The sequence below is a fragment of the Schistocerca americana genome, chromosome 1, assembly GCF_021461395.2.
Source record: "Schistocerca americana isolate TAMUIC-IGC-003095 chromosome 1, iqSchAmer2.1, whole genome shotgun sequence".
Taxonomy (NCBI): Eukaryota; Metazoa; Arthropoda; class Insecta; order Orthoptera; family Acrididae; genus Schistocerca; species Schistocerca americana.
The window spans coordinates 666,283,862-666,722,350 of NC_060119.1; the positions used below are offsets into that span (position 1 = coordinate 666,283,862).

The 438,489-nt window shown below is 41.8% G+C and overlaps 1 protein-coding gene and 1 non-coding gene across 2 annotated transcripts; both read right to left on the minus strand.

Annotated features, from left to right (window-relative positions):
• Positions 1–1,046: 1,046 nt before the first annotated feature.
• Positions 1,047–248,569, minus strand: LOC124608606 (G-protein coupled receptor Mth2-like). The gene is made up of 7 exons (XM_047140000.1): positions 248,441–248,569; positions 93,316–93,529; positions 80,153–80,454; positions 65,743–65,821; positions 31,962–32,276; positions 11,847–11,939; positions 1,047–3,875 (listed from the first exon to the last, which is right to left on the minus strand). The coding sequence occupies exons 1-7, from the start codon at positions 248,475–248,477 to the stop codon at positions 3,617–3,619; spliced, it is 1,299 nt and encodes a 432-aa protein (XP_046995956.1). The 5' UTR covers positions 248,478–248,569; the 3' UTR covers positions 1,047–3,616.
• On the minus strand, positions 188,704–188,778 carry Trnas-cga. The gene has a single exon. It is a non-coding gene; the product is annotated as a tRNA-Ser (tRNA).
• Positions 248,570–438,489: the final 189,920 nt, after the last annotated feature.

The window sequence follows — 438,489 nt, forward strand, 5'->3', positions numbered from 1 at the left end:
TCCCACCCTCTGCCAATGCACCCACCTACCTTTTCATACTCCTCTCTTTTTTGTTCCATTTTCCCCACCTCCCTGCCCCACAGCCTTCCAACACAGTGCCTGTTAGCAGCCTAGTCCATACACCACTATTCTTCCCTTTCAATGACCCCTCTAGATTGCTGCTTCCATTCCATGTGAAAGATACAGTCTGGTCAGAGCTGCTGGAGTTGGCAGTCATGTGTGCTTGAGGTGTGCTTGCTTGTGTGAATGAAGGGTGAGAGTTTTTATTTTTATCTGATGCATCAAGCTGGTGCTATCTGCAGTTTGAGTACCTCTGAACACAAAAATGCTAATGTGTAAGTGTCTTTTAATTTTGTCTGTCTGCAACTTAATGTGTTATCTTTGCAGTAATTAGCAATCTGTCTTTTCCTTATGTTGTTGATATTTCTTCATCAATATAAACTATGTCTGTTTTACAAAACGCCTTTCACACAGTGAACACTATCTGTCTTGTGATTGCACAACATTATATACATCCTCATACATACTTAATTACTTACAACTTCAGGAGATCTTCTTCATGTACACAGTTAAATCATTCCATCACACTCAGGCACCATAATAGCTGTTTACTGTTAATAAAAAACAATATATAAAAATTTTTAAAAAATCTGACATTTCTGATAGTATATGCCTTACATTTTTACTATTTGGAAATAAGATGTTTGTCTGGTTGTTTTCTTTTTGTGGTGTGTATACTTTGTCATACAAATGCTCCATGAAGTAATTCCTTATTAAAGACTGAAAATTTTGAGTTTTAAAGTAAATTTATATATCACAGCAACTATTAAGGTTATCGACTTCTGACTTGATTGGTGAACTATTATTATCTAAAGGGGCTTCTAAATATCTGAAGAGTGCAATGTTGCCACACTTAGCAGGAGTGTAGCAAAATGATACTGTTTTAAATGTTTACATCTCATGGTGGATGCTAAAAAGAAATTGTTATGAGTAAACTGTTGATAAATTTTATAAGAACTATTGGTGACAGAGAAAGAGAAGCTCAATAATGAAAATTAAAGTTTTATTTTTGAAATACATATCAACTACATGTTCATATGTGAGTATTTATGTTACAATATTATTTTACATGGTATATATAAATCTACATATGTAGATGCATTTATCTGCAAGTAATCTCAAGAGGTTGTACCATACATTCAGCAGATGAAGTTTGTGAACATTTTATACATCTGCTGTATGTTGAATGTTGTGTGTCACTGGCATAACATATTGGTTGACTACCTGCTTATCAATTGGAGTGATTCCACAGTCATCCAAATCAAGTTTACGTTTCTTTAGCCCTTTTTGGACATAATCATAAGAAAGACTTCACTTTTAATACACAGTCAGGTAAATAATCAGCCACTTAAAATCTGAGTACCATATATTTACACAGTTACGTTTAGTACCGTCCTTGCTAATAGAATTTAACAAGCTGTAAGCTCAAATTGTCTGTTTTGGTAAGAATTAGTTACACCCAGCCACTTTTCACAATTGTGCAAGCAAATTAAGGGAGCATGTTCTTTATAAACACAACAGTTGACATGCCTTTACTTTTCCTTTGTGTGAATCTTAATGTCTTAAATGCATCAATTAAGATGACTGTCTGGAAATTAATAAACGATAATTAAGAAAATGCAGTGGTTACTGACAATATAAACTGACTAACTGCATTCCTATGCTTCAGCTGTATATCGTGAGACTATTATTCTAAAGACATATTTTAGATCCCTCATGTAAATTTCATTATATTCTCTGTAAAAGCTATCAGTGAAACTACACAACACTGCAGTGTGTGTGTGGCAGAATATGGTTGCATCAAAAAGTAATTTAATGAATGAGACTCATTATTTATATGTTATTTTCCTCTTTATACTATTCAATAAATGTGATACTCAACAATGTTTTTTCCTCTGCATGGTGTTCTTTCTTTTCCATTCTGTGGTACATAATATTTTTTTCCATATGCAGTGTTCACATGTGTCACACACAACAGAAAACTCCCAACAAAATAATCCCTAGTTGCTTTGTACTTTAAATTCTGTTATTTGCTACAGGTTGTCCAGATTTGATGCTTTTTTTTTCTTTACACTGTATACGTCCTGACCTTATCAGCAAAACTGCATCAAGCTGGTGCTATCTGCAGCTTGAGTACCTCTGAACACAAAAATGCAGAATTTTTCAGCTTTGTGTATAAAATATATTTAAAACTTTTTACTTGTTGACTTGTTTCACAATGTATCATTTTTAAGAGGCTAAAAAATCCCTTTGAGAGACCTGTTATGGGAAATTAATACTTTTGTGTCTTCAGTGACGACTTTTTCACTTTGGATACTTTTCAACTTAGTGCTATTTTTAACTAAAGGTAAAACACATTGGTCAGCCTCCGACAAATGACATTTCATATTATGTAAAAAGAAAAAAAGATGTACTGGTACAGACAAACCATCTGGTAATACCAATTGGACCAGAAGTGTTATTTGATTTTTAATTTGTAAAAATATGCTGCTGTCACTTTTTAAACTTTACCCAAAACACATAAATAGATAAATAGGTCGCATATTTAATTCTGAAAGGCCCAAAAAACAGATTAAGTAACAGTTAACTCATCTTTGATACAAAGGAAAATCACTAATTACCAGATTTTCAGTTGATCTGTACGTACAGAGAAAATCATAACATCAATGACATATTTATACTACATTAGCAGTGTGTCTAAGGAATACAAGACACCTCAACTTCCCACAGATTCATTGCAAAACTCACCAAATCCACATTCCAATACAAAATTAGACCCATGGGAATATTTATTTCCAATAAAGGCTAAGTAAATTGCATGGTTGCATATGTGGATGATCATTAAAATTTGAATTGTCACTACATATCAGGAATAAATCTTTCAAATTATATTTTTATTGTGATGACATGCAAAATTGGTGTAAAATGAGAGGATTACTATAACCTGTACATAAAATACTTGGAATATTTTTGTATTACTTGTGCACAACACTTTAAAGGTCTGGATTTTTGTTATAAATTTTGTGTGGCAGCAACATACCCCATTGGATATTAGCAATAGCCATATTCTTTGTTAGTATATTTTACAGAAGCAGCCTGCAGTGGCTGCTGCCATCCGTTGATATATCCTGTGACTCATTACACATTCCTTTAAGTTCTTTGAAGCAGCATTTACAGAACTTGTATGAATAAATTAATCACACTTGCATCATTAAGAAAGCAAAATTCCTACCAGCAGATATATTTGCACAAATACTCTTAGCACACAGATTATTCTCAGGAAGGATGAAAGCAACTTGTTGCAACAGTTCAATACACAAATTTCATGCCGTTCTTGTCTCTGATAAAGAAATAGGCACTGACACAGCACCAGTCATGAGAGTTTTACAGAGATTCAGTGATGACAGACGACCAGCAGGTACCAGAGTGTTGTGTAGAAGCTCACTTTGCCCCCCACGTTCTCTCATAAACCGAATGTGTAGGTCGTACAGGTCTCCAATAATTCTTGTAACAGCCGCGCATCCTTGCTAAATTCCATTGGGACCTAACTAGAGCATCACTTGTTGTGACCGTTGGTGCGGACGTGGGCAGCTTTGAATTCATTGGCATCATCAGAGGCAACATCAGTGTCGTCGCAGTCCTCCTCATCCTCCAAGGGTAACTCTGCCTGGGACAGTGGGCTGGGTTGGATGCCGAAGCAGCGCTGGGCAGCAGGGCAGTGAGCCAGCAGAAGACGCCGTACGCGTCGCCGGAACACCACCACTAACAGGAAGATGAGCACGCCCTGCAGGCAGTTCAGCACATCTGCCACCAACCTGTAACAGCACATCAGCAATTAAAACCTCAGCAGAAACTGTTCCCGTAGTACTCAACCCATGCCAGTTAATCAGCTCTCCTGACAGCATACCAAAAGCTAGGCTCTAGTCAAGATATGATATCTGATTAAAAGTATTTGGACACCTATTTAGTAGATATAAACATGGTTGCTCCACCATTTTTCTTTATGATGGCTCCAACTCTGCTGGGGTGTCTGAATGTCTGTGGAAGGATAGCAGCCCATTCCTTCTCAAGAGCCAAAATCAGAGAAGGTAATGAAGTTGGACAGTGGGATATGGAGAAAAGCTGCCATTCAAAGTTACCTCAAATGTGTCTGACTGGGTTCAGATAGGGACTCTGGCCATGCCAGTTGATTTCAGGAACATTATTGTCGACATACCATTGTCTCTCAGATCCAAAGTGACACACATCATTGGTACCGGCGTGAGCCACCAACTGCAGTTGGCTGCACCCTGTGCTCTTCATGGCATCAGGGAGGACCCATTCAACATCTGGAATGTCTCCTCCCAGTTTGCACATGGAGTCCACATTGGTTTTCTTACCCTTCTTGGCAGCCATGTCCCTAAGGGGTCCCATAACGCACCTTACGTTGGAGCCCCCAACTATCAATAATCTCACCCTCTGTGATTGTCCGGATCTTGCAGGCTGAGTGGTTTCCTCTCAAACAGGACAGGTGACAGTATCTGGCTCAGCGACAGTGTCAGCCACAGACAGCACCTGGAACCTGTTTGTCAAACTAACCGGGTACGCCTTACGTGCAGCCCCCTGGGAAGTCTTTCGCTGCCTGCTCCGCACCAGAACAACATCCCACTTGACCACAGATGAGGGGTCAACCTCAGTGCGAGCAGTAACTGAGCTGGCCAGTAGTGAGGACCGATCGGAGGACTCCGACATGCTGGACGTCTGTTGGTTCCCCATGGCTGCCCCACAACAGTGGTGCCCATCCACTGCAGCTTCAAGCTGTGTAACCAAAGCCATCACAGCCTGTAGTTAGGAGCAAAGTGTTACCAACTCGGCTCACACCCGCACACAACGATCACAGTTCCTATCCATACTAAATACTGTGAAAAACTAAACTACCCGGATAAATGGACTATCGCCACATGCTGCAGAACTCTAATGTAGGCACTGACAAAAACATAGGAACTGTATCTAATAAATTAGATTATTACACAGAGATTCAAGAACCTAACTACCAAAGCACTCAGGTGAAAGTAAATAATTTGCCCCTGATTAGGAACTTTTAATATGTCACAAAATCGGTTTACTTTCCGACACAAACAAAAACACAGGAACTGTGGCTATTAGATATTAAATTAACACGCAGAAACACAAGAAACTGAACTATTAAAGCATACAGATGACATTATAAAATTCTTTCCTCGTTAGGAGCTCGTAAAAGTCACAAAATCGATTACTTCCCTGTTTCTGCGTGTGTCTCGGCCGGCTGTTGCTGCTTACTCAGTATGTTGTTCATGGCATTTAACATCAGTTTTGCTCTATTAATAAATACATTGCCCTTTAATGTTTTATGTTTTCTACTCTTATATTTTAACATATATTACTATTATTTATTTAGTAGTAGTAGTATTACACACATTACAGGTCTTTATCAGAGCACACGAAGCATTGATGACTACTTGTTCTTTCAGTATTCTTTCATTCGTTCACTGAAAGCCCTCTTCCTTTCTTCGGACCACTTTGGTCTTTAGGTCCTGCCTTCTCTAACATTACTTCCCACTTGTGTATTTTGTCTCTACAGACAATTTTGTCTGTGGGCTGATGTGGCCACAAAATATCAGTAGCCTCCTTCTGATGCCCGCTACAAGGTTGGACAACTTCTCTGTGGTGTCTCTGTAGTGAAGCCTGTTTCCTTCATCTGTGAGTTTTGGTCCAACAGTTTTCTTTTCCTCTGTGAGGATCTTCTCTAGGTTGCCCTTGGTGTGTAGCATCAGTGTCTCGCTGGCGTGTAGCACCTCAAGTTTGATTACAGTATTGAAATGACGAATTTTGATGGAGGTGGACAGACGCTTTTTGTTGTAGATACTCTGTGTTTTGTATAAGGCTCTCTCTATCTCCAGTAACCTGGTGTTTTGCATAATTTTCTCCTTTCCTGTCAGTTCAAGCACTTCCCTTAGGTATTTAAAATGTGTTACTCTGTTGATCTTTCCATGTTTTGTGTTTAAATTCAGTATGCTGAATTTCATGCAGAAGAACTCTGTTTTTTGGAAGGAAAGCTGTAGCCCTACTTTTCCTGCCCACTCTGAGTACTTCTACCAGGCTGACTGCTGTGGTTTCGTTGTTTGCAAGTAGCGCCAGGTTGTCCGTGAAGGCTAAACAGCCCATTTCCAGTTCATCCTTGGGTCATCCTAGTCCCACTGGCTTCCAGTATCCTTGTAATTTCAGCTCTTTCTTCCATACCTTAATTACTTTGTCCAACACTAGGTTGAAGAGGAGTGGTGAGAGACCATCACCTTGATGCACACCTGTCCTCATCTCAAAGGGTTCAGAGATTTTCCCCCCTAAATTTCACTTTTGATGTCGTGTTTGTCAGTGTCTGTTTGATCAGTCGCAGTGTCTTGTTGTCCAAACTTTGTTCATATAGGTTGTTGAACAATGAATGGAGGTCAACAGAGTCATATGCTTTCTTAAAGTTAATGAAAGTGCACATGACTGGTGTATTTCTGATGGCTTTGATTTTCAGCATAGTCTTCAAATTGAAGATTTGTTCTGCGCAGGAGCGATCAGGTTGGAAGCCTGCCTGTTTCAGTTGGTCATGTGTCTTTCTGACTAGGCATGCTGAAAGGATCTTGTATGTGACTCGTAGCAGGGAAATGCCCCTGTAATTGTTTACATCTGTGTGGTTGCCTTTTTTATGTAATGGATCAATCAGTGCGCATTTCCAGTCATCTAGCAGCTTTTCTGATGTCCAGATGCATGTGATAATCTGTGTGGGTTCTCTAAGTGAGTTTGGTCTGAGGGATTTCAGTAGGTCGGCCACTATACTATCTTCACCAGATGTCCTGTTGTTTTCGAGTCTGAGGATGTATCTGTGGACATCCTCTTGTATCGGAGGGTAGTGAGTCTGTTGGTTCTTCCTCTGTGAATCTCTCTGTGGGTTCTTAGTAATTTAGAAGTTTTGAGGAATACTGTGCCAGCACTTTGCAGTTATCCTTATTTGTCAGTGCCAATTTTCCATCACTTTTCCTGAATCAGAGGTTTGGTGGTGTGTATCCTCAGATTTGCCCTGCAAACGTCCTTTAGAAATGTCTAGTGTTGTAGTTACAGAAGTTGTCCTTTGTGGAGTCCAACTGTTCTTTCATCAGTTTTCTCTTGGCTTGTCCAATAATTTTTGCGGTTATTTTTTGTGTTTCATTGAGAGCCTGTAAATTTTCTGGGGATTTTTTGCTATTGTATTTCTGATATGCAACTTTCCTAGTGACGAGTGCATTCTCACAGTTGGTGTCCCACCAAGGGTGCTTGATGTTCTTCTTCAGAGGAATGAGGGCTTGTGCTCATTGAACCAAATGATAACATAAAATTTAATCTGTTCCATGATAAATTTGTATCATTATTTGAAAGTAGCTTTTCCATAAGCTAACCAGAGAGGACATTAAACAGCCATGCAAAAAACCGCGAATCACTACAGGGATTAAAGTATCTTGTGAAAGGAAAAGGGAAGTGCATCTGTTGGTAAGAACAACTAGAGATTCTGCAGTAGTTACACACTGCAGAAACTTCTCAAAAAATTAAGAAAGATGCACACAAGTCAGAAATCAGTTATTCTGACAACAGATATAAGGCTATACAGAATCTAGTGAAACAAGAGACACAAAAAGTACTACAACAGAAAAAAATTACTATTGAACTGAATGGAAGGGCTATAAATGATGTGTCACAGGTAGCAAATCTATTTAATAATTATTTCTTAAGTGCAGTAGAAAGCATGGGGACAAACAGTCCAGGGAAAAAATCACAGCTTTATATTGAAAAAGAAACTCTCATAATATTTAATCATATGAAAGTATCATCACTTTCTTTATATGAAATTTAGAAAATTATACATACTCTCAAAAATAAAAGCTTATCTCGTGTTTCCAATGGAGTATTAAAGACTTGCTTCCACATAGTAAGCCTGGTCTTATTTGAAATATTTAATACATCAGGAACTAAAAGCACTTTTCCGGAGAGACTGAAATATGGCATTTTTTAAACCTCTCTTTAAGAAATGTGATAGGAGATATATCAGTAGCTACTGACCTGTTTCACTGCTGATATCATTTTCCAAAATTTTTGAGATGGTAATCTAGTCCAGAATAGTATGAGGGCGAGTCAAATGAAAACCTTAAATATTTTTAATATTATTTATTGTGCAGAAGTTGTACAAAGCTGTATCACGTTTCAACATAATCTCCCCCACGCTCAAGGCAAGTCCTCCAGTGCCTACAAAGTGCATAAATTCCTTTAGAAAAAAATTCTTTTGGTAGTTTGCGCAACCACTCATGCACTGCATGGCATACCTCTTCATCAGAACGAACTTCTTTCCTGACATTGCGTCTTTGAGTGGTCCAAACATATGAAAATCACTTGGGGGCAAGGTCTGGTGAGTATGGTGGATGAGGAAGATACTCAAAATGCAGGTCTGTGATTGTTGCAACTGTTGTACGGGCAGTGTGGAGACTTGCATTGTCATGTTGCAAAAGGACACCTGCTGACAGCAATCCATGTCGCTTTGATTTGATTGCAGGCCACAGATGATTTTTTAGGAGATCTGTGTATGATGCGCTGGTGACATTGGTCCCTCTAGGTATGTAATGCTCCAAATTGATGCCTCTTTCGTCCCAAAAGAGAGTCAGCATAACCTTCCCTGTTGATGGTTCTGTTCGAAACTTCTATGGTTTTGGTGATGAGGAATGGCGGCATTCCTTGCTCGCTCTCTCTGTTTCCAGTTGGTGGAAGTGAACCCAGGTTTTGTCCCCAGAAACGATTCTTGCAAGGAAGCCATCACCTTCTCTTTCAAAGCACCAAAGAAGTTCTTCACAAGAATTAACATGTCGTTCTCTCATTTCAGGAGTCAGCTGCCGGGGCACCCATCTTGTAGACACTTTGTGAAACTGAAGCACATCATGCACAATGTGGTATGCAGACTCATGACCAATCTGTAAACATGCTGCAATGTCATTCAGTGGGTTTCCTTCACTATGGCTTCAACTGCTGCAATGTTCTTTGGAGTCACAACTCGTTGTGCCTGACCTGGATGAGGAGCATCTTCCACTAAAGTCACACCATTTGCGAACTTCCTACTTCATTCGTAGACTTGCTGCTGTGACAAACATGCATCACCGTACTGAACCTTCATTTGTTGATGAATTTCAGTAGGTTTCACTCCTTCACTGTGCAAAAACTGAATAACAGAACGCTGTTCTTCCCTGGTGCAAGTCGCAAGTGGGGTGGCCATCTTTATACTGATACTGCGACGGTATGTGTGCATCTGCACTACGCTGCTACTTACAGGCCATTCAGCACAGTGTTTGTAGCATGCTTACCAACTTACAGGATAATGGTGCAAAATTTCGATTTGTTATTACAAATTTAAGGTTTTCATTTGACTCACCCTTGTTTCTCATCTTAGCGGCAGTAATATGCTCAGCAAATAATAAACTCACCAAATCACAGTTTGGATTTCAGAAGAGTTGCTCTACTGATAATACCATTAGATGTTCACTCCCAAAATTTTACAAGCCTTAAATAACAAAATAGTACCAGTTTGTATTTTCTGCGTATTGTCTAAGGCATTTGACTGCGAGAATCACAGTATTCTCCTAGAAAAATTTAAGTTTTATGGTGTTGATAGTACAGCCAAACAATGGACAACGTCATGCTGTTGTTTTTGTTGTTGTTGTGGTCTTCAGTCCTGAGACTGGTTTGATGCAGCTCTCCATGCTACTCTATCCTGTGCAAGCTTCTTCATCTCCCAATATGTACTGCAGCCTACATCCTTCTGAATCTGCTTAGTGTATCCATCTCTTGGTCTCCCTCTACGATTTTTACCCTCCACGCTGCCCTCCAATACTAAATTGGTGATCCCTTTATGCCTCAGAACATGTCCTACCAACCGATCCCTTCTTCGTGTCAAGTTGTGCCACAAACTCCTCTTCTCCCCAATCCTATTCAATACTTCCTCATTAGTTATGTGATCTACCCATCTAATCTTCAGCATTCTTCTGTAGCACCACATTTCAAAGGCTTCTATTCTCTTCTTGTCCAAACTATTTATCGTCCATGTTTCACTTCCATACATGGCTACATTCCATACAAATACTTTCAGAAACGACTTCCTGACATTTAACTCTATACTCGATGTTAACAAAGTTCTCTTCTTCAGAAACGTTTTTCTTGCCATTGCCAGTCTACATTTTATATCCTCTCTACTTCGACCATCAACAGTTACTTTGCTCCCCAAATAGCGAAACTCATTTACTACTTTAAGTGTCTCATTTCCTAATCTAATTCCCTCAGCATCGCCCGACTTAATTCGACTATATTCCATTATCCTCGTTTTGCTTTTGTTGATGTTCAATGCAGAAAGTTGTACTTAGTAATTCAAACAATTTGATGTACTTCTGGACTTGGGGTACCCAAAGGCTCAAGCTTAGATCCATTATTGTTCCTCAATATGTAAATGATCTTCTGTATAACATACAGCAAGCAAAATTAGTTCTGTTTGCAGATTTTGCTAGTATTGTAATCAACCTAAACACATATTCAAAAACAAAAGAAACCTAAAAGTATCATTGACTGGTTTTCTGTGAATGGTCTTACCCTCAACACAACATTGTCAGTTCTGCACATCTAGGGGTATGACATCAGTGACAAGTGTATGACATGGTAAGGAAATAATAAATTGGATGGAAACTTTAGAATGCTTAGGTGTCCTTAGTGATGAGAACTTAAACTCAAGAAAGCATATTCTGGATCTCCTAAAAACTCAGTTCAGCCACATTTGCAGTCAGAATCATTGGAAATCTCGTGGAGTGAGATATCAGTAAGTGGATATATTTTGCATGTTTTCATTCATTAATGTCATATGGAGTACTATTCTGTGGTAATTCATCTTTAAGGAAGGAGGTCTTCATTGCTCAAAAACGTGCTGTAAGAATAATATGTGGTGCTCGCCCATGATTATCTTGTAGACATTTGTTTGAGGAGTTGGGTTTTGTGACTACTGGTTTGCAGTATATTTATTCCTCATCAAGTCTATTGTAAATAATCCTATACAGATGGGTGCACAATGCTGCAAAATAAAAAAAAAATAAAATAAAAAATCACACACCCAGTGATATAAAATGTCTGACAGGCAGCAAAGCAAAATTTGAAAACAATGTGAAGAAGTTTCTTTTTGGCAACTCCTCCTATTCTGTAGAATAATTTCTGTTCTTGTAATGTGTAAAAGTGGTAGATAGGAATTTACTAACTCACATCTGTATATTAAAAAAAAAAAAGCCTTAGAAATGTTCAGGATGTAACATACTTACAATTTAATTTGTGAAGTGAAAGTAAAATGACTCATTCCTCTTCATTATGATTTATCATGCAAAATGATCGACGGATTATGAAACTAACTAAATTTTGATGTAGACCCTTTAACCCATCTGCCAGTTCCATGTTTACATTGTATGAATATAAATAAAGCGTGTTACTCCATGAAAATCCTTGTTTTCTTTTACTTTTGTACTGGAACTGATGCAGCAGACACAGAGGAGAGCACATATCTCCTTCTATTGTGAAATCAGGAACAAATTGAGTGGAATGGGTTTTCGTGCCAGTAAAATCAGGTAATCATATTTTGAATTGATATCTCAACTGGACCAAATAATAAACAATGCATCTAAGAACATTAGCAGAACCATTAGAATGTGAAGACAACAGCAGATGTTAAGAAAACATACCATGTGAATCCATCAGTCCCAGTGGCAAATGAGATGACCTCCAACAGCCACGTGACACCCATGATGAGTGACAGCTTTGTGTACAGCTGGCATCTGCAACAGATGTAACATTCAAGATGGTACAGCAGCTGTATTAAGCTTAGGCCATGGCAGCTCAAAGAACTATTATCATTGAATTCTTTCTTCTTTACTTCTGCAAAGCTTTTAGGACTTGCAACACTACTGTAATAATTTAAATAAGGCAATTTTCTGTAAGCAGTCAGTACAAGAGGAGGAGGAGGTTCAAATGGTTCAAATGGCTCGGAGCACTATAGGACTCAACTGCTGAGGTCATTAGTCCCCTAGAACTTAGAACTAGTTAAACCTAACTAACCTAAGGACACCACAAACATCCATGCCCGAGGCAGGATTCGAACCTGCGACCGTAGCGGTCTTGCGGTTCCAGACTGCAGCGCCTTTAACCGCACGGCCACTTCGGCCGGCGAGGAGGAGGAGGAGGAGGAGGAAGAGGGTTTATGGAGTATTTTTATTGTTTTGGAAGACTAATGGTGACTTGTTATTTGTTTTTTCATGTATTTTAGGTAAGTACATAGGTTTTACTAAGATTTCCTGTTCATTTTTTATGCACCCAAAATGCTCATTCCCCCGAGCCCAGCTTGTCCAAAATTCCAAACAAAAATAAAATAAAAGTACTGAGATTACTTTGTCACTGCATATTCCATCGCAATTACCCTGAAAAAGTCACACTTCTGTTACTGGTTTCTGCCAACGTACATTCCCACTAATTGCACAAAAAAAAATCTATAACACCTATATGCTCAACAAATATCAATTTCTAATTTGTCACAAAAAGTGTTTTCAGTTCACAAAGATCAGAATTGAATAAAATTGTGAAAGTGATACATTTCTGAGTTTTGTACATTACCCGAGCATAAGTGCCCGCCTCAGATCCATATGACTAAATGGCAAACTGGGTGCATTGTCGCACAGTCGTAGTTGCAGATTGCCTATCTAATGTGTTCCAGGGGCAACAAAAATTAGATTTCAGTGTTTCATATAATTCAAAAAGCAGTCATAATCTACTAATTAAGAGGTATAATCTTATGCTAAAGGTTTAACACGGTAAGACAGGTAATTGCATGTACAGGCACTGTTTGTCATCTTGAAGCAGTGTAAGTCACGGGTTGCAAATTACCCAGACAATATTCATATGCATCTGAGAATGAGAGCACTTAGCAACTTCCAACAACCTTTACACATAACATCAGCCTTTCCCCCCCTCTCCCAATGACATCTCCCACATTTTAATTTATTCCTTCTTTACAACTGACTTTACAATACATTCTACAGACAATATCTACATATATCAATGAATGTACTTGAAAAATTATATCATTGTATGATGCAAGGTAAGGAGGTATGATACCAAATATTGAGATGCGTGACAAACAAGCTTTTCCTTAAAATGGAGCACAAATAACTGACTATACTCATTCAATGTTTCATAACGAGAGTACTTACTGACTGTCAACAATGCTTTTCTAAACTTTCTCTCCATACGTTCTTCACATAAAATACTGAACTCAAACATTTGAAGCTGTTTTGTACATAGGAGTTCGATTCATTAAAGAAACAGGAATGGGGAGGTTTATACGAGGGAACTGAGACAATCTAAGAGCACTTTCTAGACCATTACAATATTAAAAATAGGAAGCCACGTGTGCTGACAAATTCTGTGCTGGCTCAGTTTTTGGAATGTTTCTAATATGTGGCAAACAGGTGTACATCTCCTCGAAATCTGCTATTCCAGCAACTGGCCACCACTGGTGCTGCACCCTCCAGGAGTACTGGATGTATCCATAAACACATTAAAGACAACAATCACCTGTTAGTGCAGCACAAACACCACTTTGCACTTGGCACTGTTCATATCATGTCCCCCTAGGTTTAAAACATCCAACCACAAAAAAATTATATGCGCTACATCCATCGGAGTGAGTCAGTTTATTACTATATCATTATTGCCTGTAAAAATAAAAGTAAAAGATGAAGTGTATGAGATTACAACAGATAGAATTGAATGAGGTGGTACAGTGGTTGAGATGGATTTTTATTCTGAAAAAAGCAGAATCCTCATTTTGGTCTGATCCTATTGATATTTTCGTTTTGAAGATCATCTAAATTTCTTTGGGCAAGTGCCATGATCACTCTTCAACAGGTCACACGATTCCATTCCCCGGCCTACTGCAGCTATCATATCTCACACAAGTGATGACGAGTTCAGAGTTTCCTTCTGATGTCCCAAATTACATATTCATAACCATGTATGTATTTAAATGATTATGTTAACTGAGTATACTATCACTTATCAGATTACAAAAAAATATTTATTCAGTGTTTGCCTATGCCTGTGTCCATGTGATGGATGGTTACATCTGTAAAAATGTAACATAATGATGTAAATCTACATAAAGACCAGTTACTTTAAAGAACTGCGACTTGCCCTGAATCATATTCACCAAAGTAGAATAAGCTGTATCCTAAATGCTGAGCGTGAAGATGAATCTAATAACAACATTTCTTCTTTAGTGGTTTAGTGCGAAACTACTTTCAGAAAGATTTTTAGCACATGGCAGTAGTAGTAATACTGAATATGGAACTACATCTAAATGCAACACTGGTTCTATGACTCTTAAGAGACTCAATCGTGGCAATCCATGCTCACCCAGTCCTCTTGTGGCAGTCATCATTTGTCCCTATCATATCATTGACGAAATTTGCATTCAGTTTGTCAATAAAAACTACTGGGTATCCCCTACATCAATGGTTCTAAAAGGGTGTTCTACAGAATCAGAGAGTTAGTTAGTATTTAGTGTTTTAGTGCACTAAACTGTGAGAGAGAATCCAAGATTCTGCAGATTCAGGATTCAATCAACTGGTAACTATATTTATAGTTAAATTAAAGTAATTCTGAGAGTTGGTGCAAACAGTGCTGTGAGAAGATGCATAGCCTCCTGCATGTTCACACAATTGTCTTTCAGCAAAATGACAATCTGATATTTTGGTTACAATAAGTAAAATATGAAAATAACTAAAGTAAGATGGGCAAAAAGTATTTGTACAAAATCAGTTTATTAGAAATGAAACTGACACCTTGCCTAGTATGGTGTATTGGAGCTGCATTTTATGACTGTAATGTACTGACATGGACAGTGCAGATAGATTTGCAGAATGCGGGAGGGAGAGGGAGAGGGAGAGGGAGGGAGGGAGGGAGGGAGGGAGGGAGGGAGGGAGAGAGAGAGAGAGAGAGAGAGAGAGAGAGAGAGAGAGCACACTCTTACTGTGTCACACTTTACTGCTGCAACTTGTGTGTGGCATTTTAACATATGCTGGAAGATTGTTTGGTACACTCATAGTCCAATTTAATGAGCCAACCTCCTTCACACAAGCAGCACCCAGCCACCTGACAATGCTAGCTATCTCAGTGGTGCAGTGCAGTGAGTCTCCTCCAAAAGTCAGTATAGCTGCAGCACTTCATCTGGCAATGAAAAACACTAAAGCACATGTTCAAACATCTGAAAATCAATTTTTTGTGTGTGCCTCAATGTAATAAATAATGTCTAAGAAAGTGATACCTGAAATTTGTTAATACAATGAGCCTATTTTCATTCTGAGCTGGTGATTTTATTAATAAATATTTAAATATAATGGGCAGTCAAATGAAAATGAGACAAATGAAAAAATAATTAAACTGTTTATTATTTTAAAAGTAATCACCATAATTGTTAACACATTTATCACAGTATGAGACATGACAGTGAGTGCCTTTGTGCAAAAATGCCTGTGGTTGCCCATGGAACCATGATTATACCTAGCCATGCAACTCTTCATCTGAAGACAGACATGAGTGTTTTCTTCAGGGCTCCAAAAATATGGAAAGCACATGTAGAGGCACCAGGACTGTAAGGAGGTCGTACAAAGGCTTCCAAGCAAAACTTCTGTGGGTGTGCCCACATGTTGTCAAGGTTGCTTCGACTACAATGCATAAGTTTTACCAGGGAGCCCTTACAAATTTTTCATACAATCCTGATCTCTCCCCATGAAATTTCTATATTTTTTGGAGCCATGAAGAAAGGCATACATGGTTGTTGATTTACATTTTCTTTGGACTAAGAGGTGTATGGCTGGGTACAATCATAGTTTCATCTGCAACCGCAAACATTTTTCCATGAAGGCACTGACCTTTTTAGCTCACAGTGGAATTATTGTGTTGACAATTATTGCATTACTTTTAAAATAATAAAGTTTACTTATTTTTTTATATGTCTTGTTTTCATTTGACTGTTCCTAATACATTTGGTATTCTTTTCTTCAATCCAAGCTTGTGATTGGCTGAAAGCAAGGGGGAAACTACCCATTACTTTTCCTGACTGAATGGTTAAATGCTGGTGGCATCCTCTTGGGCAAAATGTTCTGGAGGTAAAATAGTACCCCACCCAGATCTCCATGTGGGGACTACACAGGAGTATATCATTATCAGGAAAAACAAAACTGCCACTCTGCAGATCAAAGTGTGGAATGTTAGAGTCCTTAATCAGGTACAAAAGTTAGAAAATTTTAAAATACAAATGGTTAGTTTGAAGTTAGATATAGTGTGGATTTGTGAAGTTCAGTGGCAGGACAAACAAGGCTTCAGGTTAGGTGAGTACTGGGTTATAATACAAAATCGAATACAGTACATTGTTACATTCCACCCTGGATTTTCCAAAATCAAATAAAGGTAATGCAGGAGTTGAGGTCTAATAATAAATAATGAAATAGGAATGCAGGTAACCTACTATGAGCAGCATATGAATGCACTATCATAGACAAGACAGGCACAAAGCCAAAACCCACCACAGAAGTACGAGTCTATATGCCAAATAGCTCTGCAGATGAAGAGAGTGAAAGACTGTATCATAAGATAAAAGATGGGTTGGGTTGTTTTGGGGGAGGAGACCAGACAACTAGGTCATCGGATTAGGGAAAGATGGGGAAGGAAGTTGGCCGCACCCTTTCGAAGGAACTATTCTGGCATTTACCTGGAGCAATTTAGGGAAGTCACTGAAAACCTAAATCAGGATGGCCAGACATGGGACTGAACCGTCGTCCTCCCGAATGCGAGTCCAGTGTGCTAATCACTGCGCCACTTCACTTGGTAAAGATAAAATAAATTATCCAGACAGCGAAGGGAAAGGAAAATTTAATTGTGATAGGTGACTGGAATTTGCCTGTAGGAAGAGGACGACAAGGAAAAATAACGGGAGAATGTGGACAGGGGGAAAGGAATGAAAGAGGAAGCAGCCTTGTAGAATTTTACAGAGCATAACACTTGGTTTGAGAATCATGAAAGAAGGTTGTACATGTGGAAGATACCAGGAGAACTGGAAGGTTTCAGATAGATCATTTAATGGTAAGAGAGCGATTCCAGAACCAGATTTCGTAGTCTAAGACCTTTCCTGGGGCAGATGTGCACTCTGACCTTAATTTATTGATTATGAACTGCAGATTAAAAATGAAGAATGTGCAGAAAGTAGGAAATTATGGAGAAGAGAGCTGGATAAGCTAAAGAAACTACAGTGTATTGAGATTTTCAAAGGGAACATTAGGAAATGATTGCCCAATACAAGGGAAAAGAATACAGTGGAAGATGAACAATTAGCTTTCAGAGATGAAATAGTGAAGGCAGCAGATGATCAAATGGTTAAAAAGACAAGAGCTGGTAGAGATCATTGGATATCACAGGAGATATTGTATTTAACTGTTGAAAGAAGAAAATATGAAAATGTATCAAGTGGAACAAGTGAAAGGGAATATAGATGTCTAAAAATGAGATGAGTTTAAAATGGCTAAGCAGGAATGACTAGAGGGCAAATTCAAGTGTATCGAAGCATGTACTTGTAACTAGGGGAAAGATAGATACCACCTACAAGTATATGAAAAAGAACAGTGGAAAAGGAGAAGCAGCTGCATGAATGTTAAGAGCTCAGATGGAAAATCTGTGCTACATAAAGAAGAAAAAGCTGGAAAGTGGAAGGAATATGTAAGGGGACTATACAAGGGAAATGAATTTAAGGTAGTATCATAGAAAGAGAAGAGGAAAGATGAAGATGAGATGGGAGATATGATAACTCAAAAAGGATGTGACAGAGTACCGAAAGACCTAAATCGAAGCAAGGCCCCTGGGGTAGATGACATTCCCTCCAATTGCTGTATCCCTCGGAGAGCCAGCCATGACAAAACTATTCCACCTGATGTGCAAGACGTATCAGATGGGAAAAATACCCCCCCAGACTTCAAGAAGAACATAGTAAATCTTAAGAAAGCAGCTGCTGACAGGTGTCAATATTATTTATTAACTATCAATTTGATACATCATGCTTGCAAAATACAGACATGAATTATTTGCAGATAAATGAAAGAGCTGGTTGAAGCCGACCTTGGGGAAGATCGGTTTGTGTTCCGGAGAAATGTAGGAATTTGTGAGGCAATAATAACCCTATGACCTGCCCTGATGATAGTTTAAAGAAAGCTGAACCTATGTTTACACTATTTGTAGACTTAAAAGAAAGCTTTTATCAACGTTTGCTGGAATACACTCTCTGAAATGATGAAAGTTGCAGGGGTATAATATGGGGAGCAAAGGGTCATACAGAACTTGTACAGAAGTAGACAGCAGTTATAAAAACAGAAGGATATGAAAGGGATTCAGTGGTTGAGAAGGAAGACAGTGTTGTAACCTATTCTCGGTGTTATTCAATCTATACACTGAGCGAGCAGTGAACGAAATGAAAGAAAAAGGTGGAGAAGGAATTAAAGATAAGGGAGAATAAATAAAAACTTTGAAGTTTCCCAATGACATTGTAATTCAGTCAGAATAACAAATGACTTGGAAGAGCAGTTGAACATCAAGAGTAGTCTCTTAAGAGAAGGATACAGAATTAACATTAAAAAAAGTAAAACAAGGATAACGTAATAATCCAACGGCCTTGCCGCAGTGGTAACACCGGTTCCAGTCAGATCACCGAAGTTAAGAGCTGTCGCGCTGGGCTAGCACTTGGATGGGTAACCATCCGATCTGCCGAGTGCTGTTGGTAAGTGGGGTGCACTCTTGTGAGGCAAACTGAGGAGCTATTTGATTGAGAAGTAGCAGCTCCGGTCTCGGAAACTGACATACGGCTGAGAGTGCAGTCTGCTGGACCACATGCCCCTCCATACCCACATCCAGTGGCGCCTATGGGCTGAGGATGACATGGGGGCCGGTCGGTGCCGCTGGGCCTTCATGGCCTGTTCTGGAGGAGTTTAACGTAATCTAGTCAAATTCTATCAGGTGTTGCTGAAGGAATCAGATTAAGAAGTGGGACATGAAAAGTAGTAAAATAACTGATGATGGCCGAAGTAAAGAGAATATAAAATAGACTGGCAATGGCAAGGAAAGAGTTTATGAAGAAGAGAAATTTGTTAAGATGAAATATAAATTTAAGTGTTCGGATGTCTTTTCTGAAGGTATTTAGTGTTTAGGCTTGTACAGAAGGTGAAATGTGGATGACATGCAGTTCAGACAAGACGAGAATAGAAGCCTTAGTAATGAGATGCTACGTGAATGTTGAAGATTAGATGGATAGATTGTATAACTAATGAGGAAGCACTGAACAGAATTGGGGAGAAAAGAAACTGCAAGTATAACTTGACTAAAAGAAGGGATCGTTTGTTAGGACACATTCTGAATCAAGGAATCATCTGTTTAATATTGGAGGGAAATGTAGGGGGTAAAATTTGTAGAGGGAGACCAAGAAATGTGTACAGTAAGCAAATTCAAATGGAAGTGGGTTGCAGTAGTTATCTGGAAATGAGGAGACTTGCACAGGATAGAACAGGGTGGACAGCAGTGTCAAACCAATCTTCAGACTCAAAACCACAACAAAAATCTTGTGAAGGCAATTATTTCAGTATGTAATGAAAGGGATAGCTGCAATCAGCGTAACCACAGTCCAGAATACGAAATTTTACAGAAATACAAACAATTATAATAGGCCTATAATTTGATTTCATCTCCACAGTCGGCACACCTAAACCTTCCACTCAATATTGCTTTAAAGTCCAATACTCATGTGTAATTGTTATAGGCTATAAATGTAATCAATATACATTTTGTTCTTAGTCCGAATAACATAATAAATCTATCATCAAATAAACTGACTTATTTAACATTGTTGATAGATAAAATAAGTGTCTATACACTCTGCTAAAAAGAGCACACCACAGTCCTTTCATTTGATATCGTAATGGGAAATATTCTCGGTAAAAAAATATAAAAAGGTAAAGCTATACTTGATACTGATTTTGCACAATAATAATGACTAAGTTAAATGTTTGTGCGGTGTTACGTGCAGTTCACACTGAGGGGATACGATATGCGTTGCAAGTCGTCAATACGACATAAAAGCCACCCTAATCAGCGGAAGCAAATTAACTGTTCCACACTGGGGCGACTGTGATATGACACTGGCACGTCACTCGATCGTATCGCTACGAGAAACACGGAGTACTGGACACTTCATGCGACTTGTGTCGTGCTACACACGGCGTGGGAAATTTCAAGCCATTTGATATGCTTCACGAAAAAATTGTTTTATATAGATAAAGCAAAGCTACATCCGTCTTTGTAGTTGTTTTCTCAGTAAAACTTTTAATTTTCGAGTAACAAAATTAGAAATCACTGTTGGGACTTGTGTGTGTTCCTCACCGCGTACTCGATTTTGAGGAAGTTACTCGATAAAAATCTGATTTTTCCTCATTTTTGTTTTATTTATTTTATTTTTTGTAAGATAACATAGTATGGTACGGTATCAATTGTGTTACAAATTAATAAACCTAGAATACTATTTCTACTTCTACAACTGTCCAGTTTCGCTAGGTAGCATATGATTCAGCTTGAAGTAGTCACTAATTCACTATCGATAGTGTAGCGCAAAGTGGCGAGCTTTTCGTAGGCATGGCCAATGTTTTTGAAGAAATGGAAGAGGCCCGACATGTCCTCGGCTTCATCCGGTCACTCATTCGGAAGTAACCTTCAGATCTCTGTTAGACCTGTCACAAAGTTTCCTGAAATCGGGGAGCACGGACTGAAAAACATCATTTAGTCAGCATCATCAGCCGATGACTCCAGAGTCTTTCCATTTCAGTAAGTTTTTCATTTCCAGCTTTGTCTTGTATCAGCAGCTTAAGAAAAAGAAAAACAGAAACATGATGCAGCTCTCCACTCTGCATAGCACGTGGCAATGTACTACGTAGCCGCGTGTGTTACAAAGCTACCAACCTTGCAACCTACACTATAACTCCGAATTTTCCCAAGAATGGAAATACACATCGCTCTCCTTCCACCCTTAAAGTCAGTTTTGATATATTAGCTACATTGCGTACGCAGAGATGTATGACACCAATCATGAACTGGCCAGCGACTACATTTCCCGGTGGTTTACTTATTTGCAAAGTATCAATAACTATGGGCAATAAGGACAAGAAATCAAATTCCTTATTAAGCTGTGGTATCAGACTAAGAGGCAGAAAACTCATTTTTTTATTGAGTAGTTTCCGCAAAACAATTTGAAAGACTGTGTACTGAACATATGCGACGAATTTCAATTTTTTACTCCAAACGTTACAGTTTTACCGAGAAAATAACTACGGAGACGGCTGTAGCTTTTCTTCATCTATGTAAAAATAATTTTTTGAGGTACTTCAGATGGCTTGAAATTTCCTTCGGAGTGTATTGTACAAGTTGCGTGCAGCGATCAGCACTATAGCGATGCGATTGAGTTACATTACATTAATGCTTCTTCCGTCGCTCATGAATACGATGTCGTGTGACTAGGGCCTCTCGTCGGGTAGACCGTTCGCCTGGTGCAAGTCTTTCGATTTGACGCCACTTCGGCGACTTGCGCGTCGAATGAATACGATATTTTATAATGATGTGGAACGTGTTAGTTCAACGTAAGATTTCCTTACATAATACAATAATTTTTTCCCTGAAGAAGAACTATTTAAATATTCATTTTTTATTTTTATTGTCTTTTCTCTCTTCTGTAAATATTACAATAGTGTTCAAACAGATTTATTTTCAAAGATGTTTGTAAGCTGTAGGAAGGGATAGCGTGGAAAAATAAAGAACCGCTTCACCTTCAATTTTTTTTTTTTTTTTTTTTTTTTTGACAAAGAGTCGTCTTTCGTTATCTGTGAGTCGAATTGTAAGGACGTATGACAATGTGTGCAATATGCTGAATAATTACCGTATAAAAACGTATCGACACTGTTTTTCAGTGACGGTCCAACGAATCCACAACCTTGGAATCCCATGAAGTTATTTCTTGGAAATTTTCTTTTCAAAATCTCATATAAGATTGGGCGCCGATCTCCAATACGACGCTGCATAATAACAGAGGTACGTGAATGCACTTATCTACTTCCTTTTGTGGCCACCATATCTAATTTTGTTCTCAGGTCATGCTAAGCCGCGACCAGGCACCTGTAACTATTTTACTTTCACTATGTCCGAACCAGTCTATTTCTTTAAAGATAAAATAAATGTACTTCTCCTCAACTTTTCTTTACGTAGGCCACAAGGGACAGGCCGTGCGTGCCTCTGAACGAAGTGTACGTTCGCGAGTATCACATAAGGACACGTAACTAACCGGTATAAATATTTGAAAAACATTTTGATTGTTTTGTGGTCTCATTTTGTCGCGAATGTACGTTCTCACTTATTCTTACAACCAATCTGGAGCCATATTTTAGTAACTTTTGTTCCGTATCTTAATCACACCGCCGCTTTACGGCGGAATTTATTACGCGATTTGTCGGAAAGCTTTCTGTTTACAAATTTCCGCACCGACTGGCCGAAATGTACAATAATAAACATTAGCGGAAGCATAGGGAGAACTTAACATCCCGTTGACGTATCGCTGTCGTCTCACTGTGATCCAGTTAAGTTGCTTCAACTGTTTTTCCATGCGCTCCGTTGATGCGGTTTGTTGCTGCGTCATTTCGTGAATAGCATATCGTATTGCATATCATTTCACGTGTTGTATCGCCTCAATGTGAACTGCGCCTAATAGGTACGTGATTAATTTTCATGACATTATTTTAGAGATTGTCTCTTCATTGGTTTCTGTGAATTAAGGAAGACTTACAAAACTTGATAAAACACCAATCTGTTAACACGAAATTCGAGTATATTATCACTAAACTAACACATGTTAAACAGAGGCTTTGCAGTCTGTGTCATCGGATCAAAGTCGACAACTGCGTATTTCAGAGTAGAGTGATCAAATGATGCATTTTCACTGGGTGAATTGCGTCAGAGTGCCACTGGAAATTACGAGTGGGTCATACTCAAACAGAACTGACGGGTTTGGTTAACTTCTGATTAGAACTTATGGCCACAATCTGTGAAAAACAAAAGTTCAATATCCAGAAGGCACAGCCAAAGATGGTGAAAGCCTATACTTGAGCGGATGTAACTCTTTCAGAAATAAGAGAATTACACCATTCCAACTACGATCTGGCCTCACTGATGCAATCGGAAGCGTGAGTGTACGAATCTGTTGGGTAAATTACTCTGGGAAGGTATCATTTAAGTGAGATAGCCAGTCATTCTTGCAGCACTTACTGCTCATCTCATCGGATTGGTTGGTTGGTTGGGGAAGGAGACCAGACAGCGTGGTCATCGGTCTCATCGAATTAGGGAAGGATGGGGAAGGAAGTCGGCTGTGCCCTTTCAGAGGAACCATCCCGGCATTTGCCTGGAGTGATGTAGGGAAATCACGGAAAACCTAAATCAGGATGGCCGGACGCGGGATTGAACCGTCGTCCTCCCGAATGCGAGTCCAGTGACTAATCATCGGATTGTTTGCATTGAACCGGACATAGTGTAGTTAACCTAACCTAAGCGACCATAGATCGATGGAGAATCGCTGTGTTTACAAACGAGACCTGAAGCAGCATAGAAAGTGACAGACATGTTTTGGTTTTGAGGACAGAATATGTTGTCATTCACCAAACATCTGCGAAAGGGATACCATTGGACAAGGCAGTCTTCTTTTAACTGTTGGTAAATCTCCAGGTTGGTGAAAAGACTTTCACGTTTTTGTACTTAAAACAGTGAGAGAACAAATCCTTAATGATGAATGTGTTTTTTACTGGGGCAATAGATGATTGTTTCATTGTACAGGATGATAAAGTTTGTATATCATTAAGACATACAAATTTGTTACCTATTTAGAAGTGATGTGTTTATACTACTGTACAAAATGACAAAAAAATACATAAACGTTACCACCAAGACGCAGTTCCGTGACAGATTGTGCTGTTGGTGTTTATATTACGAAAAAATTCATATCACTTTGCTTTCTTTTATTCGATTCTGCTTTTTTGTTCTTACCAACAACTGATGCAAACTTCCATTTATATCTGATGTATGGTATACGACACCCCCCCCCCCCCCCCGACGCCCCCCCCCCTCCATCCTGCCCCTCCACATTACATATTTTAAAATGAATATTGGGGTTTTAACACTTTGTAGCTTTTTTATACATCCAATGATCCAACTTACAATTATAAATAATACATCAAATGAAAGAGCAACACAATTTCGTTTGTACACCTGTGCGCCTATGCATTCACTGTTTCCGTTAGAAAGTGCTAGTAGCAAAGATAGAGACTAGTGAACAAAATCCTTTGGTGTTTTGCTGTTTGCAAGGGATGCATATGTTGGTGACAGTGCAACGTGCATTCCACGTAAATGTCATTGTAATCCTGCAAGTAATTACAACATCCGTGGATGGTATCATTAGTTTGAGGACACTGCCTGTCTCTGCAAAGGGAAGAGTGTGGGACATCTAAGAGTGACTCGAGAACATGTTAAATGAGTGAGAGAATGTTTCGTGTGTAGCCCCAAGAAATCATTTTCGAAAGGATAGTCGTGAATTAGCAATTAGTTAGTTAGTTAGTTAGTTAGTTATCTGTTCCACTGATCAATAGGACAGAAAAACCGTTATGATTTGAAACGTGTCAAATGCACAAGAAATGTGCACAGGAAACAAGTTGTTTTGCATTATAGCCTTATACCTAAATATTTCTATTATCTATCCAATTCCCTTAAATGGACAAAATGCATATAATTTATCTCCAGATTTATTTACTCATACTCAAGAATTAATCTATGGTATAGAAGGACTTGTCAAGGAGGTATGATTTCAATTTGTTTTTGTAACTATTACTGCTGTCTGTCAGACATTTTAATTCATCTGGTAATTTATCAAAAAGTTTCATAGCAGCATATTTTACCCCTTTCTGTGCCAAAGATAGGTTAAGTAAAGCATAGTGTAGGTCTTTCTTTTTCTGGTATTGTAATCATGAATGTCGCTGTTGATTTTAAACTGGTTCATGTTGTTGAGAAAAAATTTCATTGCTCAGTAAATGCACTGTGAAGCAGTTTTAAGAATTCCTAACCTTTTAAACAGATGCCTACAAGATGTGTGACTATGAACCCCACACATTATTCTAACTACTTTCTTTTGAGCAGTGAATACCTTTTGCCTAAGTGTTAAGTTGTCCCAGAATATTATGACATATGACATCAGAGAGTGGAAGTAGGCAAAGTATTTAAGCTTACTAATTTCTACATCCTCAAAATTGGCAATTATTCTGATTGCAAAAGTTGCTGAACCTAGTCGTTTTAGGAGATCCAAAATACACTCCTGGAAATGGAAAAAAGAACACATTGACACCGGTGTGTCAGACCCACCATACTTGCTCCGGACACTGCGAGAGGGCTGTACAAGCAATGATCACACGCACGGCACAGCGGACACACCAGGAACCGCGGTGTTGGCCGTCGAATGGCGCTAGCTGCGCAGCATTTGTGCACCGCCGCCGTCAGTGTCAGCCAGTTTGCCGTGGCATACGGAGCTCCATCGCAGTCTTTAACACTGGTAGCATGCCGCAGCAGCGTGGACGTGAACCGTATGTCCAGTTGACGGACTTTGAGCGAGGGCGTATAGTGGGCATGCGGGAGGCCGGGTGGACGTACCGCCGAATTGCTCAACACGTGGGGCGTGAGGTCTCCACAGTACATCGATGTTGTCGCCAGTGGTCGGCGGAAGGTGCACGTGCCCGTCGACCTGGGACCGGACCGCAGCGACGCACGGATGCACGCCAAGACCGTAGGATCCTACGCAGTGCCGTAGGGGACCGCACCGCCACTTCCCAGCAAATTAGGGACACTGTTGCTCCTGGGGTATCGGCGAGGACCATTCGCAACCGTCTCCATGAAGCTGGGCTACGGTCCCGCACACCGTTAGGCCGTCTTCCGCTCACGCCCCAACATCGTGCAGCCCGCCTCCAGTGGTGTCGCGACAGGCGTGAATGGAGGGACGAATGGAGACGTGTCGTCTTCAGCGATGAGAGTCGCTTCTGCCTTGGTGCCAATGATGGTCGTATGCGTGTTTGGCGCCGTGCAGGTGAGCGCCACAATCAGGACTGCATACGACCGAGGCACACAGGGCCAACACCCGGCATCATGGTGTGGGGAGCGATCTCCTACACTGGCCGTACACCACTGGTGATCGTCGAGGGGACACTGAATAGTGCACGGTACATCCAAACCGTCATCGAACCCATCGTTCAACCATTCCTAGACCGGCAAGGGAACTTGCTGTTCCAACAGGACAATGCACGTCCGCATATATCCCGTGCCACCCAACGTGCTCTAGAAGGTGTAAGTCAACTACCCTGGCCAGCAAGATCTCCGGATCTGTCCCCCATTGAGCATGTTTGGGACTGGATGAAGCGTCGTCTCACGCGGTCTGCACGTCCAGCACGAACGCTGGTCCAACTGAGGCGCCAGGTGGAAATGGCATGGCAAGCCGTTCCACAGGACTACATCCAGCATCTCTACGATCGTCTCCATGGGAGAATAGCAGCCTGCATTGCTGCGAACGGTGGATATACACTGTACTAGTGCCGACATTGTGCATGCTCTGTTGCCTGTGTCTATGTGCCTGTGGTTCTGTCAGTGTGATCATGTGATGTATCTGACCCCAGGAATGTGTCAATAAAGTTTCCCCTTCCTGGGACAATGAATTCACGGTGTTCTTATTTCAATTTCCAGGAGTGTATGACTTTTCCAATTAATATTCTCATCTATATGCACACCCAAAAACTTAGTATGCTCTACCCTGGCTACTGATGTGTTATGTTTATTGAAGAAATTATACTTTTTGCAGGAGAAAATTGGATGTACTGTGTTTTTTCAAAGTTCAGAGCAAGCCCATTCACAGAAAACCAATTAATGACTTTTCCAAAGACCTTATTTGTATCATTTTCTATCGGACTTTCTTTTACTGGATTAATAATTATGCTTGCATCAGCAGCAAACAGTGTCAGTTCAGCATCTTGTTTCACATAAGAAGGGAGGCCATTCACATATATCAAGAACAGGAGGCGACCCATGATCGAACCTTGTGGAAGACCTAACGTAATTTCACCCCAGTTAGATGTAGTGGCAAACTCCATTGAATCGCTTGAAGCATATAAAGAGACTTTTGGTTCCTGTTCTGTAGATATGACTTAAACCACTCATATGCTGTTCCATTTATACCATAGAATTGTAATTTCTCTGACATAATGTCATGGTTTACACAATCAAATGCTTTGGATAAGTCACAGAATATTCCTACTGGTGACAATTTACTATTTAAAGACTCTATTATGTGGACAGTGAAATTTTATATTGCTGTCTCAGTGGAACAGCATTTCTGAAATCCGAACTGTGATTTACTAAGTATCCCATTACTGTTGAGATGGTTAACCACTCTTGAGTACATTACTTTCTCAAAATTTTTTGAAAATGCAATAAGCAAGGATACAGGCCGGTAATTATTGACATCTGTGGTTTCCCCCTTTTTGTAGAGAGGCCTGACATTGGCATAATACTCTGAGTCAGTGATGAATTACACATGTGACTCAAAACATCAGCTGTAATTGCTCCACATTGTTTTAGTAACTTCTTAGAGATGTCATCTACTCTAACAGAACATTTATTTTTCAAAGAGTGACATCTGTTTAGAGACTTAAGAAGACACTTACAAACATGTCCTTATCGTTTGCAGTTCTTACAAGCTCTAAAGCCTACACACAATAGTTTCTGTCCCTACTTTGCAAACAAAATGTTCCTTCACGACGAAAATTTTTTGAATCACGTTGTTTTTCAGTGATGAATAGACATTTGATGTGAACAGACATGTGTGTGCATATGGTTATCGGCCAACACCCACGAGATGGTACAGTTGCAGCGAGACTCGCCGCAACTGAATGTTTTTTGTGCCATATAGCGGCGGGAAGTTTATGAGCCTTTGTTTTATTTTGAAACAACTGCAACTGGTGCTTCTTGAAACGGTGGAACTATGGCTCTTTCCTCAACTGGAAGAATCTGAACCACAGATTATTTTGCAGCAAGATGGTGCGCCCCATCACTGGCATAAACCAGTACGTGATTAGTTGAACGATGTTGTACACGACCGCTGGATTGGCCGCAAGATGCTGGATGATAAAGCTTGTTTCTCATTGGTTCCACGTGCAACCTACCTGACGCCATGCGTTTTTACCTTTAGAGGTTCATAAAGCATCATGTGTACATGTTTCCGCTACCAGCTAATCTACCCAACAAAAGAAGAGGATTGAAGTTGTTGCAACAATTACTAAAGATGCACTGATCAAGGATTGGGGAGAAACGCCTATTGACTCGATACATACTGTGTGATGAATGGTGCTGACATTGAATACTCTTAAAACGAACTGTTTGAGTTACTCTTTCATTCGATGTATTATTTATACTTTTAAGTCGATTGCTACAAAGCCTTAAAACCTCGATATTCCTTTTGAAACACCTGGTATTTTGGTTTCTTAGCTGTTCCACATAAAACGGAAATCCATTTCTACGCCTGCAGGTTTCCTCTGAAAATTGACTGCTCGTGGCGAGAGCACATCACTTGTATGTGTAAATTCAACTGCCAATTAGGTCACAAGTCGGTCAGTGAGGTCAGCGGTGAACTGATTTATGCCGAGTGTAGAATCCTAAAAATGTGTGTGTGCTGCACACTGCACATGTGCATAAACAGAAGACTGCGGCAGACACAGTGCTGTGCTCACTCATGTTAAAGAAGTGGAGTTGGTACTTTTCTGTCTTCTTGATCTTTATTGTATTGTTGTCTTTTCTCTCGTGACACATTACGGAGTTCACACGAGGATTTAATATTTTTGCTGCTGCTGTTCTCCCAAAATGAAGACCAAATATCTGAAAGCGAATAGATGTTTGGACTTTAGAATACATAGACAATGAAAAAGCATACACTATGCATAAATGAATAAGAACGCATGTAGATTAACTATTTTTTGTTAGAGCTTTTCCAGATATACTGAATGACAAAATTATTTTTCGATCTTATTTGGCAATTAGAAAGATAAGGTACTTGGGATAAAGCAGATCGGCGCTTTTTACAGGCTTATAATTATTGTGTGTGTTTCTGTGTAGGAGGGTTGGAACTTTAATAGTGGCAACTATTTATTTACAGCTCGTACAAAATAGATACGGGTTTCAAAGTTTTACTGACCTTCAAAGTAGTCACCAGCATTGTGTATGACCCGTTGCCAGCGATGTGTAAGTCGTAGGATACTATTAGCAGTGCTGTTCATTTTTGGAACACAACCTACGACCAGCTTACAAACAGAAGTGATGACACTTTCTGCAGGACTTTACCATCATTTTGCAGGACAATGCTCAAGCACGTACAGTGCAAGCTGTTACTGATTTGTTTGACTGATGGGGCTGATAAATGCTATACCATCTACTGCACTCCCCTGACTTAAGCCCTCGTGAGTTCAACTCGATTTCTGAACTGAAGGAAACACTTCAGGTCATTCACTTCAGAACTGCTACAAATTCGCGGGCAATAGGCCGCGCCGCTCGAACTGTCAACACAACTGGCACTGCTAAGAGTATCCAACGACTTCCACATCGCTGGCAAGGGGCTATATACAATGCTAGTGACTACTTTGAAGGTCAGTAAAACTTTGAAACAACGTATCTATTTTGTATGAGCTATAGATCAATAGTTGCCACTATCAAAGTTCCAACCCTTGTATATGTTATCTCGAGGAAATAAGTGTGGATATACTGAAATGTTTGGAGGACGCTTATCCTATTTTTTCAGTTCTCAGCAGTGTGGTGAATTTACCACATGACCTTTGCCAAGAATGTTTTGGTTATTAATAAACTCTATCATAATGGCTAGTTCCTAAATTATGTCAATGTATTTTGACGTTTTGTGAGAAGGATGGTCCCTCATAACCTCGCTTTCACCATTTCGATGACAAAATGAAAAGCAGGTAACTCCCACGACGCACATAGTTTTGGGGCTGACGTGTAAACAAAAACGACCTCTCGTTAGAGGCGAATCTGAGTACAGGAGCGACACGGCAGCGGCGCTGCTGTACGAACGCTTGCGGCTAGAAAGTCGATCGTGTAAAATAGGCTTAAAACGAGAACGAGACGGAAAGTTTTAAGCCGTCGGCACACGGACCGTGCTGTCGAACGTTAACGTTGAGCGTGACGAGTTCAACATGCTGCTCAACGCTCAGGAACGATGCGACTTGTGCATACGGTACGTGGGCCCCAACGTGGTATACGCGATTGCAACGCACTCCAGCGGCAGTTGAGGGATGTTTCTAGTTCGTAAATCACACTGTTTACTCAACGGGCGTGCGTAAAATTCCCACGTTAGCTCTATTAAAACGCACATTTCCTCCATCGTCCACGAAAAGGAAAGTGCCATGTCCAATCAATAAGGACACAGACTTATAAAAGTTCCATTACAAAGAGTGCGGTACAAATTTGGAATACTCCGCATACGATAAACATTATTTCATCATTCCCATATTTTAGTAAAACTCCAAGGTCAGTCTTACTTTATCACTATTCCTGACCAATAGCAGAATCTTTGCAACATGTGAATTACGAAACGTATAAGAAAAAGGAGCAAAATATCTTTATACAAGTAGCGCAAGCTGTCCTATAATTTAGCCAATCGAACAAAGTCACCCCTTAAAGAAAGGTGAACTTATATTTACATAACATCAAATATTATAGCATATACTTATATTAAACTAATAATAAAGTATCAGAAATAAATAAAAACGCGAATGTTAGGAAAAAATGCGAATGTTTTTTTTTGTAATCTCATTTTGTTCGTTTTAGTTCGTTGTATCTGCTCGGGGCCTACGTCGGAAGACACCCGATTCAGTTCATGGTTGATCCGCTAACTCAGTTTTTTTATTACAGAGGACAGCTAACCCTCTGACCGAATACGCTAAGTTACCGTTCCGGCAAGTGTTAGGACGCGAACCACCGCCCCAACGAAGACTTGTTACCGGACAGAGACGCTACTCTTTACACTAAACCAACAACAGGCTACGTTTTAAAAATATTGTTTTACGCCTTGCTGAAAAAGTTAATCGTAGATAATTATGTTATTAACTGAAATTTAATTATAACAAATTGTACGAACAACCATGCATCTTCAGTGTGTCGCTGCCTTCAAATAGCCTACTCTCATAATACGCTCGTTATTATAATTCTTTTGCCACGAATGATGTTTCTCATTAATTTATTGGAACAAATCACACAACAACGGGTTTTCCAGTGATTCTCAATTTTGCTGGTGCTCAGAAACGGCGTATATACATATAGGCTTGAAATGAATGCCAATATGGCGCCTCACAACTCTGTACTGACGGGAGACGGCGTGCGTGTGACGTAGGTGACGTTGTGCCATCTCATTGGTCAACGCTCAGACGCGCACGCTCAGAATATCTGACATGCCAGATATTGCTCTGCACGTTCGGAAAGACTCCCGAACGTGCTATTCCACGCTGTGACGTCAGAAACTCGGCACGCTCAACGCTCAACGTTCGGATGCACGGTCCGTGTGTCGGCGGCTTTAGGGCTGTGGCCGCAAGTACCTGTAGCGCAGCGTCTTGTGCGGCGGCGAAGTGGCCGTGGACGGCTCCGTCCTGCAGAGCAAGACGGCAGCCCACAGGAAGAGCACCATGTTGACGGCGAGCAGCACAGCCACCGGGCCGAAGAAGTAGGACCACGACTGGTGCTGCGTGGTGAACCAGCAGCGGCGCTCGCCGAAGCCGGGCGCCAGCAGGTGGTGGTGCGGCGGCGCGTGGTGCGCGACCAGCGCGGCGCACAGGAACACCAGCGGCGACCCCCAGCCGTAGCACAGCAGCGCCGCCACCAGAGCGCGCCCGCCCAGGCGCACCTGTCTCCGCCTGCGGGCGCGAAACGGCGTAGCTTAAAATGCGCCAGCGTGGGCGGACTGGAACTTGTTCACGCAACATTAAGAAATAGTGGGAAGAGTCTCACTCTGAGAGGCAGCTTTTCTTCGCGTGATTATTATTATTTTTCATAGTCATTTTACATTAATTTTTATATAGGGCGTCCGGAAATTCCCTTTATTTCTAGGACTCGTGAAGGGGAGTGAGTACATAATACTGGATGATCAAAAAGTCAGTATAAATTTGAAAACTTAATAAACCACGGAATAATGTAGATAGAGAGGTAAAAATTGCCACACACGCTTGGAATGACATGGGGTTTTATTAGAACAAAAAACACCCCATATTGCTAGACGCGTGAAAGATCTCTTGCGCGCGTCGTTTGGTGATGATCGTGTGCTCAGCCGCCACTTTCGTCATGCTTGGCCTCCCAGGTCCCCAGACCTCAGTCCGTGCGATTATTGGCTTTGGGGTTACCTGAAGTCGCAAGTGTATCGTGATCGACAGACATCTCCAGGGATGCTGAAAGACAACATCCGGCGCCAATGCCTCACCATAACTCCGGACATGCTTTACAGTGCTGTTCACAGCATTATTGCTCGGCTACAGCTAATATTGAGGAATGATGGTGGACATATTGAGCATTTCCTGTAAAGAACATCATCTTTGCTTTGTCTTACTTTGTTATGCTAATTATTGCTATTCTGATCAGATGAAGCGCCATCTGTCAGACATTTTTTGAACGTTTGTATTTTTTTGGTTGTAATAAAACCCCATGTCACTCCAGGCATGTGTGTCAATTTGTACCTCTCTATCTACATTATTCCGTGATTTATTCAGTTTTCAAATTTATACTGACTTTTTGATCACCCGGTACTTTGAATGGGAACCCATGTCCGACGTCTGGAAACGTCACCCAACAACACTACAGAGCGTCAAAGTCATAGGCACCAGCGCCTGTAAATACATGCAAATACATGCAAATACATGGTGGTTCTGTGATGATGTTACGAATTTCTAGGCTGATGGAGAAGGAGAAATTTACCGATCTGACGTTAGGGTCCCTGTACCTTTGACGGTGGAACTCATGTAATGGTACTGTTGTTGGTAAGATTGTAGGGTAGGCAACTTTCAGACGTGGTAGTATGACCAAAACAAGAAAATAATGTCTAGTAAACATGGGCCCTGAACTGCACGCCTAAAGAGCCATGAGCTTTTGCTCACCAGGGGACATGTATTTCACAGTAGCGAAGATGAAAGAGTGTTCGTAGCTCGTCAGGTATGCATTTTAGGACCCATGTTTACTTGATATTTCTTCCTCGTTTTGGCCCATACCACCACCTTTGAAAGTTACCTATCCTACAATCTTATCAACAACGGTACCAGAACATACATTTCAGTGTCATAGATACCAGAATACCAGAACGGTTTACGCTTATAACTTTCGATAACTGCATCATTCTACAAATTTTGTAACATTATCACGGAATCATCCTGTTTATACATACACTACAGTCTCCGGCGCCTTAACTTTGACGCTCTGTAGTGTCGCTGGATGACGTTTCCGGACATGGGTTCCTATTCAAAATATGTATTCACTCCCTCCAAAAGCCCTAGAAGTTTGTAACGGGAAATTTCGAACACTTGGCACATCATTTGAATATTAATAAATTTTATATATGTGAGATTTTTGTACATGTATATATTATGTAACTTGAGTGCAATGTCCACAGACAAAATACTGACAATGTAAATTCAGTGTCGAAAAAGGTGACAACATTTAAGGGTAGGAGTGGGGCTGTGGTGTTGTGATGAGCGATGATGTGTTAATATTTTGGTGAAAGACGACTAGAAAACGTATAAAGTCAATTATTTTGTATAGAAAAGTGCATTTAGTAAAGGCCAAATGGTACATGATTAAGCTGAACTAATATTCTGCAAAGTCTACAGCCAACGGAAAGAACGTGTCTGAACAACATAGTAATAACGCTTGTCGATCTTAATTGACTGTGCGAGAGTTTTATAACTGGGGACATAAAATTTAAAGATATTTGTACGCGAGTGAAGAGAGCTTGAACTGTCAACGATTCCGTACTAATATTTCATAGGACGGAGACTGAATTGACTGACTGCAGGTTCAACGCTGTCTGAACATTTCCTCTCGTGCTTGTGTAGCGTTGCGTCCCAGAATAGTACTGATTGCGATGATAAAATATTTGTATCGACTGCTTCACATCTGCAAGCTTAGGACAAGCCCTCTCCTCTCTCAAGCCAATGGGAGAACAAAGCTCATCCTATAGTTTCTAAAATGTTTAGCTGTTTTGTGAATAGTAATCACGACAGCTCCCCTGCGTACCTTAATTACGCAACTGCTGCGTACAATCCCAAAGTCCACGCAGCTACTGACCTTTCGCCTTATGAGATAATAAACTAATCAGCCAAAACAAAACATTATGACCACCTGCTTAATATGTTCCTTGTCCATCCTTGGAACGAAATACATCACTGATTTTGCGTATCAGGTATCCAACAGTTTGTTGGTATTTTTTTTGTGGAAGTATATGGCATTACACGTCTAAGCACGGGTCCTGTAATTCGCGTAAATAACGGGCTGCTGATTTGCGTACGCGGTGATGGCGTCCAACAGCGTCGCGGATGGGTTCACAGGATTTACGTGAGACGAAGTTGGTCGCCGAGACATCAACGTGAGTTCACTATAATTCTCTTCAAACCATTGTAGCTCGGTTCTGGCTCCGAGACACGGACAATCACACTGCTGGAAGATGACATCGCCGTCGGAAAGGCATCAGACATGAAAGGACGTAGGTGGAACGCAGCTGTCAGCTTGTGTTCGATTACTACCACAGGCCTCCTGCAAGCGCAGGAGAATGTCTCCCACAGCGTAATACTGCTCCCACCAGCTTGTGCCCATGGCGCGCTACACGTTTTGAGCCGCCGTTCACCTCGATGACGGCGTTTGTGGAGGTGACCATCGACCTAGTGTAGCAAAAATGTGATTCATTCGAAGAGCCGACACGTTTCCATTGATCCACAAGCGAATCTCGAAGGTCCTGTGCCCACTGCAATCGTAATTGACGATGTTGTTTGGTCAGCATGTGAACACATAAGGTTGAGTGGTCTGCTGCAGAGCTGCTTCTTCAACACTATACGATGAACGGTGTGCTCCGAAACACTTGTGCGTGCACCAGCATCGTGCTCTTTCGGCAGAGATGCCAAAGATTACCATCTACTCTACTTTACAGAGCAGACAAGCCTCCGAACCCCACGTTCTGTGAAGAGTCGTGGAAATTCAACCATTTGGCACCTAGTGGTAGATAACTATCCTCCTACCTCTTTCCGCAAATACAGACGACAGTAGAACATGAACATTTGACCAGCTTCGCCGTTTCCGAAATACTCTTTTACAAGCTCCGATTAATAATAATCTGCCCCTTTGTCAGAGTCGCTTATCTCAATGGATTTCCACATTTTCAGCTCATATCTTTCGAAATGTGGTGCTACAGAAGAATGCTGAAGATTAGATGGGTAGATCACATAACTAATGAGGAGGTATTGAACAGAATTGGGGAGAAGAGGAGTTTGTGGCACAACTTGACAAGAAGAAGGGATCGGTTGGTAGGACATGTTCTGAGGCATCAAGGGATCACAAATTTAGCATTGGAGGGCAGTGTGGAGAGTAAAAATTGTAGAGGGAGACCAAGAGATGGATACACTAAGCAGATTCAGAAGGATGTAGGCTGCAGTAGGTACTGGGAGATGAAGCTTGCACAGGATAGAGTAGCATGGAGAGCTGCATCAAACCAGTATCAGGACTGAAGACAACAACAACAACAACATCAACATCTTCACTAGGATGACGAAAGCTTTAGAGTGTCCCGTGCAGACTGGACAACTCGCGTGGAAACTGCTGGGATTTTGGTACCGCATGCACACATCCCTATGAGCAAAATGAAAGAATTCCTGACCCGATACCACGGACTGTACCGAGTGGTGGAAACTCCATCGCCGGTTAACGGTTTTTTTAAAGATGCAGATGCCGATGAAAACTTCGATTATCCACATGAGGCATGTTAAGCCATTTAATGGAGCTGTAGATGATTTGCCACAAGTGTCATCGTCATCTTCATCATCATCATCATCATTATCATCATCATCTGCAGTATGGAATACTACGTATAGGAACGTAAAGAAAGTATCAGCCAGTAACGAGCATAGTGCACACTTCAAAGACGTCGATAACTAGGGCTATGAGCAACTTTTAGATTATATTTGACAGTTGTGTTTCACACAGATTGTCTCTGTCTAGTTTGTTAAGCGGTATCAGGACTTTTAATTGTTCTGCAGCTACGTGATGACTCTGCTACTCACAATAAAGTGCCTGGCAGAGGGTTCAATGAACCACCTTCAAGCTGTCTCTACCGTTCCATTCTCGAACGGCGCAAGGGAAAAACGAGCACTTAAATTTTTCTATGCGAGCCCTGATTTCTCTTATTTTATTGCGATGATCGTTTCTCCCTATGTAGGTGGGTGCCAACAGAATGTTTTCGCAATCGGAGGAGAAAACTGGCAACTGAAATTTCATGAGAAGATCTCGTCGCAACGAAAAACGCCTTTGTTTTAATGATTGCCACTCCAGTTCACGTATCACGTCTGTGGCACTATCTCCCCTATTTCGCGATAGTACAAAACGAACTGCCCTTCTTTGAACTTTTTCGATGTCATCCGTCAAATCCACCTGATGCAGATCCCACACCGCACAGTAATACTCCAGAATAGGGCGGACAAAGCGTGGTGTAAGCAGTCTCTTTAGTAGACCTGTTGCACTTTCTAAGTGCTCCGTCAATGAATCTTCGGTTTCCTCTATCCACAACAGTGTCTATGTGATCGTTCCAATTTAGTTTATTTTTAATTGTAATCCCTAAGTATTTAGTTGAATTTACAGTTTTCAGATTTGTGTGACTTATCGTGTAATCGAAATTTAGCGGATTTCTATTAGTACCCATGTGAATACCTTCACACTTTTCCTCATTCAGGGTCAATTGCCACTTCTCGCACCATACAGTTATCTTATCTAAATCATTTTGCAATTCGCTTTGGTCATCTGATGACTTTACAAGACGGTAAGTGACAGCATCATCTGCAAACAATCTAAGACGGCTACTCAGATTCTCTCCTATGTTATTAATATAAATCAGGAACAATGGAGAGCCTATAACGCTTCCTTGGGGAACGCAAGTTGTTACTTATGTTTTATTCGATGACTTTCCGTCTATTACTACGAAATGTGACCCTTCTGACAGGAAATCACGAGTCCAGTCGCACAACTGAGGCGATATTCCATAGGCACGCAGTTTGGTTAGAAGACGCTTGTGAGGAGTGGCGTCGAAATCCTTCTGAAAATCTAGAAATATGGAATCAATTTGATATCACCTGTCAATAGCACTCCTTACTTCATGAGTGTAAAGAGCTACTTGTGTTTCACAAGAACGATGTTTTCTGATCCGTGCTGACTATGTGTCAATAAATCGTTTTCTTCGAGGTACTTCATAATGTTCGAACACAGTATATGTTCCAAAACCCCACTGCAAATCGACGTTAGTGATATGAGCCTGTAATTCAGCGGATTACTTCTATTTTCCTTTTTGGATATTGGTGTGACTTGAGCAATTTTCCAGTCTTTAGGTATGGATTTTTCTGTGAGCAAGCAGTTGTATATAATTTCTAAATATGGAGCTATTGTATCAGCATACTCTGAAAGGAACCCGACCACTATACAATCTGGACCGGAGGCCTTGCCTTTATTAAGTGATTTAAGCTGCTTTGTTACTCTGAGGATATCTACTTCTATGTTTTCATCTTGGCAGTTGTTCTTGATTGGAATTCAGGAATATTTACTTCGTCTTCTTTGGCGAAGGAGTTTCGGAAAACCGTGTATAATAACTCTGCTTTGGTGGCACTGTCATCAGTGACTACACCGTTGTTATCAAATAGTGAAGGTATTGACTGCGTCTTGCCACTGGTGTGCTTTTGTATGACCAGAATCTGGATTTTCTGCCAGATTTCGAGACAGAATTGCGTTGTGGAAATTATTAAAAGCATCTCGCATTGAAGTACGCGCCATATTTCGAACTTCTGAAAGACTTTGCCAATCTTGGGGGCTACTCGAATCTCAAGTCTGAAAGTGTGCTTGTATCGGCGAGGGGGGAGGGTTGGAGGTTTCCAGAGGGGCAAGGGAGGTATAGGGGGAAGTGGAGGGCTGGGGTGCTCTCTTGGAAGGATGGATTGTCCCCAGGGGGTCATAAACAACCTAGGTTAAGAGGAGAGGGAGGAGGTCGTAAATCAGTCAAGTTTGCCTCTGAATGTATGCAACCTGCACTAACAAAACGCCCCAGAATGGAGGTTGCCCCACTACTCAATGTGTACTTGACATGTATTGTACTGACAGACTGTCATGAAGAATACTACTTCCATTATACCATTTTCTGTTGTTGTTGATATTACCCTATATTCCTCGGACCACAGTCCTTCTTTCCACTTAACTTAACAGCCTCCTACTATATCTAGACTGCGTCTTTGCTTTTCCATTTTCACATTTTTTAGCTTTCCTACTATATTCAAACTTTTGACATCCCATGTTACGAAACATACAATACTATATCTTCGTTGGTTATTGCGTCTTTTTCTCATGGGCACATTCCTCTTGGCAGTCCCCTCCCAAAAATCCAAATGGGGGACTAATCCGGATTCTTTTGCCAGTGAAGAGATCATCATGACACTTTTCAATTATAGGCCACATGTCCTGTGGATACAGATTACATGTATTTAATGCAGTGGTTTCCATTGCCTTCTATTACACAACCTCATGCCACTGCTGATTCTTCCGCCTATTTGGGACAGTTTCCTGCCCCAAGGACAAGAAAGTGCCCTGAAACTCTGTCTGCTCTTCCGGCCTCATGACTAGGCCGTTGGCAGTGAGAGGGTGGCATCTTATGCCCGAAGTCTTCGGCTGCCATTGATGATGATTTTTATTCAAAATTTATGCAGTGGCTGGGTTTGGACCTGAATCCCATGACGTGTTGACTACTGGTCAAAGACGTTACCGCTAGACCATGGCTCAACATCGAAGCCTGTCCTTTACTTAAATGGACCCTTTGTTATCGTTCCATTACAAATCTGCATATATTTTTATTCCCAGGCATTGCACAGAGTTAATCACATCAGTCTGATACACTCACTAATTTTTACGACCCTCGGATTATGAAATCTTACATTTCATTACCTTAGAGGCCAGTTGTAAGGTTTTGTACAAGACAGGCGTTTTATAAAGATTCGGCAATAATACTGCTTCACAAATAACTGTTCAAATACTGCTTCACAAATAACTGTTCAATATGTAAAAAGTCAAAGGTAGTAGGTAACACTATCGTTTCAGTCATTAATTTATGGGTACAACCTGACGTTTAGGTATTAGATTGAACTAGAAAAAATAGTAAGAACAGTACACCGGTTAGCTGCGTGGGGTAGCCGAGCGTTCTGAATCGCCTTGTCACGTTCCGCGCGGCTCCCCCCGTCGGAGGTTCAAGTCCTCCCTCGGGCATGGGTGTGTGTGTGTGTGTGTTGTCCTTAGCGTAAGTTAGTTTAAGTTAGATTAAGTAGTGTAAGCTTACGGACCGATGACCTCAGCAATTTGGTCCCATAAGACCTTACCACAAATTTCCAAAATTTTTGTACACCGGATAAAATTCCAAGGTTTTGGGGAAACTGGCAGACAACAGCAATTTTTTCTTGTATGAAACCAGGCAGGTGTATTAATGATAACATTCAGCATGCAGGCGGCAACAGCAAAGAACTTCTATATCTTTGTGCATCCACCGGAGCTAAGTGGGTACTACGGGTTTATCTTTTGATGGAAAATGTACATGTGTTGTGCCGAATAGGAGTCACAGAAATAAGAGGATTGTTTTGTTCGTAATTGAGTAATGATGACATCTGGACGGTAACGTTCTTCGTGGAACCAACAGTTGGTAGCATTTTCCTGTTCCAGGAAAGTCCCTGATAAGTCTAAAGGTGGCACAGTAAAACATGTTTAGTGCATTACTGGCACGAAGAAGAATAATGCTCGAAAGATGAAATACGTCAGTATCGTGGAGAGCCACGTGGTTTCAGTAGAAATGTTTTTTTAAGATGCAGACCTGACATACGTGCAGCCACGAAACGCAGATACGGACTACAAACTAATGAAATACTTTTACAATTATGAGGGAGCTGTGGCCACTACTCAGAAAATTGTCTCTTCATTGCTCAAAATGGAGCTTTCTAATGTCACGGATAATGAAGCAATAACAAAATTACCCTTCAATAAATGCAGCAATGACAATAAGAAGGGAAATGTAGAACACGTACTACGTAGGTTCTACAAAATTTGTTGGTCCATGACGATTATCTGTTGGGGAACTGTGACGTTAAGAGGAAAAAAAAAAAAAAAAAAACAATGAACTTCAATGCGAGCCATTGTGTTGTGTGTCTGTGGAGAGAATATTTTAAGGCACTCCATTCCTTCCCGTATGCCTACAGAGTAGGATGTTACAGTGCTATGTGAAAATGGGTTTTATAAATTTTCATTTACCAGCAACTGCAGTGACAAACTTCTGCCTTCAGGCGTCTATGACAGTGGCTAGTCAACACTGCTTCCGATTTCCTACTACAAATAGGCAGCGCCTTCTTTACGAAACTACAAAATAATTCTAGCAGTGTAATACTGACATCACCGAGGCAGGGTTTTAGTCTTTGCTGCAGAGCGGCTTAACTAGCCTACTTTTGTGGAATGTAAGAAATATGCGAAAGACGTATGATGCGTTACTGAAAACCGACTTGTAGATACCAATATCTTTGATTGAACTTAAAATGAAATCCCACTGCATCTCCTCCCAAACGAACGTCAGTTACTTTAATACTCCGACATCTTGCACTAAGTAGATTGCACGTTTGCGCAACGTAGGATTTCTGCATTTTCACCGACCTCAGAATTAAAAGTATATAATGTTGTCAGACAGGAAGGGAAACAGATAATTAAAGTTGGAGATGCTTATCAACGTAAGGGAGACAGAAAAAAGTAAAATGTGAGAAAATGACAAAGTTCTATCTTAGCGATGAAGTAGGAAAATTGCTAAATGCGATAGGGAATTAGCGGTACTGGTCGCTTAAGACAAAGGGAAAAGCAAAGAAGGAAGCCCAGAATGGGTAAAAGAGAAACTTGAAGCTGAAAATAAATAAGAGGAGTGATTTTGAGGTGAAGTAAGGTTATAAACTTTTGGAAAAGAAAAGGTGGTAATATTCAAAGTGCAGACGGATAATTACTGTTCAGTACGACGGAAAGAGTAGTAAATCTGAAACACTGTTCGAGGCGAGGGGACGAGGGCGGAAATACATCATACCATGATAGTAGAATAAAAGTGATGCATCATTTGTTCTGGTGTCCAAAATGAATGAAACAGGAAATTTTGTAGAAACATTTTCCTCACGTCACCGAAGAAAGCATGAACGGGCAATTGTTAGAGATAGTCACAGGATTAGCTTGGTATCTGAAGCTCAGTAACTTGACTAGAGTAACACGTTAAGTAGCAAAACCAAAAAGTAATAATAAAATGATCAGATCGGCTCAAGGAAAGGTAGAACGCATCTAGGAAGTATTCCTGACAGAGAGAATAAAGAAAACTCTAGTCATTTTCAAGGCACCCACAGATGTGGAGAAAGCTTTCAATGACGTATATTGGGAGAAAAACAGAAGTCTGAAGAGAATAGCAATGGAGTACGAGGCAGACAAATCATTTACAATATATCAGGAAACAACACGTGAAAAATTTATGAAGAGATCAAACAGTGACGATTTAGCGACAAAAATGATAGAAATTGGGTTGTAATTTGACACTATTACTATTTAACTTATTGAAAGAGGCAGTGACGAAAATGGAAGAAAAGTGGGTACAGAAGCCAACTGTTACGTTGCAGAGAACACTCTCCTACTCACCAAAAACTAGGAAAACTTGGAAATGTTGTTTAATGAAACTTCTTAGTGAATAAACGTAAATACCACTCACAGGTTAGATGTTACGTTTGTTCCGAAAGGTCGACTGTCGCGTACAAGGCAGTACGGGGAGCGACCTATGATCGTCGTAAATGTGATCAGCATGTCGCTCGTCCCGCTAGCCGTTTCTGCTAGTACATGAGTCCTGATGACACCACTGGTTCTTTATTCAAACAGCAGCTCATTTAGTCTCACTGGGCTGAGTGGGCTCTTTTTCAGGTCTCCCTAACTCAGAAAAATCCGAGTAGGTACCGGGAATCTAACCCGGGTCCTTCGTTACCGAAGGAAACGACGTTAACCTTTGTATAAATGCGAGTGCGCTTCTAGACTTCCGCCAGCTCGATACGACAGCTAAGCGACGAGAGGAAGCTCTCAGCTCCTCATTTGGCTTCGTGGCAAGTGAATTTGACTCAACAGCAGAGATCTGTTTTGTCCAACCGAGTACCTAACAACAGCAGAAAAGACACGAATGAAAAAATAATAAGGAATAGTGGGTACTGCATTTACAGGATAATGCGCAGACATGTAGAAAATAATACTCCTTCGTTGTAAAACGAAAATAAAACCGAACAACCAAAGTATTTTGTTGGCCTTGTTCCCGTGTATTAATGGACTAAGTCTTCTCTTTGTACGTTGACGTAACATAGTTAACGTTTCCATTGAGAAGTATATCATTATGTCCTCTTTTTTATGTTTTAAGAAGGGATAAGTAGAACACAGAATTTTTCTCATATCTTTAAGGGAGTTTACAAATTACGTAAATTTGTTTTCTATGTAACTTGAAGAAAATTGTCTCCTTTTTGATAAAGAAAGGTAAAGAAGTGTTAAAAATACCAATTCTGTTGTGGACAAATTCTTCCTGCACCAGGCCTTTTTTTGTTAACTAACGCGATAATCATTTTTACTGATTCTATTATGACAAATAGAATCTTCTTGCTTCTCTTTCTTACGTTGAAGTCTTGATTAAAAATTTTGCATAGTTTTCCTTTAAACTGATTCTCAGTTGTCAGAAACTGTTTGGCAACGGAGGTGGTACTAAACTAGGGTTATTACTGCTCCGGTGTGTTGATCAAGAGTCTTCCAATTCCTCTCCGACTCTTGAATCCCACCGATGAAAGTTTCGTCGTAATCACACTTCTCCGGCTGCTTGATATTTTTGTGGTTTAATGCAGCACTCACTATTCCTTATTATTTTTTAATTCGTGTCTCTTTTGTTACTGACTAGGCACTCAGATGGGCAAAACAAGTCTCTGCTGGTGAGTCAAATTCACTTGCCACGAAACCAAATGTGGAGCTGAGAGCTTCCTCTCGTCGCTTAGCAGTCTTATCGAGGCGGGAGTCTAGAAGCGCACTCGCATTTGTATAAGGTTTCGCACAAAATACACTTGTCTATAACATACGCGTTGCTTTCAACATTTCGAAATAAACTGACGGAAAAAAATTGCAAATCGCAAAATTAAAAAACATAAGATATTGCAAACGTGAAATGCTGGTACAATAATAACCGGTCTAACCGACAGACTGTTGAATACACGCATGCAAATATGCATGCATTGTGTTGTATAGGTGCTGGATGTCAGTTGTGGGATGGAGTTCCACGCCTGTCGCACTTTGTCCATCAATACAGGGACGGTTAATGCTGTTTGCGGATGACGCTGAAGTTGTCGTCCATGATGTCCCATACGTGCTCGATTTGAGACAGATCTTGTGATCGAGCAGGCCAAGGCAACATGTTGACTCTCTGCAGGTTGTGTTACAACAACGGAATGTGGGCGAGCATTATCGTGTTGGAAAACGACCCCTGGAATGCTGTTCTTGAATGGCAGCACAACAAGTCGAATTACCAGGTTGACGTACAAATTTGCAGGCAGGGTGTGTGGGATAACCACGAGAGTGCTCCTGCAGTCATACGAAATCGCATCCCAGACGATAACTCTAGGTGTAGGTCCAGTATGTCTAGCACGCAGACAGGTTGGTTGCAGGCCTCTTCATAACCAACACACGGCCATCACTGGCACAGAAGCATAACCAGCTTTAATCAGGAAACACAATAGACGTGCACTGTGCCATCCACTGAGCTTTCACTTGACGCCACTGAAGTCGCAAATGACGGTGATCTGGGATCAGTGGAATGCATGTTACAGGGCTTCTGGCTCGGAGCTGTCCTTAAAAGAACTAATTTGTAACAGTTCGTTGTGTCACTGTGCTACCACCGGCTGCTCAAATTGCTGCTGCAGATGCAGTATGACGCGTCAGAACTATACGCTGAACAGAATGGTCTTCTCTCTCGGTAGTGTCATGTGGCCGTCCGGAGCCCGATCTTCTTGCGACCGTCCGTTCTCGTGATCACTGCTGCCAGCAGTCATGTACAGTGACTGCATGCCTGCCAAGTCTTTCTACAATATTGCAGAAGGAACATCCAGCTTTTCGCAGCCCTGTTACACGACGCCGTTCAAATTCAATGAGGTGAGGTGTTGATAACAGCGTCTTTGTCGCTTTAAAGGCATTCTTGACTAACAGGGACTCGCCACGGCCTATCTCAAAGGTAACCGATGCTCACGACCGTTAACGAGCGAAATTGGAACAGACATCATCTTTCAGATGTGGAAACACGCATACCAACTTTCGTTTATGTCGCACAACTCCTTCTCCGTGTTGCGAATTTCTAGCCGTTAGTACATTATTATTGATCAAATGCGGTTCTATGATAAAGATTACCCTCAAAGCCTAGAAAGTAAATAAGATTGGAAGAAAGAGAGATTTTATAAAATGTTACGTCCACACCGTAGTTCGGCCGATTATCTGGATCTAGCGACCTCGGCTGCGGAGGCGGGAGGGAAGCCTGTAATTTGAACAGGGTAATTCCACCCGATGGCCCTCCACACCATTACACACTTCTTCGATTCGCCATGGGGCAAGTGTGCTGCGCTGTGGCGTTCAGTGAAATTACTATTCGTGCTACTAACAAACTGCTGACCTGTCCTCTTCCTTCTCTTATACCCACAGCTACACCGCAGATGTCTTGATACTAGACAGGCGCCGATCTATGTACAACCAGCATGAGTACGTAAGATTGTTTGCGTGTTCATTTCATGAGCTTATAAATAAAAGCGTGTTGCTTATTTAGATTTGTCTGTGTACTTTTGTAGTCAAATCGTAAATTTCTTGTGTGTTTACGTAGTTCAATTTTCCGCTGTCTTTGGTATGGTCAGGGACTGAACGGTGTGTTCGGGTGTGAACTGAGTTGGTGACCCTTGGCTCACAGTTCCGGCTTCAGTAAAGCAGTTTGAAGTTGTTTGCAGATGGGAATCACTGAGGGGCCGGACGTGGGCATCGAAGGAAGGTCCAGCATATCTCCCACCATGTCCACCCCCCCCCCCCCCCCCCCGAATATCAATCACCAGTTACTGTGCACATTATGTGGTTGACTCCTCCCCTGCAGTGAGTGGGACGTCGTTTCAAGGAGTTGCACGCAGCAAAAGACTTTCTGGGGGACCACTCCAAAGACCTCCATAGTTTGTCTGAAAAGCAGGTTTCAGCTGCTGTCTTGTAGACCCTGAGCCAGCTGCAATCTTTTCACTGTTACAGTGGAAGCCTCTCAGTCTGCAAGATCTAAGCGTTCACTGAGGATAGTTGGGAGCTCCGATGGTAGGTAAGTGATGGAATTCCTTACAGATATGGCGGCGAGGGAAGACGTCTAGTGTGCACTCCGTGTGCATACCGGGAGAGGCATCCCAGATGTGGAAGGGTTCCTTCCGGATGCCTTGAAGCCAGCTGCCTTTGGTTTCTTAGGTCGGTGCTAATGATGTGTTTCGCTTTGCAACAGAAGAGCTTCTGTCTATGATTTTTGGCGGCTGTCTTGCAAGATGAAGGCAGAGCTCACCAACCGTAGCATTCTTTAAATGACCGTTTGCGGATCTTCGGTTCAGTACCAAGTGGAGAGTCTGAATCAGAGACTCGATGGTTCTGCGACCGTGCAGGCTGCACATATTCCTTGACTAGCACCATAGAGGGGCGAGATGTCGGAATCCACTTCAAAGGTCAGGAATCAGTTACACACAGGAGGGGCTAAATGCGGAGCGGGGGCCGTGGGGAGTGGAATTTTTTTGTTTTTATTTTCGGAGGATCTCGGTAAAGTAAAAGGGTACAGGTCAAACACAGGACAGCGGAAGACATAGCAAAAATCAGTATTGCACGGGATGGCCAGGATAAAAGAGGCCCCATGTTGTACATGATGCTTGAAGCTATCTAGTGGTGTTATTTCTTAACGTTAGGGAGGCGCTCGAGCAGCGTCATGTGATGAGCTGCGATTTAGTGATCAGTGCTAAGTTGTCAGCAGTCAATTTGAAGCTTGTTGTGAATACAGTTCTGCAGAATGCCTTTTTCAATAGAACAGAGTGTTTATTGTTGAAAAAGTTTTTGGATGTAAATCGTCTGAAATGTAAATGAAAGCTTAACATAAAACATCCAGGGATAGCTGCTCCTCCAAAAAGTGTTCTGTAGAAAGTGGCCACTAAATTTTTAGCAAAAGGTTCCGTCGCTAAAGCCAAACTTAACCATGTAAAGCAAGTTTGTTCGGCGGAAAATATTGAACGTTTTCACGAGACTATCATAAGAAATCCATGGAAATCAACAGAACGTTATTCTTCCAACTAAGCATTAAGCGAACGTCATGCTACAACATGTTGAAACTGTTACATATGCGACCACACAAAGCAAGAGACATGTAAACATGAAAACCTACGAATCAAGCACAACGACAACACTATTGCGAATGGTTATTCACGCATGTCGCTGATGACCATGGATCCAAATCCTTACTTTAGTTCCGACGAAGCATCGTTTAGCGGGTACGTGAACTTTCAAAACACACGTTATTGGTCAACCGATAATCCCAGGGAACGCCTTCAGATGCCTCCGCATGATTTGAAAGTAAGCGTTTGGAGCATAGTTCCGGCCAACGGATTGTAGACCCCGTTGCCTTTAAAAAGACGGTGAACTCCCAAGTGTATGTAACGGGATTGTGAGAACCATTCACAGCCCAGCTAACGGAGGAAGAACGAGAGTATGCGTTTTTGCAACAAGATGGTGCTACGGCACATACTTCATGGTTTTTAGTGTCATACGCCCATGAAACTTTCGGAGAAGAACGAACAGTTTCCGCAGGTTTACGGGCATCCGATTCGTCTATATATGATTTTTAGTTATGGGGCAATTTAAAGGGTGAAGTCTACAGTGACAAAGCGTATGCAATTGAAGAGTTGAAAAAAACATTCGCAATGCGATTACGGAAATCACACCAAACGAATTATCAGACGTTTCCAGAAACATGTTGAGACGTGCTGAGTTGCATGTCGAAGTTTGTGGTGATCATTTTCAGCACCCCCTGTGAACTACTGACCTACTGAATGTTCAGTTAATTGTTTTTCATAATAATAATTTACTTCTCTGTATTCAGTATTTACGGTAAGCGATTGAATTGTCTGTAAGTTGTTCATAAGACATGGGGCTCTTATTTTGTTCACCCAGAAGTTGTGAACTGTCGAATCGTGTTGGGAAAGAACCAGAGCTCAATGTGCCAATAGAAAGCGCTGAAGCTCATGTAGTTATAGGGACTGGAAGTTGTAGGAAATTGGAGATAAATTCAGCCGAAGTTTAAACCAAGGACCTAATGGTGTACAAAAATTGATTAAACTGAATTGGCCATGGCGTGTTTCAGGATGTCGGAAGTAATTTATCATGGAACAAATTAAGTTGATTCCTTTTACGTACCCCGTCTCAGATGGTATAATTGCAAAAAGGTTCAAAGAAAATTAGATTCTTCTTTCGTATTGGTGCCCACTCATACAATTATAGTTGGTGGCGACTTAAATCTAGCCTAGATATGGTGCCGAAAATAAATATTTAAAATCGGTGGTAGGTATGAAACGGGCGATGCTGAGGGAATTAGATTAGGAAATGAGACACTCAAAGTAGTAAATAGTTTTGCTATTTGGGGAGCAAAGTAACTGATGATGGTCAAAGTAGAGAGGATATAAAATGTAGTAACAATTACCCCGAATCATGACGGATATAGGAATCATAGACCACAAGATCACTGTGGCGACACTGAATGCCGTAACATCCAAAATACAAAAAACAAATGCGAGATATACCTATTTTAAAAAGCAGAAAAAATGCGTTTGAGAACTCCCTCCTTCTAAATCGTGGAGAACATGTGGCTTAAATTCAAAGGAATGGTTCTGACGGAAACTGAGAGACTGATATCAAATAAATTAATACGAGACGGAACAGATCCCCTAAGGTGCAAAGATCAGGTCAGGACAGAGGTCTCTACACTATCAGAAGCATCGCAAACTGTGCGCCAGATGTAAAAGACTGAAAAATCTCCAAGATTGGTGATGTTTTACAGAAGATCGAAATTTAGCGCGGATTTTAGATGTTTTTAACACTTTTCACAATGAAGCTCTGTATCGAAGTCTTCCAGAAAATACAGAGAGATTCTGGTTATATGGAAAGTACACCAGCGGAAAGACACAATCAGTACCTTCACTGCATGATAGGAATGCTGACGACAGTGTCCCTAAAGCGAAGTTACTAAACACGGTTTTCCGCAATTCGTTCACCGAGAATGATACAGTAAACACTTCAGAATTAGAACCAAGAACAGCTACCAACAAAAGCAACTTACAAGCACATACGCCGGCCGGAGTGGCAGTGCGGTTCTAGGCGCTACAGTCTGGAACCGAGCGACGCTGCGGTCGCAGGTTCGAATCCTGCCTCGGGCATGGATGTGTGTGATGTCCTTAGGTTAGTTAGGTTTAATTAGTTCTAAGTTCTAGGCGACTGATGACCTCAGAAGTTAAGTCGCATAGTGCTCAGAGCCATTTGAACCAAGCACATACTCTTGGTGTAGCAAAGAAACTCAAATTACTTAAAAAAGCAATTCTTCCGGGCCAGATTGTATACTAGTTCGGTTCCTTTCTAAGTCTGCGGATTTCATAGTTTCATATTTACCATCATATGCAACCACTCACTCGAAGAAAGATCCGTACCTAAGGACTGGAAAGTTGTACAAGTCACAACAATACTCAAGAAAGGAAATCGAAGAATTTCGCTGAAGTGCAGACTCATATCAATGACTTAAGAATTACAGCAGGGTATGGAACATACGATGTATTCGAACATCGCGAATTACCTCGAGGAAAATTATGTAGTGACACAGTCAGCAGGGATGCAGAAAACATCGTTCTTGCGAAACACAACTCGATCTTTACTCACAAGAAGCAATGAATTCTATAAACAGAGGATCTCAAGTTGATTCCTTATTTCTACATTTCTAGAATTTTGGCACCATTCCTCAAAAGCGGCTTCTAATCAAATTGTGTGTCTATGGAGTATCGTCTCAGTTGTGCGACTGGATTCGTGTTTTCCTGTCAGTTCGTAATAAATGACGAGAAATAATCGAGTGAAACAGAAGCGATATTTGGTGTTCCCCAAGGAAGCCCCTCTGGAGTTCTAAACTTACATAAACTATTTAGGAAACAATCTAAGCAGCCTTCTTGGATTGTTTGCAGATGATGCTGTCGTTTACTGTCTAGTAAAGTCCTCAAAAGCTCAAACACAATCACAAAATTATTTGTACAGAATATCTGATATGGCGTGGAATGTGAGAGTTGCCTCTAAACAATAAAAAGTGTGAAGTTATCCATATGAGTATTAAAAGAAATTCGTTAAATTTCGGTTGGACAGTAAACCACTAAAGACTGTCAATTCAATCAAATGTCAACGGATTGAAATTACGAATAACTTAAATTAGCCGAACACAGAAAATGTTGTGGGAAGGCGAACCAAAGATTGCGTTTTATTGGCAGAACACTTAGATGATGCAACAAATTTACTTAAGATAGACTGTACATTATGCTTGTCCATCCTCTTGTAGTCTATTGCTTTGCGGTATGAAATCCTTACCAGAAAGGTCAGATGAAGGGCATCGTGAAACTTGAAAGATGGGCAACACGTTTTGTACTACGGTAAAGAGTGTCACGGACATGACAAGCGAGCTGGAGTAGCAGTCATTAAAACAAAGGTGTTTCCCGTTGTGGCAAGTTCTTTTCATGAAATTTCAATCTCCAACTTTCCCCTCCGAATGTGAAAATATTCTGTTTACTCCCACCTACATAGGCAAAAATGATCATCGTAATAAAATAAGAGAAATCTGATCTCGCACGGAAAGATTTAAGTGTAGGTCCTTTTCCCATGCTATTTGAATGGAACAGTGCAGAAATAGATTGAAAGTCATTCAGTGAACACTCTGGCAAGAACTTAACTATGAACTGCAGAATAGTTATGTACGAGGACAGTTCAATAAGTAATGCAACACATTTTTTTTTCTCGGCCAATTTTGGTTGAAAAAACCGCAAATTTCTTGTGGAATATTTTCAAACATTCCCGCTTCGTCTCGTATAGTTTCATTGACTTCCGACAGGTGGCAGCGCTGTACGGAGCTGTTAAAATGGCGTCTGTAACGGATGTGCATTGCAAACAACGGGCAGTGATCGAGTTTCTTTTGGCGGAAAACCAGGGCATCTCAGATATTCATAGGCGCTTGCAGAATGTCTACGGTGATCTGGCAGTGGACAAAAGCACGGTGAGTTGTTGGGCAAAGCGTGTGTCATCATCGCCGCAAGGTCAAGCAAGACTGTCTGATCTCCCACGTGCGGGCCGGCCGTGCACAGCTGTGACTCCTGCAATGGCGGAGCGTGCGAACACACTCGTTCGAGATGATCGACGGATCACCATCAAACAACTCAGTGCTCAACTTGACATCTCTGTTGGTAGTGCTGTCACAATTGTTCACCAGTTGGGATATTCAAAGGTTTGTTCCCGCTGGGTCCCTCGTTGTCTAACCGAACACCATAAAGAGCAAAGGAGAACCATCTGTGCGGAACTGCTTGCTCGTCATGTGGCTGAGGGTGACAATTTCTTGTCAAAGATTGTTACAGGAGATGAAACATGGGTTCATCACTTCGAACCTGAAACAAAACGGCAATCAATGGAGTGGCGCCACACCCACTCCCCTACCAAGAAAAAGCTTAAAGCCATACCCTCACCCGGTAAAGTCACGGTTACAGTCTTCTGGGACGCTGAAGGGGTTATTCTGTTCGATGTCCTTCCCCATGGTCAAACGATCAACTCTGAAGTGTATTGTGCTACTCTTCAGAAATTGAAGAAACGACTTCAGCGTGTATGTAGGCACAAAAATCTGAACGAACTTCTCCTTCTTCATGACAACGCAAGACCTCACACAAGTCTTCGCACCCGAGAGGAGCTCACAAAACTTCAGTGGACTGTTCTTCCTCATGCACCCTACAGCCCCGATCTCGCACCGTCGGATTTCCATATGTTTGGCCCAATGAAGGACGCAATCCGTGGGAGGCACTACGCGAATGATGAAGAAGTTATTGATGCAGTACGACGTTGGCTCCGACATCGACCAGTGGAATGGTACCGTGCAGGCATACAGGCCCTCATTTCAAGGTGGCATAAGGCCGTAGCATTGAATGGAGATTACGTTGAAAAATAGTGTTGTGTAGCTAAAAGATTGGGAAATAACCTGGTGTATTTCAATGCTGAATAAAACAACCCCTGTTTCAGAAAAAAAATGTGTTGCATTACTTATTGAACTGCCCTCGTAGATGGAGATGGAGATGTCGATACCCTACAAGCAGTGCCATCACGCAAACATTCCTCACGAATAAAGCAAAACAGAAGTGTAGAATCGTATCCTGGAGCCTGTGATGTGACCGTGTGCCGACCCCCTTGCTGTACCTGCTAAAAGAAACGGATCGTGTGCACTTATTACGTGACGTCAAAACATGTTTCGAACTACGCGCGATGACCTCACGGACTCGTGCACAGGCTTCCTTTTTTCAGGAGGTGCTGCCCCAGACCGCCCTAACTCTCAGAGAAAGCGAAAGGTCTCACCTGACAGCACAGCTATTGCAGCTATTTTACTACCCAGAAAGGGGTTTTTAGGCCATAAGTAGGGACAGGAAAATTTCGCGAAAAACGTAACATAAAAAATATCGCGAAAATATCGGCTTTTAATGAAATACCGCAACATCGGCGGCTTGAGTGAGGTTCCACGAAATTTGTAATTTAAAAATTTCGTAAATCTGAGGAAGGCAGTTCACTAATATTTGCAATGAATGTTAAAGTTGCATTTTGACTTCAAATCTGAGGTTTCCGTACAATCTTAAAATAACGGTTCATTTCCTGTGTAAGAAACTTTTATGTGAGACCGAAAATAACATCGACTTTGGGAAACAAATCACTAATTTTAGCAAAACATAACATCGAATTTCGTAAACACCAAATTCGGAAAAAATTACACCGAATTTGGCAAAAAAGTAATACCGAATTTGAAAAGGAACTGCGCCGGATTTGGCAAAAAGCATCATCGAATTTGACCAAACGCAACATCGAATTTGGCCAAAAGTAACACCGAATTTGGTCAAATGTAACATCGAGTTCGGGAAGAAATGAAATCGCTCTATCAAAACGTGTGACTTACTTTCAGTTTTGGAATCACCTTCTCAGGTCACTCGCTAGGGACAAAATGCATCAGAATTACGTCAATTTAAGTCGAAAGACGGAATTTTGTGATGGCCCATTGTTTGGGAACGGGTATAACGGTTGTAGCTCGCCTTACTTTATCTTGTTATCATCCGTATGTACCAGAAAATGATAGTGAATCTGGCAGAGGTATGCTTGTTTTATACAGCGGGATAAGCACTTGTTTGTGACGCAACATACGGATGAGAATGCGATGGTCGGTTGTTTCGAAGCATACTGTCCACCATACCTTGTTGCAAATGCACTCGACAACAGTTAGAAATCCGTTCGCGTGCCACTCTTGTCACTAAGATGTTAGTAAAAATTGCAGTGTGTGGTGTAACATCGTGAGTGCCTCATCTAAAAATATAAACGAGCTTTCTAGTCGATGAATTAGTCTAAGCCTCCTATTTCATCACGTGGACGTTCTTGTAGGCTACACGATGAGCCAATAAGCTCTACACACACACACACACACACACACACACACACACACACACACACCGTGAGACGTACGTATCCTCATTGCAGCAGTATATGTTACAGGGCTGTTCAAAATAAATAAATTATATTATAAAATCTGTCAACTGCGTGAATACTGTTTAGGCCATATACACCCTATTTGATACCTTACGTATGGGACTTGTCGTTTTCCACCAGGACAGTTGTCTCTGTCACACAACTATAATCGTACCGCAGTGGTCTCAGCACCAAATTTAGTTGGTGCTTGACTCAGATTTGCCGAATATGAATCAGTGTTCCACATAGTTGCTCGAAAATAGTTTATGGTAAGTATAACTCACTAGCTAACTCATTAGGCATGTCGCCAGTTTCGGATGAGAGCTTGCTTTCTCGTAGTCTACCTCCAGCCATTTGCGGAAGACTTAGAAACCATGAGACAGTGCACTAGAACTTATTCGCACATCAAAAAGCGATCGAAATAGGCGAGCGGCCTGGTCACGTTTTTCCTTCACTGTGAGACCACAAACGTTGACCTGTGTGAAGTACAAAAGGATTTAACCTCCCGCGCTTAACCAGGAGTGTGCTGACTGCAGGACGGTGCACAGACTTAGTCCTGACTGCAGGACGGTGCACAGACTTAGTCACATCCCAAACGTGGGTGTCGCTTAGGACTGGGCGTCAAGCTTGGAGAAGATGGAAAATAGCCACATGGCTTTAGTGAGAGGGAGTCTTGACTCGACTATGTTGTTTAAATTCCCTTAATACAGAAGGAATAAATACTGAAATGACAAACACTATGAGCGTTTTAGAACTTCTGACTTTGTTCAGGAAACAGTAACAACTCCTGATACATTTGCTCCAAAGAAATTGTACGCACGAAAAGACCGAGTCTTCACACAAATACAGTGACTAACTAGCACCATTCCGTCTATTTAAAATGAAACTGTCAGTACTAACAGTGCCCGCACCCATGACACGACATGCAGAAGCCCCTAGATACACGAATAGAATTCCGTCAGCTGCTCTGAAATCACTGCAGATAACTCCGCTTAGACCAGTCCGACTGCCGGCCGTGGTGACCGAGCGGTTCTAGGCGCTACAGTCTGGAACCGCGCGACCGCTACGGTCGCAGGTTCGAATCCTGCCTGGGGCATGGATGTGTGTGACGTCCTTAGGTTAGTTAGGTTTAAGTAGTTCTAAGTTCTAGGGGGCTGATGACCTTAGAAGTTAAGTCCCATAGTGCTCAGAGCCATTTGAACCATCATCAGTCCCCTAGACTTAGAACTACTTAAACCTAACTAACCTAAGGACATCACACACATCCGTGCCCGAGGCAGGATTCGAACCTACGACTGTAGCAGCAGCGCGGTTCCGAACTGAAGCGCCTAGAACCGCTCGGCCACAACGACCGGCATCTTACATGGTCTTGCTTAGTATTTAGTGGAAGCATTTCAAATACTTTACTTATTTTCAATAATTTTATTTTTTAGGTGATTATAAATGCTTTTTCAGAGATCCTTGTTTCGTTGAGTAAGAAAAATATGTGTAGAGCTAATAGCACAGTTCTCACATCTAGACGGTACTTAAGCGAAATGGGCGATCGCACGTATGTTGCAATGATGAAGACGGGACTAGGCTAAGAAAGCGCCTTGTGAAACAAACGTGCGACCCATTCTTTAATACTAATAGCCTGTTTCGAGATCTTCATTATGTTGAACGAACTGGAAAAAATTGTTATGTTGAAGGCAGTATTGTGGGAAGGTCAACATGATAACTGGAACACGTCTAACGACTCGAGAACGCTACAATGTTTCAACGAACAGCAAGTCTATATTTTACAAATAAGGGGTCCTGGATCGCGTGAACAGCTATATTTCAAATATCACTACCCTCCCTTCGCACAGAATTGTAAAAACTTATCTCCCCTCCTTAAACAGATATCGAACAAGGATCGTAGTGACATAATTAGACGTAATTAGACTGGAGCTCGTTCAGAAACGTATATAGCCTTTACCGTGCGTCTAGAAAACTGGAAGAGACAATAACATTTCCTCTAAATAATAGCTACAACGCCTTCAAAGCCAAGTTAATTTCCTCAGTTCTCGACATTATTTTCCATTCATTCGTTCATAAATCGTTTGTTCATTAGCTCCATATATCTAATTTCAACAAGAATCTGCGGGAATGGAAAAAGAGTGTAGGTACAAAAACACAGAGGGAAGTGACAATCAAAATCTTCACCACCCAGTCACACCAATCCAGCCGCTGTCGTGTTCGACGTCGACGTGCAATAACCACTCACAGACGGCGGGTGGCAGCACTAGCAGTGGTGGGTACATAAAGTGGGTCAGGTGGTCGGGAAAACAGTTTAGTCGCTATCGTAATGAGGAAACGGAGCGATTTATCTGACATCCAAAAGGGCTTTCTCATCAAGGGTGCAAGCATTTACGAAACGGCTAAGTTTGTAAACTGTTCGCTTGCTACTGTGATTAATGTGTAAAGTGCATGCCAAAATGGCGCTGTCCAAAACTAGCGCCGAGGTAATTGTGGTACAGCACAGACACGGGTGAACGACGGCTGCGACGAAGTGTACGTATGAATAAACGTGCGATTGCTGAGCAACTGCCCGCACAGATGAAACAAGGGGGTACGAACAGTGTCTCCTCAACTACAGTTCAGCGAACTGCGTTTGGGCCTCAGAAGCAGGCGCCTGGTTCTCGCACCTATGCCGACGTATTATTCAACGGCGACGAAGGCTGGAATCTGCACGCCAGTCCGCAACTCTACGTCCACCGAGTGGCGACATTTGGCCTTTACAAGTGAATTGGACACAAGGCCACTGGCGCTTACTGCGTGGAACGTCTGCATGCAAACACCCTGAAACAATCGTCGAAGGTTCCAGGCCAGAGGAGGGAGCGTAACGGTCTGAGTGAGCTCGTCATTATGGAAGACACAATCTATCAATACAAATATGCATTTACCCGTGGGGCCCATGTCCACCCCTACATACTGTTTGTTTTTCCTCGACACGAAGTCATCTACAGGACAGTGCAACGTGTCACACAGCTCGCAGTGTATGCGCGTGATTCGAAGACTCCCAGACGACTTTACCGTATTCCCCTAGCCACCAAACTCCCCGGATTTCTACCCAATCGAGAATCTGTGCGACCGCATCGATGGGGCTCTTCGCCCCATGGATCCTCACCCGAGAGACCTAGCGCAGCTGGCCTCGGTACTGGAGGCGGCTCCACAAGCCTGTCGGTAGCTTCCAGAACCTCAGACTCACTCCCCGCAATTTCGCACCGGTCTGCGCTGCAAAAGGTGGTTATTCAGGCTTTTGACAGGTGGTCACATCATTGTGGCTTTACCGTGTATTTCTCTGAAACGTATTGTAAGGTGTCAGGCAAATCCAACACCTTCCATGAAAATCCTGACATGATAGCAAATCCGGCAGTATGTCACATAGCTCCAAATAAATCCTTACATTAAATTAACCAATGTAATACGATCAACGAGTGAGCAAATGGAATACCACAGACTAACACAAGAACGCCTAAATGCATGTCATACCTTCCCACCGTGAACCAGACGCAGTTCCGAGGGGAGAAACGAGAACAGAAGCCGAGAGCAGAATCGTGTAGGCTAGGAGGCCCTACGATAAGGGACGGACACCCACGTCGCTAGCCGACCGCCAGAACCACCCCCAGCCGATGTTAAAAGATAGAGCCCTCCAGAAGAACAGTATAGATCTTACGATAACACTGAAAGGGCCACACCAGCTGCAAGTTTTAGCGTGAGACTTTTTCGCGTCTCTGTTATGTTGCAAACGTTAAAAACATTGCCCCACCACGAAAAGTATAACGTTTCTCATTGGATCGACAGAACTTTTGTAGGCGGAGCTTAAGGTTAACATTGAGATCCTGATTGGACAGTTGAAAACACAGCCAGATAGCTTTTTTTAAACCAACTTCGGTAAATTGTAGGAAGGAGAAGTTAGGAGAGAGTTGCTTCCGAGACGTCGAAGGTGGAGCTGCGCCGCCCGCCGCCCCCTGACGCTGCCTAAACACAGACAAGGTAATGAATGCTTGCGATGCCGCATTTTTGAGTGCATAAGGCTTCCACCAGAACTGCAGAAGTCTCATCTGTTACATCCCCTTTTTACGTAATACTAGTGTCGATCGTCAATTAAGTCTCATGGTGTTCACATTTGCTACGTGAAGTTAAAATCTGAAATGCGATGATTTTTCTGTTACATAATTATTGAGAAGCCACATCAGCCACTGTAATTTACGACAAGTTAGATAAGTAATTAAAGATAATTGAGGGTCACTGTAGACCATTTTGACAGTTTTCTCTTTTTATGAAACTTAACTTAAACCTAGATTATAGATGTGATATGGCATAGGTCATCCTTCGATCCATTGTAGAACTTGGAAACCCATTCATGGAATATTCGTTCACATTATTGTTGAACACAGTTGGTTTTTATCATCCTGTATTAAAACATTTCCTTTTATCAATAGTGCAATTTATAAACAATGTTTTGTGAGTAGAATAAAATTTCCAATGTTAAACTTAACTGCTTTTTCCACGTTATTTTACCAGATAACTAAAAATAGGAAAGCCTTGAACCCCTTCCACTAAATTTAGTTAGTATTAAGATTCTTTTGCAGGGAGTGCAGTGGAGCTGACGCTGAAATCATTAAGTATTTGACTATACCATCGCTAATCTCACTGAACTCTTCTGAACTCTACATGTCATGTGTGGTCTGGCGTCTCCTTACCAGCAACAGGTCCCAGGTTCAAACTAGTCAATTCCCTAAAAAACACGCTCAGAGCGTCGTTGCGCGAAAGTGGTAGGGAGATACGACTTAGAACAAACAGACACCACGCAGAATGTTAGAGTATTTACAATTAACTCTGATATACTCTGTGCATAAAGTGCTACAAATGGCATTACAAAATTGACATAAAAGTAGTTAATTTCAGACTTTTGTTACCTTCACCATTAACAGTAAGTGGTAACAATTTATCTAGTTCTTCTTGCACATTTTTACCTAATTTGTACTCTTTTCATTTCTTCACGTTTTGGGCACTGCTATCATACTCTGTTGTTGAAATCTGACCTTACGTTTGTCTTTGCTACCATTATCGTTGAAATTAACTCACTTTCTTGCCCGGTGTCTGGCGGAATGTACCTTTTCTGTCTGTTCGGTACAAATTTTGCAATTTATTTCAAACTAACGTCTCAATGAGCTAGAAGACTTGAGACTTTCAATATAGCTCAGCTCTGGATGACAGTGCAATATTATGTCGCTTTCTGTCTGCCGTGGGACGCAGGGTGCTCTTTGTATCGCTGCTATTTCCACCCTCTTCTTGTTCCAGTTGCGAATATTTCGCGGTCTGAAAGATTGCTGGTAGGCGTCCGTGTGAGATCTATCCTTTATAATTTTTACTTTCACGGTATTTCGATAAACGTAGGGAGAAGTAATATATTGGTTGATTCAAGTTAACAGAAACTGAAAGAAATCTAAATTTAGCAAATGTCTGTGTTGTAATTTCATCAAAATGTGTGAAATTATTGAAATATTTCACATACCCAGTGTAAGAAAACAAAAAATAAGTATTTAAATAGACAACTTTTTAATATAATGCATTTTAAAACCGAGTAAAAAGTATAAAATAATTTCTCATAATCCCAAAAAGATTTATAACCCCATGCAGATGTCTTGAAAATGCTTGTGAATTTTTAATGGATATGACAATACATGTGAAATGCAAAACGAAAAACGTGGGGCGCGTGCAATAGGTAACAGTAAGGACTGTACAGAGTAGCTGTCGTTGGCCGGCCGTTTGGGCGAGTGGTTCTAGGCGCTTCAGTCTGGAACCGCGTGACCGCTACGGTCGCAGGTCCGAATCCTGCCTCGGGCTTGGATGTATGTGATGTCCTTAGGTTAGTTAGGTTTAAGTAGTTCTAAGTTCTATGGGACTGATGACCACAGAAGTTAAGTCCCATAGTGCTCAGAGCCATTTTTGAGCTGTCGTTGAAAAATCACACAACAGCTCATACCGTTTGCAGGGAAATAAAACTGCGAGACAGGTTAACTTTTCATCCATAAATTATCTACAGAGTGTTTATTTTAACAGAAAACTTTTCAATGTCTCGAAAACTACATACCGAATCAAAAAAAGTTATGATTCCAGTTTGTTTGGCTCAGAGGGGGACATCCAACTATAACACACTCGACCTCCAACCCTGTGCAGGGGGGGGAGGCAACTTTTTAAATCTTCAATGGAAACCCCCATTTTTTATCACAGATTAAGATTGTACGGTGAAATCTACATACGTTTTCTTTGAAGCATTTCCTTCGGTTTGCCAGAGATGGCGCTGTAATCGGAGGAATAGAAATGGGTGAAAACGTAATTTACGCCATGCTACTCAATGACCCTTGAGTATCCAATGCCACGTGGGATCCCAACTCCAAGCTGCGAGTGTAGGACGGGCCACTATTTCATAACTGCTAACTGGAAACCCCATTCGCAACTTCGTATTCCTTGGACATACCGAACAGGGGACTACTCGACGCACCACCGTGGCCATGTGGCGAACTACGACCCATCATATCAGGCATTGCGATTGGAGCTCACGTTATCGTGCAGCGACCCATCATATCAGGCACTGTGATCTGAGCTCACGTTATCGTGCAGATGTAGAACAGATAGCGGCTCTAAACATGACAATACTTGTGCAGTGTTCATTGCCTGCACATCTACCTATCATCTCGAGAACGAACTTGCAAGTGGACGATGAATGTTGCAACCACGGAAGAAAAAAATGAAATGATCCTGATTTACGGAGAGTGTAGTAAAAATATTGAGGCTGCTTTTGCCTTGTAGGTCGAGCGTTTTCCAGAGAAAGCTCGCTCACGTTCGTTATTTTACAAGATTGTGAACGCCTTTATGTCTGATGGCGTCGTACAGAACGGCAAAAGGAAACGAAGCAAACATGTTACAGGACAAGCTAATTAAATAGCTTTACCAGCGGCAGTGCATCACAACCCATGGATATTGTTACAATACTGCATCGTCATAAGTATCATCCATACCATGTGTCACTGCATTAAGAACTTCAGGGCGTCGATTTACGTAGTCGATACTGTTTTGTGAATGGGCACGTCAACAAATGCAAACGACCCCCACTTTCTTTGCCGAAGTACTATTTTCCGTTGAGTCTGCATTCACAAACCATGGTAGCGTTAACCGACGTAACATGCATTACTGAAGTGTACACAATCGCCCCTGGTTATGGCAAGTCAATGTCCTTGGTTAACATATGGTGTGGCATCATGCGGAACAAACTCATTAGTCCGAATTTTATCCATGGTACGTTGAATTGACGCAAATGTCAAACGGTTTTGTAGCAGGAACTACTGGTGGTACTGCAGCATGTTGCCCTGGACGTTCGACAACGTATGTGGTTTCAGCATGACTGTTGCCCTGCGCATTACGCAAATGAAGTACGAAAGGTATTAAACCGTTCTTACACTGGTCGTTGTATCAGCAGAGGTGACCCTATTAATTCGCCCGGTAGGTCGCTGGATATGACGTCACCGGATTTCTTTCTGAGGGTATATTTAAAAGATATGGTGTACCAGCAAGTTCCAATAGGCCGTGAAGACATGGTCGACCGCATCGGAAACGCCTATGCTGATATTACCGCAAATATGCTTCTGTCCCGCGTACAGTCATTTGAAAAGCGGATCACTAAGTGTACTGAAGTCTGTGGTACTACGTTTGAACATTATTCTAATTGAAAAAATAGAGTAGCGTTCACCTCGAGCCACGGCCATGTTGCGAACGGGGTTTACAATTCGAAATTATGGAGTACTGGCCTGTCCTACCCTTGCAGCATGGAGGTTGGGTCCCACATGCCATTGGACGTTCAGGGGCTACTGAGGAGGATCTCGTAAATTACAATTGTGTACCCATTTTTATTCCTCCAATTACAGCGCCATCTGTGGCGAAACAAAGAAAATGCTTAAGACGAAAAGTAGGCATATGAAGATTTTTCCGTGGAATGATAACTAGCAATAAAAATCGGCGATTCCCATTGAAGATTTCGAAGCTGACACCCGCCAACCACGCACGGTGAGTGAGGGCGGGTGGGGAGGGGGGTCGAGTATTGTATCATTGGGTGTCCCCCTCGGAGACAAACAAATTGGGATTATACCTGTTTTTTGATCCCATGTGTAACGTCGAGATATTTCAATGTCTTCAGTCGAAATGAACACTATGTACAGTAACCAGAATGAGATTTTCACTCTGCAGAGGAGTGTGCGCTGATATGAAACTTCCTGGCAGATTAAAACTGTGTGCCGGACCGAGACTCGCACTCGGGACCTCTGCCTTTCGCGGGCAAGTGCTCTACCAACTGAGCTACCCAAGCACGACTCACGCCCCGTCCGCACGGCTCTACTTCTGCCAGTACCTCGCCTCCTACCTTCCAAACTTTACAGAAGCTCTCCTGCGAGCCTTTCTTTCAGGAGTGCTAGTTCTGCAAGGTTCGCAGGAGAGCTTCTGTTAAGTTTGGAAGGTAGGAGGCGAGGTACTGGCAGAAGTAGAGCTGTGAGGAGGTCCCGAGTTCGAGTCTCGGTCCGCGCACACAGTTTTAATCTGCCAGGAAGTTTCGCTATGTACAGTATTTGCCGCACGTTTTTGTTTTTAAATTTTGTATGTATTATCAAAGCTATTAAACATTACAAGCACAAATTTTCAGAACTATCCGTAGGGGCTTAACAGCCCGTATGAGACTAGGAGAAATTTTTATAATTTTTAGTCTTTTTTTAGAAAGGGGTTATATTAAAAAGTTTTTTATTTAAATGATTGTTAGAAATGTGACTAGCTTGACTGAAGAAAGATAGGGAAGGGAATCGATCGTGGCCAACTCAAAGTACATCCTGAGGCATTTAAGTGATTTAGGAAAACCACGGGAAACAAAAGTAGCTGCAGGGGATCTGATCGTTTATCTTTCCGAACAGTCTAGCGTCTCAAAAATCTTAACTCCGCATGAGATATAATTATAAGAGAACTAAATAATTGTGTAAGTTAATATTATTTACCGCTGGCCGGAGTGGCCGAGCGGTTCTAGGCACTACAGTCTGGAACCGCGCGACCGCTACGGTCGCAGGTTCGAATCCTGCCTTGGGCATGGATATGTGTGATGTCCTTAGATTGGTTAGGTTTAAGTAGTTCTAAGTTCTAGGGGACTGATGACCTCAGAAGTTAAGTCCCATAGTGCTCAGAGCCATTTGAACCATATTATTTACCTGAGGTGCCAGTTACCTACGTGCGGTAAGAAGAGACTTTTCTACCATAATCATTATTATTTATGTCACTAACAGGAACAGAAGCCAGATAGGTAACACTAGTCTGCATTTTAAAACTTTTTGTCAGATGATTTGTTGAATATAGGTGTTATTGAATCAATATTTTATGCTGATTCTAGAAATAACTTCCTTTTTTGTCTGTCGCGTCAGGTATTTACAACAAATAAGACTAATATTTTGACGATTTTTACTTCTGAGCCCACAAATCTATTCAAGCACCACTTCAAACAAGGCGAGTTTTTAACCTAAGCACATTTAAAAAATAAAATACGTTTAAAATATACTCTACAGAATCTCCCTAATTTATTTCTTGACTACCTTGTCTAAAAACATGAAGTCAACAGTCTTTCATTAATTTTTAAACTTTCTCTTCTTTCACTTCCTCGCAGATCCTTGTATATGATGACTCTCCCTCTTCAACATCGAACAATATTCGGCCATAATAGTTTGGCCAGTTCCCGCGGTACCTCCTCTCCATCTCCTTAATATCTTGGTTAAAACGTTTATCCTGCGCTTCACTATAATGTCCCAACTTTTCTGGAAAGTGGTCGACACGTTAGTGTAGAAAGTAGACATTCAAACTCATATTACATCCCATCTTCTCGAAATTTTGCAACATTTTGTCAGCAAATGCTTTAGGATCTTTCTTATTCCCAGAAAGATCTCGGTAACAGATCGCAAGGCGGATCATGCGTCTTTTTCTCTCCTCTTCATTGTCTCATCAAAATCTTCGTCCTTATCAATTTCTTTATCTGAGACCAACAAAAATTGACTCGTTGTGATGAAGGGAAATTTGTTGAAAAGTTACTTGAAGCAGGGTCCATTGTGTGAGACAGCGTTTACAAACTGCTTCATCACGCCCTGTTGTGTGTGTAGTGGTGGAAGCAAGAGTTTCTTTTTTTTGTGTTTCTACGAGCGGCCCTTGCAGGGTATTATTAGTTCCAGGCACAAAACTTCTCCGCTCTGGCCAAACTCTCACTCTCCAATGTGCCCGAGTGTCCCATTCGCATATAAAGTAAGGCATTTTTGTGAATCCAGCTTCTTGTCTTAATATAATTCCAATAATTTTGAAGTCACCACAGATAAGCCATGTGTTCCTCTTAATGGATTCTTGTTAAGAGTATCTTCATTTACTCATACGCCTCTTTCAGTTGAACTGAATGAGCTTCAGGAATGGACCCATACACGTTCCCATTATGCAGTAACACACCTTCAGGCTCCTCGTTGATGAGTCTAGAAAAAATCCCCACTGGACAGGAGCATGTTCAGTGGTGCCAGAGAAGTGCATTAAATCGTTTGCGTTACTGCAGTAAACTAAGGAATCTTTCTGTGAGAATAAAGAAACCAGTTCTTCCTCTTTATGTCTGTACCATGAGTAATCCAGAAGTTTCTTACTTTTTAACCGGGAGCCAAGCTATTTCGTAGATTCCTGCTACAAATTCAAATCTCGTACGAGACCATTAAGCTCGCTCTGCGAGAATAATTGTGGAGTATAGTCGTCTTTAGGGTGGTAGATATCACTATCGTCTTCGGTAATTGCATCAACTTCATTTTCATCATCGTCTTCTGGCATTTTCTCTAAAACAGCTGGAGGAAAAGGAGCAATCAGATCTTCTCCATGTGCAACTGGCCTAATGGCTGAATCAAATTGTGGATACACAACTTTTTTTTATTTTTGGAAGTGCACCCCTTAACATTAACTAAACAGAAGTAACAGTCATTAAGAAGATTTTTAGGCTACCTCCACACCAATGGAATCGCAAATGGCGTGAGTGTTTTTTTTCCATAATCCTCACCACAATAGCGACAAACTGTCTTTGGCACTCATCACTTGTCTTGGTGACCAAGTTTCATTTTAAAATATGCATGGTAAGCTTTTTTCACAAACTTTGTTTTAACCATTCTTTGCTTAGGCATTGTATAATTTACACAAATGCAACAGAAAACATTTGGGTCATTCACACACCTGCGTTTTGACACTGTAGTAAGTACAAACAATAGGCGAACTATTCTATTAATAGTGTCTTAAATATACAGAATAATCAAAATATAGCACTGGTAATGCAAACCTGTGAGATAAACAACACTTTCAAGGTCACACAATATCAACTAGCATCAACAGATGTAGCAACCGAAAGGTATACAGTGCCGTATTGACAAAATTTCCCTCCAACAGTACGCATAATCTACTGGCACAGTAATATACTTTGAAGCAGATTGCGGCAAAACTGTACGTGATAGGAAAAAACTGTAAACAGATTTGGAACCAGCATAAAAAGTTGAGGTAGTATCACATATTAGTTTTCAGTCATCTGATACCATGCAGACTAGTGACAATTTATTAAACGAATACTGAAATACTGTGAGACTCTTTCGATAGGTCTGTGTAAGGTATGTTAGCTACTTCACAGTGCAAAATAGATACTTTCTAGTTGCTTCGTTTCATCCTCAGCATATGAGATCAGCATGTCCTTTGCATGTACCTTCTGCTGCTGCTGCTGCTGCTGCTGCTGCTGCGCTATTACCGATCCTAAACCCTTTGTGGAGAACGTATTTACGCAGAGCATCTCACTCCCCATTGCCCACTGAAACACGAAATAATTAATTTTTTGAACTTCAGGCGCTCATTTCTTTTCCAGCTCTTAGAAGTGAATGACCTGATAAAATTACCTCTCACTTGTTGTACATTCAAGTGTCCGTAGTATGTGGCAAGAAGGTAAGTAACTGATATTTGCTTCCTCGCTTTGCCGCAAATTCGAATTAACAGCACCAAAGAAACAATTTGTTGGCCGCTGCTTGCAGGCAGGGAGTAGACGAGCAAGCGAATCAGTGTCGAAAGACAACAGAAATTTTGCTTAATTGTTTTGAGACTTCTGAAATCTCTACTTACGTCACACCCAGCCAGACGTTAAAGGCGACGATGTTTAGCCAGAAGAAAGCCGCCAGCAGCCAGTAGTACGTGAAAAAAGCTAAAAAATAAAATAAAACAAGGGTTATTCATGTCATACATTTTCATGAGGATTCGTAATAAATTAGATAGTTAATTCTAAAAAAAATAGGTAGCCTGAAAAGAAACACACCTCAGTAAACAAAGGCTATCCAACCCGCAACGTCGATATACACATTGTGGTCAGATCAATTCACAACAGTTTTTCTTTAAATGTGTGGAGCAGAATGACGTATGTCTTCTGATAGCGTTCTGTCCACTTGTTATGCGCTAGAAACACAATGGTGCGGTGTCAAATCAGAATAACAAAAAAACAGTATTTGCTTTTTATCTATACGGACCACTCTTATTTCGTAAGCCTCTGCTTCGTGCAGGAATGTCTAAATTAAGGAAATGAGGTATTTTGGAGTTTATTTCCGTCCGGGAAAGATGGAGAAGGCAGCGGCAGCTGCTTTCCTCAGGAAACATCCCGGCATATCCCTTTAGCAATTAATGAAATCACAGAAAAAATAAATCAAAATGGCTGAAGAGCAATTTGAAGATATTCATCACTTGACTACAATTTGACAAACGAAATAGTTTCTGACTGTTATCGTAATATAGCCTGCTGTGATAATACCAGTTTACTTTTCGGTCTCTGTTTATTGAATCTTTATCTTTTACGTATTTGCTCACTCCTTTATCACTGTTATTACAGCTGACAGTTTGTACTGCCAATTTGTAACAAGAATTATTGCTGACATCAACGGACAAAAGATAACCCTCCGTGACACACAGCGCTGACGTGGTAGATCCAACTACCCTGTTCCTTCTATTTCCCTATTTATGAAGAACTGACCGAAAATTTAAGTCTTAAACAAAATTTTCCGTGACGTGTTACATCTCTGTCTCATCTATAGCGCCAGAAGTGGCTGCAAACTTCCGAATTGTTCCCGTCAAATGGGAGCTCCACGTCAGTTTTATATTTCACTTGATTAAACGAAATTATTCCGTGGAATTTTCAGCAGGATGCGTAGGACTTAAGCAGTTCTAGTTTATATGACGGTTTCGATTAAGTTCTACTATTAATATATTAGTAGTAGTGATATCACTGTGCATTCCAGCACTAATATTTTATGTAGTTACATTTATGAGGAAGTGATTTAGAGACACCGCGAACAGAATACTTCCGAGTGTTCGGTGATTCGAATATATTGAGACTGTCCTATACCACAAACAAGATATGGAAAAACCAAGTACACCAAAAAAGTCGCAGCGATGAGATAAGCTCCTTGCCACTTCAAAATTTTATGATACATACTAAGAAAGTCAAAGTTGTTTTAATCGTGATGGATTATGAAATTAAAAACAACTGAACCCTGGAGCAACACGATCGTATGGTGTGTAAACTGAAGGATGACGTCGTCAGTAAACACCACACCAAACTGCTTTTTAAACGCATGTGTATAAAGAATTACACCCGAATTTATTAAAAGATTATATGTAAATATGCTAATACTAATGCGTTAATGCGAAATCGATTTATGTCGGAAAAAATTAGTTCCAGTTTAGGCCACCAGATTCAAATCTGGCACTGTACAGAATCTCGGCGTCGTCTCCGGTGCGCATACTGGACAAATTGTGTAAGCAGTGGTTAGTAATAACATAAACATTATGCCTTTTTCGCTTCTTTGACCTTTTCTGCCCACGTCCCATTTCTAATCCATTACATATGGAAACATTTCTATAGGTCTTCTTCTTGCATTCACAGCGCCAGACATGTCCTAGTGGCCAAAACTGGAACTAAATTTTTTTAAGTGTAAATCGGTTCCGCATTAACGTCTTAGAATATCCACAAAGTTTCGCTAGCGTACAATTATTATGGCCCACACTGGACCTCTGTGAGTAGCTGCACTTTAATTAAAAACCATCCGGAATATTCAGTTAGCTTTAAATTAGAATGTTGGTCATTATTTAAGTGTACCTTGGATTCAGCAGTCTGTGAGCCCACAAAAAATATGTAAGGGCGAGCAGCAGGGCGCACGTTGGTCTGTATGTTGGCTTTGTGCGCTGGTCGACGATCGGTCGTTGCTCAGTCAGTCGAGGAGCCATGCGGCCAGCAGCCGCATAAGTCTCACGTACGTGCAAGATTTTGTAGGATTTGGAATAATTTTGTGAGAGGAATTAAATATTTTTACTTGTCAGTGCACTTAAATTATTTGACTGTGTTTTCGGTGATTGATTTTTGTGTAACTTTGGTTACGGGATTTGAGGCAACTGAACTATAATTATTACCTGCACTTGGCATTTATATTCATATAAGACAAACTTTTGTATGGTTTTCGCAATGATTATTCAGGATTCCGAATTTATTTTACGTTGCGATCGATAGTGGGAAACTGTATTTTCCGACTTGAATGTCTGTCTGCTGTTGATTTGTGTGAATTAATCTGCAGTTAAACGAACTTTGCTCTTCCGTGTTTCTGAATTCGATGCTGTTCTCGCACTACAAACATTAATATTATTGTTTAGTTATTTTTTCTTTGAAAACCGTAATTTATGTGAGGCCACCATTCGCAAATTTGTGAACATTACTTAAAAACATTTATTGGGTTTAAACTAGAATCGTCTAGTTTCGACAACATCATTAATCCTTCAAGATTTATCTGGGCACTTATATATATATTCGCCAACATGTATTTTTACTAAAAAGAGTTGAATGATCAATTTTGTAGTAAATGTATGGCCTATAAGAGCGACAGTAGACGATCGACCTCTCTGATAATAACGAGTCAAGCCAAAAAATTAGGTCGTGTACCTTACAAACCGATAACAGTCTATAAAACCGTGTTCTGGTAAGACCCCTTACTGGCCTCCGACAGCAACCGTTCAAATGGTTCAAATGGCTCTGAGCACTATGGGACTTAACTGCTGTGGTCATCAGTCCCCCAGAACTTAGAACTACTTAAACCTAACTAACCTAAGGACATCACACACATCCATGCCCGAGGCAGGATTCGAACCTGTAACGCCGAGAACCGCACGGCCACTCCGGCCGACAGCAACCGTAGGGTGGGCAAGAGGTACAGTATCAGTGCGTGCGATCGCCAGGACCCGCCATTTCTGGAGTAACGTAGGCGCTGTCTTTTCACGTTACACCGAGTCAAGAGTGTATTGCGAGTACCTTGGTTCGAGGAAAACCGCATCCGTCAGAACCAGCTGCTGTGACCAACAAATCTACTGTTGGATCACACGCATTGGTTCGCTTAGTACTCCACAGGCATCCCGTAACTTCCACAAGACACTCCGCGGACGCCAGTTTAAGGCCTAAGAGACACTAGCAGCCGCTTGGGGCGCCAAGCTGGGAGAGGCGCCAGAGGCAACACAGCTGGAACATTCCTACACAGCACTGTCACAACTCGTTGCTGCCTAGCTGAGGATACTGGCTCTGGGACGGAGATGTGCAGTTTGTACCAGAAGTATTCCATTAGTACGGATGGATGAACTTGCTGGTCCATGGAGTCCCTCATCATGCAGGTAGTTCAAAGAGACATGTGCCGTGTGCGGACTAGCGTTGAAAGATGGCACTAGGGTAGTGTCTGATGAGCGGTAGCGCTTGAGAATGCCGGTTGTCTGTGAGTTACTTCTGTGCCTTTACAGTTCACTCGATCACTACCCTAGGGTTCCTGAAATCATGCCATGTGGCTCCCCACACCATGGCGTTAGATGTAACAGCTTTATATCTCATTAAAACGTTAGCAGAATGTGTCCTTTCCCCTCGGCACCACCACACTCACCGAAGTTGGTCATCCGAGGTACTGTGCAACCAAGATTTAACGTCAAAAACGATGCGACTCCACTCTCTAGCCGTCCAGACTCCCTGGTCACGGCACCATTTCAAACACATCCGCCTATGTTGTGGTGTCAAATGGTTCAAATGGCTCTGAGCACTATGGAACTTTACAACTGAGGTCATCAGTCCCCTAGAACTTAGAACTACTTAAACCTAACTAACCTAAGGACATCACACACATCCATGCTCGAGGCAGGATTCGAACCTGCGACCGTAGCAGTCGCGTGGTTCTGGACTGAAGCGCCTAGAACCGCTCGGCCACCGCGGCCGGCTGTTGTGGTGTCAACTGCTCCGTATGTGTGATACAGTGATTCAGTAGCCTGGACTTTCCCAGTCTCTGACCCAAGGCGCGGGACGACACCCGATGTAGTGTGTCCACTGCTCCACTGCTTGTGGCCGGTTAACAAGCGCAGATGCAAAGCTGTTGCGATGTGCTTGCCGCGCAAAATAGCGATCCTCCTGTATTGTAGCCAGACATCCATCGCAGATCATTACAGTTCTAATCATTTAAATACCCGCAGATAGTATGAACATTTAAAAAACTGTGGCCAAATGGGACCATTCCCTCCAGGAGCTGTTTAATAGTTTGGCTGCGACTGCTGTGTCTACTGCAAAGTGTGTAGAAGTATACGGGAAGGAAATCCTAGGTCGACTCCGCTCGAGGGAGCCGGGTGTGAGCTGCTACGAAACTACTTGAATCATTGACTGGGTTACTAATGAAACCATTTGCGTTTACCATCTGCAGACAGCCATACTGTATCGAAACCCTATTAACTGCAGGTTACCCAATAATATATTCATTTATTTAGGAACTCTTTCATTCAGAAACTGATGTACTGAACACATGAAACTAACTATTCAAAAAGTATCCAAGAACAAACAGAAACATGAGAAGGGAAGAAAACGAGGTGAATTAAGGATCTTACAATTGACGCAGTGAGTCCAGCCTTATGAACTAGTGAAAGGGGAATTATTGGCTTTAACATGGTAAAATGGGACACCATATTCGTAGTACGTCGTATCAGTAACTACTGATAAAGTACCTAATGTTAATAATATTTCGTATTTGACGACTGAAGAAGTTCTTTGCAGTTTCTCACCGGTTTTTAAAACGTTCAGCTCGCCCACTCCCTATTTCATCCCTTACCAGAAATTGTAATGTTCTCAAAAATATCATTCTAACTACAAAATCCAAACCGGTGTCTCTCAATTCCTGCGTGAGACAGTTTTAAGCTCGTACACTGAAGTGCATTTCATTGCACACAGATAGGAATACATAGCTACACTCCTGGAAATGGAAAAAAGAACACATTGACACCGGTGTGTCAGACCCACCATACTTGCTCCGGACACTGCGAGAGGGCTGTACAAGCAATGATCACACGCACGGCACAGCGGACACACCAGGAACCGCGGTGTTGGCCGTCGAATGGCGCTAGCTGCGCAGCATTTGTGCACCGCCGCCGCCAGTGTCAGCCAGTTTGCCGTGGCATACGGAGCTCCATCGCAGTCTTTAACACTGGTAGCATGCTGCGACAGCGTGGACGTGAACCGTATGTGCAGTTGACGGACTTTGAGCGAGGGCGTATAGTGGGCATGCGGGAGGCCGGGTGGACGTACCGCCGAATTGCTCAACACGTGGGGCGTGAGGTCTCCACAGTACATCGATGTTGTCGCCAGTGGTCGGCGGAAGGTGCACGTGCCCGTCGACCTGGGACCGGACCGCAGCGACGCACGGATGCACGCCAAGACCGTAGGATCCTACGCAGTGCCGTAGGGGACCGCACCGCCACTTCCCAGCAAATTAGGGACACTGTTGCTCCTGGGGTATCGGCGAGGACCATTCGCAGCCGTCTCCATGAAGCTGGGCTACGGTCCCGCACACCGTTAGGCCGTCTTCCGCTCACGCCCCAACATCGTGCAGCCCGCCTCCAGTGGTGTCGCGACAGGCGTGAATGGAGGGACGAATGGAGACGTGTCATCTTCAGCGATGAGAGTCGCTTCTGCCTTGGTGCCAATGATGGTCGTATGCGTGTTTGGCGCCGTGCAGGTGAGCGCCACAATCAGGACGGCATACGACCGAGGCACACAGGGCCAACACCCGGCATCATGGTGTGGGGAGCGATCTCCTACACTGGCCGTACACCACTGGTGATCGTCGAGGGGACACTGAATAGTGCACGGTACATCCAAACCGTCATCGAACCCATCGTTCTACCATTCCTAGACCGGCAAGGGAACTTGCTGTTCCAACAGGACAATGCACGTCCGCATGTATCCCGTGCCACCCAACGTGCTCTAGAAGGTGTAAGTCAACTACCCTGGCCAGCAAGATCTCCGGATCTGTCCCCCATTGAGCATGTTTGGGACTGGATGAAGCGTCGTCTCACGCGGTCTGCACGTCCAGCACGAACGCTGGTCCAACTGAGGCGCCAGGTGGAAATGGCATGGCAAGCCGTTCCACAGGACTACATCCAGCATCTCTACGATCGTCTCCATGAGAATAGCAGCCTGCATTGCTGCGAAAGGTGGATATACACTGTATTAGTGCCGACATTGTGCATGCTCTGTTGCCTGTGTCTATGTGCCTGTGGTTCTGTCAGTGTGATCATGTGATGTATCTGACCCCAGGAATGTGTCAATAAAGTTTCCCCTTCCTGGGACAATGAATTCACGGTGTTCTTATTTCAATTTCCAGGAGTGTAGATGCATAGGTTTGTGGACCTTAAAGACAGTGCTTTATCAGCTTCAACTGCCCTAGCGCAAGACAAACTGTGGCCTGGAAGTACTGCGCATAATGAAAGACGGGTGCGTCTAAGTGAATACACCATCCAGGAAGGCACAGTTAGGCTCACGACTAGAGGGACATCATCGGTTTTCGGTACAGTGATGTTGATAATGAGCCTCATTCCGGTAGTAATACTTCTATACTGTTGTTGATAAACCGTGAAACTTCTTGTGACGCAAGAACTACCTATATATCCGAAGATTCTTCTCATTTAAGAACGATGTGCTCTGTTCTGTTGGCTAGGAACTCTTCGATTCAATGACAAAATTCGTGTGTGATCCGCTCACTCAAATTCTGTTCGTTAGGATGCAGTGTGGAACTGCATAGCGCTCGTTCCGGAAACCAAGTAGGGCTGTGTTCACACGACGGAAATTTCACTCGCGTTTTCCAATCGCACGTTTAGACATCCAACATTCAACTTACAGCTGATCACATGAGTCCAAAATATCTATCGACGGAAACGCACGTTGACGAGCGGTTAGAACGATAGGTAGCGTACATGTGCTGTCGAGCTGACTGCGGGTTTCCGTCGCACCAGCCGTATTTTGTAAGTATTTCTCTTAGTTTTCTTTGTTGCACGTTGCGAAAACTGAGTGAATACTGACATCGAGCTATTCATTGTTGAAATAGAAAAACACAGAATTTTGGAATATTCCGTCAGCATTGCATAAAAAACGCACGTTGACGAGCGGTTATAAAGATAGGTAGCGCTCATGTACTGAGTTGATCCCGCGTTTCCGTCGTACCAGACATATTTTCTAAGTATTTGTTATTTTTATTTGTTGCGCATTGCGAAAAATGAGTGAATACTAAAATCGAGCTATTAATTGTTGAAGTAGAAAAACACAGCATTTTGGAATATTCCGTTATAATTGTATAAAAATAAAATTTTGAGAGCGCGTGACTGGGAAGAATTGGTTTAGATCCTCTTTGAGGGAAACGATTAAGAAAAAAAATGAAAAATGTAGATCAGAAAAACTTTATTGTTAGCAAGTACACTTTCCTTCATATCTTCTGCATGTTCAAGTCTACCTGAATTAACAAAATACAGGCTGTTTGCCGGCCGAAGTGGCCGTGCGGTTAAAGGCGCTGCAGTCTGGAACCGCAAGACCGCTACGGTCGCAGGTTCGAATCCTGCCTCGGGCATGGATGTTTGTGATGTCCTTAGGTTAGTTAGGTTTAACTAGTTCTAAGTTCTAGGGGACTAATGACCTCAGCAGTTGAGTCCCATAGTGCTCAGAGCCATTTGAACCATTTGAACAGGCTGTTTCAAAAAGAATGACCTGATTTTAAAAGTAAATATTTATTGATAAAAACATACTACAACCAAGGAATGAATTGCAAATACTCACAAAATCTATGTTATCACACATGCTCTATGTGACCAGTAGCCCAGCGCGAACAACATCTAGACGATAGCTGTATTCGTTATAAACTTTACACAATATATCTGCTTTTACAGATGTTACGGCGGTTGTTATTCTGTTCTTCACTACTTCTCTGTCACGAGGTAAATGAGAGAGGAACACACTTTCGTTCACATATCCTCACTGGAAGAAATCGCTTGGGGCTATGTCTGGCGATGTTGGAGGCCAAGAATGCAGGGCAATGTCTCGGGGGACCGTGTACCCTATCCACCGCTGAGCTATCTTCAAATGCTACAAAACTCGCTTTTTCCACAAATTCAGGAGGACTCCGATGACTCCGTTTTCCAACAGGGTGGAGCTCCACCAGACTGGCACAACAACGCAATTCAGTTTCGCAATTACACTCTGCCTCGACGCTGGACAGGAGGCACGGGAGCCCAAGACACTGCCCAGCATTCTTGGCCTCCAAGGTCGCCAGAAATGACCTCATGCGATTTTTTCTTATGGTGATATCTGAAGGAAATTGTGTTCATCTCCCATTTATCTCGCGCCGTAGAAGAAATGAAGAACAGAATAATAGCCACCATAACTTGCATAAAAGCAGATTCATTCCGTAAAGTTTATGAATCAAATTTAGCTATCGTCCAGATTTATTCGTGCTGCTCCTGTCCAGTGTTTGTAACAGCATTTGTAACAGCATAGCTAAAACTTCGAGATTTTTTTGAATATTTTGCAATCCATCCCATGTTTGTAGAATGTTTTTATCAATAAATATGGAGTTTTGAAATCAGGAAACACCTTTCGAATGTTTTCGAAGCACCCTGTATTATGGTTTTCTGACAATGCCAGCAGGGGAGCCATCTCTTATTATGAAAGATATAATCTTCTTGTTAGAGAAGTTTAATTTGTCCAGATTGCAGTAATCACTTATATGGTCTACTCGTTTCGACCAATAGGTAGTTGGTACTGTTAGCCAGAACGTTATCCGCTGATGACGGGTCGTCCAGTCATACATGGGATATGTATCATGTTTGAATCCATTTCTCATTCGAACATGGTTGTTAAGTACTGTAATCGCTTTTGCAATGCGTTAGGCACAATTCACACTGCGAGATGCAGTATTCTCCATTTATTACACGCACTCAACATACCAACGTTCTAAAGTTACCCGATAGTTAAATATCTTTTTCCATAAGTCGGCTGTAGGGTCGCATTAAATTTTCCACCAGCTCAAATGCTTCATCATCTACGTTCACGCAGGGAAGTGCCATCTCTGCTAAAGGTCCTTGTTTCGGTACATCCAAAGGTTTTCCCGCTAGTTATGCCAATAGACCGGAATCTCTGGCGAGCAGATAGCTTTTCCGTAAGCGCGAATGTTTAACCGGATAAAGCGAGAGAGTCACATAGCGCCGACAGCATCATAGAAGAAAATGTTTTGAAGTGAAGTATAACGAAGTTTAATGTTCCTGATTTTTATTGTGACGTGTTTACCATCTAGAGCTCCAATGCAATGAGGAAGCACTGCGTACTGTTTCAAATCATTGAAGTATTTCAATCCAGTTTTCCTCACCTGGTGTTAGTATCAGAATGTCTTCTAGTTTCACCCAGATAACTTAACAAATAATCCCAGACACAGACAATTTCCTAATTTCATGTGAATGGAGCAGCTCAGCCACTTACAACGAGCCTACACCTGCATATTTCTGGAGTATAGTGAACGTGGATACGGCTGTAACTGATGTACCCGCACAACACGATACACCTCCTGTTATAATATTTTGTAACATTGCTAAAGCATATTTTCTCAATGTGAGTTTATTGATTTAGTTCGACGTTTGGGAACCTGCGTTTCTTGTTGTTGTTGTTGTGGTGGTCTTCAGTCCTGAGACTGGTTTGATGCAGCTCTCCATGCTACTCTATCCTGTACAAGCCTCTTCATCTCCCAGTACCTACCGCAACCTACATCCTTCTGAATCTGCTTAGTGTATTCATCTCTTTGTCTCCCTCTCCGATTTTTACCCTCCACACTGCCCTCCAATACTAAATTGGTGATCCCTTGATGCCTCAGAACATGTCCTACCAACCGATCCCTTCTTCTAGTCAAGTTGTGCCACAAACTTCTCTTCTGCCCAATCCTATTCAATACTTCCTCATTAGTTACGTGATCTACCGACCTAATCTTCAACATTCTTCTGTAGCACCACATTTCGAAAGCTTCTATTCTCCTCTTGCCCAAACTATTTATCGTCCATGTTTCACTTCCATACATGGCTAAATTCCATACAAATACTTTCAGAAACGACTTCCTGACACTTAAATCTATACTCGATGTTAACAAATTTCTCTTCTTCAGAAACGCTTTCCTTGCCATTGCAAGTCTACATTTTATATCCTCTCTACTTCGACCATCATCAGTTACTTTGCTCCCCAAATAGCAAAACTCCTTTACTACTTTAAGTGTCTCATTTCCTACTCCGATTCCCTCAGCGCCACCCGACTTAATTCGACTACATTCCATTATCCTCGTTTCGCTTTTGTTGATGTTCATCTTATATCCTCCTTTCAAGACACTATCCATTCCGTTCAACTGTCTCTGTCTCTGATACAATTACAATGTCATCGGCGAACCTCAAAGTTTTTATTTCTTCTCCATGGATTTTAATACCTACTCCGAATTTTTCTTTTGTTTCCTTTACTGCTTGCTCAATATACAGATTGAATAACATCGGGGATAGGCTACAGCCCTGTCTCACTCCCTTCCCAACCACTGCTTCCCTTTCATGCCCTTCGACTCTTATAACTGCCATGTGGTTTCCGTACAAATTGTAAAAAGCCTTTCGCTCCCTGTATTTTACCCCTGCCATCTTCAGAATTTGAAAGAGAGTATTCCAAGCAACATTGTCAAAAGCTTTCTCTAAGTCTACAAATGCTAGAAACGTAGGTTTGCCCTTCCTTAATCTAGCTTCTAAGATGAGTCGTAGGGTCAGTATTGGCTCACGTGTTCCAACATTTCTACGGAATCCAAACTGATCTTCCCCGAGGTCGGCTTCTACTAGTTTTTCCATTCTTCTGTAAAGAATTCGCGTTAATATTTTGCAGCTGTGACTTATTAAACTGATTGTTCGGTAATTTTCACATCTGTCAACACCTGCTTTCTTTGGGATTGGAATTATTATATTCTTCTTGTAGTCTGAGGGTACTTCGCCTGTTTCATACCTCTTGCTCACTAGATAGTAGAGTTTTGTCAGGACTGGCTCTCCCAAGGGCGTCAGTAGTTCCAATGGAATGTTGTCTATTCCGGGGGCCTTGTTTCGACTCAGGTCTTTCAGTGCTCTGTCAAACTCTACACGCAGTATCATATCTCCCATTTCATCTTCATCTACATCCTCTTCCATTTTCACAATATTGTTCTAAAGTACATCGCCCTTGTATAGACCTTCTATATACTCCTTCCACCTTTCTGCTTTCCCTTCTTTGCTTAGAACTGGGTTTCCATCTGAGCTCTTGATGTTCATGCATGTGGTTCTCTTATCTCCAAAGGTCTCTTTAATTTTCCTGTAGGCAGTATCTATCTTACCCCTGGTGAGATAAGCCTCTACATCCTTACATTTGTCCTCTAGCCATCCCTGCTTAGCCATTTTGCACTTCCTGTCAATCTCATTTTTGAGACGTTTGAATTCCTTTTTGCCTGCTTCACTTACTGCATTTTTGTATTTTCTCCTTTCATCAATTAAATTCAATATATCTTCTGTTACCCAAGGATTTCTACTAGCCCTCGTCTTTTTACCCATTTGATCCTCTGCTGCCTTCACTACTTCATCCCTCAAAGCTACCCATTCTTCTTCTACTGCATTTCTTTCCCCCATTCCTGTCAATTGTTCCTTACGCTCTCCCTGAAACTCTGTACAACCTCTGGTTCTTTCAGTTTATCCAGGTCCCATCTCCTTAAATTCCAACCTTTTTGCAGTTTCTTCAGTTTTAATCTACGGGTCATAAGCAATAGATTGTGGTCAGAGTCCACATCTGCCCCTGGAAATGTCTTACAATTTAAAACCTGGTTCGTAAATCTCTGTCTTACCATTAGATAATCTATCTGAAACCTGTCTGTATCTCCAGGCTTCTTCCATGTATACAGCCTTCTTTTATGATTCTTGAACCAAGTGTTAGCTATGATTAAGTTGTGCTCTGCGCAAAATTCTACCAGGCGGCTTCCTCTTTCATTTCTTAGCCCCAATCCATATTCACCTACTATGTTTCCTTCTATCCCTTTTCCTACTACCGAATTCCAGTCACCCATGACTATTAAATTTTCGACCCTTCACTATCTGAATAATTTCTCTTATTTCATCATACATTTCTTCAATTTCTTTGTCATCTGCAGAGCTAATTGGCATATAAACTTATACTACTGTAGTAGGCGTGAACTTCGTATCTATCTTGGCCACAATAATGCGTTCACTATGCTGTTTGTAGTAGCTTACCCGCATTCCTATTTTCTTATTCATTATTAAACCTACTCCTGCATTACCCCTATTTGATTTTGTGTTTATGACTCTGTAGCCACCTGACCAGAAGTCTTGTTCCTCCTGCCACCGAACTTCACTAATTCCCACTATATCTAACTTTAACCTATCCATTTCCCTTTTTAAATTTTCTATCCTACCTGCCCGATTAAGAGATCTGACATTCCACGCTCCGACCCGTGGAACGCCAGTTTTCTTTGTCCTGATAACGACATCCTTTTGAGTAGTCCCCGCCCGGAGATCCGTATGGGGGACTATTTTACCTCCGGAATATTTTACCCAAGATGACGCCATCATCATTTAACCATACAGTAAAGCTGCATGCCCTCGGGAAAAATTACGTCCGTAGTTTCCCCTTGCTTTCAGCCGTTCGCAGTACCAGCACAGCAAGGCCGTTTTGGTTAGTGTTACAAGGCCAGATCAGTCAATCATCCAGACTGTTGCCCCTGCAACTACTGAAAAGGCTGCTGCCCCTGTTCAGGAACCACACGTTTTTCTGGCCTCTCAACAGATACCCCTCCGTTGTGGTTGCACCTACGGTACGGCCATCTGTATCACTGAGGCACGCAAGCCTCCCCACCAACGGCAAGGTCCATGGTTCATGGGGAGCTGCGTTTCTTATGACACGTTTATTTATCTTCCTTTATATCTGAAAGCCTATGTCGCTGTATTTTCAAGTTTCTACTGAGAACATTGGTTATCATATGTGTCTATGTTTCCACATACCACTTATCAGCAGAGAATTTTGATCTTATCAACATATAAATCTGCTAAAAATATTATAATTTCTTGTTTCTAATACTGATTATTTAAATTAAACAAAAATGTAATTATTATTCGATGTAAACTATTCTGCATAAACGTCATCTGAGAAAAAATATGTCGGCCCGAGTGGCCGAGCGGTTCTAGGCGCTTCAGTCTGGAACCGCGCGACCGCTAAGGTCGCAGATTCGAATCCTGTCTCGGGCGTGTGTGGATGTGTGTGATGTCCTTAGGTTAGTTAGGTTTAAGTAGTTCTAAGTTCTAGGGGACTGATGACCATAGCTGTTAAGTCCCTTAGTGCTCAGAGCATTTGAACCATTTTGTGAAAAAGTATCGATATTTATGATACTCTATGATCCGTCGATGTGAGGCTTTTGTATCTTTGGTTTATGTTTCTCTTTCTGGGCAGAGTGGAAGAGACGAGTCTAAATGTACTTTGTCTGCATTATACCCATGAGAAATACGTATCTTTATATGAAGAAACGAAAAAAAATTCTCTTATTCGAGAGTGAAGAGAATATATCCTCTATCCTGCTTTCGACGGTGTTTCATTTTGAAGGAATTTAATTTATACTTGATTACATTATTTTGAGAATGCGACAGAGCTGCATTATTGATAATTTTGACGGATGAAGGAATACGACCGAATACGGAGATTAAGAAGAAGATTAACAGATTGTTTTTAAAACTTTTGAAAATCGAGGCAAGATTATACTGCGTTTTATTTCAGGACAAGGAGCTACCGTAACAACGTGAAACTAAAGACGTGTATTATTTTAAACTCTTTACTTTCACAAAGTTCTGTGTTGACGTAATAGATCTATCACATGTGCCCTGTAGTTTATCTTAATCAATTCTACGTCTTGTGTGCACAGACAGAAATGTGATTCTGGTTTTATTTTAATTATACGACAGGTGAGAGTTGATTAGACATCCGCGTACAAGACGTATGGAACCGAAAGAGACCGCGCTCGACCGCTCGTCATCTGACGATTTGGGAATTCGATCGTGCGACAGCGTGCGTTACATCTGACCTTAGCCTCTACTTCGATGGACAGGAACTGGTAGGAGAGAAGCTCACCCATGAAGACGCACTGGAAGTCGCTGATGACGTGGCTGGTGAGCTGCAGCAGGCCGAGCCCGAAGCTGCCCAGAGCGAGCGAGCCCATGTAGCCGCTGAGGCAGAGCCCGTCGCGGTCGCGCAGCGGCGGCAGCCACAGGTAGATGGCGAGCGTGGCCACCAGGAAGGCGACCGACACCTGCAGCAGCACGCCGTACGCCGACACCACGGCGCCCGGCGTCCGCCCGACGTCCTCCTCGTCGGGGAAGCACACCACCGCGCCCGCCACGCTGCCGTTGGGCCACATCTCCGTCACGCAGAACCTGCCGACCAGCGCTCTTCAGGTGGCGTGCCACAGTTTTCGGATACTGTCAAATAAAACCTCCGCGCATTATACACGTCTCAGTTCCTGCGAGAAACAGTATCAAAAAACTTCAATGAAATTAGAAGGAAGGTCAGTATTGGCCGTAATTTTCCTGATTTATTAACAGCAAAATCGATTTTCGATCACATAATGATCATCTTCAGTGCTGGAAGTTAAACACTTCAATAGCCATCAGTGAATAAGAAACAAAAGACCACGAATACAACTGAGTATAAACCAACTGCTGGTAAGAGCATACCTTTAGCGTACAAATTAAAGCTCGTAGGCACTGGTATCTAGTTACTAGCAGTCACAGAAGCTATGAAACGATCACAATAACTGAAGTCGCTGTTTACATCCACCTATACAGCAGATCTCGGTGTGAAAGGGGCTTGGAACGCCCTCTGTGACGTGTGATCGTTTCATAACTTCTGTGACTGCTACTAACTAGACACCAGTGCCTACGAGCTTTAATTTCTACGCTAAAGGTATGTTCTTACCAGCAGTTGGTTTATACTCAGGTGTATTTGTGGTCTTTTGTTTCTCATTCACTGATAGCTATGTGAAATGTTTAACTTCCAGCACTGAAGATGATCATTATGTGATCGAAAATCGATTTTTCTGTTAGTAAATCATCAAAATTACGGCCAATGCGGATCTCCCTTCTAATTTTATTTATCATATGGTCATTGTGCACACAGCACCCTATGGAGTCTCCAATCAATAAAAAACTTCAATATATGCATAATCGTTCCAGTGTAACTATTTTTCCAGAAAAGTAACTGTCAACATACTGGACATAAAAATCAGCAACTTAAAATATTTCTCGTTGTTGTTGTTGTGGTCTTTAGTCCTGAGACTGGTTTGATGCAGCTCTCCATGCTACTCTATCCTCTGCAAGCTTCTTCATCTCCCAGTACCTACTGCAACCTACATCCTTCTGAATCTGCTTAGGGTATTCATCTCTTGGTTTCCCTCTACGATTTTTACCCTCCACGCTGCCCTCCAATGCTAAATTTGTGATCCCTTGATGCCTCAGGACATGTCCTACCAGCCGATCCCTTCTTCTAGTCAAGTTGTGCCACAAACTTCTCTTCTCCCCAATCCTATTCAATACCTCCTCATTAGTTACGTGATCTACCGACCTAATCTTCAACATTCTTCTGTAGCACCACATTTCGAAAGCTTCTGTTCTCTTCTTGCCCAAACTATTTATCGTCCATGTTTCACTTCCATACATGGCTAAATTCCATACAAATACTTTCAGAAACGACTTCCTGACACTTAAATCTGTACTCGATGTTAACAAATTTCTCTTCTTCAGAAACGCTTTCCTTGCCATTGCCAGTCTACATTTTATATCCTCTCTACTTCGACCATCATCAGTTATTTTGCTCCCCAAATAGCAAAACTCCTTTACTACTTTAAGTGTCTCATTTCCTACTCTGATTCCCTCAGCATCACCCGACTTAATTCGACTACATTCCATTATCCTTGTTTTGCTTTTGTTGATGTTCATCTTATATCCTCCTTTCAAGACACCATCAATTCCGTTCAACTGCTCTTCCAAGTCCATTGCTGTCTCTGACAGAATTACAATGTCATCGGCGAACCTCAAAGTTCTTTATTTCTTCTCCATGAATTTTAATACCTACTCCGAATTTTTCTTTTGTTTCCTTTACTGCTTGCTCAATATACAGATTGAATAACATCGGGGTCAGGCTACAACCCTGTCTCACTCCCTTCCCAGCCGCTGCTTCCCTTTCATGCCCCTCGAATCTTATAACTGCCATCTGGTTTTTGTACAAATTGTAAATAGCCTTTCGCTCCCTGTATTTTACCCCTGCCACCTTCAGAATTTGAAAGAGAGTATTCCAGTTAACATTGTCAAAAGCTTTCTCTAAGTCTACAAATGCTAGAAACGTGTGACAACAAACCTAAACAACCTCGGGCTCGCACAAGCCAGTCTGACGACATGATCGAGAAAGTGGAGAGAATTGTTTTGGGGGATCGCCGAATGACTGTTGAACAGATCGCCTCCAGAGTTGGCATTTCTGTGGGTTCTGTGCACACAATCCTGCATGGCGACCTGAAAATGCGAAAAGTGTCATCCAGGTGGGTGCCACGAATGCTGACGGACGACCACATGGCTGCTCGTGTGGCATGTTGCCAAGCAATGTTGACACGCAACGACAGCATGAATGGGACTTTCTTTTCGTCGGATGTGGCAATGAATGAGACGTGGATGCCATTTTTCAATCCAGAAACAAAGCGCCAGTCAGCTCAATGGAAGCACGCAGATTCACCGCCACCAAAAAAATTTCGGATAACCGCCAGTGCTAAAAAAATGATGGTGTCCATGTTCTGGGACAGTGAGGGGGACAGTGCATTCCAAAGGGCACTACGGTAACAGGTGCATCCTACGAAAATGTTTTGAAGAACAAATTCCTTCCTGCACTGCAACAAAAACGTCCGGGAAGGGCTGCGCGTGTGCTGTTTCACCAAGACAACGCACCCGCACGTCGAGCTAACGTTACGCAACAGTTGCTTCGTGATAACAACTTTGAAGTGATTCCTCATGCTCCCTACTCACCTGACATGGCTCCTAGTGACTTTTGGCTTTTTCCAACAATGAAAGACACTCTCCGTGGCCGCACATTCACCAGCCGTGCTGCAATTGCCTCGGCGATTTTCCAGTGGTCAAAACAGACTCCTAAAGAAGCCTTCGCCGCTGCCATGGAATCATGGCGTCAGCGTTGTGAAAAATGTGTGCGTCTACAGGGCGATTACGTCGAGAAGTAACGCCAGTTTCATCAATTTCGGGTGAGTAGTTAATTAGAAAAAAAAATCGGAGGCCTTAGAACTTGAATGCACCTCGTACAATGTCGTAATAAATCTGTAGTTAACATTACTTGAGAATGAAAAAAAAAAATACTGAAACGTCCCCTTTGAACAATTCTACATGACTGTGCTTTACCTGACACACAATATTTTTTTTTAGCGCAACGCAATCTGACTTTCAAAATTCCCTACAAAAGAATGGCCCTGACTAACATTACACTATACCTTTCACAAATCACTTACCTCAAAAAAATCTTCGCTGCTCAAGCTACTGCAATACAGCGAGCGCCACTACTGCCAGCTAAATAAAAGATTCAAACTATGGAAGGCACTAACTACTGATAGGGATAGTTAGCAAAATGAAAGATATTAATAGAGAACAAACAATGTATTTACCTTGATATCATCATATACAAATATAGCAGTTCATGACAAATTTCAAAACTCCGCCATCTCTCTCCCCACATCCACCACTGCTGGCGGCTCACCTCCAACTGCGCAACGCTACGCGCTGTTCACAGCCAGCTGCCTAACACTACAATGGCGAGTATTACAACAATGCAAAACAGCCACAGACTGCACACAACTCTTCGATGGTGATTGTGCACCTGCACAGTCGTAACAGATGGCTGCTGGCCATTTCTACAAGGACTACAGTGGGTCTACACCTTTGCTGACTCACCAGTACCATTATTTCTACAAGGCCTGCAGTGGGTCTGCACCTCTGGTGGCCCACCAATACCGTAATCTTTACCAGGACTACAGTGGGTCTGTTCTGTGATGACCTACCTACCAATATTCTTCAAAATTTCGACTGACTCTGCTGTGGGTTTGCTCTGTTGTGGCCCATTACCTGTCTGCATGTCGAGAGTCAGCACTGTCTTTCCATTGGAAGGACAACACTACTACTTCAAGACTGCATGGAAATCCACTACTTCCGTGTGCATTTTCTTTTACTGCTCAGACTTTGAGAAAAACACTGCTATTCTCCTGTTATGTACGATTAGGACTGTCTTTATGGACTGTGAGACAATTTTAGCTTTTGACCAACATTGTATCAATAAGTGTGTGCATTTGATTTCTTTGTTATTGTAATTATGATAAAAATTTTTCAAATCTGTATTGGCCACTGCCCAATCCAATTTGTAAAAACTTTTTGTGGGGAGCTTGGGGGCTATGTAAGTAGGCTGTTTATGTTTTTTTATTGGTAACGCCACCTCTGTATGAAAATCACTGGCTGTGCTGTGGGCAGTCTGTGTCTGCTTTGCATTGTTGTAATACTCGCCATTGTAGTGTTGGGCAGCGGCAGCTGGATGTGAACAGCGCGTAGCGTTGGGCAGTTGGAGGTGAGCCGCCAGCAGTGGTGGATGTGGGGAGAGAGATGGCGGAGATTTGTAATTTGTCATGAACTGCTATATTTATATATGATGATATCAAGGTAAATACATTGTTTGTTCTCTACTAATATCTTTCATTTGCTAACTATCCCTATCAGTAGTTAGTGCCTTCCATAGTTTGAATCTTTTATTTAGCTGTCAGTAGTGGCGCTCGCTGTATTGCAGTAGCTTGAGCAGCGAAGATTTTTGTGAGGTAAGTGATTTGTGAAAGGTATAGTTTAATGTTAGTCAGGGCCATTCTTTTGTAGGGAATTTTGAAAGTCAGATTGCGTTGCGCTAACAAAATATTGTGTGTCAGTTTAAGCACAGTCCTGTACAATTGTTCAAAGGGGACGTTTCAATACTAGCAGCAAGATTCGAACCAGAGATTTCGCACTTACGAAATTAAGCGTTTATCCGCTCGGCTGCTGACATCTTGAATTCAAGCTACCACACAAAGTATATATGCACGTCTAAAATTTTCAAACTCTGTTTTTCTCGCAAACGATTATAGTTGGGTCCTCTTGTTGACATATGTTTGACTGCTAGTCGTGCCCAACTCACCCAGTCAGTATGAGTGAAACCAGTTAGAGGCAGTTCATATAGTTGTCTCATCAGTGCAGTTCGACAGTACTTGCTGTCTCCCCAGCTGCGAGCGGGACAGTGCAGTTTCTGCAGACGATGTTGAGTCTGTCAATCTGTTACTAGGGCGAACTCCAGCTTTGTATCTATACGGTACGAAATGTTACCAACAAATTATATTTATTCAACGGTAATGCTATTTTTTTAATAAACGTGTTATTAACTGCTGGCGAACATACTTTCTATCAGTCATAAATTAAAATGATTTACAAATACAGCAGAGTAACATTTGACCCACTTTGTACATTTTAGGGCACGCATACTTAAAGTCGTCTTCAGATTGAAATTGCTATCGTTAAAGCGCGCAAACGCTGTAACAAATGCTTGAAAAGGCCACGTGCAGAATCGCGTGGGGAGGGGGATAGGGAGGAAATGATGCTCGTGTACAATGTAATTTTATTTTATGTGCAAACTCATAACAAGTATATATAATGCTACACTGAGGTGCGATCTGTCGGCGCTGAGTAGTGTATTTCGTGCTCTTGTCCAACGCGCGCCTGAACAGTTGAATGCGAAAGGCGTAACCACAAGCGCCAGAGACGGCATACTTGCGCTGAAGCCGCTCGCTGCAATATTGTCGCTGACTTCTTCATCATTCTTAGTTTTTATGTAATTGCTGACAACAAGTGTAATAAAACTTAGGAGCGATCTGGCTTTAATCGTACACGAAGGTAGACCTGTTCTACACAGGAGTATTTCTTGTTATTTGTCGCACTCATCTTCGGAGCATAACAGAAATTTCATCTTTGAAGTTAAATGAATATGAAAGTATGTCAAATGTATGGAGTGTGCCTTAAGAAGATTACTAAAAACCGATTTGAAATTAAAATGTGTCTTCTAAATTAATTTTCGACTTGCCAAGACCGGTATTGCATTTTTATATCGACTCAGAATTTTATCTTTGAACATCCAGTAGACATTAAGCGTCATTATTAGTACCGTAATACGAGGCAGTAACTGCAATCACTTAAAAGTGTAGTTCATACTCAAGAGCTACTTTAAAAGCTGAAACGTGTGAACTGGCAGTTAACTGTTGATTCAAGAGTTGAAATATTCACCTACTTCGAACTTTATAATTTTTTCAGCATTAAATGATTTAGTGTGTGTGTGTGTGTGTGTGTGTGTGTGGCCATTCGTGTATCCGTCTGACTGTACCTATGTTACGTTGTATTAAACAAGGTTTGAACGACGAACCGGTGCTGGCACCCAGGCAAATTGTGCTAATCGGTAATTCCTTTTGCAAAAGATTTTAATTGGACTGAAATTAATGCTCGGCTAATCGTACCATTTGAACTCCGGACTGGAGTGAGACTGTCGGTTCAACTTTGTTCCAACAATGTATCGACCTTGACCTAAGATGGCTAAGTTTTAACCGTTTGAAACAATAATCTTGTTTCTTTTGGTTTTGACAAATAAAAAACACGTTTTTTTCTGGGTAGTTTTTAAAGCGCGCCACTTCTATACTTTAAACTTGTGTGAATCGTTTCAGACTTTGCACGAAAGCAGATAATTGCGTAAAGTCAAAACGATTTTGTTTTAATCCAATAATTTTTATCATTGTCAAGATACGACGATCTAAAATGTAGCACATAAAACTCGTTATTACGTTAACTGAATTCGCTGTAACGGTTTAAACTGAATCAAATAAATAAAAAAAGGCATTCTTACGATAAAATTGAAAACTCGCTTTCAAAACTAACTTCATTCGGATTTCACGCGCAAAAAACGTGTTTTTACGCCAATCACTTCTATATTTCAATTGATTCGAATTTTATAAGAAGGTAGACAAATACATGTAATTAATGGTCTTCCTGTTTTGTGAAAGCTTTATCCGTTGCCACGATATAGGGAACATGGTACGAAAGATCCATCAGTCGTCCCCCAAGTCAACAAAAATCTACATCGGTTACCAAGCTATGGCGGTCTAATGTCAACATTACGGAACAGTTAACGTTGGGAACCATAATGAAAAATGCTGTTACTGTAGCACAAAAAAGTCGAATATGTTGTGGGCAAAGTCTGGGATGTAAAAAAAGGGAACTAGCTTTTCGACTTATATGGCAGCTTCAAAGACATTTAAAGCAAAGTATTTTGAAATATTCGCGCTTTTTTACGGGTTAACCCTACTTTCGCAGCGCAGTGAGCTCTTAGACCTACCATCTGTTACATGTCCGGGTGTGGTATAAGAACAGATAGATACAGATTTATGCGCTTGTAGAGAGTGGGATACATCAACAATAGGACGGGGGGGGGGGGGGGGGTGCATCTATAAAATGAAATGCCCAGTGTGAAGAAGCATGCATCCTAAACTTTAAGCAAAGTTGTGTCATATTGCACGTCATGACAAATGCCATTTTGGGTGACATGACGTAGTCATGTTATACGTCATGACATAATGTAATCCTTCTTTTACGTCCCTAACGCTGTCCAGGACGTATTCGCATTTTTGTGCTACGATAAGAGCATATATATAAGGTACGGCCAATTGAAAAGGAGACATTCGCTGTAGCGGCGTTGTATGTAATTCCAGTTGATGAATGTGTTTGCCGAGAGCTGGCACGGTGGTGTTCCCAGTTGCATAAGCGGAGTTACGGCTTCGCAGTAATTTACTCATTTCTGGAGAGTTGTTTCCGTAGTTTTTTGTATGCTGGATTCCTCCCGATCAGCAGAAAGAGCAGTTATCTAAACTCTTCGCGCAGAGGGGCAGCATGATTCACAGATTTGTCACGGGATGAAAGAGGTGTTCGGAGAGCAGTGTCTTGCACGGTACATAATATCGTTAAGAGGTGGGGCGTGTAAACATGAAGGATCACGTTGTCGTTACCAGTGCTGTGATTTCGGCTGTGGAGGAGCTCATACGAACGACTCGTGGTATCACCACACGTGACATTGCTGGTGTGTCGTCGCTAAGAGAAGACAGTGTGCATCATATAATAAATGAGAAGCTTTGTTTTGGAAAACTTTATAAACAGTGAGCGTCCAAGCGTCTTTCAAACAGAAGACTGTGCCATGCGATGGAACGTGGTTCACCACTTCGACCCTGTCTCCGAGCGGATGAGCAAGGAATGGCGGCATCCCGGCTAACCACGTCGGAAAAAAGACCAATCTGCCCCGAATGCTGGAAATGTGAGGCTCAGTTTCTTTTTCAATGTAGGACATCAAATCATCGACTGGCTACCTCAGGGAGCAACAATTAACTCTTAGCAGTATTTAACACTTAAGGCTCTAACAGACCATCAAGAACAAGCACAGGGGCAATATCTCGAATGGGATAGTGCTTCTCTAGGAGAAATGTAGGCCACATGTGGGCATGAAGTCCCTCGAACTGATTCAAACATTTCGATGGGCGCTTCTGAAACATTCTTTTACGGCCCCAATATCTCCCACTACGACTCGCATCTTCGGCCCTTTGGAACAATCTCTGAAAGGTCAGAGATTCAACTGCGATAAGAAGTGCAAGTCACTGTGGAAAACTGGATCCGTCAGCAACCCAGGAGTTTCTACACTGAAGCAGTTCACTCTCTTCCTGCACGCTGGCCTCGGTGTATCAGTGTCAATGGTAATTAGGTGTAGTTCTGCTTTTCCACATGAACATTAATTGTAACACTGTTATTAAAATTTCTCTAAAGATAACTGTAGTCTCCTTTTCGTTTGGGGACACCTTATATTCTCAATTACACTATAACGTACAATTTGACACTAACCACTTGTTTGTTCTAAAACATTTAGTTCAGAGTTTTAATTTTTTTCAACGCCCATGGTTTCTTTTAGATTTTTATTCTTATTACAGTATGAACCTGTGTACGACGTCAAATGCACTCTTGGTTCTGTCTCCAAAGAACTGGGGTAGTGCAAAGAAGCAGGCAGTGATCCTAGTCTCGAAATATCCTTTACAAAATTGATTCCGTTTTTCTCACTGCGTTTGCACAGCAAGATGTGATTTCCATCATAAATTGTTACGTCATTACATTGATACTAGCATGTTTCCAATACGTCTGTTTTATTTAAGTAGTCGGGGAAAAATCCGAAATTGAAACACATTCTCTCAAGTGACGCTGCTTATATTCCTTGATGTTATGGATTCTGCAAAATATGGACGTCTTGGTATGAACAACTTTTTGTTTATTGGCTTTCGTTCCATTCTTCCTGCCAGGAGAGAAACGCTTGTTGTTTTACTTTCAGGAAGCAATCTAAGTATGGTAGTTTTATGTTTACGTGCCTTCCACTGATAATTGCGTCTCTCGCTAGGCGATTCGCTTTTGTTGTATTTGTTGCCGGAATGAGATTTAATCCATGTGAATTCTATAATGTGATCATTATTCTTTTCTGGATGATGATAATGATTTAATTCCAGGATGTATTTAGTAGTTCTTTTGTTCTAATTTATGTAACTGATTGACTTCAGAAAACATTCTGAGTCAGTGATTATTATTACTATGGAGATTTTGCGTATTTTATTGCTCTTATAACAGCGATTGTTTCAGTTAGAAATATGGAACCTTCTCCTGGTAGTTGAAACTTGCTTTCTTCCGTAGTTACTGGACAGAACAAAGCTCTTCCAATCTTATTTTCTGTATTCATTTTTGATCGATTAGTATATATTTGAGTATAACATGCCACCTTTCTTCCTGGTACGATGAACTACGAGGGATTTTTTGATAGATTCTGTGATAGTCATGTAGGAACACTGGAAGTATCGAACTTAGTCACTTCGGTGTATTTTATTTTGCTGATATTTTCTTTTGGGTGTATGCAGCTGTATTTTCCTCGTATTTCTATAATTATAGATTTGAGCGAGCGGCTTTTTTAATGCGTCGACGGTTAGTACCCGTCATTCATGGTACAATATGGCGGGCACACAGTATTATTCTGCGAATATTTAAGGCATTTCTGTCGCTCTGAGGAGAAGGACGTAGTGCGGAAAGAGAGCATAGTTCAGAGGCAGATGCTTAAGCTTTTCTGCTGAAATTTGTCCAGAAGTGCTAGATTTTTTTATCAATGTTGTAGTACACCATGCATCTGTTATCTCTAAGGGACTGTATCGATGCGCGGTATAAAGTGATCTCCCCGCCATACTCTTTTCAGTGACTTCATAAGGTTCAAAGACTTTTCCAATGCACTAGGTGCGTTTTTATATGAGAGTCCCAACTCATTCTTGAATCAAATACAACACCAAGAAATCTAACCCGGGATTTTATTTGTATTTTATGAGTCGAGAGCCTTACACTGCCCAAACCTCCTGGTAAAACTGGTTTCGTGAAGGCAACACTTAGCGACTTTTCTGGAAAAATTGTGTAATGTCTTATCAATACGGCCACTGCCTTTGACACCTCACACGCTTCCTGATCTAGACTGATGGTTGGCGCGTAAAAACAAATATTGTCTACGTACAGGAGTAGTTTCACACGGGGAGGAATAATTCTCTCAAGCAAAGAGTTGTGATGTGGCAGTCACATATTGCTGTGCGATATCCGATTATTATTCTACTTAGTTCGTGGCTATTTTACAATTTTCCTGTTAGAAACGAGCGGGCCCAGGTGTTCGTCCTGTGATCTGGCTTGACCACAGGACGTCAGCCACAAAGGCTTTAGAGGAGAGACGTTGGTCACCAAGGCTTTGCAGTTTGCGTAAGTCGGTTGCGGTAAGCCCCTGCTCGACGCTTTGTCAGCAAATGTGGTTTTCTCCTTTGAATGCAGACTGCCGCTAAGTCACTGCATGTGCTTAGCGTATCATTGAGCGTGACGAATTCACCTCCCCTTTATGTAGATCTAAGAACGGGACGCTGCGTCTCTGCTCTGTCACCGTGAGAAAATTCGGAGCCTTACACTTCAGATTTTGTTATCCAATCAAATGCGTCTTAACTCCCACTGTGCGTAAGCGCATAGGGATTATCCAATAAGTCGATCACGGATAGCAGCCAATACCTTCTTCTTCGGATGTTAAGATGCGTTCTGTAAGTCGCAGGTTTCCTCTCTATTCATGTAAATAAAGCAACGTTTTGGTGGTCCCGTTGGCAATAGCATTGAGACATCCCTTCCACACAGAGTTTCCTAAAACGTGAGGACCCAGGCTTAGAGAAGAATAATTTCCCTGCTGCGGAGGGATAGACACTTCTGGTTCTGACGCCGCGTGGGGTGTACGATTGCTGACGCCGACTGGGGTGACCTTGATCTGGTGGCGTTCGGCACGTTTGCTGAGCTCGGAGTAAGTATTGCATTAGTGCTGCCCCCTTTATGAGCAGCTCACAATTTGCGGGATTCGGTACGCAGCTTGTGTTGCTCTCATTAATTGTTTTGTTTCGTGGCTCTTGGACTTGCTTTTAATTCGCATTTGCGAGCTGCACACATTAGGAAAGCTTGTGGCGTTTTCCAAGCAGTCTTCCACGTAAATGAGGTACCTCCCCACAGCGTTAGCGGAACATTTTTGATTAAATTTAGCTTCTAGAGAGATTTATAGTTCAATATTTTAGTTGAATTTGTTGTGCTCGTTGTGTTGTAGCCAATTTCTCAGTCAGTTTTAGGAGACTTTATGTTCATTACGTTGGAAGCTTATTCTCTGTCATTTTAATGTGGTATGTGCCGTGATCTTAAGAGTAAATATATGATTTATTGAACAAATACTTTATTTTACTCTCACAACCAACCTACTGTCGTTCAATTGATCCTGGTTAGGTGATCCTATAAAAAAAATTTGTTTCTCTTACTCTTACGGTGCTCTGTTGCAGTACAGTGACCAAACGTTGTGATCATTCAGCTTATACGCAGAGCAGATATTGTGATCAGCTGCTTAACTGATGTATAATGAGCACTGCCATTGCTCGTCTATCATGCTTTTGAGTATGTCGTAAGTAAAGTTGGATAGCTACGACTACGTGCGGCAATGGAACTTAGAATGACTACATTTCAGAGTATTAAGCTAAGGGTAGCTCCTTGCAGGAAACCTGTCGTAAGAATACAGGGCTCAATTAATTTATCCAGTGTAACATTTTCTAGCTGCTCATGTGCGCTATTCGTTATTGTAGTCGCTCGGCCAGAATCCTGCTGCAGAGGAAGTATTTAGCATGCAACTGATAGGCCGATCTCTCTCAAATACTCCTAAATGGGTTGTGGCTAGACCAACGTGGCCGCCTTACAGGGTGAGTAATTTCCCCATGAGGGGTGGTGTTTCCAATATCCGTTGCCGCAAAGGTTCTAAATGTCTTGTCAGAAGGCAGCGCCGTGCAGCAGCGCTAAGAGGAGAAGGGAATGGCCAGCGAGAATGCCTACCTTATGGTCATGATTCTGACTGGCTGACTGCTGACCTCACTCTTCCTTATTCTAACTTAAGTCAGAAGGTGATCGGGCAGCCACTTTCGATCTGACTATCATGTAGACGGCGTTTCTCATACATTAAACAAGAAATGATTGCGTAACTTTATTTTTTCGATGTGATAATTGAAACTTTACGGCTACACGTCGTAAATTAACACCATGATTAAGCGTAGAACATGCTCCAATACCTTGCAGCATAAAGAAGTCAGCAATAGCGGTCTTTTTCGCTAAATCTATTCTTTTCCCCTGATCAGCGCTCTATTCACTGCAATAGACGTTTAAGATAAATACTAGTTAAGAAACTGGTTAATTTCCAGCCCAATCAGTGCAAAACGAATGGGAGTGCCGTTTCCCTCTGTGCCTCAGTGGTAAAATGCCAGACTACAAATTCCAGCCAATCCTAGGAGTTTTATCTGTCACTCATCACTCCTTTCACCTCTGTCAGTGTTTGCTGACATGAAAAATACTGAGCCGCACCGTGGTTCGAAATCAACATCAACATTAAACTGTAACTCCCACTATATCTGGTTGTACAAGTTAGTTTAAAGGTTGGAGGAAGGCAACGGCATACAAGCTCCAACCGTGGCCGGTAAAGCACTGTGCTGTTCAAAACAATATTCGGATTTATGACTACTTTGCTTTAGGACGTACTTGCCAGGGGGTTCGTCGATCCTGATGCCGGAGGCGACGAAGAAGAGGTGTCCGTCGTCTCCGACTGCAAGCGGCTCGGCCTCGGCGGCGGCGTCCAGGAAGTAGGCGGTCGAGCAGTTGTCCAGGTTGAGCGGCGAGCCGTCGTCGCACGTGCGGCCCCCGGGCAGGCCGCCGCCGCCGGGGCAGCACAGGTAGCTGGCGGCGGCGCAGCCCGCTGCGGAACCACAACACGCCAGTGGGATTAGAAAAATTCTGTAGGTTGCAAGCTGCAACAATACCGTACGGTGGAATAGTCCAGTCAACGAAGATAAAAAATGGTAGAATAGGGGGGAAAATCCTGCAGTCACAATTTTTTTTTTGAAAGTGATACGAGGAAATATCATTAAAAACACAGTAAAACTCCAGCACAGTGTGTTGTGAGGGTGGGGCTGGGGGTTAAAGGGCACTTTTTCATTTTTTCTTGAATAACTCTAAAAGCGTGGCTACTAGCCCAAATACAGGAAATGTGTTTCCAGCTACGAATAAGGACAACCATCAGCTGTATAATGGAATGAAGACAATGAATATTTGTGACAGATCGGGATTCGAACCCGGATTTCCCGCTTATCGCGAATGGACGTCCTACTATTGGGCTACCCGAGCACGACTCACGGCCAGAATCAAAGTTCCATACGTTGTCAACCATGTGTCTACAATCTGTACTCGTACATACATTAAATACAGGGTGATTCAAAAAGAAAACCACAACTTTAAAAATGTGTATTTAATGAAAGAAACATAATATAACCTTCTGTTATACATCATTACAAAGAGTATTTAAAAAGGTTTTTTTTCACTCAAAAACAAGTTCAGAGATGTTCAATATGGCCCTCTCCAGACACACGAGCAATATCAACCCGATACTCCAACTCGTTCCACACTCTCTGTAGCATATCAGGCGTAACAGTTTGGATAGCTGCTGTTATTTCTCGTTTCAAATCATCAATGGTGGCTGGGAGAGGTGGCCGAAACACCATATCCTTAACATACCCCCATAAGAAAAAATCGCAGGGGGTATGATCAGGGCTTCTTGGAGGCCAGTGATGAAGTGCTCTGTCACGGGCTGCCTGGCGGCCGATCCATCGCCTCAGGTAGTTGACGTTCAGGTTTTATAACTAACCTTTTTCGTAGGACTCTTCATACAGTTGATTGTGGAATTTGCAGCTCTCTGCTAGCTCAGCGAGTCGATTTTCCTGGGCTGCGAACAAATGCTTGCTGGATGCGTGCTACATTTTCATCACTCGTTCTCGGCCGTCCAGAACTTTTCCCTTTGCACAAACACCCATTCTCTGTAAACTGTTTATACCAACGTTTAATACACCACCTATCAGGAGGTTTAACACCATACTTCGTTCGAAATGCACGCTGAACAACTGTCGTCGATTCACTTCTGCCGTACTCAATAACACAAAAAGCTTCCTCTTGAGCGGTCGGCATCTTAGCATTAACTGACGCTGACGCCTAGCCAACAGCGCCTCAAGCGAACAAATGTACAACTAAATGAAAATTTATAGCTCCCTTAATTCGCCGACAGATAGTGCTTAGCTCTGCCTTTTGTCGTTGCAGAGTTTTAAATTCCTAAAGTTGTGGTATTCTTTTTGAATCACCCTGTATAATCCTGTACAAGGGACACACTGAAACTGAAAGTCGCTTGTCGGGTTTCGAGGATATATACGATATTGCACTGTAATATCGGATCTAGAGAAAATGTTTCTCAGTACAAAATTAAACTACATTAAATTTCCTATAAAATGTTTTCCATTTTTTTCACTCCAGGACTAATAGTTTCCGCACTACGGGGGTGGAAAAGTGTCGGATTATTAACGATAGTGCTTTAATGAAATTAATTTTTACTGCTAAATTGAGTGGGTTACAAACAAATATTAAATGTGTGTACCGCGTCTAAGAGCAGTAGAGCCAAATTAAGGGATAAATAGTGTTGCACTGCGGCTGTACCAGGTTGGGGGGGGGGGGGGGGGGGTGGAGATAGAGGGTAGAAGGGTGAGGGATTGTGATCATGCACGTCCCTCATTCATGCATGAACAAGCTTGCTATTCGCCGCTCTATCTAACATACTACGTCGCAAGAAGCAACTACAAAGTGCTCAACAAAGTCATATCGATCTACAAATGATGGAGCACAGCAATCAGTCATCCTTTTTTGCAGGTTTTATTTGGCAAATCTAGATTTCGGCTACAGACGCCTGAACAACACGGAACTGACATGCATTAATAGTATGAAATAGTGCATTGGTAATGGCCAGGCACTAGCTGAGATCTAGATTTGGCAAAGACAACCTGAAAAAAAGAACCACTGATTGCTGCGCTCCATCATTTGCAAATCATATCACAGTCTATGAGTGCACCCACGTTCCTAATGGGAGGCAACCTGACCAAAGTAATACCGTCCCTCAGCAGTGCGCCTTACGACTAACTGACAACACAGTGTTCAGAAATGCTCAACGGGGGGAGTATAGTTTCCAAGAAGTCCATTATCAAAAAATGGTTCAAGTGTCTCTGAGCACTATGGGACTTCACATCTGAGGTCATCAGTCCCCTAGAACTTAGAACTACTTACACCTAACTAACCTCAGGACATCACACACATCCATGCCCGAGGCAGGATTCGAACATGCGACCGTACCGGTCGCGCGGTTCCAGACTTAAGCGCCTAGAACCGCTCGGCCACTCCGGCCGTTGAAGTACATTATCACTACATGAAAAACAAAGACTTTAATAATATGGACGAAATATATGCAGATCTCTGCACATTATTTGTCATCCTGTACGGCACCTGTAGCGTTCTTTCGGGAAAGGCAACTTCCCCCACCACGGGTGCTGCTCGTTCTTCATTCTGCAGACAGACTATACCTCCCCAGAATTTCCTGCTCTGTTGTATAAAGCAACTTCACTGAGTTTCGTGCTTATACGCTCTCGTCCACATCTCATCGCTGGAGATTTTTAGTATGCGGTTCATGATACACCCTTCTACCAATTTACAAAAAACTGCGACTACACGATTTTGTCCCCAATTTTCCGTCATTGACTAGACTAGAACGCAAATATGTAAAACTGATAGTCCAAAATTTCTGGGTGGCCTTCTTGACGAGACCTTGAACCGTAAAACACCTATTAAAAATCTTCACAAACATTTGGGTTTAGCAACATTTGATGCACATTTAATGCTTATTTTGCTATTATGAGGCTTGACATGATCATAAATGTGGAGAAGCGATCTTGTTTTCAATATAACCTTTATTTGTACAGCTCGCGAATTTACTGTGTTACAGCGTGTAACACGTCATGTTGTGCATTCAAGTACTGAGTCAAAACTCACTCTGTATTTGATTGTATAACATGTAACGTGTTACACTCAGTAACAATATTTTATGATCTGAACAGGATAGCTAGCACAATCGAATCGGGTATAACAGTTTCTCAATTCACGATCTAGGCAAATAAAGACTTATATTACTTATTTTGGTGATGAAAGCATCACTTTGGATACTTCAGTTTGTTCATGCTATACTAATAATTTTCTGAGGCAATTCCACACAAACACAAAATATTTATTACACAGAAACGTGTTATACGGATAATATCTGGTTTCCACTTGCAATACCCCTACCTAATGTGAACTGGCGGTTTTTATGGTGCATAGCAATGCATATGCTAATTGCGCCATATTTGTTATGTAGAGTGAAGCGGTATTTTATTTACTGAGTGTGTGTATGCAACACAGTCCCACATTTACTTTATGTTTATTACCTGAAGATGCGTATGCAACGTAGACTCTCATTGTCTTTACGTTGGCAAAGAAAAATACCGGTTAACTAATATTATTGTAATATTCCGGCTGCGAGGACCAGCGAGGAAGTGCTACCGTAATAGAGACAACGCTCTTTGCTGTGAAAAAAGAGCATTTGGACTTTTGTAATTTTGGAGATAAGTAATCGCGATTGGGCTTTTTTTTGGCAAGGGGGGGGGGGTGTTCAGATAATTAGTTTACATATAGACATAATATGAAGAGCAGAGGAGATACACCCTGTAATCGCATTATAAAGAATAAAAAATTTATTTTATGAAAAAGAAGGTAAATATCGTCTACGAACTTTTATTCGATGTTGGATCCCCGGGCCTTCATAAAACGATTAGTGTGTTTAGCAATCCAGTGCATAGTGATTTCTTCGCAAATTAACAATACAACAATACTGGATGATTCTGCTACTACCACGGTCCGAACGACGCGAAATATTTAGCCATCAGATAGTGTGTTAAAGACGTTCCCTAAGCGACCAGTTTGTCAGTAAGAAAATATCACACTGCCACTGTTGTTCAACGTTCTCATTCTGGAAGTGTTTCCAGAAAATCTTACGACGACTGTGAGTACTTTAGCTGCCACGAGAGACGGAGTCTTCATCGCGAGTTGTTGCAGTTTTCTCCGACTTTTCCTGGCGTTCTCTGAGAGCCAGAGAAACGGAAACCTTCGACCGCCAACTCATCCTGTACCTAACTCGTTCTCTTCTTACAGCAGCCACGAAGAAAACATTCATCTATAGGCAAATTTTTTCACTGATTTTCATATTACACAGGTCAAAAATTTTAAAATCTATGCATATAGGAAAAAATTCAACGCAGTTCCTGTCTTATCTGTGTCAAAGTCAAAGGTCAAGTTAATTTTTCTTTATGACGTAGCAGTTCAGTTCATTATATATTGAACGTGGTTTATGGATAACATGTGGTGTCCATTTTCCAACATCACGTGATCTACTGTTTAAAAATTTTGGCTTACAAACAACAGCCTCACGGTATATTTCTATCGTCTGTAGTTTTCTTCTGAAGAGTCAGGTTTAAATTGAAAATAATGGTACTAGTCATAAACTTAACATTGGGGACGAAAACAGCCTCCGTTAGCTTAGTTGTAAACTTGCACAGAAAGGAGCCAGTTACGCAACCATAGAAATATTTGACCATTTCCGTTATTAATTAAAGTTGCTGGCAGGCAAAGAAATTTTTAAAAATAAATGGAAATCGTATGTACTGGACAGTTCCTCTCCGAAGAAGATTTTTCTGAGCGGATATCATTTATGTTTTTGTGTTGTATTTATCAATCATTGTTGCAGATAAAGTTGTAAATAATCCAATTTGCTAATGGCCATCATATAGCCATCTTTTTACAGAGAATATGTATTCTGTTTATAGGCCCAAAGGTACGCTCCACATCGGCGAAGAGTTTCGGATATGATCCAAGCATCAAACAGACGTCAAAACAAAACTAAACTCATAATCACTAAGAATTATGCGAGGGAAGACTTTTTCAGTGGTAGAAACAAGCAGCAGGTGATTGGTAGATTTATACAGTAGGTGAGTGTGGTTCTATCGTAGCCAAAGGGCGACTCCATCGTAATAGCTGCATTTTCTCTGTGCTGCACGGATCTGTCTTTTGGGAAGATTTACTAAGCAACAGTGTCTCCTATTAGATGAGTACAAATTTTTCTCAGCATTACAATGTATAATAGCAGGAACTAGGCGCCTATCTGGATGTTGTACTTACCACTTCGTTAGTTAGTTAGTCAGCTACATGTTCCATGGATCATTTTGCACGACAGATCGTAATGATGTGGAATGTGTCATTTTACACTCACATCGCAAATTAATTTGTAAATACGGTTACATTCTGAACATGTCCAATGATTGTTCTTTTCTTCACAAAAAGAAAATAGATACACAGATGTAAGTTAGTAATTCCTATCCACCGTCTTTGACACATTACAATAATAGAAATTCTTCTACGGAATTGGAGGAGTTATCAAGTAGAAACTTTCTCAGTTTGTTATCAATTTTTACTTTGTTGTCAATGAGACATTTTATATCACTGGGTAAGTGATCAAAAATTTTTCTTCCAGCGTTGTGCATCCCTTTTTGTGCTAAAGACAGCCTTAATGTGGGGTAATGAATGTCATTTCCTTCTGGTACTGTAATTATGTATCTCATTGTTTCTTTTCAACTGTGGTGCATTATTCACAACAAACGTAATGAAGGAATAAATATACCGTGCAGCAGTAGTCAGAATGCCCAAATAATTAAACAGATGTCTACAAGATGACCGCAGGTGAGCACCACATTTTATTCTTCCAGCACGTTTTTGCGCAATGAAGACTTCCATAACATTATTCCATACGACATTACTGAATGAAAATACACTCCTGGAAATGGAAAAAAGAACACATTGACACCGGTGTGTCAGACCCACCATACTTGCTCCGGACACTGCGAGAGGGATGTACAAGCAATGATCACACGCACGGCACAGCGGACACACCAGGAACCGCGGTGTTGGCCGTCGAATGGCGCTAGCTGCGCAGCATTTGTGCACCGCCGCCGTCAGTGTCAGCCAGTTTGCCGTGGCATACGGAGCTCCATCGCAGTCTTTAACACTGGTAGCATGCCGCGACAGCGTGGACGTGAACCGTATGTGCAGTTGACGGACTTTGAGCGAGGGCGTATAGTGGGCATGCGGGAGGCCGGGTGGACGTATCGCCGAATTGCTCAACACGTGAGGCGTGAGGTCTCCACAGTACATCGATGTTGTCGCCAGTGGTCGGCGGAAGGTGCACGTGCCCGTCGACCTGGGACCGGACCGCAGCGACGCACGGATGCACGCCAAGACCGTAGGATCCTACGTAGTGCCGTAGGGGACCGCACCGCCACTTCCCAGCACATTAGGGGCACTGTTGCTCCTGGGGTATCGGCGAGGACCATTCGCAACCGTCTCCATGAAGCTGGGCTACGGTCCCGCACACCGTTAGGCCGTCTTCCGCTCACGCCCCAACATCGTGCAGCCCGCCTCCAGTGGTGTCGCGACAGGCGTGAATGGAGGGACGAATGGAGACGTGTCGTCTTCAGCGATGAGAGTCGCTTCTGCCTTGGTGCCAATGATGGTCGTATGCGTGTTTGGCGCCGTGCAGGTGAGCGCCACAATCAGGACTGCATACGACCGAGGCACACAGGGCCAACACCCGGCATCATGGTGTGGGGAGCGATCTCCTACACTGGCCGTACACCACTGGTGATCGTCGAGGGGACACTGAATAGTGCACGGTACATCCAAACCGTCATCGAACCCATCGTTCTACCATTCCTAGACCGGCAAGGGAACTTGCTGTTCCAACAGGACAATGCACGTCCGCCTGTATCCCGTGCCACCCAACGTGCTCTAGAAGGTGTAAGTCAACTACCCTGGCCAGCAAGATCTCCGGACCTGTCCCCCATTGAGCATGTTTGGGACTGGATGAAGCGTCGTCTCACGTGGTCTGCACGTCCAGCACGAACGCTGGTCCAACTGAGGCGCCAGGTGGAAATGGCATGGCAAGCCGTTCCACAGGACTACATCCAGCATCTCTACGATCGTCTCCATGGGAGAATAGCAGCCTGCATTGCTGCGAAAGGTGGATATACACTGTACTAGTGTCGACATTGTGCATGCTCTGTTGCCTGTGTCTATGTGCCTGTGGTTCTGTCAGTGTGATCATGTGATGTATCTGACCCCAGTAATGTGTCAATAAAGTTTCCCCTTCCTGGGACAATGAATTCACGGTGTTCTTATTTCAATTTCCAGGAGTGTATGTCAACTTACTTATTTGTCTCTTTCCAACATTTGCTATGATTCTAAGCGCAAACGTGGCTGAACTGAGTTGTTTTAGAGGTTCCAAAATGTTCTTTTTTGAATTTAAATTCTCATCAATATGAATCACTCAGAATTTTGAAGTTTCCACCCTATTCATTATTTCCTCACCATGTGTTACACTTATCATTGGTGTAGTACCTCTGGATGTTCAGAACGGAGTATGATGGTTCTTTTTAAAATTGAGGGTGAGATCATTCACAGAAAACCAGTCAAAGAAACTTTTAAAACTTTGTTTACCATACCTTCTGTTTCTGCACATATGCTTGGATTGATTACAAATATAAGTATCATCGCTAAAAAGAACTATTTCTGCTTGTTGCATACTAGACAGAAGATCGTTTACAATGTGAGGAACAGTAGTGGACCTAAGTGTGAATCTTGGGGAACCACATACGTGATTTCGCCCCAGTCAGAATTAGTCCTTGAATTATACTGCTTGATTACTAAGTAAAACTTTCTGCGTTCTTTTGGTTGGATATGATATGATTCACTGGTTGGCTGTACTATCAATCCCATAAAACATCAGTTTATATAGAATACTGTGATCGCACAGTCAAATGCTTTAGAGGGGTCTCAGAAAATATCAACCGGCCCTATTTTGATATTAAAAGCTTGTAAAATCTGGTGAGTGAACGTGCAAATGGCGTTATCAGTAGAGCAAACATTCTGAAACCCAAATTGTGATTTACTAAGGATACTATTGTTACTAAGGTGAGATATTATTCTAGAATACATCATCTTCTCAAAAATTTTGGAGAACGTTGTCAACAGTGAAACAGGCCAGTGGTTACTGACACCTCTTTTATCACCTTTCTTAAAGAGTGGTTTAACAACGGCGTATTTCTGTCTCTCTGGAAAAACGCCTTGAGTCAGTGATGCATTACACATTTCAGGTAAGACTGGGTTTATTGTATAACGAAGTTTTAGTACTGTATTGGAAAAACCATCAAAACCAGATGAGCTTTTATTTTTGAGAGAATGTATAGTTTCCTTAACCGCAGGAGAAGAAGTTGGTGATACATTCATATAATTGAATTTCGTGAAAGTTAAATTTTCAGCATGCTACAGTCCTCTTGAGCTGTTGTCCCTATGCTTTCCACAGTATTTAAGAAATCATTATCAAATGCATTTGCTATCTGTGACTCATCCCTCATAGCCCTTCCATTGAGTTCAATAATAGTGAATTCTTGTTCTGTGCTTGGTTGCCCTGTCTCTCGTTTCACCACTTTCCATGTAGCCTTAAGTCTGTTGTCGGAACTACTGATTTCTAACAGTATGTTCATGTTGTTTGATTTTTTAATAACGTTTATTTTAGTAATTATGAGTAGTTTTTGTATTGTGAAATTACTGCAGGACCCCTACGTGTTCTAGCCAAAAGATACATTTCCCTTTTCCTTTCACAACATACCTTTTTACGCAGCTGCTTAGTGTTGTTTCTGCTTAGCTTAATTGGAAAGCTATTTTCAAATAACGATGTGAATGTGTCATGGAATAGATTAAATTTTATGTTAACATTTGGTTCATTATGAATTACCTCTCATGTCATCATCTGTAAACTATTATTAAAAACATTTAATTATTTCATTAATTTTCTAAGTGATTTCCACTGAGTAGTATCCATATCGTAAGACGCTATGGTATTTATCCTAACCGTGCATAATGATCAGAATAAGCATTTGGTATTAGGTAAACACTTATTTTCTTACTTTGAGCTTCATTAAGAGAAAAATTTTAATTAGGGCCCTACCGTCTGTATCCAACCGTTTTGGAAAGTTAGTTACTGAGACCAAATTGTAGGGTCCAAATAAGGTTTCCAGATCAGTTTTCCTATCCGAATCTTTTAAAAAATCTGCGTTTGAGTCACCACAGACTATTAACTGCCTGTTACTGTCCAACAGATAGCACAGTAAGGCAGCCAGCAAAATTTCCCAGTGGGATCTATATACATTTACAATTAAAAGTGAACTATTTTTCACTATTAATTCACAAGCACATACTTGTATGTGCTGATCACTACAAAATCTACTTGACTCAATGTTTTTTAACTTGGGTTTTGTCTTAACGTATGTAACAACTTCTCCTTTTCCTATGTCATTTCTACACGAGTAAGCTGCAGTAGTGTAATATTTTGCATGTAACTTATCTAATCCTGTGGTTATGTGGTGCTCAGACAGGCACAGAATGTTTATCTTTTCAGAGCTCTAAATTTTCTAAACAGACAGGAAACTCTTCTACATTATTACACAATCCGCTAATATTCTGATGAAATAAGGTAATTTTACTTTTCTGGGGCGTAAATATCTTACTTTTCAGCTGCGTAATTATCGGAAGGGGTGGCAAATTTAATTGAAACCCCATTCAGAGGCAAAATGTAATCTCTGATCACAATGCCAATTCACTAGAACGCCGATGGGTAAGAATTTTGTGCAATTGCTCTGAGCTGGAGATTCCACATCTCGGTGGTAGACCATGGAGTGTAGAGTATAGGCTAGCTTTCTGAAAAAGATAAGAAGCTTTTTCCACCTCTGATTTCAGAAGGCTAGAATTGCAATACTGACAAATCGAGTATTACGGTTTGATGACAGCCCCATGATAGCTTGTAGACTTAATAGCAGGCTGGAGAAATTTTTTGTTCCAGGAATGGAACCGGCCAGTTCTTCGTGGAAACTACGCTGTCCACTCACATTAATGTGACAGAAGCCCGAATAACGACCTTTTACAGCGCTGACCTGTGCGAGATGTGCAGGAAGAGAGTCAATGACGTTCTGGAAGGTACCGACAGGGGATGTGGAACCATACAGACTCCAGTACCATGCCCAGCTGCGCTAGGTTTCTCGTTTGAAGATTCATGACGACAACATCCAGATCGAGATGGTTCCACAGAAAGTCGATTGGGTTTTAATCCTGGGCGCTTGGTGGTCAGGGGAATACGGTAAACTCATCGTGGTGCTCTTCGAAGTACGCACGTTGACTGCGAGTTGTTTGCCACGTTGCTTTGTTCGGCTGGTATATGCCGTTGTGTCGAGGAAAACAAACTGCATGCACAGATGCAGACTAGTGTTGATCCATAGTGCCTTCCAGATTGACGAGATCACCCACGAAAACATAACCCGTACTTATAACACTTCCTTCTCTGGGCTGGACCTTTTGCTTTCAGACGTTTCATGCTGTACACGCCAAAGGCCATCTGTCCAATGGAGCATAAAATGAGATTCATCTGTCGCCAGTAAGAGGACGTCCAGTTGCGGTACTGGAGTTCAAATTCCAGCCTCCGCCGCTGATGAACAGCAGTCAGTATGGGTGCATGAACCAGGCGCCTGCTGTGGAGACCCGTATACAGCAACTTTCACTGCACGGTCTTTTGAGGCGACACTGTTGGTAGCTCCTTGGTTCATCTGGGTGGATAGCTGCACAACAGTTTCACGCCTATTCACCTGTATACACCTCCGCAGCCATTGTTCACCCCTTTCATCTATGCCCCATGGTGTATCACAGTTGCCTCGGCGCCGGTTTTGGATAACGCCATTTGCCATGCGCGATGTACGTTAACCACGGAGGCACACGAAAGGCTTACAAACTTTTTCGTTTAGGAAGTACACTACTGGCCATTAAAATTGCTACACCAAGAAGAAATGCAGATGATAAACGGGTATTCATTGGACAAATATATTATACTAGAACTGACATGTGATTACATTTTCACGCAATTTGGGTGCATAGATCCTGAGAAATCAGTACCCACAACAACCACCTCTCGTCGTAATAACGGCCTTGATACGCCTGGGCAATGAGTCAAGCAGACCTCGGATGGCGTGTACAGGTACAGCTGCCCATGCAGCTTCAACACGATACCACAGTTCATCAAGAGTAGTGACTGGCGTATTGTGACGAGCCAGTTGGTCGCCACCATTGACTAGACGTTCTCAATTGGTGAAAGATCTGGAGAATGTGCTGGCCACGGCAGCAGTCGAACATTTTCTGTATCCAGAAAGGCCCGTACAGGACCTGCAACATGCGGGCGTGCATTATCCTGCTGAAATGTAGGGTTTCGCAGGGATCGAATGAAGGATAGAGCCACGGGTCGTAACACGTCTTAAATGTAACGTCCACTGTTCAAAGTGCCGTCAATGCGAACAAGAGGTGACCGAGACGTGTAACCAATGGCACCCCATACCATCACGCCGGGTGATACACCAGAATGGCCATGACGAATACACGCTTCCAATGTGCGTTCACCGCGATGTCGGCAAACACGGATGCGACCATCATGATGCTGTAAACAGAACCTGGATTCATCCGAAAAAATGACATTTTGCCATTCGTGCACCCAGGTTCATCGTTGAGTACACCAATTCAGGCGCTCCTGTCTGTGATGCAGCGTCAAGGGTAACCGCAGCCATGGTCTCCGAGCTGATAGTCCATGCTGCTGCAAACGTCGTCGAACTGTTCGTGCATATACACTCCCGGAAATGGAAAAAAGAACACATTGACACCGGTGTGTCAGACCCACCATACTTGCTCCGGACACTGCGAGAGGGCTGTACAAGCAATGATCACACGCACGGCACAGCGGACACACCAGGAACCGCGGTGTTGGCCGTCGAATGGCGCTAGCTGCGCAGCATTTGTGCACCGCCGCCGTCAGTGTCAGCCAGTTTGCCGTGGCATACGGAGCTCCATCGCAGTCTTTAACACTGGTAGCATGCCGCGACAGCGTGGACGTGAACCGTATGTGCAGTTGACGGACTTTGAGCGAGGGCGTATAGTGGGCATGCGGGAGGCCGGGTGGACGTACCGCCGAATTGCTCAACACGTCGGGCGTGAGGTCTCCACAGTACATCGATGTTGTCGCCAGTGGTCGGCGGAAGGTGCACGTGCCCGTCGACCTGGGACCGGACCGCAGCGACGCACGGATGCACGCCAAGACCGTAGGATCCTACGCAGTGCCGTAGGGGACCGCACCGCCACTTCCCAGCAAATTAGGGACACTGTTGCTCCTGGGGTATCGGCGAGGACCATTCGCAACCGTCTCCATGAAGCTGGGCTACGGTCCCGCACACCGTTAGGCCGTCTTCCGCTCACGCCCCATCATCGTGCAGCCCGCCTCCAGTGGTGTCGCGACAGGCGTGAATGGAGGGACGAATGGAGACGTGTCGTCTTCAGCGATGAGAGTCGCTTCTGCCTTGGTGCCAATGATGGTCGTATGCGTGTTTGGCGCCGTGCAGGTGAGCGCCACAATCAGGACTGCATACGACCGAGGCACACAGGGCCAACACCCGGCATCATGGTGTGGGGAGCGATCTCCTACACTGGCCGTACACCACTGGTGATCGTCGAGGGGACACTGAATAGTGCACGGTGCATCCAAACCGTCATCGAACCCATCGTTATACCATTCCTAGACCGGCAAGGGAACTTGCTGTTCCAACAGGACAATGCACGTCCGCCTGTATCCCGTGCCACCCAACGTGCTCTAGAAGGTGTAAGTCAACTACCCTGGCCAGCAAGATCTCCGGATCTGTCTCCCATTGAGCATGTTTGGGACTGGATGAAGCGTCGTCTCACGCGGTCTGCACGTCCAGCACGAACGCTGGTCCAACTGAGGCGCCAGGTGGAAATGGCATGGCAAGCCGTTCCACAGGACTACATCCAGCATCTCTACGATCGTCTCCATGGGAGAATAGCAGCCTGCATTGCTGCGAAAGGTAGGTATACACTGTAGTAGTGCCGACATTGTGCATGCTCTGTTGCCTGTGTCTATGTGCCTGTGGTTCTGTCAGTGTGATCATGTGATGTATCTGACCCCAGGAATGTGTCAATGAAGTTTCCCCTTCCTGGGACAATGAATTCACGGTGTTCTTATTTCAATTTCCAGGAGTGTAGTTGTTGTCTTGCAAACGTCCCCATCTGTTGACTCAGGGATCGAGACGTGGCTGCACGATCCGTTACAGCCATGCGGATAAGATGCCTGTCATCTCGACTGCTAATGATACGAGGCTGTTGGGATCCAGCACGGCGTTCCCTCGTTAGTCCTCAGTATTTCAGTATCACACTTCCTTTTGCATTGATTCTTTCGGACGATTCTCGTCAACGTCGGCCTGCTCTGTATCATCACTAAATTGCGTTCTGTCTATATCTACATCCGGGTACGCTGTACAATCGAATATCTGATTTTGCAATCTCTGTCTGACCGAGATATAACCCAGCTGGAATCTTTCTGTGTCTCCCGGTGTTTTCCAAGTATACCTCCTCCTTTTGTGATTCTTGGACAGAGTGTTCGCTATTGCCATCTGGAATTTATTGCAGATCTCAGTACGTCTTCCTTCTCTCTCATTCCTACCATCAATCTTATTCTCCCGTAGCCCTTTCTTCTATTCCTTCTCTTACAACAGCGTTCCACCTCCCCCCCCCCCCCCCCCAATTAGACTATTAGTTTTTCAGTTCCCTTTACATACTAAATTACCCGTTCAGTATCGTCATATAATTTCTCTATATCTTCATCGGCCGCTTACGATGTCGCCTTGTATACCTGAACTATCTTTGTCGGCGTTGGTTAGCTGTCTAATCTGATGAGAACAACCCTATTACAAGTACTGAACTGTTCACGGTAGCTTACCTTCTGCCCTAGTTCCCTACTCATAATGAATCCTATTCTAGTTATATAATTTTCTGTTTTTCGTTGCTTTAAGGCGAAAAACAGCAAAGGTCATAAGCGACAATTTTCTGCTGCTGTTGATATTACTTTACATTCGTCTGACCAGAAATCCTTGTCTTCTCTCCATTTCATTTCACTAAATCTAGATTGAGCCTTTGGATTTTCCTTCTGAGATTTTCTAGCTTTCCTACTACTCACACTCCTGACGTTCCATTCTCCGACTCGTAGAATGCTACCGTGTTGTTGGTTATCCCATCTGTTTCTCATGGTCACCTCCCCATTGGCAGTTTCCTCCAGAAGATCCGAGTGGAGGACTAATCCGGAACTTTTTGCCAACGGAGAGATCATCGTGACACATTTTTCAATTACAGGTCACATGTCCTTTGGATGCACATTGTGTGTCTTTAATGCAGTGATTTCCATTGCCTTCTGCATCCTCATGCGGTTGATCATTGCCGATTCCTCCCCCCTCTTAGGGGCAGTTTCTCAGCCCAAGGACGATAGAGTGACTCGATCCTCTGTCCGCTCCTCCGCCCTCTTTGACAAGGACGGTGGGAGAAAGAAGGTGACTTCTTATGCCGGAAAACTTAATTTAAGCCGCGGTATGGTTATAACTCGAGACCTAGAACGTTTTAATTAGTAGTCAAGGATGCTACGCCTATACCTCGGGAGCTACGTTTGGGACACGCAAGTTCGAGTTTCCGAAGTGGAGTCCAGTTGCAAGACTTGCACTAGACCGTTGAGCACATGGAATTATTATTTACTTGATCACATGTAGATTCCGGGACGCAATAGAGGCAGTGACAATTTTATTGTTGCAGGGGCAAGGTTGAGCACGGCGACGGATTGTGACCAGTGCAAAGGAACGACGTAACTTTGAACAGACGCGCTACCTACTACAAGTGCACAGCAGAACAGTAGGAATACCAGTGGTGTGTGTGGAGCTCTGACCCTTGTCAGTTGACTGCGCTTCCGAAGCAGACGACCTTGGAACATAAAATGATTACGGTATACGTGGATGCAAAATGAGGTGCCGCGGTTAGTACATCAGACTAGATGCATAAACTTCGCGGTAGTCTGTTTCGAAATTTTGATGACGTCATACTTGCCCTTGGGTTTTCCTTAATATGCGTTGTGCGGCTGACTGCGGATGCCATTAGAGGAAGTGCGAATTAATTGATTCGGACTGAGGAAGCAGATGGTAGGGAGGCTGCGCTCCTGGCCGACCGCAGCGGCCTCTCGATCGTGCCGTTCACCAGACGCAGCCTGGCCCGCACGCCTCGCCGGCCGCTGACGTCAGCAGCTGTCGCTGTGGATGCCTCGACGCCAACTGGAGCGTCGCAGCCTCGCCTTGGCCCGCCTGCGACCCGTGCAGGCGCGGCACGACCCACAAGTTGCGACACATCCTACACTGTACTACACTTGACCTAGTGATTTCCTTTTTGTCAGTACATTATTTACCTTGACAATGCCGAGTTTTCACTCACTATCACCACTGCGCAATGCAAACTTCACCTGGAACGGGACCATTGTTTGTCGTACATCACGTCAATCTGAGCCTCAAAAAGCACTAGGAATCTGGGATTACTGTCAGATATATGTATTCATAAATACCTTAAGACTGAAGATACAAAACTCCTTTGGAATTTCTAAAATCATTGGGTAAAGCGGCAACCAAACTACTATTCAGGATGCTGTGTAGAGTCCATTCGGCCCGGAATCCAACTAACTGGAACAGAATTGTCTACAGGGATTATTCCCCCTTTGAACTGAGCCCCGATGACCAGAGAAGACGTGTCTGAGGGCGCCCCAGACAGCAGTGGGGTACTAACCTCACTGTCGCCCACTATATGGCCCAACAACCGGGTGTAATGATCTGGGTATGTCATTTCTTTTCATAGCAGAGTCCCTTTGGCTGTAATCCACGGTAGACTTACGGCACAGCGGTACGTCAACGATATTCTACGCCCTGATTTGGTTCAAATGGCTCTGAGCACTATGGGACTTAACTTCTGTGGTCATCAGTCCCCTAGAACTTGGAACTACGTAAACCTAACTAACCTAAGGACATCACACACATCCATGCCCGAGGAAGGATTCGAACCTGCGACCGTAGCAGTCCCGCCTACGTCCTGATTTGTTGCCCTTCATGGTGAGCCATCCTGGGTTTACATTTCAGCAACATAATGCCCGCCCGTACACGGAAGAAGTTTTTATTGCTTGTTTTCATGATTTCCAAACCCTACCTGGGCCAGATCGTCGCCGGATCTCTCCCCAGCTGAGAACGTATGGAGGATTATGGGCAGGGCTCTCCAACCAGCTCGGGATTTTGGCGATCTAACGCGCCACTTTGACATAATATGACGCGATATCCCTTAGGAGGACATCCGGCAACGCTGTCAATCAGTTCCAAGCTCAGTAACTGCCTGCGTAAGGGCCAGAGCTGGACCAGCGAGTTATTGACTTGCTCAGTTTGTGAACCTCTTTCTTCGAATAAATCATCCAATTTTTTTGAAATTGTAATTAATTTTTGTCTGTATATGTACATCACACCTACCAATTCCCTTCCCATGTGGATAATTTCTGCGTGGTGCCTCGTTTCTTTTGTCTTAGAGCGTATAAACGCGGGAAAGATGTAATTACTTCATCTTACAGTTTTTTTGGAACAGGCCAACGAATTTTCATTCTGCTGTAAGCCAAGCAGAGACTCAAACACGAAATACGGTATCACCGGAGAACGTTGAGAGTTTCGGGATAGAGCATACTAGCAATGAGATGTGCTGCTAAAGGAAAACTGCAAGAGAGAATTGCTCAATACAACCAAATGTAGAAAGACTGATTGCCTCCTATGTAGGTAGAACAATAAATACAAACGTGTACGCCTTATTACGAGAAGTAGAATCTAAAGTCGTCGAGGATAAGACGGAAGACCATTATCTCTAGGGACAAATTACAGTTCATTGGTACCAAAACCATAGTCCAGCTCAATTGCGTTGTTGAAGATCGAAGGATACCTGTACATAAAACAAAATTATTAAGGCTTTCGTGGCCACAATCCATATTGATCATCAACGTCGGAAGATCTCAGTCAGACAGTAAAAAGATCGTTGAACGGGTAGCTAGTGTCCCAGCCTACAAACATCTATGACCCGTTCATAGGTTGGGAAACAATGCGCCGCCAGTTCTTCGTACCTCGAAGTTTTCAGTGTGGCAGTACTTAAACTCCTGGAACTCACAGTACTGCGCAGTTCGAGACATATTGCTGCCTTCTTTCGTTTCACTTAATGACGTAAAGGACAAGGTAAAGGGAGATTAAGGAAGGTGGTGAGGCACACATTTACATCTTTCAATTTACATTTATGAATATATCAGAAAAATCATGAATAATAATACTGCGAAATACACTCTATTGCACTCTACGCAGAGACTTCTGTATTGATCCATTAGCTTTACGTCCCCGAAGTACACCGACGTAAACTCGTGATCAAGCATCTCATTCTGCCATAGAGTGAGTTAAGTTGCATTTTAAGACTATTCAACGATGTTGTACGAGATCGATACAAAAAAAAGGTGATCATTTTGTCTCTGTAAGTACATCGTCCCAACAGATCCATTTTTAAAGTATTTTTGCCACATCAACAAAAACCCGAATATGAGCGATGGATGGCAAAGAGCGAAACTCGCTCCACAACGCTCGGCAACGAGCAGCGGTGTGGCGTGATGGTAAGACACGGGGCTCACACGTGGGAGGACGGTGGTTCATATCCTGGTCAGTCCATCCCCATCTAGGTTTTCCATTGTTCCCCTAAATTGCTTAAGGTAAGTACTGGGATTGCTGCTTTGAAGAGGGCACGAACGTTTCCCACCTCTGTTCTCCCTCAATTCTAGCTTGTGCTCCGTTGCTAATGGCTTCGTAGTCGACGGGATTTTAATGCTTAATCTTCCTTCCTTCTGTATTTGACAAAAAGGAAATTAAAAGGAGTTCGTAATGGTGTTTCAGTTTAACGTAGACAAAAACGTGCAGACTAGGCATTCGTTTTTATCGGCCACAGATACGGTATATATCAATCGTCGAAAACGTGTGCATCATCTGAGGATCGAAGTCACCAAGAGGTACCGTGACATTTACTAAAGAAAATGTAATTTTATTGCGATTCAATGAGATTTTTAATTATCTGTTTAGCTGACTTTTGCCATATTTTTGTGAATAGTAACGGGTTAAAAAAAACTCACGCATTTCTTCTTTCATTGTGCTCTGCCTGACACTTCTACCTCGTGACAACAGTTTCTGTATAAGGATTGAAGCGAACTCTCTCTAGAAATGTATTTAAAATAAGAAATTGCGAGATGGTTATAGTTGTTTTCCTCTCTCTCGTTTCTTCAGCCCACTGAATTTTGTACACGCAGCACGGAACGAGATACACTACTAAACAACCGCTTCCATAGTGATGGAAAATGGAAATGAAGTCCAGTGCTTCTTGGCAGAGGTTAGGGGAACGATGCGGGAGACCCGCACCGTCGCACTTGGCGAGGTCCCAATGGAGATTGTTTGCCGCTGCCTTCCTCCGACCGTGATGGGTATGTTGAAGACGACGACAACAACAACACCCAGTCATCTGGGAGCAGGTGAAAAATCCCTGACCCCGCCGGGAATCGAACCCAGGACCCCGGGCTCGGGAAGCGAGAAAGCGATCGCGAAACCACGAGCGGCGGACATAGTCGTCAGAACTTGGCAAAATTCCCAGAATGCACCATGTCTATACCTACATCTGAAGGAAACACATTAATTACGCCTACTGTTCCATGTGTTGAATGGCCAAATTCAGTGGGTTGCTTAAAAGTTCGAGGACATCAACGAAAAGTGTAAATAGAGAGCGTCAAGCGTTGCGTAAGAAACAAGGATGTTTTTGTAACAAAACATGCGTATCAGAAGGCTTTGCAAGTTTGCCAAGAAATCCTTAATTGCACATCATTCGAACATATGAGAGCCATCGTCGATCTCTAAAGAAGAGATGAGAAAAACTGGAGTGTAGACGACGAGATAACAGTAATAACGCGGCTAACAATAACGACGACAAAGGCTGGAGAACCTGTTCGCGTCACACTACATTTAATCAGACAGACCTGTCGTCCTTGGCACGATAACCGCTGTTTCAATTACGAGCGGACAGAGTGAGGAATGCTGCAACGAATTCTGCTGAAGACAAATATATCTGTCCTCATTTATTCCCCCTATATAATGTAGGCGTAAATGTACATAAAACATTGTTTTACTGCACTAATGGAAAACATCGCTGGTAGTGTCTTCCATTTTTCAGTTACTTTCGTTATTTTACTTTTGATATGTAACAGTTGACAGCTAATGACGGACGAAGTACAAGCTTACGTTTCAACATTGGGGATGATGGTGGAGGTGGTAAGAGAGAGAGCGGTGGGGAGGGTAAACTGTCTATCATCACAGTCTAACACCTATTTTGGCCTATTTTGTATCTGTTTCGATAATTCTATATCAATTTGTAGTACTGATTATGTATAATGTTGTATCTGTCATGGAAATTCTTTGACTATGTACACATGTTTCAGATATGTAAACTTTTGAACGATGTTGTTTATATTATGCCTGTGGATTTAAATAACTAATGGAATGAGCGTTATGTAATGTACTGTAAATGATTTGGTCCATAATTAGGGAATGTAAAAGATGTGGAGAAGCACCGCAGCTACGGAAGTAGCCTGGCGGAGCGGAAAGGGTGTGGTTGGCGCGCAAGTGGCAACTCGTCCTTTGTGACGGGTAAGGAGTCTGGGCTGAGCAGTGCTGTGGTTAACATCTCGTTAGCAGTAGCGGATAACTGCGGCTCATATTCCTGGAGTTTTGAGGCCAGAAGAGCTTAAGGGCAATATTTGTGGGCCTCGGATGTTGCATTTGGTGATACCTTTATCATGGCATGGTTTGTGTCCCTAAAAATACAATTTCGACGGCAAGAAGATATGTAACAGAGCGAGCCCAATAGTACTGCTATGATAGCATCGCCACCAGGTTAACAGCCACTGCAAATTACGCCACCAGTGCAACCGGCCTTCCGCTAAATTGTCTATATTTAGCACTGAAAATGGACTAGGTATTTGTGAAATTTGGTTGATTTTAATAATAATAGTGGTGTTGCTAGAAGCACTATCTTACACCCGTGATTATCCCAAATCACAAACCTGGACAGCAATCCTGTACTAGTGAATTTAATTTCGAGTGTCCTGATTTATTATGAGAAAGTAACTGAGCTTGAATTTAATGTTGTGTTTTCATTTGTACAGCCAATTATACTTTTGAGTAAGTCAAAAGACTGCTTATCAAAGCACATTTGCTATTTGAAGAGTTATAGTTTGTTGTGCTTTACTAAATTAATGATAAGAATACTTACCATTTCTCATACAAACTGGTGTAGTTTTGTTAATCAACATGGTTCTTTGCCGGCCGGGTTGGTCGAGCGGTTCTAGGCGCTAAAGTCTGGAACCACACGACCGCTACTGCCGCAGGTTCGAATCCTGCCTCGGGCATGGATGTGTGTGATGTCCTAGGTTAGTTAGGTTTAAGTAGTTCTAAGTTCTAGGTGACTGATGACCTCAGCTGTTAAGTACCATAGTGTTCAGAGCCCCATTTGAGCCATGGTTCTTTAAACCATGAAAGTTTAAGGGTCCTCATGTATTAGGCTAGGTGGTTAATGAAGCAATGGCTCCTTCAGAGCCACTGTTGTTAGATTTGCGTTCTGTTTAGTTGCGTCAAACCGAGTTTTAGAAAGAACTATTTACTGTGTTATCTATTCTAATGCAAGTTGGTTAATGCGCAGGCAGAGGGACCCTGTACTAAGCAATGAAGTTATAGATTGTGATCATTAGCAGACTCCCTAATTTAAATTCAGAATCATTTCAAGCTTTTCCTTGTTCAGTATTGCTAGTAGTGGTGGTGGTTAGTGTTTAACGTCCCGTCGACAACGAGCTCATTAGAGACGGAGCGCAAGCTCGGGCTAGGGAAGGATTGGGAAGGAAATCGGCCGTGCCCTTTCAAAGGAACCATCCCGGCATTTGCCTGAAACGATTTAGGGAAATCACGGAAAACCTAAATCAGGATGGCCGGAGACGGGATTGTACCGTCGTCCTCCCGAATGCGAGTCCAGTGTGCTAACCACTGCGCCACCTCGCTCGGTTATTGCTACTAGTTCATGTGTGTCGGTAATTGGTGTTATAAAGAGTTGCACCTAGTTCATTTAATGTACGTGTTATTGAGAGGCATATGGTACTGTTCACTATTTCATTGATCATTTGTCTGTTAGTAACACATTTATCTACAAGGTTAGGTTACTGTGTTGTAGTATGAACGGATATAAGGAAAGGAAGGTTAGGTTAGCCTTAACACTGCCTTCTGCTTTATCATTTTGCCTCACGCAAGAATGTCTAATTAGGCTGGCGACTGGTTTTAATACGTAATGTTACAACTTGCTTTTTTGCTGGGAGAACTACTGTTCCTGACCCACCAGTTTACTGTAACTTATACTCTGCTGGAGTGTTTCGGAAACGATCCCAGTTTGATTGTTCTGTTTCCATTAGGTAATCTCACGGTCAACTCTTTAAATATTTCTCGCAGAGGTATAACGTTAGCATCGATTGCCGTTTAAGGCGACTGCTGTTACCGTTACAACAGGTTACCCTAATGATTATCCGACGGTTTCAAATGATATCTGTCAGCAAGATTGTAGGCACTGCAGGCTACAGACTTGCGAAACCGTAGAACAACTATTTTCTTCCTGCATTGAGGGCAGTATCAGCAAGTCCAGGCACACTACCACGAAAAGAGATTGTTTCACAATCATTAACACTTACATGAAACTTTATTTCAAATCGTCCATTGGTTCTATGTTCTTAATTCTCAGTGAGTGAATACGGAACAAAATGCAAACTGAGGAATCGCCACCTGGTGGATGTAAGGAGCCTAAAGGTCATGTGCTGTTAGTAGATGTGTCAAATCAATCTAATTCCAGGGGCGATCTACGTGTTGTGGTACAGCCTTCTTCGCAGTTTCATGGAGATAATACAGAATATGTCATGGTTTGAGGTTTTCCGCTACATCAGATAGCAGATAGTAAATTACTGTATTTGACCATGACTATTTGTCGCATATTCCAGAATTCTTGTACTTGAACAGAGTCTCACGATGCTGTTGAAGATATTGTGACGCTGTGTCGCAAAAGAGGAACATGATTTACAGTTTTCGGCGACCGTACATTGGCCCTTCATGACAAACAAATAGTCACAAGTCTGTCTGCACCATCACGACGTAGAATGCTTGACTTTACTTACAGTAAGTTTCTAGTAGGAAACTTAAGACAAGTGTCTGGCGCAGTTGTTAGATCGGTTACTGCTGCTACAATGGCAGGTTATCAAGATTTAATTGAGTTTGAACTTGATATTATAGTCGGCGCATGAGCGGTGGGACACAGCATCTCCGAGGTAGTGATGAAGTGGGGACTTCCCCGTACGACCAAGTCACATGTGCATCGTGAATATCACGAATCCGGTAAAAAATCAAATCTCCGACATCGCTGCGGCCGAAAAAGATCCTGTAAGAATGGGACCAACGACGACAGAAGAGACTCGTTCAACGTGACAGAAATGCAACCCTTCCGCAAATTGCTGCAGATTTCAGTGCTGGGCCATGAACAAATATCAGTGTGCGAATCATTCAACGAAACATCATCAATATGGCCATTCGTGTACCCTTGATGACTGCAGACACTAAGCCGGCCGGAGTGGCCGAGCGGTTAAAGGCGCTACAGTCTGGACCCGCACGACCGCTACGGTCGCAGGTTCGAATCCTGCCTCGGGCATGGATGTGTGTGATGTCCTTAGGTTAGTTAGGTTTAAGTAGTTCTAAGTTCTAGGGGACTTATGACCACAGCAGTTGAGTCCCATAGTGCTCAGAGCCATTTGAACCATTTTTTGCAGACACTAAGCTTTACCCTTCACCAGGGCCCGTCAACACCGACATTGGGCTGTGATAACTTTATCTACCGAAATACTGAAGCTAATATGGGTATACAAATAATAATCAAATTTTCTCATTTCAATTAGAGAACTCTTAAAAAGAGGCAATATAATGGTTGAAGAAGTAGCTTTTAAATTTCCGTGGTGATCAGATGTCGAACAAGTGGTACATCTGAGGTCAAAGGCTACTGGTGTAACGCATTTCTCGTTTTATTATTAACTTTGCATGCGACAATGAAAAACTTACAGCCTGTTTTGAAAAAAAAGTACTGCAAAGTTAGTATCACCACACATGTTGTAAGAGTTTTACAGTAGCGTTAAACAAGCTGTTCTACTGAAAACATTTAGTTCAGTATTTTCCTACATAAAAATTTTACGACTGTTTTACTTCTCATACCATAGCACGCAGTGGCGTAAAATCACTTGCAAAAATACAGAGAAAGTCAGGAGGAAAGGTGCATGGTTTGAGATGCGATGGTATTAGTGATTCTGAACAAAAAACGTCATGTGGACATATGCCCTATTGCGAATGGTTTCACTTTTGTACGTTCTTCTTTAATAACTCGAAAACCGCGCACTTCAACGAAAACGTGTCTCAGTACACAATTAAACTAAATTAAATTTGCTACAAAATAAGCTCCTATTTATTTTTTGTCTAGGATCATCAGTTATGCGCGGAGAGATCGCGAGAATATTGAAAATCTCGCGCGACCCGCGTGCGCTGTATCTTAGGTGCTTTTTGTAGGCCAGTTTGAGCTAGTTTTCCGACTTGATAGACCACAAGCGTCCTGTATCAAAATGTTCGTCTCAGCTTCCTCTGTATTACTGTGGTACGTTGTAAACAATGACAATGAATAATACAGAAAATAAATAGAAATGTACATGAAAAGTGTTCTGTCTCGGAAACCGTTCGGAATAGGGCATATATCCACACCAAGTTTTTTTTGTTCAGAATCACTAATGCCATCACCCGTCAAAACACGTACCTTTCCTCCTGATTCACCCTGTATAATGTTCGACATTTTGTGGGACATTGCTTATAGATGGTAAGTGTAACTTCCCTTATCATTTGGTAAGTATTCCGATGTAAGAAACACCACTTTCATTTAATGTAAGCTTATCCACAGGTGCCAATAAGTTACCAGTTTATGAAGAATAGGTGTTAACATAGGTCCGGCTACACCAAGTTTTACGAGGCACACACCCTGTCCAGCGCCTCGGGCTAAGATTACCTCGCCGTGACGAATCAGAACAGGAAATAAGCGAGATAGGTGTGCACTGACCTTAGGGTCACAGCGCAGTGAAGCAGTGCTGTATTCTAACAGGGACATTAGTCAACTTTAAAATGTGTTCAAATCTGTGACTTTGCTTACCAGCTATAACCACTTCACTTCACTATGAACTACGGGAAGAGAATCCGCACTCCGTTAGCTACTAGTCACTGAGCTGCGTTAGTCGGCGCGAAGTTCACTTGTGTAGCTGATTTTGAAAGTGTCCTTGTCGTCGGTAGTGAATCTGTGACGTGGATAAGGGCAGCAGTTGGTATTTCAAGTAAATGTCTGCAATGCTATTCACCAACAACCACATGATTTATTTGTGTCGACACAGTACAGCACTGAAAACAACCACTGTGTTAAACAAGTTACTAAATCAGTCAACCGAGCTGGACGTGCCGGCTCGCACAGAGGCCGCGCTTGACTGCAAACTGTGAACATATGCGGACTGTGCCAGGAGGAATCGACAGTACTTCGGGAGATGAAAGCGACCCTCATTTGAAGGAAAACGTGCATACTCGTGGTCTGTTGCGAGTGGTCTGCATTATCGAACACATTTCACTCATTTTTTTCCGTTAAATGCACGCAGTTCTATCTTGACTACGCATATTCTTTTCTGTAAACATATGTCCTGTGAATATTTCTGCTGATACAGAAGTGACACCAATTAATTCGCATTCAACTGTTGTGCGCTTTGATTGTATGAGAGTGAGTTACTGCAGCTGTATAACAATAACATCAGGCAAATTTTCGTCTTACACTCGCCATCAAAAGAATCTCTACCACACGTTTGGCATGAATGGCGGCTGCGTACAGCCCTTAGGTCTGCATGAAGCTGTCGACACCACATGATTCGCGTCCTTCGACTTCGTACTTTACTGTGAATTTTTTTCTGATATCACGCATGAAAGATGTGTCAACATGGTCCACTGAAGTGCGTGACCGAGTTCTAAAGTTCGTTGGCTGCTTGTGTATCTAAGAGCCGGCCACACGTCTGTCAAATTACTCTGTTGACCTCCTGTAACGTTGTTAAATCGCAGGTGGAATTATAACTTGCGTAATGAATAAATGTCTTTAACATAAGCTGCGTACTGTTCAGTAACGAAAATGTTTATCGAATCCTTCCTTAATAAAATGAGGGCAGTGATACACTAAATCAATAGCTCGATCAAGAGTGCACTAAGTCCGGCACACCATGTTGCTATTCAAAGCTGAACTTCGGTAAACCAGTCGCGGATAAATTTTCAAAGTCCACAATGCTACGCTTAAATTTCTGAAGTCTCTAAACGCGGGCTGCTGTTCATAGTTAAAATCCACGAAGCTATGAGGAAATTTCACAAGTCTTTTAACCGGTCTGCTGTTCAGAGTTAAAGTCCACGAACGCATCTGTCGAAATCTTCTCTAAGTTCCTGAATTCCTGCATAAATTTTACGAGCCCCTAGACCTGTCCGAAAACTAAAAATCCTGACCGATAGGGTGTGAGCGCTGCAGTGCGGCTGGGGGGGGGGGGGGGGGAGACTTTTAAGGGTCACTTTTTTATGTTTTCTTGAATACCTCGATAACTGCGGCTTCCAGCGAAAATTTTTCCCATCATAAAATTAAACTACATTAAGTCCCCCACCCCACCCCAAAAAAAGTCTTATTCATTTTTCTCCGGGACGAATAGTTTCCGCGTTGCATGGGATGGAAAAATCGCAGATTATTAAAAATAATGTTTTAATGATATACAGCTAATTTTTATCTTTAAATGAAGTTAGTTAAAAACAAATATTAAATGTGTGTTCTACGTCAAAGTGCACTAGAGCCGTAATAAGGGATACATTGTATTCCAAGTGTGTAAGAGGTTGGTGAGGGGTAGGGGGTGTCTGGGATAGAAGCGCGAGGGAAGTGAGGTCCACGGATAGTGTTCATGCACTTAAATTCTTCATTATAGATATACAAACTGAATATCGAGCAGATGATTTCCTACTCTATTTACCCCACTACATCACTAAAAGATAGTAAACTGTGTTTCGCCAAGTTGTACCGCCCCTCCAAAGCACGCCTTGTGAATCACTGGCGATGTAGTGTGTAAGTATGTCAGGGGGCTGTTTATTTTCCATAAAATGCGTTAATATTACATGGTATGCAGACATGAGTTACTAGTAACACTAACGCAAGAAACATATGGACAGAATCTACGTAAATCTCTGCACAACTCTTCTGCACTACTAGAGGGGAAATTGATTCCGAGTCATCCTGTACGACGGCTGTAGAGTCCTTCCGGAGACGACGACTTCCTTCACTACGAGCGCATCACGATTTTCATTTTTACCGACAGACTACTACTGTGTAACTACGCCCCCGCCCCCCAGCATTTATTTTCCAGTTCTCTTAAGTAAATAGACAAAATAACTTCACCAAGCACGTGTTAGTGCAGAGTTATTTTCAGTCTATTAAGGTAAATAAGCACTTATTAGCAGTTGTTAAGTTACCTTTTACGTAAAATACGTTCCTGTAAAAAGTGGCAGAGAAGTGTTAACTTTGTAAGTGTAATGTTCTCAGTGACCCCTACGCAGTATTTGAGGGTAATGTGGCACCTTGCTGCTGTCTACCGCTGACAACGTACTGTAAAGCCTTGTAATTGTGTTGTAGTCCCCCCAGTGGTGATTAACGGATGACCAGAAAGTTACTGCACTTTTCTCATCATTAATTGTGTTACTGGTGGATTACATAAATGTTTCCCATTCATGGATAACTGGCATTTGTAGAGTTGGCTCTACTGATTGGAGCCACTTATCACATATCCACAGTATACCTTGCAAGATGGGTAGAACATGTCTGGTGGAATGAGATTGATCATGTTCAAGTCTAGAACAGTAATCTGATGTATTGCACTGCTTCATTTATGCTGAAATATCTGTAGTTCCATAGCACCTACGTGATCTACTTCTGCTGCAGGGGGAGACAATTTTAAGCCTCTGGTCCTCTTCAGATATGAGAGCTGAGGCCGGATGATGCATTTGATAGTCATCATTCTGTGAAAAGTATTCGTCATTGATAGTGGAGACATTGAAATCGGCATTGTCGAATACATGTTATACCTGGGACAGGCTCCTCAGAGTGGTAGACAGCTGAAGGCTCCAGCTGTTGAGATTTTTTAAGTAAATAACTCACTTAACAGCTGAAAATAATTACTCATTAATAAATAAATAATTAATAAAAATAACACCACGATGTAAACGCGAGCGCAATGAAATTATTTTCTCATTGGGAAGGTATAGGCCGTCACTAAACTGAAAAGCAAGGAACGCTCATGTTAGGGGAATTTACGTTTCCTGGAAGAATACTACAGCTGCCATACGGTATGACTAAGGATCTATAAAGTATTTCATCTCTAGCAGCACAGAATAGTGTGCAGGGATTTACATAGATTCGATCAACATACGTTTGTTGCGTTAGCGTTATTAGTAACTTGTATCTATATTCCATGCACTGTTAACTCATTTCATGGAAAATAAACGATTCATAAGGGGGTATAACTTTGTGAAACACGCTGCAGTTGCTTCTTGTGACATAGAGGGACAGATAGAGTGGGAAATGACATGATCGATCTTCAGTTTGCAGACCTATGAAGAAAGGAAGTGCTTGAATACAATCTGGCGACCTATCTCCCCTCGCACGTCTATCCTACCGTCCCGATTTACCCCCCACGCCTTGCTACAGCCACAAAACACAATTTATCCCTCAGTACGGCTTTACTGCACTTAGACGTAGTACAAACATAATATTTGTTTTTAACCCACGTCCTTACTAGACAAACATAAATTTTATAGAGCTGGAACAATATTTTTAATAAATGAATAGGACTTTTTTTGTAGGAAACAATGTTGTTTGGCATTGAATGACAGCGTTGTTAGATGCTCTCCTGAGGAATATCGTGCCTAAGTCTGTCTACTTGGCTCATTAGAACGACAAAATCCCGAGCTGATTGAGGGCCCTGCCCATAACCCTCCAAACTCTCTGTTGGGGTGAGATCCGGTGGCCTTGTTTGTCAAGATAGGATTTTACTACGAGCTCGAAGGCAAGCAGTAGAAACTCTCGCCGTGTGCCGGCGGCCGTTATCTTATTGAAATTAAAGCCCAGGATGGCAACAAACGGGGCGCAGAATATCGTCGACGTACCGCTGAGCTGTAAGGGTGCCTCAGAAGAGAAACAAAGGGGTCCTGCTATGAAAATGAATGGCATTCCAGACTATGACTCCTGGCTTTCAGGCCGTACGATGGGCGCTGGTCCATTGCGCCTCCAGACAAGTCTTCGCTGGACATTAGAGGGCATTTCGAAGTGGAACTCATCACTCAAACCAATTCTACACCAATCAATGAGATTATAGACCGATAAAGTATCTGGAGACGACCCAGACACCAGTGGAATACCCACCAGACACCGATGTGGACGGTATTCTACGCCCAGTTCTGTTGCCCTTCATGACAAGCCATTCTGGACTTAGAGTACAGCTAGAAATGCCTACTCGCAATCGGCTAGAGTTTTTACTGCTTGTCTTCGTTCCTCCCAAATTCTACCTTGACCAGCAAGGTCACCGGCTCTCTCCCCAGTTGAGAACGTTAGGAGCATTATGGACAGCCCTCCAACCAGCTCAGTATTTTGACGATTATGCAGACTTAGGCACGATATCCCTCAGGACATCCACCAACTCTATCAATCAGTACCAAGCCGAATAACAGCTTGTATAAGGGTCAGAGGTGGACTTGCTCAGTTTGTGAAGCTCTTTGTTGAATAAATCCTCCAGCTCTTACGAAATTGTAATCATTTGTTTGTATGCACATGTAATCACATCTACCGATTTCAGTTCCATTCGGATGATTCCTTTGTTGTGCTTTGTTTTTCTTTTTCTTTTGTTTGAAATTGAAATTTGTGGTAAGGTTCTATGGGATCAAACTGTTGAGGTCATTGGTCCCTAGGCTTACACACTGATTAAATTAAACTAACTTACGCCAAGGACAACACATAAACTCATGCCTGAGGGAGGACTCGAACCTCCGACGGTTTTCTTTGGTCTTAGAGTGTGTTATGGTCTTAGAGCCAGTGGAGAAACTACTTTAAAATCTGATTTTTGGCTAACTTAAAAATTGACTACAGAATTTCACACAGCGGAGGATCGCAATACACAACAGCAAGATTAAAAGCGAATGCATTTGGGTTGCAGCTGGATGAGCCACTCGGTTTGTGAGCTTCTCCTGGCTTTCAATGCGTCAGTGGTATGCGGTCAGTTTTTGCTGCGAGTGAAGAGAAGTGGGTCTGCGACGGCAGCCTGCTCGCGTGCGCGCACAGGGAATTCCTCCGGGGCGCCACTACGCAAACGGCAAAGGCGCCGTCGATCTGCGAGGTCAGTCGTGTCAGCGAGAGCAGCACATACAAGCCCTGAAGGATCGCGCTGATAACCAGCGAGCTTTCCTCGTTAGCCGCTCTAAATGGCGCGTAGACGTAACCGAGACGCAGTTGAGTCTTCGCTGGCAAGTGGCGAATTCCTCACCCGAGAGTGACTCGTGATCCCAGATGACCTTTCATCGCCAGCATATGTAGCTCATAATACCCATTTATCAAACAATTTGTGCATTTTTACAGACATGAGCGAGATGATTTCGCATTTATCAAATGTTTATTCAAATCGACTAGGTGTTTCATTTGGTGTATTTTTACTAACCTGATTTTTTTTAATTTTTTTTTTTTTTTTTTTTTACATCTACATCGACAATAGTAAGATCGTAGTAGGAGAGGTTTCTTTCTGTATCACTACGATTAAATTTTATTCGTTTTCACTAAATACCTGTGTCACGAGGTACTTTCTCATTAAACTCTCCAATTAAATGATGCCAACACTTGCGGTGAATGAACAGTTGTTTATGTAAACTAATTGACTACTATTTATTAATGTGCTTTAATGGTTCTCAAGGCTATAACCACTATTCTTCAAGTCTTTGCTACTCTCTTTTGTCGTTCACGCTTTTAAGAACTTCACGGGAGTCGATACTGTTCTGCTTCCCTCTTTTGTATATGATCGATTTTCTCTGTATATAAGGTCTTTCAGGTGCCTCGTATACATGAGCAACAGCTCGGAATAGGCCACAGAAGTATGCTATGTGAACACGCTGTTTACCAGTGATGTGCCAAACATTGAATACCAGCCATTTATTCAACTGGACACCTGTGTTTGTACCTTTTTTAAGTTTGTAAACGTGGAGGTGCCTTATATCCAAATGGCTTTGCCTTAAGAATAAGGGAATACGTAGGAATTCATTCAGTCTGTCCTAAGGGTCCTAAAGAGGGTGTGAGAAGTTGTTTACAAACTTTAGGGTGGCAAAGAAGAATCTTGTGGGAGAGGGGGGGTGGGGTGGTTTGAGGGAGCGGGATATGTACGATGGTGGGCAGCAAGTAGTTTTTTTAAGTTACGACGCAGGTGCATAGTGAGTGCATCATACGGCTCTTGCTATTAATGGTGATCGATGACACATGTTGTCACAAAGAAAGCACAAGACACAGCCCTGCAAATGGAGAATTTTCAAGCTGTACAACTAAAAGCTCATAGCTGCGCTAGAGCTCTCGCCTGCTAAATGAGGGATTTGCCTTCTCAGATGTGGTGCTATTTACGCGTATTTTAGTAAGTTAACATAATTGATTTAATAAAACTCGAAACTATTCTGAAAATGTCATTGCGTATGTCCCTTTGTCTTTCCTTTAAATTTCTCCACCTGGCCTATGTCACGAACTCCATGGAAAAGCCAGAACGTTAGGGCTAATTTCGGCGATTGCCGGTGCTAGATGCTAAGGAGAAACATTTTACGGAGTAGCTTACTGTTTCATATAGGGATTTATTCATCGTACAGGCTATAAGTGTTCGCTGAGTGAGTATTAGGAGGCTTATAGGATATCCCTGAGCTTATCGATCTTTGTCTTTGTTGTTTTCGATGGAGTGGATCACCGAATAGAAGCTATGTGTGTGTGAATTCCTAAGGGACCAAACTGCTGAGGTCATCGGTCCCTAGACTTACACACTTCTTAAACCAACTTATGCTAAGAACAACACACACACCCATACCCAAGGGAGAACTCGAAACTCCGGCGGGAGGGGTCGCGCAGCAGTGACATAGCGCCTCTAACCGCGCGGCCACTCGCGCGGCAGAATAGAAGCGCCAAATTGCAACTCGTTACCCGCCTTCTCATCCCTTGGTTTCAGCTGAATATGTTCAATATGTAGAATCAAACTTAAATAGAGCTTTGGAAGACTTGTGATCACATAAGAAGGGATAGATAACATTTCTTCGGAATTTCTGAAATCATTAGGAGAAGGTACAACCAAGTAACTATTCAAGTTGATTTCTAGAATCTACGAATCTGCTGACATAGCATCAGACTTTCAAAAAGATATCATCGAACACAATCCGGAAGATAGCAGGGGGCAGTTAAGTGACAGAATTATCACGCACTCAGCTTAACGGCTGATGCTACCAAGTTGCTGACAAGAACAACACAAAGAACTATGGAACACTGGGGATCTGTTAGATGACTATGAGTTCGGCTTTCGGGAAGATAAGGGCGCTGAGAGGCAGTTCTGACATCGAGAGTGATAACGAAAGGAAGACTAAAGAAAAATGAAGACGCCATAATAGGATTTGTTGTTCGACAATGTAAAAAGGTACAAGATGTTCGAAAATCTGGTCAAAATAGGGGGTAAGCTATAGGGGAAGACGGGTAACATACAATATGTCAATGAACCAAGAGGGAACACGGATTAAAAAGGCTTTAAACAGCGGTGCCGTCTTTCACCCCTACTGTTCAATCTATATTCAATCCATACATCGAGAAAGCAATGACAGTAAAAAAGGAACGATTCAAGAGTGGGCTTAAAATTCAGGGTGAAAGCATACCAATGATAAGATTCGCAGATGGCATTGATACCTTGAGTGGAAACGAGGAAGAATTACAGGACATAGTTAACGAAATGTGCGGTATACTAAACACAGAATACTGATTGAGAGTAAACCGAAGAAAGACAAAGTAACGAGGAGTAGCGGAAATGAGATTAGCGATAAACTTACCATTTAAATTGATGAGCAAGGTAGACGAAGTGAAGGAATTATACTTTGGGAGCAAAATAACCCATGACGGGTGAAGCAAGAAGGACATAAGAAACAGAGTAGCGCAGGCAAGGAAGGCATTTCAGGGCAATGGAAGTGTAATGCCATCAAACATCGGCCTTAAGTGGATAAAAAATTTCTGACAATATACGTTTGTTATTAATCATGGACTGTAGGGGAAGAGGAAATGGAGACAATCTAAGCATTTGAGGTGTGTTAGAGAAAGATGTTGAAAATTAGCTTGACTGATAACGTTAGGTTGACGAAACTTTCCGTAGAATCGACGAAGAAAGAACCACATGGAAAATGCTGACGAAAATAAGGATAGGACGTGTGTTAAGAGATCAGGTAATAACTTCTATGGTACTAGAGTGAGCTGTAGATGGTAAAAACTGTTAAGGAAGACAGAGAATGAAATACATCCAACAAATAATTGCGGACGAGTGTACAAGTGCTACTGTGAGATGAAGAGATTAGCACTAGAGAAAAATTCATGGAGGTCAGTAGAATCAGTCAGAAGACTGGTGAAAAAAGAAAGAAAGAATTTAACTAAGTGGAAAGTCATCTCAAACTATGCAGGTGTCAAAAATGATAAATAAAGACGGCAAGGGCTAGTGAGTTAAGCCTCGACACTGTCTTCACTGGGAAATAAGGCACATTCCTCAAAGGCTTCGCAAATGCTATATACTGTGAAAATCTCGGATTATTTGGGAGAATTAAAGACAAATTAAAGTTACTGAAAGTTACTTGTATGAAAAGAAAACCTCCGTCGCTGACAATAATGAGGCTAGAGGCAAATTTAACTAACTCGTAGTGGAGTGAAACGAGGCTGCTTTTGTACTTCTGAGTACCTATGACCAGTCCCTAATCATTATATTGAGTAAGTTTAGCGGAAATAAGGCGTATCATTCTCGAGAAAGTGGAGATGATATTGGTAAAATGGAGGAACGAGTGCAATAGGCCCATTTCTAGGGTCTGATGATCTCAGATTTATGTCTCACTTGGTGTGCGGTACACATCTTTCGTGAAACATACGTTTACATTAGGAAGAGGCAATTTCGATCTGCACGAAATTTCATTTAAAATTCCAGGGAAAGATTTAAATGCGATCAACGACACTGGTATCGATTACGTAAAAAGTGTGCGGATTGGAATCCAAACTTGGTGTAGTTATTAAGAGCTACTGTCTCTGGTGCCTGGCGGCTTTGATTGGTCAGAATAGGGGACCGTGCGGTTTTTGTCAGGCACGGGAGTGCAACATGATGCGACCCCGCTATTAGATGTCAGCAGTGGGCGTCGCTGCAGACGCCTGTGGCACCATTTGCGTCACAAGGCTTGCGGATGTGCCGAGCGGACTGTTTTTATTGCACAACCGCATAGAAGTTCCTTACCATCTGTGGTCACTTTGGCGTGATTCGCCGAAATGGTACATTAGTAAGATGTGGTACATTAGTAAAGCAAGACAGTTGTCTGTTTTAGGTCCCCCTGTACTTGATCGTGTGATCGGAGGAAGATATGTAGAAAAATAAAGTAGACCATGCACCATGTTCCAAGATGGCATTTCCTACGTAAACATACAGTATCACCACAAATGAAAGACACTTGCGCAACAGAATTAAGCCTATGGAAAATCAGTAACTTAATCTCAGACCGACTGCAAATCGGATATCTCAGGATTCCGTTAGAGAAGTCCATCTGCAGCTCTCGACAGACAGCCGATCATTACAGATCATGCCAGAAAACCATACAACAGGCTCTTATTATTGGTGGTAACAACTCGCTTCAGAGTTTAGAGGAACACCCAAAAATGACTTAAAAGCACTAGCCATTCCCTCTAGATAACCCCAAGATTGTAAGCATTACACAGTGCTTAGCTACACAATCAAGAAGAGGAAATAGAAATGTTTAAACACATTACTTGTCTCTCACGTTTCTGAATAATTTCTTCGACTTAAGTATGATCATACGTTTTTTGAACAAAACTGAGGCTCTGCTTGGTTCCGTGAAAGACACGTTGTGATATAAAGCGTGCGATTACAAAATATCCTCTCTGTGTGGTAATTACAAAACCGGCTGCACAAGAGATGTCCTCTACAGAATGCAAGTGGCAGACAAAGAACTTAAGTCACTGTATAAAACAAAACGTACGTTCCTTGTTACTCATCACTCTGTTTCATTTTCCGTTGAATGTTTGACGCATGCCAGTTAACTTCCATTCTAGTCTTAGCTGGAAGTGCTGTCTCTGAAGATGGGCTACAACAGCAAATAGCGCTGTTGTAGGTGAATATATTTCTATATCTACGTTCGTATTCCACAAAAAAGTGCTGTCTGTGAATGAGGGTAAACAGAATACGATGTATAACTTAGAAGCATATTCTGCCCTCCTGTTCCACCCGCAAAGTGACATGGAGAAGAGTTGTCGGTACTTCTCTGTACATACTTAAATTCAAGTAATTTTATCATCACAGTCGTTACGCGAGATGTAATTCGGAGGTGGTCAGGATGAGTACTGGGAGCGTGCTGTCTAAATTTTGGGAAAGACACTCAGCAATACGTAAGGCTGTGCTTGTTCCATTGGGGTTCGTTGAATATTTGTCATGCTCTCTGCTGACTAAATAAAATCGTTACGAGTCTTATAGCACTTTCAAATTACTGTATATCCTACGTTAATCTAAAATACGTCTCAGACAGACAGCAATAGCCAAGAATTGGTCGAACGAGGGTTATATATGAGACTGCTTCGTGGGTGAATTAAACTTCCTTAGGATGCTTGCGATGCCTGCATCTGGCTGAATACGGCATCTGACGTCCCCACGGCTACGTTTATCTACTCATTTCGCACTAAATCGCTCAGGATAGATATTCGAAAATACTCTACGGTAGGGACTGATCCCTGTGCCTGAGCATAATGTAAGGTACCGGAAATTTTGATCGAAATATCTAATTACACATTGCATTTTCCTACTTATTTTTAGAATCAGCTGTCAGTTCTTTCACGAATTCCTGCAGTTCGCAACAATTTTATAACCTCAGTATCTTCTTGTATCCAGGTCCAATGTCTGCTAACGGCCAGACAGAGCGACGAATATTTTTGCTACGCTGTGTAACACTTTCTCGTTGTACACGGGGCACTATTGTCGATTCTGGTGATAACTCCCTCGTAAAGAACGACGTACTGGTTCTGTTTACCAGACAGTCTTCAAGACAGTCGCACACCTCTTCCGAATTCTGCAAGCTCGCGTTTTGTTTACAAGCTGACTGTTCGGAGCTGCGCAGATGACCTTCCAGAAGTCGAGATACGCTCCACCAACCTAGCCTCCGCTATCTAAAGCCTTCTGAATCCCGTGAACAAACAGAAAAAGCTGTGTCTCATACGACAAGTGCTTGCGAAATCCTTGCAGAATCAGACGAAGGCATTATTTGACCTCCAGAACGAATGTCTACAATTCTGCAGCACATTAATAAAGGCAATAACTTCCTTAAATGAGTCTGCAGCCATTTTAAATTTGTGCGAATTATTGTAGTCTAGACTGCTTAATATTTTTTCACTCATTACGAAATTTCAGCTATTGCCATCATTGGACCAAAATTTAGAAACTCAAGAAGGAAAGTTCATTGCAGTTGTTTTGGGGTACTAAATTTGGAGCCGATGTCAGATGCAGCCGACACATAATAGCAAACGAAGATACTTTCAGCTACCTGCATACCACTATTCGTAAAAAGTTTCAACATTCTGACTTCAGTCACACAGGTCTATAGGCCTGAGCACCTGCCTCGTTGCTTTTCTTAAGGAGTCAAACGAATGGCCCCTATCTTCCAATCGTGAGGAAGGAACCTGTAACACATTTATGCTAGAACCGAGACCAATTCTCCGGACATTAGATGTAGATTTTAGTGGGAACACCATCAGATCGAGTGATCTTTCTTCTGTCGAACGTTTTCCTTTATGAATTACGGCCTCAGTTACTTTTATGCTTTCATCTTAGCATCCTCGCGAAATTGAAAGTACGGACTATGTTATGACGCATTCGGTAAAAACTTTTGAGAAGACAGAACGATGAGCTCGTTTTCTTTGTCCACCTCGGACGTTTAGTAGGCGAGCGGACGCAAATAACACAGCTTATACGCTCCGCGGAGGGAAAGTGGACTCGTGCAGGCCGGAATGTACCGCTACTGCTGCCGGCGGACACTGACATCACTAAGGTTGGTAGCGCTGACGTCAGCTGTGATCGCGGAGAAGTATTTCACTGTCTAGATTAGTAATCTGCACATTCTGCTTAAAGGTAAGGGACCACGTGAGGATTAGGATAAAAATATGTTCTGGGGTCGAAAGCGACAGGCACTAAAGCTGAACCAGTGATATTGGGAGTACTAGTTTTTGCCGTAGCAAGAACTTTCAAATAAAAGACAATACTATAGCCTAGTAAGTCTCTCCCTTGTGCACGACAGGAACACTGGATAATGTATATACTAAATATTTTCTATCTTATACATACAGGGTGTTTCACAATTCATGTTACACAGTTCTAGAGGTTGTTGAGGGGACTTAGTAGATCAAGTTTTACGTTGGAACAAATGTCCAGAAACATCCAACTATGCTACAGAGCGTCAAAGTTATAGGCGGCGTCGCCTGTAAATGTGTGTATATACAGCGTGATTCCGTGAAGATGTTACAAACTTCCAAGGATAATGGAGGAGGATAAAAATATCAGTTTGAGGTAAGTGACCCTGTACCGGAAACGAAAGAGTCGAAAATTACAAGTTAATACCGTTCTGACACCTGCGACAGTGGAATACATGTACCGATACTGTTGTTGCTAAGATTGTATGGTACAAAACTTTCAGAGATGGTAGTATGGACCAAAACAAGAAACAATGTCTAGTAAACATGGGCTCTAAAATGCATACCTTAAGAGCTATGAGCACTTGTTCAATAGAGGAGATGTGTTTCACACTAGCGAAAATGAACAACTGCTCATAGATCCTCAGTTATGGGTTTTAGAGCCCATGATTACTAGGCATATTTTCTCGTCCTGGTCCATACTACAATCTCTGAACGTTGCCTTCCCTACATTCTTAGCAGCAGTATCGGTACACGTATTCCACTGCCAGAGGCATCAGATTGATTTTCGCTTGTAACTTTCGAGTCGTTCGTTTCTGAACCACGGACACTGACCTCAAATTCATGCATTTAACCATCGTCCTTGAAAGTTGGTTACTTCATCACGGAGTCACTCTGTATGTACATACATTCACAGGTGCAGGCGCCTATAACACTGACGCTCTGTAGCGTCGTTGGATGACGTTTCCGGACAGGGGTTCCTCTCTAAAACTTCATCTACTAAGTCACTCTACAATCTCCAGAAGTGTGTATCATTCGATTACGTTAACGGGCGGGCCATACGGAATTTTTCCTTTTCTTATGCAGAAGGGTTTATGATTTAGTGGACACAATAAAAGACGTGTGTGGCTTGTCACCATTTTCACTATCTAAATTGTTTTACATTCAGTTGTTATACCGACAAATTAGTGAACTAATAAGGACAGACTGAATTTTAAATAGCCATATCAGAAATCAGTTAGGGAAATGTTCATAAGTATGACGTCAAATGTTCAAATATGTGTGAAATCTTATGGGACTTAACTGCTGAGGACAAACACACACCCATGCCCGAGGGAGGACTCGAACCTCCGCCGGGACCAGCCGCACAGTCCACGACTGCAGCGCCTTAGACCAGTATGACGTCGAAGTGTCAGTTATGTAAAAGGCGGTGTTCCAGATGTGAGCTGTTAACACAGACATTTACCATTTAAAAGCACTGTATCAAATGACTAAGCGAATAAGAGTTGTCAGTCTCGTATCTTCCCATAGATTTCAGACATTCTGACCACCATACTTTTACAATAAAGAGTAGAAAATCATAGTTTACAATGTTTGTGTCATGGATAACGTCAGTTATTTCGATTATGACAGAAGATGATACAAATATGTTTACTTAAATAAGAGCAGTCTTACTTCTAAATGGCTTATAGAAACAATATTTACATGAACGCCCCGCAGTATTATAAAAAAAATTGTCCATGATAGTGAAACGAGGCTTCTCATTTAGTATAAGCGTAAGAATAGAGTGCTAATTTATTTTGTAGTTGAAATTTGTTGTGAAAGGATAATTCGCTAGTTATTTCGAAGTGAGAAAATTGTACAGTCACCAATGAGTTATGACTTAAAATTTTCTTTTATTTCTTGAATAAATAGTTAAACCCATAAACTTTGATCATAATGTAGATTAGGGCGCAACCCACTGGCATGCGAATCAATGAAAGGAGGTAGTCCGAATCGTTTATTCTGAAGCAGTCCCTCCTTTGTCAAGGCCAGCCTTCCTTTGTCAAGGCCAGCCTACGTGTGGTTATTAGACTGTCTTCCACGGTGTGTCATTATGTAATAAGGAAAAGTTTTAGATGCTTTATAACAAAACATCTGACAAACAGCTGTGAACAACAAAAATGAGGTGACATTCTCACACTGGCGGTGCGGTGTAAACTGCATCGATTATGAGGTCACAAATTAATTAGTGCACCGAAACAGGTCTCGAATTTGCACTTTCTACTTTTCACAGAGAGAACTCTTCCTGTTCACCCAGGGCTCGAGTTAGTTCTATAGGCTTCCGAAGCTTTAACTAACTATTGGCTCTGCTGGTGTCAAACTGTTTCTGTGGTCTGGAAGAAACGAGAAGGGGACAGTGGCAATTCCAGTACTTCAGCTGGTCTGTGAAACATGCTGAAGTGCTTCATCTAGGATCAATGATCGTGGAAGATCTGGATTCTCGCTTAACTAATCAGTTTAATTGACAAAATGAAACTTTCTATTTGCCATGATGCTCATTTGCTAGAGGACTGGGCTGTCTTCTCTAGAATACAGTTATCACCTTTCAGGCGATTTCTGAATACATACTGCAATCAGTTGACGCAATTTGAACTTTTACTTTGTGCAGGAAACAATGTTTTGTGTTTGATGGGTCGAAAGATCTGCGAGAAGGGAATACCACAACATAGCAAGTGATAGTAATTGAAATTAAACACGCTACTCCTGTAAAAATCCAGATCTGCGACTGTTAGATTTTAGTTTGTCTAGTAAGGGAAGCTCTAACACGGATACCGCTAACTTTCTTTCTGTTGCGGAGTCTGCTCTTCAGCTGTATTCTCAGACCTAGTTGATGGAGAGGTCTGTCTCAGAATGAGAAATCCTGAAATATGAGTTGAACAGTAAGATAAAGCTGACTGATAACGTTTGATAAGTGACCATGCTAAATACGATCAACACCACGCTGCATAGCAGCTGCGAATGTATAGTACTAATTAATAAAAATGATAAGATTTGTGTTGCTTGAGGTTTTCCCCGTGGGCTAGTTGTAGGAATGTTTCTCGGGCGAAACGTCAGATGTCGCTGTGAGATCCCCGCAATATTTCATCGTCACACCCGAAGATACCAGTCAGTTCCTGCGATGAAGTATTGGGCTGTCCTAGCGTCGTTGATTGCTAATTAAAACGTCCTCAGTCCCGAGTTCGAACGCTGCCATCGCCTAAATTTTCAATTAATATCATCAGCTTTGGCGGCCGAAGACTTCCCGCAAAAGAAGGAACCCTCATTCTGCCAACGGCCTTGTCAAAGAGAGGAGGATCGGATATCGGTTCAGGGCATACCCTTAAGGTGGGGAACTGCCCCTAAAGGCGGAAGAATCATCAAAGATCGACGTCATGAGGATTCAGAAGGCAATGAAAACCAGTGAAGCAAAGACAAAGAATGTGTAGCCACAGGACATGTGGCCTGTAATTAAAAAAAATGTCGTGATGAGATGCCGTTGGCAAGAGATTCCGGAGTAGTTCTCCATTCGGGTGTCTGGAAGGGGACTGCCAACGGGGAGATGACCATGAAAAAAAGACTGAATAACTATCGAAAGGATAAAGTGTTACGAGTAGGGGCGCGAAATGTCAGAAACTTGAATGTGATAGGGAAGATAGAAAATCTGAGAACGGAACTGCAAAGGCTCGATCTGGATATATTGGGGGCCAGTGAAGTGAAATGGAAAGAAGACAAGGATTTCTGGTCAGATGAATATAGGGTAATATCATCAGCAGCAGAGAATGTCATAACGAGATTAGAATTCGTTACGAATGGAAAGGTTGGACAGAAAGTGAGTTACAGTGAACAGTTCAGTGATAGGGTTGTTCTCACCAGAATCGACAGCAAACTAACACCGACAACAATAGCTCCGGTATACAAGCCAACGTTGCAAACTGAAGATGAAGAGACAGAGAAAGTATACAAGGACAAGGCACGGGTAATTCGATGTGTAAAGTGAGATGAAAATATAACAGCCACAAGGGACTGGAATGCTGTTGTAGGGGAAGAGTTACGAGAGAATAAGGGCTTGGTGTTAGGAAGAGAGAAGAGGAAGACTGAGTCTGCAATAAATATTAGCTGGTAACAGCGAATACTCTGTTCAACAATTACAATAAAAGGAAGTATAGTAGGAAGAGCCCGGGAGATACGGGAATATTTCAGTTAGATTACATCATGGTCAGGCAGAGATTCTGAAATCATATACTGGATTGTAAGGCACATCCAGGAGCATATATAGATTTAGATCACAATGTAGTAGTGATGAAAGGTAGGCTGAAGTTTAACAGATTAGTGAGGAAGAATCAATACGCAAGTGGGATGCGGAAGTACTAAGGAATGAGGAGGTACGTTTGACGGCTATAGATACTGCGATTAGGAATACTTCAGCGGACAGTTCAGTTGAAGAGGAATATAAATCACTAAAATGAGCAATCACAGAAATTGGAAACAAAAACATAGCTACGAAGAAGATAACTGCGAAGAAGTCATGGGTAACAGAAGAATTTCTTCAATTGATCGATGAACGAAGGAGGTACAGTAATGTTCAGGAGAATTCAGGAATACGGAAATACAAGTCCCTTAGGAATGAAATAAATAGGAAGCACTGGGAAGCTAAGACAAAATGGCTGCACGAAAAATGTGAAGAAATCGAAAAAGAAATGACTGTCGGAAGAACTGACTCAGCATGTAGAAAAGCGGAAGCATCCTTCAGTGAAACTGAAAGCAAGGTTGTAACATAAATAGTGCAACAGGAATTCCAGACTTAAATGCAGAGGAGAAAGCGGATAGGCGGAAAGAGTACACCGAAGGCCGTGTGAGGGGGGAGATTTGTTTGATGTGATAGAAGAAAGAACGGGAGTCCATTTAGAGGAGATAGGGGATCCAGTATTAGCATCAGAATTTAAGAGAGCTTTGGGGACTTAAGAACAAATAAGTCAGAATTTCTAAAACCATAGGGGAAGTGGCAACGAAATGACTATTCACGTTGGTGTGTAGAATGTATGAGTCTGATGACATACCATCCGATCTTCGGGAAAATGTCATCCACACAATTCTGAAGGCTGCAAAAATTGACGAGTGCGAGAATTATCGCACCATCAGCTTGACAGCTCATACATCCAAGTCGCTGATGAGAATAATATACAGAAGAACGGAAAAGAAAATTGAGGATCTGTTAGATGACGATTAGTTTGGCTTTAGGAAAGATAAAGACACGAGAGAGGCAGTTCTGACGTTACGGTTGATAACGGACGGAAGACTAAAGAGAAATCAAGACACTTCCATAGGATTTGTCGACTTGGAAAAAGCGTTCACCAATTTAAAATAGTGCAACATGCTCGAAATTCTGAGGAAAATAGCCGTAAGCAATATGGAAAGACTGGTAATATACAACATGTGCAAGAGCAAGAGGGAATAATAGGACTGGAAGATCAAGATCGAAGTGCTCGGATTAAAAAGGGTGTAAGACAGGGTTGTAGTCTTTCGCCTGTACTTCTCAATCTGTACATTGAAGAAGCAAAGATGGTAGTAAAAGAAAGGATCAAGAGTGAAATTAACATTCAAGATGAAACTATGTCAATGATAAGATTCGCTGATGACTTTGATATTCTCAGCGAAAGTGAAGAAGCACTACAGGATCTGTTGAATGGAATGAACAGGCTAATGAGTACAGAATATGGATTAAGAGTAAATCGAAGGAAGACGAAAGTAATGAGAAATAGCAGAAATGAGAACACACAGAAACTTCACATTAGGATTGGGGTCACGAAGTGGACGAAGTTAAGGAATTCTGCTACCTAGGCAGAAAAATAATCCATGACGGATGGAGCAAGGAGAACGCCAAAAGCAAAATAGTATTGGCAAAAAGGTTATTCCTGGCCAAGAGAAATCTGCTAGTATCAAACATAGGCCTTCATTTGAAGAATAAATATCTAAGGATGTACATTTGGAGCACAGAATTGTATGGTAGTGAGACATGGAGTGCGGGAGAACCGGAACAGAAGAGAATCGAAACATTTACGATGTGGTGCTATAGATGAATGTTGAAAATTAGGTTGACTGATAAACCAAGGAATGAGGAGGTTCTGCGCAGGATCAGAGAGGAAAAGAATATGTGGAAAACACGGACAAAGGGACAGGATGATAGGACATCTGTTAAGACAGGAGGGAATGACTTCCATAGTATTAGAGGGAGCTGTAGAGGCCAAAAACTGTGGAGGAAGACAATGATTCAAATGGCCCTGAGCACTATGGGACTCAACTGCTGAGGTCATTAGTCCCCTAGAACTTAGAACTAGTTAAACCTAACTAACCTAAGGACATCACAAACATCCATGCCCGAGGCAGGATTCGAACCTGCGACCGTAGCGGTCTTGCGGTTCCAGACTGCAGCGCCTTTAACCGCACGGCCACTTCGGACGGCCAGGAAGACAGAGATTGGAATACATCTAGCAGCCGGTCGGGGTGACCGAGCGGTTCTGTGCGCTACAGCCTGGAACCGCGCGACCGCTACGGTCGCAGGTTCGAATCCTGCCTCGAGCATGGGTGTGTGTGATGTCCTTAGGTTAGTTAGGTTTAAGTAGTTCTAAGTTCTAGGGGACTGATGACCTTAGAAGTTAAGTCCCATAGTCATCAGAGCAAATAACTGAGGACGTGGGTTGCAAGAGCTATTCTGAAATGATGTGTTTTTCACAGGAGAGGAATTCGTGGCGGGCCGCATCAAACCAGTCAGAACACTAATGACTCGAAAAAAAAAAAATCCCACGTTTCGCCAGAGAACCAGTACTACAACGTGATAAGATTAGATTGATTTTTCCTGGTGTACTTCACAGGAAACGAAACAGTAATACGATTGTACAACATATCAATAGTTGAAATCACGTACCTCGCAGGAAGAAAAGATTAGCTACTTAGTGTGATGTCAAAACCCGAATCAGCACCCAGTGAAATTTGCAGTCATTACAGAGAAGCAGGAGTGCACAGACCGATATGTAGCTTGCCATAGTGCATTTTCAAACAATATTACAAGCAATGAGATCAGGTCGTATTTGTGCCTTAATCTTTAGTAGGCCTATTTCTTTCCATAGTGGGAGATAAAATGGACTTTGAAGATTATGAGTCATTCTGGTGTATGACCGTCACGATTATCTGTTGTTCTACACCACCTTTCGACAGTAGGTCGTCGTCTGGGAAACGTTGAAAATTTTAGAAATATTTTAAAATTATAGACATATGGTATAAACCATTTTAAAAAAATTTTAACGTCTGTCAGGTGTTCTCATGTTGTTGAAACAAGTTGCTGCAAAAAAATTTTGCACCTTTGTTGTGGTTATACTTAAAAATATCTTTCAAACAATTGGGAGCATAACTTAAGGAAGATTTTACGGACTGCTATGAGCGTTGCATAGTTATCCGAAGGTACACTCTTCCTACCAAAGCTGCTAATTTATCTACATTATTTTGCTCATTACACTTTCAGGCCAATAGGTCATTTTCAAGTGCTAACAAGTATGCGACTGAGCATGGCTTTCTGTCTCGACTAGACAAAAACCTCAGCGCGCACTACACGGCAGAATGCTGCCATCATCGCGTGGCTCACACTTCGCCTGATCGAAGTGTACTACCACTTACGTGTAAATTTTCAGCCGGCAAATGTGTGCAAAGATTTCAAGCTTCAGCACAGAAATGCGTAACAAGTAAATGCAGAAGTCCTCCATTTGTACGGAAGGAGCTCAGAATCCCTGTGCTGTTTTTGCATCAGGCACAGCCCCCCTCGGTAGGAGGTCAGCCGCTTACAGACAATAAAATTACACCTGTCTCAGCTAGCAACCGTACTTGCTAGTGAAGCTGCTTACTTCTGTTCTTATCGCTTCGAGATCGTGTCTTCTCAGCTTCATGTCGTCCATAAAAGAACTAAATATTTTACACTTGTTCTTGAGAAAAGAAAGAACTTAAGACGCTAAGATCTCGCAAGAATATTGAAGCCATAATTCATTCTGGAGATTACGGAAGCGGTTGGCAGTTAACTTCACACAGGATCGCTGCAGCGCGCAGCAGATGATGTTCCGCTGGTTAGATAGGAGGTATGGGCAACAGGGAAAAGAGAACACTATATCATTCCCTGGTGACATGTGGCGACGTTTCATTATCTGTGCCGCGAGCTGAAAACAATAACGAATGCACCAGCTAGTATTTTCACAATTGTCCCATGTTATAAACTGCCGTGCGGTGGCGTAGCTGCTATTGGCAAATTTTCTTTCAGTTTCTATTTTAAAGTCATGTAACGACAAGTCCTAAGCTGATTTCTTTCAACGAGTGATTTAACGATTGACATAACCAGTGATAGTAGCAATGAAAACAACAGAATCAAGTCCCACTTCTGTGACCCGTATTTGTCGGTTTCTTCCTCTTCGACAGACTTCAAATCTTATCTTCCTTTCTTTCTTCAGTCCTCTTAGCTTTTTTGCTACGAGCTACACTTTATCTTTATTATTGGCATTTGGCCATCGCCATATAGTCATCAATCACAAACTACTCTTTAACACACAACAGGACTAGTCAGCCAGATAAGGCCAGCATCATACGTCAATGGGCCTCGCTGGAATTGCACAGGGTCTCAGGTTAACGAGAGAGATCGTAAGTCAAACTCCCTCCTAATAAGAAACACTGGCCACTTACCGACAACGATTTTTTGGAGGATTTTAAAAGTACTTTGTTAAAGACATGCTGACTTTAACGTATAATACACAACGATTCAATTCAACTGATTACAGAATTATTTAATTCTCCTACTTTCCTGTTCAGCTAAATTGCGCCGTATCCTCATATGCCGCTCTTGAAAACAGTTTCACAAACATTTGCTCAATTGGAAGTTACCAATATGTCATTATCACATTTTCAGTGTTGAAGAATATTCAAGAATTGGGAATGACGTACGTTCTGCTTGCAAACGGTTTAAACAATTCCTTTTTGACAACGCAAGAAAGCAGCGGAACAATACATGACGACAGATTGCAGTAGTTCTTTTGAGTTAACAGCTAGAAATCTCACTTATATGACAGAGGGACCGAAAGATTTTCAAGTAATGAAGGATGTTTCATGTCGATGAGGCCCCGTACCATTCACATCAGCATGTCTTCTACGGTACGTAGTTACACTCATTGTTTCCCCATTGAGATCATCTTAATAATGCTTTTTACACACACACACACACACACACACACACACGCGCATTGAAGCATGAACGGATGCTTTGTGTAGTTTATAGTTTCTGAAACGTCTTCTTTGCATCCACCGAGTCATTGATAAGAAACATTCGCAGTGCCACTGTTATGAAGATAAAGCAGAGGCAGGACAAGGCATTTTCCAAACAAGAAGCGCGTAGCGCCCGTTAACCTAGAATTTCACAGTACATTTTTCCACTGAGTGACTGCTTCTGCGCTCTCACAATGTCAGCGTTCATGAGCAGTTTGCACATTTACAACAATAGGGGGTAGTAGAGGATGTGCAGATGAGACATGTATTAGCTCTTCCCCTCCTAATTAACATGTATCGGTACGTAGATGCCCAATGAAGACTATAAACCATCTCTGTTATGCAAAGACTGTTTATTAACGGTAAATTATGGCCCTACGGACTTCTAAAGGGTGGTGGAATAGTGAAATTGTAATTTAATTTCATGACCGGATGATGGACATATGTAATGAAAGTCAAAGTTACCACTGTGTCGGACGATGCCTGTGAGTCCCAGAAAGCTACCTACTGAAGACATTACATCACGCTTCGGTTGGAACCGCAAAGTGAAATGACTAGCGATTCTCTCACTAGCACTGGATGAAGTCCTTATTTCCTCCTGTCTACCCCATAACGTTTGATCCTTCTGTGAGAACCAGTCCTAGCCTCTCACGGGCAGTCATCCAATGACAGGTGTCGTCCCACATTACAGTAATTTTCCAAAACTACTACGCCAGACCAGGCTGACCAAAGAAATTCCCACATTTTCACGTCCAGAGACATACAGCTAAAGAAAGGAATGGTTTGGCTCTGTCCTGTGGGTGCCTCAAAGGAGCGTCTGCTGTGTTCAATCGAGAGCAAAGGGCTATACATATCCACAGTTTTTACAGAGTGTTCATCGGTATATTGCTCTCTTGTGAGCAAACTGGCGCCATCTTCACGGCATTGTCCTCCCAAGGGTCATTGTTGCGTCTTCCAGGACCTTTACTATACTTTGGGATGCCAACACTGCAGAAAAATGCTTTAGGAATGTGGTTGCAGCGGTCATCTCGTGCAGAATTCCAATGACTCCTCTGCAGCCGTCCAGCATTATCTGCTGTTTGCATTATGCTGACTCGTGATGGATGTCCCTTCAACCCGTCCATACAAACAGCCTTCGCTGAACACTGTCCTACCTGGCGTCAGTGCCACCTTTTACAACTTGCATTAAGTTAATTGTACCCTTCGACCTGCTTTAATCTGCTGTCTGTCTTTGAAATAGCCCGCCCCTACAAACGTAATTCTCAAGAAATGAAACGCTTACAAGTATTTCATGTATTGGCAATCAGTGTCGGATAATCTTTAATAAAAATAAAGGAATTCGCTATACATCGTTAATGTGGAAGTTGACAAAACTATCAGTTTCACCATCTTTTAAACATAAATGAACAAAAAGCACGGTATGTAATAATTGGTCTCGGTATACTAGGTAACCTTTTGAATATTTTTAATGTGTAAAATGGTGCAAACGAGTTCATTGTTAATGTACGTAATTTTGGCCTGACGATCATATATCCGCAAATTAGGCCGATAAGCTGCATTTATGTGATGCTAAATGTTTAAAAGAAGGTTGGCGTGTATTTACTTGGTATATTAATGTCTGCATGTTTTGATTTTTGTGAATGCCATTAGTGTACACTCGTAATAACATTTACAGAGATAAGATATTGTAGGCTATTTTTAATTACCTGTAACATCGAAAATTAGACAACTGAGGCTGTATTCTGGTGATTTCCGTACACTTGACAAACACGGAAAGCATGGAGGGAGGTAGTGGAGAGGGGGGTGGGCGGGGGAGGGAGGGTGATTATATACATCCCCATGTGTGTGTACATCTGTTTTTTGGGGTATTTTAATCCTATTTTGAGAAATTTGTCACTATTTCTGAGGAGTGTTTCAAAAATGGTTCAAATGGCTCTGAGCACTATGTGACTTAACATCTGAGGTCATCAGTCCCCTAGAACTTAGAACTACTTGAACATAACTAACCTAAGGACATCACACACTTCCATGCCCGAGGCAGGATTCGAACCTGCGACCGTAGCGGTCGCGCAGTTCCAGACTGTAGCGCCTAGAACCACTCAGTCGCACAGGCCGGCAGGAGTGTTTCATTTCATTTCATAGTATTGTGTGTTCATTAACTGCTAGTGCCTTATATGTAGAGGGAAATGTTTTAATATTTATTGATTAGCGATTCTGGTTCATTAAGTGTTCTGCGAAAGTTGTGTATGAGCAGTGGCAAATTCTTAACCATGAGTTAGCAAGTTCCCATGGGACCTAACTGCGCAACACACACACACACACACACACACACACACACACACACACACACACACACGCACGCACGCACGCACGGCCGAGAGAAAACTCGAACCACCGACGGGGAAAGCCGCACGAACCGTGGCAAGACGCCCTAAACCGCTCGGCTATATTAATAGTTCTATTAAACGAATTAGCGCGAGTTCAATGTCTTGAAAAAGTCACTCGCGGTCCCAAAATTTTGTAATAAATGTTCTAAGCTTGCCGAACAATCGCTTTATTGCCTTTAAGGACGTGTATCTCGGTGAAAATCTTAATTAAATCTAAATAATACGATTTTCCGTAATAAATCGCTATACATCAAACTCTTAATGTAATTTACGTGATCAGTAATATGAAACTTCGTGAAAAGTCAATCTTTACAGAATAATTGGGATTTTACGCATTATGCGGCTATCCTGGATGTTGAACATACTCGGATCCAGTTCTCGGATTCCTATCCTTCAGCCTCATTCTCCAAAATCAACACTGTCGTTCCGAGCCAGATTTACACTAGCCGTGCGGGAAAGAAAAGATACACACACGGAATGCGTGCACTACGTTACACCTAGTACTGCGCATATTTGGGAGCAAAGTAAGCTTCCTTGGAGCATGATGAAGAGGCACTAGTAATGTTTTTATTTCACCGGAGCTCCTTCGTGACAGCCAGGTGTGTAAATGACGCTATGGTGCACGCCCTGGTAATAGAGACGGCGCGTTGGCTACATACCGATCGACAAGGGAATGCTGCCGACAACAGAAAACAGTATGAGAGAAACCTGTTGAGTTTGTTTCATACATGAGGGCATTGTTTCTATGTCTTCTTTGTAACTAAATTTCTTTACAGAACATCGGCTTCAGAACGGATGAACTGTTACCTTCGAGGAAAGAAAATAATTCTGAAAGATGAGTTACTGACGAAAACGCCTTCAGCTGTAAAAGGCGAGCCAAAAGACCAAAGTAGAATTTGCAATTTTGGGTGATCACAGTATTCTTTCTAAAAGTGTACACACACGTTGTCTTATTCATAACAAATGTAAATTTACAAATATAGCTTTTGTTTACTCTGTGAGAAATATCTAGCAACCTACTTTGTACGTGATGCAAGTAATTTTCCACTCTGTACTTCCTCCAGGATGTGCCAAACTTGCTGAAAGGTGAAGACCTTCCATGAAGTTTGGTACTGATATTAGACATGGACTGGCGGACTGAACTCTTGAGTCGGGCAGTGACATGTGGCCCGAGAAAGGGAAAGTCCCGCATTAGAGTCCCATTCTATGTACATTTTCACGTCACGATATACATTTGTTAGCTAATTGTTTGACGGTGAGTGCAAAATACAGTCCAGAAAATAGGTTTGTTGCCTTTATGCCCAATGACAATCCACATTTCATCATACTCGTGTAGTGCAAAAAGGCTTACGCTGCCATTTACCAGCAAGCAGTTGGGATCGGTGAGACACGGGCAGGGGCCTCGTCTTAATGGAACATACAGAGAACACGGTGATTCACACCGCGAAGGTTGGTTCAAATGGCTCTGAGCACTATGGGACTCAACTTCTGTGGTCATTAGTCCCCTAGAACTTAGAACTACTTAAACCCAACTAACCTAAGGCCATCACACACATCCATGCCCGAGGCAGGATTCGAACTTGCGACCGTAGCGGTCTCGCGGCTCCAGACTGCAGCGCCTAGAACCGCACGGCCACTTCGGCCGGCGCGAAGGTTGGTGGCAAGTGCTTCATTTTGTGTGTTACTATTAAAATACTTGTATACGACTAACTACACTATCGACATTACCCACGCCGACAGATTAAGTGTGATTTCAGTAACTCCAAAACCAAGCTCACATTTTAATTAGAATTGTATTTGAGACTGTCCGTCACTGAACGATTAAACGGACCAGTCAGAAACGCGCCCTGGGAAGACAGGAGCGAAACACTGAAGATGTCTCACATCTTGACCTAGCTAGTTTGCGGACACACATTTTGCGTATATAGAGAACCGAATATGTTTTTGCGTAGAATTGATTTAGTGAGTTGAAAAGTGCCTCGGAAAAAGTTTAGATGGGAATTCAGGAGTGTTACTCTTCAAACTGTTATTAATTCATGTGCAGATAATTGTTTAAACTTGAGATGGTTGTCGATGTGATGACTAGAATTCGAGAACTTCCATTCAGGTATTGCCGTTAGACTGGTTCCAAGGACTGTTTTTGGGATTGTGTCCGACCGACTGTTACGAACCCTTTTTCTCGGGAACGGATAGACATATCATGTTGAAATTTATATCACGTACAAGGTCTATGGTCTGTTGGCGCTGCCTGTCAAAAGATACGACCATTTGTGTCACATATTTTCATATGCTGCCAGTATCGATATCGATTACAGGCAAAAACCGACGAAATTCTCGATTTCCGGGATGGATGAAGTATTTATAGGCCTATACATAATTAAGTTTGATCAGAGCGCTCGATGCGAGAGTCCTACTCGCACTTTTTGATTTTACTGTTGAAAAACAAGGTAGCAATCAATTCTTTCGAGACTTCATTTAAAGTAACGCTGAGATTTTTCCGCTTGCCATTCAATCATTTGTATGGAGCCACGACTTTTGGTTTAGAAGAAAACCAACTCAGACATCGACACATAGGGAATTGGGGAACTTGCTAATGTGACGGCCCTTCCCGTTACGAGCTCGTCGACGCAGACCACCTGCAGCGATTCGCGAGGAATAATTTAGAGGTGTCAGCGTGTCCGACGCACTAATGTGTCACGGCAGGAACATTACTTATTTCCACCCTAATTGATTAACTATATAGGAGGGGTAGAAACACTATGTTCACTTTCAGGTTTGTAAGTTGCAAAGTACAATAGCTTTAACTACTGACGATGTTCCAATTCAATCCGGACGATTAAAATCGGATTTTCCAGCGACCTGGAGTGAAGGGCGGCCCTCATTTTCTTTTTCAAGAGAAACTGTTTGGCTTCATGTCTGACGACTCTAATGTAAGTGACTGAATCCTCTTACTTCTTAGCGTAAACTATCCCGTTTTGAACAACTTTCGCTAGACATTTCAGTACGGGAGACCTGGATTAGGAACACTTTGCAAAGTACTTGTTTCGCATCCAGGGCTATTCTTCGTCAGTCCCGACAAGGACGTAGGTCGATCAGATGTAACTCTGGATGCTCTACATTTTGCACCATTATGATGCAACCCATTTCAGAACCCAGTTTAGCGACATGTGAGTACAATTCAATGTAGGCCTGAAAGTGTTTAATAAATTGCAGAAGTAGGAGAAAATCGATCTGCCAAGTGCGGGCTTTCAAAAAAATGTGTGACCCTCAACTATGTACTCTCAGACTCAGAGTTGAAATATTAAAAGTTTTGGCTGGTTTCGTTGTCTAGGGGCTGGGATAAGTAGTTGCCGCATTACAAGACAAATACTGCTGAGCCTACAGTATACAATATAAATGTACACATGAATCGAATGGTCGAAGGTTCCTATCACTCGACAACTGCGTATTTTGAATGTAACAGAAATTTATAAATGAAAGATTGCAATTAAATAAAATCTGCAGGTACTATTTTTAACGACCTTAAATGACGAGTACGAAAGCAGAAGTACCTTCAAGAATGCCGTTTATTACTGCAAAACACTAATTGGTGTCGATTGTCGCCGGCCGCGGTGGTCTAGCGGTTCTAGGCGCTCAGTCTGGAGCCGCACGACCGCTACGGTCGCAGGTTCGAATCCTGCCTCTGGCATGGATGTGTGTGATGTCCTTAGGTTAGTTAGGTTTAAGTAGTTCTAAGTTCTATGGGACTGATGACCACAGATGTTAAGTCCCATAGTGCTCAGAGCCATTTGAACCATTTGTGGATTGTCCGGCAATTAAATAAAATATAAGTTGATTAACAGGGAAACAGTAGATTCCTACTTCACGTAATTAGTTATGAGCAAAGACATAGCTTGCGAGATATTCACATCTAAACGCATACTACGTCTTCACTGCAGAAGCAATGGAAATCTCACAAGTGCACAAGTCGGCACTAGGAAATATTTCTATCTCCCACAACCACGAGCAAACTGCTCCACACTCTCTAAGTATTTCCTGCGACCATCCGTCGCCCCTTCCCATCCAGCACTCCCCCGTGTCCTTTGCCTGCTGCTCCTCCCCCACTTCCACACAGTCTCTCCATTGACTTCGGTAGTCTCCTATCGTAGTAACGAGAGCTGTGATTGGATAGAGCGCTCCCGCCATGTCTCCAAGCCAAAGCACATTCACAAACATATTGAAACACATACAAATTACTGGCTTTAGATTAAAATAACTTGAAATTAAATAAATATTCCTGTGGCTGGACCATAAACACGCTCTAACACATATTATTAAATACATAAACAAATTAAATAAACATATATCAAAGGAATAGAAACAAGAGTGAATAGGCCAGTAGCCTATGTCTCTGCGCTTTCTAAAACACAGTAAATATTTAACCAATTTCTTCATGAATAGTATATATCGGATATAAACAAAGACACAGATGAATAAATATATTTATAAGCACGCTGCTACCGTTTTTTCGTGTAACTGTGGAGTGCTTATGGCCTGATACGATCGATACTAAAACGCCACTTTGACCTCCAATAACTCATGTACTAATCAAGTGGCATGCCTGTAATTCATACCAATTTAGGTTTACACTAACAGCTTTCTAAAGACACGTTGATTGACAAAATCGGATGAACCGTTTAGATTTTGGAAATTCGTTGTTGGGTGTTACTTGTATAATTTACAGTCAGATACTAATCTTTAAACTAATAAAGATACTGAAAATCTTATCACATCGTCAGAATCGTCGTGCAAATAATGGTAATGTCCATGTTTCTTTTTAAGGTATCATGATGCCTCTGGCTATTATTAATTTCTACATGAACTGTGAACTGTCTGCCATTATGGTCTCACAAAGTCGACCATCTTTGGTACTCTCGGCATACAAATCTCCTTCATCGACACAAAGCCCATTCCTCGACACAGCGTGAACATTGAATTCCCAGCCACGCAGTCAGCCTAAACCATGCGCTGGGGCTACCCCTCTTGCTCTGGCTAATGTTCGGCACCACACCGTTGCTGACGAGCCCTGGATTGCCGAGCGGCCACGCCAACTCCGAACTTATTCTTTTTCAGGGCGCCACAACTCACCCATTACCTCACACAAGATAAGCACAAAATGCTGCATAGAAACAGACTACTGGTTCATGTAGGAAACTGGGATCCAGTACATCGTTGGTGGTCATTGCTAATCTTTGGTTAAGACACTGAACTGCCATTTTGGAGGAAAAGGGCTCAGATCACCACCCCCTACTCTGGTGAATAGTTTTCATTGTTTCTCTTAACCATTTCAGCAAATGACACGATGATTTTATGACTGGTTCCAAGTCATTTCATTCATCACTTTAATTGAGTGGCCAGGCTCTAATGAGTCTGATGTCTTCGAGAAGTTCATATATCTTATTCCTATGATAGCTTGGACAAACAGAGACATATCATTTTACACATACTTCCATTACAAAAGTCTTGTGAGGTCGGACTATAGTATAAGCATACTAAGTACAGAATGTTTTTTTCCTTAGAGAGACACCGACAAAACTTTCCTTGAAATAATATGTTGTTATTTCTTTTAGTGTTGCCTAGCAATGGCAGTTATACGTTATTCATTATTAATCTAAATCCAGAAGAAAGTAACAAAGGTATGTCAAGGGGAGTAACACACACTTCCAGGCATTTGATGAAGATTTTACATGACTGAAGTACAACTCTTAAAATGGTGGGGAGGCTGCCTCCCATTTCCTTCTTCGACTGGCCTGTTGCATTGTCTCTTGAAGTTGGTACTTACTTGACTATCAACTCTCCTTCATTCTCATCAAATAAATAAATAGATATAATAAAAAATAAAGCACCACCAAAGAATCATCCGAATCGGACGGAAATCGACAGATGTGACGTGCATGTGTAGACAAACAAATGATTACACAATATTGGAGTATTTAAGAATCAATTAAGTGCTTATCCACCTCTGGCCCTTATTCAAGCAGTTGTTCGGCTTGGTATTGATCGATAGGGTTGTTAGATAGCCTCCTGAGGGATATTGTACCCAAGTCTGTCCAAGTGGCACGTTAGAAATCACAAGCTGGTTGGGTAGTCCTGCCTATAATGCTCCAAACGTTCTAAGCTGAGGAGAGATCCTACTACCTTGCTGTCCAAGGTAAGTTTTGACAAACATGAAGACAAGCAGGAAAAACTCTCGCTCTGTGCGGGCATACGTTATCTTGATGAGATGTAAGTCCAGGATGGCTAGCCATGAAAGACAACAAAAAGGGGCATAGCATGTTGTCAATGTACCATTGTGCTGTAAGGGTATCATTGATGACAACCAAAAGGGTCCTGCTATGAAAAGATATCTCACCCCAGACCAACACTCCTAGCTGTTGGGCCTGGAATCACATTGGAATATAACTGTCTTAAGTAATGAGTCCCACTTCGATTTCAGCCACGATGACTAGTGAAGGTGGGTCTGGAGACGCTCTGGACAGCAGTGGGCTATCAACTTGACTGTCACCCGCCATATGGGCCACCAACCAGGAGTGATGGTCTGGGTTACAAATTTAGTTTTATAATCCAATAATATAGTATTAAACCACCTGCAATGCAGTTGAATTTCCTGTCGTGGGATCCTTCCAGCATACCAGCACAGCGATTTTTCCCACAGATTTTTTCTGGGAAGGGTGGGGAGGGAGGAGGCAATGGGTGGGATGTCCTCTGGTGGTGGCATTGTGCACTAGTTCAGTTGATCTCTGCATGTGAAGGTGAGCACACAAACGAAAATTCTCCAAAACCTCCAAAAACACAACACCTCCAATCTCCAGCAGTGTAATTACGTAATTAGGACATGTAGTTGCTAGACAGGGTAATACTTGCACTTTCCACACCAACAGCTGTGCACAGACTGAGCAATTTTCCCACCAATTTTTTCTGGGTTGGAAGGAGGGAAGTGTGAGGAGGGGAGGAGAGAGTTGGGGATTTCCCAGGGGGAGTGTGTAATTAATTGATCAATTTAATTGATCAATTTAATTAATCAGTTAATTTGATATCAAAAGTGTGCTTGTATCGGCGAGGGGGACGTGGGAGGGTTGGGGATTTCCCAGAAGGGTGGAGGAGGCAGAGGGGGAGGGGTGGGGGTTTCTCAGAAGGATGGATCATCTCCAAGGATCGCAAATCAACCCTCAGTATATCATAAATCAATTAGCATAGCACTTCAATGTTTGTTGAACAGATGCAAACTGCACAAACAAAATGCACCGGAAATGTCTTTGCCCTACTACTTACTATCTGCCTCCATTGCCAAGGCTGAAATCGATACATTCGACATCGAATGGTAGTTTCCATTACCAGTACCAGCAAGGAATGGAATGCTAGTGGTCTACACTTATACTGACCGCCAGTCGATGAACCAATGTCCAGTGGCAAAATCCAAAACTCCGTTCTTACTCATGGAGTGATGGAATTCCGTTGCATGTGGTGATGGAGGACATCTTCCGCCCCCTCCCCTGTCCCCCACTCCTCCCCATTGTGTTACCCCACGTTATTACAGAGGAGGGTGTTATGTGCTGGCACTGGATTTTGCCTTTTCCCTTCTATCATTGTCGTCGCTAATAAAAACAACAACACCAACAAAAACAACATCAAACATCAACAGAAACAACAGCATCAAAAAGAACATTATCAGTGATAAAGTCATTCACAAAATCATCAGGAAAATAACACTGACATATAATCATAAACAAAAGTACTAGTATGACACTTTACTGCATACGAGATCGTCAGTGTTAAACAGTTATACGTAAGACACTCTGTTACACGTAAGACACTCGCCAAACTGGGGTGAGCTTGAAAAGCATTCTCCTGTCAGTGAACCACACGTATGATATAAAAAAGGCGTGCCACTGAAAGATAAATCCGGTATATTATCGAGAAGGATCACTGCTGATACCGTGCACGACGGACCGTGGATGACGCATTGGAGTGTGTCACCTGTTTACCTCCCTGCTTCAGACAGCGCAGCGCCAGCACTTTCTTATCATTCTTACTGGACACTTTATGACATTTCTGTTCCGTCGTGGGTGGTTCGTTACGAGCTATACTCACTGGTTTCATCATATTCCTTCAATCCACCATCGTGAAATAAATTTCGCGACATACCTCTGATCGTTGTTTATCAGCAGCAGTGCCACAAGCTGCCAGCATCGTAACACAAATGTCTCTAAGTTTAACGCTCACCCTGTCTTTGTCTAAAAGTATAACTCGAGACTCCGGCAGTAATGATGTTTGTGAGGGTAGATAAAGCGTATCTCGGTGCGGTAGTCTATGAGACACTAAGGGAGCAACTTTTGCTACTCCTAGATGAAGGTTCAAAAGATTTAAACTGATGGCCCACTAAGATATCTAAATCGGATTTCGTAATGTGTTGAATGTGAATAATTTGAGGAACATCTGGTACAAACGAAGTAACTCAGTGTGCTGGAGAACGAAACACTGTTTGGATAAATTTGTAATATGAGTAGTAACATCAAAACTGTACGCACGAAGTTTCTGTTAAACGACAGAGGGTATGGTAGTCTGAAGAAAGAGGAAAATTCTCGCACAGGAGTACTGATGAGAAACTTTGAAATAGTAACAGTACTAGTTAACCCAGTGTTGCAATCTGAGATAAATAATGAAGGTCAAATAAGATAGTGGGAGCTGAGCAGTTGCTTTCACGTACGCATAACCGGAACAATGTTTAAATACTATGATTATTAAACTTGGCTCTAGAATCTTCAACACAGGAAACGTAGAACATGTCTAGAAACACAATTCGAAAAAAGCTTCAGATCTGATATCACACGCATTTGAATCACTACGATTTTAATAATTTCCTTAGATGGTAATATATTTGATATCTTTACTCAGAGTGGCATTTGAGAATACGAAAATGATCAGAATTTTAGATTTTTGTGTATGTAGAAAAAGATATGGAGGTTCCGACACTGATTTTATTGCCCGCGTGTAACCGATATTAGTGCTGTAACTACGGGTGCAGCTTGAAGTAACGACTGCACACAACAGATACAGATGCTCATAGTTGTGATCCAATTTTTAAGCAGTCCAATAAAGCATTCGACGTGGGGCCCCATCGTACGCTTTTAACGAAGACACGAGAATATGGAATAAGTTCACAGATATGTGAGTGGGTCGAAGACTTCTCAAGTAAAAGATCCCAGTATGTTGTCCTTGACGGCAAATGGTTCAAATGGCTCTGAGCACTATGCGACTTAACTTCTGAGGTCATCAGTCGCCTAGAACTTAGAACTAATTAAACCTAACTAACCTAAGGACATCACACACATCCATGCCCGAGGCAGGATTCGAACCTGCGACCGTTGCGGTCGCTCGGTTCCAGACTGTAGCGCCTAGAACCGCACGGCCACTCCGGCCGGCGACGGCAAATGTTCATCAGATATAAGGTTATCATCAGGAGGGCCTCAGGGTAGTGTGACATGATAGCTATTGTTCTCTACATACATAAATGATTTGGCGGACAGGGTGGGCAGCGACCTCTGATTGTTTGCTGATGATGCTGTGGTGCATGGTAAGGTATCAAAGTTGAGTGACTTACACAAAATGTCTAGATGGTGTGATGAATGGCAGATAGCCTTAAATATGGAAAAATGTAAGTTAATACGGCTCCTTGACACAATCAAGTTGTCTAAATATCTGGAAGTAGCGACGCAAAGCGATATGAAATAGAACGAGCATGTGAGAACTGTGGTAGGGAAGGCAAATGGTCGACTTGGGTTTATTGGAAGAATTCCAGGAAAGAGTGGTACATCTGCAAAGGAGACCGCAAATAGGACGCTGGTGCGCCTAGTCTTGAGTACTGCTCGAGTGTTTGGGATCCGTGTCAGGTCGGAATGAAGAAAGTCATCGAAGCAATTCAGAAGCGGACTGCTAGATTTATTACCGGTAGGTTCGAACAACACGTGTTACGGATATGTTTCGGGACCTCAAATGAGAATCCGTGGAGGGAAAGTTAGAGAACCGGCAATTGAAGCTGACTGCCAAACGAATCTATTGCCGCCAACACACATCGCGCGTAAGGATCACGAAGATAAGATACGACAAACTAGGGCTCAAAAAAATGGTTCAAATGGCTCTGAGCACTGTGGGACTTAACATCTGAGGTCATAAGTCCCCTAGAACTTAGAACTACTTAAACATAACTAGCCTAAGGACATCACACACTTCCATGCCCGAGGCAGGATTCGAACCTGCGACCGTAGCGGTCGCGTGAACTAGGGTTCATTCGGTGGATATAGACAGTCATACTTCCCTCGCAGTATTTGCGAGTGGAACAGAAAACGAAATGACTAGTAGTGATACCCTCCGCCACGCACCGTACGGTGGCTTGCGGAATATCTATGTAGATATAAATGTAGATTAAAATCACACTCTTAATGTTTCTCTATTTTTTATTAATCCAGCCTCGAAACTTTTTGGACTGACGGTGTGGGATATCTAACAGCGAGGCACTAACCAAATCGAAGATAGCCGATGCATTTACAACATACACTTTCTCAAAAAAAAGTATTCATTTAGTATAAATAGCACCATTACCGGTTTCGAACTAACAGGTTCATCGAAAGACAGATGTCCACATTTAAAATTCCGCAGAGCTCATACTGTACAAACGCTGATAGCTGATTTTGGCTGTGGCAAACGTTCCTTTGGTTGGTGGTGCCCTCCAGCAAATAAAGATGTAAGAAAAAGGACGGTTTTATTGTAATAGAACGTAAAGATGAATTGAATTCCTAAGGTAAACTGTATTAGTTTTCGTTACATAGAAAATCCTGCGTCTTTTTATTGCACTGTTGATCACTTTCGAAGAAGTCCATACTTCACTGAAAGGCAGATAAGATTCAACTCTGTCCTGAACTTCAGAAGAAACCTCCATCACAGCTAAAATCAGCGATCTGCAGTTGTACAGGATTAGCTATATGTAATTTTAAATGTCAAAAGCCATCAATCGATGAACCTGTCGATTCTGGCGACAGCACTATTTGTTCGATAAAAATAGCATTATTAATAGTGGATAGCTGCAGATTTTACTTTATTGTAATAATTAACCTATATTTTCATATAGCACTGAGATGACAAAAGTCATGGGATACCTCATAATGCCCTGTCAGACCTCCTTTTGCCCGGGTAGTGCGTCAACTCGACGTGGCACGAATTCAACAGGTCGCGTTGGAAGTCCCCTGCAGAAACATTGAGCCATGCTGCCTCTATAGCCGTCCATAATTGCAAAGTGTTGCCGGTGCAGGATTTTGTGCACGAACTGACCACTCGACTATGTCCCATAAATGTTCGATCGGGTTCACGACAGGAGATCTGAGTAGTCAAATCATTCGCTCAAATTGTCAAGAACGTTCTTCAAACCAATCGCCAACGATTGTGGCTCCATGGCATAGCGCATTGACATCCATAAAAACTCCATCGTTGTTTGGGAACGTGAAGTCCACGAATGGCTGCAAATGGTATCCAAGTAGCCGAACATAATTTCCAGTCAATGATCGGTTCAGATGGACCAGTCCATTCAATGTAAACACAGCCCGCATCACTATAGTGCCTCCTCCAGCTTGCACAGTACCTTGTTGGCAACCTGAGTCCACGGCGTCATGGCATCGGCGGCACACTCGAACCCTACCATCAGCTCTTATCAACCGATATGGGGACTCATCCGACCAGGCCACGGTTTTACTGTGATCTACGGTCCAACCAATGCGGTCACGAGATCAGGAGAGACCTGCAGGCTATATCGCGTTGTTAGAAAAGGCACTCGGGTCGGTCGTATGCTGCCATAGCCTATTAACGCCATATTGCCCAGCCCTGTCCTAATGGATACGTTCGTCGTATGTCCCACATTGATTTCTGCTGTCATTTCACGCAATATTGCTTGTCTTTTAGCACTGACAAATCGGCGCAGACGTCGCTGCTGTCTGTCATTAACAGAAGGCGTCGGCCCCTCCGTTGCCCGTGGTGGGAGGTAATGACAGAAATTTAGTATTTTCGGCGCAGTCTTGACACTGTGGATCTCGGAATGTTGAATTCTCTAACGATATCCGAAATGGAATGTCCCATGCTTCTAGCTCCAGTTACCATTCCTCGTTCAGAGTCCCTTAATCCCTATCGTGCGGCCGTAATCACGTTGGAAACCTTTTCACACGAATCACCAGTTTTTTTTGTGGTTTTAGGGCGCACAACTACAGTGGTAATTAGCGCCCAGACTAAATTATGAATGCACCGCGAGGCACAATGTGAAAACACCAACTAAAAAGGACAACACTATAAAAGGCACATTAAAAGGCAAGGGATTAAAAGAAAACAGCATAATCAAATGTCCTTAGACAGGTTTGTCATGAGAATAAAACGAAGAACGCGAGCAGCTGCTCCTGGGTCATCCGCTAAAATTTCATCCAGAGTACATGGCAGGCCAAGATCAATGCGCAGTGTATTAAAATTCGGACAGGACGTTAAAATGTGGTGTACCGTCAGCAATTGCCCACATGGACAGAACGGCGCCGGCGCAGCCGTCAGCAGATGGCGGTGGCTGAACCGGCAGTGTCCAATCCGTAACCGGGCCAAAACGACCTCCTGCCGCCGAGAAGGGCGTGAAGCGGTCGTCCAAGCCGTGGGGAGAGGTTTCAAGGCCCGAAGCTTGTTTTCAGTAAGTGTAGACCAATCGGCGTGCCACAGCGATAAAATGCGCTGACTAATGACCCTGCTAAAATCAGATGAAGGCACACAACAAGAAGCTGTCCCAGGCTGGAGGACCGCAGCCTTGGCCGCGGCATCTGCAGCTTCGTTCCCAAGGATACCGACATGGCCAGGAACCCACATAAAGGTAACCGGAGAACCGTCGTCCGCCAGCTGCTGAAGAGAGCGTTGGATCCGGTGCACGAAAGGGTGAACCGGATACTGATCACTGAGGCTCTGGATGGCGCTCAGGGAATCAGAGCAGACGACGTACGCAGAATGTCGGTGGCGGCGGATGTAAAGAACAGCCTGATAGAGGGCAAATAGCTCACCTGTGAAGACCGAACAATGGCCATGGAGCCGGTATTTGAAACTGTGTGCCCCGACGATAAATGAACACCCGACACCGTCATTGGTCTTAGAGCCATCTGTATAACTGAAGTGCAACAAACCGCGAGCGGTATACCGAAGCTGGGGTAACCTCCTTTGGGAGCGAGCTGAGGTCAAGTACAAGTGATTGCTTCGTCAATGCACTGCCGTTTTGTATCTTGTGTACGCGATACTACTGTTATTTGTGTATCTGCATATCGCTATTCTGTGACTGTCACCTCAGTGCACTTCAGTTTTCGACAAAATAGCTTACAAGTGATAATTCACTAACACATGGTTGATTCGAGTACGATGTGCAGATCTTTTCGCGTGAAGCGTGAGTGTGTGGACTGCCTGAGTCAGGGACATTCCGGCTCGTTCGCCTTGTCGTACGCATTGCGGAAGCCTGCCGCTCGACTTCATTCACAGCGCTCAGCTTTCTGCGAAGTCGCGGCGGCCTTCTGTGAGGCGACGCGCCGCCTGGCGTCAGCAGCCGCAAACCTACTCACTGCCACGGCCGCGGTACCGTTTCTTTTTTTCCGTTCCGTGCCATAATGTGAGCTCCATAAAAATGCACGCACGTACAACACCAGAGAAGCGAGTTAGAAGCTTTGTTGAAGCTGTAGGAATGTCGATAGAGCCCCAGGGGAACTGGCAGTGCGTTTCGTTTTCAGAAAGCTCCAGGAACATAATTAAGGAAAGAATTTCCGCTATAGCTCCGTGCACGTTCAGAGTATACGGCAGGCTGCTTAAGTGGTGGGAAACAACGCATCCAGGTTCTCGGTAGGGCAGCAGCCTTCTTTTCACCGTTTCAGTCCTCTCTGACAGATCTTTCAGAGATAAGCCTTGTTCCCGTTTGAATGTTGCACAATGAGACCATGAAGTCTTTCCAGCAAGTGTAGCGGCCTCGGTGAAGTTTGTTTCAATGAGTCCAACGAAGAGTCCACTTCCTCCGTTCGGTACATCTCTTCCTAGACTAATATTAGTGTGCCGTGTCTATGATCTATGGAGTTCAGCAATCAGTGCATGAAGTGCATATTTTTTGGGATAAATAGGACTATTTGAGAAGCATTTCTAGTTCTATATACCTATTCATTTTCGCGTCGAGATTAAAATGTGTCTAGAATTTTCAGAAACTCTTTTGTAATCGTTTTCTTTGTGATTCTTTTAGGTACTCCGTTCATAACAATTATTGTTACTTCGTCAAGCGCCTGTAAAACACTTATTACTGCTGTCCAACAAATACCTGAAAATTTTTGTAAATTATCTTAATGTTTTGAACATTACGTCTAGCCTAGACGCTGAGAAGGAAAATGATTAACCTTTCTGACGGACTGCAATAGTGTTAGTAAATTTGGAAAGCATGCAACTGTGTTACATCTACTGATAGTGACAATCTCTTTGGCCGTAGGCAAACAAATCTGTCGTGCTAACAAATCCGAATATATACAGTTTAATGCGAAAATCACTTAAAATGGGTTAAATGAACATGTCTGATCACTCAGTCCCACTCAGCATACGAGTAAAATCAAACCAAACAGCACATCCTAAAAGTAACTCAGTAATTATTAAAATTTATCAACCATAAAACCTTTCTTTCCTTGTTTGCTAATGCAACCAGAACAGGCAAGCACTCGAACCCGGGATACAGCTAAATATTAAAGATACAAAGAAGGGTACTCATTATTTCATAATTTTCTCTATATAATTTTCACTATTCTGTACATACTTTCTTGAAAACGATGCATGATATTTCTACGCAATTTCGTTCTAAAATCTTTACGGATATTTACAAGATACATAATTATTTCATTTTCGCTTTTCTGTGACAGATACGTGCTAGATAAATAATTGTTGTAAAATATGATTCAAAGACTTATCATCATCAAATAAATGACTAGAAAACTTTGCATTGATACATATCAGTACTGTAATAAGTTTGTTAAGCTGTCTCTTGCCAGATCCTCACTGCCACAATGTAAATCTCATATACATGGGACCCTTTACGCAGACATTTCATGTTGTCATTCCAACAAAGAAAATAGAAACATTGCCACAGAAAAGTTCTGAAGTCTCAGGCAGTATGCAAACTGCTAGAATACAAAGGGAACGTGAATTAACTATAACACAAATATGTTTGGTATAAACCGAATAGTTGCCGACTCGTACACTTATAAAAATTACAGCGTTAATAAGAATACAAGCTTCTGATATAAATTTTATACCACATATTAGGTGGATGACAGTACCGCCATGGTCTTGATTACAGAAGTGTCCATAACAGTCAGATCGTAAGAATTCAGCTTGTTGTGAACCCATGAGTGTCGCTAAACGTCGTGGCGAGGAAACTAAAAACAGCTGGATATTTCTGCAGTACCTGCGTCCACACAGCTGGTATGAGAATCTAAAAACTACCGAATGTGGTTCTTGGACGGCTATGACTAAAAAGTGGTCAACCAGCCGTATCACAACGTGTGACAACGTGTCAGCAGGCTATAGAAGTGCTAGCCGTCCTTTTTCTAAGCAGGCCGGTACATCCCTCGCCTCATGTGACGGAGCGTGATCACGCTGAAATGTGGCACGTGGATTTGTCTACACGAGCATCGGTATCTCAGGCTATAAAAACTGTAGCATGGAGAGACTGATGTTAAGATCGCCCTCAGTATAAAGAAGTCTAGATAGCATGTCGTCTCCAGCGACGTCCCCAACCATCACATTTCGCGTTTGTCTACTATGCACAGGCTGCCATGTCGCGAGCAGCGTTTATACAGTGTCCTGTCACATTAATGTGACCACCTGTCAAGAGCCTGAGTAACCACCTTTTGCAGCGCTGATCGCCGCAATACGAGCAGGAGGAAAGTCAGTGATGTTCTGGAAGAAACCGACAGGGATGTGGAGTCATGCCGACTCCAATGCCGTGGCCAACTGCGCTACTGTAGGTTTCTCGGTTGAGGATCCGTGACGCGAACAGCACGATCGAGGTGGTCCCACAGATTCTTGACAGGGTTTAAATCCAGGGAGTTGGTGTCAGCGGGAGTACTGTAAACTCACGCTGGTATTCTTTGAACCACGCCCGTACACTGTGAGACCTGTGATACGTTGCATTGCCCTTCTGGCAGATGCCAAAGTGCCGAGGAAAACAAGAATAGATGAATACTTGTCTTGATCCGCTGTGCCTTCCAGGATGACGAGATCACAAAAAGTGACTCATCTGAACAGGCCATATGTAGCCACCAAATGGACATACAGTTGCGGTATTGGCTTGCAAATTTCAGTCTACGTCGCCGATGTACAGCAGTCAGCATGGGTATGAACCAGGCGCTTGATGCGGAGGTCGATACGCAACAAAGTTGCCCCTCGGTTCATCTGGGCTGTTAGTTGCTCAACAGCTGCACGTTTGTTGCCCGTACACATCTCCGCAGTCGCCGTTCACCCTGTTATCCAAGGCCCTTGGTGTATGACAACTGCCTCAGCGCTAGTTTTGATAGCGCCATTTTGCCATGCACGGTATATTTTAACCACAGCGTCACACAAACAGTTTACTTATTTAGCCGTTTCGAAATACAAACTTAGACGTTTCGGAAATGCTTCCTTGCAGCCCGAAAGACAATGAGCGCGCCTTTTTGGACGTTAAATAAATCTTTCCGTTACCGCATTACGAAAACGACTGCACTATTTTGCCGTGTCGCACCGGTGCGCTTTATATACCCTCCACTGCTAGTGGTGCCGCCTACAGACTGTGCGCGGTTACTGCCCGCTGACGTCGAACACATGAGGTGGTGACAATGTGACTGGACCGTGTAAACGAGGTGTGTTCAAATTTTTTTGTTTTGTTTTTGGAAAGAATTTTATTTATTCGTCTACATCAGTGTTATTCACTTCACAATAGTCCACATTAGCTGTTATACGCTTACGCCAGTGATTTTTCCAATACCCGAAACATTTCTGGAACTTTATGTTTAGCCGGCCGTTGTGGCCAAGCGGTTCTAGGCGCTTCAGTCGAAAATGCTCAGGAGGAAACAGTGGGCCGGCCGTTGTGACCGAGCCGTTCTAGGCGCTTCAGTCTGGAACCGCGCTGCTGCTGCTGCTGCTACGGTCGCAGGTTCGAATGCTACCTCGGGCATGAATGTGTGTGACTCCTTAGGTTAGTTAGGTTTAAGTACTTCTAAGTCTAGGGGACCTCAGATGTTTAAGTCCCATAGTGCTCAGAGCCATTTGAACGATTTTTTGAACTTTATGTTTGGGTTAGCTTTTAGCTCTGTCAGCGATACTTCTAAAACGTCGGCATTTAATTTTTTTATTCTTGGGAACTAAAAAGTCACATCATTACAGTACAGTTTATCACCAAACATTCACGAACGAGCAATAAGTGGGAGCAGGTGCGTTATCGTGGTATTTCGCCACAAATCCGGCTGTTTTCTTTCGGACCGCTTCACGTAAACGGTGATGAGTTTGTGAAAGTAGTACTCTTTTGGTCTTTCGATCTTGTGACAAGAAATCAGGATACACTATGATGACAAAATGAGGAACACAATGACGATAACGTTTACATTTGGCAGTACCTGTCGAGCTGTTTTCAGTCTTAGTGATCCAGACTGCTTCCATTTAGAAGATTGAATTTCAGTTTAGACGTCCTATCCATAAGCTCATGTTTCATCATCTGCTACGACACATTTCAGTAGTTCTTCGGCGTTGTTCACTTCGTCTGGCGAATCATGAGTAATTTGCATTTGCCGCTATTTAGTTCAAAATTAAACAGTTTTGGAATGAATTTTGCTGTCACAGTTTTCGCACCCAAACCTCCAAAAAATGTTATTTCGTTAGCCATTTTATATGCCAACACAAATCTCTAATTGAGATTCGGTGATATTTCGCTTTCTCCACGATTTCATCGCCGTCGGCAGCGCTCGTTATCTTCAAGTCCTTCACAGCCTCCTTCGAAACTCTTATATGACTTGTAAACCCTCGTTTTACTCATTAAATAGCTGATAAAAAGCTGTGTGCAGCATGTGTAGATCTTATGTGCATTTTATTCTGCTCTTATAGTAAAATTTAATACAAATTTGCTAATCCATTTTTATACAAAATAACCACCGATACTATCAAAACACTTGTAACCTTTCCGACAGTTAACGACACACTAAAAATTCGATACGGCTCAGAACATGCATCCTTTTCGACACCAGACAACACCCCAAGTATCCGATATGACTAACGCTGTACTTTCCAAACATTTTTACCGACGTCACAACGAAATCCGATTGGTATAATTCAACACCCGAAACAACTGGTCCAATTCAACATGCGAAATTACAAAATTCCTGTTACTTTTTCAACACATCATGTATTTTGATGTAAGCGCTCAGTGGCCACCGGGCCTCGCAATTTAGTAATAGAGTAATTACAATGTATTCGTTTTGTCATCTGAATTACCTTTGTTTCTGTGAAAATACATTTACAACAGTGAAAAAGGCTGTAGTACGGTATCACCAAACCTAGCACGGACGAATCCAGTTTTCTGTAATTCCCTAAGGATAGAAGCAAAAGTATTCTGACGTGGTTGGTGTCATTGTTAGAACAGCTCATCATAGTGTCATTGTGCTGCACCTCCATTTCATTTTGTGAACCCACACAAGAGGTACGTATCAACCAACTCTTCATTGGTAAATCCATGCATACCTGCTGTGTAGCACTGTTAATGTACAACTGCTACTACCAGTAAAACAAAACTGAGAGAACCGAGCACTAATGAACGTACGCTCTAAAGCGAAGACTACGGTGGGCAGTAGCGCGAATGAATGGAACAAAATTGTTTCCAAGTAACAGACATGGCGTAAACCCTGGATCCAACAGTGTGTTCGACATCTATCTGCAGTCTTATTCACTTCTGGTCCCTTTAAATCCCCCAAACCAACCAACCAATCTTATTCACTTACTGTTGGCACTCGCTTCTACACATACACTTACTTTAGATTCATTCTGGCCATTCTCGGTGTCTGAGTTCCACGGAAGATAGAGTGTAATTTGTGCACCAACTAACCGTGAACTGTGGACGCATAAAGGTGTATGCTCCAGCATGCGTTCAGGAATATTGGAGTAGGCGGAGATCGACATTATCTTAACCGACTAGAGGCGTACGACCGCGACTGATACGATATCTGCCCCAGCAACAGCTAACTCATGACGTGACATGTCCAACGTAATGTTGTCCCCATCTTCTAACAAAGCCGAATTACGTTATCCTCAGAACATCCAAGTGTTATCCGTAGTGCAGTATCCTTCAGCCTTCCCTTATCTGTTCGACAACCTTGCCGGTGGCTGCCCATGTGTGGCGCGATAAATATACCCCCTGTTCCGAAGAACAAATGTTTGTAGTCAAGATATACACAAAGCAGAAAAATAAATACTAAAGTCACGCATATGTGAAACGAAGAGAGGACGGAGGTACGGCAGTCAAACATTTGTGAAGCTTTCCTTTGGTGTCGTGAGTGTCTATAAGCAGTAAAAATACAGGCTGTTCCGAAATTCCCGTTACAGACTTCCAGGACTTGTAGAGTGGACAGAGTATATAATATTCTGAATTGGAACCCATGTCCGGAACCGCACCTTTTCTATGCTACAACGATTTGAAAACATGTTGGTAACGCGACCAGTTTTACAAGTAATTGATCAGCCGTGACCCAGTACATCACTTATTTTACAATTCCATTTAGTAATAGCCAAAGCCGCACGGGGTAGCCGTGCGGTCTTGGGCGTCTTGTCACGGTTCACGCGGCTCCTCCTGTCGGAGGTTCGAGTCCTCCCTCGGGCAAGGGTGTGTGTGTCATGTCCTAACCCTAAGTTAGTTTAAGTTAGATTAAGTAGTGTGTAAGCTCATTCTGCCAACGGGCTTGTCAAAGAGGGCGGAGGAGCGGATAGAGGTTCAGGGCATTCTCTTGTCCTAGGGGTGGGAAATTGCCCCTAAAGGCAGAAGAATCAGCAATGATCAACGACATGAGGATGCAGAAGGCAATGGAAACCACTGCATTAAAGACACGTAACGTGTATCCGCAAGACATGTGGCCTGTATTTGAAGAAGTGTCATGATGATGTCTCCATTGGCAAAAGATTCCGGAATAGTCCCCCATTCGGATCTCCGGGAAGGAACTGCCAAGGGGGAGGTTACCATGAGAAAAAGATTGAATAATCAACGAAAGGATAACGTTCTACGAGTCGGGGCGTGGAATGTCAGAAACTTGAATATGGTAGGGAAACTAGAAAATCTGAAAAGGGAAATGCAAAGACTCAATCTAGATATAGTAGGAGTCAGTGAAGTGAAGTGGAAGGAAGACAAGGATTTCTGGTCAGATGAGTATCGGGTAATATCAACAGCAGCAGAAAATGGTATAACAGGTGTAGGATTCGTTATGAATAGGAAGGTAGGGCAGAGTGTGTGTTACTGTGAACAGTTCAGTGACCGGGTTGTTCTAATCAGAATCGACAGCAGAACAACACCGACAACGATAGTTCAGGTATACATGCCGACGTCGCAAGCTGAAGATGAACAGATAGAGAAAGTGTATGAGGATATTGAAAGGGTAATGCAGTATGTAAAGGAGGACGAAAATTTAATAGTCATGGGCGACTGGAATGCAGTTGTAGGGGAAGGAGTAGAAGAAAAGGTTACAGGAGAATATGGGCTTGTGACAAGGAATGAAAGAGGAGAAAGACTAATTGAGTTCTGTAACAAGTTTCAGCTAGTAATAGCGAATACCCTGTTCAAGAATCACAAGAGGAGGAGGTATACTTGGAAAAGGCCGGGAGATACCGGAAGACTTCAATTAGATTACATCATGGTCAGACAGAGATTCCGAAATCAGATACTGGATTGTAAGGCGTACCCAGGAGCAGATATAGACTCAGATCGCAATATAGTAGTGATGAAGAGTAGGCTGAAATTCAAAACATTAGTCAGGAAGAATCAATACACTAAGAAGTAAGATACGGGAGTACTAAGGAATGACGAGATACGTTTGAAGTTCTCTAACGCTATAGATACAGCAATAAGGAATAGCGCAGTAGGCAGTACAGTTGAAGAGGAATGGACATCTCTAAAAAGGGCCATCACAGAAGTTGGGAAGGAAAACATAGGTACAAAGAAGGTAGCTGCGAAGAAACCATGTGTAACAGAAGAAATACTTCAGTTGATTGATGAAAGGAGGAAGTACAAACATGTTCCGGGAAAATCAGGAATACAGAAATACAAGTCGCTGAGGAATGAAATAAATAGGAAGTGCAGGGAAGCTAAGACGACATGGCTGCAGGAAAAATGTGAAGACATCGAAAAAGATATGAATGTCGGAAGGACAGACTCAGCATACAGGAAAGTCAAAACAACCTTTGGTGACATTAAAAGCAACGGTGGTAACATTAAGAGTGCAACGGGAATTCCACTGTTAAATGCAGAGGAGAGAGCAGATAGGTGGAAAGAATACATTGAAAGCCTCTATGAGGGTGAAGATTTGTCTGATGTGATAGAAGAAGAAACAGGAGTCGCTTTAGAAGAGATAGGGGATCCAGTATTAGAATCGGAATTTAAAAGAGCTTTGGAGGACTTACGGTCAAATAAGGCAGAAGGGATAGATAACATTCCATCAGAATTTCTAAAATCATTGGGGGAAGTGGCAACAAAACGACTATTCACGTTGATGTGTAGAATATATGAGTCTGGCGATATACCATGTGACTTTCGGAAAAGCATCATCCACACAATTCCGAAAACGGCAAGAGCTGACAAGTGCGAGAATTATCGCACAATCAGCTTAACAGCTCATGCATCGAAGCTGCTTACAAGAATAACATACAGAAGAATGGAAAAGAAAGTTGAGAATGCGCTAGGTGACGATCAGTTTGGCTTTAGGAAAAGTAAAGGGACGAGAGAGGCAATTCTGACGTTACGGCTAATAATGGAAGCAAGGCTAAAGAAAAATCAAGACACTTTCATAGGATTTGTCGACCTGGAAAAAGCGTTCGACAATATAAAATGGTGCAAGCTGTTCGAGATTCTGAAAAAAGAAGGGGTAAGCTATAGGGAGAGACGGGTCATATACAATATGTACAACAACCAAGAGGGAATAATAAGAGTGGACGATCAGGAACGAAGTGCTCGTATTAAGAAGGGTGTAAGACAAGGCTGTAGCCTTTCGCCCCTACTCTTCAATCTGTACATCGAGGAAGCAATGATGGAAATAACAGAAAGGTTCAGGAGTGGAATTAAAATACAAGGTGAAAGGATATCAATGATACGATTCGCTGATGACATTGCTATCCTGAGTGAAAGTGAAGAAGAATTAAATGATCTGCTGAACGGAATGAACAGTCTAATGAGTACACAGTATGGTTTGAGAGTAAATCGGAGAAAGACGAAGGTAATGAGAAGTAGTAGAAATGAGAACAGCGAGGAACTTAACATCAGGATTGATGGTCACGAAGTCAATGAAGTTAAGGAATTCTGCTACCTAGGCAGTAAAATAACCAATGACGGACGGAGCAAGGAGGACATCAAAAGCAGACTCGCTATGGCGGAAAAGGCATTTCTGGCCAAGAGAAGTCTACTAATATCAAATACCGGCCTTAATTTGAGGAAGAAATTTCTGAGGATGTACGTCTGGAGTACAGCATTGTATGGTAGTGAAACATGGACTGTGGGAAAACCGAAATAGAAGAGAATCGAAGCATTTGAGATGTGGTGCTATAGACGAATGTTGAAAATTAGGTGGACTGATAAGATAAGGAATGAGGAGGTTCTACGCAGAATCGGAGAGGAAAGGAATATGTGGAGAACACTGATAAGGAGAAGGGCAGGATGATAGGACATCTGCTAAGACATGAGGGAATGACTTCCATGGTACTAGAGGGAGCTGTAGAGGGCAAAAACTGTAGAGGAAGACAGAGATTGGAATACGTCAAGCAAATAATTGAGGACGTAGGTTGCAAGTGCTACTCTGAGATGAAGAGGTTAGCACAGGAAAGGAATTCGTGGCGGGCCGCATCAAACCATCAAACCAGTCAGTAGACTGATGACAAAAAAAAAAAAGCTCAAGAACCGGTGACCTCAGCAGTTTGATTCCATAAGACCTTACAAATTTCGAAATAACCAAAGAAATTAGTCGTGTACTTGTTGACGAGTTCTCTTCAACGTAATGCAGTACGGCCTCTTCCAACTCGGGTGCGCGGTGTCTCCTTGGAGCACGACAGTCACGACTGCTGACGGTGAAAGCACTCATTTCTTAAAGCCGTTGGGTAATTGTGGCTAAAAGGGTGTGCGATGGACTCGGATGTTGCTCTAAGCACTATGGTTCAAATGGCTCTAAGCACTATGGGACTTAACATCTGAGGTCATCAGACCCCTAGAACCTAGAAGTACTTAAACCTAACTAACCTAAGGACATCATACACATCCATGCCCGATGCAGGATTCGAACCTGTGACCGTAGCAGCAGCGCGGTTCCGGATTGAAGCGCCTAGAACCGCTCGGCCACCGCGGCCGGCGTTCGGATGTTGCGGTGAACGACTTTCATAAATGCGACGAGCAGCTCTTCCATTACCGCGAGCTTCGCCATTCAGGTTTATGGTGGCGTATTCTGCAAACGTGCAATCAACCATGTTGCTCAAACACTAAGTGTCGAACCAGGCAGAGACGTAGGATAGACGCCAAATGACATCAGCGGATCCGACGTAACCAGCCCACCATGACCACCCTGTTGCATATCTACCTAGCAAACATGTTTTCAAATGGCTGCTGCACGGAAACGGAACATTTCCGGACATGGGTTCCTATTCCAAATATTATGTACTCACTCCCCTCTACAGCTCCTAGAAGTTTGTAACGGTAATCTCCGAACGCCCCGCATAAACTGAACGCAGCATTTCAAAAGCCGAAATTTTCGAAATGCAATAGTGTTTCCTCAATAAACGAGATATTCTTACTTTTCTGCCTGGCTGTAAATCTACAACTTCGCCGATGTAAAACTGTTCACTCTGTAAATGGAGTAAAGATACAATTTTCTATTGGAAGTTCAACGATAAATAATTTCTTTCAAGTACACTAGATCTCTTCCTGAAAACAATGGGCTTACGGGCAATTAGTCTCTCTTGAACATTTAACTTTCGCAAACCACTATGAAGATATCCGATACGCAGTCTAATATCGTCAAAACAGGACAATGTGTTAATGAAGGTTGCTGAAACGATATGACGAGAGCATGTGGGCGTGATTTCGGTGGGATTTTGATCTGCTGGTCGACTGCGTACCCAAACCTTGTCGTTGCTCCACATGAACACAGCCTGCGTCAAGGAAATGTCACGCGTGGGACTAATTGTCTACCGTGATTGCATAACTAACGTTTACGGCCCGAGGTGAAAATAATCGCCTGAGCCAAGCTCTCATTTGTTCTGTTGTGCGCACATTCTCTACCGAGGTAGTTTCACTAACTTACCGATAAATGTCTATTTTTTCTGTCTTTATTTATTCGAAAGTCACATCCAACACGGATAATAGAACTCTGAGAATGTGATGTACTGTTGGGACGGCCACAAATTTAACTACGTTGTTTAGGGAAAGCAGCGGTTTCTTTCTGCGCCGGCCGTTGTGGCCGAGCGGTTCTAGGCGCTACAGTCTGGAACCGCGCGACCGCTACGGTAGCAGGTTCGAATCCTACCTCGGGCATGGATGTGTGTAATGTCCTTAGGTTAGTTAGGTTTAAGTAGTTCTAAGTTCTAGGGGACTGATGACCTTAGAAGTTAAGTCCCATAGTGCTCAGAGCCATTTGAACCATTTTTTTCTTTCTGCGCGTAAACGAAGTCCAAGAGTCAAGTTTGTAATCCTACGCCTTCCACAATATTAAGTTTTGTAGGAAACTGAGTGGTATGCTGCACATCCGCAAGAAGTCAACACGTGTAAATACAGGAACATACATTGGAGCCAAGCTGAGTGGCCGCGCGGTTAGAGGCGCCATGCCACGAATTGCGCTGCCCCTCCCGCCGGAGGTTCGAGTCCTCCGTCAGGCTTGGGTGTGTGCGTTATTCTTAGCAAAACGTAAGCTAGTTTAAGTAGTATGTAAGTCTAGGAACCGACAACCTCAGCAGTTTGGTCCCTAGGGAATTCCTTCTGTCTCTCTCTCTCTCTCTCTCTCTCTCTCTCTCTCTCTCTCACACACACACACACACACACACACTCACACTCACACACACACTCACACCTTCATTTGGAGCAGCACAATTAGGGAAGAGACAGCGAAATTATAGGAACATTTTCGATAAATTCTGGGGCTCATAGCATACTCTTCTGCGATAAAAAAAGTCTTGGCCATTTCTTTAGTCAGTCATTGAACCGCTGCTTTTCTTAGCAGAAAGTAAAACAATGCAATTGTTATTGACTGTTATATACAGACAATGCAACTACGACAACTGACAAAACAATGAAAATGCAAGATAATTTTGCCAGTATAAGCTAAGTACTGCGTCTTTTGGAAACATGGAATAGAAAGTTAGCGGCTAGAGGCACTTAGCGAGCGCAGGAAAATTTTCCACCATGCACTTGTAGGAAAATACAAAGCCTGTTGACCCCGGTTAACTCGGAACTTTGCAAACCTCCAGGTACAGAGCTACAAACAGGTGCAGCCCTGTAAACGAACCTTTATGATATTGTCCTCCGCCGACCACGCTCGTAAGATAGAAGAGTCGAACAACCCCGCATGGGGCCTCCCGGCCAACAATGCCATACGATCATTTCATTTTTACTGTCAATGATCACTCCCATCATGAAACGTTAGCGACTCTGAGTGGTGTAATTAGAAATTCCGAAGATCAATCGAGATATATTATAAAAATAGATTTATATGTCTATATATGTACGTACTTATATTCCAGATCTCCTCCTAAATCACTGGACCTATTTCAACTAGACTTGGTACACATATCAGTTATTGTCTGGAAACCATCGCTGTGGGGGTAAGAACCACCCACCTCTAAAAGGGTGCTGGGCTTAAAAAAGTGTAGTCTGCGACACGCGAATAGCCATACTTTAGTCATCCAGTATATGTGAATGAGACGACTTAGTGGCTTTAAACACACTTCGGACATAATTTCAAATATTTACGAAACTTCCAGCCGACAACCCACGCACAAAATAATGAACTGAAAAAAGTTTATCGCTTAAATCGCCGCATGAAGCACGACATTTTAATTTATTACTTATTTACTATTTAGCAGCAAAATTATATTATTTTACGAAACATGGTTCAGAAGATTTGACGTCATAAACACAGAAATGCGTGGAAAACTGTCGCATCATGCATGACCTTTTAATTTATTATTCGCAACACATTTGCGGTGAATGTACCTACAAAAATCTACCATTGCACAATATATAGTTCAGGAGATATGACGTCAAATACTGAGATACGTGAAAAACTACATCATGCGTGACATTTTAATTTATTTTTGAGTTACTATTAGCTTTGTTCGCAACACAGGTCGCAAACAGTAGACAAATATACCACTGGACGTGCTTGCAAAATTATATCGCTGTACAGCACATAGTTCAGGAGATATGATGTCATAAACATTAAGCCGAGTGAATGAAACTGCACGTGTGTACAGTTACGCGTGCAGTATATGTGAAACATATCTGACGTCTGCGTTTGCGGGCAATTCCACGGATAAAAATTCATCCTACACCCCCGGAACGATTTCAGCCAAATTTGGTACAAATGTTAGTTACGATCTGGAAAGAAATACTGTGGGAGTTAGAACCGTCAGCTTTCTATTGCGGCGCGCTTAATAATGTGGAGAGAGAACGGAGGGAAGGGGCGGGGGGGGGGGGGAGGAGGAGGAGGAGGAGGAGGAGGAGGAGATAGGCAGACAGCGTCGGAGTAGGAGGAGATGGTTCAAATGGCTCTGAGCACTATGGGACTTAACATCTATGGTCATCAGTCCCCTAGAACTTAGAACTACTTAAACCTAACTAACCTAAGGACATCACACAACACCCAGCCATCACGAGGCAGGGGAAATCCCTGACCCCACCGGGAATCGAACCCGGGAACCCGTACGTGGGAAGCGAGAACGCTACCGCACGACCACGAGATGCGGGCAGGAGGAGATGGGCACAGATGTGTGTTGGGGGGGGGGGAGGGGGGGGAGGATATGGATAAAGAGAAGGGGAGGGGGGAGGATATAGATAAAGAGGAGGGGGAAATGGAGAGAGATGGAAATGGGCGGAAGTGAGGGGGGGAGGGCTAAGAGAGAGGCACGCAGAGGGGGAGGTAGTGATAGGCAGACAGAGGGGGAAGGAGGAGATGGACAACAGAAGGTTGGAATACATACAGCTAAGTATGCGGGCGACGCCTGGTACGTTACTAGTTAATTTGAATAGTAGTGCAAATAGCAAAGCGCACGCCTTGAGTTAACTGTTCCGGCGAGATAGCCTTAGTCACAAGACCAGTCATCCGTTAAACGCCACGACTAAGCGTACAAGATGACGAAGCGAGTCTCTTCGCCACGAGAGCCGTGGAAGGCGCAGATTACGCGAGTCCCTTAATGAAAATCACAGACTCTGGTTGATGGGAGAGTCTCTTGGGCATGAAAGCGGAAGCCAACTGTGCTTGAGACATAGACGAAAGATCACTCGTGTTCCTGTAGTCTTCGAAGGGGGACGATCTTAGTACTGTACCATGACGAGTCCGTTGAAAAGGTAGTCATAAAGCCAATGTCACATTCGGTTTGAGTGTTAATTCAGTTAGCATTAACAGATGTAGTTGTTGGCCACCAAAAACAGTACAATAAATTATTGAATCTGAAATTTGTGTTAACATTAGGTTCATTCTTTTCGTCCATCTGGCGCAGCGGCCACCGTGAATAGTCTTTAGCCACACAGTATGGACTCTAGATAATTATCTCGTCTTCTCCGATTCCCTCAATGCTTGCAAGCACTACAACTAATATACCCAGCAGAGAAAATTAGTCGTATATACCCCTCCTCCCCCCTTCGTGTGCTGAACCCCAGAGAAGTAATCAACAATCTGCTGTACACAGGACTACGTAGGAGTTCAGAGAAGTGAGAAGATAGCTGTAGCAGCCCGGTATGCCTGCAGGTGGTCAATCTGACAATATGCCAGTCTCTAACAGGCTCTCGTCTCGCTGGAGAGTCAAAAGGCATGCAACTCTGGGAAATAGAGTGGCTGGCAGTGAAGGACAACAAGTTGCGGTTGAGGGGAAACAACTGTCCTATCGTGGCATACCTCACATTGTCTCTCTCAGTGGCTGTAGTCACATTGATCCGCTTCCGATCTGGACCCGTCCATAAACGCGTGACTTCAGTTCCGGCAGGACGACTCCTCTCGCAGGTTGTCCTTTCATTGCCACACGAATCACTATAAGCCACATTTTAACAGAAAGAATCTAGCTCACGATGTGATGACTGTAACAAAGCTTATTTTGTGAAGTGTATGAACTCCAACCTTAGTTGGTTGGTTGGTTTGGGGAAGGAGACCAGACAGCGTGGTCATCGGTCTCATCGGATTAGGGAAAGATTGGGAAGGAAGTCGGCCGTGCCCTTTCAGAGGAACCATCCCGGCATTTGCCTGGAGTGATTTAGGGAAATCACGAAAAACCTAAATCAGGATGGCCGGACGCGGGATTGAACCGTCGTCCTCCCGAATGCGAGTCCAGTGTCTAACCACTGCGCCACCTCGCTCGGTCAACCTTAGTCTAATGACGAAGTTGTGAGACTGATTTTAAAATAAAAAATTAATTAGTGACATATGAATTTATTTTATTTGTGTGTGTGTGTGTGTGTGTGTGTGTGTGTGTGTGTGTTCTAGGAAAATATTTTTTTTCCATTATTGTTTTTTGAATTTTTTAATCATTTTAACCACACAAGTCCAATCATATTTTACTATGGATGTTAAAGCCCTCGATACCGTGCACCCGAACTATCCTACCATCGTCGTTTAGCAGTCATGTTGCAGCCAAACTGTCGTCTCGAGATCAGGTATCCAGCGCCACGGTCAGAGAAGTTTAACGGCCTCTCACAATGTTCACTCCTTTTCATTTGGTATTTTCGAGCTCACTGGCGAATTCTGGGGCATAAGAAAATGAAGCAAAATTTCGCCAACCGACCAATGAGCATTCTTCACAAAATGATCTAACAAGCGGCTCGCAGCAGCCATGACTGCTGTCACTCACTCGCATCTCCTTCCTGAGGTTGGTTATTGAATGTTGTGGGAGATCATACTTCAGAGCTACCCGCACTTTCAGATTTTTAGTGTTAAACTAGAATATATTTCTAATGCTATTGTTTTACCCATCTGATCGACTAATGAGCACACTTTGTCAAAGTCTCGGTTGTCAGTTTGTGCTGTGGCTATAAATGTGGTGTAAGCTGAAATTAGATATCCGTTTTGAGTCTAGAAAGGTCTTTTTGAGTTTATTTTTGATCGTTGTTACTGTGGCTACTCTTCGTAATGGTGCTTCTTATAAATACGGTATCCAATCCTGTTAAGTGGTGGGGAAGAAGTGATGGTACGCGTTGCTTGAGAACCAGTATTTGAATCAACAGGAAAGTCAGTGACGGCCATTTGGTCTACACTGATTTGAAAAAAAGTCATGGCATTCCTCCTAATGTCTTGTCGGACTTCCTTTTGCCCGGCTTAGGGCAGCAACCCTTGGACTCGACAAGTCATTGGAAGCTCCCTGCAGAAATATTGCACAATGCCGCCTCCATACTCGTCCATAACTGCGAAAGCGTTGCCGGGGCAGGATTTTGTGTTCGAACTGACCGCTCGATTATGTCTCATAAACGTTCGATGGGATTCATATCGGGCAACCCGACTAGTCAAATCTCTCGTTAGAATTATACAGAATGTAATTCAAACAAATCGCGAACAATTGTGACCCAGTGTCATTGCGTATTATCATCCATAAAAACTGAAGTACAGGATTGGCTGCAAACGGTCTCCACGTAGCCGAAAATAACCTTTTACAGTCAATGACTGGTTCAGTTGGACCATACGACCTATTCCATTGCATGTAAACATAGCCGACACCATTATGGAGCCACCACCATCTTGCACAGTGCCTTGTTGACAACTAGGGTACATAGCTTCGTGGGATCTGCTCCACACTCGAACCCTACCGTCAGCTCTTACCAAATGTAATCGGGACCCCCTGATCAGGCCACGGTTTTACAGTCGTATATGACCCTCCCGATATGGCCATAAACCCAGTGGTAGTGCTGCAGGTGATTCCGTGCTGTTAACAATAGCACTCGCGTCGACCGTTTGCTCCCATAGACGTAACGCCACATTTCGCCGCACTGCCCTGACGGATACGTTCGTCGTACGTCCCACATTGATTTGTGCGGACATTTCACGCATTGTTGCTTGTATGTTAATACTGAAAACTCTACGCAAACACCGCTGCTCTCGATCGTTAAGTGAAGGCCATCTGTCACTTCGTTGCCCGTGGTGAGAGAGAGCACCTGATATTTGGTATTCTCGGCACACTCTTGACACTATGGATCTCGGAATACTGAGTTGCCTAACGATTTTCGAAATGGAATGGCCCATGCGTCTAACTTCGGCTACCATACCACGTTCAAAGTCTGTTAATTTCCGTCGTTCGGCGGCAATCGTGTCAGAAACCTTTTCACACGAATCAGCTGAGTTCATACGACATCTCCGCCAATGCACTGCCCTTTTATACCTTGTGTATGTGATACTACTGCCATCTGCATATGTGCATGTGGTTTTGCCATGGTTTTTGTCACCTCAGGAAGAGCCTAGCTCACAATGAGGCTCGAAACATTACCACAACAAAGTGAGATGTAAGCTCGAGGAAGAGGATGGGCAATCACGCGCGATGTCAGTTCAGCATGGAGCTTGGAAGCAGCTCGGCGAAGAGCGAGACAGAGAGAGCTACGGACGAAAGCGTAAGTGGCTGGTGACTCGGGCCGTGCCCTCAACTCGGCACCGAGCCAGGTCTTGACTCAAATGCCAATGCTTACATCTCCAGTATGACGCATCGGTGTTCCAGTAGCAGCTGGAAGTCTCGACAACGGAAGATGATTTCGAGAACGTCTCAGTAAGCCAACAGAATGTGCAGATCGGAAAATGCACTGTTTACTACTTGTTTCAATCAACACTGTAATCATTTGGCAATATAAAAAGACATTAGAGCATATCGCACATAGACAGTAGTATGGCATCAATTCCGTAACTTTAAAAATACGATCCCCTTATATATCACACTTGGATTTTATTTTGATCAGTGCGTATCAAATGGTTCAAATGGCTCTGAGCACTATGGGACTTAACATCTGAGGTCATCTGTCCCCTAGAACTTAGAAAAACTTAAACCTAACTAATCTAAGGACATCACACACATCCAATTCCCGAGGCAGGATTCGAACCTGCGACCGTAGCGGTCACGCGGTTCCAGACTGAAGCGCCTAGAACCGCTCGGCCAGTTCGTATCCAATAGGTCTGAAATGTAATGAATTTCTGTTGGTCAAGTTTTCAATTGACGTCGTAGTTCTTACCCACGAGAGATACGCTGTAATATTTTTCTTACATTGCCAGATGATCGCGTTGACAAAGTCATTAAAAAGGCAGTTAAAATATAACTGTTAAGCGATTCATTCTGTACAATGAATTACTGAAAGAACAAAGTAAAACGTGTAACAAGTAAACAATAGCAGGAATGATAATGAAAAAACATGTGTAATTTCTCAACAAACTTTCACACTATAATGCGTTTTTTTCTAGAAAACTTTACTCCAAAGGTCTACAATCTATAGTACGGACAGGTTATTGTCTTTCTTGGGTCAACAGCCACTCATTACGGTCATTACGGAGCGATGCTGATTCAGTTTTTCAGACAAACAAATGAGAAGTTTCGGTAACAAAATGGAAACCAAACATCGTCCCCATGGTCTTGACGTCAGCTGATGGTGTGTATAGTGCTACATTATGAAATATTGTATGTATTTTGTGCGCGGTGTTCGATATTGATAAATGAACGAGCATTACAGCCCTAGCTTTTCATGTTATTATAGAACTAAGTTACGAGATTGCACAAAAAAAATCAGCGTTGTACACTGGGGATAAATCGAATTAAGTTCTGTTGTTTTAAACAGGCTGGCCTTGTATGCCGGATCATAGGAGATCCAATCTCAGTCTGACAGTTCTGATTTAGATTTTCCCTGGGTCGCGCAAGTTATTTCAGGGAAGTGCCGGGATGACTCCTACAATGAGGCCACGGCCGACCACCTCGTCTAAGTAGCTCCTTAAGTATGGAAACGCCAGTATAAATGAACTATGTTTTGTTTGTGTACTTCAACTGTAACACAATGCCATGCTCAATCTCCTTGTAAAGATGATCCACAGTTGAATACTACTACTACTAACAGGAGTAGCGGTGAATATTGTTCATTCAGCAAGTTGTGGATGTTTTACTGCGACGTTCTTCAAATATGTGCAAGATGTGGAACACTGTGTGCACAAAATATTGTGCATCATCTCCTTTCGTCAACGCCCGTGGCCTGGCGTGACTCGGCCTTGACACGGCACGGCACACCGGCTCTCAAGGCCGGGCGGCGACCCGGCGCGCATTGACCGCACCCGGCGGCACAACGCGGCACTGTGCGCTACGGGGAAATACTTGTCCAGCCTCTCCCCAACCTGAATCGCGGGCTGTTCAGCCAGCCGCAGTTCTACGAATCTACGCAGAACTTAGACGACGCCTTTCACGGCTTGTGAAGGCCACTCTAGCCTCGTTGTCCACTCAAAATGCCCATTGCCACGACTTAGATACAGGATTAACTGCCTAAAGCTAAGAATGTTATCGCTTTTAACTTTCATAGCATTTCGAAGGCGTTTCTCGCCCTCTTCGCCAGAAGTATTGCGAAAATAATATACGCAATTAAACACCGAGACTCGACTAGTCGACCGAATAGTCGCTGATTGCAAGAACTCCGGGAGGGACAGAGATAAGCAGCAACAACTGGTAGCATTCAACAGTTTTTGTCCTACACACCACTCAACAAAGCCTTTGGCGAGACATTGCTCTCATCATCAGGTTGTCAAACTCAGCTCATGAAGCTAAAACACTAATTTTTGAGAACATGTCTCTCTGGAGTACGGCGCTTTATTATTTAAATTTGAATACAAACAGTCACAACCGCAATAAACTTTTTAAAAAATGTTTTATATAAGGTTACCGGTTTCGGTCTGTTTTAGACATTTTCAGACCCACACTATGATGTAGATGGTGGCTGTGAACAGAGCAGCGCTACAACTAACTGGAGCGCTCGTGGAGGTGTAGCGACTGCTCAGTGGGTCTGAAGATGGTCTAAAACAGCCCGAAACCGGTAACCCTTTATAAAAGATGTAAAAAAAAAATTGCGGTTGTGACTGTTTATATTCAATTTTAAAACACTAAGTCCACAACACATTTGCGGCTTTCATAACGCTTCTCCAGATATCCAGGGGTTGATGTTAACTGCCATGCTAGCTGCATTACTTCGTACGCACAGCTGTTGGGCTCAACCATATTGCTATTCTATTAGTCCCCTACTCCCCCCCCCACTTCAGAGACGTTACTTGCGTGTTGCCTACGACATTCAGCTTGTATTGAAAATTTTAATTATTCATCCGTTTCAAAATAATTTTAAGAAGTCGTTAAGAAATCCCAAACACTTTCACTTGCGCGTTGCAAATATTGTTAATCTTCTTTTCGGTCCGCAGCTCGTGGTCGTGCGGTAGCGTTCTCCCTTCCCGCGCCCGGGTTCCCGGGTTCGATTCGCGGCGGGGTCAGGGATTTTCTCTGCCTCGTGATGACTGGGTGTTGTGTGATGTCCTTAGGTTAGTTAGGTTTAAGAAGTTCTAAGTTCTAGGGGACTGATGACCATAGATGTTAAGTCCCATAGTGCTCAGAGCCATTTGAACCATTTGAAATCTTCTTTTCGTAGAAGGCAATCTCTAATAGTTCTAGCAAGTCGAGACTTAGTCCTCTCTTTTCTGTGTGTATGATTTCTATTTCCTTAAGGAGATGGCCTTTTTCATACATGAAGTTCGCAAGAGCTGAACTGTTGTAGTTACGCAGTCTGAATGCATCTTTATGTTCCTTGTATTTGATCGAAAAATGTTCTTGCCGTATGTGAAATATACTTTGCAACGCAGAACGTGCAGTGTATTTTACAGTCTCCCGACTTTTCAAACTTGTTTATCTTTTTATGACATCAAGCTTCAGGCTATTTTCCTGGTCATTGGCGAATTGACAGCCCTGTGCACTAAGCTACTAAAACCAGCCTCTTTAGAAGCCTGTGGATGTTGAGAAACACGGCACCAGTTGTTGTCGGTTTCCTGTAAACTGTAAATGCGTGATTAATGTCTTGACTTTTAATGCTCAAATCTTGGATAATGTTAGGGATCAGAGTTGTCGATGAGTGTCTTTGACATTATGGAACAAACTGGTGAAGATATCGCAGCAAATCATGATTGTGAGTATAGGGAACGATAGGATTAGTATGGGATAGCTACATCAATAGATTTACCAATCGACAGCAAAAAAAAATTTAAAAAAATGCGTTAAGAGAACGCCAGGCTACTACAGTAGTGCGTAATAAACGCTTTCATATTTTCACGTTCTTCCTAAGCAACCACCCGTGCTTTTCCAACAGAATTTCTTTCTTTGATAGTTGAAATTTATTTGTGATTACTTATGTATGACCGTCAATGTTCGGGTTACAATAAACAGAACATCGAAATTAATACGTTTTACAGATTAAATTCACATTATAGTACTTTCTTGTATATCCAGAGTATTTTTATTACTATTGTTACACAAATTAAAAATCGCAACGACAATACGGAAGAGTAAGAGAACCATTTCTTTACAATAGCACTAAACTATTCTTACGATATTCGTGTTACCGAGTTATGTCCACAAAAGGTGTCTAACTAGACACAGTGTTATTTATTTCATCTTCGTAATGCCATTGCTTCACGAGAATCTGCGGTTTTCAGTTCAATTTTTGTGCGTTTGCTTGAACATTCCTGTATTGGAGAATTCTTACACTGCGTCTATTACTTGAGTGTCAACGTGGGGCCTCAGGGAAAGTCTTTTACTGAAGTATATGGTGGAAACACTTAAGACAGACTCAAAGGAAGTGGTGGATGGTTTGTGAGAAAGATGAAGAGCTTTCATATTTTCGCATATAACATTATTAGCCGCGTGGTCTACGGCGCCTTGGCACGGTTCACGCGGCTCCCCCCATAGGAGGTTCCAGTCTTCCATCGGGCACGGTTGTGTGTGTTGTCCTTAGTATAAGTTAGTTTAAGTTAGATTAAGTAGTGTGTAAGCCTAGGGACCGATGACCTCAGCAAGTTGGTCCCATAGGAACTTACCTCCACTACCACCATTAACCTACTTTCCGTTGCAACTGACGCATAGTATACCAGAAAATTACTCTAGATAATTTTGAAAAGATACCTGTTTTGAGACTGTAGGGTAATTGCTGAGGAAATGCTGGCAGAATTAAGATCCCACGACTCTTACACCGCCTTCAAAACGTAGTTGAATCGCTGCATATGTAACATTGTATTTGCGAATACTTGTGATATCCTCAAAGGGCACCAGATGATTGATTCCTTAAACCTTGTGAGTCAAATGCCGGTATGGCCCCTCTAACAGTGATTTGCCAAATTTATCACGTACTATGCACCTCTATATCTTTAAAGTCTACATCGCTTTTCCATCTGTAATGGTTTCTTTCACAACGGATTGATACATATCTTTCTTTCTTTAACAAAAAAAAAAGACAAAGAATGGGCGTACTAGATTAGGGCAGATCGCTAGAATCTGAAGAAATAGGAAGGAAGATAAGTGTTTGATGCCCCATGGACAATGAGGTCATTAGAAGAGAAGGAGAATCTGACATATAGCACAACAGAAGACATGTATTAACACCCAAGGTAAGTTATCATATGAATTCTAAGAAATCCTACTTCTCGTAAAATTTAAGAAAGCAGTTTCTCGTCGATAAGGGCTAGGCAAAAGGACTCGTCATCTTAAGAAAACAGTCTTTGCTCGCTGTAGTACACTGTGGTGACGTCGTGGTGAAACGATATGCCGTGTTTCTCTGTTAATGTGTGGAGATGTTTCGACGGTTAGTCAGCCGTACACACTGCATTCTGATTATTTATTCTGCCACGTCCTTTCATCATCCCGAGAGGCTCAACTAATCCGCATTAGCCAACATGTCTCCGGACTCTTCAAATGCTTCGTAAACTGACGAGTCCGTGGTAGCGCCACAGTCAACTGGACATCACGTGGGGGCAAATATATGCCCAGGACACACACAGCCTTCTCCACGAAGCGAGATACTACTCTCTCCTGAAAACACAGAAGCGTATTGATTGTGCCGAATGTACGAACACCGTTGTACTAAGGGTAATGGATACTGAACGTTCACTGATTTACAGGGGCTAAGAAACAGCGAGGTTCAAGTGTCACAGCGTAGTGTAAACACGGTAACACTCGCTTTACTGAAACACTGCTAGGGAGGACATTGCACGAACATGGTGTCCAGCACATTCGTCCCACCTGATTCCCTCACGGCATGTGTGGGAAAGTCTCGAGAAACATACAAACGCAGTGGATAACATCACCTAGAATCCTTCCTTCATAACCTACGAGTGCCGTTGATGGAGGAACAGTTAACAAAAGGTGTGAATATCAGGAGAGATAGATCGGGCATTACTGGCAGCGCTGGATACACGCTACACTAATCTCTAGGGATCGCGACAGTAATGGCAGTCCTTGTCATAGATAGATGAAACAAGTTAGTGCGATCCGTTTCCGTCCAAGGAGGGGAAGCTGTGTCATATCTGGAAATGAAGCCGGCATGTGCTCTAGATGTTTGCATTGACTTATGATGGAGAAGTATCAGTGGGAATAAAGACAACACATGATTGCTCCTTGGCAACTGTCAAGCTATTTATCAGTTACCTTCCTTTTATAATCTGCCAACGAAGGTACCTCTTATCAGAGTATGCTGAGCTTAATTGCTCACATTCAGAACGTTGAGTTCAATTTTTATGTTTCACTTCAGACGCCTTTCTTATAAATATGAAAACGAGCCTACATTTCTTCGTACCATTTGACCATCTCCGCGACTTTGGATTAACGCTTCAACCTACATCTTCGGCACTATGTAATACAAAATCCACTCTGCATCGTGCATTATAATACACTTCGTAAAGATTTTATAGATGTTATCATCGATGTGCTCTATCTAACACTTCCTTATAACGTTTCATAATTCACATGTCTATTAACATCCACCAAGATACCACCATACTCCAAACTTATCTAGCTTTCCTTCACTTCTTGTCTAATGTTCTTGTCTTACCTGTACTTCCAGTTAGTCCCACGCAACAAATGTACATTATGAGGCAGCACTACCTTACTTCTAGGACTATAAATGTTACCAGTAAATTTCTCATTTATAAGGAAGTTTTCTTAGCCCGTTTGCTCTTATACACCCCTTTTTATTAATGTTTCTTCGTAGCAGTTGGAGTTTTTATTTCATATATTGGAACATTTCCTTCACTTTGTTAGTTTTCTGTGCTAATCATCTGATTTCGTGTTGTTAATATCCAATGTATGGTACTACTAGCACAATATGGGTTAGAAGTTTACATCCTTTTGTTATGACAGATTAAGGAATAAAGCATGGCAGTTATCACAACAGAGGCAGGCGTTTGACATCCACAGCTGGATAAAAGTCTCATACAGACCGTTCCTATGCATTGCAGCACTCGGCTGCGTGCATCCACGTGGCCCCTCTACCTTTCCTGCGTCACCTGCACACCTCCGTTACGTCGTCGTTCGGATAGTTTCTTGGATTGCAGCAAAGAAATTCCTTGGTCCATCCACAGTCACTTCGAGTGGTTACATGTAGGCCTATGGCCTACCACCATTTAATTTTCATTAGCGTCGTAAACACGCTTTAAACTCCTTCTTCACCGATCCATTTCTTTGTTTCTCTCGCAGTAGTTCCCAACATGTATCTTTCCATTGCACGCTGAGCAACCCTCAGTTTTTGAACGGTTTTCGCGCTGAAAGCCCGAGCCCCCATTATACGTTATTTTAGTCTGATGAGACGTACTGTTTTAACAGGTTGTTTCATTAACATGCATTACTTGATGGTGTTCTGAGCTTAAGGATCAGAAAAGTTGCTCTGGGACTAGTTCGGGTGGTATCTTTGTAACCTCCCCCTCACTTATCGACCTTAATGACAGTGAAAAATTAAACCGCGTATACCTAATGGAAATTTGGGAAAAGCAATCGTCACCGAAGTTGATCTGTCGGTAAAGAGGGAGGAAAGGGTTACATCTAAATGAAAGGAAAAATGCAAATGAAACTGGTGGAAATTAATTTTGAAAAAGGGTAAAGTTAATAAAGAAAGAAAATGTGCGGCCGTTACGTTAACAATTAACTAGTGGTAATTAGATATTTGAGATTTGGGGAAAATTACGGTCGCCAGTCCTATGGACAACTACTATAGTAACTGAAAAAGAAGGGTTATTGCAGATATAATTAGCACTAGAAGCGTGGCAACTGAAGGTTGACACGTGTAGTGTGAAAACTGAATGTTTGTCACAAGAAATAAATTTCGCTACACTCTGACTTAATTTAGCAAAAGAATTCCACGAACCTACTATGCTGTCATATTAGGAGGAGAGGTGATACTCCAACGTGGCGCGTCCCGGGTGGCGGATAGGGAAGTCCTCACCGGTTTACTGGCGGACTTGAGTGAAATAAAATAGCTCTCGCGGACCAAACACACCCTCTGCAGTTAACAACCGGAGTTGTAAATCGGAGCTTGCTCCAACTAAGGTTGACAATCTTCGACAGTCAAAAATGGAAAGGTCTTTTAGGAAAAAATTCCACCGTCCTGCTCAAAAAGGCAGGAAAAGGCTACATCGGATTCGGTGGGTAGTCAACTAGAAGACAGCAACGAATCGGAGCGTTTGCAACCATCCAAATGCACACTAAAACACAAAAAGAAGATTAAACATGAGCAAATAAATTATATAGCAACACACAACATAAACTCACTACTTCAGACCGGAAAACTCAAGGAGCTCACAGATGAACTAAATAAACAAAAAATTTTAATAACAGGGGTCCAAGAAATGAGAAATACCACAGAGGACCCATTCGAATCACAAGGATACAGAATTTATAATGGGAAACCAGGACCAAGGGCAATGAAACAATGTCCCCAGTTTGGAACAGGGTTTTTAGTAAACATAAAAATAATAGATTCAGTAACGGATTTCCAAGCAGTATTACCAAGAATTGCGACTCTAAGCTTTAAAACAATGAATAAAACCTATACAATAATAAATGCTCATGCCCAACAAATGAAAAAAATTGTCTAACAAAAACAAAGGAAGAGGTAGATAAATTTTGGGACGTTCTAGAGCAAACTGTGAACAGAGTAAATAAAAAGAATGTAAAAATCTTATTGGGAGATTTCAATGCTCAGTTGGGAAAAGAAAGGAAATATAAAGATATAATTGGAAAATGGAGTCCACACAAATTTACAAACAAAAACGGTCAAAGACTTGAAGAACTCTGCAGAGAACACAACCTTATATCTAAATCAACATACTTTAAGAGGAAGCTAGACCATGTCTGTATGGACAAAAATTTTCATAAGGAGACCCACAATGTTAAAGTACTGAGAGGAGTAGACACAGGCTCAGACCATTATATGGTTAAAATTAAAATCAAATTCACACCGTTAAAGAAGAGTACCGGAAAAACTAATAAAATAAAAGAAGGTTTGACCCACATCAGCTAATTAAAAATAATAAGTACCAACAAATAACACAAACCATCAAATTAACAGATGATCTAGAACAACTAGTGCCTAATCTTAAAAAAGAAGCAGAGAATCTAGCTCCCTTGAACGCACGAAGGAAACATGCATGGTGGACGTCAGAATGTGACAAATTCCATGAAGATAGACACCAAGCATGGTTAAAGTTTCAAACACATAAAACTGAAGAAAATGCCATCAACCTAAAAAATGAAAGAAAAAAATTCACTCAAAATATTAGAAGAATCAAGAGAGGATTTCATAAAGATATTATAAAGTCTATAGAAGGTAATTATCATAAAACCAACTCCAGGAACTACTATAAAATCTTTGGGAAACAACTACAACAATATGAGGCCCCTACACTAATACTGAAAGATGAAGATGGAAGAATGACACACAGTAACAAGGAAAATGCAGAAATCATGGCAAAAGCATTTTACAAACTTCTGAATTGCGAGGAACCCAAAGAACCCTTACAAATCAACATAAATACCCCAATAAAAACCAAACCTAACAAACTAGACCCTCCAACTTTCCAAGAAGTAGAAGAAATTCTTAAAGAACAAAAAAATTATAAGGCATGTGGAGAAGATGAGGTTTTTGTTGAAATGTGGAAATATGCAAGTGACACAGTCAAGACCTCCTTACACATGGCTCTAACAAAAATTTGGGTAACAGAACAATTTCCCGAACATTGGACCACAGCTATCATCCACCCACTACACAAAAAGGGAGATAAGAGCAACCCAGACAACTACAGAGGAGTCTCTCTCCTAGATTGCACATATAAAATTCTATCCAAGATCCTATATGAAAGAATCAAGGAGCAATTAGAACAGGAGTTAGGGGAATATCAGGGAGGTTTCAGACCATGGAGAAGCTGTGCAGAGCAGATAATTAGTTTAAAATTGATTATGGCATACCACAAGAAACGGAACAAACCTCTGGCAATAACATTTGTAGATTTTAAGAAGGCATATGACTGTCTCCACAGACCTTCAGTATTAAAAATTTTAAGAAATCTAGGACTCCATCCAAAACTAATTAAAATAATACAACTCACTCTAAACAACACCAAATCAAAAGTGAAGTTTAGAGGAGAAATTTCGGAACCATTCCTCATAAAAACAGGCTTAAGACAAGGTGACTGCCTATCACCATTACTTTTCAACTGTGCACTGGAATACATAATGAGAGAATGGTACAAGGACAATCCAAAGAGGATAAGAATTGGAAGTGCAAAAGATGATATTAGCTTAAACTGCTTGGGATTCGCTGATGATCTTGCTCTCCTAGCCAACACCGTTCAAGAAGCCAGGCAACAAGTGAAATCACTACAAGAAATAGCAGAGAAAGTAGGCCTTAGAATATCATTTGGAAAAACGGAGATTATGCTAACTGATCCGCCAGTTGCAAACAAAATTACAATAGGAGAACAGGAAATCAAAATTGTTGATAAATTTAAATATTTAGGCGAAATAATAACATACAATCTAAATGAGAAGCCATTATGGCAAAATAGAATAAAAAACTGAACTATGCAAATTACATTACCAAAACTACATACAACAAAAAAAGCCTATCTATAGATGCAAAATTAAAACACTATAAAACAGTTACACAACCAGAAATAACGTATGCAGCTGAAACTATCTTCAAAACAACTAATACAGCAGAAATTGACAGAATACTAAAAATAGAAAGAAGAATAATTAGGACATGTATAAATAAACAGTATAAAATAAATGGACATTGGAGAATAGCATCAAATGAAACAGTATATAAGAAAATAGAACCAGTCATGAGCACAATCAGGAAGAAACGCATCTCATTCTTTGGACATCTGATGAGAACTCCAGAAAACAGAATTAGTAAAAAAATAATACAAAAATTGTGGAATAGCAAGAGCGACATTAAATGGATCACAGAAATTAAGGAAGATATAAAAGAACTTCAAATTACAGTAGATGATCTAAAAAAGAAGACAGAGAAAACCAGAATACTGCAAGACCCGCAAACCAGACTACAAATGAAAATCAATAAAAGGAGTACAGGAAGAGTTGTCTCAGATGAAGAAAGAAAGAAAATATCTGAAAGAATGAAGAAATATTGGGCAGACAGAAGAGCAAAACATCTTTCATATAAGAATAGCCTCTAATAATTATATTACCTAAATATATTAAGTTATTGTCGAACCAAATTGTAACAACTTGTTTAGAACTTTGTATTTTTGACTACAGTGGTCCAATGAAGGCCATAAAATAAATAATAATAAAATTAGCAAAAGAATTAATAAAACTGGAAAACTGAAAGTTAATTTAGTGGCTGAAATTAATTGTGAGCTTTGTTTCTGAAGCACATCGAAATTCAGTAAATACGGTTAGTCTTGGGCTACCTCAACAATCATTTCAAAAGCTACTTGAATCTACGCAATTTAGAAATAAGAGATTTAACTTTGAACTTGAATTAAAAGATTCTGAACAATTAACAATAGTAAAATTTAGTACGTACCAAACTGAGCTGCAGTCACAGGTACGCTAAAATACGGTAACAAAACTCGCGCTCTTAATTTGTGCTTGTGTAATCTAAATATTGTAGCCAGCTATGAATACCATAACTGAACTTTGAAATTAAAGCAGTGAAATCGAATGATGCTGGCGTTTGAATTTCAACGACACTCGGGTTAATTCCGGAAAAGGAAGGGACCCTGCTTGGTAATGCAATTGGGACAACGAGCAACAAAGGTTCATGCTACGTTGCTGTAATTTAGTTATGAAAATGGAACAGTTCGAAAAGCTGAGGTCTGCCATACAGTTCTAAAACTTTACGTGCTTCCAGTCTTCCTTGTTGGTTGATTGAAGGTTTGAAGCCGTCGATCGAGGAGGTGGCGACAGTCACTCATTGTCGGCCGTCGCTGTTGCAGAAGCTGGATGTTGGCGCGCCTTCTTCTCGACAAGGTCACCAGGCGAAACGGGCTCTTGATGTGCGCCAGCTAATGCTTCCCGTCCGCGACACCGTGTCAGAAACTATCATAGCAAGTCGAGCGCAATTACATGCTGCCCAACCCCGAAGGCGCGGCAACTCGCGGGAGCGTCACACAACACACCTGCTCCACTGCACCACCTCCGCCAGACTCTCAGCTCTGCCCGCACTCCACGCGGCAGAGTTAACACTACTAAAGATCCAAAATACTTTGGTTCTCCACACGACCTATCGATGTAATGGTTCGATAGCATAGTTTTCCCTAGGCCAGACCCAGCGTAAAGATACAAACAATATTTACAAACAAACCAATTATAAATCGACATAAATGCATAAATAAGTATATATATGCAAATACTAAAACAATTAAAATATACAAAGACACAGAAACGTCATATCTTCAGGTAACAAAATAAGGAAAAAAAATTATAGTACAATAGATGGAAATAGGAGGCTATGCATTTCCGGCGATACATCTTCACATGACGCATGTCATACGCCGTGATTTACCTTCTATGGTCGCTGGCTGGCGCGTTGCGGATCACCCTCCTCCTACAAATGCTTCTGATTCCTGGAGAAGATTCTGGAACTTTACTTATTTATCGAATATTGTAATTTGTTAGAACATTCTGTGTACGTATAAAGAGCAGCACACACTGCTGAAGCAGGGAAGTAGTTCGGCTCCGAGTGTGCTCGATAAACTTGCTTTCAGTCTGAAGTATTGGTTCCCATCGACGACCCTGTCTCGTAACTGGTACACAATTATGTATTCTACGTGAGAGTATGGAATCTCCATACTTGATTCCTGTTGCAGTTCTGAGTTTTTCACAATTCTGATGAAGTCTGATAGAAGCTGTGGCACTGGTGTGCCTCTGTGGTGATCAACGAGTTCTTGGTCAAGGGATATTAGTACAGGTTTTGTACAAAACGAGTAAAACGGTTTCAAAATTTACTTGAATCCGAGGCAAGGTGACGTTACTGTGCTGTGTCCACTTTCGAAGCCAGCCTGTTCCTTAGCTCGATTAAAATCCAGTGTTTCCTTATGCGGTTGGTGATTATTTTAATGAATGTCTTTCGCATTATGCAGATGATGATGGATCTAAGATTTTTATGTCTTGTATGTCTCCTTTTTATGGATTTTTTTTGTGAATTGTCTTCCTCTGCAGGTGTTCCGTAAACAATTGTGCAAGTTATTTCTGTATTGGGTTTCTTCCAGTCTTTTATCTTCATACCCCACAGGGCTTTACACATATCTTGCCTTACTTTCAGAATTCATTATTAACCATCTGTTTTTGTGGTTCACCCCTGGGCCGACATAAACATTTAGAAAAATCTTCTAATTCTTGTAAAGCTTTCTCTCTGTTGTTGAGTGCAGTGGTATCGGCCATCTTAACTCATCAAATGTGTTGTTACCTAAGCTGTGTTTGGGTTCTTCGGATTCTTATTGTCTTCAGTTGATTTTATTACCATATTACCATTGTATTTTTCATGTCCTCTCGAAGAAATTCTGATATCTTTTGCTTTTAGTTTGGCATAGCTTATCATATTCCTAATAACTTCTGCATTTCTTTTTAGAACCTGTCTTGTTCAGTTTAACATTTTTTATTTCTGTTATATTTTTCTTAAATGATTACTTATTTCACCTACACCTTCATAGTCTACACATTCTAAAATGCTAACATTTTTATTTATGTTAATCTTGTATGCCTCATTTTTCTTTAACAACACTTTATGAAGTAAATTTCTGTCATCCTGGCTGATAAGTCTGCTTAATAACGTAGACATCATATCCAAAGTTTTCCACTCAAGAATTTTTCTTTAATTTATCTCTTATTTCTGCACTAAAATTCCCAATTATTTCTTTGTACGAGGGTCATTCAATAATGAAAGAGACAAATTGGGCTGGGGAAAAAACTGTTAGTAGAGCAAAGGTGGTACTTTAATGACTTTACGTTGGCATCACTGAGATGAGCCCTGATCAGCTGATGTATCAACATTGTTTTGTTGATAACCTCAAATATACATTTCAAGATGGCGAGTCCGCTTGAAAGGTCCACATTAGTTGAACAACGCTTCGTTATTCGTTTTTTACTTGCCGAAGGCGAGAAACCAGTGAATATATACTGTAGAATATCCAAAGTTAACGGTGACGGTTGTATGACTCGTGCAAATTTTTACAAGTGGGCAGAGCAGTTCAAAAATGGTTGCTACTCAGTTTCAACTGCCACACTTGAAAGTCGAATTGCTGACAATATTCGTGCCGACCGCCGTGCGACTGTGGAAATGATAGTTGATAAGGTTCAGGTTAGTACTGGTACAGTTCATAACATTATCTGTAACAAGCTGAAGTACCGCAAAACATGTGCAAGATGGGTCCCGAAGAAGTTGACGCGGTTTACACAAGGAAACAAAGTTGAGAATGTGCACAGAGCTAAAGGAACGTTATGAAAGAGAAGGTGAGCACTTCAACGAAATTTTACCTTGTGATGAAACTTGGGTTTACTATTATGAGGCAGAATCAAAAGACAAAGCTTGGAGTGGAAGCACACCAACTCATCTGTCAAGAAAAAATTCAAAACCCAAGCATCAGTAGGAAAAGCCATGTTGGCGGTGTTTTGGGATGCTGAAGGTCCAGTTTTTTGTGATTATATCGAAGAGCAGCTTACAATGAACAGCCAATACTACTCGGATTTATTTTAAAGAAGTTGAAGTCAGCCCTAAGAGAGAGGCGTCGTGGATCTCAGAGGAGAGATGTGATTCTCCAGCAAAACAATGCACGTCCTCGTATTGCTCAACTAACCCGTGAAACCATCGACGAAATAGACTGGGAAGTACTATCTCATCCCTCTTGCAGTCCTGATTTAGCGCCTAGTTATTTCCATTTGTTTAGTGCACTGAAGGAGGCATTACGTGGGAAGAGGTTCAAGGACAGAAGGGGTTGTAACAATGGAAAATTGCACTGAAATGCAGGAGGCTCTGCAGCGAATTGACGCATGGTGCAGGGAGTGGCAATTAAATCTCAATGTAGACAAGTGTAATGTGCTGCGATTACATAGAAAGATAGATCCCTTATCATTTAGCTACAATATAGCAGGTCAGCAACTGGAAGCAGTTAATTCCATAAATTATCTGGGAGTACGCATTAAGAGTGATTTAAAATGGAATGATCATATAAAGTTGATCGTCGGTAAAGCAGATGCCAGACTGAGATTCATTGGAAGAATCCTAAGGAAATGCAATCCGAAAAAAAAGGAAGTAGGTTACAGTACGCTTGTTCGCCCACTGCTTGAATATTGCTCAGCAGTGTGGGATCCGTACCAGATAGGATTGATAGAAGAGATAGAAAAGATCCAACGGAGAGCAGCGCGCTTCGTTACAGGGTCATTTAGTAATCGCGAAAGCGTTACGGAGATGATAGATAAACTCCAGTGGATGAAACTTCCTGGCAGATTAAAACTGTGTGCCGACCGAGACTCGAACTCGGGACCTTTGCCTTTCGCGGGCAAGTGCTCTACCACTGAGCTACCGAAGCACGACTCACGCCCGGTCTCACAGCTTTACTTCTGCCAGTATCTCGTCTCCTACCTTCCTGCACACTCCGCTGCAGAGTGAAAATATCATTCCAGTGGATGACTCTGCAGGAGAGAGCTCAGTAGCTCGGTACGGGCTTTTGTTGAAGTTCCGAGAACATACCTTCACCGAAGAGTCAAGCAGTATATTGCTCCCTCCTACGTATATCTCGCGGAGAGGCCATGAGGATAAAATCAGAGAGATTAGAACCCACACAGAAGCATACCGACAATCCTCCTTTCCACGAACAATACGAAACTGAAATAGAAGGAAGAACCGATAGAGGTACTCAAGGTACCCTCCGCCACACACCGTCAGGTGGCTTGCGGAGTATCGATGTAAATGTAGATGTAGACGTGAAAAGGTTTGTGGGACAGATAGAGACAAAGAGTTCTTTGCAGCCGGAATAAAAAAGTTTGTAGCCCGTTGGAACAAGTACATAAATGTTCAAGTGGATTATGTTGAAAAGTAGAAAAGTATTGTTTTGTAAAAATAAATGCTTTTTTCTCCAGACCAACTAGTCTCTTTAATTATTGAATGACTCTCGTATTTTGATTTTCTGTCACTTATTAGTTTCTGTAACTCCTGATAGTGGGGGATCCGGCTCGGCTCTCAAACGATACCCAACTCTTTAATCATTTCGGCGTTTTCTAGGCAACTTTGTTTCACTCTCCTCGTAAATAAATTTACATACTCTAGCCAAAGAACTGAAATAGTCCTTAAAACTGGTTTTGAAATGAAATAAAAAGCACTGTGTTAGTTAAATGCGTCATCTGGTGGGTATACGTACTTGTAGAACCTCCTTGATACAGCTACAGAAGTTGGCTGACATGTTTCATATGATAATACAATACTGATACCAAATCGAATAGCTCTTTTCGTAAGCACTCATCACTGGCGCACCTTTACTATCAATGACTTCACTTCTGTAGACGAGCAGCAGCAGTCTGCTGACGCTATTGTCACCTGTTTCATGCGTGAACAGGACGAGCTGACGGTTGTGTAATGAGCAACACAAACATTTGGGTGTGCAGGCGCGTGCCTATTATGTACAGGGGACAGGGCTGTGTGGTAGTGCCTACTTTAAAAATATAATTGAGTAGTTTAGTTTCAAGACAACACAAATAATTCGCACCTACTAACATTTGTTTTTCAAATTATCTACGATATTTACATAGCGTGACAATATGTGAACAGATATCCAAAATGCTTTACGCACAAATCGTCTAAATCCATTAGTTTTCGTGTTGATACATCTACACCATTCGCACCTACTAACATTTGTTTTTCAAATTATCTACGATATTTACATAGCGTGACAATATGTGAACAGATATCCAAAATGCTTTACGCACAAATCGTCTAAATCCATTAGTTTTCGTGTTGATACATCTACACCTAGCTTCATTTTACTGAATATGTGAAATCAACATATTTTCTTTTTCTATTCTTACTGCGAACTCTGTTAATGACCTGTTTAGGTTCTGCAATGCACTTAGTTCCTTATTCGGATGTCATCTCTGTTTTGGTTTTGCCGGCCGCGGTGGTCTAGCGGTTCTAGGCGCGACTGCTACGGTCGCAGGTTCGAATCCTGCCTCGGGTATAGATGTGTGTGATGTCCTTAGATTAGTTAGGTTTAAGTAGTTCTAAGTTCTAGGGGACTGATGACCTTAGATGTTAAGTCCCATGGTGCTCAGAGCCATTTTTATGTTTTGGTTTTTATTAAAGAAAAACATTTAACGCGGATTAAATTTAAAGTGGCACAGGTGAGTTGCCACAGTAACTCTGACGCAGGTTTTTCCCTAATCAGATATTAGGTCTGAAAGTTCGTTGACTAATCCAAATTTAGAAGAATGTATGTATATTGCATTTGAATATATCCTTATTTTTTTCCATACGGGCAGTAAGTGAGGCTGCAAAGGCTGTCTAACATTTGGATATACATGGACCACATATTTCACATTCACTTATGCGTTGTTCGATAATAATTTACTTATCGTTCCCATAGCAAAGTAAATCGTATTTCGAGCGCTGCATTCGTCGGATGCTAATCGAACGTCCGTAATATTATTATGAATGGTAATATCTGTCAAGCAACGATAATCTACTGTCCAAATTTCATCCCAGTGGCAGTTGAAAACATTATCGTCGTTCGTTTGCTGAGTCGACAATGATGGTTGTGAATTTGTATTTATATAAATTCCTGAAGTAGTTTGCTAATGATTTGACACTCTGGCAAGTAATTTGGTTCTTCGGACAGTGAAATGATACAGTCAATATCTCATCACCTATCTTCTGCGGCAGGAAAATAAAATAGTTAAGTCTGCAGTAAGCGATATTTTTATAAAGTAATGCTGTTTATTCGTTCTTTCGGCGAAATCAAGTAGAACAGTCACCACATCTTCGGATTCCGAAGCCCATTTACATACGCTGCGAAAAATGTGTCTGATGAAACGTGACATAACCTTTACATTCGATCACTCGATTTAGCTTCATACCTACACAAGATTCCGGAATAGTCCCCCGTTCGGATCTCTGGGAGGGGGCTTCAAGGGGGAGGTTACCACGAGAAAAAGATTGAATAATCAACGAAATGATAACGTTCTACGAATCGTGACGTGTAATGTCAGAATTTTGAATGTAGCAGGGAAGCTAGAAATCTGAAAAGGGAAATGCAAAGGCTCAGCCTAGATATATTAGGGGTCAGCGAAAGATTTCTAGTCAGATGAGTGTAGGGTAATGTCAACAGCAGCAGAAATTGCTATAACTGGAGTAGGATTTGTTATGAATAGCAACGTAGGGCAGAGAGTGTGTTACAGTGAATAATTGATTGGGTTGTTCTTGTCAGAATCGATAGCAAACTAATACCGGCAGTGATAGTTCAGGTATACATGACGACGTCGCAAGATGAATATGAAGAGACAGAGAAAGTATATGAGTATATTGAAAGGGCAATACAGTACATAAAGGGAGATGATAATTTAATAGTCATGGGGGACTGGAATGTAATTGTAGGGGAAGGAGTAGAAGAAAAGGTTACAGGAAAATATGAGCTTGGGAATGAGAGAGGAGAAAGACTAACTGTGTTCTGTAATAAATTTCTGCTAGTAATAGTGAATAGTCTGTCCAAGAATCACAAGAGGAGCAGGTGTACTTGGAAAAGACGGGGTGATACAGGAAGATCTCAGTTAGATTACAGACATGGTCAGACAGAGATTCCGAAATCAGATACTGGACTGTAAGGCATACCCAGGAGCAGATATGAACTCAGATCACAACGTAATAGTGATGAAGCGTAGGCTGAAGTTCAAGAGATTATTCAGGAAGAATCAATACGCAAAGAAGTGGGATACGGAAGTACTAAGGACTGACGATATACGCTTGAAGTTCTCTAAGGCTGTAGATACAGCAATAAGAAATAGCACAGTAGGCGGTACAGTTGAAGAGGAATGGACATCTCTAAAAAGAGCAATTACAGAAGTTGTAAAGAAAAACATTTGTACGAAGAAGATAACTGCGAAGAAACCTTGGGTAACAGAAGAAATACTTCAGTTGATCGAAGAAAGAAGGAAGAACAAAAATGTTCAGGAAAATTTAGGAACACAGAAATACAAGTCGCTAAGGCAGGAAATAAGTAGGAAGTGCAGGGAAGCTAAGACGAAATGGCTGCATGAAAAATGAGAAGAAACCGAAAACGAAATTTTTGTCAGAAGGACTGACCCAGTACATAGGAAAGTCAATCTGCGGCGACACAAAAAGCATGGGTGGTAACATTAAGAGTGAAACAGGAATTCCACTGTTAAATGCAGAGGAGAGAGCGGATAGGTGGAAAGAGTAAACTGAAGGCCTCTATGAGGTGGAAGATTTGTCCGATGTGATAGAAGAAGTAACAGGAGTCGATTTAGAAAGCATAGGGGATCCAGTAATAGAATCAGAATTTAAGAGAGCTTTGGAAGACTTAAGATCAAATAAAGCAGAAGGGATAGATAATATTCCATCAGAATTTTTAAAATCATTGGGACAAGTGGCAGCAAAACGACTATTCACATTGGCGTGTAGAATGTATGAGTCTGGGGTCATACCATCTGACTTTCGGAAAAATATTATCCACACAATTACGAAGACTGCAAGAGCTGACGAGTGCGAGAATTATCGCACAATAAGCTTGACAGCTCATGCATCCAAGTTGCTGATAAGAATAATATACAGAAGAATGGAAATGAAAATTGAGGATGTGCTAGATGACGATCAGTTTGGTTTTAGAAAAGGTCAAGGCACCAGAGAGGCAATTCTGACGTTGCGGTTGACAATGGAAGCAAGACTAAAGGAAAATTAAGACACGTTCATAGGATTTGTCGGCCTGGAAAAGGCGTTCGACAATGTAAAATCGTGCAAGATGTTCAAAATTCTGAGAAAAATAGGGGTAAGTTGTAGGGAGAGGCGGGTAATATGCAATATGTACAAGAGCCAAGAAGGAACAATTAGAGTGGAAGACCAAGAACGAAGTGTCCAGATTAAGAATGGTACAAGACAGGGATGTAGTCTTTCCCCCTAGTGTCCAATCTGTACATCGAAGAAGCAATGATGGAAATAAAAGAAAGCTACAGGAGTGGAATTAAAATTCAAAGTGAAAGCATATCAATGATAAGATTCGCTGATGACATAGCTATCCTGAGTGAAAGTGAAAAAGAATATCATCATATGCTGAATGGAATGAACAATCTAATGAGTGCAGAATATGGATTGAGGGTAAATCGAAGAAAGACGAAAGTACGGAGAAGTAGCAGAAATGAGAACAGCGAGAAATTTCATATTAGGATTGGAGTCACGAAGCAGACGAAGTTAAGGAATTCTGCTACCTAGGCAGCAAAATAATCCATGACGGAGCAAGGACGACGTCAAAAGCTGATTAGTACTGGAAGAAAGGGTATTCCTGGCCAAGAGAAGTCTGCCAGTATTAAACATAGGCCTTAATTTAAGGAAGAAATTTCTGAGAATGTACGTCTGGAGCACAGCATTGTATGGTTGTGAAACATGGACTGTGGGGAAAACCGGAACAGAAGAGAATCGAAGCATTTGAGATGTGGTGCTACAGATGAATGTTGAAAATTAGGTGGACTGATAAAGCAAGGAATGGGGAGGTTCTGTGCAGGATCAGAAAGGAAAGGAATACGTGACAAGGAGAAGGGACATCTGTTAAGACATCAGGGAATGAGGTCCATAGTGCTGGAGGGAGCTGTAGATAGTGAAAACCGTAGAGGAAGACAGAGATTGCTATACACACAGCATATAATTGCGGACGTGGTCTGCAAGTTCAACTCTGAGATGACGAGGTTGGCACAGTAGAGGAATTCGTGATGGGTCGCCGCGCGAGATTAGCCGAGCGGTCTGAGGGCGCTGCAGTCATGGACTGTGCGGCTGATCCCGGCGGAGGTTCGAGTCCTCCCTCGGGCATGGTTGTGTGTGTTTGTCCTTAGGATAATTTAGGTTAAGTAGTGTGTAAGCTTAGGGACTGATGACCTTGGCAGTTAAGTCCCATACGGCTTCACACACATTTGAACATTTGATGGGTCACATCAAACCACCTATACGCTTATACGCTGGTGACTTTTTTCCCATGATTGCTGATAAGAATCTTGAGTGAACCAAATGTGAATACTGGTCTATGTGTACGTTTCAACACAATTCCACACACCGTACGGAACCTAGTAATGTCTATTACCCCAATTTTTCGTGAAAATCGCCTACTAGGAAGAACGACATGGTAGACATCAATGTAACGAATGTTAAAGTACTTTCCTTCCATTTACATTAACAACTTCGCTGCATTTGTTTAGCGCAGGCCAACCATACTGCCTTCTGTTGCTGAGGTGGTCAAACTTTCCAGTCCAACGTGAGTCCATTACACGCTATAATAGTATTCAGTGACCACTAAGAGTCACACGCGGCATCTTGACAGCAGTTTTACACCATTAAAGCAGCTTCACGCAAGAACAGTGACTGCGGGTTTGGACCGGAATAGTTAGTGACGCAATGGACAAACACAGGTCTCTTGCTGATGTATTTGGTTTTCATTTTCAAGTAGCAGCACTTGTCTGGCTTTGAAACAAAGGCTGATGTTTGTTGTTTGAAAAAGGAGGATAATCGTGATCTCTTCTGACGGTGGTGGTCGCTGGCGGTGTTTGATATGGGAGACGTCGTCTGGAGGTTTCCTCTAGGAGATATTTGCATGCTCTGGGGAGCACACAGGAAGGTCACATCCAACGTGCCAGAGGAGCTGAAGAGGAAAGACTACGTTTATGTAACTATTGCGATGCACGAAATTAAGGCAAGAGGTGCGGAAGAAAAGAGGGCATTCTAAAAATTGTTCGTTGTTAAGAGAAAGATAACATTCCTATTATCTTTTAGATGTGCGGGGCTTTACTCTCATTGCTGGCTTTACTTTGTTCGTCAGCATGTCTGAGAAGTAGGCACTGTTCATCGTAAGACAATCTTCCAAATAACGACAAAAGGGGATACCTTGGGGGTTCCAAAAGACGGTCAACATGATTTTTCCCGCTGATGTTTGCGTTCTGAATTTCTTTGGGACTGGTTAGCTGGTGTGCTTCCATTCCATGCTTCGTCTTTTCAACTCAGGTTCAAAATGATGAACCCAGGTTTCATCACATGTTGAAATCTTCTTTAGGAAAGGGTCACCTCCCGTTTTACATCATTCTTTCAAGTTTGTACGCACTCTGAGTCTTGTTTTCTTATGTTGTTGCGTTAACTCTTTCGTGACATATCCAGCACTTGTTTTGCTGTACTTGAGCTTGCTGCTGATACCGTTATGAGCTGTGCCAACGCTCACTGCAACTATTAGCTATTTTTGCCATATGTCCAACTCCAATGCGTCGGTCTTCACGAATAACGGATAATGTTGTTAATGCGATTTTTAAACCCGTTCATACAATTTCCATCATATCGAAAAAATCATTCGAGAAAAGATTTTAGCCATTTTTCACCTTCAGGAAAATAAAAACGCATCACTGAAACTTGTTCAACTAATGTGTAAATTTCAAGAGGACACGCTATCATTTAATGCAATATAGAGATTACAAACAAAACGATTCTTACTCGTCAGCTGTTCTTAGCTGATTTCAATTATTCCAACCTAAACTTATGAAAGTGTGAAAATCCCATTTACAAACTTCGTTTCTAAATACATCAGTTTGTCTCTTCAATTATTTAATGTCCCTCTTAACAATGAAGCAATTATATCGAATTTTTAATAAAAACTGGTTGTTTGTAGTCAAAGATTCTCTCGCTGAACAATAGTACTACAAAATAATTTAATAGCACAATTTATGCGGTACCCACTTTCTGCATTACATTTAGTTTCCCACTTTTACAATACGACAAAGCAGAGACCACAAATATTTTAGGGTTAGAGTTGCATAGTGGATTGTGTATTATAGGCCCCTACCAAATCTTGCGGTCTGATCATCCGAATCAGCTGTGGTCTACTCAAGAGTTGCTGAAACGCACAGGCTATGCGTCGAGTTTCCACTTCGACGTCAGCTGTAACCACCTATCTGACCGACGCTAGCTCGCCTTCTGCGGCCGAACTGCAGAGAATACTTCTAAATAAGGATCCCTTTACGCGAGAACCGTTAGAAGCGCAAGGCCTTCACTCGGCTAGAGGCCAGCGCTCGGAACAAGTGCCACACACACAGCAGAGCGCCCTTTCCACCCCTCTGGAACAGCACGGCTGTATGACTGCACTCACTTCTGCGGTATTGTGGACAAAAGGAGTGAGTGCTGTCACAGGTAGCATTTAAACCATCACTGACATTTTTGCAGTCTCGTCATTCCAGCCACTTCAACGAGGTATACACAGTTTGGAAACTGACAAATTATCTATCTGTTACGATGAGGGCAATAAAAACTTAGGGTGAACTTGACTGTCACAGATTAACTAACTTTCAACGATCTGCTCTGTACAATTCGTCGCAGGTGTACCGAGAGCCCATTTTTTTCCCCAAAGGATAGATACACTACTGACCATTAAAATTGCTACACCACGAATATGACGTGCTACAGACGCGAAATTTAACCGACAGGAAGGAGATGCTGTCATATGCAAATGATTAGCTTTTCAGAGCATTCACTCAAGGTTGGCGCCGGTGGCGACACCTACAACGTCCTGACATGAGGAAAATTTCTAACCGATTTCTCATACACAAACAGCAGTTGACCGGCGTTGCCTGGTGAAACGTTGTTGTGATGCCTCGTGTAAGGAGGAGAAATGCGTACCATCACGTTTCCGACTTTCATAAAGGTCGGATTGTAGCCTATCGCGATTGCGGTTTATCGTATCGCGACATTGCTGCTCGCGTTGGAAGAGATCCAATGACTGTTAGCAGAATATGGAATCGGTGGGTTCAGGAGGGTAATACGGAACGCTGTGCTGGATCCCAACGGCCTCGTATCACTAGCAGTCGAGATGACAGGCATCTTATCTGCATGGTTGTAACGGATCGTGCAGCCACGTCTCGATCTCTGAGTCAACATATGGGGACGTCTGCAAGACAACAACCATCTGCACGAACAGTTCGACGACTTTTGCAGCAGCATGGACTATCAGCTCGGAGACCATGGCTGCGGTTATCCTTGACGCTGCATCAAAGACAATAGCGTCTGCGACGGTGTACTCAACGACGAACCTGGGTGCACGAATGGCAAAACGTCATGTTTTCGGATGAATCCAGGTTGTGCTTACAGCATCACGATGGTCGCATCCGTGTTTGGCGACATCGCAGTGAACGCACTTTGGAAACGTGTATTCGTGTTTGCCATACTGGTGTATCACCCGGCGTGATGGGGTGCCATTGGTTAGACGCCTCGGTCACTTCTTGTTCGCATTGACGGCACTTTGAACAGTGGACGTTACATTTCAGAAGTGTTACGACCCGTGGCTCTACCCTTCATTCGATCCCTGCGAAACCCTACATTTCAGCAGGATAATGCACGACCGCATGTTGCAGGTCCTGTACGGGCCTTTCTGGATACAGAAAATGCTCGACTGCTGCACTGGCCAGCACATTCTCCAGATCTCTCACCAACTGAAAACGTCTGGTCAATGGTGGCCGAGCAACTGGCTCGTCACAATACGCCAGTCACTACTCTTGATGAACTGTGGTATCGTGTTGAAGCTGCATGGACAGCTGTACCTGTACAGGCCATCCAAGCTCTGTTTGACTCAGTGCCCAGGCGTATCAAGGCCGTTATTACTGCCAGAGGTGGTTGTTCGGGGTACTTTCACAGGATCTAAGCACCCAAATTGCGTAAAAATGTAATCACGTGTTAGTTCTAGTATAATATGTTTTTCCAATGAATGCCCGTTTATCATCTGCATTTCTTCTTGGTGTAGCAATTTTAATGCCCAATAGCGTATATTTAAACATTTCACTGTAGATCACTGAACATTGTTTACTACACAGATAAAGCGCCACAGGTCAGGTATTTAGTGATTTCTTTGGCTACTTTCATCCGCCGCGAGCATTTTCTGATATTCGTTGCTGTGAGAACGCGTTACCGGTTTAGAGTGTCGCCGGATGAGTGATAGCAGCCAGAGCAACCAGTAAATACCCGAGCCGTGGCGCTGTATGTGTATAGTCATTACAACGGTCACTACATTCTCGGTGGCCGATGCGTACGCTTGCTATGAACCTCATTTTTTAGTTTCATGGCTAGCTTAAGAAAGAAGGTAAGATTTGTTACATTTTTAGTTCAAAGATCAAATTTGTACGGTGAATCAGATTAAAGCTAAGTTATGGCAAGTGTAATATTCAGAATCAGTCACATACCTGAACTGACCTAAACCTTTAGGGACGCAGGTTAAAATCTTTCGGACCTCGCTGAGTAATGCACCTTTCGCCCTGACTTAGCAGCGTGAGTTGTTATGGCAATATTATTTCACGTCTCCTGCGTCCAGAATTCTGTCTGTGCCACAACGAATTATAATTATTGTCAAGGCTCGTGAAGGAGCTACAAAGACGATTGTGTTTAACTACTTATCACGTGAGCCTATTTCAGTCACTGAGACGGTGCCTAGGAAGTAGACGATAATGAAATAGTTGAAAGAGTAGACATACAGAGGTTCGATGAAAATACAGTGAGAAATACATGCTTCAACTTGAATGCAGATGCTGGCCAAGCTATCAGGTTGTGCTGTTGTGTTTGACCAGGAACGACACCTGCGCAATGTCCTCAATACGTTGCAAGGGTCAGTCGTGGTCAGAACACTGTTCTGTGTAGTCGCTAGTGCGTTGTGTCAGAGCAAAGTGAATTCGAATGCGGGCATGTCGTTGGTGCTCTTATGGTGAGTGCTTCTTTAACCAAAGGAGCCAAAGTGCTCGGTGTTTCAAGAGGCACCGTATTGCAGATTTATATCGCCTACAGCGAGAGCGGAAAAACATCCGCTAAGTCACAACGTGGACGGTAATGTGTGTTGAGTGATCGTGAGAGACGATCATTGAAGAGGATTGTGACAAAAAATAAGACGTCGACAGTTGCAGAAGTCACATCAGAACTGGACATCGCGCTCGCGAACCCTGTTAGCTGCAGAACAACACGAACGGAGTTCCATAATTTGGGAGTTGTAGAGCGAGCTGAAATTCCAAAACCACTCACCAGTGACGCAAATGCCCGTAACAGGGAAACGTTGTGTTGAAACTTGAAACCATGAAACCCGGACTGTGGAGGAATGGAAGAATGTCATTTGGTTGGATGAGCCTCGTTTCATACTGTTTCCAATTTCTGGCCAAGTGTACGTCCCAATAGTGAAAAATGGCGCGGGTTCGATGATGGTTTGGGCACTCAAATCGTGGCCCTACAGCCAAGAACTATGTGGCCATTTTGGCTGATCAGTACCATCACATGATACAATGTTTCTCTCACTATGGTGAGAGACGACAGGGACCCTGTCCACACAGGCCACATAGTACAGGGCTGATTTTGTGAGCACGGGAATGAATTGTCTCATCTCGCCCCACCGCCGCAGTCACCAGCTCTCAATATTATTGAGTCTTTATTTATCGTAACCTGAACTGACTCACTATTGCAGGAAGAATGGTGTAAGATTCCCTTGAAAACTACACGGAACCTATATTTAGCTACTCCGAGACGAGTGGGAGCTGTTCTGAATGCCAACGGGTTTGCTACACCGTATTAGTCACAGTAATGTATTACATATTTGGTGTTGCCATATTTTAGTCAATACCCTGTACATTCATCTCTGTAAATCCTACATTCGCGGGATCGAATGTCGAATGAATCACAAAGAAAAGTCTACTTAGTGCAGCGGGAGTTAAGAGATGACTCATCTGAAAACTGAGTTGTAACATTTTCAGCATAGCGCGTTACTCCAGCAGCCGTAATCAAATATGAAAGAAATATACTTGTCCGAGTTAAGCATCTTCAATTTGAAACACGGGAGGCAATATAGAAGAGAAGAATAAAAAAATGGTTCAAATGGCTCTGAGCACTATGGGACTCAACTGCTGTGGTCATAAGTCCCCTAGAACTTAGAACTACTTAAACCTAACTAACCTAAGGACAGCACACACATCCATGCCCGAGGCAGGATTCGAACCTGCGACCGTAGCGGTCGTGCGGTTCCAGACTGTAGCGCCTTTAACCGCTCGGCCACTCCGGCCGGCCTAGAAGAGAAGAATAAATCTACGTGGCAGACAAGAACAAGGAAGGAATGCAGGGGCAGCCGGCTGCTCAGTCGCTGGAGCCTCAGCTTAACTAGCCAAGAGCCGTGAATGCGAGCAGCCACTCCCACAATGGCTTCCAGGGAAGAGGCTCTGAATCCGCCGTTTTCTTGCTAATGGAAACTGCTGCTGGCGCGGACGCTTTCTCTGAGTCGAAGTTTACATTCATCGTGCAAGGTTCCCCAAATTTGGGGATATTTTTTGAAAAATTCACGATACTTCCTAACCGAAGCTGTTTACGCATAAGCTAAGCAGGCTTTTAATAATGTAGCATTGTTGCACGAGGATACCACACAGGTCCAAGTGGAAATGGAAGCAACTTGCCCCAGTAACACGTAATATTACAGCATTCAGCTGCTTGTTTATGTACTGACGTCTTTTATTTCTTAACAGAAAACAACTGTCAAATCCTTCTCGATTAAATGACGATCTTTTGGCGTATGAAATGCTATAAGTAACTTTTGGCACGTGTGAGAACTTCAGCAACACACTTGATTTATCAGATAATTTAATAGTGTGACCTTCCCAATACCTATACGTGTGCACTTACAAAACAGATTAATAATTAAAAGGCTTATGGTCTAGATTACGCATTGCTTACAAGTTGTAATCGATTTTGTATTATATCTTGAGACATCCAGAAACGTTGTGCTGTTGTACATACTGAAGCTGCAATGCATCCACAAGACCGTTAAAATTTGTTATAGGGAACTGTAATAAGACCCAGCTCGTCAAATTTATTAGGAATGGTAAGACAACAGATCTTTCTCATGAGAGAATCGAATATTGTTAGAAGAAAACTTGACTGGATTCAGTAGAGTCTGTGGTGTTGTTCAGCTCCAGTGATCTCGTTCTGCAGGTCTGATATGTGGCAGAACCACTTAGTTGTCTAGTGCATACGAGGGATACCTTGAGGGGAAGAATTCCGTCAGAAACTTTTTATTAGAGTATCTTTGTCTATACTTTCTGGTCACGATCGTGGCCAATAATACAGTCACAGTGCTGTCACAAGCTTCAAGACAATCCATCCGCCACTTGACTAGCTCTGTTATATAAGCTGCATGATCGAAAATTTCGTAGCAAAAGATGATAATGCAATTCTACACTCCATACAACAGGTGATAATACTAAATGGAAATTGTACTAACTAAAACGTAGTACTGCAGCATGTTACAAGTCTGAAGTAAAGTCTGATCCCTTGAAGGCATCACAGTAGTAGACTAGACACGAACAGAAAACGTATGCCATCAAAATGTAAGTTGGGAAATGAAATATGATAAAACCTAATATTATGGAATATAAATACAAGCACAGTGTTGGGAAGTGGATGAGATGCGACAGGAGACTGACATGAAAATGAACGAATCAAGTATCAAGAAAAATAAAGAGCAGTGATTTTAGCATTGGCAAAGATAAAGTAGTATAATGAAAAATATTGTCTCTGTCTTGGAGCGATGTGTCTGAGGGTCACTCACTTGCGTGACTACCAACTACTACCGCTGCTGCACCAAGACTTGTCTTATCACGTAAGGGTGGTCTCTTGATAAATGTTGACGTAAAACTTTGTAGATTGTTTCTGCACATGTGTTCCACAGGAAACAGTCGTGAGTGAATTACTGTAGCACAGAGTTGTCTTATAGTACTATAACAAAAATGGATATTATAAAAGAAAGAGTAAGTTTCTCACCTATAGGTCTACATCGTCTTCACAAAACTGCAAAGTGCATTAAAAAAATAATAGTTGAGAAATATATTGGAACGATAGTTGCTTTTTACCGAGACGTGGCCTAAAGATTTATAGGGGAATAGTACAGATCCCAGGTTTTTCCTTTTATTAATGATTTCATTTCCGCAACACAGCAGCGTACCGTTAACTGTCATCATGCGATCTACAGCCTTTAAGAATTTTTTAAAATTTGCAAGTAAATTGTAAAGCATTAAATCAGATAAAAATGAAATGTTAAACATATATGTATTGTTCAATAAGACGATATTTAGGATTTGATGGCTGTACACTGATAGGGAATGAGGTACAACTCCTAGGAAACGAAGGGAGCCGAATGAGTTGGCATGTGGGAAGCGAAGTGATACGTATTATAGGAATTTCGTGAGGATTATGTGGGTGGATTGGAAAGGAGTATGGGTGTTACGGATGGTAGATGTGAAGTAAGAGTCGGAGAGATAGTTATAAGAGACTTGTTTAATAGGAACAATATATTTCTGCGGCGATTTCTGGCTTGCCGAATGGCAGTTTCTTGGTTTCTGTGAGGCAGGATGTGGACTGTGAAGAGGAGCTCTAGGGTTTTCAGGAACGGGAGAATCTTAATATCTGACATGAGGTGCGCCGCGCGGAGTGGCCGTGCGTTTTGAGGCGCCATGCGTGGACTGCGTGGCCCCTCCCGCCGGAGGTTCGAGTCCTCCCTCGGGCATGGGTTTGTGTGTTGTTCTTAGCATAAGTTGTATTGTATGTTAACCAGGGACTTAGAAACGACGGAGAGGCTCCGTCCCCGCCGCAGCTGCAGTAGTCCACAACCCCACGACGACTACCGCAGTCCACAGTCCACTTCACCCCTCCGCCGCCCCACATCGAACCCAGGGTTATTGTGCAGTTCGGTCCCCGGTGGACCCCCCCCCCCTCAGGGAACGTCTCACACCAGACGAGTGTAGCCCCTATGTTTGCGTGGTAGAAGCAGAAAAGATGGGTAGGAGGACCGTAAATCAAGCTTTGGGGGAAGAGGAGCCCTGATAAACGGAGGAGAAAGGAATTTCTGTTTCAGTTGGATAAATGGGGGGTTTCTGGGTGGATTTCTTGGTCAGATAGGGAGAAGTGGATAAAGTTTCGTTGACACAAACGTGGAGTATGTGTTGGAATAAGATTATGGTAATGTGTTGATGCACGCGTGCCAGAGTACGAGAGTCGATAATTAGGGACAACAAGATAGGGTAACGTGTAAGTTTACAGAAAGTGAAGAAAACGCGGATGTGTTAAATTTGTGAGAGGGGAGAGGGAAAATTAATGTCCGCAAAGGGTTCGAATTGGGAAGCGTAGACGGCAAAGAAGGCGAGGCGAAGTGCATGACCTTCGAGGATTTGGAGGGAGGGATAAGATTTTGGTTGAGCGGAAACCCAAATGTATGGGAGAGACAGGGGTTGGGTAAAAATACGGAAACACCAAAAACGCAACGCACTACCCTGCCTTATAAGGTGCAGGGAACCTCTTGGCGCTCAAAACGGCTTCCACTCTTCTCGGAACGGCTAAAATGCAGGCCCTGCATGGTTTTAAAGGGCATGTTATACCGTTCTTCCTGCAAAATAATGGGACGTTCTGGTCACTGTGGTGGCCAGGGGATTTGCGACAATTCATTCGTGTTGGCAGAACCAGTCCTGGATGATGCAACCTGTCGTCTTGGAACACGGCCTCACCATTGGGGAACAAACGTCGTACCATGGGATGGACCCGATTAGCCACAATAGTCGCATAATCCTTGGCAGTAATCCGATATTGCAAAGGAACTATGTGGCCCATGGAATATCACTATATAGCTGCCTAAACCATCATAAATCCCCCGCCATGTTTCACTATTGGGACGCAAGCTCGGCCAGAAGTTGGAAACAGTGTGAAACAAGACTCATCCGAACAAATGGCTTTTTTTTCCATTGCTCCATAGGCCAAGTTTTATCACTTCGGCACAACTTCTTCGTTTCACTGAGGAGTAGTTTTGGAATTCCAGTGCGTCCTGGAGTTTCCAGATTATGGAGCTCCTTTCGCGTTGTTTTGTTGCAGACAGGGTTCACGGATGCGACATTCAGTTCTGTAGTGACAGCTGCAGCTGGCGTCCTTTTCTCGTCATAATCATCTTCAATGGCCGGCTGTAACGATCACACTTCGTCTGCTTTGTGACTTAGAGGGTAACAGTTATTCGCTTTCCTGTATGGGACATAAATCTTCGATACGGCGCCTCTTGAAACACCGAACACTTGGGCTTCCTTGGTTACGGAAGCACCCACCATAGGAACACCAACGATGTGCCGACGTTCGAATTCACTTAGTTCCGACATAAAGTACTCACAACCACATAGAACATTTTTCTGACCACGATTGACCCTTGCAACGCATTGAAGACATTGCATAAGTGCAACACCGCAATCTACAGGCTTAGCTGGCATCTGCATTTATGTTCAAGCAAGCGTTTTTCGTGGTGTTTCCTTAGTTTTGTCCAACTCGTGCATGTCGGATTAAGGTTTTATTTGGAGAATGGTGCAAGGATGCAATCCTCATGTTCGGTCGATTTAGTCTATTGAGAGCTTTTTGTCAGTGTACGTCTTGCTTCCTTTTTCATGTACATGGCTTAGATAAGTTTCACTCTATTGGAAGTTCCTCCCCATACCATATACATTTATTAAATAACTTGTTTAGATATCCATACAGAATACTTGGGTCATACCTCACTACTTTGTCGGTACATTTCGAGGCCCTAGTGATTTCTCCTTTCTGTTTGTTCAGCCGCCTTCTCTGCCTATTTCGCGGTTATTTTCTCTACCTCAGCATCTTTCTGGCTCTCCCTCATCGCCGACTTTACTTCCTTGTGCTCTATCCTTTCTTCTCTTAGCATGCCTTTAAAATGCTTCTCCCACTCCCATCAGACTGATAATCGGCAGGTTTCCTCTTTTACCTCTTTCTTCAGCCCTGAAACGATTTTACACGCAGCCGTCACTTCTGCGACCCACATGCATTGATCGACTTCGTCGCATTTATCCTCTCGGATTTCCTTTTTCCGTTTACTGATGTCTTTTTTACTTCTCTGTTCATTCTAACATTCAAAGCTCTGTCCTATTTGCCCCTTGTTCTTAACGAATTATTATAAATCATCATATCTAGGTTTACCGTTTATCGCCATTGTGGGGGCTGCTTTCCTTCTTTTTGCTGCCCCGATGCTTCAGATATTGCTTCATGTATGACTTTTTAATTCCTTGGTACATATGCTCTGCCGTTCCCTCTCCTAGGTGCCTCAGCTTGCAGCAAAACTGTGTCGTCTGAACCTCAGCCCTTGTATCTGTTCTCATTTAAATTTTATTCTTCTTCCGAAATTTTCTTTCACTTCGTTCATAGCTTCTTTGGTGCTGAAGTTGAACAGCTGTGGCGATAAGCTGCAACTCTGCCTTACACACTTCTTAACGCAAATCTTCCACTGCTGTAACCCCCAAATGAGATTCGTAGATGATTTAGATTATTCGCGTGTCTCTCTGCTTTAGACGCAGTCATCTATGGATTTTGAACGTCTTATACCAAATTACATTGGTGAAGACATTCTATATGTGCACGAACGCCGTTACAACGCGCAACGTCAGAACAACTCCGTTCGTACTGTTTCACTTCCTGAAACCAAACCTCATCCACTTAGTTTTCAGTTTTACTTTTTCCTCTTCTGCACATTATTCAGGTCACCGGCTTAAAAATGAGAACTACCATACTAAAATCTGGCAAGTCATCCGTTTATAGATATTTTAACCAACTCAAATAACCTTCTACTTCCTACATCTCCCACAGATTTTATTAACTCCAAAAGTAGACACATGAAAAAGTTTTGCATCACTCCGGTTCCCAGAACTCCTGAAAACAGACGTTGACTGTGGATATTTTATCACAGACACAGTCCCTTTGACTGTTCAGAGATGTTACTAAACCCGCCCAAAGATGTAAACAATCATGCATCAGCAGCGCCTATTAGACGGTGGGGGTCCGACAGCCGATCAGTTGCAGTCATTCCACAAGGAAGGAAGTATACAGCTCGTGTTGTCTGTAATTCAACCATGCCTATACGGTCAATACCGCGGTTCGATCGCGTCCGCATTGTTACTTTGTGCCAGGAAGGGCTCTTAACAAGGGAAGTGTCCAGGCGTCTCGGAGTGAACCAAAGCGATGTTGTCCGGTCATGGAGCAGACACAGAGACAGGAAATGTCGATGACATGCCTCGCTCAGGCCGCCCAAGGGCAACTACTGCAGTGGATGACCGATACCTAAGGATTATGGCTCGGAGGAACCCTGACAGCAATGTCACCATGTTGAATAACGCTTTTCGTACGGCCACAATACGTCGTGTTACGAGTCAAACTGTGCGCAGTAGGCTGCATGATGCGCAGCTTCACTCCCAACGTCTATAGCGAGGTCCATCTTTGCAACCACGACACCATGCAGCGCAGTACAGATGGGCTCAACAACACGCCGAATCGACCGTTCAGGATTGGCATCACGTTCTCTTCGGTGATGAGTGTCGCATATCCCTTCAACCAGACAATCGTCGGAGACGTGTTTGGAGGCAACCCTGTCAGGCTGAATGCATTAGACGCACTGTCCAGCGAGTACAGCAAGGTGGAGGTTCCATATTGTTTTGGGGGTGGCATTGCATGGGGTCGACGTTCGCCGCTGGTGGTCATGCAAGGCGCCCTAACGTTTGTACGATACGTGAATGCCATCCTCCGACCGATAGTGCAACCATATCGGCAGCATACTGGCGAGGCATTTGTCTCCATCGGCGACAATTCGCGCCCCCATAGTGCACATCTTGGGAATGACTTCGTTCAGAATAACAACATTGCTCGACTAGAGTGGCCAGCATGTTCTCCAGACATGAACCCTATCGAACATGCCTGGGATAGATTGAAAAGGGCTGTTTATGGACGACGTGACCCACCAGGGATCTCCGCCGAATCGCCGTTGAGGAGTGGGACAACCTGACCCAACAGTGCCTTGATGAACTCGGGATAGTATGCCACGACGAATACAGGCATGCATCAATGCAAGAGGACGTGCTACTGGGCATTAGAGGTACCGGTGTCTACAGAAATCTAGACCACCACCTCTGAAGGTCTCGCTGTATGGTGGTGCAACATGCAATGTGTGGTTTTCATGAGCAATAAAAAGGGCGGAAATGATATTTATGTTGATCTCTATTCCAATTTTCTTTACAGGTTCCGAAACTCTCAGAAACGAGGTGATGCAAAACTTGTTTTGATGTGTGTATATCAGAGACTCCCGCCGACCAGTTTGGGCTCAGATCATTCAGCGCACTGCCAAAGTATGACAGCATTAATGAATCACCGATTCCTCGTACATCGGCTTTTTTCCTTTTCTACCATATCTAGGGACAGATTTTCATCGTATAGGAAATCTATGTACTCCTGCCATGTCTCTACCCCTATTCTGCATTTAACACAGGTTTCACATAAGCATATCAAAGGGAGACACCTTTTCTACTTCTCTGGGGTTACGTTTCATTTCCTATACATCTCACCATATCGTTCTCAGTATTGTAGCTATTCCTCTTATCCATTCTGATTTAGCACGTTCCCTCTGTCTCGTAATCTAATTTCTAACCAACTTATACTGCAGGCTAATAAGGGTTTTTACCTTTTCTTCTTCCGTCCTCAAACTCGATTACTTTCTGAATCAGTCATAGCTTCTTTGGCTCTGCTTCCACGACACTGAGGTGACACCTCCTGATAATGTGTCGGACCTCCTGTTTCTCGGCACACTGCAGCAAATCGACGTGACGTGGACTCAACAAGTAGTTGGAGGTTGCCATGCTGTCTCTATATCCGTCCATAATGGCGAAAGTGCTGCCGATGCAGGATTTTGTACACGAACTGACCTCCCGATTATGTCCCATAAATGTTCAGTAGGTTTTATGTCGGGCGATCTGTATGGATAAATCATTCGCTGAAATTGTCCAGAATGTTCTTCAAACCAAACGCGAACAATTGTGTCACAGTGACATGGCGCATAGTCAGTCATTCATTAAAATTTCATCGTTGTTTGGAAACAAAGTCCGTGAGTTACTGCAGATGGTCTCAAGTAACCGAAAATAACTATTTCCAGTCAATGATAAGTCCATTTGTACCAGAGGACCCAGTCCATTCCGTGTAAACACAACCCACACGATTATAGAGCCATCACGAGCTCCTACAGTGCCTTGCTGATAACATGGGGTCAGCACCACCCCCGAACCCCACCATCGGCTATTACCACTGAAATCAGGACGCATCTGATCAGGTCACGGTTTTTCAGTCGTATATTGTCCAACCGATATGGCCATCAGTCCAATAGAGGCGCTGCAGGCGATGTCGTGCTGTTAGCAAAGGCACTTGCGCCAGCCGTCTGCTACCATAGCCCATTAACGCCAAATTTCGCCGCACTGTCGTAACGGATACGTTCGCTGTATGTCCCATATTGATTTCTACGGTTATTTCACGCTGTGTTGCTTATCTGATAGCACTCACAACGCTACACAAACGCTGCTGCTCTCGGTCGTTAAGTGAAGGCCGTCGGCCACTGCATTCTCCTTGGTGACAGATAATGCCTGGAATTCGGTATTCTCGGCATACTCTCGACACTATGGATCTCGGAATACTGAGTTCCCTAACGATTTCCTATATGGGATGCCCCACGCATCTAGCTCCAAGTAATTCCGCGTTCAGTCTGTTAATTCACGTCGTGCGGCCATAATCACGTCGGAAACCTTTTCACACGAATCATGACAGTTCCGCCAATGCACTGCCCTGAAATACCTTGTGTACGTATTAATACCGCCATGTGTATAGGCGCATATCGCTATTCCATGACTTTGTCACTTTAGTGTTTATCTAAGGTACATTGACCTGCCTTAGTTATGCACCTCTCTCCTATATTCCACCCCAGTTATAATGAAATATTCTCTGGACTTTTGATTAGGCTCTTGGTAACTATGCCGAAGAATTTCTATTTCGTCTTATTCTAGTCCAAATTTCCGAATCTGCAGTTTGTATGTTAGCATCTTGAGCTAGTACAAAGCTTAAACATGGGTGGTAGGTGTCCCGCTTATTTCACATACTTCAAAGCATGCGGTATCTTCAAATACATTGGTACTATAAATGACTCGATCGTTTAAAAATTCTTCATTTTCGAAGGTATTATATGTAGAAATGTGATTGATGCATGAACAGGAAAGTAAGGTCGCCGAGTTTTCTTTGTACCCACGCGTTGGCATTACGAGTGAGGTACCATGACAAAATGGCGACAAAGCAAGACAAGAGCTTTTATGTGTGTAATATGCGAGATGTTTATCTGTTACAGCGGTGCTGCGTGCATTCAGAAGGAATTAAGGAAAAGAACCGCCATATAAACAGAGCATTGTGCGTTGGTATCGACGATTTAGGGATGCTGTTTATGTCTATACAGAAAAGTAGCGGTCCACCATGTGTGGCAGATGCAACCGTGGAGAAGGTGACGGAGAGCTTCGTACACGGTCCAAAAATTCAAACGTGCGCGCAAGCCACGAAATTGCAATGCCGCAACAAGCTGTGTTAGAGTTCTTGCGACGGCGGTTACATTCAAGCGTATCGTTTGCAGCTCGAGCGACAATTAAAACTAGTACAACATCCCAAATTAAAGCGATCTTTCCTCTTCGATTTTCCTAATAAAACGAATATTTTATACACTGTATTGTGTAAACAAACAAAACGTGCTCGAGTTGCCGTCCTTTATCCCTGCACAGCTACATTTATTTAATAAGTGCGTGAAGTATTTTTTTCGATGATCACTCTCATGCAGTTTCTTAAAAAAGTTAGCACCAGTCAAGAGTGACAGATGTAAATAAAACACCAAAGTAAGATTTCCTACTTCCTTCCAGGCAATAACGCGCGGTCGCCGGGTGGAAACCGGTAAACGTACGTGAGTGAATTGCCCTCATGAAATGTCCTTATATATTACATATAAAATGTAGATAATTTTATTGCTATCACGATGGCTCAGGGTTGCCTTGCGAAAAGTGGGCCAGATTGTCGCGATTTTCTTTCTACGCCAGTGACGGCGGAACCGTGTAGCCGTCCATTTCGGAAACGGCAAGTCCATCATAGTATTATTAAAACGATTACAAATATCGTCAGTCCAGTTAATGACATTATGGAGAAAATCTTTTATTTAACATTTCTACCGGTAAAGCAGTATTTTCAGATGTTAATGATTTCCTGCTTACTGGTAAGTCATTGGGAAAGCAACAAAAGTTAATTTTTATTTCTGAATGCAATTCTCTTAGTGGAAGGTTCGAGAAACCGATATCACGAAATGAAATTCTTAATTTCGCACGACAGTGCACTTCCAAAGTTCAAGTGAATGAGATAAACAAACTGCGCTAAAAATGGAACGCGATATATTTGGCCGGCTATTCGCTGTTAGCCGTGGGGAAAAAAAATAAATGCAAAATACTGACATTTCCACTAGTACCAATGCTGCCTGCTCTTCCCTTGAGTACTGGTGAAATGTTAAAAGCAGACAGTTCTACATTAGCCAAAACACATCGTGCAGCCAGCGCCAATCGACGCTGAAATAGCAGATGAATTTTTCTTCTTACATCAGATTGGAAGCCTTATGTGAGGTACGTGTCTGCATGTTTGGATCACTGTTGACCACACGGTCATTTCTTAATACGTAAAAGAAAATGGAAATCTGAAGGAGCAATATCCATACCATAAGATTTAGTATCAAAGTTCTGCCAGTGTAACGTTTGGAAAAAAAATGTCGAATACCGGACTGTAAATAGACGAAAATTCTCTTGTAGCTTACACAATGGTCCTACCGCCTCGTGTTTCAAACGGTTTCTTGTCGTTCCCAGGGTCGGGAACAGGATCACTACTACTGGAAATTGATGCTAAGTTCTGGGATTGTAAATTAATGGTTCTCCATAATTTTCTGCCGCAGGTCCTATATACAAAGTTGGCATCGCTAAGAGGCGTCGTCTGCATACTACACAGACATCTTGACGAGCTTAGAAAAATTCCATATAGCATTAAGGTGTTGTCTGCTGGTTCATGATATCCAACGCACGCACGGACAGAGTTTGTGTCCAATTTTGTTCAACGCTATTTTCTGTTTGTTTGAAAACATGAGCTGTGTTAGTAATTGTGGAAAGGGAAACAAAGCCACCATTTTCTGTTGTTACAGTAGTGAAGTTGCGGGTAACTGAGAAGTGCCTGGTGCCGCTAGTGAGAACCACGTACTGTTCTCTCAGATAAACACACTTTTCACCGAGTATAGGCTTTTGAAGCCGTGAAGAACTGTTGCCGGCCGAAACTGGAGGTGGACCAGGGAGAAAATTGCTCAAATAACAAGAACTTCAGCAAACAATGTACCGACTAACATTTTCTTCAGACCAGAGGAAAGTTACTACCCTGAGGCAGAAAATAACCCAGTGATTTGGTTAATGGACAAATATACAAGTTACGTTTTTAACAATATTGGGAGCGATGAACATATTGAATACAAGATATATATGGAAAATGAATTCGAGAAAATACTTAAATATCAGAATCACAATAAGAAATATGGTAACATGCTCCGAATTGTCTTCAACAGAATGGGTATAGGTTAGGAACTGGATTCCTAGTAGAGAGCGAATGGGTTGGGTCACGTTCCCGACCCTAACCTCACCTGCAAGTCACACATGAAAAATAGTACAGCAGATACAAGAATATGGCGACAAACATCTGGTGTCTGATATAAAGGAAGATCTTGAACTGTCTATGGATGCGTTTAGAAGGCTGGAACTGACAAAAATAACAAGGCAGTGAAGTATTTTGCGATTTCGCTGTTCGGGACTGCTCTTCTGTCACGTAATTTACCCTGGAAAGAACACACATCAAGGATTTACTTAATGATTAATTTGGGTCTGGGAAATGATGATGAGGAACCGGCAGCCGAAGAAGAAGAAGAAAATGTGCGTGCTGAACTGCCACCAGTTGAAGGTGACAGTGAAGCTGCTAAATTGTGCTACTGCTAAAGACTCATTCTTTGAATGCTGTAATTTATGACTGCAATTATCTGTCACCTTATTTACGTCATTTCATTGTAGCCATTTTTGTTACTTTTTTTTGCAATAAAAATAATAAAAAAAAGCTGTTATAGGCGCTACAGTAGCAGGTTCGAATCCTGCCTCGGGCATGGATGTGTGTGATAGGATTTGACACATAATAACTTTATGGCTGTCTGTGTGTGTGCCAGGCTTTTCAAGAAATTAACTAACGCTAGCAATGAGAAGATAAGTGTGCGTGAGGCTGCATGCGGGCGGAGGATATGCAGAAGAGTGGCCGCCCTTTGCCCCTGCTGGCTGGCTATCTCGGCCGCTGCCCGATCCCGGACAAGAGCCCACTTGTTGCGGCGCCTGCGGCCGGCCAGCAGATCATCCCGCGCCTCTCGTCCAGACAGGCGCGATAAGAGAAGAGCTGCGCTGTGCCGCGTCACCGCGCAGACGGAAATGGTCCGCGGATCTGCGGGCCGCCGCCGGCGCCTCGAAAGGAAAGGCGCGCCGCGCTAATTCAATCGCCTTTCCGTGTCACTGCCTCGCCACGGGGCAAGCAGATAAGATTACGCTACCCAAAGAAACAGTTTCTACAACGCAATACACAGTATCGCCTTTAAATGGCTGTGATGTGCCTCTCCAGGACTGACGGATACTATCTGAGGGCAAGAACTGCAGACGTCAGAGCATAGACATTGAGTAATTTGTCATCAGCCGAAAAATGTTCCTATCGGAGCACAAAAAAGACGAATATGTTCTTCTTTATTAAATGACTGACTGAAAAGTAGGGTGCCAGCTGCCTCCTTCTCCATTCCTGAGCACCTTTAAAAATTTTCCCAAAAATTTTGGCACGTGATTATATTCGCGCTCTTTTTAACATGAACTCCCTCTCAATCATACAAGCTGCCGTATATGTAATTCGCTCACACCCATTAGTCCATCGCTGTAAGTATTTTCTTACCCATCCGCTCCAAGTTGCCCTTTCTCACTCACTCTTCAGCACAACTCATTGTCACTGTCTCTTTGTTTCTCTCTGTCGTTGTCTCGTGTGTCACAGCTACAGTCCCATTCTTCCTGTTCTACTACTACGCCCCCTGTCACAGTCACTGTGTATCTATTGCTCTCTCTTATTGCTAATATCTCATTTCTTTTTTCGTACTGTTGCCCTCTCGTCACTTTCACCATCTCTCTCTTCCCCGTTGTCCCTGTCACATACTCTGTCTCTCTTCATCGCTGCCTCTCACTCACTCCACTTTCTCTTTCTCTTTATGCCTCTTCTAACAGCACTCTCTCCTTCACTCTGTACCTGGCGCTATGTGCCTCTCTTTCTCTCACACTGCCATGTCTCCTTCAAATGGTTCAAATGGCTCTGAGCGCTATGGGACTGAACATCTGAGGTCATCAGTCCCCTAGAACTTAGAACTACTTAAACCTAACTAACCTAAGGACATCACATACATCAATGCCCGAGGCAGGATTCGAACCTGCGACGGTAGCGGTCGCGCGATTCCAGACTGACATGTCTCCTTCGCTCTTTCTATAACACAAACACTGTCTACAGTCTTCCAGTATTTATTATTTTCCCCTCTCTTTGCCACTGCTACTGTCTCCTTCTCTCTGAGCACAAAAAGTAGCGAGTATGTCCGCATGCCAAAATTTTTGGAAACATTTTTAAAGGTGCTGAGGAAGGTAGAATGAGGTAGCTGGTACCCCACTTTTCAGTCAATCTTTTAAATAAAGAGGAACATATTCGCATTTTTTGGCTCCGATATGAGCATTTTTCCTCTGGTTCCCTACTTTTCCCTGCTGCAGCAGGGCAGATAACTCATATGAAAAGAAATATATTGGTTGGTAAAGTTTAGATAGTTTATTTACTTGTGTGAAATAAAAATAACGCAAAACTTATTTTACATCTCAGACCGGATTTTACGTGCAAAAAATCTTTGCATGTGCTTCGATATGATAACATGGGGTTCTCAGTTGATAAAGGAGACACTTTACAGCATATTTCTCCGTGCTACATCACCTTACAAATTACATTTTCGCTTCACACCAGATTTTATGTGCATATTTTACGTGTACAAGTAGGGTAAATTTGAACCGCCGTATCTTGGAAACAGATAAAGATATTCAAAAAATTTACAAGTTTTTTTTCCAGAACTCGCTATTAGGAATGTATGGTAAAAATTTCAGCCATCTGGTGTGCACAGCTGTTTTGGAATCCTCGTGACGAAAATATCGTATATTTGTGGGGCTTTGCGAGGAACCAGCCATGAACTAACGGTGCGCCCATGAGTTCTATGGAACTCATCGCAGTCCACATCAAATGCAAAAAGAGCCAACCGATTTGCTCCATTTGCCTAAGCAGAAGGAAGTATGTAATATTCATACTTTGACCTTATGCTGCAGGGTAGTGACACTGAGACGATCCTTCTGCTGGGTATGCAAATGGGCCCTAGGCCAAGGGCTATCCAAAACTCTTGATGCTACCTCTTACCACCATTAGAAACCGAGGTATGAGCACCGGAAAATTCTGTTTTTATGTGCAGCTCTTCTGGAACATATTAGGTACGCGTGCTGTCACATGCATACCGATTAACGTGTCATAGATTTATGGTTTCATACACAACCCGCGACAGGGGCATTCACGTCTCCAACGTGGTGTCAAATCAAAACGTTTCGATCCCTCTCTGAGCTAATAGCCACGTCCTCAGAGGACAGAGTAAAAACGAAAGGAGTAAATGCACCAGGTGGACCAAGACAAAACTAGGAATCTTCACTGAAGCGCCAAAGAAACTTGTATAGGCATGCGTACTCAAATACAGAGAGATGTAAACAGACAGAGTACGGCGCTGAGATCGGCAACCACTATATAAGACAACGAGTGTCCGATACAGTTATTAGATAGGTTACGCTGTTACAATGGCAGGTTATCAAGATTTAACTAAGTTTGAACGTGGTGTTATAGTCGGCGCACGAGCGATAAGACACAGCATGTCCGAGGTAGCGATGAAGAGGGGATTTTCCTGTGCGACCATTTCACGAGTGTACCATGTATATTAGGAATCCGGTAAAACATCAAATCTCCGACATCGTTGCGGCCCAAAAAAGATCCCGCAGGAACGGGACCAACGACAACTGAAGAGAATCGTTCAACGTGACAGAAGTGCAACTGCTTCGCAAATTGCTGCAGATTTCAAAGCGGGGAATCAACAAATGTCAGTGTGCGATCCAGTCAATGAAACATCGTCGATATGAACTTTCGGAACCGAAGACCCACTCGTGTACCCTTCGATGACTGCACGACATAAAGCTTTACGCCTCGCCTGGGCCCGTCAACACCGAAATTGGACTGTTGACTGGAAACATGTAGCCTGGTCGGACGAGTCTAGTTTCAAGTTGTATCGAGCTGATGATCGTGTACGGGTATGGAGACAACCTCATGAATCCACGGGCCCTGCATGTCAGCAGAGAACTGTTCAATCTGGTGGAAGCTCTGTAATGGTGTGGGGCGTGTGCAGTTGGAATGATATGGGACTCCCGATACCTCTAGATACGACTCTGACAGGTGGCACGCACGAAAGCATCTTGTGTGATAACCTGCATCCAGGCGGCCGCGGTGGCTGAGCGGTTCTAGATGCTTCAGTCCGGAACCGCGCGACTGCTGCAGTCGCAGGTTCGAATCCTGCCTCGGACATGGATGTGTGTGATGTCCTTAGGTTAGTTAGGTTTAAGTAGTTCTAAGTTCTAGGGGATTGATGACCTCAGATGTTAAGTACCATAGTGCTCAGAGCCATTTGAACCTGCATCCATTGCGCATTCCGACAGACTTGGGCAATTCCAGCAGGACAATGCGACATCCCACAAGTCCATAACTGCTACAGAGGAACGCTCTTTTGAGTTTAAACACTTCCGCTGACCACCAAATTCTCCAGACATGAACATTATTGAGCATATCTGTGCTGCCTTGCAACTTGATGTTCAGAAGAGATCTCCATCCCCTCGTACTCTTACGGATTTCCCACCAGCACTACTTCAGACGTTCGTCGAATCCATGCAACGTCGTGTAGCAGCGCTTCTGCGTGCTCGCGGGGCCCTACACGATATTAGGCACGTGAACCAGTTTCTTTGGGTCAGTGTAGAAGTATGTCAATGGAGAATTTGACTGTAGAAGATTAATATCTATGCGATTCATCTTAATAGTTCTTTTTCAGTTCGTAGGGAAGAAAATTGAGAAGACTGCCATCCATGCAAGGAGATTAGGGAAAGGCTGGCCTATATGATCTCCAGGCCGAAAAAATACTCTCTTCTCCTTGCATCTGGAAACCGGTGGAGGCGCCTGCAACAGCGGACAGGAGTAGCACACTAGGACAGGCGGCCGGTAAATGATACGTCAAACTCTTAGCAACTCACTGAAAGGGCAAATTTATTTGTCCTGAATCCAGGCTCAAACCCATTTCGTGCTCGTACACGCCACTGATGAAGTGATCACGAACTTACTTTATTGACGCACTGAGAAGATTTGTTAAATAACTTTAAATTTCGCTGTTCCATTTGCCTCTCGTAAAGATTTCTGCGTTATATTATCCTGAATGATGTCAATGTAAGTCAAAAATCACAAACAGAATGCAGAAATCTTAACTATATGTTAATGGGAGTAATATTGTGTTCCTAATTAACAGCAGCACTATTCTGCTGTTCAAAACTGTTCTTTTAAACTGTCGTCTGAGTGCACGTTTCTAGATTTATACATTGTCATGTGTTCAAAAACAAGCTGAGGGTAATGTGTAGTAACTGTTCTCGTTTTTTATTGTAATTTATTGCCTTCGTCGTTAACCTGATCAGATATTTGAGCGTCGTGGAGATGGTTCACTTTGAACTCGTATCTATAACGATGCGTCGACGGGACGTTAAACCTTAAATTCCTCTCACTTTTTCTGTGGCGACTTTTCCCTGGTGAGATGAGTATCGCAGGGCTCTGACCTAATAAATACCACTCGACGCTACAACACTGCAAGTGATGGCATCTCAACTAAGAATTGAAGCAGCAGTTGACCAATAGGACCATTTTCTACAGGACAGTAGCGAGAAAGAACTTAGCACTGTTTTCGATTGTTAGTACTTTCATCAGAATCAGTGAAAGGATGATCTGCACTATTCAAGGTTAAATCTGTGTCTCAGAAAGGGGTAAATTATGCTGCCACAAAAGTCTTTGGTCACTTACCTAATAGCATCAAAAGTCTGACAGATAGCCATATAGCATTTAAAAAGAAATTAAAATAATTTCTGAATGGCAACTCCTTCTAATCATTAGATGAATTTTTGGATATAGTAAGTGGGTAATCCTTCTCAACGGAGAGAAATTTTAAGACATAGGAGTAACGTAGAACACACCCCACGGAAGTGTTATAGGACCATTACTTTTCGCAATGGGTATAAATGACCTAGTGGATAACGTCAGAAGTTCCATGAGGCTGTTAGAAAGTTGCAGCGAACTGCAGGAACTCTTGCAGAGGGTCGATAATCGGTGCAGGGATTGGCAATTAAACCTCAACAGAAACAAACGTAACGTTTTGGACATAAATAAGAAGAAACACCTACTATTATAGCATTACACGATTGTAGAATAATCACTGGAAGCAGTTACTTCCATAAAATACCTAGGTGTATGCGGGCGGGGCGATCTGAAGTGGAACGACTGCATAAAACCAATAGGAGGTACGGCAGATTCCAGACAGACTCATTGGAAGAATCCTTTGGAAATATAATCCCCTCACAAAGGAGGTGACTTAGAAAACCCTCGTTCGACCAATTCTTAAATATTTCCGGCAGTCTGGGACCCATGTCAGAGAGGATTTACAGAGGAAGTAGAAAAGATCCAAAGAAGAGTAGAGTGCTTCGTTACAGATTCATTTAGTAAGCACGTAAATGTCAGGGAAATGCTCAGCCAACTCGCAGGCGCTACAAGATGGGCGTTCTGCGTTGCAGTCTGCTTTTGCGTTAAAGTTCCGAGAACGTATGTTTTTCGAAAAGTCAACCAAGGTATTCCTTTCTCCTACGTATATTTCGCGAAAAAGCGACTCATGTAAAATCAGAGAGATTCGAGGTAAGAAATCGTTCTTCCGCGAACCATTCATGACTGGAACAGGAAAACGGGGAAATGGTAAAGTACCCTCTACCATACATATAAGGTGGCTTACGTAGTGTAGATGTAGATGTGTGAGAAAAGGGAAAGCTGAGTTTCTTCCAAGTGACGCTAAGTCCTTGCTGTTATCTACTATTACCCATTCCGTCCCTCTGAAGGTGTTAAAACTTGTAAAATTCCTTAAAATGTGCTATATAATTACTGGTATCAATATTTTCACAATTCGTCCGATACTCGTGGATTATGTTACCACGTGAAATCATACCATGGAAAATTATGTGAATTTATTTTTGGCATCACAATTGAAAAAGGCGAAATCAATTTTCCTCTTCTTGGCTTTTTCTTTCGAAAGCTTGTTCTCTTGTAGGAAAAACCTAGTTCGCGATCTTATTTTCATGTGTTGATGTGCTTATGGGGCGTGGAAACTTTTGTAGCGTGTAGACCGAGGCTAATTTTTGTTTCATTTCTTTGCTGCTATTGATAGAAATATTTGCTGATAAATTCATGAATCACATTCACGTGGCGCTTGACAAGCAGCTTCAGTGAGGCCACAGAGCGTATTCTCCTTTCTGCCTACGTGTATAACCGGTCTATCGTGCTATTGGATAATTTTCGTGCGAGCTCTTTTACGTAAATCCCCGCCTCCTTTTCCGTAAGTACGTAGGTATGTGTAGCACACGGATTAAATCCAGCATCGACTGCATGTTCATTTCAAGTTCATCGTAATGCGAGGCAAACCGGAATATAAAATGTCACAGATGCAAATTCCAAGAAATAAGATTAAGTATTTATTGCTTGTTTGCTTAAAAGGGGCAGAGTGATGTTCAGTTGAGAGGAACTAGCCACTAAAGCCAGTCCACCGTACTCATTAACTTGCTTCTCGACAGAAGAAAGGCCAATATTCAGTTACGTCTTAGTGATCTAACCTATGATTCAAGCTCCTTAGAAGCGAACTAAGAATGCGTGTTCTACTATCATAGTATGATTTTTCCCAGGGCATTTTTGCGTTAAAGCTTTTTAACTTTCCTTTTAACATAGTAGAACAGAGGGATCTTAGGGTTTAGCATCTCAGGGACCACGAGGTTATTACGAATGGATCACAGGTATTCGGATACGACAAGAGTGTGGAAGTCAAACATTTCCAAGGAACCACTCAGGCATTCACCTCAATCGATTTAGGGCAATCACGGAAATACTGACTCAGTACGATCGGGTGGGAAATTAAACCTAGTTCCTCCTGAATCCGAGTTCACTGCCTTGAACACAATATCCTCTCACTCCATCTGATAATTAATAAAGTAGTAATCTAACCTATACACGTCAGTCGGTCTAACGTTTTCCAAAACCACTTGTGACAGACTACGTGTTGACGTGAGATGATATCGTAAAATTATCGCAGGGACCTTAATTTTATTTTGTGTATGTCGGCACATAGACTACGTACAAAGATAAGCTTTGAGGTATTCTTTTCTTTTGCTTTTTTTTACAAGCGGCATTTGTCCGTTTCGCCTAAGTCTTGCTGACATCTTCAGGACATTGCAAGCATCCGCTGGATGCGTAGTTGATCAGTTACTCATCAGTAACTGCTGCGGATCCCGCTAACACCAACAGTTCAAGCCAAAACCTTCCACACAAAAAGCGAAGATCGATTCGCGCATAAAAGTAACGCCATACTTTCCTCTCCTGGAAAGAGTTTTTCGCTGAAACTATGAGCGATGTATTGAAAGTTTGAAGATTTTTCTTACGGTAGAATTCAATTTACTCCGCGAAGTTGGATTGTCGTTGCTCGAAAGAATTCTATTTCCTCACTGTCACTCAAATTCACATTCCACTCTAATATCATAATTCACCTTTAACAATAGAGGCATGTGTCTCTCACTTAGCCTAATAAATGACAAATTGTATTACACTTTTGGTTAATGCATAATTTCATTTGGAAAAAACGAAGTTTTTTATATAGAAAAACGCGACTGATATTTGCTACACAATTCTTTTATTTGTTTTAGACAGTGTCATAGTAACACATTTGTATCCACTGGTAAGCAAAGCACAGGTATGTTAAGCGACTGTGGGTGAGCACAGCAGTCACGTATCAATCTATATTTTATTGCTGATCTAGCTAGATTTCAGCTGCACTATAGCCATCATCCGTGCTAAAAGTAATAACACATAGGAATCAGACATCTGAACTGAATACGTCAAGAAGTATTTAGCAGTTGAACAGCCTGAAGATTACATTTAAGGTAGTTTTAACAAGTGGTTATGAAAGGTTTCTGCATCAATATCACCTCTAGTAAGTGATATGTTTCTCTTACGATGTAATTTTCAAGCTTTACAACTGCTAAATGCTTCTTGATATCTTCGTTATGCTTTTGGCAAAATTAGTTCCAAACTGCTTTTTTCTTGTTGATTGCACAAGTTCACGACAAGCTCGTTTCGGCATATGAGCCATTATCAAGTGTTCCTGTTGACACTACATTTATATGTCTTTATTCTACGTCTGTGTATTAGTACTATGAGATTTTATCTTATATTGTCTTCACATCTAGATGGAGTGGCGTCCATAAATTCTTATGTACTAAGTTCTTTTATGTACTACGTTGTTAACATAGGTCACGTATTTCCTTTCTATGGAAATTTCTTGTGACAACTGTCAGAAAATAACACGAAATTTCTATAGAAAGGAAAGACGAGACCTATGTTAACAAAATAGTGGATAAAATAATTTATGGTCTAAGATGATTTATGGACGTCACTCCTTATAAACGTAAGTGCAGCGTAAGATAAAATGTCATAGTACCATTACATTGGCAATGCAACAATCTACCATTTTACAACTGTCAAAAAATGACACGAAATTTCACTATTATTCTTCTATAGAAAGTAAATACATGACCTATGTTAACAACATAGAATATAAAAGAACTTAGTACTTAAAATAATTTTGGACGTCACTCCATCTAGATGTGAGTATAATATAAGTTCTCATAGTACTACTACATAGACGTAAAATAAAATGATATACGTATAAATGTAGCCAGGGTCACTTGATAATGTTACATATGCCGAAACAAAGTTGTCGTGAATTGACGTAATCAACAAGAAATAAACAATTCGCACCTAATTTTGTCAAAAGTAAAAGAAGTTGTAATATGAATTTAAGCACGCTGCGGATCCAGTAGAGAACAAAATTCTTGATATAATCAATTGAAATGTTTGATTTTCATGTTTTCTTATTCTTTAGAGCGCTGATGATGGCGATACTGTAGCTGAAATGTAGCAAACGCCTGCAATAAAATACAGATTGATACGCGGCTGATTCCTGTGTTCATCCCTGATTATACGCTTTTAATACGATTAGCCTCGGCCATACATTGAAGAAACAGTAATTTTCACTCTTGCCATTATTTTCAATATTTAAAGCACTGCATGTTTAGAGTGAGTGATCTACTGCAGAATCCATTCTGGTAAAGGAAAGTGTACGCAAAATGTCCCCTTTTTTTAGAGAAGTACCATGTGACTGTTCGTATAGCTAACGCGCAGCGTGATAGCTTGTGATGCTGACAAGAGATGAGTCAGACCTGGGTTGCGTTAACTAGGCGGTTTTCCTCGATCCTTCAGACAAATTTTGGGTCTGTTCCCCATCTCTGCCTCAGCAAATGCGATACACAAAAAGTTAAAATACGGGCGTCTGGCCACAAAGTTAAGTAACGATAAATTATCCAAATCACGACGAGTGATTCACTTAGAATAGTGTGATAATTACAACTCTGTCCAGATAAATCACTCCGAACATCAGGAGATTCATTGTCATTACGATGTACAACCAGAAGGCAAATTGCTAGCGCCGCGCGGGGTAGCCGAGCAGTCTCAGACGTCTTGTCACAGTCCGCTCGGCTTGCTCCGTCGGAAGTTCAAATGATTCAAATGGCTCTCAGCACTATGGGACTTAACATCTGAGGTCATCAGTCCCCTAGACTTAGAAATACTTAAACCTAAGTACATCACACGTAACCATGCCCGAGGCAGGATTCGAACCTGCAACCGTAGCATCAGCGTGGTTCCGGACTGAAGCGCCTTGAACCGCTCGGCCACAGCGGCCAGCCGTCGGAGGTTCGAGTCCTTAGCGTAAGTTAGTCTAGCAAATTATATTAAGCAGTGTGTAAGCTTAGGGACCGATGATCTCAGCAGTTTGGTCCCATAAGACGTTACCACAAATTTCCAAATTTTCCAAACTGGTAGCAGCAAAAATACGAAACACGCCTGTATGCGCTAGTTTTTGTTCAGGTCAACATCCACGTTTAAAATGCTTTCCGCCTTTTTTCACATTACCACCCTGATCTATTTAACGATTAGGAAATTACTATTTGATATAATTTTTTTATTGAGTACTTATTGTATCTGTAATGTTCGAGTTCAAACAAGCACATTAGCCTTTCCAATTTATCTCTTCTCTACCCTGATTTCATTAATTTCTTATTTTAAGCGGATCAGTGCAGTTATCTGTATACTTGTGTGATAAGATTGGAGAAAGGAAGAGATATTTTCCCAACTTCTCGCGAAGCTCGTAACAACGCCACATCAAGAGAGGTACAGACTGCCTCCGTAATTGTAAAGGAATGGTTGCTGTTGCTGGCTGTTAAAGTGGAGTTCCTGGGTTCTATTCCTCATAAAATACCTGAATTTTTCCTTTTTGCTTGAAGATCTACTTCGGGTCAAATCGTCCATGAAGCCAAATAAGCAGCCCGAATACACAAGCAGGAGAACTAACGAGGAAGTTTACGAAGTAGAATCAAATTGAAGTGGCTGCATTAAGCTGGAGGTTACATGGCATTCTTTTAATTACTGTTTATGACGTACAATCACTGCCCCTTGGCCTAATACCTTATTATTTCCGAATGTTGAACCCTTGTGCATAGATCCTCCTTAGAATAGCACAGATTGGTGGAAAATAGTGCAAACCCTTCTTTTAGTAAGGATTAATCTAATAACATTATCTGTCGTGCTTTCGAATGCACCACATTCTGGTGAAGTTTTTCCATGAGTTTCGATAGAAAGAGCAATCTGTTACACAATTTGTTTTATCTTGTTGTATTTACGTTCTTGTTTTTTAATTTAATCCAATATATAACACGCATCACTTCGAAACACACTCTTGTAGGTTAGTGCTTTCTTCCGCCGACCCCTTCAATTAGTATGGCCAACTGGAGAGCAGAAATGGAACACGTTCTAAATATCAAATTTTCAGAAAACGCTTTTCCAGTGCTATTGTGTGCGTGTTCCTACACTTGATCTAGGTGCCAAATCACGGAGAAATCTTTCAAACGTGCGCTGGTAGATGCCGCATGGTCTTTGTGCAAAACACAGGGTGCAGGGACGGGCCACTCGAGCGCCATCAGATCGCTAATAGAACAGGAAGATCATGCTCTCGCGATGTGGGGCATGCTTATACCCTTGAAGAAACGCTGCAAACACTGTTTATCTCTAAAATCAGCGCAGTTACTGCTTGCAGAGCCAAAACAGCGGATGAGCGTCACAAATGAAGCACTCACAGTACACTCCTTCAGTATGCACATATCATACTCTGGTGCCACTGAACACAGTCCTTAAGAATTTTGCATTTTTTTTTCCGGCCACTACTCATAATAAACTTCCCAAATTTAAAAAAATGTGAAAAGTGTTTTTGTTGACTACAGTCCCACTACATGAGTTATTTATGTTAGCCATGGGGGTTCACATGACCGTCTGGTACCAGTTCTACACCATTTACAGGGTTCCAAAACGATCAGAGCGCTATTTTAAGCGGCTAACTAACGTTTTATCCGGTGAGCTTAGAGTCGCGTCAATACAAATCGTAGATTTCGCCTCAGGCTCCGGAAAGATACGCGACTGCTTTTAAGTACTGGAATTTTTTATTCCTCAGGCACGGAGGTAAACGAGATCAGGCATATGTGACCAAAGTTAGTCTGAACAAAGTTTTTTGTTTGTTTTAGTTGCCGCTTCACGCTCTGTAATACTCTAAACACTACTTCAAGTGCCCTTCGTCATGACGACGATCTCCACATCAAGACGCAGTCACATATTCAGAATATTTTTATTCTTACCAAGTGCTCTGAAGCCCCAAAGAAACTGGTATAGACATGCGTACTCAAATACAGTGATACATAAACATGCAGAGTACGGCGCTGCCGTCAGCAACACCTATATAAAACAAGTGTCTGACGCAGTTGTTAGATCGGTTGCTGCTGCTACAATCGCAGGTTATCAAGATTTAAGTGAGTTTGAACGTGCTGTTACAGTCGGCGCACGTGCGATGGAACAGAGCATCTCCGAGACAGTAATGAAGTGGAGAGTTTCCTATGAATATCCGGAATCCGGTAAAACATAAAATTCTCCGACATTGCTGCGGCCGGAAAAAGTCCTGCAAGAACGTGACCAACGAGAATCGTTCAGCGTGACAAAAGTGCAACAGTTCCGCATATTGCTCCAGATTTCAATACTGAGCCATCAACAAGTGTCAGCGTGCGAACCATTCAACGAAACATCATCGCTATGGGCTTTCGGAGCCGAAGACCCCCTCGTGTACCCTCGATGACTGCACGACATAAAGCGTTACGCCTCCCCTGGGCCCATCAACACCGACGTTGGTCTGTTGATGACTGAAATACGTTGCCTGGTCGGACGAGTCGCGTTTCAAATTGTATCGAGCGGATGTACGTGTACTAGTATACAGACAACCTCATGAATCCATGGACTCTCCATGTCAGCAGGGGACTGTTCAAGCTGAAGGAGGCTCTGTAATGGCGTGGGGCGTGTGCAGTTGGAGTGATATAGGACCGCTGATACGTCTAGATCCGACTGACAAGTGACACGTACCTAAGTCTCCTGTCTGACCACCTGCATCCACATTCATGTCCATTGCGCATTCCGATACACTTGGGCAATTGCAGCAGGACAATGCGGTACCCTACCCGTCCAGAATTGCTACAGAGTGGCTCCAGGAACATTCTTCTGAGTTAAACACTTCCGCTGGCCACCAAACTCCCCAGAAATGAACAATATTGAGCATATCTTTGATGCCTTGTAACTTGTTGTTCAGAAGAGATCTCCACCCCCCCCCCCTCTTCATTTTCGGCTTTATGGACAGCCCTGCAGGATTCATGGCGTCAGTTCCCTCCAGCACTACTTCAGACATTAGTCGAGTCCATGTCATATCATGTTGTGGCACTTCTGCGTGCTCACAGGGGAAGGTGTACCAGTTTCTTTGGCTCTTCAGTGTATATCATGCTTGTTATGTTTTGCATACGTAAACTTTCATGAATTTCAGTGCAGTGTGAAAATATGCAAGGTTAGGTGAGACCTTTTATTGTTCAGGTTTTTTTCAGTACTGACCGACTGTAGACCTTCGATCGTTGATGGAGCACATGCAATGAGATCGAAACAAATGGAGAGGAGTAATTGTCAGCTGGTTTTCACCGGTCAGTCTGGAGCGTGAACCGCATCGGTATGTTCCCTCGATTAGAGCTGGAAGAACTGTCAAGCAAGTGAGTAGATATCGTAACGACGGTCGAGAGTCTAGAATCGCCTCAGCACTGAGGGAACATAAATATTCTGCCTGCCGTTTTGTCGAAAGTAGACACTTTTGAGACCGTGGCTGCATACAATGCTACTTATGTACACAAATATCGCCGAGACCGGTTTCGAACCGACAGATTCATCTTTAGACGGTTGTTCACGTTTATATTACAGTTGTCAAAATTAGTTGCTGGTGGCTGTTTTCAACTACTAGTGCAACTGTAGTCAACAAAAACACTTCACATTTTTTTTTTAATTTGGGAAGTTTATTACGGGTATTAGTGGCCGTAAAGAAAATGCAAAATTCTTGAGGACTGTGTTCAGTGACACCAGAGTGTGCATACTGAGGGATTGTACCATTAGTGATTCATTTGTGACGGTCATCCGCTGTGTGTGTGTGTGTGTGTGTGTGTGTGTGTGTGTGTGTGTGTGTGTGTGTGTGTGTTTAGTCGACTGTGCGGTATCATCATGGTATGTTGGATCGACGTGGAGGCGTGACAGAATGGCAGACAATAGCTTGACCATGTGCACGACGTGAATGACCGTCCAGCGTGTACGCAAAGAATGGTCTAACACTTGTCATGTACCACGGTGTAAGAACAGTGATCGCAGAAACATCGTAGCCGATAGGGACCAAAGACGACCGTCACAGCTTGGGAGTGACATTGTTTAAAATCCGACAGGAACTGCCGCAGTTGACAAATGCACATGACAACCGGTTTCCGAACGAACACTGCAGAGGGAACTGTCTGCAATGAAAATCTGGAGTCGGGTACTTATTAAAAGGCCGTTTTTGAGAGCGGTACGTGAAGCTTCATGTCTCCAGTGGGCCAAGGGTTACGTAAACTGGACAGTAGCTGACTGGAGGCGTGTAGTGTGGTACAACGAGTCGCCATTTTGGCTCTTTGCAAATGCCGCTAGGAGTCGAGTCCACTAATGGTTCAATGAGGTATTTAAGCTGCAGGACGGGGATGATATGGTTCAGACCAGTGATACTTCTGGATACGTCTGGGACGATTTCGTACTACGTCTTGGGGACTTTTATTCAGATTACTGTATAAATAAACCATGATATTTATTTCAAGATTGTCGGTGATCAAGTATTGTCCTCTCTTCTACATCTTTATGATGAGTATGCCGTGGATACTCATGGATTCCAAGATAACAGCCATGTGCCCAAGCCTGCACGGTCACTTTCCTGTTTTCACAGGAACGCTTAGGCACCTTACAGCACCTTGACTGGCAACCAAAATCACCCGATCGTAAGCCCATGTAAAATTTCTAGGACTTTCTGCAACAGCAGGTAAAATGTAACAGTCAACATCCCGCTATTCGATAGCTCTACGGGACCTAATTATCAACGAATGCTTTCAGCTGGATCCGGCATACTTCACGAAACTTGCGTACATTCTCTCTTGCCGAATTGAGGCCATTATCAAGCCTAGAGGAAGTGTAACACGGTAGTAGAGTATTTTGAGTATTAGTGTCTTGTAGTATTAGTGGTCGGGAAAAATGCAACACCCTCAAAGACAGTGTTTAGGGCCAGACTATAATATGTGCATGATGAGTAGTTGTACTGTTGGCGATTCGTTTGTGACGGTCATCGGCAATCAGATGGCGCTCGGGTGGCCTGTCTGTGCACCTTCTGCTTTGACTCTGCAGGCAGTAACTGTGCTCAGTTTAATGGTAACACCTGTAGACCAAGTTCTGGACGACCGCGTAGTTCACACACAGATCAAGGTCGACGAATTACGCGAGCAACAGCGGCCAACCGAACAACATCCAGGGACGAAATCTATGCACTATTTCACCTGCTGTGTCATCAGGGACCGTTATGGCAGGACTAAGAACACGCAATAATTTGTCCAGGCTACCACTGACACGACGACACCAAAAATCATGGCTACTCTGGTGCAATAAGAGTTCACTGGGTAGTGGAATGGCGCTCTGTTCTCTTCAGTGGTGAAGGTAGATTCTGTCTGTATGCGAGTGATGAAAATACTTGTGTATGAAGTAGAACCAGTAAGCAGCCTATTCCAGAGTGCATTCACCCACGACACGCACGTCCCATCCCAGGACTCATGGTGTAGGGGACAATTAAGCTCACGGTAACAGTAGGTGTTTCTGCTGGGTGAAGTCGTCAGCTCCCGCTATACTGCACAGGCTATTATCCCCGTGATACTGCATGGAACATCGTGAAGCGGGGTCACTCGTTCTCCTGGGCCTGCAAGAGCCAGCCATCGTCGAATTGCAACAAAGGGCTCAAGCTGCTACGGACAACCTATTGCAATATGCCATTCGTGATAGTTTCCACGCGTGAATACAGGCCTGCATTGCCTCCAGAGGAGGGTACAGTGTGTAATGATGCGACAATTTGGGCACGCTTTACTGTGACTTGAGTGTTTCATTTCTTCTGAATTCGTTATAATATACCCCTACAATGATGAACTACTTATCACCTCATTCGTAAATAAAATGACCGTGTGCTTGAAGGTGTTGCGTTGTTTTTTCCGTCAGTGTAATTTTTACTCCGATGTGCTTATTTTGGTGTATCGTTTCATGGTGAGCCACAGCCAGGTACTGCCACCGTCCTGGCCTGGACTGAGCGCTCCTCTGGGCCACAGATAGCGGGCCGTAGCGCTACCTAAAAAGGCTCACACAATAGCGTGTGCTTTATCTGTGCGTGACGCACCTTGTTTTTCTCCTTGGCCGTTTGTCAACGGAGGAAACCTTTTAGCTTGCCGCGATTGCGGTGGCAGATCCCCTTGGCGAATTACTGGAATACGCAAGTAGCTAGCCCCCAGGCCAGGCCTCTGCGAGTGGCAGCCGACGGCCATTGTGTGCTGACATGTCGTAGCAACAAGCCGCGAAGCACACACAGACAGTAAGACAGCGGTCGTCAAACTTTTTTGCTCAAGAGCCAATACTGGTGTTATGGGTCTGCACCTCGGTCCGCATATATAATTGGTAGGCTACATTAATTAGTATGTTATGAGTCCCCCAATTGATTATCTATAGCAAGGGCGCGATAAGTTGGTTGCGCCCCCCACCCCGTCCCTCCTTCCCAAGAACCGATCGTTAGAAGTCAGCATATATCTGAACACTTCGAGTCGACCGTTGACTGATGTAGATTGCTGCAACCCTCCCCCAAAGTTATCATACCGTAATTTCGTGACGAAGTGTCGTTGGGTTGTTTGTTTGTTTCTTTATTTGCAGCATGATCCAATATAACGTTTTGTAATCTACTGTGTGTGTGTGTGTGTGTGTGTGTGTGTGTGTGTGTGTGTGTGTGTGTGCGTGTGTGTGTGTAATGTTATTGTCTCTGTAAGATGATTAATAACAATAACTGTACTTACATTTAAACGCCTTATGGACTATGACACGATCAAAATTGTTTATTAAATTTAAATTTATCCATGTTATTTGGACGTTTTTGAGGTCTAAGACTGTATTATAAGATTATGTGGAATAATCTTATACTGTTGCAGTCACTTTTTACTAATATTTTATTAGCACAATCCATTATACAGTTATTTATGCATCAGCTGATAGAAAATGAAATCGCCAACAAAAATGTTTATTTTTCGATTCTTAACCCCACTGGCACATACAGCTAATGTACATAACCTATCAGCTGATGTATAAGTTACTGTATAATCCACCTGATGATCACTGCATGCTGCCGAAATGCATTGTGCTAATAAAATATTAGTAAAAAGTGACTGGCTCAGTATAAAATTATTCCACATAATGTTTATTAAATGCTGTAATGCCATTTTTCTTGTGATCATTGTGTTGTATTAGAAAAGCTTTATTTTTAATTTCATATTCCTTGCTACAAATAAACGCGGTGACTGAAAATAACCGTCTCTCTAATGCACGTTCACGAATCCATGTTACGTACTTCCGCTTAAACTCTATACCACTGCAGCTGATCCGTACAAGTTGGGTTAACTATGACCGAACGCAGCGTCAAGGGAGAAGTGGTCGACCTAGAGAGACAACAGAACGTGAGGACTGAGCAGTTGCGAGAGACTATTGAAAGAGGCGCTCAGAGTCCCGAATTCATCATTCTCAGTGACCAGACGCGCAACTGGTGCTTCAGTGACTACAAGGACCATTAATAGGCGGCTCACAGAAAGGGGTCTGAGCTCACATTGCCTCTTGTGCCAACCACCATTGACCTCTGTACACAAACAACCTCGTTTTCAGTTGAGTCGGGAACATTCGGGCTGGAATATCATTGGCTGGAGTAGAATGATCTTCAGTCATGAGTTCCGTTTCGAACTGAATCCCAGAAGACGGTGTCTGGAGACTTCCTGGACATCGGTAGGATACCAGTCTGACTGTCGACCGCGATACGGCCCGACAACCAGGACTGGTGGGCTGGGGTGCCATTTCTTTTAACAGAGAGACCCATTTGGTTGTCATACGCAGCACCCTTACAGCACAGAAATACGTCGACGATGTTCTACGCTCTGTTTTTTCTTGCTCTTCATGGCAAGTTATCCTGGGCTTACATTTCAGCAAGATAATGCTGGCCCGCACACGGAGAGATGTTCTACTGCTTGTGTTCGCTTTTGCCAGACTCTACCTTGGCCAGCATAAGTTGCCTGATCTCTCCCCAATTTAGACCGTTTGGAGCATTATGGACAGGGCCCTTCAACCAGATTGGGATTTTGACAATCAAAGGCGTCAGTTGGACAGAATTCGAGGCGATATCCCTCAGGAGGACATCCAATAATTCTGTCAATCAATGCCAAGCCAAATAACTGCTTGCATAAGAGCCAGAGGTGGACTAACGCGCTATTGACTTACTCAATTCGAGAAGCTCTTTCTCTTGCACAATCATGTAATTTTTCTAAAATTCTAATAATTTGTTTGCCTGTACATGTGCATCGCATCTGCCGACTTCCACCCCATTCGGATAATTCTTGCGTGCCGCGTAGCTTTTTTCGTGTTAGAGTGTATATGTTGCGTTATCTCTTTTGAGTTTGTCATAACGGGAGTATACATAGTACATAACATTACTACTATCTTTATATACCACGCTAACAAAAAGACTATGCCTTCGCGACCAGGCGTCTGGGTGCTAAATGGAGAGTAATTTCGATAATAAAGTACAGTTCAACTGCCTCAAATTACCTACTTAAGCAGATAAAGAAATCTTATCTATGGACCGCAACAATGTTGTTTCGAACACCATGCATCTTGTTTCAGTGTGCACCGTCTTCGTATTTGAAGACTGTGCGCATCCTACGATTCTTAAGATGGAAGCTAAATGCGAAAAAAAAAAAAAAAACAAATTTTGTTGAGATCCAGACTGTGTGTCCCAAACGCCTGGAAATTTTCACAAGTAATCAAGAGTACCTTTTATGTTTTTCATTTACCGTTGTATGTTGTACAGTGCGCTTCTAAATTCGTATTCTGGGGATCGAATAATTATTTCTAACTGGACGTCATGTCCGAAAGACCACTTTTTCCATGCCACAAGGACAAGCATGTGAGAAGGTATTCTAATTGTTCCGGGCGCACAGAGAGAGCGATAGTAATTCAAAGTGCCCCTGGTGCTTACTACATTTCAAACCAACTAACTGATGTCGCAAGAAGAAGCCCACCCCCACAACAGTAGTACAAATTTACAAGCCAACTAACTCCACAGATGCTTATGATGAAACTGAAGAAACATACGATGAGATAGAAGAAGTCTTTCATACACTCAAGGTAGAATAAAAGTTAAGTGGCATGGGTGACTGCAACCGGTAATAGGAAGAGAAAAAATAGTAGGTGAATATGGACTGGAGGAAAGAAATGAAAGAGAAAGCCGCCTAGTAGAATTTTGTACAGAGCATAATTTAATCATCGCTAGCACTTGGTTTAAGAACCATAAAAGGAAGGCTGTATACATGGAAGAGACATGGAGGCGCTGGAGGGTATCAGTTTGATTGTATAATGGTAAGACAAAGATTTCGGAAACACATTTTAAACTGTAAAGCATTTCCAGGGGCAGATGTGGACTGAGAGTAACATTTATTGGTTCTGAATTCCAGTTTAAAACAGAAAAATTTGCAAATAGGTAGGAAATTAAGTAGGCGGAACCTGTATAAACTGAAGACTAAAAATTGTTGAGAGTTTCACGAGGAACATTAGGCAAGTATTCCTGAAAAAGAGGAAAGGAAAACAGTGACAGACGAACACGTAGTTTTGAGAGATGAAACAGTGAAGGCAGCAGAGGATCAAATAGGTAGAAAGAAAAGGCCTAGTACAATTCCTTGGGTATTAAAGGACATATTAAGTTTAATTCATGAAGGGAGAATATATAAAAATGGAGCTAATGAAGTAGGCGAAATGGAATATAAACGTCTAAGAAATAATACTGACGGGAATACAAAATAGCCAGTCAGGAGTGTCTAGAGGTCAAATATAAGTCTATATGTAGATATTCCCTACAGGCAAATTAAAGCGACCTTTGAAGAAAAGAGAAGCAGCTATATGAATGTCAAGTGCTCAGATGGAAAAACAGTATTAAGCAGGATGGGAAAATATGTATAGGGGCTATGCAAGGGCAATGAACTTTAAGGTAACGTCACAGAAAGGGAAGAGGACGTAGATGAAGATGAGATGGGAGATACGATGCTGCGAGAATAATTTGACAGACCTAAGCCAAAATAAAGCCCCTGGAGTGGATGACACACTCTCAGAACTGCTGACATCCTTGGGAGAGCCAGCCGTGACTAAACTAATCCACGTGATGTGCAAGATATATGAGATATAGAAAATACTCCCAGACTTCGTGAAGAATGTAATAATACTAATTCCAAAGAACTCAGATGCTGACAGATGTGAATATTACCGAACTATAAGTTTAGTAAGTCATGGCTGTAAAATACTGACACGAATTATTTACAGAAGAATGGAAAAATCTGGTAGATGGCGACCTCAGGGAAGGTGATTCGCCGATGACGTTGCTACTCGTTTTCGCGATGAAAGCGAAGAATTATTACAGGACGTGTTGACTGGAATGAACACCTAATGAGTGCAGAATGTGGACTAAAAGTAACGCGAAGAAAGACGAAAGTAATAGGGAGTAGCAGAAATGAGACTTGCGATAAACTAAACATTAAAGCTAGTGGCGATGCAGTAGACGAAATAAATGAATTTTACCTTGGGAGCATGCTAACACACAACGAACGAAGGGGAACATAAAAAATGTAGACTAGCACAGACAAGAGACTGCTAGCTAGTATCAAACATAGGATTTCACGTAGGCTAGTAAATGTAAATGTCGTGTGACTAGAGCCTTCCGTCAGGTAGACCGTTCGCCAGGTGCAAGTCGTTCGACTTAACGCCACTTCAGCGACTTGCGCGTCGAACGTAGGGTAGTGAATTATGGACTATGGGAAAACTGGAAAAGAAGATAACCGAAGCGTTTGAGATATGATGCTAACGAAGAATTTTGAAATTTTGGTAGGTTAATGGATAAGGAATAAAGAGATTCTCCGCAGAAAATCCGAAAAAGGGAATAAACGGAAAACACCGACATGAAAGGACAAGATCTCGGGATACCTGTTACGACAACAGAGCATAAGAAAATTCCTGGCAGATTAAAACTGTGTGTCGGACCGAGACTCGAACTCTGGATCTTTGCTTTTCACTGGCAGTTGCTCTACCGACCTTTTTTTATGATCTCATTTTTTCCGTTAATGTTCATTACATTTGTCCGGGGCGGACATCCCGTGACACCTGTTCAAGTTCTTCGTTGATCCGCTCACTCAGTTTATGTTACAGAGGGCAGCTAAATCTCTGACCGAACACGCTGAGCTACCGTGACGGCGACTGAGCTACCCAAGCATGACTCACGACCCGTTCTTGCAGCTTCCCTTCCTCCAGTGCCTCACCTCCTACTTTCCAAACTTCACATAAACTCTCCTGAGAAACTTGTGGGACTAATACTCTTGAAAGAAAGGATACTGCGGAAACATGACTTAACCACAGCCTAGGGGATGTTTTCAGAACGAAAATTCCACTCTGCTGCGGAGTATGTACTGGCAGATAAAAAGTGTGTGCCGGACCGGGACTCGAATTCGTGAAGTAAAACTGTGAGAAGGGGTCATGGATTGTGCTTGGGTAGCTCAGTCAGTAGTGCACTTACCCGCGAAAGGGGAAGGTCCCGAGTTCGTGTCTCGGATGAGCACACAGTGTTAATCTGCCAGGAAGTTTCATATCAGCGAACACTCCGCTGCAGAATGAAAATTTCATTCTGGCATCAGAAAATAGCTTCCACGGTTCTAAAAGGTTGGAAAGAAGGAAAATTAGGGTTTAACGTCCCGTCAACATCGAGGTCATTGGAGATGGAGCACAAATTCGGATTGGCAAACTTGAGGAAGGAAATCGGCCGTGCCCTTTCAAATGACGTCCGCCCGAATCTACACTATGTGAACAAAAGTATTCGGAGACCTGGCTGAAAATGACTTACTAGTTCGTGGCACCCCCCATCAGTAATGTTGGAATTCAGTATGGTGCTGTCCCACCTGCAGCCTTTACAACAGCTTCCACTCTCGCAGTGATACGTTCAATAAAGTGCTGGAAGGTTTCTTGGGGAACGGCAGCCCATTCTTCACGGAGTGCTGCACTGAGGAGAGGAATCAATGTCGGTCGGTGAGGCGTGGCACGAAGTCGGCGTTCCAAAACATCACAAAGATGTTCTATAGGATTCAGGTCAGGACTCCGCGCAGGCCAGTCCATTACAGGGATGTTACTGTCATGTAACCACTCCGCCAAAGGCCGTGCTTACGAACAGGTGCTCGATGGTGTTGAAAGATGCAATCGCCATCCCGGAATTGCTCTTCAACAGTGGGAAGCAAGAAGGTGCTTAAAACATCAAAATGACTCTGAGCACTATGGGACTTAACTTCTGAAGTCATCAGTCCCCTAGAACTTAGAACTACTTAAACCTAACTAACCTAAGGACATCACACACACCCTTGCCCGAGGCAGGATTCGAACCTGCGACCGTAACGGTCGCGCGGTCCCAAACTGTGGCGCCTAGAAACGCTCGGTCACTCCGGCCGGCTCAAAACATCAGTGTGCTGTTATAGTGCCATGCAAAACAACAAGGGGTGCAAGCCCCCTCCATGAAAAACACGACTACATCATAACACCACCGCCTCCGAATTTTACTGCTGGCACTACTTACGCTGGCAGATTATGTTCACCGGGCGTTCGCCATACCCACACCCAGCTATCGGATCGCCACATTGTGTACCGTGATTCGTCACTGCACACAACGTTTTTCCACTGTTCAATCGTCCAGTGTTTACCGTCCTTACACCAAGCGAGGCGTCGTTTGGCATTTACAGGCGTGATGTTTGGCTCATGAGCAGCTGCTCGATCATTAAATCCAAGTTTTCTCACCTTCCGCCTAACTGTCAAAGTACTTGCAATGGGTCCTGATGCAGTTTGGAATTTCCGCGTGATGGTCTGGATAGATGTCTACCTATTACACATTACGACCTTCTTCAACTGTCTGCGGTCTCTGTCAGTCAACAGACGAGGTCGGCCTGTACGCTTTTGCGCTGTAGGTGTCCCTTCACGTTTCCACTTCATTATCACATCGGGAACAGTGGACCTAGGGATGTTTAGGAGTGTAAAAATTTCGCGTACAGACGTATGACACAAGTGACACCCAATCACCTGACCACGTTCGAAGTCTGAGAGTTCCGCGGAGCGCCCCATTTTGCTCTCTCACGATGTCTAATGACTACTAAGGTCGTTGATATGCAGTACCTGGCAGTAGGTGGCAGCACAATGCACATAATACGAAAAACGTATGTTTTTGGGGGCGTCCGGACACTTTTGATCACATAGTGTATGTTAATATGAGAAGCAGTAGAGGGAAAGAACTATAGGGAAAAACACAGACAGGAATACAGCCAACAAATTACTTTCACATGGATCAAGAGTGAGACTCATTTCACGTATATGATAACTATTTAGTGGCGACTGAAGGTTTCTTACTAATGCTAGTGAGCATTGCTGCTCCTAAGCACGTGCAGTTGCTGTCATTGCCGGCCGTCGTATTGTGGTACCGTTTGCCCAACTTTCCTTAACTGAGATAGCAGTTTCGTAAATATAGTACACGTTGGATTTCTTCTGGTGGACTCCTTAAAACCCGTAAGCTTCATTACAGTTTCCTTTCACGTTAATTTCATAACCAGCAACAAGGCCATTTCACTACGTCTGATTGATTGTATCCTTCAAGTTGTAAGTGCAGATTGGAGTCTTACAGAGTTTATACACTAGACTGACTATCGACACACTCGCCACGCAATCTGCAGTCCATCAGCTAAGTTTCCAGTCCCCACCGCTCATGATGTGTATGTTGAGTCAATTTAATACTTCGAATAAACAACGGTTCGTAGGTAATCATATTTCAGTGAGTAATTTCGTAACAAGTCTGGCATCTGGCCCATTTCGGGACTAGTGTTCCTTACTTCAAATCGTTACTTCTCAGCGTCCCTGCAAGTTTGTATCATCGTCACGGTACACACTGTACGTTAATAAGGCGCTGATGCAAGGCAGCGCAGCTTCTTGTATTCAGACAAGTTGTACTGACCCTGAACAGTGGAGTGTGACACTGCATTTTAATAAATACTTCGCGGTAATCACACACAATTTGCTACCCAGGCCTAGGTGTGAGTCTTTTCCATTTATATTAAATTTATCACAAATAAGATAAGATCAGGCTATGATTGATCGGTATTGTTATATGTTGCTACACGAAACAGAGGATGTACGCCATGTTATGTCTTTAACAATCGGCGTACGTTGCTCAGGTCAAAGTAACAACCTTGCAGGTGACAAATGTTCACTAAAATTGTCATCGCAGAGTTTAGAAACAGATATACTTTACTGTATCTGTAAAACTTGTAATGCACGCAATCACAACCGAAAAATACCTAGAGGTATCCATCCAAATGGATTTAAGGTGAAACGACCACCACATATATCTATTTCTGGAGATGGCAAATACACTCAGAGCAAGAATCTAAGGGCTGTGTATTTCCTCCACGACGCTGATCTCTTTAGGAACTGAGTGACACCTGAGTATTGATCGTCCGTCTGGCATCTTCAGCAATTGGTATTGACGGAAGTAAGGCAGAATATCTATCCAATTTGTCACATACATGGTTAGTGCAACAGCGTCAGAAAATGTTCAAGAAACTCTAGGTGGAGACGCTACCAGAAATATCTTATATCACACATTGGCACAATTCCGGAAACATATTTCAGCTCCATTCAGGAAATACACTATTTCCTTACACATCTTGCATAATGTTCTTGACAGACCAATTATGGACATTCGGAGTACTAAGTAGGCATGCCGCTAGTTCCACTTGCGTATGATCTCAAATGGAGTATGAAAGGAAGGAAAGCAATAACTGAGCGGTAAAGGTAGACGATGATACCGACAGTACTTTTAGCTAAAGTTTTTTTTGAAATTCAAAAGCAAGTAATTTGTAAGAAAGAAACAGTCGTATGGAATTGTTGGTTGGGAGAACATGAGGCATCAAACTGGACACGTTGTATTTCTTAGCTGCCAATGGTTTCAGTAAATATCTGAGTTGCTAATGTATTTGTTAGATGTGCGTGACAGATGAGTGTGTGTAGTCTGTGTTGTTTATGGTGATACGGTAGAGAAAAGATCGAGTGTACTCGGTTTCTAATAGCAGCAGGCAGGCTATCGAATTTATCTTCACCATCCGACAGATAAATCACCACCACGCTCCATGAGACACTGGAGAAGTTTAGCCCTTATTCTCGTGTCTTACCTTCGTGGTCCCTGCGCGCATTGTATGTTGGTGACAGTACAATCATTCGGTAGTCAGCTTCAAATGCCGGTTCTCTAAATTTTCTCAATAGTATTTCTCGAAAAGAACGACACTTTCCTCCAGGGATTCCCATTTGAATTTTGGAGCATCTCCGTAATGCTTATGTTTTGTTCGAACCTCCCGGTAACAAATCTAGCAGACCGCCTCTTAAGGGCTTAGATATCTTCGTTCAATCTGACCTGGTACGGATCCCAAACACTCGAGCAGTACTCAAGAATAGGTCGCACCAGCGTCCTATATGCTGTCTCCTTTACAGGTGAACCACTATGTCCTAAAATTATCCCAATAAACCGAAGTCGACCGTTCCCCTTCCCTACCGCAGTTCTTACATGCTCACGTGAGGTGGAACACTTCATATCGCTTTGCAACGTTATTTAAGCGACCTGACCGTGTTAAGCAGGACACTATTAATACTGTATCCGAACATTACAGGTTTTATCTTTCTATTTATCCGCATTAGTTTACATTTTTCCACATTTAGGGCTAGCTGCCATGCATCACATCAACAGAAAATTTTGTCTAAGTCGTCTTGTATCTCCCTACAGTCACTCAACTTAGACACCTTACCGTAGACCACGGCATCTTCAGAAAACAACCGCTGACCGCTGCCCACCCTGTCAGCCAAGTGATTTATGTGCACAGAGAACAACAGCGGTCCAGTCGCACTTCCCTGGGACGCTCCTGTAGATGCCCTTGTCTCTGATCAATACTCGCTGTCGAGGACAACATACTGGGTTCTATTATTTAAGAAGTCTTCGAGCCACTCACATATCTGTGAACTTATTCCATATACTCGTATCTTCGTTAACAACCTGCAATGGGACACTGTGTTAAATGCTTTCCGGAAATCTAGAAATTTGGAATCTGCCTGTTTCCATTCATCCATAGTTCTCAGTGTATCATGTGAGAAAAGAGCAAATTGAGTTTCGCAAGAGCGATGGTTTCTAAAACCATGCTCATTCTTGCACATAAGCTTACTAGTCTCAAAAAAAATAAATTATTTTCAAACTGAGAATACGTTCAAGGATTCTGCAGCAAAGAGAAGTTAGGGATATTGATCTGTAATTTTGCGGGTCCTTTCTTTTACCTTTGTTATGTACTGGAGCAACCCGCGCTTTTTTTCCAGTTACTTGGGAATTTGCGCTGGGTGACAGATTCGCGATAAATGCAAGTTAGGTAAGGGGCCAATGCCGCAGAATACTCTTTGTAAAATCGAACTGGGGTTCCATCTGGGCCTGATGATTTATTTGCTTTCAAATATTTCAGTTGTTTCTCTACGCCAGATACGCTTAGTACTACGTTGTCCATGCGGGAGTCTGTCCGACGGTCAAAAGACGGTATGTTTGTAAGATTCTCGTGCGTGAACGATTTCTTGAACATGAAATATAAAACTGCAGCTTTCGTTTTGCTATCCTCAACTGCCATACCAGACTGACCAATAAGGGACTGAATTGAAGCCTTAGACTCGCTTAGCGATTTTACATATAGCCAGAATTTTTTCGAGTTTTCTGCCAGATATTTTGCTAAAGTATGACGATGGTAGTAGTTGTATGCTTCGCGCATAGATCTTTTCACAGACGCGCGAATCTCTGCTAATCTTCGCTTGTCATTTTTGCGTTCCCTTTTGAACCGAGAATGCAATAGCGTCTGTTTCCTCATCATCCGCCGAATTTCGTTATTAAACCATTGTGGGTCTTTTCCATACTTTATCCACTAACTGGGCATATGACAATCCACGTTTACAATCTCCTTAAATTTTACCCACAGTTCCTCTACATCCGTCTTATTGGAACTAAGTGATGCTGTCTAAGTGAGATGTTAATAACTGCTTATCTGCTCTATCTAGCAGAAACACTCTCCTAGCCTTCTTGACTGATTTATTAACTTCCGTTATGTAGTTGCTATAATGGCATCATGATCGCTGATCCCTTTTCTATATTGACATTGTCGATAAGGTCCGGTAGCCGAGCGGTTCTAGGCGCTTCAGTCTAGAACCGCGCGACCGCTACGGTCGCAGGGTCGAATCCTACCTCGGGCATGGATGTGTGTGGTGTCTTTAGGTTAGTTAGGTTTAAGTAGTTCTAAGTTTTAGGGGACTGATGACCTCCCATGTTAAGTCCCATAGTGTTCAGAATCATTTGAACCATTTTTGATAAGGTCCGGCTTATTTGTAGCTACAAGGTCTAAGATATTTCCACTGGGTGCGGGCTGCCGAACTAGCTGCTCAAAAAAATTTTCAGAAAACATGTTCAAAAGTATTTCGCATGACTGTGTCTGTACTTCCCTGCATGAATCCATAGATATCCCAGTCTATGCTCGGTAGGTTAAAGTCGCCTCCAGCTAGTGCTGCATGATCTGGGTATTTAAGCGCTATTGCCCGCAGACTTTCTTTGCATGACTCTAGTATTCTCATAGCAGAATCGGATGGCCGGTAAAAACATCCAACAAATAACTTGATTTCATCTACACCAGTTATACACGACCAGATGACTTCACACTTAACTTCGACCTCAATAGAGACGATATTTTTGTCAACTGGAATGAACATTCCCCCTCCCGATGTGCCTTTGAAAGGTCACAGCCGACTTCCTTCCCCATCCTTCCCTAACCCGATGACACAGATGACCTCGCTGTTTGGCCCCCTCCCACAAATCAACAAACCAGCCTCCTATGGCCTTTAATCTGTCTTTCTGGTATACGTTCCACGACTCGCTAAATGTTTCAGAGCCTTCCACTTCGGGTTGCAGCCAGCTCTCAGTCCCAAGAATAATTTGAGCCCGAGAACTCTCCCGGAGGGCAGTAAATTCGGGAACTTTATTACGAATAATTTGACAGTTTACTGATAAAATTGTGATAGTCGAAGTGTCTTTATTCTGAAACCCACTTGACTTTCCTTGCTGCATATTGACTGGTGGCGAGTGTTCACCAGAGCACCTCAAACTACTGCCTAGCTTAAGAAACCCTCATGTGGACTCCACAAGAACTCTGCTGCCCGAGTAGCTGCTTACTTTATGTAGTGCAACCCTGGCCTGTCAAGGGGAGTCCTACATATCCCAACAAGATAACGTGTCTATAAATCTGCAACCAAGACTGTCACAGAGTCGAGAAAGCCTTTGGTTGAGATCTTCCACTCGGCTCCAAACCAATGGACCCCGACCAACTCTGGAAACGATGGTGCAAATTACAAGCTCAGCTTGCACCCCACGCGCGAGGCCAGCAGTCTTCACCAGCTCCGCCAGCTCCCTGCACGTACTGAGGATCGCCTCCGAACCCATAGGACAGGCGTCGTTGGTGCCGACATGAGCCACAACATGCACACGACTGCACCGTGGACGCTCGATAGCCACAGGTAAGGCCGCCTCCACTTCTCGGATGAGGCCCCCCGGCACACGTACCGAGCGCACGTTGGCTTTCTTTCCAGCCGTGAACGCTATCTGCCTACGGGGCTCCATAATGCTCCTAGCATTGGAGCTTCCAATAACTTGTAAGCCCCCTTCCCCCGTGTGCCTTCTCGGACCGTGCTGAAGGAGCGACACCTGTCCACACACAGGTTGAGTGGGCGATGTCAGGCAACTAGTCTCCACATTGGCCCTCAGCCTCGAGCGGCGCGAACGCTTTACAAACCGCCACTCACCCTGCTGTGAGGACGGATCCACCGTGAGGGGTGCACAAGGAGGTGCCTCGAAAGCAGATCCGTGGGCAAAAGAAGTGACGCCTGAGATGTCCCATGCGAAGCGTCAGATTCTCCGCCATCGCTACACCCCGAGGCAGCAGCCTGAAGGTGATTGGCGTAGCCAACAGCGCATTCAGCTGTTCGCGAACTGCGGCCAGCTCCTCCTGCGTCCGCACACAGCACGCACAGAGCCTAGCCATCCTAGCAAGACTAATTGAAAAAGCTAATTTCTTCTGTCACCAGGGTTCAAACTGAATACTTTTAGGACGAGCGCGGTGTCGTGCGGTAGCGACTTCGGCTGCGGAACATGTTTAGTACTTGACTGAAATGAAAGCGAGACAACTACAAAACGTACTTGATTACCATCTGATCTTGGAGCAGAGGCTCAAACCGGCAACGGCCTGGCCGCGGTGGATACACCGGTTCACGTGAGATCACCGAAGTTAAGCGCTGTCGCGCGTGGCTGGCACTTGGATGGATGACCATCCAGGTCGCCATGCGCTGTTGCCATTTTTCAGGGTGCACTCAGCCTCGTGATCCCAATTGAGGCGCTACTCGACCGAATAGTAGCGGCTCCGATCAAAGAAAACCATCATACCGACTGGGAGAGCGGTGTGCTGACCACATGCCCCTCCTATCCGCATCCTCAACTGAGGATGACACGGCGGTTGGATGGTCCCGTTGGGCCACTTGTGGCCTGAAGACGGAGTGCTTGACATCAAATACAAGCGATTGCACAGTAGTTTTCAAATATCTTGGGCGAGTGTTTTCATCGTGTCTAAGTGCTCTGCTTGGGGAAAAACGCCTTTTGCAGAAACAGACAGGTACTATATCAGACTCACACTTGCTTTTTTTCTGCAACACGTCATGCGCGATGACGTTCTGCAGTGTTTCCAAAAATATATTGGTAATTATTATGGAGAAGACTTGAAAAACTGGTCTTATCACCGAGAATAGCTCACACATATAAGAAATAAACTGGGCAATTTACTTCTTTAGGAAATATTGTTTTCTGAGAAGACTAATATATTATTTTAAATTAATAAATAAATACTTAATAATTGTTTCGTGCTGCTAAAACCGTTTCTGTAACACACTTATGTACCACAGATGTCAACCTTACAGCACCTGATTGACTAACATTGCGACCAAGTGCTACACTATGCTAGCGAAGCCAATCGACATTTGTCTTGGAAGCTAACTTTGTTTCCTATTTTGTAATGTTTTAAACCACCGTGTTATAAGTGTTCCTCATGCATTTGACAATAGGACAGTTTCCTGCAGCCTGAAAACCGGAGTTAGCAAGCAACAGATGGAATATTAGCTTTAGTGGAAACAGTACCTTCTTGAGCAAGTATTTACTCGTCTGGTGAAAATAAATTTCTAAATCGTGTGGTTGCTACGAACATTACTTGCGTAGATGTAGGAGGAATAAACATATCTAGAGGCAATGATCAATCGAACAAATATCCGTGAATATTTTCAGTTGCTTCCTCAAAGAAATTTCATTCTTCCTAAGATAATAGCACGAACAATGACCTAACATGACGAAGCCGACGAGTACGGTAACTTCTGTGCTAAACATAGCAGCCAATAGAGGAGTTGTTAGAAAATGGAACACAAGGGTGTGCCTGATAATTTTTTTAACACCGATCAACCTTTCTTTTTCTTACGAACACAATATGTAGTTTTTTGCGAATGAATAACAACACAGTAGCGAGAGAAAGAAAAAACCTAGAGTCAGCGAGTATCATTCAATAGATACTATGGTATCATTTGCATATGGTTTTCAATGAAAAATTGCAAATTTGTCTACTTAGTTTTAACATATACTGAATATATGTGCAACCAAGTTCTGCTTGAGCACTTCAAACGTTATTTATTGACAGGTAAATATAACATGTACGTGTGGCGAACTGCAAAGATGAATTCTACATTAAGCTTCATTAGGCACATAAAGTGCCATGTAATTTACTGAGATGATGATCAAGCACAGTGCTGTGGCGATCAAAACTATGCGAGACCTCATGCAGACGCGACTCCAGTTTCTAATTTTCCTTGAGACCATCGTGCATGCTTGCTCATACACACGCGCTCGTGCACGTTCATCGCTATCTGCTGGCTGATAACGTTCATAGTTTATTTTCAATGTAGTCTTGAATGTTATTCGGGCCTACACTTTTCGGCATCAAACATGCGCCAAGGTATCATTTGGCAGAGTAGCCACTGCGTTAAATCTTTGCGCTAGCTTGCAAATTAGCGAAGAATGGTACAGAAGAAGTAATAAATTAAAGATTGATTCGACGTATCTGAAGTGTTGGAACAGCTGTGAAGGAAATTCTGAGGAACTGGGGTGTGCAGATTAGGTTACTGGTACCACATAAAGTGTTACCCTCAGCGGAAGAAAAAGCAATGTCTCAGAGCGCTCTCGTGTTGCACATGAGCGCAAGATGTCACGAAATATTTCTTTTCAGTACAACCGTGCCAAACGTGGACACAATATTCCTCCCCCCCCCCCCCCCCCCAATCAAGATATCGAACCAAGTTTCTAGCTAATCACATTACGAAAATGGTAAGAGCAGTGTGACATATTGCAGGAACTAATACCGTTTAAGAGTATTGTTTTAACTGTAGTGGGTAAACTTAGAGAAACGGAAAACAGTGATAACAGTAACTAATGTGAGTCGCCCTGTTTCTCTAAAAACATATTCGGAATGGAAAGGCCAGTCTGCTGGCACATGGTTGTTTCCTCCCTTTAGCCCACGTTTACAAAACGATAGACACGTAGCTCCATTGGACCGATAGTTTTGGTTTCACATTCAACACGACTAGCTAGACACTTTTTGTTTGTTTGTGGAGAGCTTCGCAATAAAATTTAAAAAGTATCGTATCACAAGACGCCCCTGCTTAAATTTTATGTTTCACTTTCAGAAAATTTATTTCACATAACTCCTTATTAACCACTGCATTAAGACTAAAGTTCACTAAAATACTCAATGTCCACAATACATGTAATTATTGTACCAGCTCTAGAAATCCAAGAGACTCCAGGGGATTGATTTAGATTTGTAAGCAAGGCAAATAAACTCTTTTCAACTCTCGGTTGCAGTCACAAACGGACAACTAGCTTTAGAATTATGTAGATAAAAGTATGAACCGTGCAGATACATATTATATATTTGCTCCTTTGAATTCTCATACCTAGCGAGAAGTGTTGAGGAGGTATTAGAGCTGTTCGCAATGTGCTATATAGGACGGTATTTTCATGCCATAGACAACTCTGATTTTTTTATTGTTAGCTCACAGCAACTATACTTTTTGTAGGGGAACACACTTCGACTTGTAGTCATCCTGCGGCATCATTGTTGGCAGACATTGTTGACCTAACTGCACCCTACTTATCCTCTTTCACCTATCACGAAACTACGTATCTGCCACCTCTGTACTTAATCATCATTTAAAATTTCACTTGTACCTACAACACAAAAAAATTTAATTTTAGATGATCTTGTTAATAACATGCAAATAATTGGAAGAAACTCTTGTTAGATAGTGAAAAATGTAAATGTGTCACGACTTTACATCGTGGCTCAGCCCATCAGAGACATGCACTTCAGTGAAGCTCAGAATATAGCTGACTTTTCTCGAAGTACTCGTACGCCATGCTTTGGATGGGACTGTATACACACTGAAGAGCCAAAGAAAAAGGTACACCTGCCTAATATCGTGTAGGGCCCCCGAGGGCACGCAGAAGTGCCACAACGCGAGGTGGTATTGATTCTACTAAAGTTTGAAGTAGTGCTCGAGGGACTGACACCATGAATCTTGCACGGCTGTCCACAAATCTGTAAGAGTACGAGGAAGCGGAGATCTCTTCTGAACAGCACGTTACAAGGCATCCCAGATATGCTCAATAATGTTCGTGTGTGGAGAGTGTGATGGCCAGCGGAATTGTTTAAACTCTGAAGTGTGTTCCTGGAGCCACTCCGAAGCAATTCTGGACGTGTGGAGTGTCGCACTGTCCTGCTGCAGTTGCCCAAGTCCAACGGAAAGCACAATAACATGAATGCGTGCACATGATCAGACAGGATGCTTACGTACGTGTCACCTGTCTGTAGTATTTAGACGTATCAGGGCCCCATATCACTCCAACTGCTCACGCACCACACCATTACAGAGCCCCCATCAGCTTGAATAGTCTCCTGCTGACGTGCAGGGTCCATGGATTTATGAGGTTGTCTCTATACCAGTACACGTCCATCCGGTCGATACAATATGAAACGAGACTCGTCCGACCAGGCAACGTATTTCCAGTCATCAACAGTTCAAATGGTTCAAAAGGCTCTAAGCACTATGGGGCTTAACATCTGAGGTCATCAGTCCCCTAGACTTAGAACTACTTAAACGTAACTAACCTAAGGACATCACACACATCCATGCCCGAGGCAGGATTCGAACTTGCGACCGTAGCAGCAGCGCTGTTCCGGACTAAACCGCCTAGAAGCGCTCGGGCACACCGGCCGGCCATCAACCGTCCAATGTCGGTGTTGACGGGCCCAGGCGAAGCGTAAAGCTTTGTGTCGTGTAGTCATCAAGGGTACACGAGTGGGCCTTCAACTACGAAAGCTCTTATCAATGATGTTTCGTTGAATGGTTCGCACGCTGACACTTGTCAATGGCCCAGCATTGAAATCTGCAGCAATTTGCAGAAGGGTTGTATTTCTGTCACGTTGAACGACCCTCTTCAGTCGTCGTTGGTCCCGTTCTTGCACAATCTTTTCTTTGCAGTCAGTGCAATGTTTACAAATGCGGAGTTGGCAGATGCCCATTTGATGTATGGATTAGCACGGGGCAATAGCCGTGGCGAGGTACGTTTGTATCGAGACAGATTTCCAGAACGAAGGTGTCCCGACAGGAAGACGTTCGAAGCAATTGATCGGCGTTTTAGGGAGCACGGAACATTCCAGCCTATGACTCGCGACTGGGGAAGACCTAGAACGACGAGGACACCTGCAATGGACGAGGCAATTCTTCGTGCAGTTGACGATATCCCTAATGTCAGCGTCAGAGAAGCTCCTGCTGTACAAGGTAACGTTGACCACGTCACTGTATGGAGAGTGCTACGGGAGAACCAGTTGTTTCCGTACCATGTACAGCGTGTGCAGGCACTACATGTGGTTCATGCACGATGGAGCCCCTGCACATTTCAGTCGAAGTGTTCGTACGCTTCTCAACAACAGATTCGGTGACCGATGGATTGGTAGAGGCGGACCAATTCCATGGCCTCCACGCTCTCCTGACCTCAACCCTATTGACTTTCATTTATGGGGGCATTTGAAAGCTCTTGTCTACGCAACCCCGGTACCAAATGTAGAGTCTCTTCGTGCTCGTATTGTGGACGGCTGTAATACAATACGCCATTCTCCAGGGCTGCATCAGCGCATCAGGGATTCCATGCGACGGAGGGTGGTTGCATGTATCCTCGCTAACGTAGGACATTTTGCACATTTCCTGTAACAAAGTGTTTGAAGTCACGCTGGTACGTTCTGTTGCTGTGTGTTTCCAGTCCATGATTAGTATGATTTGAAGAGAAGTAATAAAATGAGCTCTAACATGGAAAGTAAGCGTTTCCGGACACATGTCCACACAACATATTTTCTTTCTTTGTGTGTGAAGAATGTTTCCTGAAAGTTTGGCCGTACCTTTTTGTAACACCCTATACATGATCGTGTAATTGCTTTAGTGCTAGTATTATTGCTTGGCGCGTTTCCATAAGTATGTCTCAAATACTGCAATGTGGAACTAAAGTTACAGATTTCAAGTCTTCGAAAGAACTGCCAGTAGCAAGGTACCGTAGCGTAATAGATAAGCGCTGAGTTGGTGGAATGCCGTCTCATTGTTCTATTTTGTTTTGATCATGGGAATACAGGCGTCCGCAGAAATGTACTCAAGGAGGAGAGAATGAGGCAAGCCTCTAAAATTGGTCGTTTTTTATGTAAATGAGATGGTCAGTTTCGAAATGTCTCTCCAAAGGAACTAAATGCTATGGAGAATGATTATTATCCGTTCAGTATTTGTTATAAGTAGATTACTTTGAAACTTAAAACTAACAAACAAACAATTGTGGAGCTGTTGCTAAAGCCTAGTTTTGTCTCGCTGCGATCAGTCATGTGCTACATTCGACAAAGCGAGAGGTTTAGCAGAATCACTAGAAATCTCTTCTAGAAGTGTATGAGAACTGGGAGTAGTGAATTAAGACCACGTACTCTGGGAAAGGGGTGGGGAGGGGAAGGTGCCAATGTATGGGGCAACTATTTTAAGTAATACATCGGGTGTTGGACCATTAACACATAAAATCTTACGATAATCTTATACTTTATCGACCTACCGCGATTCTCTCAAGACGTTTTCGTGAGTTATCTTTAACGCTCCTTGAATCTAATTTTCCATACACCTTTTTTTCAGCTTGGAACAAATTAGAGCAATTATCACAGCAGCAGCATCTTTATCGTCCAGCAATCGGAATGACGAAATTGCAGAATATTACTGAGCAGTCTAAGAGAACCTCAGTAATATTGCACAATATTATTGATCGCTGGCGAGGGCTCAGCAGAAATGGCCACGACGTATCGGAACCAAAGGACGGAAACAGACCACAGATAATCCACAGGTTTCATCGACCGCCCTCCTCGAACAATACGACGTAAACAACAGCGGATAAGGCGCCGCGTGGCCGCGAGAGGTGCCGTCAACTCACCCGCCGCCGTGACGAGGAGCAGAAGCAGACAGCGCATGCGCAGGCCGGTGAGCTGCAGTAGAGCGGGACGTGCGACCGCGAGGAAGGCCCGCGAGAATCTGCGGTGGCGCCGGCGGCCACAGCGGCAGAGCCAGCTGGCGGCGACTCCCACCAGGCACCGGGCTGGCGGAGAGCGCCGTGAAAGGGGACGAGGCCGTGCCGGCCGCCGATGCGACCACCGAGGCGCCAGATAGTGCAGCTGTGTTTACCGATCGCTATCGCGCCGCGATATCTCTCGGCAACGTGACCTCCGTCAAGTTCACACCACACAGCACCTGCTGTGTCACTGACCACCACCTATCTCACTGATGCTTGCATGCAGACTGTAGTGACGAATGAAAATTTGCACTAAGACCGGAATTCGAACCCGGGTTCCCGCTCGCTGGGCAGATGCGCTTACCACATGCCACGCCGACACAGTGGCTTCGCTCAAATGCACGGACTACCCTGGCACGCCTCCTTCCTCAATCCAAATTTCCATTCACGCCTCAGTCCACTTGGTATTCCCCCTAAACTCGAACAGCACAGCAGAGGCTCTCCAACTCTAATGGAATTTCACCACAGCATCGAACGATCCCAAGCTTAGGGGGGATACGAAATGGGCTGAGGCGTGAATGTGAGTTTTTGGATTGAGGAGGGAAGCGTGCTAGGGTAGTACGTGCAGTTGTGAAAGCAACAGTGCCAAGATGACATAGCGGTCACCACATCTGCCTAGTGAGAGGGTAACCCGACTTCGGTTTCTAGCCTTGGTACAATTTTTCATTCACCGCTTCAGTCAGCATATGTATACATCACAGATGTTCGGGACTTTGAAAGGTCTCTGGAACCATATAGAGTCATTTGACCAATCTCACTGTTGCCTGTGAGTAGTAATGACACATGACAACTTGAAATAAATGATGGGTTCAAGGTACAAAGCCAAAAGCTGAACAGTGTCTATTAGGCCTCAACATAAAGTGGAGCAGCCTATTCTGGCAATCCAGTATTCAAATATTGTGGAAGTGCCACATTAGAGAATAACATGATGCCTCGAGATGCCAGAGAGCATACAAGTTGTTTGACTACAAAAAAAGCTTGGTTGCAGTACATTGTTAGGACAATCAGTGCTGACAATGAACTTATGGTCTTTAGAGTACTGGAGGATTCTTCTGGTCCTATTAAGAAGCGTAGTCGTAGGTTTTAGTTACCGCAGCCGTTAGTAGACTAATTTTATCGTGCCTAACAGTGGGGTGTGACTGTTTTAACGTCTGGTTACTACGCGCAACAGACGCCGTAGGCAGACAGTAAGTAGTGCGTGTGTAAGTATGTTATCACTGCGCCGTGTGGTGCTTCGAAGGGAAACAACTCGAGATACACGTGTACCAAGATAAGACTGAGCCATGCCCATCAGAAAATTATACGATGTTGATTATGAGAAATTTGAGGAGGTATCGCAGCATGAAAATAATCAAGTTTACATATATATGTTTAGTAAGAGCTACCAGAGTGCCTATCGTATCTCTTCTCTGTCTGAGATGATGATCTGAACATAGGGAGGTTAGAGAGCAGCATCTCATGTCAGTAAGGACAGACAAGCTAGCTGAGTAAGATTCGGGAGGCGAATCGACAGTTGTCTGTCTAATGATTTCCGAAAAGATGTTTATAGAATATTCAGCTTTACAACAACGGCCGCTACAGCCACTGAAACTCGTGGTAAATTGAACTTGAATAAAACTGCAATCAGCTGTTAGTTTATGATATTTTCACAGGATAGGAAGGAAAGCATCCTTGTAATCTATACAATTACAAAATTAAGAAAGGCCAATAAAAGTAAAACTAAACCGAAAGTACTTAGAGTAGTGTCACATGGATTAGCGCACGCAGACGCCTCCAACGTTCGGAGTCACAGAATCTAACCCCATGAAGAGGGGAAGTAGTCTACAAACAATAAGGGGCAGAGCATTAGGTTGGAGAGTGCAGAGGATGAAGCACTGTGGCATAAAGAACCTTAGTAAATGTAGTAAATATCATTGATATGTAACGCGAGAAGTATAAAATAAGATACCTTTAGTAGAGCGTCTATCTGAGAAACGCAACCCGTTAACAACAACCCCGTTATTACCACAAAGATAAAATACCCAGAAGGTAAGAGTCATCCAAGATTAAACATCGGGGAGTGAAAAGTTATGTTGAGTTAATGGTGACTAGTTTCGAACGTATTTATCCATTTTCAAACCATTCTCTGAGTCATTCACTTGCGATTAATGAAATATTTCATAGTATAACATTTACTATTCTGAGAAGTTCATATCTGAATGTTCTGTGCCCTTGATACTAGTAACTACTCTACAATCGGTCATATGTTACCAAACTGACAGCCGCTCTAAGTGGCCGAGCGGTTTGAAGCGTCATGTCACGGATTGCGCGGCCCCTCCCGCCGGATGTTCAAGTCCTCCCTCGGGCATGGGTGTTTGTGTTGTTCTTAGCATTCGTTAGTTTAAGGGGCGTGTAAGTCTAGGGACCGATGAGCTCACCAGTTTGGTCCCTTAGCAATTCACGCACATTTGACCAAACTGACTCGCTTCGAATTTTTACTTCTTATTTTGTAATTTATGGTCATCTAATTTTTACCTATCGATTGCTGCTGATGACATGTGGTTCTAAAACGGGTTCCGACAACAAAAATAGCATTAGTTTCCAAGGAAAGCAGAGAGCTATGCTCTGACAACAATGTTGCACTTCCTTTCTAGCAGGTACCTGGCAAAAGAGTGTATGGGTAGTTTCTCTTTCAGCTTATTCTCTTGCAGCTGCAATATTTAGAATTCTAATTTATTTACTATGTAGTGGTAAAGAAATGACTCAGCATCATGCGTTATGACGATCAATTTAATCCATACATGGTTAATTTTGCGAGAGCCACTCACGACTAAGGTCTCGAAAATCGATGTTCACCCTGCTGGAGACGAATGCAGTATTAAAGCAGTATTGTGAAAGATATTAGCGCAGCTCATCGCAGTTTTAGACTGCAACGAAAACACACTCATATCGACGTACTTCCCGCGCTGTTACAGACTAAACCAAGTATATCTGGAAATAGAAAAATGCATGAACAAGACCAATGCCACTCTCTTTCGTTCGGTAGGTGAGGCCTACTTGCTTACCAGGTTTTACGCGCACCCCTTCCACTCCCATTTTCAAAAGTATTTCTGAGCGGACGATGACCAAATTATTAAAATGTAACATGACGATATTACAAACGTAGAAATTCGTAGAGCGTAGAAAGACGGCCAATCTCGCAAGCAATCACTAACCAGCCGGCTATGTTATTCGTAGGAACTGACTAGCACCTGATGTAGCTTAATAGCCGCAACCACAATAATATTATCTTGGAACTCTTCCATTTGGTCCGTGTTTGCATAGAAAAACAGTAATATCAGAAATTGAGTCTTCCTTGATGCAAAACACCTTGTTATTCGTTTATTGCTTTATTATCCCAAACTAGTTTCGGCGACAAATATCACCATCATCAGTGGTTTTTTTAAATCTAAAACATGCAGAAAATGTCATGGTTGTAGAAACGCAGTAAAACATTATTACATTTTTACAATTCGTCTTTTGAAATATAGTTTTCTATTGATATTTTCATACTACCTTATTTATTGTATGTTTATTGCTTAAAACTTGCTGTAACATAGAATAAATAAGGTAGTATGAAAATATCAATAGAAAACTATATTTCAAAAGACGAATTTTAAAAATTTAATAATGTTTTACTGTGTTTGTACAACCATGCCATTTTCTGCATGTTTTAGATTAAAAAACTCCACTGATGATGGTGATATTTGTCGCCGAAACTAGTTTGGGGTAATAGAGCAATAAACGAATAACAAGGTGTTTTGCATCAAAGCGGACTCAATTTCTATTATTACAGTCGCAACCACTTTGACAAAAACATGGGGAGCTGTAGCGTTACTGGGCGGTAGTTAAGTCTTTCGATGTAATTGTAGGTTACGCGCAGCGGGGCTGCCCCACACGGTGACCACCAGCGATGACTGCCGACTGCTGCGGTGTAGGGTGCCCCAGCGTAGCTGTACCCATGCCAAGTCTTAGTGTCCTGATTTAAAATCTCTCTCTATCCTTGCGTCACGCACGTGTACTGTTAGTAAATAAACTGCTACTTCAGCGGACAGCACTACATGCGGGCACAGGGAGGTGGATCTAGAACATGTGTTCTCTGTCATCTTATTTGAATAAACTGCAGCTATTGTGAGAGCTAGTCCCAGCTCACGCAGAGAAATTTCTTTTCCAGTGGGTTCAAGTTCGTTGGGATGCTCTCAAGCCTTGTGCTGCCTACATCTTCCTCTGCTGGGAGGGGAGTGTCCTTGGAAGCAACTAGATTTTTTTGCTTGTTGTGTTCTCCATCGCATTGAATTTTGCAGCACACTTTTGACATGCTATCTCATAAAGAGAAAGCGTCAGGTAACATTCAGTTACAAGATTTGAAGGAAACATCTTTAATTCGTCACAACGTCCAAACCTTAGAGGCAGTAGTAGAAGCTATATGAAATGGACAGAATACCTAAAATCAATATTTGTGTAGGCGAATGGAAGGCGGAAGCTCACTTGCGAATCGTTGATAAAAACACGGCGCTGTTCTCATGGAATCCTGCGGGAAAATTTAGATCCAGTAAGTCCAGCACACAGAGAGGTTAATTGCAAGTCTCCTTCTAACTAACAGGCGGCCGTCACTGGCACCGAGGCATAACCGGCTTTCATCAGAAAACACAACAAACCTCCACCGTTCCCTTCAGTGAGCTCTCGCCTGACACCACTGAAGTCGCAAATGGCGGTGATTTGGGGACTTTAGAATGCACGCAATAGCACTTCTGGCTCGGAGCTGTCCCTGAAATAACCGATTTGGAACAATTCGTTGTCACTGTGGTGCCAACGGCTGCTCAAATTGCTGCTGGAGATACCGTACCATGTGCCAGAGCCATATGCCAAACATAGTGGTCTTACCTCTCCGTAGTGTCACGTGGCCGTCTTTACCCCCATCTTCTTGTGACCGTACATTCTCGTGACCACCACTGCCAGCAATAATGTGCTGTGGCTACATTCCTGCCAAGTCTTTCTGCAATATCACAGAAGGACTTCTCGCAGCCCTATTACAAGACCTCGTTCGAACTCAGAGGGGTACTGATAATGGCGTCTTTGTCGCCTTAAAAAAATGTTCAAATGTGTGTGAAATCTTATGGGACTTAACTGCTAAGGTCATCAGTTCCCTAGCTTACACACTACTTAAACTAAATTATCCTAAAGACAAACACACACACCCATGCCCAGGGGAGGACTCGAACCTCCGCCGGGACTAGCCGTTTGTCGCCTTAAAGGCATTCTTGACTAACGTCAACTCAGCATGTTCAGTCTCAAAGGTAAATATCGCACACGACTATACAGTTTGTACGCAAAGCAAAACTGATTTGTGTCCTCATAGTGGCGCTACTAGCGCCACTCTTATGCGACTGGCGCGAAATTTGAAAAGACAGCATCTTTCAGATGTAGAAACACGCCTACCAACTTTCGTTTATGTCGCACAATTCCTTTCTGATGATGCGTTTTTTTTCCCGTCCGTGAAACTGACAGAAATGATGCCTGGCGACATCGTCGTCAACCGTTGGCATTTTGACATGGGGACACCCTGCCATTTTCAAGACATAACTACAAGAAGTAAGCACTGTGAAAGGAATTTCAATCTTCGGTTTTCAGGAAACTCAGGAAAGATAACACTCGCATACACTCTAAACACTAGCGCCATTGCAAACCATTCTATGCAGAATTTAAACAGAAATTACCATTTCTGTTTATAAAATTGCTTGCTTATTTAATTTCAACAGCTACCCTAATAACACTATCCCAATAGCTGGAAGTGCATGGCATAATCCCAGTGTTGTTACATTCTATAGGATGACCGGTGCCAAGACAATGTTCTTCAATGGCAGATTCGCTCGGCTGTTGTAAGCGTGTGACGCTTATGCTCAGTACACCGGTCCTCCACAGTCCTGGTAATCTGACCAGTACATGACATGCCGCCACTGCAAGGAATACGGCAGACACTGGGCTTACACAAACCAAGATCGTTCTTTACGGAACTTGAAAGGATCCTGATCTTAGATGGTGGTCGAAAAACACACATCACATCATATGTTCACAAAATGCATCCAATCCTTTTCGAAATGTCCTTTGCGTAAGACGAAAAGGCTGTAGACTTCGGTGCCAACTCGGTATTATCATCACCCACCCGGTGCACACTTGGTCGATAGCGCAAACACGCATCTGATCCGTCTTTCACTATGACCATTCTGACGGAAGGTGACTTCGAAATGGGCTAACTCAGCTGAAAAACTCTCAGGGTCTGAGGTGATATGGGTCCTATGAACCAAGGTACAAAGTACCCCTTCACATTGAGCCGCATGTTGTAAGCTATCGGCCTGCAGATAAAAGTCAGTGTGAGTAAACGATACTTCCGTTGTTTGACCTCCTGGCAGTGAGAGTTTGAACTACTTCTTAGAACATCTGAAGTCAACCCACGCGAATACTTGCTGCGTGATGAAGGTGGAAAAGGATGGCTGTCTTCGTTCTTTGATGTGTTGGTCGGGAGCAAGGTTGATGGTACGTTGGGACATGCCGTTTACAGGAAGCCTAAACACACTGCTTTGTGTCCGCAGGGTGATATTTGTCACCAGCCGGCCCAACGTGAAGGGGTCTTTGTACCATGGTTCACAGGGCCCATGTCATCTCGGGCCCTGAGAGATTGTCAGCTGAGTTAGCTCATCTCGAAGACACCTTTAGTCAGAATGGTTACAGTGAAAAAAAGGCAGATCACACGTGCGTTACGCTAACGACCATGTGTGAATCGGGTGAGATGATGATACCGAGGTGGCACCAAAGTCTACGGCCATTTCGTCTTACGCAAGGGATATTTCGAAAAGGATTGGCTGCATTTTGCGAAAATATGATGTGAAGTGTGTTTTTCGACAACCAACTAAGATCATAGTCCTTTCAGGTTCGGTAATGAACGATCCTGGTTGGCGTTAAGCCGGATATCTACCGTATTCCTTGCATTGTGGCATGTCATGTACTGATCACACTGTCAGGACTGTGAAGGACAAAAAGCTTGAGCGTCACACACGCTTATGAACAGCTGAGCGAATCTGCCATTGCAGAATATTGTCTTGACTCCGGTCATCCCATGTAACGTAACAACACGAAGTTTGTCATGCACTTCCAGTTATTGGGATAGTGTTATTAAGGAAGCTGTTGAAATTAAATTAGCGAGTAATCTTATAAATGGAAAAGCGGTTTTTGTTTAAATTCTGCATGGAATGTTTTGTGATGGCGCTAGTGTTTACAGTGTGTGTGAGTGCTATCTTTCCGGAGTCTCTCTGAAAACCGAGGTTTTAAATCCCCTTGCACAGTGCCTACTTCTTGTAGTTACGCCTTGAAAATGGCAGGGTGTGCTCCTGTGGAAATATCGGCGGTTGTTGACGACGTTTCCCGGCTACATTCCCGTAAATTAGCTGGAATTTTGATAACTGATTTTCGGGGAAGAACCATGCCACTATTTTCCTGCAACTACGCCATATTTCGCACGGTGTCATGAGCATAAGAGTCAAGAGACTACGTGCCTGCAGAGACACATGACTGTTTTCCCCTCGCTCAGTAGGCGAATGGAACAGGAAAGTAAAACTTTTATGTTGGTGAGATGTACCTTCTACCTACACTAGATATATACACTCCTGGAAATGGAAAAAAGAACACATTGACACCGGTGTGTCAGACCCACCATACTTGCTCCGGACACTGCGAGAGGGCTGTACAAGCAATGATCACACGCACGGCACAGCGGACACACCAGGAACCGCGGTGTTGGCCGTCGAATGGCGCTAGCTGCGCAGCATTTGTGCACCGCCGCCGTCAGTGTCAGCCAGTTTGCCGTGGCATACGGAGCTCCATCGCAGTCTTTAACACTGGTAGCATGCCGCGACAGCGTGGACGTGAACCGTATGTGCAGTTGACGGACTTTGAGCGAGGGCGTATAGTGGGCATGCGGGAGGCCGGGTGGACGTACCGCCGAATTGCTCAACACGTGGGGCGTGAGGTCTCCACAGTACATCGATGTTGTCGCCAGTGGTCGGCGGAAGGTGCACGTGCCCGTCGACCTGGGACCGGACCGCAGCGACGCACGGATGCACGCCAAGACCGTAGGATCCTACGCAGTGCCGTAGGGGACCGCACCGCCACTTCCCAGCAAATTAGGGACACTGTTGCTCCTGGGGTATCGGCGAGGACCATTCGCAACCGTCTCCATGAAGCTGGGCTACGGTTCCGCACACCGTTAGGCCGTCTTCCGCTCACGCCCCAACATCGTGCAGCCCGCCTCCAGTGGTGTCGCGACAGGCGTGAATGGAGGGACGAATGGAGACGTGTCGTCTTCAGCGATGAGAGTCGCTTCTGCCTTGGTGCCAATGATGGTCGTATGCGTGTTTGGCGCCGTGCAGGTGAGCGCCACAATCAGGACTGCATACGACCGAGGCACACAGGGCCAACACCCGGCATCATGGTGTGGGGAGCGATCTCCTACACTGGCCGTACACCACTGGTGATCGTCGAGGGGACACTGAATAGTGCACGGTACATCCAAACCGTCATCGAACCCATCGTTCTACCATTCCTAGACCGGCAAGGGAACTTGCTGTTCCAACAGGACAATGCACGTCCGCACGTATCCCGTGCCACCCAACGTGCTCTAGAAGGTGTAAGTCAACTACCCTGGCCAGCAAGATCTCCGGATCTGTCCCCCATTGAGCATGTTTGGGACTGGATGAAGCGTCGTCTCACGCGGTCTGCACGTCCAGCACGAACGCTGGTCCAACTGAGGCGCCAGGTGGAAATGGCATGGCAAGCCGTTCCACAGGACTACATCCAGCATCTCTACGATCGTCTCCATGGGAGAATAGCAGCCTACATTGCTGCGAAAGGTGGATATACACTGTACTAGTGCCGACATTGTGCATGCTCTGTTGCCTGTGTCTATGTGCCTGTGGTTCTGTCAGTGTGATCATGTGATGTATCTGACCCCAGGAACGTGTCAATAAAGTTTCCCCTTCCTGGGACAATGAATTCACGGTGTTCTTATTTCAATTTCCAGGAGTATATATATATATATATATATATATATATATATATATATATATATATATATATAGGTGTGTGTGTGTGTTGTAAGTAGGCTATTTAGGTTTTCTTATTGGTAACGCCACGTAGTGCTTTGTATGAAAATCAATGGCTGTGCTGTGTGCAGTTTGTGGCTAGTTTGCATTGTTGTCTGCCATTGTAGTGTTGGGCAGCTGGATGTTAACAGCGCGTAGCGTTGCGCAGTTGGAGGCGAGCCACCAGCAGTGGTGGATGTGGGGAAGTGAGATGGCGGATTTTTGAGAATGGATAATCTGGAGGTTTGTCCATCAGAAACAGTACATTTGTAAGAATGGATGTCATGAGGTGCTATATATATTATGACTATTAAGGTAAATACATTGTTTGTTCTCTGTTAAAATCTATCATTTGCTAACTATGCCTATCAGTAGTTAGTGCCTTCCGTAGTTCGAATCTTTTATTTTGCTGGCAGTAGTGGCGCTCGCTGTATTGCAGTAGTTCGAGTAACGAAGATTTTTGTGAGGTAAGTGATTTGTGAAACGTATAGGTTAATTTAGTCGGGGCCATTCTCTTGCAGGGATTACTGAAAGTCAGACTGCGTGGCGCTAAAAAAAATTGTGTGTCAGTTTAAGCACAGTCTTGTATAATTGTTCTAAGGGGACGTTTCATATGTCGACCCTTAGCCGAGGATACTTCACTGGAATCTTCTGATTTTTTCTTGTAGTTTGTGTAATTAGAGCAGCCTTTGTTTATTGTTAGCGCGTAATTGTAGAGAGAATTTCCTTTGTAGTTGTAGTTTTTCATTCTTGTACAGTAAAACAGTTGTGGCATGCATGTAGATTTGCACCAAGTATTTCGCAGCTGCGCTTGCAATTAACGAGATATTATTTTCAATGCTATGTTAATGTGTTTTCTTATTTTGCTCTTCAAATTGTGGTTTTCCGTGTTGTCGTGTGAAATATTGTGACAATAATGGCGTGTGAAAAACGTAATACTAGGCTCCAGAGTAAACTGAGAACTGACAGTGAAGACGAAAGCAGTGTGTTAGCGCCGCCGAGTAATGAATTAACTAATTTTCAAAGTAGTAATTTGGTAACTGTGCATAGGGAAGTGGAGCGGGCTGCAAATAATGGTGTAGGCAGTGAAACAATTAGTGAACAGGGAAGCATTATCGATCGATCGGTCGGCAACAGCTCACCTCAGGAATCCGAAATGACAGGACACAATCTTGCAAATACTGTAGATTCAGGTTTTGCGTCCTCACCGTTTTCTCAAATAAGTCAAGACACATTTACTGCTTGTCAAAATGTGAATGTTGCCGGTGCAAATGCACTGCCGAAAAGCATAGAGGAACAGATTCCAGACACTAATATATTATTATTGCAATTAATGCAACAAATTAAACAAAATCAGAGACAAACACAGCAACAGTTAGACACAATGGAACAAAATCAGAGACATACACAGCAAAAGCTTCAAAAGTTAGACACAATGGAACAAAAGCTTCAGAAGTTAGACTCAGTGGAACATACGCTTGAACAAACACGTGAAGATTTAACTAGTGAGTTATATAAAAACGAATTGAAATGTCAAAAAGTCTGTAATGACGTAAAAACACTAATTTGTGAGCATTTCCAACCTATTTTTTCGCGGCATGAAAATAAATTACAGAATCACGAATCAGCCATAAAAGAACTGCAAAATATTGTTCATGAAAATCATGAGACCTTGCAAGCTAAATTTGACTCAGTTGCATCTACCGATTCGGTTACGCAACTTGCAAAAACTCACGAAAACTTAAAGGATAGAGTAGATACGATTTCAACACAAGTGGACCCTCTGAAATTTGGTTCAGAAAAACACACTGAGGAAATAAGTACACTATCGGAGAAAGTAGCCGAACTTTCGGATCAGTTCACTAACTTATCTGCAAAGGTAGATGATGATCTGAATGACACAAGACCTGTAGCCATCACTGACACAGAAGAGTATGAACAAATTAAGAAATTCAAACAAAATCAGAATCAAATTAATACGCAGCACAAAAGAGAAATCCGGGAAGTACAAGATCAGTTGGCACAAGTAATACAAAAATTACATATTTCAGAGGACACTCGCGCTCCAACACGGGAAGGGGGACTTAGGAATGCGGAAAAGCCACAAAATAATAACACAGGGCATTTCGGAAATTAAGAAAGAAATTGGCAAGGTGCACCGAATTTTGTGATGGAACCGCCGACACGAAGTAACAATGACCGATATGCTACTCGCCGACACGATGATATTGACTATAGGCTGTTCATTACTACAAGTAAATTCAAAACATTTAGGAACTCTGGCAACGACATTCATCCACAAGAGTGGCTCCATCAATTCTCTCATTGTTTTCCTCCCAACTGGTCATTAGAGCACAGATTAGAATTTATGTGTGGCTACTTAGAGAATGAACCAGCTGAAAGAATGCGATCGGTCATTCACGATTGTCACAGTTAAGGAGAATTTTATCATGCCTTCCTCTCAGCATATTGGTCTCAAGTTACACAAGACCGAGTAAAACATAGCATCATAATGATGAAACATTTCGAACAATCTGAATTTCCCAGTCTTGTGAAATATTTTGAAGACATGTTGCACAAGAATCAGTACCTGTCAAACCCATACGGCCCCTCAGAACTCATCCGAATTTGCTTAATCAAGTTACCTGAACATTTACGACATACTATTTTGGCAGGACGTTGCAAAGACGACAATGAAGCTTTTCAGGGACTCTTACAAGAATTAGAAATTGACACTGACAATCGCGGAACGCGAAAACGGGAACACAACAATTACAGGTCACATCCGTCGCAATTCCGCGATGAAAGAAATAATAACTGGACACGACAAGGCTATTCTTACAACGCAAATCGTGAACAAAACAGACACCACCCATATGACAACCGTTGGCACAGTAGTAAGATTTACAGAGAAAGATCGCACTTCCGTAGTAATGAATATGACAGAGATTACCATAGAAACAGACAATTTGGGAACCAAAATAATTATTATCAAGGGAGACAGAATAACTTCAGACGCAACAGTTCAGTGTGCAGTTATGATTCTGGGAGAAATTCTCCACCACATGACCGACTAGAAAGAAACTATGGAATCTACCGACATGACGACAGACAATATAATCATAATGGACAGACCTGAATTTCATCTGAACTGGCGAGATTCAAACAGGGCAGGGCTCTCTCGACAAGGTGAATTTGTAGATGTTAGGTGTCCTAATCCTAATAACGATGCGCGCCAACAAAGAGACAGACAATGACTCGCACCGCAGGCAGCCACGTGCGCTGGCTGGCTCACAGAAAAATAACATAGACGCTAACCTTGAGAAAAATTTTAGCATTCCTTACCGACGTATGACACATGATAATTGCGTTGAAGTTGAAACTCTATGTACTAATAAGAGTAAATGTTTACACCATATTTCACATGTAAAACCGTTTATTGAAAGATAATCTGCTTTTTAACTTAGCCTTTGCCATAAAATATTTCACTTCCAGCTAGTAGTACGTGTTGTCACACTTAGAAACTATTAACATGCCATAATGTTTTTAAGTTAACTATCCAGTCTAGAAGCTAGGGAACATATTTAGACAATATTTATGAGTGCATTGTTATAGTGAACAGATGACACAGTGTTATTGTGTGTGTACATTCTTGCTTGTTAGTTGCACGATTACGTAACGACTATAAGACTTACATACTTAGAACATATACTGGCTCTACTAATGAGATTTTAATGCAACATTTTGGTTTACTTGAAAATACATTCTGGATTTAAAGTACTTTCTGTGAGATACCAGATGACACAGTGGTTAGTTTATGTGACAGCTATACGATTTTATCACGACACTACTAATGAGTGACCATTTACAATGTTGCTTTTGCGGTGTTTCTGTTTTATATCTGCACAGTTTTTCTGAATTCTTCTGGAAACTAAAACATGTTTTAGTAGTAACGTTTGTGGTATAACTACAATGAGACAGCCTTAATCGTAGCACAACAATACGTTATATTATAATACTTTCTTGATCACGGTAAGGTACGTAATAACTACGATATCTATATGCAAAGCATTTCACTTTCGTTTATGATTAGGTAAGTACATTCATTTCAGCAGAACTTTGCTTACAGAGGACGATATCTACGACACTTCCACAGAGATTATTTTACAACAAGACGCACAGTTTAGCGCTACAATACATGTAACTGAGTGATTAATTTTGTACTTAAAACATTTATTTTTAAAGATTTTTGAATTACAAAGATACAAAGGTATTCTGTGATACATTTCATTCCATTGCTGTAATCTGTAACACCTAATGGTATAATTACATTAATCCTCAGGGGGTACATGCTTACTTTGTGTACCATGTGTGTGGCAAGCACAAGGAGCCCTAGCTAATATTGTATTTGCTTATACAACTTTACACATCGGTACCATATTTCTCCAACACAGAATTACACAGCTATCTGATTATTTAACAGAGAAACAAACATTTTTTTTACTGCATCAGTGACAGATGTTTACACAATTGCACAGTTGGATAACTTCACACTTATGAAACTGTATTTGGTCTGTACTTTTTGAACTGTTCATATTTTTTCGGAACCATTGCGATACTATGAGAGCTTTGAATGATGTATTTGGTATGGGATCACGATTTTTAAAGTACGATTGAGGTAAATGACACTATTGAAATGAGCAGAGAATTTTTTTAGGTTTTGAAATTATTGCAGAAAGCTACGACGTTTTTCAAATTTGGCTGAGTTTTTATGATGTTATTATTACGATGACAATTTGTATTATGCTGTTGAGGTATGCTTATGATCAATAAGCTGATGCTATATGAGGAATTTGATTATGCTACGTATTTATTATGATGAAATATTGAAGAAGTATCGACGAATATTTATATGTGCAATAAGGTAAGGAATAATGAGTAGTGGTTAGGGACTCTGACTTGTGAAAAAGGATGTTGCAAACCAAGAACCGTACTTTAAGAGTTATGAAATGTGTGTAAATGCGTGAATGTACCACAATGCCGCCGAACATTTTTTGGACACTGGTATATTTACAGGATTTTGTTTCTACACATTTGTAACGCAGATTCTCGACCTGCGAAATTTTATATGAGACTGTCACTGTAGTGCAAACTGCTGTCGTAAATATTTCGGTAAGGAAGTGAAGTGATCACCTTCACGTAATGCGTAGTGGGCACCCAGCTGTGCGACAGTCGCCTGGAAAAAAGCCATTAGTGTGTGCCTTTCAGAGGCACAGGTGGAGAAAAAAGGAGGCCATTATCCTCGCTATTGACATTTCTTTGCCGAAAGCATCGCAAATACGACACGCTCAAACTTGAAAACATATGATTACACTGTGGAGCTCTTAATTTATGATATTTACTAAAATGCCTAATGAAATGATGAGAAACATTTTACATCTATTGTCTTTCTAGTTGAGAGATTGCTCATTTTGTTTAATATCTGGTTTCCAGCTGTGCTGCAGCATTGGCTTTATAAAATAAGATTAAGTGCATTTGCTAATGTGAACACTTTCTGCCAACAGATCTATTAAATAATAATTTTATGATCCATATTCTTCGAAAAAGGAGCACTTGGAATGGAAAGAACAATAAGAAGGGATTAATAACAGTAACTGCATACATAATTTTCTTTTCAACTACTTGGTAATTATTTTGGTAGAGTAAGTTATCGTGATGCATCACTCAAGTGTTAAGATGTGACATAGGTATTAAACATGGCCATTTTTACTGTAATATTTTTTCTGCTTGAGCCTTGTCATGTTTAGGTACAAGTTATTGCATTTGCTGCTGCTGCTTGCCAGGCATAGTGCTACTAAATTTCACTTTGTATTACTCTGTGAAGCCAGTTTTACTACTGATTTATTTTTCTTTTTGCTGCACATTGGCTCATATTAGTGATAATGTTGCATTTGCTCTTCAAACTTAGATTTACTACTGCTAGCTTTGCCAATTTGCATTTTTTGTCATTGCTGTTTGTGTTAATTGTTTTGTGCTGCTGCATTGCCTCGTCCCTTAGCATATATATCTGAGCTCAGTAGATTTAAAGGGAGATCTCCAAGAACAAAAAAGGTTTTGTTTGCAAAATACTGCGGTATCAAATGTTACACTGAAACCGAACCCTGTCCATTCCATTGTGTTATCCCCCTATGTGTTTGTGTACCCTTGTGTATTTGTGTTTTTCCTGTCTTTATGTGTTTAGCTAATAAGATTTATGCTGTAGAATTTTTCTAGTACTAAGGTACATTCACTATGATGAGGAATACTGTTATCCTCAAATATAATTTGCATTAATAATACGTTATTCACTTTGTAAAGATGTTTAGACATTATTAATTCTGTTCTGTTTCAATGCTCAAGTGTGAAATTAATGTTTCGAAAACTATTCTCATTATTTTATGTATTTACTTATGTCATAATTCTTGTAACACTGATGTATATATCTATTTCTATTCATTTGTAAAGCCTGTATTACTACAAATGTTATCTGTATTATGTTTTCATGATGTTTTCTGTATCTCTGTAATTGTATTCTCATGTTATAAAATTGTAATTGACACCAGTTCATCAAATTAAGTAACTTCTAATATACATTTCACTGCACACGTTTCTGTTGGTCATAGTATATGGACAATATGTGAGAAGTAGGGACTGTTAGTGTTTGCACGTGGGTTAATAATTCAGTAAGGGACTGGATAACAGCATTGCTGGTTCTAAGGACAATTTAAGCTTTCTGAGCGCACAAGTGGTGGTTTATGGATTTGCTATATAGTACAAGACTCTTCGATGGTGATTGTGCATCTGCACAGTCGCAACAGATGGCTGCTAGCCATCTCTATAAGGACTACAGTTGGTCTACACCTTTGATGACTCACCAACACCATTATTTCTACAATGACTGCACTGGGTCTGCACCTCTGGTGGCCCACCAATACCGTAATCTCTAACAAGACTACAGTGGGTCTACTCTGTGATGACCTACCTACCAATATTCTTCAAAACTACGACTGACTCTGCGGTGGGTTTGCTCTGTTGTGGTCCATTACCTGTCTGCATGTCAAGAGTCAGCACTGTCTTTCGGTTGGAAGGACAACACTACTTCCTCAAGACTGCATGGAAATCCACTACTTCCATGTGCATTTTATTTTACTGCTCAGACTTTGAGAAAAACACTGCTATTTTACTGTGATGAACGATCAGGACTGTCTTTATGGACTGTGAGAAAATTTTAGCTTTTGACCAACATTGTATCAATAAGTGTGTGCATTCGATTTCTTTGTTATTGTAACTGTGAAAAAATTTTAACAAATATGTATTGGCCAGTGCCCAAAACAAGTTGTAAAATTTTTTGTGGGGAGCATGGGGGCTATGTAAGTAGGCTATTTAGGTTTTCTTATTGGTAACGCCACGTAGCGCTCTGTATGAAAATCGCTGGCTATGCTGTGTGCAGCCTGTGGCTAGTTTGCATTGTTGTCTGCCATTGTAGTGTTGGGCAGCTGGATGTTAACAGCGCATAGCGTTGAGCAGTTGGAGGCGAGCCGCCAGCAGTGGTGGATGTGGGGAAGTGAGATGGCGGATTTTTGAGAATGGATAATCTGGAGGTGTGTCCATCAGAAACAGTACATTTGTAAGAATGGATGTCATGAGCTGCTATATATATATTATGACTATTAAGGTAAATACATTGTTCGTTCTCTATTAAAATCTTTCATTTGTTAACTATGCCTATCAGTAGTTAGTGCCTTCCGTAGTTCGAATCTTTTATTTTGCTGGCAGTAGTGGCTTTCGCTGTACTGCAGTAGTTCGAGTAACGAAGATTTTTGTGAGGTAAGTGATTTGTGAAACGTATAGGTTCATTTAGTCAGGGCCATTCTCTTGTAGGGATTACTGAAAGTCAGATTGCGTTGCGCTAAAAAAATAATGTGTGTCAGTTTAAGCACAGTCATGTATAATTTTTCTAAGGGGATGTTTCATAGTGTGTGTGTGTGTGTGTGTGTGTGTGTGTGTGTGTGTGTGTGTGTGCGTGTGTGTATGAAAGTAAGGCTAATTCCGTCCACTGTATTGGTTATGTGTGCTCAACTATAATTAAGCACATCTCTTCTTGTTTAAACGCCGCACATAAAAAATGGACCAAGGAAACATAAAGGGTTAGATATTCTATAACTATATTTGACTCATACCTTTAAATTTGGTATCTGCTACTGCCAGCGGAACTTGAGGCTATCTGGAGAACTACTTGACGCCGTCCGTCCAAAAGGTTCCGATACTGATTTTACTCCTGGTGGATAAGCGACGTCAGCAAAGAAACTGTGGTGATAGCTCGAACTGTAAACAACAGATGTGCATTCGACCAGTGCCGTATTGGCAGGCAGTGTCAGGTTGTGGACGTCTGTGGTGTGACAACGTTGTTGGGTCACAAATTGCAATAGAGTAGCCTCTCTAAACCGAGTGTGCAAGACATTCTCCAAATGTTCCGAAGAAGAGAAAAGTGTGTGAAAAAGTCTGTCCCGCGCACCTAGACTCCCGAAAGAAAGCAGCGACCATGGATTCCCGCCGGGACTTGACCGAAACGTAAAACGTGGACAGTTCTTTTCTGAAAAAAACAACACCGGTGGCGAGACTTGGTGTTATCAATACGAATCTACAACAAGACGATAAAGTGCAGAAATTCACATGAAGGGTCAACGCTTCGACGACATAAGAGGCTTCAAGAGACTTCCGGATTGAACAGCATTCCAAAGAATGAGTTTCCTGACAGTTGCACATGGTTGTACGAACGTTCCGTGCGTCGTATTCAAGTGGAGTAAAACTGTGCAGAACATATGATGTATTAAAATCATCACTTTCACGTTTCTCTGTATTTTATTAATCCAATCTCGAAACTTTCTGGACGGGGTCGGGTGAGGGGGCGGGGCAGCGGGGCAGGGGTTACAGTGACCATAATAACCAAAACGTCCATTCTGCGACCAAAAAAGCTGAATATCTGCAAACACCGATGTAATGCCTGTGTGGCGAAGTCTGCGATTGACTCAAAAACTGCTTAGCAATTATTTGATTGGCACAATCACCTTACAAATTCACATTTTAGAGGTTTAAGTCTATTACTGAACTTCTTTTGAGCATACTACACGAAGCAGGAAGCCTGAAATAACTTGTACGCCTAGAAGCCATGCATAGTTAAAACTAGTAGTTTACCACGCTAAAAACGTACTTCCTTCCAGTGACTATTTACGGAATTGGCGAAGTGCCTTACTAGAAATAAAGGAGAGTGAAATCCAAGATGCGTATGTGAAGTACATCCAAATCTTGTTGAGCCGTGGCTGGCTCATGTTATGCTTTGCATTAAACCTTGGTTGCTATTTGTCATTAGTCTCCCGCTGTTATCGCGATTATGCTGTTATCCTCTCCCTCCGTGAGTCGCAGCACCAGCGTAAATCGATATTGGCACCCTTGTACTGTCTTTGGCCTCGCGCTTATAGTTTCCGGCTGTGCCGTGTGCGGGCAATTGGTCGGTTGGCGTGGAGCAGCGAGGAAGTCTCCGTGGCTCGTCTGGCTGGGGCCGTTGGCGGCGTCCACGCACGGTCGAAGTGTGAGGGGCTGTTCCCGTTGCTAAGAGGTCCGTGGCTCACCGATCCCGGACACGAATGTTGAGTCTCTACTTAATGTACCAGACAGCCATAACTGTTCACAATGTGTCGTTTGAATTTAGTTGTGGGCTGTTGGGACATTCCCGCGAGCAACAACGTGTGTTTTCAAGTTGGCGAAATTCTAGCCGCCCTCCTGTGGAGTTTAACTTACCTTGATTATTTTTGAACTGTAGTGCACCAGCGGAATCTTCTGCCTTGTGGCCGTTAACATTCCAGTAACCTGCCCTGGCCGTTCACGTAAATACAGGCAGTGTATTTTCCTCGTTGTGTTGTGGCTGTCCAGCACGGAGTGTAGTTTGACAGCTGGATGTGTAATTCGTTGTGGGCGCCGATACCTTCTGCGTTGTTCCATTGAACTCCCAGTTGTGTGCTGGTCGGGTGGAGCGGAAGTTATCCTGCCGCTTGGTCCGTTGACTGTCTGTCGGTTGGGTTGCCGTCGGGTTGAGAATTGTTGGGTCGACTGCCTGTCTCACCTAAGCAAGTGTTACTGTTTGAATTCCAGGCCGACCCTTGTAAACTTCTGAGCGCCGTTTGATGTGCTGCCTTTTCTTATTTGTCCTTATTGTTTGTTTAAGTTATTGGCCTTCAGCCAATTTTAAATAAAGGTTATTTTGACCTTAAGGCGTGAGATTGAATGGCGCATTTAGCCAGCAATTAAGTTCCAAACTTAATGTTTGGCTTGCTCTGTATTTAATGTTTTCTTTACTCTTGTAATGTTTGTCAAATGAATAAAGTAGCATGTTCGAGTGCAACTGAGCCACTCATTTTGGCCCCTTTCCACAAATTAAACTATCTGTCCTGACCTGCGGGTATAGCAAGGGATCTCACTTGTGTCGGAAGACTGCGAAGCATGTAACCGTCAATTATTAGGGAATAAGTAGTTGTTCACATGTGTTAATGCACGGCGTGATAACGTGGCGAGAGTAGAGGGTGACCCAGCCGTGGAGCACAGGGTAGGAAGCGTTTGTCCAGTGCTCCAGGACGCGTTTGTACGTTCGCCAAGACAAATCCCTGTTGTATCCTATCTCCACTTGAGAAGCACAGTAGATACTGAACAAGATCTAAATGATGCACGTACACATGGCGGACACGAATTCCTCCCTTCAACTAACGGTATTTGGAAAAAGCAACAGGAAGGGTATCCAAATCATCGATGGACTGTTGCCTGCTGCAAAGAAACCAAACGCTGAATAAATACACTACGGGATCAAAAATAAGTTGGCGCTGATATATGCAGCCGAAATCTTCCGTTGCAGGAGTTTTTAACCAGAATGAGTTAGACGATGGCAAACCACAGAAAATTACATGTACAGAGAACCATAAAAAGAGATAGAGAAAAAAAGAGCTGGGGTAAGACTAGGCTAGCACGCCTGCAAGACTATCGTGTCGCACACGCGTGGTTCTTATACTTACCCAAAAAGATAAACCGGTTCTCATAGTTTTAATTTGCGCTTCGCATTATGATATCAATCGCTTTGGAAAGTATTATATTCTTAATATTGGCACTTGTTGCTCCTCAATTGCTAATTCGACGCTGTTTACCTTTAAGATAAGAATAATTATTACTGTTTCTATTATTCTTTTTCACTAAATATGTGTAACTGTTTCAGGTGTCTTCAGTTGTCTACAAATATCACGGTTAAATCACGGGAACGAGTTAACAATATACACATGCAGGTAAGTAACCTACATCACAACAGTCAATTCACCACAGAAGTGGAAAAGAAATAGTATGTTACTCCATTACAAAATCACAATGTCCAGAAACAAATACCCCGAAAGAAAAATACCTATACAAATGAAAGTACAGAAAAAAATCCATCGATTCTCTCAAAAGCTATTAACCATCAGACATCTGGTATCCAAACAGTGAAGCACGTATTGAAATCATTAAATTATCAAGAAGAGCTGAATATGTTGAACTTTATACCAAAAACAATGGATGCAATAGCAAGATAGAGCAAAGACTACGCAATAACATTAAAAGATACAAGCAGAAGATAGCCAAAATAAGAAAAAAAATTATATTTATCAGAGCATAACACACAATGCACTCTCACACCGGAAAGCTTATCTCACAACACGAACTAAATCTGGTACAGAATCAAATATCACAAAGAGCTCACCAAATCAGCAACATATTTAGTAAAACCATGGAATTCAAACTGCGTTTAATAAAGACAGTAAATTTCAAAAGATACTAAAATCAGAGACAGTTCAGCGAGCTATAAACTAAATTATAATTGCTACAACTCCCAATATATTGGGGTGATCGCCACAAATCTTAACATAAGGCGCAAAGAACGAATAAGAGCATTGAAGAGTGAACGTACTCGTTCCACATACGCAGAGCATTTAATAGAAGAAACCAGTACCGTATTGAAATGAAAACACAAGCCGCAGCCTTATATCATAATAACAGAAGAAAGATCGTCCTCATTCTCCAGGGATAGTGTTTCATACAGAGAGCCATAAATTAAAAAAAGACTTAACTACCATAGAAGAACCAGAGAAACCGAAACTTATGATCTCACAATTAACGTAACAAGAAGGTCAAGACAATAAATGTCAAGTTGTGACACGCGTTTAAGTAACATCTTATCAAAAAAGTTCAGAATTGCTTACCTAAGAACCAGAGAACATACATAAAAGATAGGGCACATGCAAGTTGTTGCGCAGTCTGCATCTTTCACTCGTAAATAAACACTTAAGTTAACTTAAAACTACTGTTATGAGACATAATCACATATCTTTGGTTAAGCAAAGAACTATTTGTTTTATTTATCTGAAGACCACTGGCACAGAAAAAAAGGCCATAGGTCACCGACAGTTTAGCGTCAGAAAGTATTTGTTTCTATGTTTCGTTGTTTGTGAAATTAACGATTTATCTTGCGTGGTCTCCCCAAGAAAATTGCTAACACTAGATTTGGCGGTCAGTAGACTGCTCCATTCGTCCACATAATCCTGCCGTTGAACGTCAGTATAAGGAAAAGGTTGAAACACATTTCGTGGGTCCCTCGAGAGCTGACTGATAAGTTCGTTAGCAGATCTCAGCGGGCAAGGGCATGCAGGCCGTTCTGAGTAAATTACTGTTATGTTCAAACCAATCTCCAGGTTGATGACCGCCTCGTATTTTCATTTTTCAGCTGTTACGTAATTCTGTGCAAATGGAAGCTTATCTATCGGTGTGTATTGTTATCTGTCATGCTAGTAACATGGATTTCCAACCCCGGAATCTAGATAATTAGGTAACTTATCGAAAGTCACTTTCCATGTTGCCAGGTCGGTATTCAACGAAGGCAATCATTATTAATAGTTACTGAGTGTGAATACGTTTATTACAGCTTTATGTATTGGCAAGATTTTATGGAGAGCTATGACAAAGTTGTACTTTCAATATATTTTGTGTCAGGTGGCTGAGTGTTCAATGCCGACTGGAAACGGCTTGTTTATGGTTCCTGTTCAACAAATTGGCTCCAGTATCATTTCTCAGCACATGCAACACCGCTGCTCATAGACCTTCCTTCGGATGTGGATCTGAGATTTGGTGGCCCGCTAGTGTTTGAGAGTTAACTAGTTACATATTGAAATTAACGAAATAGAAAAGATTTTTTAGCTTAACAAAAGAAGTAACTATGTAATACTCTGGCACTAAATAACTTGTGAATTTGTAAACAATAATTCTGCTGTCGAATAGAAGCAGTTGCCCAAAAGTAATTGGCTTAGCTTACTTTCAGATTTAGCTTTTCTGTCTGTTAGGCATGGTGTAGCCGTAATATCTCCAAATCAGCTGAAGCTTTGAACATTTGGACTCCTGGTCTTTTTTTTCTCAGAGGAAATTAAAGAACTCAATTAATTAAAAAAATTTCCAAGGTCTTCTTAATTATTATTGTCTTTAATCTGATGGCACCTTTAACTTTGACCGGCTGGTGTGGCCGAGCGGTTCTAGGCGCCGCAGTCTGGAACCGCGTGACCGCTACGGTCGCAGGTTCGAATCCTGCCTCGGGCGTGGATGTGTGTGATGTCCTTAGGTTAGTTAGGTTTAAGTAGTTCTAAGTTCTAGGTGACTTATGACCTCAGCTGTTAAGTCTCATAGTGCCCAGAGCCATTTGAACCATTTGAACCTTAACTCTGAAAACTCTACTCTTTTATGAGGTGAAGTTTTGAAATTGTATGTTTTTACAGCAATTTGTGGTAGAAGAGCTACTTCTGGAGATAATCTTTGGTGTAAGCAAGATTTACATTATCAGTGACAAAATTGTATTTAAAACTATTTTTGCACGGGTAAAGTCTTTACATACAAGTGATTGTCAGTGACGGACAGCTGTGGCGATACGAGTACCAAATAATGCGGAAGACACCGAGCATCCCCCTTCTGTTTCCTTCTTCGGTAACAGTTTATAAACATACGTTTTCACAGAGTATTGGAAATTTTGATAAAGTGGTCTTGGCATACTTTTTGTTTCAGTATCTCTCGAACAATACCTCCGCGTTAATAGTCAAAAACCCTTACATAACCAATAATCTAGGTTTATCTCTGTCGGTTGCACTCTCTGAGTTTGTGCTATTTATGAATGCGCAATCTGCACAAGACCTGGTTTCCCACTTGTACTCCAGCTCTTCCACTGTTAGCGTGTCGATGTTTCCGGGAAAACAGAATCCTCGACTGTTCGTTATGTTTTAACCATACAGTTTCAGCGCACTGTTTCTCTTCTTTACGGGGAAGTTTCATACCAGCATAGCCAATCTTGATATCTCCATAAATTTTATGTTCAGTACTAAGAACATATTTTTATTTGTTTTAAATTGTTTTTGCTATTGCGTACATTCTTTTACGCCTGATATATTTTCCAAGTCTGATTTAAATGATTTGTTCATAACAGTTATGGTACTTGCACATAGAAACTATAGCAACAGTTATCTTTTGACTTACTCTTGAATAACATTAAGTAAGCGCGGTTTTCTCTTTTACGGCTCTTCCAAATTTTTGAGCTTTACTTGGTTTTTCTATTTCTTTATTGGACTAAAATTTCTATGTCAAATTTACACTTAATCTGCCGCAGAGCTTTCCGCTTTGATCCAAAACTCGCGCTGACGGGTCTATGATTCAGTCTGACTTTAAAATTCGGTCATCTTATTGATATGCAACCCTCCTTTGTGGAAGTCAACTTAGCAGGTTTATGCTAAACAGTAATAAAAAGGTATAGAAGCTGATGTCGTGACCCCAATACACGATACGACCATTTGTTGTATTTGGTTAACTATAGTGTAATCTTTTATTGCCGTGAAGCCGTTTAACTCTCAAGGTATATTTATGATTCTCTTTGTGCCTACTACTCTGTGGGTGGGTATCTGGCCATCTTTATTCCTTATCAGTTCTACCTCCTTCCCATGAATGTCTACAACATTAATTTCCTCAAACTGTTAAATAAGCATATTTATTTGATAGTATGCATGTGTTCCAGTAACGTTTCGTAGGACTGACTGCACTGTTTCGTATGCGTCTCTCTTGACAAACAATCATAGCAATGTTAGATATTCTCTTGCAGTTATCATGATTATGCTTCAAAAACGCACAAATTTAAATTTGTAGCGCTGTATTTAATTCTTAAATTTAGTACTTAATGTTGTTGCTACTCCATGAGAATAATGTCTCAAATCACTCGTTCCCTTTTGTTTCTTCTTTATCTCTGAATAACAATATTATGTCTGTTTTGAGAGGAGTAATGTCCTTCTCAATCTCTCGTACTTTGTGGTCTATTTTTGACTTTTCGTGGTTATTAGTTACCTGGAGCTCTCAATTCTGAAATTTTCCCACTTGCACTCTATGGAGACACGGAATTGCCTGCTGGGTGATCTACACCCTCTCCCCACTCCTCCTTCTTTTCTCTATCGAATGCTGCTGGTTGATTATCGGCGAGTCGAGTGCCTAGAGATATAATAGCTTCGTCACATATCCTAGGTTGGTAAATGTATACGTTACAGTCGTATTTCATTCTTAAGGCACACTGCAGTGCCCACGAACTGCCATGCTGTGAACTTGAAAAAACCGTGGTTCGAGCGAGGCCGTAAGCTTTCGTCGAAAACAGAAATATATGCGCACAACACCAACACGTCGATTAGGAAGGACTCAAGTCTTCTTAAATTTAAAAGGAACCGGAGCAGAAACATGTCTCAATGTGCTATTGAGTTACTCTGAAGCAAACTGTATCACATATTACCATTAGTTTTATCCATCTTGTCAGAACATAATCATTTGTTCATTAATCTTATATTTCTAAGTAAATGGTAGAAGATCCTCTGACACATATTTTGTACCTTGATGTATTCATTTTATGAAAAATGTTTCGCACCTTGTGTGGATGCTACACCTTTTAAAGGTTTTGCTGTTGCTAATGTAAAACAACTTTAAGAGATGACTTAACGATGTTGAAGTAAACGTTGTTCTGTTAAAAATTCTGTCATCATAAATCTGAATGAGAAGAAATGTGTTAAATTTTGTCCTCCTTAATTGATTACAAATAAAACATGATATGTACCGGATTGGGCAAGGCATGGAACATAATGTCAAGTTTTTACTACGTAATGCAGACCGCAAACATACTCGTTTATGGCATGTATTGCATCTTAATGCACTGGTCTGTTGCTTAAAAAAGAACTATGAAACCTAATAATTAGATCGCACTAACGAAACTGAACCAAAGAAACATAACAGACTGGCGGTGACAAACACATTTTCCTAAAAGAAAGGCGTCCCTCTTGGATTATATCTGGCGGTGAAGTGAGAACGTATTTTTTGAAAGAGTATGGGATAATTAGACGTCTGAAGAAGAAAAAACTGAAACCATTCACTTACAGGTAAAGTACGAAAAGAAGACACCGTATAAATGATTCGATGAATATAGAAATCTATGTCATGTCTGAAAAAAGGATACGTTTATTGAGCATTATGGCAAATGACTGAGCTTCATTCGAGAGGAGCTCTTATTTGGGAGAAACGGTCTACACTCCAGCTATCTTGACGTTGGCTTTCCGTCTCTCAGTCGGATGAGTCCTTAAAAATGGCTGCGGTCGATTTTCCGACCCATCCTTATCTCGTGTCCGGTCTCTGATTACACAAATGTCGGCGGGATCTTGGGCTGAAACATTCCATCACATTCCACAACGCAGTCATCACAAGTCAGTAAAGCGTATCAAGAACGCTTCCTTGTTTTAATGTCTGCGACACAAATGTTGTGTCTGAACATAAATTTCAGCACATTCTACAGCACGACATTTAAAATTTTAAAAAATTCTTCAAAAAAAAAAAAAAAAAAAAAGAGAGTCTGTCTCGCATAATGAAGATCAAGAGGAATTTGATGATTGATTGAACAACGGTATTGTTCAAATGAACAATAACTGGCCAATTTTGAATTAAGTGTGTCAGTTCATTTTAGCAATCATGGTTAAATACAATATTTAATCTTTAAAATTTTCTAGTTTTTCTTCCTTTTGTCGCTGGTAAATATTACGATCGATATTCCGATACTGACTTCGCGACAGATAAACCAATTCATAGACAGCAAAACCAAAACAGTAACTATGTAATGCTACTACATTCCTGCAGTGCCTACACATTATTATTTCTTTATTATTATTATTGTTATTATTATTATTAGTGGCAGTGGTCACACGTAAAGCGTCGGCAGCCTGAAGTCTTCCAATTTCTGCAGGTTCAGAAATAAAGAGTCCAGCAATCGAGTTATTTACAAAGCGTGGTGCATACATTTTAACTTGATTGATTTTTCGTTCTAATTTGTAGTTAGGCGCTAACGATAATGATGGAGGGGGGGAAGGTAGGAGGCATTGGGGTACCAACTACTATTTGATTGCATTCAGGGGTAATGGTCTCAGAACAGTTGGGAATCACTGTCTTAGTATAAGGGTACTAAAAAGTACTTCAAACGGAAAACTATACTTCCTATATTGTTATACTACCAAGTAACCAGGCATCTGGGAAAGAATTTGAGTGTAAAATGAAGTAACTAAACGTGTACTAAAATTGTAAACAATACCGCTGTACCAATGAACTTGAACCATCGTTTGCAATTTCAGAAAGGTGTTGAAGCTAGATGTTACGGAAGTATGTTAAAAAACCAGTAAGGAAGATGTCATTAGACATGTAGTTTATTAGATACGGAGTGAAAGCTGTGAATGGATGTCGGACGTGTTCTTTTCAAAGGAAACATTCCGTCATTTGAATCGATTTAGGAAAACCACGGAAAACCAAAATCTGAATGGCCGGATGGGAATAGGAGCCTCCGTCCTCTGGAATGCGAGTCAAGTGTCTTACCACAGCGCCGCATCACTGATGAAAGACCAGTCGAAGTATATGCAGTAGTACGAGACGAAGAAGTACAATAAAGAGTAGGTGAGAAATAAGTTTATGGACACTCATACGAAAAGAAGACACTTGTTAATAGGACATCTGCTGGGACCTCCAGGAAATATTAAGTTGACATTTGGAGGAACAATCGCGGGCAGAAACAAGCAAAGATTAGAATTAGCAGAATAGATAACGTAGGAGGATGAATGTTGTAAATATGCATATATGAAAGATTCGAGGAAAATTTGCAGAGGTGGGAGCGCAATCACACCGGACTAAAACTAATGAATGGGGAAAACCTATGATAGCTCCAGTTCAAAAAAGACTGCGACATGTAGTTTTACGACAAATAGATGTGTTATGGTACATTTAGCGACGTCAGTGATAAAGCTTTGACTACGGTATTATATTTTTTGCCACATAAGTATATCTTTCACTATTTGCAAAACTCACGTCATTAGTTTCTGGGATTAAGCTAACATATCAGACATATACTTTGTTTGTAAATAATGGCGTTATGAACAATCTTTCACGAACAGTGCTACGATTTTTGTTTGAGCCACTGGAGGAAAAAGTGGCCAGCAAGATAATATGGGTTACATTCTACTGGGAGTGTCGAATAAATGCGGTTATACAACACTTTACGCCACCATCAAAAACATATGATTACTTCATGCTACTTTTTTTACTTTAATGGTTTTTAATTCATATCTTCTACGAAACAAGTGTGTCTAAGTGTACAGGCCATAAGGAAAAGAGAAAAGAGCTGATTAGAGGCGCTTCACTTACGGAAGCTTCCGTCCAGCCTAGATTCCCCAAAGCGACACCAGGACAGCGACTACGTTGTTCGGAGTAGTGGCGGCCACAGATCGGAAAGAGGCCAAGCGGTCGCTCGCGGGGCTGACCTCATACGGGATGCATTAACACTTAACGGGCAAAAAATTCGTACGCATCTGTCTCGAGCACCGAGTGCACGTGCAAAGTCGAGAAAACAGCGGTTAGGTCTGTCTAGAGAGCCTGCACACAAGCGCTCTAGATATATATAGGCTCTCTAGCAGAACACTCCCCGGAGGCACAGTGTTCGAGCATTTCTGTTGCTGCTAATCCCGGGTTTTTTGGCTTTCTTTTGGTTCAAGTGTGTCATCACAGTTAATTCTTATTTTTTTGGAACTGCATTATGAATTTCTTACAAAAGTGAAATGCACCTGTATGTTACTATTTTATTTACACATAACTGTTAACTGTCTACCAAATCATTGATTAAATCTCGAACTGGTAAAACTAGTAGCAATTAAAATCGGAAAGGGAGATAAATTTATTTTTTTGTCAATTTTTAAGTTACATAAAGCTAACACTCACTTGCCCCAGTATAGGAATTTGTTGGAAATTTGCTTAATTTTATCTCTAGTTTAAAAATGCGAGGTAATTATTTAGAGGGTTTAGGGTAATAATATTCATTACGTTTCAGACTAAGAAACAATTCTTAGTAGACAAACAGACGGAAATGGAAAGTGTTAGACCATGAATAGCTTGGCCGAACGCCATCAAACTGATACTCTCGTTTTCCTGTGCCCGTGAAATGCGTTTAGTAACATTTCATCCTATTTTCAGCACAGAAAAAAGCCATTGCCACATATGAAGAATGGAATAAGTGTACGCTGGCTATTACTTGGGTCTAACGTTACTAGACCGCAACACAGCATGTCAAGAGGAGGTGCATGTGCTGGTCATCTTTCAGGCCTCGAGAAAGGTTTAATCACTGGCGAGAGGGACATGAGATCATCATACTGACAGATCTCACAAACCTTTGGCTATAGTGCAATGGCTGCACAATAGGCGGTGGTGAGATGGGCTCAAGACAAGAGTGTGCAAGAAGAGAAGGACCACATCACGAGAATACTGTAGGATTGGTCTAACTGGTGGGAGGAGACTCACCATTCCGGGTAGCCACATATCATACGTGTAAAACGTGATGGGACGAATTAGCGTCTTCATGACAATTAAACTCGATAAAAAATGGTTCAAATGGCTCTGAGCACTATGGGACTTAACATCTTAGGTCATCAGTCCCCTAGAACTTAGAACTACTTAAACCTAACTAACCTAAGGACATCACACACAACCATGCCCGAGGCAGGATTCGAACCTGCGACCGTAGCAGTCCTACGGTTCCGGACTGCAGCGCCCAGAACCGCACGGCCACCGCGGCCGGCTAAACTCGATAGATACACTTGGAATTTAAAAGAGGGATATGACAGTGGTTGCAATGGCACTACTAACTATCTGTTCTTTTATAATCTGAATGGATTTCCCACATGCTGCAGTAATGATGCTGAGAGGTGGACAAGATGCTGTCAGGGGAGAGCGAGTGAAGGAGAGAGATGGAGGGCCACCGTCATGTTCCCCCAGTCTAACCTGTGGGACATACCACGCGCCCACAAGTCGATGAGAAAAACTTGCCCGGTGGTGTTAGGGATTTCAGAGAAGTTCTGTCGGCATCTCTGGGTTTGCAAAAGCATAAGCCCCAGCCGCAGATAATACCTTTAGAAAACATACCTAAAACACCACCGAATCTGACTTTATTGCGTGGCTTGTGGCCCGTCAAGTCAACGCCGGGGAAGTAGGCCTTTTTTTCCTTTTTGTTTTCCCGTTGTGGTTAAAACGCGTCGGCACGAAAAGCACGATCCTATATTGGTAGACGATATGTTACGTAGTTCTTCAGTCCCACTTTTTAGATCGAGAGGGGCAATAACACAGTTTACTGGGAGAATAGTTTTATGGAGTCACTGAAGGGAGGAAGAAAAACAGTAGAAAAACATGCTATTGGTCAGTGTTCCGGCAAGTTTGATGACTGGTTGGAAAATTTTAACCACGTGAAAAACAGCTGTCAGACTGAGAGGAGCAGCATTTTTAGATTACCATGAATGAGGAATCAGCAGGACACACAGGCTATGGAGATGACAGAGAGCACTTCGGCTCCATAGACAGGGAGAAAGGACACTTGAAATCCAGACTGTGAGGAGAGACAGAGGGTCCCCTCGAACTGACCCTATTAATTCTCGACGCCGGCCACCAACTCCGTTAAGACCACATAGGCGTGTTAACTGATTAACTTTTTGGAAGTTGTCAACCCTCGATTAGTCGTTCTGCCCCACTAATGTGCTTCCCTTTACTTACTGTCATCCTCTCACCCTGCAATCACTGCGTACTTCTCGTTTAGCTTCGTGATAGCACAGCGATGATAGGAAATTGGCGTAATCAAAGTACTGCACCATCCACATACCAGCCTTCCAAAAAATGAGATATAATAATTAATATGACCACCTAAGTTCTACGTGATTCAGAACTGTGCATGACGAATGTTAAACACTTTCAATATTTAACACGTCAATTATGGAATGAATTATGAATATATTTTACTCCTTGATTTTCCTTTGGTAGTTGGATAGAATTAACAGAAAGTTGATTGGAACCAAGTCAGGGTACAGTGCTCAGGGCCCCGTTCTTTAAATTTCGACGATCTTCTCATATTTAAATTCCGTTGCTCAACTTGATTAATTAACACTTTCTTCTGAGGAGCAATCTGATTCCGTAGCTGTATCGGTCAGATCATGAAGGAGAAAACTTGACGAGCTCATAGATTTTCTCACTGACTCTGACGAATGGTGGATGACAACATCTGAAACCTAGGCAGAGATTACAAGCAGAACGTCACTACGAACCGTCGGCAACAAAATTCTGGAAGCTGGGTTGAGATCTTGAATTCCATATATTTGTCGTTGACATCACTCCATAGAGTACAGAGACTTGCATGGTGGTTACCACGGACACTGAGTGACATTTTGTGTAGATCAGCGATGAGTCTCGCTTCGTTTTTTGGCTATCAGATCGACTTTCACTTGTCTGTAAACGGCCTGGTGAAAGGTCACAGATAGCAGCGGTTCTTGGGAATCTTGGGAAATCTTGAAACATGGTGTAGAGAGCTGTTGGATGTGGCAATATGACTGAGTTGGCTGTTGCTGAAGGGAAACTAAAAGCTCGGTAGTATGTTGTGGTGGACAAACTTTGTCCTTCGTTTGGTCTCCTGGTGGCAGTGTTTCACGAAGTGAACATCTTTTATAAAGCAATGTAAAATTATACATATCTTTCTTCCTTTCTTTGAACTTTATTGAGTCAATTGGTGATATTATGTATACAAATGTGTTGAAAAATTATTTTGTAATTTGATGTTTTTATTTGCGGTTGTAATATTATCTCAGTGTGGTTTTAGTGTCTTCTCTTTGTACTTCTGCAAGTTCAGTTCGGTACCGGTAGGATGTAATCCATGAACTAATTTTTTATGATCTTTTGAGAGACAGTTCACGAGCGGGAGAGAGTCTGTTCGAGGTGGTTTTGAGATGATTGGAGACGTTCGGTGGCGGGTACGGTAAAAATCGGGGAGAATTTCATTAAACTGTGAAGACAGGAACAGTTTTATTAGTGTCAGAAGGAGACAGAAACAGTAATTTCGAGAGTGAGAATGTCATTATTTACTAGGAAATGCGAATCGAACGTGAACTACTGTTACTACTATTTCTTATTCTCTAAGATGAAGAACTGGTCTATAACTCGACGCAGAAGAGGAAAAGCAAGAGTAGAAAATAACAGAAGAAGGAAGTGAGTCAAGCAAGAAGATTTTAGAAGATTCATTGCATAAAACGACGGAAAGAAAAGGGTGTCGAAGAGCCGCCGAACCTTCACAGCTGTCAGGTCACGAGCGCACTGTAAAATCGTAGATCACTCATGCAGCAAAACGGACAATTTTACGTGATCACTGTGGACCTAAATAGAGAAACTGAATTTTATGGTTCTAAAGCATTTCGAGTGGAAGTGGACCGACTGCGTTCTGTGCACAGAACTGTGAACAGTTTTGTTTCAAGCTGTTTCATTAGCATAAGGATCAAGCTTACGATCATTAATAGTGAGAAGAGAAATAAACGGACGGTTTGTTAGGTAACTAGATAGTGAAGCAGTCGTCTGTTGTTGAATGTCAAAATTCCTTGTTCGCAATATTTATCCATCACACACCGTCCCGTACCTTTTGAAACAGTTTTAAGTTCAATTGACAGTGTGATTTACCAGGGAACAGCGTACCGGATGTGCAGTAATGTTCTATTTCCAGTTTCGTGAATATTTTGAAAATCTGTGAAGCTGCCTTCGCCATTTTAGTAGCAGCTCAGCGATATTTCCGGAACAGGAGAGCTTCGAGTCTAGAGACTAAATAAGCTGTAGTCATTGGGAGGCAGAAAGTATCAGAGGTGACACCTCTGAATTCTGCAATCAACTTTCCGTACTATACAGCAAAACGATGTTCACATTACTTAAGATTATTACTAACAATATTAATTTATATATATATGTTTGGTATACATATACATTTATATATATGTTAGGTATACATGTTTCACAACTTAGTTGTATTTCTACATACTTCCGGCACAAGCAGCAATTAACATTTGTTATTACCACCGCTCTGGAGTCTTAGCGACACAAGTCTTAACGCACGTCAGGAATTATACATTCTGTTCATTTACTCTGTAGATAAAATTTACATAAAGTGTGTTTGCATTACTCGTCATCATGCGGACTTTCGGTAACTATTAGTTATACATCAACAATCACTATAACAGCACTTATAAAAGTTGTACAGGGTGATTCAAAAAGGATACCACAACTTTAGGAATTTAAAACTCTGCAACGACAAAAGGCAGAGCTAAGCACTATCTGTCGGCGAATTAAGGGAGCTATAAAGTTTCATTTAGTTGTACATTTGTTCGCTTGAGGCGCTGTTGACTAGGCGTCAGCGTCAGTTGATGCTAAGATGGCGACCGCTCAACAGAAAGCTTTTTGTGTTATTGAGTACGGCAGAAGTGAATCGACGACAGTTGTTCAGCGTGCATTTCGAACGAAGTATGGTGTTAAACCTCCTGATAGGTGGTGAATTAAACGTTGGTATAAACAGTTTACAGAGAATGGGTGTTTGTGCAAAGGGAAAAGTTCTGGACGGCCGAGAACGAGTGATGAAAATGTAGCACGCATCCAGCAAGCAGTTGTTCGCAGCCCAGGAAAATCGACTCGCAGAGCTAGCAGAGAGCTGCAAATTCCACAATCAACTGTATGGAGAGTCCTACGAAAAAGGTAGTTATGAAACCTGAACGTCAACTACCCGAGACAATGGATTGGCCGCCAGGCAGCCCGTGACAGAGCACTTCATCATTGGCCTCCAAGAAGCCCTGATCTTACCCCCTGCGATTTTTTCTTATGGGGGTAGGTTAAGGATATGGTGTTTCGGCCACCTCTCCCAGCCACCATTGATGATTTGAAACGAGAAATAACAGCAGCTATCCAAACTGTTACGCCTGATATGCCACAGAGAGTGTGGAACGAGTTGGAGTATTGGGTTGATATTGCTCGAGTGTCTGGAGGGGGCCATATTGAACATCTCTGAACTTGTTTTCGAGTGAAAAAAAAAACCTTTTTAAATACTCTTTGTAATGATGTATAACAGAAGGTTATATTATGTTTCTTTCATTAAATACACATTTTTAAAGTTGTGGTATTCTTTTTGAATCACCCTGTATATTTACATATTTCGTGTGGGACTGTCAGGGTGTCGCATGGACCAGTTCAGTCAGGTGTAAGGAGAAAAGCAAATGATATATGCGTATGTACATTCTCTCAAGTTGGAAGCTATCTGCACTTCATTTTACTCCATATTTAGCAGTTATATACAACCGCTCGCTCGCAGAAAGTTCCGTACCTAAAGACGGGAAAATTTCTCAAGTCACACCAATACCCAAAAAGGGAAATAGGAGTAATCGGCTGAATTACAGGCCCATATCACTGATGTCGATTTACAGTAGGGTTTTGGAACATATACTGGGTTCGAACATAAAGAATTGCCTCGAAGAAAACGATTTATTGATATTGACACAGTCAGCAGGGTTTCAGAAAACATTGTTCTTGTGAAACACAACTAGCTCTTTATACTCATGAAGTAATGAGTGCTATCGACAGAAGATGTCAAATTGATCCCATATTTTTACATGTCCAGAAGGCTTTCGACACAGTCCCTCGAAGAAAACGACTTATTGACACATAGTCAGCAGGGATTCAGAAAACACTGTTCTTGTGAAACACAACTAGCTCTTTATACTCATGAAGTAATGAGTGCTATCGGCAGGAGATGTCAAATTGATCCCATATTTTGAGATTTCCAGAAGGCTTTCGACACCGTACTTCACAAGCGTCTTCTAACCAAACTGTGTGCCTATGGAATATCGCCTCAATTGTGCGACTTGATTTGTGATTTCCTGTTAGAAAGGAAAATCATCGAGTAAAGCAGTAGTAATATCCGGCGTTCCCCAAGGAAGTGTTATAGACCCTCTATTGTTCCTGATCTGTATAAACGACATAGGACACAATAACAGTAGCCCTATTAGATTGTTTGCAGATAATGCTGTCATTTACCGTCTTGTAAAGTCATCAGATGACCAAAAAATTGTAAAATGATTTAGATAAGATATCTGAATGGTACGAAAAGTGGCGGTTAACCCTGCATAATGAAAAGTGTGAAGTTATTCACATGAGTACTAAAATAAATCAGCTAAATTTCGATTACGCAATAAGTCACACAAATCTGAGGGCAGTAAATTCAACTAAATTCTTAGGGATTACAATTACAAATAACCTAAATTGGCACGATCACATAGATAATACTGTGGGTAGAGCAAACCAAAGACTGCGATTCATTGGCTGAACACTTAGAAGGTGCAACAGGATTACTAAAGACACTGCTTACACCACGCTTGTCCGCCCTATTCTGGAGTATTGCTGTGCGGTGTGGGATCCGCATCAGGTGGGACTGACAGATGACATGGAAAAAGTTCATAGAAGGGTGGCTCGTTTTGTACTGTCGCGAAATAGAGGAGATAGTGCCACAGACATGATACGTGAACTGGAGTGATCATTAAAACAAAGGCGTTTCTCTTTGCGACGGGGTCTTCTCATGTAATTTCAATCACCAGTTTTCCCCTCCGATTGCGAAAACATTCTGTTGGCACCCATCTAAATAGGGAGAAATGATCACCACTATAAAATAACAGAAATAAGGGCTCGCACAGAAAAATTTAAGGGCTCGTTTTTCCCGCGCGCCGTTCGAGAGTGGAACGGCAAGAGAGACAGCTTGAAGGTGGTTCATTGAACCCTCTGCCAGGCACTTTATTGTGAATAGCGGAGTAATCACGTAGATGTAGATGTCGAGATTGATTTTGCTAGAAGGAATGTGACATCTGAAGATAACTGTTAGCCAGCCAGGTGTTGTGGTACACTTATATTCTGTGCTGAGCTATGACATTTTTGTGGAAATATAGTGTACTCTCAGAATCAAAGTTTATATTCAGTGTGGGAAAATTACAGGCTAGTATATGTTTGTCGTTTACAGCGGGAGCGTGTTGTAAAGCGCGCCAGTAGTTTACAAGCTGCAGAAAATTTAGTAAAACAGGGCAGACCGTTATAATGTGGCAAGAATTGTAAATTCTGTTGTATTGCCCTTCATGACCAGTGTACCATAAGGCATATTACAACAGGATGATGCAAAATCCCACCGTGTAGTTCACACCACCAACACCTTGATGAATGCACGCTCCGATTGTTCGCGAAAGAGTCGTTCTAAGTAACCGAGAGTTATATCTACATTTACGTCTGTACTTCGCAAATCGTCTTATGGTGTGTGTTGGAGGGTTTTCCTGTGGTGTGTGATGGAGGGTAATCCTGCAATATTATTGCAGGATTAATTAATACAGAGCACAATTAATAATATTTTGTTGTATTCCTGTCATCTTCTTCCAAGCCACTCTATTCATGGCACCCTCTCTGCCTACACCGTGCTTTTCGTTCAAACATTTTCTCTGGTTGCCGATGGCTGGTGTTGTCTATAAACGCCCATACCACTGTAATGATTTTCTTTCAGTTCTATCACTGTCACATTTGCTCTTATTTTAGCTCTTATTTCGTCATTAGTTTTTACCTCTATTCTTGATATTCTGGCACTCCTTCGTAAGAAATCCATTTTCGTAGCTATTAGTCTTCTTTAGCATTTAAAATTCATAGTTGTGATTCATAGCATAGGACAGATTTAACCATTAGCCTATCTACTCTTTTCGTTTTGTTGTTAGAAATGTTCTTGTTCCAACTCTAAGAATTCATTTCCCATACTACTTTTGTGCTTTGCTGTATCATTTATTTTACTTCTGTATTAGCCAATCCATTTTTGTCAATATATGCCCCTAGATATTTCCACCTGTCGCATAACTGCTTCGTCATTGGTGTGAACCTCAAATTGAGTGCCACTATTCCCCACCAGATATTCGGTTTTTGTTAGACTCATCTGTAGTAGTCATTTGTCATATTCCTGATATAAACGTCGTATCATGAACTCACGATCGCATTCATCTTGTGCTACAGTGCCTTGATATAAGCGAAACTTAACGAGAACACCTGTACATAATTAACAATGATTCCCATTCCTTCACAGCTATCTTTCCGTCTTCGGAGAGCCACTTCTACGTACTCTTATAAATTGAACAAGACGAGTGATATACTACAGTCTTGTCTCAGCCCTTTCGTGACATTAATATGTTCTGGAAGGTCTGATCCTCTTTCAGTCTGCGCTTTACTATCTCTGTACATTCCAGTAACAGAAACGTCATCCATATCTATATCTTCCAAAGTTTCCACAGTTTTGCTCTAGGAACTGTGACGTAAGCTTTGCTAAATCCACAAAGGCAATGTGTAACTCCTTTCCTACTGCCGTAAATTCCTCCTTTAGCTGTTGTAAAATAAAGAGATTATCTGTATAGGATCTGTTCTTCTGAACCCACTCTGGTCTTCCCCAATATGTTAGCCAACATTCTACCTTATTTTTCCATATATAATTTTGCAAAATTAGCGGTTCATCGAGGAGTACATGATATTTTCCATTCTGATGGATTTTTAATCATTCAAACAAGTGTTAACAAGATGCATTATTCTTTTCTTCAAATGGTGCCCTCCAGTTTTCAATAATTCCACAGGAATATTTCCAGGACCAGATGATCGGCAATTCCTCATTTTAGTTAATGCGCTGTTCAATTCCTCTATCGTAACGGTCATATTTCGAACAGTTTATTTAGTGTTATCTTCTTCCTCTTTTGTGTACTGAGGTCTTTCTTCAATTCGAAGATCTGTACGATGATTTTTCCGTCCCCTTAAAGAAATTAAGTTGTCTACTGCTTTATTTACGGGTGTTTTATCATGCCAGTAATCGTCTTCCACATTTCTATCGCTTGTGATCACCTATTAAACTCTCAATCTGCATACATTTCTACTCCCAAATATTGTTCTTTTACGAATTAATGCTGTTTCTTAATTCCTAATTCACTGTCTGGTAATTACGTCTAACTTGAGGTGATTCAGTAGATAACCAATTTTGGGATACTTTTTGCTTTTACAAAATCATCTTCTGAAGGCCGTCCGACATCCATGGAGGACCCTTTTCGTCTACACTCTTATTCTCAGTCCCTAGTACCTCTAGAACAATATTCGTAATTATTTTACGATTCAATGTTGTCGACTTCTGCCGTCATTTTTATTAGTTCATTGAGTCATACTCCAATCTTCATTGAAGTGAATTCTTTATAAAGAACTGTTTCAGGAGAAAGAGCTCGTATCGTTCCTCCTCCACTTTCTCTTCATTGCTCTGGTTAATTACATGTCCTATTGTAGATGATTTTCCCCTAAACGTATGTCATCTTTAATAAAACTGAGTACTAATCACATCAACAGTGGCTCCCCACGTGGCTTTATAGTCTTGAACAATCCAGCTTTGATTCTCACTTGGTAATGATATAATCAAATGTTCCCTGTGTATATTTGTGAATATATTTATGTGAATAATGCGTGTTCGGAATCCTCGACTTAAACTCGTCACATAATTCTGCAAGATTTTCTCGAGAACTATTAGCTACATTTTATCCATATCTTCCTACCATTGCATCGTTTGCTTGTGACTCCGCTCTTGCCTTAAAATCCCCTGCTATTATTATATCTTGGTCGTTTTTAACTTGGTTGAGTATTTAGTCTAATTTCTGGTAGAAATGGTCTTTGGTTTATTGTGGCGTACCATCATTCACTGTACATACTCCTATCACACCAGTTTCAAATCCGTAAATCTTGATGGTGAAGTGATAATTATTTCACATAAGAATGCGTAGTCCTTGATGTAAGTGCCCAGAGCTTCGTTAATTAGACGGAAAACACTTACTTTGCCCGTATATATCTATCAACTCCAAATCAAAAATGAATTAAATTTTCAAATTTCTCATTTCCTTGTTGCTTTTTTTACATACACTGAACGTTCCATGTACCAACTATCAGTGTCCATTACCTTGTCGTAATGTTTGTCCATCCAAGTTCCGAAGCTTCGCTTTAGATTCTGGAGCCTTATAAATTTTTTATGGACGACGAGGTGCTAGTCCATTGACGCAACCCCCAACCTGGAGAACCAGAATTTGGCATTAAGGTTTACTCTCCTGGGAGGCTTGGCTTCATTACGCCTAAAGAGACCCCTTTCCCTAAGATGAGGCTAGAGAGTGAAAATGAAAGACACCCTCGGACACCTGCATACACTCCTGGAAATGGAAAAAAGAACACATTGACACCGGTGTGTCAGACCCACCATACTTGCTCCGGACACTGCGAGAGGGCTGTACAAGCAATGACCACACGCACGGCACAGCGGACACACCAGGAACCGCGGTGTTGGCCGTCGAATGGCGCTAGCTGCGCAGCATTTGTGCACCGCCGCCGTCAGTGTCAGCCAGTTTGCCGTGGCATACGGAGCTCCATCGCAGTCTTTAACACTGGTAGCATGCCGCGACAGCGTGGACGTGAACCGTATGTGCAGTTGACGGACTTTGAGCGAGGGCGTATAGTGGGCATGCGGGAGGCCGGGTGGACGTACCGCCGAATTACTCAACACGTGGGGCGTGAGGTCTCCACAGTACATCGATGTTGTCGCCAGTGGTCGGCGGAAGGTGCACGTGCCCGTCGACCTGGGACCGGACCGCAGCGACGCACGGATGCACGCCAAGACCGTAGGATCCTATGCAGTGCCGTAGGGGACCGCACCGCCACTTCCCAGCAAATTAGGGACACTGTTGCTCCTGGGGTATCGGCGAGGACCATTCGCAACCGTCTCCATGAAGGTGGGCTACGGTCCCGCACACCGTTAGGCCGTCTTCCGCTCACGCCCCAACATCGTGCAGCCCGCCTCCAGTGGTGTCGCGACAGGCGTGAATGGAGGGACGAATGGAGACGTGTCGTCTTCAGCGATGAGAGTCGCTTCTGCCTTGGTGCCAATGATGGTCGTATGCGTGTTTGGCGCCGTGCAGGTGAGCGCCACAATCAGGACTGCATACGACCGAGGCACACAGGGCCAACACCCGGCATCATGGTGTGGGGAGCGATCTCCTACACTGGCCGTACACCACTGGTGATCGTCGAGGGGACACTGAATAGTGCACGGTACATCCAAACCGTCATCGAACCCATCGTTCTACCATTCCTAGACCGGCAAGGGAACTTGCTGTTCCAACAGGACAATGCACGTCCGCATGTATCCCGTGCCACCCAACGTGCTCTAGAAGGTGTAAGTCAACTACCCTGGCCAGCAAGATCTCCGGATCTGTCCCCCATTGAGCATGTTTGGGACTGGATGAAGCGTCGTCTCACGCGGTCTGCACGTCCAGCACGAACGCTGGTCCAACTGAGGCGCCAGGTGGAAATGGCATGGCAAGCCGTTCCACAGGACTACATCCAGCATCTCTACGATCGTCTCCATGGGAGAATAGCAGCCTGCATTGCTGCGAAAGGTGGATATACACTGTACTAGTGCCGACATTGTGCATGCTCTGTTGCCTGTGTCTATGTGCCTGTGGTTCTGTCAGTGTGATCATGTGATGTATCTGACCCCAGAAATGTGTCAATAAAGTTTCCCCTTCCTGGGACAATGAATTCACGGTGTTCTTATTTAAATTTCCAGGAGTGTAATACCACCAAGGTCGGAAGAGCAAGAGAAACCGACAGGAAAGAAAACAGAACAAGTCTGACACAAGTAAATGGAAGTAATATCAGACTTAGCTAAGGGCACATGTGGCTGCTGTCCACGTACCCCCTAGAGGGACTAGTCTTTGTGTGGACTCTCAGAAGTAGACCAGTCTGGCACGGGAGACCCTACCAAGAGCATAGCTCCTGCCAGGATATGTCTGTGGTTCACTGAGACACAGAAAACCACCTTATGACGCTGAGGTAGTAGTCTGTGAGGAGCGTATTTCTGGTACCATTATCTCTCCCCGCCCCCCCCCCTTCTCCCTCTGTCGGTAAACGGCCATATGAGCTCTAAATTCTTTGATTTTCTCGTCGAGATCAATTGCGGGGAGCAATAGGTTGCACGACTCTTCTTGGAACATTCGCTCTCGGAATTTAAACAATGAACTTCTCCGTGCCACACAACGCCTCTCGTGTAGCGTCTGCTCCTGCACTTGATAAACTATCCCAAGACGAAACGTGTCGCTCTTCGTCGGATCTTCTCTATTCTTCTATTAATCCGAACTGACATGGGTATCAGACTGATAAGCAAGACTCAAGAAACGAATCTGCAAGTGTTTGGTAACCCATTTCTCGCGTAGACGAATTATGCTTCCATAAGGCTCATCCGAAGAATTCCGCGCGGCTGCCCCCGTCGAAGGTTCGAGTCCTCCCTTGGGCATGGGTGTGTATGTAGTCGTTAGCGTTAAGTTAGATTAAGTAGTGTGTAAGCCTAGGGACCGATGACCTTAGCAAATGGTTCAAATGGCTCTGAGCACTATGGAACTTAACAGCTGTGGTCATCAGTCCCCTAGAACTTAGAACTACTTAAACCTAACTAACCTAAGGACATCACACACATCCATGCCCGAGGCAGGATTCGAACCTGCGACCGTAGCAGTCGCGCGGTTCCGGACTGCGCGCCTAGAACCGCGAAACCACCGCGGCCGGCGATGACCTTAGCAGTATGATCCCATAGAACTTACCACCACTACCACTACCAAAGAACTCACGTTTGTATTTGCTTTTACTACGATTATTTTCAAGTGGTCATTCCACTTTAGGTCGCTCCAGAAGGTTACTTGGTATTTTATGGTAGTTGTTGTTTCCAGTGGCTTATCACTAATAGCGTAACCAAATAATTGGCTGTTGATACGCTGTGCGTTACACTTATTTACGGTCAGGGTCAACTTCCAGTCCATATACCCGTCACAGATTCATGTATTTTGCTACAGTCTTATGACTTAGCTTCCTTCTTACAGATTACTGCATCATCTGCGAACAGCATAATTGAGCTTCCTACGTTATCTGCTAGATCATGTGTATATGCTATAAACAGTAACCGTTCTGCCCCACATTTGTCGATTTTGCTCCGTTAAGAACGAAGTCTTGAGTTCTATCTGCAAGTAAGTTCTGAATCCAATTATGAATCTGCTCCTACACTTAGTACGTTCGTACTTTGTTCACAGTGTGGAACTGTATCGAAAGTCAAGGAACGCGACATCAGCTTTGTCAATGTTGTCTACGGCGCTCTGATTCTCTTGGACGAAAAGAACAAGTAGAGTTTTTGAGATATCTGTTTCCAGAATCCACATTTCGAGGTTTTGACTTCTCTTAATCTGCTCGTCGTTTTACTAGGGGATGTTTATGTCATCAGTCTGTGAATCCTTCAGTGAAAGCACTATTGTTTAATAATTCTTCACATTTTATTTCACATTTTTCTGGTCGTATAAGAAAAACACTCCATACAAATCATTACAAAGAAGAGAGCTTTTTGCGTCACACTTCTCAGAACAAAACACATACTATTAGTGCTCACAGGGAGTAGTCAGATGCGAAATGCAGACAGATTGGCCCACAACTCCCGACTGCCCAAGACTGCCTATTACTGACTCATTTGGTGCGCATTTAGTGCTATGCTCATAGTATTGTTTTTCAGAATGTACTAGGAGCTATACTGTGAAAATAATGTTGTATAATAGCACCCAGTTCTACAACCAGTAAGCATCCAATAAAAGAAATATCTTTATGGTTACAAAAGTCTGAAGATAAATTGGTGCTGAAATATTTGATACAGTCGTAAAATAGAGCACACAATTTCAAGATAGGTCACATCACAAGGTTTGTTTATTTTGTTATATAAATTTTTAAATGAGGCTAAATTGTTTCTCAAGGACGCTTTCCAACCTGAATTTTTCTGGAAGAAGACAATTTTTTTCTTTGTGTGTTAATGCTCTCAGGTGATTTTTTAATGATTTCAGACGCAAATTTATACAAAAATACGTACCTGTTTTCAAACGGTACCTTGTACACTTGACTTCATTTTAAGAACTATTCTCGATTGTAATAAATAAAATGATTATTTGATAATTACCATGCAAAATAACAATACCAGTATTCAGTTATACAGTGACATATAGCGAACCAACCACAACCGTTTAATCTGGTATTGACGAGCTGCTACGCACTGCTACATTGACTTGCTGATATATTCATAGTGATGCCCAAGAGTTGGCAGCACTTGCGAAAGGGTTGAACATTCACAAATGTTCAGGTTTTCATTGGGAAAAATATTTGTTACAACTAAGACACAGTAAAAGTTAATGTAAACAATTGCAGCCAGACGCTCTAAAAGGGTTGACTGTAGCTTTTTATAAAGTGGGATCTGTAGGATGATAAATTTTCATGATGTTGTACTTTCCTGTGGTAGTTCGCAAAAAATGTGTTATGTTATAAGCAAATTTGGAAAGGAATATAATTTCGTAAATGCTTCAGAATATAGCTTACTTGTGTAAGGATCATAAATCCCTTAGTTTACAACAAACATTTCTGAAAAGAGGTGTAGTCGCAGTTTTCGGCAAACTTAGGATGGTACCGTAAGCTTCGGTTGATCTAGAAACCCATAAATATTGCTTTTTACTGTCTCTTGTTAAGCAAAAACATTTTCCTATCTTTCTTAACATTCCCTGTAATATCTGTGGTCATTGATGGTATTACAGACTAATGATTAGTGGTGCTCTTCTCGAAGATAATTCATTCGAAAAGTTGGAGTCTGTCTGTTACTAGCAGATCTGAGACGTATGCTTTACTAGTCGTTTCTCTAACTACACTTCCGGAAAACAAAATTAGTACACCTGGGAAGACAACGCCGATTTTGATTCGATGGTGCCATGTGCTACCAGGAGGACAGTAGATGTACTGATAACAGTTCCAACGTCGTCCGCCAACTGATAGCAGAGTGCCATAGTTACCAGAGCGTCATTTGTGTCTACCCTTTAATAGGGAATGCTCCCAGCCAGAAGGCTCAGTGTGGTGCCAAAAGCCTGAAGCAAGCAGACAATAATGTCTCAGAGACGCGCTCGTGTTTCTACAGCCAAGGGGTTAAATTGTGGCCTTCCGAGTGGCAAGATGGTTCTTATGGAGAATTTCCACACAAGCTGGACGAGCAGCGTCAGTTGTGCAACGATGCTGGTATCAGTAGTCACGTGCACATTCTCACACCCGTAGACGATGTTCTGGACGTCCACACAACACGGACGCCCGCCTGGATCGTCCTATTGTAAGGGCAGGAGTGGTAGCTCGTACAGTTACCACAGCACAGATAAGAAGGCTTGTGAGACAAGCTGTGTCAACACGAACTGTTGCGAATTGGTCATTAGTAGCGGGACTACGGGCACGCACACTCTTGCCACGGCACCGGCGTGGAGGGCTCGTCTGGTACCGTCAGAGGGTCACTTTGAAGATGCTACAGTATGGGACAACAGCTTTACCAGCGCACCTAACTTGGACAACACAGGCCAGCCAAGTGGTCCACCTAACCTGTAGAGATGTCACCAGTTGCAGTTAAGATGTAAAAAGACACGAGCAGAGAAACAATATAGGTTCGAAAGGTTCGAACGTCATTCAATTTTTTAACAGAATGAAATAATATTCAGCAAAACTCCAACAATGCCACACGTTTATTAGGGGACCAGACGGAAAGCATAACACGCTCTCGTTTTTAGCTAACTTGGTCCTGTAATTAAAAACAAGAGTAATTTGAAAATTAGTAACACAAAAGCAGGGAATTTTTCTGCGCGGGTTATGTGTGACTCAAAAGCGTACTGCAGGGGTTTCAGCGTACAGTTAAATGTTGAATCCATGGAATGTGTTACAGTCCGTCGTCTGATAATTCTGAGCTGCTTCCATATCCGAATCCGAGAAATAAGTTTCGGTACTGGAACTTTCATCTGTCACGTTGATAAACGAGTCGATCAGCAACAGGATCCATGAAGTTATCCGTTTGCCACATTATCTATAGCCCGCCAGCGTTCGATAGCGACACGTGACAAAGCTTCGTGCACTAGTTCCAGTACGTCTGGCAACTTAAATGTCTTGTTGTTTCTCGCAACAAATCCCATAACTTGGCTCCAGATCAGTCCACTTGGGTTCATGTTGCGGTGGTACTGTAAAAATGCAGCATTTGCATCGTGTGCTCGATGCCCTCAAAATTATGGTTTTCCATGTTTCTATGACGCTTATCACTCTGGCTCATGTGAGACTATGTCTCTGGTATAGAACAAGGATATAGTCCAAATAAAGCCTGTCCGGTTTTTCATTTTTGTCCTAAAATTTAATTTATGATGTTTTCTTGATTTAAACTGTCTTGTATAATCAAGAATTTATATTTGCAATGGAAACTGGAATTTTGCGTTCAATGTGTAATTGGAAACAAGAATACATGAATTTTTTTGTAAGAATGATGATTAGATACGTGTTAATTAGTGTATATTTGATGAATATTATATTCAAAAGATGAAAACAGAAAATCAAATTGAGATCTGAACCAGCGACCTATGTACTATCACATATTATCATTCTACTGCACTACTGATTCCGCTATGAATCCGACTTACAAAGGCCTGCGAAATTTTGTATATAAAGTCATCGGAAAACTTCAATGGTGTTTTTTTCCTGTAAACTTGTGAGGAACTTTGAGAATAGTCTGTTTTTCACCATTTTTAACGGTGTTCCATAAGCGTGTTTTACTACAGGGCAGGGGACAGCGTCAGCCATTTTCACCCTACGTATCAACTACACGGAAATCGGAGCACAGAAATACGCAGACTGCGACTGTACACGTTTTTTAAAATAAAAATTACATCCCTAAGGTATGAGTAAGAAAAACGTTGATGGTTGTTAATACATTACAATATCTTAAAGTTTCATTTATCGCAAAGCAGTAACAAGATGTCTAATACATAAATAGGTCCTACTCCCAAGAGCTTAATAACACCAGTGTACGTTGCCACTCAATTTGTATTTGTTTACATCAGGCTTATTTTTATGATGAACAAATTATAGGCTGTCGGGTCGACGGCCAGCAGCAGACTGAAAAGTGTTGTACTGCCTTTGTTGCTCATTTTTTCCTCAATTATTTTTCAGAGACCGCAGTGTTGTTGTGCGGAAAGCACATTATCTCAGCATTTTCCAGTTCTTCTGGATGAGACGGCTGACGAGACCTTAATAAATTTAGAGTCGGATCCCAAGCCTCGTTTAGATTGCAATCTCCGTCCCGGTTTACTGTGTTTTCCTAGATTTTTTTCGATATACCCCTTAATTCTGCTGTCCCAGAAACTTAGTGTTTGCACTACGAAATTGTTGTCCACTTCATTACATGATTACACTCGAGGCAGTGCTCAGCGACAGCTGATTTGTTTGATTGTTTTAGCTGGATGTGTCGCTGAAGTTCCTTGCGCTTCCCGTCGATTGTTCTAATAGTATTCCCCACGTAAAACATTCCATATTCGATACACAACCCTCTTTTGGAGATCTCGATCGTCTTCAACGTTTCAAACAAGACTTTTCATCTTTTCAGTTTAAGACAGGCTTGGGTTGTAGCACGAAGTTTATTAAGCTCTGCTAGTCAGCTCATCCATTAAAGTTGGAAAACCCTGAGAAAATGTGCGTTTCACGGTAGATCAGTGCGGGCTGTGGAAACTGAGCAACAAATAAGCGTTAAAAGGCCTACCCCCATGAACCATGGACCTTGCCGTTGGTGGGGAGGCTTGCTTGCCTCAGCGATACAGATGGCCGTACCGTAGGTGCAACCACAACGGAGGGGTATCTGTTGAGAGGCCAGACAAACGTGTGGTTCCTGAAGAGGGGCAGCAGCCTTTTCAGTAGTTGCAGGGGCAACAGTCTGGATGATTGACTGATCTGGCCTTGTAACACTAACCAAAACGGCCTTGCTGTGCTGGTACTGCGAACGGCTGAAAGCAAGGGGAAACTACAGCCGTAATTTTTCACGAGGGCATGCAGCTTTACTGTATGGCTAAATGATGATGGTGTCCTCTTGGGTAAAATATTCCGGAGGTAAAATAGTCCCCCATTCGGATCTCCGGGCGGGGACTACTCAAGAGGACGTCATTATCAGGAGAAAGAAAACTGGCATTCTACGGATCGGAGCGTGGAATGTCAGATCCCTTAATCGGGCAGGTAGGTTAGAAAATTTAAAAAGGGAAATGGATAGGTTGAAGTTAGATATAGTGGGAATTAGTGAAGTTCGGTGGCAGGAGGAACAAGACTTTTGGTCAGGTGAATACAGGGTTATAAATACAAAATCAAATAGGGGTAATGCAGGAGTAGGTTTAATAATGAATAAAAAAATAGGAGTGCGGGTAAGCTACTACAAACAGCATAGTGAACGCATTATTCTGGCCAAGATAGACACGAAGCCCATGCCTACTATAGTAGTACAAGTTTATATGCCAACTAGCTCTGCAGATGATGAAGAAATTGATGAAATGTATGATGAGATAAAAGAAATTATTCAGGTAGTGAAGGGAGACGAAAATTTAATAGTCATGGGTGACTGGAATTCGAAAGTAGGAAAAGGGAGAGAAGGAAACATAGTGGGTGAATATGGATTGGGGGAGAGAAAAGAAAGAGGAAACCGCCTGGTAGAATTTTGCACAGAGCATAACTTAATCATAGCTGACACTTGGTTCAAGAATCATAAAAGAAGGTTGTATACATCGAAGAATCCTGGAGATACTAGAAGGTATCAGATTATATAATGGTAAGACAGAGATTTAGGAACCAGGTTTTAAATTGTAAGACATTTCCAGGGGCAGATGTGGACTCTGACCACAATCTATTGGTTATGAACTGTAGATTAAAACCGAAGAAACTGCAAAAAGGTGGGAATTTAAGGAGATGGGACCTGGATAGACTGACTAAACCAGAGGTTGTACAGAGTTTCAGGGAGAGCGTAAGGGAACAATTGACAGGAATGGGGAAAAGAAATACAGTAGAAGAAGAATGGGTAGCTCTGAGGGATGAAGTAGTGAAGGCAGCAGAAGATCAAGTAGGTAAAAAGACGAGGGCTAGTAGAAATCCTTGGGTAACAGAAGAAATATTGAATTTAATTGATGAAAGGAGAAAATATAAAAACGCAGTAAATGAAGCACGCAAAAAAGAATACAAACGTCTCAAAAATGAGATCGACAGGAAGTGCAAAATGGCTAAGCAGGGATGGCTAGAGGTCAAATGTAAGCATGTAGAGGCTTATCTCACTAGGAGTAAGATAGATACTGCCTACAAGAAAATTAAAGAGACCTTTGGAGAGAAGAGAGCCACTTGTATGAATATCAAGAGCTCAGATGGAAACCCAGTTGTAAGCAAAGAAGGGAAAGCATAAAGGTGGAAGGAGTATATAGAGGGTCTATACAAGGGCGATGTACTTAAGGACAATATTATAGAAATGGAAGAGGATGTAGATGAAGATGAAATGGGAGATACGATACTGCGTGAAGGGTTTGACAGAGCACTGAAAGACCTGAGTCGAAACAAGGCCCCTGGAGTAGACAATATTCCATTGGAACTACTGACGGCCTTGGGAGAGCCAGTCCTGACAAAACTCTACCATCTGGTGAGCAAGATGTATGAGACAGGCGGAATACCCTCAGACTTCAAGAAGAATATAATAATTCCAATCCCATAGAAAGCAGGTGTTGACAGATGTGAAAATTACCGAACAATCAGTTTAACAAGTCACAGCTGCAAAATACTAACGCGAATTCTTAACAGGCGGATGGAAAAACTGGTAGAAGCCGACCTCGGCGAAGATCAGTTTGGATTCCGCAGAAATGTTGGAACACGTGAGGCAATATTGACCCTACGACTTAGATTAAGAAAAGGCAAACCTACGTTTCTAGCATTTGTAGACTTAGGGAAAGCTTTTGACAATGTTGACTGGAATACTCTCTTTCAAATTCTAAAGGTGGCAGGGATAAAATACAGGGAGCGAAAGACTATTTACAATTTGTACAGAAACCAGATGGCAGTTGAAAGAGTCGAGGGGCATGAAAGGGAAGCAGCGGTTGGGAAGGGAGTGAGACAGGGTTGTAGCCTGTCCCCGATGTTATTCAATCTGTATATTGAGCAAGCAGTGAAGGAAACAAAAGAAAAATTCGGAGTAGGTATTAAAATCCATGGAGAAGAAATAAAAACGTTGAGGTTCGTCGATGACATTGTATTTCTGTCAGAGACAGCAAAGGACTTGGAAGAGCAGTTGAACGGAATGGACAGTGTCTTGAAAGGAGGATATAAGATGAACATCAACAAAAGCAAAACGAGGATAATGGAATGTAGTCGAATTAAGTCGGGTGATATTGAGGGAATTAGATTAGGAAATGAGACACTTAAAGTAGTAAAGGAGTTTTGCTATTTTGGGAGCAAAATAACTGATGATGGTCGAAGTAGAGAGGATATGTAGACTGGCAATGGCAAGGAAAGCGTTTCTGAAGAAGAGAAATTTGTTAACATCAAGTATAGATTTAATTGTCAGGAAGTCGTTTCTGAAAGTATTTGTATGGAGTGTAGCCATGTATGGAAGTGAAACATGGACGATAAATAGTTTGGACAAGAAGAGAATAGAAGCTTTCGAAATGTGGTGCTACAGAAGAATGCTGAAGATTAGATGCGTAGATCACATAACTAATGAGGAGGTATTGAATAGAACTGGGGAGAAGAGGAGTTTGTGGCACAACTTGACAAGAACAAGGGACCGGTTGGTAGGACATGTTCTGAGGCATCAAGGGATCACCAATTTAGTACTGGAGGGCAGCGTGGAGGGTAAAAATCGTAGAGGGAGACCAAGAGATGAATATACTAAACAGATTCAGAAGGATGTAGGTTGCAGTAAGTACTGGGAGATGAAGAAGCTTGCACAGGATAGAGTAGCATGGAGAGCTGCATCAAACCAGTCTCAGGACTGAAGACCACAACAACAACATCCATCATCTGGTTATCTGAGTTCTCGATGGGCATTTCCGAATGCGTTTTGGCACACACACATACACACACACACACACACACACACACACACACAGACAAGCAGTCACAACTAAACTCAAGTTCTCTCTCGCTCTCTCTCTCTCTCTTTGTGTGTGTGTGTGTGTGTGTGTGTGTGTGTGTGTGTGTGTGTGTGTGTGTGAGTGTGTGAGAGAGAGTGAGAGAGAGAGAGAGAGAGAGAGAGCGAGAGAGAGAGAGCGTCAGTTTAATTTAATTCCATTCTCCTGGCACTTCTTCAGTGCAGAGGATCGAGTTCCATTTCAGAGATCTGCGCACCCATTCATAATTTCTACTGAAAAGAGTAGATTTTTTTAATGCTATACAACATTTGATGAACAATACAGAAACATGTTTACAGTTTTCCCGGCGAACTAAAACAATTCCTTAATTAGAGCTATGAACTCCAGCTCTTTTCATTTCACTTCTCTCTCATTACTAACTTTCTTCTCCATAAAAAACCGTGAATGGCAGTTACTTCTTTGTTAGGACCACTGAACTAAATAAAAAACTAGTGTGATGGTTGGTGAGCTTCGTGTTTTAGCCTCCGGTATACTGAGTGAATCAAGAAGCGTCGCACATTTTTTCCTGCCACTTGTGCAGCGAAGGAGAGACGCAACGACGGTGTGTCGGTCTCGTTTCTGTCACCTACATCCAGCTGTTTTTTCTCGCTCTCGGCCATTAGTGAGGGATCAGTTACAATCAGAAACGAAAGCACACTAAGAGCTGAGAGGGCCAGCTGTCCGTGACTAGTTTCTTAAGTAATGCGGAACGCTTTTTATGCGCACCATGAGATATGACGTGAGTGGGTTTTACTACGTGCGTCAGGCGTTGTTGCGGAGCAGTTGTCCGATGGCCAGTCTTATTACGTCAGATTCCTGTTGGAATTTTGGTTTAAAACTTAAAAATTTTTTTGTTATATGATCCCGGGCACTTTGCTTTTAGAGGAAAAGGTAGGTAAAAATCTTCGTCGCCAAGAGAATTAAATCAGCTATCATATCTAAAGGAAAATTAGTCATTGATGTACTCGAAGGTGCTCCTCTGTTTTTAAAAGTACCAAGACGTAACAGATTTAGACGAAACAATGAAAACCTAAACCTCGACGACCGAGAGATGACTGAATTTCGCCCCTCTCAGATATGCTCATATCACCAGATAGCTTCTATTTCAGGTGATATACATCTGTCTTTGTCTGACGTGAGAAGTAATGTGCAAATCTGCATTTTTTGCTTATGTGGAAGTGCATTAAGTACAAGTGAAAATGCTGCACCAGCCAGGGATAAAACCAGAATTTTTGAATCCTTAACTTAAACAAGTCAATGAGATGCGAATTTACACAGCGTTACGAAGTAAGACGAGGTTATTTTTAGCACAATGAGGACAGACGATGTATGCTGAGTCAAAAAATGGTTCAAATGGCTCTGAGCACTATGGGACTTAACTTCTGAGGTCTGAGTCCCCTAGAACTTAGAACTACTTAAACCTAACTAACCTAAGGACATCACACACATCCATGCCCGAGGCAGGATTCCAACCTGCATGCTGATACATCTTCGCGCCAGCTAGTCAGTGCAACTCGCACACGGAAACAACCGTTAAAAGATAACGTGATAAGATCTCCATGTTTTCTTTTTCTCTTTTTTACACTTTTTTTACTGTCAGAGAACGGACCAGAAGCTACAAAAGCTGACTTTTTAGCATTCATTCTTGGAAACATAGTTTTGTCAATAATATGATCAGGTATTGAGAAAAGAAAGTGCAAGTATCTTGTAAAATTGTACAGATCATTTACTGCACGTACCTAATAACGTGGACACAAAATTCCTGGTATGAATAAGATATAGAGCTTTTAAGTGATGTGTTTTTCACTTTAAGTACAAAGATGTAAGAATGCATCATACAATAGATTATGTACATTTATTTAAATTAATTGGTTATCCATATATCGTTCGCAAAGCTACTGAAAAGAGTAGGTCTTTATTTGTTGATACAAACACAAACGTATTTGCAATTTCCCGTAATAGGAACAACGAACAAAGCTGTTTTCATTTCTGCATTTTTCATGTATACTACTTGCAAAGCACCCAGCAGACATGGTCGGATGACAATGCATCTTCATACACATATACATCACTGGCAAACATGAAAATGATTAGAGTTTCAATTCTCTGTAACAGACGGAATGGCCACCAGTGATTATTAGTGTTGTTCGTGTCAGTCCTAGTAGGGCATACAACGTGTGTGAACGGCGTCATATGTTGAGTGATCAACGGGGAGGATATGGAGATGTCGCGCACTCGCCTAACACAGCGTTGTCAGCCCTTGACAGAATTTGTGGGTCTCCATTTGGCCGCCTGGTCGAATCGTGCAATATCTAGATCTGTGATGCATTTAGATATGACAATGATGCAATGTTGGCTTGCATGAGACCGTGAGGGCTCCCCATCAAGATTACAGTCGGCCACATCTGAGCATCACAAACGAGGATCTTCGTATTGTGCACCTAGCACATTGTAACCCCTTCATTTCTGCGCCCTAAATCCGAGAACAAGCATTGTCCCTGTAACATTCTGTGTTATCCATCAGCATTGGTCGAAGACTACCAGCACCAGCACAAGGATCTTACTGTCCCATGTAGGCTGCCGTTAACACAACACAACACAATGGTGACGTCAACGGGAAGCATTGAGTGCTGACGGGACCCACGACAAATACGGGCCCCCGCAACGAACTTGTGACGTCACATTAGACACCGTCCCCGCCATATACCGCGAACTCTCGGCTCTGTACAGGACCAATGGCAAATCAATATGTAAATGACAAGACCACTAAATGTCTTAACTTTGTCGTGTGTTATCGAGAGCTTGCATGTATTTAAATGCGCAGTTAAGAATGATTAAACTCGTCTAAAACAGTAACTCAGTCCCCACCAGCCGGCCGCGGTGGCCGAGCGGTTCTAGGCGCTTCAGTCTGGAACCGCGCGACTGCTACGGTCGCAGGTTCGAATCCTGCCTCGGGAATGGATGTGTGTGATGTCCTTAGGTTAGTTAGGTTTAAGTAGTTCTAAGTTCTAGCGGACTGATGACCTCGACTGTTAAGTCCCATAGTTCTCAGAGCCATTTGAACCATTTACTCCCCACCAGAGACAGCTGCTGGAAATCGTAAGACCTGTAGCGTCAGGTGTTGTGGTGCACACAGCAGGGCCCACGTAGCTCGTTGGCCCCGACTGCCGATGAATGACGTCGCATTGTGTTCAGCAATGAATCACGGTTCTGTACCACCCTGGTTGACCACCGTCGGCGAATATGGCGGCGACCTGGGATGGGGTTACTTTCTTCCAATGTTTTAAAGAGTCCTAATGGTGTTACTCTTGGCGCCATGGTGTGAGAAGCCATCTGATCACGGCTGATAGTGACTGAGGGAACTCTGACCGCACAACAGTACGTCACAGACATGCTGCGTCCTCATCTGTTACCTCTCGTGCGACGGTATCATGGTGCTTTTTTTTTCAACAGGACTATGCTCGTGCACACATGTCACACATCTGTACAAATTGTCTGCATGATGTTAAGGTACTCCCGTGGCCATCAAGTTCACCAAATGTGTAGCCGATAGAACGTGTGGGACGAGCTCTGGCGTCAATTTTCATCCCAGTGCCAGCATCCGGGATACAAAGGCCTAGTTACAACAATTGTGGGCCAGCTTGCCTCAGGAGAGGGTGCAACAGCTTGATGACACCCTTCCGAATCGAATTAGTGTGTGCAGGAAGGCCAGAGGGACTGCACGCCATGCTCATAAGTGGGCACATAGTGCCAAGCTTTGTGAAATGGTTCAAATGGCTCTGAGCACTATGGGACTTAACATCTATGGTTATCAGTCCCCTAGAACTTAGAACTACTTAAACCTAACTAACCTAAGGACAGCACACAACACCCAGTCATCACGAGACAGAGAAAATCCCTGATCCCGCCGGGAATCGAACCCGGGAACCGGGCGCGGGAAGAGAGAACGCTACCGCACGACCACGAGCTGCGGACAAGCTTTGTAAATTTGACTCCATATTATAATCACTGCATGGCTTCACACACCTCTCAACCCATGAAGTTTCATTTGGTTTCCTCCTCTCCATTTGGATGCCTCACTTTTTTTGTGAGGCATTTGCAACGGGATGTCTTGTTTGTTACCTCATTTCACTGTTCGTCGCGCCGATTCTTTTTACATAGTTTTCACTAGTCAAGCGATATACTCGACTTCATTATGGAACTTTAGAAAACTACTGTAGATTTAGCTAAAACCGTGTCGTGTAAAGTTAAGGCAAACATCACTCACCTACTAGTAACAGCCAAACTGTGTAGCTTATAGTGTGGTCCCACAAACAGGGCACCGTAAATTGTATATCAATTTTTTCGCTTTCTGATTGGTATGCAAGTAGTTATATTAAACAACACCTTGTGTTGCATATGTCCAGTGCAGTATATTCCCCTAAATAACTTGAGACTACACAACTTTTTGTGATGTGTACAAGTAAATGCACAGAATTAAATTTGTAAGCATTGATCGTGAAAGTTTTCGACAACTTTTTAGTGATTAAACAATATTACTTTATTAAATGAATGATCTGTGAACTAATCAGGAGTAAGCGTTGTTTGGATAGTCGAGAGTAGTAAGGCAGTGGGGCTGCTGGTGCAATTTTGATATCAAATTGAAATTTAAATTAATTAAATTCATCAATTAATTGCTCCACCCCCAAATTAGTTATAATAAGATTGAAACTGCTTAATTATTATCAGTTTGGTTCATGCTAAAGTTGTTCTACATTAGGAAACCCTGAGGGACAAAGAATTGGGGAATTTCCAAGCAGTAAGTTTACTTGTAAGTTAGACTCAATGATTTATATTCATCACGTTTATTTTGTTGTCTCTAGGGCTAAGGTCTTAGCGAATAATGTCCTCATTGCCTACGCCAGTCTGTTTCTTGTATCCTCTCTCTTTGCCCGTAACACTTTGTTCTGTTCCCATTGTTGTAGAATTCCTTCACTGCGTGGGCTATCATCACTAATTTTATGTTTATCGCCAATCCCATTTCTGCTGTTCCTCATTACTTCCGTCTTAAGTTCGTTTACTCTCAGTTGTTAGACTGTTCCTTCCATTCGACAGTTCCTGCAACTGTTCCTCACTTCCGTGGAAGATATCAATGTGATCACCGAATCTTATCATTGATATCCGTTCATACTGAATTTTAAACCCACTGCTCAACCTTTCTTTTATTCCTGTTATTGCTTCTTCTATGTACAGGTTGAACAGTCGGAGAGAAAGACTCAATCGTTGTGTAAAGCTCTTTTTTTAAACCGAGAATGTCTATCCATTCTTATTGTTTGCCTCTTCGCTTTTGCACGTAAGGTACATTACCCACCTTTTCTCAGAAAATTGAACATCTTGCACCATTTTACATTGTCCAAAGCTTTTTCTGTGTCAACAAATTCTACGGAAGTGTTTCTTTTTTCGCAAGTCTTGCTTCCATTATTGAACGTAACGCCAGCACTACCTTTCTGGTGCCTTCATCTTCCTTAAAGTCAACCTGATTGTCATCTAACGTATCCTTAGCTTATTTCCCACTCTTTTGTATATTGACAGCAGCTTGGATAGATTACTCAAACTCGAATAATCTTTTGGTTACTACTTCCCCCAGTGATTTTAGATATCCCTTTAGAATATTTCCTATGCATTCTGCCTTATTTGATTGTAAGCCTTGCTGAAATCTGTCAAACTCTGCCTCTTAAACTTGATCCACTACGTCCTCCTAAGTAACGCCCATTACTTCTTCTATAACAGCAATAGGCAGATTCTTTTCTTCGCAGAGGCCCCCAGTTCACTTTGCCCACTTATCCGCCTTCACCTTTGCGTTTAACAGTGGAATTACTTTTGCTCTCTTACCGTTGACGCGTTTGCTTTCAATTTCATCAAAAGTTGTTTTCACTTTTATGTATACCGAATCTTTCCTTTCGACGACCACGTTATTTTTTATTTCTTCTGATATTTCTGCAGACATTTCACTTTATCTTCAGATATCTACCTATTATTCTAATTCGCAAGTGACATATTGCCGTAATCGCTTTCCTAATAATTTTTGTACATCTTTCGTCGACAAGTTGGAGTATTCTTCCATTATAGAAAGTTAATCTATAAGCCAATTTGCTAGTGTATCTCTGTTTTAATGATGCCTAGTGCGATAGAACAGTGAAATCCAAAAACGGCTCTGCACATGATTTTACAATAAATCATTAGATAGACTCACCGTGGCCTCTTCCGTATCTGAGTGATCAGCTCGTCTGACATGCGGAGGACCCTGGATCAGTGTCTCGTACCGCAAGACAGTCTTCCTCAGCGGGGACACACGAATGGGGTGCACTCAGCGTCGTGAGGCCAACTGAGGAGCTACTTGCGTGAGAAGTAGCTGGTCCAAGGTCAGAGAAGCCGACAAAGCCGAGAAAGCGACATTCAAATGCCGCTATAAGGCAAAGGATGATAACGGCGACCGCTAGGTATTGGATAACCCATCAGGACCGGAACGCAGTGTAGGCATGGAAACATCGTTAATCATGCATAATGTTTTTTACAAAAAGACCCTTACAATAATCATATTTGTATAACCACGTCCGCAGCTCGTGGTCTAGTGGCTAGCGTTGCTGCCTCTGGATCACGGGGTCCCGGATTCCCAACCGCGTTGGGGATTTTCTCCTCCTGGGGACTGGATGTTTGTGTTGTCCTAATCATTTCATCATCATTCGTGAACGTGGCGATATTGGTCTGAGTAAAGATTGGGAATTGTACGGGCGCTGATAACCGCGCACTTGGGCGCCCCACAAACCAAACATCATCATCATTTGTACAACCAGTTGACAGCAAGGATGAAAGTAACAGAGACAGACACGTAAACACAGCTGTAGTCGCACTTGTTTATTACAAACAATTGCTATTTATTTACTTCACTTGCACTTGCCTCTTCACAAGGTTCCCGGGTTCGATTCCTGGCGGGGTCAGGGATTATCTCTGCCTCGTGATGACTGGGTGTTGTGTGATGTCCTTAGGTTGGTTAGGATTAAGTAGTTCTAAGTTCTAGGGGACTGATGACCATAGATGTTAAGTCCCATAGTGCTCAGAGCCATTTGAACCATTTTTTTCTTCACAAGGCGCCAGTCAGAAGTGCTCTTCGGTACGACTTGCGCTGGGAAGTGTTGGTGTAAATAGACGCCATTAATCATGCAGCATGCACTGGCGGGACATTGTTTCCAATCGCGTTCTTCGCACGGCGCCACTCAGTGGCGCCGCTGACGAGCCAAGCAACAGGTAACGCCGCGTTATAAGCAGTCGGTGTGTGGCGTGTCGCTACTCATTTGCATTTGGTCGCACGGTTGAGTAGGTTACACTGTTGGCGGGAGATGGAAGTCAATAAAGAAGATTTCATCCGTGAATTGATAAACGTACATCAATACAGAACATGAAATGTAACAAATATACAAACTCTAGATCATTAAAATGTGGAAGCCAGTCATGCAGTTTTCTATGAATTTTTTTGAGCCAAAATAATTCGGAGAAGAATGCAATTCGTTAGCGTCATAAAAATAATGATTAACAAACTGAATATGTACCACATTTTCATTTTTATTAGACGACTAAGGACACAAAATACACTTAATTTTGAATTAGATGTAGGGCAAGGTGACCTCATATTTTTTAACTGGGCTTGATGGTTGTAACTCTCTGCTCATAAAGTAAACGGCAAGTTCGTCACGGACATTCTTCATGTTTACTCTTTTTTGTGTTGGGCTTGTTGATATGTTAACCATAAGTAACCAAAATATCTGGCAGTCAGTATCGCATCAGTGTATTATGGAATTTTCGATTTTCTCGTTTATAAAACTTCATTTAGCCTACTCGGCTCATTGCTCGCTATAGTTTAAGTCTTCATGATAGTGTGGTTTAATTTCCAGGGCAAGAAAATTTTATCAATTGACGTCACCGAGAGAAAACGCATTGATACATAATTTAAGTCAGTTCATAGAAACCTTTGAGTTGATTATACAGTGTGGGACAAATAAAGGCGGCCAGGACGTGTGGATACGACTGACGCGAAGTGAATCTATGCGCGTAACCACACCCCGTGACGCGCACACCACTTGTACGTCCGCCATGTTATCCATGCAGGTTCAGACCGTAGTACAGGCTGTGTCAGTGTGAGTGGAGCAGTGCAAAGGCGACGATGGTACTCGCAGTGGAGCAGCGGATGTTGACTGTGTCAAGTTACGTGTCAACATGGTCGTGGAAACGGTGCGGTCTGTTGTTTGCTGAGAAGTTTAATGATGTTCAAGTGCCAACAAAGGGTGCAATGCTTCAGAAAGGATCTGTTTTGAACAAGTCAAAAAACATTCTGAAACGTGCCCACACACCAGAAAATGAGGCTGCAGTTCACCAGAAAATTCTTCAGAGTCCTACCAAATCAACCTGACGCCTGGCACAAGAGACCGGCAAGTCACGTCGATCAAGCAATCGAGTACTCCACCTGAACCTGCGCATTCATCCCTAACGAGTGTCTGTTGTTCGTGCATTAAAACCAACGGATGTTCCTCAGCGCATCCAGTTTTGTGATTGGCTGTTCACTGAGATAACAATGAATGGCTTGAACATGGATCTGTTCTTTATGTCTAGCGAAACCAAGTTTCACCTGAGTGGTCATGTCAACGCACAGAATCACATTCTGGACAGCGGAGAATACGCATAACTTTCACGAAACACCATTGCATGATCAGAAGGTTGAGGTTTGGTGTGCAGTCTCCGCACGCCACACTGGTCCCATCTTCTTTCATCAGACACTGATTTCGGCACATTACATTGCCAACAATTTGAAACCATTTGTGGCAAAATTACCGGAGGACGAAAAGACCTTCACTTATATCCAACAGGATGGAGCAACTGCTCATACAGCCGGCCTAATCCAGGAGCATATATACACATACACAATCTTCACGCCTGACAGAGTAGCTAGCAAAAGTCAGTTTAGCCGCGGCCCTAGCTGGTCAACCAGGTCACTTGATCTGTCAGTGTGCGATTACTTCATGTGGGGAGCCCTCAAATCTAAGGTTTATTGCAATAACCCCCATAGCCTTCAAGAACTGCAGCACAAAATTTTAGATGAGATTACAGCTATTCCAGAAATTCATCTCCGAGCCGTCTTCAACAACTTGCCGTTCAGGGTCCAGAAGTACCAAGAGATGAATGTTGGTCACTTTAAACATCTGCTACAGACAGATTAGTACTTTCCTCGTCTGTGTTTCTTTGTACACTGGAACTCTCTAAGGACCACTTGTACTTGCCTCAGCATGTATGAATAAATCTTTGTCTTCGTATTTCACCCGAAAACAGAAACATTTATTCGAATAAAGTAATGACTAGAACTTTAATAATTTTATGTGTTAAGTCCATTGGGAAACTTTCTGTTACTGTTTGGAGTAGAACGACTGATAATAGTACCTGGGAATTAGCTTGTTAAAGAAATATCGCTGTAACCGACACATAAACAGCACCTGAAAGACACAAACGTGTAAGGAAAGTAACGATTAATCTTCGTCTTAAAGCCTTTGGCCTGGCTTCTGTCTTATATATTGATAACGGTGTACGGTGATAGTGAAACTTCCCCTTTGAACAATTTATACATGACTGTGCTTAAACTGACACACAATATTTTGTTAGCGCAACGCAATCTGACTTTCAAAATTCCCTACAAAAGAATGGCCCTGACTAACATTAAACTATACCTTTCACAAATCACTTACCTCACAAAAATCTTCGCTGCTCAAGCTACTGCAATACAGCGAGCGCCACTACTGCCAGCTAAATAAAAGATTCAAACTATGGAAGGCACTAACTACTGATAGGGATAGTTAGCAAATGAAAGATATTAATAGAGAACAAACAATGTATTTAACTTGGTATCATCATATATAAATATAGCAGTTCATGACAAATTTCAAAACTCCGCCATCTCTCTCCCCACATCCACCACTGCTGGCGGCTCACCTCCAACTGCGCAACGCTACGCGCTGTTCACATCCAGCTGCCGCTGCCCAACACTACAATGGCAGACAACAATGCAAACTAGCCACAGACTGCACACAGCACAGCCAGTGATTTTCATATTGAGCGCTACGTAACGGTGCCAATAAGAAAACATAAACAGCCTACTTACATAGAGAAAACATAAACAGCCTACTTACATAGCCCCCATGCTCCCCACAAAAAGTTTTTAGAAATGCTGTTGGGCACTGGCCAATACAGATTTGACAAAAATTTTTCACAATTACAGTAACAAAGATATAAAATGCACACACTTATTGATACAATGTTGGTCAAAAGCTAAAATTTTCTCACAGTCCATAAAGACAGTCCTCATCATTCGTCACAGTAAAATTGCAGTGTTTTTCTCAAAGTCTGAGCAGTAGAAGAAAATGCACACGGAAGTAGTGGATTTCCATGCAGTCTTGAAGAAGTAGTGTTGTCCTTCCAACGGAAAGACAGTGCTGACTCTTGACATGCATACAGGTAATGGGCCACAACAGAGCAAACCCACAACAGAGTCAGTCGAAATTTTGAAGAGTATTGGTAGGTAGGTCATCACAGAGCAGACCCACTGTAGTCCTGGTAGAGATTACGGTATTGGTGGGCCACCAGAGGTGCAGACCCACTGTAGTCCTTGTAGAAATAATGGTACTGGTGGGTCATCAAAGATGCAGACCCACTGTAGTCCTTGTAGAGATAGCCAGCAGCCATCTGTTGTGACTGTGCAGGTGCACAATCACCATTGAAGAGTCTTGCGGATAATATAGCAAGTCCATAAACCACCACTTGTGCACTCACAAAGTTTTTGGAATTGTCCTTAGAACCAGCAATGCTGTTATCCAGTCCCTTGCTGAATTATTAACACACGTGCAAACACTAACAGTCCCTACTTCTCACATATTGTCCATATACTATGACCAACAGAAACGTGTGCAGTGAAATGTAACTAACAAGTTAATAATATCATGAACTGGTGACAATTACAATTTTATAACATAAGAATACAATAAAGGTACAAAATACATCATTAAAAACATAACAATACAGATAACATTTGTAGTACAGGCTTTACAAAAGAATAGAAATAGACATATACGTCAGTGTTACAGGAATTATGACATGAGTACATACATAGAAGATCAGAATAACTTGCGAAACATCAACTTCACACACGAGCATTTAAACAGAATGAATAATGTCTAACATCTTTACAAAGTAAATAACATATTATTAATGCCAATTATATTTGAGGATAACAGTATTCCTCATCATAGTGAATGTAGCTTAATATTAAAAGAGAAAAAAATTCTATGAAACTACACAGAGACAGGAAGAAAACAACTACACAAGGGTACACAAACACATAGTGGGATAACACCAATAGGAAAGGATAGGGTTCGTTTTCAGTGTAACATTTGGTACTGCAGTCCAACCAAAAACTTCATATATCTTTCCTCTTATTTCATCCTTTGTTTCCACCAAAAAAAATTCTATCTAAGCGTGCTTTCTGTATTTATATGTTCACACATTTCTCACGTCAACATTTATTTCCAAGAAAATCCTACCTAAACCTGTTTTCTGTACTTTTTTTTGTATAACTTCTCAATGCATTCTTTACCTATTCTCCATAGTCAGTTTCTTATATAGTCTACCCCCTCTTAAGCTAACTTAAATCTACTGAGCTCAGATGCTAAACTAAGGGACGAGGCAATGCAGCAGCACATAAAACAATTAATATAAACAGCAATGAAAAAAATGGAAAATCGCAAAGCAAGCTACAGTAAATCTAAATTACCAAGCAATTCAACATTACAACTAATATGAGGCAATGCGCAGCAAACAAAAAAATAAATCTGGCTTAGCAGAGTAACACAAATTAAAGTTCAGTAGCACTATGCCTGGCAAACAGCAGTAACTTATACCTAAACATGACATAGCTCAAGCAGAAAAAATAGTACACTAAAGATAACAATGCAGATAAGGGAAATGTATAATCACATCTTAATGTCTAAGTAATTAAAGTGGTGCACCACAACAACTTATTGTAAAAGAAATATTACCATGTACTTGAAAAGAATATTATGTATGCAGTTACTGTTACTAGTCCCTTCTTATTGTTCCTTCCCTTTCCAAGTGCTCCTTTTTTGAAGAATGTGGATCACAAAATTATTATTTAATAGATCTGTTGACAGAAAGTGTTCACATTAGCAAATGCATTTAACTTTATTTTATGAAACCAATGCTGCAACACAGCTGAAAAACAAATGTCAAATGAAATAAGCAATTACGCAAACCAAAGCATAAAAACATCATTCAATAGTCATGTGGCATTTCGTAAGTCAGTAGCTCTCAACTCTCATAGAAAGACACTTGTCATAATCAGGTGTGCAGATGTACGAATATTTCCCATCAGTTCATAAGCATTGCAGTAATTAGCACAAAGTACAAGTAATCATATGTTTTCAGGTAATGAGCGTGTAATATTTGCAATGCTTTCTACAAAGGAATGTCAATAGCAAGGTTAATGGAAGTAATGAGGGTGTCGCATTTGCAATATTTTCTCTAAAGGAATGTCAATGGCGAGGATAAAAGGCCTGCTTTTTTTTTTTTTTTTTTTTTTTTTTTTTTTTTACCTGTGCTTCCGGAAAGGCACACCCTAATGGCTTGTTCTCCAGGTGTTTGACACAGCTGCGTGCCCACAACGCATTACGTGCAGGTGGTCACTTAACTTTCTTACGGAAATATTTACGACACCAGTTTCCGCTACAGTGACAGTCACACATAAAAATATTTCACAGGTCAAGAATTAGCGTTGCAAATCTGTAGAAAGAAAATCCTATAAATATAAGTGTCCAAATAAAATATTCGTCAGCATTGTGATACAGTCACGCATTTACGCACATTTCATAACTCTTAAAGTACGATTCTTGGTTTCCAACATACTTCTTATTCCTCATATACGGTAGCATCATCTTATTGATCATAAACATATCTCAACAGCATAATACACATCGTCGTCGTAAAAATAACATCATAACACCTCAGTGAAATCTCAAAAACGTCGTAGCTTTCTGCAATAATTTAAAAACCTAAAAAAAATTCTCTGCTCATTTCAATAGTGTCATCTACCTCAAACGTACTTTAAAATCATGCTCCCTTACCAAATATATCATTCAAAGCTCTCATAGTATCACAATGGTTCCAAAAAAATATGAACAGATCACACAGTACAGACAAAATACAATTTCATAAGTGTGAAGTAATCCAACTCTGTAATTGCGTAAACATATGTCACTGATGTAATACAAAAATTTATCTCTCAGTTACATGATCAGATAGCTGTGTAATTTGTGTGTTAGAGAAATATGGTACTGATGTGTAAAGTTGTATAAGCAAATACCATATTAGCTAGGGTTCCTTGTGGTTGCCACACACATGGTACACAAAGTAAGTGTGTACCCCCCTGGGGATAAATGTAATTATACTCCCAGGTGTTACAAATTACAGCAATGGAATGAAATGTATCACGGAAAACTTTCTCTGTAATTAAAAAAATCTTTAAAAATAAGTGTTTTAAGTATAAGATTAATCACTCAAATGGGTGTACTGTAGCGCTAAACTGTGCATCTTGTCGCAACATAATCTCTGTGGAAGTGTCGTAGTTATCGTCCTCCGAAAGCTAAGTTCTGCAGAAGTCAATGTACTTACCACATGATAAACAAAAGTGAAATGCTTTGCGTATAGATATCGTAGTTATTATGCTTATTGGCGTGATGAAGAAAGTACTGTGCAGTAACGTATTGTTATGCCACGAAAAAGGCTGTCTCATTGTTGCTATACCACAAAAGTTACTACTAAAACATGTTTTTCATCCTAGAAGAATTCAGAAAACTGTGCAGATATAAAACAGATACACTGCAAAAGCAACATTGTGAATTGTCACTCATTAGCAGCGTCGTGATAACATCGTTTAGCTGTCACATAAACTAACCACTGTGTCCTCTGGTATCTCACAGAAAGTACTTTAAACCCAGAATGTATTTTCAAGTAAACCAAAAGTTGCATTAAAATCTCATTAGCAGTACCAGTATGTGTCCTAAGTATGTAAGCCTGATAGTCGTTACGTAATCGTGCAACTAACAAGCAAGAATGTACAATTAACAACACTGTGTCGTCTGTTCATTATAACAATGCATTCGTAATTTCTGTTTAAATAAGTTCTCTTGGTTCTTGACTGGATATTTCACTTCAAACATTGTTACATGTTAACAGATTCTAAATCTGACAAAGCATACTAGAAATGTGAAGTGAAAAGTTTTATGGCAAAGACAAAGTTAAAAAGCAGATTATCTTTCAATAAACGGTTTTACATGTGAAATGTGGTGTAAACCTTTACTCTTCCTAGTACGCAGAGTTTCAACTTCAACGCAATTATCATGTGGTATACGTCGGATTCTGTAAGGTCCATTGTAAACTAGAAAGAATTTGTGACTCAAGTGTTTCTTCTTATGTGACAATGAATGAGCTTTAATGAGAACTTTCTGACCAATATATAATTTCTTTGCATTTGCTTTACCGTGTAGTTTTCTCCTTTTGTCTGCTGCAGATTTTATATTTTTAAGAGCCAAATCAATTATGTCTTTGTGTCGAAGTTTACGTGTATTTGGGAAAGATACAAGCTCTCTGATTCTGTTCGGTGGTTCTTCATTCTTTAGTACAAGAGTAGATGGTAAAGCAGTGGAATCATGAGGCATTTCATTCAGCACATTTTGAAATAAGTGTAAATATCTGTCCCAATGCTGATGCTTTCTGTGACAATAAAGTCTGCAAAGCTTATTGATTTCTTTCATAATCCGTTCAGACGGGTTACAATGTGGTGAGTACAATGAAATAAAAACAGGTTTGATTTTATGGTTGCGAAGCATGCGTGACCAAACAGCAGATCTGAATTGCGGTCCGTTATCTGAAATGACTTTACTAACGTGTCCAACTTCACGTAAGAAATTTTTAACAAAGGCGTTGGATACAGACCGTCCAGTGGCTTTACGTAACGGTGTGAAAGAAACAAATTTTGAAGTAAGTTCAACAGCGACTAGAACGTACGAAAATCCATTAGATGTTCTGACAAAGAGATCAACAGCAGCAAATTCTTTTAATTTAGAAGGAATGATAGGAAACAGCGGAGCACTATGGGAGATAGTAGATGGTTTCGCCTTTTGACAAAGTTTACAAATAGACAAGACTCTTCGAATTCTCTTTTCCATATTGTTAAAATAACAAGTCGTTCGAAGAATATGATAACATTTTCGTGGGCCAAAATGTGCGTAGCTGAAATGAATGTACCAAATGAGCTCATTAACAAAATCGTCTGGAATGCAAAGTACCCATAGCTTGTCATCAACAGTGCAGCGTTTGAAGAGTATGTTGTTTCTAACCAGGTAATAATGCCGAATCTGAGTGTGTGTCTTTTCATGCCATTTACTTTTGATGTCTTTCCAAATCGGATCTTTATCTTGTTCATGAGCAATGTCCTTTAAAGATGTGGTGATGAAGTTTTCAAAGGCGACTTTCTGAATGTAAAGAATACTGAAATTTTTCTCGAGATTGCCTTCTTTGTTACTTTTCTCAAGCCCAGCCGGTGCGCGTGACAGTGCGTCCGCAACAATGTTCTCCTTGCCGGGAATGTAGACTATTGTGAAGCGGAATTCTTGCAGAAACAATGCCCAACGTTTTAACCTGTCATGATTTAATTTTGAAGACATAAGAAATTGTAATGCACGATGATCACTGTATACTTTTACGTGCTTACCAGAAAGAAAGAAACGGAATTTGTTAAATGCCCAAACGATAGCTAAAGCTTCTAATTCAGTAACGGAATAATTTTTTTCAGATTTTGTTAGCACTCGGCTAGCAAAAGCAATGGTTTTCTGAACGGTAGTGTCATTTTCTATGGCTTCTTGAAATAAATGGGCACCAAGACCGACTTTAGAAGAATCCGTGCTAAGGCAGAAATCTTGTGACAGATCTGGATGAGCTAGTATTGGCGCGTTAAGTAGCGATTCTTTCAAAGAATTGAATTCCAACTGTGCTTGTTCGTCCCAGTTCCAAATAGTATTTTTTCCAGTGAGGGAACAAAGTTTTGGTGTAACAAGAATTTGCATATTCAGAAAACGACGGTAAAAATTTACGAGACCTAGAAAACTGCGGACTTGTCTTTTTGTAGATGGAACTGGAATGGCTCTGATTGCTTCTAACTTTTCAGGATCCGGCTGAATGCCTTCAGAAGAAATAATATGTCCCAAAAACCTCACCTTTGACCTACCGAATTCAGACTTTTCCAAGTTAACTGTAATTCCAGATTCTGCAAAAATATGTAACACGCTGTTGAGGATGCGATTGTGTTGTTCCCATGAGGCTTCTGCTATCAGAATATCGTCTACATATAAGGTGATGTGACGTTTTAAGAATTCAGGTAATATGGAATTTAGCCTGCGAATGAATGCTGCTGAAGAAATGTTCAAACCAAAAGGAAGTTTCCGAAACTGATAACAAACGTCGAAACAAAGGAAAGCTGTGTATTTTCTACATTCTGGATGAAGTTCGATCTGATAAAAGCTGGATCTGAGATCAATGGAAGTCAACACTTTTACACCATTAAAATTTTGAAGAAGTTCTTCCATCGTCTGCGGCCTGTCTGTTTCAGGAATAATGATAGTATTGATTTGTCTCGAATCTAAGACAAGCCTGATCGATCCATTTTTCTTCTCAACAACATGTAACGGATTGTTGTATGAGCTTACTGCAGGCTCAATAATGCCCTCGTCAAGCATAGATTGTATTTCTGTTCTAACACGGTCCCTATAATGCGCCGGAATTACGTATGGTCTAACACAAAATTTAGTATGCTCACGAACACGAAATTGGTATTGAAATCCCTTGATTGTTCCTGTTTTGTGAGTAAAAACTGTGGAATGTGCTTGTAAAATTTCAAAAAGGTCTTGCCTATCATTGTCATTACAATTCTCAATTGTTTGAATTTTATTCTGAATTAACTCATTAGTATCAAATGCGCCGTCGATATCACCCCTGTCAGTACTTGCAGAGTGATTGTTAGTGTCAAGTTCCGTCGAAAATTCCGAACTGTTGTCTAACAGGAGGTAAAGCCGATTAATTTCTTCGTCATGGTTTGAGAGCCAATCTTCAAATTTCAAAGCTACTGACTTACCTTCTTTTTCTAAAGTTATTTCAGCATCGTGGAAGTTTAAGATTGCTTTGTATTCATTCAAAAAGTCTACTCCCAGTATAATTTCCGTCGACAATAATGGAACAATAAGAAAGTTCATAGAGAAGCTGTGGCTTTGACAAAAGAATTCTAAGTTGGTTTGTTGGCGTACATCTACACTTTTTTCCAAAGATTGCACCTTGTAATTTAATCTTACGTAACGGAAGTGTGGGGCAATCGTTCGATTTGTTGCATTTGCTAAAGGCTGTTTCACTGATTACTGAAATGGGACTGCCAGAGTCAAGTACTGCCGTAAATTTTACGTCATTTACTGTAATGTGAATCACAGGATATGCAATGTTGTTATGTTTTACGTCGTGTTCTTGGAGTAAGATGTCCCTAATGTCTTCCATTTTTACGTAATTACTAGCTACGGCAGCTGCGTCGTTAGTTTCATACGTGCGTTTTGTGGCTGCCTGCGGTATGAATCATTGCCTATTGCCTCTTTGTTGGCGCGCGTCGTTATTGGGATTTGGAGACCTAACTTCTACAAATTCACCGTGACGAGAGGGCCCTGCCCTGTTTAAATCCCGCCAGTTCTGATTCAATCCAGGTCTGTCGTTACGATCACATCGTCTGTCGTCATGTTGGTAGTTCCTGTAGTTTCTTTTTTGTCGGTTAAGTGGTGGAGGATTTCTCCCTGAATCGTAACTGCGCGCTGGACCGTTGCGTCTAAAGTTATTCTGTCTCCCGTGATAATAATTATTTTGGTTCCCATATTGTCTGTTTCTCTGATTGTCTCTGTAATAGTCATTACCGCGGAGAGGTGATCTTTCCCTGTAATTATTACTACTCTGCCAACGGTTGTCATACGGGTGGTGTCTGTTTTGGTCACGATTTGTGTTGTGAGAATAGCCTTGTCGTGTCAAGTTATTACTTCTTTCATCGCGGAATTGCGACGGATGTGACCTGTAATTGTTGTGTTCCTGGTTTCGCGTTCCGCGATTGTCAGTGTCAATTTCTAATTCTTGTAAGAGTCCCTGAAATGCTTCAATGTCGTCTTTGCAACGTCCTGCCAAAATAATATGTTGTAAATGTTCAGGCAGTTTGATTAAGCAAATGCGGATGAGTTCTGAGGGGCTGTATGGGTTTGAAAGATATTGATTCTTATGCAACATGTCTTCAAAATATTTCATAAGACTGGAAAATTCAGATTGTTCGAGACGTTTCATCATTATGATGCTATGTTTTACTCGGTCTTGTGTGGCTTGAGACCAATATGCTGAGAGGAAGGCATGGTAAACTCTCCTTCACTGTGGCAATCGTGAATTACCGATCGCATTCTTACAGCTGGTTCATTCTCCAAGTAGCCACACATAAATTCTAATCTGTGTTCTAACGACCAGTTGGGAGGAAAACAATGCGAGAATTGATGGAGCCATGCTTGTGGATGAATGTTGTTGCCAGAATTCTTAAATGTTTTGAATTTACGTGTAGTAATGAACAGCTTATAGTCAAAATCATCATGTCGGCGAGTCGCATATCGGTCATTGTTAGGTCGTGTCGGCCGTTCCATATCAAAATTCGGTGCACATTGCCAATTTCTTTCATAACTTCTGAAATGCCCTGTGTTATTATTTTGTGGCTGTTCCGTATTTCTGTGTCCCTCTTCCCGTATTGGGGCGCGAGTATCCTCTGAAATACGTAATTCTTGTATTACCTGTGTCAGCTGATCTTGTACTTCCCGGATTTCTCTTTTGTACTGTGTATTGATTTGATTTTGATTCTGTTTGAATTTTCTAATTTGTTCATACTCTTCTGTGTCAGTGAAGGCTACAGGTCTTGTGTCATTCAGATCATCATCTACCTTTGTAGATAAGTTAGTGACCTGATCCGAAAGTTCGGCTACTTTCTCCGATAGTGTACACATTTCCTCAGTGTGTTTTTCTGAACCAAGTTTCAGAGTGTCCATTTGTGTTGAAATCGAATCTACTGTGTCCTTTAAGTTTTCCTGAGTTATTGCAAGTTGCGTAACCGAATCGGTAGATGCAACTGAGTCAATTTTAGCCCACAAGGTCTCATGATTTTCATGAACAATGGCTTGCAGTTCTTTTATGGCTGCTTCGTGATTCTGTAATGCATTTTCATGCCGCCAAAAAATAGGTTGAAAATGCTCACAAATTTGTGTTTTTACGTCATTACAGACTTTTTGACATTTCGATTCAATGTTATGTAACTCAGTAGTTAAATCCTCACGTGTTTGTTCAATAGTTTGCTCCAATGAGTCTAACTTTTGAAAATTTTGTTCCATTGTGTCTAACTTTTTAAGATTTTGTTCCATTGTGTCTAACTTTTGCAGCTTTTGCTGTGTTTGTCTCTGATTTTGTTCCATTTGTTGCATTAGTTGTAATAACAATGCATTAGTGTCTGGAATCTGTTCCTCTACTCTTTTCGGCAGTGCATTTGCACCGGCAACATTCACATTTTGACAAGCTGAAAATGTGTCTTGACTTATTTGAGAAAACGGTGAGGACGCAAAACCTGAATCTACAGTATTTGTAAAATTGTGTCCTGTCATTTCGGATTCCTGAGCCGAGCTGTTGCCGACCGATCGATCGATAATGCTTCCCTGTTCACTACCTGTTCCACTGTCTACACCATTATTTACCGCCCGCTCCATTTCCCTATGCACAGTTACCAAATTACTACTTGGAACGGCTGTTAATTCACTACACAGTGGTGCTGATAAGCCACGCTCGTCGTCACTATTATTTCTCAGTTTACTTTGGAGCCTAGTGTTACGTTTTTCACACGCCATTATTGTCACAGTATTTCACACGACAACACAGAAGAACACAATTTGAAGAGCAAAAATAGGGGAACACATTAACATAGCACTGAAAATAATATCTAGTTAATTGCAGCTGCGAAATACTTGGTGCAAATCTACATGCATGCCACACCTGTTTTACTGTACAACAATCAAAGACTGCAACTACAAAGGAGATTTTCTCTACAATTACGCGCTAGCAATAAACAAAATCTACACTAATTACACAAACTACAAGAAAAAAAAAATCAGAAGATTCTAGTGAGGTATCCTCGGCTAAGGGTCGACATATGAAACTTCCCCTTTGAACAATTTATACATGACTGTGCTTAAACTGACACACAATATTTTGTTAGCGCAACGCAATCTGACTTTCAAAATTCCCTACAAAAGAATGGCCCTGACTAACATTAAACTATACCTTTCACAAATCACTTACCTCACAAAAATCTTCGCTGCTCAAGCTACTGCAATACAGCGAGCGCCACTACTGCCAGCTAAATAAAAGATTCAAACTATGGAAGGCACTAACTACTGATAGGGATAGTTAGCAAATGAAAGATATTAATAGAGAACAAACAATGTATTTACCTTGATATCATCATATATAAATATAGCAGTTCATGACAAATTTCAAAACTCCGCCATCTCTCTCCCCACATCCACCACTGCTGGCGGCTCACCTCCAACTGCGCAACGCTACGCGCTGTTCACATCCAGCTGCCGCTGCCCAACACTACAATGGCAGACAACAATGCAAACTAGCCACAGACTGCACACAGCACAGCCAGTGATTTTCATATTGAGCGCTACGTAACGTTGCCAATAAGAAAACATAAACAGCCTACTTACATAGAGAAAACATAAACAGCCTACTTACAATAGAAGTCTTCGTCTGGGAAATCATCAGATGGCTAAGTTACGTGCTCCGCTCCTAAGCGTTAGCTGTTCTTTTTGTTGGGATACAAGTGTTGCAACGTAAACAAATACATACATCAAAAAAAGTTTTTCATCACCCCCGTTCCCAGAACTCCTGAAGACAGACGTTGACTGTGGATACTGCATCACAGACAGAGATGTCACTAAACCCAAAGATATAAACAACCATTCATGAGCAGGGGGGCTATTAGACGGAGGGGGTCCGACAGCCGATCAGTTCCAGACATTCCACCAGGAAGGAGATACACGGCTCGCGTTGTCTGTAGTTTAACCATGCCTAGACGGTCAGTACCACGGTTCGATTGCTTCCGCAGTGCTACTTTGTGCCAGGAAGGGCTGTCAACAAGGGAAGTGTCCAGCGTCTCGGAGTGAACCAAAGTGATGTTGTTTGGACATGGAGGAGATACAGAGAGACAGGAGCTGTCGATGACGTGCCTCGAACAGGCCGCCCAAGGGCTACTACTGCAATGGATTGACCTCTACCTACGGATTATGGCTCAGAGGAGCCCTGACAGCAACGCCACCATGTTGAATAATGCTTTTCGTGTAGCCACGGGACGTCGTGTTACGACTCAAACTGTGCGCAATAGGCTGCATGATGCGCAACTTCATTCACAACGTCCATGGCGAGGTCCATCTTTACAACTACGACACCATGCAGCGCGTTACAGATGGGCCCAACTACACGCCGAATAGACCGCTCAGGATTGGCAGCACGTTCTCTTCGCCGATGAGTGTCTCATATGCCTTCAACCAGACAATCGTCGCAGACGTGTTTGGAGGCAACCCGGTCAGGCTGAATGCCTTAGACACAGTAGGCACACTGTCCAGCGAGTGCAGCAAGGTGGAAGTTCCCTGCTGTTTTGGGGTGGCATTATGTGGGGCCGACGTACGCCGCTGGTGGTCATGGAAGACGCCGTAACGTCTGTACGATACGTGAATGTCATCCTCCGACCGACCGATAGTGCAACCATATCGGCAGCATATTGGCGAGGCATTCGTCTTCATAGACGACAGTTCGCGCCCCCATCGTGCACTTCTTATGAATTACTTCCTTCAGGATAACGACATCGCTCGACTAGAGTGGCCAGCATGTTCTCCAGGCATGAACCCTATCGAACATGCCTGGGTTAGATTGAAAAGGGCAGTTTATGGACGACATGACCCACCAACCACTCCGAGGGATCTACGCCGAATCTCCGTTGAGGAGTGTGACAGTCTGGACCAACAGTGCCTTGATGTTAGTTACTTATGTTTTTATTATTTCTTTTCATTGGTGGAAACTCGACGTTTTGATTGGTGTTTGCATTACTGCTTGTGATTGGTGGAAATCGGCGAGTGGAAAACAGGCGGCAGTTTTGTGACATGCCATTGTTTTTCTGCTTTCTTGTGCCGGCTGAGGCGTGCCTCCCCTTCATCCTTACCAGCTTGTCAGAATTAGATAACAGTCACGTCTGCAGGTATAGAGGAACAAAGTTCTCTCATTCAGCAGTAACCAAAAACACCCTGAAGAAGGTCACTTGCAACAGTGACCGAAATGTCGGCAGTTTTACATATTGACAATGCGGTCACAAACCCAGAAAAATTTTGTTGACATGTAAAGAATATCTTATCTCACTACTGAGCTATCAGAATTTTTCAGTTAATACATTATGTGATGAATGCCTTTGTAAATGCCGAACGAGTAAATAATTCACTTGTATCAAAGTCAATCTATTTTGATTGTAGTAAACTGGTTTAGTCACGTGACAGGCTAAAAACCTACTGTGGGAGTCAGCACCGACACAGAAAGGTGATAGAAGCTGCGATGGCAGGTAGCAGGAATCCAAAACACTTTCTAATTTGAAGGACACTTTATTTCTAAAAAGAATATAAACTTAACCTCTCCTTATGAAGTGACTGCCTGTGCCTGCTACTTGCAAGTACTTTACTCTCTATTACTACTCACAGAACGGAGGCTAAGTAACTTCTCCCTATTACTTGGCACTGATGCTCTTGAGGACTGCGACCGAACAGGGCCGACCAGCGATGGGCGGCTGCTTGAATCAGCGTTGACAGGGGGGGCTGAACTCTTCCTGGATGGGCGTCGCTCCCGCTCTTTCCATGGTCGATGTCCAGTGGTGCTTTAGAACTGCACAGCTACCACCACCGACACCAAGAATGTTGGTTTTTGTATTGCTACCAAAAATTAAAACGCTTGGCTTGAAGTTTCTCAATCTGGGAATTCTTGCATTTCACACAAATATTCTGTGACAAGAGGAAATAGTTCGACAAGCAAGGAAATTAACATCCAGCCTTTCTACCTACCGGGTATCGCAGAATTTCAAAAGCCTCGTTCTTATTGTTTCTGAATGAACCTGTAATACTCATACTTCATCCTTCAGGATTTTTGCCTTCCTAGGGGAAGCTCTAAGGAATGTAATGATTTTGTTTATGCCGCCTAAAGACTTCATGATTGGAGAAAGAGTCCATTAATGGCTAAGAGCTTAATGTAATGAATAGTTACCACAGTCAGTATAAACTGCCTGCAGTTAGGACTCTTGAAATTTTGCAGCACAGTCACTGAACACACCGCTCATAATTACTGCCCCATCGAAATCCAAAGCGGAATCATCGTCTAGATTTAATCTCAGATCATGAATATTTTCTTTCAAAACATCAGCCAAAGCGAATCCACGAAGATCATAAACGAGAACAAACATGAGGAAATCTTCACGAATTATGAAAACTTTTGTCTTTATCAACGTACAGAGCACAAAGCGCAAGCAATTCTGTCCTACAAATATCAGCAGTTTCATCGGCCTGCACAATGAAAAACTTAGATATGTTAATTTTCTCAACAGGTATATTACACACTGAATCACGGGCAGTGTCAACAATTTCATTTAGAATGCCTTTTATCAGATACGTCGCATTAGCATCTGCACTATCAAGAAGTTTTCTGAGAGTGATATCTGCTGCCTCAGTTGGGAATCTTAATACTGCCCTAAATTTACCGTCATTGCCATTTGCTGCTTCATCTACTGACAGCTGTCCACGATCTCTGCGTCCTCTCAGTGGTAATCCTAGTGGGCACCAACGCAGAAGATCCTACGAAACATGTAAAGCTAGCAGACTCCAGCGATTCCTCTAATTCAAAGCGAGAATGTTGACTCAGGCAGGGTCGCTGTTATCTCGCCCATTGTTACCAGGAAGTAGTATCAGGTAGCAACTACACATTCGTAATGTGAAACGCACTCAGGTGAAACTAATAAATAGATCGGTTTGGTACTAGCAGTCAAGGTCTCAAAGACTGAAATGACATCTCTTTACGATAAAATTTTCGGCATTGAAGAGCACACAAGAAATAGATGGTAGTTGTATCAAACTCGTTTGACCAAGTACGTTTTGAAATTATGTTCTTTTTATTGAAACTCGAATTATCGTTTAACTAAGGTTATTTTCTAAAGGCGGGAGAATGAATATCTGCTTTGTCAGTTCGTACTGTCTGAGCACAAAACACTTCGGCTCATCATTGCTTTTAGAATGTAATGTGCACGATGGCATAGGTTACTCTTAAATCACTGTGTTAAATATTCATTCTTGCTGCCTTTCCAAATTACTTGAGTAGGAGAGGTTTTTGGTTTGATCTTTCAGGGACCGCATCTGTTAAACAGTTTCGTTAGTATTTTCATTTCTTATTGTTCTACGCTTCTGTAAATTCATAAAATGTTTGCGTTATCGTACATTCTTCGAGTTTCGGTGAAGAACTTGTCCTCCTTATTTACCCCCCACCACCACCTTTTTATTGCGTCGGTCCCTGTACAGAAAAAACTTCATTCTACAACTCTTGGTATACAATCATTGCAGCAGAACGATCCGTTAAAACTACAGTCTCAGGAGTTACTGTAGTGGATAGATTCCTCTGTTAAATACGTTACCCTAGACCACACGGCAAAGCGGTGGATTTCGGAGGAGAGGGAGCATCGCAAATATGTACCAGCCTACTCGTTATTGTTTGGTTCACGCATTGAGAGCAACTCGTCCTGGTTCTCGCGCGATGATAGATTGCGAGAGCACGAAGCGTAACAAAGGAAGAGGTGGTGTGGTCGAAGGCGGGGGAGGGGGGCGGCTGAGAACAATCGCCTGCAGAGAGCTGTGCGCACGAAAAGGCCCCGGCTGTGCCGTTGTCACGTGCTGCGTGACAGCTCAGGGGGCACCCAACACGCAGCTTTAAGGCTGCTCGCTGACGTACATCCATGATTACGGAGTGGGGAGAGGCTTTGTCATCTCTCGAAGCTCGTGGACTAAATGGACTACTCGAATTGTCAGACTGATAGCCTCCAGTGGGAAACAATCGCAGCGTTCACTGTGATGATGTTAAAGTGAACCCCTCACCAATCGAAATTTGTTTCGCTATAATAGAGCTTTCTTAGAAATGGACCCAGCAAGTAGTATATCCTGCCTTACGTTCCGTCCAAGAACCAACTTGTCCGACCAGTTACAAGTGAACCTACAGTAGGGTGACCAAACGTCCCGGAAAACCGGGATTGTCCCGGTTTTCATCCCGGAATTCAGTTTTTAAATACATTTCGTGAAACTTTCTCAATTTTTTGGGATTTCGCTATATTAAAGGAATACAACACAAGAAATTAATATATTTTAGCTTATTTGTCTAAAACCTCCATTTTCCCGTACTAGTAATCACAGTATCAGTATTGATACACTCAGGCAATAATTTACTTTGAGCGGTACTTTGGCCAACAAGCAGTAAGTTGTATTAGTGTAACAGAGCTATGAAACCGTCCGATTGTCGCGCCACTTACTCAAACACTCATTGTCAGAACAGTGTAGTAGTTGATGTTTTGTCAGACAAACTGCAATAGTTTTTTCTCATATTAGTGGTATTATTGCTGCAGTACTGTGAAACGCAATGCCGAAACGTGCCTGCAAGTTCAGTGACTGTTATTCCAAGGAAATTAATTTCATTAAGAAACGTCGTTTTGATTACGAAGCAGAGTGTTCCGTATGTAACTGTTTTATTGTGGACGTTCCGACATAGTTGATCACATCAGGTCAAAGAAACACATTAACAGATACAGTGCATCGAGCTGCAGTAAAACTCTACAAAATTATTTTGTGAAACATCAGTCAAGTGAAGAGAAGAAAGTTCGAGCAGCCTACCACACGGTAAAACATCACCAAACTTATAGATCTAGTGATTGTACTAATAAGCTTAACAGCATTATGTTTGATGATTCTTCCATTGCAAAAAAGTTTAGTTCAGCAAAAACTAAAGTGTCAGCCTTAGTGAAAGGAATTATTGCTCCCCAGAGTGTAAAGGAAAGCCTTGAATACATCAAAAAGTCTTCTTTCTACGGGATATCCACTGATGCCAGCAATCATAAGTCCTCTAAAATATTTCCGTTTGTTGTTCAGTTTTTCGATATTAATCAGGGAATTCAGACCAAACTTTTGAAGGTGAGTTCCCTACCTAATGAAACATTTCAAGATTTTGTATGAATACTATCGAAATGTTTGATCTTGAGAAAAATAAATGTGTGGCATTTTGTGGAGACAACACCAACAAAAACTTTGGTGGTTTAAAAAGACAAGGCAAATGCAACGTATTTACCAAATTAAAGGCAACATTGCATGAAAACTTTGAAGGCATAGGGTGCCCTGCACATGTTTTACACAATAGCGTGCAGACATCCGCTGACAGTTTAAGCTGTGATGTTGAAACTATCGTCATGAAGGTATACTCACACTTTTACATATATACTGTTAGAACAGAGAGGCTTAAGGAGTTCTGTGATTATGTGGGAACTGACTATATGAATGTAATGCGTCACTCGAGAACTCGCTGGTTATCACTGTTTCCAGCAGTTGAAAGAGTAATCCGCCTGTTTGACCCGTTAAAAGATTTTTTCCTAAATGAAGACAAAGCCCCCAAAATATTGGTTCAGTTTTTCAGTAACCCTACTGATGGTTCATTCACAGTCAGCTTAGCACTTTGCAGCGTGGGATAAAGGAAATTGAGGGAAGCACGAAAAGTATAATAGAGGTAAATTATGTTTTGAAAAATACTCAGGAAACTGTTACTAAGAGGAGAGAACAGCAGTTCATTTCTTTTAATGTTAAATCTGTCCTTAAAAGAGCAGAAGTATCAGAAGCAGCGGAAAGGAGTTTTAGAGAAGAAGTTAACAAGTTTTATCACACTTGTGTAGAATATCTCAGCAAGTGGGGCGCCTCATATTTACGCCGGTGTTTGATTGGATGTTACTGAAGAGAGTGCCAAAATGGGAAAGTGTTGAAGAGACAGTTTCTTATTTGAAGAGCAAAGAGATTGAAATCGATGATTCCATTCTCTTTGATCAGTTCGGCGTACTGACAATTTTTGTTGAAGAAAGTCTTCACAAGTGGAATTATGAAAAAAAAACACCATTGGAATGTCATGAGAAGTGGGTGAGTTTTTTTAAAAGCTGTGACTGTCTTCAGCATTACTCTGAGTTGGTAATAATTGCAAGGTATTTATTTGCAATCCCAGCCCATAACGCCAATGTGGAAAGAATATTTTCGTTCATGAATATCCAGTGGACTGATGAAAGAAACAGAATGGAGGTGGACTCTCTTGAAGCAATCCTGCAGATCCTGTACAACTACAAAATGAATTGTGCCGAGTTTTATCACTGTGTCTCAAAGAACAAAGACATGATCAAGAAGGCTGGGGGCAGTGAAAAATACCCTTTTCTCCAAGGACAGTCAATTCCATCTACAAGTGCTCAGTAATATTAAAGCTCATGTTAATATTAATTGATTAAAAGTTGAATGGCTGCAAAATTTTGTAAAATCGTAATACATTTCTTTATTACTGTATACGTTTATTAAATGTCATTAATTATACAGATAATCTAGATTATATCAATCTTTTGTATCCTCTTATTAGTTATAATAATCTGGTTAACAAAATGTATCAACAAAACATTAATATTTAAAATTAAGAAACCTGGGTGCATGTGGAATGAGGTGTCCATTGGCACCTGGGTGAATGTGTCTCGGTTTTCACCGAAAATAATTGGGTCACCATAACCTACAGATTATTGAGGATTTCGAGCCAGATGCAAAAGACTTCCGGAGGTGAAATAAGCAATATTTAAATCTTTTCAATTTAATATAGACATCAAAAAAAGTTTTGCATCACCTCGTTTCCGAGAGTTCCGGACCCTGTACAGAAAATTGGAGTAGAGATCAACGTAAACATCATTTCCGCCCTTTCTATTGCTCATGAAAACCTCACATTGCATGTTGTACCACCATACATCGAGACCTTCAGATGTGATGGTCCAGATTGCTGTACACACCGGTACCTGTAATATCCAGTAGCACGTCCTCTTGCATTGATGCATGCCTGTATTCGTCGTGGCATACTATCAATTAGATAATAGCCACGCCTGCAGGTATATAAAAAAAAAGTTCACTCATTCAGCAGTACACTAAAACACCCTGAGCGGTTACAAACCCAGAACAAACTTATTGACTGTAACAATGGCCGCAGAAGCCTACGTTTATATTCATTACATCTCTTTATAATACTACACAACACTACAAGTATTCTTGAGCTACTCTGTGGCTGAGTCGGAAAGTCTGTGTATGCCCTTCAGATCACTCTCATAACCACGCACTTACACACAATTAAATGGTCCATTGATTGGATTTACCCGCACTCACATCCAGAAATTTCCAATAGATCCCATTTGTTCATTAGTTGCTCACACCTACCAACACGACACGGTTCAAAGCTGTCCACAATTTCCTTGGGAGGTTGAATCCATCGATCTACTTGTTGGGCTCGTCCACCAAGTTTCGGTTCTTATGTGCACTTGCAGCCCATAGTTCTTTCTAAGCTGTCTTCGAGATGAAGCCTTGTAGTTCTTCGCCAGTTCTTCACGAAGATTTCTTGGAATTAAGTCTGTTTAGAGATTCTTGGTATATTGGGAGTTCTGGATTTTGATCTTATGTGATCTTATGGCGAACTATGATCGCCTAATTTCAGGGGCTCTACATTTGCTAGGACGGGGAGCCAGGCACATGGGATGACCATGAGTCTTCTCATCTGGCGAACAGTATTCAGTTACGCTGTAGACAAGGGCTAATGCTGAAATCCTCAGCGTGCTCGCTCCACACCGCACGTCGTTCCAGATAGTTTCGACGCGATAGTATTATGGGATTTTAGCTTCTGTCTTGTATCTTCTAGATGTGAGATATATGCCAGAGTGCGATCTAATTTCGCTCCCAAAAATACCTCGGCTTAGCCTCATGCCTCATGCTTTGGCCATTCACAGAGAGTTGTAGTTTCCTGTTTGTATCTCTATTGCTAAGGTGTACCATAGCGCTGGTCGTTTTGTTGGGATTTGGCTGTAGATGCCACTTCGAATAGTAGATGTTCAGTGCTTCCAGATCTGCATTCAATATCTTGTCAAGGTCGTTAAATTTTTTTTCCTTTGATATGCGACGGTCAGGTCGTCCGCGCACGCAAATTTACTTGATTTTGTGTCTGGCATGTCGGCAATATACAGACTGAAAAGAATGGGTGCCAGTGCCGGACCCTGTGGCAAGCCGTTATTCAGGAGACTTTTATGAAAGACTTTGGGTTAAGATTCAGAACAGGACCAAGGAACTGGGATGTAGTTCATGATGATGCTGAAGTCTCAGGGGCTTTGTGGAGGAAATTAACAGCTATGGGCAGAGTATACATAGGGTTTCATGCAATAAATGTGAAGGACTACCTCGTGGTATCTCGTTGCCACAACTGTGGGGACATAGACTACATACATAAATACTGCAGTAGGAAGCCGGCTTGCTCCAAATATGGATCTGAAGACCACCTGGGAAAGAACTGCACTAAACTAGGAGTCTGTATACCATGCACACGCAGGGACAAAAGGACCTGCGGAGTAACAGGAAGAAACTGTCCGACGTATAAATTGCTGGCACAGCGCCTTATGTCTAGAATAGATTACGGATGATGCTGTCTACGAAATCAAGACAACTAAGAAAAGAAAGTCCCAAAGCAAGAGTAAGGGGGTGCTGAAAGGGCTTGTAAATTCAGAGTTTCTAAAATCTCAACAAGAGTCAAAAGAAAAAACAAAAAGTCACGGTAGACACATGTATGCAGACTGAGCCTGTAATAGAATCAAGGGATCAAAAAGTATCCGGGATAGATATATGTATTCAGACTGAGCCTGCGACTCGGGTCCCCTCGCGTGTCTCTTCGTCACTCAACCCAGAGTGGCAGAAAGTTACGTCTAGTACCAATGGGCCGACCAACAGTAGCTCAAGGGGGTCAAGTGTCTGACAGCAGCCCGCGTGCTACCACAACAAACAGCATCATCCTTGTGCAAGAAGGACTTTCCAAACCGGCACTACAAGACAGCACAGTCACAAGCACAATGCAGCTGCAGTTGGCACAAAGAGCTACTGGAGTGGACCCCAGAAGGATATACTTCAACTTGGAGTTCGCTATGCAGTTGTCACGTTTGGAGCAACCGGCTGTCCTCACAACGGCGCTCAGACACGTCTTACGCGTAGGCCATAAATATGGAAGAAAAGTCATCTTCTCGACAATGAAGGCTGTGGACAGAATGCAACAAAAGTCAATGAATCTCCCCACTGAGTTCGGAGCCCTGCGTGACCTACTTAAAAAGGTCTTTGAGAGAAGAGGAGTAAGCATCAATATGGAGGAAATTTATGTATAGTCTGTCCTTGCAAATGGACGAATTGCGTAAGACTGGAATAAGACCTGGCCTGATTGCAACTTCCACACTTACTTCCGATAGTAACAACTAAAACAAGATTGTATAGGTCAACATCCATAACTTTCAAACTCACTTTTCACATTCTCACAACCTTCACGCTCACTCTTCATAATGACAACTGAAATAATGATTGGACAGTTCAACACCTATAACAGTGGGCTGGTCATGCAGGAGCTCCGGAAGGTAGTGCAGGGGTGGAGACTGGATGTAATCTGCGTGCATTAGCCATACTCTCAGCGACGTGGCGCAGTGGTTAGACACTGGACTCGCATTCGGGAGGACGACGGTTCAATCCCGCGTCCGACCATCCTGATTTAGGTTTTCCGTGGTTTCCCTAAATCGCTCCAGGCAAATGCCGGGATGGTTCCTTTCAAAGGGCACGGCCGACTTCCTTCCCCGTCCTTCCCTAAATCCGATAAGATAAGATAAGCCATACTCTCAAGCTGGGTAAATTTCTTTCATGTCCACCACCTGGCAGGTAATCTTCACTGGAGAAGAGCCCAAGGCAGTCATAATTGTACCAAATAAGGCCCTGCGGGTCACAACAATAATGCAGTTATCAAATAGTCATTGCAACGTCGTGGAGTTACAATCTCTTGTAGTAACAGTATACATCACAAAGATGTACTTCCAATATGAAGGAAATTTCGAGGATTTCCTGGACCACCTCACACGATTCACCACGGCGTTGCGAGGGCGAAAGGTTATTATCACGGCTGATATGAATGCCAAATTCCCTCTGTGATACAGCGGCACCAGGGACGTGAACGGCGAGAAGGCCGAAGAGTTAATTATGGCCTCCCAGCTTGTAGTGGAAAACGTGCCAGAAAATCCCCCCATCTATACAGGTGGAGGCAGACCAGGGACTAACATAGATGTCACCTTGGCAACACCCAGTGCCATCAGCCATATCAAAACCTGGCAAGTCTTAGATTATGTCACTGCAAGTGATCATAATCTGATCGTTTTCCGTCTTAGTGACGAGAAGTGTCGCTGGGACCTGGGGCGGAATACCCAGTACAATTTCAACAAAACGGATTGGGAATGCCTAGGTCGAGAGTGTTACTTTCCTCCGTTGCCTGAGGGTGACTTAGACGTTGACAGGTACACCGAAGAACAGGTTAGGTCACTTGTTAGAGCGGTAAAAGCTGCTGTGCCAACCAGGAAGAGCCGTTGCGGCCTCTTCATCATCATGGACTGCCGACCTAGAACGTATGCGCCAGTCTGTGAGACGGGCGACGAAGTTCTACCAGCGAAGTGCCGTCTGGCGAGAAAAAGAGTATTGGTTGCAGCAATACAGAGAAGCGAGAGAAATCTTTCAAAAAGAATTGAAGGACGTCAGGATGAACAGCTGGGAGAGGTACGTACTCAATCAGCTAACCACTGACCCTTGGGGAGTCCTCTACAAGCTGGTCAGAGAGAAGATAAGATCTCCTGCGGTCCTCTCAACAATCAGAGACGGTGACCGAATGACAGAGTCCTGGCAGGAGACTGCTGAAATCCTCCTGCGCACTCTGTTGCCAGATGACGAGGAAAACGGGGAAAATGAACTCCAATAGCACATCTGTAGGGAAGATCAGAAAGAGTACACCACTGACACCATGGTGTACCCCTTCTGAGAGGAAGAAGTTCTTGTACACATAAAAACACTCGAAAGGGGAAAGGCACCAGGACCAGGCTGTATAGTAACGGAGGTTGTAGAGTTCCTCGCTCCTCAGCTGATAGCACCTTTCACGGGGTTATTCAATGCATGGCTTAGGATTGGAAAATTCCCAAATATTTGCAAAAGGGCGAACATGGTCATTATAAAGAAGGGAAAAGGCAAGGACCCTACGAAACCCAAGTCCTACAAGCCAATATGTCTCCTGGACATCTTGGGGAAATTATTAGAGAAGCTATTGGCTGACAGACTGACAGCACACAGGATACTGCACGGGATGAGCGACAGGCAGTGGACTAACGACAGTGAAACTAATGAACTAATGCAGCCTTTTAGTATAAGTGAAGTAAACGTCGTAGCCACTGACAATTCCGAGAATGGTACAGCAGTAAGTGTAGATCGTGAGAACAGATACACATTTCGGAAAAATATGTAAGAGAATGCACTATTGTACTCTGTAATAAATGCCTCAAAATATTGCATACCAAAAAATAACGTGTGATATTGATTCTGAAGCTAGAGAAGCCATCAGCAGACGCTAAAAGCTGTAGACTGAACTCACTACTCGGTCATTTACACAAAACTTTTGGAAAAATGTAGCTGCATCCTTACAGCACGCGATGACACAAACCGGCAGGTTTCAGACTAGGAAAGAACTGCACATTTCTTTATCACATTTATAATCTAACGCAGTATGTAGAGGATGGGGGCGAAACAGAGGATATTACAGGTGTAGCTTTAATCACCCTGATCGCTATTTTTGACGTTGTCAGTCATCGTATATTGATAAAAAATATCTGTAGGCTCTTCAAGGACTACAGTTTCACCTAACTCAATGAGGAATTACTCGAAGGCTCTATGTAGTCCTTCAGGGACATCGTAGTCGATGTCAAGATCTGAAAAATGGGTTACCAGAGGGGAGGTTATTGGTCCCTGTTCTTTCTTGACGTCTGTTCTTACCAGCCATTTCCAGAGCACACCAGTAGCGTTCTTTACGTAGATGATGTAGATATGACAATTCCGGCAAAGTTCTTAAAAGAAGTAGAAGTTCACGCAACAGATCCTTTGAAGAAGTTGTTTAATACAATAACAGTCGGTTTTATCCAAACTCGTTTACAACCAAATTGTGTGCTTCCCATTTTTAACGTAGGCAGGCAGATCGTAAACTCAGTATCTCATGGCGAGGAATGCAACTCAGTGCTACATTGTATCTAAAATCTTCAGGTGTTGCACTTGATAGCAACTTGACACACAACCCTTTCCACTCTGGCCCGCACAATCGTGCGGGTTCGGTTAATATTTTTCGTGTTTCGGCTACATCACGTTTCTGCGTCACTCCAGACTGCAGCGACGGTGCGAGCTCCCAGCTTCCGTTTGGCAGCTGTTTTATTTCATGCTGTGACCACCAGAGTGCAACAGATCATTTAAAACTTCAACGACAAGAGATAAATGCATTCTGTTTTCCTACATTTCATTAGTTTAAGGAAATTCCTGCATCGTTTTAGACTGAGAATGTTTCGCTTAAGGTGTGTAAGGTGTCTACACACTTTCTTGAAATGCTATTTGCATTTTATACATGTTTGAATTTTGAGTAGCACGATAATGCTGGTGACTTCTTGAACAAACTATCACTATGCGAATTTTTTCAGTATTTTTACCAGATTCTACACGTAATAATGTATGGTGATGGGTACATATCAGATAACGCTTTAAGAAATTTTCTCTCAGGGTGGAAAGGGTTACATAACGTTGTAGAAGTAGAAATAACATCCTTTGGAAGATAACCGGTAGTGCATGAGGCTCTCAGCCACGAACTTCGAGAACAATTGCATTATCAGTCTGCTACTCCACAGCAGAACACGCATGCCTTATCTGGTACAGTTCTTCCTCTGCCAAAGAGATCGACAATCTCCGAATAAGAAGTGCAAGCTTATTACTGGCTGTTTCCGGCCGGCACCACTTGCCAAAATATATCAGATGGCAGATACTGCTTATCGCATATCCGCCTTGAGGTTGCTGCCTGTCTGAAAAGTCCAAAACTGCTCACCAAGGCCAGTCATACATTACATGATTAGCGTACCAATAGCTGATAGTTTTAGGTTTAGGAAAAGCTTCATGAGAATCAGCAAAATCCTGCAAACGATTCCATCCAAAGCAAGAATCGAAATCTGGAAAGTAGAACCTGTAAATGGTCCTCGCTGATGTCAACTGATACGATGGATTAAATGGCTCTGAGCACTATGGGACTTAACATCTAAGGTCATCAGTCCCCTAGAACTTAGAACTACTTAAAGCTAACTAACCTAAGAACATCACACACATCCATGCCCGAGGCAGGATTCGAACCTGCGACCGTAGCGGTCAGCGGGTCCAGACTGAAGCGACTAGAACCGCTCGGCCACCTCGGCCGGCCAACTGATACGCGGTAGTCCTTTGCCTGACTGGCACGTGTCATGTACTGTTCATAAGTGACTGAAAATCGTTACTGTCTTAACTTCATCCTGTCAATTAATAAAATAAGTAATACTTTAATTTATAATGACAGCGATTGCTAGATGCACGTAACGTACTGGACAGTGGACAGTGACCCAATCATTGTCAAGACTGGCATTTGCCAGCTGCTTTCCTGCAGTTTTCGCATAATGTGGTCTGCACAACATGGGTTCCAGGGCTAACAGAAGTAATTAACCTATCGTGAGGAACACCTGCACTCGCACAGAGTCTCAATCTTTACAAGCAGGGCCATCCGGCCAAAATATACTTCAAAGGAACTTTGTATTGTGCTGAAATGTCGCCTTCCGTGAACGCTGTGCGAGGGGCAGTGGTGGCGGTAAGTTCCTATGGGACCAAACTGCTGAGGTCATCGGTCCCTAGGCTTACACACTACTTACTCTAACTTAATTTACGCTAAGGACTACACACATACCCATGCCCGAGGGAGGACTCTAACCTCCGACGGGGGAGCCGCGCGAACCGTGGCAAGGCGACCTTAGACCGCGCGGCAACCCGTACGGCCGAGGGGCAGTCGGTAACAGATAAAAATTTTGGTGGCCCACGAGAAATGGTCGAGCTACATTGTGACCTGGAATTCTTTTCTCTTTGTAAAGCATGGGTCGATTTTCCATCGCCACTTTATGTGAGGTGAATATATGGTCTCAAAAGTTGTAAGAGAGATTTTGTAAGAGGACTTTTGTACGAGGGCTTTTCTATGACAGTATCTCATTGGCTAATCCAAACAAACTGAACAGCAGGAGAAGTCAAGACGCCAGTTTCCGATACGTGCCGACATGGAGGCGATCACACTGGCTAACACATTAAATTTGGCTGAGGAGTGGAGAAGTAACTCAGAAGTGTTTAAGCACTGTGTGCCTGGGCGTGGAACGATTGCTCGATGTTGCAAAACGTCTGCAAGGAGGGGAGACTGATGTCTTATTAACAAGAATATCATTAGCCAGCACTTTCAAGAGCCGTTTTCAGTGGTGCACGAGAACTACGCAGACTTGTAGACTGAAGAGAACGCACTTCGGTTTGCGACATTAGGAGGCTTGGAAGAGACTTCTGGACGAGACTTGGCATCGAGATCCGATGGAGAGCTGATGTGTCATAATATGCAGTAGATCGCGGCCCCCACTACGCTCCAGGCATCTGAGTGCTGAATAAGATTAGCGAATGTAGCTTAGGCGAAAAGGGCACGAGAATTAAAGTTCGTTTCTGGGTGAACTGTAAGGATCAGCCACTCTGAGGAAGCCGACACTTCTCGCGAGTGAAGTTCATTAATACTTAGTCGGAAATGTTAATTGCGTGTATACTTTTCCAGTCTTCCGGTGGATTCGGGCAATCACTGCATGACTACCGAGGTTCTTCTCTTCTTATGTGTAGATTACGAACTTCCCTCATTTCCCTGAACCATCCAATCTTTGCCAAGATTTTCACGTGTTAGATTATCTTTGACCGATGTTAACAGTTACTGATAATTTTCTTGTTTTCTGCATTTCTTGTGATCGAACAAACACTGTAATAATTTTTTATTCTTGCATGCTAGCAGGGAATTTTATAATACACAGGTATTAATGTGAACCATAGATAGGCGAACACCCTGTTTGTTATTTTTTGTGAGGTACAAACCTATGTTTCATGATTGCCAGCGCAACTCCTTTCCTATTAGTTATCTATCACACAACGCCTTTTTCACTTAATGTACATAAGTTCACGGGGAACGATCTGAATATCGACCAGTCCAACAGATGCGGATCATTCTGACATCCACAGGAGTATGTCGGAGCCTCAACTCTACCCAACACAACCATCTGAAAATCTTTCTCCTGGCCATCAACAGAAGTGGACTACGTGGCGTCCTCTCAATCGCCTACGTTTTGCATTCGGAAGATTCACACGTAATCTCCATAAATGGGAGTTACCAGTCGTCACTTGTAAATGCAACAGCAGAGAGACACAGACCACAGACAACTCTCTCTCTGGTGTCAGCTCTGTCCTATGCCCTGCATCGTGTAAGGCAGCTCGACATGCTCAAGAATTCCCGTTTTTGGCCATCTACGGATTAATCTCCCATGCGCTTGTACTTGCACATTTTTACTTTCAGTTACTTGTTTTATGTATTCTGAAATTTTATTTTTTATGTTTGTTTGTATACATGCGTCAGTTATATCGAAAATCATGATTGTTGTAGTGTTCGCATGCAACGGGTCATATACAAAAATTAATAAAATCTGTTTAATATGAGCATCAGTGTTAAACGGTATTAACATCTCCGAGTCAACATGTTCCGATAAATTGTATCAATAGCTAATTAGCGACTGTGAAATCTGAAAGGCATACGTCGCAAATGTTATAGTAGACACAACAGATTCTCAGACATAGATAAATTAATATATGAGAGTGCGAGTGTAAGGTAAGGTACGAGAGGATTTCATGTTTCTAAATGAGAACCCTTGTGCCAGTTGATTATATTACCACCACCTCCTCAACCCCTAAACCCAAAAGGATCACGTTGAACCGTATAATTCATTGTGTGGCCTTCTACTCGGCTTTTTAAAGACATGTATGTGCACCGCTAATCCTGAGTGTATTGTTGTTGTACCATGTGTGTTTGCCCTGCATTGAAAGATGCACTAATCTCCCCATAAATTTTATTTTATAACCAATATTCGGAACATATTAAAATTTTGCCATCTTTCATCTCTATGTACTAATTCATTCATTCACCGAAGATTTTAAGAAAAATCGTTCAGTCCGACGTACTGGGCTGTGTTGAATTCTGGCGATTCAGTCAATAAACATAACTGATATTTTGAGAGAGTGACAATTCACACATTTCTCTTCAAAGGGCGCAGGGATGTCCGAAGATAATAGTATGATGAGATATTACTGCGTCTTCTATGTTTGGTCCTTTACTTTCGGATAAAACAATAACTGCTAAAAAACACCCGCCAGGTTAGCCGAGAGCGCTAATGCGCTGCTTCCTGGACTCGGGTACGTCCGCTGGCTCCGGATCGAATCCGCCCGGCGGATTACCGACGAAGTCCGGTGTGCTGGCCAGCCTGGATGAAGTTTTTAGACGGTTTTCCACATCCCACTAGGTGAATACTGGGCTGGTCCCCACGTACCGCCTCAGTTACACTACTCGCAGACTTCTGAACACATTCGCACTATTCCATGGATTACACTAGATGCAGATAGCTAGGATACACTAATTCTGTCCCAGGGGGCATGGGGTGGCAACAGGAAGGGCATCCGGCCACCCTCTGACACTAAAAACGCCAAATCAATAGTAACAAGGCCGACCGCGCGTTGAAGTGGGACAAAGGCACAAGGAAATGATGATAACTGCCCAAACACATCTGGAAATCCTTCATTATCGTGTGTGGGTAGTAACTGCACATCATTTCTTACAGGGTGGTGGGCGCTTGTATGTTGCAAGTGACGTCCGTTTTATAGGTCGACTGAATGGCTGACATGGTCCTCTGACATTTTCGTTTGGGAATGGGCAATGGAATACGTGTACTGACAGAAACTAAAACCGTTGTATGAACTGGAAGCGACAAATCATCTCCTTGAGAGTGTAGTTTAAATGGTGGAGTTCGCCTATGAAATCTTACGAGTTATCGCCCGAGTAACAATGTCGTCTGAAACTAACGTTTAAACTAATCCGTCATCTTCAGTCGTAGTGCCAGACTGTTGTAGGAAGTGATCTTTTATAGACTCTAGAGCGCGCTCCTTCACGTAACCAACTGAGTTTCTGGGGAAAAGTTTGCATTGGCCATTGTTAGGGCTCCTGGGTCCAGGCTCGGTGATGGAGAAAGGAATATTGTGATCTAGAATCTATAAAAGATGAGTTTCGTGAACGTGCTGTGCTCACGTTTGCTGTAGTACTACAGTGTTTCAAAATTTCTGTGATAGGCTTGTAGGGGTGTAGAAATTGTCTGGAAACGTATCGTTTGGGTATAAAATAAGTTTGAAGACAGGATAATTTTCAAGTCTCCCGCTTCTATACACACAAATTGAGAACAGGACGCCGCCGTCAATCCCTGTTGCAATTATGACATCCCGTACCATTTTTGTTCCACTACAACAATGGCTGCGAGAAACTTGTGCAGCCGGCCGCGGTGGTCTTGCGGTTCTAGGCGCGCAGTCCGGAACCGCGTGACTGCTACGGTCGCAGGTTCGAATCCTGTCTCGGGCATGGATGGGTGTGATGTCCTTAGGTTAGTTAGGTTTAAGTAGTTCTAAGTTCTAGGGGACTGATGACCACAGCTGTTAAGTCCCATAGTGCTCAGAGCCATTTTGAACCAAACTTGTGTATGGGTTGGAAAAAAATGTGGAAACACCGCGAGAAGTGCATGCTTGAACATAAATGCAGAGGCTAGCCAAACCTGCAAGTTGTGCGTTTGTATTTGACCACGAACGGCATCAGTGCAGTGTCCTCAATGCGCTGCAAGGGTCAGCCGTGGTCAGAACAGTGGTCTGTGCATTTGGGAGTGTATTATGTCGTGCCTAAGTGACTTCGAACTTAGGCAAATTTTTGGTGCTTGCATGGTGGGTGAATCCGTGATCAAGGTTGCCGAAGTGTTGGATGTTTCAAGAGGCAACATATCAAAGATTTATATAGCATACAGGGAAAGCGGAAAAACATAACCATTAAGTCACAATGCGGACGAAATTGTATGTTTAGTCATCTTGACAGACGGACGTTAAAGATGATTGGGGCGAGAAATAAGAGGATGATAGCAACAAAGGCCACTGCAGAAGAGATTGGTGCACTCGTGAAACCTGTCAGCACTGAAACAACACGAAGGGAGCTCCATAATCAGGGAATTGCAGGGCGAGCTGGAACATCAGTGATGCAAATGCCCATAAATGGAAAAGGTGGTGCAGAAGCCATAAATCCTGCAATATGCAGCTATGGAAGAGAGTCATTTGGTCGGATGAGTCTTGTTTCACATTGTTTCCAGCTTCTGGTCGAATTTACGTCCCAAGAGTTGAAACATGACGGGAATTCTGTGACGATTTGGGCAGCCGTTTCGTGGTATTACATGGGCGTCATGGGTTCACTGCAAGGCCGCATCGCTGTCAAGGATTATGTGACCATTTTTGCTGATCAGTTCCATCTCATGATAGAATGTTTGCTCCCCCAAGGTGATGCTGTGTGCGAATATACACAGCCCTTGTTCACACAACTCGCATCGTCCTTGAGTGGTTTTATCAGCACGAAGATGAACTGTCACATTTTCTCTCGGCACCACAGTCACGAAATCTCAATGTTACTGAACCTCTGTGGTCTACTTTGCAAAGAAGAGTGAGTGATCGCAACGCACCTCCATCATAGTTACCTAAACTTACCACTTTTTTGCAGGAAGAATGGTACAGATTCCCTTAAAAACCGTACAGGACCTGTATTGATTCGTTCCGAGATGACTGGAAGCTGTTTTGAATACCAACAACATTCCTACACCGTATTATCCATGACAATGTGTTATGTTTTTTGTGTTTCCGTATTTTTGCCCTCCCCTGTACGTTCTCAAATGGTTCAAATGGCTCTGCGCACTATGGGACTTAACATCTGAGGTCATCAGTCCCCTAGAACTTAGAACTACTTAAACCTAACTAACCTAAGGACATCACCCACATCCATGCCGAGGCAGGATTCGAACCTGCGACCGTAGCGGTCCCTCGGTTCCAGACTGCAGCGCCGAGAACCGCTCGGCCACACCGGCCGGCTGTACGTTCTCAACTAGTATAGTTGGTAAGGGGCTCCATGGAAACACCGCAGTTTTGACTTTGAAGAAGACGTCCTTCGTCGCGTAGACGAGAACCCGACGACGAGTACTCGAGACATTCCCCAAGCCGTGGGCTCCAGTAGAGCGCACAGGTCAGAGCTCGTTCATTGTCTTCGGTGTGCGCGCACCATGAAGCGTGAGATTTGAGAGTTATTTATTTTACATCTAAACGGTACATTTCCGGACATGACTCCTTATCACAACTTTATCTACTCAGACCGTTCTATGCGTCCTAAAAGCCTGTAACAGGAATAATGGAAAATCCGGTGTATAATAAGACCGTAATGTAATTAACATTATTAGTTCATGGGCTGAAGGTCCGCAGCTCGTGGTCGTGCGGCAGCGTTCTCGCTTCCCACGCCCGGGTTCCCGGGTTCGATTTCCGGCGGGGTCAGGAATTTTCTGTGCCTCGTGATGACTGGTTGTTGTGTGATGTCCTTAGGTTAGTTAGGTTTAAGTAGTTTTAAGTTCTAGGGGACTGATGACCATAGATGTTAAGTCCCATAGTGCTCAGAGCCACTTGTACCATGGGCCGAAGTACATAGCTGTTATATGCCCACGACCGTACCATATTTTACAGAAGATTCCCTGTAACGATTAAAACTGGAGTAGTCTTGGCTATTGATCAGCGCACCACATCATACATGTCTCTAGAGGGTACTAGTTCGTAACCGTTCTTGGAATTCATCTTAACTTTATACTTAAACATAAACGAATTTATGCTGCAATATTATCACAAGTGTAGCTAGAGTCAAATTTTTTACTGTGCCAGTACAAAATTTGATTCTGGCACTGAAAAGAATTACGTTCTTTTTGAATATTAAATCGGTATTCAAATGATCACAACGTCTTAATCCGCGTCCGCGGCCTCATCCTCGAGAGCATCCGCTCTAGTAAATGTCACGGTGGGAGAAGGAAGACCTTCTGCAAGAATCAGCACTTTACCTGAAGAAATATGCCGAATCATTCCTTGAGGACAATACCCATTCTCGATTAGTTATACAATAAGAGTTCATCAAAACACCTTTCGTGTTTATAAAATGTTTCCTCGGATAGGAGTTGTGAGTGAGTAGCCTTTTATTTGAGTTCAAAAATGATTCAAATGGCTCTGAGCACTATGGGACTTAACTGCTGAGGTCATCAGTCCCCTAGAACTTAGAACTACTTAAACCTAACTAACCGAAGGACATCACACACATCCATGCCCGAGGCAGGATTCGAACCTGCGACCATAGCGGTCGCGCGGTTCCAGACTGAAGCGCCTAGAACCGATCGGCCACACCGGTCGGTTTACTTGAGTGTGTGTTACCTTAAATACAAATCTGGGAATGTGAACTGACAACGTAAATGTGCTACTGAGCTTGAAGCCACATCACTTACATGAAACTGAAAAGAATACTGTGTCTGTGACTCTGCCTCGTGATGACTGGGTGTTGTGTGCTGTCCTTAGGTTAGTTAGGTTTAAGTAGTTCTAAGTTCTAGGGGACTGATGACCATAGATGTTAAGTCCCATAGTGCTCAGAGCCATTTGAACCATTTTGTGTCTGTGAAAACAGATCTCATTTATAAGCAAATAAATAAGCAAACCAATAATTTTACGCTCAGTAGACTTGGTCAATGCGAACTGTTCGAAGAAAAGAACGTAAATATATTGAGCTGTATAAGAATGTAACTTGAAACACACGAAAATTTCTGCACTGGCATATGGCCCTGGAAAAATAAACTGACAGAAACTACATTTCGCAAAGGAAACGAAACGATCACGTATTATGAATCTCACCTGCAAAATGAAGTACTGGCAGAAACAGCAGAACAGAATGACTGCGCAAGAGCTCAAAAAATTCTAGTAAAAAAACTAACTGCAGTTGGTCCAGGGAAATTGGTTTCATATTCTTCAAACACATGACTCAACATATAAGTTATCAAATTTCAGTTAAGAAGGAACTTGTCAAAGAAAACAATTCTACACTCTAATATAAAAATTGATTTAATCTAATAAATTTCATGGTACTGTAAATTAACTCATAAGATCAACCAATAGAATAATTATGAAAAACTCGACTATGACGAGGACCAACAATACATGTCTACAAAAATAAACTTTTTACGTTATCAAATAATACCTGGTTCTTCATTTCAAAACCATTCTTATGTCCGTATGCTATCTAACCATTGTTCTGAGTCATCATTCCTCCTCGTAATAATTCTGCAGCTCACATTGTTCCAAAAATGCGTCCATACATTACACTGTACGCTCAACGAAAAGAGATGTGTCTGCTGCTCACCGCAGCTTTCCACTACTGGCTGTCAAAGATTCAACCATTCCACAGTGCTGCTATCGCGGACACAGATACTGTTGCCCAACAACTATTTCTCTGACCACAGTTCTTCAAATACATCATTTTCCTTTACAAATGTCAACACATCCAATAACGTCATCAAAAAATACACATCTTATAGAGTTTCCTGACAGCTGCAGCTGCTTAAGTTGCAGGTAGTTTACGAAAATGAATTGGAAATACGAGGACTTAAGGAGAAATTTAACTGCTATCAAATCAAGCTTGCACTTTTAGAGAGCGTTATTTTATGTTATTTCACGCTGGACATCACATGAAACTACGATATGCGAACACCACCGCCTAAATTTCATCTCGCCTCATTTTCTGAATGCAACGTATCACACAGACCTCTGTCGCACATAGTGTACCCGTAATTTAGACAGCTTGAACTGTCACAATATTGTTAAGCCCGTTTCCAAATGATCACATCGTCATTATGCACATCCGGGACTGCGTCCTTCACCTGGTCCTTAGTTGCAGAGAGACTGGTGCGCTACCATTCGCCAGTCGCTGATGAAGTCTGACTTGCAGCAGTATGAAATAACGTATCCGAATCTGTTGTCCAAGCTCAGTCCGACCTAGTGCCCAGCCACTTTACAGCCATCGTTGTTTGAGTACTGAATTTCGTCCTCTGTCCAACCTCTTCCCCTCAATCTCTACAAATTTTATCGTGTATTCTTCCCACTCTGTTATGTCCACACAATAACTTAAATATCATTTCCTATCCTTACTGGTGCTCGAATTTTAATTTCATATCGAGGAAACTCGAGGAAAGGTCTCACCACATTCCCTTAACGCTCGTGATAGTGCGCTTTAATTTTCTTAGCGCAAAAATTAGTTCTACTATGGTCTTTCTGATCTGACGTCACACAGTTCTTCACACAACACCCGGTTCTAGACTCTTCTTTCAAAGATCTTGTCGAATATCTTTCCTTATATTTTCTATACTATTTCCTAGTTTTTTTTGTTGAAAACATTTATGGGTGGTGCGACAAGCGAAGAGTAAAAATTGTGATATTATTAGAAATTGCTGTCTCTAGGACTCGAAGTCGTGAAGAAGTAGTACTGTGATACAGAAATGGGACTTAGCATAACTGTGTAATATTTACAACAGAAAAAACAATGAGGAAACACTTTTTTTGGAAAACTATGAAAAATAAAGCCATAATCAGAACCAAACCACACGATCTCGCACGTGGAAACCCACTCGTGAGGATCACTATCTTCAGGAAAGACGGGAGTGAGGAACTTCCATGCTGGTATTTTCCAGTCTTTTTAACTTAGGATAAACCATTTATTTGCGCTATCTTGAATTTTTACACAGCTCAAGTACACTGTTTCCGCTATCTTTTGCCTTTATCTTCCAATGTACCGGTAGCGATGGTTTTGGAGGTAGGGTTGAGAGGGGAGCAATTGTGGAGAAGTAGCGCCATCGGTGGCGGAAACCTCAGCTATTGTAGTCAATTGATATTGTCTTTATGCATTTGTTTTGGCTATCAGACAAGACTTACTACACAGTACCAATTATCAATCTGTTAATACTTCTATTCTGCCGTATGAACTTCACAACCACTCTCTTTCATTCCTTGCCTGTGGTATAAAGTTCGCTTCTGTTCCTTTTTTGTTTCATATTTCATGCTGACCACGTACAGTTTTGAAAGAAATTCGTAAGCTTGTGAATTTCTCCTAGTGTTTCTAATGTCCACGCTGAATAAGCGATTAACGTTGTCTGCCACTAGCCCAACATAATCCGAGTGGCACGTCTGCGTCAAACAGATAGCCCTGCAACTTGTCACACGGAAAGATACCATTCGCTACAAACGGCCCCTGTGCTTTCCTTTTGAGAAGCGTCAGTGTGCAGCGGTTTCCATTTCGAGGATATCTGTGCACCGTTGAAGCACGCGCATTTCCGGCACCTGTGTGTCACAAAAATGGAAGAGGCTGCTCTGGAAGGAGTGAAGATAAGCGCTCACACACTGCTAGTTACCGCTAACTCGTCATCAGGATTTCCGCAGCGCCTTCTACGAAATTTGTGGGTCACTAGCTTAAAAAGTCTTAAGAGCCGTGTTCCGGGACATGACATAGATGTATGCTTGTCGACGTCTCCTGGAGAATTCGTTATTAGTTTCGTTTAAATCTCCTTCAAGTTGAGGTATGTTTTTTCGTTTGGAATACACTGACGGAAAGAAACTGCAACATGAAAAAACAATTAATGAAGACTAATGACATTTCGGGAATACATTTGTCAAGGTAACATATTTTAGTGATTAACATTGCAAGTCATTGGTCAATGTAATTTGATTGACTAATTAATTAAATTGATCAATTAATTAAATCCACGCTCGGGGAAACCCCCCCCCCCTGCCCTCCCACTCCCTTCCCGGAAATTGGCGGGGAAAAGACTCAGTTCATCGGCCATTTGCAGGGAAGTCAATTTACGATGATCCTTCTTCATAATATAACAGATTTTCAACAACAATTTAGACAGTGTGTGGAATTTTGTTTATTTATTTATGGCAGTGTATAGAATATTTGTAGTTTATTTATTTATTTGAAGAATTTGTCGAAAAATGGGTTGCACTGAATGGCATACTGTTTATTTAAACAGTTTGTGGGTGACAGGGCAGTATAGAATATTTAAACAATTGCGACGCTCTTTTATTCTGATTGCGCATGGAAACGCTGAGTGGGCATAGTTTATATTTGCTGCTGGAGTCGGGTATGTTAAGGCTTTCATTTTTTATTTTCCTCACTCTTTGAAGCACACTGGTGTCCTGGCAATGGCGGGAAAATCAGAACAATTACGTATCTAAAAGATCATGACATATGTCGAAACCCATCGCCGCTTTCTGCAGACGGACAAATTACAACAATTTCAGCAGCAAACTATTTTGTACAGATCGAGAAACATACAGACATACTGCACTGACAGTTAAACCCTGTAAACGGTGTCTACAGATCATGAAAGGAATGAAGTGCAGTATAGTAGCCACCGTTTGAGATCTCCGGTGTGTTTGTCTATCGTCAGGGCGCCGCCACAAAGGTGGCAGATTAAAAACTGTGTACCGGACCGAGACCCGAACTCGGGACCTTTGCCTTTCGCGGGAAAGTGCACTACCAAAGTTTCAAAATGGAGGATTATCCCCAGGGGGTCATAGCCTGTCAATCAAAACGGTGGACTATCTCCAGGCAGTCTTAATCCTCTTAGCAGAACAATAGGTTAAGTACCTGTCAATTGAAAGACAACAATAGGTTTGCCCCTGAATGTATACTTACACATGATGTAGGCAACCTCCATTCTGGGGCAGAATGCAATTTGTTCCCCTACTGTTAAGCAGGTGCCAGATGTCAGTTCGTGGATGGAGTTGCATTTGGTCAGTCAGTACAGGGCAGGTTAATGCTGTTTATGGATGACACTGAAGTTTCCGTCCTATGGTATCCCGTATGTGCTGGACTGGAGACAGATGTGGTGATCGAGCAGGCCATGGTAACATGTCGATACTCTGCAGAGCATTTTCGGTTGCAGCAGTGGCATGTAAGCGATCGTTATCCTGTCGGTAAAGACCCCCTGGAATTCTGTTCATGAACGGCAGCTTAAGTCGAATCATCAGACTGACGTATAAATTTGCAGCCAGGGTGCGTGAGATAACCACGAGCGTGCTCCTGCTGTCATATGAAATCGCAGCCCAGACCATAACTTCAGCTGTAGGTACAGTGTGTCTAGAAAGCAGACAGGTTGGTTGCAGGCCTCAACCGGCCTCCTTCTAACCAACACACGGCCATCACTGTCACCGAGCAGAACAAGTTTTCCTCAGAAAAGACAGATGTCCACCCTGCCATCCAATGAACTCTCGCTTGACAGTACTGAAGTCGCAAATAGCGGTGCTTTGGGGTAGCGGAATGCACGCCACAGGGCATCTGTCTCGGAGCTGTCCTTAACTAACTGATTTGTAATAGTTATTTGTGTCAGCCAAATGCTGCTCAGATTGCTGCTGCGTATGGAGTACGATGCGCCAGAGCCGTACGCCCAAAGCGATCGCCTTCCCTCTCGGCAGCGGCACGCGGCCGGCCGGAGTCCGGTGTTCCTGCGGCCTTACATTCTCGTGACCTCCGCTGCCAGTTATGTACAGTGGCGCCATTCTGCCAAGTCTTTCTCCAATATCGCAGGAGTAACATCCAGCTTCTGGTTCAAACTCGGTGAGGTGTTGATAACGGCATCTTTGTCGCCTTAAATGCATTCTTGACTAACCGGGCCCAATCCCAAAGGCAACTAACACTCACGACCGTTACTGCATCTATCCAAAGATAACCTGATTTTCATTCTCATAGTGGCGCTACTAGTACCGCTCTTACGCGACTAGCACGAAATTTGAGTAGACATCATGTTTCAGATGTAGAACCACGCCTAACAACTGTCGCTCATGTCTCACGAGTCCTTCTTGGTGTTGAGATTTTTTTCCATCATTGCGTTTCCTAACGTCAGAAACGTTATATGCTACAGTTCAGTTGACAGTATTATTAACTGTGATGATAAAATCTTTCAACACTATCTACAACACATGTTGCAGATTTACATCTCCGCAATTGTGACAGTTCACCAGAACCTGTCTCCTGATTTATTAATTACTCGGAGACGTTTATTGCTCGAAAATAACAGATTCATTTCGGAACGGGGAAGCAAGGTAGATCATCTCGCATTATATTATAGTTTTCTGTGATCTGATACTTCTATAAAATACACTGAAGCGCCAAGGATACTGGTATAGTCCTGTGTATTCAAATACGGAGGCATGTAAACAGGCAGAGTACGGCGCTGCGGTCGGCAACTCCTATATAAACAACAAGTGTCTAGCGCAGTTGTTAGATCGGTTACTGCTGCTAAAATGGTAGGTTATCGAGATTTAATTGAGTTTGAACGTGGTGTTCGACGCACGAGCGATGGGACACAGCATCTTCGAGGTAGCGATGAAGTGGGGATTTTCCCGTACGACCATTTCACGAATGTACCGTGAATATCAGGACTCCGGTAAAAAGTCAAATCTGTGACATAGCTGCAGCCGGAAAAAGATTCTGCAAGAACGCGACCAACGACGAGTGAAGAGAATCGTTCAGCGTGACAGAAGCGCAACCCTTCCGCAAATCGCAGCAGATTTCAATGCTGGGCCGTCCACTAGTGTCAGCGTGCAAACCACTCAACGAAATTCAACGAAACATCATCGATATGAGCTTTCGGAGCCGAAGGCCACTCGTGTACCCTTGACGACTGCACGACACGAAACTTTACGCCTCGCCTGGGCCCGTCAACACCGACAATGGATTGTTGATGACTGGAAACGTGTTGCCTGGTCGGACGAGTCTCGTTTCAAATTGTTTCGAGTGGATGGACATGTAGGGGTATGGAAACAGCTTCATGAATGCATGGAACCTGCATGTCGGCAGGGGCTGTTCAAGCTGGTGGAGGCTCTGTAATGGTGTAGGGCTTGTGCAGTTGGAGTGATAGGGGACCCCTGATACATCTAGATACGAATCTGACAGGTGATACATACATAAACATCCTGTCTGATCACCTGCATCCATTCATGTCCATTGTGCATTCCGACGGACTTGGGCAATTCCAGCAGCACAACGCGGCACCCCACACGTCCAGAATTGACACAGAGTGGTTCCTGGAACACTGTTCTGGCTTTAAACACTTCCGCTGGTCGCCTAACTCTCCAAACGTGAACGCTATTGAGCATATCTTTGATGCCTTGCAACGTGCTGTTTAGAAGAGATCTCCACCTTCTCGTACTGTTACGGATTTACGGACAGCCTTGCAGGATTCATGGTGTCAATTCCCTCCAGGACTACTTGAGACATTAGTCGAGTCCATGCCACGTCGTGCATGCTAGCGGGGGCCCTACACAATATTAGGCAGGTGTACCAGTTTTTTTGGCTCTTCAGTGTATCATCATATTTGCAAAAATGAAGAGATTTTTGTGTCAAAGTTGTGTCATCAAATCTTAGGATCGTCATTGTGGCTCAAAACCTCTAAACTTGTGAACGGCGTTTATACTCTTTCTTGCAGCCTTTTCAGTAGGAAGTGTAGATCAGGGCAGAAGCGCTATTGACTGTATCGTACTAGGATCGATCCTTCATAGGTTTCGAGGCTTTTCTTCGCATTGCTCTTCTTAGACCGGACGTATGTCGTCAGGACCAGCCATCCAACTGAACATTTGAAGTAATAATACTATCCAACGTAGACGAAGGCTTGTCCTCGTAACGTTTAGCAACGGCCATCTTTTTATTTCTCCTCTCCCCCCCCGCCCCCCCCCCTCAACCCGCTCCATTTACAGGTCTAGAAATATTGGTCGTGAAAGATTAAAGATGTAAATGTGCACACACTAGCCTGCCTCAGTCGCTTGATCAACTCTACCCTGGATACGCCAGTGTATTGGTGCCGAGGTCTCCTTTTGTTCAGCATTTCTGCGGTACGCTCATTTCTCGTTAGAATTCTCCGCCGACCCCAGAGTACGGCGGACAGCAGGCGAGTCTTTCTGGTGTCCGAGTCCCGTACGCACGCCGACACGCGCACGAGACATTACCGCACAACCGGTTCTGTGTCCGCACAAGGATATCTGACGCAGACCATATGTCTTACCACTCGTCGCCAGCGCGCGTACGTGTACAGTACCCACTGCCGGATGATTAATCCATATGAAGGATACAGAGTATTTCAGATGAGTCAATCAGGTACCATATGGTAGTGACACGTAACCTTTTTGTGATTTTTTGTACTATTCCATGCTCGCTACTTTCTCGTTTGCTCATAAGTAGGCGGAAATATCCGCAGACAACACGTAATAAAAGATATCACGTATTTCATATGAAACATCGGAAAAAGTATTACTCAACTTCGCGATAAAGCCCAGAGGCCAGCGCGATGTCATCCGGCCGCTGTGGCCGAGCGGTTCTAGGCGCTTCAGTCTGCAACCGCGCTGCTGCTACGGTCGCAGGTTAGAATCCTGCCTCGGGCATGGATGTGTGTGATGTCCCTGGGTTAGTTAGGTATAAGTAGTTCAACATCTAGGGGACTGATAACCTCAGATGTTAAGCCCCATAGTGCTTAGAGCCATTTGAATCATTTTTTGCGCGATGTCGACCCACCGCGACGTCATCAAGTGGCGTTATAGGGTAGTGGTATGGAGGGGCATAGGTTCCCCACACCACTCTCCTGACAGTTGTCGGCTTTTCAGACCTTGGAGCTACTGCTTCTCACTGAAGCAGCTCCTGGACTGGCAGCTCGAAGCTGAGTGGACCCTGTTTCAGTCCTCCGATGAAGGAAAATCCCTGGCAAAACAGGAACTTGAACCTGGATCCTTCACATGGTATAAGGACATGCGTACCACTCAGTTAAAATGGTTCAAATGGCTCTGAGCACTATGGGACTTAACAGCTGAGGCCATCAGTCCCCTAGAACTTAGAACTACTTAAACGTAACTAACCTAAGGACATCACACACATCCTTGCCCGACGCAGGATTCGAACCTGCGACCGTAGCGGTCGCGCGGTTCCAGACTGAAGCGCCTAGAACCGCTCGTCCACACCGGCCGGTACCACTCAGTTGCAGAGGCACACTAGCTGTAGCATTCTACATATACATCTACATATATACTCCGCTAGCCACCAAACGGTGTGTGGCGGAGGGCACAATTCACGCCAAAGTCGAATTTCCCCCCTTCTGTTCCACTCGCGGTTCGCGCGAGGGAAAACCGACTGTCTGAACGCCTCAGTACGACCTCTTATTTCCCTTATCTTTGAATGGTGATCATTGCGTGATCTGAAAGTTGGTGGTAATAATATATGCTCTACATCCTCAGTGAAGATCGGATTTCGGAATTTTGTGAACAGCCTCTTCTGTTTAGCGCACAGTCTATCTGCAAGTATGTCCCACTTCAAACTTTCTATGAGATTTGTAACGCTCTCGCGATGGCTAAATGTACCAGTTACGAATCTTGCCGCTCTTCTTTGGCCCTTCTCAATCTCTTGAACCAGACCCAACTCGTAAGGGTCCCATACAGACGAACAATACTCCAAACCTGGACGAACTAACGTATTGTAAGCTATTTCCTTTGTTGAAGGACTCCATCGCTTCAGGATTCTACCAATAAACCGCAATCTAGAGTTTGCCTTACCCGTTACTTGTGTAATCTGATCATTCCATTTGAGATGATTTCGAATAGTCACACCCAGATACTTGACGGACGTTACCGCTTCCAAAGACTAGGCATTTATTTTGTACTCGTGCATTAACGGGGATTTTCGCCTTGTTATACGCAGTAGCTTACACTTACTAATATTGAGAGATAACTGCCAGTCATTACACCACGCATTTATTTTCTGCAAATCCTCATTGATTTGTTCACAACATTCGTCTGATACTACTTTCCTGTAGACTGCAGTATCATCGGCAAACAGTCTAAGGCCGCTGTCCATACTATCAATCAGATCGTTTATGTAAATCGTAAAAAGCAGAGGACCTATTACGCTGCCCTGGGACACACCTGAAGTTACGCTTCTTTCTGCTGAAATCACCCCGTTCAGGACGACATACTGCTCCCTGTCTTTTAGAAAACTTTCTATCCAACCACATATGTCATCGGATAGAGCGTAAGCGCGCTCTTTTTGTAGCAAGCGACAGTGCGGAACTGAGTCGAACGCTTTTCGAAAGTCGAGAAATATGGCATCAACCTGGGAGCCGGTATCTAGAGCCTGTTGTATATCACGCTCAAAGAGGGCCAGCTGTGTCTCGCATGAGAGCTGTTTCCTAAAACCGTGCTGGTTTTTACAGATGAGCTTCTCAGAGTCTAGAAAGGTTATTATATCCGAACACAAAATATGTTCAATGACTCTACAACAAATCGATGTCAGTAAAATTGGCCGGTAATTGTGTGCATCCCACTTTCTACCCTTTTATAGATTGCTTCCACCAGTCCCGTGGAACTTGCCGCTGTTAAAACAGTCTGAACGGTACTGTACTGAATACGACCAGTCAGCAGCAAGCCAGTGGTTCAGATATATATCCAAAATTGGTAAACGTGCTTCTTCCAAAATTCAGTACATATACAGTATGTGAACTAATACAAATCCCTCCCTCGCTATGTAAATTGGGAGGAGAAAGGTACTGACCAAGGTCACCTTTGCCTTTGAATGTTACATCATCATGCCAGTCTATACAGTGGATGGACAAATATATGGAAACACCGCGGGAAATGCGCGCTTGAACATAGATGCAGATGCTACTCAAGCCCACAGGTTGCGCTGTTATATTTGACCACGAATGGCAACATGCAATGGTCTCAATGCGTTGCAGTGCTGCGGTCAGAACAGTGTTTTGTGTAGTAGTGAGTGCACAGTGTCAGAGATTATGTCGAAAGTGGGCAAATTTTTGGTGTTCTTATAGTAGATGCTTCCGTAACCAAAGTAGCCGAAGTGTTTGGCATTTCAAGAGGCACCGTACCGAAGATATCTACCACATACAGGGAAAGCGGAAAAATATCATCTGATAAAGCCAACGTGGACAAAAATGTGTGACCTTGACAGTCAGTGAACAGGATTGTAACGAAAAAAAAGTGGACGACAGTTGCAAAAGTAAACTGCAGAGCTGAGGTTGCACTCGTGGACCCTGTCGGCACCAAAATGACACGGGAGGAGCTCCGTAAGGTAGGAGTTGCAGCGAGAGCTGGAACTTCAAAACCATACATCAGTGGCGCTATAAACCCTGGAGTATGTAGCAATGGAATGATTAGTCTTGTTACACACTGTTTGCAACTTCTGGACGATTTTACGTCCCAAGAGCTGAATAATGGCGGGGTTTCGGTGATGATTTGAGCAACCATATTGTGATATTCAATGGGATCCATTATTACTTCGAATGATCGTATTACTACGAAGGGTTATGTCACCATTTTCGCCGATCAGGTCCAGCCCATGCAATAGATTTTGTTTCCCAATGGTGATGCTGTGTCCCAACATGACAGGGCACATGTTCACACAGCTCGCATCGACCGGGACTGGTTTTATGACCACGAGAATAAATTTTCACATCTCCCCTGGCCACCATAGTCACGACATCGAAATAATATTGAGCCTTTGTGGTCTGCCGGCCGGTGTGGCCGAGCAGTTCTAGGCGCTTCAGTCTGGAACCGCGCCACCGCTACGGTCGCAAGTTCGAATCCTGCCTCGGGCATGGATGTGTGTGCCGTCCTTAGGTTAGTTAGGTTTAAGTAGTTCTAAGTTCTAGGGGACTGATGACCTCAAATGTTAAGTCCCATAGTGCTCAGAGCCATTTGACCTTTGTGGTCCACTTTGGAGAGGAGGGTGCGTGATTGCTATCATCTTCACCGTCGTTACTTGAACTATAGGATTCCACAGAAAACCAGAAACCGTACAGGACTTGTATTTATTCATTCCGCGACTTCTGGAAGCTGTTTTGGATGGTGACGGGTTTCCTATACCGTATTGGACATGGAAATGTGTTGTTTTTCTGTGTTTCCATATTTTTGTCCACCTCCTACATCTAAGCTAAGAAAATAATAATTTCATGGCTCTTAGAGACCTTGTTAAAGAAGTGTATCGTAGTTTTTATGCAGATGTGAATTTAAGCACACTGATAATACAAGAATTTAGGGCGAGATTTAAGTGATTTATGTATACAACACATTAAATTCATTGCCCCCAACTGAGACGGTCTGTAACCAATTCCAGGGATTGCTTGGCTTACCTCGCCCGATTTTTCGATTGCTTCTGGGCGGCTGGCGTTGTGCGCCGAAAGTATGAAGGGGTGGGTCACAGACCGCGTGGTGGGAGTGCATTTCTGGACGAGTAAGCGAATGTCACGGTTCGGAACGAGCGGCTTGCTGTACTCCGCGCGATTCTTGGCCTCTGGACGGTCACTGCATGGTGTGGCGCGAAAGTGTTCAAAATGGTTCAAATGGCTCTGAGCACTATGGGACTTAACATCTGTGGTTATCAGTCCCCTAGAACTTAGAACTACTTAAACCTAACTAACCTAACGACATCACACACATCCATGCCTGAGGCAGGATTCGAACCTGCGACCGTAGCGCTCACACGGTTCCAGACTGAAGCGCCTAGAACCGCACGGCCAAAACTGCCGGCCGCGAAAGTGTGCCGTCGGGGTCGATCAATGTGTATGGATGCATATGTAACGACAGCTGTGTTGGCAGCATGATGTCTAGAATATGTATCAGTGGTAGTGTACTTCCCGCAGTGTGAAGTGTCATTTACCAGTCTTGCGCGGACTTGTATTGAGATACGCCGTCCTCCACATTGGATCGAGTCGAGTCGGCCGTTGTAACCGCACCGGGCTGTGTCATCGTGTGGCCCGCAGAATGTCGTGCACCGTGGGTACTATGCGCCTTTAGATGACTTCACGCTGGGAGGTGTTTTGTCTGGTGGATGGTTTTTGTATTACGTCGGCTACTGGCAAACATGACTACGCATTTATAAGGGTGAGCATCTGCATGTTTGTGAAATAAACTCTTTTCCTTGCCTATGGTTTGATTGAGTGGGATATCGTCCTGTGTTCAACTGCAATGACCTTTATTAGTTTTACGTTAATATCTTTTTTGTATGTTTCGTTTATTAGCCAATGTGCTGACTGCATAAAAAGACAGGGTTTTGCTATTACATTGAAATTGTCTTTTGGTGATTTATGTTTTACAAAGAGGTTTCAAGCGGTGCCGTGGTTTATGGACAGAGACTGTCAATTAATACCTGCAAATTGGAATCATCAGCTCATTAATTCACGACAGTGACCGTAAACTGTTGGCACTTGACAGTTACCGCTAGTGTTTGATTTCTTGAAAGCAAATTAACTGTTGAGTAATTGTTCCACCACCATTTAGTAAATGCCGTGTATTTTAATTAAAGCTTTGTTTTAAAGAAATGTAAAGCTTCTGGTTGTGCACAAGATATTCTTTAACTAAAATATACTAGGATTTAGGTCCATTATTTGTTCATCCAAATTCCTGAGCTCGGCGCGGCTTTTAACTCTTCGAGTATGTACTTAAAAATAATTGCGTTTTAGTTGTTACATGTGTCTTCACATCTTGTTTTAGAAGTCACCTGTAGCACCACGTGACCAGACCATTCATGTCACTACAGGAGGCCGTTGTACGCTCGTAGCATTTCAGTTTGAACGTACCTAGTCCTTTCTGATTTGTGTGTATGCTCTTATGCTGTATTTTAGTTGTTTGATAGAGATACACTGCTTAGTCTCAAAGAAATCTTACAATTTTATTGTTCAGTGGGCGGGGGTGGGCGAACAGTTTACTAACTTCAACTGGCCTTATTAACAATAGATATACCGAGCGAGGTGGCGCAGTGGTTAGACACTGGACTCGCATTCGGGAGGACGACGGTTCAATCCCGCGTCCGGCCATCCTGATTTAGGTTTTCCGTGATTTCCCTAAATCGCTCCAGGAAAATTCCGGGGTGGTTCCTTTCAAAGGGCACGGCCGACTTCCTTCCCCATCCTTCCCTAATCCGATGAGACCGATGACCTCGATGTCTGGTTTCCTTCCCCAAAAACAACAACAACAACATTAACAATAGATACAAACTTGGTTGTTTGGATCCTAGGCTACGGGAGAAAATGTGGTTAAATTTATTGATCTTCTAGTATTTCGACTAGAAGAAGAGGATATGAACATAAAATTAGTACCAGAGGTGAGCGACCACAACAGTGATGGAGCTGTAGAGGAAGATGGAGGAAATTCAGAGTCAGGCGATCTCAACAGCAAGGGCCCGGCGAATGCAAAGTTACCCATTTGGTTTTATGGTCATGTCTTTCGCTGCTTCAAGAAGTATCTGTATTGTGAAACCCAACTCGCACTTTTATCATACGACATACTGAAAGCCATGGATCAAGGAACTCATGCAGATGCAGTATTTCTCGATTTCCGAAAAGCATTTGACCCAGTACCACATCTACGCTTATTACCTACAGTACGATCGTGTGGGATATCAAGCCAAATTTATGAATCGACTGAGGATTTTTTGGTTGGGAGGATGCAACATGTGATCTTCGATGGAGAGTCATCGACGGATGTAGAAGTGTCTTCGGCTGTGTACTGGGGAATGTTTCGGGATCATTGCTGTTCGTGTTGCCCATTAATGGCCTTGCAGGCAATATTAATTGTAGTCTCAAAGTGTTCTCAGGTGGTGCAGTTATCTGTAATGACCTACTGTCTGAAAAATAGCTGCAACATGTTCAGTCAGATCTTGACAAGAATTCAAAGAGGTGCAAAGACTGGCAACTTGCTTTAAATGCCCAAAAATGTGAGACTGTGTACTTTACAAAACGATAAAACATAGTATTGTATTGAAAGAGTACCTCTATAGTTCACATCCTGGCTGGGTGAGCTGAATGCAAATTTACTGATATATCAAGTTTTTTCGGCGCGATTGATTAACAGGCTGCTTCCAGGTACACTTCTCAGTTTTTTTTTTCAACTTTATACACAATATTTTGACGAACCACATAGCCGTCTTCTTAAGTTTGCTGCGAGTTTTGCTGTTATTTGTACTCGCTGCCTGGACTCCAACGAGGCTGTCAATTTTTTCTGATCTCACGTCGCTATTTTTACAGCCGAGCTCGGTTTCCGACACCTACAACGCCCTTTTTTTCAGAGCTCGCATTGATGTTCCGAGAAACGCGAATTCTCTCAGCATTTATCAACTCTGATGTATGTGATGGCCGGTGAGATTTTATAAATGGGCGTTCAAATGAAAACAAGTTCAAATAGAAACAAATAAGTATACTTTTTATTACGTAAAGGGTAATCGCCAGAACTGTTAATACGTTTATCCAAAACCTCCAGTGCCTTCATGGAGAAACGTTTGCTATTTCCCGCGGAAACATAATTGAACCGAGGCGTGCACCTCGTATTCCGAAGCAAATTGACGCCTACGAATGTCTTTCTTTCAAAATATGGAAAACCTATGGCGAGACGTTGGGACTGTATGGAGGACATGTAAGGGCTTCCCTCAGTCCGGAACCGCGCGACTGCTACGGTCGCAGGTTCGAATCCTGCCTCGGGCATGGATGTGTGTGATGTCCTTAGGTTAGTTAGGTTTAAGTAGTTCTAAGTTCTAGGGGACTGATGACCACAGAAGTTAAGTCCCATAGTGCTCAGAGTCATTTTTTAAGGGCTTCCTAGTGAAATTTCTGCAACGTCATGGGAAGAACGTTAGCAATAAGTGGGTGGGTATTATCCTGCAACAGAATAATGGCGCGCATTAACATTCCTGGGCGTCTGGACTCGATGGCGTGCTTCAGCTTTTTGCAAAGTGTCCGCATACCACTGCGCATTCATTGTGGCGCCGTGCTCCAGAAAGCCAATGAGCAGCGGAATCTTGCAGTCAAAGTAAAAGGTCATCATGATTTTCTCGGGGATAGCGTACCTGTTCTTTCGAGTACGTTGTAAAAGTTTCGCTGGAAAGCCCTTATACCTCTTCCATAAAACCCCGATCTGTTCAATGTGTTTCAAGGAATACCAGTGCGAGCTCTGAAAAGCAAAAGAGCATGAACGGGAAAACAGCTGTTGGGAATCGAACTCGGTTATAAATAGCAGCGTCAGTCCAACAACCGATCACAGTGTGACTGGAATCCAGGCGGCGAGCACAAATAACAGCAAAACTGGCAGAACCTGAAGAAGTCGTTGGTCCGGTCGTCGAAATGTTGTGCATAAAATGGAGAAAATAACTCAGAAAAACGCCTGGAAGCACACTATGAAACTTTATTGTTGCTCAGTTGCCTAGGATGTGTGAAGGATACACCCTGGCAGGAAAGTCGTTAACTGAAAGAAACCTGCTAGTATCTAGAATATATCCTCGGAGTTTAGGCTAACTGGAAGTATGCCTGTCGACTTTCTAACGTTTTGAAAATAGATTCCAGCGGAGTAGGCTAAGTGAAAGGTAACTGGGCTCTGCCAGGAAGGCATTAACTAAAAGTAGCCATTAACCTTTCCTTTTTTTATCTCGTTTCTGAGACAGGAGAGCAAAATAAACATTGAAATTAACCTTAGAATTGGTTAATTGCATCTGCATTGTTCTCCATGTTAGCTTCCTTGTCTGCTGCTTAGATAATTATAACGAAAGATTAAATCACGACCCAAGTAGTAGTAATCAGTCATAGCGCAGTGGAAACGACTAAGAGCGAGCAGGTGACGGAAGTGAGTAAAAGAAAAAAAAAAAAAAAATGTTCAAATGGCTCTGAGCACTATAGGACTTAACATCTGAGGTCATCAGTCCCCTAGAACTTAGAACTACATAAACCTAACTAACCTAAGGACAGCACACACATCCACGCCCGAGGCAGGATTCGAACCTGCGACCGTAGTGATCCCGCGGTTCCAGACTTAAGCGCCTAGAACCGCTCGGCCACACCGGCCGGCAAGTAAGTACACAATCGTCATCAACGAGTCATGGAATTTTCCTCACCCCTACACCCTCCCACATCTGAGGAAGTCCAGTTACTCTAAGTATAAATTGGTGGGAAGTTCAAAAGTCCAAGATGGCGCATGCTGGATGACCTGAAATACTGGGGGAAGGCTCTATGACGTCAGAATCCAAGATGTGGAATACTTGATATAGGCCCTATGATACCAAAATCCAAAATGGTTGGTCTGTGGGACAGGCCCTATGATGCCAGAATCCAAGATGGTTGGTCTGGAATAAAAAATGGCGATCCACCTTGGTGACCAGGTCATACTGGTACAGCTATGCAATGTCAAAATCCAAGACCTGGAATATTGGGACATGCTCTGCGATGTCAGAATGCGATACCGGTAATATTGGGACAGGTTCTGAGATGTCAGGGTCCAAGAGCTAGAACACTACGACATTCTATCTGATTTCCTGAGACAAATTGTGTTTGGTGCGGTCCAGGCCTGTCTGTTAGACAAAGCTCAATTATCATATTTAACGTATTTTCCCCAAGCTACTATTCATCAGACGGCATCGTCATTGCGTACTGCTTCTCCTAATTCTCCACTTGAGTTTTTTTTTTTAAAGAAACACCGGAGGAGAGAAAGAGCCTTCCGGACATGCCCCTGTGCCAGTGCCCCAACTTATTCTCCTAAGTTAAAGTTCAAACTATATGATGTGTAGTAGGTACCCTTGCGTCTTTATGTAAACAAATAACTTGCCAGAGAGAGCTCCCTATTACGGGGTCGCAAAGTTCATGATCAGCAGACTGGTCGAGCCATCCACACCCACCCTATCTGCAGTACCTCACTAACAAGTAAGAACCAAGTCACAGTTCACCACTGCCACTCCCAAAAGTTGGGGCAGGGCCAACCCATCGGCCACTTGGACCATTGTTCCGTGTAAGACACACAAATCACACTTGTCATGTAGTCAGAACACCATGCAACGGTGGCAGCTTTGTACAAACAAACATCACACACATACTACTGATTCGACAATTTACGAGAAGTGGAGCATAGAAGTTTCGATTCCTGTTGTGGCAGCATACATGCGTTCTGCAAATAACTGAAAAAATATAGAGAAGCACATTTGTCTTCCTGGCGGTGGGACACTTGTGTGGTGGCCCTGAAAAAAAAGTTTAATTACTATGTTTGTAAAATTCACCAAAAAATGTAACATAACCAAGCATCAGAGAGCCATTTTCTTTTTTCCCTTCCTTTATTCTTATTTCATCCTCCCGCACCTTATATAGTGGGGAGGGGGGAGGGTGAGGAGGCTGTTTGTGGTACAGTGAACCTGATCTTCAGCTAATTGATAACAAAAACTAAATGAGAAAAATAACAAGAAACAGAAGGATGAGATATTTACAATGAATTTAAAACTTTTTAAAAGTGAAATATAGATTTGAACCTTTTATATATGCAAGAGATATGTCTTTCTGCACTTGCAGTCAAAAACGGTAGTAATAAAAGGTAAAAAAAATACAAAAAGAGCAATTTAAAAGCATGTAAAACATGGTGTCAAAACACTGATATTTAAAAGAAACACTTTCCTGGCACTAAAACTTTAAGGACCTGCCCTGAAATAGGAAATCCGTCGTTGCACAGGAAAAGGTTGGTCGGTGAGGAGGGTAGGACTACAGTGGTATAAGGATGGAAGACTGGTGCATAGTATCGATGGGGTAGGAGTGGCTGTTGGGACAGAAGAGGGAGGTAGTAGTGAGGCTAAAAGTTGACAGGGAAAGAGAGTAGGGAAAGAAAGGCGGTCAGGAAAAAAAAGGGGTGAGGAAATGTGAGGAGGAGAGGGAGAGGTTCCCTGATGAGGTGGAATGGGTGGGGTGGACTTAGAGCTGGTAGGATGGGTAAATGTCAGGGCAGAGCTCATAATCTGGGAGGGGGAGATGATTGAAGTTTTCTTGGCAGAGTATGTGGAGGATGCATAGTGTAGAGATGGAGGGATGTGTTGGTAAATGAGTGTAAGCATTCGAGGTTTGGAAAGTAGAGGGAAAACTATAGTATTATTGGAGGCAAGTTTACCGATGGTGTAGATTGTTCAGAGGTGTTCAATGTGAGTGCGGAGAGGTGAAATTGATGAGTTGGTAAAGGATCCTTGTGAGGGAAGGTAAACTGATGTGGAAAAGCAAGGTGGAGTGCATGACATTCCAGGATCTGGAGGAAATTATAGAAATTGGGTGAGGCAGAGATCCATACAACATCTCCATAGCAAAGGATGAGTTGGATCAATGTTTTGTAGGTGTGGAGAACAGTGGAGGGGTGCAGTCCCCAAGTTTGACCAGTTAGGAGTTTAATTCTGTTGTTGGCTTTCTGTTGTGTGGTTAATAGGTGAACTTTCCATGTTAGCTGCAGATCGATGGTTAGTCTAAAATATTTTAGTGTATTAGTTAGCTGGTTTGGATGGTCAAAAATGGTAAGGTAGAAATTAGGAGATGGTAGGTGTGGGTGGTGCATCCTATAATTATTGCCTGGGTTTTGGAAGAGTTGATATCTTGAGAAGCCATTAGTTACACCAGGAGGTAAACTGATCGATGTGGATTGGAGGGATTGATGTGATTTTCGGGGTGTAGAATTGAGATCAATGTAATCAGCATACTGAAGAAGATGGACTGGTGGAGGTGGTTTGGGCATATCAGCAGTGTAGAGGAGACAGAGGAGAGGAGAGAGGACAGACCCGTGTGGCACACCTGCAGTTGGATGGAAGGTGTGGGAGTTGGTGTTGTTAATGACGACAACGGATGGGTGGTTAGTGAGGAAGCATCTTATAAGGCAGATATAATTAACTGGAATTGTGTAAGTCTGTAGTTTGAAAAGAAAACCAGAATGCCATATATGGTCAGACACAAAAATAGTGGATTTATGTCTGTTAAGCTGGTAGTGTAGGAGATGGATGAGATGCAGGGTGTAATCAAAATGACATTCATCAGGGATGGAGAAGATGATGGAGGGACAGGATGCAAAGTGGTTAGCTTTGCTCAGGTTGTCAGGTAAGTGACGGTTGTTATGGAGGAGCGGGTATTGAGGGATAGAATGACTGTCAGTGAGTTTGTGAAATGCTTTCCAATTCTTAATGGGAAGTGTAACGTTGAGTATGGTGCATGTCTAATGCCAGTCCCAGCGATTTTTTAGCATTTAGTAAATTTCAGATGTGTCTTCGTATTTGCTCGTGGTGAATAAGTGTATCCAATTGTGAGTCCTTATGAAGAAGCAGTATAAACAGTGGTATTTTTGGAGAAGGAGCAGGACTTGTGGGAGAGACTGGAGCATAGGTATATATGGCTTTGCTGGGGATGTGGGCAGATATTGCATCTGGTAAGGTCCGCTGCAGGAAGGCCATGGCATGGGGAATAGTGTCAGGTTGCTGGAAGGTTAGTGGGTGGCTTCCAATCTGGGTACCTATGTTTTCCCATTCCAGTTGGCATGGGAGTAGTCATGGATAACTTTGGGATGAAGATTGCGTTGGTGGGCATGGGGATGAAATTGTGTATTAGATATTGTGAGGGGGTCACTTCCATATGGATCGAGGACTTCTGCAGTGAGGTGTCCAAGAAGGCTGGTAGATGCTAGGATAACATCTGAGGTGGTGTTGCTTTCAGGACAGGTGTGCCATGGGATGGACACAATGCTACACTCCTGGAAATGGAAAAAAGAACACATTGACACCGGTGTGTCAGACCCACCATACTTGCTCCGGACACTGCGAGAGGGCTGTACAAGCAATGATCACACGCACGGCACAGCGGACACACCAGGAACCGCGGTGTTGGCCGTCGAATGGCGCTAGCTGCGCAGCATTTGTGCACCGCCGCCGTCAGTGTCAGCCAGTTTGCCGTGGCATACGGAGCTCCATCGCAGTCTTTAACACTGGTAGCATGCCGCGACAGCGTGGACGTGAACCGTATGTGCAGTTGACGGACTTTGAGCGAGAGCGTATAGTGGGCATGCGGGAGGCCGGGTGGACGTACCGCCGAATTGCTCAACACGTGGGGCGTGAGGTCTCCACAGTACATCGATGTTGTCGCCAGTGGTCGGCGGAAGGTGCACGTGCCCGTCGACCTGGGACTGGACCGCAGCGACGCACGGATGCACACCAAGACCGTAGGATCCTATGCAGTGCCGTAGGGGACCGCACCGCCACTTCCCAGCAAATTAGGGACACTGTTGCTCCTGGGGTATCGGCGAGGACCATTCGCAACCGTCTCCATGAAGCTGGGCTACGGTCCCGCACACCGTTAGGCCGTCTTCCGCTCACGCCCCAACATCGTGCAGCCCGCCTCCAGTGGTGTCGCGACAGGCGTGAATGGAGGGACGAATGGAGACGTGTCGTCATCAGCGATGAGAGTCGCTTCTCACTTGGTGCCAATGATGGTCGTATGCGTGTTTGGCGCCGTGCAGGTGAGCGCCACAATCAGGACTGCATACGACCGAGGCACACAGGGCCAACACCCGGCATCATGGTGTGGGGAGCGATCTCCTACACTGGCCGTACACCACTGGTGATCGTCGAGGGGACACTGAATAGTGCACGGTACATCCAAACCGTCATCGAACCTATCGTTCTACCATTCCTAGACCGGCAAGGGAACTTGCTGTTCCAACAGGACAATGCACGTCCGCATGCATCTCGTGCCACCCAACGTGCTCTAGAAGGTGTAAGTCAACTACCCTGGCCAGCAAGATCTCCGGATCTGTCCCCCATTGAGCATGTTTGGGACTGGATGAAGCGTCGTCTCACGCGGTCTGCACGTCCAGCACGAACGCTGGTCCAACTGAGGCGCCAGGTGGAAATGGCATGGCAAGCCGTTCCACAGGACTACATCCAGCATCTCTACGATCGTCTCCATGGGAGAATAGCAGCCTGCATTGCTGCGAAAGGTGGATATACACTGTACTAGTGCCGACATTGTGCATGCTCTGTTGCCTGTGTCTATGTGCCTGTGGTTCTGTCAGTGTGATCATGTGATGTATCTGACCCCAGGAATGTGTCAATAAAGTTTCCCCTTCCTGGGACAATGAATTCACGGTGTTCTTATTTCAATTTCCAGGAGTGTATGTTGGAGGGAGTCTATAAACTGATATCACAGCCAGAGTTCTGCAGGGGATCTACTATGGATATTGGGGTCAGCAGCAATAACACACGTGGAGAAGGTGTGGTCAATGTGGGTATAAAATCATAGGAGATGGAATTATTACATTGGATGTAGATAGTAGCACAGGTAATAGTTAGGGTTTGAAGAAGAATCTAAGGATTATTGAGTAAGAGTTGTGGCCAAGCTGGGATGTTCTTGTGGTGGGCAGCTGCAATCCACTTCTGGCCAGGAGAAAGGGATTAGCCAGGGAAATGGGATTATCTGTACGATGGAGGATGTAGGGAAAAATTCAAATCATGTGCTATGCTTAGAGAAACATTTTATTCATGATGAAGGTATCAACACTGTGCACTGTGTCGAGAAAGAGCATACATTGAATGGGGCTTGGTGGCTAGGGAGTGGACATCATGCTAGAGGATGCTGTATTGCTGTCACACCATGATGGGATACCTAGCGAGTGGGTTGTGTGGGTGAGGCGTTGGAGAGGGTAAATAAGGATGTTAAGATGGGTGAAAACGAAGTGAACTGGGTTTCAGGAGTAGGTGGCTTGGATATTGACACCGAAAACGGAGTGGACAGCAAGAGAAATTTCCTCTAGGGAATGCAGCTGCTGGAGAAGGTGGATATTTTGGAGGATGAAGGTGAGGAAAAGGTAGACATCTTCAGCAGTCGGTGGGTGGGCATAGAGAGTTAATGGGATGGACAGGACGATGTATACGATGCACAGGGATAGTTAACTCTTGTTTTCTTTCATTTTTGTCATTGCCTCTTCAGTAGATTAAATAATAGCAACAGTGCCAAATTATAACCAATTCTCTATCATTTTTATCGCAAATTTGTTTTTGTTGACTTTTCATAAATTTTTCCTTTTCGTATTTCTGTAATATTATAAAATATTTATCTGCCTTGTGCTCCATTGCTATTCTCTTGAGACTTCTGAACGTTTTTTCCCGTTATAAGTTATCGAAAGCTTTCTCTGCATCTGCAGATTCAATGAAAATGGCTTGGTTTTTCTTCATTCCCTCTGTTATGAACGGTTTCCAGATACGTTATCTTTTCTCGAACTGAACTGATCATTTCACTAATTTTAATTTATTTTTTGATCTACGCGTTGTTTTAATAGATAGTTACCATACTTCTGATATCAAGCTGATCCTGTGGTAAGTCTAACAGCTACTCGTACATGCTTTCTTCGGTAGCGTGAGGGAGACGTTTTTATGGAACTTCCTATTTCATTCATTTTGGACATCATAACAAATAAGCTTATAACTCTTGAATCCTCCAGCGACTTTTAAAATTGTGAAAGGTATTTCATCGATATCTGATGTCTTCTTTCATTGAAAGCCTTCTCAGTGGCATCACATGCTAACTGCCTAACTGAATACTAATTTCTTTCGCATCAGGTTTATCCTAACATCACACTACGGTGTGTTACCACTCCCCCCCCTCCCCATAATCAGTTTTGCATTTACTTGTCTTTACATAGTACCGAACAGTGTTTCTCCATCTGCACTCGTCATATTACCACCTTTCCTTTTCCAAAACTTGCTACAGCCTTCCCTAATCACAAAATAACTCTTCTCATTTATTTTCAATTTCTTCACATTTCTCTCTTAGCCATTCTGGTCCTACTTATTTTCAATTTCTTCATACTAATCTCTTAGCCATTCTCGTCTCATTTATTTTCGTGTCCTTTTGTCTTAAGCAGCAGTACCGCTTATTTCCAATCGTATTTACCAATCAGATGTAATGTTTTGCCATTTTCTCTTACTTCTCTTTTTTCTGTCTTCCTTATATCGACAAACTTTAACAGGACGTAGAGTCATATCTTATACATTCACTGGGGGGAAGGGATTTTTATGATCAAACTATAAGTGATAACTCGAACACTGTAGATCCAAATAAACGTAATACAACTGTCAATAATAGGTAAAAATTTAAAATCTTGAACTTAAGTAGTTTCTGACAGAATGGAACACAACGGCAAGAAAGTAGTTTTTCAGAAATCGCATCTGAAAGTTGAAGTAAAGGAAAATTCATTATTTAATGAAGAGACAGCCTAAAACTCTCCAGCTTAGTAATCTTTATCTTCTTGAGGATCAGTCAGAGGCAATCTCTTTCTCCATCTGAGGAATCTTGCTACTTCTGCTGTATTTTTGACCATAATTTCTGCCTTGGAGACTCGCCATTTGTCCAATTCTTGCAGGATTGCTTCTGTATTATAGCCAGACTTAATTCCATATTGTTTCAGAACCTTTTTTCTGCCTGCATTGCCAACACTGAAGGTAATCACAGCATCATTGTTCCTACTATTCAGTGTTTTAAAGCTCACAAATAGGTTTATGGCCACCCTGGTTGACACAACCTTACTGAAAGATTCACTTAAATTTTGATTTTGTCCCGTGAAGCATTATTTCAGGAGACCTGGATGTGCTAGATCTGTATATACAGGCTGCATTACTGGTCCAACCGCTTCAGGGATGGTGTTTCTGCGGGTATTTTTTGTTCTTGCTGCATCAGCTTCGCGGTATTTACACCAATCAGTTGAGCACAGGGGGTGTAGTGGTTTCTCTCATCACTTGACGTCTTGTGGAGAAACGTAGCCCATACTGCTTTACTCACTGCTTCCATGTTCTTTGTACTCTTTCTAATATATTGGCCATAGTATTCACTTAGCTCATTAACTGTTTTGTCAGTCAAATGTCTTCTAATAGTCTTGCCAATTTCAAGCTTTTTGCTATAAAAGTTCTACCTGATTTTATGCAGTTAGGTACCCATTCGTTTCGGCATATGATAGACACATTCTGACTTTTGCTGTGTTACGTCACCATAGGGCTGGCCGTCAGTTATTGATCTCAATGAACTGGAATCACTAACACCATTAAATAGCACGTTGTTCTTGACAGCACTGAAAGATCGTCACAGGCGAGGTACTTTCCATTCTTCCACTGGACCGGTCATGTTGCTGACAGTTGTCTTCATGTAATTGTTTCTTTTCACTATCGGTACCCACTTTTCGGCATCCATGGCAATGTTTTGACAATACTTTAACATCAAGCACCTTTCCAGTATCAATACTTAAGGCAACTGCACAAGAATATTTAGATCGATGACCTCTTTTCTGTCATGATCCTTCAAATGTTATGCAAATGTCGTTGTTACCATCATTTCCTTCAATTGCTTCCACTGTTGCAGATTTGACTGATGCGCCTGCAGTTACCTTTATTGTTTTCCGTAAAGTATCTGTGCATCTTGAAACATTAGTAGGGGAGTTTGACAGATTCATAAGAGCACGCTAAGTTTTTCCAGCTCTATGGCCATTACCGATGCATCTCAGTCCCTAGAACGGCGTGATGTTTGCCTCAAAAAGATTATTGTTTTTACATTTCTCAGAAATCCATAATTCTTCCTTACTCTCACAACTCGAACATGAGACTTTCAAACTAGGAACTAAATTGTTTCTTTTGAATACTTTTCAGAAATTATTATCTCACCACTACACAGATTACAGCAAACAGTTTGATTAAACATTGTTTTTAGAACATTGAAAGCTAATATTAAACCTATGTCACTGGCGCTGGTTTCACTGCACACTTATCAGTGTTCACAAGCTTCTCTTGGAAGCACTTACAGGGGAAACTCCCCATCGCACCGCCGCCCACCCCCCGTCCCGCCTCAGATGTAGTGGTAAGTTGCCCATTGGATAGCCTGTCAAAAACTGAACACAGATCAAGCACGTGAACAGGAAGAAGGTGTACTGAATGTGGAAAAAAGAAGTAAAATAGAAGCAGTGAACGGCCCAAAATCAGTATGTGCAACATCGAGCAACTCTGTGTGCCCTTGGCGTCGCGGTTATGTGGTCACGGTGTTGGACTGCGAAGGGTGGTATTTGGGTTCAAATCTCCTTCCTGCCCCATTTTTTCACAAAATTATGAACTGTCCGTCCACTTATTGACATGTCTGTTCACTGTATCTAAATTTTTGTCTGTGTCGTCCTGTAACGTTCGTCTGCAACAGCAACATCTAATGAAGGGAGCTCCAGACGTACGTATCCCGTATTTGTTCAACACAAGTACCAGCTGTTATACCTCTTGAGTCTCGGTTTGGAACTTGTGACTCTTGAATTCCTTCGTTGCAACCTAAATCATACCCGTTTCTTTGTCGTTCTGATTTCTGTGAGAGGTCTACGCAAATGGGCTCTCATTAAACTTTGACAAAACACAGTATATACAGTTCCACACAGTAAATGGAATGACCCCATTAATAAATATATACTTCGATCAGAAATCGGTAGCTATGGTAGAATATTCAAAATTTCTAGATGTATGCATTGATGAGGGGTTGAACTGAAAAAAAAAAAAAAAAAACACACAGAGGATCTGCTGAAACGTATGAATTCAGCTACTTATGCTATTAGGGTCATTACAAATTTTGGCGATATACATCTGAGTAAATTAGCTTACCACGCATGTTTTCATTCTCTGCTTTCGCAGGGCATCATATTCTGGGGTAACTCATCATTGAGTAAAAGAGTGTTCATTGCACAAAAGCGTGTAATCAGAATAATTGCTGGAGCTCATCCAACATCATCCTGCAGACACTTATTTAAAGAGCTAGAAATCTTCACTGTGGCCTCACAATATATATATTCACTTATGAAATTTGTTATTAACAATCCGAACGAATTCAAAAGTAATAGCAGTGTACATGGCTACAACACTAGGAGAAAGGATGATCTTCACTACTCAAGGTTAAATCTAACTTTCGCTCAGAAGGGGGTAAATTATGCTGCCACAAAAGTCTTTGGTCACTTACCTAATAGCATCAAAAGTCTGACAGATAGCCATATAGCATTTAAAAGGAAATTAAAAGAATTTCTTAATGGCAACTCCTTCTACTCATTAGATGAATTTTTGGATATAGTAAGTGAGTAATTTCCCAACTTCCACAAAAAAAAAAAAAAAAAAAAAAAAAAATATTGAGTGTCATGTAATATTTTGTCTCATGTAATATCTTGTATAGACACCTTTTTTTAACTTGACACGTTCCACATCATTACGAAGTGTCATATTCATGATCTATGGAACAAGTACTAATCTAGTCTAATCTAATCTCGATTGCTCTCATTGTTCATCAAATTTACTTTCGACAGGAATATATTCATACCGTATGACCCACATTATATAACCAATGTACAGTACGACAATTGCCAAGACTACAGAAGAACAGACAAATCAATAACCAGAATGACAGTTCATAAAATCGTGAAACAAAAAGCTTTAGGGAGATTTTAACGCGTATCTCCCGCTTCACAGTCCAAGACAGCGACCACGCAAGCCACTTGCAAGCCACTCGATGTTGCCCATCTTGAGCTTGACCATTCACTGTTTCTATTTTGCTTCTTTTTTCACAGTTCAGTACAACTTCTCCTTGCTCTCATGCCTGATCTGTGTTCAGTTTTTGATAGGCTATCCAATGGGCCATTTTACCACTAAACTTGAGGGGGGTGCGTTGGGGAGTTTCAGTTGTTAATGGTGAAAAACTTGGTTCAGTGTTGCTTGCCCTACCCTCATTTTCTGGATGTAAACTTCCAACAGAATATGGCTGTAGAATCTGTTTTCCGTATTTCTTCTCTTTTTAAATATTCCCTTTGGTGGAGTAAATTATAGAGCGAAACTACTGAATGAACAACACGTCCGAACACATACAACGAAAGGCGTAATGCGCCTTACAGAAGTGGATGATACCAAGCATTGTACCACAAATGGGACGTAATGTCACAGCAACCAACACAGTCAACTTATGCATCATAAGCTGTACTATAAATCAACACAATCGCCGCCTTCTAGAGCAAATAGTTCTCAAAATATCTTGTTGTAACTGAACAAGTGCTCATGGGACCTACAGAAATTACTTGTGAAGTAAATTATTCAAAATAAATTAAAAATACATAAAGTCATCCAAAATCAACGAAACATACATCAAATTAAAGAGAAAACTCCAAACAACAGTTTTCTATAAAAAATAAAAATCGGCATTTTATACCCACACCACCTTTTGTACTTCCCTTAAAGCAGAGGCTGGTGAAAATGCAGAGATGGTACGTTGCACAAACTTGCGATCTACTCTTGTTGAAAAACAGTGCAAGTTAGTCCAATATTCAAGTTCGTTTGGAAGGAGTTGCTGTCATATTTGCTTTTTTAGTATAAACAAAGATATTGCCATTTACAAGCCATTGTTCAGAAATGCTTTCTTCATGTTCCTCAAATTCCTTGCGACATTTCACATAAATGCTTATAGTACGACAGACAACAACAAAAATATTACTTGCAGTAATACAGCCAAAACCATATGAAATCGATAGAGTGGATAAACCTAAGCAAAAAATTCTACTTTTTGAAATTTTTCACGTCACATCTAATCTGACTGCATTTTCAAAAATGTCAGAAAATTTTACCGAACTGTCCTGGCAATACGTCTGATTTTTGGCGCTTGTTGAATAACAGGTGTATGGTATCGAAAACATGTTTTTCAAACGCCTGCAGTGTAGCGCAATTCTAGGAACCCGTTTGAATAAATAGAAAATGAGGTCAAGAATAAAATACTTGTAAACCGTCTGAAAATCTTTTATCATTAGAACATTTGGGTCAACTAATGCGAAAAAGTCATTTTTAGAAGAAAATATGAGCACCTTCTACTTTGAAATCGTTTTGAAAATGTTAAAAAAGTTTACTAATCGGTAACAAAACATTGCGTCTGGAAACTGTTGGACACGGTAAAATTAGTTGCCCAGATGTAGAAAAATTGCTATAAAAAAAAAACGATGAAAGCAGGCGTATGAAAGTGTATGTTGCAATCCTTGCAATCCAATGAATAGCTGCAACCCTCAAATTCTGAGATGATAATAAAGAACTTGCTTGAAATCGTCATGATGAAATTGAAGGATTTTTTAAATAGACTGCACAAAAGGAAACTGGGGTGAAATTTGAAAAATACACCTTATATGAAGCAGAAAAATGTAAATGTTTTTAACCACTGTCCGACACATCATCTGTTTTGTCACCATCAAAATCACTCTCCAGGTCTCTACCAAGATCTTGAATGTTTTCTTCTGGAAAAGAAATACAATTAGTCAAAACCATTCTTTTCTTTAGAAAAATCTTACAGTAAAATTCGTGTCAACTGTACCTTATGTGGATGTTGATTCTTTTTCTAAAATAATGTCGCTCATTTCTGGTAGTTGGGTACCAACGAACCAAGAAAAGTCGTAGCGTCCCTCTTTGTCAAACCAACCAAAATCTATGGGGTTTAGATCTGTTACCTTTCTCGTAAGAACGCGTTGCTCCATGTCTGCGCAAATATATCTTGTTCTCAATAAATACTGTTCCAGTTCTGTTTTACGCGGCGGTAGATTGGAGGCGCTATAATTAAATAAACCCTGATTCTGAGTTGTGAAAGTGTGCCGACATTTCATTTTATGTGTTTTTTGTAAAAATATTTAATCTAGCCGAATCGACATCATTAATTTACTTTTTCGTTGTATAATCTGCACGTGAATTATTCTAAGACTGTTGATTCGTACACAGTGTCTGAAGTATAACTGCCTACATCTTTGAAAGTCTTTTAGTAGCGTGTAGAATTTTCAACATTGTCAATAGCGTTATTTTTTTCCGTCCACTAGAATACGGTATTGTAATTGCACTCTAGCATAGTGTGAAAAATCACGTAAAGATTTTACTAGCGGTGATCCCAACTTTTCATACAAACACGAAACGTCAGTGTAACGGTTGGAATCATCATCACCAACATCCATCCGTATCTTTATGAAACTTCTTACTAGTTCCACATTCCCAAGCAATATTAATAAAACGTCAGTGTCAAAACATCGAATAGACCTCGTTGAATGATATGGCAAACACGGTACACAATCTTGGTATCTGCTCGGTCTGTTTTTGACAAGTTAGCTCTTCGTTAATTGTTTGATTAACGAAGCCATTTTCAATCCAGTATTCATAGCACATGCCTTGATCAATTTGGATGGTCTATGCCAACTTAAAAATTTGACCAGGGCTTCCTGAAACTTCATATTTTTCCATTTTTTTAACGAAATCCGAAGGTGTAACATCCTGCGGTCCTAAGATGTGAACATCTGCTGAAGTTACACTTTCGCACAATCTCTGTTCGTTGTCCCTGGTAGACGGGCAGAAACATCTTTCATATATTAAATCGATCCTATTAAACACCATGATTACACAAGATATAGAATATTTTCTTCAGACATCTTAGACTGTTTGTGGAATGTCTCGTGAGATATGCAGTAAAAAGAATCCATCAGCGATTAAAACATCTAATAGATTCCGGCTCGTATCATCACAGGAACGTAACAAGCGCCGGAATGTTCTTTTCGTTTTTGGCACTACAGGTGACATTGACAATGTCCGCAAACAGTATTTCTGTGACCCTGATGCCATTCCGGAGGTTTAAAAAAATTGAACCGGGTCCGTGTAAAACAGTTCAATAAAATTTGTTGAGATTTTGAAAGTGCCCTCAGACCAAATGCTACGCTCAAAAAGCATCAAAAAAATTATTTTCGTAATAAAACGACAAAGCCTATGTACGCCTTTAATATCAAACGTATTGTGAAAATACAATCTGCCTGTTTATTTATCAGAAATGGAACCCCCGCTAGGTTGCGACGTTTCTGACCGTTGTTGCCCACCTAACCTGGTTCAGATCATCTAATCTAACAGCATTGTACGGTTTTTGCTGTACAACGATGAGACATTATTTTGGTAGTGGACTCTTGTACTATTAAGCTCGATCTGCAGCAAAGGCAAAAAACCTTGTCTCGGTGGTGGCAGTAAAGAAAGCACTGTTAATTTTTAACTGGAAATTTATCCTACGTTTCCTATTCTTTAGCTGCCATTGTCGCAACGTTTGAGGGAAAGAGCGCGTCACTGCACTTTCTGCAAAATGAAAATTTATTATACCGCTTTTTCTCATAGCACTGAAACATCACATTCCGTTGTCGTACGCGAAGGAATATAGTGCTTTAGAATTCTGTCTCCAAAACACGCAACACAACCATCCGCATTTAAGCACATTGATTTGTGCGACTAAATGACGCAGTTCCCCAACAGATAATAATTTTGGATGTACTCTCCTACAAATATTGTTGTGCCTAAGAAGTACTTATTCCACATTCCTACTCTTACTGCCGTGGCTACATTTTTTAAAGGGATACTTCCTTCCTTATCATTTATCCGTGACATTTCCAAGTTCAATTTGAGCAACGAAGAGAGTGTTTGCTGATTAGTGGTCACAGCTCACCCATAATTATAAAAAAATACTCGATTCTTTTCCAGTTCGTATATGCATTTTGTGGTTGCATTTACGTCAAGACTGCATTTAAAAAAAATATTTCTACTGAAACCACGTGGCTCACGACGCTATTGACGTCTTTCCTCTTCCAAGAATAATTCTTCCTCGTAGCGATAATGGGCTAAGCATATTTTACTGTGCTGCTTTTAGACTAACCAGGGACTTTCCTGCTACAGGAAAATGCTACCACCAGTTGGTTCCCCCAAAAACGTTAAAGTCCAGATAATGATGGCCTTTGATTCTTGCTAGAACATGGAAACTGCAGTTCGTCTACGAATGAACTACCGACAAGTCAATTTCCTACTTGCGCCCGAATACTCTGTGGAGTCAATAACATAGGATGTCAAATACCTGTAACTGCTTGTAGAGCTTAACACTCACTCGACTATAAAATCATTAAACAGAGAACTCAAGTTCGAATTGGACAAGGATACGCTCGAATACTCTGTGGGGTCAATAACATAGGATATCAAACACAAAAACCTGTAACTATTTGTTGGGCTTAACACTCACTCGACTATAAAATCATTAAACAGGGAACTCAAGTTCGAATTGGACAAGGATGCGGCAGCAATTATTACTGGCCATATTTAAAGGAACTGCTCTGGCTTTCGACCGAGATGAGATAAACAAATCGCAGAAAACTTATACTCCCCACGTGCCGTCGGCGAACGGAACGTAAGGAGACCTTAATGTTCGGTGCATCTATTTTGCAGTTTTATTATTAGTTTATGTCGTGATGACTCTCAAGGATCTTACCATTACACATTTTAGAAATGTCTGAATAAATCTTTATAGCTTTAAAGTTGTCTTTTTTCCTGTCAATGCTACTGATATGGTAATACTGCTGTTACACTGGTCTATATTTTTCCAGTAATTACAGACGTCGTTCTTAACGATGTGTCCGTACCTGCTCCAGAAAATAGAGAACCAGCCGTTTCCACTGTCTTACACAGGGTGTTCTATTTCACTACCAAATATAATATAGAACGCTTTGTAGCTATTTGTAAAATGTAAACTTGTAGCTATACATTATGAGTTTCATAAAGTACTTTAATAGCAATCAGCGTTTCTCACATGCTCGAAAATCAAATGGTGCAAATGGCTCTAAGCACTATGGGACTTAACATCTGAGGTCATCAGTCCCCTAGACTTAGAAATTACTTAAACCTAACTAACCTAAGGACATCACACACATCCATGCCCGAGGCAGGATTCGAACCTGCGACGGAAGCAGCAGCGCGGTCATGGTCTGAAGCACCTAGAACGGCTCGGTCACATGCTCGATATAAATTTAAGAATTCCCACTCGAAGCGGTGAATTTATAGCGTAATCGCACGTGGGAGTGCGGTGTTACGCATTTCTAAGTTAACCGCATAAGCTATACTATTTATTTTGCTAACGCAGGTAGGTATGTTCATGCTTTTCGGAATCAGGAAAGAAAAGTGCGAACGTACACCACTATGCCATTTGTCTGTTAGATTTGCTGGGCGTGAGGTCAGCTAGTAGTGTGTGCGTCCGACTTTACTACGGAGGCCGGGAATGAGAAACATCGAGGTATAGTGCGGGTTTTTAGTGCACAAGAAGTGTCAGGAAGTGCAATTCACGCCCGAATGTCTGCTGTATCTAGCGAACACAGTATGTCATGCCCACGTGTGTCTGCGCGGAACAAATGATGTCGAGGTCAGATGTTATAGGACAGCAGTCGCCCGGGGCATTCTCACTGTGTCACTCACTACCCCTTCCGTCATTGCTGCTACCGTCAGAAATGACCGACGGCGGACGGTAGAAGACATTCGGCCCATGTTGGGTATCTGTCACCGTACCGCTCACTCCATAATGATAGTGCAGCTGAAGGTCCGGAAAATCAGTCCGAAGTAGTTGCCACGCAGCCTGACGGAAGAGCAGAAGTTGAACAGAATATCTACATCGCTGCAGCACCTGGAACGCTATGAAGAATATCGTTTCCTGTCCCATACCGTCGCGAGCGATGAAGCATGGAGTCATCATTTCCACGCGAAGAGCAAGCGCCAGAGCCAACAATGGAAGCACATGCATTCACCCCTACCGAAATATGCAAAGTCGCGCACACTGACTGCTGGAAGGTCATGGTCATGACCTTTTTTTATTGCAAAGGACCGCTGCTCATTTAGTTTCTGGAACACGATGCCACAATTAACATGCAGCTTTATGTGGACACTTTGCAAAATCTGAGGTAAGTCATCAGGTCCAAACGCCCACGAATGTTGACCGACAGTATCATTTTGTTGTAGGATAATGCCCGCCCACATATTACTAAAATGTAGACTTTCACGGCCGGAAATATCATGTCCATTATAATTATCCGGGCTGTTATGCCGTGGTCGGTTGATGAATTCTGTGTCGAGTCAGTAGCGAGCCAGTGGGTGTGTTGGACCTTCCATTGAGCTACGGACCCCCTTGAAGATGTCTCCCGCAGTCGGAGACGAAACGTTGGGAATCGACACAGAATTCATCAACCGACCACGGCATAACAGCCCGGATAATTATAATGGACACGCCCACATGTTGTCAACGTTGTTTACATTACGCTGCAAATGGTTCAAATGGCTCTGAGCACTATGGGACTTAACATCCCAGGTCATCAGTCACCTAGAACTTAAAACTACTTAAACCTAACGAACCTAAGGACATCACACACATCCATGCCCGAGGCAGGATTCGAACCTGCGACCGTAGCGGTCGCGCGGTTCCAGACTGTAGCGCCTAGAACCGCTCGGCCACTCCCCGGCATTACACTGCAGAGGTTTCGTTGGGAAGCCTTACACATCTCTGTACAGTCCCAGCCTCTTCCCACGGGATTTCCATATTTTTGGAGCCCTAGAGAAAGACATACGTGGCCATTGATTTGCTTCCGGCGAAGAGGCGCACGCCTGGGTACAATCACGGTTTCGCAGGCAACCGCACACGGTTTCGCAGGCAACCGCAAACATTTTTCCATGACGACATTGACCGTCTAGTCTCACAGTAGGATAGTTGTCGATTACTTTTGAAGTGATAAACAATTTACTATGTCTCGCTTTCATTTGGCTGCCATTTGTATTTCACTTCAAATAAGACCAGGGTACTTATACGAGTGGTAATTCCGAAATCCTCAATTCAGAATACCTAACTACGGTCAACTAACTAATCATCTCCATTACTTTTCTACAGAATAAAAATATGATGGTCACTGCTGCAGGCGCACGTTCCTCTCAATTACTCTCTCACCAAAGCAATATCTAACGTCCTCGACTCATCGTTAAACTGTTAAATTTGAAAGGTAAATCGTCTCGTTCAGAGTAATTGTATATTATCAATCTGGAAAGTTTGCTACTTTTGAGGAAAGAAGCAGTTAGTTTCCGCCCTTGTCATAGTACATGTTCCCTCTAGCAAGACTTGAACCCCGACTTTCTCTTAAAATATACTTATAACGGAGTGCGCGACGAATATTCTCTTTACAGTGGGTTTTAACAATGTAAATATGACAATAGGTGATTGTGGTGATCAGCTCTTTTCCCGCAGGCAATGGGACGTCTTCCTCTTTGCTTTTCTGTAGTTAGTGGTTGGCGCGGTACCTACCAGATGGCGAAAGGAAATCCTAACTTCCTTGAGATGGCACCTCGATGTCGCAGCATCCTCCTCATGCAAGCTCTACTGACCAACGCCGTCCTCCGGCGGAACACACGTGTATAATTTGAAACACAACTAAGGCTCAATGCACAATAATATATAAATGACAAATACATTCGCTGGGAGTAATAAACCCAATCCACACAGAAAAACTTAACGTCAGACGTCCATGTTATAATTATGCCTAGTGTGAAGCTCTAAGAAAAGACAATACAGAGTGACACGTCTCAAGTTGCATCACTTCCATAAACAACATTTCTGAGAGCTGTATCGCAAACATTGTATCAAATTAACCGCAAGTAGAGCCGGTTACTCTTCCTCTATCAACTCTGCGCAGGTATCTAAGACCCACGACCCTAGAGTAAACGGAATCAGTCCTTATTTGCTTTGATGTATGTAGCTGGAGTGTGTCGTTAGGATTAGGGAGAAAGTCATTCGTTTTGCTTTCCATGTCTGATAAAATTCCATCTCAACTGCCATTCTGTGTAAATTATTTGTGAAATTCGAAATGAGTTTGTTGCTGCTCTACCAAAAAGAGCATATTTGGTGGAAATGATCTTTCAAGCGATCTATGTGTCACTGGTGATTGGTAGGATATCAACGTTAAGGTGCATTTACACCTGTGCACCTGGTCAGTGTGCGACTGTGCTTGCCTCACACGAAAGCAGTAGGTGCACCTGTAGGTGCATTGCATGCATCGTCCTCAATATGAATGATTGATTTGTTTATTCATCTGTACAACAATACAAATTGTATGGATGTTGTCAATTGTGTCTTGTGAACTAAAACATACATGGTTTCTTACAAAGTTAATTCTTACAATTTTTACAGGTCAATTCTTACAATATTTATAATTAAGCCATATGCTGTGGCTTTATATAGGCCTATGTGGTATCTGTGTCTATTTAATAGCTATCTACAGTTATTCTAAATACTCATTTACTTTGTAACAACTCTTCCTAAATAAAAATGTTTTTAGATATTGGCTAAAGCTATGAAGTTCATTTACACCTTTTATTTCCTGTGGCAGTCTGTTGTACAATTTTAGACCATTATATAGAATACTGTTCTGTGTTCTGGACTTGTTTTTTTTGTTTAGATATAAGTAGTGGCTGGATCTAGTTTCATGGTCATGTATTCAGCTGTTTGTAGCACACAGATGAATATTTTTCCTTGCATACATTACAGTCTGGAAAACGTTGGACAGTCAGAATTTCTAGTTTTTTGAATAAATCAGTACAGTGGGCTCTATTGATTCTATTTGTTACTATCTGTGCAGCTTTTTTCTGTGTCTTGAAGGCAGACTGAATATTCCCATCACTTGTTCCCAAAAACATGATTCCATAACTGAGGATTGAGTGTATTTTTCCAAAATATGTTATTTTGAAGCATGAAATATTGCACACTGGTGCAAATATTCATAGAGCATAACATGCTGTGGATAGTCTCTTTGTTAAATCTGTTACATGTTCTCTCCATTTTAACTGACAATCTACCTTCAGTCCCAAAAATTTGGTATCGATTGCACAGTCCATTACATCATCATTAATTGTTAATTTATCATCATTGTGTTTTTATTCAACTGGGAGTACTTACAATTAGTTTTCTTTAGGTTTAAAGCTACTTTATTTTTCAGTGACCACATCTTTGAGGGCTGCATTAGCCTTTTCTGTCAACTATGTCAGAGTTTTGGCTGTGATCGCTGTGTTGCTGTAATCAGCAAACCGTATTTCTTCCCCACATCTGATACCCTGCAGAAATCATTAATGTAAATAAGAAAAAGGATTGGACCTAATAGACTACCTTGCAGGACGCCTATCTTAATATTTTTTGGGTTTGATAAGTGTTTTACTAGAAATTCTTCTGAAGTATGTGAAATCTCAACATGCTACATCCAGTTTTCTAGGTAGGACTTAAACCACTTCTCAACCACACCTCTTACTCCTAATAACTCTAATTTGTGTAATAAAATTATGTGGTCCACTGTATCAAATGCCTTTGATAAGTCCAAGAAAATTCCATTGACATGGTCACCTTCATCCAGTGCCTTAAGAATGACCTTTGTAAGGTGTGCAATATCTGATTCTGTACCTCTTTTGGGCCTGAAACCATGTTGTTCTTTGCAAAGAAGGTTAAACTCGTCTAGGTACTGCAGTAACCTATTTTTCATTACTTTTTCAATAATTTTGGAAATGGTGGACAGTAGGAAGATTGGTTTGTAGTTTTCTACATTTTCCCCATCACCATTTTTAAGTATGGGTATTACTTTTGGTTGCTTTAGGTGCTCAGGAAAACAGCCAGGTTAGAATGTTTCTTTGATTATTTTTGTTAATGGAGCTTTTATGGAATTTGCACATCCTTTAAGGACACAAGCTGGGATTTCATCTAGACCAGCTGATTTTTTAAATTTTTTAATTGGTGTATAACTTGTGTGACCTCTTCCTCAGTTACCAGATAGTGCCACTGAGTTTGGTGGATGGTTCTGGGTGGGTGAGACATACGTGTCTGGAAAGTTCTGTTATAATTTCTTAGCAATGCTGCTGAAGTACACATTTACAAAGTTAGCTATTAATTTTGGGTGGTTTATTTGTCTATTTTTGTTCTTAATTTGTGAATTCAAAAGTTTTTGCCCTGTGTTTGCTGTTTACTGTTTGATAATATTAGAAGTTGCTTTGCTTTTGTTTTCTGTCTGCAATGGTATTCTATGGTTTGTGAGTTTTTTAGCAGTAAATTTCTGTAGATTTTCTTGTAGTTTTTATAAAATTGGAAAAAGGCTGGGACAGTCTGTCTATTTTTGATTGAGGCGAGATACCTAAGAGTTTAAGAGGATGTTTTGATCCCTCTCATTATCCATATATTTTTTCTGAAGTTGCAATGGTATTCAAAGTTTTCGGGAATGCTTCCTCAAATTTTAGTTTAAAAGTGGACATGAACCTATTAAACATTTTGTTCACTTTCGTTCCTGCATAGACTTCCTCCCACCCTTCATATTGTATTTGGGATGAAAATTCATGCATGTTTGACTTTGAGGAAGAGCCTTTTGTATAATTTTAATTTAGGGGGCTTTTCTATACAATAATTTACTTTTGATATCTGACACAATGATCTGATAAGCCTAGATCTTGAACATGTATATAGCATATTTTCCTGTCTATCTGTTGCTACATGGTCTATCAGTGTTGAAGGCTATTCAGTTTCTCTAGTGGGACAGTGTAAAAGTGAAGTCATGCCATAACTATACAAAACATTTAAATAGGCATGGCTGACATCATCTGACTTAATTATATTGATATTGAGATCCCCACAGATGATTATGCTTGTTTTTGAGCAAGATACCTTAGCTAGCATCTGACTTAGTTTTGAGAAAAAAATATTCACATCACCAATTGGTGATTGGTACACACAAATTACCGTAAATTTTTTTGACATGTTATGTTCTTGTACTTCAATAGCCGAGAGTTCGAAATGATTATCAGCATTTAATACAATAAGGTCATTTCTGTCTTCAAATGAAATACCTCTCTTCACATAACTACATGAATCCTCACCATTCATGGAGAGTCTACTGTAGAAACAAGCAAATTCATATTGGGCTAAGGTTAAACAATAGATTTCATTCCCTTTGCACCAGTGTTCCATAAGACACACAACTTAACTGTCTAACGATTGTAAATTTACTTCTAGTTGCTGAACTTCGTTTTTTATGGATTGTATATTCTGGTGAAGTACTGTTACACATTTACTTGTACTTATCGTGGTGGCCTCCTCCTCTTCATGCTTGATGTTAAAAAATCTTTCAGATGGCGTGGAGGCACTGTTTTCTGTCTGCTTGCTACACTGTGCATTTCACTTGCTGTTGTTTCCTTTTCTTCTGGTGGAGTTGCTCCTGAGTCATCTATTGCTGTTGTTGTTGGTTGTGTAGATCTACATGTTGTGACTATTTAAAGCACTGCTACAGTTGGATTTGTTAGGCAGGCAGGGTTTTCTATGTCATTGACAGCCTTGCTTGTGCAAGATACTTTGCAGATCTCTTATGCTGTTGGCAGTGCAACTGTCATATTTATCACTTAAAAAAAAAAAAAAAATACAGTTCACACCTGTATTCACACTGGGTGCCCTTACTTCTGTATGGGACAAGCTACAGCCGCAAGATGCACAGTGTCAATGCACCTTTGAGATTAGCTGATGACATTGCTACTGCTGTTCAAGTGAGGACACTTTATTGGACATAACTGAATGGAGTGAACAATCTACTGAGCACAAAACATGGATAGAGAGAAAAGTGAAGAAAGTCAAATGTAATGAGTAGCAGAAAGTTGATTAGTGAGAAAGCTGACATCAGAATAGGGGACCACAAAGCAGATGAAGATAGGGATTCTGCTACCTAGGAAGCAAAATAGCCCATGACAAAGCATGGAGGGCATAAAAAGAAAAAAGTACACAATAATATGTACAAGTATTTTGTTAATCATTTTCACCTGTGAAGGAACCAAACATTTTTAGGGTTATAGATGTATTATAGTTTGCAATGCTGATCATTGAACTAAATTGTGTGTTAATAAATGTGAAAAGAAATGAAAATCTTTTCTATAGTGTTGCGTACACCTTTCATCACAATAAATACAGAAAGGAGATCAAAGCAAAGATTCCACAAGAGTTATGAGGTGCAGGCATATGGAGCAGGTTGGTAAATTACATTATGAGAAGAATTTACAGACCACTGAAATATCTATGTTGAAACAAGCCACCTGGAGTAGACCACATACCCTCAGGATTTGTGATATTCTTGGGAGAACCAATGGTAACGAAACTATACACCTGGTATGCAAAGCATGAGACAAGGAAATACCTCCATACTTAAAGAGTACTGTAATAGTCTCAATAATAAAGAAGGCAGGTGCTGACAGAAATGAATATTGCTGAACCACCAGCTTATCTGTAAAATGATTAAGGTACATACAGACCTGCAAGCTACATTGATCATGAGCTCCTTATAATTACATTGCTCACAAGTGTATACATTTCTGGTGAATGACTCATGAGCAAATTTTTTTTTTTTTTTTGTGTGTGTGTGTGTGTGTGTGTGTGTGTGTGTGTGTGTGAGTACAAAGGAGCACTCAGGCACAGGTTCACTGGGGATAGCAATATTGCTTACTGAAATGTCTGTGCACTTGCAAGCTATGCAGTTCACAGAATGCTATGGTGAGGCTCCCTACATCAGTTTCTCGCAAGTGGCCCACGAACATACTGCTTGCAAGTGTGTGCACTTCCTTAAAGAGAGCTGAGTGGTGTTTGACATTGTATTGTTGGTAGTAACCAGTGATGCTCAGTATGTAACAGGTGAATGCCATTTTTGACTGTGAATTTCACTTGCCACTTAGGGTTTCTGATCAGAATTGCATATAAGAGCCTTTCAAATCCATATTTTTGTGTGGAAAATAACTGTTTTGTCTTGTATTTTGGATAACCATCCACTGATGTGCTCATTGTTGAATAAATGCCATTAAAAGAAAAATGTTATAGAATACTGCCTTCATTTTCTATAAACAACTTTACCTTGAACAGAGAACTTCTTTGGAATTAATTAAAGGTCATAACATCACAATATGAGTTTGAATTTTGTGAGATGTATGTGGGAGGGCGTAATATGTTGTTTTATGAGGATCTTCATGAGTCACCTGCTTACGAGCCAACACTGTCACTAAATGTGCTGTTCTTCTTTGCATATTTAGTAACAATACTCGATAAGAAGCCTATAATGATGTATAGTACTTGAGAATTGGACAAATAAGGGGTTTTTAAGTACCTCATTGAGGTCTCAGTTGCCTGAGACCCGTCTAATTCTGATGATGGACTTCTGGCCAAAAGCTATATTTGTGGCGGTCTTTTTGTTGTGCCTATCTGTGACTCAGCATCTCCACTATATGGTGAGTAGAAAGTTTCCATTTCACAATACTATCACATTCCATCCTGGATTTTTCATTGTTCAATTTTTAATATATTTCCTGTGTTAATAAGTTCTATTTCTAATTTATGCACAGTTATTTTGGGGAATCAACTGCTTGTTTATGGTCAGCAGCAACATTATTTTACAAAATGTTTTCCATAATTAATCATTTCTATTAATTTTCATTACCCTGTCAACATGTTTTCATTTATGTAATTATTGATTGTAGCTCATATATTTCATGTAATTATCACACCTGCAGTTAAATCATCACATTCATCTTATTTCCTGCTGCAAATTTGTATTACATGACATAAATGAATATGGATCACCACATTTTGGATTCAAAATACTGACATCAGCATCATTAGCGTAATTATAAATAATATCATTACCAATACCATATGTATCTTCATAATTTCTCAATACAATATATGCTTCACATCAACATTCCATACAACATCAGAGCACATGAAGAAAAATTCCAACATTGCATCATAATTCTCAACACATCATCTCATCATTTTAAAAAATCTGAAAATACTATATTTAAATTTCATTTAGAACTGTCTAGCATGTATTCAAAACGTTCAATATCTTAACCAAACAATTTCCAGTGTTACTCCAGTTTACTCACAGAAGGTACTCTCAGGTATCATATAGCACACACAATTTCATTAGTAAACTGAATAAACCTAATCAACCTGCATTTCAATGGGACAACAGATAACATTGCCAAAACACACAAAATACCATTAAAAATTTTCTGCCAAGAACAATATTAGTAATGGTTTTTGTTTTACATGAAAGTCTTATCTGATTTTCTGCCTGTAATTCTAAAATATGACAATAATACTTCATCAAGCATGATTTCTTACTTGCCATTAGATAATCGACAATATGCCCATTTTCTTCTAAATAGAATGCAAAATTTTCCACATATAGTCAAAATTCATTAATAAAGCATAATAATTTCCTAAATATACTCAATGTTCAAGCATGTAAGCCTACCCACCAGGTTAGCTGAGGGTGCTAATGTGCTGCTTCCTGGACTTGTGTAGGTGTACTGGCCCCTGATTGAATCCGCCTGGCTGATTAATGACAAGAGCCAGAGTGCCAGACAGCCTGGATGTGGTTTTTAGGCAGTTTTCTTCATCCCACTAGGTGAATACTGGGCTGGTCCCCATGTCCTGCCTCAGTTACACAACTTGCAGACATTTGAAAACGTTTGCCCTATTTCATGGCTTACACTAGACACAGGTAGCTGGGGTACATCAGTTCCATCCCGGGGGTGTAAGGGGTGGTGACAGGAAGGGCATCCAGCCACCATCCTACACTAACATTGCCAACTCCATTAGTAACAAGGCTGACCCCGTGTTGAAGTGGGACAAATGCCCAAGCATATGATAATGATGATGATGATGATGATCAGGCATGTAAGCTTTTATGGACCCAGACATAACAGAAATATAAAGCACCATAAAATGTGCACTGATTTGTCAACTGTTCCTCCACGCTCCGTATCATGCGCTTCTCCAGTAATGGGCGCAAGAGGCTCATCAGCACTTAGAAAATTTTCATCAGTCGGGCGAGCGTTATCCCAGACGCGCACACTGGGTGTTTTAGGTGTGCACGTCCCTGGCGGCCTTGCTATATACCACCTCTCACTATGGCAACAGTGAACCATCCATTTCCATGTGAAAATGTGTCGTTAATATCCAAGCTGAAATTAAGAGAACATCCAAGAAATGCAGAAGGTCCATCGATGAGGGTGTGGGCTGCAACACTCTTCACTGGGATGCAATTCTTCTTGTCTCCTGATGTTTTAGTAAGTTCAATGTTTTCTATGTTTTTGTAAACTGTTGTGCGACGACGATGTCGATATCTCCTGTAGGGCACATTGGCGGCATTCAATGCAGTTGCCTGTGCAGCAGCTGGACACGACGTTGTCGCCCAACAGTTTACAAAAACATAGAAAACATTGAACTTACTACAACATCAGGAGACAAGAAGAATCGCATCTCAGTGAAGAGTGCTGCAGCCCACACCCTCATCGATGGACCTTCTGTATTTCTTAGATGTTCTCTTAATTTCAGCTTGGATATTAACGACACATTCTCACATGGAAATGGATAGTTTACTGTTGCCAGAGTCAGAGGTGGTAGCGGAATGTCTAGTGTACCAGGACTTGAAAGTTTTAATGATAGAGATGTAATTGCCTATCGTACCTACCATATGTTTGAACTTGCTAATAAAGACTTTGGTAAATCTGCTTATGATTCAACCTCTTCACTTGTATTGTATACACGTAACAAATGAAAACTCAATCCTAATGTTCTCTTAATTTCAGCTTGGATATTAACAACACATTCTCACATCGAAATGCATGGTTCACTGTTGCCACAGTGAGAGGTGCGGAGTGTCTAGTGTACCAGGACTTGAAAGTTTTAATGATAGAGACGTAATTGCCTATTGTAAACAACAGTTTACAAAAACATAGAAAACATTGAACTTACTACAACATCAGGAGACAAGAAGAATCACATCCCAGTGAAGAGTGTTGCAGCCCACGCCCTCATAGATGGACCTTTTGTATTTCTTGGATGTTCTCTTAATTTCAGCTTGGATATTAATGACACATTCTCACATGGAAATGGATGGTTCACTGTTGCCATAGTGAGAGGTGGTAGCGGAGTGTCTAGTGTACTAGGACTTGAAAGTTTTAATGGTAGAGATGTAATTGCCTATTGTACCTACCATATGTATGAACTTGCTAATAAAGACTGAAATCTATTCAGTCAAGAACAATAAGCCAGTAGTCCCATTTTCAAAACAAAAGAAAAATTCTAACTTCTCTGCCCTAAATGCAAATAAATTTTCCATTAAAACACTGTGAGATTATACTTAGTGACATTCAGTATTTTTACACTTGTTAACAACAAACTTTCTACATGGTGAAGAGAGGATAGAGATATACAAGAAAATAACTTGAAAGAGTGCAGAGAAAAGTGGAGGAAATAATTCAGTACAGAAGAATGAAAATCAGGAAATAGTGCTCGAACCCTGTGGTCACGTCACACATAGAGAAGGGAAGTCATCACCTCCTGAAGGCACCAACACTAATGTTAACTTACATCATCATTGACTTCTCCATAATCTCTTTCTCCTAAAACATGGATATGACTCTGCTGGATGTGCTAAGCACAGTCACTCCAATCTGCAAGCACAAAATCAAACAATGGAAAATCCAAGATAGAATGTATGCTGGCCAAGCCGACCACCAGCACAACCACAGTGCTGTGTCAGCATACTTCCTCCCAGCAGTGTGAATAGCCTTCAGAAATGACTGCCTCCACTGCACCAGTATGAAGATGCCATGGACTGATGCTAACCTACACCCACTAAATGAGGGTGTGTACCTGTATCTGTTCTGGCTTGATGTGAAAATAGTTTTCCTCAACATCATACATCTATCTCTGACAGACTCCTGCATTCCTTGCCCCATCAGATCAAACCCTTAATGTCCAGATGGGAGAGTGGCCATACCATACTCACAACTGGATATCCTTTCCCATGTCATAGTAATGGAGATTTATCATGCCTCATAATAATGCAGCAGCACCATTTTAGTGACCATGTTGATCAAGCTTCTGACATGATCCATGGGAAAATTTATATACATCATGAACAGTAATGGACCTAGAATATTATGGTACATCAGAAGTTAATGTCAGATCTTTCGATTTTTCCCCACCAGAAATCAAATACTGACTTAGATCTTCAAGAAAGATCTTGATCCAGTCTCAAAGCTAATCCGATACTCCATAACTCTGCAACATAAAGATAGTGTGATAAAGGACTGCATGCCTTCCAGAAGCCATGGGACACTGAAGCAACCAGGGCAGCTCTGCAGATGGACAAAGAGAGTTGAGTTTCACAACATCCCTGTTTGCACAATCTACATATATTTATATAGAGAATTCTGCTTTCCAAAAAGCTCATATGTGAGATTGTGAAAAATCAAAGAACAAAGGCTTATCTGTTTTGCAGGTCACTCAAAAAATGTTTTCAAAACTCTGCTAAGCTAATTAGCACAACAGGAAGCCTGAGAGTTTGATAAATATGAAGTGGCTTTCAAGAGAAGTAAATTCTGTGCAAGACAGATAGAGAATCTAAACACAACATTAAGAATCTATTGACCTCCTAGAATGATTGTCAATTTTGTAAACTTGAAGAGCTGTGATTCAGTTGATGGACAGACTGTTTCTGGCAATACAGGAATGCTCAGAGTGGACATAAAGACCAGATAACTACCATATTTAATGGACTATAAGATGCATCTTAATTTTTAGGCAATTTTTTTAAGTAACATTTTTGATTCCTACTATTAGATTGCAAAGCCTCACTAAAAAAAGTCTTATTTTGTAAAACTGAACTGATCTTTAAAATCCCTGAAAAATCATCTGAACTTTCTTCTTTTTCTTGCTCTTCATTTTCATTGTTGTTCTCTTTGTAGATAAGATGGTCTTCACTGGCATTGAGAGCATTACTTAAGCCACACTTCTTGAAAGATTAAACAATACTGTCTTTTCTCACTCTAGACAATGACTGTTTTATCCACTGACACATTTGTTTGATTATAGATCATTTTAAAGCTACCTTTGGCGTGAATTTATGTTGGATTTCGTCCATCAGACATTTGTTCCATTCCTCTCTCATTTACACATTAAATGGTTTATTTATTATGACAGCAAGAGGATGCAATATGAAGTAAGTCCTCCCAGAATAATAGCAGGCTCTGTATTTCCCTGTCTCAAGTCCTCTTTCACAGAATTTTTCAAATGACTACTAAACAGATCAAGCACAAGAAAACTATTTTTCAATAAAGCACCTTTCCTTCTCTCCCACACTCTGCTAATCCACAATTTCATACCTGCCTCATCCATCCACTCCTTGTCATGTACATGAAGAGTAACACCTGGTGGTATTTCAGAAAGTTTTGCACATGAAAATGATCATTGGATTAAGTTTATCATAAAATGAAAGGAAAACAGTTTAGTGAATTTTTTCATGTCCACTTCTTTTTATAATTACAGTTTTAGCACCTTTCATGGCAACAGTTATGATACTTGGCACATCAAATGGCAGAGGAGTATCGCCCATGTTTCCTATTTGGCTTAGTTCTACACTGGTTTTCCTTAAAGGTTGAATAATAAAGTGATGAAAGGATAATGTTTTATCTTCATACTCTAGTGGCATTTTTCTGAGATATTTTGGTTTGGGTTTGCATGCTAAGTTCATGATGCTTCATAAACTTGTAGCACTAACCAACTCCCCTCTTAAAGTCTGTTAAATTCTAGTGTATCACTAGCTTACAAGTGTGTATTTTGTTTTTGTATGAATTCCAGTGCCATTTTGACAGTGTCCTTCAATCTGTTTCAATACACCATCTTCTAGTTTTGGTCATTTTGCATTTAGTCTTCTTCATTTTTGTCAGTTCATCTTTACAGGCCCACCGATTGCAAATGGTTTTTCTGTTGGTGGAGGGTTGAAATGCTACTCAGCTGCTCTGTTTCCATATTCTTCTGCATATGCTATTACTTTCAATTTATAGCCCGCATCATATAAATACCTTTTATTTTTTTCAGTTATGAATCTAGCTACTAACAAAAACTGTTATTGATAACACAAATCACTTTCAATTCAAGTTCACTGGCACCATAGACTGCAATGGAGTACTATAAGCTAGACAGTGTTCTTAGTTTGTGACAGTGGAGCGAGAGGGAGATTGTGTTAGCAAATGTGTGAATCCCCACAGCTCATGGTCATCTCAAAGGTGCTCTGCTGCTGCTAGTTGAATCCATTGTTGCCAGACAAGAGATAGGTTTTCCGCAGCATCAAATATATAGCCATTTTTAACATTGGTGGGGATTTTAAACCAAACACTGGACATTTTTATATTAATCCAGAGTATAAGATGCATCTGAATTTTTGAGGAATTTTTTGAAGAACAAAATGCATGTTGTAGTCTGTAATATAAGTAATCTACCAGACTTTTACAAATATTGCATCCAAAGTTAAATTGGTTGGTGTAAAATGTGAGCATTTAAAAAATGTATAGGTGTTTGACAATTAGTTTTTTCTAGGCAGAATTCTCAGACAAGCATACAGTTTTCACAGAGACAAACATATAAAATTCTGTATGCTATATCAGTGTTGAATTCTCATTATTCTCTGATGATTTAGCAGTTATTACCAATGCTAAAGACAAAGTATAGAAAGGGAAAACCATACGCTATAAACCTGTATGTAATACCTGGGCACAAGCCACTTTACCAGGTCGCTGGAGTGCTACACTTCAAATAGTCTGCTAACGGCATCTGTGTGTGCCAGCCACCAGAGGCCACCTGCAGTGGGCCACATGACTAATGCACACAGCACGACATCCACCTCACCGGCCACTGGAGCCCCCTCTATATAAGCACAGTGCAGTGGGCACTCACCGTCAGACTGTGTGATTACTGTTTACTTCTATGTTTGTTGTTAATTTGTATGTGAAAGAGTAAACTTTGATGTGGCCACACTGTTGTTTGTGTCTTGTTATACAACACACTCGGCATCAGTAAGATGCTCAATTCTGTGTGCTCAGTCGATTTGGTGGTTCCTTTGGTTCTCCTGGCCTTAGAGCCAGTGTTTAAATCCCTACTCTGCAATGATGCGGGTGAAAACTGGGAGGCTTATGAGAACTGGCTATGTGGAAACATTTCCTTGCTTTTGGAGGCTCTGTTCCTTTCTTGGATTTCTCCTCAAATCTACCAGCTATTGGGCCAGTCAGTCCCATTCCTGGAACCTGTGACTTTTGTTCAACAAAATCTGTAAATTGTTGCCAAATTATCACCATAAACACACATGTTTTTTCAGCATATGTGGAATTATGTTGTCATAAACAACCCAAGCAGTCCTACCCTTCTTGGCCAGGCGAACTCCTCAGCCTTAGTCACAGCTGTAGTTTGTTATTGATGCTCATCTTGATTCCTTATATAGATTTTATGGTCTGTGATACCATCATTTGGCTGGCTCCTGACAAGATGTGTCAACATGCACTACAGTGAAAGAATCCCTCTTTGGCTGAAGTGTTAAATATTGGTCAATCTTTCTATATATCTCATGCTATGGATGATCAGATTGGTTCACATTCCTGGTCATTGAATGTCAGTTAATTCTCAAGGGGAGGACAATGTGGCAGCCGTACCAATGCGGCCTTCATGCCACACTAGACAGCAACACCCCAAATGCTAACCATAACAACAACAGCAAAGGCAACACTCCATGCTCCCATCTTTCCCATACTGTTCTGTACATGACAGGGCTGCATGCCATAAGTGCTGGGCAGCTTGAAACAACTGTAGGGAAAAAGGACAAGCAGTCTGTGTGTGGTTCCCTCCCTGCTTCCCTTCCTCCTTCCTCCTGTGGATATGGTCATGAATGTCAGTTGTGTGTCTCCAGTGCTTACAGCTCATAACAAACTGTTAATTGAAATGTGGGTGATGGAAAAAGTGCTCAGACTACAAGTGGCCAAGGGGATAAATGTGAATTTATTGAACTCACAAACTTATGTGGATTTGAAATCTCCAGAGCAATTTCCCTCTACTCAACATTTGCTGAGATGCAAAAAGCAGCATTTGCAGGATTAAGAATCAGACCTGGGCAGTTTGATATAATTTGGGGTCATACAGATTATTACATTTAGTGACCAGTCTACACCCCTTGTGATGTTAAAAAACCAACTGGTCACTTCACCTCTGTAGCAACTTTTGAAGTTCCAGTTAATGCTCAGTCTATCACTGACACCCAACCATTGCCCTGTCAGGATGTTATTAGCTAAACTCTCTGGGAGCCAGCTTTTTCCAAAACTGAAGCCTATTTATAGATTTCATTGGACAAGGATTCTAAACTGCTCCTTGTGATTAACATGCCCTTTGAGTTGTAGCAATATCTGTTTCATTTGGTGTGGCTAGTGCCCTGGCAATTTTTTTTACGTATTTTGGCATAACTGACGATATCCATTCCAGGTTGAATCAACTATCTCAGTGACATCACTATGGGTGCATCCATGGAGAAACATTTACATAATTTATGTGACTTTTGCACACTGTAGTGTTGAAATACAACGTGGTCAAGTCCCACTTTTTCCACCTGTCCATTGTGTATTTGGGATTTGAGGTTTATCAGGATGGCAATAAGCATTTACATCATCATGTCACCACTGTCCAGGCTCTGCTTCATCATACCAATATCAAAAATGCATTTTTGGTAAAAAATTAATTCCAAGTGTGGTCACATTGGCCCATCCTTCCATAAGGTGTTCCACAAAATGTTATCATTTGATGGATGTTGGCCTGCGAGTGATTTCATACTTTTGAAATCTAAATTACACTCTGTTCCTTGTTTGGCTGTTTACCATCCTGACCATCACCTGGTTTTGGCTATGATACCTCTCAGTATGGCCTTGGGGCCATTCTTGCATGTTGTTATGAGCATGGTTCTGAATATCCAATAGCTTACACATCAAAACCACTCAACCCACTCAGAAACGCTAATCCCAAGTTGAAAAGGAAGTGCTTGCTACCATTTTATGTCCTCAAAAAGTTTCATGCCTCCCTCGATGAGTCTAAGTTCCACCTGATTATTCACCACAATCCCTTGGGTTCATTCTTTAATCCTTCTGCTTTGTTCCCTGACAAAATAGTATATTGTCTCCAATGTTGTGCATTGCTTCTGTCTTGCTTTCCTGTCTTCCAGTGGGGTCTGGATCCCACTTTTGACCGGGATGAACCCCATTTTTCACTTGAGATGTTGAGGCACAACATGCAGGGGAAGGGTTTTCTATTATCGGCTCCTGGATCTCAGTTGCTGTCACTGCCAATCTGGTTTTGTGTCAAGCTGTTCACCTCATTCAGCATGGTTGGCCAAACAGGTCTCTGGCCAGTGCTTCTGATACCTTGCATAATTATTTTGCCTTCCATTACCATTTTTTAGTATTTAATGGTGCTGTTATCTTAGATACAGAAGGGCTGTCACCCACGGTTGTGATTCCAGCCACCCTACAATGGGATGAGCTTCAGGTCCCATATCAGGGACAATGGGGTGAGGGGGGCAGGGGATCTCCATATCATCACATGTTTTGACCTGGCATCATCAGCAACATTGTCTTTATATAGCCTGCTCTCAGTATGCCACCCAACAGGTGGCACTGCGGGTGACACTTTCTCCATGGCCTGGACTGCAGCGTCAGTAGGTTTGTTGGTTTAGCACAACCCTTCATCGATTCTTACTGGTTGTTGGCTGTCAATGCTTTCTCTAAATTTCCGTATCTTATCCACTGTCCTTAGATGTCAGTCGTCGCTATGATTCTGGCCAACTCCAAAATTTTTCCTGTTGAAGGTTTGCCTTATATGCTTCCAATGAATAACAATTGACAGTTTGTGTCCCAGACATTCCACAATTTCTAAGCACATAAAGGCATTCACCACATAACAGCTCCCCCTTTTCACACCCAATCTAATGGCAAGGCAGAATGTCTTGTCTGCAAATTCCAGCTTAAAATGAAGAAGTATGTTGCAGACTCTTCCAGAAGCAATGCCTTGACACACTTCTTGAGTTCCTACAGGTTTACACTGGTGATAGATCAGAGTTCGGCCAAGATGTTCCATGGTTGAAGGCCACCAATCCTTCTGCATCTTCTCATACTGCCCCACCAATGTCTATTAGCAAGGCCTCACTGTGGTGCTCTTGGCTTCACAAACTTGGCTAGGAGTTTGGCCATCAATTGAAGTAGATTCCAGTCACGGTCCACAGCTGCTGCAGCCATCGTCTCTGCATGGTGTGCACCAGTGAAGGGGGCTGGTGGCATGGCCTGTGACTAACTGCATCCTCACACAATAGTGAAGGCCATGGATCCACTTCCACCACCTTCAGCTCCTCCCCTCAGTGCCTGTGCAGACCTTGCAAGGCATCCCTGCTGCAGGGGCAGGCGCAACCACCTTGTGTATGTTGCTGCCTCCCACCTCTCCTCCAGGGTCTGGCCCCCAGTGCCTGGAGCAGGCCCCCTTCCCTCAATGCTTCACTGCCACTACGGATTCACTGCTGGCAGGACCTTCACCATACCTTGTGTCCCCATCTGCATGACTGGCACCTTCACCATAGGCACAATTCTACCACATTGAGGACCCGGACACTGTGATACTATCAGTATTCTTCTCAACAGTTCTCTTTTATGATACTTCATGAGGGAGTGGCCACTACATGTTCCACAGGCACACCACATCTGTTGCTACTCACCAGTTTCAGCCCGGAATCTCCTTCTGCCACCACCATCATCACCTGGGGCATCTGCCGCAGAGGCCATGGTTGTTTTAACAGTTGCCCTGATGTCCGCATTGGAAGAGTGCCCTTTCCCCAAAGGGTAAGGGGTGTTATAACACTGTATGTAATACTTGGATACGAGCTGCTTCAGTAGGCTACTAGTTCACAGCACTTCAAATAGTTCACCAACTGCATCTGTGTAGGGCAGCGACCAGAAGCCACCTGTGGTGGGCCATGTGACTGGTGCATATGGCACAATATCCATTGCGCTGTCTACCAGTGCCTTCCTCTATATAAGCACAGTGCAGTGGGCACTTGCTCTCAGATTATGTTCTTACTGTTTACCTGTAAAGATTTTGTATGTGAAAGAATAAACTTTGATTAATTGTTGCCACATTTGTGACTGCATTATGGCACTATACAAGAAAATACTGGGAGATAGATTTCCAGATATTATTTGAAAAAGCCCATTGCATCCACACACTCACTGCAGTATGTTAGTTCCATTAAAAGTAGAATCTGGTACAATGTCAAAGGTATCCTTCTCCATATTTCTTGGAGAGGTTACTGCCATTAGGAGTGGTAACTGGCATAAATATAGAAAGAATAATCAAATATCAAAAGGGATGCATACAAATGTGGAATTACTGTAAAAAAGTTTATCTTGTGCACTTTAAAATAGTGAAAATACAAGATTGCTGTTTTGGTGGAAGCTCCATGTGTACTAAAGATATTACGTAGGAGAGGTCACTTCCAGTTTGCAGAAACTGAAGAGTAACAACCTTATGTTTGTGGGGAAATACATGACCTCATGCAAGAAAATATAAATTAGTTTAAGAGGATAGCAACAGGTTTCTACATTCTAATAAAGTTGTTCATTAACATCTCACACCAGTGTTGCATATACATCTAAGGACATACTAGCTTAGCATGTGCTGCTCTGCTCACATAGCTAGAATGGCCTGCTAATTTTTTTATTTAATCAAATTTTTGAGTTATTTACAAACTGCAGCACCTTCTATGCTGTTCACACAAATTAAGGCATACAAGCATGGTGTTTTCCAAATGTACTTCTGACCAAAATGTGATTCTGGTAGCTAGAGTCAAAAGTTTTTGTTAATTATGTCTTTTGAATTCTTATGGAGGTATTTTCATAGTAGCTTTCATCCCTTAAAAATATTGCTTTCTATCTAACCAGTTTTCATGAATTTAGCATTGAAATTTTTTTAGTGTAACTAAATATTTTCTTAACTTTCATCCCCTTAAGGGGTTCAGTTTCCAAAAACACTGAAACACATATTTTTTATTTCTATCTGAAAAGTCAGATACCAATGTTCTGAAATGTAGTTTTAAAAATACTTTAGTAGTTCTTTAGTAATTATTTATTTTCAAAAAATCTTTCATCCACTATTTTACACCCTTAGTATTTGAATTTCCAAAAATCCTGAAACATGTATTTTTTGCTTTCTGACTGAGAAACCAGATACCCGTTTTTGTATTTCTAGCTTCAGAATTCCCTGAATAGTGATATACTTCGAAAAAGCCTTTCATCCCCTATTTCACCCCCTTAGGAGTGGAATTTTGGACAATCCATTCTTAAACGATGCCTACAGTATAAGAAGAGCCACACCCTCTCCAAACTTCAATTTTCTATCCCTTGCAGGTTTGGGCTGGGTGATGAGTCAGTGAGACTGTCTCAACCCCCTTAGGGGTTGAATTTTCAAAAACAGTCACATGCATATGTTTTATTTCTAACAGAGAAGTAAAATACAAATTTTCATAGATTTAGCTTCCAAAATGCTCGCACAATGAAATATTTCCACAAAAACTTTCTTCCCCGTTTCTTCGCTATAGGGATTGAACTTCCAAAAACTGTGAAACATGTATCTTTTTATTTCTAACTGAGAAGCCAAATTTAAATTTTTGTAGATTTGACTTTAAAAGTTCTTTCATAATAAAATATTTTCATAAAAAATCGCATCCCATATTTCATCCCATTTGGGGTTCAGTTTTCAAAAACATTGAAAGACGTATTTTTTTAATTGTAACTGAGCAGTCAAGTACCAATGTCCATAGATGTAGCCTTAAAAATACTTTAGTGGTTCTTTAATAATGATATATTTTCAAAAGTAACTTTTACCCACTATTTCACTCCCAAGGGATTAAATTTCCAAAAATGCTGAAACATGTTTCTTTGTTTCTGATTGAGAAACCAAATACCAGTTTTCATAGTTATAGTCTCAAAATTGCCTTAATAGTGACATTTTTCAGAAAAAACCTTTATCCTCTATTTCACGCCCTTAGGTTTGCAATTTTTAGAAATACCTTCTTAAAAGATGCCTACCGTATAAGATCTACACCTCCAAATTTCAAGTTTCTATCATTAGCGGTTTGGGCTGGGCTGATGATGAGTCAGTCAGTGTGGGTTGGGCTGATGATGAGTCAGTCAATCAGGAATTGCCTTTTATGTATAGAGACTTAAGGGGGGCAAGAACAGATCTATTTAAAACCAACTTTATAACATTATCAATTCACAATTACAAATGTAATTGTGTACACTTTTGAATGTTAATAACAAAATACTGATTCAGGCAGAATGAAAACACTGCAGATTATTTAGAAATGATCAGAAGACTGGAATAAACAATATAACAAATTTGTTAGATCATAGATTTCCCCAGGGCAGATCACATTCGCACTGATAACATCAGGCAACCATTACATCCAACTCGTATAAAGAAAGAGAGTTTAAAGATCCAGACAGTTAATTTCAATGATGCATGCCACAACTATACAGTTACAGCTAAGACCATAATCAAATCACTGTACAAAAATTCATCAGTGACACATTATGCAATAAGTCACTGCACCTGTGTATATTCGAATGGCACTGACTATCATTTTGCTTGAAAGTGCAGGTGTTATAGTTGTCATAAAATCAATATCATCAGCACTGTTAGTGTGGGCACATCATAGTTTTAAAGTTCCACGTATTTCACATACCATCATACATAACATACATGCTATGACAATACGAATTGAAATAGGGTACAAAAAACAAAGAAAAAATTAGTGCTAGAGCTAGCATTAAATCATTTAAGTTTTGATAGTAGCTGCAATGGTATGTGGGCCAATATTCCTATAAAATATTCTCTGGGGATAAGAAGTTACATCCAGATGATTTTTTACATCATTGGCATGATGCCATGATGATGCACTTAACATTAAGTTTGTAAAAACTTTTGGATGTGGAGGCTCTTCCATAGGTAAATCAAAGCACTAGTACAGAAATGACAGAGTGATTTTGAGAGGAGTTTTCCAGGTAAATTTTGGTCAGAAACTATGCAGGCTAGGATAAAAAGGATTTCTGAAAGGACCAGGTTATAGAGAAAGGTATGGAACCATGAATGAGTTTTGTGAGAAACCATTGGGAAGACTGATCCATTTAGATGAATCTTTTTCTCGACTTAAACAGATAGAGTCTTTGAAGAGGACATTTCGAGGGAAGTATAGCTGGGGTTAGTTTATGGGCCTAATGAATCTATTCAAAGATTTTTTTGAAATATGCAGACAAACTTGACAGAGCATTAGAAAGACCAACCGACAGAATTTTAGTCACAATGAACACAATGGACTTCAGCAGTGGGTCCAGAACAAGACTTATAATTACAGAAATAATTAACATGGAGGAGGTAACAGAAGAGAATTTCAGTGGAACGATAGGTCCAAGAATGGAGATAGAGGATCTGACAATGAGGATAGAGCCAGGTAAACTGAAGGTCATCCCATTGGGAGCCTGTCAGTTTGAGGTGAAAAGAAGTATTAGAAATCAGGCTAAATCTTACAGAAAAAGAGAACAAGAGGAGAGTATGGGATCATACAGACAGCAGAGTAGAGGGGAATATGAGGTAGACAGATGACATTCTGACAGAGTTTTGGAAAACTATGAAACTAGGTGAACATAGAGAGGAAGAAGCTAAGTAAACACAGAATAGTGAACCAGAACTAGATGCAGAAGCTCTAACAAATCTGTATAGTGGAATAAGTAATAAAGTTTTTCGGGATGAAGAATTTATTGATCAGAGTTTTAATGTCTATGTTATAAACAAGTTAATGACTAATGAAATAATGGAAGTGAAAAGTGAGCTTGTTATCTCTGATGTGAAAGCTGGCCTGACAAACTTTTGCTGGAGTGGGGAGAAGTTACTGGAGGAAGCTGTGATGAGGGAAGAGAATATTTCTAATGCATATGTGGAAGATCTGGTCACTGAAACTGACTATGGCTGTGAGAGCAATGTGCTGACCATGTGTCCCTCTACATCCATATCTAATGGCACTAATTCATATCTAGTGGCTCCAATCAGTCGAGGATAACTTGGTAGTTGGTCAGCACAGTTGGCTCTTCAGAGGCTTGTTCAGTTGAAGTTTTTATATGTAAGATACCTAAGAACTTGTGTCAAGAAACGACAAAGATGTTGTTGAGGGCTTTGATGATGAAATACGAAGTGAGATTATTTTTGGTGAAAAGTTGTATGGGATGATATATGTAGAGATTAAAGAAGTAGTACTAGTATAAGGTAATATAGGGAACAATCATGATAATAGGCAGGCAGGCCAGGAGATTGGTAAGGTAGTACATGAAAGTCAGATTTTACCTGTTGATGTCCCTGGTGCAGGGCACATTTGTAAGGATAAGAAGAGAGTAGTGAAATGCATTGATGATGAAATATTGAGGGTAACTTGGGGTCATTATAGAATATTGATAATTAGAATAAGGTTATAGATAAATTACAGGAGATTTGTGAGAGTTTACATCCATTCTGATGGGAGAAAATGGAAAGTACACTGAATATTGTTGAGGAATCTGGTAAGCCTCTCTGAGTATAACAGAGTGGTGACAGCTACCAAAATCAGATGAGCATGATATAAAATATACAGGGTTTACAAAAACTGAGGACGATCTACTGTATGAGGCAAAGAGCAAATGTGATTGTGAGATACATATTTATTCAGAGTGACAATTGGGAAAGAAATTGCTTAACTGTGACTGCTAGTCCTGTCTTTGGGATTGTTTTGTTGAATTACCTATAGTTGGAGTTAAAATCTGTGGGGTTATTGGGAGATATAGTAAATTTGTAAAGACACAAGGTGTTACTCGAGTTTAAAATTAATTATATAACATTTTTTTCGGGATGTCCAGTTAATTCAGAGCTGAATGAGAACATTATTCTAGACATGGACTGGATTGTAAAAGCAAAGGTGGGATTCTATTCGACAAAGAATGAGTTAGTTTTTGCTGAACCAAAAAGTAGAATTGCTTGTCCAACAAAGTTGGTATAAATGGAAATGTCATGTGGCTAGGGCCTCCCAATGCTGAACCCTACAAACAGAGTAGCTATCAGATCAGAGAGGTTGTTCATGCAGATGAGAAGGGTTACTCTGAAGGTGATGAAGTTTACACTGAAGAAGTTCAAGTATATAATGGATATTATAGTCTGGTATAAGCAAAATTAGAAGAAGCAGGAAAGTTACATCAAAAGCAAGAGGATGAGTTAAGGGAATTTCTATGGAAATTCTGTGCTGTATTTGATGAGAAATGAGGGAGATTTAAGAAATGCCATTGTAAACTAAAGCTGAAACCCCATGAGCCATTTTTCATGAAACCCTGTGATATACCTTTTGCAAAGAGATAAGCTGCTAAAAAGGAATTACAAAAAATATAGTACTGGTAAATAACAGAAAGAAACCATAGTGATTATGGTAATCCATTAGTTATTGTGAGTAAAAGAGGAAGAGGGGTGAGAACTGTCCTTGATTCTATGTAACAGAAAATTTTTTTAGAAAGGGAGGTTGACCACCCTGAAACTATAGATGAATTGTTACAAAACTTGCTTACTCCCTTAGTCAGAAAAGTTACAGGACAGTTTTTTTTAATTTTTTTTTATTTCTGAGTCTGAAATGCTACAAAGGAACTAATGTTGTTTTTGTTACCTGGTGCATCCTTGTCCATGTCCCTCTCTCTCACTGTGCAAACTCACTAGCTGGCATGGCTGTGCTTAGCAACACATTGTTTGGGTTCTTGGTGCATTAGTTATGGTAACATAACAGATGCTGATTGTGAGCAAAGAGTGAACATTAAGGCCTGCATTAAGCTCAGGGAAACCCCTAGTGAAACAAGCACAATGTAAGCAAGCATGTGCAAGTGAGGCACTTTCCACGAGTTGTGTTTTCAAGTGGTACAGAGGGCTTCATGGAGGTGGAGATTCAGTGCAAGATGATCCCACAGCTGATTGCCATCTACAGCACATACCATTGCAAATGTGGAGCATGTAAGGCAGTTATTGCAAGAAGACCATCTTGTAACTGTGTGTGCAATATCAGAATTTGAATCTTGACGTGTGTCGTAAGATTTTATGTGAAGATTTAAGGAAACAGAAACTTAATGCAAAACTCTCCCTTCACACACTAACAAATGAACAGAAAGAGGAAGGACGAAGGACTTCTGCTGAACTACTGGATAGAGCCAGATGTGATCCCTCATTTCTGTCAAAAATTTTTGCTGGGGATAAAAGTTGGTGCTGCCGGTATGACTCTCATAAGAAATGTCGAAGTACTGATTGGCAGAGTCCTGGATCACCAGCCCCAAAAAAGTCAGATGACAACCTTTAAGAGAAAAGTCAATGTTTATCGCATTTTTTGATAGCAAAGTGTTAGTTCACCATGAATATGTTCCTCCAGGTCAATCGGTGAACCAGACTCTGCACTGAAGTCTTGAAATGTGTATGATGAGCAATTCGGTGTTGCTACTCTGATTTGTGGCATTCTCAGGACTGGTTCTTAGTGTATGACAATACAAGACCCCATACCACTTTATCTGTTACCAATTATCTGACCAGATGTTCTGTTATTGCCATTCCACATCTTCCATATTCGCCCGACCTCTCACCTTGCAATTTTTTCTTTATTCCATGAGTGAAAAGGTGACTGCAAGGAAAGCTTCATTAAGATGTGGCAGACATCCAACAGCCTGTGACAAATGAGCTTACAAGCATTGCAGCTGAAAATTTCCCTTTTTGTTTCCAAGACCTACAGAAATGTTGGCAGCTGTGTATAGATAGCCAAGGGGACTATTTCAGCAGGAGCTAGGATCATTACTTTGTAAGTGTGATTTTCTGTTTTTTGAAAAAAACCTGTCCCAGAACTTTTCTGACAAAGATTGTATTAGTTACATGTTTAGTCTAGATTCACATCATGTTTTTATCAGATTCTACTTGAACCAGACTCTAGAAAATATGCAGTATTTTCGGATATAAAAGCAGATATTATCAATACTGTGCAGTTCTATCTGGTATAAATGTTTCAGAGGCAGATTTCATATGGGCATTGGACTTCATTCTCGGCAAGCATTCATTAGCTAATCTGGCTGTTTATGTAGATGATAAACTGGTTATAGGGAGAAGTTGGGAAGAACATCTGGGTCCTCTAAGAAATTAGGACAAAAGTTAAGGGAAGGAGGCTTGACTTTAATGTTAGAAAGGTGTAAGTGTACAGTGACATAATTAAAATTTCTTGGACACACCATAATAAAAAAGGAATTATGCACGGAAATGAAAAAAATCTTAGTCATTGAAAAGTATAGAAAAACCAAGGAATAAGAAGGAATGAAAATCATTTTTCAGCTGAGTAAATTTTTATAGAAAACCTATTAAAACTCAATCATTTAATGCAATATGTTTAAACAATTTATTAAAGAATAATATAATATGGGAATGGGATAAAGATTGTCAACAAGCTTCTGATGAGATAAAAACACAGCTCTGCAATTCTGAAATTTTACATAGACCAGGTCTTGCATTAGCTTTCCACTTAATGACTGATTTGCAGAGACATGAGAAGTATTATGTGACCGAGAAGGAGTTTTTACTCTGGTCATAAGGCTTTATGTTACCAACAGAAAAGTAAATTATATCACAGTAGGGCGCCTATTCTACAACAGTTTGATTAGACAGTTAAATACATCAAAGGGAGGGAAATCTTGCTGCTGATGCACTGTCTAGATTACCACTAGATTACCAGTTTTTTTTTTTTTTTTTGGGGGGGGGGGGGGGGGGCTGGAAATGAAAATAGTAGTGGTGAAAATGACAGGAATTGAATTTTAAAATTATGCATATACAGAGAATCAAGGATGAGAAGGAAATAGAAAGATAAGGAATGACATAAAAAGAATCAGAATCATGATGAGAACTGAAGCTTGTAAAAAGGTACTTGGCAAAGAAAGGGAAACAAATAGTAGGACAGTATTATAAAGTTTATAAGGGAATTCTGTTTTGGAGGAATAGTCCAGAAATTGATATCTGGAAACTGTGTTGGCCAAAAGAGTATGCTGATACCTTTATAAGGCATGTCCATGAGAGTTTTAGACACTGTGGAGTTTTAAAGTGTGTTCAGAAAATTCAAAAAAACATATTATACAGGGTGTTTCAAAAAGAATATATGCATTACAAAAGAATTATGTTGTTAGAACTGTTGATTGCTCCACCATAGCTCAGTTATTGGAGCAACAAATATGTAGCATAGTTTATATTCATTTCTGCTAGATGTTGGTTGTCTTCTGTTTGCTTGGTTACCATGGCATATTGCAAAATAGCTACTCCACAGCAGAAATGATTTTGTGTTCTCAAGTTTGCAAAGTGTAATTTTGTGATTGCAGTTCACAGACTCTTCTGGTTGAGGTACAAAGCTGATTCTCCAAATGGATGGAACATTTGCAGATGGTATTGACAGTTTGTAGACACAGGATGTTATGAAAAAAAGGAAATGAGTGTAAGGCATCGTTGGCTGGGAGGCCCCATCCGGGGAAATTCGGCCACCAAGTGCAAGTCATTTTCAGTTGATGCCACATTGGGCGACTTGTGCACCGGTGATGAGGATGAAATGATGATGAGGACAACACAAAACCCAGTCCTCCGAGTGGAGAAAATCTCCAACCCGGCCGGGAATTGAATCCGGGCCCACTTGCATGGGAGGCGAGCACGTTACCACCCAGCTAAGCAGGCGGACACAGGATATTATGTAAACAACAGATTCCTGACTGCCCTCATGTTTCTGATGGCAATGTCACATAAATTCAAACCACTTTCCATTGTAGTGCTACAAAATCAACTGGTGGTGCCGTTGGTAATTACAACTGCCTACAACAACAATTTGACATGTTTTGAGACATCAGTTGTTTATGAAGCCCTACAAGTTACAGATGTTACAGGATATATGTCATGACAACAAACGCAAATGTCTGGCATTTTCTGATGAGCTTCAGAATGGTACTGACACTAACTATTCCACACAATGCATCATGTTCAGCAACTTTCCACCTAAGTGGGAAAGTAAACAAATACAATGTTGGAGTTTGGAGCCCATGGGACCCACATACACACATTGAACATGTACGAGAATCACACAAAGCCAAAGTGTTTTGTGCGATATCTCACTCATCTTTTTTACAGCTCAGTCTTCTTTGATGGAAACACGGTTAATGATCAGGAGTATCTTGCTAAGTTAGAAAACTGTCTGTTTCTGAGGCCAATGGAGGTCAAATTAATTGTTCAACAGGTGGGGAACCCCCTCACTGCAGTCACCAAGTGTGTGAATATCTGAATGGAACGCCACTGACCTGTTGGATTGGTTGTCAAATGTTCATTGACTTACACTTCTTAGCTGGCCTCCACTACTTCATGTGGGATTTCATTAAGGACAACAGTTATGTCCCAAGATGATCACAGAATCTAGAAGAATTGAAGAACAGGACCTGTACTGGCTTAAAATCAGTGACAATGGTCATGCTTACACAAGTAGGGGACAAATTGAGTATCAATATGATATTGTTTGTGTCGCAGGTGATGATATTGTTTGTGTCACAGATGAAGGACAAATTGAACATCTGTAATCTAAACTTGAGAGATTCATAAATATGTGTCCCAAGAATCATAGTTGAATGTCTTACATTTTAACAAATAAACACATTCTAAATCCATATATTCTTTTTGAAACAATTTTTATTTCTATAACCTTATCCAAAGAGTAAGGAATTAATTAGCCACTTGTGACAGATGTCAATGTGTGAAAGTTGGTAATCAAACATGTAGAGGCTACACGCAAAACACAATGCCAGAAAGTCAGATAGATCATGTGGGAATGGATTTATTCAGACAACAGGAGGGTACAGCTACATTTTTGTTGTAGCTGATTTATTCTCTTAATTTATGAAGTTGAAGAAAGCTACAAGCAAAAAGATCATCTTGAAAATCAGTAAAGACTATTTTCAGAATGTAAGTACTCCAAAATCTATACTTTCTGATCCCAGTTCACTTCTAAAACAGGCAGAAAGACTTCATAAAAGATGAAAACATAAAACATATACTTATTTTTGCATGCAACCCTAATGCTAAACCAACAGAGAGATATTTGAGAGAAATAGAAAGACTAAGTAGGACCTACTGCAATAAGAATCGTACCAGCTGGGCTGAATATGTGAGTAGCTTTTCGGAAATTTTAAACAGTTTACAATTTTCATCTAATAGTTTTCACCTTTGAGATTTTATATGATAAGAAACCTGCCAATCTATTGGGTTGGTGCATAAGTTAACTCTTTGCCGTCCACACATCTCATACAAATTGAATCGCTTGGCACCGGCAGTGCTAATTTGGATTACTTGGCTTGTCACCAGCTGATCTTTGCCATTATTGGCAGATTATAAATTGTTAAGATTTACTAATATCACTGTTAGTTCTCATAAGTTCTCAATACATACGTAAATAAATACAAAATTTGTTTGTTTCAAATATTTGTTTATTTAAACTTTTTGGAAAAATAATCAATTACAAATTGCACTTTGAAAAGTTGGTCCAGTTTATTGTTGTTGCCAGAAAAATGTAAAAATGGTAATATTTGTCTGAATTGGTTGCGGGACATCGTTTTGCACAATATCAGTGTGTCTATCAATGGATTTGTTCATCAATAACTATCAAATGGTTCAAATGGCTCTAAGCACAATGGGACTTAACATTTGAGGTCATCAGTCCCCTAGACTTAGAACTACTTAAACCTAACTAACTTAAGGACATCACACACACCCATGCCCGAGGCAGGATTTGAACCAGCACGGTTCTGGACTGAAGCGCCTAGAACCAATCGGCTACAGCGGCCGGCAATAATCATCAATCCTTGCTTTTTTACAATGCCATAATGATAGCAAGCCCAAACCATTTTCTAAGTTTTGGTCCCATAACGTCGACAAATTTGGCGTTTTTTTTATCCAGTTTCCTTCTACTGCAATTTTAACTGTAGTACTTGCTGGTTTCGTTGCTAATGTATTCAAGTAGATCATTCCCAATATATAATTCTATGATATCCTTGACACTCTGTCTGTCTTTGGGAAATATCTTTGGAGTCAAAGATCCTTCAAATTTATTATTGGTCCTCAGTAAATCAAAGTCTGACCACTGTGCACTGTCTTCTTCGTCTGATTCATCCAAAATCAGTTGGCAACTGTAGCATTTGCCGAACTCTTCTTGGACATGTTTCACTATCTTCCAATGATTCTGCTTCACTTTCATTTTTTTGTCTTCTCAATCAGCCAAGTCCTCTGGAATGTCAGACAAGACATCCCTGCATTCATCGTAAATAATCGTATCATCTCTTTCGTCTGCGATGATGAAAGGGCACAAGTACTTAAAAAAACAAAAAACTTATTAACATGTGCAACTTATTGTTACCTAAACAAAACACCAACAGAATGCAAAAGAGAATAAAGTGCTGTCACCGGCCACTGTGTGATACTACATTCATGACACCACTGTGTTGTCGCCGGCCACTGAGCGATACCATGCACACAACACCTATGTGGTGTCACCAGCCGTTGACTGCTGTTTTGCACATGACACCACTGTCGTGTCACTGGACAGCAGAGTGTTAATAGTGTATTTCCAAAAGTTTGACTGACACAACAGATACACAAAACAGAGACTTTAGTCATCAATAATATATTCTTCTTCACTATTTACAACAATCTGCCAATGCTAGAGTAACTTTTCAAGTCACCGACTCTAGAAATCATGTGGTTTTGAGGTGAAGAGGTAATTGAGTCACGTTTGGAGTACATTTTCTTCCAGAAAAGAAGTTCCTTGTAGGTTATTCCATAGAGTGTGGAAAAGATTAAAAACTGAGGGCTCAATGTCTGGTGAATGAGATGGGTGCAGAATAACTTCCCAACACAACTTCTGTATAGCGTTTTTTGAGAGTCTAGCAAAATGCAGGCAGGCATTATCAAGGAGTAGCATCACTTCATGCAGTCCTAATGGTCATTGTTCTCAAAGTGCATCTGTAACAAGTCTCAGTTGTTGACAGTAATGTCAGCAGCGATGGTTACTGTTTGGGGAAGCAATTTGTAGTACACCACTGTCCATCAGAAGCATAACATACTTTTTGTGGATGTACACACAGGTCTTTGTATGGGAAATTGCTGCTTTATTTGGAATTAACCGTCCCTTTCTTTCCCTTATGTTCACATGAAGATGCCATTTCTCATAATCAGTAATGTGATTGGTGTTGTTCAAGAGGCAACTGATGATGAGCAAGTAGAGATGCACATATAGCCAGGATAGGAATGATTGGTGTCATTCATGAACCAACTGATGATGAGCAAGTAGAGTTGTACATATAGCCAACTGCTGATTTTTGTGATTTTGGCTTAGAGCATGGTTTCTGAATGCATGGAAATGTTGCACAATGGTGGAATGACCACAGTTCATCACATTTGCCAGTTCTGGAATCATTGTGGATTAATGCGTGTAAACAATCTTTGTCAGAACCCAAAGATTTTCCTGAACATGAAAAGACACTAATGACGAAATGATCCTCCTTAAAATGAGAAAACTATTTTCTTGCCATGCTGTGTCCAACAGCATTATCCCCATACATGGTGCAAATGTTTCTGGCTACCTCCATTGCTGTCACACCTCTATTAAACTCAAACAGAAGAATGTCAGAAATGTTCCAATTTCTCCACTTGGGAGTCCATTTTCTAGCATCCACAGCTCCACTCACTATCTCCAAATGGCAAAATGACAATATGTAACTCAAATAGCAACAGTGAACTACAAACAAAAATGACAATTAATACAATAAACCCATAGAAACTAAAACACCAACATCCGAAACAAAAATGCTGAGAACATATCAATCAACCTAATATTTAATGAACTGATAGAGTACCCAAAATGTAAAAGTCTTACTGCTCACAGAAGGGAAGAAACAGGAAAATACAACAAAGAAAGCATAGACGTGAAAACAGGGTAAAGGTGATACAATTTATGATAGGTAATCTTGTTATTGAGAAAACTAAGGACAAAGCTATTTGACTTTTTTTGGCATTTATATTGGACAACAGAAATTTTAGAAAATCTTCACCCATATGCTTATAGCCTGGTTTATACAAAATCAGGAAAATTGGGCTAAGAGATGTTACACAGTTGAAACCTTATAAGCAATCAGGCAGTTTTCTTATCAGAACCAAAATATCTCAAGTGTAATTCTTGAAAGATCTATAGATCTATAAATGCACATACCCAATGAATTTGTACTATCCAGAATGAGAATAATCTGCCAGGAAGTTTCAATTTGTACTATGTTGGAAAGATATATCCCTCAGGGGAACACACTAATTTTGTCCACTTATGTGTGTGTCATGCACAAGAGCCCTAGCAATGTGATATTTACTTCTGAATTTTGATTTCCAACATCACATCTTTTCTCCATTTTATCTTTATTCCTTTTCTATTCTTACACCCTGATCTGCTTCAATAATACACTGTTATACCTTAGTAATGTTTCTAGAATGATGCTGTATTTTGATTATGCTAATTTTGATTTAATCTGACTTCAGAAATTGGTTACCTATGTTGTAACACAAGACACTGAACTTAAGCCACAAGTGTTTCATTCCATTCATATGTCTTGCTTGAGGAAACTTCACATTTATTGTTCAAGTAACTAGGGAACAATGGTGTGATGGAATGCCTGTATTTGTATTCTGAAGTTTAATACATTATTTGTAAATGCATTCACAGTGAAATGAAAATATCTACTGATACAAACACACACTTAATACACTTCGACTATCTACATTTATACCTACCAGAAAGTCTAACATGAAGAATATATGTGCTAGTACCTTAGTTGTCATTAACTATGAAAAGCAGACAGGTGCATTTGCTTATACCAGTGAGTTACTAAATAGAGTCTCTGTCTATCTTGTTGCTCAGTGTCTAGCAAACTATTTGCAATAAATTGATTTTAACTCAATGATTTCTGGACTATCATTGACCTGAAGCCCAAACAATTCTGATTAATGCATTCAGTCAATGAAACTTGTACATGCCAGACTGAATGTTGTTGTTGTTGTTGTGGTCTTCAGTCCTGAGACTGGTTTGATGCAGCTCTCCATGCTACTCTATCCTGTGCAAGCTTCTTCATCTCCCAGTACCTACTGCAACCTACATCCTTCTGAATCTGCTTAGTGTATTGATCTCTTGGTCTCCCTCTACGATTTTTACCCTCCACGCTGCCCTCCAATGCTAAATTTGTGATCCCTTGATGCCTCAAAACATGTCCTACCAACCGATCCCTTCTTCTAGTCAAGTTGTGCCACAAACTTCTCTTCTCCCCAATCCTATTCAATACCTCCTCATTTGTTACGTGATTTACCCACCTTATCTTCAGCATTCTTCTGTAGCACCACATTTCGAAAGCTTCTATTCTCTTCTTGTCCAAACTGAAATGAAACTTGTACATGCCAGACTGAATACATATCAAATATCATTTATGGAACCCTGTTTATGAGTTAATGCCATTTAGTATATTTAACTTAGTGTAAATAGCACAGTTCTAGAATTACTTTCTGAAGTCATAAAAGGCATTGATTAATTAGACTGGAATGGATATCTCAAACAAACAAACAACATAACGGTTCTATTTCTGGATTTATCTTACCCTGCACAATATATTCAGATATTCAGGGAGTTATTTACTAACCTTAAACTATGGAAGCCATATGTCATCATACTGTATAGTATACTGTTCTGCAACCAAGGTAAAACATGTACAACAGAAGTATTACAGAATATGAATTTTCATGTGGTAAAACATTACTCAAGTTAAGATGCAATTACATTCATTTTGTTTTCTATCTGACATTGCATAGAATGAGTTACAGATTCAAACAAACAAGAAATATGTGAAAATGTTGTTGAACTATGGATTGTCATTTTATTCACATTATGAACATGCTTAATAACTTATCAGTACATTACCACATTTTGGTACTGTGCTCACTTATTACCAATGGACATAACTTATGATTTTAACAAATCTTGTGTGAACCTTTATTTTACACAAGTCTAAGATTCTATGAATTGAATGTTGCTTTCAGACATTTATCACGCAATTACATTACATTATGAATATTCACACATTGAAAGGACTTGAAACTGATCCAACCTGATTTTCCATGACATTCTATGCTCCTTACACTTAAGTATAAATTGAGTTTATAATTATGGATATGTATGTACAGCAGAAGGTGTATGTCTATAGTTGGCTCTAGATCTGCAGATGCAGAGTCCATTTAATAATTTTATCTTAATTATGCACTGATATTAGCCCAAGCATAACAATGATGTGTTTACACTACTTAACACCTATATTCATTTATTTCCAAATAACACTATCAGATGAGGATTATGTGGTGTCATCCAAAGAGTGGGATGTTGAAGCAAGGTTGGCAAGTGTAGTCACTGCACACTGCACCAACGAATGACAAACACCAGCATAGCTGCACCTCCTAGCGCTTCAATATGCCACTGCAATAAAAGGTCTACTGACAGTTAAGCAGAGGAACACTTGGCGCAGTTTGCAGCCAATGATCAAGATGACAGCATCAGCTTAGATATGCCACAAGAATAGTCAGTGTCTTAGGCAGAACATTAATGTGAACATTATGTACATTATTCCTCAAATTCCTCAAATGAAGTGTGTTGTAAATTTGTCTGTTACTTTAATATTCACAGGCAATTGTACATACATGGAATATTCCTGTGGAAATGGACTGTAGAAAGTTATGTAAATCTTAGGTACATCTATCTGAGGCAAGGCCATCACAAGGTGTACCTAGTAGTGCTCATTGTTTCAATTTGAACTTGTACTTTGCATTGCTTACATATATGAGATATTATACACAATTGTGGAATTTAATCATCAATGTATTAACAAGTATTTATAAAATATGAAAAGTTATGGACAAGAAGCGTTATTACATTTTTAGAGAGTGACATTTGTAATCTACTGCTCAGACATGTCAATGCTAATATGAAAAGTTGTTCACATGTTCTTCTCTGTCATATTCTAAACTGCCCTTCCTTTTACCTTTTTCTGTAATACCCATATTTGTATCTCATTAGTGACAGATTCTCCTTTGTGCAAGGAGATGTTCATGTTAAATCTCACATGTTATTACTTATCTGAAATGATGTCTCCAATTTATTCAGTATTAATTCTAGGTCTCTGATGTTTGTTCTTAGGGAAATATTTCAAATCATTACTTGACAAATAAACACATGTTCATGAAGTTACTGATATAGGAAAGCATATATAGCTAATTTCTATTCATGTTCTTCGCACAACAATACATTACACATTGTTACTAGCCAGCATATAAAGTGAGATATGATGCACAACGACATAAAAGAAATATGTTATTGATTATTGGTCATCAATAAGGATACTTCCTGATGGTGTGTTGGACTTACAAAGGCAATTATAATACACTACAAGCATTACAAGAGAGAAACATCAAACAAGAAATTTGAGTACTTGTATACTTCATCAACATAAAAGTGAAGAGATAATAATGTGAAGAACAGAGTATATGTACACATATATACTGGTACTTTGATGTTACATGAAAACATTGGTCATTGCTTGGCAGACTGATCTTTTCGCAATTATCTAATCTCATAAATAGTTATGCTTTTAGAACAACATCAAGCATACTAGTTAATTAGCCAATGATTTAACCAACACTGCAACAGCCAAAATGCTACCCCACTGTGAATGCTGTTCTCGAACATGGGATGAGTTGGTTGACATTTATAAGCAGCTGTAAATAATCCTGACTACTGTCAAACAATTGGCAGGTGCTGTGAATTGGTATGTTGGAAGAGCTCCTGAGAGTTGTGTACCTGTGATACCTGTACCACAAGTACCTCAAGTACTAGCCTCTCCTCTGGTTCCTGTTTCCTCTGCAGAAAGCACAGGATCTGTCATCACTCATCCACTTGACTGTGAGTGGCATGTCAATGGTAGATCTGGGCATCCTGTAAAGGGTGGATGGGGACCAGGGAGGACTCAGGGGGTTGTACTGATCCCTCTAACCAACAAGACTGAGGTTCTGACCGAGTGAGGTGGTGCAGTGGTTAGCGCACTGGACTTGCATTCGGGAGGACGACGGTTCAATCCCGCGTCTGGCCATCCTGATTTAGGTTCTCCGTGATTTCCCTAAATTCCTCCAGGCAAATGCCAGGATGGTTCCTTTGAAAGGGCACGGCTGGCTTCCTTCCCTGTCCTTCCCTAATCCGATGAGACTGATGACCTCGCTGTCTGGTCTCCTCCTCCAAACAACCCAACCCAACCCAACTGAGGTTCTGTATTTCACTGAAACTGAGCCAATGGGAGTCACTTAACCTGTTTTGTGGAAAATTTTTGTTTGGTATCAGGAGGAGCTAAACACAAAAGGGCAGAGGTCTAAAATCTTTTGCAGTTCATATGCATGGTGAATGATGGCATCCCTTAGGGAAATGGCAGCAAGGGACAGTAAAGGACACTAGGTGCACTTAGAGTGTATGCCTACGGGCCTCATTCAACATATTGAATAGGCTATTGCAGCAGCCACAGAAGGATCAGGGTGCAACCAACTGCAGATTGTGGTGCATGTTGGAACAAATGGTGTCCATTATCTGGGCTCTGACATCAGTCTTGGTTGATTCCAGCCACTGGCAGAGAAGGTAGAAAAGACCAGACTTGCACGTAGAGTTCCAATGAAGCTCACAATTTGCAGCATTGTCCGCAGAACTGATGATGGTTCTGAGTCAAGTGGAAGGACTGAAAGAGACTTTGAATGTTCTGTGCTAAGTTAGGCTGTGCTTTCCTGTACTTGCATCATAAGGATAAGAACTGTAGGGCCCCCTGAATGGATCAGGTGTGTACTATGCATTAGAGGCTGCTGCTCAGGTAACTGACTGTGTGTGGTGTGCACACAAGGTTTTTTTTTATTAGGTGACTCTCCATCCAATCCAGATAAAGATAGTTGTAGGAAACACAGCAGTATCTGTGTAAGAAATGCCTTCCACAGATGGGAGCATTGAAACCTAATGGTAAACTGCCAAAGAAATCACAACAAAATGCCAGAGTTTTAAGCGCTCATGAAAAGTAGTGAAGCTCACATTATACTGGGTACAGAAAGCTATTGAAATCTGAAATTGATAGTAGTGAGATTTTTGGGGAAAATTTAAGTATATATCAAAATGATAGGAAAATGGAGTGATGTATTTGCTGCAGTAGACAAGAAACTCAAATTCACCAATGCAGAAATTGAAGCTGCATGTGAGATAGTCTGGGCAAGACTCAGTATCAGGGGTAGGCATAAAATGATAATTAGAACCTTCTGTTGCCCACCAGACTCACCTCCCTATCTAAGAGAAAGCTTTAGAGAAAACCTCAGTTCACTTGTACATAAGTTCCCGAATCATACTGTAATCATCGATGGAGACTTTAATCATCCAACAATTAATTGTGAAAATTACAGTATTGTTAGTGATGGGTGTGATAAGACATGCTGTGAAACTTTACTAATGCCTTCTCTGAAAAATGCCTAGAACAGACCGTTAGGACTCCCACTCATGATGGAAATATATTGGATCTAATGGCAAAAAAGACACCTGACCTAGTTGAGGATGTCCACATCAAAACTGGAATCAGTGACCATGATGTGGTTGTGGCAGCAATGATTACCAAAGTACAAAGGACAACTGAAGCAAACAGAAAGATATGTGTGTTTAGTAAACTAGATAAGAATCAGTAGTGTCATGTCCCAGTGAGGAACTTGAACCTTTCAGCATTAGGCAGGAATATGTAGAGGAACTCAGGCTCAAGTTTAAAAGAATAGTTGACCAAGCACTGGATAGGTATGCACCCAATAGAACAGACTGTAATAAGAGAATAAGAGGGAACCTCCATGGTACACAGTCACTGCGAAGAAACTTCTAAAGAAACAGAGATTACTACATAATAGGTGTAAAACAAAACATAGGGCTATAGATAGAGAGATGCTGAATGAAACACATTTGGCTGTCAAAGGAGCAAAGAATGATGCCTTCTGTGACTACTGTAGCAGAATATTGTCAAGTGATCTTTTAAAGAACCCAAAGAAATTCTGGTTGTATATAAAGGCTGTTAGTGGCACCAAAGTTAGTGCCCAGTCCATAGAGAATGAGACAGGAACTGAAATTGAGGGTAGCAAAGTAAAAGCTGAAACGCTTAACTGTGTTTCCAAATGTCCTTTTACAAAGGAATATCCAGGAGAATTGTCCCAATTTAATCCTTGTACCACTGAAATGATGACTGAAATAAGTATTAGTGTAAGTGATGTTGAGAAACAGCTGAAATCATCAAAACTGAACAAAGCTCCAGGGCCCAATGGAATCCCTGTCAGACTCTATACTAAATTTGTGACTGAGTTAGCCCCTCTCCTAATTATAATCTATCATAGATCCCTCAAACAAAAAACCAGGCCCAGTTCTTGGACAAAGACACAGTTTTTTTTAAACATATTTTGAGCTCAAACATAATGAGGTATCTTGACCAGAGTGATCTCCTCGATGCCAACCAGCTTCGATTGTGAAAACATCGATCATGTGTCACATGACCTACTGTACTGAAAGCTCTGGATCAAGGTCTTCAGGCAGATGCTGTATTTCTTGATTTCTGAAAAGCATTTGGCTCAGTACCATACCTACACTTATTGTCAAAAATATGATCATATGGGGTATCAAGTGAAATTTATGACTGAACAGAGGACTTTTTGGCAGGGAAGACACAACATTTTATCTTGGATAGAGAGTCATTGTCAGATGCAGAAGTAACTTTGGGTGTGCCCAGGTTAGTGTGTTGGGACCCTTACTGTTCATGTTGTATATTAGTGACCTTGCAGACAATAGTAATAGTAAAATCAGGCTTTTTGCAAATGATGTTGATATCTATAATGAAGTACTATTTGAAAGTAGCTGTATAAATATTCAGTCAGATCTTGATAAGATTTCAAAGCAGTGCAGAGATTGGCAACTTGCATTCAGAAATGTAAAATTTTGCATTTCACAAAATGAAAAAACGTAGTATCCTATGACTATAATATCGAGTCACTGTTGGAATCAGCCAACTCATATAAATATCTGGGTGTAAGACTTTGTAGGAATGTGAAATGGAATGATCACATAGGTTCAGTCTTGGGTGAAGCAGGTGGTAGATTGGGGAAGTGCAATCAGTCTACAAAGCAAGATCCTTAAAAATCACTCATGCAACCAGTTCTAGAATATTACTCAAGTGTGTGGGAACCAGGACTAACAGGAGATATTGAACAGTATCGAACATACACAGAGAAGGGCAGCATGAATGGTCACAGTTTTGTTTAATCCATCAGAGAGTGTCACAGAGATACTAAAGGAACTGAACTGGAAGTTGGTAATTTACTGTCCACTGAACCTACACAATATACTTGTCTATCCCTACACAAACCCTGCTCCCAACCCATTACCTCATGGCTCATTCCCCTGTAATAGATCTAGGTGCAAGTCCTGTCCCATACATCCTCCCACCACCACCTACTCCAGTCCAGTCACAAACATCACCTAGCCCATCAAGGGCAGGGCTACTGTGAAACCAGTCACGTGATCTACAAGCTAAGCTGCAACCACTTTGCTGCATTCTATGTGGGCATGACAACCACCAAGCTGTCTGTCGCATGAATGGCCACCGACAAACTGTGGCCAAGAAACAAGAGGACAACCCTGTTGCCAAGCACGCTGCCAAGCATGACATCCTTCATTTCGATGACTGCTTCACAGCCTGTACCATATGGATCCTTCCCATTGACACCAGCTTTTCTGAATTGTGCAGGTTGGAACTTTCCCTGTAATACTTCCTATGTTCCCATAATCCTCCTGGTCTCAACCTTCATTAGTCACTGTTCTCACCCATCCAGCCCCTTCCCTGTTCCCATTCCAGCACTACACAGCCCTCATTTCACCATTGCACCCTCTCTTTTTACTTCTCTCCTATTCAGCTACTCCTCCCCCCCCCCCCCTCTCCATACCACTGCCCTCCCCTACCCTCTGTCTAACCTGCAACACTTCAGTGTCCACCACACCTAACCTACTATGTCTCCCCTTCCCCACTCCAGTCTCTCCTTCTTACCCCCACCCAGTCACCACTCCCATCATGCACTGGTGCTGCTGCTGTTCAGTGTGGTTTCAGTTGCCTGAGATTGGAGTCGTATGTGTGAGTTGCATTTGTGTGTGTGTGTGTGTGTGTGTGTGTTGTCTATTTATGACGATGGCCTTACTGGCCAAAAGCTTTATTTGTGACAGTCTCTTTGTTGTGCCTATCTGTGTCTCAGCATCTCTGCTATATGGTGGGCAGCAACTTTCCTTTTCATAATATTTTTACATTCCATCCTGTTTTTTCCATTGTTTGAATATAGATATAACTTGTATATACATGTGAATACTGTATTGATTTGATGTTTTACTCTGATTTCTTATATATATGTGCACTAAACTCTGAGAAACTTTGATCCATACCCACTTTAGTGAATCATCCATGTACCTCCACTGCTAGAACAAAGAAAGAGCCCACTGGTGTTATAATACTGTGACTATTTTACTTATGAGTTGTAAGTCTGTCCAAAAGATTTAATTGACTATGTATTTAAGTTCACTCTACAAGTATTTACTATATTTTATCCTGAGCATTGACAGTTTAACAAACTTGTCTGTAATATTTATTTCCTGTTCTGTTGACTATTTGGTAATAAGGAAAATGTGTAATTTCAGAACCTGTAAAATGAGCTGAGTCAATAAACTCACAAGGAAACAGAGTGTGTCAGTAAGCAGTCTATACATAGGTAGTATTAAAGCAGTCAATCATACAAAAGTAATATTCCACATTGTTTGCATTACACATATGTGGTAAGAACGGCAGATTACAGCAAACATTATACACAGAAAGTGAGAAACAAATACAAAATTGGTGGAAATAACTATAAATTTTACATGAATATGGTACTTATGGAATCCTGTGGATGCCTTGGGCAGATGGAGGGAATATTTTGAATAGTTGATCAATGTAGGTGAAAATACGATCAGTAATGTTTCAGATTTCGAGGTAGAATGGGATAGGAATGATGATGGAAATAGAATCACATTTGAGGAAGTGGAGAAAATGGTCAATAGGTTGCAGTGCAATAAACCAGCTGGGGTGGATGAAATTAAGTTGGAACTCATCAAATACAGTGGAATGTCAGGTCTTAAATGGCTATACAGGATAATTGAAATGGCCTGGGAATCGGGACAGGTTCCATCAGACTGGACAAAAGCAGTAATCACACCAATCTTTAAACATGGAAACAGAAATGATTGTAACAATTACAGAGGTATCTCTTTAATCAGCGTTGTGGGTAAAATCTTCTCAGGTATTTTTGAAAGGAAAGTGCGAGTATTAGTTGAAGACCAATTGGATGAAAATCAGTGTGGGTTTAGGCCTCTTAGAGGTTGTCAGGACTAGATCTTTAGCTTACGGCAAATAATGGAGAAGTGTTATGAGTGGAACAGGGAATTGTATCTATGCTTTATAGATCTAGAAAAGGCATATGACTTGGTTCTTAGGAGGAAGTTATTGTCTGTTCTATGAGATTATGGAATAGGAGGCAAACTTTTGCAGGCAAGTAAAGGTCTTTACATGGATAGTCAGGCAGCAATTAGAGTTGACGGTAAACTGCGCTCATGGTTCAGAGTAGTTTCAGGGGTAAGTCGAGGCTGCAACCTGTCTCCACTGTTGTTCATATTATTTATGGATCATATGTTGAAAGCAATAGACTGGCTGGGTGAGATTAAGATATGTGAACACAAAATAAGCAGTCTTGCATATGCGGATGACTTAGTTGTGATGGCAGATTTGATTGAAAGTTTGCAAAGTAATATTTCAGAGCTAGATCAGAAATGTAAGGACTATGGTATGAAGATTAGCATCTCCAAAACGAAAGTAATGTCAGTGGGAAAGAAATATAAACGGATTGAGTGCCAAATAGGAGGAACAAAGTTAGAACAGGTGGACGGCTTCAAGTACTTAGGATGCATATTCTCACAGGATGGCAACATAGTGAAAGAACTGGAAGCGAGATGTAGCAAAGCTAATGCAGTGAGCGCTCAGCTACAATCTAGTCTCTTCTGCAAGAAGGAAGTTAGTACCAAGACTAAGTTATCTGTGCACCGTTCAATCTTTCAACCAACTTTGTTGTATGGGAGCGAAAGCTGGGTGGATTCAGGTTACCTTATCAACAAGGTTGAGGTTACGGATATGAAAGTAGCTAGGATGATTGCAGGTACTAGTAGATGGGAACAATGGCAGGAGGGTGTCCACAATGAGGAAATCAAAGAAAAACTGGGAATGAACTCTATAGATGTAGCAGTCAGGGCGAACAGGCTTAGATGGTGGGGTCATGTTACACGCATGGGAGAAGCAAGGTTACCCAAGACACTCATGGGTTCAGCGGTAGAGGGTAGGAGGAGTCAGGGGAGACCAAGGAGAAGGTACCTGGATTCGGTTAAGAATGATTTTGAAGTAATAGGTTTAACATCAGAAGAGGCACCAATGTTAGCACTGAATAGGGGATCATGGAGGAATTTCATAAGGGGGCTATGCTCCAGACTGAACGCTGAAAGGCATACTCAGTCTTAAATGATGATGATGATGATGACGATGATGATGATGGTACTTACATTGTTGCTCAATCTTACACTATGGTATACCACACTTAAAATTTCTGGTCCACAGGTCTATTAGGTTTTTTTCATTGTGGCTAAAAAAACTCTTCCAAACTGTAAAATGACCTTTCCAGTTGCAATTGCATCAGATGCTTCCTAAGTGAGGAATGGTTATCAAATTTGCTTTTAATATATGGAGGGAGAGCATTAAAAACTTTTGCACCAGAGAACTTCACACCCTTTTGCACCATAGTCAAGTTTAACAATCTTTGTGTAAACTGAGTTTTCTCCTAGTATCATATCCATGGTATTCACAATTTCTCTTATAAAACTCAGTATTTTTGCTGATGAAACACATAAGAGAAAATATGTACTAGGAAATAGCGGCAAGTATTTTTAGTTTCCAGGTAAGGTCCCTACAACTACATCTAGAGTCTATGCTGCTTACTATTCTTACAACACATTTTTGGGCAAAGAGTATTTTTTTTGCTAGTGTTTGGTTTCCCCAAAATATAACACCATACGTTATAAGAGAATAGAAATATTCATACTATGCTACTTTCATTGTGTCTTTATTTCCGGTCTTTGAGAGAACGCATAGGGGAAAAATCAATGAGCCGAGTCTCTACTGAATATTATTATATGATGACATCAGTTTACTCTGGAGTCAATTACAACTTCATTGTTTCAACTCTTTTTATTGACTCTGTGCCACACTTCACAGTTAACTCATCCACAGTTTCAGCAGTTGCAGTAAACTGAATATAGTTAGTCTTATTAAAGTTCAATGAGAGCCCACTGATGCTAAACCAATTGATTAAATCAATAAGAATATTCTTAACAGATCCTTTAAGATCTCCACATATATGACCATCAATCATATTGTTGGTGTCATCCACAAAAATGGCAAAAAGCACTGTAGCTTTGTACAATGACGTAGGTCATTTATAAATATGAGGAACAGTAAAGGACCAAGAATGGATATTGTGACACTCCACGTTTAATAGTTATCAAAATAGATGAAACCAGGCCACTACGGATCTCATCAGCACTATCTACTACTACTCTCTGCTTTCAGTCTTTGAGGTATGATTGTAACCACTTGCCTACTTCACCACTTATTCCTAATAGGTCTGCTTTCTGTAATAGAATTTGGTGGTTCACAGAGTCAAAGGCTTTTGCCAACTCACAAACTAATACTATTGTTACCATTTTGACATTAATTGAATCCAGAACTTCATTTGTACAACACCTTCTTTCACTGCCATTTACAATGTGTGGTGCCTTCCCTCGGCAACTGAAAATGGCAAAAGTAATACCTCTATAAAAAAAAGGTGATCATCAATGTATTGGCAACCGTAGGCCTGTGTCTCTGTTGTCAGGGTTTTTGAAAATTATTGAAAAAGTGTTCATTTCAGAACTAATTACATTCTTTGACAAGAATAATATTATTTCTGGATGTCAACATGGCTTTAGACCACAGCGATCAATTGAAACAGCCACTTTCAATCTGATAAACCATATCTTAAATGCAGTGGACAACCACAGAAATATCTCAGGTTTATTCTTGGACCTAACAAAAGCTTTTGATGTGATTGGTCATTCTATACTCCTGAGGAAGCTTGAATGGTGTGGTGTAAGAGGTGTGCCAAATCAGTGGATTAAATCATATTTGGAATATCGCTCTCAGGTAACTGAAATTGAGTACATGGAAGGAAATGAACTCCAGGTACACCTTTCAGAACCATGTGGACTAAGTCATGGTGTTCCACAGAGCTCCATTTTAGGTCCCTTTCTTTTTTGGTCTACATTAATGATTTCCCATCACGCATTAGGGATTCTGGACCAGTACTGCTTGCATATGACACCAGTCTATTGATTGAAGGGAATAAAGAAGATGATCTCACTGCATCTGCAAAAGATATTACAAAAAGAGTGTCTGAATGGTTTACCAAAAAACAGTACCCATAAATTTCCACACTGATCAAAATAAAAATCCCGCACAACCCGTAATATGTATAGATAACCAAAACATTAGTGCTGTCAATGAAATTAAATTTCTGTGGATTCATATCCAGGAAAATATTAAATGGAGCACTCGTATCACATCACTAAATTCAAAACTAGCAAAATTGAGCTATGTAGTAAGAACTCTCTGCAACAATACTAGCGCAGAAACAGTTAGGGCTGTGTACTTTGCTCATGTACATTCAGTACTGATGTATGGTATCATTTTCTGGGTAAATGAACACAGGCCATAACAGTTTGCAGGAAACAAAAGGAAATTATAAGAATAATGAAACGAGTGAGCAGCAGAATACTGTGCAAACCTTTCTTTAAAGATCTAAAGATCCTACCCCTTTCCTGCATTTATATACTGGAAGTAGTCATGCATGTCAAAAAAAGCATACTGAGAAAAGAAAACCTTTTTCCTCAAAACAAAAGTGTCCATGATTACAGTACCAGGTCAGACAGTGACATACATGTTAATCATTGTAACACCACATTATGCCAAAAAGGTGTATATCATGCAGGAACAAAACTTTACAACAGATTAGCAAGACATATAAAATCTCTTCCTGAACTACAAAGCTTTAAAAAGTCTGTGACAGCCTACCTTCTGAAAAAACTGCTACTATTCAATCTCACAGTATCTTATGTAAGAAAAAATGTAATTTGTACCCTTAAATTGTAGAAATAAGTTATAAATATACAGTATTTCAAAAATTTGTAAATATTAACTGTATAGATCCAATCTGTTATAAAAATTTAAATAATGTATGTTTGATGTTTGAAAAACCAATAACTAAAAAGGTTTTCTGTCCAATATCCTGTGTACAGTTTCTGAAGAAGAGAAATTTGTTAACATCGAGTATAGATTTAAGTGTCGGAAAGTCGTTTCTGAAAGTATTTGTATGGAGCGTAGCCATGTATGGAAGTGAAACATGGACAATAAATAGTTTAGACAAGAAGAGAATAGAAGCTTTCAAAATGTGGTGCTACAGAAGAATGCTGAAGATTAGATGGGTAGATCACATAACTAATGATGAGGTATTGAATAGAATTGGGGAGAAGAGGAGTTTGTGGCACAACTTGACTAGAAGAAGGGATCGGCTGGTAGGACATATTCTGAGGCATCAAGGGATCACCAATTTAGTACTGGAGGGCAGCGTGGAGGGTAAAAATCGTAGAGGGAGACCAAGAGATGAATACACTAAGCAGATTCAGATGGATGTAGGCTGCAGTAGGTACTGGGAGATGAAGAAGCTTGCACAGGATAGAGTAGCATGGACAGCTGCATCAAACCAGTCTCAGGACTGAAGGCCACAACAACAACAACATCCTGTGTACAATATATGTACTGAAAAACAGATTTAAATATAATAGAGGGAAACATTTCACGTGGGAAAAATATATCTAAAAACAAAGATGATGAGACTTACCAAACAAAAGCGCTGGCAGGTCGATAGACACACAAACAAACACAAACATACACACAAAATTCAAGCTTTCACAACAAACGGTTGCTTCATCAGGAAAGAGGGAAGGAGAGGGAAAGACGAAAGGATGTGGGTTCTAAGGGAGAGGGTAAGGAGTCATTCCAATCCCGGGAGCGGAAGGACTTACCTTAGGGGGAAAAAAGGACAGGTATACACTCGCACACACACACATATCCATCCGCACATACACAGACACAAGCAGACATATTTAAAGACAAAGAGTTTGGGCAGAGATGTCAGTCGAGGCGGAAGTAAAGAGGCAAAGATGTTGTTGAAAGACAGGTGAGGTATGAGTGGCGGCAACTTGAAATTAGCGGAGGTTGAGGCCTGGCGGATAACAAGAAGAGAGGATATACTGAAGGGCAAGTTCCCATCTCTGGAGTTTTGACAGGTTGGTGTTAGTGGGAAGTATCCAGATAACCCGGACAGTGTAACACTGTGCCAAGATGTGCTGGCCGTGCACCAAGGCATGTTTAGCCACAGGGTGATCCTCATTACCAACAAACACTGTCTGCCTGTATCCATTCATGCGAATGGAGAGTTTGTTGCTGGTCATTCCCACATAGAATGCATCACAGTGTAGGCAGGTCAGTTGGTAAATCACGTGGGTGCTTTCACATGTGGCTCTGCCTTTGATCGTGTGCACCTTCCGGGTTACAGGACTGGAGTAGGTGGTGGTGGGAGGGTGCATGGGACAGGTTTTACACCGGGGGCGGTTACAAGGGTAGGAGCCAGAGGGTAGGGAAGGTGGTTTGGGGATTTCATAGGGATGAACTAAGAGGTTATGAAGGTTAGGTGGACGGAGGAAAGACACTCTTGGTGGAGTGGGGAGGATTTCATGATGGATGGATCTCATTTCAGGGCAGATTTACATGGACAAATAAATAAATAAAAAATAAACAATATGGCATTCTTTTATGGGGTAACTCCCCAGGAGCCAAAAAAATTTTCACTTGACAGAAAAAAGCAATTAGATGTCTTTATGGAATCACTGACAACAAGACCTCATGTAGACCTTATTTTAAAGACTCAAAAATTCTCACAGTCCCATGTCTTTACATATATTGTTGCCTATTAAACATAAAAGAAAACTTAAATCACTACACTATAAGGAAATCTGTTCATCAACACAATACTCGACAAATAAATATGATTGATATTCTCACAACCAGGCTTAAGAAAACTCAATCTAGCTATGAATACATAGGCATAAAATTATTCCACACTTTACCCATACAGGCTCAAATGGTTTCACTGGGTATTTTCGAAACTAAAACCAAAGTGTGGATGAAGGAAAATATTTTCTATAGTATAGAAGAATTTCAGAATAGTTGCAAAGATGACCTAATTTATTGATAAATTCAGGCTTACTGTTATGTATAGATATAGATGTAAATGCAGCTATAAGCTAATAGGGTGCAACACTGCTATATTTTTTTACCATGTAATATTTTGTTATATGAAACATAATGTATGAGTAGCTATAATTCTTCCTAAGACATTGATTGCATGTTAATGCTGATAAATTAAGGCTTAATGTTATGTAAAGATATGGGTGTAGAGGCAGTTATAAGCTAATAGGGTACGACAGTGCTATATTTTTACCATGTAATATTTTGTCATGTAAAACATAATTTACAAACAGCTGTAATTCTTCTGATGACTGAGATTGCATGTTAATGCTGAAAGATGGGTAAAATAAATAAATAAATAAACTTTATTTGTGAATGCATAGATTGCTTGTTTGGATGACACTCTTTTGGAAACCAAACTGACTTTGACTGAGAATTTTATATTTGTCTAGATGTTCCAAAATTCTTGTATACATAAGCTTTTCCAGAATCTTTGAAAAAGCAGTTAGAAGGGAAATTGGCATGAAATTTGTGACTTAGGTTTTGTCACCTTTCTTGAAAAAGGGTGTTATGACAGTAGATTTGAGTCTGTCAGGCACAGTTCCCTGTAGTAAGGGTACATTGAAATTGTGCCTAAGTACATCACTAAATAGAAGCAAAGTTCTGTTTCACTAAACTATTAGAGATATTATCTACCCCAGTGGAATATGTATTCTTGAGAGAGATGACTTTTCTTTTAATTTCAGATTTTGTAACAGGTCTGACATGAATTTTACCTGTATGATTGCATACAGTCTTTTGCCTATGGCTCAGAACTTCATTAACAGAGCCCTTCCAGCCTATTTGTTCTGAAATTGACAAGAAGTGGTTGTTGAAAATATTGGCTATGTTTTTGGGATCAGGTACTGGATTTCCTTCATGTTTAATCTGAATTCTCTAAAATTTCTTATGGTTTTCCCTGTCTCCCTTCAATATTCCAAATAGTCTTCATTTTTTTATGAAAGCTATCAATTTCTTGGTCATAACACAGTGCTTTTGATTTTTATATTACCTTCTTTAGTATATTGCAGTAAATTTTATAATGACCAGTTTTGATTGTGTCCTTAGACATTCTAACTGCAATGTATCAAGCTTCCTCTTTGTTTTACATGGTTGTTTGATTCCCTTCATGATACAGGATTTGTTCAGTGATGTACCAACATTGCTTCTAAGAAACGTTTTTGGAAATACCTCTTCAAAGACGGCTGAGAACGCATTTATGAATACATTAAATTTAGCATTAACCTCATACACCCTGTATACTGGGCTAACCTCATCCACCCTGTATACTGGGCTCCAGTCCATCTGATGCAGTTTGTGTTCAAAGACTTCCAGTGTTCACTAGTCATTGACCTAATAGATTTACAGGTGGGGATTAATTTCTTGAGGGGTGTACTGTCATGTACAGTGAGGAGTTATCCATCATGGTTAGAAAGTCCAATGGGTGGCAGTGAAGCTATGGTACCTAATTAAATCTATAAATATTCTGACTCGCAGGTGTGATTCTAGTGGGAAAACCAACTACTGGTAGAAGATTTTATGAATTCATGAGGTGTTGGAGCTCTACTTTATTGTTGTTTTTAGTTAAAAAGTACACAATAAAGTCCCCAAGAATGATAATTTCATTATTTTTTAGAAAATAAATCAGAAAACAATAATTCTATTTTAACCAAAATGACCATGAAGTTAGTTCCAGGTACCCTGTAAATTACCACTACTATTACTGGGGAGCTATCTACTGTAACTTTTATTGCACATGTTTCAAATAACTGCTCTAAACAGTATTTCCACACATGAAACATTTTAATGAATATGACTGTGCTGGTGTATGCCTTCATCAGCAACTAGGAAACACTTTACAACAGGCGCTGAACTATGCACACCTATGACAAGAGAAGACAAAGACATGCTCCCAGGCTAAGTGCCAATAACACCCCCTGGGCAATGTGCTTATAGACTGCCACCACCGCCTGAGCTGTCTCAATCATTCAATAACAATCTCAGTACTCAGTGCGTCACATTGGGACTCAGTTCGCATTGCACCTCAATATGTCGCATTGTGCTCTAGTCTTCCACAGTGATAGTCGTCGCCTCGCACCTTAGCTAGCTGTGAGGGAACGGTGGTCATTGTATATAGTTGTGATGTGCACATGTACAAGACACAAGACTTAGTACATGTTTTGGATTGCTCTTAACTACCGAACTTCAGATTGGAGGTCAGTGAAGTTAAGTACTCAATTGGTTCCTGTAGTAAAATGTATTTAATCACATGTGCATTTTGTGTTATAGTGAGAGGAAACTGTCCATCACCCTCCCCTCATCCAGACAGGAATCACAAAACATTACAAAAGGGCACAGCCACAACAGTAACTGCGTATTACCACTGCAACACAGAATCATTAAGTTGTTTATATATCAAAGCAATATCTTTTATGAATTTAGATTTTAACCAGTAGCACATCATTTAAGGTATGGATGGTTGCCTTATTATAAGACTCAGGAAACACAGTGGCAGAGCCATACCTCAAAGACACTGTTACCTCAAATTTTGTAAGATGTAACAATCTGCTTATGTTTGCTCAGTGCATGGCTGGCAGAGCTTGCACATACTTACCAGAGATTACAATACTCATACTGCACATTCTACTTATTCACGGGGAACTACTTTCAGCTTTGTATACATACACATATGTTGCAGTAAAACACTTGTACTCTTGAAAACTTGGATTTAATTGTTCTGTGGTTAAACTAGTGCAATATTTACAAAGGTATCCTATTGGAAAACATTTCATCACTGTCAGAACATAAACAAACTCCAGAATCTATATTTCAGGACCTTTCTAAGGAAAAATAATTAACTTAGTAAAAAGTACAGTGGGACCTCACTTAACAAGCACCTCCCATAACAAGCAATTTGCATAATGAGCAAAACAGATTGTAAAAAAATGACTTGGTTAATGACCGATTAACAAGTGACGATGATTTAATGTGACATCACCAGCTGTTTGCACGCAGTGGGGGAAATGTCCAACAATATGGACATCTTTCCTTGTCGGTAGCAGCATACGAACTATGTCTTTAGAATGTGCTGCAGTATGAGTTTAGCACTCATTCTGCTATCATCTTAGTGCAGCTTGTGATCACACATTCTTCTAAACTTCTGTTCACAGAGTTTCTTTTGTGTGCAAATTTTAATTACCTTAGAAGATGACCATAACAGAAAGAAAATGACCTTAGAAATGAAACATAAAATCATTGAAAAATGTGATTGTGGGGTGAGCATTGCTGATTTAGCACACACATACAATCAGTCTACATCAACTACTTGCACTATCCTCAAGATTAAGGACAAGGTTAAGGAGATAGATGCTTCAAAGAGAATGACAAGAGTATCCAAACAGCAGTTTCATATTCTGGATGATGTTGACACATTGCTCCTTATGTGGATAAATGAAAAACAATTGCAAGGCAACACTGTTGATGTGAACATCGTTTAAGAGAAGGCAAGAATGATTTTCACCGACCTTGTTAAGAAGACCCAAGAATAATTAGCAGCCGAAGAAGAGTTTAAGGGAAGCTGTAGGTGGTTAGAGAAGTTTAAGAGAAGAACAGTCATCCACAGCAATGTGAGGCATGGCAAAGCAGCCAGCTCTCACACAAAGGCAGCAGTGAACTTCACCAATAACTTCAAGATGCTCATAGGTTCTGAGGGTTATCTCCTGCAGCAGGTTTTTAATTGTGACAAGACAGGTCTATTCTGGAAAAAGATGCTGATGCGTATCTTTATAACAGCAGAGGAAAATGCATTGCCTGGTCACAAGCCAATGAAAGACCATCTGACACTGCTATTCTGTGCCAAAGCAAGCAAGAATTTGAAAGTTAAACAGCTGCTTGTTTAGCATTCAAAAAACTCCACCAGGCTTCAAGAAGTGTAAAGCCCAGAAGAGGAATTTAAATGTGATGTGGAGGTCAAACAATAAAGCTTGAGTGACATGTGATCTTTTTTGTGATTGGATCAATGAAGTGTTTGGTTCTTCAGTGAAAAAGTGTTTGGTTGAGATTAATCTGCCACTCCATGCCTTGCTTGTTATGGACAACCCTCCTGCCCTTTCTCCAGGCCTACAAGACCACCTCCTTGTAGAATTTCAATTAATCAAAATCCAGTTTCTGCCTTCCAACGCCATGCTGTCACTCCAGTGTATAGACAAGCAGATTATTTTTAACTTTAAGAAGCTCTACACTGAAGAACTCTTTGATCATTGCTTACAGCTGACTTAAGCTGCAGATCTCAGTCTCATGGAGTTTTGGAAATATCACTTCAACATCATTGCCTGCATCAAGATAATTGAAAAGGTCTGGGAAGGAGTTACCAAGAGAACTTCTACTTGGAAGAAGCTTTGGCCAGAGTTCATTGTCAAATGTGACTCTGAGGCATTTGAGTCAGAGCCTGTAGTCAATGAGACTGTGTCTTTGGCCAAGAGCATGGGACTAGAAGAGAACTGGGTAACAATGATATTGATGAGCTTGTGGAAGATCACAGCCAAGAAATGACCACTGAAGAGCTTATGGAGTTGCAGTGCGTCCACAAGAGGAAGCTGTGGAGAGGAGTTCTTCAGAAGAGCAGGAGGAGGTGGTGGAGGAGGAGGAGGTGGTAACAGCAAAGCAGCAAACTTCTGGCGCAATATGAAAAATGCTGAAAGAATAGGAATTGGTTGCATTTTGCATCGAAAATCACCACCCCAATAAAGCAGTGGCTACATGCGCTGTAAGTTTATTAGATGATAATGCTGTGTCCTATTTTCACCAAATGTTGAAACATTGGCAGAAACAAGTGACCATATATAGCTTTCTTGTAAAAAAAAATTTAGTTACGTATCATAAATAATAAAGTACATAATACTGTATGTATAATTTTCTTTGAATATATGGCATGAATAAGATAAAACTATTAGTACTTTTTCTGCATGGAATGCATTTGCATATTTTACATTAATTTTAAAGGATAAATTGTTTCTCTTAATGATTGTTTCTCACTACGAGTAAGATTGTGGAATGAATTACGCTCGCTATGCGAGATTCCACCATATTTGATGCAAAATTGCCTACAACATTTCAGGAGCCTTTAATTCACTGTGATGTCACAGTAATTTGTATTTTTATCCCTGTCATTGTTATTGCAGTTAACTTTATGTATTTGAGTATCACAACACAAATGGGTTTTTAGAACTACTATCTTTGTGGAAACCTTTGGGTTATGTCAGTGTTTATTCCACCACTGTAATTGTTAATTAATGAAGTTCTGATTCTAATTGTGTATGAAATGTAAAACTAACAAAGTAAAGCATTATTGTAATGTTGTTTAACAAATGTGGTGGAAGCACTTTGAGCAGTGTTAGATAGTGTGAGTTCCATGTCTGTGGAAGCAACGTCAAGCTCAGTTTTGTACATAGCTGTAAAATTGCTTCAGAAAATACAGGATATTATGTGTGAATATTGTGATCATTATTACCTTAATATGTACCGACTTCAGTGCGTTAGTTGTTTTTTCTCTGCATCTAACAGTCTCCTGCAAACACATCACTCAAATATTCTGTGTGATCATTACTGCACCACTAAGTGGACTACACCTGCCAGTATTTACTAACCATCGTCCACATTTCCAACACAAGACCTGCTGCCTAGGGGAAAACAAGCATTAATGGCATGCTTTGCCACATATGCTTGGAGGAACTAATCAATCTAAATGCATACTGCCTGGTAATAGCTGCAATTATTAGTCTGTAAATGAAGTAAATAGAGATGTAATGTTCTTCAGTATACTGTCCTCAGTCACCAATAAAAATATCTACACTTATAACCCTAACACCCTGTATAACAAAGTTTTTTACTTATAAAATGTTGCATCCAGCCTGATTTCAAAAGTAGATATAAATCTTACACCCCAAGCATCCTATACAACAAAATTTTCTACTTAAAAATTACTAAGTTAAGCCTGATTTCAGTAGATAGAAGTCTTGTAGCAATGTGGAGAATGCAAGGACATCATCACTTTTGCATCAAGGAGACTGAGTTGCACCCACGTACACACAAGATGAGATGCAGTCTCAAAATTAAGTTAACTGATCATGGTTGTAGTTTATACTGCTTCTATGTGAACATTTGTGTGTTCATGAAGCACAGGCTGGGCACCCTTCAGCTATGATTCTAGAACTACCTGAGACCAGCACAAAGTGGCAGGTACACTTGCAATTCCTCTCAAAGGACACGAATTAGATGAGAGAATCCTTGTTAGCAGTTGCCTAAGCTCTGAGCAGCAGTAGCAGTTATACCAGATGATATATCCATACGCAGAAGACTTTCAGATCTGATTGGGAAGGTTGTGAAGTATACTTGCCACATGCGAGTGAAGGAAGGGAAAAATTTTTATTCCCACCCCTACCCATCTCATTATCAAAGTTTGAGGTGGTGGAGGAAGAACTAAGTTGAATGGTTCATTACAATTAGATCAAGAAGTACATTTAACAATGACGTTTTAGCTGCCAATAAACATGGAGGATGTATAAGATTGGTATTAGACAGTATTAGACACCTGCTGCCTCAATCTAGTTCTCCCTACAGAATGAGAATGGCAGGCCACTGAATATCTTCTGCCACACTTTGAGGGAGCTAAGCTTTCTCCACACTTGATATGACTGCATCATACTGGCGAACTAGTTGTTGAATGAATCCTGGAATTATACAGCATTCCTAGTCAACAGTAAAAGCAACAAATATGCTACAATTTGGATTAAATCTAATTGTTGCTACATTCATCAACATGCTGAATGTTGTTTTGGGTCCAGATCTTGCTAGATAAGTCACCTTGTACGTCAGTGACATAGTGATGTGTTCATAGTGTTTCAAAAAAGACGTGTACATCTGTGAGAGATTTTACAAGCTGTGTCTTAGACTGGCATGGCCCTCCGTCTAGGGGTGGACAAATTCACTTGTCACGAAGTGAAATTTCTAGTTCACATTTTGATTAGTGATGGACTACATATAGATGAGGAAAACTTGGAAGCTATCTGCCAGTTTCCTTTGCCCAGAAATCAGCAACAGTTAAGAGTGTTCTTAGAGTCAACAGGATTTTTCTGATAATATGTAAACAATTACACCAGAAATACCACTCGTCTGTTATGGTTGATGAAGAATAACGCCATCTTCTGTTGGACTGAAGAGCATGAGAGTGAGTTTCAGACCATAAAGAAATTGCGAGCTGAGAACATTACACTACACCATCCATTCTTTACTAAAAGGTTCTTCATGGCAGTTAATAGCTTACGCTATGTTGTTGAGGCTCAACTGTAATTAAGAACATGGTGAGGGAGGACAAAAGGATCACTATGAGATTTGTTTTGTGAGCCGTATGAAAAGCAATTGTGAGCAACACTTCAGCATGATAGAGGAAGAGCTATGGTAGTACCTTTTATGTCATCAGGTAACATTTGTGACTGACCATAAGGTGCTAATGTTCCTCAACAGCTGTTGTCATCTGAGTGCCAGACTACTAAGTTGGGCGCTTGCACTTTGCCAGTTTGGTTGTACTATACAGTATGTGTCTGGCAAGGACAATGTGGTTCCAGACATGGTGTAATGTCTTCCTCTTGGAATGCTTGATGGAGGTTTGGACCACCCAGAGAGCAAAGAGACAGATCTGTAGCTACTTAAAATATACCAAATGAGTCCAAGATGAGGCAAAGCTACAGGTAATAGCTCTGTATCAATCGAATGATACTAGGTTATTACGCCTACAGAATATGCTTCTTGAAGATCGAGAAAGTGAGGCTATATGTACTTACTGAAGTTATAGAATGGGGCACTGTGTATCTGAACCAATCAGAATACCTAGAAAGCTCTGTATACTGCAGCAAATGTAGGATGATCTTAGCAACTGGAATAACCTGTTATTTTGATATTATGAAGCTGCAACATGACTCATGATCCTAAAACAGAACATTCACTATAAAAAGACAGAGCTACTTTTGGTAAACAGGTAGCCAAGTGTATCCTGTGCCGAAGGACAAACTTTGTGAAAGAAAGGTTAACAGGATTGATGCTGCATGTTTCTCCATCAGCCACACATGAGCTTATATCCGTCAATGTAATGGGCAGCCTCCTTGTGGTTACAGGAGGGGTATGCTTCCTATTTGCCATCCTAGATGTATTTACTAAACTTGTTGAGTAGTATATACATATTGGAGTGTGGAATGTCAGATCCCTTAATCGGGCAGGTAGGTTAGAAAATATAAAAAGGGAAATGGATAGGTTAAAGTGAATTATTGAAGTTTGGTGGCAGGAGGAACAAGACTTCTGGTCAGTTGAATACAGAGTTATAAATACAAAATCAAATATGGTAATGCAGGAGTAGGTTTAATAATGAATAAAAAAATAGGAGCACAGATAAACTATTACAAACAGCATAGTGAACGCATCATTATAGCCAAGATCCATATGAAGCCCACACCTACCACAGTAGTACAAATTTATATGCCAACCAGCTCCACAGATGATGAAGAGATTGAAGATATTATTATGTACCTCTTGCATTTCTTGCCTTTATGTTTTCATTTTCTTCAAAGGCAAAGAGAACATGTGAAGCGGTAGCCCAGTATAGAGCCTGCACCTACCGTCATGTACTTTTTGTTTTCATATATTTAAAAAAAAACAGAAAACAGAAGATGTTTTTCCTGTTCCTCGGTAAGAAGAGGGGCTCACTCTCTGTTAATGAACAAAGGTAGACGCACATTATTTTAGAGGGTAATCGGTGGTGGCCGCTTTGGTCTGTGAGAATGAGTAAAACGTCTGTGTTTTTGATGTGCTTGAAGGAAGATATAGCATTATTTTACCAGTGAAGTTGTATGAGTCATTGTCCCAAGTAGTACCGTCATATATAAAAATCCAAGAAGCCCACCTGTATAACATAGATCCAATTACAACATTATGGACACAGTCAAGGTTTAGTTGGTGGATATGGTGATCATAGTATTATTAATTGGTAAGCATAAATCCACAGCAAGAGAAAGACTATTTCATCTATGTGGAGCTAATATGAAAAGATTCTTTACCCATTCATGGGCATAGTTCAGCATATTGTTCTTGTCCGACATGCTGGAAAATTAATGTCATTATATCCATATATCTAATATTTATTTTTTAATATTATATTATAAAGTGGCAACAAATGACAGGCAAGATATGTAGTGGGCAAAACAGTAAGTACTAGTATTGTTAAGACAATGAATATACATGTATGTTAATAATTTCTTTATGTTCCATATACTCTGACGACATATCGGAGACAGTAACGTAATAATGGAAAAATACTAATTGAAAAAAAATAGATAAATTAGAAGGAAGAAGACAACAATACCAATAGTGGACAACTAAAAGTACAATCGAGAGAAGTACCTGTTACAACACAACAATAAGGTGGGAATGCGGAATGCATGTAGAGAATGCATTCCTAGCAGAGCTATTACAAAATCCAGGCACCAGTTTCCTAAAATCCAGAACCTACAGCTTCAGAGGTCAACACAATTGCAATCAAGTAGAGAGAATTACATTTCTTTATCAGTACAAAAACCATACTGTGTGAACAACAACTGAGATTACAATTACATATAGCCGTACATGCATTCTGTCGTGCGAGAAATAGTGCCGAAGTAAAATCCAAATAGAAAAAAATATTAATTTTGGTAACTGCAGGACATAAAGATTTTCATAACGGATGGACAAAACGATAGCGAAATGTCATTTCAAAATCAAAATACCAATGTAGTAGATTTGCATTTGTAAAACGTAACAATGAGTGGTTTGGAATCGTAATGTGGTGATTATTTGGTTGCTGGAACGACATGCCATTGTTGCGTTTGACACCCGCGAATATGGCACCTTTCATTACAAACAATACGTTGATTACAGTAGACGAAATTAATGACACCTCAAGGTAAAGGAATACTTTAAGTGGGAGTTGTACACATAGTACAGATGCAGATGCTGACAGGCGTAGGCCAGAAGTGACTAGGGAAGATATGCAAGCCTTATTTCTAGCCTTAACAGTAACAGTACAAAGAGACATGAAAACAATGAAAACAGACATGAATTTGGAAATCTCAAGTTTCGAGACCAATTTGAGCACATTAAACTAAAAAAATGTCAAGTTTAGAAACAATACAAGCAGATGTGAACACAATAAATTCAGAGATATCGAGTTTAGACGCAATACAAACAGACGTGACTAAAATCAAAGCAGACATGACCACAACAAAGTCCGAGATCGGGAACGTTAATACAAACTATCTCCGAATCACATGCTTCAGAGATCTTGTATTGATTTTTATTTACACTAAAGTGTTGAAACTTGTTATAGATTTGTTATTTAATGGATGTAATCAAGTGCTGTAATCAGAACTTCCTATTATTAATATAAATGATACTTAATCAATTACAAGTAATGACGTTTTTGTTCCAGATTTAGTTTTTAGTAACTTACTTGAAAACTATTAGAGGTAGCTCAATGAAGTTACATATTTAATGATTTTATATCAAACTAAAGCTTTACACGATTTTTCATTTTTGGATTATAATATTTTGCGCCTTCAATTTTTCGTAAAAACGCCGATTTGGGCCAAAATATCGCTCCCATCAAGTTGAGACTCGTAACAGTTGATTTTGATATATATTTACATATTCTGAACTGTTTTTGGCTTTCTAGCTTTATTATTTAGCCTCTGTATCTCTCAAATGATACAGCGCCTATTTTGCCACACGTTGTGCACTGCGACCATTTAGAATACGTAAGTTAGAAATTGTAATTCCATTATTGTGGACACACGGTAATTGGTAAATCAACATCGACTGAGAAAATGATATTGCGGAGGCAATTCTTATATATGACATACTGTACTGAATTTGGGTTTGGTGGATATAAGCTAGATATACGATGGGTAGTCACATACTTTGAAATATCATTTCGAAAAAATAAACTTATGTATGGTAGTTAAGTTCTTGTTGATTCTTCAGGTACATGTCTGCAGTCCAGCTACATATTTAAAGTCCCGCGCCACAGCACCTTACCACACCGCTAGAGCAGCCAGAACAAAATGGTAAAGATCAATGCAGTGCAGTGCTGCCGTCCCTGTTCCTATGTTCCGTTAAGTTTTTCGGAAGGACGTCCAGTTCCGTTAACGTAAAGAACTATTGAGCATCGTGGTTTGGTTAAATTCATGTTTAATCAAATTTAGTGTGTATTAGCCGCCTCCAACTTGGGGCCGGGTACCAAACTAGCACCGCAGGGGAAGAACGAGAAAGCTAGCACTAGGTATGAAACAGGCCGCCAGGAGCTGGAAGCGGGCTTCCGGCGAATGACAGCCGGTGGAGACCTCCGGCGCCCCGGCGTCCGGCCTATAACCCGGCTGCTCCAATGGTCGAGGTGGGCGCGGAGTGTTGCGCAAGCGCCGTGCGGAGTCGCGGCCCACAGTGCAAACACTTTCGCCGGCTGCGGGCGTGGGTGGCGCTTGCGGCCGTGTCCTGTCTTGTCTCTGGTCAGCGAGGCGCGACGCCGCTGACAGCAGAGGCCGGTACAGCACACACACTCTCCAGTGTAATCTCAAACTGCACAAAGGCAGTAGACATTGTGAAATATAAATAAATAAAAACAACGTAACCAACTACTTAATTTGAAAATAAAAAAAAGTCTATGATGAGTTTCGGAGGCTTTGTTCCATCATCAGGTGACAGTTCCGCTGTTTAATTTGGACACATTGCTCCTAGGAAACCAATGATGTCGGAATATTTTCAGTCCTGTGCGTTGTCTGCTTTCCACGAGAGTATCTTAACATATTTGCCTTTTACAAACTTTACCAGAAGTATCTGGAGCATCAATGCACAACTAAACAGTGGAACTGCCAACTGACGATGAGCAAAGTCTTCGAAACATGTTAAGAAAAAAAAATTAATTGCTTGTTACGTTGTGTTTTCTATTTGTATTTTAAACAGACAGTCGCGGTGACAAGCTACTAGACAAGTGTATAGATTTTGTTACGAAACTTAACCTATATTAATCTACCTCATTAACTTCCCTGCATTACTAGTTTTGTTTGGGTAACGCTCATCGTCACGAGGCATTTTGATTTATTCGCCACTAAAAAACTGATAAACGAGTATCCTGAATGAAGGTTTATTCACGTGTTGTACGTGCTGTATACTGTGCGTGTCCATAATCGGATGGTACTACACGTATGGACAGAATTATCTGAAAAGTAATTTCACCATCTTGTATACCCTGGTATTGCTGCAATGTATTCCTTTAATCAAACATCGAGGATATCATACTAGGAGACAGTGTAGCATTTTATTTCCACTAGGTCAACGGATGCTTCCGGCAAAGCAAATTGCGCCAGATAACATCGAATTATATCCCGTACGTGCTGAGTGGCCAACAGATATGCTGGTCGTGACTGCCATCTTAGATCTATATCTGCATCTAAACCACTTCTGAAGTTGTTTATGAGCGAAGTTTTCATTGTACCGTATTTTAGCGTTTATTCCTGTTCAGTTTGCATGTGGAGTTCGGGAAGGATATTAAAATACCTTTACTTAATGCAATAAGCGTAATCTTCTCTTCATTGTCTCTACAGGTGCGGTGCGTAGGGCGTTGTAGTAATTCCTATATTCTTCACTTACCTGTAGTTTGGCTTAGTTGTATATCACCACTATCATCATTCGTGTCCTGTTTTGTAAAAGTTCAACACCCAAAGCTATCCCTATTCAGTAAGAGTGCCTCTCTTTGTGTATTTTATTGTATTTCTTTTCAGAGACGTTGCGCTTCAGCCTGTTGGCTGCAATTTATTGATTTATGAATAAATAAAAACAACGTAACCAACTACTTAATTTGAAAATTAAAAAAAATCTATGATGAGTTTCGGAGGCTTTGTTCCATCATCAGGTGACAGTTCCGCTGTTTAATTTGGACACATTGCTCCTAGGAAACCAATGACGTCGGAATATTTTCAGTCCTGTGCGTTGTCTGCTTTCCACGAGAGTATTGTATTCTGCTTGTAACGACACTGCTCGTTCACGACCTTGCCATTAGTTTAGCTTCTTTGTTGTAGATATTTATCTTTACACGCCGTTACATAATAAATGTGGGTATTGTAAATTGAGTGTGTTTTAAGAGAGAATTGTTATCAGGGAACAATCCACGTTAACAAGGGCGAAAGTGCGCTTAGTAGCACAACAGAGCACGAGTTGTAACAATATGTTCAAGCCCAGACGATATTAGAATGTGCTCAGATGTAAGAGTTGCTCACCAACTGCAGACTGACGACTGGATCGCAAATTGCGAATACGGAGAACAGCAATGAAATATTTCATATGCATAAATGTTATCCGATAATGCGCACCACGGAACATTTTTCCAGTGAGGAAAACGTGACAGGGAATAGAAGAGGGGATGCCCAAGGTTACGGTAGACAGGAAACGTTAGCGCCAAGTGAGAATGTGGTAGGCCGAGCGGGAAGAAATTCTAATGAAATTTTCGATTTTAAGCATTTTACCTCTGTACAAAAATTTCAGCATTACAAAGACAAGGGTAATGTTTTACACCGGAAAACTTTCATTGCCCAGTTTAATTTATCGTTAACTCCTCACTGGACTCTAATGTACAAAGTGGACTTCGTATGTTCATATATCGAGGGAACATCGGCCGAATGCATGCGAAACATTGCAAAAACGTGCACGTCATACGAAGAGTTTCCTGACGCATTTTTAAACAAATACTGGTCCAAGGAGACACAGGACAGGATCAACAGGAAATAATGAGGAGCAGAGATTGGAGAGTTCAGGGTTCCATAGTCCGGTGAAGTATTTTGAAAACTTGACAAAAAAACAAAAAGAAAATCAGTATTTGGACGACTCATGCACACCGGCTGAGATCATAAGATTATGTTACCCGATGTTGCCAATTTCCTACCAGTAAACGCTCGTCGTTCGATGTGGAAGTGACGTAGGAGGATTCAAGGGTATCTTAACCTTGTGGGGCATGGCGCCCACTACAGTGGAGAGCTGTTAGTGGTCGCTTCTTTGCCGTTTTCGATCGGTTCTGGGGCTGCAGGTTGTTGTGTCCTGCGTGCGTTTACGGCCTCATGACTGATTGGAAGCGCCAGAGAATTGACCATTGAAAGTTGCCCACTGCAGTGAAATTCATGCACCACAGGGTTAAGAGAGTTGGAGTTCGCTTGTACAGACAACTGATTGTTATACGTTTTTTTACTGGATAAGATAATACTACATGATTTTCCCGGCCGGCCGCGGTGGTCTAGCGGTTCTAGGCGCGCAGTCCGGAACCGCGCGACTGCTACGGTCGCAGGTTCGAATCCTGCCTCGTGCATGGATGTGTGTGATGTCCTTAGGTTAGTTAGGTTTAAGTAGTTCTAAGTTCTAGGGGACTGATGACCACAGTAGTTAAGTCCCATAGTGCTCAGAGCCATTTGAACCACCATGATTTTCCCCATCCTAGTACAAAATAGTTAGTTAGGTGGGGGTATTGTAAGGTTGTTATAATTTCGCACCTTATTAGCACTCATCCACATACTTCGCCGTGAACTACAACCACAATTAGATATCATTTGATAGGTTGTACATCGTATATATGAATATTTAAAGGAGACTGATATTGTTACGTACGCCTCGTAAAGGTGCATGAAAGGTGAAGGATTGTCTATATTATCAAAACGGTGTAATGAATGATTGCCTGTACTAGTAGATGTTGGAACGCCAGTGGAGATGAAACGGCAGGCAGAGCTCAAACTCTGGGGGGAAGGCCCGCACAGGTGTTGGTCCTGCTTAAAAACAGGAAGTTTCTAGACGGACGTCGTGGCACCTGAGCTCTGGAGCACGATAGGGTGACGGCCGGGCGCTATTGTAGCAGGACCGGAGGAATAATCGGGAACTTCGCAAATCTTGGACGCAGGTGAGAGGAACGAAGAAGCGGCACCTCGGAAACCATGCAGGCTGGGCTATTTCCAAGAATTTTTACTCAGAAGCGTACCATTGTACGAGTATAGGTTTTTACTCGGAAGCTTTCCGCGCTGGACGACAAAAGACTAAAATATGGTTAGTCGGCGTTCGGAAGAATCTGTAGAGAGGGAGAATATTCCGTGGTTTCGGGAATATGATTCATTTTCGGAATTACGAGGGTGCGGAGCCGAGCTAGGAAGCCAGCGGTGGAGAAACGAGGTCTTCTCTTTTGAGCGCCCGTGTGTGACGGTCGCTCAGTAACAGCTTTGTTGGTACAGACGGACTTGCTATCTTTGCTCTCAGTAGAGTTTACAGTTAGGACAGTCAGGCACTGTACTGTTGCGAACCTATACGATTCTGGACTTCACCTGCGGGAATGAAGTCGTCGTTGAGTATGCAGCGTTCAGTAATTGAGAGCACTTCCTCTGCCTATACTTACGTTGAGACGTTATCTGAACTCAGTTCTTGTGGCTGAGAGTTCGCGTTTCTCGTCTGTAGAACACAGAGAGGAGGACACAGTATTAGAGTATATTAGTCAGAGGACCGCCTTCTACCGTCCTAGTGTTTGAAAGAGTTTATTTTGTGGCTGGAGGTCTTCTATCGTCGCAGACGAGTACGAGAACCATCATTTCGACGCAACGGACGCAGTACACACGATGTATCGAAACTTGCTTCGGCTTATTAAGGCTATAAAGCTAAACAGCTGTAATCACGTTAGTTTATTTCCACTGAGGTTCCACACCACCGTAGATCATCTTTGAAAGTATCTCTTCTAGTGTTTGATACATAGATAATGTCAGCCGTGACGCGTTATTTATGTTAGATCGCATGGCCATAAAAAGGGGCAGAGTTGGGCAATTGATTAATAATTTTACTTAGGAAATACTGACATTTGTAATAAAGGGTGTTTTTTTAATCTACAATAAATGCATAATAAGAGACAACGTTTATCATTTAGTAGTGTTAGTTGCCTTAATCATTCATTTATGTTTACATTGTAATTTATATGTTAAAAATAATTACTCCTAAGATCTGCTTCAGGGGGGAGTCAGACAGGGCCAAATCATCATTTTAGCGTTTATCCTTTTCCGTTGCGCACATTCATTTACACCCGCCTGGAGTAGCATCTAGGTTTATTTTATTTTATTTTATTTTTTGTTTTGTTTGAGTCATAGAAGCAGGTACTGCCTTGTTAACTGCATTTATAAGTTTTTCGTATAGCTCAAGGGGAGACAGCATTGGGTCAATATTACTCACCAGCTCTTCCACGGTGGTAGTTCCTTGGCTAATATGCTACACCTACTTTCTGCTCACTGTTATGGTAGAGACGAATTAACAGATTTTCTTGGGAAACAGCGTTGGGTCAATATTGCTCACCAGCACTTCCATGGTGGTAGTTCCTTGGCCAATATGCCTCACCTATTTTCTGCTCATTATTATGGTAGAGACGAATTGATTGTTTTCCTATGGGGGAGTGACCAGATCTGAGAGAATCAGATTACACTTTCCAAGACGCTAATAATTGAAAGCAGAAAGCGCTCAAGTTTAAATAGACTACAAGTTCCTTCTACATAGATTTTTTTTTTTACTATAATAAGCACTCCGAGTGGCCCATCGGGACCATCCGACCGCCGTATCATCCTCACTGAGGATGTGGGTAGGAGGGGCGTGTGGTCAGCACACGGCTCTACCGGTCGTTATGATGGTTTTCTGTGACCGGAGCCGCCACTATTCGGTCGAGTAGCTCATCAATTGGCATCACGAGGCTGAGTGCACCCCGTTTTTTTACTATCGTTTATTGTAAATCAGTGGTTGTTTTCTGTGGCAGTGCTGAGTTCTGGTCCACTCCAGTTATTAACAAGACTTTCCCGTATAAAGTGAAGCGAGTTGGTCGTCATATATGATGAAAGAAGCTGGAAGTTTACTAGCGAAATTACACCAATCGCCTCTTTGCAACTAAGCAAGAGGTGGTTTGCACAGGGTTCTGAGGTTCCGTCTTTAACTTTTGCTTCCATTGTCTAGAAGTCTTGAGTCACAGCCTGCAGTTGAAATTCATGGAAGTGGATGTCAGATAGAGTCAAGGGTGCCGCAGCACCTCTGCCGTCTTGCCAGTTACGCCGAATTAAATTGTAGTTGCAAAATATTATGTGGTGTTGAGCTCTGAAGTTTCACTTAGGGCAACAATGTATGGCATGTATATCGACAGTTCGTGTAGGAGACTTCCTTTATTGGAGATACCTGACGTACCGTCTCACTGAGGAATACTAAACCACGTAATTTGGTGCAAGGTTTTCGTCAATCACAGATTGAACCATCATCAGATTCAGAACGCCACTGTTCATCATATATTCGAGGACAACTATGACACGATTAAAAATACCTTTCGTGTGTCTCAAGTTCGAAGAAATTCCTGATGGCTCCGGCGTCACTACTCCAGGATGGTAGGAATTAAAATTAATTAAGAGTCGCCCCAAACGCTTTACGATACAGTGTAAGTTGGTTTAGCTGTTTCTTCTCTTCGTGTCTTCAGATAAAATTATTACTGGACGAATTTTAACCATTATTTTCTTATAAGTTTTGTTGTCCCTGTGTTGGAAGACATTGAGACTGGGAAACAATCTGCGGTATTGTGTGAATTTTTATCCTTTGATTGTGCTGGAAGAAGTCGAGGGAACTGATCCTGAGTCACATAAAACTTAGTCTCTCGAGGGACAGGGGAAGTTCCGTAATTGTTTTGGAAGGAGCTTGTAGATACTGTCAAGGGCGCCTATACGTTAATTTGTAGGGAGTGGAGGTGGTAGATGGAACATTTTTAATATTTTGGAACACGAATGGCGACTTGCAAATAACCATAAAGAAATTCAGTACCAACCCTGTTAAAAACTTGCCTAATACCGATTTTTAAATTATTTCCTAGAAAGAAAAACACATTTTTTCCCTTTCCCTGAGGGCTGGGGTGGGAGGGGGGGGGGGAAGGGGGGGGGGG

Bases quoted from the DNA above. Each gene is read 5' to 3' on its own strand.
- LOC124608606 (XM_047140000.1), bottom strand. From the start codon at position 248,477: ATGCGCTGTCTGCTTCTGCTCCTCGTCACGGCGGCGG. The intron at 65,822-80,152 runs GTGAGCTTCTCT...TTTATTTTTTAG, and splicing joins CTTCCAGTGCGTCTTCATGG to CTTTTTTCACGTACTACTGG. The intron at 11,940-31,961 runs GTACTTGCGGCC...CATCTGTTGCAG, and splicing joins CACAAGACGCTGCGCTACAG to ATGCCAGCTGTACACAAAGC.